Genomic DNA, 487,587 nt, shown 5'->3' on the forward strand with positions numbered 1-487,587 from the left:
AGCCAGAACGTTCCAATCAGGGTTCAGTAGTGCTGGGGTAGCAGGCTTCTTTTTATGGACTTCATTTCAAAGGTAGTAAAACTGTGTATTAATGAATTAAGTATTACTTTGGCTTTTACCATTCAAAAATATATCATTCAAGTCTTAAAATTATGAGTCATCTCCATGTTAGGTTTCATCAAATGTCTTTTCAGTATCTGTTAACACCATCATTTTATAATACATCTCATAGTATATTAGTAGACTTCCTAATATTTAATCTTCCTTGCATCCTCAGGTAAAATCACCTTGATCAAGGTAGGGGTTATTTTATTGTAGTGTCATATTTGATTTGCTGATATTTCTGCCAGGACTGGATACATAATTTACAGGGCCCAGTGTAAAGAGCAAATGTAGGGTCCCTTGTTGAAAAATTATTAAGAATTTCAAGCTTGTGACAGAGAGCATTAAACGAAGCATGGGGCTCTTCCGAGCACAAGGCCCTGTGTTGTACATAGGTCACGAGTCCATGAAGCTGGCCCTGATTTTTGCTTTTATATTTACACATGAAGTTGAAATTGGTCCATAGCTTTGTTTTTTCAGTCAAGTTTTGACATCAGGTTTGTATTAATTTCAGAAAACCAGTATGGTAGCTTACCATATTTTGTGTTCTCTGATAGAGTTTACATAGCATAGGGATTAACTGTTCCTTGAAAATGTGAAGGGGACACCTAGACATGGTCATTTGGCCAGGGGGCATTCTTGAGGAGTTATTTCGAAATATTAAAAAACATTTCACCATGAATATATATATATATATATTTTTTTTTTTTTTTTTTTTTTTTTTCAGTACGCGGGCCTCTCACTGTTGCGGCCTCTCCTGTTGTGGAGCACAGGCTCCGGACGCGCAGGCTCAGCGGTCATGGCTCACAGGTCCAGCCACTCCGCGGCATGTGGGATCTTCCCGGACCGGGGCACGAACCCGTGTCCCCTGCATCGGCAGGTGGACTCTCAACCACTGCGCCACCAGGGAAGCCCTCACCATGAATATTATTCCCCACAGGATTCCTAATTTTCTAAAGCCAATTTTAATCATTTGCTTATTCCAGAAAATTGATTAACTTAATCTGGAAGTCTGTAATTTTTGGAGTAAATTTCAGTGTAAGATTTCATAATAATTTTTGTAATTTCCTTACCTTTGTTACATGTCATTTCACATAACTGATTATATTTGTCTGTCTCTCTTTTTGTGATTAGATATACCAGCGATTTCTCTGTGTTATAGTGATTATCACCCCCCCACCCAAAGACCCAGTTTGAGGAGGATTTATTAATTACCTCCTCTTAGGATGGGAGACTTTTCTGCTTATTTGTTTTCTTTGCTGCACTGATTTCTGCTTTTATCTCTATTGTTTCCATCTCTCTGTTCTACTGAGGGTTGTTTATTTTCTGCTAACTTCTCATGTTCTTGATTAATCTTCATTTATATATATATATATATGAAAGCACTTAAGATTATAAACTTGTTTCTACTTCCATGTTGGGCCACACTCCATATTCTTTGAAATTCATTGTTTTCATTTTATTTTATTTTTTTCCCACAAGAAACTGTAATTGCAAATGTAACCTCTTTGATTCAAGTTAGTTAAGCAGTCCCTCTCTCTCTTTTTAAAAAATTTCCATGGGGATAAATTTCATTTGTTTGTTTAAACTTTGTTATCAACTTCTCGTTTTGCTGTTTGTTTTAGATTGCTGTATGCACAATTTCTGCTGTTTAGGTTTTGTGTCTCCTTTTATAAATGTCCCAGGTTGCCTGATAAGTAGGTATATTCCCTGGAAGGCACAGCATCTAAATTCTACTTGTTAATCCAATCTTATTAATTATAATTCTCATTTCTATGTCCCTTGTTTTTAACTACTTGGTTTGTTGGAGGTTAAAAGATGTATGTCAAAATCTACAACAATGATTTTTCCTTCTAGTCTCTTATTTCCATAGTCCTTTCAGTGCTTCGTATCTACTGAAGCTGTATTATTCTGAAGGTGAAGTTTCATGGGTGTTACATATTTACTCTGAATGGTTTCTTTTGTTGCCTTCAATGTTCCCTTTGAAAGTGGCTTCCTCTGAGGTGCGCATCCCCTGTTCTCTGTGGAACACTCCTCACTGCTTATGATCCATTCACTGGTTCCTGGTTTCCTTCTTCCATGTCCATCGCCCCCTTTGTTCCTCACAGGTCCTGAGATCTGGGTCTGCCCGGCAGTTTGCCACTTCCTCCCGGTGCCCACCACAGTCTCTGGCACATGCAAAACACTTGATAAACAGGTGGTCAAGGAATGGAAAACACGTGACCCTCTTTGACATATTAAACGGTTTTTTTAACCTTGATTTTTATTTTATCTGAAAATAATCTGATTACTCCTGCTCTTCTTTCCTCTCTCTCCTTGGTTCCTGGTGACAGCGTGGGCTCGTCTGGCCGCCCCTTGAGGCCGTGTCCTGCAGGAGAAGCCTGCTTTCCGGTCCCTCTTCCTCCTCCTGGCCTGTGTGCTCCATCGCTGCCTCGCAGGGCCCGGAGGGCAGAGGGCATAGCATAGCTCGGCTTGGGATCGGTGACCAGGTCATAAACCTGGCCTGACCAGTGGAGAGACCTTGAGGACATGGTTTAACTCTTCAGGACCTCAGGTTGCTCATCTGCTGTGGGGATAAGTAAGATGAAGTCGTAGGGCACTGACCCCACACGATGTTGTCCCTCTGCTCGCCACCTTCCAGTCCCAACCTTCAGGGGAAAACAACAATCAAAACGTCACCTGCCAGAAGGTTGCTGCTAACTGACCTGTGGGTGGGCTGATGTTTTAGAACTGTTGACTGTTAGATGTGCCAAGTGCTGTCACCGGACCTGGGGAAGAGGGACATTAATGCTGTCCTAGCACCAGGGAGCAACCCTATTAATAATGGAGCATCTGCTCTCCACATGAGAGCGGAGTGATCTGCGATGGTTATCCGCATTTTATCGTTGGGAATGGGGTTAAGAGTTTCGTCCTGTGTCACACAGCGAGCGGTAGGGAGCTGGGGTTATTAATATCTTCAGTTAATTCAGGGCCGTATATTGGAGAAGCTCAGAGTCCTCTGGTCTCGCCTAAGAGTTCGTACTTGCATCTGCAGCATCCCCAAAGGTGAAGGGACCTTCGGTCATGTCTGCCACTCACACTTCTTGGGAAGATGATGGTCAGGCCTTTTGATCCCCCTTCTAAGGGTGAAGAGACCCAGGCAGGGTCCTTGACCTCTCTAGGATCTCAGAGGAGGGAGACAGTGTCAGAACTGACATGCAGAGACTTGGGGTCTCAATTCCGGGGGCCCCTCCCCAGGCTCCCCTAGAGTAAGGAGTGTTCTAACACCCACCCTCTCCGGGCCTGACCACCCCTGTCCCGTTATCCCAACCTCAGGCCCCTGGACCTGAGCCCCATGCTGCAGCCCTCTGAACGGTGGACTCCTGCCCTGATACCAGGGAAGTTAGGCCCCTCCTGTTTCTTCAAGTTCTGCCTCGCTGGCCAAGGTCAGGTTATGACTCCTGACTGAGGAGGGCCCCCTTCAAGGCCTGGTGGACTCCGGACCATCAGTGAGGTGGCGGAGTTCCTGGACCTTAAGTGGTGGCTGAATTCAACGTCCCCTTGCTCCAGTCACTCTGCACTGTACTCTCCCCTCCTTGGCTGCTTCCCTCGCCAAGGCCCGGGAAGTGTCCACCCTACTCAAAGGCCAAGGGCCTTATCAACAAGAAGCCGCTGTGTGTTTTCTACTTCCAGCTGTTTATTCATCTTCCCGTGCCTCTCAGCCTTCTAAGCCACGGCCTTGAGCTCCGGAACCTGACAGACAAATGCCCGACCAGAGCCCTGGGGCGCACAGCTTGCTCTCAGCTCGGAGCAGCTGGGCCCAGCCTGGCCCGACGCAGAGGGCCACGGAGACCCAAACTTGGCTTGTGAGGCCTCCTGGCTGAGCAGCCCCAACAAATGTTGGATCTCAATTCCTCTAAAGTAAGAGGAATCCTTTCTCGCTTCCCTGGGGTGCCCTGAAAATGAATTATTTACTATTTGTAAAGCACTTTGTAGGGTTCAGTATCATTACACAGGGACCACAGGGCTCAAAAGCAACCCTGGATGCCTGACAGGGTGGTTGTTACTATTAAGCATTTATATAGCACTTTACATTGGCCGAGTGCTTCCCAATCATTTATTAGTTAATTCTCTCAGCACTCCAGAGCTGTCAGTGGACTCCGGTTGCCATGTTCTGCCACCTGGAGGTGAGGTTGCTGAGGTCAGGAGAGGTTGGCCACCTTGTCCACGGTTACCCAGCGCGGGTGGCTTGAGTCACTGCCTTTGATCCTCGGGCTACCTGCAGGTTTCATTCTTACAACTTTTTCAACCCACCCCAATCCTCCAGTGAGGCATCTTGCAAGGAATGGCTGTAGTTTATGACTTCGGTGGCACTCTGGGGAATGCTCTCAGATTTACAACCTACTGTATCGTGAAGGAGTGACCACTGGCTTTAGAGTCAAAATCTGGTGGTACAGTTTATAAGAAGTGCAACCCTGAACACATTTCTTAACGCTCCTGAAACTCGGGGGCCTTGATTCTCACGTAAGAATAGAAAAACCAAGGAGGCTGTTCTGAGGATCAGAAGTATTAAATAGAGAGAACACGGCATAAGACAAAGGCTTAATACTCGTTAGCTCTAAGCCTCTAATTACTGTCATGGCACAGCCTTCAGCTTCAAAGATGACACAGGCAAGCCTTTGGGAAATGTTATAAAGGAAAGCTTTGGATCCAAGAAACCCACTGGGACTCTATCAAATTCTTGCCTTTAGCTTGGGAACCTAAGAGGAGAAAGGTAAGAAAAAGGGGGAAAACTGTAGCTACTACTCTTTCCATTATTCATTAATAAATCATGCTAGTTAGAAGCCACACTGCTCTTCAATACGTCTTTTTTTAATTAACTAACAAGTATTTACTAAGCACCTACTCTAAGCCAGGCACAGTTTTAAGAGTGAAGCATTTGGTGGTGAACAAGGGAGACAAAGAATGAAGGAACACTGATCAGGGAGTGAGTAGGGGATCATGTAGGAGAGGGAGGGGATGGTATGTGCAAATGTCCTGGGGAAGGGAAGACTTCAGAATGCCCAAGTAACAGAGAGAAGAGCACTATGGCTGGGTAAGGGAGGGAATGTGAGATGAGCTGAGTGAAGATAGCAGAAGCAGCTCCCGTGGAGCCCCGAACCCCAGGGTGAGGGGTGGGATTTTATTCCCCATGCAGCACCTCCGAGAGGCTCCAAGCAAGAGGGTGATGCGATCCTTCAGGTTGCTGTGTACATCATCACATTGTCAGCAGACAGGAATCTGAGCACCCATCTCTGTCAGATTGTTAATCTCTCAGCTCCAGGAATTCCAAAGTGTGTTTTCCTAGTGACAGAGACTGAATGTTTGTGTACCTCCCAAATTCATACATTGAAACCTCATCCCCATTGTGATGGAATTTGAATGTGGGGCCTTTGGGAGTTGATTAGGTCATGAGGGTGAAGCCCTCATGAATGGTATTAGTGTCCTTATAAAAGAGACCCCAGGGGGCTTCCCTGGTGGCGCAGTGGTTGAGGGTCCGCCTGCCGATGCAGGGGACGCGGGTTCGTGCCTCGGTCCGGGAAGATCCCACATGCCGCGGAGCGGCTGGGCCCGTGAGCCATGGCCACTGAGCCTGCGCATCCGGAGCCTGTGCTCCGCCACGGGAGAGGCCACAACAGTGAGAGGCCCGCGTACCGCAAAAAAGGAAAAAAAAAAAGAGACCCCAGGGAACACCCTCGCCCCTTCTGCGACGTGTGGACCCAGTGAGAACACAACTGTGAACCAGGAAGCAGGCCTTCATGAGACATTAAATCTGTGGATGCCTTGATCTTGGACTTCCCAGCCTTCAGAACTGTGAGAAATACATGTTTGTTGTTTATAAACCACACAGTCTGAATGGACTGAGCCACTTAGAGCATGTCTGAAACACAGCCCGGTGAGGGAAGCCCAACAAAAATCATCACTTCAGGGATGGCCTTTGCAAAGCCTCACATGCGTGATCGCCTGTGAATTCTCATAAAAATCCGACAGGCTCGCGGAGATGAAGTAAGCCACATGGCTCCACGGTTCCCAAGCGCTGGTGCCAGGGCTGACTGAGATGCTACTCCCCACTGTGCTCGGCATCCTTTCCTGCCTCCCTTTGTGAGATTTGTCCACAGACTGGCTGTGGAGGGCTAGTCCGTCGTCTCTTCCTGGTGGTCTGGGGAAAACTGCTACCCACCAAAGTACTCCCTCATCTCACAGTTCAGACAGATGCCTGTGGGTCCCAAATCCCCTTCCTGGGGCGCTGGCATAGTCTCTGCTTGTCATGTAGGGCAATCTGTGTGGGAATCATGGAGCTTTCTAAGAAGGGTGTCCTGGCCAGCGAGAAGCTTGCAGTCTGTTGGAGAAACAAGACCTCAGTGCCTTAGAAATTGTATTTATGGAGTTGTAAAGTGCTGTGGCTGGAAAGAACCTGAACATCTGGTTGCTCAAGATAAAGTCTGTAATTACCAGGTCATACTTAATTAATTACTGAGGACGTCATCCTGACAATGCGTGGCTAGGAATCTGTGTTCAGCCTAATGGTGAGTTTCCTTGAAACCTTGGTAGTAGGGGAACCCATAGTTGAGAAGCTTTTCAGAAAAATAGGGCTGAGGGCTGAGGAATGAGGTCATAAATGAACCCAAGAAGCACTATACATCTATATATTTTTTAACCTTCAGTACAATAAAACAAAGGCAGCATAGTAAATAAAGGCAAAAGCATTGGCCTCTTACACATCATATGTTTGTAATAGCGGGAAGTTTATAATTAATTTCCATGTACCATTCCTTCCTCCCTAGAATCTTTAGATATCTCTTCCTCACAATTTCAGCAAGATGCTTATAAATTCACTTGGCGTGCATTCAGAGAACGTGTTTAAAGGGGATAATATTTTTGAAGTATTTTCATATCCAGTAACTCTTCATGCCCTGGGCTCCCCACCTGTGTTGGACAGAGTTCTTACCAGGAGAAAACAATATCTGTACTAGTTAGTTTAATCAGAAAGGGGATTTAAAAATCATATTTGTTTGCTTACAGGATCTCCCGGGAAACCAGGGAATGATCTTGGCTACCACTCAGCCAGGAAAATTGCCCAAGCACACACAGGACTGTTCAAATAAAATACCACGGACCCTGCCGCCCCCCGCCACCCCCTGCTTGACACCTGTGACACCAGGCTCTCAAAATCTCATTTCAGCTGCTGAGAAGTCATTTGCTTCTGCAATCAGACTTCTGGAAGATTCCATGTCCTGCTGTGTGGCCAGAGTCACTGTTGCTCACTTCATTTTCCAAGTCGGTGTGTCAGCTTGGCGGATGCTAGGTGGTACGTGGAGCTCTCTCAGGAAATGCAGTGTCTAGCCCCCAGTCTCTACATGTCTAGTGAGAAGGGAGTTAGCTTTCGGGGGGCCAGCTTACAGGATCGGCCAACCCCCCCCCATGGTAGCAATAGTTTTCAGTGCTTCAGGCAGAAGGCAGATATTAGCTAGAACACCATGTCATTACTCAGCTCTGACTTTTCAAATTAAATGTGTTTTTGAGTCTCTAACAGGACAGTGGTCTTAAAAGCCAGGATTTGTAGGGAGAGAAAGCTTCTTATAAATTCTTGAAGCTCCCATGAATATGTTCGGGGCCAACATGAACATCAATGCTACAATAACACATGGGGTAGAGAAACTCAGGGTATAATACAATCATAGACCCTGATACACAGGAAAAGGAAGCAAAAAGCTCACCCCTTCCACTCTGGTGGGCTGTAGAAGGAGAAGAGAGGAAGATCAGGACAAATTGGTCAAACGCAGAATCTTCATCTTGCCCACCTTGTTGATACAACTTGGTGGGGTTAGGGGTGCTAGAAACATTGCTATACTCCTCAAATATCAAAAATTTCTAGCTCACTTCCTGCGTGTTATCCTGGGAGACTATGGGCCTTGGGAGAAGACAGGTGACAATTCATCACCATAACTGACCTGCGGTGGAAACAATCAGAGGGCGGGTGCCTGGGCAGGGGCCCAAGCTCTTCCGTCTGGTGGCTCCGTTGCCCCCTTAGCTTTCAGTTCTCTGCTACATCCTCTCTATATGACCAGCCAAAACAAGCAAGTAAAAAGAGGAAGGGAAGTCCATGGAGGATGGCACAGGAGACTACAGGGATTTGGCCAGCAAGCAGTGTGTACCACATCCACCCACATCTTTGATCAGAACTCAATCACATGACTCCCCTAATTGTAGGGGAGGCTGGACAATGCAGTTTGGCTGTGTACCTAGAAGGAAAAGGAACGCATAACAGGATTTCTGTCCCATACCAGGAACATTGTGTGCTTGGTGAGAGGACACAGTGGCAGCACAGGCTGGAGGAGTTCTAAGAGATGTCACAGGCAGGCACTCCATGGCCAAGTGGAAATGATGGAATCCAGAGCTCAGCCCTGGGTGCCACAGCATGCCTTGGGGTCAAGTGCAGTGAAAGGCTGTCTGATGGACAGCAGCCCCAGGTGGAAGCCTGACCAGCCAGGTTGCGGCAGAGGGGGTTGAGGACTCAGCCTGCATCTGAGGGCCCCTCTCTCCTGCTGCCATGAGGCCGTGTGCGCCCACCACATGCCCAGGTTCCATCTTGGTGTGAGGGAATGGTCTGATGTCTTTCACCCCTCCTCTCCCGCCCTCTTTTGGTTCTACTTCTTTTAGGACTCGGGCGAGGAGAGCTGCTTAGGAAAAATGGTAGAGCCTTTCTATGTAAGTGACAGGCAGTGTGCCCTCTGTTGGGCATTGCTCTTCTTCTCTGGTTAGTGCTGAATCACCGTTGATGTGATTGGTGTGATAGATGTCCACACCCTGGCATGTGTGCGTGCTTTTGGGGGCCTCTCTGCAGGGCCTTTCCTGAGACGGGAAACCCGGCTCTGGCACAACCTCCTTCACTCCTCTCCTCCTTCAGCTCCCACAGCTATGCTTTCCTCCACTGCCCCCAATGGTCTCTGGCTGCTGGCATCCCACCTTGTGGGGGCCAGGCTCATGGGTGGGGTATCAGCAAGACAGCTCAAGCTGAGCCAGCTTTGGGGGCATTGCTTGACCACAGAATATACTCATATGTTTTTGATACTCAGATGACAGGAGTGTGGGCTGTTTGGCTGTCACACTCTTCCTTCCTTTCTGTTTTCTCTGGCTCAGGGAGGTGTAAGGGAGGTGAACAAGCCTAAGGAGATGTACAACCAAGGGATTAGAGGCCAATTTCCTCTTTTGTTGGCACCTAAATCCCTAGAGGAGCCCCTCACCCACTTGGTTTAGGGGACAGGGGAGGGAAACTCCCCCCAGGATGGGGGAGGGGGAGATTCCTCCAGAGACCAGTGGTACATGTCTCCCTCCTCCCTAGTCCTGTTCTTGGGCTTATATAGACTTTACACACACACACACATGCACACACACACACACACACACACACATTTATTTATTTATTATAAGAGATTGGCTTATATGATTATAGAGGCTGGCAAGTCCAAAACCTACAGGAATGGGCTGACAGGCTAGAGACCCAGGAAAGAGTTGATACTGCAGTTCAAGTCTGAAGGTCATCTGCTTCAGAATTCCTCTTGCTCAGGGAACATCAGTCTTTTGTTCTATTCAGGTCTATTTGTTCTATGAGGCCCACCCACTTTATGGAGGGCAATCTGCCTTATTCAAAGTTCACTGATTTAAATGTAAATCTCCTCCAAAACCACCTCACAGAAACATCCAGAATAATGTTTAACCAAATATCTGGGCACTGTGGCCCAGCCATATCGACACATAAAATTAACCATCACAGTTGGGGTAACTGGGTGGGTTTTCTCCATTTAATTACCTCTGAAGAAGCTGTCTGTTCCCAATTGCTAGCCACTCTTTTGAAAGTCCTTGGTGACTTTTCAGAATGTGGGACCCTTAACACCCCTCATCCCCAGCTTTTGCCCACAGTTACAAATTTGGGGGCAACAAAACAAGTTAAAGTGAAAATGAAACTAACACCCTTCCTATATGATTGACATATTCCCTCTTTCTCTGTCTCTCGCCTCCTGATAACATCTATATCTCTGTCTGTCTATATCTACTTTTTGTTTAACAGCTTTATTAAATATAATTCACCCACTTAAAGTGTATATTCACAGTTCTGTGCAACCATCACCACAGTCAATTTCAGAACACTTTCGTTATCTCAAAAAGAAACCCACACTCTGTCACTCTCCTATCCCTCATCTCCATTATCTACTCTAAGCAAACACTAATCTACTTTATATCTTGAGAGATTTCCCTATTCTGGACTTTCACATAAATGGTGTTTTGTGACTGGCTTCCTTCAGTTAGCATGATGTTTTCAAGGTTCATCCATGTTGTACCGTATGTCAATATTTCATTCAGTTTTATGGCTGAATAATATTCTATTGTATGAATATACCATTTTTTATTCATTCGTTTGTCAGCTGGTGGACACTTAAGTTGTTTCCATTTTTTGGGTGTCATGAATACTGCTACTATGAACATTTGTATGCAAATTTTTGTGTGGACATACGTTTTCTTTCTCTCGGATAAATACCTAGGAGTGGAATTGCTGTGTCCTATGGTAACTCTGTATTTAATCATCTGAGGAACTGCCTGTCTGTTTCTGAAGTGGCTGCATCATTTCACATTCCCCCCAGCAGTGTATGAGGATTCAATTTTCTCTACATCCTTGACAATGATTGTTGTTGTCTGACTTTTTGTTTCTAGCCATCCTAATGGGTATGAAGTGGTATCTCACTGTGGTTTTGATTTCCATGATGACTAATGATTATATTTTCATGTTTATTACTGATAAAATCTGGGTTGGGGTATTTGACCGCAGCCAAATTCTACTCAGCTCTGGTAGAAAAGTCAAGTGTACAGGTAGTGCCTGAGGTTGAAAGTCAGGTTCAAGTGTCAGAGACAACTTTTCCCTTCATTGTCTTTCCCATAGCCATAATTCGTCTAGAACCTTGACTGACCTGGCTAGGTGGAGCTGGAATCCCCCAAATTTGCAGTGGGCCAGCCAACCAGCTCTCTCCTCTAGTTCACTCTTTCACCTGCTTTAGGCTTTTTCTTCTCCTGCACCCCAGCCTGGCCTCTCTAGACCTGCTTCGATGCCTCAGGATGGCCAGAGGCCACTGGCTGATGTCAGAATGGTTGAGAAGAGTTCAGTGATCTTATTCCACTGTGTTAGGCTATGAAGGTCATTCCAGCAAGGTCTGAGTGTGCCTGTAAACAGATTATATGTGATAATGTATGTTGCAGCAAATCTAAGGGTTCTTTTCTCATATACACCCCCTTACTGCCTTCTAAGAAACATGAGTGTGCTAACTGGAAGTTTTTTGTTTGCTGAGTGCAAAGTTATCATGCTCTATGTAATGGCTTCCATAGGCTTGAATACAGTATTGATTTGGGCGTGTAAGTTTAAAGGCAGAAACCAGAAAATTGTAAATTGCCCTCCTTAATAAGAAAAGAGTGGCAAATTTAGTGGTCTCGGGAAAAATCTAGGACTGAGAGGGAGTAATAGAGGGGATTTAGAGCAGAGTTTGCCACACTTTTTCTTAAAGGCCAGATAGTAACTATTTCAGACTTTGTGGTCCATTCAGTTTGTCCTGGCTACTCAACTCTGTAGCTGTAGCGCAACAGCAAGTCTTAGATGAAACCTAAGTGCGTGGGCTGTTCCACTAAAGCAGGTGGCTGTAGTTTGGTAACCCCTGGGAAGGTTGAGGGATAGGATGAGAGAGAGAGAGAGAGAGAGAGAGAGAGAGGGAAACTGAGACTTCGTGACTAGCAGCTGAAATGTGACACTTGGGAAACAAGACATAATCAACAGAAAATTTCCAGCTGTGGCTCCACTCACCCCACCTTTGGTACGGACAGATTCTTTATGATAAATGCAAGAAAGTGCTGAGTATTGCCTCATGGCTGGTGAGGGGTGAACACAGCTGTATCTGGGGCAGCCAACATAAGGGTCACTAGCAGAAAGTGGTGCCCAGCCCAGCTCTTGGTGCCCGGGAAACTCTTAGTATAATGTTCAGATGACTCTGACCAGAACCAACACTGTGATCCAAATGGCAGAAGTCTGACCCTGTCTCTGGAAGACCCTGTTGTTGGGGAGAAGTTGTTTGATTTACAATCCCCCTCATCTGCCTGTTGCCAAACCCCACCAGGGACACCCTTTCAGATGAAAACTCTGCTTTCCCCATCAGCACTAACTCTGTCACACTTTAGTACACGATTGCTTAGTAAGTATTGGAGAGATGAGAAATGGGGAAGAAGAGGCAAGACCGAGGCAGATGGCCTCTGGAGTGGGAGACCTTGGTGCCCGGGGAGGGAGGGCCACCCAATGAATGGCAGTGTGGCCTAACCACACCTCACCTTGTTGATGAACATGGATTGCTTATTGGGACAATGTGGGTGTCAGACCCTGGCACACTTTTCTATCATAGTTTCAGGTTAATTTATTGAGAAATCTGTTCTTGGAGAAATAGATCTACATTTTTTTCCCCTGTGGAAATAGAAGTTATGTCACCTTTTTTCTATGGATTACCTTTATTTGGCTGCCATAATGTCCTACTTCTCTAGTCATGAGACTGTTGAGTTGGTTGTTAAGAAAACAGTACAAAGACCACATCAGTCTTTTTTTTGCTGTACACGGGCCTCTCACTGTGTGGCCTCTTCCATTGCGGAGCACAGGCTCTGGACACGCAGGCTCAGCGGCCACGGGCCCAGCCGCTCCGCGGCATGTGGGCTCTTCCCGGACCAGGGCACGAACCCGTGTCCCCTGCATCGGCAGGCGGACTCTCAACCACTGCACCACCAGGGAAACCCTCACATCAGCCATTTTTAAAGCTAGTTATTTTGGTCGTGAAGACATAGCCAGGATCTTTGGTCTATTTTGTAGTCTTTGGCAAATTATCTCGAGGCAATCTTTTCATAATATTTTATGTTTTAGATAAATATAAATATTTTGTTTTCTAAACAACTGATTGCATCACCAGGACATGGAGTTCTTCTTAGAATGTGAGAGGTAGCAGGTGTACTGGTTGTCTGGTTACTAAGACATTGCTACAGATTCTCCTTCATTTAAAGTGAGCTTTCCAGGAAAAACATTTGAGGCAAACATGATATGAAGGGTAATATCTTTATTACTCAAAGAGCTCATGCAAATTCTGAAGAACATTAAGATCCCAACAGAGGCATGGAGACAGAACAACTCACAAAAGAGAAATCAGAAAGATGCAATTAACACAACCCCAGCACCAGCTAAAAAATTAATGCTAACTCCCTACGGTTAGTCTCATATGGTGTAAACTGGTACTCCTTTTTGGAAAGCAATCTGCCAAAATGTTTCAAGATTCATAAACATGATCATGTCTATGATCTAGAAATCTCACTTCTGGAAATCTTTCCTAAGGAAAGATCCCAGATAAGAAAAAACACTATGTATTTGAGTGCACTGTATAAGCAAACTACAAGTTCAACATTACTGAAATGATTTAGTATATTATCTGACTGATGAACGAATATGAAAGCCATCCAAGAGTCAATTATGAAGACTTTGATAACGTGAAAAGTAAAATGGGCAGAATTTAAACGGTATGTACCACAAAATACATGCATCACTCCAAAGACTAGAGAGAATATACAAAAATAGTATTCCTTTCCAGTCTTTGGAATGATGTGGAATTAAGAGTAACTTTTTTTAAAAAGAGCTTTTCATTATAAAAAATTTCAAACATACACGGAGGGAACGAAGGTAAAAAAACTCTCATAAACCCATCACCTAGGATTCACAATTAGTACCCTTTTGCAATATTTCCTTCATATAAATTTAAAAATCTCTAATAGATAATAATTTTTAAAAAATGCATAACCCACATGTCATCATCACAACCAGAGAAGTAAATAATTTCTTTCATTGTGTGTGTCTTTTAAAAATATTGGACATAAATTTAGACTTAAAGAAAAGTTGGAAGAATAGTAGAAAGAATTTCTGCATACTCTTATTCTAGAATCTCCAAATGTTAATGATATATCTCAGTTGCTCTATTCATCTTCCCCTCCCCATAATCACACACACATTATTATTTTTTTAAACCATTTGTCTTAGTCTGTTCCAGCTGCTGTACCTAAAATACCATACCGAGTGGCTTAAATAACAATTATTTATCATAGCTCTGGATGCTACGAAGTCCAAGAACAAGGCCCTGGCAAATTCAATGTCTGGCAAGAGCCCACTTCCCAGTTCATAGAATGACATGTTCTTGCTGTGCCCTCACATGTGGAAGGGGCAAGGGAGCTCCCTGGAGTGTCTTTTATAAGAAAACTAATCTCATTCATGAGGGCTTCACTCTCATGACATAATCACACCCAAAGGCCTCACTTCTAAATACCATCACATTGGGAATGAGGTTTTAACATATGAATTTTGGGGGCACAAACGTTCACTCCATAGCACCAGGTGAGAATAAGTTGCAGACATGATGCCCTTTTATCCCTAAATACCATAGACTGTACTTCCTAAAAACAAAGACAAGTTCATGCATAACTGGAATCCAATGATTACAACCAGGAAATAAACATACAGTTGTGGGCATGTGACCTTTGCAATGATTGTCATGTGATAACTTTTCTAATTTCAAAATTTCTTCTACATCTGTTAGTTGGCTTTCTGTTGTAAGGAAGAGCTTTTCCTTCCTGTTGATTGATTGTTTGATTGACAACAGCATGAACTCATAGATTCTTAATTTATTCGAAAAGTTATTTTCCATTATTTATTTTGATGTTCTAATTGTCCCAGATTTGGCCACTGAGAGCCCTTCATGCTGAATCCTGTGTCCTTTTGACATGTCTCCATAATATTTTGAGCCTTTCTAACTTTCCAGCACAATAAGATATTCCAGTTTCATCTTGTACTTTCTGTACTCCAGCCCTGGGATCAGGCATTTTACCAAGGAGAGCCAGCTTCTTTTATTAGAGATGGTATTTAGAAACCAAGAGCTGAGAGCAGGGTGAGCTCAGTTTTTTGAGTGTATCATTGCTTCTTGGCTCTCCAGTACACCATGCTAAGAAATATATGTATGTACAGACACCCACATCCACAATATACCCCTCTGCCCCACGCATATCTATATATCTTCCTAGCTGTTGTACACACACATACACACACACACACAAAGTATACATAAAATTTTCATAAATTTACACTGAAGCCTCTAATTCCAATCCAACAACACAGATCTTACTTATCCTTTTCACTTCCCATATTTGTAACTTTGTATTTAATAATAGATTTAGCTCTCATTATCCACAATATATTTGTTTATTTATCCAACCAAGTAACTTGAAGTTTGAACATTTTCTGTCCTCTAATTATGTGGAGAGTATGAGTTTTGTATAGTTTTATCCTTCCTTCCTCCCTCCCTCCCTTCCTTCCTCCCTCCCTCCCTTCCTTCCTCCCGGAGGTTATGTGGGAAGATTTGGGTTTAGTCATTACCATCATCTTGGTTACCAAGATGTATGATGAATTTAACATTATCTAATATCCTGTCTGTGTCCAATTCTTCCTGATTTTCTATAAAGTTTCTTTTTACAGTTAGTTTGTTCCAATCAGGATCCCAACAAACTTCACACCTTTCATTTGGTGATAAGTCTCTTAAAGCTATTTAATAGCTATAATAGCACCTTTTTCATGTCATTTATTTATGGAAGAACTGATCATCGATCCTGTGGCTCTCTCACACTTTGGGTTTGGCTGATTTTCTCCTAAAAGTGTCATTGATTGAGCCAGATTTCCTTTAACCAGCAATCAGACCCAGTTACTTGCTCATGTTCAGGTTCAGTTTTGGTTCGTTTTGAAAGTAAACCTTACTAGATGGTGTTGTGTTCTTCCTGTTGCATCATATCATAAGGAGCATGGTGTCTGGTGAAACCACTCTGAGCGATTATTGATCAGTGTCCACTGACAGTTAATGTCAGTTGCTGTTATTGTGAAGTCCTTGTCTACATTTCACCTAATGGACCTTCAGCCATTGATGAATATTGTCTAGATTCATTGTCTTGAGATAGCAAAACTGTGATTTTCAAATTCCCTGGGAATAGCCTTTTATCTGCTCCCACATTTTATGTAATGTTATAATATACTTGTAATTAAAAATATAAATACATAAGAATGAAAGTTTATGTCAGTATCAGTAGTAAGCTGAGGCCAAAAGGCATTATCCACACGAAAGATTTGCAGCCTAGTTTCCCAGATAGCCTCGTTACCATGCCTCTTGAGAGCGCACTGAAGTTTCCAAAGGCTGAGGGGTTTATTTTGAGAATATGTGTGCCCAGTTAAATCCCTTCATAGAAAAAGAATTAAAATATACACACTCTATCACTCAACAATTCTACGTTGGTATTAGCCCCAGTGAAATATCTTTCTCAGGGTAGTGGCTTTTATAACCTTAAGACAGAAGTGATTTGGTGTGCCAGTTGAAAGGTAGAAACCAGGAAAGATGTACCAGGAATTTCATTATAGCAATATTTGCAATAATAACAAAGTGTAACAACCTAAATGTGAATGGAGGAAGGAATAAATTAAAGGTAACCCATGCAAACATAAGAATAAAGTACAGCAGGCAAAACTATCTGAATCAATAGGGATAAATCTCAAAAACTCAATGTCGAGTGAAAAAAACCAAGGTACGGAAAAATCCATTTTTTGTCAGTTATGAAAATAGAAACACACCAAGTGATATTATTTATTTTTTTATGGATAGATATGTATCTATGTATATAAGACTATAAAACATGGGTTGAAGGCGATGTGAAACTCATAATAGAGGCAGCCACTGGGTTGAGGGGAGGGTAGAGGACCTTAAATTTAGCTGACATGTTCTAACACTGGTTAAAAAAAAGAATATAATACTTGTGTGATTTTTTATAAAGAGCATATAAGCACAGAAAAAGATGAAGAGGAAATATACCAAAATAACACAATGTTTAATTGTCTGAGATATGAGTCATTGGTTTTTATGTATTTTTCTGTATTTTTTTAATTTCCAAAAATTATAAAAGAAGGGCAGAACCTTGCTCAGCAGCAGCAATAACTCGTCCAAAAAGACACGCGCGGCAGATCCCTGGAAGGACAACTCTCGCTGCGGCGTGATGGCTCTGTCTGGACTGGCAGGTCTCAGTGGGGTGGGTACCAGTCCAGGAAGGTGGTGTCTCCCAGGGATCTGATAGGACCTTGCAAGGCCATCTGGAAGCCATGTCTCCTGATACAAACCTGTCTTCCTTTTCCCAGTGGCAAAACCCTGGGTCCTCTGGCTTCTTTCTTCTCCCTCCCTCCCCACTGGCAGACAGTCCCCAGGTGCTGAAGTCCCACTTTCCTCACCGTTGCCCCCCACGCCCCTACCACTGTTTCTCTCTCTCTGCAGTCCCTGTTATGTAAGATTCCAGACTGGCCTTCTTAAACCCCGCGGCACATCTGTCTCTCCCAGGCGTAAAGATTCTCGGCAGCCCCTTATTGAGGGTGGGACAAAATCTAAATAGCTTAGCCCAACATTTGTGGCCCTCTCTTCAATCTGAGTCTGGCTTTCATGCCTTTGCTCCCTCTGCATCCTTCTCCTTCCCTTCCTCTACCCCCTCCTTGACTCCATTCTGTGAACAAGAGCCTCTCACTAGAACTCCAAGAAGAGTTCAACACTCCAACAAGAACCACTAGAGTTTTAGCTCCACTAGAACTCCAACAAGAACCTCTCAAATAGTCCACACAGTGTTTCTCAAACCTATGACATACCTTCCCGTCGCTGGCCTGGAATGTCTTCCCCTCCTGCCTGTCTCTCATAGGCTCCTCTGTGAGCCTCCCCTGCTCTCAGTAATCCGTCTCCCCTCTTAGTTCCCTCATCATGTATTATCCACGGCCCACACATTTCTTCCATACCTATTATAAAATAATAATAAAGTAATAGCTATTGCTTATTGAGTACCTCCACGTCAGGTGCAGACAGAGTTATTAACCAGAGCCATTAGTTTGGTGGAGGGCCAGGGTGCTGAGAGTCCAGGAAACGGTTGGCAGCGTCCCAGCCATCAGGCCGTGGCTGAAGATGGGCTTTCTCAGTCTAGAGAATTCCTTGGGCACAAGAGAGTCAAACACAAGAGGGCCTACTTGAGGTCATTTGGGGAGCTGAGATGGTCAATATAGGAAGGGGTCATTTTCCGATGTCTAGAAGGGGTCAGGTTTGGGATATGCCCAGAGGCTGTCATAACTACTCCCCTTGAGGACCACTTCCATGCTGACCCACAGAGGGTCTAGGACCCCAGCCACAGGGAGAAGGGAGCAGATGCCAGCAACACCCCAGCTCTCTTCCCTTGGCTCCACTCCCTTGCCTGCAGGGCAGACTCTAAAAGACAAAGAGCCCTGGAGCACGGCTGCCTCACTGTGGCCCCTCCTGCCCCAGCTCAGGGTCTGCCTATCCCTGCAGTTTCCTGTTCTGCAGGCACACTGCTCCTTAGCCTTTTGTTCCAAGCTAGGACGGTGAGTTCCCCAGCTGTCCAGGCTCCGAGATTCTCTTCCTACAGCCTGCAGCCCATGTTCTGCCTCCAGCCTCTAGTCATCTCTAGTCCTTTTCTCAAAATGGTCACTGTGTTTCTTGTCTCAGGGCCCCAGATTCTCAGCAGCTTGAAGGGACAGGGTAGAGGCACGGGCCCTGGGCTGGAGACCTGAACAAGCTCTCATTTAGGGCTTTGCCTATGTGTCCAGGTGGCCTATATGTCCCTCAAGACAGGCCCTGAGTCCTCATCCCCAAACATCCTCAGAGAACAAAGGAACAGCCTAATTCCCCGATAGAGCCAGAGGAAGTTTTCCCTGCATAAGACAAGGGCCAAAACCAGAGACGTTCAAGGAGGCTGTAGGGGCATGTCTTGGAGGCAGAGGACGCCTAAAGTTCAGGCTCCTGGCCTCAGTGTGGATGTGGCCCCTTTCAAATGCCCAGCCTCCTGCCAGCTGCCGGTGACATCTGCCACTTCCCAGGAAGCTTTGGGAGAGGCAGTGCATTTGTGGGAGCGCACGGAATGCCATCAGCTTCCGGAATGGGTAACGTGGATTTGCACATGACCGTTTTATTTCTACTCCACGTTTCTGGAGAAAGCCTAAGCCTAATGGCTTCGAGCGCTCCTCTCTGCTCGTGAAATTTAAAAGGGGGAACAAGAGAGCACATAATTATAATCCCACAGCAGGGCAATTGGCTTGCCTCTGACTATTAGGTCCCATTAAAGATGTAATATCTGTGGTGTCTCAGGAGAAATTCCTACTTATTTATGCTTAGTATTAGGGCAAATATTAGTTAGCATCAAAACAGGATGCAGTTAAGTCTAATCTGATGTCACCAGCAGAGCTTGCCTTATAAACAAAAGAAGCGGCAGTTACTTTCAAGCTGAACTAATAATTTTTTCAAGTGATTCCATCTGGTGTTCATCAGAAATGTTCACCGAAGGAAGGTGTGTTCCAGGCAAATGTGCAGGGTGTGCTTTTTAATCTCACTTTATTTAAATGTACAAATGAAGGCGGCAGGGCTGGCTTCTCTCTCCTTCTCCCCAGGTTTTCCTTTGGGACTGTAATTAGGAAATATGACCCAGTATAGGAAATGAGCATTGCTGCTTTTATGGGGATTTTAAACCAAGTGACTCTGCTCCTGTAACTGAAGGAGCTGCTCCCCCGGAAGCCCAGTAGGCTGCTCCAGGCTACCTGTACTTCAGGCCTTTTGGAAGATTGTGCCTTAGCCTCCTGCAAAGGCCTTTTGTGAGAGAAAGGAGGGAAGGTCTGGGAGAGAGCCTGGGGGCGGGACCCTGGGTGAGGAGCGGGTCCAGCGCTCAGCTTGGCTGCACATGACCAGACTGGCTCTCCAGGTGGCATTTTGGGGGCAAATCCCCTCCCTTCGCTTCTGCAGTGTGGTCTTCCTGACATCCAATGACTGCACTCTCTACTTTATTTCAGTCTTTAGCACCTGGACCTTCAGCATATTCTCCTGAAGCAGAGGGTTCTTAGCCCAGAACTTCCTCAGGTTGCTAATGCTGCCCCCACCCAGGACTCTCTGTGCCTTTTTGAATGTGCCCCTGTAGTCTGAGCACACAGCCCCCAGAGAGACGGGCCTGTGGGGCTCCCAGAGGACTGCACCCAGGCCCCAGGTGGTCGATGGGACCATCCAACCCTCTGTCCTTCTGGGAGGGGCAGCTGCTCTGACTGTGATCCCACTCATGGGCATTTTCTCTGTAGTGCAGAGATGGCCCCAGCCCCTACACTGGCAGGCACTTGGGGACCATGCACAGAGCCATGCATCTAAGTCTATGTGAGCTGAGCACCCATCTCCCATGGGACCCTGGTTCCCAGCACCGGCCAGGGGTGGCCCAGGCCATGAGAAAGTCTACAGGACTTCAGATTCACTTCCCCTCCCGGGCCCCATCCTCTCTCCACGTACCTCTGTCCCAGTACGCAAACACTGGGCGCTCTCCATGGATCAGGCCTGGTGAGGCCCAGTGGCAGATTCAGAGAAGAATGAAGCCCAGATTCTGCCTACACAGAACCTGCACTTCTAGTTGAGACAGATGGTAACAGATAATTAACCTAAAACTACCAGGCTGAGATGAGTGCCGTGTGGTAGGTAGAAGGTGGGGTAGGGAGGCATCATATCCATTTGGGAAGATGAGGAAAACCTTCAGGAAGGAGGCCGCATTTGAGACCTTAAAGGCCGGATACAATCCCCTACGAGGAGCTGGCTTCCAGGGATGATATTCCAAGTAGAGGGAGCTGCTGGAGGAAAGGCATGGAGCTGGGAAGTGAGGGGACTGGGACAATGCCAGGCTGGTGGCTAAATTAGTTACATTTCTTTTATTCAAGCAACAGAGACCCAGTCCGGTTGTGGAGGTTAGTGACACAAATTAGCATACCAGCTATCGTGGGCAAAGGGTTGGGGTAGAGTAACATAGGTGTCAGGGTGGGACGGAGGTCTGGGCCAGAGGTCAGACCCTCCGGGGCACTGCTGGGAGTGCCTCTGACCTGTCAGGGGACCAGTCGTGAGCACATTAGCGTGTCAAGTCCCTCCCCTGCCAAACCCACCAATGGTTCCTCACTGTGCCCAGGAAAAGTCCAAGTGCCTCTGCTTAGCATGCCGTGAAAGTCCCTGAGCTGCCCTTCTTCCCTTCCACTTGCTATTACCCTTTAGAAATTATTTCATCTGACTCTAGCAGACGCTTCTCGGGGGTTGAGGTAGACAGGCCGACCAAGCTCCCTACAACTGCCCCCCCCTCCAGGAGAACAGAGCTGATACCCCAGGGCAACCCTGCCTCCGAGGTCCGTGGGTAGGAACCTGACTGAATGTGCCCAGTCACACCTGTTCTAGGAACTCAGAGAAGGGCAGACGCTGGCGCTGGTCCCACCGCAGGGCTGGGCAGGGAGGGCAAGGTCTGGCTGAGGTCACAGATGCTGTTACTGTACAGTTTCCGGCTTCCTGCTTCTTGGTTGTTCACATCTTTCTCAGATTCCCTGAGACATGTGTGCAGATATAGATATAGATTACTTGAAAATAAGTATTTAAATGCTAATCAGTTCACCCTAAATGCTCTGCAACGTATCTTCTAAGAAGGAGCCTAGGACAGTCTGGGGGAGTAGAGAAGCCTGGGGCTGGTGTACAGGCCTGAGCCATGGCTGGCCTGAGCCATGGCTGCCCTGGGCCAGTGGCTGAGCCCCTGCTTACTTGCCTGGGAAGTGGGCTCCCTACATCTCCCCTGACCCACAGAGTGCCACGGGACTCCACTGTTAATCTCACTCATCCACAGGAGCTGGCCACACCAGAGCCACTGGCTGCCAGGTCAAAGCCCCACCAACTTTCTTCTGCAGCCCAGAGGTGGGAGGCAGAATGTCACCAAGACGGCAAGGCCTAGAACTAACAGAGAAAGGGGGAAGCCTTGTCAGGTTAACAATATGTGCAGAAAAAAACCTGGTAAGGAGTTCTATATATGGCACAAATGTTTGGAAACATTTTGCATGCCACGCCAGGTTGGTAGAAATAGAATGTAATGAAAGAGCAGAAATCAATGGATCTTCACCAGCACATCACAGTCAGCAGGAAGAATGTGTCTTGGTCAGCAAGACAGCAGGAGATGCAGGGCTGATAAAGAGGAAGGGACTCTACAGAGCGGATGCTCTCCCAACCTCCAGAGGGAGGCCCTGGCTGCGCCTGGCCACCGCGCGTTTGTCAGTCGGCAGTGTGAGCGCACGCTGCCTGCACTGCATGGAGGGAGCAGTGGGCGGAGCTGGCAGCGCTCCTTTCCTGTGGCTGCTCTGAGCTGTCTGCCATGCCGGCGACAAGGGCAGCCTGCTGCCTCGACTGCTTCTCTCTGACCCTCACAGCGCAGAGCCTTTCCCCAGAAAGAGAGCAGGATACAGAAGAAGGCCCCCAAGGTCAGGTCACATCACTCTCTTTACCCTTTGCCTTAAAACATTTGAGGGTCCCACCATCCACCTGACAACTATTTTAAGAGCCATGGGGTGTTATCAGAGAGCAACAGTAACATAGCCGGCTGCCTGGAATTTTTCCCTGGCGTCTATCTGGGAGCCGACCTAGGAAGCATTCCAACGGGCTGCCTCCCTGGGAGAAGGTCCTACCCCACAGGCAACAGCTTTAGGTCTGCTGGCAAAGCTCTTTGACTAGAAGAATGGAAGCATTACATTTTCAAAGTAATATTTCAGTGGTCACTTAATCTTATGACTGGAAGGGCCTCCTTTTAGAAATCACCTAATCATAAAGGGGCTCGGCAAGGGACATCGACCTGCTTGCAGCGACGCAGCAGGCAGTGGGGACTGGGATTCGCATCTGCGGCTGCTGTGCCGTGGAGGCGGGCATAAGTGAAAAGAGATGGCCGGGTGCCTCAGGGGAGGGCTGAGGACCGATGACCTTACGCTTCACCCCAGACTGCAGGATGCTGCTGAAGATTCTAGAAGCTAACGCTATGGGATAGGAAATCTTGACTCACTGAGCTTCTGGTTGCGGCCTCCTCACTCTGATGGGGATGGGTGAGTATATGGGAGCTGCAGCTCATCTGAACTGAACCCCTAGGCTGGCTGAACCCCTCTCCCATAATATTGGCCAGAGACGGTCTCATGCACCAGTCCCTCTGCCCACCTGACACCACCCTTTCTTACTCCCAGGCAGCAAATCTTGTTGCTTTTCAGGTTTCAGAGCTGTGTGTGAGTATGGGGGCAGGATAATGGCATGACTCTTAGTGTGGGTTATAGCATCACATAGACCTGGGTTCAGATCCGGGCTCCACTGTGTAGCTCTGTTTGACTTAGACAACAACCAGAAGCCCTAACCGTTGGTACCCCTGTGTGGAAATGGTGATCGTTATAGTACATTCCACACAGGGCTGTCATGGGAACTAAATAGGGTGATGAATGTGCAGTCCGGGGCATAGTGCCTGCTGCACAGTATGGAGCCCAGTGACTGCGGCAGTTTCCACCACTGGCTTCAGACCCTCGCAGTCTTGTGGAGAAGGGCAGAGAGGCTTTAGGAGTCCAGAGGACCCGAGGTTGTGTCCCAGCTCTTCCAACATGTTAGCCATGTCCTTGGGCAAGTCACTTGCCCTCCCAGCCTCAACTTGCCAACGCGTACTGGCGTTCAATAGTTGCACAACAGATACCTTCCCTGCTACTTAGGAGATTCTGCTACTTAGGAGAAAATTTGAGGGTCAGCGTGAATATAGTTTAAAACACCTCTTTTATCTTTGATTTTGTGACACTTGATGCCAACGTTAGTATCCGGTAAGGTTCGGCTGACTGAAATCGACATGATAAACTGACAGCATTTGCCCCGTGTATTTGAAGATACTCATTCAGGCTCATCCATGAAGTTTTCTGAATTCAGATTCATTAGGATATGTTCAGTGTATTTATTTGTTTGTTTGCTTATTTTTGGTTCCTGAGACATGCAATAAAGTAGGAGTTTAAGTACCATAAAGAAGACTTGGCATCAGGTTGTGGTAATCTTTTTGCACCATATACGTGTCAAACTACCATGTTGTACACCTTAAACTTACACAATGTTATATGTCAAGTATATACCAGATAAAGCTGGAAAAATCAAGTATGAATTTTATACTAAGAGTAGATACTGTTAAAGTGTTTTCCGTGGGAAGTAACGTGGGCCATTTAATGTTTTTGGTGTGTTTTTATGTCACTGTGGTTGCTGGGTGGGGAAGAGATGGAGCTGGGAGGCCAGTTGAGAGTATTGAAATAGTCCCAGCAACAGGCGGTGGTGACTTGGACCAGGCTGGTCACAGCGGAGGAGAGCAGTGACGGCTGCGGGATTTGTTGTGACGCTTGGACATGGTATGTCAAGGAGCAGGAATCAATATGTGTACCTCCCATGTTAAGCGATGGAGAAACTGAGTGGGTGAGCGAGACCAAGAGACAGTCTGTAGGGAAGGGCGAGCCAGGAGGTCTCTGTTTCCATCCTGGTGAATTTCAGATGCCAGGTGGAAATGCAAATGGAGAGGCCAGGAAGGCAGTTGGATAGGGGGAGTCTGCAGGTTGGGAGGGAGATTTGGTTGGAGAGTAAACATGAGAAACATTAGCATTAGGAGGAGAGTGTAGATGAGGCCCAGAGAAGAAAGACAAGAAAGGTCTTAAGGGGTTAACGTCCATAGAGTTGGTATGACTAAAGGAGCAGTCAATGAGCCAGAGAAGGAGAGCTACCTGGGAGAGCAGGAAAGCAAGGAGAGTGTGGGCACAGGAGCCAAAAAAGGCACTGTGCCGAGAAAGAGGAGTGGCCCACTGTGCTGTTGAGAGGTCAGTAAGAGGAGGGGACAGACGTCATCTTGGTATTCAACTCTGGGTGGATCTCTGGTAACCTTGACAAGTGCCAGTTCCAGTAAAACAATGAGGACGGATGCTTTGGAGTGAGTTGAAGAGTCCAGAGCAGGTGAGAAGAGTAGAGAGCTAATGTCGATGGCCTTATGAGTGTATGCTGGGAACGCTCCACCCTTTGCATCCTCCTGAGAAAGTTTGGGATCAGAGAGTAGAGAGGATTTACACTGTACTTGCAATCTCCCAGGAGTGAGCTAGTGAAATCGCTGTCCTGGGGCAACAGAGGAAAAGCGTGGGTATGGCATATCCAATATAAGAGGGCCAGGGATAGTTCCCTTTTCCCCAGTATGTTCTCTGGCTTCCCAAGGCTCAGTATAGTGTCTCAGTTTTTTCCTGATGGGACATGGGAGTTAAGCAGAGACATAGCCAGCCTGTGGTGGGTCTATACAGAATTTAATCGCTGAGATGGGGGAATGCACATAGAATAATACAGCTGAGAAAATCCCCTCTGGGATACTGGCTGGAGATAGGGCTATGTGTCAGCAGTCTGACAGCTCGAGGGAGCTGCATGGGCATTGAGTCAGTGCCCGGAGACCAGGCAAGCCATCACCGAGAGAGCATTATACACTGGTTATGCTGTGGGCCAAGTGGGATGAGTCCTGTTGAAAGCAAGAGGCTGACTCAGACCTAGTAGAAATTCACACCAAGAAGAGGTCACCTTCATCCCTTTTCCTCCTTTGCCTGGTAAACCCCAAAGTTCAGCATCGACCCCTGAAGCAATGAGAAATCACGAAAGAGGGAGAAATCCTGAAAAAGGAAAAATCCCTATATGGCTGAATTTTAACCCTTAAGTGACGAGAAATTACATGTATTTTGAGTTTAAAGGAAAACAGATAAATTGTCTGTAAAAGACAGAATAGGCGTAGGGAGCCAAACATTAAATTGAGTTGTAGAAAGCAACTCATTTTTGCACATTTGTGCTGGGTATCTTTCTTTTGCCTCCATCCCCCAGATACACAGCCCATAATTCTCCACCCACTCTCTGTCCAGGAAGGCTGATCTGTAGGGACCACATCAATGGTTTTCAATTGTGCTTGGCCACTGAGGAATGCTGGAAGGAGATCAGAGAGGTCAGAGGGAAGAGGGTGAGATCAGAGTGTTTATTACCCCAGATCCCTCCTTGCAGCTACCCTGGCCTTTGTTTCTTGATGAAGGTCACAGCTCCTCTGTCAAGGTGACCCTCTCTTAAGGTGACCCTCTCCACATGACTCTCTCCTTCTGAAGTCTATGGTGGTAACAGCCTGGAAATACTGGATGCCATATTCTCTATTAGCCAGTTGGGTCATACTTTTTATCTGCTGTTCAATATTCTTTTTCTGTTTATTTTGAGTTTTATTATCTGTTCGTTTTGTCAGTTGCTGAGGGAAATGTCTTAAAATCTCCCACTATGATTGTGGATTTGCCTATTTCCATTTTAGTTCTATAGATTCTTCTTGTATATATATTTTGAGGCTATGCTGTTAGATGTAAAATTTTAGGATTATTATATCTTCCTGGTGAAGCTTTTTTATTATGAAGTGTTCTTCTTTATTTCCAATAACACTTCTTGCCTCAAAAACTGGTATTAATATAGCTACCTCAGCTATCTTTTGGTTAGTGTTTGCATGACATATTATTTTCCATCCTTTTAACTATATCATATAAAGTGTATATTTTGTAGGCAGTGTAGTCTTTTTCTCCAGTCTGTGGTCTATGTCTTTTAATTGAAATACTTCTTCCATTTACACTTAATGCATTTACTGATACATTTAGGTTTATAACTACCTTTTCTACTCTCTTCTATTGGTCCTGCCTGGTCCATGTTCCTTTTCCTCTCCTTTCTTGCCTTCTTTTGGATTAAGAATTTTTTCATTATTCTATTCTTTCCCCTATATTAGAAAGTTTCTTACATGCTAGTTTACTAATTTTGATGGTTACCCTAGAGATTGCAACATGCATCACTGACTTACTAATGTCTAATATAGATTCATACCTTTACCATTTCCCATACAATATAAGAATGTTATTCTTTAATTCCATGTACCCTTCCTACCTTATGTGCTTTGTTGTCATGCATTTCAATTCTGTACCTTACTTAAATCCCACAAGACACTGTTATTATTGCTTTACACAGTCAAGAGTCATTTATATTTACTCATATATGTTCTCTTTCTGTTGCTTTTCATTTTTTTTTCCTCTTGCATCTCTCTGCTTCTATTTAGAATCATTTCCTCTGAAAATAGGAAACCTTTCAGTATTTCATTTAGTGGCCAGTCTGCTGGTGGTATATTCTCTGTTTTTGTTTGCTTGAAAATATCTTTATTTTGCTTTTATTTTTGAAGGATATTTTTGCTGGCTATAGAATTCTAGGTCCACAGTTGATTTCAGAACTCTGAAGACAGAATTCCATTATCCTTTGGTTCCCATCATTCCTATTGAGAAATCAGTGTTTGGTCTTACTGTTGTACCCCTGAAGGTAATGTGTCTTTCTTCTCCCACTTGTTCTTTAAATATTTTCTATTTGTTTTTGATTTACTGTTTACTTTGATATGTGTAAGTGTGGGTTTCTTGGTATTTATCCCACTTGAATTAACCCCCCTTTTGTATCCATCCTTATTGTTCTACTCTAAGTTTAGAAAATTGAGTCAGAGCAAGGATGAAGGATGGTTGATGGTAACCTACATCTCTGGATCTTTTGGATCAGTATTAACCAGCCCCTCACTGGCAGCACCACACTCTTCTCCGTGCCCCCTGATGAACTTCAATCTCACCTAACTCCACTATCTTCTCTCTTATTCTAGGGGTATTTTTAGGCAAAAATGTAAGCAATTTATCAGATCAGGAATAGTTTGAGCTGAGAAATATTCTTCCAGGTCATCACCATGCTCAGGTTGGTATGATACATCAGAGACCTCCAGCCATTTATTGATACCCCTTTTTAGAGATAGTCTAGACTAGCGGTAAAGATCCACCTTCTAGATCAGATCTGCTGGGTTAACATCCCAGTTCTGCCACTCCTTCCCCCACCGTGTGACCTTAGGAAGGTAACCTCTCTATCCCTCAGTATCTAATGTGTGAAACAGAGAGCAATAATAGTGTCAGCTCAGAGTGGCACTACATCATGTTTCTTTTCCCCTTGAAGAAACAAGGTAGTTAATACCAAAAAAGTCATTAGGACAGTGTCTAGAATAAAACTTTACATAGTTGTTACTTATTGTGTTTATTATGTGCAAGAGCTCATCCCTGCCTTCAAGGTACACTGTTTTGGGGGCTGGTGACCACGTATAATGACAGACAGTGCCACAACACAGGGAACCTGAATGACAAGTGTTCAAGGTGAAGCATCCCTAGACTCACTGTAACCTGAGTCCAGCAGAGTGGTCTGTCCTGCCAGCATATGTGTGCAGTATGTGTGGAAAGCCAGGCCACTAAGCCAGCTTGTCAGGCATGTTGGTGACACACTTCCAAGGAAGGAGAATTCTGTTTTGTCCAAACGAGATCACGGGACCAGAGGTGTGAGCTGCTCACTGTCTCTGTCCTAATAGAGTCTCAATAGCCATTTGGCTTCATTTCTCCATTTACCAGACACTACAACTCTCATTTTCCCTTCCAGCAATTAATAGAGGAGACATCTAGAGCTATTTTATGAACATGAGGAGCCACTCAAAGTGGCCAAATTGTTAGCAGCTGTGCTTGGAAATACGACATAGACATAAGGCTTCATTCCAGGGCAGTACATCACGTGTGTGTGTATGTTTTTTCCCCCTTGAAGAAGCTAATCAGTTATACCGAAAAAATCATTAGAACAGTGTCTGGAATAAAGCCCTCTATAGTTGTTACATATTGTATTTATCATGCGCAAGAGTTTGTCGCTGCCTTCAGGGTCACTGGGGCCGGTGAACACACAGGAAACAGACGCTATCCTCAGGTTAACCCTTTCGCTGACTTTATCAGCAATGCTTTTCCTTTGGCCCATCAGGTATTGCGAAAGGCACAGCTTTTGGAGACAGACATGCCCAGGTTTGGATTCTGGTTCCCCCCTGTGTTAACCTCGAAAAATGCCCCAGCTCTCTCCACCCCACCTGTGATATCTTCAATTTGTGCTTCCCAGCCCTATTGGAATGACTTCAGCTGGGCTGTGTGGGGGGAAAGGAGCTCATTGCCCCTCAAGCTCTGGGCAGGATGGCTCATCCCCCAATCCCACCTACCAAGAAAGCCTTGCACGATTCCGGATTCCACCTTTCCATGGCCTTGCATCTTCTTGACCACTTTGCCTGGAGACCTTGACATCCTTGGGATGGGAGTCTTTCCAAGCCTAACACTGATTCAGGGGTGAGACTCATCCCTGAACTGAGCTCCAGAGAATCCACTCACACACACTGTTGAGACAGATCGGGGGAGACTCACATAGAACACCACTGTTCGCAAACATCTGAAATCACTTATTGATTCTTCTTTTTTGAGAAGTTCCCTCCAGATGCCTTCCACTCAACCCATCTGTTGGCCTGTCCCTCAAGGGCCTCCACTGGCTTCTCATTCTTCCTTCGCTGCTGCACCTCCCTCCTCCCGTCTGCACCAGATAACACAGGAACACCAAATCCTCTCCCCAGAGTCACGTCTAAGTCACTCCAGTGCTCAGCAAGCAAAACGGCTTTTATTAAACAGCATTCACCTTTGCGAGAATATAAATTGCAAAGTTCTTCATTCCGGTTTTTTTTGTTTTTCTTTTTGAGATGCTTTTGTTTGTGTTTTTCCCCAAGCAGAACCTGAGACAAATCCTTGGGTGCAAAGAACCCATTTGGGAGGTGAAGCCAGGGAGCAGGAAGGAGGGAGTAAGGAGGGTCAGACTGGGAAAAGCTCATAAAATGTGTATAGCAAGGAGATTTCTATAGACAACAGAGGCTGAACTCTGCAGGAATCTCTGAGAAGCCTACCCCAGCCAGAATTGTCTGTTTAAAACTGAAGAGGCTGGAGCACGCGAGCTCCCGTCCCCCATTATTTGAGTTGCCCAGGAAGCAGTAACTCCCCCGTATTTCCAGAATGCCTGTGAGCTGAGTAGGATGCCATGTCTTCAAAGAAAACTCAGAAGCAGAGGCAAAGAGAACCAAGGCTCAGGCTGGAGTTGGGACGCGTGCTTGGAACTGTCCACCCGCTGTGGCTGAAAGTGGAGGTGGCCAAGTCGACGTGGAGCGGACACTGCCTCCTATTGGAGCACGTGGAGGTGCCTAGCACAGTGCTGGTCCTCAGCAAGAGCTCAGCAGCACTTTCCCCCCTCTCCCTCCCATCCTCTGACCCTTCCTACTGTTGACTCGCCATGAGATGTAGACCATGCCTGGACTCCAGCCGGGTCTGTCTGTAATCCTGGGATTCCACCTCCCTTCCTGGCTGGGTGCCTGAATATACAGAACACGGTAGAGTGCCTGCGTGTGTGCCGTGGCCCTGGGTGTGCCCTGGGCTGACACCAGCAGTAAAGTTGGATGAGGTGGAGGCGGCCTTCAGATGTCGGGAGGGAGGAGAGGAAGGGCCAGTGAGGGACCGTGCTCCTGTGCAGCCTGGGGGTGGCTGGTAGCCATGGAGAGCCAGCTGCAAGCCTCTTGTGCTGCTGTGACATCAGGACTCCCAGGGCGGGAGGCGAGGTGAGCGAGAATGTGGAGTAGTTGGGCCTCAAGGTGTCTTTGTCACCAGCGTTGGCTGTCTCTGTCTGGAGACAAGGCCGTTGGTGGCAAGGCTGAGCCAGCCCCGGCAGGGTGTCCGTGAACCCCTTGTTTCTGGCCATTGAGGGGTGTAGGTGGAGGGCAGATGAGGGCCAGGCCAGGGAGCTTCCCAGCTCGGGAAAGCAGGAGCACAACCCAGGCACAGATGGATGTGGGGTCAGAAGGAGCAAGGAGGACAGAAGGACAGATGTGTTCTCCTTCTGAGGCAGCCGGGAAGTCGGTGAGGACTGAGGTCAGGTGGAATCAGCGTGAGGCGTTCCTTCTGTGCCAAACGCCACACTGAATCAGTGAGGGAGCATCAGTATGGGCAGGTGTGCTCCTCATGGCCTCAGTGCTTCAGCTCTCTCAGTGCCAGGCAGGTCTTACTGTGATCATCTTCCTGATCTGACAGATGAAGAAACTGTGGTCCAGGGAGGTCATGTGACTTGCTTAGGTGACACTAAGCATAATTGGGGACGTGGACACTGGGACCCAGGCAGCCTGGGTCCAGGGTGGGTTCCTAACCACGCATGACCCTCCCTCCCTTCTTAGTCTGGTACTGCTGTATGACGACCCTGTGGGACAACTATGGCTCATCCTGCTTCCCTGTGAGCCCTGCTCCTAGATACAGCCGGTAAGGTGCAGAGCCAGGACTCAAAGCCAGCGCTTACTTCTCCAAAGCTCAGAATCTCTGTTTAGGCCTCAAGAATGCCTGGACCCCCAGGGTCTCAGCTCCAGATGCTTAGGACATGGCTCAGTTTTCTTTTTTTTTCAGAGAGCTCTTTCTCCAGCCCAACACTGTTCACGTCTTCCTGCCTGTCTGTTTTTGATCTTGGGCTCTGCATGCTCTCCTAGTATCCCCCCAAATCCCAACTTTAATTAGAGCGCACGATCGACTCACAATCTTGTTCCTTGCATTGGCTCCCCTGGCACTGCCTGCACTTGTCTCTCGGCTCTTCCCAGAGAGCATGATCTGGGGAGTTGAGGGATGGCTTAGAGCTCAGGTAATCAGCGGGATGGACCCCCAAGGAGAGCAGGAGATAATGCTTCCCCCAGAACCACAAAATCTGCACTAGAAGATGATGTTTGACACTGGAGAAAGCTCTTCCCAACTGCTCCGAAGCAGGCAAATCCCAGAACGGGATGTGATGAGAACACTAAATTCCAGTGGAAATGACAGAAGGATGCAGATAAACGGTAGATAATTGTCCCAGTCGAGACCTAAGGCAGAAGTTTGACACAGATGGTGCCTCGGTGACTTGCATAAAATAAAATGGAATGAAATCTTGAAAGCAAGGAAAAAATACATAAAGCTTAGCTCAGTTCCATCACTTAAAGTTGCTGTACATTTTCAGAAAGGTTGGATTTAGGGTCTTGTGAGCAGAAGTCACCAGGGGGTTGAACACAGGAGATGGTTTTCCCGTGAAAATCTCACCAGAAAATCTCCTGGAAAAGACTCAGCACAAAGCCCACTTGCCAGTCCGGCCGTGGTTGGCAGGCATTTGGTGGTGACTCAGATGGTTTGGGCTGAGGGCTCTTTTAGAAGTGAGACCACTGCTGGGGCATCAATAAAAGTTTGGAAAACACAGAAAAGTTGAATGGAGGAGACATTGATTTTCCCACAGGCTAATAGCCCAAACACAGCTATTTTTGTCATTTTGGTGTTTCATTACCATTTTTTTCCCCATGCATTTTTGTGATCATGCTGTGTAAACAGATCTTGTATGTTGTTTTCTCCTCAAATGGGCTTCTCCATGTTATCCGTTTGTAAAAATTATCGTTATTAGTTGCACTATATTGCATCAAGTGTGTGCATCCTGATTTGGTGTGTTCCTCTTTGAACGTTTAGGTTATTTCTAATTTTTCATTGTTATAGGTATATTTGTGCATTGGGTTATTTTCCATCTTTGAGGTTATTTTCTTGGAAAAGATCCCCAGTAGTACAATTCACAGGTCGAAGAGCACCAGCCATTTTGAAAACTTTTGTTAAAAATTACCAACCGACCTTCTCAAGGAGGTCCTCGTTTAGTTACATCCCTGGGCAAACAGGAAGCCACTGTCAGGTCCCACCTTATGGCAGAGGCATTGGCTTCTCTTTGCTATTTTCTGATCCTATTCACTCATTCAACATTTATTGAACTCCTGCTGTATAACAGGAATTGCTGTGTGTGTAGTGGAAACAAAAATGAATCTGACACATCTGTGTTGCTCAGAGAACTCACAGTGTAGAAGAGAAGGCAGACAGTGGGCCAATATGAATGGGGGGCGGTGGCAGTGCAGCCAGGTGCCATGTTTCCTGTGTCTGCCACAGCCCAGCGTCCAGCACAGAGCTGGGCAGCCCTTATTGAGATATTTGCAGCTCTGCTCCCACCAGGCTCAGGGAGCTCTTCCCAGGCTCTTCCTTTCCCCAGATTCTCTCTCCTCCCACCTCCTTCCCAATGCATCTTGGACACTTGTATTGAACTCTCAGATCTCCTGAGTCCATAATGTGTTTTCAGCTTTCTACCCAAACCATCCTACCTTCTTCAGAATGACCAGGTAGTCAGATTGTCTAATTCATTTTATCTCCTGGGGCTTCTGAATTTTTCCTCTGCAGCCCAGGGACGTTTTCATGGGCTCCCAGAGCCTCTGGGCTGTCTTCTCTATACATCTTAGTCTGTCCTGAGTTTCTCAGTCCCCAGCCTGGGATACAGAGAGGATATTTGGGTAGAGGCAGCAGCAGCGTGGCAGAGATATATGGAAACCCCTTAGAGCATTTCCACAAACACCATGCTTCCTGGATGGCCTCTGGGAAAAGACATGGGCAATGGTCTTTCAGAGAATTAAACAAATCAGGGTATTTGGGGGAAAAGAAGATTGTTTCCTTGCAGCTTCGTTAGGTGCAAGCTGTTGGCCTGGAGTTTTAATGCTCTTTTCAATTTTTCTGTGTCATAACCTGTTTTGAGGTAAGAACTGTTCATTTAATTTGATTCCTTTTTTTTTTCTTTCTTTTTTTTTTTTTTTTTTTTGCCAGCTCTTGCACAGAGGCAAAGTTGATAAGAAGGAAGTAGTTTCTCCCCAGTCCCGGAGGACTGTAACAGCAACACTTTAGCTTGCCTCTAATTATAGCCACCATGACAGTTCATATGCTGTAGCAATAAAAATAACCATAAACCTTACATAATCATTAAAGTTAAGCAAACAGCCCCTCACTGCATCATAATGTACAGGTAGTTGCTAATAATCCAGGAACAGCATTGGGGCATTCAAGGAACATCTTTCCTATCTCCACAGTTTCTTAAACAACTTTAGAGATATATTTTTATTAAGTATATGCAAAGCAGATGATCTTAAACCTCAAGAAGAGTGTGCATAATAATCGTGTACCTTTCTAATGCTCTCCAAAGACCTATTCAGAGTCCATTTTGAAAGACAATAATATATCAAGAAGTTCTGCAAACTTCCTCCTAATGAAGACATGCCAATTTGAGACCAAGAATGTGGCCTCAAAGGACAAAATAACCACCGCTCCCAGTCTCTTGGTGTTTTGATACTTTATTTCAGAGTGATTCAAAATCTAATTAAATTTCTAAACTCTAATGAAATTACAAGAAAAATCATTTAGGATTATATTATGTACAATTACTCATTACTGAAAATTACAGTTACTCTCTTTCACCAGGATGGAGTCTCCTGGGAAAACCCTTGTTATTTATCCACCATATAAATCTGACACTTCTCCCACTATTTACAGGTTGGAGGTAAAGCTGAATTAATTAAATGTATATATCCTGAGCTGAAACAGATAGGTGGGGAGGGGGTCAAGAAGAAGAAGATATGGGCTGAGATTTCCTTACATAAGAAAGGCTGGGATTGAGTGAGTAATGACTGACACTAGATTCTGTCTAAAAGGGAGGATGCTCAGAGTCTGGGATCTCTTGGGAGCAGAAGCATTGTAAAGATTTAGATGATGAGCTTAGGTTGTGGGATGTTCATTCAAGTTATGTTTGGCTTTGAGAATATTAGCTTATTTTTTGTAGGTAAGTGAAGACCTTGCTACTAGAAGTTTGCTTAGGGATGGTGGCTTGAATTTCCATCTTAAAAGGGCTCAATAATGTTATCCATCCATGCTAATATCACTAACCAGAAGCTTTTGAGTCTTTAGCAGCCTGTTAGCAATTTCATGAAATTCATCTGCTCAAAGTCTTTAATTTCTGTGAATTGAGAGTTTTGAAGTTACCTCCATAGACACAAGTATTGTCTTGTATTGCAATGAGTTGGGCTATGGGGGACTTGGATTTCCAGGAATATAGACTAAATAATTTGGCTCTTTCCTCTTACTAAGAATGACTGGAAAAGCTAGACAAAATATATTTTAAAACATCTGTTTACAATTGTCAGAGAGTTAACAGGCAATGAAGAAATATGAGAATAAAATCTGGGAGAATAAACTCCAAATGAGCCTGAAACTTGAAAATTTTTTCTCCCAGAGGCATCTTTCAATCCTAGAAGAGGTAGCTGAGAGGCTAAGAATTGAAGAGAGCTGTCAATAGCTTTGAGGGGATAGAACTCAGAATCTGCTAAGGAAGAGGAATGCTGGAAAGCCTCCCAGCTTGGGGTCAGGATGCTAAAGGGCTAATCCTTGGGAGAAATGGTGAACTAGAAATAAACTGGCCCTCAGAAGACGTGAAGTACAGCTTTTATTTATTTTAGTCTCTGGCATTGTATTTAGTGCTGCAGTTTTTGCCAGTGAAACCTAGGAGACTGTCAAAAGCAATATAAATCTATTTGGAGGAATATAACATCATCCTAGGCTTAAAATTATTTTATTTCTCTAGTTTTTCATATACAATATCAGGGATTTGATAATAAAACCAGGCATATGAAAAGATAATAAAACATACTGGAAAGAAAAAAAAGAAAAACAATAGACAATAGAAACAGACACATAGTTGATCCAGGAAATGGAAGTATCAGAAAATACACTTTGAAAGAACTATACTTACCCTTTTCAAAGAAATAAAAGATGAGACTGTGAATTTGGCAGAGATTTGGAAAGAATAAAAAAGTATCAAATGAATATTCTGGAACTGAAAGTTACAATAACCAAAATCAACTCAGTAGATGGTTAAACATCAGATTACATGCAGCTGAAGAGAGAATTAGTGAACTGGAAGATGGTTTAGAATAAAATACCTATACTGACACATGGGAAGGCAAAAATATAAAAATGCAGAAGATATTATAACAGACATAGGGAATACAGTGAGAAAGTCTAAAGTATGTGTAATTAGAGTACCAGAGGAGAGGATAGAGAGAATAAAACCAAAACAATATTTGAAGAGATAATGGCTGAGGATTTTCTAAAACTAATAAAACACATCAAGCCATATATTTAAGAAGTCCTAAAAACTCTAAATAGAATAAATCAAAAGAAAACCACACTTAGACACATCAGAGTAAAACTAACAGAAATGAAAGATAAAGGAAAATCTTATTAGCAGCAAGAAAAAGAAGAAAAATTATCTTTGAAAGAACAACAATAAGGTAGATTGCCAGAGGGACTTCCCTGGTGGCACAGTGGTTAAGAATCCGCCTGCCAATGCAGGGGACACAGATTCGAGCCCTGGTCCGGAAAGATCCCACATGCCACAGTGCAACTAAGCCCGTGTGCTACAAGTACTGAGCCTGCACTCTAGAGCCCACGAGCCACAACTACTGAGCCCATGTGCCACAACTACTGAAGCTCGTGCACCTAGAGCCCATGCTCTGCAACAAGAGAAGGCACGGCAATGAGAAGCCCGCACACAGTAACAAAGAGTAGCTCCCGCTCGCCGCAATAGAGAAAGCCCGCGTGCAACAACAAAGACCCAATGCACCCAAAAATAAATAAACAAATAAATATATATATGAAAAACGATAGACTGCCAGAGATGGATTTCTGTGTCACCAATGAAGCTTAAACTTCAGGGTCCCTCAATTACATGGTGTCCTTCTGAGGCATCTGTTTACATGGCCATAGTTTTTTTAAATATATAAAACATGCCATTAAGATATTTTAACTTTAATTGATTAAGACTACTCTTTTTCACTCTGATTTCCTTCTATACACTAGCCACCATGATGGATGTGTTACAATATTTTCAGGATTTGGGGGGACCAGGCCAAAAGGAAGTTGATTTAGGGATTCATCTAGTTTGGTTTAGTAGAATATAATTATGTGGTTCTTGGTTACTTTCACATATATTGGTATGGTATAGAAACAGTTTTCAGTAATACTCTTCTTTTGCCTAGCATGATGACTTACCATGACAAAGGTATAGGGTTAAGTGTTACACCTTAGTATGAGCATCCTTGTGGTGACAGCACTAGAAGTATGTGTGTAGTGGAGAAAAACAAGCAAGTAAGCAAACAAAGAAAAGATTGGAAATATACAGAAGCTAATCTATAGAAAATTCTTCCAAATTCTATAGTTTGCATATGAAATAAACTTGATATGGGTTTTCCCAATTTCGACAATAATCACTAACCTTTTTTACTGCATTACCAAAAGAGTGATGCTAAAGAAATTTTTATAATCAATCAGTAAGAAAAAATAAATTTCAAACATGCTAGAGGAGCCTTTCCCTATTTTCTTAAAAAAATTGTCAAATGAAGTGACATCAAAGAATATATAGAAGAAAAATGGAGGAGAAAAGTATTATAGTTTTGTCAGGCAGTTAATTTTTTTTTTTTTTTTTTGTGGTACGCGGGCCTCTCACTGTTGTGGCCTCTTCCATTGCAGAGCACAGGCTCTGGATGCGCAGGCCCAGCGGCCATGGCTCACGGGCCCAGCCGCTCTGCGGCACGTGGGATCTTCCCGGACCGGGGTACGAACCCGCGTCCCCTGCATCGGCAGGCGGACTCTCAACCACTGCGCCACCAGGGAAACCCAGGCAGTTAATTATTAAAAAATATTTTGTTTTTCTAGATTTTTGATGTTTATAGTATATTTAGCTTTTTATAAACTTATAATTTTCTGTGATTTCTTCTCTCATACTAAATAAATAAATAAATATTCACTACTGAACCTAATTTTGTATTTATAGTTTTGTATTCTCTTTTTTTAAATAAGTGCTCCTGAATTTTATAAGCTTCAGACTACCTAAAACCTGGATCTTCTGCTATTGATAGCTGACTTGTAAACAAAAATAATAAACGTCAATGAAATATTTTTAAGTGGTACAAAAAATTATTACTTACCTTAAACTCCAGAAATATCCACAAAAAAAATCCTATATAAATGAATGTGAATATGACATTCTTCTATTTATAGCTTTTTAGTTGCATTTGACTTGTTAATACTTTATGTAGAATCCAGCTGTGACATCTGTCACCCTATTGATCACCAGGGTTGATTTGGCTGATCAGGCTGGCTAGGTGGGTGTCCGCTTCCTCCCTCACCACTCAATGCGTGTCCCTCCCAAAGCTATGCACTTGGACGAAGAGAATGACCTACCCTGTTAGAGGAGGACCATTCTTCGGCCAAGTGTATACCATTAGCTGCGCTTCCCTGCTAGAACCTCCAAACAAGCTCTCAAGGTCTACTGTAGGAGAACATAGGGTAGTCAAGCTTCCAAGACTCCAGATACATCCAAATGAGGCGTTGCATGTGGCAGTCTGCCTTACTTAAAAAAACTACTTTATGTAGAAATTTTACATCTATATTCATATGTGAATATCTGTTTTTATACTGTCCTTATCTGGTTTTAGTATCATTAATATGAACTTTTATTAAAATGAGCAGGACAGATTTTACTCAATTTTTTCTGTGAAAGTTTCTATAAGAATTATTTGCTCCTGTAGAATTTGGGAGAACTCACTTATAAGCTCATGTAAACATGGGCTTTTTAAAGGAAGAATGTCTTTGATTGCCTTTTCATTTATTTGGATGGTATTGGTATCTTTGTCTACTTTTTTCTTTTTCTTTTTTTTTGACATCTTTATTGGAGTATAATTGCTTTACAATGGTCTGTTAGTTTCTGCTTTATAACAAAGTGAATCAGTTATACATATACATATGTTCCCATATCTCTTCCCTCTTGCGTCTCCCTACCTCCCACCCTCCCTATCCCACCCCTCTAGGTGGTCACAAAGCACCGAGCTGATCTCCCTGTGCTATGTGGCTGCTTCCCACTAGCTATCTATTTTACGTTTGGTAGTGTATATATGTCCATGCCACTCTCTCACTTTGTCACAGCTTACCCTTCCCCATCCCTGTATCCTCAAGTCCATCTCTAGTAGGTCTGTGTCTTTATTCCCATCTTACCCCTAGGTTCTTCATGACCTTTTTTTTTTTTTTCTTAGATTCCATATATATGTGTGAGCATATGGTATTTGTTTTTCTCTCTCTGACTTACTTCACTCTGTATGACAGAATCTAAGTCCATCCACCTCACTACAAATAACTCAATTTCATTTCCTTTTATGGCTGCCACTATGGAGAACAGTATGGAGGTTCCTTAAAAAACTAAAAGTAGAATTACCATACGACCCAGCAATCCCACTATGGGCATATACCCTGAGAAAACCATAATTCAAAAAGAGTCATGTACCAAAATGTTCATTGCAGCTCTTTTTACAATAGTCAGGACATGGAAGCAACCTAAGTGTCCACCAACAGATGAATAGATAAAGAAGATGTGGCACATATACACAATGGAATATTACTCTACTTTTTTCTTGTGCTAATTTTGGCATTTTATATTTTTGCCAATTTTTGTCTATTTTTTGAGGTTTTTAATTTGCTCATGTAGATCTTTATAAAAATTTTTAAAACTCTCAATTATGTCATAGTATATTATTTTTTTAATGTTATCTCTCTTTTCCCCTCTGAACAGTCTTGCTAGAGGTCTACTGTATTAGTATTTGTAAAGAATCAGTGTTTTGTTACTCATTTGTATTGTGTGGGTTTTTTTCCTCCCGTTTTACCTTAGTAATAAATCCCTCAATTTTATGCAGGGCACATAGATGAAAAACTTTATTTCCCAGCCTCTCTGCAGTTAAGTCTGGTCAAATGATTAATTTCTTGCCAATGAGATGTAAGAGGAAATGTGCTACAAAATTTGTATTCTTTCTTTATTGAGTATAAATGTATTACTATGAGCTTATTTATATGTTATTCAAACAGTTTACTTCTTGCTTACTTTTGTCTACTTGAAATCTCAGTTTCTAAAATAGATGTATGACATTCTTCAACTATAATTGTTTATTTCTCCCTGTAATTCTTTCAGTTGTTTATTTATTTTGAGATTATATTTTTGGTGCCTACCTATGTGTGATTATTATCCTTCCTTCTTTCCTCTCTCTCTCTCTTTCTCTCTTTCTCCTTCCTTCTTTCCTCCCTCCCTCCCTTTCTTTCTTTCCCTTCCTTTCTTCCTTCCTTTTTCTACCAGTATGTATATCTATCTTTCTCCTCGTGTTAATTTGCACCTTAAATTCTGTTTTATTCAATATTAAAATCGCTACCCTGTTTTTTGTCTTTGCTCTATTTTTTGTTTCTTATTTTCAACTTTTATGAATTTATTTCTAAAGTATGTATTTGTTCAACAACATATGGACAATGTATGGCAGAATTTTGAAAATTTTCAATATTAGTTATTATCTTATATTAGTTATCCCTATTACATATTTAAATTTTTATTGAAGTTCAATATGCATACAGAAAATGTATATAAAATTTAGAGCTAAACGGATTTTTAAAAAGCATGGCTCATCCCCAACACTGTTTCTCCTTCTAAAAATCTTTGCCTTTTTCCCCGTGTCAAGTCTTGCTGTTTAGTAAGAAGTATCCTGGCAGGAATATTACCCGTGTAGTTAGATCTTTGGGTTTGTGTAGGAAAGGAGATATTCCATTTATATGATGACATTGTTAACACAAAGAAAATTGGTGTTTACACTAAGCTCCTGTGATTCCAGGGCAGGATGTTAGCTGCAAATTGAGAATTTGTAGATAACTTGCAACTTACTTCCTAGGCAGAGAAGCCAAGAAAGATTTTAATTCCTCCTGAGAAAATAAGGTGGAATGTGAGACTCCAAATGTTTGTTAGTGTTCTCTAAGCTTCTTGCATCACCTAAGATGCCCAGATAGCAGACAATCCTTTACTCAAGATTGTTTGCAGTTTTGCTGGTCTTCAAATTTGATAAATGCCAACTTCTGCAACCTTCTAAGATATACGAGCTGAGAATGAAGTTCTTTTTAATAGTGAGGGAAATACTGCATACACCATAGTTTCCTAATTCTCACACAGCATGCAGATGGCCAAGTATGGATGGAATTGGATGCCCAGCCTGAGAAAGATGCTCTGTCCCATACCTCCCTTTGAACTGGGCTCTTAGCAAGCCAGAGCTAGGTTTCTTTGGCCAGGAGCCCCTGAGCCAAGGGGGCTTTGTGTTGTTGAACATGGCGTCCATGGCTTCTCCAAAGTCTCACCAGTGGCTGCCCAGCTCCTTGGCTTCCCTAGGGCATTGGAAAAAATTTGAGAGTGAACGTTGCTTTTCGGTTTTGGTGGTTTCATTATTTCAAGATTGATTACTTTAATAATGAATTTTGCATTAGTACCTTCAAGGTACTTTATCCTTTTTATCATGACCTGGCTATATTTGAGAAAATTTAGAGTCACAGTATTATTCTTGGGTCATCAACAGAACTGCCTACAGCCATATGTATGTTAAGGCATAAATATAATTTTTATAATCAGGAAATAGTATTGAAACAACACCACATATATATTTATTTATGGTAAGATTTATGGATCACATTTATATATAAGATTCCCTGTGGCTCATCCCCAAATGCATACTTTACTCTACCTTATTACTTCTGCTTACCACAGTCCAAGGTTGCACCATTCTTTAATTGAAGAAGATTTTGGACCAGAAGGCTATACCACTGACCATGTTTGCCTACAACCTTTACCTTTTTTCTTTTCCTGGAAACAGGTATCTCCACCAATTTCCTTGTTGAAACTCAAGTGAGATGATGAAAGTAAAGGCATACATTTACTGGTATACACCCTCCTGTCTGCTTACTATTTCATTAAAGACATGGGCCAACTTAGGTTGGTTTCTGTCTTTTGCTTGTCATTCTGATTTTTAATTTTCAGTAATTGTGTGGTGAGCATCCTTATATACACATCCTTGTACCTTTGTTCAATTATTTTCTTAAACTATGTTTCTTAAAGTGGGATTAATGGGTCAAAGCTTGAACTTTTAAAGCTGTGAATACTTAGGACTAGAATGGTTGTAAGAATTTAAATTTCTATCAACACAACCATGTTAGTATTCACATTTATTTTAATTACATTTTAATTATGTAGCCTTTAAAAAATATCAAATTCTCCTTAACACATGTGGATTACGAATAAGGAGACTATATAATTATGATCCAGATCTTTTGGCCTCTGTCAAACTTTTGGGAGTGAAAGGGATGCTATTATAATTACACAAAGATAATGGAAATAAACCAGGACTTACCTTGGAAAAACTCAGACTATGATCTTCCTACAAATACCCATGTGCCCAACCGAAATTAAAGTGCTAGAACATTACCACTACTGCCTACTTGTGAATTCCTTCCCTTACGCCTCCCTCCTAAATTTCGTGTTTATCATTCTAATGATTTTTAAAAATATTATTCAGTGAAAAATATATACGTCTTTTCTAGAATTTTTATTGTTTAGTTTTGCTTGTTTCTGTGCTTCATGAAAATAACATCATTCTGCTTGTCATCTTTTGCAGTTTGACTTTTCAACACATTATATTTCTGAGGTTTATCCAAGTTGTCTCTGTTGCTATAGTCCATTCATTAATAGTTATATAATATTCCATTGTAAAATTCATCATGAATTATTTATCCATTTTTCTGTTGATGGATTTTGTGGTTCTTTCAAGATCTTTTTTGCTACAACAAATCAGGCTCTATGAATATTTTTTCCTGTGTCTCTCTACCGGTGTAAGAGTATCTCTGGTTATATCTCGAGGAGTAGAATTGTTGGATCACATGATAAACAAATCTTCAACTTTACCGGAGAACAAAAAATTGTTTTCAAAGATGTTATACCATATTTTTTCACAGTCTTAAATTAACTTTAGCATTACCCAAGATTTCCTCCCCTCATCTTCTTTTTTTTTTTTTTTTGCGGTACGTGGGCCTCTCACTGTTGTGGCCTCTCCAGTTGTGGAGCACAGGCTCTGGACGTGCAGGCTCAGTGGCCATGGCTCACGGGCCCAGCCGCTCTGCAGCATGTGGGATCTTCCCAGACCGGGGCACGAACCCATGTCCCCTGCATCAGCAGGCGGACTCTCAACCACTGCGCCACCAGGGAAGCCCCATCTTGGCTCTTATCATGCCCTTACTCTTGCATGTAGAGTAATTGCACGTATTCCTTGAAAGCATCATAAGCCCACTTCCTGAGATCTGATTCTGGGTATGGTGCTGCTCCCAGCACCTCTATGTAGACCTCATTCATTTCTCACAAGCAGCCCACAAGGTAGATGTTCTTTTTTTTTTCTTTTTTTTTTTTTTGCAGCACGCGGCCCTCTCACCGTCGCTGCCTCTCCCGTCGCGGAGCACAGGCTCCGGACGCGCAGGCTCAGCGGCCATGGCTCACGGGCCCAGCCGCTCCGCGGCATGTGGGATCCTCCCGGACCGGGGCACGAACCCGTGTCCCCTGCATCGGCAGGCGGACTCTCAACCACTGTGCCACCAGGGAAGCCCATGTTCTTATTACCATAATCATCATTATGCCCATTTCATAGATGAGGAAACTGAGGCACATATCAATAAAGTTGCTTACCAGAGGTCATGGAGCAGGTAAGCGAGAATGGTGGGATTCAAATGGAAGCATTTTGATGCCCAAAGCCTATATTTTTAGCCTGTCAGTCAAGACGAGGAAGTGGTATCGTCATGCAAAAACTAACATGACTTTTCAAACTGTTCTTTCAATTTTTTTATTTCAAAATAATATCAAACCTAAGAAAAGTTGCAAGAATAAGAATAGTGCAAAGAATGTATGATTTGCTGATTTCTTAAACAAATTACCTCATTTGCTTTATCATATATTTTCTCTTTCACTCTCTCTCTCTGAAGATAGGGAGAACATATGATAAAGCAAATGTGGTTATGTCCATTTTGTATTTATAACCTCTATCTATCTATATGTAAATATAGCTATGGTTTTATAAAACAAATGAGGATACCTATTATATATAATAGATATGATATATATGTATATATACATATATACAGAGAGAGAAAGAGAGAGAGAGAGAGAGAGTTTTTTTCCAGATCCATTTGAGATTAAATTATGCACATCATTTTTTTTTAAACCCTAAATACATTAATGTGTATTTTTTAAAGACTGGAGATAATCTCTCACATAACCACAGTCCCAGTACAGTTATCAACTTCAGGATATTTAACATTGACAAATACTTTCACATAATCTATCATAGTGCAATATTTACAGGGGACCCAGCGACATCCTTTGCAGCTTTCACTGCGTCTCAGCCAATGAGCCAGTGGGGAGGATCAGATGTTAGCCATGTCTCTTTAACTTTCTTTGATCTGGAACATTTATACAACTTTTTTTTTTTTTGGTACGTGGGCCTCTCACTGTTGTGGCCTCTCCCGTTGCGGAGCACAGGCTCTGGACGCACAGGCTCAGCGGCCATGGCTCACGGGCCCAGCCGCTCCACGGCATGTGGGATCTTCCCGGACCGGGGCACGAACCCGCGTCCCCTGCATCGTCAGGCGGACTCTCAACCACTGCACCACCAGTGAAGCCCATGGAACATCTCTACAACTTTTTTTCATTGTTTATGACACTGATGTTTGAGAAACTTCCATCCCCTTTTTTTCATGGAACATTCCTCATTTTGGGGTTTACCTGATATCCTCGTGATCGGATTCCAGGGCTCCCTTCCCCACCCGAAAACTCCGTTAACTGATCTTGTGTCCTCAGGGTTTCACATTGGGAGGCATAGGACAGCTTCCTGAGAAATGCTGATGTACTTCTGACATAATGATGAAAGACTTAAAACTAGGTTTTGGATTATAGTTGTCACAATTCTAAATAAATTATTTGCCACTTAACTACTAACCAATCAATATTTAAAATTTTTGTTAAAATATTGCTCTAAGAAGAGCCATTGAAAATATCTGGTGAAATTTCTAGGCATTTTATTAGAGGTTTGCACCTTCCTTTTTAAAAACCTGCCATATAAAATATTCCTATAGACTGTAATTCCCACCAAAAAGTCAGCCATCTGTCTTTTTAATTCCGTTGGAAAGCACCACTGAAATCTATGTATTATTATAATCATGATAATAAAAAAACATAATATCACTTTAATTTTGTTAAAGTGCCTCAAACATTCTTCACTGAAGGAGCCAGAGTTATTGAAGAGAGCAGAGGCTTCCCCCCGCCCCCTTAATTTGTAACGAAAAGATGGCAGAGGCCGGGGTAAAGAGAATTAAATTTGTTTTTATATTACAAGTCAAAGTCATCACTTTATTCCTTGGCTCTTACTTCCTGAGATCTTTGTAAAAATCTTTCCTGACAGCTTTTCCCCTGTTCCAGCTTCCTGCCAAGACAATGGTTCAGAATTGTGTGGTGTGTGGATTCCAGTGAGAAAGAATTCCTGCTGTATTACTTCTCTTTGTGTAACAAATTGCAACAAATATAACAAAAGAAACATGCCCTAGGGTCTTTCTCAGAAAGTCAGCAGAGGGTGAAGGAAGGGGCTAGGCCCCGGAAAGGCAAGGAGAAATTTCCTGATAGAGTAAGAATTCTCTTCATGACTTTTACCCATTTTCTAATTCAATTGCTTTGTTTTTTTCTTTTATTACTACAGAATCTTAAGAGTTCTTAATATATTTTGGACTTGAGTTCTTTGTCAAATATGTGATCTGCAAGTAGTTTCCCTCAGCCTCTAGCTTGTCTCTTCATTCTTGTCACAGGGTCTTTCACAGAACAAAGTATTTAATGTTAATTCAGTCTAATTTACTGAGTTGTTTTTCTTTTATGGATCATACTTTTGATAACGTGTCTGAGTTTTCACCAAGCCCTAAGTCTCTAAGATTTTAGCCTACATTTTCTTCTAAAAGTTATATAGCTTTATATTTTGCATTTAAATCTATGATCCATTTTGAATTCATTTGTGAATTTAAGTCAAGGTAATTTTTTTCTTCTTTTTTCTTTCTTTTCCTCCCTTCCCTCCTCCCTCCCTCCCTCCCTTCCTTCCTTCCTCCCTCCCTCCCTCCCTCCCTTCCTTCCTCCCTTCCTCCCTCCCTCCCTTCTTTCCTTCCTTCCTTCCTTCCTTCCTTTCTTCCTTCCTTCCTTCCTTCTTCCCTGCCTCCCTCCCTCTTTTTCTCTTTCTCTCTTTGTTGCTTTCATTCTCCTATGGATATCCAATTACTCCAGCACCATTGGTTGATACAAAGATTCTCCCTCTATTGAACTGACTTTGCTCACTCATCAAAGACCTGTTGGTCGTACTTGTGTGAACAATTTCTGGGTAATCTTTTCTTCTCCATTGATGTATGTGTCTGTCCCTTTGCCAATACCACACAGTATTGATTTCTGTAGGTATATAGGTTCCACAATGGTAGAGTGATCCTTCCTACTTTATTCTTCCTTTAAAAAAAAAAAAATTTAGCAAGTCTAGTTCCTTTACCTTTCCATGTAAATTTTAGAACAATCTTACCTATATCAACCAAAAATCTTGCTGACATTTTGATAGGAATTACATTAAATCTATAGATCAGTTTGAGGGTATTTGATCTGTTATTATGTTGAGTTTTCCATGAAGTCAGTGTGTATTTCTGTTTATTAGATGCTTTTTAATTTCTCAGCGTTGTGGAGTTTTTAATATATGAGACCTGTATATGTATTATTAGACTTGCACCTAAGTATTTTTTGAGTGATTATAAATTGTATTGTATTTAAATTTTTCTATGTGTAATTGTTAGTATATAGAAGTATAATTGATTTGTGTATGTTAATCTTTTATCTTGCTCCTTTTATCCTGAACTCACTTATTAGTTCTAGGATTTAATTTTTAGATTTTCCTACATAGACCATATATCATCTGCAGGGACAGTTTTATTTCTTCCTTCCTGAAAAGTATGCCTTTTATTTCCTTTTCTTGCTTTATTAGATTGGCAGGAACTTCCAGTACTATGTTAAACAGGCATATTCTCTGTCTTAGTGGGAAAATATCTCATTTTTTACCATTAAGTATAATGTTAGCTGTAGGGGTTTTTTGTAGATATTCTTTATGAAGTTGAAATTTCTCTCTGAGAGTTTTTGTCATGAATGTGTGTAGAATTTTGTCAAATGCTTTTCTTGCATCACTTGATATGGTCAGCTGATTTTTCTTCATTGGCTTGTTAATATGTTGGATTACATTGATGGACTTTTGAATATTAAACCAGGCTTGCATCCCTAAATGAACTCCATTTGGTCATGGTGTATAATTCTTCTTTTATCTTGCTGAATTCTACTTGATAATATTCTGAATCTATATTCATGAGGGATACTGGTCTATAGTTTTCTTTTTCACATTAATTTTGTCTGGTTTTAATGTCGCAGTAATGCTGGCTTCAAAAAATTCATTAGGAAGTGTTTCCTATTTTCTGGATGGAATTGTGTAGAATTGGTGTGAATATTTTCTTTAAACATTTGCTAGAATTCTCCCATGAAAACTGGACTTGCAGATTTTGGGGGGGGGGAATTTGTAGATTATGAATTTAATTTCCTTAATAGTTATAGGGCTATTCAAAGTATCTTATTTCATATTCGGTGAGTTGTGATATTTGTACTTTTTGAGGAATTGGTCCATTTTATCTAAGTCATCAGGATTTTATGTGTAGAATTTTTCATGGTATTCTCTTATTAACCTTCTGAGGTCTGCAGGATCTGTATGTTACCCTGTTTCATTTCTGCTATTGGTAATTGATGTATTTTCTCTTTTTTTCCTTTGTCAGTCTTGCTAGAGGTTTGTCAACTTGATTGATCTTTTCAAAGAACCAGAATTTTGTTTCACTGATTTTCTCTATTATTTTTGTTTCAATCTCATTGATTTCTGCTCCTATCTTTATTATTTACTTCCTTCTGCTTGCTCTAGCTTTATTTTGGTTCTCTTCTTCTGGTTTCTTCAAGTGGGATATTAAATTATTGACTTAAGACTTCTTCCCTGTTCTAATGTAAGCATTTTAATGCTATAAATTGCCTTTCATTGCTTTACCTGTGTCCTTCAAATTTTGACAGGCATGTTTTCATTTTCATTTCGTTAATAAAACTTTTATCTCCCTTGGAACTTCCTTTTGGACCCATGAGTTATTTAGAAGTATTGTTAGTTTCCAAGTGTTTGGAAACTTTCCTGTTATCTTTCTATTATTGATTTTTAGTTGAGTCCACTGTGATCAGAGAACACACTCTGTATGATTTAAATTCTTCTAAATTTGTTGAGGTTTGACCCAGACCATAGTCCATCTTGGTACATTGTATATGAGTGCTTGAGAAAATGCATATTCTGCTGGTGTTGAGTCCTGTTCTTTATAGTATGATTGAATTTTTAAATATTATTACTGATTTTCTGTATAGTTGTTCTATCAATTGTTGAGAGAGGGTTGTTGAAGCCTTCAACTATAATTGTGTGTGTCTATTTTTCCTTTCAGTTTTATCTTTTTTAAAAAATTATTATTTTGCAGCTGTTGTTTGACGTATAGGCATTTAGAATTACTGTGTCTATTTGGTAGATTGACTTTTTATCATTATATAATGTAATATCTCTGGCCCTGATAATTTTCTTTGCTCTGAAATTTATCTGATATTAAAGTAACCTCTTCTTCCTTCTTTTTATTAATGTTTGCATGGCATTTCTTTTTCTATCCTTTACTTTCAACCTACCTATATAATATTTGGAGTAAGTGTCTTGTAGACAGCATATAGCTCAGTCATTTTTAAAACTGACTTTGAAAATCTGTTTTTTAATTGGCAAATTTAGGCAATTTACACTTAACGTTGTTATTGATATCTTAGAGCTTTCAGTCTGACATTTCATATTTTTATTTCTGATCGTTCTCTGTTTTTCATTTCTCTTTTTCCTACCTTCCAGTGTGTTACTGGAACTTTTTTTAGAATTCCATTTTGATTTGTCTGTAGTGTTTCTGAGTATATTGCTTTTCATAGCATTTTGAGTGGTTGCTCTAGGTATTACATTATAAACATAATGTATCACAATTTACTGGTGTTAACATTTAACAGTTCACATGAAATGTAGAAATTGTGCCTCTGTGTCCCTTTACTCTCTTAAATATTTCTTCTACATATATGGAGAACTGTATCAGGCATGTTATAGTTTTTTAGCTTTAGCTGTTAAACAGTTTAGAAATCCTAGAGGAGAATGAAAATCTGTTTTATTGACACATATTTTAATGAGTTGTGACAGACACCAATAACTCAGCCACACCTGACCTCAGGCCACATGCTGCTTCCAGGGGGAACCCCAAGGCCCTCAGCCAGTTTGCCTTCCTCTCTCTACCTTTCAGGATCTTCTTATGTGAGTTTTTAATATAATATCTAGTGTGTTTTGCTATACTTAGTGAGCAATAGAGAAAAGTAAGCCTATCCCATCTTTCCAGAATGGAAGTCTGAAATGAGTTTTTAAGAACCTGGGGGAATGGGTGACTTGGAGGAATGCTTTTTGGAGAGGGGCTCTGGGCTACCTAACATCTCTCAGACATACATCCCTGATCCTAGAGACTCCTGAAGGGGAGAAATGCCCTGTGAGGTGAAGGGAGGAGGTGCGACCTCAGCAGAGTGTCTGTCCGTGGGGAAATTCCCCTGGTCCTTGCACACTGGGTGGGAGCTACAGCCAAGCAGCTCAGAACCGGAGATGACCTGGCTGACACACTAATCAGCAGACTTCTTCTTTTATTTTTTAACATCTTTATTGGAGTATAATTGCTTTACAATGGTGTACTAGTTTCTGCTGTACAACAAAGTGAATCAGCTATATGTATACATATATCCCCATATCCCCTCCCTCTTGCATCTCCCTCCCACCCTCCCTATCCCACCCCTCTATGTGGTCACAAAGCACAGAGGTGATCTCCCTGTGCTAAGCAGCTGCTTCCCACTAGCTTTTTATTTTACATTTGGTAACAGGTATATGTCAGTGACACTCTCTCACTTCGTCCCAGCTTACCTGTCCCCCTCCCCATGTCCTCAAGTCCATTCTCTCCGTCTGCGTCTTTATTCCTGTCCTGCCCCTAGATCCATCAGAACCATTTTTATTTTTAGATTCCATATATATGTATTAGCATATTGTATTTGTTTTTCTCTTTCTGACTTACTTCACTCTGTATGACAGACTCTAGGTCCATCCACCTCACTACAAATAACTCAATTTCGTTTCTTTTTATGGCTGAGTAATATTCCATTGTATATATGTGCCACATCTTCTTTATCCATTCATCTGTCGATGGACACTTAGGTTGCTTCCATGTCTTGGCTATTGTAAATAGTGCTGCAGTGAACATTGTGGTGCATGTCTCTTTTTGAATTATGGTTTTCTCAGGGTATATGCCCAGTAGTGGTATTGCTGGGTCACTCACTCCTAAATTAAACCCCTCGTGCTTCCTCTTTAAAGTCACATAAACATCTCTGTCACACCCAGATCCTCATTTATCCACCAGAATTGCTTGAACTGCTCCTTTTATTAAATTTGATTCCATTAAATAACCGGTTAATGGTTCTCAGTAAGATGAACTGGGCTCACGCTCTCCCTCTTGTCTGAATGAAACAGATGAGCAGCTGGGGAATTTCTGCCTGGAACCTGGCTGCACCCACCCCAGAGGCCTGTGCAAACCCTTGGGCCACATCATCAAAGAGTTGATGTCCAGGGATCGAGGTGAAGGACTGGAGCTGGGCCCATGGGCTATACCACATGGACATCAGGGCTTTCTCTTATGTTAAGGAAACAGTGTTTTTCACCAGACTCTGCTGGGACACAAAATAAGTGAGTCAGGCCCCAACCTGAAGGCGTTGACAGTCTATGGAGAGGACAGTTGTAATGTGGTGGGTTAAGTGCTGAGATGAAGGAACATGGAGGGAAGAGAGGAGGAGCCCTTGATCCAAACTAGGGTATCCAGGAGGGCTTCCTGGAAGAGGAGTTTTGCTGAGAGCAAATTGCTTATGCCGCTGCCTGGCTGATATCCTTCAGCAGCTTCCCACTGCTGCAAGGCCAGACAGGTGTTTATGTTGCCAAAGGGCATCCCTAGCCCTGTCATGTGGCCCATCCCAGGGCTCCTGCTCCCCAACCCCACGAATATCCATCAACTTCCTGTCCAGTCTCCAGGCCTCCTCAGGTATTGTCTCTGTTGTGTGGGGTGTGTGCCCGCCCTACCCCAGGACCCCAGAGATGCTCTCTCCCAGTTCTAACAGCATTCCTGTTTCCATGTGTGTCTGTCTGGGTCTCATTCCATCCTGCACTGTCACCTCGGTCAGGGCAGGGATCCAGTCTTACAGGCCACCGCTCAGCTCAGGCCCAGTAACTGCACTTGTTTGAGTTGATTAGTGCATGAAGTAGAGGCTCAGATTCCAGGAGCCAGTCTGCAGGAACTGTGAGCAGGGAAGGGTCTGGCTGGCCCAGGAGGGCTGCGGGGAGGGCAGCGCGGGCTGGAGAGGAGTGTGAGGTGAGGCCAGGAGGTGAGCGGAGGAGGGCTGGGTGAGCCTCAGGAGGAAGCTGCTCTTACCCTGAGGGCGCTTTAAGCAGCCCTGGAGGGAGAGTCCCCTGGCCGGTGTAGCAGGCAGGCTGGCGGTAGGGAGACTTCCTAGGAGAGAGAAGACAGGCTGGATGTGTCTAGGGCCTCACCAGCAGGGTCCATGCTGGCTTCTGAGGCCGCATTACAGACTCACGCCAGCTTCCCCACTGGAAGCAGCGTGTCGCCTGAGGTTGGGGAGTGGCCAAGGTGCCATGTCTGTCACAGCTTGTGCCACAGAAGACAGTGTTGGACGGGCAGGCCTGCAACTGTGAGACAACAGCCTGGGACAGCTAAGCTAACCCAGGGAAAGCTCTGCAGAAGCTCAGAGAGGGTCCATGAGTCAACCTTGCGGTATGAAGAACAGAGCCCTTTCCTACAGAGCTGTAGATGAGCCCTCGTCACTGAGCCACAAGACACGTTGTTAAGAAGCTTTAGTCAACCTGGAGCCACTGTGACCCTATGTGCTGGCCTGAGACTCTACTGAGGAGCCTGGCCAGCCCAGGTTCAAACCCCAGAACACTCCTATTCAGGTGTGTGACCCAACAGGACACGGCACCTGCTGAGGCTTCCCTGTGAAAGGAGAACTGTGGTCCCCAAGAGAGGCCCCTGCCCCTACCTGGCTTTAGAGGGCCCCCATATCACACACACATATCCAAATGCGAGAATTTTTTTTTTTAGTCTTGTCAGAAAGTCTTTGAAAGTTCTGGAACTGGGTCAGCACACGGATATGAGGGAGAGGGACTCGTATGTGTGCTGGGCAGCTGAGAGTGAGGGGACAGGGACCACAGCTTGGCGGGGGGCTGGAAACTAGAGAGCAAGCCAGGGGCTGCTTTTAGTTCAATGACCAAGGGCATTCCTACACAGACCCAGCTCCCAGATAGCTGCACTTCCTCCGTCCACTTGGTGCTCTAGTTTGGGAAGATGTCTTAACACTGCCCAGGAGTTCAGTGGGGAAAGCAAAGCGTTGGTTAGTGGGAGGCCCCTTGGGGTGTCAGACTGAGCCAGGCTCCATCCCAAATCCTGGAGGGTCTGGTCTTTCCAGGAAGCCCAGGCCAAGCCCGACTTCTGCCTGCTCTGTTCAGAAGACCTTGACAGCTCTTGGGGCCATAGGCAGGGCTGAGTTTCCCTCTCCAGGAGGTGACCCCTGGGGAGTAGACTGCAGGGCCTGCCAGGAGGTGGCAGGGGGAAGTGTGTTGGGCCCTGTGTGTAGCTTGATCTCTAACCTTTAAATATTTAGACTTGTGGCATGCCCTGGGTTCTGCAAATGTTGGAAGTGGCCTTTAAAAAGATAATTATGGTGGAGATGCCCAACACAGACCTTGGCACACAGCAGGGCCCGATGATGGCAGCAGATGGCTCGGTGTTGCCAAGCTCCCCCAGCTCTCATTGGCTGGGTGTGGCTTTCCTCTGCAGCATCATGGCCCCTTCCCCGAGGGTCAGCCCACCTGTCATCCCACAGCCCCACCCCCTGGACACACACCACCTCCGCCAAGTCCCAGAGGACTCCTGAGCGAAGCTTCCCAGAGGCTGAAGAGCACAGTACGAATATGCATGAATAATAATAACCCACCACTTAGCGGTTATGAAACGCTTTCCTCTTCCACGATGCTTTACCATCATTAATTAGTTATTCTGCACTGTTTCCAGCCTCCCCTGCTCTCTCTGCAAAGGTGGGCCCTGAGACGCGCTCCTGAAGACAGGCCTTCTCGGGTCCGAAGCGCCTATGTTGACTGGGTGGGCTGGCCCCTAGATGAAATACCACAGCCTTCTAGAGGCAAGAGCAGAGAGCTGGGACCATCTCCTCTCTGACCTGAGCGCCCCCCCAGGGCAGCCTCCTGGTATGCTCTGCCCCTGACTGTCCCTGGTCCCCTGGAAAGCTGAAGATCCCGTGTCAACCGGTGGCTGAGTGCTCGTGGAAGACGGTTCCTGCCCTCACTTCAGTCTGTGCTCCCCACAATCTGTGAGGGGATCCTCGCAGCCACGCTCCGTGTGTGGCCGGGCAGGCTTCCCACGGGCACCCTCGTTGCTGAGAGGCCAGCGAGCTGGGAGCCATGAGGGGTTCCAAGTATCGTTCCTTCCCACCCACCATGGGGGCAGAGGTAAGTTTCATGCCCTCCCCAGGGCCATTCAAAGATGGAGCAAACCCCTCCACTGGTGAGTGTAGAGTTGGCTGGGTGTTCCAGCTGTGGGACCTCTGACCCCAGCCTCCCTGGACATCACCGCCCACCCCACCAGGGCAGCCCCAAGCACCTCTGACTCCCTCGAGGTTTCAGCAGCTCGCCTGCCAGGTGTGATAGCGTTTACATGTCACCCCTCCTGGCCAGCATGGACCTGGGGCTCCATAGGGCTCCTGAGTGCTCCCTTTGGGAGCACTCCCTAGGCCTAGAGCACCCTTGGTTCTACCTTGGGCCGGAGCTGGCTCCCTGCCTCCAGCCCCTCCATTAGCCTGGAAGGGTATTGCTCAGTTTGGCTTCTGTAGCTGAGTGTTTTAATCCCAGTGTGTGAATCTTTAAGAATTAATTAGCAAAGATTGTTCAGGAAAAACAAAGTGGGCATAAGTTTTGATACCGTCTGGTCACCCACCATTATTGTTTTCCTCTTAATTATGAGGTTATTTCTAGAAGCCGGAGTCATTTTCCCTTGTATTTTGTTGCCTTGAGTGGGCTCCTCCATCTTTCCGGTGGCCCTCTGTGGCCTCCTGCTTCCAGCTCCTGCCCAGGGCGGCCGTGTCCTGGCTGCCTGTCCCGTCCCCCTCCTCTGGAAAGCCTGGAGAGCCGCAGTTTACCTGTGCCCCCTCGCTGCTCTGACCCACTGAACCAGCTTCTTTATTCCCAAGCCCCTGCACCCCCTTGGGCCTCCTGGCCTTCGCTGACACCTCTTTCTCTGCTGGGGCACCTTCCCTACCTGCCTCCATTCCCCTCTCCCCCACCATCTTCACTAGCTCCTACTTGTCCTTTTGTTTTTAACTTAAATAGTGCTCACTCCAGGGGACCTTCTTGACGCCCCCAGGCTGGGTTAGGTGCCCCTTTGTTCCCCCTGGACGCTAACAGCTGTGTGCTTCCGTGTGTTAGCAGGGACCCCCTGCCCAGAATTCCTGACCCACTGCCCATCTTCCAGGAGCCAGGGCCCACTGCAGGCCAGGGCCTGGGCCGTCCTGAGCTAGGGTTGGGAGCGGGTGCGCTGGCTGGGGCTCGGTGTGCTCGCTTGCCTGGATGGGGAGCCATGGAAACCGAGGCGCTATTCCCAAGCTCCCAGGCCCATCGTGGAGCCGTCTTTGCTTTGTTCTCCTGGATCTTCTGATTTCCTTCTGCTTTCCATCTCTCAGACCCGTGCGGCTCTGCAGGTTTGGGTTCTGCCCCAAGTCTAGGTGCTTTCACAGGAAGAGAGGAGCGCCGACAGCTGTGGGAGGGGAGTGGCAACGTCCTGTTGACCTGAAGCTTGGCCGTTGCAGCTTCTTTACTGAGACCGGAAGAGGGTATTGAGGAAACGCAATTTCAAGGTGGTTTCGAGGCTTGTGAGCAGGGAGCCTGATGTTCCTGCAAGTCACAGCCATGTCAGAGGAAGGCTCTAGACCCCAGCGCAAGCCCAGCAGCTGCGGGGAGCAGGGCTGCTGCATAACCCAGGCCAACTCAGAGTCTGGCATCCTGCTCAGGATAGGACTGGGGCCTCCATTCTGTACCTGGGCCTAATTTCCAGCACAAACAGCCCCAGGGTGGGGCAAAAGGGCCAGGTCCACCGACCTTGTTTTCCTGAGAAGCAGACCCATCGTGAGCTCTGAAGAGGGAAGGGGTGGCCAGCACCCACAGCCCCCAAACTAGCCCAATTAGAGAAGCGTGCCCTGGGTTCCACTGGGAACCCAAGATCAGCTTCCATTGCGAGGAGGCTTCGGGACAAACAGGCAAAAGAAAGAGCTGTCTGGGTGAGTCCCTTCTATGTGTCAGGGGCTGAAGTCTCCATTTTCAGGTGAGAAGAGTGAGGCCCAGGCTCAGACCACGGTGTGGAGCATAACTGGGCCAGCCCCTTTCGCTCTTCACTTCTAATCCCCTTTCTAATCCTCCCTCCCAGCGGGATCTGGCTGTGTGGTACTTGGACCCGGGGCCTCAGGTGCATCCACACTGATGGCAGCCACATGCCCCATCTGTGTTGCACACGTGTTCCACGAGTGTCCCTGGTCTCAGAGTCTTAGGAGCAATGCTGTCACTAGATTTGTGTCTCTGTGGCTGAACTTTACTTCCTCCTGAGCCCTGTTATCACCACAAAATTGATTTTATCACTGCAACCCACTTCTGGTTTAACAGTAATTTGGGGGTAACTTTCCCATCAGTTCAAGATTCTCCCCTTTTACCTTCTGCTTGCATCTCCCAGGAGGAGAAACTAAGTTCCAAGGAGTCTCACATGTCATCCTGGTCCTGGGGAGAAACGGCTCGCTTGGGCTATCTGAAGTGTGTCCTTCGTGCCACAGAACACCCTTCGGGGCAAGGGCAAGGGTGTGACAAGATTGCAGGGGGATCCTGAGCTGACAGAGAGGAGGGGACCTCCAGAGGAAGTGGCTTTGTGCTATGTCTTGGAGGATAAGAGCTTTCCATAGGGACAAAAAAGGTATTGCATCAAAACGCAGCATGTGCAAAGGCCCGGGGCGCACAGGCTTGCTTAACTTGCAGATCCCAGTTGGGTTTATTTGAGGCTGTGCTGTGAGCTCCTCGTTCACAGCCAGCACCCTCTGCTCTGTGAAGGACCTGCTACCTAAGTCTTTAGGACGCTTCTGATTGCAGGTGATATTTACGTAGCTCAGATAAGACTATAAGATAGAGAAGGTGTTTCCTTATTGAGGGGGCTGAGAATTCAAGAAGAGGTGCTTCAGGCACAGCTGGATCCAGGGGCTCAAAAGCCATCTTGAACGTGGTCTCAGCCTGACCCTTTTCTGTGGAGGCTTCAGTCTCAGCAGGTTCCCTCCACCCCATGGGCCTCCCTCCACCCCTCAGTTACCAATTCCAGAAGGCACTCCTCTTTCTTAATATTTTCCCCGAAGTCCCAGAGTTGAGTCTCACTGGACTGAGTTGGATCACCCCTTGACCAGTCCCTGCTGACAGGAAGAAGTGATACCTGATTCATCAGGGATGGTTCACAGGTCCGTCCTGGAACTGGCCTTGAGGGAATCACAAGGAAGTGGTTCCCCACAGGAAAGCCAAGGTGCTGCCTGCGGCCGGGGGGCCAGGAAAGGTGGGCAGGCAAGTGTGGCAAGGCCAGCCCACACACCCCCGTTCAGACTTTCCTGGAGGCTGAGGTCTGCAGGAAGATGCCGGACATCACCCACGACACTCTGATCCTTTCTTCAGTGTAAATCTTGTCTCCCCGTCACTCTGCAAAAGCTCCTTCATGGGGGACCGGGGTCTCGGGTTGCTCTTGGATCCCCCTGGTCACCAGGGCCACGTGGAGCACAGTGGCAGGTACGTCATTCCTATGTGTGGATTCTGTTAGGGGAGGACGGATGTCTTTTCTAGACATCTGAAACCCCTTCCTCGAGTTGAGGACATTGGAATTTATACGATCTAAACTTAGGAGCCATTCTGCAATATTTAAGTTTCAAGATGAAAATGGCCAGGCATCAATGGACAAACACTTAGGGCAGCCTCTCCCTATTTTTAGGTCGGATACTTATAGAACGACATCTGCGTGCATGCACGCCCACTGCCCCACAACTGGAAACACACAGCCTGATTCTGCCCAAATAAGGGTGTCGAAGAGGGCCAGCTCCCATGGAGGGTGGACCCAACAGGTGTGGACAGCACGGGAGGTCTGAATGGCAGGGATGGGCTCTCAGCGGGTCAGATTCCAACTGAGATTGGGCAGGCCACCCTGCGCCTTCCGCTCGCTCTCTGGAGCAGCCCTGCTGCTGTCTGCCTCTGAAGGCTGCCCCCCCAGTACTCGGGGGGAGGGGGACGGAGGGAGCCTCCAGGCCTCAGGACTGTTCAGCTTGCAGGAGATTCCTTCCTGTTGTGAAACCACTTGCAGAGAGCAGGCTGTGCTCTGCAGGACTGAGGTGGGAGGGGCTGTAGAGAGGGGCGTGGGACACTGGCTGTTTTGCAGGGAGGGGTGGAGTGTCAGGTCTCTGTCAGCAGCATGTCCAAACGGGGCCTGAGATGGAAGGTCGACTCTAGACTCAGAGCCGGAATAGTGGCCTTGTGCCTCTTAGCAAAAGGCACCATCCTCTGGTCAGGGGTAGCCTCAGGTGTGTGGTTTGGTGAGAGCTCCTGGGCCCGATGTGGCACACATGGGGACAATGTGGGTAGAGGCCCTGGAACCTCAGCAGGCCCATCTAGAGGCAATCCCCCTGCTCTCTGCTCTAGGTAGCAGCAAAGGCCATGCCCTAAGACCGTGGCTTCTGCCCTCTGCCCCTGGTTCAGTGTGGACGGTCCTAGCCAGGAGTGCCGGTGGTCAAGCCAGATTTGGGCAGCACTGTGCCTACCACAGCCCTGTGAATCTACCAGTCAGAGGGTCCCTGCCTGCCCCCCAGGACACCAGCCTTGGTACTGCCAGCCCCTGCTCAGCCCCCTTGGACTGTCCCCTGAGTTTGAGAGACTGTCTTCTGGATGCTAAGCTCCCAAATCATGTTTGCACGAGAGAACCCAGAGAATTTCAGCAAAGAAAGTGCGGCGTGGCTTCCTCATGGGTCTCTCACAGACCTGCACGCAGGAGCAGTCAGGAGGCTTCTGGCTGTGCTTGCAGACCAGCCCTGCTAGGGCCATCCATCCTCCAGCTACTTCGCGGCGCCAGGGGAAATCAGCGCTGGGGACTCGTAGGGGTCTACAGCCCAGGAGGGACTCCCCCGGCTGATGACCCTGGCAGGAGGCAGGGGTGTGGGCAGCTGGGCACAAGTGTGCTTCTGACAGATCCTCATCCAGGGGCTCTGAGAGCACAGGGCGGAGCTCGGGAGGAGGGCGGCATGGAGGATTTCCCTCCCCGAGGAGGGGAAAGGCTGCCGCCGAGTGGCTGGCTGGCTGGCTAGCAGGAATTACGGGGATGGGATGTGGCTGGTGGAGTGCACAGCGTGGCCCACTGCAGCTGTCAGGGCAGCAGCCCCATGGAGGGCACTCACTCAGTCTCTGACCTTGGACCTGAGGCCCGGGAGCCTGTTTGGGGCCAGGGACTAGGGGCAGCCTCCCACCTTGGGGCGGACCCAGGATGGAGTGTGGAGGGAGGTGTCTAAGGGCCCTGACCCTGTTGGGAGTGAGAGTGGGTGCTGAGCTGAGCCTCGGATCCCTGCCAGGGAGGGGCAGAAAGAGCAGGGCGTTCAGGATGATGCATTCGGTCGGTAAGGTTGATGAAAGATGCTGAGCAGCTTGGTGAGGACTGGGGCCTGGCGCTGTCGCTGAGGCCAGGCCACGCTTCTCTGGACGCCAGTTGTTCTGTCTCCCCTTTCCTTCTCAGCCCGCCTGTCAGTGGTCTGGGCTTCTCCGGCAGAGCCTATGTGTGTGTCCCACTGTGTGTGTCCCCATGTCTCCTTGTATCTCTCTGGCTCTCTGACTCTTTCCACCTAGCTTTTTCTGATCTGTGTCCTTTCTTCTTTCTCTGTTCAAGTTTCATCTTGAGCTCATACAAAGTTTTTATGTTGCATAATGGTCAGAGCGATGGTCACCAGGGGAAGACCCCCAAGGGAGGACCCAGGAGACATGTCTGTGTGTGAGGGGGGCAGGGGAGAGGCTGTCCCTTAGTGGGCCTGGCCTCACGCACTTGCGCCTGCCCTGCCCCGTCCCCTGTCTTCTGCCCAGTAAACGCAGTGCAGAGCAGACTGGTGTCAGAAAGGCCCCAGCGTGAGCACACAGCGCACACAGCTCTGTGTTTCTGGCATCAGGCCGGAAGTCGGCTCCATGTGATGGCTTTAGCAGCCCAGCCCTACCATGTGTGAAACACAGGGCTTTGTCCCATCCCTGGAAAGGTTTACATCCTGACTGGAGCGGCAGGATTAAGGTGAAGAATTAATGTAAAGAGACAATGAAGCTCAATGGGGGCTTCAAAGAACTGAGAAAACCAGGGTCATATTGTGTTGTGAGGTGTGGGTGAGTGGATGGGCCCCACGTGGGCCCTTCAATGACAGAAGTCACCAGATTTCCAAGAAGACTTGTGATTAGAGCAAGGCTGTGTATTTTTGCTTCAGAATCCTCCAGCTTTTTCACCACCAAGTGAGGCCACCAGAAAAACCCTAAACTCCATGACGATGGTCCCTTCCCCACCAATGCACTCAGAGTGAAGATGTCCTCCGTGGAGTGTCAATAACCCAGCGTCAATCACCCAGTGTCAATCACCCAGCTGATTCTGGGTGCAGGGCGGAGGGGCAGGAGGAGGTACCCCGAAAGGCCCGGGCAGGTGGGGTGTCCTGGTAGGGTTTCCTGCCGGTCGTCATGGAACTGGGGCAGTGCTCACCCCCAAGCCTGCCTGAGTGGCTAACACAGCTTCATCCCGGGGGTGTGGTGCTGCAGGAGAGCCTGTCCTCGAAGGGGACGTGAGTCGTCAGGGTCACCTCCATCCACTCTCGGTGGCTGTGGCCACGAGCCCGGGACAGCAGGATCTGCCTGGCTTCCGTGGCCTGGCCGGTGTCTCTCTCCACACGCATGGTCCCCGCCTCTCTCCACCTCAGGGCTCCGCTCACCAGGCACAGTGCCGCTTGCATGTCACCTCCTCTGGGAAGACTGTCGGCTCCCAAACTGGCCCGCCCCAGTCACCTGGCATTCAGGTGAGCTCTCGTCTTCCGCTGCTGACCACAGGCTCCTCAAGGTGGTGTCAGGGACTCATTCATTTGCCTTCAGCGCTCAGCAGAGCAGGCAATCAGCACACACTCCACAAGTGAACTGATGAAAGAATAAGTGAGGAAGGCTACAGGAGGCCAGAGAAATGAGCCATCAGCCACTCGGGAATGATTTCCACAGCTGAAGGGACCATGGATGGAGTTCCAGGAAGAGGAGATGGTGTGTGGGTGGAGGTTGAGGGAAGGGATGTGCTCCCAGGAGAGTGGAAAAACAGACCGGCCTCAGTGAGTTGGACTGTGGAACGTTAAGGACCAAGTGAATGACTTTGAACTTCATCCTGATGTAAAGGGAGCTGTGGAAGACCTTTGCCGTGTGGTGACTGATTGAAGCTCCTTGTTCAATTCCTCCCTGCCCTTCAGATATCAAATACGCCACCACTGGGATTGCTGTGGGCTTCGCCACATCGGCCAGCTTCCTGGCCCTGAAGATCTGCATGATCAGGAAGCACTTGTTTGATAATGATTCCTCCGAACAGAGAAGCACTAACGTGGGCTTCAATGGTAAGGAAATGATGCTCAGCCCCGTCTCTGCCTTTGCCTGAGACAAGACATGACCTGGCCAGTCACCTGGCGTGAGCCTCTGAGGGCAACATTGGCTGGAGAGAGAATAAAAGACATGGGTTGGAAAGAAATGCAGCGACCTCTCTGTGTCTCTGTCTCTGTCTGTCTCTCTCTGCTTCTCTCTCTCTCTCTGTACTTTTCCATTTAGTCATTCTTGAGATTCCTAAGAATCAGCTTTCCTGCAGTAAAGGTGGGAAAGGGAGCTGAGTTGGCTTCAGACAGTAATTTCTATTCTCTTACTCACATAGTGTGATCAGATGAGATCGATCCCGGGAGGTGATGAGGCTGCTGCTGGCATGGGTGGGTGGTGGGAAGTGTGGCTGGCCCTGCCTACCTGGGCCAAGTTGCACTTTTTTCATAAATTGGGCAAGTCCTACACTGAGAAGCGCTGAGCGTATCATCATGATCCAAACAGAGCTGGGCTTACGTGAACCCAGCGTGGCTCTCCACATGCCGTGGCAGCCATGGAGAGGTGCATCCCATGCAGATGTTTTGACAGCAAAATGTAACATTGATTCGCACCCCTTTTCTCTCAAGGTGGGACCTTCAAAATCCATTCCCTGTATAAGACTGCTTAATGGGATGGTGATGCAGTTTTTCAGATGATGAGGAGGAAGGACCCTCACCATGTATCTGGAAAATATGATTATTACCTGTGAAGATGTGCAGAGGGGGGCAGAGGGAGGAGGAGACAGCATTCAGGAGATTCCAGCGTGTCCAACTGCACAAGCAACTTCGTTGGTCATAGAACTTTACTTGCCGTTGATTTTGTATCACTAGGAATATGAAGGGAGAGAAAAGGCTCTTCATCACACAGCAGGAGATGTTCTAGATCTCCTAAGGGCAAGAGAGCCCAGGATCTGCAAGGAGGGGAGAGGAGAGAAGCCACTGGCGGGGGTGGGTGGGCGGTGTCTCTGGGGAAGCCTCAGTTTCACCCGTGTGCTGAGCTAGAGGGCTCAGTGAGGGACCAGATGGAGAAGCTGCGACCGTGCCAAAGGGGAGGGGGCAGAGCACTCAGCCCAAGACCACCTCCCCTCCAGTGACCCCAACCCAGGGAGCCTCTCAGCAGTGCCCAAGTCAGGTGGCTCCGACCCCTCCTGCTGGCCTGGCACCGAGTGAGCCGCATCACCATCGCAGGGCCCCCTTCCTAATGCCCTGCTTTCTCTGTTTAGACAGCATCGAGCTAAAGAAGAGAACTCCAAGGTAAGGTCGCTGCCAACTTGTGACTGGTATTTTCCCTCCTGTTTTATCCATCCTGCTCCATCGCCTGACATCTTAGCTCCTTTCTCCAGTTTGAAACTCTTCCTAGGGATCTAAGATGCACCACACAGCCCCCTCTTCTCGATCTCCCCTCCTTTGGGCAGTGGGCAGGTGTCATCTGAGTGGGGAGCCCACAGGGTATGGTAGCCAAAGGGAGCCTGGGCTCCCTTCTCCACACTGTGGGTTAGATTTTGCCCTACCTCTTGCTCAGAGTCATCCCAGTGCATCTCAGGATCATGTCCCGAGCTCCTGCCATGTCCCAGTTGGGAAACCACATGTATTCTGCCCCCAGCTACCTGGCTTCCCTGCTACCACCCAGCCACACTACTCTTCTGCATAGAGCCTATGTGCTCCAAGGACAATCCTACCTCAGGACCTTTGCACTTGCTCTTTTGTATCATATGGAGTGCTCTGCACCCAGAGAGCTGCAAGCTACTGCAAAGGCCTCTGGAGCAAGGATCTGAGTGATACCAATGAGGCAGCCAGCCCCGGAGGCTGAGTGAAGGTGCAGGTAAATCCAGAACAGCCAGCGTTTGTCGGGGTGGGGAGGTCCTAGCTGGGGGATGCCCTCTGGGAAGTAGGTGGTAGAGCAGGTGTGGGCAGTGGGCTGGGGGGTGTGTCTTGGTGACTACCTTTTTTGAACATGGTAAGTCTGAGGCTTCTGGAGACTTCCAAGTAGAGGAGATGTTCGTGAGTGTCTGGCATTCAGGACAGATGTCTGGGCTGAGACAGGGTGGTGGGCTTTTAGAGGGATGCAAAGCATGATCTCCTCCTCCAGTGCTTCCCTGGGACCTGGGGCTTGGTAAGTACAAAGTAGCATCTCTTGAAGAAATGGGTGGATCTGTGGATGGAGAAGAGATGGATGTGTGGTATGCGGCCGTCAGGGGGATGCCCTGGGGATGAGCTGGAAATGGATTTTTTCAAGACCTTCACTTTCTGAAGGATCTGCCCTCCTTCAGACTTTCCAGTTCCTGGCACTGATTTCTGAGCATGAGGCCCTAAAGCATGTTTCATCAACTCTATCTCCAAGCATTTCCTTTCTCTGTTTCTGACGCTCATTGTTTCTCTGTCTCTTTCTGTCCCGTCTCCAGTCTTCCACCTCTACTGTCTGTTTGGCCACCCCACAGGGGCCTGGACTGGGGGAGACAGGTGTGATTAGGGTGACCATGTATCTTATCATCAAATCAGGACTTTTTGAGAGTGGAGAAGAGACATTACTGTACTAATAATAGTGTCAGGATGATAGGCGTAAACCCACGCTGTCCTAGGAAAATCAGCAAGTGGTTGTCCTAGGTTTGGGAGGCCTGGGAGGCATGGTCTCCAGGTCCTGGGGTGGCCACACAGCTGTCCTCTCAGTGGCAGTGTTACCTCCTCTTGCACCCGGGGTTCTCACAGAGGGGTTAGGTACTCAGCTCCGGGGGATTTTGGAAATGTTGGTGGAATTGGGGGCTTTTGGGGCTGGGGTAACCACGGATGCCATGTGTCCCATCTCATACGCACACGTTCACACACACACCCAGACTCACACTGGCTAAGTTGTCCCATTTCTCTTTCCAGAAGAAACACGCTGAGCGGCTCCCAACTGTCACCAAATCCATGACCCACTCATGTAGGAAAGTAGAATTCCAAGTCAGCCAATGCCCCTCCCTTGCCCCGCCCTAAGGGCCCTTCTCCCTGGGCAGCTTTACCTTCTTCCAGCCCCTGGGGGATTGGTGTCACGACGGGTTCCCCTGAGGGTGCAGCTGCCGCCGCTCGCCAGGAGGGCATCCTCGTCCCAGCTCACCCAGGGCAGCACTCTGACTGCTCTCCCACTATAGAATCAGGGCAGACCGGCCTTTACCAGGGGTTCTAACAGGGCTTTTGGCAGCCTGGGTCAGGGGAGGCAATAGACTAAGTCTGCAAGGATGAGGAGGATTAGCTCTTGATGGCAGGGGTGAAGGGACCTGGGAATGCATAGATGAGCCCCAGGCTCAGAACCTGCATCACCTTTGGGGGCCTTCGGGGTCTCTGGAGTGGGGAATGTAGGATAGGGGTCAGTTTGGGATGGATGTGGGCAGAGACTCTGCCCACAGCATGGTCTCAGGGGCCCTCTGCTGGGTGACTGAGGCACCCTGGCGTGCGGCTGCGGGCTGCTGTGGCCAGCTCTGGTCCTGTGTCAGAACAACCGAGTGGACAGGCAGAGATTCTAGCAGAGTGATCTCACCACCCACGGTGAGCGATGCTGTCTCGACCCTCCAAACCGCCCACACGCATCAGAGGACACTTTGGGTTAAGGCATCGTGCTTTGGAAGCTCCAGTGCCCCTGGAAGTTTCCAGAACTGTTGCAAACCCTGATTCAGGAACATCTTAGTCATGGAATTCACAAAATTGAAAGATTTCACAATGCCTAATGCTTAATCCTGGTCCATGTGTACATGCATATGTGCGTGCTGGTGGGGGGAGGGGAGGCGATTATGTGATGACTCAAAATGAAGGCCTGACACGCACATGTGTGTGTGTGAAGATTCTGCTGTGAACAATACAAAGCAAACCAATTCAAAAGCATTGTTGAATGAACAGTCACTGTGCTTTTACGTTCCTACATATGATCGTGTTAGAGAGCAGCTCCGCTCTGTATGTTTGGATGTTCTTAGTTATTTTGATACATTGGAGCTGTAGGAGGAGATTTCCATAATCCAGGCGAGGTGGCTGCCGTAGTCATTCAACAGTAAGCACTGCGAGAGTGAAGTACAGGAAAGGGAATGTGAAGGGTGCAGGGGGAAGGCAGGGTGAGGAGGAAGGGAAGGAACGGATGAAGGATGGGGAGAGGCGGGTGGCTGGGAGTTAATGGCTGGACGGGAGTCCCACCCCCATCTATTCCCCCACCGTGTGCAGCGGACTGTTCTCAGCATGTATCACATCAGAGCTTCTCTGCACAGAAGGGAGCACAATTCAAGTTTCCAAAACTGACACTAGATGGAGTCAGGCTGAGTCGGGAAGAAGTTAGACCCGAAAGAAAAAGCAAAGGACAAGCAAGCCATTCTCCCGTAGCAGAACTTTGCCCGTGCTTTCCGTCATCTAGGAATAATTCAGTGAACATGCTGTCCTTCTGTTTTGCATGTTAAACCTCGACTTCTCTGAAAGGTGAGTTTTAAGAGTGATGGATCGCTCTTACTGAAAGGAGGAAAGGCACTCCCTCTCTTGTCCTGTGCTGGCTGGTGGCTCTCCTGCACGCCCCCCACAGGACGGGAGGGGGATTGCTAGCCATGGGCCAGAAGTCCTGTTGCCAGGATGGCTGTGAGACCAGGAATCAGCATCTCTTTGGGACAGCTAATATGGGGGTATTTTGGCAAGATTTTAAATGAAGCTGCGGGCTGTTTGCCTGATTAGATCTGAGAAAACTGGGTTTTAACAGCAAGATAAATTTTATCTTATTTGATTTGATTTTCCAAGACCTTCTCTTTGACAGAGGCCAATCAACTGTGAGCCAGCTCAGTCCATTTGAAGACAAAAAAATTCCAAAACTTTTCTTTGTGTCATCAAGCTATCAGTTTGGCAGAAGCGTCTGCTTTTCAACGCAGCTGTGGGGTCTCAGAGTGGACAAGCCTGAGTGTGCAGGGCAGCCTTCAGGAAGGGGAACAGGATCCTAGGCTGTTGGCTGAAGGAGCCCTGCCCCCAGGAAAGGAGGCTCCTCCTCCAGGTTTATCTGAATGGTTGGTTCACAACTCACTTCCCCTAGTCCTGCTTTCCTGCACCTCATCACCACCCATGTGCTCTCACAGTCCTTCTTTTGAAAAATCTTCAAAGCCACAGAAGAGTTGAAAGAACAGTGCAATAAAAACATCTCACCTTTCACCTAGATCCATAAATTAACATTTTGCCCTACTTGCTTTATCTCTGTGTACATAACTTTTTTCTGATTCATTTAAAAACTAATATAAATATCATGATATTTCACCCTTAAATACACCACGTATCTCCCACATAATCACAGTACAACAACATGAACGGTAAGAAATGAATGGAAATGGGTGGTAATTTGATAGCATCATCTATTACACAGCCTGTATTCAAACGTTTCCCAAGTATCTCTTATATTTCTTGTTTTCCAAGCCAGGAGCCACTGTGTTGGATTTTGTCCCTTTTCAGTCTCTCTCTCGATGTTGCCTTCTCTCTGCGTGGCACTGTCAGTTTTGAAGTACGTAAGCCATTCGTCTTTCATGATGTCCCATTTTCTGGATTTATCTGACTGTTTCCTCTTGAGCAGATGCAAATTGAGAATTTTGTCAGGATTGCCTCAGAGGTAACGTTGCGTATGTATCTTTCAGTGCAGTGCACCAGGAGGCACATGACCCCAGTCTCTCTCAAGGTTGATGTTGCTGCTTTTGATCACTTGGTTAAGGAAGCAACAGCTAGATCTCTGCACTGTAGAGAGAAAACCCTGCCTTTGTAATTAGTAAATAATAGAAGGGGTGGGACTTTGAGATGGTGGGAACACCCTGACCCCAATAATTCTTCACCCAGTGATTTTTCTTTTCTTTTTTTTTTTTTTTTTGCGGTACGCGGGCCTCTCACTGTTGTGGCCTCTCCCGTTGCGGAGCACAGGCTCCGGACGCGCAGGCTCAGCGGCCATGGCTCATGGGCCCAGCCGCTCCGCGGCATGTGGAATCTTCCCGGACTGGGGCACGAACCCGTGTCATTTGCATCGGCAGGCGGGTTCTCAACCACTGCGCCACCAGGGAAGCCCCACCCAATGATTTTATATTTGTTCATAATCCATGTTTGAATCAGTTATTGCATTGGGGGTTACAAAGTACTGAGTTTCTAGTTCCAGAATTCCTCCTACATTTAATAGCTGCATTCTTCTAGAAAAAGACTGTCTTCTTCCCCTTTTCTCTTTCTTTTTCTTGTTGAACATTATTCCTATGGACTTCAATGCACTATAATTCATCACCATTATGAATCTTTTTCATGTTCAAATTGTCACAAGTTATCAGTACAAGTCACTTCTTGGTGGGTTTAAACAGGACCCCAGTAGTCATTGAGCATTTCCTAGACTTCTGACACAACACAGTGTCCCAGGCTCACCTTGTACTGTTCCTGCTCAGACCTGGAATCACCCATTTTCCCTCGACCCATGTTTTTCTCCTTCTCCTCCTCCTCCTTTTTCTTTTTGATGTGAAATAGTTTTTAGAAACCAAGATCTGGGCACAATGTGTGCTCATGGCTATTGAAGCATCATTGCTTGTAGGCCCTCTCAATGGACAGTCAGCAAATGTATATTTAAATCAAAAACTCAATACCATAAGGTTCTTCTTGAGATTTCCTCATTCCATATTTCTACTTTATCTCCTCTAAAGTGAAAATCCTGTTCCCCAACCATATAAATATTTTTACCCATTTGCTCTACCCTATAATGCACACAAAATATGTACTTCCAGAATTACAACACTGTACAACTACAAATTCGCTTAAAAATTTCTTTGCAGGGGCTTGCCTGATGGCACAGTGGTTAAGAATCCGCCTGCCAATGCAGGGGACACGGGTTCGAGCCCTGGTCCGGGAAGATCCCACATGCCGTGGAGCAACTAAGCCCATGCGCCACAACTACTGAGCCTGCGCTCTAGAGCTCGAGAGCCACAACTGCTGAGCCCATGTGCCACAACTACTGAAGCCCGCATGCCTAGAGCCCATGCTCCACAACTAGAGAAGCCACTGCAATGAGAAGCCCAAGCACCTCAACAAAGAGTAGTCCCCTGCTTGCTGCAACTAGAGAAACCCTGCGTGCAGCAATGAAGACCCAACGCAGCCAAAAATAAATAAACAAATAAATTTATTAAAAAAAGAAAGAAATATGCAGGAAGGGCAAATTTCTAGATACAGAAAGGTAAGTGGTTTCCTGGGGCTATATGTAAGAAGTGGATTGAAAGCGAATGGACATGAGGGAATTTTTTGAGGTAACAGAAGTGTTCTAAAACAGGATTATGGGGATGGTTGTACAACTCTATAAATTGCAGAAAATCACTGAATTATAAATTTACAATGGATTAATTTATGGAATGTAAATTATGCCCCAATAAAGCTTTGAAAAACAAAAACAAAAGAAAGAATCTGCCTGCCAATGCAGGGGACACGGGTTTGATCCCTGGTCCAGGAAGATCCCACATGCCGTGGAGCAACAAAGCCCATGCACCACAACTACTAAGCCTGCACTCTAGAGCCCATGAGCCACAACTACTGAAGCCCGTGTGCCTAGAGCCCGTGCTCTGCAACAAGAGCAGCCACGAGCAGTAAGAAGCCCGTGCACCGCAAAGAAGTGTAGCCCCCTCTCACCACAACTAGAGAAAGCCCACGCACAGCAACCAAGACCCAATGCAGCCCAAAATAAATAAATAAAATAAATAAGTTTTTTTTAAAAATCAAAAAAAAATTTCTTTGCAGTTCTTTATTCTTAGAATTTAGTCCTCCATGTGTACAGAGTATTGTGTTCAAAAAGAATTAACTATTTTCTCAATGTGGTTTTGCTATCAATTTGATATAGTGTTAGAGGCATTTGTTTCAGTGTATATGCTGGTTTTAGTGTCCTATCTTAATCCTTTTAGTTTAATTTTATTTTTTGAGTATGTGAAACATGCATATGGTTCAAAACTAAAAGCATGTAAACAGGTAAATTCAGAGACGTCTTGCTCTCATCCTGTCCACTCCACCCTGCTCGCACCCACTGCTTTGAGGTAATTAATCTCAATAATTCCCATTTTATTCTTCCTGTGTTCCTTTTACAAAAATATATTTAATTAAAATTTTTTTACATATATACAATGTTTATAAAATTAGATAAATGTTCATACATGTAATATATGTATGTATATATATATAAATATATATTATTCTGGTTCTTATATGGATTTATTTTTATTTGGATCTCTGATTCATTTGGTATGGTATGTGGTATGAGATATAGTTCCAATTTTATCTTTTTCCCCAATAAAAAGCCAGTTATTTCAATATCATTTTTCAAAACCACCCTATTTTCCCCAGTGTTTTACTTGCCACCTTTATAATGTTCTAAGTTTCCACATATGTTTGGATACTTCTAGACTTCATGGTATTCTCCAATGGTGTTTGTGGTTATTCATGTGTTATTACCACACTCTTTCTTTTGGTGGCTTCATGTATGCTCTATTACTTGGCGGGGCTGGTTCCCGCACACCCTGCTATTCTGTTTTAGCTATTCCTGTGCATTTGTTTTTCCATATAAACTTTACAGTCAACTTCAGAATCTAGCTACAGAAACAAACATCTTGGTATTTTTATTGGAGTTGCATTATGTTCACATATTAAATTGAAGACAATTGACTTCTTTATGATATTATCCTTCACTGACAAGAAATATAATTTTTACAAGTCTGTTTTTTTGCTTGTCTCAGGAGAGTTTTCAGAGTTTACTCTTATGGATTTTTCACATTTCTTGTTAAGTTTACTTCTAAATATTTTATGTTTTTGTTGCTTTTGTAAATGGAATTTCCCATTATGTCTCCTACTTGTTCATTGATTGCTTATGGATTTTTTTTTTTTTGGTGTGTTAACATGATAGCAGCTATCTTATTGAATGCTTTTATTGTTTTGTTCATTTTCTTCTTGATCTCCTTGAGTTTTCATCATATTATGTCATCTGCCAAATTGTAGATCTTCTCTCCCAATTCTTAAGCCTCTAATTGTTTTCTCTTCTCTGATTGCATTGGCTAAAACCACCAATGTTAAATAATAGTGGAAACAGTGAGTATACTTGTCTTGTGCCTGATCTTGGTGGAAAATCCTCTGGTGGTTTTCATTAAGTAAAATGTTAGCTTTAGGGCAAAAGTACGCATGTTTTATCATGTTACGGGAACACCCATCAATTCCGATTTTACTGAGTTTTTCAGAAATGTGTGTGGGATTTGGTCAAAAGGCTTTTCAGCATTAGCAGGCATTAACTTATCCTCAGCATTTATACCCTGGGATAGTCCTAGGCAAACCAGGACATATAGGCACCTTGTTACTAGTTTAGCTTTTTCCTTTCGTCCTTTTCGGTCTGCACGATTTTTGGAGGATGTGGTGGAAGATTTGTGTTTAGGCCGCCACTATGATCTTAGAGTCTCTAATAAAAGTCTCTTTCTCTTCCTCTTGATGCCCAGTCCATGTCTGCAGCCTGATTCACTTACTAGTCCAGCCAGCAGATGCTATCCCAGCCTCTGCCCAGCTTATCTTTTCCTGCAGGTTATGTCTGGATCTCTAGGGGCTGGTGGCACACCTGTTTGTAGAGGAATCCCTTTCCTGTCAGAGAACAGTTCCTCAATGTGGTAACTCACGGTTGCCACTTCCCCAGCTCAGGGACATTGAGGGTAGGAGGAGACTGCTGTCCTGGTCTGCCCGTCTTCTCTGGGCATCGGTATCTCAAGTGCAAATGATGAGTAGGTCCAGCCACTTTTGATCCTCTCCTTAGTGACACCTGAAAGGGTCCTTTCAGCTCAGGAATTTTTTAAGATAATAGGAGGGATAAACTTTCTGTTAAGCCCCTGGACCTCTAGACCAGCCAAGTCAAACTCTTTGCTCCTCTGGACCAGCCATCCTTTAAAGGAGAAGCACAACAACCTGACAGCATTTGAGGCTTTCTCTTGGAATCTCTTCTTCCTCTTCTCTCTCTCACTATCCTTGCTTGTTTCCAACTTGCTTGTCTTCCATGTAGGCTCTGATGCCATCAAGCTTTGTAACCCTGACCTCGACCTGTGTCCTTGGTCTTCCACACATGGGGTAGTTAGGTATATGCTGTTTTTTTTACGGATGTGGACTTGGCTTGCCCCATTGAGGCTTCATTCTGCCCTGTCTTTCTGCTATTTCTGCCCCTTCTCTCATGGGCAGATGCTAGACTCAAGATATTAGGACTGAATATGCACAGTGGAATGGAATAAACAAGTATACAATGTAAGCATAAGTATGTCATGCTGTTATAACTATGGGTAATGTTTATGTGAAACTACAATGAAGTTTTGGTGGGAATTTGGCCTCAACGTGGAAGTGTGCGTGAGACCCTTAACCAAGAGTGGCTACAGCAGGGTCTCTGCCGTACTTTCAGCCCAAGCTCTACCATATCGGGGTCTGGTTCAGTGACCACCTTTTCTTCCATGTTCCTAGCTTTTAATATATATCTTTACTGCCATTCCCTCACGCCAAAGCTGATACACTAAGTGTGGAGAAGTCTCACCCTCTGTAACAGTGTATAGTTCAGACTCGAAGGTATCAGTTTCTAGTTACATCCCCATCGGCCTGTCTGCCTTGCAGCACCTGTTCAGGTCATTGCAAACTCTTCGAATACAGAAAGTGACACTTTCCCCTCTATATGCTTATTAACCTTGGGGAATGACTTCTTCCCTTTTTGTCACCAAAGTGGATGAGGTTTTGTGGCCTTGGTTTGGCAGGCAGAAAACAACCTCTAGGTTGAGCTCTATCTGAAAAACTCTCCCCTTTATCTAGAGCCACTGGTCTTCAGGTCCCTTTCTATGTCACACAAGGAAATGCCCCACCTTGCTAAGATTTGCTGACGAACTCTTCATACCTGTTGAATTGTGTGGGGTGCATTAGCATATGCCATGATTAGTTACAGCATAGTCACTCTTGTCAGTAAATCTTCCAGATGGTTCTTTTTCTTTCCAGAAATGCACAAGTGATTGAGCTCTGAGAAAGCAGCCTCTTCAGGAGGGGTTTGGCACTCTGGACAGCTGCCCAAGCTTGCAGTCTTGTAGATAGCTTAAGTTTCAGCAAACAAAGCTGGTGATGGACCTTCACACGGAACTCAAAATCCAGGGCAAATAATAGAACTTAGAGAGTCTAAAGTGCCTCTGTCCTGAAGGAAAATATTACTTCTCTTCTGCAAGAAGCTGACTGCGTAGAGGGAAGTAAGAGCCCTCTTTCCAGTGTGAGAAAGTTTGGAAGCCAATAAATGCTCACTGGCTATCCTGGTTCCCCAGTTGGAGCTGGTCATGCTTCAGGATGGCATTGTGTCCATGTCAATGGATCTTACTGGCAGCAAATGGCTCATGGAATGAGACCCAGACTCAAGACACAGCCTCTCCAGCACCACCATCTTACCAAGAGGTGAGCAGCATTTTCTAGAACAGTAGGCCTCACCTCAGCTGCCAAAAGAAAACCCTTGTCAACATTCAGGGGCCCTGAAACATGGAAACTATGGGGCAGTCCCCATTCCTATAAATGAAAGACAGACCTTCCAAAGGATGAAATGGCAGGCTGGGCTGGAGTGGGAGAAAGGGGTCTGATGGCTGTGGAATGGGCCTGCAGCTCTGTAGCTCTTCAAATGGTGGAGCCAACAAAGGATTAAATGAGAGAGCATCTGCCGTGCCTTGTAGAGAGCTATACAAATGCAAGCAATTATTGTTATGCTTATATAATTATGTTGTGGTGACTGTGACAATGTCCATACTTTATCATGGAGGACACAGCTGGCAGAGGCTTAGGAAACCCACGTCTTTGATTATTGCCGTAAACGTAAGCCTCCGTGGCACAGGCCCCATTCACATTTCTCTCCCCTGTAATGTTAATCCTTTATTTCCAGGCTGCATTAAGGAATACTCTTTGCCTTTTCATTCAGCAGAAATCTCGGTGGCTCTATGGACTGGTTCACTCCTTAGATAAGGTTACCCTCCTTGTGTGTGATGAAAGATGAGCTATATTTCAAAACAAAGTGCTGTGTTGTAATAATTTGCCTGGATTCCCAGGGCATCTTTTATCTGACTTGATAACAATGTAGCTCATTAGCAGACTTGGTTAACTGATAACCTAAAGCGGTAATGCGATACTCATAAGCAATTTTCTGTGTGTAAGATAGAATAAACCATCTTGTAAGGTATCTGTTAATTGATTTGCTTCTTTTAGCAGCATTTTAATTAAGACAGCTGGTTGTGAACTGAAGGTGAATGCATCTTGATTCTCAGTAATCGTTTTAATTTCTGTAAACTCAATAGAATGTGGGATCCTCTCCACCATCCCACTTCATGACATATTTTCCCAGCACCACTCCCGGGCTCTGGTTTTGTTTGCGCCCTACACAAGGTCTCCCGTGTGAAGAACACAGAGAAGTATGCTGAAGACCAGTGCTTTCTCCTTGGCTTATAAAGGCAGACATGCCCTGGGAGCAGCTCCTGGGGATAAAGGTGCCAATGGGCAGGAGCCCTTGGACATGTTTTTGAAGCAACCGCAAGAAGTGATTGTGTCTGTAGGTGCGATGTCTTGAGCAAGGGCCGTTCCTCCTGCCCCATCCTGTGGTTTGGGAGGATGCTAGCAGAAGCCTTCCCAGCCCAGGGGCCCCCAGAACACATGCAGATCCCAGACAGCCCATCTCAGCGGGCAGAACATCCTGCCCAAAGGGGAAGGGACAGATGGTACTCAAATACCAGGAGGAAGAGTTAGCCCTACACAGGGGGAGTGAGCTGCAGATGGCAGCAGCCAGCCAGGATCTAAAGGCATGGCTGTGGTTTGCTGCCTCCAGGGCTCAGTACCTGGAGGAGAAGGTAAGATGGGATTGGGTTATCTGGCAAGATCAACAAATTAGACATATGTATCAATCTCTATGTCGTTAAGTTAAAAATATATTTGACACGTAATCTATAAATCAACACATAAAAATTAAATAAATATGTGTATATACTCTTCTACTTGTGTTAAAAGTATACATACTGTGGAATTCTAATATATTCCATCATAGACTATATGGGGGTTTGAATAAGTAGGTGGATAACAGCGCTTTTTATCTTCCAGGTTTGGAAATAGCTGAGAGGCAGACAAACAACTTAGGCAGATGGAGATGAAAGTATCAGTTATTCTGATTTTTGAATGAGTCATGACATGTCAATATCACTCTGCAGGCCCTAGAGTCCAGATTGGTCCTTGCCCCAGTCCAAGCAAGAGGTGAGCATGGCTGGGGTTGGAGTGCCAGCAGCAAAGATGCAGAGGATGGATGGGTTTGTGAGGGGGTTTAGAGGTGGAGATGCCAGGGCTTGCTGACATAGATTCGGGGGTGAGGGAAAGAGTGACTCAGCCTCAGTGCTAGGTTTTGGTACCATTTATGAGGATGTGGAAGACCCGGGGAGTGCTAGCCTTGGGAAGGGTCTGCAGCTGGTCTCAGGTCTCTTGAATCAGCTCTTAGGGAGCCAAAGGATGAGCTGCACTTGGAGAGAGAGCGAACCCCACGTTCCTACAGGAGTTCAAGCTTGTGAACTGGGGTTAAAAACACACATGTCGGAGATTGTTCTAGAATGTGCTCTGAGATCCATGAAAAAAGCAGGGGAGAATCGGCCTGGAGGAGCCATAAGGCTCTTTTACGGTGAGATGGAGTGTGCAGAGGGGTTGCTTAGACAGAGGGAAGCTGAGCTGAGCTGAAGATGCAGGCAGAGCGGGTGGTGCCTGTGACATGAAGCCTAGAAGGGCCAGGGCCAGGCTGCGCTCGGGGCTCCTCCCACTGACTGATTCTTTCTCTTCCGAGTCATTTGTCATAATCCCAGACTTGTCAGATAAATTAAGCATCCTTCAAAGAATATGATTTTTCACGTGGACATTATCATTGGATGACAAAGAAGTCTCCCAGGCTGTGTATGCAGACTGCGGCGAAGTCATTCAGGCCTGGACGTGAGGAGTTTATGAGTCAGGGAGGAGGGCAGAGCATTCTGGAACCTGGTGTGCCAATACCCAGGAGTAGAAAAGACCACGGCAAAGCTAAGAAAGGGCAAGACAATCACCGTGCCCAGGCTTAGGCTGCGTGGGAGGCGGGTCAGGAAGTCTCTGATACACAGTGTCCTGCCATTCGGTTGTCTGGATTTGTGAAGTCTGTTTTCTCTTTTATGAAAGTAGTTGCAGAAAGACGGGAAGTGAATAGGTGAACTAGAAGTTCAGAGTCATGAAGGAAAGATCCAGAAGTCCTACTCATTTACGAGGTGTTCTGGAATGGAAGAGCAAACAGAACAAAAACAGGGACATATCAAAAGAGAGAGAAGAAAACTGACCAAAGTTGCAGAAAGATACTAGAACACAGCTTAAAAGGAAGAATGCAGCGAGACAAATGCAAACCCCACTATATACAGCAAAATCAAAGTAAAATTTGAGAGTACCAAGAACAAAGAAAAGCAAATGACCTATAAAAAAATGGGACTTTGACCAAAATTAGACTTCTCATTGGCAGAACTGAATGAAAGAAGATAAAGAAGCAATATTTTCAAAATTCTCAGGGGATATGATTATGCACCATAGTATTCTCTTCCCAAACAAACTATCATTCAAGTGAAAGGAAAAAAAACCTCAAAAACTCAGAAAATTTACTACCCCAAAATTCTTTCTGAAAAAAATGACTGGAAGATGAACTTCAGCAAAATGAAAAATGAATTTAAGAGGAATGTGTGAGATAAAAGAAGTAGCAGTGAGTAAAGAAACCGGTAAAATTGATATTTAAATTTAAATAAGTAGGGATTATTTTAAAAATTACTATACATTGCCATTCCTGTACATTGAAATCCCACATGATCTCAATATGGGAGGTTGTATGGGAGACAGATATGAAAGCATTATATTGTTCAGGGACATAATATATCAATAGAATATTGATTAATTCTCAGCAATGATAGAAAAATATAGTACTGAATTTGTGTAACGTAAATTCAGGAAGACCTCCTAGAATAAAAAAAATGGTGGGGGGCTTCCCTGGTGGTGCAGTTGTTGAGAGTCCGCCTGCCGATGCAGGGGACACAGGTTCGTGCCCCGGTCCGGGAAGATCCCACATGCCGCGGAGCAGCTAGGCCCGTGAGCCATGGCTGCTGGGCCTGCGCGTCCAGAGCCTGTGCTCCGCAACGGGAGAGGCCACAACAGTGAGAGGTCCGCGTACCGCAAAAAAAGAAAAAAAGGTGGGATGGAAAACGTCAAAGCAATTACAAGCATTTAGGGGAAAAGAAAAAGGAGAAAGAGAGGAAGAATTTGGAGGAGGAGGAGGAGGAGGGGAAGAGGAAGAATGAAAATTCTTGTGTATACTCTTTTGGCACAGACATGAGAATTTCTCTAGGGCAGATACAATTTTTATTCCTAAAAATGTAGCGTACGTGTGGCATGGCCAGTGTGAGATGATCTGAGCGGCAGTACTGTGTATAATGGTATCATCCCTTAGTATTTTGGGGAGCCTGGTCTCCAAGGCTGCTGGACCCAGATATCGCAATGGAAGCACATCCCTCTCTGACCTCTTTGCCCTCGTTTGCACCTCAGACTTGGCTCCAATGCCAGACTGCCCCGGGAGAGAGTAAGAGAAATAAATGCTGTTTCTGCCAGCCTGAGAGGGTGGCCTCCAGTGGTCTTGGCCAAGAGAGTCCTCGGGTAGGGGAGCAGACAGAATGAACTGTGAAACCACTTTGGCAGCAAGGGCAGCAACATGGTAAAAATAAGAGTAGGGGACAGGACAGCCCAGTGCCTGGTGAGGCTGGTGAGGCAGAGGGTGGGGATGCTGTGAGGACAGCTGCGGGTATGGGCTGAGTTAGGCTGAGGGCGACCTGTGGGTGTCAGGAGAGGTAGAATAAGCAGGAGGAGGGGCAGGGCTACACTGATGTCTCTTCTCCGGTTTGGGAGGAGTAGCTAGCGTAGAGATGAGGGCTGTTATTTCCATCAGTTGGATGGACTCATATGGAACAGGCCTTCAGTACAGGAATCTCTGAAGTGATGGAAGGCACAGAACCCAGACCTTCTCACCTTGTCGTGGTGGCCGTGCGTTTATTAATGGTTCATCCCTAAAAGAACCATCAGTGTTGTAGAGGACCATGTGGAGGGTCTCGTGCACCTGAATTGCGGGTGCCTCCCCTGGTCCCCAAGAAATTCCAGGCAGAGGGGTGGACTCCACTTCCCCAGAGAGGGAGGTGGGCAGATGAGGAGAATGGTGGGAAGGGAGTTTGCCCTCAAAGAAAGAGAGTTTTTCCAAGCAAATGAAAGCTTTTCAGAGGAAATAATATCTAAAGAAGCTTTATCAGAAGTTGAGCCATGTAAAACCCTTGATGTACGGATAAAGAAAAATGAGTGCCAGCCAAGATGGGCATGACTTGGCCTCAAGCAGGCTAAAATCATCTCCTTTCATCAACTTCTTAAATGAGAATGGCAATGACTCACCCAGATGAGGAAAGAGGGGTGAGCAGGGGGACGAGGGACGGGCACACGCCCAGGGTGGTGACAGGAGCTGACTGACACCTGAGCCCTGCAGCTGGGGGCGGTCATGCTCTTAGACATCACCTGGTCCTGAGGGAGCCCCTCCACCTCCTCCCCCATTCTGAGTGGGGATCCTATATCTGAGCTCTGAAAGCAATGAGTGGGAGGAACAAAAGGTCAGATTTAGGCCAAGGACAAGAGGAAACTTAAGTGTAGTGTAACTTCTTAGCTTCAGCTATTGTTCAGGAAATCAGCTAGGCATTTTGTCTCTCCAAGGGAAACATCTCTTCAAATTAATGATAATTTACAACATGTCTTAGCATTTGCCTGGCACAATTGAAAATAAACATTGTAAAGCTGCCTTAGCCTTTGCAAGATGGAAATGATGCCAAGGCTGAGGGTCACACTAGCTCTTTAAGGGGCTCAGTTGCTCAGGACTGGTGGATGGCAGGTGGGTGGAGGAACTGTGGGCAGGGGCAGGTGTCCAGAGCGGGTGGGAAGGGAGATGGGGAAGGCACTGGCAGGACTCTGGTGGTCGCCAATGACAACCCGGCTTTCTGTGATAGGGCAAGCCTGTGCTGTGCCGACGTGCACAGGTCCTAGTTTGGACACCTGGTTCACAGCTCAGCAGCTACTTGACCTTGGGCAAGTTAGGCAAATTGGCAGGAGTGGAAGGGCCTGGGGGTTCTCCGGGACCATCATAAGGATTAAGAGACATGATGAAATGCCTTGCTCTGTGCCGGGCACATGGTTGGTGGTAGATAGATGCTGATTCTTTTCTGTTTATGAACTTGGGGATGAGAAGACACAATCTGGGTGATCTTTCCTCCCATCCAAGTGACTGGAACAGCTAATTCAGGTCTCAAAATGCCTGAAGCCCAGTCATACGCAATTTCCCCTCTCTCGCCCCCTCAGGCGATGCGTGGCTAGAGAGGCTGCCCGGCCCTGCCCCCAGGCCCGACCCCGCCCCGCCAGCCCCCAGCCCGCCTACAGCTGCCCTCTTCCCTGAAGTCGGGGCCTGCTTGCCCAGCTGGCTTTGATCAGTCTCTCGCTGAGCCACTTTTCTGTTTTCGTTCGTCCTTGTTTATGTTTCCTTGCAAACAAATGTCATGTCTTTCCCACGGGCTTCTCTGTAGCCAGTTTATTTTATCCTTGTGTAGATAGGGCCAGGTTTCGGCCCTTTGCCCCAGCCGCATTTCCTGCGCCCAGTGAGCCAAACGCTGCTGCCTTCTGACACCTGTCCCGAGGTCCTGGAGTGAGAGACGTGCCCACGGGACCTGGTATGGAGCATCCTGGGGATGGATGGGCAGGAAGTGTGGGGTTTTGCAAGATCTTACTTGTGAGCATATGTGTGTGTATATATACATATATATATTATATATCTATATAAATATTTTTTAATTTAGTATTTTTAAAAAAATCATTAATATTTAAATAAAACTAGAAGTAATTTATTGCTTATTTTCTTACATGTTTATTGTACAAAAATTAGAAAATAAGGGTAAGCAAAAGGATGGGAGAACCCCTTTCCAAAGATAAATGTTGCTCACTTTTTGGTATGTATCATTCCAGACTTTACATATGCGAGCGTGCATATATATACATATACTAGGTTTCCATAACTGGGATCGTATGGTACATTGGACCCTTGAACAACACGGGTTTGCATTATGCAAGTCCACTTATACGTGGATTTTTTCCAATAGTAAGTACTGCAGTAGGTTGAATCCGTGGATGAGGAACCTCCGATATGGAGGGCTGACCTATTTTTAACTTGTGGAGCATGGGTGCCCCCAACCCCCCCCCCCGCCCCGATGGTTCAAGGGTCAATTGTATATGGTTGTACTTCCTATATTGGGAACATATTTTCCTGAGCTCTTCATGAACTGCATTGCATCGCTTTTTTGGTTGTCCCATATTTTATTCTCAAACTCTAGCAGGCATCTGAATCAATCACACAGAGGGCTTATTTGAACCCAGATGGCTGGAGGCACTGGGGTGGAACCCAAGAATCTGCATTTCCAACAAATTTCCAGGTGAGGCTGATGTAACCCAATCCATTGAACCTCCTTGCTTGAGACACTGGTTGCTTCTGAGTTTGTGCGTATAAATAACACCGTATTGAAAATAGGCCAGAGAAATCTTGGCATATTGTTAACTTCCTCAAAGATAAAGTTCTAGAAGCGAGATTGCTGAGACTGAGGGTATCACAGTTTTAAAGTTGTTGCTATGTATTGGCAGAACATTAGTTTCAATTAATATTTCTAACCAGTATACCAGTTCTGGACCTTGTGTTTATTTAATTCTTTTTTTAAAGCTAAAATGTGTCCATCTGATCTAGCTAATCTAGCTAAGGAAGCTGAATTCCCCTCCCACAGGCTGTATGACCCCAGGAAACTGCACCCACTGCTCCACGGCTGTTTCTTCATGTTGATAGGGAAAGGATACTCCTTTGCCCACATGTCTAGGTTGCTGTGAGAATCATAAAATGATAGTGGGACTAAGTGCTTTTCCTACACTGTGACCCACATGCAGGTGGGAGGGTCTGAGCACTTCCCTGAAGGATTAAGAAACAGCCTCTATTGTGGAAACTCCCAGAAAGTTAGAATTACTGGGGGAAATTTGCCTAAAGGGCTTGTTTTCCCAGCCAGAACTGTGGGCTCCACTAACTGAATGTAGGAGCCTCCAGTGGTGCAACGGTAAATGTTTAACAACCTGCTCCCTCCCTGGGGTGGTGGTGGGGTCCGGGGTGGGGGTAGGGGTGGTAGGAAAGGCCTTGACTGTAGCCTTTGCCAATTACCATGGTGTAAATCCACCCTCCAAGCCCTCTTACAAGCTGCCAGTGTGTCATGAAATGTAGTAAAATAGTTAGGAATTGATGAGTTCTGAATATTTATTACTTTTGTGTATAATATAATCTATTTAATTGGAAGTTTATAAAATTTTAATTGCGATAATGGCTATGTTTCACAATTGGCTTGCAAAAATTTTTGAAAGATTTATTAATTGGCTTTCCTTAGCCAGTCCTAGGTGGCCCCAGCACACCACTGGATGCCCCTCTTGGCTGGGAACTCATTAAAAATGCAAGTCACTTTTCCATCTTTCTGGAGGAATAATGCCTGGTTATGCTGACTTCAGTTTTTACATTTGGCTGTGGGCAACAAACTGGCAATCTGAATTATTGTTCCAAAGGTTTGGCATTTATATATTAAAATAGTCCAACATTAAGCTGTGCAAGGACTGAGGTCTGGGGTCCTGCTAAGACGTTTGGCTCTCGTGCAGGGCTGCCAAGCTCCTCCTGCATACGTCTGGTACAGAGAGAAACCCAGTAATGTGGGAGAAGCAGGCTTTGTTTCCAGAACCTCATCACTGATGTCTTGAGAGATTCGTTTTCAGTTGCTGCCACTCTTGCCTTTTAATTATCTTTGTTTGGGTTTATTGTGATCAATTTAATTTGTTGTGCGTTGGGTGGTGGATCCTACAGTGTGACTGCTTCTCACATTACTAGTGTTCGTGGCCCGTCATTTTCCAAAAAGCCGACTTGAATTTATGTATACATTGTGGTCCAAATACGAGCTAGTCATACTTCTTTCACAAAGGCAGGTAAATAATATGAAACATTATTTTGGGGTCTCTACAATGCTATTTCACTGTCATGCACCACTGCCTGTGAATTTGTGCTATGTCAATAGTCTATTATGTGTTGTAGCTAACAAAGTAATAATATATTTGCTGGGTTATCTTCAAGTTTTAGAGAATCATTTAAAACTATAACTCAGGGCTTCTCTGGTGGCGCAGTGGTTGAGAGTCCGCCTGCCGATGCAGGGGACACGGGTTCGTGCCCCGGTCCGGGAAGATCCCACATGCCGTGGAGCGGCTGGGCCCGTGAGCCATGGCCGCTGAGCCTGCGCATCCGGAGCCTGTGCTCCTCAACGGGAGAGGCCACAGCAGTGAGAGGCCCGCATACCACAAAAAAAACACACACAAAAAAAACAAAAAAAAACTATAACTCAAAATTTAAATAATATGCAGATCCTTTTAGTCTTCTCTTGCAAACAATAAAAAATTCATGTATGCTCCCCTCCGATCTTTATGATATTTGTTGAATTTCTGACAGCCAGAGTGGACTTGGGATGGCATCTGAGGAAAGCTGTCTGTCCCCTTGTGAAGTGAATCAGCGCTGACCTCCTTCTCACCAACACTGGCGGGGCTTCTCTTTCCTCCCCAGGATTGGTGCTCATAGCGCCAAGGATGCTGGCTGGTTCAGGTGACAGGTAGGAAGCGCACTGATCTCGCTGCTTTCTGCCCATTCCCTGTGCACTTGTGGGCGTGCTAGAGCCCAGTCCTGCCTCCTTGACCCTGAGATCCTCCACTTCACCCACCTGGACATGCTGATCACATGAAGCAGCCTGTCTACCGCAGCAAAGCCAAATGGGGTTTAACCTGGGAAGGCAAGGTTGGTTCAACATTTGAAAAATCAAGCAGTGTAATGCATCACATAAATAGAATGAAGGGACATAATCATGTCAATTGATGCAGAAAAAGCAATCCACAAAAATCAACATCCTTTCATGATAAAAGCACTCAGTAAACTAGGATTAGAAGGGAACTTCCACAACATGAAGAAGGCCCTATACAAAAGCCAGCGATGTTCTCAACGGTAAAAGGCTGAACGCTTTCCCTGAAGATAAGGAATAAGACAAGGATGCCAGCTTTCAATTCAACAGAATACTCAAGTTCTTGCCAGAGCAATTAGGCAAGGAAAAGCAATAAAATGTGTCCAAATTGAAAAAGAAGAAGTAAAACTAGCTCTATTTGCAGATGACATGATCTTACGTATCAAAAACCCTAAAGAATCCACACCCCCCCGAAAAAAAACCTGTTTGAATTAATACGCAAATTCAACAAAATTGAATTTTAAAAAGTCATATTTCTGTACAACAGTAATGAACAATCTGAAAAAGACATTAAGAAAACAGATCCATTTACACAGCATCCAAAAGAATAAAATACTTAGGAATCAATTTTAATCAAGGAAGGCAGGGTTTGTACGCTGAAAACACACAGACACAAACCCCACTGTGGAGGGGGAGCTGGAACCAGTCTCACCGCACTGCGGGGGTCAGCCAGCAGCAACGGGTGTGGCTCAGTGGGCTGCCTCATGTGCCGGCCCCTAAGTCTTGGCCTTGGGTTCCCTTCTTGGGAACTTTCCTGTGGTAATTTCACGCAGCCTGATCCAGCCTTCCCAGAAATCCCCCACCTTACCGCCACTGCATTCCTGGAAGAAGGCATGGGATCAGCTGCAAGGCTTTGGGTGGTAGGTTGGGGAGAGACAGTGGCTGGTTTCCCCTGGGACACCTCTACCATCTAATAAGCAACTGCATCATCTTACAAAAGAGCCACTTTCTCTGAAGGACTGGGATAGGAAAAGCCAGTCTTAAGACAAGAGTCTGCAATAGCCATTCTGATTATGTGGATAAAAATAAATCATCCTAGTTCTGCTCTGGTGATCCGTGAGCTGCTTTTCAGCAGACGTGCAAATACCTTGGATGTTGGCTGAAGGCTGCATGGGGGTAAGCCCAGCACGTTTAGAAACTGTGCTAACTCACTGTTGGTCTTTAGGGTCCTGGGATCTCCCCTTCCATGTGGGAGCCATGCTTCCAGAAGGTTCACTCAGTACGAGGTAGCAGCTGATGTCCTCAGAGCTGGGTCCAGGGTGACCTATGGCCAGCACATTTTGGACATAGAGAGAAGGAAGTCTCAGCCCTTTCCCCAGAGCTCTCCACGTGGCTCTCTAAGAACATTCAAGGGGGAGAGACCAGCAGCTGCGATCGTAGAGCTCCTGGGTCACATGCATGGCCTTCAGCTGGGATGTCCTTCCTCCCAGCTGAGGTCACCTTTCCAAGGAAACACAAGTTGGGAAAAGACACTTCTGAATCCAAAAATCTCGTTGACCCTTTGCAGTTCCATGGAGCCAGAGCTGGGGTGGAGGGGCTCTGGGCCAGGTTGGGGCTCTGGGGCCTGGAGCACAGCCAAGGACATGCCTCAGGGCCCTGCACAGGTGTCCCTCACCCTGCTCCCTGATGACAGAGAAGTCCTAGGCTGTTTGTGTGGGCGTCCTGAGGTTAAGGTCAAAACCCTGAGACAGTTCCAAACAACCCACAGAGAAGCAGCAGCCTGTTATTAAGTCTGAAGGAAAACAAAAGCAAAACTCCCTTCCCTGTTTGCTTGGGGAGACTGAGGGAGAACTCTTCGTATTATATTTCTCTGTGGCTGGGTTTTCCCTTATGCGGTCCACTGACTCACTTCTTTTTAAATAGTGACAAGAAGCAACAGAAAATGAACTCGAAAGATGATACTTCCCTACTCTGATCCTCAACTTATCTTCTGGCACTTTCTCTGCAGAGTTAGCACAGGCTGAGGCCGTCAATAATTCCTGGGAATAGGCTTTCACTGGGATGGACTCCCAGGCTGGAGGTCGCCCTATACCTGGCCCGCAGCATCTAAGGCAACTCACCACTTCCCCACCTCCCTCAGTGTTAAGTCTGATAATAGGAGTTTTTCGAGAGCGGCAGCGACAAGGTGGCTGATGTCCCCTCAGGGGGCCCTATTTTCTAGTGTGAAGAGAGGAGTGTTGCCCACTTTAAACACTTTACACAGTGGCTCAGCCACAGAAATGCTGCGACCGGTGCACCACCCCAGGTAACATCAGGCTCCTTGGCCAAGTGGACAGGCTATTTCTGGAGGCGCATCGGCTCTGGGATGAATGATCTGATTCTCCCTGTAGCCTGGATTGTGGCACAAGCCCGTCTCTGGAGTTAGAAGTGAAGGGAAGCAAGAGGTGGCATCTCTGCTTCCTGCTGGGGCTGTGGCTGGTTCATTTCCTGTTAACTTCTTCTCAGCTAAGAAAAAAATAAGTGGGGGGGGGGGGTGCTGAGAAGAGGAGGTTTTGGAAGAAAAGTGGAGACTGGAAAATCCTCCAGGCCTTCTCGATGAGGTTTAAGACTCACATGTGATGTGTGAGATGAGTTGGCCAGGAGTCAGAGCTCCGAGAAAGTGCTGCGTTGGTCCTTTTGGGGTTTTGCACACCAACCCTGCCGGCTTCAGCAGTGGAGCATGAAGTTCTTGGCGAGGCTGGAGACCCAGCTGGAAAACTGAGGGGGCTGGGACGTAGGGGGCTGGGTGGGTCTGGGCCATAACACCCCCACCCCTGCTCTTCCCCAGGGAGGGCAGAAACCCTGTATGGGCGGCCTTGGCTAAACATCTGCTTGGAGCAGGAAGCAGGGCTGGGACAGAGGACCTTCTTGTGGCTGGAAGCAGCCCAGAGCCCACATGAAAGTGAAGGACAGTGGCACACTTCGGTGGGGCTTTGCTCTAAGCCGCCCCTGCGCAGCAGCCAGAGGGGGACAGCATCGGACAGTCTGACAAAGCAGCCCTGCCTCTGGGATGAGGGGTCAGCACCCCACCCTCCTATCTCCTGCCTGTACTTCATCTAACCCCTTGGCGTCTCTACCTCCCTCTGAATATGTGGTTAATTGTGTCTCCCTGGTGGGATTGTTGAGAGGGTTAGAAGGAACATATGCACATTCTGGGGCAAAAAGGAACTGACCCAAGTAACTTTGGAAAATGGTGTTTTCAACTAGAAACTATAAGGCTAAAGGCAAAAGGAACTGTGTGTAAACACTGTACTCTAGTTGGTAAAGTAGTTTCCCAAGGGCTAACAACTTTGAAGCTGTTATACCTGCATACTGGGGTTGAACAAGTGGGTAAACGGACAGTGGGTGGTGGGAGCCTTCCTCCCAGGTAGTGCTGGGGGCCAGCGCTCAGCTGGGCCAGGATGGTGCACTGCAGTCCAGACGCTGGTCGGTGAGCTGTCTCACTAGAACACACTTAAACATTGCATTGAAAATCAAAGTCTGCTGAATTACTATGACTGAGTAACAGATTGCCCCCAAATTAGTGTGTGAATCTATGCTCACAGTTTCTGAGAGTCAGGAATTCAGGCAGGAGATGGCTGAATTCAGAGGTGGTGGCTTACCTCTGCCCTGAGATGCCTGGGGCCCCAGCTGGAAGATTCAAAGGCTGGAAGTTGGAATCATCTGAAGGCTGGTTCATTCACATGTCTGATGGCTGGCTAGGACCTTTGCCGGAACTGTTGGCTGGAACACCTCTATGTGGCCTGGGCTTCCTTACAATGTGGTGGCTGAGTCCAAAGGAGAGTGGAGAGAGAGAGAGAGACAGACAGAGAAGGAACCCAGAGGGAGTCATATTGTCTTTTATGACCTAGCATTGAAAGTCTCCAAGCCTCACTCCTCTACATTCTGTTGGGGGAGGTAGTTAAAAAGTCCATTCTGGTTCAGGAAGAGGGACCCTGTCTCTCGATGGAGGACTGTCAACTTCACACTGTAAGAAGAGCACCTGGGATGGGAGCACTGGTGTGGTCATTTTTGGAAAATACCTACCATCTCCCATAGCCCCTCCTAATTTTTTTACCTTTCCCTGAGGTCACCACTGTTCCCAGTGAGGTGTGATTATCTCCTCTGTGCCTTTGCATTCATAGACAGTATAGACTTGGTTTAGGGCTTTTGGGGGAGGGGATACATATTTAGTTTTTATATAAGTGGAATTCTCTTACATCTTGTTTTTTTCACTTAACATGGATTTACTTATTAGTACATGTAGATCTCTTTATTGCAGTATAGTCTTCCACAGTTTGGTTATGCTGTAATTTATTTAACTACTTCTTTATTTGGATGGCTCTTTGAAAAGTTTCCTTTTATTTTCTAGTATGGATAATACTGTAATAAATATTTCTCGATGTGCTATTTCACCCACATACACAAAATGTGAACGTTTCCCAGGAAGGAGGTGTTAAGTAAATTGCTGAGTTGAAAGAGCCCACTTTTTTTAAAAAAAAATATTTATTTATTATCATTTTTATTGGGCTGAATTGGGTCTTCATTGCTGCGCCGCAGGCTTTCTCTAGTTGCAGAAAGCAGGGGCTACTGTTCGTTGGTGCACGGGCTACTGTTCGTTGGTGCACGGGCTTCTCATTGCATTGGCTTCTCTTGTTGCGGAGCACAGGCTCTAGGCACACAGGCTCAGTAGTTGTGGCTCACGGGCTCTAGAGTGCACGCTCAGTAGTAGTGGGGCATGAGCTTAGTTGCTCCGCGGCATGTGGCATCTTCCCAGACCAGGGCTCGAACCCGTGTCGCTTGCACTGGCAGGTGGATTCTTAACCACTACGCCACCAGGGATGCCCTAAAAGAGCCCACTTTGAATTGTGGTGGGTGCTACCAAATTTCCTTTGAGAGAGGCAAGTCATGCACTTACCAGTACAGTGTAAATGTGTTCATTTCCTTTTGTTCTCACCAGCACTTAGCAACTGTCAATCTTTTAAATTCTTGCTTGCCTTGTGGGTGAAAACAATGTACTATATAGCATGTGTTTTTAATTTGTAGTTTCCTTCCTAGAGTTAGGCTGAACATCTTCTCATATGCTTATCAGCCATCTGCCCTTGTTCTCCTGGGAATTGCCTGTTCATTTCCTTTACTGAACTGTTCATTTCAGTTTTACTGAAAAGCAGAGAAATGCAAATGTAAACAGTGAGGTTTTTTTTAGCAATGAAATTAAAAAACATTGACATGTATACACTGATGTGTATAAAATTGATGACTAATAAGAACCTGCTGTATAAAAAAATAAATAAAATACAAAAATTAAAAAAATAATAAAAAAGGTGACAGAGATTCTCAGTGCTTGTGATTGATACATTTAAGTTTAGAAAAGCCACCCTATAATTACAAATGTTAACTTATATTTTTTTTCTAAACATTTTAAATTAAAAAACAACCCCAGAGCCATAAAAAATAGCCTTAGTTGTCTTATATGAGGTGACACCAAAGTTGATTTTTTTTTAAATGAATAAAAGTTTTCAGCATCATTTTTTTTCTCCCAGACTTTTGTTATTTACTTTATCTCTTAAAAATTCAAATACGTCATGTGATCTTTTTCTGGACTATCTTTGTCTTCCATTGATCTATTTAATTTTTGTGCTGGTACCCCTTGTGTAAAGGCAAGTCTCTTAATTTATTAGGCAAGAAAGAATACATTTGCAGTGTTTCCTCTTCCTGCCAGGGAACATTGTCTCTTTGTAGGTACAAGTGTGACTTTCCATTGCTCAGTAAAGCTCTGTGGTATTTTGCTTTACATAGTGGCTTCTAGTTCTGGAGAGGAGTATATTCCTAGATGCTGGCTGTGCCGGTGGTGTTGGTGTTGCTTTCAGGATAGTGGGATTGTTTTCAATCTGTCACCTTTTGAGCTGTTGAGAATTTGAGATCCAGAGAAATCGAGTTGGTGAGACTGAGCAGAGGTTGGGGGGATATGGGGAGAAGTATTTTGGAGGAAGTGTCTTCACATCCTAAGACATCCTGGAGCAGAGAGAGATGGCAAGCTGGAATATGTGCCAGAGTGATGTGTGTGGAGTGAGGTTTGTGCAGGTGGAGAAGCAGGAGGGGACTCCGAGTTGTGGGGTGAGAACCAGCCTGCCTTGGGGCTACAGGGATCTGAGGGGTAGAAAGAAGGCAGCTCCCCTAGGCAGGCAGGCCCCTGTCAGCTCATCCAAATACTGTCCAACGTGTTCATCATTTATTTATTTATTAATCTGACAATTATCTCTAGAATGCTTGTTAATGTGTCAGTGTATTCCAGATGCTAGGGATAGAGAGGAGGAAATGAATGACGTCTCTCTCCTGGAGCTGACATTTAGGAAGAAGTAGATGAATGCAGGGAAGTTGTTACGTATATACATGCATATGTTATAGAGTCTGAGGGTGATGGATGCTAGGTGGCTCTGATAGGTGCTGTTTCAGCAGGGATTGCAGTGACAGAGTGAGCCATGCGGGCCCTAGGGGAGGGCACTCCTGGCAGAAGGTAGGGCAAATGCAAAGCCCAGAGGCAGGAGCATCCCTGGTATGTTTGAGTCCCTGGAGCTGAGCGAGGGTGAGCACAGAGAGGGGAGACTTGAGGAGGTGCCTGGGGACGCAGACCACGGAGCTCCAAGAGCCCTAATGAGGCAGCAGTGGCGACTCTGGAGTGGTGGGGGGGAGGCAAGATTTCAGGTCACGTGCTGCTGCCACAGTTCAAGGTAGGCCCACTTTGATGTTGGGTGATGATAGTACGTGTGTGAGCATGTATGTGGTTAAGTGAGTATGGTCTGAATTTGTATGTGTGTGTATGTTTCTGCATGTTTAAATGTGTGTTTATGTATGTTTGAGTGTATGTGTGCCTGAGTGATTATGTGTGTGTCGGTATGAGTATACATGTGTTCACATGTGTGTAAGTGTCTATGTGTGTGTGTTTAGGTGTTTGTGTCTATTTGTGTGTACATGTGTTTATATGTGTGTGTGTCTGTGCTTTATGTTTGAGTCCCTGACAATACACAAAGCAGGAAAGGTCCCGACAGGGAATGAGATCCTGGTGGGGAGCCTCTCTTGGCATCCTGGCTGGGTCTCTGTCCTTGCCATGGGTCACAGAACAGACCAGTGTCACTGATGAGGTCACAGAATAAAGCCAGGATCCTAGTGACCACGGACGCCTAGAGGCCACTCGGCCTGGGGCCAGCGGAGGGCTTCAGCACTGCCCGAGCCAACTCTCACCCAACAGCTGGAGCTCTGAGTCCCTGGGCACTGGTGTCATCATGAAGCGTCACTTCACGGACCATAGGGGAGAACAGTCACCAACGGACGGGACCGTCCTCAGCCTGGCCAGCCCAGGGTCCATGGAGGAGAGCGTGGAAGTGCACTGGTCACGTAGCTCGAAAGAAGGGGTGTGGCTGATGTGTCCCTGAGAGGGTGGTCCTGGAGGGGATGGGGAGGGGAGGGCACCAGATTGTCACCAAAGTGCTTTGTTGACCATAAAAATGGACGTGGGTCTGACTGAGGCCGCTGTTGTGAGCACATGAGGTGATTTCAGAAGGTATGAAGATGAAATCCTAAAATGTTAGTCATATATTTTAATGTGCTTTGAAAAAAACAGAATTGACATGTCAGTTCTGTGATTTCAGCAGTGATGTAAAAAATTCCTTTATAATAAATAGATTAAAGTTAATCTAGAACATCAATTTGAAATGACCATGGGCAGCACCTAAGGGTCACACCGGCTCTTGGGGCTGAGTGAGCGGCACCAGCTCTGGCTCCATCAATCATTTCAATGCTCTGTGCCTCAGTTTCTTACTTTGTCAAAAATCATAACAATGGAATTTCTTAGTTTTTTTTTTTTAAATATTAAATGAGTTAAAATGTGGCAAGCACTTAGCACTTATATGGTGGTGAGATCCAATGGATGTTCAAGAAAAGGGTGAGATGCCCCTGGGGGAAGACGAGACATGTTACAAATGCCAAGGGGAAGGTTGGGCTGAGTGGCCTGGCCAAAGCACTTCCCGTCTGGTTTCCTAAACTGGCTTTACTGAGCTGTGATTTAAATACACAAACCTCACCGATTTTGTGTACAGTTTGAAGAATTCTGACATGTACACATTTGTTTAACCACCACAAAGATCATGATGCAGAATACTTTCATCACCCTCTAAAACTTCTTAGTGACCCTTTGCAGTCAGTTGCCCTGCTGCCCTTAGCTTCCGGTAACCCCTGTTCTGTTCTCTCTCCCTGTAGTTTTGCCTTTTCTAGAATGTCATCTAAATGGAATCAAATACTCTATGACCTTTTTACCCTGAGTTCTTTCATTTAGCAGAATGCATTAGAGACTCATCCATGTTTTGCATGTAACAGTAGTTTATTCCTTCTTATCAACAAAGAGGATTGCCCTGTGTGGGTAGGTGTCCCACAGTCTGTATTCAGCAGTTGATGGCCTTTTCGGGTTTAGTCAAGTGCTTGGATATTACATTCATACATTATTTGATCCCCGTCATCACATCCATAACTTTAAGATATATCTGTTTATACATTTGATCTTTATCCTCGCCCCAAGAGAAAGGCATTTCATCCCCACTTTATGGGGAAACAGGCACAGGGAGCAGAAAGTACCTGCCCAGGGGCCCCTGGAGCCTGCATCCTTTCAGAGACCTGAGGTGGGTTGTGGCACGGATCCCTCAGCACCGATGAAAATGTCCTTCCGCCTCCCAGGGACCTCTAAGAGAGAGGAGCCGTCTCCGCGGCCCGGCCTGGCCGTTTCCCACGAGGAGGACATCTACTTCTCGGGCAAGGGTCGGGGCACGCTGGGCTGGAGCAGCTCGCCATCGTCCCGGCCCTCCTCCGAGTATCAGTACTACTCCCAGTACCAGTCTTGCTCTTACAGCACGTGTGGTGGCGAGGACACTGCCCGGCAAAGCATGTGCGCCTTCTACACCCATGTGTAGACCGTGCAGAGTGTGGCCGTGGCCTGGGAGACCGACTGTGGCTTTGAGCCGGTCAGTCGGCAGCCCCGCATCCACGAAGCAGAGTTCATCAAGAGGCAGAGGCGGAAAGGCTCCTCCTTTGAGATGGCTTCCAACACCGACCTGCTCTGGGAACTGGAAGATGGCAAGAACACCACCTGCCCAGAGCCGGACGACACGGAGCTGCTGGTGCCCCTGGAGTGCTGCCTACAGGATCTGTGGGCCACCCCGGACTGGCTGGTCACCACCAACCACGGGCTGCGGTGTGTGGCCTGCTGCCGGGTCTTCCCCACGCTGGAGGTGCTGCTGGAGCACGCCCAGTATGGCATCCAAGAGGGCTTCAGCTGCCAGATCTTTTACGAGGAGTTGCTGGAGAGAAGGTGGGCCCGGGGCCAAGTGCAGGAGCAAGTGCCAGAGGGGGAGGGACAGAGCACTTCGGACAGGAGTGAAAGTTCAAGACCCCACGTCAAGCTGCTTCCGTCACAGTCACGGTCAGAGAAGCAATGAGCTGGAGGTGATGTGCCCCGCCCTGCGCTCACCTCCGGCACCACAGCTGCTCCTTTCCCGGCCATCAGGACCACAGCCACGGGTGCAAGGAGAGAGGATGAGGGCCGGGGAAGGAAGCGTGCCGAGATGGGAGGGCCGTGAGAAGGGACAGGGAACGCACCCTCCAAAGGGCACAGCGTTTCAGCTAAAGTCCATTTCAAAACCCGAATCAAGTGTTTCTGACGGTGGGTGCAAGACCTGAAGCCCGCAAGCGTGTGGCCAAGGCAATTCTTATTTTTTCTGGTGGGTCTAGCGGGCGTGACTCATAGGAGAGCCAACTGCAAATGAAGCATCAGCCCTATTTTTTTCATTGTTAGGAACTCATCATAGGCCCTAGTTCTATGTCTTATTTTAATGGGATTAAACTTGAATAACTCAAAGTTTAAGGCAATGACTAACTGAGTGAATCACGTTATTGGACCCACCGGAAATTGCCATTTCTGAAGGTTACACACTGGCACGGACATCCCGAGACAGCAGGTTCCCAGGGGTAGAGATGGGGGCTGGGTAAGTCCTGCTGATGCATGAGTTCAGATATGTCAACTCTGTTTTAAAATGTTGCTACAGAATTTTTCTTTGCCCTTACAGGGGGCTGCGTTCATTCAAGAAAATACATGGATGGCCCACTGTGTGTTAGGCATACTGATGAGACATGTACCCCAATCGTGCAGTGAGAGGCAGGTAGGACAGACAATTGCAAGCCAAGGGGATGAATCACCTAAAGGAGGCTTGGGGAGCCCAGCGGAGGGCCCCCAAACTCATGCTGATTGTTGAGGAAGGAGAACGTTCCAAAGAGGTAGGTGTTCACAAAGGCTGGGAGGACAGGTAGAATTAGTGAGAACCAGGAGTTTTCTTCAGAGTCATTAAAACTAAGAAAGATTGTTTCTAGGAGCGGGTGAGCCATGTTAAAAGTGAAAGTGAGTGGGAGTGAGCTGAGGGTAAAATGTTTGCTTTCATTTGGCACATGGAGGTTGCTGATGGCTGTGATGAGAGCAGTGCCAGGGACTGAGGGTGGCAGAGGCCAGGCGGGCATGGGGCAGTAGTGGGCACACAAAGAACCACTGGACACAAACATTAGACAGCTCTGCTGGCAAGCTTGTCTGAAAAGGAAAGCAATGATGGCTTAGCTGGACAAGGGGAGACTACACAAAGGCAAAGGTGGGGAGAGAGCACGTTTATTTGTAGTGAGAACGATCCGAAAGAGAGAGGCAGGCGGAGAATGCAAGAAAAATGGGGAAAGAAGAGCCAACTAAGAGGAGGCTGGATCCTGACCAGATACGGAGAAACCAGCCCCTGACGAGAGAAACTTCATGTTCTCTGTCGTAGGTAGGTGGGAAGTTAGGTCAAGTAGGGTTTGGGAGCCAAGAGGATGGAACTTGAATTTTTTTCCCCTGAAAACTGCAAGGAGCTCCTGAGGAATTTTCAGCAAATCAGGTTGGCTTTTGTGAAAGATCTCTGTGGTGAGCAGGGTCAAGAATGGATGAGAGAGCATCACTGGTGCCAAGGAGCGCAGTTGAAGAGCTGTAGGCAGGGTGAGTTCAAAGAGATTTAGGAGATGCGAATCACAGGTTTGGGCTAGTGTTTGATGAGAGTGGTAAGAGGAAGTTGTCTACAACAACTTCCAAGTGTTTTGTTTTTTGTTTTTTTTTTTTTTACCTGAGTGGTTGGTGAATGTGGGTTCCATTTTGGAGCACCAAAGGACAAGATTTGCTGGGATGCCTATGAGCCCACTTTTAAATAAGCTCAGTTCATGATAGAAGCCTTTGGAAGGGAGCTAGTTAGAAGGATCTGGGGCTTTGAAGAGTGTTAAACGGGATAGAGATAGATTTGTGGTCATTTGTGTATGTGTGGTTACCATGGCCCTTTCCGTGGCCTTGTGTTAGATGCATTCTCTGTACCAGTCCCAGTGCAGCAGAAGCTATGGGATCATTTTGGAATGGATGTCAACCGCGGGGATGATATTGCAGCACCATTTTCAAGATGCAGCAGAGTCACAGACTTTCTCAATTCACTGTGAATAGGGCTGGAGGACCTTCAGGAAGAAAAGAAAGGATAGGACAATGGTCCAAACTTTGTCAAGCTCTTCTGAGAAGAGCTGTGTGGTGTTGGAGGGAGCTCAGTAGGCAGGTAGAATCCAAGCACTATCTAAGGGGAGAGGAGGCAGCTGAACCAGAAATAGTGAGCACTGGTGAGGAGGAGAACATTTCTATTTAGAAATCAGTTGCAGAGCGAACAAAATGAGGCATGGCATCTAAGCTCTGGAATTTCAGCCTTTAAAAGACAAGTGTATTTATGTGTTAAACATGGATATTCTAAGGACCAAGCATTGTTCTAAACACTTCATGAATAATAAGTCATGTAATGCTCTCCACAAACCAATGAGGTGGGTCCTAGGATTAGTCCTGTTTTATAGGTGGGTAAGCTAAGACCTTGTCAAGGTCATAGAGCTGGTGTACAGCAGAATCAGTCTTCACACCCAGGCAGCCTGGTTCCAGAGCCTACACTCTAACCATCACACGAAGAAGCAAAATTTTAACATAAGGACAGATGCGAGATATTCAGAATAGCAAACATGTCAACTCCACAGGTTGTATTTTCTTTAGATTAAGCAGTAGCAGCTGCAGACAGGGGGAAAGATGATGGGCATTAAGGACAAATGAAAGATGACAAGAACATTGGGGAAACAAATTTTTAATGTAGAGGATAACTTCAGCTGACATGGATGGAGGAAGGAGGGGATAAAATTGTTCTTCAGATAGTGACTTATTTTTAAAACATATCTCAAACTCAGCTGAGGTAAGTATTCATTCATGGTTTAAACTCATCACTTTGTAGAGACCTGGGACCTCCACCAAATAAGACAAGGATCAGGGTGAGTAAGGGGAACCTTTCCAAAGGATCAAGGGACCTCAAACATTTTAGATCTTGAACCACTTTACACCCTTTATTTTCCCAAACTACAGAAAGAGATGGAACTTATTTTATGAAATTTACAGAAATGTGACAACAAAGCCTGACAAAGATGGCACTAAAAGAGTAAACAATATATTGATCTCACTTATAAACACAAAACGATATCTAATCAAATTTATAGAGTGTGAAAATAACAATTCACCATGATTTGAGTTTGGGCATCTCATGACTGTAAAGACAGAAATTGTTAAATCTAACAATACTTCATATTGAAAGAAGGATCTTATAATAGTCTTAGTAGATATTAAAAAGAAAAATATTCAAAAATAACCCCATACATTTATGGTCAATTGTTTTTCACCTATGGTGCCCAGATAATTCAACAGGGGAAAGAATAATCTTTTCAGCAAATGGGCTGGGACAACTGGATATCTGTATGCAAAACAGTGAAGCTGGCTTTCTACCTCATACCACATATACAAATTAAAATAAAAAAGATCTAAATGTAAGAGTTAAAACTATAAAACTCTTAGAGGAAAACAGAGGTGTAAATCTTCATGACCTTGGATTAGGCAATGATTTCTCTTAGATATGACACCGAAAGCACAAGCAAACAAAAATTATATAAATTGGGCTCCGTCAAAATGAAAAACTTTTGTGTTCAGAGGATACTATTAAGAAAGTGGAAAACAATCCACAAAATGGGAGAAATAGTTGCACATCGCATATCTGATAAAAGTCTGGTATCCAAAATATGTAAAGAACTCTTACAACTCAACAATAAAAAACAAGTATCCCAATTTAAAAATGGGTTAAAGATTTGAAAAATATTTCTTCAAAGGAGATATACAAATGACTAATAAGCATATGAAAATATACTCAACATCATTTGTCTTTAGGGAAATGCAAATCAAAACTACATGAGAAACCCACCAGGATGGCTATAATAAAAAAGGACATAATAAGAAGAGTTGGTGAGGATGTGGAGAAATTGGAACCCTCATACAATGCTGGTAGGAATGTAAAATGGTGTAGCCGCTTTAGAAGACATTCTGGCAGTTCCGTAAAAAGTCAAAAATAGAGTTACTATACAGCTCAGCAATTCTGATAATTGAAAACAAATGTCCACACAAAAACCTGTACATGAATATTCATAGCAACATTATTTCTAATACAAAAACGTGAAAGCAACCGACATGTCCATCAAGTGATGAATGGATAAACAAAATTATTCAGCCATAAAAAGAATTCAGTACTGATCTATGCTATAACGTGAATGAACCTTGAAAATATTATTCTAAGTGAAAGAAGCCAGACACAAAAGGCTACAAAAATGCATTATTCTATTTATATGAAATTTCCAAACAGGCAAATTTATAGAGACAGAAAGCAGATTGATGGTTGCCTGGGATTCAGGGAAAGGAGAGGAACGAGAAGTGACTGCTAATGGATATGGGGTTTCTTCTTGAGGTGATGAAAGCATTCTGAAATTAGATAGCAGTGATGATTACACACTTTGTGAATAGACTCTAAACCACTGAATCGCATGCTTTAAAGAGCTGAATTGTATGGTATGCAAATTATATCACAATTAAAAATGTAGTAAATACAACAATAATTCCTATATTATTTTTAGAACTAAGGATAGAAATTTTCTTCAGATGAGATAAAGTATTTATCTTAAACCAAGTAGCAAAAAATCTACAAGTGTTCCCACTGAAATCAGGTAAAACATGGCATCTATTACAATTTTTTATTTAACATCATTCCGGAGGTTACAACCAATTCAATAAAACATGAAACAGCAATGTTATATATAATGGACAGAAAATTCTGTTCGTTTTTTTAGAAAAAGACAATATACTTACCTTGGAAACTCAAATGAATTTCCAAAAAAAAGAGGTAATCGAAGGATTGAGACAAAATATGTATCGAAAGATTTCCTATGTACTAAATGTGACTGATTAGGAAATAACATGGAAAATATTCCATTCACTAAATACACAGATATTCTTGGAAATATTGCAAGTGCAATGAAACATCAAAGTGATTATCTCCAGTTGATAATTGTTGATAAATTTTGGTTTTCCTGTAACATGCAGTATTCTTTGTTTTCCATTTGAGGAAGCATGGCTTTTATAATAAAAAGGCAATAAAACATTTAATCAAACATTACCTGAGGTTAGAAGTGACATGTCCACATTTGTGTCCACATTTGTGGTCTATTGACCACATTCTGAGAAGCCCAGCTCTTGACATCTTAATCCTTGGCTCTTCTGAATCAAATTAGCTTTGATTTTAAGAGGACTTTATAATGAATGAGGACTCAGCCAACTCAAGAGAGTTAAATTACAAAGCTCTTTTTGTGGTGTGTCCTCATTTCTTATAAAGGTTGAAAGCTGTGAATGAGAGGGAGATCTCATGAGAAAACTGTGGTGGGAGCTCAACAGCAAGAAAGGGTAAAAGATAGTGAAACTGGGAAGAAAACAAGATCATGAAAACGGGACTTTGCAGGGAGACAGAAGGGGAAAGAGAGAAAGGGCAGATGTTAAGGAGGATACTTCGACGGGGAATGTGACGTCACAAAGGTGGTCCAGGTATGAGGCTTGGGTGGGGGAAGATGAGGGTCCATCAAAGATGTCAGAGTCCTGACTGACCTTTCCATGGGAGTCTCTGAGGTGCTCAGCTATGGATGCTGTCATGGGCTGAATTGTGTCCCCCTCCCCCAAATTTAAAGGTTGAAGTCCTAACCCCTAGTACCTCAGAATGTGACCTTATTTGGAGATAAGGTCTTTAAAGAAGTAAGTAAAGTAAAACAAAGTCATTATTAGGCTGGGCTCTAGTCCAATATGACTGATGTCTTTATAAGAAGAGGAGATTAGGACACAGACACACACAGAAGAAAGACCACAAAATGAAGACACAGGGAGAAGACAGCCATCTGCAAACCAAGGAGTGAGGCCTCCCAAGACACTAACCCTGCAGACGTCTTGATCTTGAACTTGTCCTCCAGAGCTGGGAGATAATACATGTCTGTGGCTTAAGCCCCCCTGTCTGCAGTGTCTTGTTATGGCAGCCCTAACAAATGAATACAGATGCTGAGGTGGCAGCCAGGAAGGCTTGAGGAGTCCCTGTTTCTGGTGGGGAGGCTTCCGGGTCTCAGGCCCTCAGGAGGGCAAGCACACAGTGAGTGCTTAATCAGTATTTTGTCGATTTATATGCCCAGAATGGCATGACTGAATTTGGGACCCAGAGGCTGACTTTTGGCAAATACGGAGTGGGATTACTGGCCCTGAGCACTCAGAGTGCTTTGGGCTCCCATCAGAGGGGATCTGGTGTGTGTGTGTGTGCGTGGTGGCATGTAGGTTGGTTAAGAGAATACAGTATGTTCCCTTCCATTCTCTTCTAAGTCTCTACTGCTTCCCCTGTCAGTGAGACTGACGGGAAGCCCCCACCTAGAAATGAGCTGGGCCAGGGATGATAAGGACCAAGATGTGCTGAGCTGTAGGCAGGACGGAACAAGAGTTCACAAAAACAGTTCACGAAAATGCCATGTCTCGAGCTCAAAGCACGGCGCCAGGAGCCAGACCCTGTGTGTACACGTAAGCACGTGTGTGTGCATTTGTGTGTGAGTATGTGGTATGTGCTGCTGTGCACTGGGCCGTGCTGTGCCTGGCTGGGGTGCAGCACAAGGACCTGCAGAGAAGGTCCATGAATGATGCTCTAACCCCTGAGGGCTTTTTTTTTTTTTAACATCTTTATTGGGGTATAATTGCTTTACAATGGTGTGTTAGTTTCTGCTTATAACAAAGTGAATCAGTTATACATATAAGTATGTTCCCATATCTCTTCCCTCTTGCGTCTCCCTCCCTCCCACCCTCCCTATCCCACCCGCTCTGCTGCCGGACTTCCTGCAGCCCCTCCCAGGGCACACCCAGGAACTGCAGTGTGAGGTACCATCAATCTTAGGAGAAGAGAGTGAGAATTCCCTACAGCAGTATTTTGCAAACTTGAATACTATCCTTTGAAAGGCCAAGAACAGGCTCGGGTTGACTTAGTTATTGCTGCTTACACAATGACTTAAACAACACAAATATTCAAGTTTATAAGTTCCTTGATAACCATAAAAATAAAAACACATTTACACATTAAATACAAACACAATTACAACAGCAATAAAACTCAAACCAACAACATTAATTTTATGTCACTGCTGAGCTTGGTGTTTGCAAAAACAAGTTGCTTCCTAAATGAATATGAGACTGAATACAAGGTAGATTCTTCTGGGGCTGATGGGTTCTCACTGCAGCATGCTAAGATGACACAATCTCCCAGTGTGGACAGTATGTAAAGCTATACCATCGGAGATCATCCCATTGCCAATGCAGGAAAGACACAGAGATGATTGATGGCCAGTGTCTTGTATTAGGTATCAGAGAGTCCAGCAGGGACATTTACGATGCTGTGTGTAGAGATTTGTATAGGAAACCGTGGGGGCTCTGAAGAGGGGACCTAACTCAGCCTTTGGGGGCTTGGAAGGCTTCCTGGAAGAGGTGATACCGCTTCAAGCAGAGTCTTGAAAGGATAGAAACCCAGCACCCCCCTGAAGGGGCAACTAGCCCAAACATCCCAAACTGAGCTAGGACTGGGGCTCTGCATTTCTAGAATAAAGGCTATCACTATAAAGAAGGAAAAGAGGGTTTCTTTTGCCCTCTAGAGAGCTCATCCCTTTGTCCCCATGATCTTCTCTTCAGGCAATTAACAGTTGAGCAATTTCATCATCAGAGAGCCATTCATTGACTTAAGACTTGTCCTCGTCTATTTTAATTACAATATCCTTGGAAAGCGCGCACACTAAGACAATATCAGCCTTTTACGTGAATTATTTCACCAGTTAGCTAGAGGTTCAGAGAAAGTCCCTGAGGGAATGGGAATGGAGTTAGGGCAGGGCTGTGGCAGAGAAGTGGGACCAGATCTTGGAGCTCACCTGCGGAGGGGTGGGTGCCAGGAAGAGGGAAATGTACCCTGAAGATGTCTTGTATCTCTCATCCGTCCGTGTGTGGAGTGGGGTGCATGTGACTGTGTCCTCAGGGGAGTAAAAGGGTAGGTAGGGTGGGATGTCTTCTCACTCACCTCTGAAGGAGGTTACTCTAGATGCTGCGCAAAGCACTAGCTTCTTGCATCTTGTCCTCATCCAGACAGGAAGGCTGGGAGGTACAACCTGGCCGGCCCGAGATAGAGGCTGGCTGAGCTATCAGCCAGGCTTCCCTTTTGACCAGCCCTGGCTCGATTTGGGCCAGTGTTTTGGAGGAGCCTGAGCAGTCCTGACTCTGATTTTACTGGACTCAGCACTCCTCTGCAGAGGCAGAGAGGAAAGCCAGGCTGGCCGTGAGAGACTGGGCTGAAAGATGCCTAGTCCAAGAACAGCATGGTGACCTGGAGCTGCTGGAAGACAATCAACAGCCAGTTTTTCTTGGACATGACTCTGAATCTTGTGCACCCTCTTCTCACAAAGCCCCAGAAGCCCTCGGTTGCCCCGGTGACTGCGTCAGTGACTTCCCATCGCTCTCTCTGTTTCTAAAGTGCGCGTGATGATTGGCATTTTGCGTGGACTGTTATTTCCCAGGCAGGACTGCCCAGGGCAATGTAGGGCATTCATGTCATGGCCCCTGCCTCTGAATGACAGTAGTTCATCCACCCCTCAAATCATTGTGACAATCAAAAATGTCCCACACATTTCCAAAGACCCCCTAGGGGGTCCAAGCTGCCTACTGAAGGTTGTCTCTCCAAGGACAGCCTCTGCCAACCTCTAGCACTGACCTTTCCTTGTTTGATTAACCCAAAGTAATAAGTACCCACAGGGCACAGGGGATGGAGCAGGGAGATCAGGATGGGCTCACCCATGTGGGGATGATGGGGTGCTGAGGGGGTGGGTGCTGGCATGAGAGCTGCTCCCAGCTCCAGATCTCTGTGGCCCAATAAAGGCTGCTAGTTAGGAACATCTGAAATGCACGAGAGGAGAGAAGTATCTTCTCCCAGACTCCCAGGCTATGTTTTTCAATCCCAGGCTAGGGTGAGTGAATGAAGAATTTTCTTGGTTCTCTTGTTGCCTTTGTTTGGGGATAGGCTGTCCCTCTCCGTGATAGCTGACGTTGGTGGCTGAGTCTCTATTCTCCTGGCTCTGTATCCCCATCTCGATTTGTCAGCCGCCTTCCTCAGCTCCCTCTTTGGCTGCCTCCTTCTTTCCTCCTCCTCCCTTCTTCCCTGCTGTTATGGGCTGAATTGAATCTCCCCCAGAATTCACATGCTGAAGTCCTAAACCCTAGCACCTCAGACAGTGACTGTACTCGGAGATAGGGACTTTAAGGAGGTAATTAAATGAAAATGAGGTCAGTAGGGTGGGCCCTAATCCGATATGACTGGTGTCCTCATAAGAGAAGATTAGGACACAGACACACAAAAAAGAAAGACCAGGTGAAGGCACAGGGAGAAGATGGCCATCCACAAGCCAAGGAGAGAAGCCTCAGAGGAAAACAAACCTGCTGACACCTTGATCTCAGCCTTCTAGCCTCCAGAACGGTGAGTACAATACATTTCTGTGGTTTAAGCCCCCCCAGTTTGTGGCACTTTGTTACGGTAGCCCAAGAAACAGCTTCCTTTCTTTCTCCTTCGCCCCTGAGATATATATTGATGGCCCACCATGCACTGGGCACTGTGCAGGAATGGGTTTTCTAGGACTCAGTACTCAGCCCTTCTCTTGTCTCAGATCCTGGACAATGACACTTGTTTTCAAGGTATCTCACATTGGCTTGAGTCAATTGTCTTTCCTTTTTCTCTACCCTCACTGGGAGTTATAGACTCTGAAATTCAACATTTCTCTTGGATTATTGTCAATAGCATTGGAGATATTAGACTCAACGTAGCCCCTGCCTCCAAACCTAGTGGTGCCTCCTCTGTGATGCCTGGGGGACCCTTGCAACATCTCTCCTCCTTCACTGATGGCAACCACCATCATTGGGATGAAGTACAAACTCCTGGATCTGCCATTTGCGGGGCCGCTAGGGCTTTGTTCCTGCCTGTCTCTCCATCCACATCTCACTCCCCAGACTCAACTGGTCTTTTAGGCCCCCAGAAGCCACCTTCAGGACTTGAAAGTCCTGCGTCCTTTAGCCTCTGTGCTTTGGCACATGTTCCCTTGCCTGGAACAGTCCATCACCCGCTGCTGGCGGGACTCTCCCAGCATCCTTTAATTTTCAGTTCAAGGGCTGCTTTCATGGTAGATGTTGCCAGCAGGACTATAGGAAGAGGAAACAGGCATGGGCTCTGTTGTGATCAGTGATATAGATGACCTGCCCAGTTCCCAATCCCACCCTCTTTCCAGTCCCTTCCATCTGGAGACTTCTAGAATCTGCGGGCCGTTTCCTTCTGCATCCAGCCTGCAGAGCCTGACAACCAACCTGACGATCACTGCTAAGCTCATGGAATGACCCAAACTTATATACTATAGCTTTGGAGAAGCTATTTCTATCTAGATGTACTGCCAGCCTCATGGCTTCATATTTCCTTACCTTTAGGGAAAAACCAGTGCACTCCACACCCCTTCCCTAGTTGTGCATGGGAAAGATGCTGCAGGTTTCATGAAAGTTCCGCCATTGCTGGCTGATGGCTGCTGCTTCTGATTGGATGGATGCGTCCTCTGTAACCATGATCTCTTCTTTCCTATCCTCCCTCCATCAGTCACAGCTGAAACCCTTTCTGTCCGGAGTGTACTCTTTGTTCATTCCCTATTGGTGATAATTCAAGCATGCAACTAAGTGCTTTTGGCTCCAGAATGCCTGCGAGCATTAAGGAGGAGGAGACCTTAAAAATTACTTGTATAAATCCAGACTGAAAAAGCAACAGAGAAACCCACCGAACACCTTAGAAGGAGGTGTTTACTTTTCTTTTGTGCTTTTAGTTTAGGAATATACTTGCTATACACAAAATCAAGCTGATTAAAAAACTGTGCCCTCTTCTTTCATCTCAGACCAGGTTTTAGTAAACAACTGAATAATGGAAGAGGAAAAGGAGACCTCCACTCCCCAGCCTGCCATGTGATCGCAGAACACATTTATTTTGAGGGAATTTGGATTTCTAAGATTCTTTCAGTGGTGACCGATAGAATCAGGATTAGTTGAGTAGGGCCTCCGCATAGCTTAGTGTCCACCAGGACCTGGATCAACTTCAAAACAGTCTGGATGCTCGTCTAGAAACTCCAGACAGGGGGGATTTTTAGAAGAGATAACTTAAAAAAATAATTGGATTGTATTATTCTTCTAATTTAGAACATAGACCTGATGGAGCCAGGGGTTGGACAAATAAGTTGGTGGAGGATTTTCAAATTGTCCTAAGGTTGTAAGCGAGTGAGCAGGCAGCAGCGTGAAGGTCAGTATCTGGAAGGTCTTTGCTATTGTAGTCCAGAACAACCGAAATACTGCATCTCATCTGGGTCACTGGCGGTGTCCGCCCTGGAGACTGGATGTGGTTCCCGGGTCATGCAGCAAAGGTCTTATCAAGATGGTCTGGTAGATTATTTGGGAAGCTGAAAAGTACTGAGAGAGCACACAGCTGAAAAGAGAACAACGTTACGTATCGCAGAACTGCAAGAAAAGCACTTTCCAGCCCCTAAATCTCCAGCACAGCATCAATTCTGGCAAAGAGAAACCGAGGCAAAGGGTGGGCATTTAAGACTAATGCTGAGTGCAATATCTGCTCAGTTCTGTGAGGAGAGAACGCTATTCAGAAATGATACAATGGGGGACTTCCCTGGTTGTCCAGTGGTTAAGACTTCACCTTCCAATGCAAGGGGTATGGGTTCAATCCCAGGTTGGGGAGCTAAGATCCCACAGGCGCCTCATGCGGCCAAAAAGACAAAACATAAAACAGAAGCAATATTGTAACAAATTCAATAAAGACTAAAAAAAGGGTCCTACCCCCCCAAAAAAAAAAACCTTAAAAAAAAAGTGATACAATGACCAAAGCAAAAATTGGCTCCTTTAAATGTGACTGACCTGTGTAAAGGGCCCTTTCTACTGTCCACCAATGGGGAGTAAATAGCAAGCACAAAGGTTGAGGTGGGAGGCCATGGAGGACACCAAACAGTCCTGCTGCTTCCTTAGCGCCCTACCCACGTGCAGTCATGCTGACATGCCATTTTACATGTGGACAATGAGGTTCAGAGAGGTTGTATTGCCCAAGGACCCACAAGTGGCACCCAGGGTGGGATGTTTGTTGACTTTCAGAACCAGCGCTCCTCCTCTGGCATCCTCTCTCCTGTCTCACCAAGCGCTGTCTTCCATAGTCAGAATCCAAGTTCCCCGTCCAGATACTCTGTGGCCCAAGAGCCCTGGACAGGTCTCCAGTCCTCTTTGAGCCTGAGCTTACTAACCCATAAATTGGAGCCTGGGACCTCACAGGGATGGGGTGTGAGGCTTAGTTGCTCACACATGCAAAGTGGTTTCCAAGCTCTGGTCTGGAAGTCTCCCAGAAATCCAGAAATGTGTGCATTCCTGGGCTGTAGGACCCAGTTCGACATCCGTTCTTGCCCTCACTTCTTGTCCTTGGCATCAGACCCAGCAGCCTTGCAGCCAGTTCCCCGTTGGCTCCCCAGTTCCATCACCCACCTGGTGGTGAGAGGTGGGGCTGCTCCCTCCAGTCAGACTGTCTGGACAGTCAGCCCAGTCCCTGTAGGGCCCTGCTCCTTGTGAGGGTCTCCAGCTAGAAGAGCCCTAGGGAGCCCCTGGCCCCCTGGGAGTTCCTGGCATTTGGAGAGATCACAAGGGCTGTACACCCACTGGCCTGGGCTGCAGGGTGGACGTCTCCTCTGGGACGTGCCCTGGGGCTGAGCACCAGTGGGCAGCACCACCTCTGTCTCCACGCCTTCCCCATCCCCATTCACTGCTTTTAGAGAGAAGGAGAGGGTGCCATGTTCTCTTCCTCTTCCAGGGACCCCAGTCCCAATTAGGCCCCACCTTTTCTGGAACCCCACAAAGCCCTCCCCTGACAGACACGCACAAAACATACCTAATATACACTTTCTTTGCTGTAGAGATGCTGGATTAGCACATCAGTCAGGCTCAAACTTAGAAGCATGGTGAAAAGACCATTGGCTCAGAGTAATCTGTGCTGAATGGCCTTGTCATCACATCCTGGCAAGGATCAGCCCTTTCATCTCTCTGCCTCTGCTTCCTTATCTGTAATAATAAGAGTAAAGATAGGTGACATTCACAGGCCAGGGGCCAGGTGCAGTGCCGTAACTGGAAATGTCTTACTTGATCTTCAACATCCAATGAGGGACATGCCAATTTTCCCATTGTACAGGTGGAGGAAACTGAGGCACATGGAGATTGAAAAGCTGTCCCAGGGTCTCACAGTGTCGGGATTTAGTGACATGGTGCAAAGTATCTAGCCCAGGTCTGTGGCTGAGGGCACCCTAAGCAGCCATTACTGTTTATAGTGTCCACACACTCTGAACTTATCTGTGTGGACCTTCTCAATTTTCCAAGCGTCTCCGTCCCTGATACCCTCCCACCCGCATCCAAATTCAGCTGCTCCTTGGCTCCCAAAGGTCTCTGTGGAGCGACTGCAGGAGGTTCCCTGGGCAGCAGATTAGCCTTAGGTCAGGGAAGCCCCCGAATTTGGGAGTCGCCCCCCACCCTCTTCCCAACCTCCAAGACACCCTCCCCTTAGCAATAACTGGCCTGTAATGCAAAGTGACCTCCAATGTCATTGCATCTAGTATGTCCTGTGTCTGAGCCATCGCCTCTCAGAACCTCAGTTTTCACATCTGTGAAATGGGGGTGGTGAAATGAGCCGCCCACAGATCACAGAGAGGATCGCTGGCGGCGGCCCGCGCCTCCGCCGCTCGGGGCGCCCAGAAGCTTTGGCCCGGCGGGGGCAGGCGGCCCGAGGGGCGGGGGAGGGGGCGGGGGCCGGGGCCGAGCCGGGGGCGGGCGCGGGGCGGGCTGCGCGGCGGTGGGGTCGGTGTGGGGGGGGGGCGGGTGGGGGTTGGTTGTGGTGGCGGGCGGGCGGCGGCGCTGCTCCCGCGTCACAGCGCCGGGTGCGGCGGGGAGATGCGGCTCCTGGCGCTGGCGGCGGCCGTGCTGCTGGCGCGGGCTCCGGCCCCGGGTAAGCGCGTTGGGACCGGGCGCCTCGGGGACCCCTCGGGTGGGGCGAGGGCGGCCGGCGCCGGGGAGCCCGGGGCTCGGGGCTTGGGCCTGGCCGGGAGGCCCTGCCGCCTCTGGGCTGTCCCCTCCCGGTCCCCGTCGGCGTCCGTGGGCCCGGGTCTGGTTGGCCAGGCGGTGGAGCACAGCGGCGCCTCCCAAGGGTCGGGGATGCTGCGCCCCTTCCTCGCTCCCCGCCCGGCCGGGACCCCAGCGCTCCGCGGAGACCCTCCGCAGCCCGGTTCCCTTCCAGGGGCCAGGCCTCCAAGTGGAAGATGCGAGCAGAACCGTGCGAGCCCTAGTTTTGGTTTGTTTTCTGTTTTCTTCCCAACAGGCAGCACCGACAGCTGTTGGCAGGTTAGTGTGGGCAGAAACTTCCCTTTAACTCTCTTCGGAGAGTTCCTCGGAGGACCCGGTCCGAAGGGGCCGGATCTGCGCCGCTAGCGGTTGGGGTCTGAGGACTTGTTCGCGGGCGTTTCATAATGACCAGGCCTGGGGAGATAGGGGATCCGCGGCTGCCTGGAGCCGCGGGCCCTTTACCCTTTTCCAAACCACCGTGCTTTAGGGCAGCCCCCACCCGCATTGCTAGCTTTCATTTGGGGTTTCTGCTCCCACTTCTAATTTGCCGAAGAATTTTCTCTCCTTATTTCTCAAGGCTGAAAGGGCTGTGCTGGCTAGAATAATAGTAATAATAAATATATCGATGGCACTCACATTTTCTGGGTGTCCATTGGGAGCTACAGTTATCTCATATAATCATGACAGTGCCCAAAAGTAATAATGACGAGAGTAAATCTATATATCCAAGTGCTTTGCAAACATTAACTCAGTTAAGCTTGCCTCTGAGGGAGGTGCTATTATTATTACCCCCATTTTATAGATAAGGAAACTGAGGCCAGGTCTATGCGTTGACTTGCTTGACAAGGCTTATACGTGGTAGAACTGGGATTTTAACGCAGGAGGCCTGGCTAGGCTGTGTTGCTGGTGTTTTGTAAGTAAGGGGGCTGATGCGTAGAGTTAAGTAATTTTCCAAGGGTGGCCCAGCTACCAAATGGTGGAGCTGGCATTTGAGCCAGCATAGACCAGAGTTTTAGGGGGGAGGAACTTGGATCACAGTGGGAAGAAATTTACCCATTGTCCCCTGGCTACCAGTGCAGTGGAGTTTCCAGTGAACTTGAAATCGGCCCTGTGGAAAACGTTCCTTTCACAGTTGTCACTGTCTTGGCTGACAGTTACTGGAGGTTTGACTGAGATGGTTGGGCTAGGGCAGCTCTAGTGGCCAGCAGCCAGTGAGATACAGGGGACACAGGGATCTTTGTCGCCTGTGCTCCATGACCACCTTCTTAATTGCAGGTGCTGTCAGAGAGGGTGTCCCCAGAGAGGGGCTTTTTGGGGGTCAAAGACATTCTCATGTTTCCAGGAGACCTCAGGAGCCTAGAGAGCTGGAATTAGAGAACCGTTAGAGTCCACCCTGGCTGTGCCTAAGGCTGTGTAATGATGACAGCCCTTGCTAGTGCAGCACTCATGTGTGCCCGTCTCCTTTCTAAATTTTTCACCCACAATCCCTCATCATATTCCCCCTCAAGAGAGAGCCTGGCAGAACCACTTTATACCTAAGTCTGGACTCTTACCTGGTACACTTTTCTGCCTCTCCATTGTGGGGAGAAGCGGGACTTTAGGGGTTACCTAGTCCCACCTATCATTTTACAGAAAAGCAAAGTGAGGGGCAAATATTTACTAAAAGCCGTGCTGTGGTCCAGATTGGTGAGTGAGTGTTGTCTCTGATGCCAGATGGCCTAGGTGCTAATTCCAGCTCTGCCATGTTCTGTGTGAGCCTGAGTAAGTGGCTTAGCCTCTCTGGGCCTCAGCCCTCTTGTCTGTAAAAATGGGGATAAACATACTATGAGGATAAATTGAGAAAATACATCTACAGTAGAACAGTACTTGGCCTAGAGGTCACACCCAGCAAATGTTAGCGTTCATCTTTGGTCAAGGCCATGTGTTTGTCCTGGTTGAGAGCTATTTTAAGGTGACCGCCTTAATATGAACACATTACCTACTCTATAGACTGAGTCTCTGCTTGGTGCTCGGTAAATACCGGCTTCTAATGCCATGGGTTTTTAAGTAATACAATTGTATTTCTTTCAGAGATTTATTTGTCATGAATTCAGACTGTCCTTTTAATAAGAATGAGATTTGCACTGCCAGCTGGAACACACAATTTGCATTCAGGGAGCCAGGAGCTCCTGGCTCCCTGAAAGGATGGGGGGCAGTCTGTTCAGGACAGAGAAGAAGTGTGGAGCACGGAGCCACTAGCACATCTCTAGCCAGGTCGGAACAGAGGGGCCCCAGCCTTGCTACCTCTGTGTCCCAGGTGAGGCAGGTGCCTTGTTTTTGTTAGAAGTTCTATACTCCCCTGCACCTGTAAGTTGCTATTTCTCACTTCATGATGAGTGTGAGAGGAAGAGAGAGAGGGACGGAGGGAGAGGGGGAGGTTGAGTACTGCATGAGTTGGTTGTGTACTGTTGGGCCACACTGATGTCCTTTTAGGCTGTTTTGTGAGCTTCAGTCCTTTTCACAGCATTATCCAAATGGGATCAAGAGGATTAGACCCCATAAATTTTATCCACAGGAACTTAATGGTCACTTACAGGCAGAACCAGCTACATAATTTGTGGGATTCAGTGCAAAATGGAGATGCGGGGCCCCTCATTTAAAAATTCTTAAGCTTTTAAGACAGCAACAGCAGAGATTAAATCAAGTGGGGGCCCTCCAAGCATAGGCCCGTGTGTGACTGCAGATCATACCCACAAGAAGCCTATCCTGCTTACAGGTCACTGTGCGTGTCACTTTCTGTTATCCCCACCTGTTGCGCCCTCAGGGAGTGTAAATTTTATCGATATTTTCAAGGTGCTTTCTTGTTGGAGCCTTATACCCACCACGCAAGGCATCATCTTCCTATTTTTGAGATGAGGAAACTGAGGCTCTGAGGGCCTCACTCCTAATAGAACCAGGGTTCCAGCCCGGCTTTGCTGGATTCCAACCCCTGGCTGTCTGCCTATAGCCCCGCTACACCACTGGGAAGGCTCTGGGCCTGGAGCATCCTCGCGCCCAGCCCACGGTGGGGCGGGCACACCCACCTACCAAGTCATGGAGCACGTGCTTGTTGAAGGAATATGGTTCTCTGCAGCAGGAATCCCAACCCTCTGTTTTGGGTCAGTCTCTTTCCTGCCCATGTTGTTATATTCCTCCTTTAAGAACTGGTCTTGGGGGCCCTGACTGAGGTGCAACGGCCCCTCCTGAGGTCAGTCTGCAAACACAGGTGGCTGCCTGGGCGATGGTGTGGTGCACTTCACTGGAGGACACTGCACCATGTTCCTCCTGCCTCAGGGCCTTTGCACAGGTAGAATCGTCTTCTAGGAAGATCATTCTTCACTGCTGCCCTGAATTTATGTCATGAATTCTACCTCAGCCTTCAGCTCAGGGTCACCTCTCCAGGGTCTCTTTCCTCCCTGACACGCAGAGATCAGAATCTCACCCTGATTTTTTTTTTTTAATAAATTTATTTATTTATTTTTTGCTTCTTTGGGTCTTTGTTGCTGCACACTGGCTTTCTCTAGTTGCGGCCAGCAGGGGCTACTCTTCGTTGTGGTGTGCGGGCTTCTCATTGCGGTGGCTTCGCTTGTTGCAGAGCGTGGGCTCTAGGCACGTGGGCTTCAGTAGTTGTGGCACGCGGGCTCTAGAGCACAGGCTCAGTAGTTGTGGCACACAGGCTTAGTTGCTCCGCGGCATGTGGGATCTTCCCCGACCAGGGCTCTAACCCGTGTTCCCTGCATTGACAGGCGGATTCTTAACCACTGCGCCACCAGGGAAGTCTCTCACCCTGATTTTCATAAGCCCCACACCTTTTCTCTGTAGCATGTGTTGCTGTTTGTAGTCACATTCTCCTGTGTCTTTTTCCTGATGACCAGTGCCTAGCCCACTGGACTCTCAGCTCTGCGAGGTTAGGGATGTGTCTTCTTCTCCCAGTGTCTGGCACATGGCAGTTCTCAGCAACTATTTGTTGAGTGATTAAGTGAACAAAGCATAAGCTGGGGTGTAAGCTGGAGGAAGCGGAGCACTGAATGTGGAGGTGGCCAGGGGATGGGGGCAGGGGATCTACCTCCCACCTCCTTTCCCTGCAATGCAGGGTCAGAAAGCAAGAAATTAAATTCTCCAGCCTAGAATGACTTCGATGCTTCTCCCTCCTTGGCCGGGAGAGAGGAGACTCTGCCCTGCCCCTGGCTGCTCCCTTACCTTACCTGGTGTCAGAGGATCTAGTGACACCCCACCTCCCCTGTCTTGTAGTTTGCTTGCCTTGCCCCTCTGCCCTGCAAGGTGTGGAGACCCAGAAGGGAAAGGCCTGAACCCCCATCCCCGGCCCCGGCCCCACACTCTAGTCAGCCTGCCTCCACTGCCTGCCTCTTGGCCCCTCTGCAGCGTGATGACTGCCATGGGGCAGAAGCTGTGTGATGCTCTCTCCCAGTATTTAAACATCCAGCTCAGCTAACATTGGCCAAGCACTGGGTCCTCTATCTGCCTTTTCTCCCCTCCCTCAAGCAATGCCACTGCTCACAGCTGCGTGCCTGAGAGCTGAGTTGTGTTCCCTGGGCTTAAGGTAGTCATTTCCAGTGTCAAGGGGAGGGCATTAGCTGGGGCACCAGCTTTCTGAGAAAGGTCGTTGCAGGCACAGGGATCCACACAACCTGAGAGCCTGTGTCTTCTAGCAAAGCTTAATGTGGCCAAGGAGGCTGTGAGCATCATCGTTTCAGTCCCACCCCCATACGCTCTCATTGAAAGTGGGTGTAAATATTCGGGCTGGTGGTAGGACTAGGCCTGAAATGAACCTTCCTGAGAGCAAGGCTGCTATCACAAAGTGCCACAGACAGGGGGCTTCAACAACAGAATTTTGTTTCTCACAGTTCTGGAGGCCAGAAGTCTTGAGGTCAACGTGTCTGCAGGGTTGGTGTCTTCTGAGGTCTCTTTACTTGGCCTATAGATGGCTGTCTTCTCCCTATGTCTTCACATGGTCTTTCCTCTGTCTGTGTCTGCGTCCTAATCTCCCCTCATTATAAGGACACCAGGCATGTTGGATTGGGGTACATCCTATGGGCCTCATTTTAACTTAGTCATCTCTCTAAAGGCTTTCTCTCCAATACAGCCGCATTCAGAGGTCCTGGGGATTCGGGCTTCAGTATAGGAATTTGCAGGGGACGCCCTTCAGCCCGTAACAAGGGTCTTGCACTTCAGTGGGAGAAATGTGCCTGGGCCATTTGTAAGAGAGTATGGGGCTAACTGAAGGCAGAGAGGCACACCAGTAAAGAAATAACGAGGGTTCCTCTGGGGAAGATAGTTCAGTCCGTCCCCTTTCCTGGGAGCTGCTGACTCGGCCTGAGCTGCAGAAGAGGAAGAGTTACTAGTTCGCCTGTAGGATGGAATCTGGCCTCTCATGGGGACTGGAGCACTTGGCACGTTCTCCTGGTTTCAGTCACTATAAATAATCCCTCCTTCATGCAGCATTGATAGGAGGAGACTAGGGTGTGGGGTCCTGGCTGTGCTCTCATCCCATCCATATTGTTTCAATTTCCTGCCTTCTCCTTGTCTCCAGTGGGGAGCCCTCGGGGGCGGGCAGAGCGGGACTTCAGTTCTGGAAGCCAGCTGCTCCATCTCTGCTGCTCTCGACCTGCTGAACCCCCGGGCAGCTAGCGGAGTGGGGTCAGCCTGGTGTTTCCGGCTGTGTGGCCACTCACCAGGGGACTCGTGCTGTGGGACCCGTGTGAACTTCAGCCTGGATCCTGGCATTCGGGGAAAATGCTTTTGGACTAATTTAACATGGTGTGTGGGCAGGGTGGGGGCCGGGTGGGGGAGGTGCGGGGAGACGGTAAGGGCAGTTGCTCCTGTTTTTGTCCTGCGTGAGTGACTTGTGTGGACAGTGAGATTGTTACTTGGAAGCGTGTGCCTTCTTTGGTTACCTGTTGATCTGCATTCCCCGAGTATCTCCCTGGGCGGCTTTGTCCTTTGTCACTGTAGACCTAGAAGACCTTGTTCTTGTCCACAAAGAGCTGAGTCCAGCCAAGCATCAATCTTTTTCTTCTGAATTCACTTCCATCATTTTTTTTTTTTATGGTGACAAAAGACTATCACAGTGCAGTGAGTTGAATGATGACCCCCAAAGATGTCTGCGTCCTCGTCCCTGGAACAACGAATGTCACCTTATATGGCAAAAGGTGCTTCATGGGTGTGATTAAGTTAAGGATCTTGGAGTATCCTGGAGTGTCCTGGTGGCCTGGCTTTGAAGAGATGAGAAAGAAAATGAAATGAAATTGACCCTCAGTTCATATCTCTCAAGGTGTTTAGTTTATTAAATCAATAGTGGAAACCGTACGTAAGGATGAGCTTATTGCCTGGGTTTTTACAATGAAGGATGCTTTGTAGGTCACACTCCCCGCCAGTAACCCCCACCCCAACACACACAGGGCCTCACCTTGTTGACTCACAGCCTCTTCGCAGTAGAAGGTCCAAACCTTTGCTCTCTTTTTCATCCTTCCTCCTTGCTTACCTGCAGCACTGACCAGAGTTCCAAGCTTTGGGTGACTCTGCCATCAGGGCCCAAGTCCCTTCATGTGACCAGAAGGCGGTGTTTGGGGGTCATTTGTAATTTGGGATGACCTTGGGGGCACCTGCTCGAGCACTGGAGTGGGCAGGGAATGGTGCTTCCTGGAGTCGTGTGCTGGGCAGCGCAGGGGTGACGATGTGGGACCTGGTGAGAGGACAGCCCAGCTTGGACAGAAGGAAGCTCTGGACCTCCTGTCCCTTTCTGGGCTCTGCCTGCCAGGCGGAGGTTCCCCCGACCGTGAGCTCCGGGGCTGCACCGCCGCACTGCACAATCCTTGCAGACGCCATGCAGCGCGTCTCCTGGGAGGAGGCCTCTGTGAGGGCGGCTAGGCTGGATGGTCTTGGGTGGCCAGGGAGTGGCACTCTCAAAAGTCAGCTTGGGGCAGAATGGCGGCTAGGAGGGGCAGCCCTAACTAAGAAGCCAAAGGACAGGAAGTAGCAGCCTGGGCCTGGAATCCTGGAGCATCTTTTGGGTTGCTGGGAGAGTCTGGCACCTGCTCCTGGGCTCATTCATTCTCCCTGCTCCTGGGCTCATTCATTCTTTATTCTTGCACTTCAACTCCTTGACCGTGGATCCTGGTCCTAAGAGACTCGGAGCAAGAAACTGAGACACCCCTGTCATTCCAGCTCCCTGGTACAGGTTTAACACCCGCCTGACCGGTACTGATAATCTGCCTTGGTTACAGTTGAAATACCTGAGACAGGGAAAGGGGCTACAGCATTTTCCACTCAGGGAGGTGATGAAACTGATGGAAGCAGGCCTTGGGAGGCAGGTGGGGAGGGGGGATTGGATGTGAGCTGGAAATTTTTAAGAGCTTCCCCAAATCCAAATCTTTATATGATGTCTCCTGAATTTTAAATGTCAGCAGGTAATTAAAATAAAAAGAAATACATCTGGGCCAGGTGGTCCATGGCATCCCGCTTGGCTGGGATCATCTCATAGATGAGGACATGGGTGCCCGCAGAGGCACACTCCACACCCCAAGGACGGCTTTTTCGAGAAGGCGGAGAGAGCATAGAGGGGATGGGGATGGCCCACCTCTCTGGCCATGCAGACCAACCTGGCTCCTGGAGAGAAGACGCCATGTGTGTTCACCTGGGGAAAGGCGGTGGCCTTCCTCATTTTCTTCTTTCCTTTTTTCTCTACAGAGGTCTGTGGGGCCCTCAATGTCACCGTGTCCCCGGGGCCCGTGGTTGACTACCTGGAGGGGGAAAATGCTACTCTTCTCTGCCACGTCTCCCAGAAGAGGCGGAAGGACAGCTTGCTGGCCGTGCGCTGGTTCTTCGCACGCCCGGACTCCCAGGAGGCCCTGATGGTTAAGATGACCAAGCTCCGGGTGGTGCAGTACTATGGGAATTTCAGCCGCAGCGCCTACCGTCAGAGGCTGCGCCTCCTTGAGGAGCGGCGCGGGGTGCTCTACACCCTCTCCGTCTTGACCCTCCGGCCAGCTGATCAAGGGCATTACGTCTGCAAAGTCCAGGAAATCAGCAAGCACAGGAATAAGTGGACAGCTTGGTCCAACGGTTCCTCGGCGACAGAAATGAGAGGTAAGGGTGCATCCACTCTCTGGGGAGAGTGGGAGGGTGACAGGTCAGTGGGCCTCCCTCCAGCTGGCCAGGCAGTGGCCTCCAGGACGGCTCTGCTGAGCTAGAACACATCTTTTTGGCCTCTAAGGGCCAAGCCATATGAGGCGGGCCATGGGAATGAGGATAGATCTTTACATGGGTGCTGTGGCTGACTTGTATTATAGGCGTGGAAGGCTGAACAGAAAGGGGCAAGTGTCTGGCCCCATGCCACCCAACCCACCCCTGGCCAAAACCTGTTTTGCAGCTGAAAGATTGGTCTGGCTGTGTTCTTTGTCTCCAGCTCAGGTCTGCACAGCCTTGATCTCTTTCCCTGGCAGGGTGCCAGGCATCTATGGGAGGAGGCCCGCATTGGGAGGTTCTGATGCCTAATGTGAGTTGCCAGGCTTCAGAGCAGGGCAGCCTCAGTGGCTCTGACCCGTCGCCCAGAGGAACTGATCCAAGCCTCCGGCAACAGCTCACTGAGAAATTCATCCAGAAGTGGGCAAGGGACCAGAGGTGGCCCTCCCTTCCTGGAGACAGAGAGGAGGCGTGGGCCGCGTTCCGGAACATCTTAGCTACCCAGTGCCATATTTGAGGGCTATCATTTTTTGCCACTGATGTTCTATTCAAGAAGACACCTCTCACAATTTTAATAAGACCGGCTACTGTGTACTAAAATTACATCTCTGAGTGCTTGGAACCTGAATTTGGTCTGGTAGAAGATCAAGAGAATCACAGAGTAAAGCTGACGATCCCAAGTGTGAAAAAGAATCTACTTTTGTTGTATACGTGTCACATGATATTAAAGGCATCAGTGATGTTGTTGAAGGGATCAAACGCAGTTGTGAATAGGCATTTTTAATATCCTATATGTTAAAGTAAATCATTTACATGGATAGTCCAACTTCATTCGTCTTTGGAGTTTGCTTATTTTAATGTTCTTAAGCACGGAATGATATATCATCTGAAATGTTGTGCACTTTTTCTCCTTAAGCAAATTAATTCAAGAAAACAAATGACTATTAATATAAATATGTATTTTGGCACAGAAAATAGAAGAGTACATCAGATGACCACAGGTTAAGGAGGGAATCCACTCTGGATACCACTTGGCTCTGAAACATAAGGTCTTATATCTGCCCTTTTAATTTTTATGTCTGGGTGTATCCCGGAGCCGTGTAGTACATCTCTCGGCAGTGACGACCGCTCTGCCAGTTAGAATAGATAAAAGGATTTCCTACATTCAAGTGAGTGCCGTCATCCAGTCCATTATTTCATGTGCGTCTACTTTCAGTGAAGGAAGCTGGGTTCCTTCTAGAACATTTATTTGGGTACGTGCTGCAAAAACCTGAGGTGGTTCTTAAGACTTCAGTGGAGCTAATCTCTTTTCCCCACTTCTCGGTACTTTGATTTGCTCTTATGAGTGGAAGAGGAAGGGGTGGAGTTACAAGGCGTGTCCAGGGAATTGTGTGTAAACTGCAGCCTGTCACATCCCTGCTGGTCCCCGACATGCTGGCTCCTGACGAAGTCCAGCTCGTTAGCCACGTGCTTGCAGAGTGCTTTACCAGCGTCATGCAAAATGAGAAACTGGAACAGAAATTTAAGAACAGACCAAATAACAATTTGCCCCCATAATTGCAGTGTTACTTGCTTTATTTTACTCTGTGTGTTTTTGAGTTTCCCCCAAATCAGAGTAAGTCCTTGAGCATGTGTGTGTGTGGTGAAAAAAAAAAAAAAGTAGCAATTATTGGGGAAAAAAACTATGTTAATAAATAAATTTGTCATGACTTTTTTCCTGAAGACAGGAAAGTATGGGGCTAAAAAAATATTGGCTATATTAATTTGGGACAAAGCATAAGTTGCCATTTTATGTTTTAACTGTGCAAATTATTAAAATATGATGGAGAATTGGGGATTTTGAAGAATGGGGAAGTAGTAAATTGGGGTTTGTCTGGAAACCGCATATGTATGAGATCGTGGGTGGGGAGAGCTCCTGACTTCAGTGTTGTTGGTACCAAACGATATGATGAATAATGAAGAATGAAAATGTGTGATCCTCTGGGTGACAGTGGAGTCACACTTGGCTTATTTTAGAGAACCTGTCATACCATGTGAACTTAGTGTCATTTTTATCACACAGAGCTGGAAGGAAAGGCAAGGAATGTTACACAGTTTCTTCAGTTGCTTATGCCATGTGACCATTTCACTGAGCCAGAAGCCCTGCCTGCAGAGAACGTGGATCCAAAAGCCCTAAGTGACACATGGTGTTGGAACCCTCTGGAGCGGTTTCCAGGAGGGTTGATGTTAGGTTTGATTTCATTTAATTGTTTTATCAATGACATTGAAAAGCGGGCACACATCACCTTAATGAACTTTACAGAAAGTACAAAATTGGGACGTTCTTAACATCAGCAAGGAGTAAAACATAATGAAAAGGGAATCCAGGGAGGTAAGAAATACGAGCAGGAAATACCAGAATGAGATTCAGTTTGGAAAATGGCAGAGTGATACATTTGGGGAAAACGAATCACAGGCAGTGTTGGAGAGTCAACGGGAGGCTCTCTGTGAAGGGACTTTGGTGATGTCAGTGGTGAATTAGATGCGCATCTGCAGGGTGATATGGCAGCAGGAACAGCCTGTGTTATTTCCATCTGCATACAGTAAGTTGGCCTGGTGTCCCTGAGAATGAAGTTGGTTGTGTCATGTGTACTGTGCTGGGGAGACACTAATGTGGACTACACCGTCCGTTTGGGGAACCTCACTTGCAGAAAGAGAGGTTCAATCTAGAGCAGAGTAGCAAACATGATGAGGAAATGAGTGGCAGCCTTCAGAGAGACGATCAGTTCAGCTGGGGGAGCCTTGCTGGGCTCAGCGAACACATCACATTGGAAAATAATATGGACTACAGTGCTCTGCAGTGCTCGGTGGATTCATTCATCTCTCACTCAGTGGGCATTTATTTTATGGTGCATCTGCTCTGCTGGACACTTGGGGACACAGGGGCGGATCTGTTTAGAGGGTGACAGATACAGAAACAGATGCGATGTCATGGAGTCAGGGGCAGTGGTAAAGGTGTGCATGGAGCACTGCGCACACGCACAGGAAGGCCCCTAAGGATGAGGCAGGGGGCAGTGCTTGAGCGGACACTGGCTGTTTACGTGGGGCAGGGAGCCAGAGGGGACGGTAAAACAGCGGATGGAGGGCCCTACAGCCGTGGGTCAGGACTGCTGGAGCCTGAACTGGAAGGTCGGGCTGGCAGTGGGTAACGAGGGGAGGCAGGCAGGGCTGATAGTGGAGGGGCCTGTACTGAATATTAAGGAATTTACACTTGATTTTGTAGGCCAGTATTCTCAACCTTGCCTAATGGTAAGAATCTCCAGGGCCATTGTTAACATGCAGATTTCCAAGCATCTGCCCTGGAGATTCTAGTCTATTAGGTCTGGGTTGGAATTTTAATATTTAACATCCAGTCTAGTTGATTTATCATCAGGCATTTTGGGGAATCTCTGCTTTAGTCTTTGGAAACCCTGAGAAGCGTTTAAAGTCTTGATGGACCCCTCTGTTGGCTGCTTGGGACATGGATTTGGGGGAATCAGACTACAGGGTGAAGAGGCAGAGTCTTTTGTATTTTCCCAGGCTTGAAATGTTGCAAAGTTTGGCAGTAGGAATGGAGAGACATTGGAGGTCAAATAAGAAGTTTTGAATAACTGGGTGCAAGTAAGGGAGAAAGCTTTGGGATGATAGCCAGGAGTCTCACTCACTGTGTGCAGGATGGTGCCCACGGCTGACAAAGGGAACATAAGAGATGAAGCTGGCCACAGGGGAATTGAGAGTGAGGTTGGCTGGAGGCCATCCTGCACTGATGTCCAGTAAGCACACAGAAATGTAGAGCTGAAGCGCCCATCTGATCTGGGCAGTGACAACTGATTCTGAGTCAGGCAGGTGAAACCATGGGGGTGGGTAAGATCCCCAAGGGGATCCCCAAGGGGCAGGGGCCAAGGGTGAAGCCCTGGGAAACACCAGTATTCGGGGCAGCAGACTTGGTGTTTGGAACGGGCTCCTCTGGGCCAGCCCCCTGGTGGTCTGGAAAAGGCAAGGTGTTTTCAGTAGGAGAGCAGCACTGCAGAGCGAAGATGTAGCAGCTTCTTCCCAGGAGTGCAAAAAGTCAATCTTTGGGAAATCTAGAGGTGCACAGTGTTCCAGGCAGGAATGAGGTGCATTGACCTTGGCAGCCTGGCAGCCTGGTGAGCCCCGTGTCCTCCTTTCTGGTGACAACCATCTCTAGGTAACAGCTTCTGGCTCATTTATCATGAGCAGGTGAGATGCAGGGTTGGGTCTCGCTGTAGGTGAGAGAGGAGGAAGTGAACTGCATGGGCCTGCCCTGCCCAAACCCAAGACTTTGGGGAGGTCAGGTCCTGAGTGCCCTGTCCCTAACGCTGAGCAGGCTGAGCAAGGCTGGAGTTGGTGGAACAGGGAAGTCAGGATGGAAATAAAGGGCACGAGCAGGGGTTCGGGGTAATTTCCAACAGGGAGACGAAGCTGCTCAGCGGGGTCTCTCTCGAAGGGGTGCCTTATTTATGCTTGGGCTGTTCAAGGTTTTCTGAGCTGGAGGCTTCATAGATAGACTAGTGCAGAGTTTTCCAAATGTTCTTGGTTCCTTTAGGCCAAAAGAAATAACTAACAGCTTTGCTTTTTAAGTAGTTGGGTCCAACAACATAAAAAAGGATTTCTGTCCTAACACGTCCTGAGAGCATAACACGTCCCTAGACGTGAAGACAAGCTGTTCTCTTTGGGGTAAATTCCAGTATCACTTTCGAATCGAGTTGAAGCTTGCTATTTTAGGGGGCCAGCATCTCTCCTATAGGTGCAAAAGCACTTTCATTATTTCAGAAGCAGTCCGATAGCTACTTGTGGTCAATTTTTTGGCAAATTGTGATACTTTCTGAAGTTCGCTTTACTCTGTCTCTGTAGACACAGAGGTAGTGTCTGACCCTGCGTTTGTTCTCTGCACTCAGCGCTGACTGGTACTTGCTATGCCTCAGGCGTGCAGTTTAAATTAAGCCCGCCGTCTTCCCTGAGCTGGTACGGGCAGGTCTTGTTGCCTCTCCGCACGCCCTTCACCCTGTCTGCCCCACGCCCCCGTGTCCAGGCACTTGCCCGTTGTGTTTTGTGCCCGCTTTCTTTAGTAATCCCTTGACCTCCCTTTGCTGTCTCTGCTCCCCAAGCTTTGGGGGTCTCCCTACCTTTGTGCCTTCTCTATCCTGCTTGATGTCCCTGTGACCCCCCATACCTGTCCTCCTCAGGCACTGATGTGGCCTGGTCCCTCCCAGGACACGCAGACCCTGGAGAGTTCTAAGCGCAAGGACGGCCCTGGCGTGGGTGTGGGAATGGGAGGTTGGACCAGTTCCTAAGCCTGGATTTTCTTCAGGAGGATTTCCGGGATGAAGCCTGAGAGTCCCTGGGGCTCCCGGTCAAGGGCAGGCTGCGGCACGGTCCTGGGTGCCACATGTCCCTAACAGTTGCTGAGCTCTGACATGGCCAGTTTGGTGCTTTGCTTGAGGGTACCACATGCGCCCTTGGCACCAGGGAGTGTGAGCCCCCCGGGGTTCTCAAGAGTGACATTGTCATTCATTTTAAGCTTCTTGTCTTAGGGGTACAACCGCTTGGATTCCCCATTCCCCAGGCCTCGTACAAAATTATCCTCAATGGCTTTTCAGCACAGTTCTGCCACCCACTGACTCAGAAGCAGTCTGATGTTCTGAGCAGAATCGAATCTCCATCTTTTCAGGTGGAGATGTTTTCATCAACGGTGAAAATGCTAATAAGAGAAGCAATTTGCAAGGGCTGTCTGCTGCAATTTAAACAGTATTTCAGTCTAACCCCAAACAACATATTTTAACAAGCCAAATTGTTCTTTGACTTCAGATTATGTAAGTGAGCTTTAAATGTTAGGAGTGGACAAAGCAAATAGAAACCTCTGTTTACCCTAAAAAGTATTTGGGGGCAAAGATGAAATTATAATATAATTTCTTATCTATTTAACCCCAAATATTAGAAGGAATTTAATAATTGGATCTGAAAGTACCACCACAGGGAACCGATATTTCAAGTTTCAGTGGCAGAAATTAAAGAATTCCTTTTTCTCCAGAAACGTGGAACAGATGATTAGGAATGAGATTAATGAAACATTTAGTGCTGCTGCTTAATTAAGCAAGCTCACATCATGATGTTTAAAGTGTCAACAGGTCCTATACTCAAAAGGAACAAATTGACAACTGGAGCGTAATTTAAACACCACTTCAAACACTTCTTCATTGTATCTACGCTCCTTGCGACTGCCATGTTCTTGGAAGAGTTTAAGAGATTGGAATTTAAGCTCAACACCATGTATGAAGCCCCGGTTTATGAGCCTGTGGTCCCTGTGCTTTGCCCAAAGAGAGTTATGCGTGGGGAGGTTTGATCCCCTCCCTCTGGGGTCCCCAGCCTCACAATCTGGAGGAGGAGACATATGTCAATATGGGTATAGGTTTGGTAGACATTATCGACAAAGCTAATAGAAAGAGAGTATGAAACGGCCATACAAGAGGGTGAAGCGGGTACGGGGGAGTCAGCGGAAGACAAGGTTACATTCTTTGGGGAATAGGAGAAGGCCACCTGGAGGATGTGGCATTCCGCTGGGACCACAGGGTGAGGAGGGATGTGACGACTATGGGCCGTGCCATGTCAGGAGATGAAACAGCTGGAGCAAAGGTATGGATGAAGGAGAAGAGGGATTTGCAAATAACTTAGCGGAGTTGGATGCATGTTTGTGCTTGGTAAGGGCTAAGGTGGGCAGTGATAAGAGGAAAGCTTGGCGTGGTGGCCCTGCCCGGGGATCTGGACTCCAGGGACCCTGCCAGATTCTTCTTAAATGCACCCACATGCCTGACACAGTGCATGGTACACAGAAGGGCTCCATCACGAAATTTTTAGATGAAGGACAGATGAGTGATCCAAACTCTTTGGTATAATGCCATTTTAATTAATGGCAACAAGGAGTGGAAGGTGGTAGCAAGAGAGTAATATATAGATCTACCCTGGGGTTGTGTCTGGAGAGGGCCTGTTACCAAGCCCTAAGGTTTAGTATTTCCTAACCGCTATGTGGGGACATACACATGGCCTTTGTATTCTGCAGCTGATTCCGTCTCAGAATGTGAAGTTCTTATCTAACTGCCTTGTCACAATGGGAAGTCTGTTTAACATGGTTTTTCGTTTGCTTTTTTGCTTTGTTTTCTAGAATTTGTCTTAGAGTGAATGCAAAGGAAAGAGTGGCTTAAAATAGACAAAGCTGGAGCTTTTCCGTTTCTCATCAGCTGCTCCATCAGTGCAAGTCACTCAGAGGTCCTAGTCACATATATGGCTTTGTCCAGGCCCCAAGAGAGACTGCCTTTGGCCTGAGTCTTGGAAGGGCAAGGGGAAAAGGAAGCAATAGGCAAACTTCTGAAAGCAGAAACAGAGAAGTTCTGTGTCTCTCTGGGCTGTAGTTGCCTTTCTTGAGAACACTGACCCAGTTATAAATAGTGGGGACACAGCTACATTTAGGTTTTTCCTTGGGAAACCATCTGATGATTGAATAAGAAGGGCCAGCGAACTGACTATATTAATTTTTGAATTTGGAGCAAAAGTGTTGACTCCTTTTTATTTTATTTAAGGGTCTCTTCTTGTGCATATTTCATATCCCCAGCCTCTTCTGGTCCTTGGAGATTTTCCTTTCCCATTGATGTGTGCAGAATGCTGCCTGAGGAAACTGAGGTAGGGTGTGTCCGCTTTCCAGCTTTCTACACCCCCTGGGTGCACATTAGCAAGGTCTACATGCAAGGTCCAGGGCCTTAAACTTCTGTCCCTCTCCTTTCAACTCAAAAGAGCTTAATCATCTTATGCTTAAGGTTTCTGGGCTTCCGGCTTCCATTCTGTTAGAAACTAAGAACTCAGAGGCCGTAAAGTAAATCACGACAGACCCAAAGCATGCAGCTCCAAAGTTAGAGCGCTGCAGAGAAGTCGGCCCTGAAGGCCTGGTGAGCTAGTGTGTTCCCCCTGCTTCTGAGACAGGTCTTCCATGGGAAGGCAGGTGCTGGGTAGGCCAGGGTCCCCTGCCCTGGGCTTTCTTCCCAGCCTTCCACAATATAAGTTTGTCCCAGCACCAAGCTTTCTTTGGGAGACCTCGATCCACCAATACAGCATCGTATTCATTCCATTCATTTGTGCGCTCAACGTAACTAGGACCTGTCATGGGCCAAGAAGGATTCTGGGAAGTGGAAACAGATGCAATTCCAGCCCGCGTGGAACTTCCCTTCTGCTGGGGGAGGCGGACAATGAACCGGAGAAATGAGTAAAGCATAGTGATGCGTTCTAAGGCAATGTGTTCAGCAGGGACAGAGGGTGTGGAATATTAGAGAATCATTGGAGGAAGGTCTCTCTGACTCAGATTCTCTGTAGTTTCCAAGTTTGAGTCGGCCACTTGGGGAGACGCATCAGCCCTTATAGACAGTCTGCTTTTTTGAAAACAACTTTCTTGAAAGCTGTGTTCTTCACCTCGTATTCCTCTGCTCTGAGACATGTTATTAAGGGGCCCCTTGGGAGTCCTTTGTAAACAACACTTATGTGATAGGCTTATTCCTTAGGTTTTGCTGTTACTCTCCTTTTCCCTGGATTAAATTGAAGAGCATTGGTTGAGTTCTGAGTGCTGGACCCCAACCTAGACTGGATGGGAGATTGAGGCCCAGGATCTGGCCCCTCAAGACCTGAATCCCCTCTCCCATGTCTCTTGGGACTTGGTGCCCACTGCTGTCTGTAGTAGGGGTATGTGAGCCAGGGCTTCTCCACATGGGGTCCTGGGACCTCAAGCCTCAGAATTTCCATGACTGTGTGCTCCCTAATCATGCAGGTTCTCAGGCCCTCCCCAAATTCCTTGAACCAGAAGCTCAGGGGTCATGCCTGGGAATCCCCATTTTAACAAGAGGCCTAAGTAATTCTCCCCCACAGTAAAGTTTTAGAAATCTTGGTCTTCAGGTGCTCGGTGAAGGCAACACCCTCTACCATCAGGAGTTATACAATCTGGAGAATGCCTCAGCCTAGCCTGACCGGTAGTAGAAATAGGAAGGTGAAGGTGTGTCTCTCAAACTCAGGGCCAGTCTTTCCCGCATCCGTGCCGCTGCCCCCTACGGCTTCCTCACTCCTCTGTCTGTTCCAGGGCCCTCCCTGCACTCCTCTCCGTCAACCTCTGCCTTCCGGAAGGTGCTCTGTGTCAGAAAGGTGCACCCTACTTTGGGTGTAACCCATGGTTGCAATGTAAGCCCCTTTAATTATAGGATTCTTTGTTAAAGGAACTGGAGGCATAGGTGAGCAGGCAGGAAAGAATACTGGGAGAAGGGGAGCCTTCCCAGGGCCTCTAAAAATCACGAGCCATCTGTTCACTGGATGACGGGGGTCAGCCCTTCAGCGCAGGCTCAGGTAAATGCTCTGTATCATCAGTGAACAGGAGACCAGGAAGGAAACAGGAGGTCCCTCAGCCGGAGGGCATTGTCATAGGGTCTTTGGCGTGAATTCAGGGGACATGGTCTGCCACAGCCTGTGAAACATGCCCTCCCCGGGGGAGTCAGTGGGACGGTCTGTCCAAGTCAGAAATCAAGGGTCTCAGTTTTCACACCTCTCTGAGTGATGGTTTCCCCTCAGGTCCCAGCAAAGGGGACTTGACTAAGATTCTTTCTTTCCAACCTGCTTCCTCCAGACATGAGGCTGATAGGATCTTTTTGTCTCGGTGCCTCTGGGCTGTGTTCTTCCAGACCGTTTGATCCTGCAGCACTTTCAACCGGTTCTTCCCAGAGGCCCGAGACGTGGTGGCTCTCACACCCCACCCCTTCTTAGATTTCATCGGATTCTGCTCTCTTGGGGAGGGACCCAGGACGGCCTGCTGCTCAGTTATCCGGGCCACCACCTCACAAGAAGGTCAGCCAGACTCTGCATGCTGGGCGCCGGGGTCCCCAGGAAATTACAAAGCAGTCAGTAGGTCAGTTGATGACTTAGCTTTTGAGCGCCCTTTACTCTCCTTTTCTACTGTGGCCCAGACCGATCGATGAATGTGCACGGGAGTCAGAAGTCAAAATGCCCACTTTCTGGTAAAGCTGTATTGAGAAGAGTGGTTTGGTGCTGAGGCCAAGCTGGGCTTCCTTCTGCTTCTCTGATCAGTTGCACTACCCTCCTCCCAGGCCCCACACCCTGTGGGGGGAGGTGGTCCCAGTACCGCCCTCCCTCACGGGACCTCTGGATGCAGGAAGGATGGAAGAGGCAAGGCTCCCCGGGAGGCAGGGCTGGCATCACTCCCCGCAGCTGGAGTAATGGACCTTCCCCAGGGGGTGCCCACTGCCCAGCCCCACATTAGCTCCTGGCTGAGAGGCTGGGCTCAGAGCATGCGGCGAGACAGAGTCCACCTTGAGCGGGGCATTGGCCATGGTCTGTGGACGCAGACGTGCGGCTTGACAATGTATCGCATTCATTTTGAGACAGCACGGGATTAGCAGCTGAAACAAGAGAGCTACGTGGAACCTCGGGAAAATTTCAAAAGCTCTGGCAGAGTTCATGTAAAACTTTTTCTTGTAGGAACAGATAAGATTATGGCTGGTGTTGCTGATCATCGTATGCCAAACAGAGTTGCTGCACTTTCCCATAAAACAGCTGCACAGGAGAGAAATGAGGAACCTCCGTGAATTCCTTGCTTAGAGCCCCCTTAGCTTTGAATCCCAGCTTGTTGGCTCTTTCAACACCCATCTCCATAACTCCACTGGGGAGACCTTGTTACCTTCTATCCCACATAAGGCAAAGGGAATTGTAATTGGACTAAATCAAGGGCCCACAGCTTCTGAAATGAAAAAATGTAAGATGAATCAAAAGTGGTCCAAAGGCAGTGGCCTTTGCCTTTGCTGGAAGGGTAGCAGCCCGACTGAGTTGCAGACGTTTAGCCACAAGGTCAGGGAACTCTTTCTTATGGACCATTTGGACAACTGGAGATTCACATTCTCAGGCAAAGGACTGATAGCAGAGGACCATGCTAGGATTTAGGTGTGGGAATTAGAGCAGTGAATAAAATAGACCAAATCCCTGTCTTATGGAGCTAAGGTCCTTGTGGATAAAAATGGCTCACTAGGTCTCAGGCACTGTTCTGAGTATTTCACATATATTAACTCATCTGGTTCTCACACTCACCCTGAGCTTATTATCATCTCTGCATAACAAATGAGGAAACTCAGGCAGTGGGAAGTTAAGTGACTTGCCCAAGGTTACATAACCAGCAAACGGCAACTCAACCCGGTGTACATCAGTGCATCTCACACTTTAAAGTGCATATAATTCATCCAGGGAACCTGGGTTTAAAAGCACATTCTGATCCAGTAGATCTGGGTTGGGTCCCCTACAGTCCTGCACTTCTGACAAGCTTCCAGGTGACACTGATGCTGCTGGCCCGTGGACCACACTTGGAGTAGTAAGGCTCTCGACCATGCTGGGCATCCCTGATCTCCTGAAAACTACGGTCCTCAGAGGTCCACTTCTTTCTCATTTCGCTATTGTCTTCATTAGGACTCTGCGGTTATCGCAGCCTAGGCTTAATTGGTTGAAGATGAAAACCCATTCAAGCTAATTCAGAAGAGAGGTGGGGTTGGTTGAAGGATATGGAGCTCATGCAATGCAAGGTCAGCAAATAACATGTCAGCCCTCTTGGTACCCAGAGTACCATCAAGGTCAAATCCTCCCACCTCCATATTCCTCCTGCAGGTTCTGCCCTCAGCTCCGTTTGCTTTCCTGTTTTCCAAACACGGCTGCCCACCCCAGAGTCCACAGGCTTTTTCAACCCCAGGGCCTACAACCACCATATGTACTCTGTTTCTTAGTTTAAATTCTTGATGGGGGAATCTGCTCAGTTGCTCTGGCAGTGAGCAGATTACAGGAGCTGTGGGTGGGGTAAATTAAGCAGGAAAGGTGATGGATGAATTGTCTGACATGTCTAATATCACACGCAAGACCAAATGTCCACTAAGAGTTCATTCCTGGATGTCCAGATTTCTTCCTTTGAGGGGCCGTCAGGAAGAAATAGATCATTCATTTATTTACTGGGCACCTACCAGCTGCCAGGCAGTGTGTCCCAAGATGGTGATACTGAGGTAGAAGACCAGCTTCTGGTTTTGAGGAATTTAGGTTCTACTGGGAGAGGGGTTCTTTCCCACAGAACAGAGCCCTCCTTCTGAGAACAATTAGAAATGCTGAAAAAAAAATCTGTATTTCAGCTTTCCTAATTATATATTTATATTTCATAAGTATATTTGTATTACATAATTACACAATTGTCTGTGTGCATATGTATTTCAGCTATCTTAATTGTTCTCTGAAGGACTATATAGATAGAGTGCAGAGAAGAGCAGTGAATGAGACCAATTGTCAGAGTCGCTTAACTCTTTAAGAAATTCAGCTGTTTTTTCGCAGTGCTTGTTGAGAAAAGTAATGCAGAAAGTGACAATCAGGTTGTTTAGGAGGCAAGCAGAGCCTCTGATAGAGCAGAGTTCTATCAGTGAGATGAAAATTGGAAGCGCTATGATAAATACTTGAGGTTTTCTACTGGGGATCCCTGAAGTAAGGGCAAACCAGAGAGAAACCATATCCTATAAAAACTGAAACCCAGCTTCTAAACAGTTCATATCCTCATTGGGTTAGGCGATCATCCCCCTACTCTAATTTCCTACGAGGAAAATAAAATTTTATCTCGAATCTACATGATTTTCCACATATGACGTCTGGCATTCAATTAAAAAATTATCAGGCACATCAAAGGACAAGATCAAAATCAAAAATGGGTAATAAAAATAAGCCTATGGGCAATGCAGATGTGAAAGATATCAGTCATGTACATTAAATTAATGTGATAAATATGGTTGAAAAATTAGATAACATGCTGGATAAATTCATCAGAGAGCTAGGATATATAAAAAGAATTAAGTGGATGATCTATAACTGAAAAAAATCCATAAATGAAATCTTAAATTTCAGAGATGGCTTTAACAGCAGGTTAGACACAGGTGAAGAGAAGATTAGTGATCTGTGTGGTAGATCAATGGAAATACCCAGTGCAAGGCCTGGAGAAAAATAAAGATGGAAAATTCAGAATTGGAATCCATGACAATAATAATATAAAAGTTTGTGGGAGGGGCAGTAAATAAAGTTCCAGACCATCTTTGCCATATTCCTTACCTCTCATATTGATTCAATTTTTATTCTAGCCACCTTTGTCTTGTTATTTGGGTCTTAGAGATTCTCTTCTCTGGAGCTCTTCAGTGTGGTAGCCACTGACCAAATGTAGCTATTTAAATTTAAATTAATTAAAATGAAATACAGTTACAAATTCAGTTTCTTAGTCCCATGTGAATAAGCCACGTTTCACATGCTCAATAAAAACATGTGGCCAGTGGCAGCTGTATGTGCCTTGCAGACACAGAACATTTCCATCATCTCAGAAAGTTCTATTGGGCAATACTCTCATTCCCTGACATTTTACATTTTTCTGTCAGGTTAATTTTTTTGATTTTTGCCTATGATTATGTTAGCCCTGTATGTGGAACCTTCCCATGTTTCCAGACTCTTTAGTATGATGTTCAAGGTTTGACATAGTGTAACTCAATTCTGTTTCCCTGACAATTGAAAGCAGACACAGTGAATTCAGTGCTCAATCACTGACTGAAAGCAGACAAAATAATCTCAAAATCAGATGCTTGCAGCTCTGTGACTGTCTTACATGGAGAATGTGCTCAGAGCACTGACCCTGAGTCATCAGATGACCTCAGGCTTCTCTATCTAGGGATACCCAGGCAAGTACACTACATTTTGGAAAGATGTCCACTAAAATGGTAAAATAAATAATGTTTTGGTTCTTGGAATTCCCACTGGGGAACTCTTTATTTTGCAAATATATGGGGTGAGTGATGCTTCTGCTGGACTGAGTACCAGCAACTTAATTCCCCTCTCTGGTCTCTTACTTGTTATATGTAAGTCATTGCACCTTCCCCTGGCTTGTGGGTTGTGACAATTAAATGTGGTTTTTGCAAATATGAAAATTACTTTATAAATGTAAGTGTCATATATACCATATGATATTATTTTGGACTGAGGTGGGCTAGGTCCATGAGCTCCTCCACTTCATGCTATGCCATTTCTTTTTTGTCTTACAGTGATTTCCCTGAAAGCGTCTGAAGATTCATCGTTTGAGAAAAAGAAAGAGACCTGGGCATTTTTTGAAGGTAATTGCTTATTTCTTTATTATAAGATGCAGCCTCACTTTTAGATAATAGGAAAGGAATAGACTTCTTAGTTTTCCCCTAATATCAAATGGTTTTCTTGCCCTAAACTTACTCAGGAGTAGGTTGGAAATTCCTGGTGGTATCAGCCCACAGATTTTGAAAAAGCAGACATGAAAGCTCCAGTCTGCATACTTTGGGGTTGTTTGTTTTGTGCCAGAATTTCTGCTCCGAGGTGATATGAGGGAGGGATCTTCAAGTAATATAAAAATGCAAATTACATCTACTGTGACTAATTTTATCTCAGGTTTCTTAAGGAGTTTGGGATTCTGGAAACATCTGTAAATCTTAAGCAATTGATTTTCAACCCATGTTAGCATCACTGGGGAGCTTTAAAAATGCTAATGCCTGCACCACATCTCTAGAGATTCTGATTAAGTTGTAACTTGTTAAAAGCTCTTCATGGGTTGCCAGCATGCAGCCATGACCTTAGGGAGGTGTTTTCCAATACTGGTTCCGGACCACCAGCATCAGCATCACATCAGCATTAGCACCACTTGGAAGGCTGTTACAAATGCACTGTGTTGAGTGCTACCCTTACTTATGGAATCAGAATCTCAGGGGGTGGTACTCAGCAATCTGGGTTTTAACAAGACCTACGAGTGATTCTTAAGTACACTCAGACTGGCGCCTTAGAGCAGTGATTCTCAACAGGAGGTGAGTTTATCCCTCTAGAGAACATTTGCCAATGACTGGATACATTTTTGGTTGCCACGACTAGCATTTTGGTGCTACTGGCATCTATTGGGTAGAGGCCAAGGAAGCTGCTACACATCCTCCAATGCACCAACAAAGAATTATCTGGCCCCAAAAGTCAAGAGTGTCGAGGCTGAGAAAGTATATGGCCTTAGTGTATGGAAAACTCACAGAAATTGTTATTGTAAAGTGGTTGAGGATTATGACCATAAGCAATGAAAGAATGTATTTTGTGAGTTCTCAGGGAGAACCTTTGATCAGTAAAAAAACCCAAAACACAACAGATTAATGTTAAGATGTGATCAAGAAACTGTGAAGGATTACATCTTGTGAAGGCATTGCATTTTTTGATGATGTATGGACCTAGCCAAAAGGATCTAAGGAGACGTGTGCCTTGGGCCTTCACCATCACCTTTTGTTAATTCAACAGGTGTAGGAACTTGCCCTTGGGGGCGAGCACTTGGATTCAAACCTATGTCTTCCAGTAGCTAGTTAAAAGCAGTGGATTGAGGAACTTTCTGTCTTAGAAAAATGTAACCATAATTATGAACATGGTTTGCAAACCATAAGGTGTCGCTCAGGTAGGCCATTAGGATTGTTTCGTTTTGAAGTCATAAATATTGCATTTCTCGGGTTGCACTTTAACAGTGATTCTTTGTATTCCCTGCCTTTTCTTCTGCACATTTTGTAGATTGCTTTTTCTTTACTTGATGGCCTCCAAGTAAAATAATCCCCAATTCCCTCCCTTAGTCTCTCATTCAGTGAATGCCTTTGTTAACAAAGAGATGTGTGACTTTCCTTCTCATAAAGTGAAGCAGTGGAAAAAGCAATTGATGTATCCATATTTCTGAGGCTGTCCTATGACCCAGGCACTGGGAAGAGGTGGGAGTCTGGAGATGTCCTGGGGGCTCCCTAAGGTAGGCCACTGGCAGATGTGACAGCAGGAGCCCTGTTTATCATCAGATGCATAAGGGTATCATGTGGGGGTTGTTAGTAACCCAGACTCTGGGCTGCCCCCCCACCCTGCCCCACCCCCTACCATGAATCTGATTATTATATTTAGGAAGAGATAAAAGAATTTGCACTTCATCAGGGCTTGAGGTGTTTCTGGTGCAAGTGGTCCAAGAACTGTTTGAAAATGCTATGGTACAAAACCCAAGACTTTATATATTTGGCAGGATTGTAGCATTTAAAAGTCCACACATGCCTTGTGGCACAATCAGCATCTCTAAAACACTTTGTATAATTAATGATATTTTTAAATTCTTGTGTAGCTACAGAATATCAGGGTTATTCTCGATCTAACTCTGCAAAAAATCTGTAGGCCAACATGCACTGTCTTCTCAACGCAGAGAATTGGGTCCCTTTAGGAAGGCTGAATTGGAATTCTCACTGTGTATCCTGCCTCAGAGCAGCTGTGTCCAAAGTGCTCTTTCCCTGTGATTTCAGCAGCAGCAGCGGCAGCAGCATCTATGGGTTTTGCTTTTTTAACCCAGCCACAGCGTTGGCGAGGTCAGGGGTACAGTTGAAATTCCCCAGCGCCTGATCCCAGGCCTTTGCCCTTTTGTTCCTGGATGGGAGAGCTGCGGCAGGGCTTGAGGACGGATATCCATCCTCCTGGGGCTTAGCTCGGCCTGGCCGTTTGCCTGCAGCACACAAAAAAAAGCATTGTCAGTTCTCTTGGTGAGACGCTGGAGTGAGTTAAAATCCTTCCAGGCTCTTGCTCAGGTATTTCTCCCCGAGCAAGATGTTATCACCGGCTGGATAAAAAAATTAGTAGAAGTACGAGGTTTTCTCAACATAACTGTGATCTAGGTATTTGTCGTTGCCCTGGCAATGTAGAGGATGGACATTGACCTTCTGGATTTAGTGGTCTGGGGGGAGTTGGGTTCCTTCCCTGTGCTGAGGAATGCTGGGGTCACTGGGTTTCAAAGCAGCTCTGAATACTCCAGCCGGCCTCAGCGTTGCCGGGCAGGAGGTATGCAGAGCGGGGACCGCTCTGCCTGGTGTGGCCTGGCTTTCTGGGAGGGTGGGAGCTGGCATGCAGATGTTGTGCACCTTGTCTTGGCCTCCCTGCCACGTGCACATCGCTCCAGCCTGCCGGCCCAACCATCTGCTTCAGGGAGGCCCCGGGCGGGGGGGCAGCAGGGAGATAACTTTCTGCATGGCGGCTTGCAGTTGAGTCCAACGAAGCAATGTCTTTGGAAGTCCAATGGCAGAAGACGAAACTGCAAGTGAATTTGGAGAATATAACAAGATTTTTAGAATTATTTTGAGTGTTCAGTGTTCTGTGGTATTTTAAAAGCTAAACCCAGATTTGGTTAAGTGCAGATGTTTTGTTCAATTTGAACCTGAAGGTTTGGATTCAGCCTCCAGACAAGCATTGTTTGGATGGGTCTGAGTTTGAAAACCTCTGGCCCACATTTATAATTAGAGAGGTGTTTACATGAAAGGTAAAGGAAAAGACGGAAGATAGGGCAACGTTGGGCCAGTATTCCAGCCTGAGAACGATGTCTGGAGCTGCCCTGTGGCTGCCTGTGTCCCCGGGGCAGAGCTTGGCTCTAGCCTGCTGGCAAAATGTATCCCTGGAGTGTTGGGAGTTTGTGACCCCGGCTCAAATGACTCAGGGTTTAACCTTTGTTTTCAGAGAAAGGGGAGGTGGTTTTAGCATTCTGAGTAGATACAGCAGGGAGATTGCCTTTGTGCAGCAAAGGAATGATTGGAACAGAGGAAAAAGTCAGCACCTTGGGGTAGTGGCTGCTGCCCAATCCAGGGAAACTCAGGTGTTCTTCTTGAGTTTTTCCTCCTCCTACAAGGTGACACTTTTTACTGTTCTTGTGGCTTCAAGAATACAATAGAGCAGGCATGATCCATCCTAGGCCTGTGGGGACCCACGTGCGGGCGGCTGGTGCCTGCTGGCCGGTGTCCACAGACTGGAGGGCCTGTGTGCTTGGCAGCGTAGCTGAACCTTCCAGACAGGCCAGATGTTTTATGACTGCAGCTGCGGCTCCCCGTGGCGAGCCCCCTCTGTGCGCGTTGAGGAGGCTGTGATCTGAAACCATCGTGTGGGCCTCCTGGTGCCCCTCGCCTCCTGCCTGAGAGTGGGCCACAGATGTCTGCAGCATGCTTCTGGGGACACTCGTGGGAGAGTCTCGCTGCGACCTTGTTCCCACTTTGGTTCCTGCAACCAAAGAAAGAGTTCTGATGAAGAGGGGAGCTTGTGGGTTAGGTCGCTTCGCTCCAGCAGTGCAGAAACTTTAGGAAGATAGTTCTTCTCTCCATCCCAAGACTGAAGCCAAATCGCTGTTGCCTTTTGGTCCCGGGGCCCGAATCTCTGGAACCCTTTTGAGGCAGATGCTGCGCCCACCAGCCCCCGTTCTGTCTGCCTGGCACTGTGACCACATTGTTTCCCAGCCGCTGGTGCCAGAAATGGCTCTGCAGTCCTGTTCCCAGAATAGTTTGCTCAACAGTGTGTAAATCCAGGACTAGCCTTATGTTCTCCGTGTTCTGTCCTGTCCTGTATCCTGTCCTGAGTCCCAGTCTGTGACCTCTGCTCTGTCCCTTGGAATTTCATGTTGTTTAAATGGAGGCCCAAGCCTGTCTCCTAACTGACCACTTGCAGAGTTCTCTACTGTATTAAGTTTCAAGACCCACACATCCGAGACACAGGCATCTATTTAGAAAGGCAGTTTTGATCTCAGTTACAGGGGAGAGTTTTCTCTATTTCTGTGTAGTCTCCTCATACCCCATGGAGCTCCTCGACCCCTGTAACCTGGCTTTGTCCCTCCCATCACACTGAAAGGGCTTTCCTCCAGGACTTTTCCAGTAGCTTCCTAGTGGGAAATCCCAGTGGGGGTTTTCTAGTAGCACGTGATGCTGTTAGAGAATCTTTCTTACAGCATTCTACTCTCTTGGCTTCTAGAACTCTCACTGGGTCCTCCTCGGCTCCTGTGACTGGCTCCTGGCTCCTGCTCTCTTTGTAGGACACTCTTTCTCGTTCCCACCCACCTGCCGTGTTCCCTAAATATTAGTGCGAGTGCTCCCTTCACCTGCAACCTTGTCCTATTGTGTTTTCTACTTAGTTTAACTAGCTTAAGTGAATATGCTGGCTGAACCTGAGACCAAGGGAGGCACTCCAGGGGCAGGGACATCCCCGGGCCTCCCAGGGGAACCCAAGATGTCTGATTCCATCCCATTCCCCCTCCTTCCCTCTCCTTGACCATATAGCCTTACCTGCTTCTCCAGGCTCGCCGCGGAAGCCAGCCACCCCAGTAGGCTTACTGCTTGCTTTTTCAGCTTAAGCACTTAATCAGCTGCTTCTCTAGGTCCCGAGTGCATTCTTGCTGACTCAGTAATTCCACTTCTAGGAACTTTAATCTTGAGAACACAGTGTGAGAGACTCATTAAGGTTTAAGGTTGTGAATACTTATCACAGAATCATTTATTATAGGGACGTTCGGAACACTTTGAGTAGCCAGTGATAAGATATTAAGTCTCTCATGATGATGTATTAATACCACAAACTTTTATCATAGTTTTCAAAATTAAAATCACTTTTTGCAGAGAGCATAATGAGAAAATGAAATTTAAATAAAAAGAAAGATATAAAACAGTAGGCTCTTAATTTAAAAATTATATGTATACATCATAAAGTACAGCAGTAGTTAACTCAAAGTGATGGATGGCTGATGACTTTTTTTCTCTCTCTATCTTTATTCTCTCTCTGTATTTTTGCACTGTCTGTGTTATTTTAACTACAACTCACCACAGAGGTCCAGTCCTCTGGGAAGCCCCTCCCAACCGCCCCAACCGGGATGGGTCCCTCTTCTGCGTGTTTCTGGTTCTGGACACGTATTTCTATGGTTCAGGTACCATGCAGCCCTCTGATTTCTTGACGAGAAGACCTTTGGATGTTCATCATTATATTTCTTGTACCTAAGAGCAGGCTGAATATGTCTGTTGGCTAAAGAAATTTGTCAGCAGAGAAACATTTTTGCTAAGTTCAAACATTTTCTAAGTTCAAATATCTGCAGGCTTTTGCTTCATAGAAGATTAAAATAATGATTCTAGCTTCCCTTTTGCTTTCTGAGCAGTTTGGGCATCGTATCAATCAGATCGGTGACAAAGTTGATCCCTGGAGTTTAAGAAATGGATGTATATTGTTATGGTCTGAATGTTCGTGTCCCCTAAAATTCATATGTTGAAATCCTAACCCCTAATGTGATGGTATCAGGAGGTAGGGCCTTTGGGAGGTGATTAGGTAATGAGCGTGGAGCCCTCATGAATGGGATTAGTGTCCTTATAAGAAGGGATCCTTGAGAGCTTGCTTGCTTGCTCTCTGTTCTCCTCCACGTGAGGATACCAAGAGAAGACGTCTCCAAACCAGGAATAGAGTCCTTACCAGACACTGCACCTGCCAGTGCCTTGATCTTGGACTTCCTAGTCTCTAGAACTGTGAGATATAAATGTTTGTCGTCTAAAGTCACCCAGTCTATGGTATTTTGTTATAGCAGCCTAAACTAAGATACACATGAACGTGATTGAATCATTGGAACGTAAAACAAACTTATTTTGAGATAATTGTAGATTAACATATATTTCTAATAAGTAATGCAGAGAGATTCCTTGTACCAGTTGGTACCCTTTTATCCAATTTCTCCCAATGGTGTCATCTTACAAAACTGTAGTATAACATTGCAACCAGGATATTGACATTGATATAGCCGAGATACAGAACATTCCCATCACTGCAAGGGTCCCTGATAGCAAGACTCATTTTTCTCCCATCTGTTCCCTCCTTAACCCCTGGCAACCACTAATCTGTTCTCCATTTCTATCATTTTGTCGTTCCAAAAACGTTGTATAAATAAAATCATACAGTATGTAATTTGGGGGGATTTTTTTTCCCACTCAATATAATGCTTTGTGCAATAGTTCATTCCCTTCTATTGCTGAGAAGTGTTTCATGGTGTGGATGGACCACAGTTTGCTTACCCATTCACACGCTGAAGGACATCTGGGCTGTTTCCAGTTTTTGGTTATTATGAATAAAATTGCTACAAACATACACGTACAGGTTTTCGTGTGAACTTAAGTTTTCATTTCTCTGGACAAATGCCCCAGAGAGCAGTTGGTGGGTTGCATGATAGTCGTAGGTGTATCTTTTAAGAAGCGGCCAACCTGTTTTTCTAGAGCGGCCGCACCGTCTTACATTCTCACCAGCAATGTCTCACCTGTATCTTTGTCAGCATTTGGTATTGTCCTAGTTTTTATTTTGGCTGTTCTGACAGATATTATCCCAATATGTGGGATATCTCATTCTTCATATGGGTATTTACAGAGCAAAGTTTTAAATTTTGAGGAAATCTGATTTTTCTAATTTATCAAGTTTTCCTTATCTGGATGGTGCTTTTGGTGTCAAGGCTAAAAATTCTCTGCTTAGTCCTAGATCTCAAAGATTTTTCTTCTATGTTTTTTCCAGAAGTTTTCTTGTGTCTCTTTTACATTTAGGCTTGTTGTTCATTTTGAGTTGAGTGTTGATAACGTGTGAAGTTTTTTTATTTGGAGCGTCTCCCGTGGTGTGGCCTGTCCCGGCAATCACCTGCGTGTCCCTGCCTTCCAGACCTCTACGTGTACGCTGTGCTCGTGTGCTGTGTGGGGATTCTCAGCGTTCTGCTCTTCACTCTGACCATCATCTGGCAGTCTGTGTTTAGCAAGAGGAAATCCAGAGGTAAGAGAACAGATAAGAGTCATGTCTGGAGTGGGAGCACAACCAAACCACAGACAGGCGGAAGATGTTGGGCAAAGTATCACTTTCGTTGAAAGATGCACCCTGAGTCGGGGATTATTGACCTGTGACTGGTAAGCAGTGTGAGTGAGGAGATTTGTCTACCTTAGACTCTGCTAAAATCAACTGTGGCCACTGTTGACATCATTTCAGTACCCCCTTTGCTCAAATCCCTTCCTTCGGTGGTTTCTGAGGGCCCTTACCTCTCTCTTCCTCCCAGAAGAGGCTGTGGAGTCAGATGACCCTGGGTTTGATTCTGGCTCTGCCGCTCAAGACTGAGTTTTTGACACGTTCCTTAACCACTCTGAACTTTGGTTTCCTCATTTATTAAATGACATGGGATGGACACCACCTTCCTTAGATTGAATGTTGTTGTGTGTTCGTAATTTAATTGCAGTACCTGACACTGCGCCTGGCAGGCAGATGGGACTGGAAAGGCACCCCTTCCCTTCTCTTCCTGTCCAGTCTGAGTGTTCCCTTCCTTCCGTCTCCTTTCTTGTTGGTGTCCCTGTCCCCTGGGTTCTGTCCTTAGCCCCTTCTTGCTTTACTCTTTCTTCCTTAGTGATTACAGTTCTCATGACTCTGACTCTTATCTCCCTGTGAATGCTGCCTGCTTTCTCTCTCTAGTTCCCGCCTCTCACCAAACCTCCAGGTCGCGTTTCCACCAGCTTCTGTCTCCTCTGAAATACCCTCCCTGTGCACCCCGACTTCAGAATTTCTGAAACGGATGGGGACCCTGCAGCTCCCAGAGATGATCTGGGTAAGAGCTGGGCTCTGGAATTAGAATAACTCTGGTTCAAATGGCGACTCTTCACCTACCAGCTGATGACTTACCTGCCGTGCCTCACCTTCTCCCTCTAAATAATGGGGAAAATACCAGTATACCAGTCTCACAGGATTGTTGTGAGGATTAAGTTGAAAAAAAAAAAAAACCCACAAATAAAACCTTTTACCCATTCCAGCTCCTTGTAAGTGTCCTGCATTTATGATGACTATGGTTATAGTTATATATAATAATTATTACTATTAGCCCAAGGTCATAAAGCTGGGAAGTATTACATTTGGTGGTCATGGCTTAGGGGGACAATTAAACAGAGAAACTGAGCAGAGTTGCCAGAGGGGACTCTCCCCAGAGGTGCAGTCAGGGCTAAAGGAATCTGGGAGGGAGGGAGAGAAAGGCATTCAGGGACCAGCACCTGGGGGAGCTTAGGGGACAAGGGGAGAAGAGGTTTCTGGAACTTTTGAGAGCTGCAGCTGTGGGAGAATTGTCACCAATAAGAGCCTTAGAAGAGGGACTCAGGCAATGCCAAACCAGGCCGCAGCAGGGAGGGAGCCAGGAGCCTACCTTCCTCAGCCCCTCCCTGCCCCCTGCCCTCAGGTGTCCCACGGCTGCTTTCCTTTGGTCCTGCCACCCAGACTGGAAGCCAGAGGACGTGCACAGAGGTCAGCCTCCAGGGCCCGAGCAGGGTGGAGAGAAGGGATGGGGAGCTGGACGGGTGCGCAGAGCCATGCAGCACTGGAGGCAGAGCCAGAGCTCTAGCCAGGTCCTTCTTCCACAGCCCGTGCCCTGCGCACCGTGCTCTGTGCGTCTGTGCTGCACTCTGAGAGCCTCCCTCCACGCCTGCGCATACGTCACCCACGGTGCCCGAGCTTTTCCAAAGACTTGATGGCTTTGATGAGCTCGTGGCACATGTTGCACACGTGCAAATGTATTTGCCTCCCTCCAGGAGGATGGTGTGTAAGACAGGGACCATGCATCTGACCCATTCTCCTTGGAATTCGGCTCGTGACAGCTGCTCAACAAATGGTGGGCAAATGGCTTTGTTTCCCAGCTGCTTTGTTCCCAGCTGTTGGAGTTTTCATGCCACATTGGCAGTCTCCAAGCCTGTTTTGCTCAAAAGGCACCTCTGCCTGGGCTCAGGGGCATGATAGAGAAATCTGCCTGGAGTGCAGGCCCTCTTAGGCCGTGGGGAGGAGCAGGAAAACAAAGTAACGTAGGCAGTTCAGGAGAAGTCCTTCTCCTCCAAAGCCAACGAGGCAGACTGGGACATAAGCTCCAGGCTTCCCACAGAGCCACTGAGAACCCAGATCTTAGCTGCCCTCGTGCCCCCGGGAGTGGGCTCCAGATGGCCTCGTGTGTGCCTGTGCACAGCGTCTGAAGCCCTATGAGCTGTCAAGAGCTTTGCCTGAGCACCTGCTGTGGGCCAGACCCCTTGCTGGCCCCTCCACGTTCTCATGAGTCCTCACCGCCGGCCCGAGTGACAGCCCATACTGCTCCCATTTGACAGAGGACGCAGCTGGGGAGCTTGATCAAGTCCTGAAACAAGGGAGTGGCAGAGCCCAAGCCCAGCCCGATCCTCAGCCTCCGTGTTTCTGTTGAAGAAAACCTCAGCCATCTGGGGGCTGACGTTGCCGAGGAATTTTCCTTCAGCCTTCAATGCGGTTGTTGCCTAGGTCCTCCCCAGACAGCAGTTCACGGCTCCCGCAGCTCCTCGGGGGCTTGGCGTCCGTCTGGTACAACCGCTGCCCGCAGGCTGGCATCCTGTATCCCTGGCAGGACTGTGCATGTTAGGCCTGGCGTTAGCCCTCACCTGGACCTGAGAGGCTTAGAACAGCACTGCCCAAACCTTCAGGAACAGACTGCTCACCTGAGAACCTGCTCCAATGCAGATTCTGATTCAGAGCGTAAGGGCAGGCCTGACAGTCTGCATTTCTAATGAGAAGTGCAGGCAGTGCCACCCTGATGATGGGAGGCCTCACTCTGAGTAGCAAGGCCTTAGAACCAGTTCTTTTTCACTCTAGCCTACTCAGCGCTTCTCTTTACAATGAATACTTTGAAATGATCCCATTACTATCTTGAAATGAAACTCATAGATAAGCTGTGCTCCCTGGATGCACAAAAATCAATCAGGCCCAGACCCCCTTGTTATATAGACATTTTCTGGGTTTCCTGTGCAAGTGTGTGTTTGTTGGTCCTTCTGCATCCTCCTGCCTGCGTGGGAGCCACAGAGCACGCAGGTTTGCAGGCTCCTCACACACACGTGGGAAGCAGAGGACAGCCTGGCACCCGCTCTCCCGCCTGCTCGGCAAGATCTGTCTGAAAGGAGGATGTCAGAGCAGCTGTCTGCTCCTGCTGTGATCTCCCGCTGGGCCCCTGAGATACACACACCCCATCCTGGAAGCCAGGGGACCTGAGGGCCAGTCCCCTTCTCTCTCACCTTCCTGCTGCCCTGCCCTCACCCTGTCCTCCTAGGGCGCTCATTGTTCATAGAGCTGGAGTTAATTGCACCACGTGTGACTTACTTTCTACTTTCCTCTGAGCTGTGGGTCTCCATCCCTAATCTTTGTGAGTGCCGGGGTGCCCGGAGCTTCATCCCAGGGCCTCTGCAGCTCTGAGTCACCCTGGAATGCACCAATCCTGGTGGCGTTACTCTAGTGGATTTTCAAGCACACTGGTTTCAAAGGCCTTTGCTTCTTCCGGAATGAGTCCATACCTGCTGCTTTGGTGTGGCCCCAACAATCCCTCAGCCTTCCATGTTTGAGCTTTTAAAAGGACGGCTTTGAAGGCACACGCAGCCAGAGGGAGAGGGGTCTAGCCCCTTTGTCTCGGCTCTCACGTTTGTCATGACTGCGTTTAGCTTGCACTCGATGTGCTAAAACCCTGGCTCCAAAGCCAGGCTCCCCACGGCTTGCTAGGCACCTACATCTGCCTGCCACACACTGGCTCTCTACTTGCTTACCCGTGGTGATGGGATCGAAGGGCCTGTGATCTTTTCTCCCAGAAGTACAAGAAAGAGAGAGCTGGGGCGCTGCCTCCCACTCACAGCCCCGCTTAGTGGAGGGAGGAGACTGCCAGTTACAGAATGGGGTGGCTGTGGACAAGGTGTCCCTGGGATCTTGGGGAGGATGAAGGGCTCACCAGCCTGGCATCAGAGACGCTTGGACACTGGGACACCCCAGCATTAGCTCTCCCCTCCAACACTTCTGAGACACAGGCTTGGTCATCAGAGCGTGTGGGAAGGCTCGGTGAGCTCTCCTGGGCCCACTGCCCCATCAGAAGGGAGCCCGTCTCCCCGAGTGGGTTCTCGGAAGCCTCCCCAGTAGCTTCGTGAATAGAGCGCTGGACCTAGGGCCTGGATTCAAGCTCCTTTACTTGTAAAGCAGGTCTTCTCAGGCCCCAAATAAATGTCCTGAGCCCCAGGTGTCCTCACTGTGAAATGGGGATAAAAGTTACTCTGCCAGTCCTGGGCCTGGGCAGCTCCAGGGGCCACCTTCTTCTGTGTGTGCTCCACCTCTCCGGGTGGCATCCCTCCATTGTAGTCATGGTGACGGTGGCTCAGCCCTCCCGACGACTAGGGCAGATACAACCCCCCTGTGCACTGTCCCGAGTAGAAATGCAAGGTGGGCTGTGCATGTAGTTGGACAATGTTTTTTTTAGTAGTCACATTTAAAAAGTAAAAAGATAGCAGGTGACATTAATTTTAACCCATTTTATTAAACCCAATATATCTGAAATACCATTTCAACAAGCATCATCATAAAGATTCTGAAAGAGATATTTTACATTCCTTTTTTCATATGAAGGCTGAAATCTAGCAGGTCTTCTCAGGCCCCAAATACACATCCTGAGCCCCTAAGATTTCACAGTTCCAGCACATCGTATTCTGGACCAGTTACATTTCCCGTACTTGATAGCCACCCTAGCTCACGACTACCATACAGGACAGCATGACTCTAGATAGAGAACTTTATGCACTGGTGGTTTCACTGAACGGCTGTGGCCCTAAAATGCTCTTTGTACCAAGACAACAGGAGGTAGAAAACTTGGTTCTCCCCCTCCGCTTTCCACCTGGTGACTGAGGGAGACGGCTTTACCTGTCCTTGTAACTGTGCCGGCCTGGAAACGTGGTCAAGGCAGGGCTGCTTCCTGGAGGGGCTGGCCCTTGAGCTTGGCGTGGCGGGAGCACCCTGCTGCGCAGAGGAAACGGCTGGGGTAGGAAGAGGGCATCCCAGTCCTGACCCTCCAGAGAGACGCAGATGGTGCTTTTCCAGGCTGCAGGGCGCCTGCCTGTGCTGGGGCGGGAGGATGCTGGGAGAGCACCGTGCAAATGCACCGGGCCCTGTGCAGGGGATGCCACTGTGCTCACTGTGCGTGCAGAATGCTCTGTGAATGGAGCAGGAGTATCCACAGGACCTATCTCAGAGTCTCTGCAAGGCCTGGGGTTCTGAAGAAGGTGCAGGCAAGTTGGGGGGCAATGAGGGGGAAGGTCAGCCGTACCTCAGAGGCCCTAACACTGCTACAGAGCGTGATAGGATGGGGGGCATGGCTGCCTCCACCCCCGATTAACCATAGTGGGGTAGGTAGTGGTGACAGGGACAGTCCCAGGTGGCATTGATGGCCTCCGGCCTGGACATGTCATCTGGGACGTTTGGCCATGCGGTGGCCTCTGGGTGCAGCGTGGCCCTAGGCTACAAGGCAGAGGAATGGTGGCTCAGGACCTCGTGCTCACAAATGTCTTCCTATCGGAAGAGGTGAGAAAAACAGCCCTTTCTTTTAGAGTCCTCAAAGTCCTGAAGGTCACAAGTCATCACTTAAAAAACACCGTGTCCCGCGTTTTCATTTCTCTGCAGGTTGGTTGCCTTGCGTGGAGCCGGGAGCCTTTGGGTCAAGTGCCCTGGGTGCCAGGCTGTGGCCTGTGGTGGAGACTGGCTCCAGAATTACCCTTCAATGCTTTTCTTCTCTTCCTGGTCTCACTTCCCCACTCTCCAGTGGGTTTCTTAGGATCGCCTCCCACATAGACTCTGTACTTGAATCCCTGTCTTACAGGCTCTGCTTCTGGGAACCCCTAGCTAAGACAGGTGACACAGTTATGTAATCAGCAGTGATTATGCTATGCATATTTAAGGGAGATTCCAGGCAAGGTCTATTTCTCAGATGCCCATAATTCTTCCCCTTGGTGCCCAGGATCACTTTTGGCCCCTGGGCTGTCCCTCTTCATTAAAAGGACATCAGCCCTGCATTCACTGGGCTGAGACCTCATAAGCTTCAGTTGGCAAGTGCTGGCTAAGGTGCACGGCCTGTGCCTGGCACCGACTCTCCTCGCCAGGCTCCTGGCCCTTCTGAGTTAGTCCCCCGCCCCCATGGCCAATTACTAAGGAGCCCCCCAGCTGCTCTCCTGCTCCCTGGCTTCCTGATCTGCAGGCTACCTGCCTTACTGCCCCTGGACCGGACTTTCCCAAACAGGTCAGAGCATGGGGTTCTCTAGGGCCCAGTCCCGGCTCTGCCCTGCTCCAGCCCTGGGATAGGAGACCAGCTGTTTATCCTGGACACTACTTTTTTCATCTGTAGGAGCCCTAATACCAGCCGCCCAGTTCCTCTGAGAATGGTGTGGAGTAGTTACAAGAGGGCTCTGGAGTCAGGCTGCCCAGTTTTGTCCCTTCACAGGTGTGTTAGTTTGCTCGGGCTGCCATAGCAAAGCTTATAGGTGGCCATTGTCTCCCTGTGTCTTCACATGGTTTTCCCTCTGTGCATGTCTGTATCCCTAATCTCTTCTTATAAGGACACCAGCCCACCCTAATGACCTCATTTTAACTTACTCACTCCTTTAAAGGCCCTATCTCCAAATGCAGTCATATTTTGAGGTATTGGCCTTTAGGGCTTCAACATATAAATTTGGGAGGGGATACAGCTCAGCCCATAATATTAGCTGTGTGACCTTGGGCAAGGCCGTTAACCTCTCTGTGCCTCAGTGTCCTCCACTGTAAAATAGGTATGATGACAAAGTTATTGTGAAGATTGAATTAGAGTACAAAGTTGTGGTCTTCAAACATTTTTGTTTGCATAGCCCCTAAAATCATTTAAAAAGTTTTGCATCATTGAATGTTTTTTATTTTTGACATCTAAACTTTTTCATCATAAATATAAATTGTTGTAAAGGATGTAATTTCCAAGGCAAATATTGACATCTTAAAAAGAAATGGTTGGGGCTTCCCTGGTGGCACAGTGGTTGAGAGTCCGCCTGCCAATGCAGGGGACACAGGTTCGTGCCCCGGTCCGGGAGGATCCCACATGCCACAGAGCGGCTGGGCCCGTGAGCGGTGGCTGCTGAGCCTGCACGTCCAGAGCCTGTACTCCACAACGGGAGAGGCCACGACAGTGAGAGGCCTGTGTACCGCAAAAAAAAAAAAAAAATGGTTAAATCTTTCCTTTAAATCTAAGTATCATGAATTTAACTACATCTGTTGATTTAAAAAGACTCCAAAACAAACGTTAGCCATTAGAAATTTTATATTGTCCCTTCTTCTCTTCGAATTTTTATCTTCAATCCACTTCCCCCACAAAATTTTATCCTATTTTCTTACATTTTTGTTTTGAAAGTTCTTTGTTGATCACTGATTATATTTCTCTGTAAAATAGTATGTGTATAAAAATTTAAATTAAGATTTAAAAAATTTCCTTATTCCACAAGTCTTTAGGTGCTAAATTTTTTTCCTGGATTGAGTTATCAGTAAATACTGCACAATTAGTAAAGATTTAGAAATGAATATAAAATTAATCAAAACCACATAAATACAAGTTTAGATAAATAATCATAAGAAGTAAAATTTTAATGGAAATGTATATTTATTGAAATGGATTTTTATTGTTACTTCCTATATTCTTGTATGAATTTGTAATAGAATTCAGCATCACTTCTATTCCTATATTTTTAAGAGATGTTAGCTCTGAAATACCTCGTTCAATATAAAAAGAGGCAGGAATGGATGAAGTTTCCTTATACCACTCAGTACTTTAAATTGCTTCTGAGTTTTATGTCAAAAGTCACAATGATCTATCATCGAAAATGATTTTAATACTCTACCAGCTGAGGACTGGATTCGGTCATATTTCAATCCTTGTTGAAAGCAAAATATTGGAACGCTTTCCTCTAGTGAAAAGTTTATTTGCCCAGTCATTGCTTTTTCAACACTGACACCAATATTTTAAATCATTTATTGATTCATTGGGGCCATTGATATGCCCACTGGCTTTTACCCCTAGGACAGGTCTCTGTAGTACAAGTCAGGGTGGGTAAGAGGTATGCCTTGATTTTATGAAGTAGAAAGGGTGATGTAACAGGGAGGGAGGGAAAGGAATACAGCCAGACCTCAGGCAAGTTCCAGGGGAATGAATTCTAAGTAAAGAATACCATGGAAGGTGAGGATCCAGAAACAGATGTCCTTAAAACTATTCTTCCTAAGGGTGCCCAGGGGTACGCAAACCCCAGACTAAAGACCACTGATCTATATAATAAGCTTAGAATAGTGCCAGGAACATATGAAGTGTTCAGGAAGTATGAACTATGGTTTTATTATTATTGCATCTATAAATGATCCAGCATATAGTAGGTATTAAGTAAATGGAATGCAGAAAGAGTTCAGATACTATTAGGGGGTTGGACAAGATAAACCAAAAAAACCCCTCTAACGCTGATTCTGTCTTTCTGGTTTGGAGCCTGCATTGGTCACTTGCATCACAGATCACTTCAAGTGTAGGAGCTTGAAACAACAACTGTTTTATTTGCTCACAATTCTGCAGGTCAGCAAGTTGACCTGGGCTCAGCTGAGCGGTTCTTCTGGCCTCAGCTGGATCACTCATGCAGCTGCAGCCTGCTAGTGGGTCAGCTGGGGCCTGGCTCCTTCGGCGCCTCAGCTGGGATGACTTGTGTCTGTTTCATGTGGTCTCATCTTCCAGTAGGCTAGCCAGGCTTCTTCATGTGATAGCAGAAGAGTTCCCTGCAATGAGAGAGAGAGAGAGCGAGCGAGAGAGAGAGAGAGAGAGAGCTCACAAACCTCAGAGCACAGGGCCTTTTATGGTTCTGCTTGTGACTCATTGGCTAATATTTCACTGGCCAAAGCACATCATGTGGCCAAGCTCAGAGTCCGTGTGGGAGGGAGTTACACAAGGATGTGGATAGATGTATTAATGTGTGATTCATTGAGGCCATTGATGTAACGCTCTACTACACAACTCCAGGGCCCTGTGGCTGTTTCAGCTTTACTTCTATTTGAGGTGAACTCAACGATGAGCTTAGAGTGGACACTTTTTAGGATAACTGCCTAGGTATTCTTATTTTTCCTCTGTAGCTAGAACACGGTTTTTCTGAAGGAGACCTACTATGGAGGATGTCATTGCAAAAAAAAAAAAAAAAAAAAAAGGCTGTTTGTTTCCCAGGACCTCCTCTTAGTCCTGGAAGAGCTTTGATCAGAGAATTAAAACCCATTTTATAGACAGGAGCGCCTAAGTGGAGAAAAGTTGCCCCCAGGAAGCCTTTCTCATGGCTAAGGCAGAGCTCAGAAGTTGGGTGACTCTATAACTCTAGGTTAGAACCCAATTCAACCTGGCTTGGCAAAAAAAATGAATCTGGGGGGTTATGTAACCAGGAAGCCTGAGGTGTATGGCTTCATGCCTGGCTTGATCCAGGTATGGAACAATATCAAGTCACTGTGGTGTCCTTGCCATGACTCTGCCGTGCTCATCCAAAGAGAAGTATAATAGCCCTGAGAGGTGGTTGTGCCAACGTTTGGGCAGTACCTGGCCACCTACATTTCCTAGGAATTCCTGGAGAATATATATCTAAAGTAGCATTTATTTACCATCTTCTATTTCGTTTTCCTTTCACAGTGAGACACTATTTGGTGAAATGCCCTCAGAACAGGTAGGAATATTTTCTTCTTGTTTTCAAGTAAAACTCTTTGCTATTTTACTTTCTTTTGATATTACCAAGAAATGGTTAAATTCATATCTTTACCTTAACGTCTGCATATTAGTTCAAAAATTGGCCTAAAATGTGTGTTCTGCATGCACTTGCATGTTTCCAGATTTCATGTTCTGACTGTCACCCTGAGAGGGGCCAGCAAACATGTGGCTCAGGCTGGCCCAACATACATGCTGGAGGAGGCTTGACACCTGCTCTTGAATGACTGTTCCCCTGTTTAGGAAGGAGCTGGCAGGTGGACTGAACCACTTTGATGCCTTTTGACCACAAACACTCCTGATCCCCTTCCACGAACGCCTGCTTGTCCTATGTCCTACTCTACAGAATGCGTCCATTAGTGATACATGTGCTAAGATGCTAGCCTTTTAGCTGATGGGACACACCTCACAGGTAACAATAGTTATGGAGTTATGGTAGATATTGCAAACTCATAGTATTTAAAAATTTGAGACTTCTGGTCCAGACAGGATGGATTAGATCAATTTCTCTCTGCTCTTCCCTGCTAATAAGCACAACTATCAATTCTGGAAATAATACAAGAGACAGACAAAGGAGGACTCTGAAAGGTAGTAAGAAGAAAATGATGAAAGACAAAGGCAAAGAGAAATATGTTAAAAGCAACCAGAGAGAAACAATGCATTACCTACAGGGAAACACAAATTACCTACAGGGAAACACACATTTGAATGACAGTGCATGTTTCATCTGAATCCGTGGAGGGCACAAAGAAGCAGCCCATTTTTCAAATACTGCAAGAAAAGAAATGTCACCCACAAATTCTATGTTCAGCAAAACTATCCTTTAGGAATGAAGGGGATATAAAGGCATTCTCAGATGAACGGAAACGAAAAGAATTTCTAATTTCACTATCAGGCCTACTTTAAAAGAATGGCTAAAAGAAATTCGTGAAATAAAAGGAAATATCTTGTTGCATTAGGAAAGAAGAAGGAAGAATTGAAAGAGCAGAAATATGGGTGCATAAGTAGACTATTCTTTTCTTCATGAGTTTAAAAAGTAATATTTGATGATTGAAACAAAAAATTATAAAACCATCTGATACTCAAGAAGAGCATTATGATATGTAAAAATGAGGAGGGTAAGTGACCTAAATAGAAATGAGATTTCCACACTTTACTTCAAGTGATAGAACATTTTTACCAGTGGGCTGTGGTGTCACATGTGTGTATTGCAATGCCTAAAGCAATTATTAAAGGATTATGAAAAGTACATTGAAAACCAGTATAGAATAATAAAGATAGAATCCTAAAATATGTACAAGTAACATAAAGAAACAGAGGGATGAGAACCGCAGAAAACAGACAGAAAGCAAATAATAAAATGGCAGACTTAATTGCTGACATACTATTTATCTTAAATGTAAGTGGTTTAAATACATCAGATGACAGAAGCTGACAGAGTGGATTAAAAAAAAAAATGACCTAAATATATGCTCTTTACAAGGAACTCATTTCAAACACAGTGACATAGGAAGATTGAAATAGAAGGATGGAAAAAGATATACCGTGCAAACATTACCAAAAAATTCAAGAGTGGGCATACTAATACATGATAAAATAGACTTCAGAGCAAAGAAACTTACTAGAGATAAAGAGGGACATTAAATAATGATAAAAGGGTCAATCCACCAGGAAGACAAAGATCCTAAATGTGTACATATCAAATAGCAGAACCACAAAATGCCTAAAGCAAAAACTGAAAGAGCTGAAAGAAGAAATAGATAAGTCCACAATGATAATTGGCAACTTCAACATCCCCTCTCAGCAGCAGATAGACCAACTAGCTAGAGAATTAGCAAGGATTTTGAAGACCTAAACAACACAGTCACCCAAGAGGACCAAATTGATATGTATCAAACACGCCAACCACCAACAGCAGAACACATGTTTTTCCATCCCCCATGCAACATTCACCATAAGATATGGCTTGTCTTAGACCAAATCCTGGGTTATAAAACAAATCCCAACAAATTTAAAATAATTAAAATCATATAAAATGTGTTCTCTGACTGCAGTGGAATTAAACCATAAAGCAGAAATAAAACAACAGCAAGAAAATCTCTAACCATGTGGAAATTAAACAACACACTTAAAAAAAAATCCATGGGTCAAAGAGGAAGTCTAGAAGGAAATAAAAAATACATAGGATTGACCAAAAATGAGAATAGACGTAACAGAATATGTGGTATGCAGCTAAAGCTGTGCTAACAGTGAAATTTATAGTATTAAACGCTTATATTAGAAGAGATGAAAGCCCTCCAATCAACATTCTGAGGTCTCACCTCAGGAAATTAGGAAAAGAGCAAAATAAACCTGAAGCAAACAGAAGGAAGGAGATAATAAAGATCAAAGCAGGAACTGATGAAATTGAAAACAGCAATGTGATAGAGAAAATCAATGAAACAAAAAGCTGTTTCTTAGGAAACCTTCGGGGAAAAAATGGGTAACGTGTACATAAGATCTCTCTGCTTTATTTCTTGTGACTGTATGTGAATGTCCAATTACCTCTGTTAAAGTTTCAGTTAACAATTGTATTTGACATCTCTGGGGGGTCCTGTTTACAGTCCCAACAGTCCCTATACTGGCCTGCTTTGTGTTCCTGCTATTGAGTTTGGGATCCTCAGAAATCCTGTTACTCATATCAAAATGCAAAGTTATTTTATTGAGAGCTTACCGTCTACCAGGTACTGTTCTAGGAGCTTGGGAAGCAGCAGTGAAGTAAAGAGACAGAAATCCCTGCCTTCGTGAGTGCAAATGTATGTGTATACGTCCCCAGGAGAGATGTCTGAGTATGGTTGAGTGAGGGGATTAGCAAATCCTCTCCCCGAAAAAGCAACTATAAATCTTAACAAAATTGACAAAAGTAACCATTTTAGAACTTTGGCAAGACCAGAGGTATATATTAACCTGAGAGGCTTTTCTACTTGAAAAACTGCTGAACTGCTGAGAGGAGCAGTGGTACTCTGTGGAGTTTTGGCCTTGGGCAGCTCTGATATTCTCCCCTCCCAGCTTGGCTGGTGAGGAGATTTTTTTATGGCAGGAAATGCTGGGAGGACCATCAGCCTCTCTATTGTGGTAGAAGGGGGCTCACTTGACTTGGAGCAGTGTGCAAAGCCCACGTTCAGCAGTGTTGGCAGTGGAAGTGGCAGTCTTAGCGGTATTGAGCAGGGAGGCCCAGTGGTTCTGCTAGCCTGAGGTTTGGGTCACAGTTGGGTCAAGCATATCTCTGGCTGAGACAACATGCATGTGCAGAGGAGAGTGGAGGGCATCCAAAGGATAGAAAAAGATACACCATGAGAGTAGGAACAATAAGAGAGGCGGTAGCTAAGTTAATAAGACATACTTTAAGACAAGAAATATTACTAGAGACAAAGAAGTTTTATAATTATAAAAGATCAACATATGAGGATAATTTAACACATTGTATTGGACCAAACAGCAGAGCCTCAACATACATGAAGCAAAAACAGAAAATTAAAAGATGAAAATTTTCAATTATTCTAGAGTAATAGCTGGAAATTTCAATGCTGCACTCTCAATAATTGATAGAATACTGAGAGAGAAAATCAACCAGGACACAGAAGATGAAGCAGTTTTACCTGACAAATAAGAATGCTTTACCCAGTGACTGCATAATGTATTCTTTTCAAGTTTATTTGGCACATTCTCCAGGATAGGCCACATGCTAGGCCATAAAACAAATCTTTATAAAATTAGTATTTTATTTATGTAAGAAATCATATGAAGTCTGTTCTCTGACCACAACAGAATTAAATAGAAATTAGTGACAGAAAGAAATTGGGAAATTCCTAAATGTTTTGAATTTCAAACAACATACTTTTAAATAATATGGGGGTCAAAGAAGAAATCAAAAGAAAAATTAGAAAATATTTTGAATTAAATAAACATGAAAACACAGCATATCAAAACTTATAGGATGCAGCAAAAGCAGTGCTTAGAGAAAAATTTATGGCCTTTAAATGCCTATATCAGACAAGAAGAAGGGTCTAAAATCAATAGAAGCTTTCACCATAAGAAACTAGAAAAAGAAGGGTAAGTGAAATCCAAAGTAAGCAGAAGAAAGGTTATAATAGAGATTAGAACAGAAATCAATGGCATGGAAAACACACACACACACACACACACACACACACACACACAAAGAAGTATCAATGAAACCAAAAGTTTGTTCTTTGAAAAGATCAATGGACTTGCCAAACCTTAAGTTAGACTGTCCGTGAAAATAAAAAAGAGAGAGAGAAAATAACCAATTACCAAAATTAGGAAAGGAAAAAGGAATCACTACAAACCCTACAAAAATTAAAAAGTTATAATCCTGATAATTCAGGTTTATTCTAACAAATTAGACAACATAAATGAAATGGGAAAATTCCTAGAAAAATACAAATTTCCAAAACTGATTGAAAAAGAAAGCTATAGTCTGAATAAACCTATAATAAGTCCAGAAGTTAAATTGTTAGCTAAAAAGTTTCCAGCCACGAAAAGCCTAGGCCCACCTTGCTTTACTGGTGAAGCATACCAAGTATTAAAGGAAAATAAGAATACCAACCCCTCACAAAGTCTTTCCAAAAAGTTGAGAAAGCGTAGTCTTTCCAACAAATGATGCTAGGACAAAATATATAAAGAACACTTACAACTCAATAATAACATGATAAATAACACAATTAAAAGTGGATAAAGAAGACATACAGATGGCCAACAGGCATATGAAAATATGCTCAGCATCATTAATCATCAGAGAAATGCAAATTAATCCACAATGAGATATCATCTCATACCTGTCAGAATGGCTAGAATCAAAAATAACAAAAATAACAAATGTTGGCAAGGATGTAGAGAGAAGGGAACCCTCATACACTGTTGGTGGGGGGGGTAAGTCGGTATAGCTACTGTGGAAAACAGTGTGGAGGTTTCTCAAAAAACTAAAATAGAACTACCTCATGACCCAGCAATTCCACTCCTGGGTATATATTCGAAAAAAACAAAAACACTAATTTGAAAAGATACATGGCACCCCTATGTTCATAACAGCACTATTTATGATTGCCAAGATATGGAAGCAACCTAAGTGTCCATCAACAGATGAGTGGATAAAGAAGATGTGGTATAGATATACAATGGAATACTACTCAGCCATAAAAAAGAATGAAATTTTGCCATTTGCAGCAACATGGATGGACTTGGAGGGTATTATGCTAAGTGAAACAAGCCAGACAGAGAAAGACAAATACTGTGTGATATCACTTATACGTGGAATCTAAAAAACCAGTAAATATAATAAAAAAAGAACAGACTCACAGATATAGAGAACAAACTGGTAGTTACCAGTGGGGAGAGGGAAGAGGATTAAGAGGTACAAATTCCTATGTATAAAATAAATAAGGTACAAGGATATATGGTGCAACACAGGGAATATAGCCAGTATTTTATAATAACTATAAATGGAGTATAACCTTAAAAAATTGTGAATCACCATGTTGTACACCTGAAACTTACATAATATTGTACAGCAGCTATACCTCAATTTAAAAAAATGGCCAAAAAAGACTTGAATAGATATTTCCCTAAAGAAGATACATAAATGGCTCGCAAGTTCATGAAAATATGTTCAATATGATTAGTCATTAGAGAAGTGTGAATAAAACCAAAACGTGGTGCCACTGAACACCCACTACAATGGCTATCGTAGAAAGATAGACAATGTCAAGTGTTGGCCATGTTGTGGTGAAACTGGAACCCTGTACATTGCTGGTGGGAATGTAAAATGGTGTAGCCATTTTGGAGAAACAGTTTGGTGATTTCGTAAAACATTAAACATAGACTTAACCATATGACCCAGCAGTTTCACTGGTAGGAATCTACCCAGGAGAATGAAAACATATGTCCACACAAATACATGCATGCAGCTTTTCATAGCTGCTTTATTCATAATCACCAGAAGCTGGAAACAATCTAAATACATCCATCAACTGGTGAGTGGATAAACAAAATTTAGTAGTTCATTCACTGGAATACGATTTGATAATAAAAAGTAAGAAACTGCTGATCTATGCTACCACAGCGGTGAACCTCAAAAACGTTGTACTAAGTCAACTAAGCCAGATGCAAAAAATTACATATTGTGTGATTCCACTTATTTGAAATGTCCTGAAAAGGGAAATTTATAGAGTCAGAAAGTAGATTAGTAGTTGCTTAGGGCTGAATAGGGATTAACTATAAATAACTATTTATTTATAGTTTTGGGGGTGATAGGGATGTTCTAAAGCTGTATTGTGGTGATGGTTGCACAACTTTATAAATCTACTAAAATTATTGAATTGTACACTTACGATCAGTGAATTTTATGGGGAGTAAATTATGCTTCAGTAAAGCAATTTGTTTCTTTTTTAAAGCATATGCCCCGAAAAGGCTCCAAGGGCCGGCATTTCAGGCGTGGGGGAAGGTTATGGCTCAGGTGATCAGAGGCTGTGGAGGGACCAGCCTGCCAGTGTTTCTCAGGATCTGCATGCTGTGGTCTAGCATCTGGCCTTACATTCTTAGCAAGCGGTGCGGGAGTTTGGGCTCCACTTCCTTCCATTCCCTGGCCTTCCCCTTCAGTTGCACCTATTCAGAGCTGGTGCTGAGGCTGGAAGTACAGCGAAGATGTCACCCCAGCCTGGTGGGCATTACAGTTTGGTCTCCCCAGCACTGCGATGCCTGCCAGAGATCAGAGATGACCACAGAGTCCCGCTTAAATGCTGCCCCCTCTACCCACTGGTGCTGTCAGTGAAACTGGTTGGGCGCCTGAGTTGAGCGCTCCCTGTTGGCGTGTCTCCTGTTGGGCCAGCCCACAGATCTGCCTCTGGAAAAGCCTGCCTCTTCTAGTCCACTGCACCCCAGGACCCTGCAGGGGCCAGGTCTGCCCCCATGAACCTGGTAGCGGGTGCCCTTCTGCCTTGCATTCATCTTTCTATTAGAACCTCATGCTGATTTGACCTAGTGCAGCCCATTCCCTGCCACGGGGCCTCACTTGTGAACTGGTCAATCCTTGCCATTTTAACTGGCCTTGACCTGAATTGTTCTCTGTCTCTGCAGCCCAGGCATTTTTTTGTTTGTTCCGTCCCTGTTGTGCCAGAGGGCTCCCAGATCCTGGCTCCTTCATCTGTGCTATGACCGTGGGCAGCCGGGCCCTGAAGTCTCAAGCTGTGATCGGGACAAATGTCCTTCTCTGTCCTCTGACCACTTCCTCCTAAGGGAGAACGGGCAGAGAGCACAGGACCAGGACAAGATGCCAGGAACAGAAACCCTCAGGCAGGGGAGGGACCCTCAGGAAGAGGCCACATGCTGGCGCTGAGGCTGTGGTCACTGAGACAGGGACCTTGCCAAGTGACTGGGGCAGAACCCGGGGACTCTAGGGACTTCCATGACTTATTGAGAGAAGCTCAAACCGAAGGAAAACAAGTCTCATCTCGAATGTGTGTCATCCTTGAAGTCGGAAGTAGCCGTTTCCTGGGAGGGGCGGCCTTGACCTTTGGGGCTGGGGACAGTTCCTTTCTGATGGCAGAGTGCTGTCTCCCGGAGCAGAGACCCAGGCCTTAGTGAGCGTCTCAGAATTCTGCAAGATTTTAAGCGTGCCCTTCCTGGGGAAAGCAGCCCTGAGAGCAGCTCAACTGGTATGTATGAAACTGTACCCCAGAGTCCCGGAAAACCAGATTTTAGTTGAAATGCCACCAATTTCATAGAGTTATAATGTGTTTTCATACCATGATACCTCCTCAGTGCATCAGGTGCCTTTCTTCAAGTACAAGAAAATTGTCAAGAGGGTGGACGGGGGCACCTAAAAGGCGATTCGCAGCCAGTACGTTTCCTGACCTTTTGCTTGACCTCTTCTTATGGGTTTGAGATACTAAATTTTTGCAAATGGGAGCAATTAAAATGGACATTGTGTCACCTGTGCTGATGCAGTTACAGCTGAAGTTGTGTAAGCTTCATGTTTTCTGGCGCACACACTTTCTCAAGGATAAAGAGTCAGGGCCATAGACTATTTACATGTTGGATAAATTACAGACACAGTTTTACTGTACTTTATGAGCTTAGTTTAAAGCATTTTTCATTCTTTTCTGAACGATCAGAGATTTTTAAACGTACTCCCACAGTCGAAGTATGGGATTTAATAAGTGATTTGTTCAGGATTTAGAGTGAAGGCAGAGATGTGATTTCAAAGAGAATATGAAGATATATGCTCAAAACTAAGATATGTAACTACTTGCTTCATTTGTATAATATTGAATAGTAGCAGTGTTATAAAACATTTATTCCTTCTGTGAAAGGCAATCTGCTGTGATGGTTAAAGATTCTGTGGCCAGGCTGCCTCAGTTCACATCTGGGCTCTGCCACTGATTGCTGTGTGCCTTTAGCTAATTTTTCAACCTCTCTGATAAAATGAGGGCAATAATTGCCCTAGCATATAGTGTGTTGGGAGGATTTCATGAGTTAGTCTGTATGAAGTGCTTCCAACAGGTAAATGGTGAGCTCTATGCAAATGGTTCTGTTATTATTCAGTCAGTACTTACGATTGATTCTTCTGTAAGCTTGTAAGGCCCATAGACAAGGATGAAATAACACACAGCCCATGCCCTGAGGTCTGCCTCTAGTGGGAGACCCAGAGAAACGAGACCGTGGCAGCACCCGTGGGATGCCCACGGAGCTGTCACGGACACCCAGAGGAGGTGCTCCTAACCCTGTCCCAGGGGTCTGTGGGTGGTAGGGAAGGCTTCCTGAGGGTGAAATCTGGGCCAAGTCTTGAAGGGTGAGTTAGAACATTACAGGAGAAGAGGGTTGGGGGAGGGCAGCACACAGAACTGGGGAGAGAAAGGCACAGCGGATGAAGGGATTTAGTCCATGGAGGTGAGGAACCCTGCAGATTCAGGGCAGAGCAGCAGGGAGGTGAGGCTGGAGTTGGTGGCAGGGCCAGATGCCAGGGGATGGCAGTCATCATAGTAATAACAATAACGGAGCCACACTGTTATTAAATGCCATGCCCTGGCACAGTGCTAAGCATGGGACACACACCATCTTCTTCCCGCATCACAACAACCCCATGAGTGGGTGCTGTGATTATCTCCATGCTATAGATGAGAAACCAATACAAAAAGTGTCGATGTTGGTGAGGTCTCCTGGCCAGTGAGAGGAAGAACAGCGAGGGCTGCCAGCCCAGGCCACCTGGCTCCAGGGCTCACACATTAGCATAGGTGTGCTGGGAAGCTTGGATCTGACTGTGAGAGCTTTGGTGTTGGCATTCACACAGATGAACAAGAAGTAGATGCTACAGAAATGTTAAGGCAGTGGAAGGAGAAGCGGGAAGGGTTTGGCTATCAATGCTGGGGGTGGCTGCAGCTTCCCTGCATCCCTTGACTTTGAAAAGTGCATTCCTCTGGTCATAGGCATGGATTTGTGGGTGTCTGAGCCTCTGTCTGCATTCAGCTGAGCAAGCAAGGGGGCGAGGGCAGGGATAGCAGACTTGGGCGTGTGTCTCCTGACCTTCCTCCTGCATCCCTGACATCACTGCTGTGCAGTCTTCTCGCCCCACCCCAGGGCTCAGGCTCAGCTCCCTCCTTCCAGAGCCCTAGGCAGAGGCAGGCATGAGGAGGACAGGCCTGTGTGATGGGACCCGGTTGTTATTCCTGGAATAACGTGACAAACATCTACTTGGTTTTAGTGTCAGTTTGAGCTGTGCCACTCAGCAGCTTGTGCCAGTCACTCAGCTTCTCTGGGAATATTTCACCCTCCACAAAATGGGCACAAACCTGCCTCTGTCCCTGTGGCTCAGGGTCGTTGTGAGGATTCAGTGAGATAATACCGGCTGCGGACTAATTCCTCATGGTTACTCAGGGAGCGCCCGTGTACCTCTGCAGCTGAACACTTTATGGGATTTACTTCTGATCCTCATAAAAACCCTGCAAGGTACAAATTACTCTCCCCAGATTAAGAACATGAATAAAACTGCCAACTCTTAGATGAAGAGCTAGCCCTCTCTACTATTTACGGACCTTTTGATTCCAGGTAACAGAAAAGCCAGCTCAGATGGTCTTACCCAGGAAGGAACTTGGCTGGCTCACCTGACCGGAGATGCTGCAGTGGGTGGGCTTTGCTCCGGGGGGCGCAGGGTCCTTAGGGCAGTGGCTTCTGCTCCCAGCCCTTCTCTGGGCAGTGCTGCCTCCAGGCTTTGATGTGTCCTCAGGCCAGGCCAGCTCCCCTTGGGAAGGGAACGGTGGCAGCACGGCTTTCACCCCTGGCCTCATGAAGGAGTCATCTTGCTTCCTAATGAACAAACACAACTGAACTCACTGTTATGGGACCAACCTGAACCAAGCAGTAAGGCCAGAGGATAAAACTGTGCCGAGCAGGGGGTGGGGGTGGGGGTCAGTGCCACCCAAACATGTGCCTTCAGCCCTAGGGGGCAGGGAGTGGATGCTGAGCAGGTAATCCCAGGGACCTCTCCTTGCTTTTATTCTTATGACCTAAGACCAACACTACATAGAACCGCTAAATTTTGGGTGGCCCAAAAGGTTCGTTCGGTTTTTTCCGTAAGATGGCTCTAGTAGCACTTAGTTGTCTTTAACTTCATTTGAAACAATTTTGTTAGATCGTATGTGACAGCTGTCATATCAGCATGCATTTAAAAAAAGATATCAAAATTGGTGGATTTTTGTGTAGCCTTTTTAATATTGAAGTTGGAAGCAAAAAAGCAACATTTTTGGCATATTACACTTTATTATTTCAAGAAAGGTAAGAACGCAACCGAAATGCACAAAAAGATTTGTGCAGTGTATGGAGAAGGTGCTGTGACTGATCGAACATGTCAAAAGTGGTTTGTGAAGTTTCGTGCTGGAGATTTCTCACTGGACGATGCTCCACGGTCAGGTAGACCAGCTGACGTTGATAGCGATCAAATCAAAACAATAATTAAGAACAATCAACATTATACCACGTGGGAGACAGCCGACGTACTCAACATATCCAAATCAAGGGTTGAAAATCATTTACACCAGCTGGGTTATGTGAATCGCTTTGATGTTTGGGTTCCACGTAAGTTAAGGGAAAAAAACCTTCCTGATCATATTTCCACATTCGATTCTCCACTGAAACATCATGAAAACGTTCTGTTTTTAAAACAAATTGTAACAGACAATGAAAAGTGGATGCTGTACAACAAGGTGGAACCGATGAGATCATGGGGCAAGTGAAATGAACTACCGCCAACCACACCAAAGGCTGGTCTTCATCCAAAGAAGGTGATGTTGTGCATATGGTGGAATTGGAAGGGAGTCCTCTATTATGAGCTCCTTCCAGAAAACCAAACGATTATTTCCAACAAGTACTGTTCCCAATTAGACCAACTGAAAGCGGCACTCGACGAAAAGCAACCAGAATTAGTCAACAGAAAACGCATAATCTTCCATCAGGATAATGCAAGACCGCATGTTTCTTTGGTGACCAGGCAAAAACTGTTCCAGCCTGGCTGGGAAGTTCTGATTCATCTGCTGTATTCACCAGACATTGCACCTTCCGATTTCCATTTACTTTACAAAATTATCTTAATGGAAAAAATTTCAATTCCCTGGAAGACTGTAAAAGGCACCTGGGACAGTTTTTTGCTCAGAAGATAAAAAGTTTTGAGAAAACCATAATTCAAAAAGAGACATGTACCACAATGTTCATTGCAGCACTATTTACACTAGCCAGGACATGGAAGCAACCTAAGTGTCCATCTACAGATGAATGGATAAAGAAGATGTGGCACAATGGAATATTACAATGGAATATTACTCAGCCGTAAAAAGAAATGAAATTGAGTTATTTGTAGTGAGGTGGATGGACCTAGAGTCTGTCATGCAGAGTGAAGTAAGTCAGAAAGAGAAAAACAAATACCATATGCTAACACACATATATATATATGGAATCTAAAAAAAAAAAAGTTCTGATGAACCTAGGGGCAGAACAGGAATAAAGATGCAGATGTAGAGAATGGACTTGAGGACCCGGGGAGGGGGAAGGGTAAGCTGGGACAAAGTGAGAGAGTGGCATGGACATACATACACTACCAAATGTAAAATAGCTAGTGGGAAGCAGCCGCATAGCACAGGGAGATCAGCTCGGTGCTTTGTGACCACCTAGAGGGGTGGGATAGGGAGGGTGGGAGGGACGCACAAGAGGGAGGGGATATGGGGATATATGTATACGTACAGCTGATTCACTCTGTTATACAGCAGAAATTAACACAACACTGTAAAGCAATTATACTCCAATAAGGATGTTAAGAAAAAAAAAGTTTTGGGAAGATGGAATTATGAATTTGCCTGAAAAATGGCAGAAGGTAGTGGAACAAAAGGGTGAATACGTTTTTCACTAAAGTTCTTGGTGAAAATGAAAAATGTGTCTTTTATTTTTACTTACAAAACTGAAGGCACTTTTTGGCCCACCCAATATTAAGGAAGCACCTCCTGACCTTACCAGTTAGTGTTCAGAGATTTCAAACTTACAGACTAAACCACCTCCAAGCCTTTGTGCAGACTCTGTGAAACTGGCAGGGACCAGGAAGGACGAGCTCTCACGGTGAGGCCCGGCAGAACCTCTGAGGTGATGTAAACCGTTTATGATGAAAGGCCATGGGGAGGCTGTGGACAGGGAGTGCCTTGGCAACTGCCTCACGAAGGAGCAGCTTTTATCCTGGTGCTCTTCACAAAATGCCATACATAGGATGAAAGCAGCAGAAAGTAATGCATCAGGTCCCCCGGGGCCTGCAGGTCCTTTCTCGGTGCGCCCGCTCTGGCACAGGTTTCTGAGAACCCTGGCGTGTCCGTCCAGTCCCCATTCAAGAACTCGGACAGCAGATTCCATAATAATGATGATCATAATGCTGGTAAGATAGTCATAGGTGACACAACGTACCAGATGCAGTTCTACGTGCTTGACACGTGTTACTCATTTATGAGAAAGAGTCATCTCAAGGGAGGCACCATTCGTCTGCCTCGAAAGTGAAGTTCTGTAACTTGTTCGCAGCTCCTTGGCACGTGCTGTTGATTGACCTCGTGTGGCAAGGAAAGCCCGTGGAGCACTTTCAAAAGCCTAGAGCGAGATGTCAGGAAATTCGCCCTATTTGCACTAGTCCTTGGCCTTTATCAATGGCAGCTACCTTGGGCGGGGGACCTGTCATTGTAAACGACAGTGAGATGCTAACATAGTTGTTGAGACCTGCGTTCCTCCTGCAAGATTCCACACTTGACATTGCAAGGTACAAGGTTATAGGGTGATGAGTGTGTTGCGGGCAGTCTTGGAAACGCAGCCTGGAGCTGCTCGGAGAGGAACTGAGGAAGCCCTCTGGGGGTCCTGGTGAGTTCTCACGGTCTGAACTGAGGTGTGCAGGCTGGAGGAAAGGAAGCACATGGACACTTCGGAAGGTAAAATGAATCAACGGAAACACTGACTTTCAAAGCTGGTGTGGGAGCGGGAAGGGTTCAGGGAGGGCAGGCCCAGAAGGATGCTGGCAGGGCCAGATTGGCACATCTTCCTCGGTCCTGCTCGTGGAGGGCTTTCTGGGTCGGGATATTTTGCCCGACAGACCACACTTGGCATCCCAGCCATCCCAGTTCAGGCCACACTGAATCCCTCTGCAGTATGTGACGGACAGCTTTCTGCCAGGATGAGGATCCTCTGCTCATTCAGCCGGAAACGGGGTTGAACAGACCCCAAGGGGGCATAGTTCATATGTGGAGGCACAAAGCTTGTCCTGGATCCAGGGAAACACCAGGCACCTGGGGGATGAAGGCTGGGTGTCTGAATGCTCCTCGGTGGGAACAGTTAACTGCTCCTCTGGTGTGTCCCAGTGAGGCAGCTATTTGATGGAGGGGTGGCACTCCTTATGCACAGGCGCTGTGTGGTTCGGTATGAGGGCACGTTGAGCTCACATTCACTTATGAAAGCAAGGTGTGCCTGGGTGTTTGGTTCTTCATTTTAAAAATGTTCCTTGGTGGGGTCCTCTCAGTTTATACTATTGTGTTTTTTTTTCTGCTCCCAGACACACTTCGTTGTAGAGGCACAGAATTTCCACATGGCTGGCCTGGCCACACCCACCTCCCTTTGGGCCGCTGTTACTGTTTATTTCAGACAATCCCAGGGACAGGCATGTGCTCCCCTCCTTCTCTGCCCAATCTTGGGCCAGGATGGCCCTTGGTCTTGGGCACCAGTCACTGCTCCTGCCTCCAGGACCCTAGCATTCAGAATGGCCCCTCTTCCTCCCACCAGGGCAGGGCTTCGAGCAGCTGTAACAGTCCTGGATCTAGTATAGACTGAAAGTGCAGTGGAATGCTGATGTCGCCTTCCGGTACCTTTTTGGGGAGCTGGCTTAAGCCTAGAGCAACCATTGTAGATCTGGCTTGATTGGCCTTCTTCCTTCCCTAGTTCTCTTGTTCTCTGTTGTCTGGGCTGGGCTCAGAGTCCTAGCTTCAGGGCCAAGGAGGCAGGTCCACCCGGATCAGATCCCAGATCTCCTGCCTGGACCTCTCTGAGGCTTAATTTTCCCATCTGGGCGGGTCAGAGATTATGGATATCAGGCACTTTTCACAGTGCTTTGCATAGGGTAGACAGACATAGCTCTTATTAACTTTAGCTTCTGCAAAATACGATTGCTCACAATTTGTTCAGTGCCTGGTAAAATCCAGGTTGCCTGCTTTACCTAGTGTCCTGGAGTGGCCACCCATTGCTCAGGGGTTCAGCCTTTCTCTACGCCCTGCTTGCCTGCTCTGTCCTGCTTGGCACTTGTACAGCACTGCTACGTCTGTGGCTCTAGGAGGGTGCACTGTGCTCCCTCGGCAGAAAGATTTTCTGATCAAGGTTTAAGTTGAAGTTTGTGCTTCCCCTCAGGGCCAAGACTTGGCATCATGAGATACCCAAGTAGCAAAATTGTTTTCCCTGGGTAACACCATGACATGCCCCTACCCCCCTACTGCATCTACACGCTGGAGATTAGGGTCCATGCTGTTTAGCCGTTTCATGCCCCATCTAATTGAGGCTGAGCTTTCTTATCTGACCCTAACTATGACCCACTGAGATAGATATCAAGGGTACATCTTCCCATTTTACAGGTTGGGGGATGCGGCCCAGGGAAGTGAGTGACTTGTCCTGTATCACCTCTCTAGTCAGAGTGGAACCAGATTTAGTGCAGGCTTTCTGCCCCTGTCCAGTGCCCGTTTGCTAGATCCAGCCACTACGTGCCACAGAGCAGAGGTGCCCAGTCTTTGTGGGACAGAGACTCCTGTGAGAGGCGGCCAGGCCGGAACTTTGTACATGTCACAACAAGGGTCCCACATGTGCGCCTCCTGCCCCACCCTTGTTGGAGCCAGAAAAACAGCCCTGTTCCCCACAAATAGCACTTCTTTCCGATCACACAGCTCTCTAATTTAGCTGGAGTTTCCGGCCTATTTTCTATCTTCCTTGGTTTGACTGGCTCCAGCAATGCCCACTCCCTTGTGTCAGACACAAAATACAGTCCTGTTGCAACCCAAGATGTAGAATAACTTTTCTCGTAAGTGAATCATAAGACGGACTTTGTCAAGAATTCCTACCAGCCCTGCTGGCTCAACGCGAGACGTAAGATTCTGGGAATCACTGTCTGTCGTATGTCATTGTGGTGACTCATTGTATCTGAGTGCTCATGATTGAGGTATGAAGTAGAACTAAATTTAGTTTAGTGCAGTTTTACTGTTTTCAAGGAGAATGGTGATGACAAAGCAGACCTTTTTTCAGCTTACTGAAAGCCCTGGGCATAATGGCCTACGTTTATGATGTCTCAAAATTTTCATTTTATATTAAAGAGCTAAAGAATTAAAGCCAAGAAAAGAGAAGAGGAAGGGGAAATATTATTTGATTTTGCGGGATGTGAGGTGCAACTGGGGAAGATAATCCCAACTCAGAGGCAATAGAAAAAAAAGAAACTATCAAACGATTTTAGCAAAAACAAATGACCATGCATTTAACAAAAAGCCAAAATTCAGAAGTAGGGAAATGTTTGCAATAAGCCTGTCAGGTGGATGTCAAAGATGCAAACAAATCTATAAGAATGACTCACAATCCTACTAAATAATAGCAGAAGGTGTCCATACATCATTCATAAATAAGGAAACAGACAAACACGGGAAATGTTCCTCCCAGCAAGCAAAGAAATGCAAGTAAAAGGACATATCACATTTTTCTTCATTAAGTGAGAAATTTTTTAAACTGATAAATCTGTTGTTAAAAAGGATGAAAAGATAAATGCCCTCATCCATTGACCAAGAGGCTATAAAGTAGTACTGACTTGTCGGAAATCATTTTGACAGTGGGTATTTTTTTTTTTTTTTGACAGTGGGTATTGAATAACCTTTAAAATGATCCTCCTCTGTGAACTAGTATTTCCAGGTCTAAGAATCCAAAAACAAAAGTCTAAGAATGGAAAACCATTATGCACAAATATATTTATAGCAATGTTATTTGTATATCAAACTGGGAACCAAATTAGATGTTTAGATGTCAGGGGAAGGCTAAGTAAACTATGGGCATGTCTTCTCACTGGAATAGTGGGAGGATGTGACAATATGGAAAGTGTAGATTAAGTAAAAAGAAGGATGCAAAATTGTAATACAATATTATTATTTATTTTTTTTTGCGATACACGGGCCTCTCACTGTTGTGGCCTCTCCCGTTGTGGAGCACAGGCTCCGGACGCGCAGGCTCAGCGGCCATGGCTCACGGGCCCAGCCGCTCCACGGCATGTGGGATCTTCCCGGACCGGGGCACGAACCCGTGTCCCCTGCATCGGCAGGCGGACTCTTAACCACTGCGCCACCAGGGAAGCCCCAATATTATTTTAAAAAAGACAATGTATAAGAACCAAGGAAGAGTTGAAACTTATGTACCCAAAAAGCCTGCACATGGATGTTGACAGCAGCTTTAGTCATCATCTCCAAAACTTGGGAGCAAAAAAGATGTCCTTCAGTAGATGAATGAATAAGTAAACCCTGGTACATCCAGACAATGGAATATTATTCAACATTAAAAAGAAATGAGCTATCAAGCTATGAAAAGACATGGAGAAAACTTCAATGCATATTTCTAAGTTAATGAAGCCAATCTGAAAAGGCTCCATACTGTGTGATTCAAACTATATGTGACATTCTGGAAAAGGCAAAGCTGTGGAGACAGTTAATAGATCAGTGGTTGTCAGGGGTGGGGGAGGGAGGGATGAACAGGAAGAGCACAGAGGAATTTTAGGGCATGGAAGCTATTCTGTATGATACTACAGTAATGGCTACATTATAAATTTGTCCAAACCCATAAAATGTACACCACCAAGAGTGAACCCTAATGTAAACTGTGGACTTTGGATGATGATGTGTGTCAAGGTAGTTTCATCAATTAAAACAAATGTACCACTCTGGTGGGGATGTTCCTAATGGGGGTGGTCAGGGATCTATGGAAAATCTCTGTATCTTTTGCTCAATTTTGTTGTGAACATAGAACTGCTCTAAAAAATAAAGTCTTTTTAAAAAAATAAAACAAGGAAGAGGAAAAAGGCTGGAAATATTTATGAAGATCATGTTTTGGTTATGATAGACTTATTTTCTTTCGTCTCTATGCTTGTAATTACCATTTTAAAACATGGACGTGCATTAATTTATAATGGAAAGAAAAAATAAACATTTCAAGAGTTTAAAAAGCTAGGAAATGAAGCTGTATGTGTGGTTGTGTACTTAAACAGTTCTGAGGGTTTCTGATCCCTTGTTTTCTCTTTGTGGCCAGAGTTTTGTAAACACACATCCCTTTTGGCTATTTGTAAATTTACACAGTTGACCCTGTACTCTAAAGCCATGGCCAGTTAGAATTTCTGTTCCCAATAAAAATAAGCTATCTTTGGGGGACTCTCAGTGTGAACTGTATTCTTGGAAATTTCCCCACAACGTGACTCAGTCTTTGTTTATTTTTAAAACTCCAGGACTATATTAGAATAGTCTGTTTTCTTTTATTAAATATATGTAAATATTTATTAGTGTTTAATTTACTGCTTTTCAAAGATTATACAATCACATGTTTTAATAATTAAAATTTAAAGTTAAATAATTAATTTAAAAATATATGTAATAATAATTCATATTATTATATAATAATATATTATATTATATAATTATTAATTATATTATTATTATATTATGTAATATGTAATAATAATAGTAAATAATTCTCCTTGTCCAATCTTCCTTCTGTTTATTTCCTCAGCACCCCCGTTTTAAGGAACCACTATTTTTAAATTCTTGTGAATATTTCCAAAGTTTCTCTATTTGTGTACATAAATACTAATATATATTATTTTTCTGTATTTTTATACAAAAGAAATGACACATTTTACACATTGTCCAACACCTAGCTTTTTCACTTAACAATGTGTCTTTTCTTATCCCTGTATAAATAGCTTCCTCATCCCTCATTACAGTTACAAAGGACCCCGTGTGTGGATTTGTGGATTCACCATAATTTCCTTAACCAGTCCCCCGCTGATGGACAGTTGGGTTGTTTCTAATCTATTGCTATTACCAACAGGACTATAATGACTTATATGTACATTTCATACCCATGCAAGGATATCTACAGAATAAATTCCCAGAAATGAAATTGCCGGGTCACAGAGTATAAGCCTCTGTGATTCTGATAGCGCCTGTGATCCTGATTGCCGAATTACTCTCCATCAGGAAGGGTTTACACTTGTACCAGCAATACTTCTGAGTGCCTGATTCCTCACACCCTTGCCAAAAGAGTGCTTTGCCTTAAGTTTGTTGCCATTCTGATATGTGCAGAAAGAAAGTGCAGTACATTTTAATTTGGCTTTCTCTTTCTTGAGGAAGTTTTAGCATGTTTTCCTAGGTACGAGCCTTTCCTCTTGTGTGAAAACTGTTTACCACCTTCATTCATTTTGACTATTAGGTCATATCTTATGGATTTCTAGAAATCCTTTGTATTAGGGAGATCAAGGGAGTTACCAAGCCTATCTTGGTAACTGTACCTACCTGACTGGAATATGTGCCTGAGGACGAGAGATTCTAAAAGAGGCTGCCCTCTGGGTTGCTGGAGCCATAGGGTGCATTTGAAATAAGACGATGGCCATTCAAGGAAGTGCTTGGACTCCACCCCACAGGTAGCAAGGAGAACAGGTTTCACATCAGGCCAGTCTGGGTTTGCAGCTTTCGTGTTGTCTGCTTACAAACAGTGTCACTTAGAGCAAGTCACTCAGCATCTTTGAATCTTGGTTTTGTTACCTGTAATGTAAGGCTTACCTATTACTTTGGGTTGTAACGGTAACACATAGAATCTGATACTACAGTGATTACACAGGTAACCCCCCAGATAATTGAAAACACTCACAACACTCCTGAGGTCTAACTCAGTCTTTACCTTAAAGGTGAAGGTACATACAGCAGGAGGAGAAAGTGTGAACAATCATGGGGCGCCCTAGGGACTCCCAGCTGCAACTCGCCAGGGTCCCTTCTCACTTGCACAGGTGCTGCTCTGTCTCTGGATTGTGAGCCACAAAGATGTGTGTAAGGAACGTTGGTTTTAGGGGAGCTCAAGGAGAAGTTTTTAGTGATATCTTAATATCCTACTGGTGATGTAACCAAGCCAGACTGTGTAAACCCATTAACCAGGTGTAAACAGTCTATACAGACAATCTATACATCCCAAAACAATGTAGGCAAGCCGGCCCTGGGTCTTTCCAGAGATTTTAGAACTTTACACAGCATGTTACAAATCCCTAACTAGCTCAACTCATCGTCCTTAGCCAAGGGTCAGTACCAGACGTCCAGACATCCTGGAGATAGGCACAGAGTGATCCCAGTCCGGCTCTAAGAGTGCCCTGCCTTACACACGGGTACATGGGGTACCCGGAGACTATTGCTTCCTTTTCCTTTCCCCGGAACAAGCCAGCCTTTGCCTTCACCAGGACCTTTTTCTTCTCCAGCTCAGGGGAGACTGTCACCAGCGTGACCAGCTTGGTCCCACTGCAGCCCAAGAAGGGCAAGAGGCGGAAGGAAAAAGCTGACGTTCCTCCCGCAGTCCCTGCCAAAGGTAGGAAGCCAGCCAGCAGTCATCCATGTGGAGAGCACCTGGGGTCTGATGTGAGATCAGAACAGGAGGGTAGGCAGGTGGAGGATGTGACATCGCTGATTATATGGTCTGGAGAACCCCACCTAGATTCTGGTCATAACTGAGCCCCGTCCCTGAGGTGGGCTGGGGGCATTGCCATTGGACGCGCATGGCTTTAGCGGGGGTCAACCTCTACAGGCTATTCCACAGTGTATTTCCCTTTGAAGTACTAACATTCTCTGCACATAGCAGGGTGGGCCAAGGGGGTATCAGCATCCTCTCGGTTCATTCAAGGGAAAGAAGGCTCTATGATTTTCCTAAAGATAAAAACCAGGTGTGTAATTTATTATGGATTTGTTCTGGGGATTAAAATGAGGGTTATTACTCGATTCCAGTTACGACTTAGAGCAACATAAATGAGGAAGATGGACATTTCCTGAGGTGAGAAGTAAAACTGTTTATAAATCGTTCCTAAAATAACTGGCCAATTTAGGAGAAGGTCCTACATCAAAGGATTTGATATACAGTTAGGAATACAAGGGTTGCCCAGGTGAATAAGAACAAGACAGGATCCATTTTATCCCTCAACTGGGGCTTCCCAGGATGGCCCCTTGGCACCCTTTGCGCCCTGTGGTGGAAGGCAGTGGTGCTGAGACTGTACGTATACTGGGTGGACAGAAGGGGCTGGGAGGCGTGAGCGTCCTGCGAGGCGTGACACTTGTGGGTCTGGGGAGGGAAGGGAGCTGTCCCTGCTCTGTGCCAGGCATTGTACTGCTGTATCACCTCATTCAGTCAGCATAGATGGTGCCCTACTTTACGGAAGAAGAAAATGAGACTCAGAGAGCCACGTGGTTGAGCCTGGCTTTGAGTTCAAGTCCCAATTCATCTAAATACTAGGTAGTTACATGATGTTAGAATAAGAGCCTCGGTTTCCTTCTCTGTTAGATGGGGACAATAAGACCCTCCCTGCTGACCTCCCAGGGCAGCTGTGAGGGTCAAAGGTCACCGCTGTCAGCGTTAGCATGCAACTAGGAGGAAGCCCCAGGGAAGGTCCCAGCCTCAGCCTTTACCAAGTGCACCGGGTTCTCACCTGCACATCTGACCTCTTTGTAGCTGGCGGTGTTTTATGCTGTGGTTTTGTTGACCTTGTTGAGAGGAGAGGATGACGTATCCAAAGGTTAGGAGAGGATCACCCTCCCCCGAGGGGCACCAGTCCAGCTGTTACCTGGATCAGAAACTAGAGTTCCTCCACGAGGACAGGAAGTGGCCCTATGTCCGAGGCTCTCTGTCCGTGGTGCTCGTGATATGTGGGTTTTAAGAGTCCTGGGAGGAATTGCAGCCTAAACCTTTGATGTGCTTCCACAGCTCCCATCGCTGCCCCGTTCCATAAACCGAAGCTGCTGAAGCCACAAAGGAAAGTTGCCCTGGTGAGTAACCACAGTCTCTGTGTTGTCCCCTCAAGCCCTAAACACAACGCTGGTCCAAGGAGTACCTTTATTGACTGAAAACATGCTCCACGTTCTTGGGGCTTTGTTCCCAAGCAAAGGCGTTCTCTCTTCTTGGGCCAGCTTTTGAGTCAGCTTTTCTCCATAGCTAGTTCCCACAGAGTGGATTTTTAAAAATCCAAATGGAATTACTTTTCATTATCAATGCTCCTTTTTTGAAAAGAAGGGAAAAAATCGCACTCAGAAAGGTATAAAATAGAAAGTGGACCAGCTTGTATAAACTTGTCTTGATAACCACTCTGAAGAGACTGCTGAAGAACTTTCCAGAAAACATGTTATACTTTTAATTTTGAAACAACTTCAGTTTTACGGAAGAGTGAGAAAGATGGTACAGAGAGTTCCCGTCTACCCTTCGCCCAGCTTCTCCTAAGGTTAACTTCTCACATAGCCATGGTGTATTTGTCAAAACTAAGAAGTTACCATCAGCACATTACCATTAACTGCACTCGAGACTTGGATCAGATTTCAGCAGTTTTTCCACGAATGTTCTTTTTCTGGTGCAGGATCCCATCCAGGCCGTCACATCGCATTTCGTGGTCTTGTCTCCTTAGTCTCCTCCAATCAGGGCCAGCGCCTCCGTCTGTCTGCTTCTACAGCCTTAACACTTTTAAAGAGTAGTAGCTGCATTTTTTACAATGTCTCTTGATTTGGGTTTCTCTGAGGTTTTCTGATGATTAGAAATGAGGTTGTGGATTTGAGGGAAGAACAACACAGAGGAGCTATGCCTTTCTCATAGTGTCCCATGGAGCGGATGTGCTATGATGTTGACCGTGACCACTTGGTGAAGGTGGGTCTACCAGGTTCCTTCAGTATAAAGTCACTATTTTTCCCTTTCCATACTTTATTTGTTAGAAGCCAGTCATTAAGTCCAGGTCACACTCAAGGGGAGGAGAGTGAAGCTGCATCTCCTGAATTCAGGGAGGGGTCTCAGAGACTTTGTGGACACATATGAAGACCAGCACAGCAATTAATAGGTATTTTAGGGGAGATACATCAAGCCTGTGCAAATAGCCTTTTTTCCTTGAACTTTCGTCTACTCATTTTAGCGTTCATCCAAGGATTTTGCTTGCAGCACTTATTACTATGGTGAACCGATGGTGATTTTCTGTTTTCCTCAATCCATCTCCATTTACTACTTGAAATTCTTCTGTAAGGAAGAGCTGGATCCCTTTCCTCATTGACTTATTCACTAATTTCTTTATATCAGTATGGATGCACGAAGATTTCATTTCTTTTAAGTTTGTAATCGTATTGTTATTTACTTTGTTGCCAGTTTTGTTCAGCAGCTGTGTATTTGTGTGTGAAAGAGAGAAAGAGAGAAAGGGAGAGAGAGGCAGAGAAACTGACAAACCAATTCTAAAATGTGTATGTAAGATAATAAGATTATCTTGGCCTTGCAGAGGGCCAAGATAATCTTGAAGGAAAAGAACAAAGTGAAGAATTTATATACCAATTCACAAGATTTATATTAAAGCCATAGTAATTAAGCTGTATAGTAAGTAATGGTATTAGCACAAGAATAGACAAATAAACCAAAGGAACATAATAAAGAGCCCCAAACATACCTACATATGTATTGTCACTTGATTTTATGACAAACGTGACATTGCAGTGCAGTGAAGAAAGGGTTATATTTTTAGTATACAGTGATGGGTCTGTAGGATCTCCACATGAAAAACAATGATCCATAAACTGGACTTCACACCACACACACACAGATTAATTAGAGAAGGTCCGTACACTTAAGTAAAGGTAAAAATAAAACTTCCTAAAATTAGCTTATCTACATAAGGTCAGGGCAAGCAAAGATTTTTAAACAAGACGTGTAATGTATGAGCCATAAAGGAAAAGATTGAAAACCTCGGATTACATTAAAATTTAGAAGGTCTATTCTGATGAAAGATATCTGTACAAGATTGAAAAGGGAAGCCACCTATGGGGAGAGTGTACCTGCCGCGTGTATATTTGGTGAAGGATTCTTACCTAGCATTTGTGAACACCTACAAATCAATAAAAAAGAAAAAGGCAACACTACAAAAAAATAGGCAGAAGTCTTAAACATGTGCTTCACCAGAGAAGACATACAGATAGCCAGTCAGCACATGAAAAGTATTTAATCTCATTGGTGTCATGGAATGGAGGTTAGAAGCAGAAAACCAGTTCACATCTACCAGGATGGCTACAGTGAAATACTTACATGGTTTCCTTTTTTTTTTTTTTTGCCTGTTTTTCTCTGATCCATTTGGAATTTAGGAATGGATCCAATTTTATCTGTCATTCTTTTTTGTCAGATTCTTTTTTATTTAACTTTATGTTTCATATTTCCATAATCACTACTTGCCAGTTTCATTATACGTCATCACTACATTCCAAACAATTATTTAAACTTTTATTCGTTCTGTTATTACTTTTTCTTGAATCCAGTGTCTTCCCCCCTAAATATATTTGCCTTTACATTTGAGTAGTTTGTCTGTGAATGGAATTCTAGTTTCCTAAACATCTTCCGCTCTGTTCTGGGAAACATGCTAAGCACTTTGTGTGCATTTCTGTTTACTTCCCACATTGCTCAGCAGAAATGCCATGCTCATTACGGTGGCCTCTAATGCCTTATATCATGCAAGCCACATGTAATTTAAATTTTCCGGTAACCACATTAAAGACGTAAAAACAAACAGGTGAAACCAATTTTCATAGTATGGCTTATTTAACCCAATATATCAAAATATTATCATTTAAACATATAACCAATATAAAAGTTATTAATGAAATATTTTAATGCTTATTGTTCTGCTAAGCCTTCAAAATCCAGTGTGTATGTTACGCTTCCTGCACATCTCATTTCAGAACCACAGTTCAAGAGCTTAATAGTCACATTTGGCTATTGGTTACCATATTGGACAGCGCAGCCCTATAATGATCTAGCCCCCATGACCTCTTTGACATCATTTTTACCACTGTCCCCCTTTCTCATTCCCCTCCCATCATTCTGTCTTCCTTGCTAGTCCTTAACCATACCAAGCATGTTCTGGTAGGGCTTTTGTTGTCTTATATGCCTGGACCGTCCTCCCCAGGCTATGTCTGTGGCTTATTACTCACCCCCTAGGGTCTCTATTCAAATATCAGCTCAGTGGAGAAGATTTCCTGAAACTCTATATAAAACACCACCCACCCTCTGAAGGAACTCCCCATGAGAGGTACCCTGACGTACATGTATCTATGACCTGCCTTTCTCTTCTCAGAATGCAAGGTCCATGAAGGCAGGGAGGTTGTCTGCTCTGGTCACTGCTGTGTTCTCCACACCAGAGCAGTGTCCAACAGGATGGGGATGTGTGATTTTGCACCCCAGCTTTGTGGAGTAGGTTCTGTCATTGTGCTTTTGTAGATGGGCACAGTGAGACTCGGAGTCAGTAAGGTGACAGATGGACGACTAACCCAAGGTCATGCAGCTTGTGGGCTGCAGTCAGGACTTGAACCTTTGTCCTTCTGAAGCCAGAGTGTAAGGTTTTAACCAGCTTAATTGAAGCCTTGTCTCAGAGTGGAACCTGGATCTCTGTGCATGATTCTGACATCCTCTCATGGCTCAGCCTTGCCCCTGACCTTCCTAGTCTGTGCCCAGGTTTCTGCTGTTCTCCTAGACAGGATGGTTCCTCTGTTTTCCAAAGAAAGCCTCCTTTTGCCTGCAATGAGTTGTGGATCCTGAAGGGCTTTTCATACAGTGTGATTCCATCTGGTTCATATCATCAGAAATTCCTTATCAGTTCTGCTCTGTTGACTACACTGTCTTGTCCTCAAATGTAGCAGTGGAATTTTTGCTGATTTTAATAGATTTCTGGTCATTCAATAGACTTTGGGAAACTCAACTGAACACAAAGGCTAAAACTATCAACTTTCCTTGGAACATCCTTCATCCCATCCGTTGAGGTCAGTTTCCCCAGATAGTCTGAGTTCACTCTCTCCCGGCTGTCCATATCACTGCACATCTGCGTGTGTATGTGTGTATCTTTTCCAGATCTTTTATTCTTAATCCTGATATTCATCAACAACCTCAAGAATGATTATACTTTGTAAATTTCCCCCATCTTACGTTCTAAGTTGCTCAGGGCCTGTTGTTTCTAATCCAATCTTTTACCCCTGGTAACAACAGAAACCGCTCTTTATTGACATTCCATTGATATATCCCAGGGATATATAAGAAAAAGCACTTTTTGCATGTCATCATATTCGCATTTTGCGTGTCATGGACCACGGTGGACATATTTTGCATGTCATCTCACAATAAGCCCCCCGACTCCCAGATTTGCCTGTGAGGACACACAAACACTCTGTTTCAGAAAAGTAAGTTCCAACAACCCACAGGGGGTAGTGTTTCATCTCCCATGAAGACAGTGCTGCTGACCCAGTAGATGGGGCAGTGTCAGCAGCCTTGAATGGACAACTTTTTTGAGTCCACAGCTATAAAAGCAGTTTGCCTTAAGCAATTTGGGGCCACTTATAAACAAAGTAGATTCAACAGCATTTTCAAAAATAACTGGTCTTAACTGCAGGTTTTTACGGTTGAGTTTTTGTCTGTTTGTTTGAGCTGGTATGCCCCTCTGGATGGAGAGTCAACATAGGAAATTCTTAATTTTCACAGAAAGTAAGTCGGGGCACTTATCTGCACTTCAAAATGGATTCTTTGTTTTGTGGAAATATCACCCATGACAGTTCTTAAATACCAATTGTCCTTTGATCTTTTAAGATACGAAAAAGCTTGAAATTTTTATACCAAATTTTCCAGAAACGAGTCCATTTGGAGACCAGTTTGCACCTATAACAATACACAGTGAAGTAAAGAGCTGACTTTGAGTGGACCTCTGTCTGACCAGCAGTTTAGAGTCAAAAATACCAGGCCTAGCGTCTGCAGTTTTCGGTTAATATTAAGATTTATTTTCCCAGGAGGCCAGCATTGACCTTGGTCTCAATTTGGTCAATATTTCTCTCTCACATCAATAAGTCTTGATGGCAGCTGAAACTAAAGTCAATAGCTACTTGTCGACTCACACAGGCCTTAGTGGGTAATTTAGAAAATAATTTGGCAACATCTTTTCTTTGGGGTCTGGTACCAGTTTAGGTGTTTAATTCTGTAATTGTTGCATTTTGCCACAAAATCCATAAAAGCATCCTTCCTGGAGTGGTCACAGGCCACAGAGCCCTTCAGTCACCCAGCCGCTCTTTCCAGAGTGATACTGACACACGCTCACCCCAAGGAAACAACCTGCCTGCCACCTCCGCTGACTCATTGGCAAAAAGCGAGAACCCTCATTTGCTGAGCACCTACTGTGTGCCAACCCCTGTGCTAGGTGCTTTGTAGGCTCCATCTCTCTCATCTCAACCGCACATGCCAACTCCCAGCAGACCCTCAGACTCCAGGTGAAAATGACAAGCCAATGAATAATACTGCTGTGAATATGGATGTACAAATATCTCTTTGAGTCCCTGCATTCAGATATTTTGGATATGTACCTAGAAGTGGAATCCCTGGATCACCTGGTAGTTCTCTGTTTAATTTTTTGAGGAACTGCTATACTCTTTTCCATAGTGGCTGCATGATTTTACATTCCCACCAACAGTGCACAAGGGTTCTGTTTCTCTATATCCTTACCGACACTTGTTATTTTCTGTTTTGTTTTTTAATATAGTAGCCCAGCCTAATGGGTGTGAGATGGTATCTCATTGTGGTTTTGATTTGCATTTCCATAATGATTAGTGATGTTGAGCATCTTTTCATGTGCCTGTTGGCCATTTGTATATCTTCTTTGGAGAAATGTCTATTCAAGTCTTTCCCCCATTTTAAAATCAGATTGCTCGTTTTTTGTTGTTGTGTTTATAGAAGTTCTGTATATATTCTGGATATTAACCCCTTTTGGATATACAATTTGCAAGTATTTTCATCCATTCTGTAGGTTGCCTTTGCACTTTGTTGCTATGTCCTTTGATGCCCAGAAGTTTTAAATTTTGATTAGCATTAATTTTAAAGTCATCGACAACCTGCCCATCACTCTGTCCCCAGTGGGTGACCTGGGATCTGCAGACTATGTGTGGAATGAATGAACAATTGAGGGCAGAGATCTGAGATAGGAGCTCTAAGTCCTCACTGCTCAACGTGAGGTCCACGGACCAGCAGCCTGGGCATTGCCTGGGAGCTTGTTGGAAGCATGGAAGCTCAGGCCCCACCCTAGACTTACTGAATTAGAATCTGCAATTCAGTAAGGTTCCAGATAAATCTGGTGAACATTAAAGTTTAAGAAGTGCAGCTCTAAGTAACTTAAAAAACAGTAGCCAGCTCTGGTTAGGTCATGGCTGGCGGGACAGAGTCATCCCCGGCCACCTCTGGAGACAGTTGTATTTACATTTTAGTGAGACAGTTCAGCCCACTTAGGAGAATGGTGGGTTTTCTTATTTATCCACAAAGAGAGAATCAAACATGAGAATCTGCTTCTAAAGGGTATTGTGACTCCCTTTCATTCCTGTAAACCTTTCCTGGATAGCTCATCCCCGTCTCAGCTGTGTGTAGCTGTCCTATGATCTCCTAGGACCCCTCACAGTCACAGAGAATTCTGACACGTAGGGAATGTGTGACCAAGACCTTCTTGTCTGGAATTCCCTTGAGTTTAAAGTCTGCAGTAAACCTGCCTCCTCTCATGGAATCTGAAAGATCAGAGCACTTAAAACAGAGGGATGAGGTTCATTCCATCATAGTTGAAGGGAACCTGTCTTAGGAGTGGGCCTTGCACCCAGTGGTCAGCCCAGGACTGAGATGCCAGCCCTACTGAGTGTTTGCCTGGTGTCAGGAAAGCAGCCCCCTCTTCCAGTTCAGTTTTCACTATCGACAGTGTACTTGCAAGTCCAAAAAGAGTTTTTCTCTGATCAGTAGCAGAAAAGGGCTTTGAGGCACATTAGACACCAGTGATAGAATTCTGAGAGGATTTTAATAATAACCCAAATCCCAGCAAAATTATTTCCAGAGGACACGCATTTCAGGTTTCTTGAAGGATGTTTATAATAAGCTGAAGAATTTCTCTTGTTGTCGTTAAGTGTGCTAGCACTGGTTTCAGTTAAATTTTGCATGAAAAGAATATATTAACCTGCATAAAATATGTCCATAATCTCGATTTAAAATTAAAAAGAAGGAAAAACCCACAAGCACATGAACAATATATCTCCCCAAGTAAAAGCCTTGGGAAGAAAACAAAAACTTTGCTTGTACCACGCTAGTACCATTTTTACAGAGATAAAAATTCTATGCCCCCCTCGGTACACATGCACATCCCATTATTGTCACGGGGAGTTATGTATGTCAACTGGAGGGAAGAATAGATGCCTGGGCTTCGGAAGGGATGAGAGTCGGGAAAACAGAAGTCATTTCGTTTCATGGGCTTCCTTCAGTCGGGGGAGGGCAGGTGGCTGGGCCTTTCGTAAGTGGGATGTGATCACCAAGGAGGCGAGATCAGGCCTCCCCAAAGTGGCAGTGGGAACATCTCATATTAGAGACTCAGCCCTGATGCAGGGCCGTCACTTCCCCGCAGGCCACGAGGTCCGTGCCGAGGCCCCTCTGTGCTTCACGCTCTCTGAAAACAGCTACAGGGCTGGAAGCTTCTCAGCTTCACCACAGGCCAGTGGAGGTTGGTTGAGGCTCTGATGCTGTTAACAAAGGGCCAGGTGAAGCCGTTACTTTCAGGAGTCTTTTAAGACTGGTAGCACCTTAAGCACTCCTTGGGAACCCCCTTTTGGGAGATGACAGGACTCCTCTAGAAGTGGTGCAGAGGGAGTCTGCCTTGCCCTGTTCTAGAAGGGTAGTGTGGCTTTGTGCTTTCAGGAGGGAGGTGATTTCGGAGTTGACCACCTTGGAGCTGTGTTCCTCCAACTTGCTGCGTCACAGATTCCTTTGGATCATGTTGCAGTCTCCCACTCAGTGTGGACAGGCGGTGTACGAGGCGCTATGGGGACAGGAGCCTTGGAGCCCCCTGACAAAGGTGAACAGGCAGCAGAGGGGTGAGCTGGGCCCGAGGATGGTCCAGGCTGGAGGCAGGCCCGGAAGCCCAGCGGGTCCAGTCCCCTGAGTGACCCTGGCTGGTTGCACAGGCCCACCCTGCTCCCGGGGGTCCTGGGCCCACTCTGGGGCAGGGCCATCTCTGTGTGTCTGCAGGGAATGTCCCTTCAGAGCGGTAGCTTGTTTTGCATCTCGGCTCAGCTGATTTGCTGCCTTTATTGGGCACTTCATTGCTGGGATCATTGCACTGCTGGGAAATTTTTTTTTTTAAACTTTTTCACTCTATTTTATTTTTGTAATCTGCTGGAACAATATCATTTGTGCTCACATTTGATTTTTTTTTTTTTTAAAGCCTATTTCATTTAAAACTTCATTTTTTTTTTTTTTTTTTGCGGTACGCGGTCCTCTCACTGCTGTGGCCTCTCCCGCTGCGGAGCACAGGCTCTGGACGCGCAGGCTCAGCGGCCATGGCTCACAGGCCCAGCCGCTCCGCGGCACGTGGGATCTTCCCGGACCGGGGCACGAACCCGTGTCCCCTGCATCGGCAGGCGGACTCTCAACCACTGCGCCACCAGGGAAGCCCCAGAGTTGTTTTTAAAAGACTTTTTCAGTCTCAAATAGAGAATACTAGAAATGAAGCGCCATTTTGGAAAAAAAGAAAAGGAAGAAAAACATCATCAACCTATCGGTAACATCACGGTGGGCATCCAGAATATCAGGAAGAAAATTTCTGTGTGAAACTCTGAGTTCATGACAAACTAATGGTACATTTAGGGGATTTTGTTTCCCTAGCCAGATTCAATTCTCATTTATTATTATAAGTTCCTAAAGCTGAATTTATAAATTCCAACAAGTACATGTGATGCAATAAGACACAGTCTTGTGAATTAAGATTACAGTGTGCATAGAAAGATGATGAATACGAACTATGAATTCAATCATATGTGCCCATTGCCCATATTACATATGAATCCAACAAATAAGCTAGCATACCTCCTACTATTTTGTATTTGCTCCTAATGCTTGCCTGTACATTGTGTCTAGAACATAATGCTGGTGGTGATGATGGTGATTGTGATGGCGATGATGATGGTGGTGGTGATGATGGTGATGACGGTGATGATGGTGATGATGAAGGTGATGATGGTGATGATGAAGGTGATGATGGCGATGATGGTGATGATGGTGATGATGAAGGTGATGATGGTGATGGTACCCACACTTCCCTTTGACGGCACTTGCCCATGCAGGCACTATCCCAGTGTTTACCAACATGGACATTGGGATGACTCTGACCTATGCATTGTAATGTGTCCATCTCATAGATGAGGCAGGGGAGGCATAGGGAAGTAGGACCAGCACAAACTCTCCTCCCACAAAGTCACCACTCCCATGGACCTGGCAGAGCTGGATCTGACCAGGTACTTGGCCCCCAGTCCCTCTTCTTCTTCACTGGACTCTGGGGTCTGCTGCCTCTCATCAAAAGCACTCAGTAAAGTCCTAGGCCACTGGGTCGAGGGTGTTTTCTGTCCTGACTTTACTGGATGGGTTTTCATGATGAAAGCTGTAATGGTAATTCTGCGTGGGGTGCAAGAGGCTGGCAATTCAGGATCTCTATTTGTTAAAACAGAAAGTAAAATTCTTCCTTGGGCCTCCTAATAGGTGGCTTCTGTTAGGAGATTGGCTTATATTCCTCTAAGTATTTTTCTATGTACATGTAAACTTAAATCCATATATATGTGTATATTCCCAAAGCGTATATACAGTTGACCCACAGTCATTGTAGGTCCTGTCCACGGATTATGACAAATCCATTTCTGTGTGTTCCCTAAAAACAATCCTAAACAAAATATTCACACGTTGAATTGTCTTCTCATTAACAATATATCAGGCTCATATTTCCGTATCAGTACATATAGATCTACCCCATTCTTCTCATGACTGCAAAGTGTTATGGCATCATTGTTTCTTTAATCAGTCCCAACTCTAATTTCTAACTCTTTGGATCAGTGCTCTAGTGAATATCCTTTCAAATACAAATTTGCTTAATGGTGTTTCTATAGGAGAGATTTTTAGAAATGGGATTACGATGGGAAAGTATATCTGCATTTTCAATTTTGATAGATTCTGCCCAATTACCTTCCAAAAGTGTTTTCTTATTTTATTCTCCCACCAACAAAGGATGAGAGTGAACATTTCCTCATACCCTCCCCAGTGTAGAATATCTTTCTATCTATCTATCTATCTATCATCTATCTATCTATCTATCATCTATCTTTAAAACCATAAAGTTGAAAGCCATATGCAAATTTTATGATTCCAAGTAGTAGAACCCAGGCATCCTACTTCTCAGTAGACTGTCCTCATGGAAACCCTAGATAGGCTGAAAGAGAAATGAGTCCCATGGTTCTGCCCATGATTTCTCAGAGCATCCCCTCCCTACATTCCTGGGACCAAGGATATCCACAGAACAGTTTTTAATGAGTGTCAGACTGGTTTTCTTTCATTTTGTCTTATTCATTCATTCACTCATTCATTTAAAAATGAGCATTTAGTAACTCCTGTGTGCCAGGTAGCACCTGGGTCAGGTATCTTCCTAGGAGCTAAGTTATAAACAATGGCGTGCCCCAGCGCACTCCTGTCCACTAGAGAAAACAGATCTCTTCGGCATCTTGAAATCAGCCATTGCGGGAGGATTTACACATGTAAATCAGCAAATGCTACAAAAGAGAGTTTTCTTCTTGGAGGACCAGTTGCTCGGCAATTTCCCTGCACACCACTGGGTGCAGCAATGGATAAGTTTGACAAAGTCACCACTCCCATGGACCTGAGTGGTGTGGTTATAGGCCAGCTCTTGCGCTGGCTCTGTCGCTTGCTAGCTGTTGAGCCCAAGCCTCCCATTTCTTTGCCTTGGTTTCTGAGGTCCATGGCATCCAGCAGCATCTGGTACATGATGTTTTCCAAATGACCTCTGAATATCTTCAGTTCTCTGTCTCTAAATATTTCAAAGGGAAATTGTTAAAGCAACACTTGTTCGTTTCTATGATAAAAGTTATAGTCATAGTTGAGCCCTTGTGTAGCATTTACTGTTGAGCTAGCAGGCAGTTTTCTAAGTACATTACATATATTAATGCATTTAATCCTCAAAATAACCCCATGGGATCGGTACTATTATTAATCCCACTTTATGAATCCCGTGCCTCTGATGAGGAAACAGAGGCACAGAGTGGTTAAGTAACTTACCTAAGGTCACACAGCCGGTAAATAGCAGTCTTTCAGTCTCCGAGAGTCCATGCTCTTAAGTACCCCTAGACAGACACTTGCCCAATCCGATGAATCTAGAAAAGTGTTAAAGATTGCAGTTGATTAGAAGATCAAGAGTGTTCAAGATTGAAGACTCTCAGAGTGGACTCCTATGTAGTAGGTAACCAAACACTTTCTTTTTCAAAGCATAAGCATTCTCTTGAATAATACTGCCAGGAAAAGTAATTTTGGAAGGCAGCTGGGAAAACATACATCTATGGTCCACGGGGAAGAGAAAATACGTGACTGTATTAGATCATGGAGCTCTCACTGTGCCACTGTGGAAAGTTTCATGTATCAGGACCCTCCCCAGGAGCGTTATCTATAATCACATTTTAGCTTCCAAAACACATGTTGGTGAAATCTAGAGATATCCATCTGTCTGATGACTCGTAATGCCTCAGGCCTTTCAGTGCAAAGCTTCAGCACTTTCTAAAGCTGGTCACTTCTGTCGGTCCTCAGAGCAATTAGCCAGGGGCATGTGACTTTCCGTCATGTCAGATTCATTCTGGTAATGCACTTTGCTAAACAGCCTTTGAATTCTCCAGATTCAGGAGCATGATGTGAATTTGCTCAGCTCATGATTTCCGAATGACTTCATCCAACCCAAGGTGCCAACACGCCTGGATAAGACTTTAAAATCTTCATCTCCATCCAAGGCTTCTCTGCTGAGTTACAGAGCCTTTCTAAGCCTTCCAGAGTCCTAGAGAACACTGGGTTATTGGCCATTAGTCACCGAGTAACCATGTGGAAGGGAAGCTGGGTGTGAGGTAGGCAGATATAATTGCAAGGCTTATAGATGGCTGAAACAACAAAGGAAGTGGGCCTCAGAGAGTGCCTCTATCTCCGTGCACAGAAACGAAGGGTCCTGGTCTCTGGGTCCTGGCTCAGATTGTCAAGGTGCATCTAAGTCAGCAGTCACAGCTGCCTGGTGGCTGTGAGAATGCAGCTGGATTCCAGCTCCCAGCTCTGAGGGAGAGGTCCCATTGGACCACTGACCTCAGCCCCAAGGAGACAGTGAGAGCAGACCTGGCATGTGGCTCCAGCGGGTACCTCGGAAAATTCCCCTGGATTTTCCAGTCCTACCCCATTGACACTTGGCTTCACATTTCTGCCTGTTCAATGGGCACCTCTAATCAAGAGTCTGTTGCCACCTCACACGCAGTCTGGCCAAAGCAGAACCTGCACCCTTGTCACTTCCATCCCATGCTGGTAAGAGGCACACTTGCTCCGTCCTTGGAGGTTAAGAGTCCTTTGTGGGTGAGACTGTGGAGTGAGACAAGTGATCACCTGAAGGGACTCCCTCCTCCTTCATCATCCTCTCGTCAGTGTCAGCACCACGTGTCTGCTCTTGGAGCCGCACCCTCAAGTACTCTGTCCCTCCACACCAAGCCAGGCCTCTGTGAGCACGGGGCAGCTCTCTTTGCCCCACTTCCCCTTTAGCTGGAGCTCACCTGCCCACTGAGCAGTGCAGACCCGTTCTGAAAACACACTCTCCTGAGATATGTGCCAGTGAAGCTTCCCCCTTGTCTTTGGAAGGTTACTCTTTTCCCCCTTGGGATTTCAAGGTCTGCTGTCTGCCTGGTTGGCTCACCTGGGTACCAGGCATCCACACCAGAGCCTTAGTCACTGCGGCTGGCCCTGTACTTGTAAGTGTGGGGCACTGCCCATGAGCAGAGGGTGGATTCTGGGCAGACCTGCCTGGCTCTGAGTCCAGACCCCATCCAGCAATGGCTGCAGGACTGTGAGTGATGTATCTGCCTTTTAAAGCCTGTTTGCCCCTCTGTAAAGTGGGCATCGCCGTTGGCTCCACCTCGCATACCTCAGGGCTGGTATGTGAGGATTGACTGAGTTGGTGAAGATTAGTTGACATTTCCTGAGTTCTGTCTCGGAAGGACCACTTCTCAACCCCCATCCTCTGTCGCCTCCCAAAGTCGCTTCTGGATTGTGTCCTTCATACCACAGTTTAACATCTCTGTCTTGGAAAGGTGTCTCGTTGGTTCAGTTTGATTCTTTATTTTAATTTAATGTGCATACTAGGGAACTCTACTTTTTCTTTCTATAATATGTTTAAATATAAATAAACATATAAACATAAACAGTCAGCAGACCTTTGGAACTCAAAATTAAGTCAGGTTCATTTCCAAGGCATGTTGATTCTTACAGGACATATAAGGACCACAACAGTTTTCTTTCCTGAGTTGGGACCTACAGGTATCCATTGAGGGCCCTCCATCAGATAGAGCTTCACTGAATGCACAGCATTCCTCACCCCAGTGGCCATAGTTGCATGTGTATGGATATTGGGAGGTGAGAGTTTGTTTTAGCAGGTACTCCTCTGTTGAATAAAAAATGAGCACTTATCTCAAAGGGGGAAGAGGAAGTCTGCCCTTGATAATATGGATAATATGTAATTCTCTCTTGGGTAAATAGATTCCTGATCGTGCAACTCAGTAGAACTGCAATCACATTTTTAAACTCTAAGGTGACGTTAGCATAAACATCCCATGTCCTAGTTATTGATCTGTTGCTGCGGTAATGGTATTACCCAATTGAACTTCTGACATTGGAGAACTTGCAGTGGCTGCAATTGCATTTTTCTTTTATTCCTGCAATTTAATTCAACTCGCACGTCCAACTGTGATCTCTGTGAAAAAGTGTTGTTTTGCAGGAGTCTGCATAGAATGTTAAATCTCTCTCTGTCCTAGTAGGAAAGTTCATTCTTGGCTTGAATCCCAGAAACACACCTACAAAATGAAACACTCAAGAAACTTCCAGTTAGGAGCTCGAAGTGAGGTGTGTTCCCAAGAGTTACACAACTTCTGCCTTTTGGGGGTCGACTTTTCTGGTGCTAGTTTTATCCAGTAAATCCTTCCCCATAGATATATGTCCCATAATCATCACCCTAAAACTGGGGGTAAGTGGGGCTTAAATGAGAAGTGGGAGGTCCAGCCTGGAGGCCGTCGTCTGCTGTAGCAGCGTCTCCTCACTGGCAGAACAGAAGGATAGGGAATGGGAGACATGGTGTTTCAGACTTTGAAACTTGCATACTCACTTTGTTACGCCTGGTGTCCAGAAGATTCCATCACTGCGTCAGAAAACTGGTCTGTGTGATAATCCTTTCCCAATTCTTCTGAGGGGATGTCGTGCTGTGTGGGCATTTAATCTGGCTCAGTGGCCATCAGTGAGAACTTGAGTGCAAGTCTAGAATTGGTGAGTCCCTCGGGGACAGTGAAATAGTAATTACTGGATCACTAGCACCTACTCGAAGGGCTAACGTAAAAAACACGGGCAACACCACGTGCCGTCCTGTATGCAGAGCAATTAAAACTCAGATATCGCTGGAGGGAGGGAAGAACGGTGTAGACGCTTCGGACAGGTAGTATGACAGTTTCTTTTGAAGTTCAACGTGCTTTTCATGCAACCCAGCAACCCCCTTCCTGGGTGTTTACCCTGGAGTAATGACACATGACACACAAGCCTGCCAAGAATATTTATAGCAACTCGATTCATAACCACCAAAAACTTAAAACGACCCAAATGTTCTTCAGCAGGTGAACGTATAAGCAAAGCGTGGCATGTGACACACCATGGAATACTCCCTACAATCGAAAGGAGCAAACTGTTGATACACGCAGCCACTTGGATGAAATGTGAGGGAATTATGCTGAGAGAAAAAAGCTCATCCCACAAGGTTACACACTGTATGATGCCTTTCATAGGACATTCTCTAAGAGAGAAAACCATAGTGACAGAACACAGCTCAGGTTGCCCCCCATGGTCAGGTTGGAGGGAGGACATGACCTCAGAGGAAAGCGTGAGGGCATGTGATGGGACTGTCCTGTGTCCTGGGCCCAGAAACCTGTACTTGTGTTCAGATGCATACAACGATCCCCCTGAAAAGTCACTTTTACTGCATGTCTTTTAAGAAAATTAAATTAAAAAGTGAAATAAAAATCTCCTTGGTGTCCCTGGAAGGCATAGTGAGAGGTGTGAGTAGATCTGTAATCCTAGGGCTGGGGGTGCACGGTGCGTGCGTGAACCTGTGGGCTGGGGGGTTATGGGGTGTTGCCTGTGTTGGAGAACATAGCTCAGGAGCATGCTTAGAAAGGTTTAAATATTTATTTATGTAAATAAATAAATAAGAATTTATTATAAAATCTCTTCATTCTTTGGCCAGTGAGCAGTTTGATGATTACTATTATTAGAGAGAGAGAGAGAGAGAGGGAGCATGTGTCATGGTGGATCCCAGTGCAATCTCAGAAGACCTCACAAGGTTGGGCAGGGGTGTGGAGGAAGATGTGGCCAAAGATAGTGTCCGGGAGGCCTCACCGAGGGCTTGGTTGGGTTTGGAAGAAGGAGGGGTCCACCTTGTGTATGAGGGGAGAGGGAATGCCATGCCGAGGGATCCAGCATAAATTGAAACCTGAGCTCCCCTCGCCTGCTTGGGACGTTACAGGAGGGGAACCTGGGAGGAAGATTGAAAGCAAGTCACGTGGGATAGTTTGCATCTAGAGCATAAGCCTTGGCACTCTTAGCAGTGGCAGGATGTCCAAAGTACATCAGTGCCTTCCCTTGGGGGCTTGCAACCTACAACACGGATTGCTAAAGAACTTCTTTGATATTCCAAACAACACACCAGAAAGATCCGAGAGGAAGGTACTGTGAAAGAATAAATCTAGCCCTGCTTCTGGCTCGTGTTGACACCCATATCCTGAGCCCCACCCAATCCTACACCCACAGTGGGCTGGGTCCTCTTTCTCCGTACCAGAGGCAGCAGACTCCAGGCTGCCATGATTGCTGAGAGCTACCGGAGATCACAGGTCACTGCCCCACACCATCCGGCCACTTCCACTTAGCCCTGGGAGTAGGAATTTCCAAAATCGTGGTTTATTTTATGTATTTCATTTTATTTTGAAACATTGTCATTTATTTGTCTTTTGCAACAAGATATCTGGGCATAGGCTGGGGCCACTGCTAGTGCATATGGCACTTTTAGGTAGATTATAGAAGAGTGCCCCTTCTGAATAGACATTGCAGAACGGCTCCCCAGCACTGTTGGAACAGCCCTGCACCCTCTTGGGAAAGCTGAGCATGGAGTGGATTTCAACCCTCAGTTACCTAAACCTCGGGGCCTTGGTTTCCTGAGACCTGGTTTCCATTCTTTTTGCCACAAGTCTCAAAATTAATTCCATTTATGTTTCACTGGGAAGAGACAAGACACCTTGCCCAAGAAGGTCTGAGCGCACAGATGTATTATCACTTCCCTGGATCAAGGAGCCCTTTTCTGTGGGATTTCAATCTGTCTTCTACTCAACACTTGCTAAACCTTGTCCAAGTCTTTTCCTGAGGTTTGCTTCTCCTTATATCAGCTGCATGAGAAATGGCAGCAAAAGCAGTGGCTTCAGGGAGAGCTGGGGAGGGGCACGTGGGTGCATGGGGATTCGGGCAAAAGCAACCTGATTCGATAAAGCTGACTGTTCCACACTCAGAGCTCTGTTTGCTCAGTTGTAACGATGAGGATAAGCGTGGGCTCTGTCTGTGCCCTGGATTCAGTTCAGAGGGCAAGACTGTCTTGCAGCCCATTATTCACATGGAGGCAGCCGTGCCTGTGCCTCGGTTGCTGCCTGCAGTAGCCTCCTTCTCATGGCTGGAGCCAAGCGCCCTTCTTAGCAGGATATAAATGCCAGCATCCCCATCCCATGTTTCCTAAAAGCGAATAGGTATATGGCCCAGCAATGCAGCTAGGTCTGTTGCAGCCCAGGGTCCAGCTACGCTGTGGGGGGCGGGGCTGCGGGGGTGGGAGGGGTGTGTGTGTGTGTCTTGGGGGGTGGGAGTTGTGCCATATGAGAGAGTCCTAGAGCCTCTTTATTCCAATGTTGCTCCTCACCGAATAGGGGGAGAGGACGGCTCTCCTCCCATGTTGACATAAAATGCAGTGACTTATTATATGCACACACCCCAGTCCTCTCCCACTAAGGCAGCCCATTCCCTCTTCCCTTCTCTTCTGTCCCCATCCTGACTAATCTATCGGTCTGCTCAGCTGTCAGACAAAGTACCATAGATTGGGTGGCTTAAACAAATATTCCTCACAGTTCTGGAGGCTGGAAGTCTGAGATCAAGTTGTCTGCAGGGCTAGTTTCTTCTGAGGCCTCTTGCCTTGGCTGGTAAATGGCCATCTTCTCCCTGTATCTTTACATGGTCTTCTCTCTGTATGTATATGAGTCCTAATGTCCTCTTCTTATAAGGACACAAGTCATCTCGGATTACGGCCTGCTCTAATGACCTCATTTTACCTGAATTACCTCTTTAAAAACCCTGATTCCAGATATAGTCACATTCTGGGCTATTGCAGGTAAGGGCTTCAACATATGAATTTTGCAGGGACACAATTCAGCCCGTAACAACTAATTTCCTAGAATCTCTTCCTTATGTGTCAGAAGATATCCAGGACTACTTAGTTCACATAGTTGTTGGTAACTCGTGAAGATCTCAGAAGGTACACAAATGGATATTTGAGCTGACACTCTAGAGAAAAATGATGACACCAGAACATTTATTCATTCAGCAGGCACGCGTTTAGCGTCTTCTATGGGGTAGGCCCAGTGGTGCCAGAACATTCCATACATCATCTCATTTAAATCTTCATTTACATCGGCAGGGTAGGTCCTTGAGTGCCAGTGATGGAACTGGCCCAAGGTCCCACAGCTGGCATTTGACCCAATTCCTCCTGCACCCACGCTCTGCAGGCAGCCACCGGGTGACGGCCTCTCTCCTCATCTCCTTGCCGTGAACACTTTCACTGAACCGGGAGCATTTCCTTTTATTCTCACCTTCCTTGGGTGCAGTGACACGTGTCTACATCCGAACCTCCACCCCCCCCCCCTTGCTCATAGAATCCCATTCCAGACTAGGGAGTGGATTCTTCATGACTAGGAGGAAATGTATGAAAAGTGAGATTAAAGGCACATAAAACAAAGGGGTTTAGAACCTACGAGACTCCAAGCAGTTGACACAAATACCAGGCCTCTGTTGGAGGAATAGAAGGAGAAATGGACCAGGAGTCTCTTCAGGCTGGGTGAAAGGGAAAAGAAAGTAAAACCAAACAGTCCTGGGAAAGAGGAAATGGCACTATTGCTTCTCACATGTTTAGAAAGTTCTGGAGCCTCTTCTAAAGGACCCTACCAGAACTTCCAGCTGTTGGTCCCCAGCCCCCTCCTGTTTCCGGGAACACAGCAACAGCAGACCTAAGTGTAAAGCTCACGTCTGAGGCCTGGAAGCCGTACCTTCCACAGTTTCCTTTGTGTTTTCCAATGCAATCGAGAGCTGCTGCAGGCGTGTTTGTGAACAGCCAGTTCAAGGGTATTAAACTTGGTCTTCTTGAGTGCTGATGCCGCACGTACTTCCTGCACCACCAGGAACAGGACGGGGGCTTGAAGAGAGGGTCATTTGAGGGCCAGAAGCTGTCAGGGAACTAACAGAAGTATGTCTTGATTCACCTTCGGAGACCCATTCACTGTACTCCAGTTCTTGAATTGCCATACGCATTAGGAGTGATTCCTTATCTTAAATCCAAACAGGTTTGTGTTGGCAAGATGGTGGACATCACCTGACATATAGGTGGGGCCCTGCAGCAGGTCCCTCACCCTGCCTCTGCCTCATTGCAATTGCCCACTTTAACCTTTACATTCTGCTCCTGGCTCCCAGTTTTACTACCAGTTCTACAGTCTTACCTGGTCTCACTGATAACGCCATTCATTTTCTCTAAGCTACTTCTTAATGCACCTAAACCTTCCACTAAAGCGTCAGTGCAAAAAAAGGTAGCTGGGTGAAAACTGGTGAGGAGTCTACATTTTGCCCATTTCAGTGGCTGTTAGGAATTTATTTCTAGTTAAACAAGCTGGGAAATGTAATTAAGAACATGGTTGATGGGGATAGCCAAGGATGCATGCCAGAAAAACAATACGTTCTTTAAAGGTGCCAAGGGCTAATATTATGCATCTCCTGTTGGAAACTGTATACACTTCACAATTCAGAGCCTCCTGTGTGCTGCCTCATATCTTCAATCAAATTATTATATTCCAGAAATATGCATAAGGGAAATGATTCTACACATTCTATGGTGGGTTGTTGCTTGTAGCAGTAATTGAAGTACCTTTCCACTTATGAAAGTACTAATTTTATTTGTTTTTATTGCTTTTCTAGATGCAATTATTTATTTAGTGTGCTTTGGCTTTATTAAATTATGTTTACTATAGGAACATCATAAAAATGTATGAAAACAACACATCAGCCAAACCAGCCTGGTGACCTGTATTGAGAAAGCTAGTGTTATTTTTCATATCCAAACGTAATGGAATAACTTAAGAATAAACAGATAATCTACGCTAGAAAACAATGCAATTTCAAAGTAATGTAATAAAACACCTGGACAATATGATTTCATAAATCTTGGTCCTAAAATTTACATGAGTTGGCTTTTGTGTGCTTATTTGAGGACACATGGCATTTCTAAATGGAATCGTTATAATGTGAAATGTAATTAAACCGAAAGGCAAGATGTAAATGGTATTTTTGTTGGCTGGTAAGATATGGATGACTAAGAAACAACGTAAAGATTTTTGGTATCAAAAGACAAGCAGGAGGCTCTGATCCCTATAATTGTCCTTAACGTTGAAATTTAAAAAGGGCCAGACAATTTTGAAGGTCGCTCGGCGGTCGCCCCTGACCAGTCAGTACTGGCCGTAAGGAGTTCTTTACATTCTCTCTTTGTCTCTTGCTCCCTGTCCTCTAGTGTGATGCTTTATCTCGAAAGAAAAGAGGCTTTTTGCTTTTGGCATACTTTTTAAGAAACTTAATCGAATATGTACGATTTATTTGTCCTGAATTCTGGTGAGTTAACCAAGGTATAGCCCCCAAATAAAAAATAAAACAATGACAACACAGCCAAAGCAGCCAAAAAACAAAAGCAGGGCCGCTTAAATGAAAGTGATGTGTCTTTTACGACTATAAATTAGTGACCAGCTTTTATTTTTCTAATTGTGAATTAAAATTAATTAATGTGCTGTTTAAATAATGTACCATCTAGAAAATTTGAAAGGTACCAACATATGTCTACAATAAAGGTTGAGTCTCTCTCCAGCCACCCCATTTACTTCCCCAGAGGGAACCTTGGAGACCAGGTTCTTGACTTCCAGGCGAGTTCCAAGGGTTTTCTGAGTATATAACATATATACATGTATATATACTCCCATACACTACACAAATGATAGGAAAACATACAGTATACATATACAGCTCCACCATTCTTTTTAAAGACTGTACCGGATACTCCATTATGAATGCATCAGGCTCCTGTTGATGTCCACTGAAGTGTTTGCAGTTTTTTGCTTGTACCAATAAACACTTCCACCAACAATATACAAGAGGACCTGTTTCTTTCTGTTTCTTTTGGAAAACTTTTAGTTTGTTTGTCAACTTGAAAGACAAAAACTGACGTCTAAGTGATTTTAAATCTCTCTTGTGTGATTTTGAGAGAGGTTGAATCACACTTAATACGTGTAAGAGCCTTTGTGTCTCTCCTCCTGTGCACTCTCTGGTCCTGTCTCTTGTTCTTTGCTTAATTTTCTAATGGACTGTTGGCCATTATCTTTGTTACATTGTAAGGCCCTTTCATATGAGTTGCAAATATTTTGCTCATGTTTTCAATTGTCCTTTGACTTTATTTAGAGAATATTCTGCAATATACAGCATGAAAATTTACGTATCTTTTTTTTGTTCCTCCTGGATTTTGTGTTAGACTTTGAAACACCTTCCATATGCTGAGATTATTTTTTTGAAAATTTCCCCACACATTCTTTAACACTTTTATGAGTTCAGTTTCCATATTAAAATTTTAATTCATCTGGAATTTATCTAATGTAAAGAATGACATAAAGGATATGATTTTTTCAAATGGCTACCCGAGTATCCCAACACCGTTTATTGAAAAATAATATTTGGGTTAATTTCTGAATGTTTTCATCAGTCCCACTGAGGTCTATTCATTTGTTGATACCACAGTGTTTTAATTATAGCAGCTTTATTTTTAATATGACTGAAGTTGGATCACCAATTATTCTTTATTTTAATAATGTTTCTTAATCATGGTAAGAAAAAAAATCTATGACTACATTATCAAGAATTTTTTTTTTTTTTTTTTTGCGGTACGTGTGCCTCTCACTGTTGTGGTCTCTCTCGTTGCGGAGCACAGGCTCCGGACGTGCAGGCTCAGCGGCCATGGCTCACGGGCCCAGCTGCTCTGCGGCACGTGGGATCTTCCCGGACCGGGGCACGAACCCGTGTCCCCTGCATCGGCAGGCAGACTCTCAACCACTGCGCCACCAGGGAAGCCCATCAAGAATTATTTTTAACAAAAATTTAAAAATTTTTATTAAATGCCTTTCCAGCATCTATAGAGATAACCATATGGTTTTTCTCTCTGTTACTACTGTGAATTATATTAATAGATTTTTCTAATATTGAACCATCTTTGCATTCCTGGAAAAAAAGTCAACTTGAACATGATTATCTATCTTTAGTGTGCCTTTTCACAGTCTCTGAGTAAATCTGATTTATGCTAATTTATACTAATACATGAAATTGTTCTAAAATATGTGAAGTTTTTCCTTTTCTGTAATGCTCTGGATCAGTTTAATTATATTGGAATTGTCTGTTCCTTAAGGGAATCTCTCTTAGAAATTCTCTTATCAAACTGCCTGTGCCTGGTGCTTTTGACAATATTTTCTTCCCTGCCTCCTGACCTTCCTTCCTCTGTTCCTTTCTTTTCATTCTTTTTTTTTTTTTTTTTTTTTTTTTGCTGTACGCGGGCCTCTCACTGTTGTGGCTTCTCCCGTTGCGGAGCACAGGCTCCGGACACGCAGGCTCAGCAGCCATGGCTCACAGGTGCAGCCTCTCCATGGCATGTGGGATCTTCCCAGACCGGGGCACGAACCCGTGTCCCCTGCATCGGCAGGTAGACTCTCAACCACTGCGCCACCAGGGAAGCCCATCATTCTTTATTTTTGATGGTAGTTAGTACATTGACATTTTCTGGAGCTAATGTTCATAATTTATATTTTTCTGGACTAGTACTCATTTTATCCTGTATTTCAAGGTTTTTGCAATACATTGAACAAAGTTGAAGTTTTAAAACTTCTTTCATTTTATTATACCTCCTTTCTCATTTCCTATTTGATTCATTTTTGCTTTTTCCCTTTTTATCTTGATTAATTTTTTTGTTTGTTTCATTGGTGTTTTTCAAGCACAAGCTTTTGGATATTTTTGTTTATTCTACTGTTTTCTATTTTCTGACTTATACAGTCTAGTGTTTATTTTTTTCATTCTTCCTTCTGCTTTTCTTTAATTTGTTCTTTTTTTTTTCCTAACTTCAGTTGGATGCTTGATCCATTTAATTCATGTTGTTTAATATAGATATTTAAGGATATGATTTTTCTCTGAGTACTACATTCTTTAGGTTCTGGCATGTAATATCTTCATCATTATTTTCAAGATATGCTGAAATTTCAGTTTTATACAGGTTAAGTCACTTAAAACTTCTAGATGGTAGCATTCTAGTTTTGTTGTCAATTTTTGGGACTTTTTGTTTCTGTCTCTACCTCTAGTTTATCCTTTTGATGAGAGACTGTAGTTACATTATTTTTACTTTTCAGAATTAAAGTTTACTTTGTGGCCTCATGTTTAATCAATTTTTTTTAGTATTCTGTGACAACTTAAAAATAAATCATAGTGTTTTTTGCAAGACATAGTGTTCTGTATAAGATAACAAGATCTATCTTATGTTATTTAGGTTTTACATTTCCTTTTAAATTTTTTGTCCATTTGTTTCCCTTTGAATCCCCAAAGTGCTATGAAAATGCATGCCTGATGAATGTATGTGTGATGTTGAACTCCCGGCAGTCAGCTCAAATTGTGTTGTGTTTTGTCTTATAGCCAAAGATTGCCGAAGAGAACTTGACCTATGCTGAGCTGGAGCTGATCAAGCCCCACCAGGCTGCCAAAGGCATTCCCACCAGCACCGTCTATGCCCAGATCCTCTTTGAGGAGAACAAACTGTAACTGTGCATCGTATTTAATATCCGCCACCCCAGTTATTTATGAAACCTTGGATACAAAGTCCTTATTTTTGTATTTTCACTTGTGCCTTCTGCATGGTGGGAGCCCCATTCCAACGGCATCCCAGGTGCCTTCGGAGAGGTACAAGGCTCCTCTCTGCAAAAGAGCAGGGGCTGCAGCCCTTGGACAAATCTCCCAGAACAAGATTTTCTGGGTCTGAGTCCTGAGCGGTGAGGGCTCTTGATTCTGAGACCATCCAAGGAGATTTTCTGCTGAGCCAAACCCCTTCATGTTTCTTCTTGTTTCTCTGGGTTTTATAATTTTTAATCTGAATTTTAATCTTCTACCCTTCCTGTATCTGTGATATCAAGCTCATAGTATATAGCTAGAGGAAATGCCATTATAGGCCCAAGTGTGAGATGGTAGATATGTACTAATTGGTTTTCAAAGGATCAGATAACATTGCCAGGGCACCCAGAGCGGTGCAAAGTGCTTATTGCAAGCGGTCACTCAAGATAGAATCTCTTGTTTTAAATAGATGCACTGACTCTGGTGATTCAAGGGCAGAGAGACAGACTGTGAGGCAGTCTGACATCTAAGCTGACAGTGAACTATCTGGATACCCCAGTGCCCGTTTCTCTACCCACTATCACCCACGGCCACTGGACAAGTAGAACATCTTTCATTCTGAAGGGCTTCCACCCCTTTGGCAGGGGGGCTTATCCTGGTATAGAGACTTATATTCTCCAAGAAGTTCTCACTCACCCTTTTCCAAAGGAGCCGGGGGTTTGCCATCGATTGACAGATGGAAGAAGGGGACCTCTTGGAAGTGTGCCGAGGTTACCAACTCTAATTGAATGTCCACTCATGTGAGAGCATAGTCTTTTGCCTGGTTCCCCAATGGTAGGAGAGTAGGAAGTATAAGCAGGGCTGGAAAATTGTGTCCTGAACACGCTTCTGTTATAAAGTGCCTTGCCCGACTCAGCTTTGCATGTGAATTCTAATTAGCTTGGCTGGGAGGCAGTGATGCATACGGCAGATAGATCCATGGGAAGTGGCTCTGTGGGCCTATATGACATCCAGGATCTCACTGAAGGCGGATCCGTTCCGGTACAGAGTCATCCTATCAGCTGTGTTGTTAAGGACACACTTCTTGATGTGTGAGTGTGGTCTGGGTGGATTTTTAGTGCACACTACAGAAGTTGTTTGGCTTTGTAATGGACCGTGTATATATGGTAAATTATATATTTTAAACACAACCTTGAGTGTGAGTTGTGCCCCTCTGTACAGCCATGTGAACTTGGTTGAGTTTCTCATCCCCTAATTGTCTCAGACTCTATGTTTATACAAAGGTGAGTTAACCTCTCATAGAATTCTTGTAATGGGATAATGACTATTGGAAGATTCTGGACACTATAAATAGCTATACAAGTACACTATGTTAACATACATGCTAAAACCAGTCCATATTTTCAAAATGAAAATGTCTTTACTATTTAAGGCTCTCATTGCAATAACTTTAAAAAGTAAATATTTGTCTGTAAACTTAGCTCTACAGTAACTTTCCCAAAGACCCATGATAGTTTACTGGAAAGGGACCAATCGAGAGCAGGTAATGATTTTCCAGAAGCAAAAATAACCTGACTTTACAAAGAGGAAGTCATTCTCTCTAGCCTGTACCTGCGTCTCATTCCCTCATTCCCTCCCTCTCTGCCTTCTAAGGTAGTGAATAAACTGCGCAGTTTTTGAGGAGGAACTTCCCAGAGCATCTCTTTAGGACAGGAGGATATAAGGTTAGTATACCATTCATATCATAATTATCCTAGGCATCCTATCATATTTTTATCATGGCAGTCTTCCGGCAGAACATGGTTATATGGTGTTTTGGGGAAGGAGGATGATTCCCTGATTTGCACAAGGACCTATTTGGACTGGTGGGGCCCTGGGAGTGCCGGGTGGGAGTGGAGAGTTGGGGTGTGTGAAGAGGCGATGGTGGGGAGAGGGCCATGGAGTAGGAGATCTCCAGGCCTCTGCAGAACTGAACTTCGATCACCCTCAAACCCACCCCCTTAAATTCAGTGGGAGCTCCGTGCCATCACATATGGAAGTGAATGCATTCCACCAAGAAGAGCACAAGCTTTGAAGAGCTGGTAACTGTAGGTTAAGTCCAACAAGTCATTGCTATTCAGTGATTCAATTCAGACTGTCCTAAACTCTGGTCGTAGCTGCATAAATCCACACTGAGGTGCGTGAGTGGGGGACCTGCTGACATAGGGTATAAAAGGAGGTGGCAAGACCATCACTGTCTACTGAAAATGCTTCCCAAGGGAATCATGGAAGCTCTTGACAACATCTAAGCAGAGCTTGTCCCACTATTATCTTTAGAAGCAAACTGTCCAAGCCCTGCTCAGAACTGGGAGCAATGGATGACTTGCACCTGCCGCTTCTTCGGGATGATAAACCTTGATATTATTGTCGTAATAAACTTAAAAATGGGTCTACTTATTTGTTTTCTATCAAATACACCACTAAGTCTGTATTGACATTTCTAAAGATAAGTAAAGGAATACACATCATTCAAATAGAAATTAGGAAGAGTTCTTCAATTTGTTTTGCTATAAAGCATCTGAGGGAACAACTGTAGACAAGCTGTTTTCAACATGGAAAATGGCCTGTGCATCTAAGTAAAGTTAGAACAAAGAACTCATTGCGCAGAATGGAATGCAGTGGTACCTCCAGGCAGAGTGCACCTACTCTCAGATTTGGTGGTGGATTTCGGCCTAGGCTGTGCATGGCAGAATCTTCACAGGAGGAAAGGAGAGGGAAAGGGGTATTCCCCGAAGGCAACCGTCTTGCCAAGTCAAAGCCCCAGGCCCTGAACTAAAGCAGCTGTGGTAGGAGGACAGGGCTGGGATTTCTTTAAGGTCACCTCTTCATTAATTCATCATGTCTCTGTTAGCTCACAGGGCATAGAAGAAAAAGCCAAGCCTAACCCTCCCCCTCACATTTGTTGGTGTGAAAATGACATGGGGCACTTCCTATTTTTTAGCGCATAGTCATCATCCCACACGTTGATGTGCCCAAGACTCACTTGGGATAAGAACGCTAAACCAGTTGATGCTTTTAGGGACTACTCGTGGCCTTGTTCATCACTCAGCCCCTGATACGCATGACTACAACCTAGGCTGGGCCAAGAATGGGACTCATGCCCCAGGCCACAAAAAAATGGGCCAAAGCGTGCATGAGGCCTGATCTAGGCTGATCAGAATTCTCAGGAAAAAGAAAGCATCTTTCCCTTGGGCAGCTAAGGTGGGATGCCGCCTATCAGAACCACCTACAGCGACGTCTCCTGCCAAGAGGAGAAGGCTTGGCGAATGAAGCAGATGCTGAGAAAGCAGCAGGGAGGACAGGGTCCTGGGAGCACGGAATCCCAGCTCCCAGTCCCTAAGGTCCCCCAGACTCTTCTTTTTCCTTTAGATCTTCTTTCGATTCAATAAACCACCCACTTCTCCTACTATCTAAATCCTGGTTTTGCTCAAGCTAGTCAGATTGCAGTGGAGAGAATGCTGACTAATACAGTATGCATCAAAGCTGTTTCCCAGCCCAGGAAGCAAAGAATTTTACCACCCAAGGAGCCCACTTCCATCACATCCAGCAGCTGAACTGGCAGCCACGAGCTCCTGCTGCCCTCTGTTTCTCACTCAGTGGGGCCCTCACAGGGCTCCGAAGATGCCCTTCTCCATGGAGAGGGACCATCAGGGTTCAGGCCTGATTCTCTCCTAAGAGAGGGACTCTCAGTTTTGGAGTAGGGACCCTGGCAGTACTGAGCCATGCTGGTGGCAACAGGGGAAGGGCACAGGGTAGAGACCTGACAGGGCGAGCCCTGTCATGTGGACCTTGGAGGGAGCCTTTTTGTGTTGGCTGGCCCTGAAGTTTAGGCTGGCTTCCACATAGAGCGTCCTGTCTTTCCAGTATCCCTGGGCAGGAGGGAGCCTGTTATAAGATGAGGCAGCCACTTGCTGGGAATGTTGACCTTCCCCCCAACCCAGCATAATATGCCCCACCCCCACCCCATACACCAGATAGAAGCTGTTCGCTGGGTTGGAAAACAAAGAAGGACTTCATGTTTTGGAGGAAGGATCTGCCTTCAGCCTGGACCTGCTGAATTTGGGCTCTGGGAAGTGTCCAGATGGATAGGATAGGATAGACTAGTTCTCCCTAAGCTTTAACGTGTGCGTGAATCACCTGGGTCTCTGTTGAACTGTGGCTCGCGGTTCAGGAAGTCTGGGTGGGCCCTGGGAGTCTGTGTTTCTAACCAGCTCCCAGGGGATGCCCATGCTTCTGGTCCCCAGAGCACACTTGGAGTAGCAAGGATGTAAACTGTTGGGAAATGCGGATCTGGACCCCAGGGGGGATGGGGGTGTCCTCAGAATATAGGTCACAGCTGAAGCCCTGGCAGTGAGCAAACTCCTCCAGAGAGAGGCAGTTCAGCCAGGAGGGAAGGTACCAGGCCTGAGCGGTGGGTACTCCCCCGCCCGCAAGTCTGGTCTGGAGAGCAGGCGAGGAGCCTGACGGGGACCAGAGCAGAGCAAGCTCAGAGGAGTCGGAGATGGTCGGAGAAAGCTGTGTCTGGGAGTTTCTGAAAGGAGGTGGGGCTCAGCAGTGTGAACTCTGCAGCGGTCAAGTAGAATAGAGGTTAAACCGCTGCTCATTCTGAATTAATTGTTCATTTCACATTTTAAAAAAGATTTGTTTTGCTGGGGCAAACAGTTCCCCGAGTGCACAAGCCTAACAGACTTTGGTGCTGAGCACGTCTGCCCTGCTCAGGGGATTTTTTCCAAAGCAGTCGGTGTCTTTCCACAGGGTGGAAGACTTGGAGAAGACTTAATTAACGCGTAGGGCGGGGTGGGAGGCTTGCCACGGAGGGCTTCTGCTTCTGTTGTCATTGATAAAAGACGACCTGGAGCCTGCTTTCTAATAAACACAGCTCACCCAACTTCACGCCGATTGAGTGTCCGGTTGTTAAATGTTAATGTACTGCACCCTATAGTTTTAAATTGAATTAGAGATGTTTACAGCTTTGGTTAAATGCACCTTGTTCTTCCACATTAAACTCTATTACAAGTGTCCTCCATCAGCAAACAGGACTCATTAGGAGCTGGTCTGTGTGCGGGCCGTGGCTGCTGCCGAAAGAGCTAGCGTTCTATTTCCCTTTAGTACACGTTTCTAGCTGGTGAGGCATCGGGTGTGATTGCTTCCTATAGTATGATTAGAACCTCAGGTTCCTGGGTGTACGGGTGGATCTTAGGGAATCCACAAACACCCAGGGATTTTTTTTTTTTTTTTTTTTTTTTTGCGGTACGCGGGCCTCTCACTGTTGTGGCCTCTCCCGTTGTGGAGCACAGGCTCCGGACGTGCAGGCTCAGCGGCCATGGCTTACACCCAGCCACTCCGCGGCGTGTGGGATCTTCCCGGGCCGGGGCACAAACCTGTGTCCCCTGCATCGGCAGGCGGACTCTCAACCACTGCGCCACCAGGGAAGCCCCACACCCAGGGATTTTTATGCAGAAGTTTGCACTGCGTATCTGAGAGTCTGACGCTCTCTTCAGTTTTCTAAAGGGGTCCACGAGCCACTAAAGATGGGCCTTCTAGAGACTCTCTGCCACGGTCCTAACTGCCAGGTCCCCCAGAGCATCATGATGAAGCTGGTCCCTTTGCAGCTGGGGAAACGAAGGAGACAGAAAAGGACCTGCTAGTTGGTGGCAGAGCCAGTGACTTCCGGCTCAGGGACATCCATGAAGCCCACCCATAAGCCCCACGCCCACCGTCAAGCTCTGTCTCCAGGAAGCCTACCTGTTTCCACCCTGGCCTGCTGCAGGGTTGGTGTTTGGCCTAGCTAAGGATCAGGGCTGCCCAGCCTCCCCTTTCAGGATCCCCCCCGTCCCTATCCTTCCTCAGCCCCCGTGTGCATCCCCAGTTCTCAGGGAACCGCAGTTGGGGGCCCCATGACTGCACCTGGCCCAGCCTGTGGCCAACTTGGAGTCGTTTAAAATGTCTTGCTCCGCTCCCCTCCTCGTCCTCCCACGTCTTCTGGATTCCGTTTCCTGGCTTTTCAGGGGTCTCCTTCACTAGGTATCCCCGCTCTTGTTTTGTACCTTCAGCTGCTCCCTCAGTCTCCAGAGTGACAGGCATTTCTCAGGCTGAGTGGCCCACCTCCCACGCGGTCTCCTCCGCTCTTTCCCTCCATAACCCAGAGTCTACGCTCCCTCTGCCCCTCTCGCCTCTCAGCCTCCACTGGCTGCCTTCATCCCCATCCCTGAACACAGCTCTGCCCCGGGCCTTCGGGGATCGTGGCTGAGCACGGGCTCTACTGTGGAGCATGTGTTCTAGCATTTGACACAGGCGTCCTTTCCCTGACTTACCCAGTTGCGCCCCTAGGCCACCCCGTAATCACCTCTCCTCCACTCAGCCCTTCAGGGATGGCTTTCTCTAAGGTGCCGTCCCCTCTCTCTCTTTGCATGCACACCTGTGTCTCTGACCACTCTTTAGCTGCAGCCTGAGGACCCCGCATCCACGGCTCCAACTGGACCCCTCTCCCGAGCTCCATGTCTACCCACCAGCCGTCCCCCCAAGGCATCCTTCTCACTTCTCAGAAGCCAATGTCCCATCCTGACCACCATCATGAACATCCCACCCCGTCATGCCCTCCCTCACAACCAGCACTTGAGATCACCTTGTTTTATCATGAGGAACTGAGGCCATTCTGAAGTGAGCAAAAGCTACAATAAAAGGGATCATTTGGGATGCCCAAGGGATGGCAGAGAGAACAAAAAGATACTCTGCAGGGAGTTCTCCACCTTCAAGTCCCTAATTGAGGAATTCTTCTCCACTCTCATCCCCGAGGAAGGGGGCTTGGTGGCCTGGTTACTTTTGTCTCGGATTTGTTCTCTTGATTTTGACAGATCGAGAATTTATGCAAACAACTGTCCACATGGTTTATGGCTATGTGAATACAGAGACCTTTGCTGATTTACAAACTCTTCTGTTTATGGCCAGCTTGACTGTTGACGGCATATGACTGTCAAGAAGGGATGTTGTGAGGGATTCATTCCGGGTTAGGGACTTCCTGAGTTAACAGACGCGGCTGTGGTGGTGACAGTTTCCTTGCCCCTTCCGTGGCCGCCCCCAGGCTTCTTCTCCCACCTCCGTCTCTCTTGAGGCCAGCCCTGGACTACTAGTAGTAGTAGCCGGGCTACTCGGGGTGGACAGTGCCACCTGGTGGCCATCGCTGAGAACTTGAGGACCTTCGGCCTCCATCTCTCCTTCTTCACAGGGACCTCCCCTCCCCTCTCCGTCTCTGTCAGCTTCTCTGCCTCTCCTCTACATGCCCACACAGGCCCTTCCCCATCCAACCTTGGCCCAAATCTCTCTCTATCTCTTCTTATCATCATCTCCCTCTTTTCGTCTCTCCCTGCCCCTTCATTCCATTTACAGGTAAAGTCATCCTTTGCGTCCTGTACCACGAGCAGACTATGAACCCAGCAGATACATCCAAGCCATCTCTCTGACTTGGGCGCCAGAGTCAGGATCAGAGTCTCCAGATGAGTTCCGTGTCTGGTGTTCTTTCTCTTCCCACGCAGTTTTTTTTCTTTTGCTGGAATCCTGGCTTTTCTCACTCAGTAGCGTGAGTATAGGATTTAGAGGCAGATCTGGTCCAAATCCCGGGCCTGCCTTTTAATTGCTGTGTGTCTTTGAGAAGCCATCTGAGCCCTCCGACCTGCAGTGTCTTCATGTGAAAAAGAGCCAGGGCCAACAGGATTTAAAGAGCTATCTTCCCGTGTGGCATAAGTTCTCTGGGAGAGAGGGCAGGGACGGGCTCACAGTCACCTCGGATGACAGCAGGGGAGGGCTAGGCATGTGGAGGGTACAGAGAGGCGGCTGCCCCCCAGCGAGAGCCACCCCGCAGGCGGAGGACTGAGAGTGTTCGTGCTCATGCTGAGCTGGGAGGGTCTAGCCCCCCCGGCTGGCTCTCCCATCAGCTTGTTCTCAGCTTAGCTGGGGATAACAACATCTGCTAGTATTTATATGACCCGTGTGAACGCCAGGCCTCGTGCAGAGAGAGCTCTCCAGAGTCTCCCTGAGCCCTGAGATCGGTCTCTGGCTGCCGGTTGTACTTCCTCAGACTGCTGTGCCTTGGTGAGCAGAGCAATGAAATAATGCCACTAAGGGCAGGCCCCTGTGCGCCTTGTCACCACACTGTCCCTGCAGCCTGTCACAGGGCCTGGTACCCACCTGCTTCTCAGTACTTAGAAAGGGTATCAACAGCCAAGGACTGGGGAGGCTCTTTGAAAACTAAAAAACAACCCATGTGGAACGGATTTTTTTTCCTATAAATTTTGTTCCTCCCTAAAGGCATCCAGATGCCGTGCCTCCGACCACACCATCCAGAGCTTCCACAGCTCAGCAGAAAGGCACTGCTATATTTATCCTGTTGGCAGCCCCCTCCGCTAATTTCCGTCAAAGAACAGCATGAAATAACACACTTGTCTGGGGGGGTGGGTGACAAGGCCACAGTGGCTGCCAGCACCCTCTGGCTGTGGTCCGGCCCAGCAGGGGGAGGGAGGACGCTTGACGGGAATCCTGGGGTGTCTACCACCTCGGGGACCTGCAGAGGTGCCTCTTCTGTGGGACCACAAGGAGCTGGTGTATTTTCCCAGAGAAGCGCTGGACCAGGATGGGCCAGGAGGCAGTCTCAGGACCCTCCAGCAGCCTCTGAAACTACCGCCATCAGAAGACCACAGCAGAGGTCTTGGGCCTGGGGGAAAAGTCCTCGACTTCCTAGGAAGATACCTGGCCTCCGTATGAGACAGTTTCAGGCTAATGCATAGAGGCTTCAGCAATATTTTATTTTCCCAGATGAAATCCCAGCTCTGGAGCAAGGTTGTGAGAGTAGCTTATGTTTGTTAAGTTGCTTACATTTTTACAAAGGGTGTTCCTGGTGTATTGTGTTTCTCCCCCAAATTCAACACATATTTTTTTTTAGAACCCTCTCTGAGGAAAGCCCAGGGGTTGGTCTAATTTCCAGCCACTCTAGCTCTTCCCTGCTATTTAGCAGAAGAAGGGCTATCTCCTGCTGCTTCCCTGTACCCCCTGCCCACTCGTCCTTCTCCTGTTCCTTGCCCTGTTAAGTTGCCTCTCATACCCCAGTGACGCCACGTCACCACCTGCCCTGCCGCTTGCAACGTCCAGCCCGGCTGAGTTTTCCTCTGAGGAATTCAGTGGGACTCCGCAGCTCATAAAAATCTTGCAACAGAGGAAAACAGAACTTCTAATGAACCCAAGTAAGGCAAACGTAAAATGGGTTACAGTCATCCCCCCTCTTATCCGCAGTTTTACTTTCTGCAGTTTCAGTTACCCGTGGTCAACCAGCGGTCCTGAAATACCGAATGGAAAATTCCAGAGATAAACAATTCATAAGTTTGAAATTGCAGGCTGTTCTGAGTAGTGTGATAAAATATCACACTGTCCTGCTCTGTCCCACCCAGGATGTGAATCATCCTTTTGTCCAGAGTATCCTGCCTGTAAGTCACTTAGTAGCCGTCTCGGTGATCAGATCAACTGTTGCAATGTCAGTATCGCCGTGCTTGTGTTCAAGTAACCCTTATTGTACTTAATAATGGCCTCAAAGTGCAAGAGTAGTGATGCTGGCGATTTGGAGAGTCCAGGATATTGCGACTGGCTTACTTCACTCATCATCATGTCCTCAAGGTTCATCCCTATCATGGCATATGTCAGAATTTCCTTCCTTTTTAAGGCTGAATAATAGTCCGTAGTATGTACAGATCAGTTGTTTATCCATTCGTCCATCGATGGACATTTGGGTTATCTCCACCTTTGGGCTACTGTGAATGATGCTGCTACGAATTTGAGTGTACAAGTATCTGTTTGAGACCATGCTTTCAAAGGATGCGTTTTTTTAAGAGGCTGATCGCCACTGCTCAGGACAGGGCTTCACACAGACGGAGTGCCCTGTAAGTGCTGACTTATTGCCGTTTATCCATTCCCTAGAGCAGTGAGTCCCCTGCTATTGAGACGAAGATGCCTTTGGAAGTCAAGGATCTCTTTGAGAGACATTTAGAAATTGTGATATGTTCAATCAACGATCACCAAGGATATAATTGAGTACTAACTTAGACATCTAATTTGTAGTTAAGAACGTTCTGTTTATTTACCTTAACAGTTGGGGGAGGGGGGGGAAGTGTCTTGAGTGAGAATTGGAGAAAAGCTCCCATCTTCGTTTTTTATGGTGGAACCTTCTAACAGTCATGTTTGTTGAGCATAGTTTGATGTCTGTACCTAATTTGGATCCTCTCAGGAACACCATGTGACTGATGAGGACGGACAGACTCAGGGGCCTGGTGAAGGTCTCAGGCCTGTGGCATGCTCCCCATAGGCCAGCACCCTCATTCAGCAGAGTTTCCATCCCGGGAACTGTTGGTCTGAATCCATCCATGTAACTAGTTCAGCTGGGGCCACTCTTATTTCTGTTCTTTGAGAGGAACCTTAAAGGCACGCGGTCCAACAGGCTGGGGGAGGGGCAGGACATGACAGAAGGAGGGTCAGGACACGTCTGAGCCGTGGGGGGCTGGAGTGTAGAAGGGTTAGGCACTGGGTGACTTTTTTTTTTTTTATTTTCTGGCCGCACCGCACAGCATGCAGAGCTTCCCCGACCGGGGATCAAACCTGTGTCCCCTGCAGTGGAAGCGTGGAGTCCTAACCACTGGACCACCAGGGAAGTCCAACATTCTTAAAATTCTTGAGACTTGAAGCATTTTCCAGCCACTTTCTTGCTGTTTCGTTTCTTAACCTCTCCAAGTCTCAGTTTTCTCATCTGTGAAATGGAGATTGTTCGTCCTGAGATGGTTACGAGGCTTAAAGAAGCCAGGACAGGAAAGGGCTAGCAGCCTCCCAGAGCATGCTAAGTGCTCAGTGAATGGGGGACAGTGCTAGCCTCCTGCCCGGCCCACCATTCTGTCCCTTCCCTTCAGATGGCCTCGAGTCTTCGCCTGCAATGTTCTGACACTAAGGGCGTCCTTGAGGCCCTTTTGTGAGGATGAGACAAAATTGCACAGAAAGCGTCCATGCAGAGACCAGTACACAGTAGGTGCTGAGTCGACGGTGACGGCGCTCCCTGGGCCGGCGGTGATTCTGGGTGACGGAGGCTTTCCTCTGCTTTCCTCGTGCTCCATGTGTCTTAACAGCTACCTTGGGCCTCTGGCGGGGGCTGCGGATGGGAGTCCCCCAGCGGCCTCTGCTCAAGCGATACTAATTGTGCCAGGGAGAACGGCTCACTAGAGTGGAAAATAGTCCTCATATATCTAGCTGCAGACGATAATGACCTTTTAAATAACAGAAGCAATTTTATTTCAATACCTCAATTACTCTGAACTCTCAAATGTCAAAGTGCTCAGCACTTTCAAAATAGCTTAATATAGACATTTATAGCACTTAGACATAGCTAGTTTCTTATCTAACCTAATTATGTGTTGTACAGGAAATGGCCAAGCTCACCATCTCTGTGATTTTTCACAGCGATCCCCGTGCAGGGGATCTGGCAGCTGGAATCTCTCCCCGGCCGAGGATGCGTGTTCTGGAGCAGACAGGACTGGTCCCTGCCGGGGGCCAGGCCTCAGCCACGTGCGGGGAGGAGGCTTGACGTGGGCCTCCCAGTTGGTTAATGGGCACAGCCCTGTGCCTAGACTCCAAGGCACAGTTGCCAGGAATGTGAGATGCCGGGGCCACTGAGAGCGGGGGGCGGGCACTCTGCCTCGTAGGTCAAAGGCAGGAGGTACCTTCCCAGGATGTGGGTGGTGTGAGGCCAGCATCACCTGGCCACACCTGGCCAGACTGGTACCTTCTGTGGCCATTTTTTTAGAGGCTTCCCTCCACTCTCCAGAGCAGAGGCAGCCTGAAAGCCCCTGGCCCCAGGGTGACAGGCTCCTATGACCGTCCCTTCATCTCCACTCTGACCCTGTCCCTGACACTCTCCATCACTGTGCCCCAAATCACAGTCACCTCCCTGCTGTTTCTCAGAGCAGCACGCTGCTTCTTCAGGGATGCGCCTGTGCTCATCCGTGTGCTGGAATAACCTCCCCCCACCGTCTCCCACCGACACCCAGTGCTCACTCCCCTGCTGCTGCAGCTCTCAGGTGTCATCTTATTGGGGAGGCTGTCTTGGTCACCCTGGTTCGTATTTCTCTTCCCATGCTCCCTGGCCCCTTCCTCACTCGGTGGTCGCTGTTTTTTTTTTTTTTTTCTCCTTAGAGAGGTACCTTATTTAACTGGTATTTTTCTTACATGACTAGTGTTTGTGCATGGCTCCAACTGAAGGCACCTACAGACTCTACCTGGTCCCCCAAACCAACAGTTTGTAACCTTGCTATGGTCTCAAAACTTCAGAGGTCACCAGTATAGAGACTGGGAGTCTGGGTGCCCTCTTCCCTAGGCTGCTGGGGGTATCACTATTGGCTGCCCTGAGGACTAAAGGGGCCAGATGCACAGCTGGCCAATCCCCCGGTCATTGCAGACTCCTGAAGAACCAAGGCCCCTCACACGGGTGAGGGCGATGCTCACGCTTGTACCCTGGGACCCCAAGATCCCCAGGCTTCTTCAGCCTGTTGTTCAAGAGGAGTGGGAATGCCCCACTTTCATGGGCTGTGCTCCCCATTGCACAGTGGCAGGTCATCCACATGGGACCCCTCAGTTATTTTAAGAAGTTGCCCGGGGAGCGTCTCGTGCCCTCAAGGTCTGATCCCCATGGACTCCGCCGCTGCAGCTTCTCTGTGAGGGTCGCTTCCAGCCCCATGAGGCCCCCACCACTGGCCCTGCTGCTTGCACCCCATACTTGTGCCTCTCAGCCTCGCTGAGCACCAGTGACACTGGGGGCAGGGACCACTTCCAAGTCGTTGCGCAGGGGTGTTTCTCTAATGATGCACTCCTGGCAAATGGCGGTAAAGGGTCTTGCTCAAGGGCTGTGTCTGTATTAACCAGTTTAGGGGCAGAGATCTCAGCCAGGGCAATACAGTATTCCCTGAGTTTTCAGAGATTTGGAGGAAGGAGACAATTGGGAGAATCCTTCTACTTCCTAAGAAACTATGAAGGTGCTGTAGGCAGCAGCCCGCAAGAGGGCAATGGAAGACACACACACACACACACACACACACACACACACACACACACACACACACACACACACACACACACACACACACACACACACACACACACACACACACACACACACACACACACACACACACACACACACACACACACACACACACACACACACACACACACACACACACACACACCCCGTCCAGTCGGGGCATGTGATGTGTACCCAAGAACTTACTGAAGCAAAACTGATTTTGGTTTGAGAGATTTGCTGAACAAATTTCATCAGGATTTTCATATGAAGAGTCTTTTCCTGCCCAAATGTGCCCTCCTTGGCTGCATGTTAACGTGCTCAAATCCAATCTCCAGGTCCTCTGTAGGTCCCAGGACCGGGTTCTCATGACTTGGCTTCTGGCTGCTGGCTGGGCTTGGGGGAGGCAGTTCCTGTCACAAGTGGCTTCCAGAGCCCTGGGCTGCTGTCCTTGGAGGCCAGGGCACAAAAGAATGAGAGCAGAGGGCCAGCATGGGGCAGGAGGCTCTATCCCCCAGAAGGGAGGGCCAGAGGGACCCAGAGGCCCTGGAAACTTGGTTGGTGGCACGAAGAACGAGCCGCACGTGAGCCCTCCACCTGCTTCCACTGTTGAATTTCAGTCTGCTCAGGAGAAGGGATTCACCCATCACACACCGAGTACCAGCAGGTTGTGTTGGGCCCTTGGGCAGGGCACCATCCTTCCCGGCCTCTAAGGGGTCCAGGGAGCAGGGTGACCAGACTTAACAAATACAAATACAAGACTCCCAGTTACATGTGAACTTCCAATAAACAACGAATACTTTTTTCTTGCAAGTATGTCCAGGTGAGCCCAGGCCTGTCGAGGTGGTGAGGTGGGCACGTCCTAAGCCTTCCCAGGGGCCACAGTAGGTAGAACCATGTCCTTGAGGGTGGACTCGGGTGCACATCCTGATCTGGTGCTTTCACAGCCCCACTGGGAAGCCCTGCTTTCCCCTCTGCAATTAGAGGGATGTCGGTTGCACGGGGTCCTCTTCCCTGCCTCTCAGAGGATGTGGAGTGTTGCCATGATGAACGGCTCGGAGAGCAGCTTTTATTGGGGACGGTGACAGAGTTGAGACTTTCCCAGGGCGGGAGCAGTGGCTACAGCATTGCTTGTGGAGGTGGGCTGGGGGCTGGTCTCACAGTTATTAAGAAGTTGTCACGGGAGTTATTAGGAAGTTGTCACAGTTATTAAGAAGTTATTAAGAAGGCTCAGCTGGGTGAGAGCTGGGCACGGCTGCTGTCTCAGGCTGAGCTGCTGAATGTGAGTAGAATACGGGAGTCCCTGACCCCAGAGGCCACTCCCAAGCCACCTGTTCTTGGTGGGTGGGTAGCAGAGGGCAGACACCTCCATCCTCAGCCTGTCCTGTCTCTGTCTACTCTAGAATGTCTCCTCCAAGTGGGGACTCTGCAGCCCACATCAGCGTCACCCAAGCGATTATTTTTTTAACACGAAGACTGTGGCTTCTGCTCTAACTGAGCCCCAGAGCCTGAGAGTCGGACTTGCCTCCCAGGATGTTCCCGAAGAAATGCCATTCCTGTGTGAGCACTTGGCTTCAGCCTGATAAACCTCTGGGAGTGAGAGCAAACGTGCTTCCTGTCATGTTTTCTCTGTCCTCTGCCCAGCCTGGGCAGGGGACTCCCCGGGGAAGGGCAGAATGGCCCTCTGTCCCCAGGGCCCTGGCACAAGGCCTGGCTCAGTAAGAAAAGATACTGGTAAGTGAATGAACAAGTGATGTGTTGAAAGATTACATCATGTCGGGGACTGGTGGCCTGTCGTTTGCTTCATCCCTCCATCAAATAAACAGGTAGGATTTCAATCTCACGACAAGCCATTGTGTAGACACTGGAATCTGATTTTCCAGATACAGAAACTGAGGCTGAAGTTGGCAGGAAGTGGGGACACTGGGAACGGGGCTCAGGCTGCCTGGCGCCCGGGCGCAGCTCTCATCTGTGACCTTCACTGTGCGTGCCCGTCCTCAGATTCTGGTCTCCAGATACGGAGCGGTCGCTGCACAGCTTGGCACAGCTCCTGCTCTGGGGGCCCCTTGTCCCTGCTGGATTTGGGGTGCTGGCAGGCCTGCATCTGCGTGGCCCTCGCACTTCAGCCCAGTTGGCCGGTGTGCCTGGCCTCTGCCCTGCCTGCCCCTCTGTTGGGGGCGCTGGTGCCCAGCCCGCTCTCCCTCCGCACTCTTCGGGCCTCTGTCCTGGAACTTCCCTCCATCACTGACAACCGTCAGGGACCCCAGGCTGGCTGACTTCTGGAATACTGAGGCCAGCAGGAGTCTCCTATCACCCAGGTTGCCGAGGACCTTCGCACCCCGGACTCCCGCTGTGCCTGGGGCTTCTCTCCCTGCCCCCCATCCCAGGCCCACTCTGTTTGTTACCCCAGCAGACTCTGCTTCTGACCCCGCTGGAGCCCACGGGGCGCCAGGTCTGCAGCGAGGGTCAGGGTGTCCCTGCTCCCCTCTGGATCTGCACGCCCAGCTTCCGTCCTCTAGGTAACAGGGAGCTGGTCTCGGTGGAACATAGGCTCTCAGTTCAGTGCCACTAGGAAGGAGCTGCCACCAGGTAGTCCCCCGAACCTTCCCTGACACAGCGCCCTGACGGTGACCCTGCCTCCCCGGCTCCTTCTCTGCCGCCTCCTCGGGGTTCGTTCTGCCTGCAGCCTCTCCTGCTCCCATGGACGCTCCGCGGCTGCCAGCTCTGTGGAGGGCATCGACCTTTTCACCCCAGGATGCTGGCATCCTCCCCAGCCACATCCCGGATCCTCGCTCCCTGTTGCTTCACCCCGCCCGTGAAGGGGCCACTGCCTGGACCTGCCGTCACTCAGAGCTGTTTTTCTCACTCCCAGAACCGCCAACTCTGAAACGCCCGCCACCACGGCTCAGTCACTCATTTACACATGCGCGGACGGAAGCAGCGCTTGCGGAGCGCTCCCGTGAGCTGGGCACTGGGATGCAGCTCTCTGGGTCGGGGTGGGGGTGGGGGGGTCCGTCTCTGCCTCCTCACTCCCGCTCGCCCTACCCCAGCCCCTGCCTGCAGCCTCACAGCCCCGGAGCAGCGGCCGCCCCTCCCTCCAGCCTCCACCTTGCCTTCTATCTTCACCTGCTCGTTCTTTCTGCCACCAGCCCGACGCACCCTGTCCCTTCGCCCACGCTGTCCCCTGTCCCTATAAAACGCTGCTCTCCACCTCCACAAGGCCAAGACCCACCTGCCCTTCCAAGTCTTGCTCCAGGGCCACTTCCTCCAGCCAGTGTCTTGGGCTGAACTGCGTCTTCCCCCAAATTCAAGTCCTCATCCCCAGGCCCTCAGAATTAGCCATATGTGGAGATAACATCTTTAAAGTGGTAATCAAGGTAAAATGAGGCCATATAGATAAGCCGGAATTCAATATGACTTATGTTCTTTGAAGAAGAGGAAATTTGGACATAAACAGGTACAAAGGGAAAACCACGTGAAGACACAGGGAGAAGGCAACCATCTGTGAGCCAAGGAGGGAGGACTCAGAATAAACCAACTCTGCAGACACGTTCCTCTCAGACTTCTGGCCTCGGAACTGTGAGAAAACTTCTGTTGTGTAAACTGCCCCTCCCACCCCCACCCCCACCCCCACCAACCCAACCCCCCCCCCCCCCCCGGCCTGTGGTACTTTGTTACAGCCGCCCTAGCTAATGACTACAGCCAGAATGACGTTCCCTAGGGCACGTGAGGTCTCCCTTCCACTTCAGGTCACATTTGTTTGCACAAACATCTTAGCTCCAAGACCCCAGCAAGATCTCCATCCCCCACCCCCATCTTTCCTGTGATTGGGGAACCAAAAGGCGGTGCTCAGGAAATGTTGAACGAATGAGCCCAAGAGAGCCTTTGGGCCAGCAGGCCTTTCAGCTCTGGGCGAACGCCGTGAGCTGCGTCCTGAAACATGACAGCAGGTTCCTGATATTTATGACCCGGCTTGTTGGCCTTCCCGGGGAGGGCCGCACTCTGCTCTTCAATTTATGGTCCTCTGCTGCAGCCCCAGACTGACTAGGGGATTGCAAATGGGCTGTCTGCTAACAGCACATGCAGACAATGCAGGAGGTGACATGATCCTTGGCTCCAGGGTCAGACACCTGCCCTTCTCACCCAGGGAGGAGTGCTCAGGACTTGAGACAAGTCTCCTCCTCCTCCTTTCCCTTTGCAAAGACCTCAAAGTTGACAGATAGATTACTATCTCCTAACTATCTCTCACTCACTCACGATTTTTGACATAGTTCATACCACCTCTACTTTTTTTTTTTTTTTAAGAAGATGTTGGGGGTAGGAGTTTATTAATTTTTATTTTATTTTTGCTGTGTTGGGTCTTCGTTTCTGTGCCAGGGCTTTCTCTAGTTGTGGTGAGCGGGGGCCACTCTTCATTGCGGTGCGTGGGCCTCTCACTATCGCGGCCTCTCTTGTTGCAGAGCACAGGCTCCAGACGCGCAGGCTTAGTAGTTGTGGCTCATGGGCCCAGTTGCTCCGCGGCATGTGGGATCCTCCCAGACCAGGGCTCAAACCCGTGTCCCCTGCACCAGCAGGCAGATTCTCAACCACTGCGCCACCATGGAAGCCCCCGCCTCTACTTTCTTAATATGTATCTTTACATTGACTCACTACCCCCCTGGAGACCAGAGGACCTGGGCCACAAGACACTGAGTCCATTTATTTGCCATCCCCAGGCCTGAGCTAAATTGGGATGGGCCACCCAACAGGGCCTCTGCAGGGCTTGGAGAAATATGGGAAAGATTGATATCCTCTAGAAGGAAAGTCTCAGGAAAGGAGTTAAAGCTAAGGAGTGTTGCCACCCCCAATCTCTGTACGCCCACCTTAGCTGGATTTCATTGAAGAGGCAGGTGAATTTCCTTTCAAGGCTTCCAGAAGGCTGGGGGTGAGGAGAAGACGTGAGAATGAGGGTGATGCCTTCAGTATCCAATGCCTGCACCTTAAGGTACTGGAATTCCTCAGAGGGGCTAATACCCACTGCCATGTACTTTCAGATGGAGAACCAAAGTCACATGGCAGTCCAGATTCTCGCGAGATGAGCTGCAACTCAAAACCAGCACGTGGACTGGGGCCCTTGACCTTGTACGGACAGGTCCCTGGAAAAACCTGCCAAGACCGAGCCCAGCTGGGACCCACCACCTGCTTGTGGGGTGCAGAGTGGGAGCAGGCACCCCAGGCAGGGTGTGTCCTCCCAGCTGACTGGCCTATGCCTGCGGTGGGCAGCCATTGCGTCCGTGGCCTGAGCCCAGCCACGGCTGCTGGGCCTCGAGTGTGGGCCCCTGCTCCCGACGCTAAGGTCCCCCCACACAGCAAGCAAGACCACGGGAGGAGCCAGATTCCACCGGGGGAGCTGGAGGGGCGGAGAGGCACTCTGAAAGGGGGCTGTGCGTCCCTGAGGCCTTTCTAAGTGTGGGGCTACAAATACCTCAGTGGGAAAGGGTGGAAATTTTAAACTCAAGAGCCCTCTTGTGTTTGGAAAATAGTTGTTTTAGTAAAATAACAACAATACAGTCTTTCCCATTAGTTTCCAGTAAGCGGCCCAGTGTTTTTCCAGTGCAGCAAGCCCTATGAAAAGTGAGTCACGTGTGATTTCGTGCGCCGGTTAGCACCCTCGCGCCACGCTTTGCAGTGCTCTGCTCACGGGCCCCGATGGGTGCGTGTATCTGTTTTGTAGAAGTGCATCCCTGTGCAATCCAAGGCCAAAGTTCAGGGTGTGTAGCTCTAGCGGCCAGGGGCCACATCCTTGGGGACCTTTCGGAAGGGAGGCTGGGGGTTTCCTTGGCGCCCCTGGCACTGAGTCTGCGCCTTCTGCTTGGTGTTGCTGCCCCTCAGGGCACACGGCTGCCGTGCCAGCGCCTCCACCAGCTCTCGCCTCCTAACCCTCTGTGGACCAGCAGAATATTCTCCCCCTCTCATCGCCGACCAGGAGTTTGGTCTGGTTTCTTGGGAAGAGAAAGAACAGACAAGCACGTTAGAGCAAGCCTGTGCAGCCTGCGCGCACGGTGTTACAACGTGGGGCTTCAGTCCAGGACCCCAGGAGCCTGTACCTGGCCTCCACCCGAAGCGGGGGGAGCTGACCCACCGGAGAGTCTTTTGAACCGGGGACAACTTTGAACTAGGAGGCTTGTGGCTCACAAAGCACTGAGGGGACGCTCCCAGAGAGCAGGGCTCCAGGGAGGAGGGCGAGGCCCTGAACTTTTCCCTCGAGCTGATACGCAGTCAGGCTGGTGGGTAGAAGGAAGGACAAGTTCTCCAGCAAAGAATTAGGGCTCAGGGCCTTCTGTCCCTACCCACAGACTCCAGCCTGAGCCACCCCGCCTCAGCCCGGCATTCCCACCACCACGGACCCCAAATGGCCCCCTCCAGGGCAGGGAGGGAAGGACAGTGGCTCCTGAAGGTCTGGCCCCCCGAGACTACACTCCTAGTGAGTAGAATTGGCTAACGACAGTAAGCACCGCCACCGGGTAATTGTGAAAAATAAAACAATGTAGCCAAACGTCAAACGTCGTATCTGACACTTGTCTATTCCACATTGGCTTAGAGCCCTTGAAAGGCAATTTCTGTAACGTAGGATAATCATTATACCAAATGTTAACCATTGGCAGTGGACCTGAGGAAAAAAGTCCCTCTTTAGGATAAAATCACAAAACAATATACTTTTACCTCCTGATTTCTTTATGAATTCATAGATATTCAAGAGAGTGAGAGAGAGGAAGAGCAAGAATGTGTGTGTCAAAAACCATTTCCTAGGGCCCTACGCGGCCGCCTCGCCTGTATGCTGTATATGCTGGGCCCCTCTGGGTCCCTGGGTCCCCGTAGCGAGGCCACCTCCCAGGGCCAGGGAGGCCTGAGCAGAACAGCCAGGGCTTTCCTAGGGGTGGCACAGCGCCCTCTGCTGGAGGCCTGGAGCAGCCAGCCCGTCGTTACCTGGACACAGCCAGAGCTGTCACCGCAGAGCTGGCCTTGCTGGGCTTCCCTGTCAAGGCAACGCTGACATCCAGCTCTCTGCAGAGGGCAAGATTCTTCTCCCACCTGTGACCTGTGAGGAGTGTGCGAGGGGAGTTAGAAAACCCAAGCGTTTTCACACACGTGCATGTGTACGTCTACACGCAGGGCCACAAACACATACACATATATTTATATTTGTGGTCAGCAACTTGTTAAATTGAGGGGGAAAATATATTTAATCTTGGTCTGTGCTGTTGCAAAAAGGGCCGTCCCAATTTAATTTGCAGGCTGTGATAGTTACATGTGCTGACGTGCTGCGGTATCCATTGTGTACCAAATTGGATTTGTGTATTATTGCTTTCTAAATTGCATGCCTAGTTCAGCAAAATTGTTCATCAGTGTTTACTGGCTTTATGCTTAATAAGATGCCCCACAATACCTTGCTGCCAGGAATGTAATGCAGCCCATAATTGCTTAGTAAAAATAAATTACATAAAGTCAGCATTATCAACTTATCTAAATCCTCTCACGCCACAACCAATAATTAAATGCAGAGAACGTTTTTTCAAAAAATATAACTCAATGATTGTTACTTCAGTCATTTTAATGACTGTATTTGGGGACAGACAGTAATTGCTTCTTGGAGGGTGAGGTGGAGAGACGTCAGCTGGGTCTGTCTCTGCAAAGTCACTTGGTCGGAGTCAGGGCAGGAGTGGTGCAGCTGCCCCAGCTGCCCCAGCTGTCCCAGGGTGGCAGGCAGCTCTGTGCATTTTGTGTTTGTGCAAAAATCCAAAAACCAAGCTTTTCCCAAGCATTTTTTTATGTACCAGATTGAGCCCAAATCTATGGAGCGATTCCCAAAATAAATTGGACTCAACTGGGTTGGTCCTTGCTGCAAATGACAAATAAATGAATTCCAGGCAGAAATCAGATTACATCTGCACACAAATGCAGTAACCTTAATATCCTCAATACCCTCAAAGAACTCCTTTCTTGCCCCTTAAGGTATTTGAGGAATGCAGTAATAGACACACCAAGAGACGTGCAAACATCTGTGTGTCAGGCCCAGTACTGGTCCCCTTCCAACAAAACAGTTATAAGCAATATTATGAGAACAACAAGCCCTCCGGTGGCTGAGGCCTGTATATCTGCACATGGATTTGCTAACTCTAAGCGGTGGCCCAGCCTGAGTTTTATGAGTATGTCTGTGCCCTTGTGTCATTTCATCCAAATCCTCCCTTGAACTGTAACTGCAACCCTGGCAGTTAATTCTACTTGACAGCTGTGACCTCAGGCAGGTCAGGACAAACAGCATGGGAAGGATGTGGGCCTGGGGCTCCTGCCCACCTGACACCATCTTGTAAGTCCCCTAATATCATCAGCTGGTGTGTTAGGGGAGAAGTCTCTTAGTAGTCCAAGAAAATGATAATGATGAACTACATTCTGTTGAGTAGATCTTGGACTACGTCTATTATCTTTCTGTCATCTGCTTCCTACGAGTTAGGATGTACAGGAAGTACCTCTACTGATGAAACTGAGGGCCTAAGAGGTTGCTGGAGACGCAGCTGGGTCTAGAGCCTTGTTTCCTGATTTTCATCTTCTCATTTCACGAGACCCCATTCCCAATGAGCACAGCCTTGTCCATCCTGAGTAGAAACCTGTGAATCCATTGGCACTTCCAGAACCAACGGAATGGCTCTGAGGTGCCCTTTGTCTGTCTGTCCCACCATCCATCCACCCACCCACGCAACCAGCATTCCTGCTCAGACATCCACTTATCAACCAGGGGCTGAGCTAATACCTTTAGCTTATGGGAGCTTGGAAGCTTCAGAAGTGGGTAGCTGAGCCCAAGACTGAAGTGGTGTGCTCTCAAGCAGGTGTGCCACAGAATCTCTTCATGAACAGGCAGAGGATAAGAACCTCGTACTTGCTGAGTGGGTGGAGGCAGGGGAGAGAGTTTGGTCCCTGTTCTCCAAAGAAGTGCCGTGAGTTCCCTAGAGTGCGCAATCCTCACGCGTCTCTTTTTACACTAAGATGGGCTGATTCCTTGTGGTCCCAAAGGACCCTAGAGGTCTTAGGACCAGTGAACTGAATCCACAGTGGTTGTAGATTCTTGTAGGGTCACCACTCTGGTTGGCCCAGGTTGTGGACAAGGGCTTCCAGATGGTGTTATCTTGAGGAAAGGGATTCCCATGTAGATCTCAGGACCTAGTAGGGGCTGAGCAAATGCCCCTCCTATGTGAATAAAGAATCCATGAATCAGTGACTAAATGAATCAAGGACGTGCGGAGCACATTTCAGAAATGAACTAACTAAAAATAGCTACTCCCTTTAGAAGGCAACCCTCCACAACCTGGAAAATTCTCTCTAGTGGATGTGGGTCCTGAAATGTAGAGCAAACCAGAAGGACTCATGATGACAGGAGAGTTCTCACATCATGGTAACGTGCTTTCTTGAATCGTGGGCACGAAGAAGGATGTCTCAGTTCTGGGCCAGAACCTTTGGCGAAGACAGAACTGAGAAAGCTTGGCTGCACTGGAGGAGGTGATGGCGGGGCCCCAGGGAGGTGAGAAGAGGAGGTGACGGCCTTGGTGGTGAGGTTTGTGCCTGCGCTCATCCTGGAGGGAACGGGCTGGTGCCGGTGGCTGAGCTCGTTCTGGCAGTGGGCGTGTCTACTCTGGCGGCAGAAATGAGAACGATAGTAGTAATGCGCTTCTGGGTCACTTTGGGCAAGTTGCTGGACTGCTCCTTGCCTCAGTTTCCTTATTTCTCACACAGGTGTCATCGTAGTATCTTCCTCGTGGGGTTGCCGTGAGAAATAAGAGAATGCACGGGAAGCATGCACAGTGGACACTGCTCACGGTCACCTCTCTCCCTCACAGCTCTGCGATGGTGGCCATGGTGGTGCTGGTGCCAGAGGCCATGATGGCAGAAGGGAGAACGGATTTTCTTGTTTCAGGCCCAGCTGCCACAACCAAAGAGGGCTCTGCTGCAGGACGGTGGTTCTCTTACTTCGGCGACACCACCACTCACCTGGGGACTTGTTAGACATGGGAACTCTGACCACCTCCAACCTTTTCCCTGAGGTTGGGTTGAGAACAGGTCCCGGATCTCAATGTTCCATGAGCCTCCTGGGCGATGCTGACGCAGATGATCCTCAGACCCACTTTGAGGAACTTGCCATGGAGAGTAGCGGGGCTGAGTCAGGATCAGCAGGGCAGACGGGGGCCTATGGAACCACTTCCTCTCCCCGGGACACAGCAAAGCCGTCCCTGCTCCTGTCTGCAGCCTGGCAGTCCAGGCCAACAGCCAGCTGGATCCAAGTCCTGGGCTGGGGAGTTTGGCATTTAAGAGTCACCCAGGAAGACGGAGAGCATCAAACCAAGCCCTGCTGGGTGTGTCCCCCTCCTGGGGCTCCGGAACCCCACAACCACCGTCACCAGTGTTCACACGCCCGAGAAGCATCCCAGAGCTCGCTGACCCCTGCAGCATGAGTCTGGTGCTCAGGGAGGCTTTGAAACATCGCTTCACACTCCACCAGCAGCTCTCGGGAAACGTGCTCCTCACCTGCAAGCTTGGCAACATCCCAAGAGACTCAATGGCTTCCCTGGGCTCTGCAGGCCTGGATGGAGCTGCAGCCCTCGGGCCAAGGAGAGGAGAGGGGAGGGAGGGCTGAGCAAGCCAAGGGCGCCCCACAGGCATCACTAGCACAGCAGTTACCTCTGGGGCTTGGAGGTGCAGCCCAGGGCCCCTCTGGCGCTGCCTGCTCAGGAACAGACATCTTCAGCTCCTCGGTCTTCCAGATCTGTCCAGAACAGAGAACATGCCATGGGCTGGGGCAGTGAACCTGTCTGCAGGCTCGGGGCCCATCCACTCCTCCACACCTGGGGGACCCTGAGGGAAGCGGGGCATGGCCCCCTCTCACTTTTGATGTTGCCATATTCTCGGGAGAAAAGCCTGCTTAGGCTTCAGCTTCCCTGTGCGGAGGTTTGGCCGAGCACAGCTGTAGCCTGGGCGAGTTCCCTCCCCACTTCTGGGTCATGGGGCATCTCCCCGACCCCTTACCTACAGGGACGAGACTCAGCAGCCAGCTTACTATCATCTTACTCAGCTAGTGCCGTCCTGTCTGCCTGCCACCATCCCTGGAAGCCTCCCTCACCACTCAGCAGCAGGGCCTCCCGTCCTCTGTGTCTGGTCCTTGGTCCCAGGCCTGAAGTGGGCGCCCTCAGGCTGAGCAGAGACGGAACCCCACTTGCTGAGCCTGGACTTTCTGTCCCCACAGGACAACGAGCAGCCTCCACTTACATGCTGCTGTGAGCGCCGTGCCGGGTCTAGCCCAGTGCCAAGCTGTCCCGGGAGTCACTGCGCTGCGTGGACGAGGGCTGAGCCCCTGGAAGACTCACGCTCCTGCGCTGGGGGCCCCACGAAGGAAAGGCAGCTGCTGCCCAGCCGCCCAGGCTCCTCTCACGGACCCACAGTGCCGACCACGACCCACCCAGCCTGGACTTCCATTGCCTCCTCATGTTCTGGCCAACCCAGGACACCCTGCTCTCTGCAGCGACCCTGGCCCTCCCAGCCGACGGATGGGGCCCTGTTAGGAGATTTCTCGGGGGGTTCCCCGCAGTCAACTCTCCTGTGCACGCACGCTGGTGCGCCGGCCTGCATGGCCTTCTCCATATGCCCCGACCTCTCCTCATCCTCAGGGCTCCGCTGAAATGCCACCACTCTCTGCTGGAAATAAATCCATGCTCCCCTTGGACCCCCACCACGCTACTCATTCTGCTTCCTGACGCATCACCTCCACGATTATTCTGAGACTTTGGGCGTGGAGGCTCCGGGAGGACAGGGCTGCGTTTTAGCCGTCCTGGCACACAGTGAGAATTCAAAGGGCATTTTCTTGAATACCTAGTGGCATTCAATTGACATTTCGTCTCACAAACTGTGGATTTCAAGTGCCAGTTTCTTGAGTAGGGCTCTTAATTATTCCTTATCTTATTCATTCCTTCCTCCTCCCTGTCAGTCTCGGAAAAATTACTGTATTTTGTTCTCCGTGCTACACCTCCCACCTCAGTGTTTCTCCTTCGTTGTCTTCTTGGTTTCTTGATGATCTCTCTGTCCATGGCCCTCCTCAGAGGATCCATGGCACTCTTTGATTATCCCAGTCATAGCATGAACCACATTCATGTATTTTCTGTTTGTCTTCCCTTCTAGAATGTGAGCATCTTGAGGACAAGGGCCTGTTTATTATTAATCTCTGTGTCCCCTACGGCTTGTAGGAACTTGGTACAGAGCCAGAGTTCAATGAATGTTAGGTGGATAGATGGATGGATAGTTGCAGGGACATGTGAGTGGGTAGATGGGTAGGTGGAAGGATGGATGGAAGAATGAAAGGATGGATGAATGAATGGAATAGTGAATGGATGGATGAGTAGGTAGAGAGATAAATAGTTGGATGGGTGGATGGATTAGTGGATGGATGGATGGATGAAAGGATGGCCCAAATGTCTCTTTTCAGTACTGGCCTATGTTCTTATGCATTTGACCATTCAGCTTTTATACCTTGTGACAGTAAGTATGTATTTCATTGTATGAGTATATGTATGTATAAAATTTTATATAATTTTATCTATTATATAATTTTATGTATTTACTTTTTGCCTGGAAAGAGCCTTGCCTTTGCCCTCACTTGCTGTGTGGGGACGTGGTCTGGGATGGTCTTAAATGCAGCCTGCAGATTTGACCCTTAGAGGAAGTGGGTAGAATGGAGATGAACACATTTCTTGTACCATGCCCTCATCCTGCCCAAGACACACCTACCCGGACCACGCCATCCTGACTCCCTGTGATGATGGCATGGCTCGTGTCCCATGCTGGCCCCTCCATCACGCAGCAGCAGGTTATGACTCCTCCTGGGCCCCAGGCCGTGGTAATGCTGGCCAAGGGTTGTCCGTTGACACTCCACAGCGACAAGTGGGCTCCCGCACAGGAGACGATGGTGCCCTGCAGCAGTGAGAGCGGGCTTCACTTCAGGCAGGAGTCGCTGCCTCCCCACCTGCCCAGCCACTCGGTTTGTACACATAAGCACCCTCAACCTGTCATCTTCTGAGGACTAACCAGGTACTCCCAGACCTCCTAAGACACCCACTTCTTCCCAGCAGACTCATAGGTCTGCTGTGTTTTCACACAAGTGTACATTTCTGGTTCTCTTCATACTGCAGTCAAGTGTTTGGATACTGCTTTCCCCAGCTCAGACCGGCTGGCTCACCCTTTGGGCTCCTCCCACAGCCCTCTCCCTGGCAGCGTACTGACTGGCATAGAAGACCCAGCCTGGACACCAACCCTGGCCTGGACACAGGGTCCACACCTGGCTGGCCAGCCCTGTCCCCATGAAGCAGCTTTGGATGACACCTGGTGGAGGGCAGGGTACAGAGGTTTGAATGACTGCATGTGGCTCATAAAATGGGGCAAATTTACCCCCACCCGCCCCAGGGGGAATTTCTGAAGAGAAATCTGCCCATTGCATCTTCTGAAATGTTTATGTCCAGAGTGTTTTCTTCTCAAGTCCTTGTCTATTTTGTGCCCAACAGAGTAGTGGTCACTGTCACCAAGGACCCACCAAGGACCCCAAGAGCCATCTGGGGCCATGCCTTTGAACCCTGCCCTGACCACAGCAGGGATGTAGGGAGCTCCACGCCCCTCTGCAGCCCTCTGGGCTGGGCTCCATCACGTCCTTTCCTGAATCGTTTGGTGGAGTCTGCCTGAGGCCGGGGACCATGTCTGATACACCTCTGCCAAGCACCCAGCGCGGGGCCCAGCAGGCACTCGGTGAACTCAACCAGCTCCAGGACAAGCTGAGTTAAACAAGTTGTGGTCCTGATATCAGTCTTCTCTGAGGTCTGGGGACATAATTCCTTATGAATTTATTTTCTCCCAGATCAGGGCTTGGTGGTTTCCCCAGTATATGCACCCGTTCATCCGTTCACCCACCATCCATCCATCCATCCATCATCCATCCACCGTCATCCATGTGCCCATCTAACATTCATCCTGGATACAAGCCTATCTGGATCACCACTTTCAGCCAAATTAGCACCAGGAGGCTCCTTCAACATCTCTTCCTCCTCCTGTGGTACCCCTGCTCAGTCTGTCCAGGCTCCAGGCCCCTAGGTTTTTCTATTAGCAGATGCAGAGTCTCTGGATCCTCAGAAAACCCTATACCCTATGATGGGGATTCCAGTGTAGAAGAAGCTCCACACTGAGATAGATATATATATGTCACTGATATATGTATACACTGATATATGTATATCACTGATATATGTATACACTGATATATGTATATATCACTGATATATGTATACACTGATATATGTATATATCACTGATGTATGTATACACTGATATATATCACTGATATATGTATACACTGATATATATCACTGATATATGTATACACTGATATATATCACTGATATATGTATACACTGATATATATCACTGATGTATGTATACACTGATATATATCACTGATATATGTATACACTGATATATATCACTGATATATGTATACACTGATATATGTATATATCACTGATATATGTATACACTGATATATATCACTGATATATGTATACACTGATATATGTATATATCACTGATATATGTATACACTGATATATATCACTGATATATGTATACACTGATATATATCACTGATGTATGTATACACTGATATATATCACTGATATATGTATACACTGATATATGTATACACTGATATATATCACTGATATATGTATACACTGATATATGTATATATCACTGATATATGTATACACTGATATATATCACTGATCTATGTATACACTGATATATGTATATATCACTGATACATGTATACACTGATATATATCACTGATATATGTATACACTGATATATATATATATATATATGTGTATATATATGTATTAGTCTATCTCACACATACACACACACACACACACACACACACACACGTTCCTGACAGGCTTATCTTTGGTAGCCAGCATGGAGGGACAAGCAGAGGCACTTCCTGCCTTGGAGACCAGAGGCACCTGCTGAGTCAACACAGATTTGCAGTCAGCTAGCTGAATTAGTCAGGCAACCCAGAAGATCTCTCACCAAAGCCAACTTCCTGCTCCAACTCCCTGACGCCTGTGTTAGAACAGACACCTCCCACTACCCCAGCCACTGAAGGAAAAAAAATAAAGAAGCAAAAAAATAAAATCAAGACCCAAATTGAGACTCGTTGATGGCTCTACTCTGCCTGTGTAGAGAATGTTCCACACATCTGGGGTCTCTCAATACTCTGGGGTGGTCTTTGCCCCTAGGTTTCCTCTCGGGGCACTGGCCACCACGCCAGCGTGCAGAATCATGGACATGTTGAGGACACAGACATTTGAGAAAGAGGGGCCTCACCGACACATCGCTGATGGCAACGGCAGATATGCTCTCCCTGTGGGTGGGCAGGCAGGCTACACGGCTGAGGTGGTCCAGGTCCCACAGGATACATGAGCAGTCTTGGGAGCCACTCACCAGGAGGCTGAAGGTTACCGATGCTGCCAGGCATGTGACAGCCTGTGTGTGTCCATACAAGGCCTAGCGACAGGGGACGGAACCACACGTTATGCGAGGGACCCTTAACCCAGCTACTTGGGGAGATGTTCCACTCTCCCTTTTACTGTTGGGCCCCAGATGAGGAAACAGAGACTCAGAGTGACTCAGTGATTCCAAAGTCTGTGGGGTGTGTGTGTGTGTGTGTGTGTGTGTGTGTGTGTGTGTGTGTTCATGGGTCAATGGCTGGCTTCTCAGTACCATCACTTTCCAGGGTTGACACTCAGCTGGGGAGAGTCAGCAGTGCTTTCATCATAACCCAGACAGAGACACCAGCAGCATCCTCATGCTCTGTGCTCTCCTACACTACCTTGCATCCAGAAGCAACACACACCGCTATTAATATGCAAAGGGCACTGACTTGTAATGTGTGGGGTCCCAGCCAGCAGCACAAGCATCATCTGGGAACTTGTCAGAAATGTGAATTCTTGGTCCCACCCAGATCTACTGAATCAGAAACTCTGGGAGTGGGGCCCTGAAACCTGGGTTTTCACAAGCTGTCCAGGGATTTTTCAGGCATGCTCAAGTTTGAGCATCACACTAAGGGAACCTCAGAAACACACATGCCCCTGGAAACTAAACTGGGAAGAAGGCAGGGAGGTCAGGTCATAGTTTAAAAGGTGTTGACTTTTCAAGTCCAAAGGATCCGGGTTCATATCCAGTCTCGCTTCCTAGCAGCCGGTGACTCAGGGGCTCAGTCTTGGCCCTCAGGCTGGCCTGTGCAGGGTCTGGCTTGGCTTATGGATGGTTACGTGTCCAGACCCGGCCAGAGGTCTTGCTCCCTGGGCACACGTCCCTGAGGCACTGGGGAGGCCTGCCAGGCACACTGGTACCCCCAGGCCCACTGCTGCTGGCAGCGGCACAGTTTCCATCACAGCTGTCCCAGAGGCTGCCAGCTAAGCCTGGTCTGAGAGCTGTCGTGCACACACGTGCCTGCAGTCCTCTGGAATCAGCCTGAGAAGCGCGGAGGTGGTGTTCTAAAACGTGACTACCCTGCCTCACCTAGTGGTGAATCTCCACCCCCAGGACTGTCCACCACTCACTCATTTGGGTCAATGAGGCTGAGCGTCATTTTTCAAAGCTGTCACTTTGCCTGGTCATAGCAATTAAAAGTTCTGCCACAGATTCTCATTTGTGCTCCATGGGTCCTAACACGGCATCAACCAGATGGCGCTGGCAAGGTTCTGGATGTGACCCATGGAAGAAGGCTGGGTTCATACTAGGGAAGTGGAAACTGTCTAAATGAATAGAGGAAAGCAGAGGGTTTGACAGGAGCTTCCTGGTGGTCCTCCCAGAACGAACTATGTCTGATGGCTGAGTTCTGACCGCAGGGGATAGGACCACTCCAGAGAGTGCACGCCAGGGGACCCAGGTGCATGTGCTGCGGATTCAGAGACAGAGGCTGTGAGCCCAGAGCCTGTGTGAGCTGTCCGTTACTGGAGCCGGGGCTGCCGGCTTTCTGCAGGGGAGGCGCTGGAGTGAGGGACCACTGCACGCACAGGCACCGTCCACCTACGTAAGGCTGTTGCCTCCCACCAGCCAGGAAACTAGAGCACCTGGAGGCAGCCAGCACCACTCCCCATCTGGAAAGGCCTGGGGAAAAATGATGGAGGACAGCAATTTTAAATGTCCTCCATTGTCTCTTCTGTTTTCTCAGAATAATACCTTTCTCCATGGCCAATTAAAATAACTCCACTATATCACCTTATACCTAACTCAAGTAGCAAAAAATAAATAAAATAAAGTAAAATAAAACCCTCTGAAAATAATTCCCCACGCTGGGTATGTTGTGGTGAGGCGGGTATTCCTAATTAATTGTGGTGGCACTGCAAAGCTACGGAACCATTATAGAAAGCGTTATGTCACCGCGCTGAATTCCACTTCTTGAAATCTACTATAAGGAAACCATTAATCAGAAGCAAACAGCAATCTATATGTTTTCTGAAGCACTATTTAAAACAGTTAAAATTGGAAGCTATGTAACTGTCTGGTTTTAGAAGAAATGGTTTATTAAACTGTGGTGCCTTGACATAAAACAACTGAAATATAATTTTATGGAGATGGAATAATATGGAACAATTGAAATGTAAATTACAGAGACTGTAGAAAAGAGGAAACAATTTGATACACTGGGTGAAAATAGAATCAACATATCTACACAGTGATCAGAATGGTATAAATATGTATATCTGGGGGTGGCAGTATGCAACAATGAGAACTTTTATACGGATTATAGAAAACTGTTTAACTTTGAAATTTGTCTTCAATGTTGTAATATTTTTAGAAATGAAACACTTAAACTGTTAATGAAGCTATTTAATGATGACTTCTCTGCCTACAAGTCTACAAGTCAGGGACAGACCTCCCTCTCTGAGCAGCTTCCCATCTGGGGGATCCCCAAGGCCAGGTCAGCCTCTGTAGGTAAATGATAAAGTGTTTTATTTTGCTTAGGAAACAAGAGCTTGTGGGATACCCTTTTTCTCTTGATTTATAACTAGGAGAGGATGATAAATTACGTTTTATGCTGTCAGTACCGGGGTTTTTACGCTGCATCTTCGCCACTAAACAGGACCTTGGAGCGGCGATGGGGGGTGGGTCACTTCCCCGGCTCCCCAAGGTGGCTTTGGGGTTGGGCTGGATCTCCTGCTGTCCCCGGAGTGATGCCTGGGGGAGGGGGATGCTCCACACCCATAATGGTAGTGCACAGTCTCTTCACATAGGTCAGGAAGGTGAAGATGTGAAAAGACAGGGGGCTCCAAGGCTGGCTTGGGAGGACTTCCCGTGAGAGTCTGGGTGAAGGCAGCCTGCACTTGACCTACATAGCTGCCTCTCAGCAGATGCCACCGCCTCCGCAGGATTAACCAGCTCCCTCAGCTCTGACACATTCATTCCTTCACCTCACGTTTACTGAGTGCCTGTCGCTGTGCACCACGCGAGTGCTGGGGGTGGTGCCGGGGGACGAGGGCAGGCTCTGGGGAGATTTGAGTGACTAGAAAAGCATCCAGAGAAACCCAGAATCAGTTCCAGTGAAACATGTTGAGTTTAGGAAATCTGGTCAGTGGTGAGCCTTGTATGGTTAACGTTTTTTTGTTACTTTGGGGCTATACGGTTCACTAAAACACAGATGTAAACGTGAATTGCATTTTGGAGGTGGAAATGTCCCCTAGCGATATTCTCCAGCAAGTTCAATCATACACAGGGGAAAGCACTAGACTTAGAGTTAGACAAACCTAGATTAAAAGGCAACCCTGACCTTTCTGAGCCTCAGTTTCCTTATCTAAAAGTGGGACTAACAATACCTGCTTTCCAAGATTATGGTTAATGTGCAGAGTTAAGCAAGCAGCCGGTTCCACTCTCCGTTTATTATTCCGAGCAGCCGTGGTTTGCGAGGTAAGACCAGACGAGTTGTCTGCCTCCAGGTCTCTTCCCTCTGCTTCCGCCACAACCACCCCTGTTCTGAGATAGTCTTTCATTTTCTGGCTCTATGATCTTGCACATGTCACTTAACTTCCTTGCACGTGGTTTTTCACCAGTGAAGTGGGGATGATAATGATTCCTATATTATCCCACAGGCTATGGGGACACAGGGTTGTTGAGGAGGTAAAATGAGGCCATTCACATAAAGGTGCCCGTGACAAATGTTCAAACATGACCCTTAGTGCAAAAAAAAAAAAAACAACCCCAGTTTCACTGGCCCTCACGTGTAAGCAGCCTCTCTCACCGAGGTGTGGGTCTCCATGGAGGCGCTGGCCCTGTGAGCTTGTTAAATCCATCCAAGGGCATGAAACCGTGCCCCTGAGTGACACAGAGCCATGTGCTGCCCTCAGTGTCTCCTGTGCTCTCTGCTCCCAAGGGAGACAGGGCTCTCAGTGCTCGGGAGCTGGAGCACGCTAGGGCACCGTACCTGCCTGAGGCACCCTACCTGCCCAAGGTACTACACCTGCCCTGAGCCACCACACCTGCCCAAGGCGCCCCACCTGCAGAGGCACTGTACCTGCTTGAGGTGCAGGCCTGTGGTGCGACCTTTGGCCATGCTGAGTTCCCACACACACACCACGGCGCTGGTCCCAGAGGTGACGATGGTCGTGGGGGATGGGCACACGGCACACAGACAGCGGCCCCAGGCGGCCAAGTTCTCGAACGTCATCAGGATCTGCGGGAGATTAGACGAGTGGGATGAGCACTGGTGCCAGAGCCGGCACAGGGCAGGGAGCTGGGACAGGGTGACGGAGGGGTGCAGGCAGGGCTGGATGGTGCCGCTAGCCTGCCTGCCTGCGTGCTGTGGGAGCCGAGGGACGTGACAAGCCCTGGTGACGAACTCCAGGCCGTCCAGGTCTGTCCCCAAAGAGCTCACACCACACAAGGAGCAGGTGGGGAGAGACAAGGGAGCAGGAGGCTATGGGGACACAGCAAAAACGCCCCGTGGGCCTGGGAAAGTCAGAGTCAGCTTTCAGGAAGGGGTGACATCTTGGACCAGTTTCACAGGCTGCCTCGTGAAGGAGGTGGGGGAAGGCTAGGGAGGGGCGAGGAAGCTTGGTGGGTAGGGAATTCATGCCACGTGATAGGGTGGGAGAGGAGCGAGGGTAGCAAAGGAGGCCAGAGGTAGCCAGGGCCACATCAAGAAGGTAGACATAAGTGGATGGCCTAAAGCAGGGGTAGAGGACGAGCAACTGGGTGGCTCGCTTCTGGCGGCAGCCGAATACTCAGCATGTCCCTTCTGAGTTTAAGCTGTGACCCGGGCTGGAGGAGCCCCCAGGACTTTCTGCCCACACTGGGTGACAGTCGCAGGCTGGGGGCACAGCCACGTGGAGGAAGGGGTGTGGGTGACCATGGCTGCTTGGGGCTCGCCTGTCTCCTTACCACCTATGCCCCAACCGGAAGGAGGCTGCGGCCCTGGGGCTGCCCTGCGCCCCGGCACCACTCACCTTGTCAGAGCCGTAGCTGCCCAGGCAGCAGCTGAAGTCGTCAAAGCCCCAGCTGAAGGTCCTGCTCCAGTGAGGAGGCAGCAGCATCTTGTTCGTCTCCACGGCCAGGATGGTCTTCTCCGTAGGAACAATGTGGCCGATGGCTCCTTTGGGGGATTCCGAGCCTAGAGAGAAAAGGTACATATCTGCCCCCCAGTCAGTACGGCGGAGCCGACTTGTCAAAGGGCAACACCCGCTTTAGCTGGGCCCAGAGAGGAGCCATGCGCAGCCAACCCCGACTTGGCAAAGTGCCTGCCCAGGCGCGAGCCGCTCCTCATCAAGGTACCTCCCTCCTGGGCCTCCCTCCGGGGCCACGTTACACGCTGGCCCCGGGTCCCTCCCCAGACTTAGCACATACAAGATGCATGTGGCCATGCAGGTCTTGAGTGTCTCTTTCTGACTGATGCCAAGGGAGGAGGAGCCCAGGCTTCTGGGGAAGACAGCACACAGCCAGAGGAGCCTGGGGGCTCTGCCCTTCCTGCCCCTTCCACGCACCAACTCTAGCAGGTCTGGAGGTGGAGGTCCAGTCATGCAATCGGTTAGTGCGCAGTATTTGTATGGAGATGCCAAGGACACTGTTCTTGGATTTCAAAAGAAAAACCCCCCCAAAACCTGACCTTATACTCCTTGGGACCAGAAAATTATTCCAGGTGGTGAGACATCCCCAAAGCAGTGCACGCCCCAGGGTGGCACAGACATCAGACTTCACACACACTCAGCTCCTCTAGGAAGCAGGGCTGGGGCTCATAGCCGGGCCATCTGCCCCAGGGCACATGCTCCTGGCCAGTGGCTGCCGGTCCACCTGGAGGCTCAGGAGCAACAGTGAGTGCGGGTGCCGAGAGTGGGGGCTGGAACCCTCCCTTGGGAAACCTGGGACCTCCCACTTGGCTCTGGAGGTGAGGAGTGGTGTGTGTGTGTGCGCGCACGTGTGTGTGTGTTGTGTTTGCATGTGTGTGTTCATATATGTGTCTTACGTGAAAGAGAGGGGGTGCATGTCTCAGAGAGACAGACAGACAGACAGACTGGTGAGTCTTCAGAAGTCAGGGTGTAACAGAGGCGGTCCCAGACACTTCCAGAGCAGAGGTCTCCCCAGATTCCCATTACGCCTGGAGACACAGCCATGCAGAATCAGCCCCCAAGCCCCTGCCTGGGCCTGTGCCTCTGAACCTCCAGAGGAACACCGGTCACTGAGGGGACAGCTGTGGGACAGGGCACCAAACGAAGCAGGGCCAGGTATTCACCTTTGACTGTGACCTGGGAGGGTCTCAGCGACGGCAGGCTGTAGAGAAAGGGCTGTGGGTGACCGGGCACGCTCACAGGTGTGGAGGCGTCCTTTCCAGGGGAAGCCTTCCCTGCAGTGGTCCTGGCCGGGTGGGGTTTAGTAAAGAGCTGCAGAGGCAAGGAGACAGACACGCACCGCACGGGTCATTAGGACAGATGGACAGAAGGGGAGTCGTCCTCGGGCAAGTCGCAGCTGCTCCTCTGCCCTGGGAGCTGCCTGGGCTGAGGTGAGCTGAAACAGAACCATCTGGTTCGACCTTCGGATGTTGCCGGTGAGAGGCCTGGGGCTCTACTTTCTCAAGGTCAGGGCGCAGGGCTGGCAGAGAGCCCTCCTGGTTGCCAAATCTGTCTTCTTCTCCAAGCTGGAGCCCCTGATCCCCGGGAGAGCTGCCTCTCACGTCATAGGGTCAGAATGATCCCCTTTCCTCCGTAGATCACGTCTGTCTTCATTTGCTTGAGCTTTTTCTCATATTTTCCCCTTTTCCTTACACACTCTCTGCAGGCCCACCCATCTGGGCATCAACACAGAATCCTTTAATAGCATCCTCTCAACTATTCCAAAGAGCACAGGCAAACCCCATTAGCAGCCTTTCTTATTTTCATTTTTCTTAGATCTCTGCTGTCAAATTGTCCCTAATGCCAAACTCGACAAAGCATGAAGTGCTGCTGGGCCAGAGAGTGCAGCTGAGGCCAGCTCCAGCTCTCCAGCCTCTCCTCCCAGACTGGGCTTGTGCCGGGCTGCTTTCTCCAGCCATCCAGCACATTCCTCTGCTCCCAGATGGAAACATCCATGGGGCGCCATGATATGGGGGGAGCTGGCCTCGGCTGGGTGCACAGGCAGAGGTGGGGCTCAGCAGGCAGCCCGGGGGTCTCGGAGCAGCCTTGGTTCAGTTGTAACCCTCGATCAGATGCTAGACTGTCTATGGGTGATCAATACAAACAGAAATCAGAACGATGATTTTTAAATGAGCATTAAAGAATGTTCTCCTTTCACAGCAGAATCACGAAAGCACCACAGGCTGGGTCCCTGTAATAGTTTTTGCAGGCACAGCCCCTTGATAGAACAGTGCGTGGTCCTGAAGCATTTTAATCTCGTCTTCAGGCTGGGACCACTTGCGGAATTCTAATTCTAATTCTGATGATTTTTTAGAAATATTTTTGACAAGCTCATATAATATCTCATTAAGCAAAACCAGCATTTAAATTGTGTGATTTCCATGACCCCACTGATGCGAAAATATTTTTGCTTGTGGACTGCTACTTTGAATTACTTGTTTTATCTGTATTATAATATTTTTAAAATTAAAAAAATGAAACCATTTGGCTACCCAACCTTCATTCCTGCAATTCTCTCCTTTCTACAAAGCCTTCCTTGGCCAAACCCGCATTTGGATGTGCGGTCTGTTCTCCAAGTCACCCTCAGGCCCTTCCACGTTTCCCTTACCTAGGAGCTGAGCAAACCTGGGCATGTCACAGTAAGGCCAGACAGAAGAGATGTTATTAGATGAGCCCGTCCAAGCCTCATGGTTCCATGTGGGGAAAGCTGATGCCCAGGATGGTTCTGGAGTTGACTGGGTCTACGCACTCATTTCCTAGTGTGGTTCCTGACTGCCCAGGCTGGGACCCCACAGTCCGTGGGGCTGTGCTTCTGAACCCAGATGGCTGTGCTCAGGGATAAAACATCACTACACCAAATGGGAGTTTGAAGTTGAAGAGGGCTGAGATCAGTTAAATAAGCATCAGGATGTCATTGTAAAGGCACAGCCTCACATCACTACGGGACCATCCTGATGCGGATGGAGGTGATGGAGCCAAAGGCCCATGTAAGGCCCCTACCATTTCACCAGGGGCCCTGGGGCAGAATTTGGATGCTCTCACAATGGGGCCAATATGGCATAGGCTTTGGAGCCAGACAGATGGGGTGAGATCTCGCCACTGTCACCTGCTAATGGTACAACTGTAGGCAAGTTATTTATTTAGCCTCTCTGAGCCTCAGTTTCCTGATCTGTACAATCCCCATACCCAGAGCTTATGAGAGGATTCAGTGAGGTATCACAAGAATAACTAATATTTGTTGAAGGCTTATCGTGTTTCAGGCACTTTCAAGCACTTGGTATCTTAACTCGTTGGATCTTCACAACAACCCTACAGGGTAGATACACATATAAAGAATTATATCTTGTGTGTTTATCATAGAGTCTATCACATGGTCACAGATGGATGTTGCCTTCATCATTATCATTAACGATATCATCACCTCCATCGACATCAGATGGTAATGGAGGGTTGAGCCGTGACATCAAAGGCGCAGGGAGATGACTGAGGACCATTTTGCCTCTCCAGTCCTTGCTTACTCCTCACTCTCCCTCCCATCCAAGCTCATCCTGCACACACTCCTTTAAGAAAGCAAGACGAAGGCCACGGCACGCTGTACCTGTCTGGGCACTTGTCCAAAGTTGCTGACGAACCCCAGGATGGTGCTTCTGATCAGGGGGTCACTGACGCTGCTGAGGTCCATTTTGTCGCCGTAGAAGTAGGGGTGGAAGATATTAACAGCCTCCACTGCGGCTGACCCTTGCTGCTTGTACCCAAAGATGAGGTCTATCCAGTGGTGCAGGTTGGCACTGACAAAGTCACTTTCCAAAGCCTGGAACCAAAACCCAAAGAGCATGAAAAACACAGGTGTCTCATGGACTCATGGGCCCTCTGCCCAGATCAGGACGGGTCATGTGGTTCAGGACGCCAGATCAGCACAGGAAAGATGAGGGATGCCTCCCTGGGTTGGATGAGCACTAAGCAGCAGACATGCAGTCCATCTGAGGACCACCTGATTCCTGCCTCCAGCTAGTGTGGCACAACAGGTCTGACTAGCCTGTCCAGTCCATAAAATAACCTTGAGCAAGAAGAAATGTGGGGGCTTCCCTGGTGGTGCAGTGGTTGAGAGTCCGCCTGCCGATGCAGGGGACACGGGTTCGTGCCCCGGTCCGGGAGGATCCCACATGCCGCGGAGCGGCTGGGCCCGTGAGCCATGGCCGCTGAGCCTGCGCGTCCGGAGCCTGTGCTCCACAACGGGAGAGGCCACGACAGTGAGAGGCCCGCGTACCGCAAAAAAAAAGAAGGAATGTGGGCCTGTGTTTTGATGTCCCAGTTCACCTGAGAGATGGCACATGTTTCTGCTGAGTAGAGCCCAGCTCCAAAGCTTGGTCCCCAGAACCCAAAGATGTGCATTTGGAATTGTCTGGGCTCCCCTTATCGATCCTTTGGGAGGACATGCACACTTACACTTGGGCTTGGGAAAATCAGGTCACCTGGGCCAGGTTAATTTTCTGAGGCACATGGCCAAAGTGGTTTTGAGAAGGCCACACATGGGTAACGCCGCAGGAGGTGAGATGACTGCCGTTACCGAATTCCCAGAGGCAAGGATAAACCAGGGAAGAACTTTCTCCTCGCCAAGGGAGAAGGACAGAGGAAAAGACACAGCTTTGTTGTTACTAGTCAGGCCTGCTGCCAATAAAATTTGCCCTAAATGTACAGTTTAATGTGTCCTAAAAAATGCATGTTAGTCATGTAACCAACACCATAATCAAGATATAGAATATTTACGTCAACTCAAAAAGTTCTCTTCTGCTCCTTTTTGCTCATCTCCTACCCAGACTAACCCCTGACCTGCTTTCTGCTTCCACAGTTTACCTTTTCAAACAAGTCACAAAAATAGAATCCCACAGTATATGGAGCTTTGGGTTGGGGCTACTTTTGCTCAGGACAATGCTTTCGAGATTCATCCTGTTGGTTCATGTACCCGTAATCTGTTCCTTTTTGTTGCTAAGTAATATTCCATTGTATGGATGTATCACCTGTTTAGCCATTTACCAGTGATAGACATTTGGGTTGTCTTTTCTTTTTGACTAGTATAAATAAAACTGATGAATATTTATGTACACATCTTTCTGTGGACAAGTTTCCGTTTCTCTTGGGTAAACACCTACGAGTGGAATTGCTGGGCAATACGGCAAAAGCATCTTCAACTTCATAAGAAATGACCAAGCTCTTTTCCAAAGTGGCTACACCGTTTTTTCCCCACCAGCTATGCATGATGAATTCTGCTTGCTCCACATTCTTGCGTAACTCTTGGTTTTAGCAGTACTTTAAATTTTAGCCATTCTTGTGCATGTGTAGTAGCACCTCGTGGTTTTAGTGTATGTTTCCCTGATGACTAATGATGTTGACGTTGAACAGGCTGTCATGTGTTTATGCTAACGCAGGTATTTGATCCAGGATACGTGACCCCAAATGGCCTCTGGCCTCTACCCACATCAGCCTTTCTGCATTATAAGTCAAGGCCTCCCCAGTCCTGGCAAATCTTTTGGCCAGTGGGAGCCCCTTGGAGCCTCCAGCCCCCTGACCTATACTGGGCAACATGGCCCAGGGCTTGGCCCTGTGCGTAGAGTTGGCTAAGGGCACTGACTTGCCCTCCATCCAACAAGAATCTGAATTTGCTTCCCCCATGAGTCCCACAACAATTGGCACAAGGGCAAAGCCTAATGGAGCTCTTAAAAGAGCCCAGAACCCAAGCCTTCTCCTGCCAATCCGGGGCACGGGACCCAGCTGCTTCTCTGGGCCCTCCAGATATAAGAGCCTCAGAAGTGCTTATCACAGCCATCCACTCGGGCAGAAAGTCTCCATGAACACTGAGGGCACCCTGAGGTCCTCATTCAGGATACCAGGGACTCTGCCATGACCCCACTCAACTCACTTGTCTATGCAGGCTGATGAATTTCCGTGGGTCCCCATCAGCCCAGGGAGGGAGTTGCACGTCCCCCAGTGCTGTGCCGTCCTGCATGCAGCCTGAATGGGGCGAGAAAGAGCAAGGCTTTGGATAAATGGGAGCCCAAACTGGGCTAGGAACCAAGGAGTGTAAATACTGAGCTGTCTAGTACTACGATTCTTGCATAGACCACACTGCTTCCTGCCTCCTCTGTGGGGAGTGACCCCACCCTTTCTGCCTGGAATATTCCTACTGGGGTTCTAAGCCTTCCACCCCTTCAGGCTTCCATAAGACCCTACTTGCTTCCAGGTAGTGCCCGCGCATAAAATGATTATTGTGTCATCATCGTCTGTGCGTCTTCCTCCCCTCTGCTCTAGGCCTTTTCATCCAGGTGCTTTTTATACGGTGCTAAATAAGGAGGTAATAGCAGTAACAATGAAAGCTATCGTATTTTGAGCACCTACCGCTATGCTAGGGCACTATGCTAGGTGCTTGGCACGCATTGTCTTATTGACTCTTCATTCAACTCTATAATTTATGCATTTTCTCTCCACTTTAAAGTTAAGATAGGAGGTTTTCGGAGGGACCTTCCCCAGACACCAAGAAGAGGAGCCTGGCTTCAAGCCCGAGTCTCTCTCCTCCCCATTAGCCACACAACCTTGAGCAAGTTGCTTAACCTCCTGGGGAGTCACTTTCCTACCCATTACCTCCCAGGCTGGTACAAGGATTAGAAGAGAAAATACACATAACATGCTTAGAATAGTTCCACGCATATGATGGTTGCTCAGTAAACACAAGCTATAGCCTTGCTGAAACCCTCCAGAGCCCTCATGGTGCAACTGGGGTGAAAACGTCCTCTCTCTCTGGCCTGCAGGACTGGCCTGGCCTGGCCCTTCTCATCATTCAGTCTCAGCTCACCTGTCACCTCCTCAGGCAGCTCCTTCCTGGGTACCACAGTAACACAGGGTCTCTAAGTCACCTCAAACCATTTTCCTACCTTCTTTCCTTATAGGACTTCTCAGCATTGAAGAGTATTTAGCTTATTTCTTTGTCTATGCTTTCTATCTCCTACCCCTGTCCCCACAAAGAATATAAACACCTTCAGGGCAATCCGCCCCAGGACACCCACTAAATCCTCAGTGTCTAAAACGTGCCTGAATGCAGTATGTGCTTAATAGCCACTTGGTTTCCTGACTTCCCTGAGGACACATGGTCCCTGTTGTGCAGGTCATTTCTGCTGCTGAGCACCTCCCTTTCGGCAGAGAGCCAGCCTCCACCTCCAAGGAGGGCTGGTGCCTCCCACCAGCGGCCCCCTCACCTCAGGTTGGCTGGGACCCCTCCTCTCAGCTTCCACCGTCCCTGATTTACTCCTTTCATGGATCTCATCACATCTTGTGGGAACTACCCTTTACATTTGTCAGGTTCTCATCCCTGATGCACGTGAAGCATCTGAGAATCTGAACACTGCCGAGGCCACCCAGTTCCACGGGCTCAGACTCGACAGGCCTGGGCCTGGGCATGTTCTGAATGCTCCACTGGTATTCAGTCTGCAGACCACTGCACAAGAGGTGGGTGCTCGAGTCAAGGGCTGGGTCTCCTCCCTTGTGCTCCCCTGGGCCCGCACCTGGTCTGGCTCAAGGTGCAGGCCCACATGTGCTGTTTGGAGGAAGAAGGAGGGCCCTGAGGAAGGGGAGCTCTGGGGCACCAGGTGTCTGCTGGCACTGGTTCACAAGTGCCCTCCTCAGGGTGGGTGAGTCCATCCCGCACCTCTGGGTGGGGAGGGCCACACCCTGCTGGGGGTTCTGACCACACACCCCCTCCACAAGCCACCCTGATGTTTACAATGGAGGCTCCCAAGGTACATGTAGTCACCAGGGGACCTGCCCACTGGGGCTTCCTGAAATTTTTGTCCCTCCTCTAAAGCAACAGGTAAAAAAGCATGGCTTATCCTGGAGTGGGGCCTGGAGGGCAGGAAAGAGAAGGAACCACCAAGGGTGCCCATACCACTGCCCATGGACACCCTAGCAGTCTGTGCTGGGAGGTGCAGGATCTCTGGGTCCTGTTCACAGGGCCCAGGCTAACCCATTTGTGGGACTTTGTGGAGGAAAATGGGGCAGAGAGGGGCTGGGGCTCGCCTGAGGTACACAGCAGGGAAGGGCCAGGCGTGACTATCAGCAAGGGCTCCTGCCCCCTGCTCGCTGCCTCACTGCAGACTGAGGCCTGGGGACTCTCGGCAGGAGGTCGTGGGTAGGACCATGGCTTGGTGGTCCTGCAGCCCTGGGGCTGTGTCCTTCCTCAGCTCCCACCTCCTTGTGAGGTGCCGCCACCCAGTGGAGGCCTCACGGCAATCTGCCCACCATATCGGTCTGGCGAGGGCCTGTGTGTTTAGCTGCTCGGCAAAGACACTGATCTCATGACCCACGAGCTGCCCGGCCCCTGCAGCCTCTCCCCGGCTCTACTCACCAAACTCCACGGCGTTGCAGTTGGTCAGAAACTCGGGCAGGTAGAAGAACTCCGGGGTCAGCTCCCTGACGTCACTCATGTTCTCTCTGGAGGCTGACTCCCATGCTTTCTTCATGCTGTGGAACATTCTATCCGCCACATCAAAGCTTCCACCCTAAGCAGAAAAGGGGCGACACGATCAGCCGCATGTGGTGAGAACTCGGGGTGCACAGGCGTCACTAGGGTGGGCCCCCTTCGTCCACTCTGTCCCCGAGGCACGGGTTTCGCCGTTAGAACCTTTCGATCACCCCCACACACACGTGCGTGAGTCAGTCCATGCATGCGTGTGATGGTTTCTTCAGGCATCTATTCCCTCAACCACTCTCTGGAACCCTACAACAGGAGCTTCCATGGAGGGTGCGTGATCCACTGTGATAAAGGGAGCAATGTCTTCCCAGCTTGAAAACTGGAGTTCAGATCAGAGACAGGAAACCACAGTCATGCATCTGATCATCTCCCATATTTGCCGAGGGTCAGCTCTGAATCAGGCATAAAGACAGGATACAAAGGACCAGCTACAGGACGAGGAGTCGGTCAGGCATCCTGCGTGTGAGCCTAGTGACAGAGAAAACGTCAATGTTCTGAGCAGAGGGAAAGACCTTGCGAGGAAAGCAGGTCAGGCCAGGGCCCTGGTGGCACGGAACATAGCAGCCTTGACAAGCGAGAACAGGTCTGAGGATGGAGAACTGCAGGCATATGGTGCTGCCTGCAGCTCCCAGCAAGGCCAGCCTTGTTTCCAAGGCCCATTTCCACAGGTGGCTCGATGCAGTCCCGAGCTTGGCAACGGGGATTGGACCAATTTAGACTTAAGGCAAATTCTTTCTTTGGATTCTCTGCTCCTCTCATCTGAATTGTCAAATCTCTTCAGTTGACGCTACCCTTATTCATCAGGTGATCTTGAGGGTTGGGAGGAGGCAGAGAGGTGCCCGTTGGAGAACTGAAGACGCTATAGGCAGAGGAACTTCAGAAAAGAGTTTCTGAAACTGGGATATGGGTCTGTCTGCTTAGGTTTAGGGACGCCCAAGGGACACCTCTTCCCTGGAATTCAACAGTTCACTTGTCCCCATAGAAACCGGGCCTTTTTTGTAGAGCCAGAACTTGCCTTCTTTCTGCCACCCTCTGCAGAATGCACATGTGGCCCCAAGAACAAAGGCGGAGAACCCAGAATGCCAGCACCCTCCTCTGCCCCACCAGCTCCCTTCAATCTTCACGGGCCCGAGATTTCCCATCGGCAGCAGCGGACGAAGGGTAAAGAATACGCGAGCACTTCACACACGCAGAGATACTCTCTCTTTGTCCTCACAGAAGGTGCATCAGGAAGGAATTGGTATTTCCATTTTGCAGGCCAGAAAACTGAGGCTTCTCAAAGTTTATTAATTTTTCCAAAAGAAATGGATGGAAGAGCTGGGGTCAAAACCCATGGATGCAACTCCAAAGGGCATGCTTTGCCCTCATGCCGGTTACCGGGGGGAATCCCGGACCTGGGGCATATGATCTATTATGTGTGGCCAAGGGGACTCAGCTCTTTCTGAGAAGGAAGAACCTGCCACACACCTGAGGGAGGCCACACCAGGGCATCCTGGCAGGCTGGTCAATTTTCTGGGTCAGATGTGAGGATCCAGTGAAACCCATGAGTCATTCTCTGCACAGGGTCAGGGACACCAAGAACCCCAGTAACCCCTGGGTTTGCAACCAAACACAGTTCTTGCTCAGCTTAAAGATGTGGCTTTTCTCCAAGATGGCTTTGCTCTTGGTTAAAACTAGGGGATGACGCCCACCATCAGATTCAAATTGAAAGGGAAACAAAATGAGGGGGAGTGATTCTAAATAAATCTGCCCCTAACGAGTCGCTCATTGAAATGTCTTAGGAGCTTCTCATATTTAATCTGCAGCCGACGCCTTAACGTCTGCGGGAGATTGATGCCTTCTCGTCGTCCTGCTTTCCCTTTGCAGCTTTTATGAGTGCTGATGGTAATCTCCTGAGAAACAATATGATTTGGTAATAAAAAGATTACCTGTATTAAATAAAAATAATATATACATAGGAAATATTGTTAGTGCTACAAATCTGGTTAAAGATATTACCACAAAGAAAAATGTTATTTTTTTCACAGCTGTCTAATACATTTTAGCAAAAGTAATATCTTTAAAACTTAAGCCTGTATTATTTATAAAGGAAGCAATAACTGATTTTCCTATTTCCTATATTAATAAATGTATTTGCATACATTTGTTTCAAAATTAATGGGTTTGCTCACTTCTGCAATACAAAAGAAATGCCAAATTCCCTGGAAGGAAAAGTGGAGCTGCTTTGTAACTCGTAATTGTAAGTCTGTGGGCTGACGCAAACTCTGGTGGCTCCCAGCGAGAAATCCCACCAGGACCTGATTCTCAGGAAAGGAAGGAAGGAGGAAAAGAAGAGATGATAGAAGAAAGAAAGGGAGAGAAGGAGTGAGGCAGAGAAGCACAATCAGGGTTTGCAGAGTTATCTCCATAAGGAAAGTCTGAAACAAAATAAAGCAACAACAAAACTAGGTCTAGAGGTTGGATGGAAACGAAGTGACCAGAGAGAATTACTGGGCCAAGATCTGCTCCTAAATCGATTCCGCCGATACTCGTGAATATCAAGAATAATGAATCCTACACGTATCCAAACAGACCGAAAAAAGTAATAGCAAGGCCACTATTATCAACAAAGGAGCTACCTCTTACTGGCAGAAGACTTTTCCCAGGTGACATTAAAGCCAAAAGACAAGGCGGCTAAGTCTGGAGGTTTCTGAAGCAAAAGGTAACAGTCTTCAGATTTTAGGCACAGCTGACATCACTCGTATGTAAAGACACCAGAAAGATATTCTGAATATTGAAGGGCTCATAAATAATACAATCCTAGATATCTTTCCTCAAAATCCTTTAAGAGGTGCTCAATTTTACTAAGAGGTGAATCAAAATTAAAAGCAAAATAATGAGGGAAGAAGTGGCCAACAAGGACTGTTGCTGAAGATTGACAGGAGTTAAAATCAGAGTAAAGTTCATGGATTAGGGTGCATTGATTAAAACTGGTAACACCTTGACAGGAGTTTCTATATCTAAGGTGTTATTCCTTTTGCACAAGGACACAGAGTCTATGTGCACCTGTGTCCCTGGACAGGCATTTCGGTGGTAACACTCTTAAACCCCTCTCCAACAGGGGAGGGAAACTACGTTGAAAAAAAATTCAGTTCTTGACCCACACCCACGGGAAGTCCAGTAACTGCATGTGCTCCAGGACACTTAACACAGATGTTTTGATAACATGTGCTGGAAAGTCTATTCCTCCTTCAGTGGGACTGACCCAAATCAACACACCACCACACCTAAATAACGCGACTGGTTTTATGAGCAGCCTGATGACCCCTTCTCATATCCTTTCCAGTAATTTAAAAGTATCCCACGTAAATAATTCACTTACAGGACCCTGTCAGTACATCAGTTGACCTAAGCGGCTGTCGCTTGTCCATCAAAGAGGCAGCGTGCAGGGCGAGCAGAGAGCATCGTAGCTTTAAAACCAAGAGGACTTGGGAGGGCATTTCAGCGCCACTTGCAGCGTGGACTCCGGGAAGTCTCTTAGTCCCTTTAATGTCCCATGCCCTCCTCTGCAAACTTTGGATGACTGCTGTGGGTGTGAACAATGTAATGTGTGTGAGTGTGCGCGCATGTGAGAGAGTGTGGGTGAGCGTGCGTGTGTGTGATGTCTCAGCTGGAGCCAGGCACACGGGAAGAGGTACTGAATGAGCCCAGCTGCTGCCTCCCTCCCCCTCGCAGACCAGGACCTCGGGAGCGACCCTAGGCTTGGGCCCTGATCTCAGCGTGCATGGGGAAGGTAACTATGGGCTCAAAAGAAGAAAAAGAAGGATGTGGAAGTTATTAGAAGTAGAAGGGAGGTACGAGGGGAAGTGAGGAGGGGCAGGGTCCTGGGATGGGGCAGGAGGGAAGTAGCGTGTGGGTGGTCAGGGCAGTTTTTTTTTTTTAACATCTTTATTGGAGTATAATTGCTTTACAATGGTGTGTTAGTTTCTGCTTTATAACAAAGTGAATCAGTTATACATATACATATGTTCCCATATCCCCTCTCTCTTGCGTCTCCCTCCCTCCCACCCTCCCTATCCCACCCCTCTAGGTGGTCACAAAGCACCGAGCTGATCTCCCTGTGCTCTGCGGCTGCTTCCCACTGCTTCCCACTTTTACGTTTGGTAGTGTATATATGTCCATGCCACTCTCTCACTTTTTCCCAGCTTACCCTTCCCCCTCCCCATATCCTCAACTCCATGCTCTAGTAGGTCTGTGTCTTTATTCCCATCTTACCCCTAGGTTCTTCAGGGCAGTTCTGAGGCAACACCACCACCAAGGAAGTAAAGGGGCCAGTGCGGGCTTCCTCGGGCTTGGGCGTCCCCCTCAGCGAGCTGCCGGTCCGACGTGGATTTGGGAAGCTGATGCACCAGTTCAGCTGCCTTGTCTGTCTTGCTCTCTCTCCACTGAGGGCGGGCTGACCCCAAGCAGCCGTTAGCTTTCCTTCCTGTAGGATGTGGCCTTTTGAAGAAGGCACTGCCTATGCTGAAGGGAGGAGTGTGCACACCTACGGAGCGCACGGCAACAGCAAATAGTTCTCATGCTGGAGCTCAGCGCCAAGTCTCACTTAGCCCTCATCACCCACTGAGTCAGGGGTCAAAGGAGGAGGAACGGAGGCTCGGGTACTCAACACCACCAGTGAGAAAGTTCTAGCGCCAGGACTTTGTGCCCCGTCTGCCAACTCTGTCATGTGCCTTTTCGAACACTCCCCCCCTTGAGTCAGTGTAATAACAGTTACACCTTTATTATGGACACAACTCCACGCGGGGCTGGAACCCACGGAGCCCCTAAGTGGATGGCCTGTGGTGGGCCAAGTGCTGCCCACGGCCCTTGCTTCTCTCTGCAGTTGGCATATATGTCTTACACAAAACCAGCTGTCTCACCTCAGGTGGCGCAGAAAACCCTTCCCCACTGCTGGTAACAGCTGACTTCACACGGGCTGTGACTTAACACAGCACTTGATTTCAGTTTCTTATTCAAAACAGCAGCAGCGGAACTGTGCCCTCGCTGGGGCGCTGGCTGCCTTGCTCTGCCCCGCCTAGGCTGGGTCCCAGCTCAGGCCTGAGAGCAACTGGTGCTCTTGCCAGGGTGGAAACAGGGGCCTGGGCTGTGGCCCCAGCCTGGTTTGGCCTGCGGTTGCTCAACTGACTGAAGGCTCACAGACACTGGCTCCCAGTAGGCGAGATTCCTGAGAATCACAGCATCCTGGGAGGCAAGCCCCCAGCTCGGCAGACAGTGGTCTCACACCCCAAGGGATGGGGATAACAGAGCACATAACCGACCCGTGCCCGGGTCACACTGCCGGCATGTCCACCTGCTCAGGTCACACTGTCTGTATACCACACTTTCTGGACTGTAAGAGGCTATCATTGTAATAACAGATTTGAGGCAGAAAAACAAACACAGCAACAGTAGAGGTAGACATCAATTCTAAGACCAGCCTTATTAGATTTAAACGTGAAGAGAATAAAGGAAACCTTATACCTAGGAATTAGAATATGTCACACTGCAATTCTTAGGCTGTCCACGCCCCTCTGCACCGTGCCCTGTGGACAGGCCACGGCCCAAAGAAGGCTGTACCCGCGTTCAGACCACACGGGGTGAACTCACAGGCACCATCTCTCCACACCAAGGCCATCCCAGCCGAGCCGTGGAGTGAGCATGTCACTCTGCATTAGTCACGTAATAGCCAAGAGGCAGAGTTTGTTTACCACAGAACAGAAGAGCACGCACTTCCTTATGCTGACTCTTATAGGTACACCAGCTCTGCAAATACTGGACATTCGCACGTCCCTGCTCTCAGATAAGTGAGAAAGGCCTCGCTGCCTGGCTTCTGCACCTCTCCACCTTTCCTATTCTTCTCCACTCCGTGATCCAGGCTGGGGTTGGGGGCTGGAAGTCTTGGGCTGCTGAGAATGTAGTGAGGCTCCTTTCCTTGTCACCACACAGGGTGTGAAGCAAAGGTCTCTTGAGAAGAAATGAGTCTGCCTCCGAGGAGGCAGAGTGGGATGGAGGGAAAAGCCTGACTCCAGGAAGATGCCAGAATGTTCCTAAGGAGGTCTGCACAGGCCCCAGGACTCCCAAAGGGGAGGCAAGCACATTCCTCCCAGATGTAACTGTTGTACACATTCCCCCCTGAGACTAAAATTCATCTTTTATGCTAAGGGAAAAGCGGAAGACGGCTGGTTCTTCTGCTCGTCCCAAAGGCTTGGACCAGTTGTGACCCACTAGAAGAGGCAGCTAAGAGTAGGAAGGCAGAACCAATTCAGAAGCACCGTGGAGATTTCAACTCGGACGAGCCAGCATGCCACTGATAGATTTGAACCCAGAAAAACCAGGAGTCGCATCAGACTTCAGCAAGGGAGTCAAAAGAACCCAAGCTAATATGACTGCATTTGTGACACACAAAAGAAGCTAAAAGTGCCTTTGACCATCTCACGCTGGTTTAAACTACCTCAAACCAGTTTGGGCTGGTCACCAGTGGACCAACCTGGCTAAGAAAAGCTCCGACCCGTTGTGACTAGCTTCAAAGTGGCCTTAACCCGACAGGTTTGCAGCACACCTGTCTCATCCGGCTCATGCCATTTGGAATGCTCTGAGGCGGTCCAGACTGTCTTGAATTACTTTAAACCAAAGAGGAGCAGCTTGCACCAGTCCAAGCCTGCTCAGAAGAGATCTGGCTGATGGCGGGAGGATGGAGGGAAGAACAATGACTGATCACCTTCGCAGCATCAGCCCTGAGCTAGGGGCTTTACCCACATTTCCTCCTTTAATTTCAACGGCCCGGTGAGATGTGTGTAATTAACCCTCATTTCCAGAGTACAGTAACGTGCAGAACATTTTGTGTCTATTAAGTGGTAGAGCTGGGATGGAAATCTCACAGTTTGCGGTTTCTATTTCAGTCTGCCTCCTCGTTCGTAACAGAGAGGACCCTTAGTAACAGGTAGGGATGGGGCTATAATTCGTGAGACTGAAGGGGCAAGGGAAGACTTTTCAAGCGCCCAGAACTCCCTGGATGGGAAGCCGTCACGGGAGGCGTCACCATCATGGTCAGCGGGATTGTCACTCCTTGTGGACTGATGCGGAACAGCTGGACGGGATTCCTGGCATGGGGCACAGCTCAGGGGCCGTTTGTTCTCCAAACCAAACTCGCTTAAAATGCTTGTTGCCTGAGAAAGGCTCCGGGGAAGCACACTTGTTATTTTTGAGTGAATTTCCAGGGACAGGGGTTATAGAATGTCTAGATGATCCATGCCTTCAAGGAGAGAGAGGACTGCGCCAAGAATCAGAAAACGGGAGGGATTTTGCTCCTAACTGGAGACAGCACCTTGACCCTGCCTACCCGTTCCTGCCCAGGGCTCAGGAGATGGCTTCAGTGCTGACCCAGAATGGCCTTTGGTGTTGGGGTCAAGGTCATCTGAGTGACCATAAGGAGCGACCTTGCTGGTGAAGTCAGACCAAAACACACAATTCCTGGGACACTCACGTTCTTCCTTTGGTGACGCTTGGCTGTCAGGGTGAGTCCCTGCAAGTTGAGCAGCCTGTTAGCCCACTGTGGTCATGCCTTCCTCTCCGCAGGAACCTTGCAAGGCCTCAATCAAGACAGGCCCTAACCTTGGGCCCCGTGCTGTGCTCGCTTTGGAGTTGGCTGAGCCAGCTGTCTGCAGCTGGGCTACCCAACGGCTCTCCCTAGTCAGAACCTGTGCCCCTGAATAACCCTGAAGCAAGATTACAGTGATACAGTCAGGGGAGAAGAGAGAAAACAACTTATCAGCCTCCCAGGAGGGACTCTGTCCCAGCAACCCCATGTGCCTTGGACACCGCCATCCACTGAGGGTCAGACTCGCCTACTTTCACCTTGTATTGGGCTGCCAGACGAAACACAGGATGCCCAGGTAAATCTGAATTTCAGAGAAACAACAAATAACTTTTTAGTATAAATCACTGTTTATCTGAAATTCAGATTTACCTGGGCCTGTATTTTTCTTTGTGGAATCTGGCTACCCTAAGCTGGCATGATGGTCAGTTAGTTCATGGGGAGGCAAATTGGTGAGTTTCTTTCTCTAGTGTAGCTGTTCACTTCAGTATTAAAATATTTTGTTTGTACTTTTAAGCCTTCAGGCTTGTACTTAGCATAGCTTTATGCATGCTGATGTCACAAGTGATATTCTTTTCATTCTTCCTTCATGTTTATTTTTCTAGGCTTTGACCACCTACCTTCAAGGAAGTCATCAAGCTTCCTGTTTTTCCTTTTCCACTAAAACCTATTTATGTTAAGTATTTTTTTCCTCATATCTCATTCCTTAGTTTTTAGAGCCTTTTTGCAAGACTGCTGGGCAGACATGCAGGTATATCTGTGAAGAGCAGCTTGCCTCAGCTGGATGGCCCGGAATCCTGGAGCCACAGGGTCAAGTGGGAATCGCTGGCTCAAGACTGGATTTCTAGCCGGGGGCGGGGGCCCTGCCTCGTCCAAGCCTAGCTCTTAATCTTTGGGAGATAGCTTTGTGTGCGTGCGTGCGTGTGTGTGTGTGTGTGTGTGTGTGTGTGTGTGTGTGTGTGTAGGGGAGCAGGGAAGCTCACCTGCAGAGAGCAGAAGGCCTGGGTGAAGGGAGGCATCCGGACCAGGTAGGAGGCAACAATGATGGCCGAGGAGTAGTGAGTGCAGTAGTGGCACTGGACAGTCATGTCTCCTGCAATGAAAAGGACATGCCTGGGGTGGCGTCCCCACCCGTGGGGCAGGCAGGAGACACGCAGGCTATCTCGAGAACAGCCAACATGAGCCCTGCTTAAGAGAGCTCCCGCAGGCACTGGAGCCTAAGTGTTCTGCCCACAAAACTCAGTATAATTTGGCCAACAGCCAAATTTTCACCAGGGGTGAAAAGCACATTCAAGACCCTCAGTTGCACTGGCCAGGCCCCCAGGGGTCTGCCCTCAGGAAGGTGGCAGAGCCAGGCCATGAGGAGGCTGTGCTGAGGACCCACGGAGAGGCAGAGCTCTGCTCTTCTGACTCAGGGCACCTAGAGAGCCCTCAGGTGCCCACAGTCCCCTCAGCAGCACTCTCTCCTGGCCTCTTTTAGAATAAAAGTCCCCGTGTGAGGAAGGGGGGCTTGTTAATGCAGGGACACCCGCGGATGAGTGAGAACTCAGGTATCCTCATTCTCAGAGGGGCCTGGATGGCAGAGGCATAAACGTCCCCGTTTTGCTCCATCCAGGGTATGACGGAGCTGGCATGCTGAGGCAGAGACAGTGCCCTGGCCGGGCCATTCCAGCAGAGAATAATCGCCTTGCTGCTGTTCGTGGACCTCGTGCGTGCTGTGTGTCTCCCGTCACACCCTCCCTGAGTCCACACAGCCACCCTACGAGTCAGAGCTATTCATTATCCCCGTTTCACCAGTGAAGAAGCCAGAGCGAGTCAGAGACTCGCCTCCATCGCCAGCGAGTGGCAGAGCTGGCTGGCGGCATGGGCTCCTCCACACGTCGGCTCTGCCACCTTGCCGCAGTGCCGCACCCGGCCCTCAGCCCTCCCGGTGCTGTGCGAGTTCTCTAAATCAGAGGTGTTTGGGAGGTTGCTGGATGTACTTGTGCAAGGGCCCAAAGTCAACGTGTGACTCCAATGCACACCCAGGTTAGTATGGGAGAGAATGGTACCAAAGTGGGCTCTGCCTGGGACACAGCTGGGGAGAGCGGATGCTCCTCTGGCCTGCCTCTCTGGGAAGGATCCAGCAGTGCCTGGTGGAGCCAGAGGAACAGCACCTGGGGGCAGGTGGGGGGGACTGAGATGGGTCATATAGGTTGAACTTTAGCCTCAGGAGGAGATAAGCAGGGCAAGGAGGGCCTGCCCACCCCTCCCATCTCCTCCCATCTCCCCCAACAAGTCTGAGTGCCAGCCCTGCACACAGTGGGGACCCTGGGCAGAGGCCAGGGGCCTCCAGGGTGGTGTGGGATGCAGAGGAGCTCCTCGGCCTGCTGAGAACCTGCTCACCAAAGGCAGGGCCTCGGGGCCGAGTGAGGCTTCCGAAATGTGCCGCCTTTGGTTCTTGAGGTAAGCTTACATGGTTCGTGGCTGGATGTTCCTTATTGTAGTAGTGCTATGTTTATTTCAAAGTGTTTGAGAAAACCAATACAGCGGACATCAAATATATGATAGAAAATTTTCTCTTTAAAATACATCCATTGAAGTTTAAGAAGGGAATAGACCTAAAGAAAAACAGTAAGGCACTAAGAGGACAGCTGGCATGTGAAGGTGGCAAAAAACTGTAAAGGGGATGTGCAGATGAACAGCACTTGGGAGCTGGGTTCTAGAGCCAGACGAATGCAGGATCTGCCATTTGGAGGCTATCACCTTGAGTGAGCTGCTTAAACTGAGTTCCAATTTCCTTCTCTTTAAAAAGGACCATTGTGTGTATGAACGCAGGCTGGCCTGCACCTAGCATACAGAAGTGCTGAACGGATGTCACTTCCTTGCCTTTGCCTGCCTCTGGGAATGGAGGTGTTAGCTCTTAGCACCATAGTCCTCAGTCCTGATTTCATGTTGGAATCACTCAGGCTGCACCCCACCGTGACTTATTCAAATCAGAATTTCTAGAGGTGAGGCCTAGACATCAGTATTTTTAACAAGCTCCCCAGGTAATTCTCACATGCAGCCAGGGTGCAGACCACTGAATTCGAGGGCTCTCTATCCAAATGTAATTGTCTGTAGGCTAGATGACACCCAAATCGTTATAAACTCTCACTGCAAGGCATTCAGATGAAGAGCATTGCAGAAAAAAATCAAGCTGGGATCTACCCACCTTCAGTCTTCTCAACTTCTTTAAACCTCTGGATGAATTTCAGCTTCCTTTCCTTGGTCTGAGCCCCCATGGGCTTCGAAAGATCCCGAAAAGTCTTGGGATTCATCAAGTTCAATGTCTAGAAGGCAGATGTGCAACTGGAGTTAACTCCCCTGGACCCTCTTGTGCCCCAGCGAGACTGCCGGAGCCACGCTCTTTAGTTTTATGGTTCTCTTTATTGGTTCATTGCCGTTTGGTCTGACCCCCTCCTCTGGTGATTAGCAGGCCTGGTAGGGTTTTATGGCCCCACAACCAGTGATCCACAAAGACTTAATAAGGGAGAGATAGAAAATGAGAGGAGGGGAAGATTGAGTTCACACTGAACTGTTCCAAGTTGACCCAAATCAGAACATAGCCACCAGTTACCCAGGAGACTTTCAAAAGAATTCCTGTTGTCAATGGACACTTGGCTCCTGCCCTGACAGAGCAGTTTGCTTCCATAGTTCAGGGTTCTTGCTTAGAATCACACTGATTTTCTAGGAATTTAGAAGTCATCCGTTTGCGGAGGAAATGAGAGCAAGGGCCTCGTGTTTCTGAAGGTGCACTCCCTTCCGGGTGATGAAAGCAGTAATGGCGACCCTTCCCCTACCCTTGGAATACACAACGGTGGAACCCTGAAGAGTTTTCAGGGCTGGGTGTCCTTGGGGTTTGCATGTCCTTTATAGAAGGAGGTGTTTCATTACACCCCTCCTCCTTTCCCCTAGCAGTGAATCACCACAGTGCTCCTGGGGAGGCAGGGTCTGCCACCATCCCTCACCTGTCACAGCCAGGTGCGGGTGGCAGTGAAGCAGGCGCTCCCGAGACCCCCGTGAGTCATGGCGCTGTGGAGACCCCACACAGCTACAGCTGACTTTGCCAGGGCAGAATGGGGCTTCATAGTTGCCAGATCTCTGGATTCGCCAAAAGATATTGGAAAACCAGCTTTTTAGGAGAAATCTCCCAAATTTTGAACACTGTTAAGTAATCAAAATTTTAATACAGGGTATGGGTTAAATAAAAGGGGCTGGCGACCCCCCACTTAGCAACATGTGAGTTGAAGCTGGGATTGGCAAGTTTCGGTTTTGAAATACCTGGGCCTCAGACGATCACTAGTGCAATAAGCAGCAACGTGTGGCTGGTGAGAAAAGGTTTGCTGTGTTAAGTCTCTTACGTGTGGATGGGAGCTCACAAAAAACTGAAGTCCCTTTTCCAAATTCTGGGGCTCAGCCATCTAAACAGCTCGAGGCAGGACTGGCTAGGCTGATCTGCACCAGGACCCAGACACCTTCTGCCCTGTACATACACAGCCCAACACGCCTCCTGATGTCCAGATCCTAGGTGGTCAGGACACTGCTCCACAGCCTGCTCGTCCCCCACTGACGTCACCTCGGTCCAGCTGTGTCAGCTTTCCCGCTCCTCCCTCCCCTGCCTGCTGAGGTCCTGGGACAGAGGTCAGAACAGCAGATGATCTGGTGTTGCCACTGACCTCCCTTATGGCTACATGTCCCGGTCTAGATGTGGGGTGATGTCCACATACCATCATCTCAGTTACTGAAGTCAGGTTACGGGGGAGGAGTTTGTTCTTGCTGGGTCTGTGTATCTGTCTCTCTCTTGCTCTCTCCTCTTCTCTCTCACCCTCCCTCCCTCTCTCTCTCTCTCTTGCTCTCTCCTCTTCTCTCTCACACCCTCCCTCCCTCTCTCTCTCTCTTGCTCTCTCCTCTTCTCTCTCACCCTCCCTCCCTCTCTCTCTTGCTCTCTCCTCTTCTCTCTCACCCTCCCTCCCTCCCTCTCTCTCTTGCTCTCTCCTCTTCTCTCTCACCCTCCCTCCCTCTCTCTCTCTCTTGCTCTCTCCTCTTCTCTCTCACCCTCCCTCCCTCTCTCTCTCTCACCCTCCCTCCCTCTCTCTCTCTCTTGCTCTCTCCTCTTCTCTCTCACCCTCCCTCCCTCCCTCTCTCTCTTGCTCCCTCCTCTTCTCTCTCACCCTCCCTCCCTCTCTCTCTCTCACCCTCCCTCCCTCTCTCTCTTGCTCTCTCTTCTCTCTCACCCTCCCTCCCTCTCTCTCTCTCACCCTCCCTCCCTCCCTCTCTCTTGCTCTCTCCTCTTCTCTCTCACCCTCCCTCTCTCTCTCTCTTGCTCTCTCCTCTTCTCTCTCACCCTCCCTCCCTCCCTCTCTCTCTTGCTCTCTCCTCTTCTCTCTCACCCTCCCTCCCTCTCTCTCTCTCTTGCTCTCTCCTCTTCTCTCTCACCCTCCCTCCCTCTCTCTCTTGCTCTCTCCTCTTCTCTCTCACCCTCCCTCCCTCCCTCTCTCTCTCTCGCTCTACATGTTGGTTCTAGGAACACATTTCATGGCCCTCTTCACTTGATGGACCAGTGTTGGTCCATGGCAGTATCTCAGCAGATGAGTATCTCTTGCCTTCATGGTAGCGAGTGAGCCAGGAAGTCCTTGGGGGCGTATGTTAACTACTGTCCTAGTCATGTGGGTCATCCCCCAAGTGGGGCTGGGACAGGGAACCAGGCAGCCAGACTCCAGAGGCCTCTTCCCAGGTGAGGGGCTGAGACCAGAGCAGCCCTCAGACCCAAGTGGACTGAACAGTGTCTCAGAGGCTCCGCGTGACCTCGGGTGCTCTGGTCGTCAGGGTCAGAAAGCCACAGGACACTGCAGAGCACCCACGTGAACACGTACCTGCGAGGTATAGTCAGCCAGGACCCAGGGAAACACTGGATACTGCATGTAGTCGTTGTAGGTCCTCCCGGCCAGGGTGTTGAGGTGCATGAGATATTCGAAATTGCTCATGTCCCTTTTCTGCAGAAGAGTCAAAGGGGATAAACCCAACACAGTTGGCCTCCTCCTGAGGCCCACGCGGGTCTAACTCCCAGGCTTGCCCAGGAAACCTCATCGTGTAGGTGGGAGCAGGCAGCGTGCACCTGCGCCATTCCCCGTGCACCTTGTGCTTGGACCTGGCCCAACTTGGGGAGGCCACGCTAATTCCAATATGAGCTGAAGCAAATTTAGTCAGGAAGCAAAGTCAGCCAGGAAAAAAAAAAAAATACAACTCAGCAGTCCAAGCCAAGGCTAAAGCATTCTTCTGTGTCACTGTTGGGTGATACTCAAAAGCGGATTAAAATAATAGCACAAATGCTGGGTAAACTTACTGCTGACCTCTTTATGATTGAAAACATAAGCTGGGGGGAATTTGCAGTCACCGGGAAAGAGGCCCTCACCAGCAGGCTGAATGGTCTGTCTTCCTCTGGGACTTCAGGAACTCTCTTTCCCCTGACTGTGCATGTTTGGAAAACACTCACTCTAAGGGCCCTCTGCTTAAAGGTGTCACAGGTGGAGACAGGGACTGCATTTTGGAAAAATTCATCAAGGCCAACTGGTGAACGAGCAGCCAGTGCAGCCATTGTCTCTGATGGGACCTGCATGCTGCAGTCTCCCCTTTCCTTGGCCTGATCCTTGGGAAAGGATTTCGGACCTGAGTGACCAAGAGCTCCTTTCCTGTTGCTATGTGATCTGTAAGGCTAGCTCTCTTGGGGTCCTTTCCTTCCACTGAGAACCCAAGGCTGAATGTCAGCTCATCCAGTCTGGGAGCCACGTGTGACTTCCCAGGACAAGAAGTGAACGCTGTGCCTTCCTGAGTTGTGTGTTCATTTATACACATACACCTTCACTGATGGAGCATGTGTGTGTGTGTGTGTGTGTGTGTGTGTGTGTGTGTATACAGGGTTTGTGTACACATACACACACACTCTCTCTCTCTCTCTCTCACTCCCCAGCTCTGACTCAAGAATCGCCTTTAATCAGTGAGATCTTTTCAGGGAAATATTTGGGACATTTTAACAAATTAAAAAAACAAGATCCTGGGACCGCCCTGGCGGTCCAGTGGTTAAGACTCCACCTTCCAATGCTGGGGGTGCTGGTTTGATTCCTGGTCAGGGAACTAAGATCCCACACGCCGCGTGGTGTGGCCGAGAAAAATAAAGAATAAAATAAAGAGCAATAAAATGAAAACAAAACAAAAACAAGATCCCTCCTGATCCATCCACATGCTTTCTCTCTTCATCCTGGGGGCCTGAGCTATTTGCTGATTTGCATTCCCAGAGGGTTTCCTCGGACCCAGAGTCCTCTGAGGGGTCACTTACCTGCCATTTCTGCAGCACGGTCCTGTCGGAGCCGGGGTATCTCCTGTGGGACAGAAAATGATGGGGGTGACCAAATATCTCAAGGCATGAATGAGGGAAGAGGTGGAACTTTCTGGGGCATCGTAGCGCCAGGGCACCCAGGAGAATCACAGACTTCCCAGGGCAGCAAGATTATTTCCCAAGCTCTCCCTGCCCCCTCGCTGCCCTACTGAAGGCTGGGCTCTTGCCATCCCTGTTGCTCTTATGCAATGGCAGAATGCGCTGCTGCCTGAGGCGTGGCCCCGAGGAGCCCCAGGGCCGTGCAGAAGCAGGCTCGGGGGCCTCACACTCCACACTGGGCTTTCACAGCCGCATCTTGGTCTTCTTTGCCCATGTGCACAACATGCATGTGAATACATGTCGCATGTGAATATATGTGTGTGGTTAAGAAAGGCAAACAATATGGAAGGTCATGAAATATAAAAATAATAGTCTACAAACCACTGCTCCCACTCAGGAAGTATCCACAGTTAATCTCCAGGAGAGTTTTAGCCATATACCAGTCTATATGCGCAAGTAGTTTTTAAACAAATGTTTTTGGCATGTGGGATCATCTTATCTGCGCGAGTCTCCTCCCGGCTTCCTTGGCCTGACGGCACGGTGGAGGCGGCCCACATTGCCCTGTGGCCACAACAGCAGGACACCCTCGTACAGATGGATGGGAACTCGTGGCAGCCTCCCCCGTGCTGGGCTTTGTCCTCACAAATGATGTTTCTGTGATCATCTTCGGACATAAATCTCTGTGACTTATGAGACTTACATCTCATGACGATTTCATGCCTTGAATCTCTGCGAGTGTAACCATGAGACGCGTCTCAGGCAATGGTACTGCTAGGTTAAACGCTATGAGAATTTTCAAGTGTGCTACATATTGTCAAATTGTCCTCTTAAGAGGCTGTACCGATTTCTGTTTCCACAAATACAATTAAGAAACACAATTCAAACCAAAGAAACACCATTTTTGACCCATGTGGTAGGGGAGAATGTAAAAGTGTAACAGGATGCAGTGCTGGGGAGGGCGTGGGAAGGAACCTTCTCCATGTGAAATGCCCCTTCCGCTCAGCAGGAATTTGTAGGGCCCAGTTCCTCGGCCTCTGAGGTCACTTGGTTCCTTTTCTAGCTGTGTTTTCTTGCCCCCTCTGTCTCCCTGAGACTCCCCTTCTACTCCCCAAACCAGGTTCTTGTTCAGGCTGTTCCACTGAACCAAACCAAGTCCTGCGTCTCTCCAGCCATGCCCTCTGCCTCAGTGCTGCTCAGGAACCCACAGACCCCGCCCCCACATGCATCCCACGGGGACGTTCCACCCACGGGGACGGCACCAGGGTGCTTCAGGCATTCGTGTGGACAAGGCCTGGCTCCCCGAGAGCCCCAGCAGGGGCAGCGACTCTTCATCTTCCCGTCACAGCAGTGCTGTCACATCATCTGTTCTGGGCTCCCCACCCTTCCTCATTCAATACTTTCCTTGGCAGACTTCCCATAAACAGAAAGCAACTCCCTGGCTGGGATTCACCTCTTCCCCCCAGTAGAGAAATCATCCTTTTGGGCCATTTTATTCAGGCAGACAGTAACAACAGCAAACAGGCAAAAACATGGTCCCATTTACTGCATTAGCTTGCAAAGGCTCAGGTGAAGATCTGGCTTTCCCGCCCTGACTGTGAGCCCGCCACCACCCCAGTTCCAGAAGGCAGACTGCTTTGAACGTTGTGAATGAGGACGGAGCCCAGGCTGGAGACAGCCAAGTGGACCACCTCGGAAAAGAACGTGTTCTGAGCCCTTCTGAGGATGTGGGGCTGAGCTACAAGGATGTGGAGCTGGTATGGCAAAGCTGCGAATCTTGCTACTTTATTTTAGAAATCTGACAGTGGAAGGGGAATAGGGGAGCAAACTGTGCCCGTTAAGATCCAGGAAACGAGACAGCCTGTTTTTCTTTTTCATAAAGAGTTCTAGAATTTTATCTGTGGTCTTTTGTGACATCGCCATCCGGCGGAATGGTGTGCGGAAGATAAAGGCAATTTACCATCCCACTGCTCATTTCATCAGCCATGAGCTCCAAGGAAGATCTATCATTTCATTACCATCAGAAAAAAAACGCCATTACCAGCATCTAGACACCTCACCAAAGGTGAGTTCTCTTTGAAAAAAATTTTTTAAAAAATTCATGTTCATCTGAAGGCAATTACAGAACTCTTGGAATGGTTTATGTGAATTTTGTAAATATCTAGTGATTAAAGTATTTCTTTAAGAGTTGATACACTGCACTATTCCATTATTACAGTGTAAATTTTATATTAAACAAGGTGCCAGAGATGGCTCTTGGCTTTCTAAAGCCCTTCCAAGGTCCAAGGGAGGCAGCATGGGAAAGACCACTGGTTTGGAGTCACCAGAACCTGGGTTCAAATCCTGCCCCCACCACCTGACTGCTCTGAACTACTGTTACCTCATCCTTCAAACATGGCTGACCCAGGAGTGCTGGGGAGCAAGTGTAACCATGGGTCTGGAACAGGCTAGCACAGGTGTGGACACAGGGCTCCCTCAATGGGCATAGTTCTAGTTGATGTTGATGCTATCCGAGAGCAGGGCCGATTTTCTTTTTACTCTGGGAGGAAGAAGAGTGTGGTGTAAAAGTGAAGACTTGCTTCTGGTCAAGACCTGCTTTGTTCTGCCAGTACCACTCCGTAAGATCTTAGAATAACTGTGCCAGCTGTGAATCAGATCTCCTGCTCTGTCAGCTCAGGGTTTGCCATGGAGTCTATGAGGCAAGAGTCCAGGCCCTTGGGCAACCAGGGATGGTGTGGAGAAGAATGGATGAGTTCAAAGTCACTGAGGACTAGGTAGGTCACTCTGTCTAACCTGAAGGTGGCCTAGCACGGTGGGCCCACAGAGGACATCTTACCAACCTCACTCCCATCCCAAGACAGGTATCTAAACTGCTCTGGATGACTTCCAAAGGTGGGGCACTATCTTCAAGCTGAACTTTGTGTGTGGTCAACCGCTAGGCTGGGTCCAAATTCTTCCCTATTTTCAGAGGTGATTTTTATCTGCGCTGCTTCACTTTAAATCACATCTGTGTCCTTGAACTCCTAGAAGTGGTCTGAAGCGTGAGTGCTGCCGTCACGTGGCCTTGGGGCATTTCCTACTCCTCCTTCAGTGCCCATGGCTTGCCTCAGCGTCTTGCCTTTGACTCTGCCCCTTTGGTCCAGCTCCACCTGACTGATACCTCCACTCTACCCTGAGCCTGTCTCCCAGAGTGAGCCAGGGCACAGCCCAGGAACTCACATCTTCCCTAGGGAGTCTGGCAGAGAAGCCTACCAGGGGCCTTCAGAGGGTGGGCTAGTCCAGGCCCAAAGGGTCTCTGCCAAGGAACTCATCTCAGCCCAGGAAGGGGTGGGAGATCTGCCCATCCTCCTCCTCCTCACCTCTGGGACTAGCGGGCTATGGCTAGTCCTTAGGCACTAAGAGAGTAACCTCGCATACATCCAGGGAGGTCCCACAGGGAAACTGGGCCTCCTGAACTGAAGTGGACATGTTTAAAAAGCCTGATGCCTCTCTAAATTCTCCTGTGTCTTTTCTACTTGCAAAACAGTTATGAGGCCATGGTGAAATGGGTTAGTGAGTAACCCATGGGTGTCAAGAAAACACAGACCACAAGGAGAAGAAAATTCACTCATCCTGGCAAACTAGAAACGTGTCTACTAACGGTCTGTGCTGTGCCTCAAGACAGGGCAAGTCCTGGCCAGCATCTTGCCCTGCCTCTTGCCTGGGTGCGCTCTGGAGGAGCATGCTGGGGAAGCAGTCTGTGGGGTGGGCAGAGTTTTCCACGAGGAGCCAAGAGGCTGGTAATAGAAACACACTCCCGCTCCTTTTTCCCTCCTCAGAAGCAAATCTGAGTTTAGCCTAGTTTTCAGACCTAGACTGTAGGTCAACAGAAATCCATTAATAGACAGGCGTTCTTGCAGTTCAGAGATGTCCTCCTGAATTAATAGGATATTGACCTTCTATAATATTTCTATTATAACTTCCTGTCTTTATTTCTTTAACATGTAGAAATTTTGCATACAAACAATAATAATAATTGTCTAATGCACTGGAAACTGCAAAGACTTTTTGTCAATTGTCTAATTTTCACAACGACTCAATGAGATAGCCATGATCTCCATCTTCAGATGTGGAAATGGAGGTGGGGTAAGAGATGGACTGCAGACTAGGGAAGCTCATGAGGGTTTGCTGAAGCCTGGTGCAGGCACCCATGAAAGCCCAGCACACCGGGCTGTGCAGAGCGCTTGCTGGACCACTCCTTGACCCCAGGCCCTGACTCTGAAGACAAGCGCACACAAGCAAATTAATAAAACGACAACAAAAATCTTTGTTCTGGCTGGATTAGAGGTCAGTTACCTGACAAATTGGTAACTTGTGTATATTTGGAGTTAGAAATGAACATGGGCAAAATTATCAAATGATTATTGCACAACCATGCCATAAACCTGATGCTGTCAATGCATGAAAAGTCTGGAAGTTTATATAACATAAAGTTACCTCTAGATGCTGAAACTGAGCGGCTTTAATTTTCATAAGGTTTTACATATCTGTATTTTAAAATGTATTTATCTAAACAAGTGGGACCTAATCAAACTTACAAGCTTTTGCACAGCAAAGGAAACCATGAACAAAACGAAAAGACAACCTACGGAATGGGAGAAAGTATTTGCAAATGATACAATCAAGGGCTTAATTTCCAAAATAGACAAGCACCTCATACAACTCAACAACAGAAAAACAAACAACCCAATGGAAAAATGGGCAGAAGACCTAAATAGACATTTCTCCAAAAAAGAAATACAGATGGCCAATAGGCACATGAAGAGATGCTCAACATTGCTAATTATTAGAGAAATACAAATCAAAACTACAGTGAGGACCCACCTCACACCAGTCAGAATGGCCATCATTAAAAAGTCTACAAATAACAAATGCTAGAGAGGGTGTGGAGAAAAGGGAATCCTCTTACACTGTTGATGGGAATGTAAATTGGTCCAGCCACTACGGAAAATAGTATGGAGGTTCCTCAAAAAACTAAAAACAGAGTTGCCATATGATCCAGCAATCCCACTCCTGGGCATGTACCCAGACAAAATCATAATTCGAAAAGATACATGTGCCCCTATGCTCACAGCAGCACTATTCACAATAGCCAAGACAGGGAAACTAAATGTCTACTGACAGATGAATGGATAAAGAAGATGTAGTATATACATACAATGGAATATTTCTCAGCCATCAAAAAGGATGAAATAATGCCATTTGCAGCAACATGGATGGACCTACAGATTATCATACTAAGCAAAGTTAGTCAGAAAGAGAAAGACAAATACCATATGATATCACTTATATGGGGAATCTAAAATGTGATCCAAATCAACATATCTACAAAACAGAAACAGACTCACAGATATAGTGAGCAGAGTTGTGGCTGCCAAGGTGGAGGGGGGTAGGGAAGGGAAGGACTGGGAGTCTGGAGTTAGCAGAGGCAAACTATTATATATAGGACGGATAAACAACAGAGTCATACTGTATAGCACAGGAAACTATATTCAATAGTCTGTGACAAACCATAATGGAAAAAAATATGAAAAAGAATATATATGTATAACTGAATCACTTTGCTGTACAGAAGAAATTAACTCAACATTGTAAATCAACTATACTTCAATAAAATTTTTAAAACTTAAAAAAAATTTTTAAAAGTATTTTCCTTGTGTATTTTCTCCCTTAAAGTACTGATTTTAGTTTTGCTTATTTGTGTTTTATGACTTTCAGATTACTTATTTTCTAATTTAAATTACGTGCTTTTTGAATATTCTAATTAGAAATGCACTAAGTTGTAGGAGTTCAGGTAACTTTTAATTTTCTAGTTATCTCCATTTGCTCATTATGTTAAATCCATTTAATGTCTAAATTAAATGATCTATTTTCTTTCATTTTGGATTAAATAGGATGGTGGTGGTGTTCATGTATTTAAAAAATTTTATAGTTAATTATATTTCTGATTTAATGATTTATTATATTTTTTAATTTAAACTTTTTCATTTTGCTTTTTTGTACTTGCCAAAATTTTCATTGCTTGGGTTAAGTTTGCATTTCAAATTATTTATTTGCTAATTATTTATTTTTAAAATTCAACCTGGGTAATACAATTTAGAGTGTTTTTATATTTTTGTTTCTATATATGTATTTTCTAATTGTTCTACAATGTTATTTTATTATTTGCAAAATAATTTTAACATTTATCCTTTTTGCCAAATTTCTCAATTTCTGGGAATTTAATTTAAAGGAAAAGAAACTGAACAAAAAGACTATAAATGCCCAGATATCTTCCTTGCAGCCTTATTCATGATAGTGCCAAACTGGAAAGAACAGGAAAAGCAAAGTCCACCAGATTCAGTATTGCACATTCATTCAAAATGTCGAGTTTAGAAACTACATACTAGCAGAGTGGCATAATATTAATTAAGAAAAAATCATTATTGCATGTCTGATTTTATGAGCATTATAGTCACTCTGATCTAATCATGGGAAAAGGGCGCAAAGAAAACTGCAAGAAATAATTAAATTCAAATAAATAGATAAAAGACAGCCCTCTCAAAAACCAAAGAGCAGAAAGAAATACTGGGGCAAATTACAAGGAAGTCGAATGATATTTCATGGGACTCAATGCTATAGAAGTAAGACACTTGTCCCTTCAAAGAGGCAAACATGGCTCTTTCCCCTCTGTTCGCAACGTCTGCTTCTGGAGGTCGCCATGGAAAGCAGCCGTCCTGGTATTGTAATCCCCAGGGCACTGCTTGGGGAAGCCAGGAAGAAGCCCACTGCAAGCCCCAGGGGCCCCAGACCCTGTCCTGCAGACCCTTTTGGCACTGTGTTCTCTCACCTTGCAGGCTGGCGTCAAGATTATGCTAATTAACACCAGGTCGCAGGTCTCTTGTTGCCTGGTGACAAAGTTTCACAGTTGAGGAGGAAGAACCGGCAGAACAGGGTAAGTTTTCCTCTGGTTGCATTTATTTTACTTTAACTTTGCCGAACTACAACCTCTTCAAACTCTTTTTCTCTCAGCTTTCTGAGTAAGCAACTTTGGAAATGGCTGTTCTCCTGGTGTGCTTTATTTACAAACCCCAGACACCAGCTAATTCATTATGTAGGAGAGGAGGAAGCTGGCCCCGAGCCCCAGGCAGGAAGGGCAGCTAGCTGGGGACCCAGCTGGGCGTTCTCCGGCGCCTGGGCCATGGACAAGTTTGGGAGGTTAGTGCGGGAATCTGTAGGGCTTTGGGGTCATGCATTATGATCTTTCCAAAGTCTCAGTCTCTTTGAACGTTGTTTCCTGCTCCACAAGCAGGTGGAGACTAGTGTTTGAACTGCTTCCTCACCCACCCAGTTATCCCTTTAAGGAAGCTGCAGTGCTCGTTCAGCTAGGAGGCTGCAGCCTGTGGAGGCAACCTCAGCAGACCTCACCTGATTTCTGCTGACTGTGCTGGGGTTTGGAGCACAGTCTGTCTTTTGAGAAGTCTGGAGGCAAACCATTTCTACGAGTGATCCTGAACACTGCAGCCCACGAACAAATGGTTGAGTCCTAGGCTGGGCTGGGCCTCATAAGGAGGAATTCTTCATGGAACACACTAGAATCACGCCTCACGCCTCTATTTCCACAACAGGCAAAGGTAGGTGCCCCTACTTTGAGTCTTCGTGACTTTGGACAAGCTACTTGGCCTCTCTGAGCCTCAGGCACCGTATCTGTCCAGTGGAGATGAAAAACAATAAATAGATCAGGCAGGTGGAAGAATTATTTACAGTGTCTTTAAAATGCCTGGCCCAGAGCAGGTGGTCAGTATAATCCATACCCGCAGTCTGAAGGCAGGAATCTAATCTGAATGTGTTAAATTGATTTGCAAACGGTCTGGCACACAGTAGGTTCTCAATACATTTACAAACCGTATGGCTGTTATGTGAACCAGGTGCTGATGACCAGCTCTCCTGTGAAGAAATGGGGAGTCAGAAAGGTCAGGAAACGTGTGCTAAGTCACACAACTAGGGAGGGACACAGCTCTGACTGGTCTTCAAGGTGGGGTGACTCTGGGCTTGAGCCTCAGCCTGGAGGGGGAAGGGAGGAGCTGAGGCTGCCCCTGTCCAGTCTTCAGTGTGCCTGGGCCCTACTGTTGTCTAGAGACGGACCTTTAAGGCCTGGTGCTTGGCGGTGCCAGCTTCCTCTTGGGGCTCCAAGGGTCTCCTACTGTTGCCCACTGCTCTTTGCTTGGCAATGCTGATAAAAGGGGAGGACTTCATGCTCTTTCCCTCTACCCATCATCTGGGTGGGTCTTCATCAAAGCTAGGTGATATTTCCTGGTCCCTGGTACTCTTAGAACATGAGGCGTGCAGCTGAACCACGCCCCTCCAAGTGGGCATGATGGGCTGCACCAACCATCACCAGCTTTCAGCTCATGGCCAGTTGGATTCATTGCCAATTTTCAATTTTTGAGCTCTCTACCTGTCTCACATAATAGAACTCATCTCAACCCCCAGAGCCGGGTGAGAAAACACACGCGTGCCTTCTTTTCAGTGACGGATGAGCCTTAAGGATGGGGCTTGACCTGGGCTGCTATGAACGTTTCCACAGGATCTAGCTCAGTGTAGGGTAGTGTCTGGAAAACACGATGAGTCAGGAGCTTCCTTGTCGGCCCATAGAGCCAAAGTTTGACGTTGTCAAATCAAATTTTCATGGATATGCCAAATGGCAATGAAGCCCACAGACAAGGGCTGGCTCTGCTTGACTAGCGCGTGACTTTGGCAAGGGATGTGCTCTGGGGCTCGGCGCGTTACCTGTTAAGTGGGCTGGATGAATTAAATGAGATAATGCACGCAACGTATCGTACCTTCCATAAAGTCCTCTGTCTTCATCTTCGACCCTCTCCTTGCTGACCCTGCTCCAGCCACCCCCGCATCTCCTTTTTCTCCCCACTGTTAGGACTTTGCACTTGGTATGCCCCTTTCTGGGGGTGTTCTTCCCCAAATCCTCCCACATGGCCTCTTAGTGTTCAAGTCTCAGCACAAACGTCACCTGGGAGAGGACTTCCCCATCTATCTCAGTCTAAATTAGTCCCCCCCCGCCCGCCCCCATCAACATTCTCTCCTGACCCTGGGTGTTCCCTTTCACATCATCAGGTTTTATTTTTTGCAGAGCATTTAAACCACCTGACATAATCTTGGCTCTTTTTGTTTGTTTTGTTTTTCTTGCTTGATTTGCTTCTCCTAAAATAGGAGTTTCACGAGAAACATGTCTGTCGTGCTCACTGCGTATCTTCTCATCTGACCTGACCTGTAGAATGACTCGAGTACAAACTGTTGAACAAATGAATGAATGAATGAATGAATGAGCAAGTGAGTTGCCTGGGCTCTAGCAAGCTCTAGAGGTTAAAAGTGGACAAAGGTATTATCATATCTACAAGTTGCTGTTACATTTCTTTTCTTTTGTTATTATCACTATTATTACTAATAATTTGTGTTTAAAAGGCTGCAAAGACCTTTGTGCTTGGGAATCAGCAAAGATTGTTCCACAAATCCTACATCTGGGATTAATGATCAGTGGGGAGTGTCTTGGGGCTACTAATTTGAGGGAGGCAATCAATATGGTGCTGTTTGGTGACTCTATCAGCATTATTTACCATCATAAAGGTGCCAGGAACCAGATTACCATTCACTGAGTACCCAGTGCACACTAGTCACTTAACATACACTCATCACTTCATCTACTCTTCACAACAACTTGCAATTTTCTAACCCATTTTGCAGATCAGTAAACTGAGCTCATGATTAAAACCAGGTTGGCAGTGAAGGTGGGGATGGAGCCCAGTTCTATTGGCCTCAAAGCCTCCACATTCCCTGCTGTCCAAGTGCCTGTCTTCTATTGAGTTACTTTACACATAACAGGAAGGGAACAGACAGAATGGCTAATACATGGGTAATATCCCTATTTGTAAAATGCTGAAGAGCTTCCCTGTCCTAAACAAAGTGTGGGCCGCTATGCTGCCTTTGTTCACATCATTCCTAGCAAGTTGTATCTATTTGTCCAAAGTCGCCCGAAAAGGGTTCTCTCTTCTTAATGATAGTCCTGAATGTTTTAGTAATAACTTCAAATAAGCCTGATAAAGACTCAAGGAGAAAAGGGAAACGTGAATTCAGAAAATATTTCTACAGAAAAAGGATCAGAAGTCACAGCATTTTTGAAAGACAGGTGCCTTACATACAAAGAGCCCCAAACCATCCTTTTGCACCCTTTTTCTTTAACCTAAAGTATCCCTTTAAAAATGAGACCATGGTCCTTCCAATGCCCTTCACCTCTGGATGGGGGGAAGTTTAGCTGAGGTTTAAATAAACACACACACACATTGCACCATACTGCTGTCACCCATATGTAAAAGGCTATGTGGTTTTTATATCACAGTCATCTGTGCTTGACCGAGAGGTTTCGGTGCAGTGGTGGGCTTGCTGGTTCTGAGAGAACATCTCTAGAGGGAAACAAGAGTGGCTGCGTACCACGCCCCCCTCCCCTGACTCTCTAGCATGGCCAAGCTTGTCGGAGACTCAGGAGAGCATGGGGCTGTCCCGGGGCTGGGTTTCCTCCTGGCTCAGGTAGAAATTAGAGAGGAGAGGGCACGGCCCTGTCTGTGGTCACTCTGGGGGAAGTGTAGGGACTGGCCTTCTCTCCTTGGTTTGACACGCCCTGGAGATTTTTCTCACAACAGCTGAAGTATCATTTGAAAAATACGCCAGATCATGTCTGCCCTGGGTTTTGTTTTTTTAAAATCATGTCTTTGGCCTCCCTTCCTTCCTCTCTCCCTCCCTCCTTCCTTCTCCCACCCTCATGCTGTCCCTCCCCATCCCTCTGTCACAGAGCCTTTCCATCTGGAGCATCCTCTATCTGAAACCCCCTCCCTGCCTCCCTGCATCCTCACTTCCTTCCATCTCTGCTCAGATGTCTTCTGTTCAAAGATGCCCTTCCTGGTCACCTCTTCAAAAGACCACACCTCCCAACACCTCTCTCTTATTTCTTTTGCCCCTGCTCTTTCTGTTCTTGGCGCTCTTCGCCACCTGGTGTTGTTTGTCTGCTTTGGTTCATCTCCCTTTTAGGATGTGAGCAGAGCCTTCATTTAGTTTGCTGCATAAATCAGCGCCTCGTTGATAGTAGTTATCCAATGTGAACTACTGATGAAGAAAGGAATTCCAAAGAGCCAGGGAAGGTTTGGCTGTTCCCTTACAGTTGATCCTCAGGGCTCCCCTTCAAGGTATCTCACAACTTCACAGGTAGGCGGGTTTACAGCAAAGCTTTCCTCGGAGCTAGGGACTGTTGTACGGCAAATGGAAGTACCGCACCACGGGGCTGGCCAGTGCACACAGCTGGGTACACCTGGGTCTGTGCCATGTCCACCCCTCAGCAAGTTCTCACTGGGGCCAGATGGGGTCATGGTGCAGAAAGAATGCACATATCACTGGGCACTTGAGAAATGCCCCCCACTCTGCGATCCTGGGTGCGTGGGTGGCTCTGTGCCTCAAAGGAGCTATATCTCTTTGTCCTCCCAATAAAGTAATTTGAGGTCTGCACCTGGGAGGTGGGAATGCCCCAGCAAGTAAGTACGCTGGGCTGTGGCGTCTGAATCAGGGTTTTACCCAGTTGGAATCCTGGAGCGCTGGCTCCACTGTCATCAGTTGTGCTGTCCTGTCCAGCTGTGACTCCTCCCTGCACTCCATCCCCTACCGTCACAGCAAAGTCCTCCGAGGCCCTCACTCACCCACACGCCACCCTTCAGAAGCAGCCACTTTTGTTATCCCATTTACGGAAGTCGGGGCTGAAGCTCAGTGAGGCTCCACAGACTGTTCAGGGTCACCTGACAGTAAATGGGGAGCTGGGTGGCGACCCACGTGGGTCTAAAGCCCCTGCGCTTTTCGCCCTGCCAAGCCACTTCTCTGAGCCCAGCTTCCTTATCTGCAATGGAAGCCACGGCTGTGAGGAGAGAATGCAATCGGGTCCGTCTGGCAATAGCAGTGCTTAAACCACGGTGATTGAAATTGAATTAATGCTCACCTCTCGGGATTTAAAGGTGCCAGCACTGACTTTGGTGCTTTGTTTTCCGGGTGTCAAGGTTGCTTTGTGTGCTTTGAATGTGTTGGTTGATGAACAAGGCATTTCTAGTCTGTTAAACTAATAACCTTAACATTTTATTTTAATTGTAAGGCACCTATTCCCTTTTGTTCCTTTAACAAATCCAATTAAAACAGAGTACATTCAGAATTACAAAATAGATGCTATTAAACCAATAAGAAATCATCATCTTTTGTTATTGGGCCATGTGACCCCCTGGGAACTTTTGCTCCAAATAAAAGTTGAATTCTTATTACCGGCCAGGGGGAAGAGGGCAGTCTGACAGATGATGGCTTCCCAGGCAGCACATGTGCAGACCCACACTGGTGCTGAGGTTGCAGAAGTACACAACATTAGGGGTAGAGGAAGGTACACATGCATAATATAAGACCCTTAGCACTGCGTGGATCAAATTAACCAGATAATTGCCAAATGAAGTGAACCTAATAATTTCCACACAGACACTCTGTGTGCTGTAGCTCTGATGTCACGGAAAGAACATCCCACCCAGAAGCCCTGGAGTAAGGCGAGCGGTGTGAGCTTGGATAAACCACTTTACACCCACCCCACCCCCAGGTCCTTATCTTTGGGTGGGAGAAATATTCCTACCTCAGAGGAGAGCTGTGAGGACTGAATGAAATGGTGAACTGGAGGGCGCCTGCTGTGTGAAGGAAGCATGAAGGGCCTCTAAGGGCTGGCGGAGAGAATGTGTGTGCTGGGGGCTGTAGGGGGTGGAGCGCATCGTAGGACCCACACTCGGAGAAGGCCTGCTGTTTGGGAACCGCGGAAGTGCATCTTACAAGTGTTAGGTGTCCAAGTGAGCCCACGCTGTGAAAATCACACTTCTGGTGGCTGCACACAGCCTCTCAGGGCCCTGCACAGCCGGCAGCCCTCCCCCCGCCTCCCCACACCGGCCCAGGGCAGCAGAGGGCCGGCTTCTCTGGTGGGCACGTGGGAATGCTGTGGGCCAGGGCTCTGGGGCCATGCTGGGCGAAAACTTGCATCTTTACAGGAAGCTCACACCACGGGGGCTCGTGGGGACTGGCGGGGCCGAGGAACAACAGATTCCTGTCTCTATCACCGCCCACCTGGGGCACAGGCCCACTAACTGAACTGGCTGGTGGCATTACATGTACCCTTTAAACTGTTCCTCTCTCTCTACCTCCTTCTCTCCTTGTCAATCTCCACGCTCTTACACTTACATGACTCCACTAGTAGAATATGTTTAAAATCCGTATTATTCAGCTATATTCAGATATATACACACATATATATCTATGAAAACAAGCACCCCACACATTGGTCCCTGGACAGTGGGATAACAGGCAACAAGCCTAAAGAAAAGGCAACAGAAGGAAAAGAGAGGCGGGATAGCGTAGTGGGATGATCACAAACTTCGGTATTACACACCTAGGCTTGTAGGTGTGTAATAGCTAGGTAGCCTAGGTTTGCCTGAGCTGTGTTGTCTTGTGAACTTGGGGAAGGCACTTGACTTCTCTGAGCCCCAATTCTCCTATATTAAAAATAGGACTGACACTTTGCATAATTACTATGGAGATTAGAGATACAGAAATGGTCCAGCAGCACGCCTGCAATACTTTGGTACATATCACCTGAACGAAGAGTAGTAAGTGGCTCTTGACATTGTGAAGCATTTCCAAAATTGATGTCGGAAAACCCCCATAACTGTGGGGTCCGTGTAAGACTCTACCCCCACTGTCCACATCTCTCTCCTGCTGTCATTCTCTCCATCATCTCTGCCAGTGGTGGAGATATTGCTGTGAGCTGCACAGAAATCTTTCTGCCTCTAGTCTGTCCCCTTCCTAGCAATCTGTCCTTCTGCTCACAGGAAAGCAGGGCTCGATATAATGTAGCTGGGGGCAGAGGTGGAAAAAATAAAACCACTTAATGGTTATACCTCAGTGAGTCTATACTCCAAAAAGCAGACAAAATTGTAAAGCAAGTAGTAGAGCACACAGTTCCTGGCCCAGAGTGGGTGCCGGACAGACAGTAATTCTTTCCTCCAGTGCAGACGATGCCTGAGTTGAACATTCGTGCCTGTTTTAGAGGTCTGGCAGAGGTTCTAGACACACCCACTCAACAGAGAGCCCTGCAGTGACCACTCACGTCTCCACCTGCCACAGGGCTTTTCACATGAACGAACAGCTCATTCTGGGAAGGGGTGGAGGGCACAGGGAGTGACCTGAAGGCTCATGGGAAGTCACAGCAGAGGCGAGGCTCTCCCCTTACATATCTAGTGAATGGGTCTTATGAGAGTTGGGAGAAAGAATAATGACGTTTGAATGAGTGACTTCACTGAGGGAAGCTTGCATTACTTCCCCTTAAGAGATATCCCACAAGCAAAAGACATTTCTCATCCACATGGCAGAAAGCTTGTTATGAAGTTAGTCCCAAATATTGACGGTGACTTTGGGGGTTTCAGTTGTACAATATGTCTATCCTGGTCTCAATGCATCGGTGAAAAGGGTGAAGTAATTATTGTGACATTGTGTTAGCAAGATGTTTAAAGATATCAGATATATATAAACAAGGTCAGTCTTAAAAATATACATGAGGGCTTCCCTAGTGGCACAGTGGTTGAGAGTCCACCTGCTGATGCAGGGGACACGGGTTCGTGCCCCAGTCCGGGAAGATCCCACATGCTGCAGAGCAGCTGGGCCCGTGAGCCATGGCCGCTTAGCCTGCGCGTCCGGAGCCTGTGCTCCGCAATGGGAGAGGCCACAACAGTGAGAGGCCTGCGTACCACACACACACACAAAATATATATATATATATATATATATATATATATATATATATATATGTGTGTGTGTGTATATATATACATATATATATATATACACACACACATGAGTGTGAAGCATCAGATAAACTCTAGTATCATAGAGAAGATAATGATCTTACAGCTGAAAATGCTTGCAAATATTCTGATGGCATTAAAATATAAGTTGCCATTACATTTTTAATTTAGATATCCATGGGGTGTCCCACCATGCTGTTTGATTCACAATGACTAGATAGAAAAATTAATTAGAAATTAAAGTCAAACCAACTGGTCCAGTTTTCCTAAAGTATAAAAACCAATTGTACAAGACAAAAAGTACATTTAGAAACTTCTCATATTTGGGTTTCCAAGCTGTTCATGTGAAATGCAATCTATTATTTGACTACCCATCTATCTGTCTGTTCGTCCACCTCTCTGTTCATTTATCTACCTATCCATCTATCTGATTATCTATTGACATTTCTTTCTCTCTATAGTTGCCAGCTTCCCTGGTGTGGACTGATCCCATGCTGATATTTGAGGACACTATGAATTGATAATAACAGTTCATCTAATCAGATTTAGCTGTATTGAAAGATCATCAGTTTCACACTTCTTTTGCCAATACTTACTCTCCTACCCAGTGGGCAGACCTGGGCAGGATGCTGACCACTCAGAGTTGTATAAGAAAAGGGGTGTCCCTGGGCTTTGGGGGCTCCCGGCACTGGTCTGCTTCTAGTGGTTCTCACAGCTTAGAGGGGTCAGAATGGACCCTGAGCAACACACCCTGCCCTCCACAACCAAAAGCAAGGGTCCCAGCCAGGTAAAGCGGCCCTGAGGAGAAGCATGAAGAGGGTGGGGGCTGTCTGGGGGCCCAGATGCACTGAGGGCCTGGGGCTGTCTGGGGGCCCGGATGCACTGAGGAGGAGGTGAGCTGCTTATCCCGGCCAGCCCCTACTTTGCCTGCAGGTGATGAATGAATGAGCAGGCTCTGAGCCAAAGGACCTGGTGGGGAGAAGCTCCTTAATGGAGAAGTCCCTGTGGACAGCCCCATGCTGCTTCCTCCCCATCAGTCATCAGAGAAGGGAGGGCTTCTTACCATGGGAGGGCTGTGGGGGACCAGGTACAGCTGGGTTCACCTAGCTGGATCTCCAGTCTACTGGAAGCATCCTTCCCATCTAGGCCCTTCTGCCCATACTTGATGTGTTTGTCCTCCCTCAGCTGAACTTTATCTTAAATACAAGAAATACAAAAGACAGCCTAGGCTTTTTGGGACTCGGAATTTGGTGGCCAGAATCAGTAACAACCCAGATTTTAGCTCTTTGAGCTTAGAGACTGGCCCCACTTACTGTTCACCTGTATAAATAACACATAGGCTTGGTACCTAGTAGGCTCTCGATATACTTACTGAATTGAGTGTACAAATGAATGAATGAATGCAGGAATAAGCACACGGAGTTGGCTTAAATTAGTCCCAAAGAACTAACAAGGATCATGGACAAAGGAAACTTTACTACTTTTTCAGATCCATGGGATAGAGTTGTCAAATAAAATACAGAACTATGCAATGTTTGGGATATACGTATACTCAAAACTATCCACTGTTTATCTGAAGCTCAAATTTAACTGGGCATCTTGCAATTTTATTGGCTAAGTCTGGCAACCTTACCATGAGAAATCATTGATAAACATGATCAGAACTCAGGCTCCCCTGATCTCAGTCCATATTTTTTGTAATTAAGATTCTAACTCAAGTGCAGTAGGACAGTTTTTCTGATATGTCACCTTGTGTATAGCTGTTCCCCGCAGTGTGCATGTGTAGACACGCATACATACCCAGCAGCGCCCACATGATACACGTGTGGATGCCCTTCACAGGGCAAAACAAGCCTGAGTGGGGGCATGAAAAAGTCACAGACTTCCAAGCCAGGCTGAGAACAACAGAACTAGACTATGGAGTCTCAAATATTTTTAAGTTTTTTAAAAAATTTAAATTTACCTACAGCAAAGTTGCTTCTTTTGTATACAGTTCTCTGAGCTCTAACATGTACAGCTTCACGTAACCACCACCACAGTCAAGGTACAGGCAGTTCCAACACCCCAGAAAACTCACTTGTGCTGCTCTGTTGTTGTCAAACCTTCCCCATCCCTATTCCCTGGCAACCACTGATCTAGTTTCTGTACCTATGGTTGTGACTTTTCCAGAATGTTGTATAAACGGAATCATTCATGATGCAGACTTTTAAGACTGTCTTCTTTTACTCAGCAAGATGCTTCCGAGAGTCATCCAAGCTGTTGCATGTATCAATAGATTTGTTCTCTTTATGTTTAATAGTATCCATTGTAAGGATAAGCCACAATTTCTTATCCATCCACTGAGAGACCTTCAGGTTTTTTATTTCTGTTTTTGGCAATTATGAAGAGAGCAGCTATAAACACAAGTTTTTGTGTGAACATGAGGTTTTAGTTTTTTGGAGGGTAAATACCTAGTTGGGGGTATGCTGGGTCATATGATAAGTATACAGTTAATTTTATCAGAAATTGCCAAACTTTTTCACAGCGATTGTACCATTTTGAACCCCCGGTAACAATATATGAGCATTCTAGTTGCTCCACACCCTTGCCAAATCTTTGTATTATTGGTTTTTATGTTTTGTTTTGTTTTGTTTTAGGCATTTTAGTAACTGTGCAGTGGTACCTGTGATTTCCATTTGCATTTCCCTAGTGACTAATGATAACTGAGCAATGCTTTGTGGTTTTGTGGGCTTACTGGCCACTCATATAACTTCTATGGTGATATGTCTCATTAAATCCCTTGGGCATTTTTTTTTTTATTGTATTGTCTTCTTTCTTACTGTTGACCTTGAGTTCTTTATAGATTCTGAATACTAGTCCTTTGTTGGATATGAATTTTTGTTTGTTTTACAGAGCAAAAATTTCAAATTTTGTTGAAGTTCAATTTGCCAATATTTTCTCTTACGGGTTGTACTTTTGCCAAATTCAAGGTCATGAAAACCTTCTCCTTCGTTTTCTTTTAAAAGTTTTATGGTTTTACATTTTACATACCTATGATCCATTTTGAGTTAGAGTTAATTTCATTAGTTCGAGATTCAATTTTTTTGCATATTGGATAATCAATTGTTTCAACACAATTTGTTGAAAAGTCTGTTGTTTCTCCATTGAATTTCTCTTGAACTTTTGTCAAAAAACAATTGACCATTTTGAACATATTTATATGGATCTAGTTCTGGACTCTGTTTTCTATTCCACTGATCAATATACTATCCCTTCATCAATACCACATTTTGTAATTACATGGGAAGTTTCAAAATCAGGAAGCATGAATCCTCCAGCTTTGTTTCTTTTTCAAAATTGTTCTGAATTTCTAGCTCCTTTTCCTTTCAATATAAATTTTAGAATCTGTTGATTCATACATACAAATAATCCTGCTGGAATCTTTATTGGAATCACATTGATCTTTAGACCAATTTGGGATGAGTTTACACCTTAACTACATTAAGTTTTTCAGCTCATGAATGGTATGTTTCTCCATTTGTTTAGATCTTCTTTGCTTTGTTTCATCAGTGTTTTGCAATCTTCACCACAGAAATCCTGCACTTTTTTTTTTTTACTTACGTGAAATATACAAGTATTTTATTCTTTGGAGCATTATTATTTTTCAAATTTCAGTTTCCAATAGCTCATTGCTAGTATACAGAAATTCAGTGGAGTTTTTTTTGTGTAAACGTGTATCCTACAACCTTGCTAAACTCACTAGTTAGTTCCAAGAATGTCTTTTAAACTCTGTAGGATTCTCTACCTGGACAAGCAGCTCATCTGTGAGAAGGACAGTTTTATTCCATTCTTTCCTATCTCTATGCCTTTTATTTATTTATTTATTTGCATTATTACACTGGCTAGAATTTCCAATATAGTGTTAATAGGAATAGTGAGAGTTTACCTTCTTGCCTTGTTCTCAAACTTAGTGGAGAAAGCATTCAGTCTGTCACCGATTATATTAACTATAGGGTTTTTCTTTTTTTGTGCGGGTCCTCTATCAGGTTAAGGAAGATAAACTGGATTACTTGTTTGCTGAGAGTTTTTGTCATGAATAAATGTTAAGTTTTGTTACGTTTTTTCAGCACAGGTATGATCATGTATGTTTTTCTTTTTAGTCTGTTAACATGCTATATTACATTGCTTTCTGAATATTGAACCAACCTTGCATTTCGACTTGGATGTCATGTATCACTCTTTTTAAATATTGGTGGATTCAATTTGCTTTTTCTTTTCTTTTTTTTTTTTTTTTGCGGTACGCGGGCCTGTCACGGTTGTGGCCTCTCCCGTTGCAGAGCACAGGCTCCGGACGCGCAGGCTCAGCGGCCATGGCTCACAGGCCCAGCCGCTCTGCAGCATGTGGGATCTTCCCGGACCGGGGCACGAACCCGTGTCCCCCGCATCAGCAGGCGGACTCTCAACCACTGTGACACCAGGGAAGCCCAATTTGCTAATATTTTGTTGAGAATTTTTATGTTCATGTTCATGAGGGATATTGGTCTGTCGTTTTCTTTCTTTGTATTGTCTCTGTGTGATTTTAGTATCAGGGTAATGCCGGCCTCAGAAAGCAAGTTAGGAATTGCTCCCTCTTCTATTTCTGAAAAAGTTGGTGTAAAATTGGTGTTGTTATCTTTAAATGTTTGGTGGAATTTGCCAATAAAACCATCTGAGCCTGGAGGGTTTTTTTGGAAGCTTTTCAACTGTGAATTCAGTCTCTTTAATAACTATAGGTCTTTAAGGGTTGTCTATTTCTTCATGGGTGAGATTTTATAGTTTACAGTCGATTTCATCTAAATTTTTTTCTAAAGTTGTTTGTACTATTCCTTTAGTATCCTTTTAATGTCTATGGGTTTTTAGTCCTATCCTCTCTTTAATTATTGATATTCATAATTTGTGTCTCCTCTCTCTCTTTTTTTTTAAATCGTACACATAACAGCACTATTTTAAAAAATTAATTAATTAACTTATTTTTGGCTGCGTTGGGTCTTTGTTGCTGCGCGTGGGCTTTCTCTAGTTTCGGCGAGCAGGGGCTACTCTTCGTTGCGGTGCATGGGCTTCTCATTGCGATGGCTTTTCTTGTTGCAGAGCACGGGCTCTAGGTGCATGGGCTTCAGAAGGTGTGGCATGTGGGCTCAGTAGTTGTGGCTCATGGGCTCTAGAGCGCAGGCTCAGTATTTGTGGCACACAGGCTTAGTTGCTCCGTAGCGTGTGGGATCTTCCCGGACCAGGGCTCAAACCCGTGTACCCTGCATTGGCAAGTGGATTCTTAACCACTGCGCTACCAGGGAAATCCCTCTTCTTTTTATTATTTCATTGTCAGTCTTGCTAGATATTTATCAATTTTATTAAACCTTTCAGTGAACAAGCTTTTAATTTCACTGATCTTCTCTATTGTCTTTATCCTTTTAATTTTATTGATTTCTGCTCATCTTTACTATTTCCTTTTTGCGCATCCTTTAGGTTTATTTTACTCTTCTTTACTACTTTATTTAATGTAAAAGTCTGTTATTGATTTGAGACCTTTCTTATTTTTTTAAATATTCCTAGTATGAATGTTTAACGCTATAAATTTTCCTCTAATCACTGCTTTAGTTGCATACCATAAGTTTTAATATGTTCTATTTTTATATTCAGTTCAAAATATTTTCTAATTTCCCTTGAGATTTCTTTGACTCATGGAGTATTTATGAATATGCTGTTTAACTGTTAACTATTTGGAGATTTTCTAGTTATTCTGATATTGACTTCTAACTTAATTCCATTATTTTTAGAGAACATTCTTTATATGATTTCAATTCATTTATATTTGTTAAGATTTGTTTCATGACCACGAATGTAGTCCATATTTGTGAATGTTCCATGTGCACTTGAAAAGAATGTGTATTCTGTTGCTGGGTAGAGTGTTTTATAAATGTTGATTAGATCCCACTGGCTGGTGGTAATGTCCAGTTCTTTATCAATGGTTCTCATCTGGCAATTTTGCCCCTCAGTGGACAGTTGGCAATGTTTAGAAACATTACTGGTTGTTCAACTAGTGGAGAGCTACTGGCATTTAGTGGGTAAAATATTTTTACTTTCCGCTGCTAAACATCCTGCAATGCACAGGACAGGCCTTTCCCCCATCACCACCCCATCCCTGCCAACAGCAAAGAATTATCTAGCCCAAAATGTCAACAGAGCCAAGGTTGAGAAACCCCATTCCTTGCTGATTTTCTCTCTAGTCCTATTGATTACTGAGAGAGAAGTATTGATAGCTCCAACTCTAATTGTATATTTGCCCATTTTTTCTTTCAATGTTATCATTTTTTGCTTCATCTATATTAAAGCTCTCTTGTTAAGTACACCTTTTTCCATTCTTTTAGTTTAACTTACTTTTGTTTATTTAAAGTGTTTTTCTTATAGATGGCATATAATTGGCTCTTTTTCTTTTATAATCCATTCTGAAAACTATCCATTCCGATTGCTCTGGAGACTAAAATATACATACTTATCTTTCTACAGCCTACTTAGAATTAACATTTTACCACTTCCAAAGCAATGTAAAAATCTTACCTACCTTACAGGTGTCATTAACTTCCCCCATTATGTTGTAGTTGTCATGTGTATTCCATCTACATACATTGACAGTTATAATTTTTGCTTTCAACCATCATTCGTATTTTAAAGATCATAAGAGGAGAAAAACAGCCTATTATATCTACCACATATTTACATTTCCATTGCTCTTTCCTTATTCTCAAGGTCCAAGCTTCCCTCTAGTATTGTTTCCCTTTCATCTAAAGACTTCTTTCATCATTTCTTTGATAGCAGCTCAACTAGTGGCAAATCTTTTTATTTTTCATTTATCTAAGAATGTCTATTTTGCCTTCATTCATAAAGGATGTTTTTCTTTACTGTCTGGCAGACAGTTCTTTTTTTTCAGCATTATTTTAAAAATATTTTTCCAGTACCTCTGGCCTTCACAGTTTCTAGTGAGAAACCTGTAATAATTTGTATGCTGTTCCCCTGTAGGCAACGTGTTGTCTTTTTCTTTAATTTTTGCTTTAATTATGAGCAGTTTGATAACGTCTGAACGTGGATTTCTTTGAGTTTATTTATCCTGTTTGCAGTTCACTGAGCTTCTTGAATCTGTAGTTTTTATGTCTCTCACCAACTTTTGGAAGTTTTTACCCATTTTTCCTTCAAATATTTTTCTGCACCACAAGCCTTTATCCTCTTCTTCTTCTTCTAGGAGGTATCTTTATATCTATATTGATATATACACGTATATTTTGAGCAGGTAGTCACAGGCTACAAGTTCTGGCAAACCTTCTGTAGATTCTGTAGACTACGTTTATAATGTCCATTCAGTTTGCAAAGAATTTACAGTACTATTCGACTCAGCCCTTCGTGTTGCTATCCAGGCGCCAGTCTGAAACCTGCACAGTGCTCAATTCACAAAGCCTTTGGGTTCAGGGTTTGGGAGTAGGTACTCAAGACCCTGTTCAGGGTTTGGTCTATTCGTGGGCAGCTCAGGGTGTATCCTGGAGTTCATATACAACTTTATTAAACTCTCTCCTCTTTGCAATCTCCCCAACACTTTGTGGTTCCCAGGAGTTGCCCTCCCCTCCTTGGTCTTCTGGCTAGAAATCCAGGGAACTTGTTTTGTAAACCTGTTGTGTACTTCCTGTCACGGTTTCTCTCTCCAGGGCCAAGGAGCAGTGGGACAGAGAGAAAAAAGCAAACTTCCAAACACCTGGGACAACAGTTTGGTCAAAGACAATGGTTCTCCCCGTTTAGAGTTTTAAGTGCCTGCATGCCTGACTCGAGTGATACAGGATTGCCTGGGGCTGAGGCAGAAGAGAATGGAAAAGATGAATAGAAAGAAACGGGATCTCCCTCACCCTGACCCTAAAAGGCCCCATCTCCCTGTCCTTGGCCAATGAGGGAGGTTTTTGTTGGAAATCTGTCATCACTGGTGCAAAGTTGGTCTTACTTTGAGTTACTTCTCCAATCTGCCTTATACCACTTATCTTCAGAGTCCTTGGGCCTTTTGCTGCATTCAGTGGGTGAGATGGGCAGAGCTCACTTACTCCATCTTAACTGTGACTGGAACCCCAGCTTTCATTTTTAAACTGCTTTGCCCCATCTGGTTCCACACAGCTGTGTAATACAGATATTTCAATACTGGTGAACACAGTACTGTCTTTGGTAACCAGCCGATCATGGCTGAATGTGGTCGGTTCACTGTTTCTAAAGAATAGGTTCAGCTTACAAGGCCCGCTCCAAAGAACATCAATGCGGCTGAGAGCTGAGAATACTCTCATTGGGCTGTTGTGGAGGGCTCCATCCATCTCAGGAGGTTCTGATCCAGTAGGACTTGCATAGGGTGGAATCCTCAAACCTTCAGCCAGGAGTGGCAAGAGCAGGATTTATAATAAGCACGTGGGAGGCATTTCTACCTACTTGCCTTTGGCACTGAGGATTACTGTACAAGGAAAACATGTGATACTAGGCTCACACAGCCTGATTGCTGGTGCTCCATGTGTTACACAAACATGGTTCCTGATAAAGGGCCTGGATGATGAAGTAGAGAAAGCGCAGAGCACCTCTCCCACCCATCCCTACTGGAGATGGAGGAAGCAGTGCGAGCATTTATCTCCTGACAGCATGCTTCTGTCCAGAGTGGGAGCTTGGTCCAAAATAGCATCTCAGCGAGCAAGAGACACCAAGCTGTAGAAAAGAAAAGAGCCTCTAGAACAGGCAGGCCGTTGCGTCCTCCTCTTGACTGTAGACCTTCCTCCTCCTGAGCCTCGGTCTTCTTCTCTTTATAGTGGGGATAAGCCTGTGGATCTTGCTGGATTGTTGAACATTAAAATCAGTATGTGCCAGGTTCCTGATAGTAATGCTTAATAGTTAACATGATCAAGCTTTTACTGTGTGCCAGATGCTGCTGTAAGCGCTTTATAGTTTAGATAATTTACACTCCCTTAGAGTCCTAAATGGGAGCTGTTTTCACAAATAAGGAAATCGAGGCACTGAAAATTTAAGCACATCATTTATGGTAGAACTGGACTTCTAAGCAAGCACTGTGAGGCCAGAAATTACCCGTCACTCTGTACGTTCTACTTCTCCGATGGCAGAAATCTGTTATCACACCTATCGGTGCAGAGGTGTCTACAGTTGGATCTCAGTGTGAAGAGTGTGAGGGGAGGAAGACAAGGTGGGTAGGAGGTGGGAGAAGGCAGCATTCTCTTCAATTCTGCCAGGCTCCACCCTGGCCCCTCTTCCGTGCTCATGGGCATGGTGTAGGCACATTTTCCTACCTGGGGGCTAAGCAAAGACTTCTCTGTGCTGCATTTATTTGCACTGCAGTTATAGTAGCCAAGGCCTGACTAGTTCCTCTGGGTCCAGAAGGTGAGGAGGGATGTAATACACAAGTCATTCTTAACTCCCACCTTTACTCCCTTATATCCAGGCTATGTTCCTTCTGAGAACTCAGCAGTCCCACCCCAGGAACTTGTGGGATAACTCTAAGAAAAGACTAGATTTAAGTGAGGGTCTGGGAAATGGCAGATATCCAAGATATTATCTCCCGACCCTCCCCACACACACCCAGGAGGGGGAATATGTGAAAGCCCAAGACAATGGAGAGATTCCCAAGTCGGGGAATGGCACAGCCAGAGGGGTGTTGAGCATCCTTCAGGCCAACCCTGAACCTCCCATTTCACATCTGGGAGCACTGAGGTCTGAAGAGGGCATTCAACTGCTGAAGATCTTCGGCTAGGCTATTTCTGCTGATGACCTAATTCCTCTCCACTCCCCTCTTTCTCTCCTTTCAAACCATTAGAAAGTGAAGCATTATGATGTGGGGGGAGTCCAGTACCCTTATGTCATCTCCTAACTGGATATCTTTTCTCTTCTTACCAGAGTCTATCTTCTAGCAGTTTCATGTGACTTTTTTCTCTAACTGATCACCAGTCAATCAGAACAACATACTTCAAACATACCTCCTTACTAAAAGAACATGGCCAAGGGTGGGAAACGCCCCAAGGGTAAAAAGATCACCCTCAGCGTGGCCAAGAATTGTATCAAGATCACATTTGATGGGAAGAAACGCCTTGACTTGAGCAAGATGGGAATTACCACCTTTCCCAAGTGTATTCTGAGACTCAGTGATGTAGATGAGCTCAACCTTAGCCGGAATATGATCAGGAAGATTCCAGACTCAATCTCCAAGTTCCAGAACCTGCGGTGGCTGGACTTGCATAGCAACTACATCGACAAGCTCCCTAAGTCCATCGGCCAGATGACCTCTCTGATCTACCTCAATGTCAGCAACAACAGGCTGACCACCGATGGGCTGCCTGTGGAGCTCAATCAGCTCAAGAATATCCGCTCTGTGAATTTCGGTCTGAACCACCTGGACCGCGTGCCCACCACGCTAGGCGCTCTGAAGGAGCTCCAGGAGGTGGGGCTCCATGACAACCTGCTGAGCACCATCCCCAACAGCATCTCCAAGCTCCCCAAGCTGAAAAAGCTCAACACAAAGCGAAACCCCTTTCCCAAAGCAGAGGAGTCAGATACGTTCGTAGATTCCATCAAGAGGCCGGACAACCTACATCTGGTGGAGGAGAAGGATCTATGTGGGCCTTGCCTGAGAAAATGCCAACAGGCCCAGGACAAGCTGAACAAAATCAAAAGCATGGCCACGGTGGAACCGAGAAGGGCCATCTTTTCCAGTTTGGTCTCACCCAACTCCACGGCCAAGGAATCCCAGGAAGAGTGGAGGTGACCTGGGACCCTGATCCTAAGGCAGGAAGGGAAAAGGGAGGGAGGCGAGATGACAATGGGCTACATCCTCACAAAACTGAGGGATTCTTCCGTTACTGCGATTAGCTCCTCCAGCCAAGCCCATAAAATCCCTTTCCCTACCTCCTTGGCTTGTGATTTTGTTGACCGAAGGGCTTTTAGTTCTTTGCCATGCCGTACACTTCTGTCTTCTCTGCGTGCACACACCCGCACATACAAGCACAATGAGTCAGGAAAGGGATATCTGTCTCACTTCTGCCCCAGAACTCTCCTGCCTACAGCCCGTGGCCTGGGCAGCTGACACCGCCAGCACACTCTTAGTCTCATTATCACACATTTCTGGACCAACTACCAGCTCCCCAGTGTGGAGCCTGTTCTATTGGAATGTTTTGGGCCAGGCTTCAAAAGTCAGGCATCTCTAAGCATGGGCTGGTAGGTGGCAGATGGACATATAGTCTTGGCAAGGGGACAAAACTGGACCACAGAGATGGGCAGATATTATCATTAAGTATTGGCATTAACATCTTGGGCTCTAAGCAGTCCTATCCCTTTCTCTTTTCTGCACTTGCATAGTTTGCTCTAGGAGCTTTCTAGACTAAACCTGCAAGCCCTTGACTGGCTGTGAATGAATGAGGTTCACTCCCATCTTATTATGTCCAATGCTTTTCCAGACCTTTGTGGAATAAGGAAAGAATGGGTGCAGATAGGGGTTGGTGTAGTCAATAGATAAACACCTTACTAGGCACTGTGCTAGGTGCAGGGACTGTGTCCAATGGGGGAAAGCTTGTCTTGCCCTTTGCAACCTGTAGGGAAGACAAGTTGAAAGAAGACTTTGTTCTTTATAATGCCATTGTTTGAGGAAGTTAGGAGATCAGAGCCTAGTGGTGTGCAGGGCCAGCCTGGCATAGAGAAAAAGCCAAAGGCTCTGCAGTTGGACAGATCTGAGCCCAGAGCAGCTCTGCTTCTTACTTGCCATCTCCCTGGACATTTTACTTAGCTTTGGTCCTTTCATCTGTAAAGTGGGAGTAATACCAGCCCAACTCCAAGCGTTGTCATGCGTCTCAAGCAGATAGCTCACAGAGTGAGTACTCAGTAGAAGTCAGTTCTCTCTAAGAACTAGAGCTCGGTGCATCTTAAAGCTGAAATACTACTTTGAACAGTGTCTTCAGTCACTCTAGAACTCACAATAGCTGAGAACCTTCCCTGTACCACTCACTCACACCTTTATACTGCCTAAAAGAAAGGGATCAAGGAAGATAACCTTAGGAAAGTTTTTCATTGTTGTTGTTGTTTGTTTGTTTGTTTTAAATCAAAGCTTTCCTGTGTTGGTGGCAAGTTTTGTAAGTGGTCAGTGGAAAAGCCCTGAGAGATAAATATACATTAGTTCAGCATGACTAACGTATTTCTTTTTCATGTTATAAACCACAGCAGACAGCATACTTCATTTCTTCACTCCTCACTGCTTATTTTCCTTTGAAATGCTTAGCTGTGACAACTCTATCATATTTCTAAAATCTCTGAAGATATAGATTCAAAATTCCCTTTCCAGTTTTTCTCTTTCTTAAATGTTTTCTATTATAAAAGTAACAATACCACAGCATAGTTTTAAATATAGCAGCTTAAAGTATCCACAATTCTACAGTGTAAGCCAGCTGTAATACTGACGGATTTCCTTACCAGTTATTTTTCTGTGTATATTTTATACATAGTTAAAATAATAGCATTCACATCATTTTTATCCTGCTTTGAAACCCACTGTGGTTACATGGTCTTAATAACCGTAATTTAAAACATCTGTACGATAGTCAAACATGGCTATACATAACTATAACAAATTGTTGGACATTTAAGTTGTTTCCTCTTTTTCACTAATAGAAATCATTTTGTGATGAGGCCTGTATGATTAAGATTTTTTTAATGTTGTATTAAAGGGTGTGGTTTTTAAATAATTTTTGATACATGTTAGTAAGTAGCTTATAAAAAGTTTACACCCATTTATATATCTACCAGTAATATATTAGGGAACTCATTTCACTGCACCCTTGTAAGCACTGAATGTCATTCTTTATATTTTTCCCTTCATTTAATGTCCTCAATGATTTCTTAGAAGCCCTTCTACAGATGAGAGGAGGACACATGTCTGTGAAGTGCATGATGAGATGTCATGCCTTAGGCCCGGGAGACCCCACTAGACTGTTGGGCCTTGAACATGTCCCTAAGTAGCCATCCTGCTATTTTATATACTTCATCTCTGACCCAAGAAGCACAGAATCCAGGCAGGGGCATTTGAGCCAAACAGAAAGTGATGGCTAGTTATCTAGATACTGAGCATTTCTATTCCTCCCGCTTGAGACACTTTTTCTTCAGAATTAATGAGTTAAGGAAAAAGATCTCCCTGTGCCCCTACAAAGTGTCTTGGTCTGGACCCCAGGTTTGCCCCTCTACCCCCTCTCCTGACCATTGCAGCAACTTCCTCCACTGTGCTTGGTTTCCAAAATCTCTCTCCAGCCCCTCTCCTGGATTTACCTCCAACTGAGTGGCTGGAATGCAAGATGACATTTTTTGCCATCCTTGATCTCTAGGTGCTTTATGCTGCTTTCATTCTTATAGCCGTGTCTTAGGAAGGGGTTTTAAGTGCATTGAACTGCACCAGGATTGAGGAATAAACAAGCAGGGGGCTTTGACTTGCCCCAGGATACATTCACCTTAGACCCCTGGTTCATCAGAAAATCCGGGCAGTAAGATGAATTGAAGATGGGAGATAGAACTCAGTTAGGAAACATCTTCTATATTTTATTTCTTTTTCTGTCAAGGAAGGGTTTAATGTTAATGTTCCCTCATGCCCTAAAATACTGCAGTCATCTTTACTTTCTGGAGAGTATATTAGGCCCCAAAATACTTGACAGGAAAGTCACAGGGTTTTCTCTTTATTCAAATAGAACAAAACCCCTATTCACACGTTATAACCCAGTCACCACCCTCTCTGAAAGCCAGGCATGACCTAGGTGACCCCCGTGCAACCTCTGCTCTTGCTGTGTTTTGCCTCCATGACCTGGAGTAATTGCCTTGGCCTCTTCATCCCTAGGATACGCTCAACATCTCCCTAGGGTAGCTTATGACAAAAACTTGAAGGCTAATCAGCTCTGAAGAAGAAAAGCCCTCAGTTAGGAGAAGAGAGTGGCAAGGGAAACGTTCTGGAAGCCAGGCTCTCCAGTGCCGGCCAAACCACTGACTAGCTTCTTAAATTCATTTTGCCTCTCTTGCTTTAGACTATCTGTGTGTGAAAATGACTTTGGGAAATATTTTGTGTGTGTTTTTTAAATTTATATAGAGGAAATGTTTAAGAAAATGATAGACATAAATTATAGATGGTTAAAAATTGAAAAGAAGACTTTAAGATTTAAAAGACTTATGGTCTCTACACTTCACTTGAACTGGTGAAATCCCAACACCAGTTGCCTCTTATAAGTTATGTATGTAAAATGCAATACCTCAAGCAACTAAAATCTATACAAAGAATTTATACCAAAAAACCCCAAAATACTATAGACAATCAAAGTAGAATTTTACCAAATCTTTCAGTAACGCAAAGGTAGGCAGGAAAAAGAGACAGAAATGAACAACAGAGGAAAAAACAGGAAATGAGAAATGAAATGGCAGACTTATGTCCTAACATCTTGATAATTACATTAAATGTGGATTGTCTTCTTTACTTGTAATAGACCCAAACTAGAAACAAGCAAATTTCCCTCAAGAGGCAAATGGTTAAACCAATTCTGATATATCCATATCATGGAATACTATTCAGCAATAAAAAGGAGCATATGATATACACAACAACTTGGATGGATCTCAAGGGCATTATTCTGAGTAAAAAAAGGCCTATCTCCAAAGGTCACAGACTCTACAATTCCATTTATAGAAAATTCTCTAAACGATGAAATGGTAGAGATGTAAAACAGATCGGTGGTTGCCATGGGTTAAGGATGATGAGCTGTGTTAGAGGGTGGGCATAACCAGGAAGTGGTAGCATAAGAGATTATCTTTGTTGTGATAAAAGTAATTGCATATGTTGATAGTGGTGGTGGTTTCAAGAATCTACACATATGATAAAAAGGACAAAGAACTATGCATACATATCATACCAATGTCAATTTCCTGGTTTTGAAACTGTACTATAGTTACATAAGATGTAACCATTGGTGGAATTTAAGTGAAGGCTGCATGGGGCCTCTCTATATTATTTTTGCAATTTCCTGTGCATCTATAGTTATTTTAAAATTAAAAAAAAATCTTACAGACTATATGCAGTAATAAACAGATCTTTCTGTATCTGCCAAGTCCTAATTTATGAGTAACTATGGCAAGCTTAAAGTTCCTCAATCATTCTGAAGAGTTAAGGCACTTCAGGAGAAAGAGCACCTTAACTTCAGATCACTGGCCTAACTTAAAATTATCCATGTTGATCTTACCCTTGAAGATTCCTGAGAAAGATGTTAAAATAATAAAAAGACAATGCATGGCTTCTCAACCCATGTCCCAGGTTTTCTGGTGGTGGCTGGGTACAAGTAGAAAGTGGGGTGGGGGGACTGTGAGCCAGCAAGTTGCTCCTTTCACAGTTCTGGACTTTAACGCACCTGCCCACTGCCCTATGGAAGCACCTTGAATGGGTGGACAAAGGCGCCAGGCTTGGTGCAGAGATCAGGGCTTAAGTTAGGCTTCTGCCTAGAAACAGGTCTGAGGTCACGGCTAAGGATAGAGCTAAGAGGAGACATGAACAAGTAAGACAAGGAACAACACGAATGGGGGCCAAAACAAGGTCTGAGCAGGACCCAGGCAGAGCTCACCGCAGGTCACTGGGCTCCACTACCCATTGCCTGTTGAGCCAACCATGTGAGAAGCTCCACAATGCCAGGGCATTGGTTATCCCACCAGGGTGTTTAGTTCACCTCTGGTTCCAGTGATTCTGCTCTAATCCGAGGATCTGAGCTGTATAGCCCCTACAATTGCCCTCCCACGGTGTGCTTTACCAAGAAGCCCAAGGAGCATGCTCCCCCATTCAGTGATGGGCCTGAAAGTTCTCTTTATCAAAGTAACCATGCACATTACAGACTCTCAGCCTCCCAACTGGTCATCAGTGATGATCTCTGGAAGAGTAGGGACTGAAAAGGCAGAAGTGGGGAGGTAGAGTCCTTGAAATTTAGCCTCCAGGCTGCTAGCAGTGGTGCCCTGATTATCGTGGAAGAATCATCTTCTTATGGGAATTTACAGCTTCTTATGGTTGTTTTTCTAAGTTCTTCGTTTTTCATTATTTTCAAAGATAGTCTGTAAAGGAAACTCATTCTTTAAAGGAAAGCTATAAAGGACAGTACATACTCAACTGCAGAACTTCGTGCCAAAAAATGAATTTCATCCTAACCATTACATTTAAGTTAGCTACACAACTGAGAGAACATTTCAGAAATTACAGACGTGCAGATACAGTAAGGCCCCAAGTATAAGCACTGCCTCACAACCAACAGCTTCTTCCAGCCCAGGGACACTTGTCTTGACGGCACAGCAAGTGAGTATTTCAGAACTTGTCAGGGACCATGGCTGTGGAAGGATGCCTTTAGCCCATTCAAAGGTGTGTACTGTGTGCAACAGAGATTTGAGAGAGGAAAGGCCAGATAGGCAACCAGGCCTTGTATTGCCCTGAGTTTTCTAAACTCTGGGCTCAAGAGGAACTGAGATCACTGGGAAGCAATGGAACTGAGCCAGATCATGCTAGCGCCCCAAAGAAATGTCTGTACAGAAATAAGCCCAAATATTAGGGCTCTATTTTTTCAGAGGATCAATATAGAAAATTATATGCTATAGTGTTCTTTTTCTTTTTTTATAGAAAGGGAATTACCTTCTTTGTTACCCACTATCCTATTTACTCAGTGCCAAGAGAAAGTATGTTCCAGAACAAAAAAGTCCCCCAATCTGTTTCTTGTGATCTGTCACTGGAAAATGATGTAACCTAGCACAGTTGTGTGGTTTTTCTTAGTTTCAGGACAATTACAGTGACTAGATCATTCCAGGTACCTGATATCACATCTATGTTTTTGTCCTTTAAAGGAGTTTGGGAGGAATTTTTAAAGGATCATTATACGCTGTATTTAGTTTTGAAACTGTTTCCAGCCCTTTGTGGAAGGGTACAGATAACTTTAAGTATAAAGATGTGTGTTTCTTCACATATTCATTTTCAACTAGCTTCCCTTTCCCTGTAACTTCAGCTCTTCTCACGTCTCTGCAGAGCCTACCTACGTCTAACGTCATGGAGTTTTCTGGCCATCAGACACGTATCCAGGGGCATCTAGCTGGCTTTACATTAGAAGCCCCTATATGCTTGCAGAGCCTTGCACCTCACAGATGTCCGATTATGCCACCATGCTGGCTTCAGAATGGTCTAGTCTTGTACCATAGGGAGATGGAGGAGGATTATGGAACCCAGGCTGACCTCAGCTTTGCAAGTATTTTCTACTTGGGATTCAGGCCCATAGAACATCCTTGGAATTCAGTTATGGAGGCAGCCATTGTCACCGAAATTCTAGGCAAAACTCTGGTATCCAAAAGCTCTGGTTTCCTGTACATGGGAGATGGCCTCTAGAGGGGCCAGATCAGTCGTGAAGAGCTGGGGGTTGAAGATATGAAAACCTGTAGCACAGGCCAAGCATCTTGGGCCAGGTGAAAACCTGCAGGATGGATCACGCACTCCTTCAGAGAAGAGCAGCTCATGTTTGCTAGAGTGTGCAAAGTGCAGGCAGGCATTTTGAAAGACTCGGTGTATGAATTGGGCTTTGTCCTTGGTAATCCAAACAAAAAATGGCCAAGTTCATTCCAGGCATGGGGCAATGGCCAGCCAAGCCTTTCTAAGACTGGGAGCCACTACTGCCTTCCCCTCTGAAACTCACGTAGGCACATTGTGGCTGGTAGGAGAAGGGCTGGGAGAAACTCAAAGAGCTGAGAACACAAACGCCTGCATTTAATCAACTGCTCCATAAACATGCCCAAAATACACAGCAGTTGATTCTAAAACTAAGCAAAGGAATTACATTTATTGAACACCTACTATGAGCCCAAATCAGGTTGATCCCAAAGTCCATGGCTGACCGCAGCAGCACAGCCTCACCACACGCCCTGGCTGCTTGGGTGGTCTCAGAGCCTAGAACCAGCTCTTCGGCTTCCTCATTCTGTCAAAGCTTCTCTCCCATGAGCTTACATATGTATTTCTCTGGAGCACCTCTCCCTTGACTTTCGAAACATATATCCAATGACCTACATGACATCTCCACCTGGATATCTGAGAGGCATCTCAAAATTAACACGTCCAAAATCGAGCCCCTGATATCCACTGCACCACCGAAGTAGTTCCTCACGTGGTCTTCCCCATTTCATCTTCCAGTTGCTCAGCCCAGATGCTTGGTCTTATCCTTCAGTCCTTTCTCTCACACACACATTCCCTACCCACACTTGATTTGTCAACAAATCCCACCAGATGTACCTTCAATCATGTACAAATATGTCCACAATCTGAGCACTTCACACCATCTTTACTGCCACCACCACCCCCAGTCCAAGCCAGCATCATCTCTCACCTGCATTACTGCAAAAACCTCCTAACCAGTATCCTAGCTTCTGCCTTTGACCTACTATGTTCTATTCTCAACACAGAAGCCAGAGTAAGTCTTTTAAAATATAAGTTAGGTCACAAGATCCCTCCAGTGTTTCCCATTTATTCAGAGTAAAAGGCGACCCCATCAGCATGAGCCCCCAAGGCTTACATGAACCCTGCTCCCTCTCTCATCTCTGCTCCCACTGACTCACTGCACCCAACCACTACGGCCCCAGCCAAGCCCACCACACTTCCCCTCGGGGCCCTTGCTCTCCTCTTTCCTTGGCCTGAAATGTTCTTTCTTCAGTTATCTGAATAACTTGTTTCCCCACTTTGTTCAAGTCTTAATTCAAATATTAACTTTCTGGGTGAGGTCCTCCCCTACCAGCCTAAGATTTCAAACCCTACCTCGACGGACTTTGGTTGTTATCATTATCTAATATGCTTTATATTTCATTCATTTTGCTTTCTGTCTTTCTCACAAGAATGTAAACTCAATAAATGGGGAGATTTTCAGTATTTTGCTTGCTTCTGTGAAGCAGCGAACACTACACATAACAAGCTATGGGTAAATCCTTTTAAATAAACTGATGACACCCATTCCATAGTCATTATAAATATTTTGAACATATCTCCTCCCTGCCCTAGCCCCACATACTCCTGGAGAAAAATAGCAACCACTGTCCTCTTCCTATTCCCCTTCCTAACTGAAATACAAGCACCTACCAATCCGGAACTGGCCTTCCAGAGAACTGGGTACTTGTAAGGCGTGGGGGGGGGGGGGCGGCACTTAGGAAGGGGCCATAAGCAACTTGTTTCCTGGGAAAGATGCTCCATGTCACAGACTCATAAGTTAGCATATGCTTTGCACATCACTGTACATTTATTTATTTAGCTTCTGAGTTTTCAGAGCCTCGAATAGCAAGGACAGACCTGGGACTGTGCACACCTCAACCTGAGGGCCTGACACCAAGGCTGGGCCTGGGCTGCCCCCTCTATGGGCAACCTGCCCCCCACCCACCACAGGCAGAGGTGGTTTCCTGCCATTTTGGTCTGAACAAGCCTCAGAGCACTTGGGACTTCAAGTCTGTTGTAGAGGTTTAATTGGCAGAAGGAACTAGGGGAGTAGGATGAGAGTTGTACGAGGATGGGAGAGAGAAAAATTAAGCAGAAGGCAGACTGACACGCTCTTTGCATGCCTTCTTAGTAGCAGGGTCAGGCCAATGAAGAAAGTCAAAGCAAGGCCAACACCTTGCCCAGAGAGCATGGCTGGCCTCCTCCCTGCACATTACCTTAGGTTGAGGGGGTCCTCCGTGAAGCCTTTTCCTTTCAAGCCAGGTTGGAAAGAGCAGAAGCTAGACAAAGAGGGAAAGGATTATTCTATCAGCAGAGTCAAGACTCTTCCACCACCATGGGAACATTTTCAGAGGCAGGCTAGAGGTTGGGTTTATTCTTGCCCTTCCAGTGGGCCCCATTTGCCCCTAGATCAGGGTGTACCTCTGAGGCATCCCATCAGCACCCTCTGCCATTATATGCTCTAGCCTTAATAATAGCAATGATAGCAATAAAACAATAGTTACAATAAAAATTACATGTTTTAGAGACCTCCTCTGGGCCAGCACTGGCATTTCCATTGCTGATTTTAGCAGCCACTGTAGTACTCTAGGGACAAGTCCCATCTTACTTTCATGCTCTTTGAACAAGGGTGGGGTGTGGTTGGCACTGTTCATTGTCTGAGTTATGGATGTATAAGACTTCTAGCTCGACTGTGAAAAAAACGTCGTTTAATGCACAGAAATCACAAGGGAACATGAACCTGAGGTTCAGCATTGCATGTCTACTTCTTCGGTTTGGTCTAAAACAGAACCTGAAGACATTTTAGGAAGCGATATAACAGCAGTCCTTCGCAGAACCTCAAACGGAGAATCACAGTCAATGGAGACGCACCCAGAGCTGGCTCAGACAGCCTCTCTGCGAGAGTTGTTTTTCTCCACTCTGGCCCTGCCCTTGGGACCCAGCAGCTGGTCCTGGTGCCAGTGACTGGCCAGGGCCGACAGGAAGGTAAGGCTAGAACCTCTGAGCACAAAATGGCCTGGGACATGAAGGCCAGGGATGTCAAACCTCACCTCAGAACTTTCAACCCTAAGTGGAGCTAAATGTGACCACTTCTCTATTAATCCAGCTTCTGTGTGGTCTGTTTATGGCTAGGAGCCTGCCTTTCCTTTGGCCTCTTCTAGATTCTCTGCAAATCTACATATCTCTAACTTTAATAATATAAATTTAAAATTTAAACTCTAGCTTAAACTCCTTAGATTGATTAATCTCTTTGGATAAAGAGAAGTTAAACTAAAACAGCATGCTTCTCTCTTTAAGAAAAAAGATGTTCCGTGCAGAAGTGGGAAATCAGTTGGTAGGAATACTTTCCAATAAAATATGAAGTCAGAACGAATAAAACTGGCAACTGGGATCTAAAAGGAAGATTAAGCCAAAATAATTGCTTGGAAAATTTAAAATAAAGCCGGAAAATTCTGGAAGGCCCATTAAATATGTCGTGTCTGCAGATTTTTTTCTCCCTTCAGTTATTACTGTCTCAGACTACTTCAGTTCATGAAACAGAGCCAGTTTCCCAGGATTTAGGGAAGGAGCTTTTATAGTTTTCTCTATACTTTTTTCCATCACTCAGCAGTTCTGTGGGTAAGTTCTTTCTCGTGTCTAACCTAAATCCTGCCCACTGTGGGTTGGGAACAATTCTCCTGAGAACAGAGCTGTTCCTCTCCTATTGGGTCATGATTAGTCTCCTTAGCAGAGGATTTTCAAACCCTTACCTTTTGAAGACCTTACTCCGATCACTGTTGTGGAAGACAAGAAACTTGGAATATCCGTTTCGGAAAAAGATCTCCAGGGCAATGTCCTGTAAAGAGAACCCCTTTTACTGCTCTGCAGTTTCCTGGAATGGAGAACCACCCCCCCACCCCCTCACCAGGGCAACAGAGCCATGGCTGTGGGTCATTTGGGACTCTGTGTCAGGTGTGAAAGGATTTCAATCTAAAATGGAACCAAAAGATATGAAAGGGCGAACCTCAGGCATGCGCCCTCAGATAAACGAAACTTAAGAACTGAGAGACTGATTTCCCACAAATGCCTGATTTACAGAAGATCGAGACCTACCTCGTGAGCAATGAACATCCACCAAGAACCCCTCCCATCCTCAAGCCAGTGAACTTACAGCTTGGACTCTGGCTGGATGCCCCCACTTGTGCTCCTTGCCCATAGATACAGCTGACGCTCAACGGATTAGCCTGTAGCTCCAGACAGCCTGCGTTTCATGAATGGCTATTCCTCTGCTATTCCTGAATTAACTCAATTTCTGCTAATTCAAGCTTACCTCAGTTTACCTCTTTATCTAGGTTGACACAGGCCTTGCAACCTCCTGCAGGGGATATGAAGACCTTGGTGACAGTGACAAATCGGGTCTCCACAGAATGAGTAGGAGGGCAGAACTAAGGGCTCCTTTGGCTGAAGCAGGAAACAAGAGCCCCACTCCCAGGGCAAGCGAGGAGGGGACAAAGAGAGGAAAGTGCCCAGTAACACCTCTAGACACTTTTACTTCCCGGTCAAGGGTTTCATTTCCTGAACCAAAGGGTCATCTTACCAGAAACACTAGGGGAGTGGATGCCAGTCCCAGTCTGGGCAGCATCTTACACCAACCCACAGACTTGAAGGCACAGGGTGCTTTGCCAAACCACTTTGCTGAGCCATTTTGACGTGGCCACACTGACATAACAATGTTGTTTCAAGGGTATTTTGTTAATGCCTAAATGAACTCTACCTGCTTTCCTTTCTTTTTTCTTTCCTCCTCCCTCCCCTTCCTATCTATAAATAACAGACTTGGAATAGTGATAGAGTGAGTCCACATATAGGATCAGATGGGGTCAGCCAAAGAATACCCAGCATTTGAGGGAGGGCCTGGGAGAGGTGAGGCCTGGCCATGGAAGGAGAGACGGGGAGGGAGAGGGTCAGACTCAAAGATGGGGTCCTGCATCCAACAGCAGTCAGGTCCTGCTCCTGCCTGGCTGGAAGTGAGTTCTCAAAGTCCAGTTCATTAGATTCCTGAGCAGAGGGAAAGTCTCTGTAATGATAATGAAACACCCCTCTCCTCTGTGGGTATACATAAGAGCCACAGATTTGTCTTCTACAAACAGAAATATAAACACTGTGCAAAGAGATGATGAAAGCAGAATTTATGAAGGCTACAGCTTGTCCCAGCAACCTTAAGTGCCCAGGCTCTGACTTTCCTCTGGGAGAATCTAGGGCTGGACAAATGGTGGCCTTGCTCATGAAGCTCTCCCAGCCCCACTTGGCCATCACACATGCTCTCCCACTTCTGGTTTCCACCACGGTCAGGCTAACCAACCATCTGGAAACAATCCCCTTTTACTGGGGAGAAAGACACTCACTTACTGATATCTATTTGCTACTATATATAACCTGTAAGTACACATACAATTATTTTTTTAAAAAGTGGCTTTTTGAGTACTTGCTATGTGCCTAAAATGTGCTAAGTGCTGCTATATATGTAATGGTGGAAAAGACAAGACATGGTCACCTGTTCACTGGAGGGAAATGGAAGCCCAGAGAGGTGCCCGACTGTGCCAAAGCTGCAGGGCTGTGCTCAGGACTGGGCCCATGCTGGCTGTGGTCAGAATCATCAGGGCAGGGCCTCCTCCACCCGCCCCTTTCTAGTTCACTCTCCTTTCAGAGAAGGGCACTAAGGGCAGGCAAAATGAGAACCAGATCTTTGTGGGCAAAAGCAGCGGAGAGGGAGGGAGAGGGAGAGAGCTGGGTCAGATGTCAGCAGCTTGCTGGACCCTTGTCTGCAGGGCAGCTGATCCTCCCTAGAATGAGCCCCCCCCCCCACCCCGGCGGCAAAGGCTCCCTGGAGCTTTAGTTTCAGATAATAATAATGAGGCCTCCAGCAGGAGGATCAAGGGACAAAGAAATTTACAAATGAAAGGCACACTTACTCTGTTCCCGAGGGCCTAGCACTGTCCCTGTTGGCCTTTTCAGAACAGAGACCCTGCAGCAAGGGTGAGCCAGGAGGGATCTGGGCTCCTCCCCACCCCCAAGGGTGGTCCCTCATCTCTTCCTCCGCCAGCTGCCTGGGAGGCCCCTGGGCACGGATGCAGCTTTGCTATTGCTGAGGTCGGGCTGGTGAAGGCAAGATGTGTTTGAGGCCAGTGGGAGCCCCAGAGTTCTTCCTCCTTTTGCCACTGAGGTGGTGCTCCTAAACCACGTGATGTTTCTCCAAGGTGGGGTATGAGAAGCATGTGGTTGTGACTAGCTGACAGCAGAGCTCTGCCTCTGGAAGGAATCAGCTCTGTTTAGTGCCGGATGAGCCCTTGAATGCACTGGACAAGGCTCTGGGATCCTGGTTGGAGGGGACAGTCAGGAGATCTCTAAAACACCTGGCCCAGGAAATGACCGGGAGCTTGAAGGTAGGTGAAGCTGTGAGGAGGGCAGGGGGTAGGGGCTGTGGCCTGAGGAGGTGTCCACGTGCTCAGAACAGAGGGCAGACTGGCACTCCACTCTCAGTCACTGGCTCTGCCACGAGGCAATGGAGCTGCCCTGTCCTGTATTCCCGAATCTCCAAGGCAGCTCTGGGGCATGTCAAGGGGAAAATAAAGCAAAGAGGCTGGATCCTAAATGACACGGTAAGAGAGAGAAGGACCCAGTGGCCAAATGGCAGGGACTGTGGAGAGAGTGAAGCAGAAGGCAGAACTCCATCCCAGCCAGGGGACCAGCCCAACACAGGCCACAGGGAGCCACAGGTGTCTCAAAGGGCCCTGGGCTGTGCACAGGTGAAGGGGGTCAGGGAGGTGTGTCCCTCACATTCAGATGGAGCCTCAGTGGCACCTGGGCCACCTGTGCCCGGAAGAGATGGTCCTCTCTCTGGCCCCCTCCCGGACACACCTGCAGGAGGAAGCGCGCCTGCCGGAGCTCCCTGAGGTCACCGTAGCTGTGGCGCTGGCACGAGTAATGGTCGGAGGACCTGTCTTTGCTGCACATGTTGAAGATGAATGGATCGCTAATGCTGAAAAGGAAGCAAGACACGCAGTGAGAGGGTGTCTGGTAGGCTTGTTCCCCTGCAGGCACCGTGCGTGGCCCACCTGAGTTTCTGGGACACACTGGAGGATGTGTCAGCCCCCACTGACCTGATAAACCCTGTCTGAGCGCCTGTCTGTGTCAGCCGTGCCCTGAGGAGGAAGGTGGATCACTGCCCTCACCAGGGGAGGGACAGCAAGACAAAGGGCCCACCTCCAGGACGGATAATGACACAGGGTGTAAGTGTGAGAAGACTCTCTGAGTACAGGGGTCAGAAATGGGCTGGGGGTTTATGGGGGAAGAATGAAAGAGATGTGTAGTTAGGTCTGGAGAAATTTCAAGCTCCTGGAACACGAGGCAGAAAGACAAGCCCTGTCCAGCATGGTGTCACGCAACGCGGAGCCCTGGGAGGAACAGCCGTGTCAGCCGGGCTAGCACCTAGTGTAAAATGGGACAAAGGGGCAGAAAACTCTGAGTCTTCAAAGAGGCAGGTGGCAGGGCTGACAGCACTGATGGGCTGGAAGACGATGACCCCAGCGTTAGCAGTGGACCCCAGAGCACCGTGCCTGGACCAGGGACTAGCGCCATTGTAGAGAGCAGAGGATGGGCCGGCCAGGCCGGATGCTGGATGCCCGCTCCTGGAGGTCAGAATGATTCCCCTTGGGAAGAAAGGGAGAAGGGGGGAAGGAGGAGTCATGAATTTGACTAAGTATTTATCCCAGAAAGAACAATTTTTTCACTGGAAGTAACTGAAATACCTTCAGATAACCAACCAGATGAAGCTTTCCACCACCAATACAAATGGGGACTTGAGAGAGAAATCTGATTTCAGTAGGGACGGCTCCATTTCTGCTCATCTGAGCTACACAGCAATTCTGCATTGCGCACATTACCACAAAGCGCTGATAAAACACCCTTTTAGCACTGGAGAAAGGAAGGGCCTTCCAAGCACCTCGGCCCTCCGTGAGACTGTGTGCCACCGCACGGCCGAGGAGCCCCGCACCAGCACTAGGTGGCGGGAATGTTTTACCTCCTCCCACCCCAGCTCCAGGGGCGGCCCTCACCGCCCAGCCTCCAGGGCAGGCCACGCTTCCAGGGGAGATGGAGAGAGATCAGGCCATCACACAGGCCCGCAGGACTTCTCTGGGCTGCGGTCAGAGCTGGTCCAGCATCTGCAGTGCTAAGAGTTCAGACTTGCACACTCTGCAGAATGGTTACTGCCAGGTAGAGGGGAAGGCTACCTGCGTGGGACACAGCCTGAGCCGGCTTTTCAGCACCCACATGGCCAGACCGCACCCTTGCGGACTCCTGCCCCTGCTCAGAACCACGCTCTCAGGGGCCCTGTTCTGGACACACTGCTGTAGGACTGTTGAAACACAAATGTGGCTGGATGGTTCTGGATGCTTCTGCTTGGATGTTTTCATTCAAATCTACTGCTGGCTGAGGCCCTCTGTCCATTATTAATGCTTCCCTCTGGGGCTAAGCTGAGCTTCCCCTAAACTTCCCTGACTCCCAGAGAGGTCGTGGAGGTGATTCTGGTTCCTACCCCTGACTTAGGCCAAACAGCATTCCAGGTAAAGGCACTTGTGACAGTGACAATGATGTGATCTGTGGCCTGTGGTCCTGTGGCCCCGTTCTTGTGGGAGCACAGCAAACATTCTCTGTACCTTAGCTGCACCTTTGGTTGGTTTCTCTCCGCAGCTGACTATGAGTGAGTTCATGGGGGCACAGACCTGTGCCCATGGTTCTCATCCTCCACATCTTTCCTGGAGCTCTGGGCATGTTTGCTGAGTGGACTGACCACCGTCATGCTCTACAGCCTGCTCAATACTTCCCTGTCCTTGATTAATTTGATCCACGTGATGAAACCTTACTGAGCATGTGTTATTAGGATTCCCATATCAGAAATGAGGAAACTACATTCCAAAGAGAAGAGGTGACTTTTCCAAGGTCACAAGGAACTGGATTCAGACCAGGTCCTCTGAATCTAAAACCCAAGCTCATGTAGCCGCACCTTTTCTCCCCTGAGGCAGACAGGCTGGCTGGCAATTACAGAGCTTCCCCCACCAGCTCCCTCCTTCCAGTTTACTCTGTGCAGACTGATTCTCAACCTAGGATCTGAAACACTGGTGACATGAGGAAGAATGCTCTGGAGGATGCTTTTAGGAAGGAGCTGTTAGGAGGAAAGATGGTCATTCTTCTCCCGCTTGTTGGGACTGAATAATCCATAACACAGGAGTGCTTAGACAGACTCAGTTTCTCAGGAAGACTAAATTGTGAATGACATTATTGAGTTCCATCGTGCAAAGCATTAGTCACACAGCTAGGACTGCGTCTCTTTGCCAACACTACGTTCTACATGTGCATTAAATCAGAGTTCAGGGCCCCAAGGTCAATGAGTAGAAAGGAGTCGCTGATCCATGTTCTTCTTTAGATGGAGCTGTGGCCACAGTTCAAAGGATGCTGTTCACAGCTCTTGCATGACACCTATAATGATATATGCAAACTGCCCAGGGTGGTCATAGTAAAACTTCTAATATTCTTAACTAGGGAAATCACAGTAAACTAAATGATAAGCAAGATATGGATTGACTGGGTCTTTGGTAATAGAAGTGGCTTTCAAACTAAAACATACTTTGATTTGCCCCACATTTGTATGTATCCAATTGTCAGGAATTTATACCTGGAATTTATACCCAAATAACTTGCTAGATCCCAAACGCTTTACCAGACTCAGCCCACATCTGACTGATCTATGTATCTGTGGAGTCTACCACCGTGCTGGTACAAGACAGACTTTCAATAAGTATTTGTTGAATTAAACAGAGAGATGATGCCTTAAAACTGCTGACTGATGTGAAGGAGATATCTGACTAAAAGCACCCCGTCACAAGGAGCCAACTGGATGGTCTGGATTCCCAAACGCTATGCACTGTGAGCTCGGCTGCTACTGTTGTGGGTTGAATCGTGTCCCCTAAAAGATATAGGTTGAAGTTCCTAATCCCCAGTACCTCAGAATTTAACTTTATTTAGAAATAGGTAAATAACAGAGGTAATAAAGGGAGGTCATTGAGATAGGCCCTAATCCAGTATGACTAGTCTCCTCATATAAAGGGGAAACTTGGACACAGAGACAGACACACACGGGGAGAAGATGGCCATGTGACCGAGTGATGTATATACAAGCTATGGACCACCAAGGATTGCCAGGAAACACTAGCAGCTAGAAGAGGCGAGGAAGGATCCTCCCCTAAAGCTGTAGAGGGAGCATGACCCTGCCGACACTTTTAGCCTCCAGGACTGTGAGACGATAAATTATTTTTTTTTTTAAAGCCACCCGGTTTTTGATACTTTGTTACAGGAGCCCTAGACAGCTATTGGGTTGGCCAAAAAGTTCGTTCGGGCTTTCCACAGGATGTTATAGAAAAACTCTAACGAACTTTTTGGCCAACCCAGTTAGTACAGTCACCCAATTCTGCCAAGAAGAGATCCCACTGAAAGCAAAATATAACCTTCTGGAAAGGGTCTTACTTTCTAAGGAAAGTCCCAAAGTACACAAGCCAGTCCCTGCTGGAGGACTGGCAGTGCCCTTGAGTTTTGTCTGGGATATTTTCATGGCACGCTGGGGAGTCTCCTTCAAGGTCTAACGCTCAACTGTACTCAAACTGATGGCAGTCTTCTAGAGAAACGTTTCGGAGGTGACTTAGCTTTATGTTTAACTGGCTTATTCACGTATCTTCCTTAGTCTCCATGGTCAAAATAAGACTTAATCCCCATTGATCTGACATGATCTAATGGCCCATCTCTGAGAACCACAACTCCACGAGTGCCAGCATTTTCTTAGGGCAGTAGACAGGGAATCAGAGAGAAAGCACTGTCTGGTTAACAAACACTTCTCTGAGGTACGGTGACTAAAATTACCTATGGCAATTCCCAAACGATATTCCAAGGTGGTAATTTATTCTCCCTACTCTCCTATTTGCATTCTAGAAAAGTACACTTCCAGACTTGAGTACGTCCAACCTGACAACTGGGCTTCTGTCGAAAGTGCAGATATAGTCAATTTGATCATGATTACATACACCTCATAAACACAATTTACCTAATCAATAAGGTCTTATCTAACACCAACTCAATTTAAACCAGAGGTGGAGAGTGAAGCAATGGTTTATGCAAGTCATTTCATGGGCACGCCATGCATATACGTAGAGGAGAAAGCTTTCATCAGCTCTCAGAAAGGCGAGTCAGCAGACCCATTGTCCGTATTGATCAGTATCAATAAAACATGAGCAATAAGATGGGATGAGTGTGCCAAGTATTAATTATGCTCCTGCCTTGGAAAAGAACAGAAGACTCACTGCAATTGGTGAACGTTTGGTATGAATAAAAGATGGAAATTAGCAGAGAGAAAAAGGCCAAGCATTTTAAAACAAACCTAAATCAAAGGAGGGTGGGCTGACATCTATCCTTCCGTACTCCTTAAACTCTTGCTTCCTGACATAGGCTGGAAATGATATGACACCTGGGAGTTAAAATTCTTAGTTATTGGCAGGTAAGGCTCTGGTTCCTCTGTCAATAGTCTTAAAGAGTGGTTCTCAAAGTGTAGTCCCAGACCAGTAGCATCAACATTAGCTGAGAACTTGTTAAAAATCTTCAGCCCTAACTCAGACCTACCACATTAGAAACTGGGCTGATGAGGGGTCCCAGAAGTCTGTTTTAACAAGCCTTCCAGGTGATTCGATGTAGTTTAGTTTGAGAGCCACTGGGCTAAGAGGTCATTTTGTCATTACTTGAGCCTTAGCTAACCAGAAAAGAAATCTACACCTAAATTTCTCCAAAAGTGATGAAAACATACAACTTGAGAACTGAACCTTTAGCAAAAGTGCAAACACAATCAATTTGGTTTTGAATGGCAGTACTTTATAAACACTAGAGAATTAATCAATAAGAACCGAATGAACCCAAGTAGACCAACTGCATTGGATCCTAAAGAAGAACCTCGGAATTTCCTGCCAAAGACCTCTGGTATTAGTTGGTGTAAAAATGACTCTTCAGATTTCTACCCAAGTCTCACCCATCCTTCAAGACCCAGATCTTAGCCTACTTCCTCAAGTACCTGTCCCTCACCACACAAGCCCCATGCCATCTCTCCAAGCATGAACCCCGAAGAGTCCTCAAATAACATGTATTTTGTCCCTTGATGACAGTGTGTTCCAAACTCTTTCCAAAAGAACCTGTTTATGCTGCTGATTGCGCTCATGTGCCTTGCGGGCATGAAGGGACAGGGCCTGATGTCTTGCATAAGGATGAACAATCAAAGAAGTTGTTGAATGACTAAGCTGATGGGACTGGATTCTATTACCCAAACAACCGAAGGACCTATGCCCTTTGTCCTGTGGTGCATTCCATAGCAGGAAAGCCCCAGGAGCTGCTGCATTGTTAACCGCTCCAGATTTTAGCTTTGGGGAACCACAATCATGATGCCTATGCCTTAAGGTTCCTGTTTTATCTCGTGGCTCAGTTTCAGGCCCAAACCTGAGCCCATAGAAAGAACAAGGTGGGAGGCATAGGCATGGGGGTGGCTGAGAAGGCAGCTTGGGGCTCAGGGCAGAATCTGCTGGGAGGGGAGGGACACTCACTTGGATAAGCAGTGGCGGGTGCAGTAGACATCACCCACGGGAGAGAGTGTGAAGTTCTCGCAGATGTAGAAGTGCTGCTGGCCAAAGAGCAGGAGCCCTTCGCAGACCAGGTGACCCTGCACGATGACCAGGGAGTACTTCTGTGTCACCTGCAGGGAGAGAGTGCCAGAGTCAGGCCACGTGCAAAGGAAGCATGCCCATCTCCTTTTGGAGGGCAGGAGGGCAGTGGCCGGTCGCCCACCAGGCCCTTGGAGGTGAGAGTAGCACCCTGTAAATGACAGAGCCGCTGCCCCAGAGCTGCACTGCTCTTCACAGTCTAAGTTTCATTTCTACACCCAACACCCTGTTTCATTAATTCATCTACCCAAGGCCACCCCACCCCCACCGAGGCATGTGGATGAGTGTTTATTGCTGTGTTGAGCACGTTGGCCTTTTTTTCCTCTCACTTTAAGCTCCTCTACAACTGTGCAAAACATTCCTCCGTAAACTAAGAGGAAAGTTTTCAAGGTCCAAGGCATCCCTCAGTTACAAAGGCGAAGGAGCTTGTCCAGAGGCCAGCTGGAAACTGGCTGAGCCAGGACTGGAACCGGGTCTGCCTAGAACCACAAGGCAAGACTGGTACTACTGTCTACAAGGCCAAGGCTGGTCCAAGGTGTGTGCAGAGGTGGCACGAGCTCCGCCCAGGTCTCATCTTTCAGGCTCAAGCACGTTCTCTCAGCAGCTGAAGATGTTGGCAGCTTTCCAGAATCCCTCAGCTAAAGAGAGTACCTGGCCAAAGGTCATGTCCTCATCCCAGTGGCCGTCCGTACCCAACAACTGGTCAGAGAAGGAAGGGCCAGACCTTTTGCCTCCACTCAGGTCAACTCTGAGCTCCCGTGGGATCAGCCGAGGCCTTGCTGAGTCCGCACTTCTCGCTGGGCCCAGTCCAATGACCCGCGCTCCCAATGAACTTCCTGCACGCACATCTCTGGCTCAGCGTGGGCTTTCTGCGGAGCCTGACCTGAGAGGGTGTCTTATGACCCAGAGTCCCGCATGAAGTAAGGACTAGGTGGGTCCTTACATGGAAAAAATCTCCAAAGGAACGAGTGAGAGAATACATGAATTTTTAGATGTCGGGAGCCCAAATGGACCAGAGTAAGACCAAGACCAACATTTTCTCAGGGTAATTCTGTGCTAATTCCAGTTATCCAAAAGAGGACCTGACTTTTTTTTTTTACTACCTACTTTTTTTTTTTATAACCATTGTAAACATTTTACACATATTAACCAGTATAATCCTTACAGTTGGGCAAAGGTAGTTTTACTACTCTAATTTAGAGATGGAAAAAAAGGGGTCCCAGAGATAAGAATCTCATCAAAGATGGGTAAGTGGCAGAGCCTGGGACTGAAGTTAAGCTCTGTGCTCACCTTTGGGAGCAATGATAGGACTGCAGTGGTGAAGCCTGGAAAGCAGCCCTGGATACCAGTTCTCACACCGCTGCATCAAACAGGATTAGTCAGTCAGGAACAAACAAGATAAACAAGAACCCTACAACCGTGGGACTTAAAATCCAGTGGGGGAAGACACATCAACTAATAAACTATCACAGACTGTGATATGTGTTGAGAGAAAAAAAAAACAGGTTGATGATAATAAGGCAGAGAGAAACTTGGAGGGGACACTATTTTAGACAGACCCTGAGACTTGAAGGATGGAAATGGGCAGTCATGCAGAAGCTGGGAGAAGAAATTTCAGGGAACGGGAACATCCAGCTCAGAGCCTAGAGGCAGGAAGGGCAGGTTTGGGGAGCAGAAGAGAGGTCAGCGTGGCTGCTGAAGCTGCAAAGTAGGTGTGCTCAGATCCTGGGGGCCTTAGATGTCTTCATTTTCCTGTGAAGCCTCCCGCGTACATGCAAAAATAAAATCTGTACACATTTCTCCTGTCAATCTGTCTTCTGTCCACTGAATTCTCAGGCCTAGCTGGAGACTCTAAGAGGGTAGAGGGAAAGTTTTGCTTCTCCTGCGGTATGTTATACTGAAGAGATTCGGTGAATACACAGCATGTTTTGTACATATTCTCTTTTTTTACACAAACCGCATATTCGTATAGTTACTGGTCTGTATCTAGTTTTCTCCCTGAATAGGCCATCTAGCAGACCCTTCCAAATCACTTCTTATAGAGTTGTCTCACTTTTATTAAACAGTGCAGACCATTCCCTTGCATGGATGTACCACAACTTATTAGACCGACCCCCTATTGACTCAGGTTGTTTTCAAATGTTTTGACATCACAAGTGATGCTACAGTGACCAGCCTTATACACATGTCACTTGGGACACATGAGTAAATCTTTAGGTTGAATTCCTAGAAGCAGAACTGCAGGTCAAGGATGTGGACATTTTAAATTGTGATCTAGTGCCAGCCTGCCCTCCTGCAAGGTGACGCTAACTTACACTCCCAGCAGCACTGCTGCAGGGTGTTTATGTCCCCTATGCCGAGCCATTGAAACGTTTTTCTTATGCCTTTGTACGGAGGGTGCTTCATCCTCACATTCACATGCTCACAGGCGGGGCCCAAGCGCAGTCCAGGCCTATGTACCTCCCAAACCTCTCCCCTCCCCATGATGCCGCCCCCTCACCCAAACTCTGTGCCAAGAGCAGGGGCTGCAGCATGTTTCCATGATCTCCTGATGTTTTCCCTTGGGGAGAAATAAGTAACAACCAGAATAAACGAAACCACAAGAAAAACGTCTGGTGAGAGTTGGGTTTATAGCTTAAAAATGGACTCTGCTAGGAAAGAGTGGCATTCTAAAAACTGGAAAATGAATCCAAGTGAACTATTCCCTGCTCTTCCATTTAAATTAGTCCTGAGAGGGTTCCACCCCCAAGTTTAATCATGATTAAGAATTCCCTCCTGCCATGATTCTACCACTTTAAAAAGACTGGAACTTCAGCTTGATAAGTAGAATTTTTTAGGATCAGCTAGATGATATATTATCGTTCCTGATGGGTGAATAACCAAGTACATGGCCACACCTGGTTCTGCGTATGATAAGGAACAGGTTGTCTGGAAATCCAAAACTGCCAGAGCTCAAGTTAGAGGGACAACAATTGGCTGGGACATTCTATGGAAGCCCACGCCAGCACATCTCCTAGAGGCAGCCCTCAGTGTGCAAAAGGGGAGGCCAACTGGAGGCTCCCTGAAGATTTTTTCCAGCATTACTAGTCTGCAGTTGAGTACAATGCTCTAATTTTATAGGTAGAAGAAGTGAGATTCAGAGCTCATGTGAAGTACCCAGTAAGAGCGCTAACGTGTACATTCTCTTATACTTGTGCGAAAAATCTACTGCAAAGAAAGCTTCAACCGTGCTCACATGTGTCACGCTTCCCTTTCCACACGTCTGCTCGCCTAGACCTTGTTATCAATACATTCTGTTACAGTGTGTATGGAATAAGTATTCTCTTATCTCAAAAAACAGTACAGATTGCTGAGAAAAAGTTAAGTATCAAAAAGGAGAGAGACTATTTCAATTCCATTTGTGCTGGCTACCTATGAATTCGGGCATCTACTTTTTCTCTATTGATCACTTCTAGATGGAGCATTCAGTCACGCTAGTAAGCAAAGAAATGTATATTAAAACAATAAGGAGATATTATTTTTATATGTCAGTTTGGCAGATCTGAGAAGTAATATAACACTTGGATCTCCTGACAGCAGCTCGTATTTTCAGGTGGAGACAAGGAGCAGGGATGCCCCCTGCCTGCCTGCACGTGCCACTTGCACAGCAAGCCTGCCAACAGGCAAGCCTCCACCCTTTCTCTGCTGGCTCAGGGGAGACCAAACGGAAAAGGATTGAAACTGCACCAGTATAATGTGAAAAGGATCACAAGTCCTGAACTGTTCAAAGCGCAGTGTGTAGCGTTAGCTGCATTTAGAATCTGCACTCAGTGACTGAAGTTGACGCATGTTTCTAGCCAGGGCAGCTCCATATATCGTAAAACCCAGACTTGTGGATCTCAGCATTTATTTGAAAAGTTAGTATGTATGAGAATCACCCAGGCAGCTTGTTAAAGTTCATCTTCCCAGGTTACATTCCCAGTTGTTCTGATTCAGCAAGTGCTGAATGGGCCCTGGAATTTGCATTTTAATAGGCAGCCCAGATGATTCTGACGCAGACAATCTGAAAACCATACTTAGAAACCAATCCGTGGACACCAGCGAGGCTATGAAAGTAGAGGTCCCATCACATGCAGGCACATTGCTACAACTCATCCATTTGCTCATGCTTTCATTTAATAGATACATATTGAATGTTTGGCCTGTGCCTCCACACAAACATAAAGGGAGGGAAAACACATCTTGTGGTGCGCATGGTCTAACAGGAAAGAGAGAAGAATACCAACTGTCCTGGTACAGCATGGGGTTGGGGGGAGATACAAGCATTCTCAGGGCACAGAGGAGAGTGCCTGGCCCAGACAGCATCCGGGGAGGGGGGGGGGCAGGTGACATCAGAGAAGTGGGTCCCAAGGACGTGACCCCAAGGCTGAGGTTGGGTGTTGAGATGATGAAAACAGAGGAGAAGCTTGGCAAGGTACAAAGTCTTGAGCCAGTTGGACATGTTTAGAGATTATAAGTCGTTCTGTATAATTAGAGTAAAAAGGCAGGTGTGTGTGTGTGCACACACTCGCCCACTCATGTAAGGGTAAGGGAAGCAAGTCCAGGGAAGCACAGGGCCAGCTCAGAGTGGCCCTGTGCACAAAGTATGCCAAAGAGAGTCTCAGAAGGTGTTCAGTAGGGATGACATGTGCAGCTCTGCATTCTAGAAAGTTACTCGTGGCCACTGACCCAGGGGGGAGGTTACTACGTGCAGAGGTTAACACAGTTCTTTGCCTTCTACAAATGACGTCAGCTCAAAATACCTAGGAAGGGCCTGATGCCGCTCCCTGCTGTTCAGAGCAAAATGATCTCCCTGTAAGCTGGTTTCATTTCTAACAAGGTCAAACTAATATTTTACATTGAGTTTGTATGAAAAAAAAATAAATGTTTAGTTTTTCATGTAATTAAAAAGAACAGCAACAGTAAAAACAACTTCCATGTGAGTTCCAACTCTGGACTGGGTCTGGAAGCACATTTTTTTAAGTGGAGACTCACTTCACTTCTGTGAGCAGCTCTGTGGAGGGAGAACAAGGGACCGTCCCCAACCACTCAGTGGCTGACACAAGCCCACAGTTAACATACATTAAATAAACCACTCCTCATGTCAAATGGAGCTGTTTGCCGAGAAATGTGTTCATGGTTCTGGGAATCATTAATCAATGACGCAAAAGTGGCACAGAATAATTACCATCCCAGGTATCGCTAGAGGCGATCAGAGCTCCAATGTTCTCGCAAAGAAATGAGTTAAGCTGCTGCCATTCCGAGCTCCAGGTCTGCCTGCTTCCCCCAGAGGCCTCTGTGGGGACAAGCCATCCAGAAGTCTGGAAGGAGATGTGCCCCGGAGTCTCCTGGGCTGCATCGGCAAAGACCATGAAAGCAAGCGCTTCTGAGACGGCAGGGGAGGAGGAGCCAGGGCTCGCCACGGGCTGCCTGCCCACTTTACGTGATGGCCACTTGAAGGCAGGTGCTCCGGGCGTTCTGAGCCTGGGCGCACACCCACCACGTACACCCTGCTGTGGGTGTGCTTTCACTTAGAAAAAGCACAAGACCCAAAAGGTCTTATGGAGACTTCTTAATTAGGGGAATTCTCAGCTTACAACAATACTTGCCTCAAAATGTTTCAACACAAGCAGAAAATATTAGTCTGGGGAAATGCAGAAAATAACCACCTACTCGCGCGCGCGCGCACACACACACACACACACACACACACACACACACCTGCCACGGTCAAACCCTCTATATGTTTGCTTAAACACGTTCATGGTTCTAGGGTCAGTGCAACAATCCTCCCTTCCTCGACTTCCAGTTCCTGTCCTTGACAGTAAGTAGAATGACCAAGGATTAAGGAGCTGGGGCTAAGTCACGTGCAGGCAGGCAGGCTGGCACGTGCGTGTCACGCTACGTCCTGGCGGAGACACCGTGCATGGTGAAGAACCTGGAGGCCTGCCTGCCTGAGGCGGCATTAACCGGAACATTCGCAGAGGAAGCAGAGGGGTCCTGGAGCGAACATGTCCAAGGCCAACACAGGAAGGTTGCTGAAGAATAGGGTGGTGGAGAGTTTATGTAACTTGCCCAACATAGTAGGCTAGGAGCTAGGAAAAAGAGAGAAAACCCCATGAACTTGGAGTAAGACAGAGCTGAGATGAAATACGAGCAATTCCAGTTAGCAGCCTCTCTAGGCTCTGGTTTTGCCATCTTTAAGATGAAAATGATAAAGCCTCCTTCACAGGGCCCATGGTGAGACTCGATGAGATGTAGGAAAAGCACCCAAAGCAAGTGCTCCAGACCTCCAGCTATTGACACTTCTGCCAATAATAGTGATAAATAAAGAGCAGAACGAGGCTCTCCGTCCAGTCTGAGCACTTGCCCTGTGCCAAGCGGCCCTCCTGGGCATGAACTGTTGGCATCTTCTTTCTTGGTGGTGGTGGATTTGCAAGGCAGCCAGGCCTGCTCCGCCATGCCTTACCTGCTCCCAGAGGGGCTCCCCCAATGAACGAGGTAGGCCCAGGGCATGCCACCCCTCAGGCCAGTTCCCGAGGTTCTCGAGAGCAGACCCATGTCACTGTGGTGGGCAGGCTGCCCACGCCTGGAGCCCCTACACTGCCACAAGGCACACCAGAGTGGGGGGCTCCCCATGGACGGTCCGTTGATACAGCTGTGTTCTCCAGTTCAGCAGATCTTTCCAGAGCACAGATACTACGAGTCAGGGAAGGGAGAGACAAGAATAAATTCCAGCCTGTCCCTGCCTTTAAAGGCATCACAGGAGGACTCAAGAATAATTACAGAGCCGTGTGACAAGGAAGATGCTGGCAGCAGAGTGAGCAGAGTGCTGTGGGCGGCCCGTCGCTATGAGTGCTCTGGGGACGGACACATCAGCACAGGCTCACCCAGGAGGGGGCCTCTGGTTGCAGGGGAGTGGTGAGTGGGTGGGCATGAGGCTGCAATGATCTGGCTAGTAGAGGTGTGGGCAGTGGAGGGGGCCAGGTCACAGGGCCCGCTCCACAATGAGCTCTGCAGCCCAGACCCGACTCAGCCCACTCTTCCAGCCCGTGGACGTCCCTGAGTTCCCAGGCCTGCTTCCCTATGCTCCTCTCTGCCTCAGGCTTTAAATTCAGGGGACTCACCACACATCAATCAAGGCCCCAAACCCAGCAACTTCCCTCTTTCCCACAAAATGCTGTATTTTGTAGTGGACATAGAACCCTAGATGGGCCCCATCCCAGCTGGTCAGGTTTCTCGTGGGCTCTACTCTGACCCTCTGTCACATCCTCCACCATCTCAGCAGGAAACAGACCCACTCAGACCTGGATTCTCTCATTTTGTCCAAGCTCAACACTTGCCCAACCTCCACAGTTCCTGGCTTCACAGGCTCCCAGGTGCATTGTGGAAGCCCTGGAAGCCTGCTGGGGCTGGGTTTAAACAGGAGTGTTTCCTCATTTGCACTGACAGGCCCTTTCCCACTTCCTCAGGGCCATGGCTTAGGTACCAGGGTTCATACCCCACTCCTCCCTCCTTCTTGGAAAGAACAAATGCTAAGGTACCATTAAAAGAACCACAATCACAGTGATAATAGCAGATACAAGCCACCGAGAGCTCCTCTGCGCCGATTTGGGGCAAAGACACGCAGTGTAGGTGGTGGAGGTGGGATTGGGACCAGGCTAGAGCCTCTGTCCACCTAGCCTCCTGGGAGCCTGTCCCCATGTGACCCTGGCCAGTCTCCTAGACCTGCTTCTTCAGGGAGCAGGTGTGTCTGGTTCCAGTGACCTTGTAGGAACTCAGGCTGAATTGGAAAAGAATCTCTCCCACAGTTTACCGTGAAGTCAGAGGCAACAAGCACAACCCAACGAAATGGATCAAAACAACTCATGCAAAGAACCAATGTCTTGATAATGTCAAGAATCGCCTTGCTTTGCCCTGCTCAGTCCCTTTGTGCCCCACCCCCCAACCTCATGTGGCCCCTCCCGGCAGGTAAGGGGACACCAAGCACTAAGACCTGCCTCAGACCCTGCTGCGTTTCACGTGCTCCTGTCTGCACAGCCTGGAGTCCCTGCCACCACAGTGAGCCACCTGTGGCATTCTGACAGCTTCCTGCTGTGTGACATGGAGATCCAGAAGGACTGAAGTTTAAGTACAAGGCAGGGGAAAACGAGAGAACAGCCGCTCTCTGCTCCTGACCTGCCTCTCAGAGGCTGGGAAAGTCAGTCACCTGTGGGCTTCAGGCTCTGGCTTCCCCAGCAAGACCCCGGAGTGAAGTGTTGCTGGGTGGGACAGTTAGCAAAAGTAAGACTCTCAGAGACCAGGACAAGTACCAAAGGCAAGAACCTGCTGCACAGGCCATGCTGGGACTAGCTCTGGCTGTGACGGTAAACTCCAGACCTCGCCCTCAGCCCAGCCCAGGGAGGACTGGAGCCACCTGGCTGGTCTTGGCAAAAGCACAAGGGAGTCAGGCCATCTGCAGAAGCCCTTCTTGGAAGGCGGGGCATGGATTAGGTGACATGTGGACCCTCAGTGATACCAGATGTGGCAGGCAGTATTTGGGGACAAAGATGTCCCCCAAGAGCCTCATCCCTGGTTATCCCATCATATACTAACCTAGGTGCTGCCTGAAGGGCTTGAAATTATTTTTCATTCCAGATGAAATTAAGGTTGCAAATCAGTGGACCTTAAAATAGGGAGATTATCCTGGATTATTTGGTGGGTCCAATTCCCATGAGACCTTAGCAGCAGAAGAAGGCACTAGAAGAACTGGTGGGAGAGATTCAATGGAAGAGGGAGGCAGAGGGGAGATGAGGGGGAGGGACGATGAGGCAGAAGCAGCTCAGAGAGCTCTGTAGTGTGAGGAGGCTGCTGCAGCTGGCCTTGAAGATGCAGGAAGAGAGCCACAGGCAAGGGATGTGGGTGGCCTCTAGAAGCAGAGAACGACCCCTGGCTGACAGCCAGCCAAGACCCGGGAACTCAGTCCTACGGAAGCACGGAGGTGAATTCTGCCAACACCTGAACGAGCTTGGAAATGGCTGCATCCCCAGAGCCTCCAGAAAGAGATGCAGCCCTGCCAACACCTCGGCTTCAGCCCTGTGAGACCCTAAGCAGAGGACCAGCTGAGCCATGTTGCGCTCAGACTTTTGAGATAATAAATGCGTGCTGCTTTAAGTCACCAAGGTTTTGGTAATTTGTTACGGCAGCGATATAAAATTAATACACCAAATAAAACCAAAGCATTGCCATTGCTCTCTTCTTATCAAAATGACGAAAAGAGCCAATATGGAGACAATACCTAACCCGGTATTTCTTTACCCTATCAGGAAAGTAGGAAGGGATGGCTGGGGTTTGGTTTTAATCTGTTTAATATGCATCCATCATATCAGGATTTCTCACCTTGACACTATAGGCGTTTGCGACTGAACAATTATTTTCTGCTCTTCTGAGCATTGTAGGATGTGAAGTAGCATCCCTGGCCTCTGCCCACTAGATGCCAGTAGCAACCCCTCCCCACCAAGTCATGACAACTAAAAATGTCTCCAGACATTGGCAAATGTCCCCAGGGGTGGGGCAGGGTAAAGCTGCCCCCTGCTGAGAATCACTGCTTTACATTATCCTTTAAGGGCAAAGAAACGTTTTAAGAGTAAGAAAGCATTGATCTCTTAGCTGTTTTCAATTGACTAGGCATTTACTAAATATCCATTTACCTATATGAACATATATGATATGTTCAAACTGTTATCAGCTGTTAGTACTCAGCAGCTGGGTACTGTGGCTATGTATACACACATATATAAATATATGTTACATATGTTATGTTTTATATCCATTTTTTAAACTTTCACACATTAGACTACACTACTTCCATAATCAAAATAAAATGAACATGAATATAATAAATCTTCATTCATCGGTGTTTACTGAAAGGCCTCTCCAGGCATGCCCGAGGTTAGGCGCCTGGGGGTCCCTCCATGAAGGAGCATCAGTAGAGTGAGAGAGGCAGAAGGTGAAGTGGTGAAGGTTAGCCTGAATGTCAGGAGCAAGGGCAGGTGGAGATGCAGTGGGCAGTAGAGACAGGTATGAGGGAGAGACCAGCTCTCCAGGTTTCAGATTGGGGACCAGTCGTGATGGGCTTTGGAGAATCAGCTGCTAGGAGTCTAGCGTGCAGAGCACCACAGACAGACAAACCAGCATGAGCAAAGGCATGGTGGTGAGGTGTGAAGGCATGGTGGTGAGGTGTGATGGGGACTTGCAAATGTACTCTCTGGCTGAAAGCTGTGGGTTCAGCATGTACAAAGACCTTGTTGTTCCAGGATTGTTTTTTTTTTTTTGCGGTACACGGGCCTCTCACTGATGTGGCCTCTCCCGTTGAGGAGCACGGGCTCCGGATGTGCAGGCTCAGCGGCCATAGCTCACGGGCCCAGCCGCTCCACGGCATGTGGGATCTTCCCAGAACGGGGCACGAACCCATGTCCCCTGCATCGGCAGTCGGACCCTCAACCACTGCGCCACCAGGGAAGCCCCCAGGATTGTTTTGATTAACTGCTACCCAAATCTGAAAGCAGCTAAACACTCGGCAGAAGTTCTGCAGTCATCCATTTGGCCAACGCACTTCAAAGTCAGCCCTTTTACCCAACCCCTGGAAGGAGTAAATCCCAGTTTGACACCCTCCAGGAGTCTCTGCAAGGAATCTGCCCCTGGAAAGACATGCTTCGGTTTCTGCACGTTGCTCACACCCATCACAAGCTCTCTGAGCTTGTCACTTGCTCCTGGATACCCAGGCTGCTTACTCAGTGGCCCGTAGTTCAGCTCCACTCTCCTCCACCCTGCAGCCAGACTAGCCCTCAGCTCTCATGCATTCATCTCTGGGTAGCCCCTGCATGTCTTGCCAGCCCCGCCCTGCCTGCTCCTCTGTTTTGCTGGGGCATCTTCTTCACTTACATCCCATACAGAAGAGTTGATGGAAGAGACAGATGGAAGTCTACCCAGCCCTTAAACCACTCCACCTTTGGAAAGGGAAGAGAATTAGTCTTTAATGAGCCACCTCATGTGTGCTGGGTGCTATGCTAGTCACTTTGCTTCCATTATCCCATTTAAGCCTTATGAGAATTTTGTGAAATGGTTGCCATGCACTCCATATTAAAGATGAGAATAACTAACTGAGGCTCACGAAGGTTAGGTAGCAGGCCATTTAATATGTGGCCAAGTTGGGGTTTTTAGCTCAGGTCCGTTTTACTTTAAGACACGTGCTTCATTTTCCATACTTTCTTAGACTTGTGTAAGAGGGCCCTTCCCTGTTCCTGTACTTCAGGGGGACCCCCTGACCCTCTTCCAGTCATACCCAGGGGACATGCATGCACACCAAGAGCCTGGGCTCCCACAGTCCAGCTCCAGGCATCCGCAGCAATGGATTTCCCTGCTAACTGGTCCAGCCTGCCTCCTGGCTGTGCCTACTGTCTCTCCAGGTCCACCCTTCTGAGGGCTGAAGGTGCCTCAAGTGTGCTTCCTCTAGGCCTGAGTGGTGGCCAAGGGGAGCTGGTTTCAAGGCGAGGAGTGTGGGGACAGCTGGGACATATGGGTCAGGTGTCCAAACACATCCACCAGGGCCCCTCACTCAGGCACGGGATGGATCCCTCAAGTGGTCAGGCTGTGAGCGGGGGGCCAAGGTGCTGAACTACAAGGAGGTCAGGAATTCTAAATTTGAAACTGGCCCCCCAGGTTATTATAAAGGTCAATATAGGGCATTAGAACATATTTCACTTAACAGTTTATTAGCTTGATTTATATTTTCTAAACATTTTGATGCAAGATGTGTGGGCATTTGCACCCTTGCTCTGGGCCCACAAATTTAGGAGCGTGCCACCGCTTTTGCTCATTGATTTTTTTATGGTGAATGGAGATATCACCTCCCATGTGAGTACAGAAAGCTTAGTTCTCTCATGTCTGATAATCTTTAAAGAGTGATCATGATGGGCTGTGTTACCTTTTCATGATCAAGAAGCTCTTGTAAAATGACTTGTCTCTCCCGACACAGTTCCAAGAAATCTTCAGAGTGCAGGCTTTCGTGTAAGGCGGGGAAGAAGGTCAGCTGGGTGCAGTCTACTGCCTCATCTCTCTCGCTCTCAGCTTCCTGTGGTGTCACTCCATCTGCAGCAGCAAAAAGGGACGTATGGTTTGTGCAGGAGCCACCTGGAGTCACGAGGGACAGTGCACAGCCTGGGCCCGAGTCCCTGGGAGGAACTGCAAGGTTTCAGGGCAGTCGTGAATGACGTGGATCCCAGCGTACCCCTCACTGTTTCTGAAAGTGGACACACCCCTCTGACCCTATCATGTGGTGAACACACCTGCAGGTTGATTCACTCAGGAAGATGTACCCGGGCCTGGCTGCTCTGCAGCTCTCCAGTGACCACGGGGGGATGTTTCAACACCTTCATTAATCAGTAAAGCAATTTCCTAGAGGGTCCCAGAGGGTCCCACAAGATTTGCTTTTTCTGAACTTCACTTTTTGTTTTCTTTTTTTTTTTGGCCACACCAGGTGGCATGCCAGGATCTTAGTTCCCTGAGCAGGGATCAAACCCACGCCCCCTGCAGTGGAAGTGCAGAGTCTTAACCTCTGGACCGCCAGGGAGGTCCCCTGTTCACTCTTTCAAGAGTGGGGTTTTTTTCCCTAATTATGGAAATACTATCTTCTTAATGTAAAAAACTTGGAAAACCCATGAAATTGTGAGAAATTAAAAATGAGAAATAAAACAAGTATCACCTGTGCGCCCAGAGAGAGTGCTAATACCAACAGCTCCTGTTTAGTGAGCACCTTCTCTGTGCTGGATATTTTAATGACATTTTTCATCCAGTCCTACCTAGATTGTAGAGTCCATTCCATTCTCACTTTGCCAATGAAGAAATTGACAAAGGCTAATTATTTTGCTCAAGGTCATACGGCTACTAAGAACTAGAGGCCGAATCTGAACCAAGTCCCTCTGAGTCCAGAGGCTGATCTTTTCATCTCTAGTCTGTCTGTCCTCCCTGGCCACAATGTGGTTTAATTCTGACATCTTTTTTGTACATACATGTATATGTACACACATAACGTAATTTCTGACATGGTAAGAATTATACTGAATTTATAGTTTTTCTTTTCTAACTTTTTGGCTCAAGATTACACCATGAGCACTTTCCCATTCCATTAAAAGTTCTTAGAAAGCAACTTAAGTGGCTGTAATAATCTACTGTGTGACTCTTCCATAATCACCCACCTCACCTCCTATTTTTTAGAGATACAACTAGTTTCTGTTTCTACACTACCAAAATCCACTGTGCTGCAATCATCTGTGTGTCCATCTAGACTTATTTCCAAAGGATGCACTCCTGTGCATGTGCCTTTGGGTGCCAGCTAAGTACATACCTGTGTGGATTTCTAGAGTTTTCTCCTCCACCCTGTCCTGGGTGTCCACCTGCATGGAGCAGCACATGGCTGCAAGGTCAGGGTGCTACTGGACATCTTCTTTGTGGCAAGATGCTCATCTCTTTGACCTCCTCCCCACCTGGGAACCTCACACTTGGATGAATGTAAGTGCCTGCTGCTCACAGCAACATCCATCAGAGGCTTTTCCTCAGGCAGAGAAAACACTGTGTAGATACAGGCACCCAGGAAGGCATGGTGAAGGATCACAGCCCTTTCTTCTTTGACTGAGCTCCCTACTGGGAGTTGGGGGTCCATGCTGGAAACATGGAGGAGGCCTGGGATCATAGGTGACCAGAGGCCCTGCATATAGGGGCCGAGGGGACTTAGCAGCCCATGGCCCTAGGCCACATAAAATCAAACACCTGCTTTCTACCACTGTACCCTCTGCAGCCACCCATTTTGAGAGGGAGAGCAGGCAGATTCTCCTTCTGATCTTAGGGTTATGGGGCTTGGGATGGAAAGAAGAGAAGCCAAAATATGAGTGTTACACTGTCATCCCAAGTCCCAAGTGGGACTCCCCAAATCAACCTGGGATCAAGATCCTCACTTCTGGGCTTTGTTACTGCAGACTGACAAGACAGCAAGCTCCACGCAAAACCCGGTGCTAAGGCACTAAATGAGACAAGTCTGATCAGCTCTAGGAAGGTGTCACTTGGTTAAGGGTATGATATAAGTTGCAGCCTAGGATACAGTGAAACTCACAGACAGAGAGTGTCTGAAACAAAAGGCAGAGTCTTTGGTAGAAACACAAAATCTGAAATATAGTGTATGTGTCTGTGTGTGTGTTTGGTATGTATTTGATGCGTTCGGGCCAAACTGACCTCTGAAAATAAACTAGATTTTTAGCCTATCAACTCAACCAAATTCCTCCATGAGTATTACACAAAGGGTAAGCATAAACATCAACAATGATTCAAAGTGCTTTTTTAAATTGGAGAAATAACAATGACCATTATATCTGTCATCTTCACAATCAGAGAATTCAGTGTTAAGCATTAAATATCTATCCCATCCAATTTTGCTCTAAAATATTTTCCTATTTTCCTCCTAGGTGTTTTGGGTCACATACTGAACATGTATTAGTATTTGGGGGGGCACTTTTAAGGTTTCCCTCATATAGCAAATTGACAGGATAGTTTCCCTGAAAAAAATTCTTACTGTTGCAACCTAAATGCAAACTCCTTCCCCCAGTGGAGCGTTCACGTCCGGAATGGGTCCCTCTTCATTCTGGAGAGCAGAGTGATGAAAGGCCTTGCACTCCCTACTCTAGACTTGCAGCATTTTCTTCCCACAATATATTAACTTCATATCTTTAAGGAGATGTTAAATAAAACCAAGAATTGCTTTAAGTTAAATAAAAATACAGATAAATTGAATACCTTGGTTTTCAGCATTTAACTGAGAAATATCACCAGTTCTGTCCTGACTTTCCTGAAATAAAACCAGAGAAAAGAGAAATTAAATCCTGGATACCTATGGGCCCCACCCCCCTTTCCACAGGTTCACAAACACATACACACACATGCATATGGCTCCTTCAAATCACTCAAGACTCAAAGGCAAGGGAAGCAAAATGCCAAATCCGAAAGGACCACAATAAAATGCAAGTGTTAATGTTCCTGAGTCAAAGGGGAAAAAACCCACAATCTTCCATTAAGTAGGATTTACAGTAATTACCAAAGATTATGTCAAATGGGAGTAGAGAGTATCCTGGCTGTCTGTGGTATGGGCCACCCTGGAGAGGGGACCAGGGACAGGGGTGGGGCTGGACAGCCCAAGAGACCAGAGACTAGGTTCCACAGCCAGCCTTCGGCCTTGACATCAGCACCACGGGCAGGCTTATTTTTCCTGCCTCCATTTCCTAAGAAATGTATTGAGGGAAAAATACTATATATCACCAGATGTTTACAGACAACACACTCAAAACTAAAACGTCTACTGAATAAATGAAATATAATTTTTTCATTAGGTTTTATAAAGGATTTAATGTGGGTAAAAGATTCTGAGGTTACAGACTAGAGAAGAAGCCCAACGTTGTAACTCAGGATGAACGCAGAAGGAAATGTCTTGCGTTCCAGGGTGTGGAAAGGCTGCTTTTCAGAATATCTTAAAGCAGAATTGTTCAATGAGGACATGAAATGCTATTAACAGATTCTTCTGTATCCACTACCAAGCCAAGGATGGTTCTTCATCATTTAAAAGGCAAAAATGTGAGTTTGACAGAGAGTCCAAGCTTCCTTACAGCAAACGCCTGGGGACTGTCCAGATTCCGTTGCCTGGGAATCCAACGCAGCTTCAGTGTCATTTGGACGAAGCGCGTCACTGGCTCAAGCTTGCAGAAATAGCTGAGTTCAAGATATTTCCATTGTAAGACCTGAGTCGGGATTTGCTTGCACAGTAACGCCCATAGAAGGGCTGGCCATGACTGCTCTATGACACATAACTTGTACAAGAGACAGTGCCCACCACGTGGCTCTTTACAAATGCTGGCATCCGGACCATTCTAACGGACTTTTATGGATGTCAGCGTGGTACTGGGTCAGTGGTGTATACGTGAACCACTCACTCACTTATCTTTTTCATTCATTCAGGCTGTAGTTAGAGCATCCCTTCTATGCACCTGGGGAGTTAGTGATTCTTTCCTTCTGTTAAACAGCACCAAGAATGCATTACAGCACTCCTACAGTGAACCGCACGCATTACCTCGCCTACCTGTCCATGCCAAAGCACTCCCGATGGAAACAACATCAGATGGAAACGCTAAGGAGACACCTCTCTATACATTGCCTGTCTGGAAGCATCCTGTCCTGTTGCATCTAATTCTTACCTTGAGCCTTTCTCGACTCAGGGCCTCCAGCGGAGACAAGCGTCTGATACGTTTCCTCATGCGAGCTGGTCCTTCTCTCCAGTCCAGTTCCCACCGGGAGCTGGGTGTGGCTTCTGCCATCTGACGCCACAAGCCCAGCTCCCCGAAAAGCTGCTCCTGGATCCTGGCCCAGTCGTTGGCTGCCTTGATTTTGCCACATCTCCGCCTCTGGGAAGCAGAAGTACAGCGTCACCTCTGGACACATCTCCTCACCAGCCTGGCCCCAAACCTCCTGGGGTGAACAGACCAAGCCCCCCATAATTGCCTGAGGAAAATCACCCCTATAGGCAGCTCCAAGCACCTTCAGGGTGTACTCTCTGGAGCTAGGACCAGGCCAGGAGAAGAAATCAGTTTTTCAGCTTTGAGACCATTTAATTCAACTTCGAGGAGAAAAAAACCCTCTGCCCTTTGGCCCACAGAGCCCCGTGACTGCTGGGCGCTGTGCAGAAAGTAACAGGTCCCAAAGGTCCCCATGCTATTCATCAGAGGATTGGACAGCTATTTGGTAGAATGGACACAGAACCTCACCACAGCCCCTACGCTTCAAAATGATGCTGAAAGCCCTCCTTCCAGTGTCTGGGCTGGAAGTGTGGTGAGAATGTTCAAAGAAGCTAAAACCTTCGATGTTAATGAAAATTATCCTTCCTAATATCTATGGAATCCTCATAGTTTGCATACACAGCACTTGACTGTTATACCTTCTGCTAGAGTATAACTCAAACCTTTTACAAAATACATCGACACCCCTAAATTGCTTTTGTATGCCACACTGAAGTTTCCTACATCATCTATCAAGGAAACATTTCAATTCAGTTTGGACAGCAGAATCAACTTTGTCTGCAGGGTGAACTTTTCCAACTATTCAAATATTTGATGGTATGTGCCCTACATTTTAATTTTTCAGAAAACCGAAAGGTGAAAGTGCTAAGGACAAGAAGCACAGACCTCACAAAAGTAACATAAAGAGAAAAGAAACTCATTGTCATGTACCAGGCTGAGCCTCTCACCTGCTCTATCTCATTTCCTCTACACAATGACACCATAAGTGAGTCTTGGAACTTGTTAAGTACTTTCTATTATCCTCATGAAGGAACCAAGTCTAGGAGAGGAGAAGTGACTTTACCCCAAGGACCAACAGGTGACCAAGCTAAGACTGAAACCCAGCCTGTCTAATTCCAGAGCCTTCACTTCAGCCTGTGTGCTTGATTCCTTTCCTAGGGCCCTGGTATCATTTCATTAAGTCGTGATTTCTGCCAGTATTACTTCAAAGACTGGCAGACTTAGATCCATTTTGAATGGGAAGATCGTTCTCAGAACTTGAAAATTCTCACAAAAACATGACAGATGGTATAGTTCTAAGTACTTGGTCTTTGGCGTCAGATGAACCTGGGCTGTCACAATGTTTCTGCTTTTCACTAGCAGTTTAATCTGAAGGAGACTTAACATCCTCATCAGTCAAATTCAGTTAGTAATATTACCACAATAATAAAACCATGGGTTTATGTAAGGATCAAATGAGACAATATTTTCCAGAGTTTAATACGGTGCCTTACCCAACTTAAGCAGTTAGTATTATTATTGTGAATAAAGCAAATTCTATTTCAAAACAAGATAATTTTGTTTCGCCACAGTTCTTAAATTCACATCCTAAATAGTTATAGCATTTTACAAGTACTCCAATTGTTTAATAAAAAACTCCAGAAAAATAATGACTATCCAAAGCCTTTTACAGGGATTTGGTTATATGAAATGAACACGTGTTTGGGGAAAATATTTCAGCTCCTGGGAGATTGTTGCTGCATTTGTAGTTCCATATTCAGCTTCACAGAGGATGAACAATCCCAAGCTACTGGGTTGTTCATCCGGGGTTTCAAATTAGTCTTTTAAGAGCATCCCTTCCACCCTAAGACTCCACCTATGTAACCTGGAGGTTCACAGCTGCCTGAGTCTTCATCACAGGGCAAACATGTTGTCTGCATATCTGCAGCTAGACAGATGTGTGTCAGGGATAAGATCCCTCATTCATCCTTCAGAGATGAATGACTGTTTAGTCCATGATGGAAGGCTGTATGTGGTCCCAAGACAAAGGACATGAGATGAGTAAATAAGCAGAAGTCCTGAGCTCCTGCACCCGCAAGGTGTTCTGTAACGCCCATGCTTCTGCACAAGGTAAGGTCCCCATTCAGTTCAAACCTCGAGTGGGCCAAATGCCACACCAGACACAGGGGCAGGGATGCTGGTGTATTAGAGGCAGCTATGATTCTCGGCTGAATAGAAGCTCTTGGGTAGCATCACTGAGACTTTCCTCTTGGCAACCAGACCATTCCTACTTTCAGTTCCCAGTGCTGGGGTGCAGCTGACCCCAGCCCTGGCTTCAGTGGGTGATGAATGGTTGTGGGATGGGCTAGTGAGCATCATTCTCTGGGATTGGAACTGGTTGTCTCTAGAGCCATACAGAGCAGACTGCAGAGAGGTGGATGTGTCCACGTTCAGGGCTGCTCACCTTGCGCTGGCCAACCTTATGTGCATCAGGAAAAGGCACCTGATGTATCTGCATTGAGGCATACACAGCCTACAGGCAGGCCTCTCAGCAATGAGACAGTCCCTTTGTGCAAGTTACATAATTTCCCACCCTTTATATGAGCCCTGCCTGGTTCCAGGATGTACAGACTGGGGAGCAGAGCATGAGTTCATGCCAGCCTCAAATGCTCTCTCCTCCATGTGCCTTGTTGCCTAAAACATATTAGTAATCTCATACACTTGTGTGTTTAATGTTTGTGTGAACATGTGTTTGTGTGTGTGTACGAAAAAGAGAGAAAGAAAAGAGAGAGAGGGAGAGAGGAGGCAGATTCCTTGAAGCAGGGTTTGAATACCTGGATCCAGCTCTTCTTGAACTGTGATGTTCTCCTGGATTTTTCAAAATATTTCATGTGTTGCCTAAGCCGGTTTGAGTTGAGTTTCTGATACTTATATCTGAAAGAGCTGTTACCAAAATGTAATGGATATATAGAGACTGAGCAAGAAATGGAAACAGTCTGTTGGCCCCCAGAGAGCCCAAAAGAGAGGGGACAGAGCAATGCCCCTCACACACTAAAAGAAAGGCCATTTCTGGGGTGGAAGGCATCTTGCATAGAACTTTAAACGGTAAAAACTTTAATTTTAAAAAATATATAGACAAAATGAGGCATGTCTGTAAGGTATGCTGAGGACTCAGTATAAGAACAGGTGGCCTGGGTATATCACAGAGCAGCGCCAGAGCAGCCGGACCACAGAGAAGAGAACAAATGTAACTGGAAATGGCAAAGGGGCATCTGGGCAGGGCCAGAGCAGAGGCACCTGTTTTCGTCGGCACTTCTGGAGTGATGGGAAATTGGGGAGATTAAATATCAGAATTGCACGATTTGCTGGTGATGGGATGATGAGGTATACTGGATGCTTGGGTTAGCTTCCAGGGCACTGGGTGACGCTATCTTGTCATGCTGTGAGCACCTGCATCGCCAGTGACCTCTCAGGTTAAGTAAAATGCCCAGTTGGAAAAGTCTCACGCAACCTGTTACTGAGAGCCGTGTGGGCGGGGGCCCTTGAACCTCATTATCTCCACCCTCTTGGAAGGACCTCACGGAGTGTAATTAGGAGAAGCTGTCCTTGAAGAACATGGCATATTTCACAAGGCTGTTTTCTTTCCAGAACTTGGACTTGACTTCTCTGGAAGTGGAGTGCGGCCTTCGTCGGGAAAGTCTACTACACCCCTTAAAAGAAAGCGGGGTGAACACTCCAGACCCCATTATCTCCGGCAGACGGTGATAACACCTGCATTCTTTTAAACATCGAAACGATCTGTCTTAAATATTTAAACACTTGGAAAGTATCCTCACGGATTAGCCTCAAAACGCTGATTTTCTCAAAAATACTTCAATCAACAGTAAAACTCTGTCCCACTTTCTCAAGTACCCTCTGAGCCCCAGTCAGGCCCGCTGCTGAAAATAAGCCAGACTGATGTTCCAGGAGGCTGGACCCTTGCCTCATGGGCTCAGAGCCTCTGCCGAGGTTCTTCTGTCCTTCCCCATTAACCTTCAGTTTTTCAAATTTCAGCAGAAATCCACCAGTTACCACAGAGCACATCTCTCCTAGCCATGACCAAATCTTCCAGGCTTTTCCAACCATAAGAAGAGAAATGGTCAAACTCTTGACTAGATGCTGATTTGAAAGCTTAGATAAACAACACCCTCTGTCTTGAAATGGAACAAGCGTGATGGGGATATCCCTAAATAAAGGATGCAATCCTAAATGATTCATCTTACTTTTCCCCCAATGGCAGCTGAATTTATTAGCCATATTGCTAGTCCTGAACGAAGTTGGTGAATTCAAGTAGTAAGGCACTCACGTGCGAGGTCCTGTCCAAGGGGCGCAGATAACACGCAAATATAAGCCAGCAGGACACCTATCCCCAAACCGCCTCTCCCCCCCGGCATGTCTGATAAACTGCCCACCTCCTTATGTAGCACAGCCTGGGAGGCTGTGTTGCTAGTCTGTATGTTTCTGGGGTGCACGCTGTGCATCTCACACATCCCTATTCGTGGGGGCATGTTGTGGGCTCCCAAACAAGCACATATGGAGATAACTGGATCAGGGTACTTGGCTTAAGTTGATCAGAGCCTATTTTGTTTCCCTTGAACTTGGGGACTACTGTTTCACCATTCCTTCACCCCTCGCCTTACCCCAGGCACACCCAATGGTTCCTTATACCCCACGGCTCCTCTCTTTGTAGTACAACATCCTAGTATTGGCCTTATCACCCTGCTTTAATTTCTTTACTCTTGGTCCCTCTACTGAGTGTTAAGAACCTTCCACCAGAGGAGTATCATTATCATCTCTGCCTTTCCTACACCTAGCAAGGCTTTGGCACAGAGAAGTTGTAAAGTAAAAATACAATTTGTGAAGTTTTAATTCTATTGTTGCGTTCTATTACTCGCAATCATTTTAGAAAATTTTTGTTAACATCAATAATACCACCTAAAAATGAACTTCTTAGCCATTCATTAACCATATATGGGACATCTATTCCCTGCCAGCCACTGTCTAGGTGTTCCATACTCACTCTTTAATCTTTACAGGTAGGCAGTATTATCCTGTCTTAAAGATGGGGACCCTGAGGCTCAGACTAGGCTCAGTCCTAGGAAGGGGCAGACCTGAGATTCAAATAGAGATGTCCCTGGCATGACAGCCAGTGCTCTTTACCTAGACTGTACAGAAATCACTCCTAGAGAGAGGTTTTCAACATCTAAACCTACCCTCATCAGTGGCAACCCACTGTCCTTAGGAGAACAAGCCAAACCCCTAAGGTGGCAGCAAGCCCCTCTGCTTGCTCTGGCCCTGCCTCATCTTCATTCACCCCTGTCCCCTCCCAGCTCAGATCATCCCCGTCACTTCCTCTTCTTCCAGTTAACTGATGACATCCAGTGCTTTCCCGACTCAGGAGCTTCACACATTCCCTCCCCTTAGTCAAAACCACTTCCTTAAAATACTTTAGCCCATATTCCTCCTTCTTCAGATTTCAACTTAGAGATCAATTCCTTGGAGAGGGCCTCTGATCTGCCCAAATTAAAGTCTTCCCCTTGCCATAATGTCCCATTATACTTGTACTTTCCCTGTCTATTGCTCTTTCCAAGTTACAATGATCTATTTATCTGTGCACTTATTTAATGTATGTCTCTCCTTCAGAGTAAGCTACCCGAGAGTGAGGCCCACGTCTGCTGTGTTTACAATCATGCCCCTAGCTCCTAGCACAGGATCTGAGGCACCCAATGGATGCTGAGTAGACAAGTGGATGGAAACACTGCCTATCTCCTCAGCTGCTGACAGTGTGGGTCCAAATCCCATGGCACAGGTCATGAAGGTAGGACTGACTCACTGATGACCAATTATTGGCTTAGCCAATTTAGAATTTAAACCAAATGCTCTTATGATTCTTTATTTCAGGTTCAAGGTAGGTTCTGGTCTACTGTGCAGAGAAGGGAATTGCCTTGTTTCTTACCTGTACATGATCTTTGTATAGAGATGCATATAGTTCCTGTCCTTTTCGTCTGTAGTTCTCGATACATGACACGAAGTCCTGGAGAAGAGACAAAACAAGTCACAACTAATAACAGCTGTGATCTGAGGTAAGAACTTCTCTACTCTGACCGGTTGTCGGGGGAAGTAAGAGTTACAGGATTTGTTGGTCAAATCAATCACAACCTCATGAATACATGTACCACCTATGCTGTTACATTCACATACACACTCACATACATGCTTAGGGGTTACTTCCACTTCCAGCTACGACGAACTAGCTTGTAGCAGATAAATCTTCCTCCCAAGAAAAACTAGAAAAGCTAGAATATAATAGATAAATTAAAATGGAATTCTAAAAAATGTTCAAGTAACTCACATTTATGGAATAGTGCACCCAACAATAGTAAAATACACATTTTTCAAGCCCCCACAAAATATATACCGAGACAAACTACATGTTGGATCATAAAATAAATCTCAACAAATTTTTAAAAAATTAAAACCTGTAAAATATGTTCTCTGACCATAAAAGAATCAAACTGAAATCAATAACAGGAAATCTCCAAACACTTGGGAACTAAACAATATACTTCTAAATAATCCATGGATCAAAAAGTAAGTCTCAAGGGAAATTTTTAAAAATACATAGTACAGTATGTATCAAAATTTGTCACATAGCTAAAACAATACTGAGAGAGAAATATATGTCACCGAATGCATGCATTAGAAAAGAGTTAAATTTTAGAAAATCTGAACAGACCAATAACAAATAGGGAAATTAAATTAGTGATCAAATACTTCTCAAAAAAGAAAAGCCCAGGACCGGATGGCTTCACAGGAGAATTCTATCAAATATTCAAAGAAGAATTAATACCAAACCTTCTTAAATTTCCAAAAAATAGAAGAAGAGGGAATACTTCCCAACTCATCATATGAGGCCAGCATCACTCTAATACCAAAGTCAGGCAAAGACACCACAATAAAAGAAAATTTAAGAGCAATATCCCTGATGAACACAGATGCAAAAATCCTCCATAAAATACTGGCAAACAGAATTCAACAGCACATTACAAGAATCATATACCGTGATCAAGTAGGATTTATCCCTGGGATGCAAGGATAGTTCAATGTATGCAAATCAATCAAGGTGATACATCACATTAACAGAACAAAAGAAAAAAAATCATCACAAAGTTCATTATATATATGTTTTATGTATGTATAAAATTCAGCCTTTAAAAAGAAGGAAATTGTGCTGTTTGCAACAACATAGATGAACCTGAAGGACACTATGCTAAGTGAAATAAGCCAGAACATTGCATCTCACTTATATATGGACTCTAAAATAGTCAAATTCATAGAAGTAGAGAGTAGAATGGTGGTTTCCAGGAGCTGGGGAGAGGCAGAAATGGGGATATGTTGATTACAGGATACAGAGCTTCAGTCATGCAAAACAGTGAGTTCTGAAAACCTCATGTACAGCATTGTGACTCTAGTTAACAATATTGTACTACATATTCGAAATTTGTTAAGAAGTTAGAACTTAAGTGGTCTCATCAGAAAATAAAAGGTAACTATGTGAATTACCTTGATTGTGGTGATTATTTCACAATGTATATGTACATCAAAACATCAAGTTGTACATCTTAAATATATACAATTTTACCCTAATACAGATGAAAAGATTTTAAATTAAAATATTTTTAAATGATGTAATTTTAAAATGTTTTGTATCATAGAGCCTATCTGAAAAAAAAAAAAAAGAGTACAATTTCTAAGTCAATCTAAGATCCCACTAAAGGAACTAGAATAAAAGAGAAAAATAACCCAAAGCAAGCAGAAGGAAGGAAATAATAAAGGTAAGAGCAGAAATCAATGCAATTAAAAACAGAAAAACATGGAGAAAATCATTGAAACAAAACTGGTTCTTTGAAAAGATCGATAAAACTTACAAACCTGTAGAAATACTGACAAAGATAAAAAGAAGACACATATTGCCAATATAAAGAATGAAAGAGAGGCTATTCCTACAGACCCTGCAGACATCAAAAAGATAGCAAGGGAATATTACAAATAACTACATACACATAAATGTGACAACTCAGATTAAATGGACAAATCCTTTGCAAAAACATAAATTACTGTATGTCAACCAATATAAAATATATCATTGGAACAGACTATAACAGTTAAGGAAATTGAATTCATAATTTAAATACTCCCCCCAAATAAATTTCCAGGTCCATATGATTTTGCTTGAGGATTTTACAAAATATTTAAGCAAGAATTAATGTAAATTTTACAAAATATCTTCCAGAAAATAGAAAAAATTGGTACACTTCCCAATTTGTTTTATGAAGCTAGCAATACGCTTATACTTTTACACCACAACCAGACAAACAGAGTACAGGAAAATAAACCTATCTTTCATGAATAGAGATGCAAAAATTCTTTTTTTTTCTTTTTTTTTTTTAACATCTTTATTGGAGTATAATTGCTTTACACTGTTGTGTTAGTTTCTGCTGTATAACAAAGTGAATCAGCTATACATATACACATATCCCGATATCCCCTCCCTCTTGCGTCTCCCTCCCACCCTCACTATCCCACCCCTCTAGGTGGTCACAAAGCACCGAGTTGATCTCCCTATGCTATGCGGCTGCTTCCCACTAGCTATCTATTTTACATTTGGTAGTGTATATATGTCCATGCCACTCTCTCACTTCATCCCAGCTTACCCTTCTCTCTCCCCGTGTCCTCAAGTCCATTCTCTACGTCTGCGTCTTTACTCCTGTGTTGCCCCTAGGTTCTTCAGAATGAGTATGTGTTTTGCTTTTTTTTTTTTAAGATTCTATAAATATGTATTAGCATACGGTATTTGTTTTTCTCTTTCTGACTTACTTCACTCTGTATGACACTCTCTAGGTCCATCCACCTCACTACAAATAACTCAATTTCATTTTTTTATGGCTGAGTAATATTCCATTGTATATATGTGCCACATCTTCTTTATCCATTCATCTGTCAATGGACACTTAGGTTGCTTCCATGTCCTGGCTGTTGTAATAGAGATACAAAAATTCTTAACAAAATATTAGCAAATAGAACCTAGCAATGCATAAAAAGAATGACATACAATGACCAAGTGGGTTTATTCCAGGAACACAAAGCTTGTAAATACCCAAAAAGCAATCGAGATAATCTACCATGTTAGTAGGTTAAAGAAGAAAATGACATGATTGTATCAATTGATGCAGAATAGCATCTGACAAAATTCCACACTCATTCATAATAAAACTCTCAGAAAACCAGGAATAGAGGGGAACTACCTTAACATAATAAAGATCATCTACAAAACCCCACAGCTAACATTATATTTAATGTGAAACAATAAATGCTTTCTCTCTAAGACTGTAAACAAAGCAAAGATGTCTGCTTTTACCGCTCTCATTCAACAAATCGCTGAAGTTCTTAGATTTTACACCAAAAGCATAAAAGAAAACAAATGAATTGGATCTCATCAGCATTAAAAACTTTTGTTCCACAAAAACCCACATAAAAATGATGTAATAGGGCTTCCCTGGTGGCGCAGTGGTTGGGAGTCCGCCTGCCGATGCAGGGGACGTGGGTTCGTGCCCCGGTCCGGGAGGATCCCACATGCTGTGGAGCGGCTGGGCCCGTGAGCCATGGCCGCTGAGCCTGTGCGTCCAGAGCCTGCGCTCCGCAACGGGAGAGGCCACAACAGTGAGAGGCCCGCATACCGCAAAAAAAAAAAAAATTTAAAAATGATGTAATAAGAAGCTACAATCTAGGAGAAAGTATTTGCAAGTCACATCAATCAAAGGACTAGTATGAAGAACTCTTAAAACTCAAGAGCAAAAAAAAAAAATCCCATTAGAATATGCACAAAAGACATGAATAGACATAAAGAGGACATGCAGATCACATGAAGCACATGAGCACGATGTTCTACACCATTAACCATTAATAAAATGAAAATAGAAACCACAATGAGAAATCACTACACACCTATCTGAATGGGTAAAATTAAGAGGTGACAACACCAAATGCTGGTGATGATACAGAGCAACTTGACCACTTACACATTGCTGGTGGAATGTATGGTACAGCGACTCCAGAAAACAGGTCAGTAGATTTTTTTTTATATCTAGGCAACTACCATAGTATCCAGCAGTTGCAACCTCTGGGATTTATCACAGTGAAATGAAAACTTATACTCACACAACCACCTGCATGTGAATGTTTATAGAAGCTTTATTCATAATAGACAAGAACAACCCAGATGACCTTCAATAGGTGAATGATTAAAGAAACTATGAAACATCCATACCATGGAGTACCGCTCAGCAATAAAAAAGAATGAACTGGGCTTCCCTGGTGGTGCAGAGGTTGGGAGTCTGCCTGCTGATGCAGGGGACGTGGGTTCGTGCCCCGGTCCGGGAAGACCCCACGTGCCGCAGAGCGGCTGGGCCCGTGAGCCTGTGCGTCTGGAGCCTGTGCTCCGCAACGGGAGAGGCCACAGTGGTGAGAGGCCCGCGTACTGCACAAAAAAAAAAAAGAATGAACTGTTGATACATGCAACAACCTGGATGAATCTGAACAGAATTATGCTGAGTAAGAAAAGACAATCCCAAAAGGGCAATATGAGAACTTCTTGTAGTGATGGAAATGTTCCTTGTTGTGATACTGTATTACAGTTTTGCAGGATGATACCATTGTGGGAAACTGGATAAAGGGTACATGGGATCTCTCTGTATTATTTCTTGCCATTGCATGTGAATCTACAATTTCCAAAATAATCATTATATGTAGTCCTCACCACTAGGAACTCATAGGAGAAAAAAAATCTTCACTTAAGAATGTCAATGATGGGGCTCCCCTGGTGGTGCAGTGGTTGAGAATCCACCTGCCAATGCAAGGAACATGGGTTCGATCCCTGGTCTGGGAAGCTCCCACATGCCGTGGAGCAAGTAAGCCCATGTGCCACAACTGGTGAGCCTGTGCTCTAGAGCCCGCGAGTAACAGCTACTGAACCCGCGTGCTGCAACTACTGAAGCCTGTGCACCTACAGCCCGGGCTCCACAACAGGAGAGGCCACTGCAATGAGAAGCCCGTACACCACAATGAAGAGTAGCCCCTGTGGTCACTGCAACTAGAGAGAGTACGCGTGCAGCAATGAAGATGCAACGCAGCCAAAAATAAATAAATAAAATAAATTTATTTTAAAAATAAATAAAATGGAAAAGTAAAAGGGTCCTGCTACATAGAAGTAAAACTTTGAAAAAAAAAAAGAATGTCATTGATGAAACAGTACAAATGATTAATTTTATGAAATCTCAATCTTTGAATACAGTCGTTTTTAATAGTCTGTGTGATAAATGGGAAATCTGCGTAAAGCACTTCTGAGCACCAAAAACCATGACGGTCATTTCAAGGAAAAGCACTCATGTAATTGTTAGAGTTGTGAGCTGAACTAGTTGCTTTTGATCACTTTAATTTGAAAGAATGACTGACAGACAAAACTAGTTATGAAGACTTGGATATGTGGCAGATCTTTTCTTGAAAATGAACAAAGTGAACCTGTCATATCAAATAAAACCACTAACAGTATTTTCTGCCTATGATGAAATTTGGGCTTTCAAATTTCGAATATCAGAATGTTGAAAAGCTTGTACCTGCCTCTGTGAGCCTGACAGTTTCTCAGTAGATAAATATTTTTCTGATAAAATTGGTGGTACATGAATATGATTTTTCCATATTGCATAATGAAACATGTCAACATTTGGGAGATCTCGTAACTCAGGGAACCAATATTCTCATTGTATGTTACTTTCATGCTCCAATGCATGTTACAAATCATGTATGGGTTACAATATCCATTCAAAGTACAAGATAATCAATACATTTTACTGTAACAGAGTACAAAAATTTCACTGATAAAAGTTTCAAGTAACCTTTCAGAAACTATTACTTGTTGAATTTTGGTGTAGTATCAAAGAAGAATATCTATAATTTTCTGAAAATTCTATTAAAATACTCCTTTCTTTTCTAACTACATATCTGTGAAAGACCAGATTTTCTTCATGTATTTCAACCAAAAAATAAATTTAAAAGTATTACAACTGATTGAATAAAGAAGCAGATATGAGAATCCAGCTGTCTTCTAAGCCAGATAGATATTAAAGAATTTGCAAAATATAAAACCGTACTACTCTTTTCAAAATTTTTTGTTTTGAAAAATCTATTTATTAAAAATGCTATTTATGGTTATATATAATGGATTTATTACTGCTATCTTAAAATGAATTAATAAAGGCCTTATTTTTAAAATTCTGTTTTAATTTCTAACATGATAAATATCAATAGATACAATCGATATAAACAACAGCTCTTTGAAGTCTCAATAATTTTTAAGAGGGTAAACAGGTCTTGAGACCAAAAAGTCTGAGAACTCTATGAAAATGTTGGTCAACTGCTATGAAAGTGAATGAACTCCTACTTCATGAAAAGACATGGATAAATTTCACACAGTTTGGAATGAAATAAGCCAGAAAGAAGAGCATATGATATGTTATTTCACACACATAAAAGTAAAAAGTGGAAAACTGATGTATGATATTAGCTGCCAGGAAACTGGCTACTTTGGGGGTGCTAGAGACTAGAATCGGGCATGGAGTGGGGGGTGCTTCTGGGGAGCCGTGAATGTTGTATTTTTTAATCTGGGTAGTGGTCACATGTTCACGCCATTAAAATTCTTAAATTTGTATATTTATGACTGGAACACTTTTATTCTATGTGTGCTAATACTTCAATAAAATAAAAGAGTATTTACCAGCAAAGACTCAAAACTATGGAAACAATATAATTTTTAAAACCCCAGTTACTGTTTTGGAGTAGTGGGAATAGGGTGATTTCTTTCTTTCTTCTTCTTTTTTTTGTTTACAAAATTTCCTTAATATTGCTGTTACACGTTTATACAAGTAACATTCATTATGAGCAGTGCAAGTGACATAAAATGCTGACAAATTTGACTAATTTTACATCTAATTTTACATCTAAGGCCAAAGCCCAGTCTTTTTTCTGATATGATGCTTTGGAGATGTGCGGCAGGAGAAAAGAACTCGTGAGGGAACCTGGACACAAAGCAGCCCCTGTCAAACAACGAATGTGCTATCTCACTGAAGAACAGGCCTGGTGTGGATCATCCCAGGGGGTTAAAGTGGGGGAGTTTCAGGCAGGGACACTCCGGCAAGATATATGAAAAGATATTCAAACTTTCATGCTGTTCTGAGCGCTGCTAAATCAGAGTGTTTCACGTAGAATCAAAGTCCAGACAGCTTGGTTCCTGGCCCTTACCAGCCACATTCCATGGGCAAATAACTTAATATTTCCAATTTGATTTATCATCTATAAAATGAAGGTAACAGTACCTCCTCGGTCTAGTCCAAAGAGATATTATAGAGATAAGATGAGACAGTAAAATGAAACTTCATAAAAGGGTCACCCAGAGACTATCTGGGTGTAAGTCATGGGTAAGATCAGTTGAAAAATTTGACCTAGATGGTCTCTTCTGAATTAACAGTTATAGAAAATGCTATATGATTTCAGTTATATATCATATTTACTCTTCAAATAAATACCCTAACGACAATAGCTGCAGCCCAGTGTTGTTTACACCCTTGCTCAGATATTCCATGTCTACCCTCAAATTTTCTCTCTGTTGTTAAGTTCAACCAATAGCCATTGTCCACCTACCATTTTCCAGGCCCTGCAGTACAAAGACGAGCCCCATATCTGCTTTTGTGGAGTGCAGTGGAAGAGCATATAATTATGTGTCGACATGGCCAATGTTGAGACAGAGCTATGTTTGGGACATGGTGACACAGGTCACAGTCAGCACAAAGAAGAGGACACCATGGTGTTCAGTGAAGGCTCCCTGGTTGAGATGCTGCTTTAGCTGAATCTCAAATGAGAGGTTTTAAATAGAAGCCTGATGTGGTCCCATTAGCATTTTTGCTAACTTGCTCTGGTAGCAATTTGAAGGATGGATTTAATGAAGACAAGACTAAAAGTAGGGAGTTCCCTTAGGACACTATCATGACAGCGCAAGTGAGGGCTCACAGGGTGGAATGGGTGAAGTAGAGGAGTCAAATTCAAGAACAACATGGAAAATAAAATTGGGATAAACTGGTGACTGTATGAGAGGGTAAGAATTACTCTAAAACTTCTAGTTTGCCTAATGGAACAAATTAAATTAGATAAACTAAGAAAAATTAATAGATATCACAAGAACAAGAGAAAGAGCAAGTTTAAGCGATATGAGGACATGTTGAATTTGAAGCATCAGTGGTACAGCTGGACATCCCTAGAAGAAAGCTCAAGTGAGAGTTCCAAGTTCTATATAGATCTGTGAGCCACCAGCAATCAAATGATAAATAAACAGTGAGAGATGATAAGATGTCTCATGGAGAATACGTGCAGAGAGGAGCCTGATGAGCCAAGGTCGGAAACCGGAGAACACTAGCAAAGTTTAGGATAGGAGAAGAAAGGTTAGAAAAGTTTAAGGAAAATCAGAAAGAGAATGTCATGGAGACCCAGAGCTGTTTAACCACAGTGGTTGCATCAGAGAAGTCCTGTACGATGAAGCTTGAAAATGTCTTGGATTTGTCTACAGAAATTGGTCTTTGGTAATTTCTACAAGTTATTTCAGAGGAATGATTAGACAGCAGCGAGTCAACCAGAAATTTGGAGATAAGGAAATGGAGACGATGAATACTGCCAACTCATTCAAGAAACCTGAATCTGAAGAAGAGAAAAAAAGAGGTGGGAGTAGGGCCATGCAATATAAGAGGAAGGATACAACCCAAGTGTATTGCTAGGCTGTGGGGAGCTTGGCAGCAGATGGGAGAAGGTTGAAAAGCAAAGGGAAGAGGAAGGTGGCACAGGTTCCACGGGATGAGAGAAGAGAGGATGGAATCAGCAGCCCATGGAGAGGCTGACCTGAGCCATGAGGAAGGGCTCATGCTTGGAAGCTGGATGGAAGGACCTGAGGATGGGTGCAGATGTGGATGAGTGTGTGAGCAGAACACTACTGAGTGAGGTGCTTCACACTTGATGGCTTCCAGTTCCAGGGTAGAGTAAAGGGGAAGATGGCTCTGCTTCCCCTGAGCGCTGAGCAGGGGTGAAGGCTTGGAATAGTGGATTAGGAGGATGGGAGAGGGACCTGACCAGGGACCTAACCTGATGAGTTATATAAAAGTGCTGATAGCCCAAATATTTGTTATCCCTTAGTCCGTTCTCTCAACATTACATCCAGTTAACTAATTTGCACATAGCACTTTACAGCTGACAAAGGAGTTTCCATATGCATTATCACATTTAATATTTAGCCACCTGACAAACCTGTATTATTATCATCCTCATTTTACGGAAGAGGAAGCTGAGGACAAGTGAGATGAGTGACTCCAACAATACGGGAGTTGGCAGTGCTGGAAGATGACTTCTTGGATTCTGCCATCACGTGAGTGTCTCCCACGTGGTTTCCACCCTGTGTGTTGCCACAGTGCTAAGCAAACATTACTTTGCAATTGCTTTTGAGACCTTTCATGCCCTGAAAAGTTGTCACACTCTGGATGTGGAGACAGGAGGAGGGCGGTTCAAGGGCAGAGGCCCATCTGCCTGGGCAGCAGTGAATATGGCACATCGATGGGAGACAAATTCAGAGCAAAGCTCTGCATTGCTTATTGGAGCAAAATAGCCTTTGCTTAGCAACTGCCTGTGTGTTAAAGAGTTTGAGAACCTCTAAAGTAGGACCAAGGGCCTCAGAAGGCCGTTTGGAGATTTGAGAGGGAAAGCAGATCTGGTTTAAAGAGCCTCTGCCTTGCTGTCCCAGTGCCTCCTTAGGGAAGGGTTTGGCTACAGAACACAGATCAGATCTTGGAATGGGGAACAAGGCACAGCCTACCTGGAGGGTCACCTTTAAGTGAGCTGACCTCAGCTTGATGGTGCCCAGCTTTGCCAGGGGCACCCCTGGGGCCGGCCAGCTGCTGGTGACCCTCCCGCCCAAGCTCTCCCACAGGAAGCGCCTGCTGTCACTGATGACAGTCATTACATTGTTGGTTTAAAGCATCGTTAGTCCTGTAATTACAGCTGTATGGCCTAGCCAGAAAGGAGAAAGACCCATATCTAAACACAGCCTCTCAGATCCTGCTTGGAAACTTAGTACCAACGTTACAGTTGTAGGTCCTGGACTCTCCAGCCAAGCACGGCATGTGTCGGGTCTGGAACTAAACTCAGTAGTAAGAAATGCCACTGTATCTACCATGTGCTGACACATGCATGGCATTTTAATCTTTCTTCTCACAATTTTCACTGCTAGTCACTTACACTAAGGAAATCATAAGATATATGCACGAATATTCACTGGACAGTATTTTCCACCATCTTATTTATAGCAGCATAAAATGAAACAATGTAAATATCAACACGTGGAGGGATGGTTCATCCTTACTGTAGAGCATTATGCAGTCACCACAAGTTATGCTCACAAAGGGCCACCACTAGCCCATACAGCACCTTTGTGTCCCCTTTGGGCAGATGCCATCCTGGACCTGCTTGGATAACTTGAATAGTGGGACAAAGGCTGGATTTCGGCTTCTTTTTGCCATGCTGGCCAGATGCCCTCGTGCGTAACCTGCACAACTGTTCACGGCAGTCCTGGTGTCAAAGAAGTTTTGATGATATGGAACCAGGTTTTTGATGTACTGAGATTTTTTTTAAAGGAGGTTAGAAAAAAATATGCTAACAATAACAACAATTAAATGTGTATCGATTTTGCATGGAAAAGAAAAACTGAAAAAAAATATAGGGCTTTGGTCGTTAGTGCTGTTTGCCAAATATTTCCAGTTCTCTCCTCCTGTAGCTACATGGCATGATTCACCCTTCCTGCCACCTTTGAGCCATAGGTGAGGCCAGGGAGAGGTGCGCCGAAACTTTAAGGGCTCATGCTCTGTTTGCTAAGCTCTTTTTTAATTGCCATGGCAGTGCTCAAAGTTCTAGACAACGGCAACTCCATGAGCTGGTATCACTGGGCGAGGTTAAGGCACAGAAGACTCCCAACCAACTCACAATGCATGTGTAGCACAGGTGAGAAAGAAACCTTTGCTATTTTAGGGCAATTCGTTTTGGGGGTGTTTGTTACTGTAACATAACTTTTCCTGAATAATACACACACCAAAAATGTCAGGAAGGGTTATAGTGAAACTGCATTAAAATACATAAAATTCATTTGGATTCGTATTTGTGATCTGTGAGAAAAGATCAACAGAGCTAAGTGAAAGCAAGTGTGAGATCAATGAAATATTATGAGCAAAAAGCTCAAACGATTTGAGCAACAAGATAAATAACAGGCTTAATGGATTATAGCCCAAATTATAAAATAAATACACTGCTCACCTCTCCTCCACCAGTGCAGGCTGAGAGGATGAGGGATCGGATTAACAGTGTCGTGTAGTTGGCTGGCAGTGAGCAACCAAGGAAACCATGTCTGTGTGAGCCCTTTGTCATGATCATGTAACTGGTAATTATCAAGAATTCTCTTTCCCAGCACGCCTCCTCAGGGCCCCAGGGCAGAGTGCAAAGCCTGCAGAGGCAGTGCTCCACATTACAGCGGCTGGGTTCCCCGCCTGAAGCCCCCCTAGAATAAGCTCCTCAAGGACAACGTCCATCCCTGTTCCCAAGTGTCTGGCAAATGGAGACAACAATAGACGAAAGTTTGAGAGACTGAAATGAAGCTCATAGATTTTGGCACTCCTCTGAGCTAAATTCTCTGCAGCTGGTCACTTCCTGCCCAGAGTAAAACACTGGTGATGGTCAGATATAGGGCCAGGTGATAAGATTTCTGGGTCTGCAAAGAACAAAGGTCAGGAGCTGGGCAGTTCTGGCCTTCACTTCCACTGCCATGTTTAAACCCGTCTGAAATTCAATGTTTTCCTGGTTGTGAAACATTCAATAAACAGATCACATATGCAATTTTTCTATTATGCCTTCTCTACATAAGGTTGATATATCTGCCTTCAAATATAAGTTCTTACTGGAGACCTCGCTTTAGTTAAAGGGTAGAAGCAGTTAATGAGAAAACAATGAAATGCTTTCCCTGTTTGTTGGTAAATCTTGTATAATACCTACACGTGCACCCGTAAAAGGCTAGCAGTTCCTTATGAAGGTAAACAGGAACTAAGGGACAGAACGGCCTGGGTCTGCATCAAGCCACAGTCAAGGTGTCTTTGGAAGATATCTATTTGGACGACTCAGGCCAGGAAATGCTCTTTTCTCCAAGTGCCCAGATAATTGCACTTTTCTCTACGGTGGAGACATAGCCCCTGGATTCTTAATAAATGTCAAGCAATACCAGAGTAATAATCATATTTCCAGCAATAATGACAAACAACTGGTGCTTGGAGTGGGTGAAGAGGGACCAGATCACCACAGCGCAATTCATCTCTTGTTAAATTCACTCACATATTAATTTCTAAGATGAACAGTGGTTTCTAATTTGTCTTTTTTGAACTGTGCTGTTTTTATTAAATTCAATTGTCATGAGACTGACTACTTTTAAAAAAAGACACTCCCGTGTAGCAAAGGACAAAAGCTTTGGAACTGCAGGTACCAGGCCTCCTCAAAGAAGCCAGCTTCCCTCCTCTTTTTCTCCTTCTTGGGCATCAGAGCCTCTGTGAGACTCAGACAGATGGGAAGCATCACCACACTGACCTTTCCTGAACTCAGCCACGTCTCCTCAAGTTTCCGTTATCATCTTCCTTAGAGGTGAGGCTCATGGAGACACAGACCTCCTTGGGCAGGAGCAGAAGGTTAGGAATTACCTACGAGAAGGGGTCTGGATGAGAGATGAATGTGAGGCTCTACCTTGGAGGACTGCAACGCATGGAAACATTTTCCCCTGAACACATTTTGAGACTTGAGGTTGCTGTTACTGACTGACTCGTGTTCCCCTCAAATTCACATGTTGAAGCCCCAGCTCCTAGTACCTCAGAGTATGACTGTATTTTAGAGATAGGGCCTTTAAAAAGGTAATTAAACAAGGCTGTTAGAGTGTGCACTAGTTGAATCTAGTCAGTGTTCTCCTGGGAAGAGGAAAAGATCCTAGGGATGCTCTCGTGGAGAAGACGGCCATTTACAAGCCACAGAGAAACCAGTCCTGCAGAAACCTTGATCTCAGATTTCCAGCCTCCAGAACTGTGAGAAAATAAATATCTGTTGGTGAAGCCCCTAGCCTGTGGTATTTTGCTAAGGCAACGCTGGTAAACTAATTCAGCCTCCTTGACTCCAAATGATGTCTAGCACTAAGAAAGCCTGGACACTGAAACTGGCATTTCAAGTAGAGATAACAAATGGGGGCTGGAGCTTATGGGGAGGGTTCCTTCCTTAGGCTGTAAGGAGAGAGACGAGGCCACTTTGGCCAGGAGCAGCATGTCGCTGTCCACAACTAGAGCAGAACCCTTGGCTTGAGCTCTCAAGACGTCACTGGGTGCTATCTGGGTCCACACTGGGATTTTCCGGAGGGCAACCGTGACCACATCCCTGTGCTCCGGGATGCTGCACACACCTGCTCACCTCGGCTCCCTTGGGAGTCACACTGGGACTTGTCAGTAGGTGCCCACTGTTGGGCTGAATGTGACTCACAGGTAACATAATCAACACCAGCCCTTCCCTCTCCCTTAGGCTTGTCCCGCATAGATATGGCCACTGTGAATTAAAAATAGTTAACTGTAGCCACAGGCGCCATGGCCAGGCAGGAAAGGGCTTTCAGAAGGGACAGTGTTTTTAAAGTACAGGAGAAGCAGTTGGTCTGATGGGAGGGGGAGGCTCTTCCAAGCAGATGGGACCACATTTGCCCAAGGGTAGAGATGGGAGAAGACAGGGTACATTACGATAAAATATGGAAGCGGGCCCATTTGGAGCAAACACTGTGCAAGATTGTCACAGGAGAGAAACTTAGAAAAACAGTGAGAGTCAGGCTCCCTGCACTGTGGTCGTGGGTCTGAGTCCTCTTCTGGACAGTGCAGGAACAAATAATGGTTTTTAATCAGGGACATGACATGATCAGATCTGATCTTTAAAAACTCACAATGGGGGTGGCTTGAAGGGGTGATGAGGCAGAGTAAGCTGCTGGGAGGGACCATCTGCTTTGTTCTCCCTATGTCCCTGCTCTCAAGCGCTCCTACTCCCTGGCAGAAGCATAATTGATGGGTGAGGAATAAATATATGAACTATCTTACCTACCACTCCACAATGGCAGCCAGAAAGCTCACGCGTGGTATAGATGTTTGACTGTAAGTCCTTATGGACTGCATATTTATGATCTTAATTCCCCAGGAATTGACTTTCTTCTTTTAATTTTATTTTTCTTGATCTCATTTCTTTATTTTATTGCATGCATCTCATCTGGATATCATAAATCCTCTTGGGATTGAGTCAGACTATAAATAAATACATGGGATTAACATAAACTGGATATAATACTCCAGTAATACCAAGGCAGCAGCTGACCCACAAGGCTGTCCCTTTATACCTGGAGGGGCCCCCCCCTCACCACCAATCTTCCTTCACATCCTTCCTGCTCCTTCTCCTCCTCCTCCTCCTCCTCCTCCAAGTCTCAGCTCAAGCTCAGCTTGTTAACATTTTAATTATTCCACCTACCTAGAAGGTGGGGGTCGCAGGTCAGGGACTTGTGCCTTTTTCTGTCAGTATCCCCTGGCCTTAAGCCAAGGGCCTGGGATATGGTAGGAAGTCAATGCGCGTGCACGGAATGTCCAGAGCAGAACTGGGTGTTCAGTAGATGAGAGGGGGGTGGGGGTCGAGATACGTATGCAGATGGAGTCACAGACATAGATGTATTTTCTGATGCCCTAGGCAGTGGTCCCCAACCTTTTTGGCACCAGGGACCGGTTTTGTGGAAGACAGTTTTTCCACGGACCAGGGGTGGTGGGGGATGGTTCAGGCCGTAATGCGAACGATGGGGAGCTGCCCACCACTCACCTCCTGCCGTGCAGCCCGCAGGCCTGGGGGTTGGGGACCCCTGCCCTAGAGAACTGGAATGGCTCTTGACAACTGGCCCCTGCTGCTCTCCTCCTGGACCACTCCATGTTTGATCTCTGTGCTCCAATTATAAGGATATCCCTCTGTTCTCAAATATACGAACTCCCTACCACCGTTGATCCCTGGCCCTAGCTGAGTCCTTTTCCGGAGTTTTCATTCCCCAGGTGCCCAATGGCTACTCTTCCCTCTCAGCTTTATTACCACTTCCAACCTATGGCAATCACAAGTCAGTCTCCAGCATATCATCTATTGCCTTCAGATTACGTCACAGTAGCTAATATTTTCTCATCTATTCCCTTTTGCTTACAGTCTATTTCCCTAAACTGAGAGCAGATGCCTCATCTGTCCCCCAACCCATACAGCAGATCCCAGACATAGAAGTCCATGAGTCAGGAACTATTTACAAGAAACTGAGTTATTTGTAGTGAGGTGGATGGACCTAGAGACTTTCATACAGAGTGAAGTAAGTCAGAAAGAGAAAAACAAATACCATATGCTAACACATATATATGGAATCAAAAAAAAAAATGGTCAGCAGAACCTAGGGGCAAGACGGGAATAAAGATGCAGACCTACTGGAGAATGGACTTGAGGATACGGAGAGGGGGAAGGGTAAGCTGGGACCAAGTGAGAGAGTGGCATGGACATATACACACTACCAAACGTAAAACAGATAGCTAGTGGGAAGCAGCTGCATAGCACAGGGAGTTCAGCTTGGTGCTTTATGACCACCTAGAGGGGTAGGATAGGGAGTGTGGGAGGGAGGGAGATGCAAGAGGGAAGAGATATGGGGACATATGTATATGTATAACTGATTCACTTTGTTATAAAGCAGAAACTAACACACCATTGTAAAGCAATTAAACTCCAATAAAGATGTTTAAAAAAAAAAAAAAGAATTGATCGGACACTCAAGGCTCAGCTACTCCTTCTATCACTCCTAATTGTACTAGTAGATACACTAGCACCCAAGGACCCATGAGCGGCCTCCCAGGCCCCCAGGCCTGGACTGCCACACTCTCTTTGGCTGTCTTCACTCCTTCCTCCAGGTTCAGGCCCTCCTCCCTTCTGTGCCAGGCCTAGAGCCAAGTTTGCACCAACCCCCATTGACAACAGTGGAGAGAAGAAAATTTCAGAACTTCCTGTTCTGAGACTTTGAAAGCCTTTTTTTTTTGTTTTTGTTTTTGTTTTTTTTGCTGTACGCGGGCCTCTCACTGTTGTGGCCTCTCCCGTTGCGGAGCACAGGCTCCGGACGCGCAGGCTCAGCGGCCATGGCTCACGGGCCCAGCCGCTCCGCGGCATGTGGGATCTTCCCGGACTGGGGCATGAACCCGTGTCCCCTGCATCGGCAGGCGGACTCTCAACCACTGCGCCACCAGGGAAGCCCTGAAAGACTTTTTTAATTAACCAAAATGGTTTCTCATAATAGATGGGTCCCAGGACGAGAACACGACTGTAACTTACACTGCAGGCGCCTCACGGCCGATCTGGGAGTGAGGACCTAGTGGTTGTGAATGGCAGCAGTGCCTTGGGAGGGCCCCAGACTGATTCTCCACTCCAGGACCATGTGCCGTTTTATCATTTATATAGTTTGGGACATTTCTGTCTTGTGAACTCTAAAAAGCGTTTTTGCATCGATGGATACGTTTAAGTTTTAAATATTCAAATTTAGAGAAATAAACAATCAAAAAATGTGTTTTCCCTAGCCGTAAGTCACAATTTTTAAAAACTGAAAGCCTTTCCTGGAAAGATGATACCGTACCCAACCACGACATTAGTTTTTGGAATGCGGGTATACCTCACATTAGGAAATCTAATCTATAAAAACCTGAACCTCAAAATAGATACCTGGATATAATAGGCTTTCAAAGTAAAGGACTGTATTCAGTTTTCAAAAGGATTCAACCCAGGATTTCTTTAAGTTGCCAAGTTCCTAAATTAATTTCAAATTGGTTTTAATTTACAAAATATTGACCTATATACTTTTTTTTTTTTTCAGAAACCCAGCTACTGTAATTCTTCTTAGATACAATATAATCTAGCCAGGGAGATAAATAACCAGACTACAAGGATTCTTTAAATATAAGGTCATGTGCTACTCGTCTCTATATTCTTAGGACTGCTATATCTTCAATGAATTCATATGTTGTTGAATTGCACATGATGAAGTATTTATGTACCTCAAAACACTGTGGGTTGAGCTGAAGACTTGGACCTGGAGTTACTTTGAAATATTCCTCAGTGACAGCCATCATATATGGTATATAAACACAGCCTGATTTTGTAATAAAATAAAATACTATAGAAGAGAAAGGAAAGAAAATCAGTAAATAACTAGCAGAAGGAGGTGAAAAGATCTAGTTTAACTTTTCTAACCTTTTCAGACTGGATGTTTCTGTCTTTGGAGAAGAAACTGAACATTCAGCCCTAACAACTTTTCAAAAGATGATTTAGATTCAATGTGCCTTTCAATGGGCAGTAGTCGTGACCTTATGTTGAGAATATTCCACTGACTTGTGGAACTTCCACAACCCCAGTGCCTGCTCTCCTGGAGAGGTTTCAAGCTATCATCTTGCTTCCAAAAACAAAACAACTTTAACCCTACTTCTTGTGAGGCTGAATGGCCAAAAGTGCACTCAGAGAGGTGGCTTTGGGCTGCTCCAAGGTGGCCGAGCGGCACCTGTGCTTTTGTGGAGCACTGTGATGGAGCCATCCCTTAGTGTCAGTTACGGCGACCAGCAGGAGGCAGGGCCATGAGCCAGCCATGGGATGAACTGAGTTACTGTCAGTATTAAACATGCGTTTATTGTGTAGACTTTGCATCCTTAATAAGTCATGATAGTGTAGACCACGTTAGTTTTTAAGAGTAAACAGTTGACATATATAAAATGGAATATTACTTAGCCATAAAAAAGAATGAAGTAATGCCATCTGCAGCAACATATAGAGATTGTCATACTGAGTGAAGGAAGTCAGACAGAGAAAGACAAATATCATATGATATCGCTTATATGTGGAATCTAAAAAAAATGGTACAAATGAACCTATTTACAAAACAGAAATAGAGTCACAGATGTAGAAAACAAACTTATAGTTACCAAGGGAGAAAGGGGGGGAGGGATAAACTGTGAGATTGGGATTGACATATACACACTACTATACATAAAATAAATAATCAACAGGACCTACTGTAGAGAACCGGGAACTCTACTCAATACTCTACAATGATCTATATGAGAACAGAATCTAAAAAGAGTGGATATATGTATATGTATAACTGAATCACTCTGCTGTACACCTGAAACTAACACAACATTGTAAATCAACTATACTCCAATAGAAACTTTTTTAAAAAAGAGTGAACAGTTGAGACGAAAATTCTGGTAGAGAAATTCTATGTGCTACTTGAGGTAGGTGCTTGCTGCACATTACGAGAGGGTCGCTGTTATGCAATTTTAGCAGAAGGATCCCCTGGTCAGGTCAGGGTCTCTGCTAGCCTAGCCACGTCCTTTGCATGAACTGGAAAAAGGAGTCCCCTCTGGACAGATGGTGCCCTTCTCCCAGATCAATGCAGACCACACCAGAGCTCACAGCTTGCCAGCAGAGCTTGGACAAAAGTCAGGGTCCACCTTAAACTGCGCTTCTCTATGCAGAGCCCTGGTCCCGTGCAGGTGAGTTTTTCGGAGTGGTGCCACTGCTCACCACAGTCCAGCTGGCCTCAATCCACCACCAGTCGTTGTGCAATGATGTCTGCCCCCACCCACCCCAGGACACAAGCCTCTCCTCTGCTTGGACTACAGGGATGTCTGCACCCACAGTGATGAGTAGCTAGTGGTTCTGCAGACTCTACTCATGCCCAAGCCCTGACATTGATCCTCTCAAGAGGACAAGAGACAGTCTCTCTTAGGCCACTGTATCTCTCTGCATTTATCTGAAATCTTGTCCCCACATAACTTAGGTGCCTGGATCCGGCACCAGCTAAATCCATCCCTGAAAAATATCATCCAAGAAGTGACTGAAGAGGTTCAATATCACGAGCAGAACTTTTTCCTCCTCACTGAACAGCTGACATCAGCTAGATGCTCAAATGGCCCAGCGTCTTCAAGGGAGAAGATGGCAGAGGTGGCATCACAAGCATTGAGACCCTGCAGTGAACTGTAAGCTTTAGTAAAGGATGGGCATTCCAGGGTTCCATTAGGATTGTTTGAAGAAGGAAAGCTTTGGGGCTTTGGGCATGGTGGCTTCTGTCTTGGGAGCCTCTTTTCCAGAAAATGTCTAGAGACTGTGATGTTTCAGGAAGGGTTCTAACCCGATGAAGTTACCGTATCTAGAACTACAACACGCCCATTCCAGTTACAATCATTCATCAGAAACCAGGGGGCTGCCCTAAGACAGCAGAAACATGTGAATTTGCAACCAAGGACGGCTGGACCACAAGTCTGATCTGGGCAGCTTCCATCTTTCCTGTGTGTGTAGGGACACCTGCTCTGAGCGAGTCACTGATGATACTCCCTGGGCCTAACCTGATGGAAAGAATACACTGAAAGGTTTGACCTCAAATGCCTTTAAAGGGCAAGCTCAGCTAGAGAATTTAAGTTACAGAGTTTTCAGAAAAAAAAATTGGTTGTGATATTGTTAAACACAAAGGACACAAACACACATGCTAAATAAAATGATCAAATAAGCACAAAGCACAATGGCAAATGTATCAACTGAAAGCTCTGTCATACGGCACCATAACCTCGCAATGATTCAAACACTGAACAACAAGTGACAACTTTAATATATACCATTAATAGCAAAATGTCTGCTTTACTGAAGAAAAAAAAAAAAACTATCTTGCTCTAAGCAGTTCTGAAATGAATATTTGATTCAAAACTTCCCCTGTGCATATAATCGCATGCTAATTTACATTTTAATTACTTCCTAAGAAATCAAAAGCATTTGTTGACAGTAGAACATAATGTCAGCTTCACAGTGCGCTGTTGGTGGATGCTTAATGAACTTAATTAGACAATTAGTGATGTTAATTATCCTTCTATTATGAAGATAAAGCTGTCTCACTAATGATGCACTTGGTAAAGAAACATCATTAAAGGTATCAGTGTTTGCTTTGTTCATTTACTTCTATTTTTCAAACTCCTGTAACAAGGACTTGTGATAGCCTAGTAACGTTTAAGACTCTTAAAATGGAAAAAGAAAAGCCACTGTTTCCATCAGCCCGATACTGTCCTTCCCCCTCATTCTGGATACTAATATTGTGTTGGTGACGGGGTTGCTGTTTCAAATCCCCTGCTGTAGGGACCTCCAGTCCATAGTCAGTTGTGGTATGGAGTTTCTGGTTCAAACCATGTCCTTCCTTTGGGCTCTAATATAAATTGTTTTAAGAATGGGATGTGTGGGTGTGTGTGTAAAGAAGAGAGATAATGAGAGGGAGTGTCCTGGTTGAGTGCCCAGAGCACTGGAAGAAAACCTAAGGGGCTCCATTCTGCATATGGTGTTGGAACACAGCTGCCTGCATGACCAAGGGCTATGACACATAATATACAGACTTTACTTTCAGCTGAAGTGAAGAAGGAAACTTCAGAGGTTTAAGAAATAAGATACTGGACTTCACCGTTTTTCTCTTTCTTGCATTCGAATACTACCACAACCAGAGCGTAATGGAAGTCCCTTCTGGAAGTAATCCTAGTCCAGACACACCATGAAGAGCTCTAAGGCCAGGCTGGGGAGAGTGGCATTATTTTTAGGGTCAGTAATCTCGGGGAAAGCATGAAGAGAAAGTGTCATTGGCAGCCTCGCCCACCACAATTAAGAAAACCAAGATTCCATTTAGTAGAAGATCTCAGTAACAATGCTCACGTCAGTAGTGGGATTTATACGTTACAAAGTCTTTTTTGAAAATTATACTCTCATTCGTTTCTGAATGGTTTTATTCCTCTAACAGAGAGTCCCATTTAATTACTGGCTCACAAGATGTTTACCCGCACAGAGCACTACTGGGTTTTCCAACAACTCAGCATTGCGATTTCTCATAAAGTCCGTGTTTGCAGGTTTTCTGAATCACTCCTCTCTTCTCCACGGTTTCCAATGGTTTGTCCCTCCAGCCCCACTCCTCCCTTGATTTGCTGACACAAGCTGTCTTTCTGCCCTCCTGCCCTACAGTGAGGACGTATTATCAAGACCTCACCAATCTCTGGGTCCTCTCACCTCTTCAATTTTAGAAGTTCTCGTGCATTTTCATTTTCCCCTGGCTACCTGCTTCCAAACATCTCTCTTAAAGGCACATTCATCTCCTGGGAAAGTCTTTTTTTTTCCTTGCCCAACATCATGTTGAATTTACAACAAGTTTAAGTAAAAATAGTCCCCGTGATGACCTTCTAAATTTCAGATTTTTAAAATTTCCTACACTTTCTTAAAGATTTTTGATTATAACTCTTTCACAGTAGAACATCTCTGGGAATTCTAACTTCCGTTTTCACAGTTGCTTTTTGACTTCCTTGGCTGGTCCCCTCAACTCCAGCACTTACTTCCCCTTCATTTCAAAACCCATTCTTTTCTATTTTCAAAAAACTCTTCTTAGCCCTGGGGTGCTCCTGACTCATGAGCCTTTTGCCCAGGTGAGTGAAATCTGAGGCTTCCACCTCAAGGGCTGTTCACCCCTGGACACAGAGGTGCCAAAACACTACACTGGAAAGCATTGTGTCCCATCAGACCTCAACCTCCTTCCTGAAACAGGGGAGTGGGATTCTCGGGGACTCACTGCACCTTCAGCCTCAGCAAGACCGAACTCTCTCGGCAGCAGGAGACCGATGCAAACACGCCGCAAAGCAAGACCAAGAGCAGCGTGATCACTCCCACAGTGACTGCTCAAGCCTTCCAATGCTGCATGCTTGCTTCCCCTGCAATTTCTATTTGGGTTCCATGACTTCTTTAAAGAGAAAATAAGTATACAGGAACATTTACACATGAAATGATATGATGTCTGGGATGCTGCTTCATAATTATTCTGTGCAGAGGGAGAAAGCGGGTAGGGATAGAGAAGAGACAAGATTGGCCAAGAACTGAAATTTGTGGAAGTGATGGATAGATACATGGGGATTCATTTTTTATTTTCCCTACTTCTATATCTGTTTGAAAATTTCCACAATGATTTTTCAAAGGGATAATGGGTGAAGTTCTCAGAGTAGATGGTCCAAAATGTCCTTTTCCTCGCCAGGGACCTGAGCCAAGGCTGCTTTTAGTATAGCCGTCACCCCATGGCTGGTCTCAGCCAGCATCTCATCCTCCACCGGGGGCAGTGCTGCTCCGTGGCTGCGGGTGAGTGATAGTGGGCCTGGGCACTGCTGGTTTTGCAGGAGGCTCTTGTGCGTCTGGGTGGGTGGAGGCCTCGCCCACAGGGCAGCCCTTAGAGGACCTCATGGGGCCTTGGAGGAAATGTTTAGTGCTTTCGTATTCTTGCCAGGGCAGACATAAAATTCTTGCAGAAACCTGTCTTTGGTATTTTAGCAACTGCAGTGTGCGACCCTCTGGCTTTGGGTGCCTTCTCATCCCCTTCTGTTAATTCTCACCTGGCCCTGGCTTCCCTACGTGGGCCATGTCAACATTCTAATATATGGCTTTGAAGACAGCAACTGGAAGCCTGCTCAGTTATCTCCAAAGGCCATGGAAACGTGGCAGACACAGAACCCGGCCCTGCTCCACCGGCTCTTGCGCCTCTCTAAACCCGCTAAGTTTGCTCAGGTGAGGCACACATGGCCCCTGCATGAACAGCTGTCCACACAGAAGGAAGGTGGGGTGAAACCTAGCTCATACTTTGCAGAACAAGACCTGGGTCAGGTGGCTGTGTGCCCCCCGCCCCAGAGGGGGTCCCACCTCCTTACAGGGTAGAGGTGGCCCTGTACTCTCAGCATCCACCCTCTGGTCCCCATTCTCTGCAGAGCCCCACAGAACCATCTGAATCACACACCTCCCACACCTCCTAAACCTGGGCACACTCTCTTCTCGTGGCCTGATTTAAGAGCCCCGGAGCTAGGGCCTCTGTCTTTGGTGGCCCTCTTTTTTTTTTGTTCACACCAGCCTTGATTAAACAATTTCTCTTGTGTATTCTTTGGTTTCCACTGCTCCAACCACTGCCTTGCCTCCATTATCTCCCACCTGAATGATGCTACAGCCCCCAGCTTGTCCACTCCCCCAAGAGTCCTAAACTCCAATCTAACCTGTACAAACAGAAATGTGCCATTCCCCTGCTTAACCCCCAACCTATGGGCCCCAGTGCCGTCCTCACCTGCCTCCATGCCCATCCTGCCACCTGCAGCCGCTTTGCCCATCCCCCTGCCCACAGGTCTCACAACCCCTTCCCACCGGACCTCTAGCTCCTGTGTCCCATGTGCCCATTTTCTGTTTGCTGCTGTTTAAAAAAAAACAGAGGATGACACACTTTATGTTCTGGAATAATTTTGGATCCACAGAAAAATAATAAAGATAGTACACAGAACTCCTGATCCTGTCAGCCCTCACCTGGTTCCCCATAACGTTAACATCACACGTTGCCAAGGTGTGTCTGCTAAAACTAGGAAACAAACACTGGTTGCTGATGTTTTTTCAACTTGTTTTTAAACAGAAAGTTTGAAGCTGAGCAGAAGAGCAAAGCCGCTGCTACTGCTGTGAAGAGGGACGGCTGGCAAGAGTGTGTGCCCTGGATCCCTCCAAGCTGAAGGGGGCATGATGAAGTGGCTTCCTGGACACCCTGAGTTGTCCTCTGGTAACCTCAAGGGAGCCCAAGGTCCCAACCTCCGTCCCACAGGCTGACAGCCACAGCCTTTACCCTGGTAGAGACGATGACTTCACGCTTTGATGCCAGAAGGGACTGTGATGGGAGTCAGGGGGAGAAAAGGAAGAAATAACATCTATATATCAGCCTTGCCTCAAAGTTCAGCTCACCTGCCAAGAAGGAAACATTTTCTACTGAAAATGAAGATAGGTAAAAGGCACGAGGAATCGTACATCGTGTGTCTCACTCCAGGGAACAATTTATCAGTGCTACAGAGCTGTCAGCCACTGACATGATAAGGAATAACACCAAATGAATAATGTTTCCTCTAAAACCAACTCCTTTAATTACAAGCCCCTTCTTTCCAGAAGAGAGACAGAAGATGCAGAAACACCAATTTCATGCACTTGTGCCTGAATAATGCCTCCATGCTGCTTTTTCCAGATGGCGACCTTCTCACTGGAGGGACTAATGATGTGGGCATATTTAGGGAAAAACCAATAACAGAGTCTTTAACCTTCAACAACAAAAAGCGTGTTATACAAAATGTTCCTTGGGATACATTAGAAAATATCAATTACATTGCTCACCGAGGTGTAATCAGCTGTAATAATCAAAATTAATTTTTAAAAATAATTAAACAGACCCCAGGGCAAACAGTTGATGCTCTTATCCTATGACATCACAGTGTACATATGTACCTGAGAAGTTGTGCCTTCTGTGAGCAACAAAGGCATCTCGCGGGGATGAGTGATGGATGCGGGCTCTGAAGGCTAGTGAGTTTCATCCCACAGAAAGCGGGGGAGGGGGCTCCGTGCAGCTCCCTACACATTCTTTAAGAACCTCCTATGTACCAGGCACTGTGCCCAGCCCAGACTGAGTTACTGGTAGGAGATGCTGCTCAGCAAAGACGCAGATAATTTTTTTTTAATTAAAGCATAGTCCACTTTGTTTCAAAAATAATTTGTCTTTTAAAATTCCACAAGACAGTATAAGCTGTAGAAAAGATACATAAACCAGGCTGGAGGTAAAATGGGGCTCAATGAGGAAGGAAGAGGCCAGGGAGAGATGTGTGTGGGTGTGTACACGTGTTTTGCAGAAATTTATCCCACTGGGCATGTGCAGTTACACCACTTGGGCCACGCTTATCTCTCTGGCTTCCAAGTGCCCAAATGAAAGAGGAAAACATAATGGTGTCAGAAGTTCTGCTGTTTGAGTCGCTGTGGAAAAGCACAGTCCTTCCTGGTGTTAACAGCTGAGGGAGACATCCCCCAAGGCTGTCCTCTCCCCGCTGCAGTCCAACCACACTGGCCTTTGCTGCCCTATAACCCCCAGCGCACTCCTGACTCTGTGCCTTTGCCCGGTGGTCCTCCCTGCCTGATCACTTTTTCCTGGAGAGTCACGAGGCTCCTGTCCTTCCTTCTCTGCTTTCACACCTCCCTGCCAGAGAGGGCTTCTGCCACCTCCATCTAAGTGGCCCAGAACCTCTCTCATCACCCTCTCCCACTTATCCTGCTCCACTTTTCCTTACTGCAATTAGCACCTCAACATTTACAAATGTATTTATCTTTTTATTGTCTATCTTCACCTCCTAGAATGCAGTCTCCATGAAAGCAGAAAATATGTCAGTTTTTCCCTCTTCTGTAACCTCAGTACTCACAGCAGGGTACAGAATAAGCACTTTAAAATTTGTTGAATGAATGAATAAATGGGTGGATGGATGAGACCTCAACTGATGTAGAAGACAACATCTTCAGCAGCTCGCCTTCACCAAAGACAGACAACTTCAAGTATTCCTTCTTCCAGATCTCTCAACATGAGCCAAGGGCAAACTGTTATAAGCCATTTGTAAACCTACATGGCCCCAAACATTGCTGTTTACTCAAGCTTCTTTCAGATGGGCTGTTTCTCAACAAATCTCCCCAGGACTCGGAGGCACTGAACTGTGCCAGTGACAGTGACCTGGCAGGGGGTGGGGGGTGCCACTGGCAAGACACAGCATCAACAGCCACAGGGGTTCCCATAAAATGCATGGCCATGCCCAGCGTCTCAGCTGTCCCTTCCACAGCTGCCCAGCCAGACTGACCTGACCTCCTGGGGACAATGCTAACCTGGTCAAGGAGTAGATGCTCCAGGGAAGAGGCGCTGGACCCCTCCTGCCACAAATGGCGTTGGTCAGGAGCAAGTGCTTGGGCACAAGTGGGGATGCTCCTGCTTCCAGTGCTGGGTGCAACTGTACCAAGTGTGAGATGGTCTTGTCTTGCCCTTGGCAGAGAGAGCTATATTGGAATTTTGTAAAGCACTTGCACTTTCCAAGTGCTTCCACATAGTCTAGCGTAAACAGAGTACATTCCCAGCTGTAAACTCAGGAACTGAGGCTTCCAGAGGCTTTGGAGTTGCCTAAGGGTGTGCTCAGAAGTGCAGAGACTATGAATGAAGACCCTGTCTCCACTCTGCCACTTCCTGGCTTCAAAGACCTTGACTTTTTCTTTCAGATTCTATTTCACATCTATAAAATGGGACTAATAATAGCTGTGTGATGTCGCTGGCCCGAGATCTCAGTTATTCACTCAGTCAGCCAGTAACTCTGTGGACAAATTCAATGAGTAGTGTCTTCCCCAAGCCGGTGCACTGAAGACACAGCCTGCTCTCAGCTCTGAACACCAGGGGGCCGGCCAGCCTAGTCAGTTTCATTTCCTGTCTTTCATTCTATCTTCAGGTTCTTTCTCCATTTGTCCTAAAGCCTGTTGCTCCTGAACCCTGGAAAGAAGAAAGCTCCCTTCTCCTGGCAGTCTGGGCACGTACAGGCAGCCCTTCACTCCTCTCTTCTCCCAGTATCCTCCCTTCTCCCCATCAGACACTGACCACAGTGGACAACAGACCTATGGTGACAGCAGGGCCCAGATTCTGAGCACATGGGATTTGGAGTTAACCTCAATCTCCGAAGTTACATGGGCAGAGTTCGAATTGTGTAATGTGTCTGTCAACCAGCTACCCCGCTCCCTGGGGAATCCCTTCCCACAGTTTCCCACAGTTATTTGTCCCATTGTGCAAGTCAGGAAATAAAGACTCAGGGGTGTTAAGTGAATCACAAACCAAGGTCTCTTGGGCCTAAGGCCATGCCTAATGAATGACCACCTTCTGCCTCTGAAGGTAAGTCGGTGACCCTATCATTAGGATATATGCAAGACTGTATTTTCCAAGGAGAGCCTCAGCAATATTTCCAGTACTATGGGCTCTTGAAGAACCTTGTCACTTCCCTACCAGGACGCAGCGTCTACTGCCCTCCCCCTGAACCTGGGCAGAACTCTGTGCCTTTCTAGACCAGAAAGGACTGCAGCGGAGGTGATGCTGCATGGTTTCCAAAGCTGGGTCATGCAAGGCAATGTGGCCTCCACCTCTCTCTCCTTCTCTCTCTCTCTCTCTCCATTTTTCTCTCTCTCCTTCTCCCTCCCTATGGAAATTTATCCCTTAAAACCCAGCCACCAGGTTGTAAGGAAGCTCAAGACACATGGAAAAGCCACGTGTAGATGTTCCCGCCAACATCCCCAGCTAAGGTCTCAGACTAGAGCCAGCAGCAACCCCCAGGCGTGTGAGTAAATGAGCTTTCCAATGATCCCAGCCGAGGCCCCACACATCAGGGAACAGAGACACCCCGACCCCTGCTGTGCTCCAGATTCCTCACCACGGCATCCACAATCACGAAAACATCATTGTCAGTGTCACTGACTTTTAGGATGGTTTGATATGCAGCTTTAGAGACATGGACTAGAAAACCCTAACAGCTCAACCCCACATGGCCAAGAGGATCCACCACCACGTCTCCCAACAACGGCACCAACACTTCTGTCCCCCTTTGTTGTGCCCACACACCCAGCTCCTGCTGAGCTGTGGGTTACGGCTGAGTACACCTGACTCAGAAAGAGAATGGGAACAAGGGTTGGTTTGGGTTTTAATGACAAAAGGAACAGCTGCTCTTGGCACTCAGGTGGAGCCTATATTCGCTTCTGGTTAAAGCTAACCTAAGACCTGACTCCCACAGATGTAGCCTCAACTGGGAAGCCACATGCATTACCCCTAAATGCTCAGAAGAACATGGAGTTAGATCACATCCAGTGACAACAGAGAGAGAGGACATGATACATGGGGGTTTGAAGCGAATGCCTGATGTTCTCTAAGGAAAAGGGGTCTGGGCTCACCTCTGCTTTGCACTCAGGGTTCTTGGTCTGCCGCCCGGGCATCAGCCTCATGGCTGAGGACAAGCTTCCACTCCACGAAGGGACTTTGCTGTGGTGTCCGACACTTGAGCGACTGGCCAGTGACTTCTTTTCAGATGCTGGCGACAGAGAGGCAAAGACCGTCAGAGGTGAAGTTAAGAAGGAAACAAACACACACTATTTCTACAGCTGGCTTGGCTTTCAAAGGGCAAGCCGGGGGCCACAAGCCCAGTGTGTCTGCCTCCAGTAAGGAAAACAGCCCAGGCTACAGGTTTGAATTACTGTGAACTTCGTGATGCTGAAAGACTTAAAACAATATATGAGCCGTAACTTGAGAGTGATGACCTCTTTAAAAAGAAACTTAACCATTATTCCTACAGCTGCATTGGCTAACAGAGTAAAAATGCTGAGTCACTGGTAGAATGCAAGGGAGGTTAACATCTTTGGGATGAAGAGTTTTACTTGGAACATGAAGAACCTGAGGCTCCAGGTCACTGCATGACTTGGCGCAAGGTTTCAAACCTGGCAGGTGAATATCAGGGCAGGACCTAGCACCCTGAGTTCCAGAGCCCAGGCCAGAGCTCTGACATGGTGGCCCTTCCCTCTGAGAGATGACTAGCATCTGCTGCTTGGTTGGCACCTCTGGCCTTCCTTTCACCAAGATGCAAAGCAGCGTTCATTCTTTGTGAGCAAAGATTCATGAGGCTTCAGCGATATAAATCCCACCCACCAGAGGGATGAGACAGAAGGTCTGGTGTAAAAGGCTTTGGGCCCTGAGTGAAACCCTGGGGGAGCCTGGTTCTATGAGACTCAGAAGTTCCACTCCCTGAAGCCAAGTGGACAGAGACCTAGGTAATGCTGCCAGGCCTTGAGCATCGTCTCTTCCCAGAGTGGGGTGACCTCCTCAATCTTCACTTCACTCTCTCCAGGTTTCACAGAAAGATCAATCTTGAAGTTATCCTCCAGCTCCTGCCGTCTCTGTGCCACGAGCTGCTGCCAGAGAGCCTGCACAGTCTTTTGGATGTTGTGCTGGACTAATGGAGAGAGTACATCACACAATCAGGACAGCCTCAGTGCTTCTCCCAGAGACAGCCAGGAGATGGCATATCATGGTTGTTTTTATGTGCATCATTCTTGAACATCACCCCAGCTTTGCAAGCTCCAGCCAGACAGCAGTCAGTATGTAGAGATGCAGGACTGATAACGATGCTACCAACATCCTTGTGAGCTGGCCTCTCCCCGACCTCTACCACCAAATCCTGCCTGCTTCACATGTACAGAGCTGGGAAACATGATTGATGGGCTCAGTGAGCCTCTTTCTCCCACCCCAACTCTGTTAGATACCAAACAGAGAGATACGTTGTGCAAGCTCTAGGTAACAAAACAGTTCTCCCCAAAACAGCTCCTTCCAACCTTGACTTTTATGTTGGCCCCTCAGGGGAACAGACACTGAACCCAAGACTGTGCCCAGGGGCCCAGGAACCAAGCCAGTCCTCTCTCCTGGCACTGAATCATGCTTCCAACTACCTACCCACCTCAATGCCCTGGATTGGCAGAGACAGACGAATTTACCAAGCCAGTTCTACCTGCTATACCCCATAAACATAATCCCCTGAATTGTGCCTAACTTCCCTCTGATCTTGGGTCACTGGGTCTGCCCTTTGGTACCAGCCTCTACAGTTTGTTTTTCTCACTCTAGGGGGATGGACATTGCTCAGTCCACTCTACTAGTTAAATCCCCAAACGCAAATGTTCACGTTGTAATTAACACTGCAAGACAGTAAACTCTAAACACACAAGATTTTTGAGCACTGGCTTTGGGCACCTATCTGACCAGAAAATAAGGATCCTTGTGCCTACCACCTGGCATCACAAGATATCACAAGATTAAGTGGCACAGTTGGCAAACTAAAGTGGTGGAAGAAGGTCTGCTGAGGCTTCCTGCATCAAGAGGGAGAAATCTCTCAGACACATGGATCTGGTCGCCTTTTCTTTTTTTCCACAAACCGCCATCCTTTTAACTTGCTTTGACATTATCGAATCCAAGAATAAACTCCATTAAGCCAGAAATCTCATAAAGTAACGAGCTTCTTTACGCCATTCCCATTTTCTAGAGAAGAAAGCTGAGACACAGATAGGTAATGGCTTGAACTGAGTGATATGGCCACCAGTTTCCACATCTAGCGGTCCAAAGGAAAAGTCAAGAGACCAGCTGAGAAGTGAAATCAACGTATAGTGAGGTTCTCTGGTATTTTAGTACACAAGGTCTTAGCCTCACCAAGTCTCACAGAGCACCCTCCTCATCTATCCATCCGTCCATCCATACACCCATCCATTCTATTTCTTGTATACAAAGATCATTCCAATTTTATTCTCTATCAGGTTACCTTGCTGTATTACTACATTGTTCTAGGATTTCCTAGGACGTCTTCTGTCTTTTAAGAATCTTAGTAATATTTGCTTCCTTATCTTAGGAAGAAAAAAACTGAAGAATGCAACCCTAGCAGTTACCGCTATCTTCTACTCCCCCCAAAATAAACGACAAATAAAATGTACCATTGCTCAAGCTTGGGAAGTCTTCTCTTTTTTCTCTCACTTCTTCATTTGGAGAAAGAAAGACTTGATGATAAGGAGTCATTCTATGCTTGGGTTCCAATCCAAATCCTTCTGGGTAACTAGTAGACAAGAGATTGTTCACTATGAACTCCAGTTTCTTTGGGATCATTCCATTGTTCTTTATTACAAATAATAATCTTGCAAACTCAGCACACATCAATATAAAAAAAACTTGTCTAATCAAGTTAAAGCAAACACCTATGACAACTTCCATGACAGGATTATACAAAAGCATTCTAGAAAAAAAGAAAAATACCTTCTCTTTGTCCCTGTCTTATTAAATCCAATCTATGCTCCCAAACAGACCTCCTCAACCTGTCCTGGTTTATACATCATGAGAACTGGTCATTTCTTTTTGCATTAAACTCTGCCTTTGCTTGGCGCTAACCTCATCCCTCATGGAATGGGGCCGGGGCCAGCTTCATGGGCCTGTGACCTGTGCAGCTGTGTATGGTCCGAACTCAGAAGGGTCCCACGTTTGGGCTCTGCTGTCACCATCTTGAAATTCTTAGTAATTTTTGAATAAGAGCCCCGCATTTATACTCTGCTGGAACCCTGCACATCATACAGCTGGTCTGAAGTGGGCGAAGTGGTTTACATATTAAGTTCCCCATGGACCATGTGCTCCAGAACTCCTGGCCGTGTTCATGTCCAAGTACCCTCTTCTCTGGGCCCCTCACCCAACCAAGCAGAACAGACACTCAGTACAAGTTTGTGGATTGAACCAAAAATGACAAACAAGGAAATGAAAAAATAACCAGCATATAAGGATGTCCATTCTTGAAATTTCTAGAATAAAGTCCCTTTGGACTTTGGAGGCCGCTTTGCTATCCAGAGGGATTTGAGGAGGGCAGAACTTCAAGCACACAAGTCAGCTGGCATTCTGCTCCTCTTACCCATGCCTCCAGTACGGATAGGGCCTAATTCTTGAGATACAGAAAAGACAGAAGCACTTCCCCAATTTAATCCATACACTGAAAATGGATTATTTTATTTCAAACAAATAAAAAGGCAAATACCTCCTCTGGGCTAGGAGTGTTTTCCAGTGCTTCCCAAAGTGTTTTTAGACAAGTCAACTCATGGTTTGTAACATTCAACAGTCAACGCGACAGGATTTGGGTTTTTTTTTTTTCAAATAATCAAATTTGTACTGGGATAAACACAACTGAGAAAAGGACAAGAGTAAAGTGTAATATCTCACAGTCCTCTCTTCCTCAACATGGTTCTATTAATAAGAGATAATATTCTTAGGCAGTATAATGCCAAGGCACACATGAGGTATGATATATACCTACTACCACACAGAGGGAGAGAGAAAGTACACATACACAGAAAAATCTAAGTTCAAACTTTGAACTTCAGGAAAGGGATTTAAATAGCTTAATTTAGTAATTTAACGTATTTGTGCTAGTATTTCTTATACAAGGATGCTTATGGATGTCATTTTATATCACAAATTGTGTATGTCTGTGTATGTGTGGTTTTTTGGTTTTTTTTTTTTTCCTGCAAGCAAAATTATTCCTGGCTTGCATGATTTAATTTATTATATATTTTCTCATTCTAAGATTTCATTTATCAAAAGTGAGTATTTCTGAAACCTGGCTGCATCATGAAATCAATGTATGTATTTAATGTTGGAGTTTTCTGCCTGCCCCTCCCCACCCAAATTAAATGAATGAAGTATCTTACAGCCTGAGAATTATGGAAATATGGTAAATTATTATCTCATGATGCTCCTAGCTGCTCAGTCACATGGACAGGTTTGAGGACTACTTACCGTATTATCAAATATTGCACATAATTTGGACAACCAGATAAACAAAAGGATTGTATCATCTATAACTGATCGACTTCAATCAAGTGTCCTCTAAAGCTTTCTTTCCTGCATTGACCACTGGCAAGCAAGGAGACAAGTGGGCAGCTCTAACCTTCTTGCGTTGAGCAGCAGAAGACAATGCATGAGACACATGAGGAAGCTGGCGTTAGAATTATAGGTGGCAAAGATAATGTCCCAGTGTTCCTGAAGAAATCCCAGGATGTTGAGAAGGCTGAGGCATTCGGAGAGGGACTGCTGGGGCTTGGAGAGGCAATAAAGAATGACTTTATTTAAACTGCTGTATAGAGCACCGATGACAGCGTCTCTCTGAGAAGAGGCGTTCTCGATGACCTGTGTCATAAAATAAACACACACAGACACATACTTGTGAACACTTTGAAATTTAGATACCAACCCAGTTAACTGTGAAAATGATACAATCCCAGATTCTTTTCTGCATTTCTTTTTTTTTTTTTTGGTGGTACGCGGGCCTCTCACTATTGCGGCCTCTCCAATTGCGGAGCACAGGCTCTGGACGCGCAGGCTCAGCAGCCATGGCTCACAAGCCCAGCCGCTCCGCAGCATGTGGGATCTTCCCAGACCAGGGCACGAACCCATATCCCCTGCATCGGCAAGCAGACTCAACCACTGCGCCACCAGGGAAGCCCCTTTTCTGCATTTCTAAAATCAAAAAGGACTACCTTCCTCAACCTTGGAGCTTCTATTTAAGTGGATGATCAATAAAGGGAATTCAAACGTTTAAATTTACCAAAAATTGGTGTTAAAAAATTAATCGTTTACCACAGTCATATTATGTAAAGTAGACATGGGACCACAGATTTCTGAAATACTGACATTGACATTCAGTATATAAGAACATGCTATTAATAGGGTCTAGTTTTAAAAAATGTTATTAATACTAGTTATCAGGTATAGATTGTTACAATATTCCAGTTATCATGCTAAGCATTTTTGCATTTGTGTGCGTATGTTTACATATATTGCCTCATTTAAACATCATAACAACATCGTGAAGTAGACACTAAGATTATCCCACCTTAGGGATAAGAAGGCTGAGAGTCTGAGAGGTAGGAGAGGTAGGTGGTCAACAAGAGTCAAACCCACACCAGACACTTGAGCCATGCTCTTAACCACTATATCTTCTAAAGGAGATGTGCATCAAATGGATTTTAGTTCATGAGAGATTTAGAGGGGGAAGGAAGGCAGAAGGTCCTGATTTGTGGCCTTAACACTGAAGCCATCCATCTGTTTGGCTTCATTGAAAAGAATCCATAGAACAAAAATTATGTGCAGAATGTTTCAGTCTATTAGAAAGTTCATTTGTTACTTATAGATTGCTCTCTTCAAATCTCATAGGTAATGCAAGTGTTTATACTAATTAAGTTTTATTTAAATCTGCTGGAATTTAGGGCTCATGTTTTTATCATCATCCTCTCCTACTCTACAGATGGGTCACATCTTTCAAACTGAGGTTAAGAGGTGTGTGAGTCACAGGCAGTGAGCAGGAGAGAAGAATGGTGGATGTGGGCAGTGAGAGTTCTTGAGCCTGGCACCCTGCTGAAGACACATCAGCCCCAGGAGGCACCAGCTCTTTGATATTAGCTCTGAGTATTTGCTTAGACCATTGGGGAGCTGCTATAGATTGAATGTTAGTGTCATCACCCCAAAATTCATATGTTGAAACCCTAGCCCCCCAGTGTGATATATTTGGAGATGGGGTCTCTTGGAGGTAATTAGCTCATGGGGATGGAGCCCTCATGGTGGGATTAGTGCCCTTATAGGAAGAGATAAGTGAGAGCTTGCTACCTCACTCTCTCCATCATGTTTAGGGTACAATGAAAAGATGACCCTCTCTAAAACCAGAAAGAGAGCCTCACTGGACAACAGATCTGCTGGCACCTTGATCTTGGACTTCCTAGCCTCTAGAACCCCGAGAAGTAAATGTTTGCTGCTAAGTCACCCAGTCTATGGTACTCTGTAATAGCAGCCCAAACTCGCTAAGACAGGAGCTCAGTGGCTACTCTCATTTTCAACATGACCTCCCAACAATCTGATTTTACTCCCCTCAGAGCTGACAAGGGATATTTCTCCCTTCTAGGAGTTATTCTTTTTTTTTTTTTTTTGCGATACACGGGCCTCTCACTGTTGTGGCCTCTCCCGTTGCGGAGCACAGGCTCTGGACGTGCAGGCCTAGCAGCCATGGTTCACGGGCCCAGCCCGCGGCATGTGGGATCTTCCTGGACCGGGGCACGAACCTGTGTCCCCTGCATCGGCAGGCGGACTCTCAACCACTGCACCACCAGGAAAGCCCTAGGAGTTATTCTTGAAGAAACCTCTGAATACATTCTTTTCAGGGTGCCTAGAACTGTGCATCAGCCAGACTGACTATCACTCTAGGAACTGTGCCAAGGCCCAGTCCTGGGGTCTGCAGGGGACTCCACAGACAGAAGGGTGCTGGGGGCACTGATGTCATTGTCTCTACGAGGCATGAAGAGCAAGGAGAGGGGCTCTCCTGGATTCTGCCACAGAGAATGCACCGAGAGCTGCAGTCAGGAGCTGCTGGAGACAGATTTCCGCTTGGTAAGAGAAAGTGCTTCCCAACAATCACAGGTGTCCTGGTGACTGGAACCCCCTTGTACCATAGAGAGCTCCTCACACAAGGATGGTTCAAGGAAACAGTGAATGGCCACTTGTCAGGAAAGGTTTCCAGAATGAAATGAGAAGGACCAAAAAAAGGGTTCAACTCTAGAATTTTGAGATTGTTTGAGTCTTTGCGTATGCGTGTGTACACATATACAATGAAGAATGTGTACACACGTGCACACATATACTTACATCTAGGTGTATCTACAGGCATGCACTGGCATGCATAGGTATGTATGTAGATGGAGAAAGAGAGAGAGAGAGAGGGAAAGCACATGCAAGAAAAACAGGACCAGGTAAAAATAGACTCTTTCTTCAAATTCAGGAAGGCCCAAATATGACAAATGGAGGTGGATTTTATAGAAGAAAATGAAATAGAACTTTTGGAGATAAAGACCTTTTTCACCCTTTGTTGATGAGGAATAACAATAATTAAGATTAAACCAACATTCACAGTAAAAACCCAAAGCGGGGTGTGCAGAGTTTAGGAGGCGCCTGTGCAGGAGGCTGCGGCCCCTAATCACCGAGATGGGTCTCAGGTGGCCCAAGGTGAGAACACTGCAGGGCGCTCAACATCTACTAGGTATTAACCTGGGCGGTAACGGTCCTCCTCCTTCCTCCCACCCATCTCAGATTCTATTTCCAGGAAGGACAGCAGGTCAATATGAACCAAGTGGACAGCAGCCAGCAGTGTCACACAGATACCTGGTGGGTCGGCAGAAGCCTTACCACCACGGCCAGCCTGAGGTTCTTACCAGCATTATGTGCTCCGTGATGAAGAGAAGGATGTGCCTGGGGTCTGCTGAGAACATTCCACTGTACAGCTTCTCCACCAGCTTCTGGATGAAGTGGGAGATGCTGGCAAGTGAAGGAGCAGCAGCAGCTTCTGCATTTGGCTGAGGCTCTCTACTGCCTGCGGGTTGGGGGAGGGTCACAGACCAAGGCTGAGAAATCATCAGTCTAAACTTCCTTCTCTCCACAGCAATCTCCAAGCCCCTCTTGGTAACCAACCACGTCTTACTCACCTCTGTACAGCCCACTGTAACCCTGTGTGTACTCTGTTGCTCCCAAAATGGGGTCTTATATACAACAGGTGCCCAATGAACACACATTTATTCAAAGTAAATCAATCCTGCACCATCAGTGATATAAACCAAATGGGGAGAAGGCAAGTACAGAGCAGCATTTCTTCCAGTGGCCATTTGGAAGAAGAGTGGGTGAGAATTTAAGGCATACGGTAATGGGAAGGCTGTCATGGTGACCCAAGGCCCTGCTGTTATTTGGGCAGAGGATGAAGCTGTAAGGTCAGGTCATCTACCTGTGCTCACCAACACAGCAGGCATTGTGCTCAGACATGGATGCGACGATCTCAGTTAATCTTTAAAGCAACCCTCTAAGTTAGCCACGATTATCCTCCTCACTCACAGGGTCAGGCACCTGCCCGGAGTAATACCACCGTCCAGTGACAGAGCCATGCTCAGAAATGGGCTACCAAGCTCACGCTTTTCATCACTCCACTACCCTACCACACTTCAGATACCCCAGAAAACCAAAAGCCAGGGCTTCTGCACTGTGGGGCAAGAGGAGTCCAGAAGACGAGCTGTATCACTAAGGATTCCATGACTCAAGAACCACAGAAAGAACTTTTGTTTAATCTTGTCGGGAAGGTACAGCTGCCTCGGAACCAAATGTTCTGAATGAAGTTTCAGTTTGAACTTCTTAGGGGCAATGGCAGCGTCTTCACCCGGGTTCATTCATTTAAGAAACATTTGCTGTGCCCAGGCATAGGTGAGCAGAAGAATGTTAAATTCATGTTGACATCTTGACTCCCCTCATAGGAAGAAAATTCTACTGAAGCTAGAGGTGAATTGATTTTGGCTCAGAGAACAGGACTTTCCATCTCTGACTGACCCAACAATGGCAGGGGTGACGTGGAAAGTAGTAAGTATGCCATCCCTGGGGTCTCCGAGCAAGGTCACTGAGCTCTTGTTGTGAACAACAAGAACAGGTGGAGGGCATCTTCCTGTGGTTCCTAAAGCGCCCTACAGTCCTGCAGCCTAGACTTCCTCTAGAGTCCTGGGGTCGGTGGCTGGCAGGATTGTGGCTGTCCTGCTCAGCTGTCAGCAGCTTTATGTCATGAACAGGAGGAGCAAGTCATCCACCCCCACTCACCTCTAAGCATTGGTGCCTGACCTCCACTCATCATGTGAAATATTTCCATGGTGGAAAGCAAGACCTCAGATTGAAAGTCTCGCTTCTGTTGGCCGGTGGCATTGTCTGGAGAAGCCTGGAAGTAAACCCTGGATTAAGACAGCAGCCACATGGCCACGATGTTCACTCAGTGCCCACCAGGTCCCTCTGCCTGGCCCATATGCTAATACTGCCAGTGCTGGGAGTTTGGGCTGCCAACAGCTCACAACTGCCCCTTCTCTGGGGCACTGTCCTCTGCTGACCAAACTGCCTCAACCGGGAAACAATGCCTACTTCCTAGGGCAAGGAGGCAAGGGGTGGGGGGTCCACAGCCAATGACCACCTGTCAGGTGCCTTAAGGCGGGGCCAACTCTGGGATGCAGACAGCACACTACTGCTCTGATCCAGGCTACTTCTGAGACCACTTCCTGGCTAGGTTCTCCCCTGTTCTCCTCTGCATCCCTTCTCTGCTTTCCTGAGAGCACCGCCCCCCCAAAAAGTACTTCCACAAAATCCCTGTCTCAGGCTCTGCTTCTAGAAACCTGGCTAAGACCTGCCCTCATTCATCTATTGACTTGCTGCTTGGTGAGCTCCCTGCTCTGCCGGGGCCTGTGGTTTCCGGAGGATGTCCTCCCACCAATCACTGCAGTGCCAGGAGAGGTTCCTGACCACCAGCCAACTGGCATGGACAGGCCTGGATGAGCTCTCTCAAGAGATCAGCCCTCAGGTCTCCCTGGGCACACCCTGCCCTCATGGTGCCCATGTCCTCCCGGTGCCCATGCCCTCCCACAGCACGGAGCCCAATGACACCCACCTCCAGGAGCACCTCCAGCGGCAGCCACTGCTTGGGGTTGGGAGCCCCAAGCAAGAGCTCCCTCAAGAGTAGCTGCATGAATTCCCTCAGCTGCTTCCGGGTGGGATGTGACTCCGCAGGAGCCTGCAGCCCCTCCTCAGTGCTGGTGCCTTCAGGCTCGGCCTCAGGACTGCTGGTGTCCTGGGTAGCCTCTGTCACGGCCCCCTCAAAGACAAGAGAACCCCAGCATGAGCGGCCTACCCTGCCTCAAGGCACCCTCACATCCACCTCTGAGGTGTGCACGGGGGGATTCTCATCAAACCCATCAACATGTAAGGAAATTGAGGCCCCGAGGAGGTAGGCAGCTCGCCCAGAGTCCCAGGGCTCAAAGGTGGCCTGCTGTGGCCTCCGAACTCCAGATGGGTGGGAGTGGTGGACAGAAGCTGGGCACAGAGCAAGAGAGACCTGCAGTGCCTGGCGAGGAAGCCCAGGATGTATCCCGTGCAAGGCACTTCCCTCCTCAGTGCCACAGCGCCCCATCGGTCAAATAGTAATGCTGGAAAGGAACACACAAAGATGTGTGAGGGTGCAGTGAGAAACAGTGCATGTAGCGATGCCTGGCCCTGTACGGTCAAGATAGCTGGTTCCCACCTTCCTGTGGGGCCCTCACCTTTACTGCCTGTCAGGCTCTGCTGATGTTGACAGATAGGACCCTCAGGTGGAAAGAGAAGTAGGACTTCAGCCAGTCCTGGCGTCCAAGTCCCTGAAGTGCCTTGGCCTTCACTTTCTCAGTTTTACATTTATAAAAATATTGGGAGATAAATGAGATGGGGGTCATTAGCCCAGATACATCCTGGAAGACATGGAGATGCTGGGAGGCCAAATGACACACCCAAGGACATGCGGCCAGGGATGCCTGACTCCTGGCCCATGAACTTTTCATGCAAGTTTATCTGTTGGTTTCTCCCTTGGCTCATTCATAAAATTAACGCAGCAATTCTTAATTAAGCCATAAAATGAACTTAACAGCACCTGGGGAGGTGATGACTGCATTAATTAGCGCCACGCGGCCTTGACTGGAAAGATGCCATATAAAATCATAGCAAATCAAAACCCTTCTGGCCACCAGCGTTCTGCATGCAGAAAGTCTGTCATGTGTTCTGTGCAACAAAGGCCTTTTGGAGCCGACTTGGAGCTGAAACAAGGCAAGGAGCTATGGGGATAAGAGCTCTGGAACTGGGGCCTGTCTCATCCACAGTAGGCTGGGAGGTGACTTTGGGCCAGGCCCTCCCTCAGGCAGGAACTATTGAGCGTGGGGAGGCAGAGCCCTGGGTCAGAGTGTGCTTTGTGGCTGCTGGTGGGCAGCCGGCTGGAACCCTGACTTAGCAGATGGCGAGCCTGGCCTGTGGGCGAGGGGCTGAGGTGGGGATCTGGGCTGGGAAGTTCAGGCCGTTGACTCCAGGGCCCAGCCCACTCCAGGTGGGGGGAGTGGTGAGAGGCCGTCTGTAGGGCTGCCTGCCTGGCTTCTGGGCGGGGGTCCCATTCCCCACCCCCTTCAGCGCTGCTCACAGTGCCTTCCTTTGCTCCTTATTGCATCTTTTTTGACTTACTTTTCTAGTATGTTGCTTTAGTTGATATTAACCCATCAAACTATTTTATCTTTTTGCAAATCTTCTACTCTTTACATTTTGTCTTTTTATTAAAACTAAATACTCAAATTCTATTAGGTCATTTAATGTTATTTTAAACTGACTGATGGAAAGGACATGGGCTTTGGGGTGAGAGACTGAGGTGTAAATCTTGGTTCTGTCACTTATTAATCACATAAGCTGTGTCATGTTTCATCTCCTCAACCCTTTTGTGAGATGGGTCTCATCGTCCCACTAAACCGGGAAGAACCCAGTCTGTGCCGCTTCACCTCCCTGAATCTCCCCTCCCCCTTTAACACCTCCTGCGTCGGGGCATGTTAGGGGATGTGAAGCCCCAGGCTCAGGACTGTTGTAGGTGCTCAGGAGATGGAGGCTGGCACCATGAATACACTTCTAGAGAAGAACAGCTAGAAGAGCAGTTTCATTCACTTGGTCATTCAGCAAATAATTACAGAGCAAATATTACCTGACCTCGCTGTGCTTCGCATGGCTTCCAGACCCTCTACTTACCAACATGCCTAGCGTGTTCCTTTGGCTACAGTTACTGATTTGTAGACAGGCGTCGCTAATTCACTCTCCCTGGCTGGGTCTCACCTCCTATTCAGATTCCTGCTCTTCCTCCTCCTGCACCTGCCTTCACGCCTGTCCTCGCCCGCTCCTCTCGGATGCTCTTAGCCCACTGAGTCCCCTGATCGGCTGGGACTGGCTCTTGCTCTCAAGCTCACTCACATCTCTTCCTGTAGCGCCCTCTCTACCCCCGCACCCACACTTTGTCCTCAAGACCCAGTTGGTCCCCCTGCGCTTCCAGCTGGGCCTTGGCAAACCCTCTGATTGAAAGATGCCGTGGCCTGCAAACAGAACAAGTGTGCTGCAAAGAAGATGGGACACTGTGACGGTTCCACCCCTCCCCTGGCTGGGGCACCGGCCGCAGGTTTCCTGGGGTGGAATCTGCTGTTTCATATGATCATCAATGTGTGGGTATTCCATATAAAATTGGACTTGACCTACCATCAAATTTCTCATTACTGAGATTCCTGAAGAATCAAAAACTTATTGACTCTCAGAGCCAAAAATGACCTGAAGCATCATCTCATAAAGAGAAGGAAAATTACCCGAGTTGTTTACTCAAGGTTTCAGCAAAGTTGCCTTAAATGTATTTTAATTTGGGGAGGGGTGGGGAGGAATTCTGTCCTTTGCCCTTGAAGGGTGATGACACTCGCCCCTGCTCTCACCGGGGTAGGGCGGAGGCATGTCCTACCTGATGGGTTCCCAGGGGGAAGGTGACTGCAGCCAAGGTCTGGAGGAACTCTGGGGCCCGCCAGGCCGGATCCTGGGGGTAGGTGCTGTGCACGAGGCCAAGGAACTGCAGCACGCTGGCTGGGAATGTCTGTTCCCAGGCGCTGTCTCCAGAACCTGTCGAGGGCTGATCAGGGACACACTTCATGAGAGGCGGTGCATGGGAGCATGACTTGGGGCTGCACAGGAACCAGAAGATTTGAAATCTAGGGAGATGACCTCCTTTCTGAGACTCTCAACAAGACACCTTACTGCAAGACACCTAAAACTGTGGATTAGAACAGGACACTGGTCATCAATTGAGGAAGGGTTTAATATGCGCAGGCTTGCTCTAAGGGCTTCACACAAATTCCTCTTCTCGCCTCACAGCAACCCTCTGAGGCACGTTTTATATTTACCCCTATTTTACAGATGGGAAGACAAAGACACAGAGAGGTTAAGCAGTATGTTAACGTTCAACCAGCAGATAAGGGGCGGAGCCAGGAGTTGAACCCAGGCAACCTGGTTATAACGTCTGACTGCCTTCCCCATACTGCCTCTATGAGGTGTGACATGGCCTCTGTGCTCAAGGAACTTGCCAATTAGGGTTGACGCCAGCCTTCCCCAGCTCAGTGCTAATGCTCCCAGTTACAGAGCCTGGACAAACCCTGTCCAAGGCTGCAGGGCTTGAGGAGCCCCTTCCCCACCAGCCAGGGCTCTGGAATAGATCATGTTGCACTGAAGTGATACCCAGTACCCTGAGGGGACCCAGGCATCCGTTTGCCTCAAACCATAACCTGGTCTTGGCCACACGGCTGAGCCTCCATCGTGGCTGCACACCGGCGCCCTGCTGGAGCCCAGCTCCCTTAACCAGCTGTGGCCAGTCACTCTTTCTGGACACTAACTCTAGCCTCTGTGTATCCAGCTGCTGCCTGAGGTCCTTCTCTGTCCTGGATGGACAGCCTGGAACTTGAAAATTGAGCAACCTTAATATCAGGGTCAGTCCCTACGTAGCCACGCCAACAACTAGACTGAATGACCCTCAGCCTCTACTCCTGTGGACGTTACAGGTGGACGTCGGGTCTTCCTCTTGCCAGTTCCTCATCCCCAGCCCCTCCCACCGCGGCTTCCCCATTTCCCAACCAGCCTGCCTCAAGTCCTGGCCCTGTGTGCATGAGTTCGCATGTCCTGTTTACCAAATAGGTACCAAATGTCTGGAACCAAGCCTCATTCTAGAAAACTCAAACCTAATTGAAGAAAGAAAGGCAATACGTATGGGACAACTAGAGAGAGGTGTAAAATCTCATCTGCGAGATCCTGTGAGGGTTTGGTATGAGCTGAGCAGGCAGGCAGAGGAAACCTCCTCTGAAGTCACCTGCACCTGGCTTCTCCACCAGGTTCATACAGCACGATGTTAGATTTAGAGGGAGGACCAGAGTCAGAGTTCAGAGAGCTTCTTCTGGAGCTAGTAGGCCTGGTTTGAATGCTGCCTCTGCTGCTTACTAACAGTGTGGTTTTGCACCACTTTCTTAATCCCCCTACACCTCCAGTCCCAACTCTGCAAAACAAGGATCATAATATGACCTGTTTCATACGACTGTCATGAGCATTAAGTGAGACATTTTAGTGCTTCAGGCCTATTTTCATGGTGATTAGCACAGGGTAAATACAGAGGAAGCTGGGAGATGAGGTCAGATATAGAGGACTTGGACTTTTGGAAGAATTTGGATTTGATATACTAAGAAACAGACATCCCCTGAAGGTCCTTAGGCAAGGTAGTGCCCTGGAATGAAATGCTAATGCTGGACACACGTGGCCTCCACTGTGCCCTCGCTCTGTGACCCTGGCCTGAGTGAGTTAACCTCCACAGCTTCAATGTCTACATTTGCACAAGGGAGAGAATGCTGTCTGCTCCCAAGGATAGGTGCACATAGCAGAATCGCTAACATCTACGAGACGACAATGTTAAAAATTGACAAGGACCAGGAGCAACTAGAACCTTCCCAGAATAAGAGCTGGTGAGTGTAAACTGGCACTTCACTTTGGAGAACTATTTGGTAAAATATCTACTGAAACAAATCATGTGTAAAGATTATAACCCACAACTTCACCCTGCGTATGTATGTATGTCCACCAGAAGATAGGTACGTAGCAGCTTTATTCATAATATTTCCAAACGGAAACAACCCAGAATGAATATATAAATAGTGATCCATGATCACAATAAAATACTACTGAACAATAAAAAAGAATGAACCAAGATGGTGGGGGAGTAAGACATGGAGATCACCTTCCTCGCCACAAATACATCAAAAATACATGTATATGTGGAACAACTCCTACAAAACACCTACTGAATGCTGGCAGAAGACCTCAGACTTCCCAAAAGGCAAGAAACTCCCCACGTACCTGGGTAGGACAAAAGATAAAAGAAAAAACAGAGGCAAAAGAACAGGCGCAGGAGGGGACCTGCACCTCTGGGAGGGAGCTGTGAAGGAGGAAAAGCTTCCACACACTAGGAAGCCCCTTTACTGGTGGAAACGGGGAGTGGGCGGAGGGGAAGCTTCGGAGTCACAGAGAGCGCAGCAACAGGGGTGCAGAGGGCAAAGCAGAGACATTCCCGCATGGAGGATTGGTGCTGACCAGCACTCGCCAGCCTGAGAGGCTTGTGTGCTCACCCGCTGGGGTGGGTGGGAGCTGGGAGCTGAGGCTTCGGCTTCAGAGGTCAGATCCCAGGGAGAGGACTGGGGTTGGCTGTGTGAACACAGCCTGAAGGGGGCTAGTGTGCCACAGCTAGCCGGGAGGGAGTCTGGGATAAAGTCTGGAACTGCCTAAGAATCCAGAGACCATTGTTTCGGGGCGCGCGAGGAGAGGGGATTCAGAGCTCCACCTAAACGAGCTCTAGAGACAGGAGCAAGTCGTGGCTAACAGCGCGGACCCCAGAGAAGGGCATGAGACGCTAAGGCTGCTGCTGCCGCTACCAAGAAGCCTGTGTGTGAGCACAGGTCACGCTCCACACCTCTCCTCCCGGAAGCCTGTGCAGCCCGCCACTGCCAGGGTCCTGTGATCCAGGGACAACTTCCCTGGGAGAACACACACCGCACCTCGGGCTGTTGCAATGTCACTCTGGCCTGTGCCACCGCAGGCTCACCCTGCATTCCGTACCCCTCCCTCCCCCCAGCCTGAGTGAGCCAGAGCCCCCTAATCAGCTGCTCCTTTAACCCCCTCCTGTCTGGGCAAAGAACAGACGCCCTCAGGCGACCTACACGCAGAGGCAGGGCCAAATCCAAAGCTGAACCCCAGGAGCTGTGCGAGCAAAGAAGAGAAAGGGGAATCTCTCCCAGCAGCCTCAGGAGCAGCAGATTAAATCTCCACAATCAACTTGATGTGCCCTGCAGCTGTGGAATGCCTGAATAGACAACCAATCACCCCCAAATGAGGAGGTGGACTTTGGGAGCAACTGTAGACTTGGGGTTTGCTGTATGTGACAGACTAGTTACTGATTTTTATGTTTATCTTAGTATAGTTTTTATTGCTTGTTATCCTTGGTGGATTTCTTTATTGGTTTGGTTGCTGTGCTTTTTTTAAATTACTTTTTAATTTTTTTATTTTAATAATAATTTTTTATTTTAATAATTTTATTTTATTTATTTTTCTTTCTTTTTTTTTCTCCTTTCTCTTCTGAGCCATGTGGCTGACAGGGTCTTGGTGCTCCAGCCAGGTGTCAGGCCTGAGCCTCTGAGGTGGGAGAGCCAAGTTCAGGACACAGGACCACAGGAGACCTCCCAGCCCCACGTAATATCAATCAGCGAGCGTTCTCCCAGAGATCTCCGTCTCGATGCTAAGACCCAGCTGCACTCAACATCCAGCAAGCTCCAGTGCTGGACACCCCATGCCAAACAACTAGCAAGACAGGAACACAACCCCACCCATTAGCAGAAACCCTGCCTAAAATCATAAGTTCATAGACACCCCAAAACACACCACTGGACACGGTCCTGCCCACCAGAAAGACAAGATCCAGCCTCATCCACCAGAACACAGGCACCAGTCCCCGCCCCCAGGAAGCCTACACAGCCCAATGAACCAACATAACCCACTGGGGGCAAACACCAAAAACAATGGGAACTACAAACCTGCAGCCTGTGAAAAGGAGACCCCAAACACAGTAAGTTAAGCAAAATGAGAAGACAGAGAAATATGCGGCAGATGAAGGAGCAAGATAAAAACCCACCAAACTAATGAAGAGGAAATAGGCAGTCTACCTGAAAAAGAATTCAGAGTAATGACAGTAAAGATGATCCAAAATCTTGGAAACAGAAAGGAGAAAATACAAGAAACGTTTAACAAGGACCTACAAGAACTAAAGAGCAAACAATGATGAACAACACAATAAATAAAATTTAAAATTCTCTAGAAGGAATCAGTAGCAGAATAACTGAGGCAGAAGAACGGATAAGTGACCTGGAGGATAAAATAGTGGAAATAACTACCACAGAGCAGAATAAAGAAAAAAGAGTGAAAAGAATTGAGGATAGTCTCAGAGACCTCTGGGACATTAAATGCACCAACATTCGAATTATAGAGGTCCCAGAAGAAGAAGAGAAAAAGAAAGGGACTGAGAAAATATTTGAAGAGATTATAGTTGAAAACTTCCCTAATATGGGAAAGGAAATAGTCAATCAAGTCCAGGAAGCACAGAAAGTCCCATACAGGATAAGTCCAAGTAGAAACACACCAAGACACATACTAATCTATCAAAAATTAAATACAAAGGAAAAAATATTAAAAGCAGCAAGGGAAAAGCCAAAAATAACATACAAGGGAATCTCCATAAGATTAACAGCTGATCTTTCAGCAGAAACTCTGCAAGCCAGAACGGAGTGGCAGGACATATTTAAAGTAATGAAAGGGAAAAACCTGCAACCAAGATTACTCTACCCAGCAAGGATCTCATTCAGATTCAATGGAGAAATTAAAAACTTTACAGACAAGAAAAAGCTAAGAGAATTCAGCACCACCAAACCAGATTTACAACAAATGCTAAAGGAACTTCTCTAGGAAGGAAAAACAAGTGAAGGAAAAGACCTACAACAACAAACCCAAAACAATTAAGAAAATGGTAATAGGAACATACATATCGATAACTACCTTAAATGTAAATGGATTAAATGCTCCAACCAAGAGACACAGACTAGCTGAATGGATACAAAAACAAGACCCATATATATGCTATCTGCAAGAGATCCACTTCAGACCTAGGGACACACACAGACTGAAAGTGAGGGGATGGAAAAAGATATTCCATGAAAATGGAAATCAAAAGAAAGCTGGAGTAGCAATTCTCCTATCAGACAAAATAGACTTTACAATAAAGACTATTACAAGAGACAAAGAAGGACACTACATAATGATCAAGGGATCAATCCAAGAAGAAGATATAACAATTGCAAATATTTATGCACCCAACATAGGAGCACCTCAATACATAAGGCAAAGGCTAACAGCCATAAAAGGGGAAATCGACAGTAACACAATCATAGTAGCGGACTTTAACACCCCACTTTCACCAAAGGACAAATCATCCAAAATGAAAATAATAAGGAAACACAAGCTTTAAATATGCATTAAACAAGATGGACTTAATTGATATTTATAGGACATTCCATCCAAAAACAACAGAATACACTTTCTTCTCAAGTGCTCATGCAGCATTCTCCAGGATAGATCATATCTTTGGTCACAAATCAAGCCTTGGCAAATTTAAGAAAACTGAAATTGTATCAAGTATCTTTTCTGACCACAACGCTATGAGACTAGATATCAATTACAGAAACAAAGCTGTAAAAAATACAAACACATGGAGGCTAAACAATACACTACTAAATAACTGAGAGATCACTGAAGAAATCAAAGAGGAAATCAAAAAATACCTAAAGACAAATGACAACAAAAACACAACGATCCAAAACCTATGGGATGCAGCAAAAGCAGTTCTAAGAAGGAAGTTTATAGCAATACAAGCCTACCACAAGAAACAATAAAAATCTCAGCTAAATTACGTAAACTTACACCTAAACCAATTAGAGAAAGAAGAAAAAAAAACCCAAAGTGAGCAGAAGGAAAGAAATCATAAAAATCACATCAGAAATAAATGAAGGACACAACAGCAAAGATCAATAAAACTAAAAGTTGGTTCTTCTCTCTCAAGATAAAAAAATTGATAAACCATTAGCCAGACTCATCAAAAAAAAAAAGGGAAAAGACTCAAATCAACAGAATTAGAAATGAAAAAGGAGAAGTAACAACTGACACTGCAGAAATACAAAAGATCATGAGAGGTTACTACAAGCAACTCCATGCCAATAAAATGGACAACCTGGAAGAAATGGACAAATTCTTAGAAAAGCACAACCTTCCGAGACTGAACCAAGGAGAAAGAAATTATAAACAGACCAATCCTAAGCACTGAAATTGAAACTGTGATTAAAAATCTTCCAACAAACAAAAGCCCAGGACCAGATGGCTTCACGGGTGAATTTTATCAAACATTTAGAGAAGAGCTAACACCTATCCTTCTCAAACTCTTCCAAAATATAGCAGAGGGAAGAACACTTCCCAAACTCATTCTACGAGGCCACCATCACCTTGATACCAAAACCAGATAAAGATGTCACAAAAAAAAGAAAACTACAGGCCAATATCACTGATGAACATAGACGCAAAAATCCACAACAAAACACTAGCAAACAGAATTCAACAGCACATGAAAAGGATCATACACCATGATCAAGTGGGGTTTATCCCAGGAACGCAAGGATTCTTCAATATGCACAAATCAATCAATGTGATACACCAGATTAACAAACTGAAGGATTAAAACCATATGACCAGGCTTCCCTGGTGGCACAGTGGTTGAGAGTCCACCTGCCGACGCAGGGGACATGGGTTTGTGCCCTGGTCCAGGGAAGATTCCACATGCCGCGGAGCAGCTAGGCCCATGAGCCATGGCCGTTGAGTCTGCACATCCAGAGCCTGAGCTCCGCAATGGGAGAGGCCACAACAGTGAGAGGCCCGCGTACCACAAGAAAAAAAAAAACCCATATGATCATCTCAATAGATGCAGAAAAAGCTTTCGACAAAATTCAACACCCATTTATGATAAAAACCCTGCAGAAAGTAGGCATAGAGGGAACTTACCTCAACATAATAAAGGCCATATATGACAAACCCACAGACAACATTGTTCTCAATGGTGAAAAACTGAAACCATTTTCACTAAGATCAGGAACAAGACAAGGTTGCCCACTCTCACCACTATTATTCAACATAGTTTTGGAAGTTTTAGCCACAGCAATCAGAGAAGAAAAAGAAACAAAAGGAATCCAAAACAGCAAAGAAGAAGTAAAACTGTCACTGTTTGCAGATGACATGATACTATACATAGAGAATCCTAAAGATGATACCAGAAAACTACTAGAGCTAATCAATGAATTTGGTAAAGTAGCAGGATACAAAATTAATGCACAGAAATCTCTTGCATTCCTATACACTAATGCTGAAAAATCTGAAAGAGAAATTAAGGAAACACTCCCATTTCCCAACAAAAAGAATAAAATAGCTAAGAATAAACCTACCTAAGGAGACAAAAGACCTGTATGCAGAAAACTATAAGAAACTGATGAAAGAAATTAAAGATGATACAAACAGATGGAGAGATATACCAAGTTCTTGGATTGGAAGAAACAACATTGTGAAAATGACTATACTACCCAAAGCAATCTACAGATTCAATGCAATCCCTATCAAACTACCAATGGCATTTTTCACAGAACTAGAATAAAAATTTCACAGTTTGTATGGAAACAAAAAAGACCCCAAATAGCCAAAGCAATCTTGAGAAAGAAAAACGGAGCTGGAGGAATCAGGCGCTCTGACTTCAGACCATACCACAAAGCCACAGTAATCAAGGCAGTATGGTAGTGGCACAAAAACAGAAATATAGACCAATGGAACAGGATAGAAAGCCCAGAGATAAACCCATGAACATATGGTCACCTTATCTTTGAAAAAGGAGGCAAGAATATACAATGGAGAAAAGACAGCCTCTTCAATAAGTGGTGCTGGGAAAACTTGACAGTTATATGTAAAAGAATGAAAATAGAACACTCCCTAACACCATACACAAAAATCAATTCAAAATGGATTAAAGACCTAAATGTAAGGCCAGACACTATAAAACCCTTAGAGGAAACATAGGCAGAACACTCCATGACATAAATCACAGCAAGATCCTTTTTGACTCACCTCCTAGAGAAATGGAAATAAAAACGAAAATAAAACAAATGGGACCTACCGAAACTTAAAAGCTTGTGCACAGCAAAGGAAACCATAAAGAAGATGAAAAGACAACCCTCAGAATGGGAGAAAGTATTTGCAAATGAAGAAACTGACAAAGGATTCATCTCCAAAATATACAAGCAGCTCATGCAGCTCAATATCAAAAAAACAGAGAACCCAATCCAAAAATGGGCAGAAGACCTGAATAGACATTTTCCAACAAAGATATACAGATTGCCAAAAAGCACACAAAAGGATGCTCAACATCACTAATCATTAGAGAAATGCAAATTAAAACTACAATGAGGTATCATCTCACACCGGTCAGAATGTCCATCATCAAAAAATCTACAAACAGTCAATGCTGGAGAGGGTGTGGAGAAAAGGGAACCTTCTTGCACTGCTGGTGGGAATGTAAATTGATACAGCCACTATGGAGAACAGTATGGAGGTTCCTTAAAAACAAAAAATAGAACTACCATACGACCCAGAAATCCCACTACTGGGCATACACCCTGAGTAAACCATCATTCAAAAAGAGTCATGTAGCACAACGTTCATTGCAGCACTATTTACAATAGCCAGGACATGGAAGCAACCTAAGTGTCCATCGACAGATGAATGGATAAAGAAGAGGCACATACATACAATGGAATATTACTCAGCCATAAAAAGAAATGAAATTGAGTTATTTGTAGTGAGGTGGATGGACATAGAGTCTGTCATACAGAGTGAACTACGTCAGAAAGAGAAAAACAAATACAATATGCTAACACATATATATGGAATCTAAAAAAAAAGGTTCTGAAGAACCTAGGGGCAGGACAGAAATAAAGACCCAAGTGTAGAGAATGGACTTGAGGACACGGGGAAGGGGAAGGGGAAGCTGGGACAATGTGAGAGAGTGGCATTGACATATATACACTACCAAATGTAAAATAGATAGCTAGTGGGAAGCAGCCACATAGCACAGGGAGATCAGCTCTGTGCTTTGTGACCACCTAGAGGGGTGGGATAGGGAGGGTGGGAGGGAGACGCAAGAGGGAGGGGATATCGGGATATGTGTATACATATAGATGATTCACTTTGTTATACAGCAGAAATTATCACAACATTGTAAAGCAATTATACTCCAAGAGATGTTTTTTTAAAAAAAAAAAGAATGAACTACCAGCATACATAATGATGAGTGAAAGAAGCCAGAAGCAAAAGAGTACATACTATAGGATTCCATTGATATTAAGTTCAAGAACAGGCAAACAAATCTATGGTTACACTGTGCAAGGGAATAATAGCAAACGAAGTAAAGTTCCAAGCAAAATAAAATAAACTGTTTGAGAAAGATATGTTAGCATTATTCACTACAATTATATTTCTGACCTTTTTCTCTTATCCTTCCAGTTTTGCCTTTTAGATTTTGATGCTTGTCTACCATATTTGGCAAATGATTCTTTCAAGGCAGATATCTTCACTGAACCAAAATAATCTTCCAGTGACTTTGCTTTTGTTATATGTTTGTTACATTTCAGAAGACTGGGTCTTGTTTTTTGACCCAGTTTAAGGGTCACGTCTGTTATATGACAGTTAACCATTTTATGTTTGCTATTATAAAGTAAATGTTTGGCCTTATTTTCTTACTTCCCTCAGCATACTATGTATTTTCTTTACTTTAAATGCTTTCATGTTATTCCCTTGGTTTGCTCTTTCTAAATAACATTGATTTAAAAAGGTAAAAACTCTCTACGGTGCAAACAGAAAATATGCATTTTTTTCAGGCATCCCCACATCAGTTGCACATTAGGTCTACAAGGGAGCCATGAATAAGTTTCCCAAAGATGGAAAATGTGAAGATCACATGTCCTGACTAGGACAAAACTAAACTGGAAATGAATAACAACAATAAAAGAAAACAAAAAATTCAACTACATGGCACTGAAAAAGATGAATCAAAAAGGTCTTTAAATCTGCAATCACAGAAACTCTAGAAAACAACAAAAAATTAAGACGTCAAATATCAAAATTTTAGAACTAGCCAGAAAAAAATGAGGGGAATGATAAATATATCCAAAGTTGGTTCTTTACAAATCCACAAGTCCTCAGCTCCTTAAGTAATGGGTGAAGTGAAGAGAGAGCATGGACTTACATATTAAGAAGAAGAGGGAAGTAATCACACAGAAAATTAAATGAATTAAAGGAGACCATTCGTGAAAACTGAATAAATGGGAAGATTTTTAAAACTACCAATTACCTAAACTAGGTGAAGGAGACATTTAAAAGCCTAAGCAAGGCAATAATGGGAAAAATTCAGGCCCAAGAAGTTTCATAGGAACAATTTAAATAATATGAGTCATGGATTTAACATCACCTTGAATAAAAAGAAAGGAGAGAAGTCTTTTTTTAGTAAAGCTAGCATAATGCTGATATCAAAACCTGACAACATATAACATAAAGAAAACCACAACATAATATCACTTATAAATATGAATGCAGAATCATACATTAAATATTTACAAGCAGAATAAGGAAGTATGCTAAATGAATAAGAACAGAGTGACAAAGTGAGATCTTTGCAAGAATGCAAGGAAATCTATTGATATAATTCATCAGAGGTAAATGTTTAAAAGAAAAACCCATCTGATCATCTAATTATATGCTAAAAGAGTATTTAATAAAAATTAAGTACATTCCTGTTTTTAAAAAGAGCAAAAAGTTTGACCTATACTTTCCAAGCATTATCAACATACACACAGAAAAGTTGGCAAAAGGTGAAACATGCAATTCACAGTAAAATAAATAGATATGGTTAATAAGCATATGAAAATGCTATCAATTTCAGTGATAATAAACGCAAAAGAACTCAACTATGAAATCTTCATCAGTTTGGCCATGTCATTCAAGGTGGGCCATGTCATTCAGGGTGGGCCTTGAAGGCCTGAATCAAAGGCTCTCCATGTCATGTCTGTAGCAGGTGGGCATCTGTCTTCTCTAAGACAGGTCTCTCTACCTCATGGGTCCCTCACTCGAGAGGCCCACCTGTCCCGGTACAGGTGACCTCCTTGAGGGCAGAGACCCCTTTTCCCCCTCCACAGGGTCCCTGAAGCTCCCGATTTAAAGCAGTTGCTCAGAAATGTTCCCTTTGACTGGAGTCGTTAAATCTCCCAGTGAAGAAAGTCAAATGTTCAAACAAATGGAAAACAGGTGTCTTCTGGCAAGAGCCCATAAACTCCACTGGGGACAATTAGGTTGGGCTTCCCATTGAGCACCTAAGTTATCACCTTGCCTCTTCTATCGAGATTTCTGAATAATACCTGCAAATTATCAGCACTACTGGGAAGCTGCTGGGAAAAATCAAGGTTGACTTTTCTGAGCTTGTCTTCCCTTCAGAGCCCCCTCTCGGCATGTGGGGAATGGGTCTCACCTGGCTCATGGTGGCTTTCAGCATCTCCAGGAGCAGCAGGGCACCTTCAGTGCACAGCCCAGCCCGGAGGACTTCTTCCCTGTGGTGTTTATGCAAGAGCCACTGAAGCATGGCATCCAGGCTGTCCTGAAAGAGGAGGCAAGGGATGTAAAGAGACCTGTGGCTACGCAGCAAGGGGACCGGCTTTCCAGCCAGCACACGGCATTTCCCAGGGGCCCCAGTAACAGCCCAGGTGGCTGGCCCATTCAGGGAGCTTCAGCTCACTAACGGGGTATAAGGGAAATAAATGCACACCTCCAAGATGGAGCTGAAGACCCACCAGCAACTTGTATCGAAATTTAGTTATTTTGGTCTGACATCACAAATACTCAATCTCCCAATCAATTTTAATGAATTTTTATAAATGAGATTATAGAAAACGTGACAAATTCAAAGGCTTTAGGGCAACTGCAGAGTGCAACAGAGAGAACACGGGGTTGACAAGCACGATGATCTGGCTTTGCCTCTTTAAAAACTGGGCTTACACAAGCTATTCAGCCTCTTGGCAGTTCAGTTTCCTTCTCTGTGTAATGAAAATTACATTATCTGCCCCATGGGATTGCTATAAATATCAAGGAAAATAAAATATGTAAAACATCTATCACGGGTCCTGACATTCAGCAAATGTTTGTTTCCTGCAATACAGTCTTGGAAAAATAAAAATATAGGGTTTTGATTAACTTAGCACAGCATATTAAGAACTTTATTTTGAAGTGTGATCTCTAATACTAGTAGCATATACCAAGATTGAGATAGGTCAAATATAAGGGTGTACGAGAGGTGAATTTTTCAGCCCTCTGTTTGCAAAGAGGTGCCCCTCCACCCATGTCAATTCAGTGCAGTTTAACTCAACTCTATCAAGAGCAAAGACCAATTTCTGAGTCTGTCTGTCAGGTGCCCAGGAAGGTGAGTAAGAGGCGGGGTGTATTTTTGAGGTGCTCAGTATCTAAGGAGAGAAGCAGATGTAAATGTGCTGGTGCCATATGAGGCAAGGGCGAATGCATGATGAGGCCCAAAGAGGAATGGTTCCTGTTGTCTAGGGAGTCTAAGCAGGAGGTGGCATCTGAGCTGAGAATTGAGGGAAGACACCTTTCCAGGCAGGTGATGGCGGGAGAAAGGGCTCATTAAAGGCCCAGGGCAGGCAAGGACAAAGCAGCTGGTCTTACTGGGGAGGTGACTCAGGAGGATCACAGCACAAAGGGCCATCGAGAAAGGAAGCTGGGCTGGGCAGACAAGTGAGACGTCCGATCAGGAAGGGTCTTGATGCTGGCTGGGGGACTCTGAACGTGATCCCACAGGAACAGGAGCCAGTGAAGCCTTGGATTTGGTTCAGGTCGGTGAGTTAGTGAACGAGAGGCTGGTGAGAGGGTATATACAGTGGGTGTAGACTCCTCTTTGGAGAAAATTGGCCAAGGAAAAATAGGAGAGTGATAAACAGGACAGGAGCTGGTCAAGAGTGTGAGTCAAGGGGGCAGCTTCTGGTTTTAGGTGGGACATAATTTATCATACTTATGGTCTATGAGGCAAGAGTCAGTAGAAAGAGATGCCGAAAATACAGAAGAAGGGATAATAAGGGGTGAGGTCACTCGGGAAAGGAGTGGAAGGAATCCAGACCAGCCCTGAATAGCTGCTCTTCCAGCAACAGTGGAGAGAAGGTGATCAAGAGGGTCATGGAATATACAAGTGGTGGAGGGTGGGGTCCTGAGGCAGTGCCCCCTTCATGGGGGCCTCGACTCCTACCATGACATAAGTCATCTGAGCAAAGGGCGTCTGCGGGCCAGAAGGCTCGGGCATGTAAGGGTCACGCTAGAGCGCAGGGGAATAGCAGGGGCATTACTAAGGTAAAGGGACATGTTTCTTTGGAGGACATAAACTGAGGTTCTATGTCTGTTATGGGAGCAATTCACCTCCCCATGTTGCCCCCGCCATCGTGTGATTTCTCTAGCTGTGCCCAGAAGGAGAAAGACTTCAAAGAGGAACTGATAAAAACAGAGACCTGCTGGGAGGGACATGAGAGGCAGAGGCTGAAGAAGTGAAGGGTATTTGAAAAGGTAGCCAGGGGTGGGGACTGCTAGGGAAGGAAGTGGGTCAGGACGAAAGCTGGAAAACATGGAGGAAGTGGGGGGAGTCTTAGGGACCTGCCTTGGTCATACAGAATCAGAAAGCCAAGTGTGTCACTCCATCCCAGGAACCCCAAGAACCTACTTTGGGCCCGTCCATCAGCTCTGTAAGTGGTGTTTGTAGGAAGAAGGTGGACACGATGAGGTAGACTTCCGGAATATGAACATGGTGGGCCAGAAAGTCACTCAAGACTTGGAACCCAGGAAGCAGGCAGGGGCTCTGGTCAGGCGTGGGAGGGTGGCTCTTCAGGTTATCTATTATCAGGGAGAGGGGCACAAAATCCAATTGAGAAAAATTGCTGTTGCTTCTGGTCAAGGTGGGCGCAGAAAGGAATCCCCTACCACCCACCCATCCCACAGAGATGCCAGATGGAAATATATGTCATACATACTGGAGCACAAGAAAGTGCTCAACAAGAATTTTTCCTATTCCTGACATGCTCATTCATTCGTTCAAAATCAGATGCTTATTTGGTGCCTACCACCTTAGAGGCAACAAGACCTCTTTGTATTACGCAATAAGAACGTAGTGTTTTGACAAAATATACAGAACCCCAGGTCTTTACCAACTACTTACAATGTGGTGGGAGGGACAGACTTTACAGAATTAAATACCTAGGTAAATATGTATAAACGATGATAAGCACTATAAAAAAAAAAGAGAGAGAGAGTATAACAGAGGTGCCCTAATCCATACGGGACTCTCCTAGAGGAACATTTGAATCAAGAGCTGAAGGATGAATCCCCATCAAACAGGAGAGCCATGCTGGTACTGAGGGTGGGGGAAGCATCCCAGGAAGAGGGAAAGAGCTAAGGAGGCTTTGAGGAACGGGAAGAAACCCCCAGCATCTGAAGAGCAGTGAGGCCATGGTGGGATCCTAAAAAGGAACTCAGAGGGGGCTGGGGCTGATGGGAGGGAAGGGGTCAGGGTCAAGGTGATCCTACAGCACGGAGCTGTGAAAGCCCCAAGCAAGTCCTGGCAGGTCCTCACTCACAGACCACAGGAGGCACCCTGCCTCCTGGAGATGACCACACACTCACCCATCATGATGTCCACGCCCTCGGAGCTGCGTTCCACCCAGGACCCCGCAGACAGGCCATCTTTAAATCGCCCACGGAGGGAGGGGTTTGACAAAAAGTGCAGCAGCAGCTTCAGTCCCAGCACCACTGTGCTGGGGTGCACATGGCCCTGCACGAACAGCAGGAACCAATCGGGCCCCAGGTTCAGAAACATCTCTTCCTTTGTCCTGCGGGGGGAAGGGGGTCAATAAATGCTAAAATTACCTCTCAGCCCATAAGCAAAGGACATGTCCAGAAAATTCAAGTAACGTTCAGCTTCACTAGTCACGTAGAAAAGGCGAGTTAAGTTTCATATCTGGATATCACTTAGCAAAGTACATGCTACACTTTAAAAGATCGGTAAAATAAAATGCTGGCAAGGTTGCTGTGAAACAGATGAATTTGCCTATTAATGGCTGAAGTGTAAGTTGGCCAAAGCTTTTGAAAGCAGTTGGAAACTATGTACCAATAGCTGTAAAAATATGCAGGCCCTTTGATAGCCCTACTCACTAATATTCCTGCCTACACAGTGCCTGAATGGCCACCCATCTAATTACATCAATGCAGTCACATAAAACACATAATGGTTACTGAACTCCCTTTTTAAACACACTGTTCAAAACTAATCTAAATGGAATAGCCCAATATTTATGCACCTTTATTGGCTCAGACAAAAAAATACATGTTTAACTGTCACTTTCAAAAATGAATTTTAAAACGATGAGTCTAGAGAATACAGACTTGCTAGAGGGAAAGGGAGGGCAGGGAGATGGGAAGCCCATCCTCAGGGGCAATGGTTCAGCAAAGGCCTCAGCCCCGTGCGAGCCAGGGAGGGATCCATCCTGGCTGGGCAGAGTTCTCAGCACGTGCTGCCAGATGAGGCATGGTGAGGGCGTGGCCACTAGGACTAGGAGTCAAGAGACCATCTTCTCTTCTAGTCATGTCTCCGTTTGCTACTTGGATGGCTTTGGCAGAGCTCTTGATGAGCTCTGGTCATCTTCCTTCATGATGATGATGAGGAGGAGGAGGATGCTGGTGGTAGTGATGATGATGGTAATGAGAATGGTGGTGGTGATGGTGATGGTGGTTAGCTGATGGAGTATTTATAGTATCCCAGGCACCATGTTCAGAGCTATCCACATATTCATTTCCATCTATGGCAGCTACTATCTTAATCCTCATAAAGATGAGTAGAAGAGAGGCATAGAGGGCAGGCTTAGGTAACCTCCCCGAGGTGCCTGGGGGACAGAGCTGGGATTTGAACCCAGGAGGTCTAGCTGTCAGAGCCCAGGTGCTTAAGCACTACACTACATTCCTTTTCAAAAAAGTGAAAAGGCATCTTGCAGTTCTACCATGCTTTGATTTTAGACACGTAAAGACTTTTTAAGCACTATCTGAAAGGCCGTTTTACTGAGGGGTAACTCCCCACCCTGATTCTTCCCTGCCCCAAACACACATACACACTAAAATGTCAACTCAGTGAGAGTAGTAAGGATCCAGACTTTCCTTCTCAGCACTGCGTTTTCAGAGGGAGGAATGGCGTCTGGCACACAGGAGGTACTCAACAAATAGTTCTTGAATTAATGACTCCAGAGTTCAGATAAAGCAGGCAGTCGGAGAGAGTTAATGGAATTTTATGATTACACTTTGTTTCTGAAAGTTAACTGAAGGCAGATACTTCTTTTTCCAACTTGGAAAAATAACTAAATGACAGTAAATAGCAGAAGAATTTGGCAAACCTTCTCCTTGATAGATGTTATTTAGGCTAACCATTTCTCCATTCTATTGTCTGCCAAGTATAGGACATCAAAATCGGTAATTATCACAACTGCCAAAACAATAACAATGACACTATAGCAATGGTGACAAAAAGCGTTTATTGTAATTACACCAAATCTGTTTTGAGTTACTCATGCCCATTTAACATTTGCATCAGAATATCTTAGGGCAAGGTCTGCATTATTGGGTGGAGAAAATATAATTTTCTTTCTGACTAGTGCAGAAAACCAACTCAGAGATGCTAAACGTTTCATTAAGAAAAGGTTTTAATACGCACTCTGTATGAAGCAGCCTCATGCCAAATCACCCTTTCTGGAGCTACTTACTCAGAGGACAGATGAAGTCGGGAAGAAGATATTACACTGAGCAGCATCTCCAGCAACTGGTTTCTGAGCCAGATTGTCTTTCCAGATGTTTGACTTCCAGCTACAAAAAAGAAAATTCAGATTTGAGAAAAAACAGATGTAAAGAGACAGAATATTTGCTGCAGTAAGCAATCGTATTCACCAAATGCTTAGTTCTCCCAGGAGTTGAGACATGGATGGGACTTGAAATTTTGGCTTTCAGTTCTAGATTTCCATGCAATGCTTAAAAAGAATTTCAGGAAATGTTCCTAAAGTTCCCTTTAACTAGAGATGTTTTTGATGCTCCCCAATCACCACCCCTCACCAAAAAAAAAAAAATCCTAAAAATGATAAGGTCAAATTCTCCTTCCAGTAGAGGAATTTTTTAAATTATCATAGGCTGCAACACTTCCTGAGCACCTACTACATGCTGGGCATTATGCAAGGCACTGGGGGCAAAGAAGTGAAGATTGTGATCCTTGATCTGAGTTCCTGCTCTCAATCTGTTTCTAGGCTAGACCTTTGGCATGTCTATGTTGCACTAAAATTAGAGCTTGAATTGTAGCAAGAGGTATATGGTTCCAACGGAAGAAGAAACTTTACTTCTGAAGTGTTGTTATAACCCTGAAGGCCATGTAAATATTGTCTTAATAGAAGATGTTTAGTGAGATAAAAGTTTTAGCATGGAGTCCCTATGAGAGGAAGGGTTGACGAAACAGTACACTGTTGTCTCATTATCCATTCATTTTACCCCTTGGTTAGCCAGCTATTTTACCACCAATTTGGGGCACACCCACCATGCTGTAGAAATAGAACTGATGAGGCAGCTTGGAGAACCGGAGTCAGAGTCCCCTCTATTTGGATTCTGGCCCCATCTCTCATTAAGGTCCTAATCTCTCTGAGCCTCCGTTTTCTCATCTGTAAAATGGGAATAATAATTCCTACTTTTCAGGCTTGATCTAAGGATAAGAGATAATTTATCTGGATTGAGTAACACTATCTAAGAGAATCTTTTGCGGTAAAAGTGTTCTCTATCTGTCCTGTCCAATGCAGTAACCACTGGCCTCACGTGGTTATCAAGCACTTGGGACAAGGCTAGTGTGACTGATGAACTGAATTTTTAATTGCATTTCATTTCGATTAATTAGAATTTAAATTTAAATGGCCATGTGCAGCTAGAGGCTCCCATCTTGGACACAGCAGATCCAGAGGGCCCAGGGCAAAGCAGTCAGTAGTTGTCCCCCTCACATTTGCCCTAACAGAGGGAATTTGGAACACGATGTAGCTGTGGTTCTGAGTCTGGTTAGGGAGAGAGAGACTCAAAGAAACAAATCACAGACCTTTGCACGAGATTAAACACAAGGGCTGTAGAAGCAAAGAAGAGATGACTTCACCTGGCTTGTGGGACTGGGAACGGCTGGTCTAGCAGGGTGAGATGGGGTGGGGGCGGGGCAAGGGAGGCATTCCTGCAGAGCGAACAACACCTGCAGAGCATGGATGGACGGGCGGACCGTCACACATTAGGACGTGTACGTGCTTCAGAGTGTTGAAGCTGGGGCGCATCAGGGGAGCAAGGCAAGGGCTGGGGCATGAAGGCTCCCACCTGATGGTCTACAGGGAACTGAGCATTATCCTGGAGGCCTTGGAAGCCATTCCAGGTTGTGAAGGAAGCACATACAATTTGCGTTTATTCGGGACCATAATCATAGAGCTGTGACCTCATAAGCCACCGCGTGGGAACAACAGCTCGGCTGTGGGTGCCTTCCCCCTCCTCCCCCTCAGCCTTGCATGCACAATGGCCCCACTGCATGTTCCTCTCAGGGCCGTCATGGGGGTTGTCTTGCTGCCTTCAGGCTGGCGTCTGGGAAAGGTCTTCTCACCAGGCACGGAGGGGTCCGGGGCTCCATCCACGCAGATCTGCCTCTCGTTCACCGATGAAGGCTTGAGGGTGTACACAACAAACAGCCCGATTCTTAAGACAGAAAGAGAAGGACACGCTCAAATGTGGGCTCAGCCCGTCTCCTAAACACACCTGAAGGTTTTCTACAGTGATCCACCTAAATGCGGCTTCAAGGGAGGGTTTGAGGGGAATCGTGTTATTCTGTGATCAATGGGATATTTCCAAAGACTTCTCAGATCTGTCAGGATTCATCAGAGCAGCTAGCTCTGGCTCTGCCAGCTCAACAGAACGAACAGTGATGAGGACAGAAAAGGTGAAATGTCCTGCCAGAGGGCACTATCCTTTGGGAAGTCTGCAAAAGGCAGGCATGTTGGGCTGTTGGTCGGTGAGGATGCCTGTGCTCACGGAATTTCTGGAGTTCTTGGCACACGAGGTGTGTCAGAGCACCAGGGAGCAGTGAACACACAGCCCCGCTGGGGAGTCTAGCAGACCCACCCCTTTTTTCAGCTCTCCGCCCTGAACAGAGAAACTCCTAGGAGGTTCCAAGGAAAGAGAACCTGCTGCCGCATTGAAGGGGCAGTGCTGCTGGGCTGAGCATGGTCGGGGAGAGCTGGCGCCTACGTTCCCTCAGTAAACAGCCCCGAGGCTCTGCCCTTCCCCCTGGGGACCTGGCGCAGTACCTGTGCAAGTCCTGGAGGCTGAAGTGGCCCCTCAGCTGACAGCCCAGGATGGCAATGATGGTGGGTATCTTGGAGGGGGCGAGGCCTGGCTCGTTGAAGAGGAAGATGAGCTTGGGAATAAGCCGCGCCTGGTGAGCGACTTCAGCATTCCGGGGTCCTTCCCTGGCGAGCCCAGGAGAGAGGCAGTAAAAGCTTTTACTGGAATGAACCAAATTTGCTATGTTTCTGCTAAAAGGTTCCACAGGCTGGGCTTGCTCCGTGGCCCTCTGACTCCGATGCGCTCCTGGCAACTCGTCAAAATGCTGTCAGACACCCATCGAATACGTGTCTGCCCAGTGCCAGAGTCGCTCGGAGATGAGCCTCCCGGTGCCCTTCCACCCCTCCACCCCCTCACGCCCCCACCCCTGAAAACTGCCTTCAAAGACAACCCCAGCTATTGACTTTTAAATTCCAAGCCTCAGGGAAAACTAATGCTGGTCTCAGAAAACTCAGAACAAAGAGAGCAGACTGGAGTGTGACCACGGAGCACTTCCCAATAGCCGGAGCGCGGGCCTCCGCGAGCCCATCTGGGTGTGCGTCTTCCTGCCCACCCCAAACCACAAAGTGGATGAACACGCCGCTGAGAGTCCAAGGGGGAGAGAGACAGAATTCAAGCCTCTGCACTCCCTCCTTAGGATAATCGCGAATACAATTTCCAGTAAATTCTACTCCCCCAAAGAAAACAGCTTCCAGGGTGAGTGTCCGTCTCTTAGAAAACAACAGGTACAGAAAGAAAGTGGAAAGTGAGAAAGAAAATAAAGGTGGAGGAGAATGAGTCTGGGTGGATTGCTCCTTCTTGAACTGTCTTTTCAGCACTACTGTGTTGAATTCTGCCGAGTGCCACATCTCTGATACACAAAAGAGGCAGAACCAGCCCAGTCCTGCGTGTGACTTGCTCTCATGGGCTCGATGGGAAGATGTGCATTCATCACCTATGAGACCCCACTGTCCTTTGTGCTCTTTCGAATCACAGCACTGAGTAGCCTGCTCTTCTGTATTCCTCCACCACAGGGCTATGTCTTGTGCTTCTCTGAACTTCTAGCACTGAGAACTGGTACGGAATGGAGTGGGTTTATAATAGATAGGCCATCATGAACGGCTGCATGAAAAGATGGCGGCAAATACATTCAAAACACCGAGGTCCTAATGCTCTCCAGAAGAGGTGACACGTGAGGAGGCAGGTGGGGGTGTGTGTGAACAGCTTTATTTGTGAGGAAGGAGGTGGATTGATAGGCTGGCACCCCTGCCTCCCTTCCCCCAAATTCTCATCCCTGGTTTTCCTTGGGAATTACCTCTTCCTAACTCCCCTCCACCCGCTCCAGAGGGGAAGTCATGCTGCCTGGCCACGTGACCCAAGATGGCCCCGTGAGACTCCATCCTATTGCTAGGACTATCGAGTGAAAAAGAAGCCCTGTCTGCCGACTGTGCTGGACAGAGGACATGCTGTGAGGATGCCCAGCCAGAATGAAGTTAGCACAGAAGAAAGCACAGATGAGACCAGGGACAGATCTCAGATAAAGTAATATGAGCATCACCCAGACAATATGTGAAGCTCTGCCTCGGTCAACTGTATGAGCCAATAAATTTCCCCTTTCTCCACCTTCCTTTTTTCCCTCCCTTTCTTCCTTAAGTTGGTTTGAGTTGTATTTCTGCCACTTGCAATCAAAAGAGCCCTGACTAATTCAAAAAGTGACACTCAGTGTGATGGTATCTGGAGGTGGGGCTTTTGAGAGATGCTTAGGTTATGAGAGTGGAGCCCTCATGAATGGGACTAGCACCCTTATAAAAGAGACCCCAGAGAGTTCCCTCACCCCTTCTGCCATGTGAGGTTGTAGTGAGAAGACAGCCAACTATGAACCAGGAAGTAGGTCCCCACCAGACACTGAATCTGCCAGAGCCTTGGCCTTAGACTTCCAGCCTTCAGAACTGTGAGAAATCAATTTCTGTGATTTGTAAGCCACCCAGTCTACGGTATTCTCATTATAGCAGCTGTGCAGACTAAGACAGACATGCTACCACCCGGGGGCCCAGTGCTCTGGGAGGGAGAAGGCCGTGGTTGCTGAACCACCGGCTGTCCTATCCTCTCAGTCCCTGTTCTTGGCATGAAGCCTTTGACTGTACCCCCAGGCTGCCAAAGCCCAGCTTACCTTGGTGATTGAAGGATTTCCACAAGATGGGAAAAGAGGGAGAGCTCCAAGTTGTCCGCAGCATTCATCCAGAGCTAGAAGACAGAACAAACACACTGAAACCAAGGTGTGTGGAGAGACGGGTTTCCAGGCAGCGTGAGCAGGTACGGTGCTGGGCGTGGTCTCCTCTGACTTGGAATCACTAACACAGCTTCCCAGCTCTGGAATCAGACTAGCTCTCCTGACAGCTAGAAAGTAGAGGGCACCTCCCCCAGGGGCAAGTGCAAACACCAATTCCTATCGTCCCTATCTCTGCTGCTCTCTGGAGCTTCACTGTGGGTCTAGATGCTAACCAAGGACACCTGCACTAACCATCTCCTACGTGTGTCCCACCCTGGGCCCTGCAACCTGCTGTGTCCACACACCAAAAACATCTCATTTTCATTGGATCCTACAAGGCAAATACCAGTGCTCCCAATTCAGAGATGTGAAAAGACAGGCTGAGACAGACCACTGAGTGACAGGTACCTCACCACCCGCAAGTGATAGGACTGGAATTAGAAGCTGAGTCCCACCTCTCAGGTTTTATGCTGTAGCAACTTGTGCATGCAGTTTCTTCAGTTCCCCTATCTACAGAACCTGCAGCACAGCCCATGTTCCCATCTCCTGTAAACAGAACTGTAAGTGACATGCAAGTGTGAAATGCACTGAGATTCTGAGAGTGAACTTTATCACTCAGGTTGCTTTCTTCATTGTAAACAAAATGCAGCTGCTCCCCATCCTTCTGGGGCAGAGGTGATGGTGTGCCTTCATGCCTCATTTCTACTTCCTTTTAGAGAGCTCTACTATTTCTCACCTAAATGCTGACATTTCCTAAGGCCCAGAATCTATAAGGTTCAGATGTAGGATTATAAGAGTGCACTCATACAGCAGCAAAAAGAGCTCACACTTACAAGTGATACCATTTGCCTGCGGCAAGAAGCATCATACAAAGTCCTAAAACGATATCATTATCTGCGTTTAGTAGGTAAGAACAGTGAGGCTCAGAGAGACTGAGCAACTTGTCTGGCGCCCCACGGTTTTTAATTGGCAGAGACTGACTTCAAAGCCTGGGCAGTCTGACCATGAAGCCCAGTCTCTTGCCTCCTCTCTGTGTTCCCCTACAGGCATCTCCTGCAGGCAGTGACCCAGAGGGTCAATAATCAACCTCACTTGAACCAAGCCGGTGGCCATGGCTCCATCCTTTTCCTTACTGGGGAAAACAGAAGAGTCTCAGTGGACATAAGTTTATCAGGAAGGCAGAGACTGTCCCTCCCCAATCCCCAGAGCCCAGCATCACACATGCCATGTAGTGGGAACTTAATAAGGATCCACGACATTTTTTAAAAGAGTGAATGCAAAGTAAACCAAAGTCAGCTAAGTGGGTTACTCTCACGCCAGAAACAGGCTGACAGATTTCCAGCTCCCGTAAGCACGGTCCCTGCCGAGCACACACAGAGGTGGGGCAGCTGCATCTAAGAGAGCTGCTGTGGATCCATGTGGCTCCCAGGGAGGCAGGGGCAGCCAGACATGGCATCCCAACATACTCGAGAGGGTGCCAAGAGCTTTGCATGCTTGGAATTCATTCATTCATTCACGAAGGCGATCATGAGCAAATGATACAGCAGGCTCTGTGTCGGGAGCTGGAAGAGCTGAGAAAGTAAGACAGGAACCCTGTGGTACCCCTTACCCTTCCCATGAAACAATACCCCTCCCCCTGTTCCCTTTTCCAGAGCTTTAGAACAGTAAGACGTTGCCACAGCACATTTGAGGCTGCCTAGCTGTTTTAGAAATTATTTTATCTAATACCAACTGTCTGAATTTTGGGAAACACGCATAACCGAATCCTGCGGTTGCCATCCTGTGTCACACAACCCCTGCACGAGGGACTGCAGTGAGATGTCTGGCTTAAATTTGTTCGAATATCAAATTCTGTTCTCTCCCCACCCCTGGGACCACCTCACTCTCAGAAAGAGGTGGCCTCTTCTGAGACCACAAGCCTAAGACACGCATGACTTCGACTTCCTGTCCCTTCCAGCTTCTCAACTTCCTGCCCCTCCCTGCTGCACACCCAGCATCAAGGATCACGCACCTTCTCCCGTAACCCACTCTCCGGTCTCCAAACCCTCCCTTTCCTTGAAGGACTTGTCCTGTCAGTTTGATTCTCACACTGGTATTTTAACCATCCCCTTTTCACTGCTCAAGTCTCCTACCTAAGTTCTGAAACGCTCCTCCATCTATTTTCTTCTCTCTCTTTTTCTTCTTCAAAAGCCCACTGACTGTCTCCTTCCCGCCTCCTCCCCGCTCTTCACCTCATGTCTGACCCCACCATTTACTCTTCACTGGGCCCGTCAGTGACCTCCAAACACAACCCACACAGCCCTGCCCTTACTTCACCTGATGTAGGCAGACACTGGGGAAACTCTTCTTCTTTTTGAAACTCTCTCCTCCCGATCTTTTAAAATTTTTATTTCATTTCATTTTGTTTTAGTGTGGTTTTTTTAGCATCTTTTTGCTTGTTTTTATTGGTTGCCTATTTTCTTAACCGCAGTGAAAAAGCACTGGCTCAGCTGAGGGGTAAGTTTATTCAGGGAGGAACAGGCAGTGGGAGCCTGGTGGGCTCCTGCATGGGTCATTCCTGGGCTGGGCTGATGGCAACGATGTGGAGCCAAGCTGCCCGAGCACGGCCGCAGCATTTCGGAAGGGGCAGCAGTGCTGCCAAGGCATGCTGTCTTGTTTGCCAGGGTGGTAAAGCCATTTGTGCATATCTGCTTCCCCGTTGTGCACAGGAAGCCCATATCGCAGGCCTTGCTGGATTCCCCCACAAGCCTTGCATCTATCTGCAGATCCAGGTCTGGGTGTTCATCCTGGCCTGGTCCAATTAGATAGTATTTCATTTAGGTTTTTTGTAGCTTTTATTTATGAGTAAGATTGACCTGTACTTTTTCATTTCCCATACTATCCTTTTTTGGTTCTGGTATCAAGATTAGCTCATGAAAGAAGCTGGGAGAAATAATACCTACACTATGATCATGACTATGATTTTTAAAAAATACATATATTATGCATAAAAAGTACAAAAAAAGGGATGCATTCAAAGTTAACAACAGTCGTCTGGGTCTCAGAGTTTTTCTTCCATTTTTCTGTAGTTTAAAATATTCTATAACAAGCACATATTATTTTTTAATTAAAATAAACAGTTTTTAAAATACTTCCATGGACTGCAGTGTGTACCGGCTAAAGTGTGCGCCCTGCAGCTTACCATCCCCCGCTGTCTTCTCTCCCTCCCCCTCCAGCCTCACCTCTACCTGCAACAACATCCCCACAGGTGCCCCAAGCCCCCTGCTCTCAAATCCCCACGGTTGCTCTCACCCCCACACGTGAGCAAATAGCATCCACTCCACCTGAAATACTCCCCCATTGAACACATTCTGTCAAACTCAGCCCCAGAGCCCGGATCTGCTGAGCTGACTGTCCTCTCCTTCCACTCCCCAGATGCCCTGTGCCTCCCTCACCGGCACCCAGCACACTGTAGCACCACCTCTGTGGTGTCCTGGGCCCCATCGTTGCGTGCAGGGCCTCATCATGGTTATCACCATGTCTCCAGAACACACCAGCGCCCGACCCCAGTGGGCACTCAGTAAACAATGCTTCGGGAATGGATCTCTCCACCCAAAGGTCTGTGCAGGACTCCTCACTCAGCCTCAGGTGTGCCCTCAGCATCTCTCACTCATCCCTTTAAAGGAACATTTATAACCAGCAAGGCACCATCCAACGGAACTGGTATGTTTTAAAATCCTTCTTATATATGGAAGCTTACACTTTTAAAATCCTTTTCCAGATACTATCTGATTTGGCTCCCACTCCAGCCTGTGAGGGAGAGGAGATGGTCTCCCTTTCACACATGAGAAGACTGAAACTCAGAGAAGTCAAGAGACGTGCCCGAGGCCACACAGCCCATTGGTGGTAGGAGTTAATTATTACACAAGGCCTCTGAGATCCAAAGCCTTGTCAGTTTTCTCTCTCACTACCATCTTGACCATCAAGGAAGCTGACCTGCTGGGTTTAGAGAAAGCTCCAGGCTTTCTGTACCATCACACACCTGTTCCTTTAGGGCTAGTGACCAGTCTCTCCAGTTTACCTCGAAATTGCAGAGGATGTGCTGGAAGACACCAATGTTGGTGATAGCAGAGGACCCAAAGCCCAGTTCTGCGGTGCCGGCAACAGACAGGATCAGCTGAAAAATGCGATGGTTTAGGAAAGAGGTCTTTTTCCTCAGGAGAAACGCCATTATCTGCAAAGGTTAAAACACAAAGCAGTTTACTCATGAATGCATCGTCACCACTCTTTCTCCCTCACCCACTTGTTCCTACCAGCACCTTTGGTCAGCCCAGGCTGAAAGCGCTCCGCTCTCTGGTGCTACCTCTTCCATTCCCTTGTTATCAGAAGGAAAACATATACCAACTTCTGTAGCTGCTTCCCCACCAGTGTCTGCTTTTCTGTACTTGAGGCTTCACCTCTCACTGTGGGCCCCTGGCTCCTTCCTGAATCTTACACATTTCCAGACTGCCACCTTCTCCTGGTTTCTTTCTACATTTCTGAGTATTCTTCTCATTTTCCTTTACTGAATCCTACATTCATACCCATCCTACAGATGTTGCTATATCACTAGGAAGCCATCACCGGCCCACGAACCCAATTACATCAGCTTCACTTCAGGCTGCTGCCAACAGACGTGCCATTCTGCTGTGCCAGGCCCTGGGAAACTGGCAACACGCAAGCATCCATACCGAGTTGGAGGCACTGGGATCCCAGTGGCCCACACTCATCTCAGAGACTAATGAGATGGACCTCACCTAGCCTCATGTCTCTGTTGACCTCAGCCACACAAAAGTCAGGCTGACCCGCCATCCACTTGCATCTGGGTTCTCATCAACTTCATCTGGATTCTCAGCTCAGCTCATCCACAGCTCAATTCCCTACGCCTGTATCTGACACAGTCCACCCTTCTCCCTGTCCTCTCAGACACGCTCTTCCAGTGTGTCATTAGGAAGTCTCACTTGTTGTTATGAACTGAATATCTGTTCCTCCCCAAATTCACGTTGAAACCCTATTCCCCAATATGATGCTATTTGGAGACAGGTCTTTTGGGATATAATTAGCATTAGAAGAGGTCATGAGGGTGGAGCCCTCACAGATGGGATTAGTGCCCTTATAAGAGCACAAGGGAGCTTTCTTCCTCTCTCTACTCTGCCATGTGAGGATACAATGAGAAGTTGGCCATCTGCAATCCGGAAGGGAGTCCTCACTCAACTTGACCATGCTGGCACCCTGATCTTGGACTTCCCAGTCTCCAGAACTGTGAGATAATTAATTTCTGTTGTTTATAAGCCACCCAGTCTATAGTATTCTGTCATAGCAGCCCAAACTGACTGAGACAATTGTAATCAGAAAATAATATCTTTTCAGACTGTTCCAGTCACTTCCTCAGCATATCCCCACTCCCCAACCAGGACATAATTAGGATGGCTGAAAGCTGCTTGAGAAAAGTCACTCAGGCTGACTGGTTTCACTTTACATTAATAGTGTCAAATGTCAAATTAGTACTCAATTTGGCCTGGCAGTCCAACTCTTTTTTTAGTAAGCTGGCTTTCCTCATCCTAAAGATGGTGATCTCATCTCTTCTCCTCTCTCCTTCAGCCTCCCTCCCCTCCACCACCTGACTCAGTACACAGCTGAGAATTTAGAACCCATCAGACGTGAACACTCTCATGTCCCCACCATCAGATCCACAAATGCCTGCACTGCATTCCTTCCTGTCACAAGCAGGGTTTCTCTTCACCTGGCCTCTGGGACCCACCCCTCGCCTGCTCCTTGGGATAGCTCTTCTCTCCTAGCTTCATCCATCCTTCTCTCTTCTGTCACTTTCTTCCTGACAAATATGCCCTAGTAGTTCTCCTTTTAAAGACAACCTTCTCTTGAATCCTAATCCCTCTGGTTTGGGCCCCATTTCTCTACTCTTCTTTGTAGGTGAACTTCTTGAAAGCACTATCGGACTTCTCTGGCGGTGCAGTGGTTAAGAATCTGCCTACCAATGCAGGGGACACGGGTTCGAGCTCTAGTCTGGGAAGATCCCACAGGCTGTGGAGCAACTAAGCCTGCAAGCCACAACTGCTGAAGCCTGAACACCCTAGAGCCCGAGCGCCACAACTACTGAGCCCTCGTGGCGTGCTGCAACTACTGAAGCTCGCGTGCCTAGAGCTCGTGCTCCGCAACAAGAGAAGCCACCACAATGAGAAGCCCTCACACTGCTACAAAGAGTAGCCCCCGCCCGCCACAACTAGAGAAAGCCCGTTGCACAGCAACGAGGACCCAACACAGCCAAAGATTTTAAAAAATTTAAAAAATAGAAAGCACTATCAACACACTCAGGCTCCACATCCTCACTTCACATTCTCTTCTCAACCCCCTTCTGCTGGTTGCTGCCTCTTCCTGCCCACCTGCCTTAGAAAGGTCACTAGTGATTCCCAGGTGCCAAGTCCAACAGGGACTTCTCTGTCCTTAGTTTGCTGCATTATTTATCAGCATCTAGCATTGTTTGACTATGCCCACCTTCTCAAAACACTTTATTTTTCAAATTCTTTGACAAAGCATTTCTTTGTTTTCTCTTCCTTCTTCCCTCTCAACCTCCCTTGTTGGGTTTTCATCATATTTCCAAGCTCTACCTGGTTAGTTCCTCACTGCTTCCTCCTTTGTCCTCTTCTCTCCTTTCACTACTCCTTTTCTTTGGCTATTTCATCAATTTCCTTAGATTAAATACCATCATGATGCTACTGATGACTCTCACATCTATACCTCCCACCAAGCACGCCCTTCTGAACTCCAGAGCTGGGTATCCCACCTGATATTTTACCTTTGATGTCTCACAGTCACCTCACACTTAGCATGTCCCAAATGTCTTATTCCTTCCTGTCGGCAGCACTCTGGGTGCACAGCACTGGCTGTTTTCATATGCTACGTGCCAAGACTGCTCACAAAGACTCCAAGTCTCCCCAGATCCGGGATGCAGTCTCACATCATGTTGGATTCTATCCAGTCTCCGATCTTGACCCTTCAAACCATCTTCCACACAGATGTCAAATGTCATTCTAAAGCATCATTCATTCCACTTCCCTGTTCTAAGCCTATGAATGGTTACTCATCACCTCTGAGATAAGATCCATGCTCCTTGGAGTGGCAGGGCTCTGACCCTTCCCTCCATCTCCATCTAGGCTGTGCACCTGCCTGCAATTGTACTTTCCTCCCAGCCATGTCGAGGAACCCATCTTGGATCCCTTAAGTGTTCATAATGTTAATCTAGAACACCATCCTCCATCTTTACCATGTTATGAAAATCCATCTTATAAAACTTGGCTGGATGTCACCTAGTCTGACAAGAGGATGATAAATAAGTTTGATAGAAATAACAGATAGGAAGGGTTATGCTCTCCAATCAGCAAACCAACAGATAAATACAGAGTAAACGTCTAAAAAATGATTAAATCCACTCCTGAGCCAGCCAGTTAATTGAAGACCCTTGTTTTCATTCACTGATTCATTCCAAAAATCATTACTGAACACTTACTGTCTACCATGTGCTCTTAGGATGCAACAATGAACAAGCAAACCCAGTCCTGTCCTCATGGGGCTTGTGTCTAGGGGCAAAACAGACCACAAACATGGCAACAAGTACATATACAACATGCCAAACAGGCATGCACATTAGGAAGAAACAAAGCAAGAAAATGTGTCTAGAAAGAGATGAGGGTTCTGTTTTATAAAGAGTAGTCAGGGAAGGCAGAAAATAGTAATAATAATCTTGTTTCTTTACTCAAACCTGCCATTTCCCACCTCTCTACCACTATCTCTTTCCCTAAATACATAAATTTTTGAAATATTTCTATTGTAAGCCATAAGAGTTTTAAAATTTTTTCTTCTGCCTTCACATTAAAAAGTACAACGAATCTCTGAATCTGATGGGTTCTTTACTCAAACTATTTGGGAGTCCTTGTCTCGTGATAATATTTTTCTCTCTACCTCATTAGACAATGTTGTAGGCTGACTGTATCGCCTCAAAATTTATATATTGAAACCTAATTGCCCGTATGATGGTATTAGGAGGCAGGGCCTTTGGGAGATGATTAGGTCATAAGGATGGAGCTCTCGTGAGTGGGATTAGTATCCTTATAAAATAGACCCCTGAGAGCTCCTTCATCTTTTCTGCCATGTGAGGACACAGCAGAAAGATGGTTGTCTATGAAACAGGAAGTAGGTCCTCACCAGACACCGAATCTGCCAGCACCGTGGTCTTGGATTTCTCACTCTATAGCACTCTGAGAAATAAATTTCTGTGGCTGTTAAGCCACCCCATCTATGGTATCTTTTATAGCAGCCTAAACAGACTGAGTCAGACAGAAATTTCCACGGAGGGAGGGACTAAACCCATTTATTCATCTGTATCCCTAGACTGACACTGCCTGGCTCTTAGGAGGTGCTCAGTCAATATGTGTTGAGTAAACAGATTCCCTTCAAGGGCCACTTTTTGCCTCTACCATCTCTTTCTGAAAAGCTCAGCCAGTCCAGTCCTCTAAACCTTCTCCGATCCCCTTTCTTTTTAAAGAAGCTCTTTGTGACTCCTCTACCAAGTGTGACGCGGCCACCTCGGCAGCCCTGGAGCACATTAACGCTCCCAAGGCACTGCATTCATGCGACAAGCGCTCACTGAGAACTCACGACGTGCCGGGCCCTGCAGTGGGCAGCGAGGAGACAACGGCGAACACAACAGGGCCCAGCTCTTAGGAGCTCCAGGGTTCTGGGAAGATGGAGGGTAACCACTGGGTCACGGAGACTGTGGTAGCTCTGGAAGAGAATCTCGGACACTTGTTGCATTTGATTTGTACTGAAATTATTCTGGTATTCGTCTTATTTTATCCTTCTAGGTCTACCCACGAGAGCAGGAACTGCTTTGGGCCTTTTTAGAAATGCTCACAGTAATTATTAAAATCCCTAGCCAGAGCAGATATCCATGTGCTGAACTGGGACAAATCCCACTACTACTGCCTTTAACAATATAATCAGAGAAAACTGTTATATACCAGGAGCCTCAATACTTGCATTTTGATATAAATCTGGCCACACACATTCATTTATTCCCCAGATATTTACTGAGTCTTTCTGGTCTCAGTAATACACTGGCAAAGAACAAGAAAAGCCCAGTGCTTTAGACCATTACAGTCTGATGGAGATGAGCAGAGTGATTATCACAGCACTGCACGAGAGCAGTTAGACCTGGGCATACACACAGTGCCACAGAGGCTGGGAGACGACCACACGGGCAGTGCAGGGGTCAAGGGAGATGTACCCCTTGCCACTGGAGCTCCACCTGGGAAAACAAGAGGAATGTGCCTGGGAAAAATGATCAACAAACCATGGGCACAGGAACACAGGGTCACACTATGTGTTTAGTGATCCATGACCACACGGGATTTGAGGACACAGGAGTGTAGGGTATGAAACGCTGGCCGGGTGGGAGGTGGGGCTGGAAGGCCAGGTTGGTAGCCAGTTAGAAAGGCCTTTAGGAGTTGGGATATTGTATCAACGACCGGACGTGTCTGAAGGGTTTGCACGAGGCAGAGGTGTCATCAGGTCTATAATGTAGAACTGTGACTGGCATCAGTGGACCTTGAGGGAGAGGCAGGAGGAAGGGGCTGCTGTCTGGCTGTGGCACAGCAGTCCAGGTGAGAGGGGGTGTGCCTGACGTGACACCATACAGCTTTCTTCTCAGACCCTGACTCGGGGGCCGAAGAGACAGGGAGGCCCTCCCCCTGCCCCCACTGTGCCCAGGAGGAAACTGCAGTCTCTGTGCCCCAGTGACCTTGTCTAGGCCTTGACCCTATTCCTGCCCTGCATGAGTCCTTTCTTGGCTGCTTCCCAGCCAGGCAGGGCATTCCTGAAGGACAGTGTCTACAACTCATCTGACATTATGAACAGTAAATAGCAATAACAATCACAGTGCACACACACGGCAGTTACTCTGAGCAGGCACATGTCTAAGCACTCAGCATATATTAACTCAGTTATCACAATCCTACAAAATAGGTGTTGCTATTATTCCCATTTTACACAGAGGAGAACTGAAGCACAGAGAGATTAAGAACTAAAGATGGCCAACATTTCTAGGGCACTTACTCTGGGCCAGACATAATTCTAAGCCCTTCACTTGTATTAAATCATCTAGTCCTCATGATACAGGAGATATGATAGATACAGGAGATATGACAGATCATATCGTGCAGGTAGAGAAACCAAGACAGAGAGGGTTAATAACTCAGGACTCAGGCAAGGTTAAGTAGTAAGTTAGGCAGAGGCTCAATTCAAACGCAGCATTCTAGTTCTATGGTCTAGGCTCTTAGCCATCATGCTAGATGCGAAGTGGGGGGATCACAAATGATTCCTGAATTCATCAGTGAAAGGTGCCGGCAGCTGCAGACAGATGAGCATCCCCATCCTGATCAGAGTCCCTCTCTGGCTGGCTGTCACCTGGCACTCTGCTCTGGTGACACTGTTCTTAGGACCCAGGGACCTTCAGTTTCCCTTCTCCAAAAGTCATGCTAGTGGGAATGTCCACTTGGGCCAGCAAGCCTCCTCCCTGTTCCTCGGGGATGCCAGCTCCCTGAAGGGGGGGCACTGCAGGCTCAGATGTGAGGGTGGGATTACCTGGTACCCACAGATGAGCTGCATCAGGCGATCACACATGACATTGCTGGTCAGGACCGAGTGCAGGACTTTCACGGCCGCGTACAAGGTGTGGTCATCCGTTGCTAAGGAAATGAGGCCCAGGAGGATGGCAGGGCCACCGATGAAGTCCAGGCTACTGGCAGCAGGGCTGGAGTGGAACACCCTTACCCCTGTGTGGGACAAAGGGCATTCCTGAGTATACGACAGCTTCACTGCAGTGGAAGTTCCCGCGGCACCATGCAAGAGCTGTCAGGAGCACCATCCACTCAGGGCAGGGGCCTGTGCACAGGACAGGCTGGGAGGAAAAGGAGGGGCTTTGAAACTTTTAGGTCAATGAGAAATCCTGTGCTGAGTCCTTTCTGGGTCACAGAAGGCTGAAACAGCCCAAGGGATTTCAGACCTCCAGCCTCCGTCTCAGTCCAGAGTGCCGGATGAGCCAGCTGCCCTCTGAGCCTCAGTTTGCTGGCTGCTCTGACAACTTCTGGTTCTTGTCTGCCCTCTAGATCTGCAACGTTGGACCCCTGCATCAGTTCATGGCTTTGCTCCTGCCTGATTGCAAGGCAACCAACAGTCGCTGGCTGTTGTTTTCACCCAAACAACCACAAGCATTGCCTCTGCTCAGAGGCCCCACTGTACTCACTCCATTGTGCACAGACGCCAGCCCCGTTAGTAGCGAGTTCACGACCCGTTGTCAGCTGCAGCAAAGTGAACTGACCTCTGCAGGGAGGCTAACTCTCTGGTGAGATTAACTCCCAACTCTCGCCCTCACTGTTCCAGCTCCTCAGCCCTCTCAGTCCTGCCTGCCGCTCCAGAATTCCAGGCTGCACAAGCGATGACGGCCACAACCCTTCTTCCCAAATAGCAGTAAAAGTTCATACCTAATTGGCCTATGGCCACGGCTCCAATGGTTCGAAGAGAGCCCGAGAGGTGACTAGCACAATTTCTTAGCAAGAACACAGGCGTGGCATTGTTGCGGGATGAAATGTTCATCTAGAGAAATTGGTAACAATTAATCCAAGAAACCTTCCTGGGAAGGAGGAGGTCTTGTTCATGAGCTCCTGGAGGGCAGGCACCCACAGGCCTGGCACTCCGTAAGTGTAAGTCAGTGAATGAATAATAACTGAACCGACGTCAGAGGGACTGAAGCCAAAATTCAGGTTCCCCTGTCCTGCCTCCCAGGCTCTGGCTTAATCATAAGGGAGCAACTTCGGTTATACAACTGCGCCACCAGTGTCCCGCATGCTCACTAGTGTAAACAAATGCTCACAGTGAGGAGCTGATGAGAGCAGGAAGGACCTGAGGACACTGGAGGTGGAACGGTGCTGTGAAGGCCAGAGCTGCCTCCTTCCCGATCTAGGGTCATCCGGCTCTGCAAGCCCTGGCATCCCCAGTCTCAGAAGGCCAGGAAGACAGGGACCCTGGTCTCCTCCAGCAGAAGGTTCTGTGCTGGTAAGGCACAGCTGTGGTGCTCAACAGGACTTAACCCCTGATCCTGCCGTCTCAGTAAAGGGAAGGGGCCTTCTGTCTGTGAGGGTGGAGAGAACGTAAACAAATCAGCCCGAATTCATCAGCAGTAAGCAATAGAGCTCTTTATGCAGGAATTAGGAAACAGGAAGTCTAATGGCATCTTCATCTATAAGCATGTCTGCTTGCTGTTTTGCAAGTTTGTTGTTTGCATAAACACAGTGATTCAAAGAATATTCTGCAATGTTGGGGGGTTAGTAGCACCCAGAAAAGGGAAGCTCAGTAGTGTTCCCAGTGTTACAGAGGCTTTATAAATATTCCATTTGTTCTTGCTCTACCAAGGAAAACGAAGAACACCTACTTTCTTCTCAGAAATAAGAGGTTTAGTCTTGTGGGATGCGAATGCGCGGGCGTCATGAAATATTTTAACAAATGAAGTGGGAAGCACGCCTGTGTGTAACTGTCTACACACGCACAAATGTGAATTAGTATTCACTTAATCACTGAAAACTGAAGGAAGCCATGAGATCGTGATTCCAAAACGGAGCAGCAGGTGAAGTTAGAGGGCATACCTCTTTGGCAATCAGGCGGCTGTCCACCTCATTGTATGCGTTTCTGATGTCTGCAACGCTGGTGATGGAGGAGCTGGCTATATGAAGGCCAAAGGAAACCCTTTCCTCTGCAACCAGGGGCATCACTTCCGTACAAGGGGCCTCTCCTAAAATAACACATCTTCAGTTATTTCTATTCTCACTTTACTGAGTAGGAAATTAAGCCTCAGAAGAGTAAGTATCTACTGCTACATGGCGAAGTCATCACTGAGGAATGTTTGTAGTTGCTATATGTTGTTACATTGTATGTTATATATTACATGTTTTACCCCTACCTGTGATTTCTGACACATAGAAAACTGTAGAGAAATCTCACAATATTAACCCTACTATAAAAATAGAGGCATTCCAAGTATGAAATTACTAAAGCTTGAGACACCTATCGAGAATGTAACCTCGCTCCCAAAATGCTGGGCCGAAAGCCCTAAGGGTTTCAATGAGCTGCATGTACATGGTAAACACATCCTTTGGCATGAGTGCCCAGGTCGCTGAGTCAAGGAGAGCCACATGTGGCACTTGAGAAGCATGGTGTGAACAGAGAGTTGATGAAACTTCGGCTCTGGACCTGACCTCCTCACATTGTTCTGGCCAGTGCCCTTTGCCAGAGGAAATGAAGATCAAAGAAGACATGGAGCCTGGAGACAGAAACACTCCAGGGCACTCAATCGCCCTTCACCAGGCACGAAGTCTTCCATACATAGATTCATTTATCATTCTTCCCAGATGGGAGCTGACCCCGTTGACTTGACAGAGCACAGAGAGCTATGCTCCCTGCTTGAACAGCCAACAATCAATAATGAAAATGTGGGTGTTTTGTCTGCCTGTTTAATAATTGAAGACAACAGTATACTTTAGTTAAAAAGCTTCTTCATTAAAAGGAATGTAACTGATTTATCTCACTCGCTTCCCCCTTTGTTTGCTGATGGTATTACCCACCCACTTTCCTCCATCATGTGTGTTGGAACTGAAATCTAAAGGAGATTGTCATTTCCTTTTCTGACATTTTCTATTGGATTGTAAATATGTAATGATCCAATTACAGAGGTTTTCCCTAATGACTGGCCTGTGCTGAGTTTATTCTTTATAAATAAGCTATAAATAACTGAATGGCCATTTAAAAAATAGTATCGGCAAGATCATTATAAATCAAAACATCCCATACCTTGGGCATGCACAGCTTGGAAGTTACCACAGTATCTTGGGCCAAGTTTGTTAATAACTTCCAGAGTTTCCATTGAGATGGCTTCTTCGAAGAGGTACGCAGGGCCCAGACGCCATATTAATAATGACTTTTGTTTCCAAACTTGAGGGGTAGCAATATATCCATAAACATCCACAAATGAAGATGGATCCATTGAAAGGAATGGTCCTGGTAAGGCCTGAATGTACAACATCTGTTAACATAAAAAGGTTGGGGGGGGGGTGATGTAGATGGGAGGTGTTTAACCTCAGAATTAATCAAACAAACACATAAAATATAAAATGATGTACCTTCTTCTTCTCTCAAAGTGAAAACTTGTTTTATCTAAAAACATTACAAAGATAACTCTCAAAGCTGAGAAACAGTGCACAAAACAGTTTATAAAATGCTGGTGGGAGTAAAAAACTGACACTGTGCCTTTGGAAACAAATTTGATAAGAACTATAAAGTGCCACTAAAAGGTTCATCTTTTTCTTCCCAGTCATTTCACAAAGAACTTAAATGTCCAATATTGGTACCTTAGTTAAGTTTTACGTACTAGAAATAATTACAGGCTGGAAAGGAAGAAATAAAACTGTCTCTATTTGCAGATGGTATGTCCATGTAGAAAATTCCAAAGAATCTACCAAAAAAAAAGATACTTCCTAGAACTAACACCTGAGGTCAGCAAGGTCACAGGATACATGATCAACACACACAGATCGACTGCATTCTATACACTAACAAAGAACATGCAGAAACTGTAACTGCTCACAAGAAGATTAAATACTTTTTTGCTCTGCAAAATCCCATATGAAAGAGGATGAAAAGCAAGCTATAGATTAGGAGAAATTATTTACAAATTACGTATCTAACAAAGGACGGGTATCTAACATATTTAGATAAACTCTTAAAATTCAACAGTAAAAAACCAACAATCCAATTAGAAAATGAGTGAAACACGTGCATAAGACATCACTAAAGAGGATATACAAGTTGCAAATAAGCGCATGAGAGGATGTTCAATCTCATTAGCCATTAAGGAAATGCAAACTAAAAACAAGAGATATCATCACTACACACCTATCAGAATGGCTAATTAAAAAAGAGTGACATCACCAGATGCAGAGAAACGGGACGACTCATCCATTGCTGGTGGGGATGGAAAATGGCACAGTCACTATGGAAAAATATTCTGGCAGCTTCTTATAAAACTAAACATGCACTTACCATAGGACCCAGCAATTAGACTCTTAGGTATTTAACCCAGAGGAATGAAGACTTAAGCTCACACAAAAACCTGTACGTAAATGTACATAGCAGCTTTATTTGTAACATCCCAAAACTGGGAACACATCCAACGTCCTTCAATGGGTGAATGGTTACGTATCCATATCTGAGTGTATGGAATACTATTCAGCAATAAAAAAGGGATGAACTACTGACACATACAACAACTAAGATAAATTTCCAGAGAATTACGCTGAATACAAATCTAATCCTAAATATCACATACTGTATGATTCCATAGATATAACCACATCTTTTAAATGACAACATTTTAGCTCACTGGTTGCCAAGTTTAGGGACAGGGATTGGGAGGGGTGTGGGTGGGTGGTGGTGGTAGTTATAAAAATACAACAAAAGAGACCCTTGTGGTGATGGAAATGTTCTGTATCTTGGTGGGAGCAGTGGATGCAAGAACATACAAATGTGATAAAATTGTATGGAACTAAATACACACACACGAGTACAAGTAAAACTGGGGAAATCTGAATGAATTAGCAGATTGTATCAATGTCAATATCTTGGCTGTGATATTCTATAGTTTTGCAAGATATTACCATTGGAGTAAACTGGATGAAAGGTACACAAGATTTCTTTCTTTCTTTCTTTCTTTTTTTTTTTTTTGCGGTACGTGGGCCTCTCACTGTTGTGGCCTCTCCCGTTGCGGAGCACAGGCTCCGCGGCCATGGCTCACGGGCCTAGCTGCTCCGCGGCATGTGGGATCTTCCCGGACTGGGGCACAAACCCGTGTCCCCTGCATCGGCAGGCGGACTCTCAACCACTGTGCCACCAGTGGTACTTGGTCAATCTCTTTCTTACCACTAAATGTTAGCCTACAATTTTCTCAAAAATTTTCTCAAAAATTTCGATAAAAGAAATAGTTAACAGATTATCAGAAATTCAAAAATAATAGTTTCATAGCCCATGCAGATAAAACATTTTAAAATGATAGTGTTAACTAAGTAGTATATAAAATGTTTTATACAATAAAGTCACAACTATTTTATTAAAGGAATAAAAACTGAAAGAAACTAAAAATGATGGTAAGGTAGAAGGAATGTAGGTAATCTTTCTTCTTTATTTTTCAGTTATTTCAAAATGTGTTTATATTATTTTTATAACGACTACAAAATTATACATGACTATGTATATAAATACATATTTTTTAAATAAGAGGTTATATAATTTCAGAAATATTCTTTTTATCCCTACCAATTAAATAAGACTTTCAAATAAAAACAAACCAAGTTTTTCCAAGCTGTCAAGCCTACCTAGAGTGAGGTCTACTGTGCTCTCTCTCCCCTTTCCCGTCCTTGTAGGCAGAGACTTTTTCTCCCACCTGACAAAGGTGCCCCACCCCCCAATCCACCTGTCCCCTTCTTCTCAGATTCCTACCGTGTATACTCCCTGCACTATTCAGATTGATTTATAGGCATAAGATGTCTCCGATTGCTCCCAAATCATTTTGCTCAATTCAAGCTGTTAACACACTCCCCACCTTTCACAGCTGAACTTGACTTCCCTTGGAAATAAAAGCAAAGGCTCTAACATTTGAGAACAGCTCTTTCACTAGGTTATCCCCAACCAAAGCCCATTTTGTTCTTGCCCAACTGTCACCTGCGTCTAAACACAGACCTTTATGTTTATCCCGATTAAATTTCACTTGCTGATTCTGACCGGACTTGTCGAAATCATCTTGGAAAGTCAACTCTGTCAGACTTGGCCCTTGGCCATTCTCCATGGCCTATTTTGGCATATTCCCATAGCATCATACCACTTCCAACCTCCCTGCTGACTGAATCTGGTTTAGCTGGTCCCACGGGGTTGGATGTTCATCCATGTACCAATTCACTAAACAATACCATCAGCCGGTCCACGTTACTCCTTGCGGCTATAAATTCAGTGCAATTCATCAAGTGTTTATTGCATGCTTTCTGTATGCCAGTCCTGTGCTAGGTGCAAGCGAGTTCCAAATAGCAATAGGACAAGCCTCTTAGCCTCAAGGTACATGATCTAGTTCACAGAACACAACCTATTCTATGAAACAAGAGAGAATGCCAACATATTCTGTGAAAGAGGACCAAAACTAGTCCACTCTGTAATTATGCCTAAACAGATGAAAAACAAAGACACTGGGAAACCACAAATGTGACCACACTTTCCATCCTGGCTAACGTTGAGTGACCACTGCTCCTTCTCCACTGACAGCTCAAGCCCTGCCCCATTCCTCCTACCTCCTGAAAAAAAGTTCTGAACATACACAGACACCAAATTGCCTTTCTGACAGCATCCAAGTCAGAACAGACTGACCTCCACTTCTTCGAACCCTCCCAAAAACTCACCTAAAATGAGCCCAAATCCTATTAGCTCCTCCTAAGTCCTTATTACCCAATGGGGTAAGGAGTCTCTTGCTACAGCAAGCTTAATAAATGTAACTCTTGTTTTGTACTATATGCATGCTCCTGGAGGTATCTGGCTGGTAGGCATGGGCAATTCCTAACACCTAGTAGGCGTCCAATAAATATTTAATGAGGGAAGGAAGGGAGGGAGGGAAGGAATTGTTAATGATTTAAGAAAAAAGTTAACTTTATGTTTTGAAGGACCTTTGTCATGCTCCTGGTGAATCTTTCTGGTTACCACTGCTTTTTTTGATAAGACATTTACCAGAAGATAGCATCAATTTCATCTTCAGGTTCCACAGAATTTAGGTTGTTCTAACCTAATGATTCTCAACCTGGGCAATTTTGCCCTCCCCCACCAAGACATTTGGAAATATCTAGAGACATTTTTGGTGGTCACAGCTGGGCAGAAGGAGATGCTATAGCAGCTTTGGTGGGGCACAGATGCTGCTAAGTGTTCTAATATACACAGAATAGGACCCCACAGCAAAGAATGATCGGGCCCCAAATGTCAAACTATTGAAATGGGAAACCCTATTAACCTCAAGTTCTCCATTCTGGCTTAATATTGGAATCACTTGGGAAACTCTGACAACATCACCAAATTACCCCACTCACAGACATTCTGCTGTATTTAATCTGGGGTATAGCCTATGCAAGAGAACTTTTAAAAGACTTCCCAAAAGATTCAAGAACGTAGCCTAGGTTGAGATGCTGCCTCTGGAACCTGGGTGAAAATCTGGCTGCACCTGCCCTCTGTGGTCTTCTGGGTCCTTCTGTCTCTGGCTTCTTTGGGGACCTCTGACAGTGGTCGCTGGAGCACGCCTGCCAGTCTTCATCTCCCAGCTTCCTCTCCCTTATGCCCTAGGACCTCAGGTGTCTCTAAATGACAGTGAGGAGACGCTTCCTCCAGCTGTGTGTTCACATTCTATTACCTTCTCTAAGCAGGGGACCGTCCTTTCCTCATCATTCCTGCTCTAAATCTGGCAAGACATGTTGGTGTCTTTGCAAGTCCTTGTGTCTTGCTGCTAAGTGTAGCATGCAGACTGGCTGCATTAGATTCACCAAAGAGCGTCTTAGAAAGGTAGAACCTTGGGTCCTGCTCAGACTCCCCTGGGGAATTCAGACCTTAAGATGTGAGAAGCCTTGTTCTGTTCATTCTGGAGATTTCTATGCTCTTGTGATTATTCCTATAACCGTAACTGTCATGACTATTCTCATTTCCATGTTTTAGTTTCTGCCCTGGTTGTGTGACCATCATCTAAAGATGTTCTTTTTATGCCTGAGCTCAGCCAGGTGTTCTGGACAGCAAGGGGGTTTCATTAGATACCAACGCTGCTGCCAAAAGAAAGCAAAGAACTGAGGCCACTCTAGGGTGGTGTGGCAGGGGGGCATGGCCATGGGGCAAGTACAACTGAGGAAAAGCACCTTACCTTGGCTGAGCCGACGACCTGCCCATCCAGATAGGTGGAAACAGTACAATTCCTTTTCATCTCCTTGGTGACAACCACAGCCAGGTGGTGCCACTGAGCACAGGCCAGCATCTGGCCACACCTGACCCGAAGCTGGCGTCCCGCAGAAGGCTCAGGGTCACCCTCAGGTTCCATGACATCTGGAAGAGAACACAAACACCAGACCACGCCTGCAGTGTCAGAGAGCAGCAACCCAGCAGAAGCGGGCCTTGTGCCCATGGAGCCAATGCCGAGTCCCCCCGCCACAGAATATTGACAACAGCAGCTGTCATTGCTGGAGCTCGTGCTCTGTGCCAGGCACTGAGGTAGGTACTATCGTGATTTCCATGTTACCATCCTGAGGCACAAAGAGGTTAGGTAACTTGCCTAAGGTTGCAGAGCCAGAGTTCAAGCCCAGGAGTCAGGCTGCAGGGTCTACCCCTCACTAGACTGCTGCCTCCACAGTGATGCACATAGGGTGGCAAATACCTGCGAGGGAAGGAGCCTAGGCAGCTGTGCTGTGTGTAAAGGATGCCAGGCCAAACCCTGGGCCTTCCAGTGTCAATGTCTCACTATGAAACGGGGCACACAAGGACAGGCGTAGCCATAATACCCTGGCCTTGGCCATCTCAGGCCAGTTCAGGCCATCGCTGGCAGGTGAGCTTGGAGAGCCGAGCTGAGCTCTCTGAGGCAGAGCCAGGACCAGCCACCTGTACAACTGAGGGAGGGCCGGTCCCCCTGGCTCTTGGGCCAAGAGCTGCTGACTCAGCCCCACTTCTCCCAAGGGTGGGTGAAACCTTACCCAGGGGCTGAAGCTCTTTCTCTTCTGTAGACACAACCAAGGAGAGGTCTTCCGGGCAGAGGCTGACGGAGAAGCAGACGAAGGGCTGCTCAGTCCTGGCCAGGTGGCGTACCACGGTCAGGAAGCGCAGCGGGTGGCCCTCCGTGACTGAGCTGTGCCTGCTGATCAGGAACCAGCAGGAAAAGGTCAGGCCCCCTGGTGGAGGGAAGGACCTGGCAGCGCCTGGGGTCAGAACACAAGCACGCCCTTAGGCTTTGTCCTGCTGCGGAAGCCTGTCTAGACTCACTGTGGCTCTGACTTAGCTCAGGGGTGGCCCTACTGTGTGCTAGCACTGTGCCCCACCCGACTCACACCTATTTTACAACGACCCCACGCAGGAGGATGCTCTTGTCTCCTTATTCATACGTGCAGCAGTAAGTCATATTCCCTCCAGGACTTGAACCTAGATCCTCGAAGCCTCTCTCCAATGCTGGCCCACCTATTATTCCATTCTGCCTTGCCAAGGGGGCGGAGACGTGACACACCCCTGAGATCCGTCATCATGGGGCCCACAGGTCAGCTGGTCTAAAGCCAGGCCATGTGCTACGTGGGGCAGAGGACCCCGGCCTAGCTTGGCTAAGCCTTGCCTGGGGAATATTCCACTCTAGGGAAACCCATGCCCTCCCACCTTGTAACAGGGTTGGTGGAACAGGCAGGGCCCACTGCCCTCACCGAATGGGCAGAATCAGGCTTGGAACCCTGCGCCGATGGGCCATAAATGTAATAGCTCCTGAGCACCTACCCTCCCATAGAAACCCAGACCCTGGCTCTCCTAACAAGGGGTGCCTGGTTTTCAGCTGAGTGCAGCACTGTACAAAGCACGCCAAGGCCCAGTCGATCCCCACGTGAGCCAAAGACTGGATGGCCATCAACAAAGAACTCATATTCTTCTCTAGAGAGAGCCGTAAGGTGGGGTGAGGTGTCCATTTCAGCCTCTGTCAATCACTGACAAAATGCATCAAAGTCAGGCTCAGCCACCAACTCACCCACCGAGCCCATCAGTGCTAACAGAGCCCCCGCTCTGTGCAGAGCCATGGGCTGGGCCCTTGGGATGCACAGTGAACAGGACACCCCTGCCCCAAGGCAGGCATGACCAACGGGACAAGCGGGACCAAGAGGAAGACTCACGCCTTCTGGAAATGCCAAGTGGAAATCTGAAATCAAGGCTCCCCAAGGACTTCCTCCCAGGTCAGGGAGGGGACCCCAGCAAGCTAAACCCCCAGGGAAGCACCTACCTGTCCCAATCCCTCCAGAGACCGAGTATTCAGTGCTGGTTCCCATCACCGTAGACAGGGTTGGAATAAACAAACAGCTGGAACAGGAAAGTGTCTCAGATCATTGAACCGCAAGCCAACCTCTGGCGTGAGGTTTCCCCCTCTGTCCTTCTGCAGGGGCCTCACTCCCTCCTAGACCATGAGGCCCCGAGGACAGAAAGCAGCTGATGCTGGCGCCATGACCCTAAGAAAGGAATCTGCTCTGGAGGCTAGAGGGGAGGGCAGTCCACACTGCACGTGAATGCAGACACACCAGGGGAATGAGAGGGTCCTGGCCCAAGACAGCTGGGGACACTGCCTCTAAGAAGCCACTGAGAAGACAGGGTGTCCATGACCCAGACATTTTCCACAGCTGAGTGTGAGAGACGATGGGAGCTACACTTTTGTAATCAATATTATAATTCACCCAAGGCACTGGGAAATTAATAGTGTATTTCAAGTATATGAAAGCCTGTCATACCCATAACCTTCCACAGACATGTCAAATTCCACGAAGGATGGAGCCAGGGCTGCCCTCTGAGGCTGCAGGTTGCGTGGGGAGGTCATGGAGATGAGGCTCAGTGCTGTCTGAAGGGCGGTGGTTGAGCCCTGGGATGGCCCTGAGGGCCTGCGGGCCTGTGTGACTGCGGAGCGAGGGCTGGTGTCCAGGGGATCCTCAGCAGGTACTGGTGTCACTGCCTGGGACCCTAGGGCAGCAGGCAGGAGAAGAGCTGTGTCTTTGCTCAAACCATTCCTGCCCCTCTTCTGACAACAGCCCCCACATTTCTGCCACAGCCCCGAAGGAGGGCTCTGCAGAGTACCATGCCGTTCCTAACCCTGAGGGTGTCCTCCTGGGCCCTCCACTGGCCCTCCCACCTGGGCTCTCTGCTGACTTTGATAACACGGAACTATTGTGACAACCTGCTCCTCCTAGAAACTTCTTCTCACTTTAATTCTGTCGTGGCCCCCACCCCTTTCCAATACAGGTTTTCTGTTGCTGTCACTGGCTTGCCCCATTGGCCGTCGCTCACCGAGGCTTTGTCTTGGTTCTCTGGCCTCCACACTCTCTTTCACAACAGGTTGTCTCCTCGAAAGCTCTGTCTCCCACCTCTGGCTGCCGGCTCAAGCCTGACTCTCCATCCTTGCTTTTCAATTGGGCCTCCTTGCCTCAATGTCCTATGCAATCTTATATTCAGCATGTCCATGTCCTTCTTTTCTCCAAGCTGGTTCCCTGGACCAGCATCTTTCCAGGTACCAGGCCAATCCTTTGTTCTCCTGACCTCCTAACTGCCCCCTGAGCTGTGAGCTGTGCAGAAAGCTGACACTGTTCCTCTGCCCAGGGGCAGCGCTGGGTACTCTTGCACGCGCTGTGACATGAAGGTTTCCGTGCTCCAGGCCCAAAGGGGTCAAGTACACACTCATCATCACCATCTTGTATGGGGGTAGGGGTCTCCCTCCTTCCATATTTGGTCTTTATCTGGGGACCACTGATCTGATCCTTCTGCTTTTTCCTCATTTGCTCCATTGAGCAGCAGGCAAAATCATTTTTAAATCTGTCTGCTTCCCATATGTTGTAAAGGATCCCTTACAAGAAATGCATATTCTCTTTTAAATCCCATTATCCTGCCCCTGCTCCTTCCTCTGTCCTCACCTGGGCATCCACAGTCCCCTCCATGTACGTGAGATGAACGGAGGATTTTCGCTGCAGCCGATGGAGGTGGAGCAATTCCAAAGCCTAGAAACTGTCTGAATATCATAACAAACAAGAGAACCAAATGAAGACATTTTGCAGGCAGAAATTTTCTCCAGCTTCATCTGAGCACTGTCCTAGGTCCCAGAGCTCGCTGGCTCCCCCTCCAGGCCTTCCTCTCTCTGCCTGGAAACCCTTTTCTCAGGCCATACAGAAACAGGGCATCCCTGACCCGGCACTCAGACCAGAGAGCTGGTGAATTTAAGTGCTTTTGACTTAACCAGTGAGGACCTTAAGAGGAAAAGGGTTTTGTTGGAAAATAACTTTGTCATACTTTGTTTTTAAGTTTCTAATGGAATTGACTAATCAGCTGAACTAAGCACGGTGGCCTTGTCTGACAGCCCCACAGCTAGAGGTGGAAAGAGGCTGGCCTGGCCCCTGGGTCCCATGCCTGCTGGCTGGAGGGGTTGCCTTTCGTCCCTCTGCACTTGGTCCTGTGTGTCAGCAGGGGTCCAGCTGGCCTGTGGCCCTGGGTACCACCCTCCCTACACCTACATTGTCTAGGGCAGGGTGGCCTGGCCACAAGTACTTAAGAGACCCCTGACCTCCCTCCTAGAGCCTTTCTTTCCTCTGCTTTTCTGTCTTCTGTGTCTGCTCCTCCTAGTGCATCTTCTCTCCCTGCTGTGGCTCTCCAGGAGACATGTGGCTTCATGGAGGGGCTGCAGTGCAAAGGCCCCACAGGACACAGTGGTGCTGCCTCTGTCCCCGTCCTTGTAGGGAGCCCAGTCGTGGCCCGTCACACCAGCTAACCTCCCTGTGGTCTAGCCTCGTGGCAGTCAGGCCCCTACAGCCTCCACCCCTCTCAGCAGGGTATCTTCACCTGGTCTGGTGAACTGCACAGGCCACAGGCCTCAGCCACTGCCACTCCCTTGAAGTCCCCCTCTTTATACCCAATCTCCTGACTTTGGTCCTCCCAGCTCCTCAGAGCTCCCACTCTGAACTGAGCATCCCATCCAGCACTGTCCTGTATTGTCTGCAGGACCCTTTGCTTATGATCCCTCTCCCCGAGAACATCAGCTCCATGGGAGGGGCTACGTCCGCTCTGCGGGCCTCACACTGTTGCAGACCCAAGGCTCCTCCCTGGACTTGCAGTGTCCATTGCTGGGGAGGGGGAGGGGGCACTCTTACTGCCCACTGTGCACTCGCATGGCCGCCAGGGGCTTGGCAGCATTTAACGTGCAGCACGCGGTACCTTAACACGTCTGGTTCAATGGCTTGGGAAGCAAGCTTTTCAAAAATCCTGATGAGCCCCGAGTGCAAGGGGCTGCTGCTGGTGGTCAGCGCCTGGTGGCAGTAGGTCATAAGGGTCCTGAGCATGCCCGCCTCACACATGACCTGACGGTTCTTCTCCGACTTCACCAGGGACTGGATGTGACTGGCCACGGAGCACTGGATCTCCTCGGAAAGCTAAGAGTAACCAAAGCAAGCAGTGAGCCCTGGAGGTCGGCATGTTTCGTGGGCCACTTTGGTAAGCTCCCCACTAGGCCTTGAGTTGGTGGTGGGGCGAGGAGACTAGCCCTCACAGCCTGTTCTTACTGCACCCCGTCTGTCCTGGGCCTCTCAGATGTGGCCTCCTCACAGGAGCTGCCAAACAGGTAGACAGCTTCAAACAGACTGCAAACTGGCAAGCGAGAGGCTGCATCAGCCTGAGACGTGTGGTGCTTGACCCGCACCATGTTTAAACCGTTTCTGAATTGCTAACATTTTTAAAAGCCTGGAGATTCCACGTAGAAGTCCAGACTTGTGGCCTCTCTCAAAAGGTGGAAAGATCTGGTCATGCTGCTTTGCCATCCTGTGTCTGTCAAGAAGCAGTGGGAGCTGGGCAGCGGCTATGCCCTCTAGCGGGTCCCACAACTCACCCCCTACCCACTGGCATCGCTCACTCAACAGTTCTGTGTTTGAGTTTGCGCCCCCAGTCTAGAAGGTGGAGTCCTCCTGGGAGTGCCAGCCTGCAGCAGGTGCCCCACCCAGCTGCAGCCCGCCCCACCTTCACGTGCCAAACCACACCAGCTCATACAAGCCCCTGAAGTCACGGCTCCAGCGGGGAAGCCTTCCCTGCACCCCTCATCCTTTGTCCATCTCTCTGTGCACCTTCAGACACACAGACAGCTGGCCTCTTATCTTCCTCCTACTAGATTTCAACTCACTTCACTATCTTTATGTCCTTGAGGCCCATAGGATAAAGTGCATAGAATCAGCTCAGTCAGTATTGAGCCAAATACAATACATTGTTTTCACAATCTTCCTTTCTTCATAAAAGGGTAAACCCCTGGAATTCCCAGCCTCCACGGATATATAAATTGGGGGGTGGAATTTTCTTCATAAAAACTCTTAAGACTGCCCACATTTTCTTTTACTTTGTATAAGACTCTCTGAAATGACCAGGATACCAGTTAGATCTTAATGGAGTTTTCCTGCAGTGGAGGCTATGTGGGCTCCCCCCAGACGTTCTTCTCCAGGTTAGTGTACCCATCACAGCTGCCCCTCCTGTGGAGGTCAAGCTCCCCTAAGTTGTAGCTGCCCTGCTATGTAACCCCCATATATATGTTCATGCATGCACACGTGTGTACATGTACACATACATGCACGTACACACATACATAAAAGTGTGCACACATGAATACAAACACATATACATCGCCCCCAGACTACAGCCAATGAAGCCATGCCCTTCAGCCTCTGTGGTGCAGTTCATGCTGAGAGCCCCACCCTGTAGGCTCAGGCTGAAGCTAGACTTCAGCTGATAGCATGTCCTCACTCAGCTCCTTCCCCTGCACCACTCTGCTTCCCTCACCTCCCTTCTTCTGAGTCCCTCCCTCCACAAATCCCATGCACCTGCAGCCCTGTCTCGGGCTCCACTTTGGGGAACCCAAGCGGAGACCCTAGCCTGCTTTTCATATTGCACACATTTGCCCTAGTCTCTGGTTTCAAGAAAAGGGATCTATGGTGATGTAGATTATGTCTAGCTTAGTCTACCAACGTAAAGCCAGGAGTCACCATAAAGGCACTTACTCTGCGACTCTGGACCCAACACTCAGAATCACCTCGCTCTACCATCACCTACCTCCCTGTGCATGTAGTTATTCGAGGCCACCCTGCCCAGAGATGGTCAAGAGTATGTCTGTATCACTAAGGGATAGAAATTTGTAAGATGGTGTTCTTCTTCAGGCTGTGAACACAGTTTTGTAGCACATGTTTCAAGGACTACAATGTGTGGTGAAACATATTTACAGTGTTTGTCATCAGTTTCTAGATTTTTTTAAAAAGGAAGGGGTGGGACTTCCCTGGTGGTGCAGTGGTTAAGAATCCGCCTGCCAATGCAGGGTACACAGGTTCGATCCCTGGTGTGGGAAGATCCCACATGCCGCAGAGCAATGAAGCCCGTGTGCCACAACTGCTGAGCCTGCGCTCTAGAGCCCATGAGCCACAACCACAACTCCTGAAGCCCGCATGCCTAGAGCCTGTGCTCTGCAACAAGAGAAGCCACGGCAATGAGAAGCCCGTGCACAGCAATGAAGAGTAGCCCCCGCTCGACACAACTAGAGAAAGACTGCATGGAGCAACAAAGACCCAACGCAGCCAAAAATAAATAAATAATTTTTTTAAAAAAAAGGAAGGGGTCACACAGCTCACCCTCCCATCCTCCCACGCCTTCCAAAAGCATGACGCCTATAGCTCCTGCCTCAAACTGATGGCATTCAGTGAAATTCCCATCATTACAATATCTTCGGTAATATTTATGACTTAAAATTTTAGACTATTCAATTTTAGTTTAAAATATAAACTACATTAGAATGGTTTCAGGGGGGCTGCTCCCAGGTAGGATTTTGTCACTCTGTCAACATCACTGATGTCAGGGAGAGATCTCATCACTCAAAGAACATGGTCCCTGCAATGGACTGTTTGTGTTCCCCCCCACCAAATTCATACATTGAAACCTAACTCCCAGTGTGGTGGTATCTGGAGGTGGGGCCTTTGAGAGATGCTTAGGTCTTGAGGGCAGAGTCATCATGAATGGGATTAGTGGCCTTAGGAAAGAGACCCCAGACAGTTCCCTCCTCCCCTGCACCACGTGAGGACACAGCGAGAAGAGTGCCATGAGTGTGGAAGTGGGTCCTCACCAAACACCGAATCTGCCAGCGCCATGATCTTGGACTTGCCAGCCTCCAGAACTGTGAGAAATACATTTCTGTTATTTGTAAGCCACCTGGTCTACGGTATTTTGTTATAGTGGCCCGAATGGATGAAGACAATCCCCTTCCCTGTCACTGTGGTATCTGCACAGCCAGCCTGAGATGCTAGAGGGACATGTATAACCCAACAGGGACCAGAAACAGAAGAAAGAAATGTCAGATCTAATTTGCACTAAACAGTTCCATGTCTTTTACTTTAAGACGCTCTTCCATGTAGAAACCTCCCCAACCTCCTGACTCCCTTCCCCAAATCTTTCTTCCAATGCTCTAAGTGTCCCTTCCTACATCCAAGGAGCCCGCACCTCTGCCTTCCTTCTTCACTCTTCTCAAAACAGAAAAGCTGCTTCTACCCTCTTGCCCAGAACTCTCCCTCTCCCAGAACTTGGAATATTTGGTAACTGCAGTCTTTTAATTTGGGGTGAAAGTTGAGGAGACAGTCTGCAAGTAATAAGATGCAAAAATAACAACACAGTGTATTATTAATAAGAATTAAAAAGAAATGTCTACAACCTCCAAGTTTTATTACCAGCACTTCACTTATTGCTTTGGGGACTTTTGGTTTTCCTTTCTGTTGTTGTTTCTGCTTTTTTTTTTTCCTCACCAGAGCAGGAATACTTAAAATCTAAATATGCAAAAAAGAAAGAAAAAAAGAAAAAATTTTCAAAAGGGAGAAACAGAAATGCTGATCTTATCTAATGATGCCACAAGTTTACTCCAAAATTGCTCAATACCCCATAATGGAGGAGGGAAAATTGATCGTCCTCATTATCGCTGCAGCTCTGTCAATACCAATATTGCCTTGTTTTGAATAAAATGTGCTGTTTTTTTCAATGTTGGTTCCAGTAAAATGGGGTTTTAGTGAAAATATGAGCAGTAGCAGGAAACCAGTCTGGTTTCTCCCCCTACAAATGGATTGATTTTCCTAACGCACATTACTTCCAATGCAGGAAGGGGATAGTGGTTCAATTAGGACTCAGTGGTAAGCGCTCAGGGTCATCAGCAGGCTGGACCCACAAGGCAAATTATCACAGAGAGATGTGCGGGGCCGCCTGTAGGAGTTTTCTGCCTTCTCCACTTAGCAGCTGAGTCTTCAAGTCTGTCCTTGTCCAGCTGTGGATGTTTAATCTTCTTTATCTCTCTCCCACCCCCCACCTTCTCTCCTGGTCCAGGTTAATATGGTGGTCCCAGAGCCCAGTGAGGGCTGGGTCCTGGTGGGGTGGGTCCCTCCAAGGAGGCGTGGGCTATGAGTACATCAGTCCAGAGTGTGTCTTCTAGACATTAATCATGTAGTCCGAACTAAAAACCATCAGATGACCAGCATCTGCTTCCCCCAGACACTTAGAAAGAACTAGGGACTGTCACTGAGCTACTCAAATTTGGACTAGTCACTTATTCCAATTTGGTTGAAATGTTCTTTATTTGATGATTTTGGAAGACAGATGATACATTTTAAGTGACCTCTGCTCTTCTGGGATGTCACAGGTAAATATGTGTTTTATTTGTAAAGATGTGTTTTATCTGACAAGGTAAAGATGTGTTTTATTTGACAAGTCGTTGTGGTTTTTATCTTTGCTTACTTAGAATTAGCTCTTTCTTTATATGGGCATAAACTTTCCATTGTGCACAGCCCCCACCAGCCTAATACACTCGTTTGCAGTGCCCACATGGCCTTATAGGCATGGGAGTCTGTGATCTTGGTTTAGGTGTAAGAGGGTCCAAATCCCATTGAATCAGTAGAATCCACGTCTAAAGGCATGGCTTCCTGGATGTACTTGTATAGATTTGCAATGAAGACCAAGATGCATGCGGGTGCCTGCTTTAAATCTTCTGCTTCTTTTACAATTTACAAATTACATACATATTTTGGCCAATACTTCCTGGTTACAGAAGCCTAGGATCTTATATTAATAAAATATTTGTCTCTTTCCAGCTTTACTTCCCAACCTCCCCTTTGGTCCACCGTGTACTCTACCCCAGTAACATCCTCACCCTTTGCTGAATACGCCATAACCTTTTTGACTGATGCTCAAAGTTGAGAATGTCCTTTCTAATCCCATCCCTTTGCTGAGGTCCTACTTATTAAAGAGACAATTCACACGTTCTCTCATCTAAGAAAACTTTTCTGATCTTCCTAACTAGCACTGTGTCCACACCTGAATCATTATGAACACCACACTATGACAAGCTATCTATCTATTTACCAAGAAGTGTGAACTGCTGCCAGAGACAATGGCTCCTCATCCCTGTTTCCCCAGCACATATCCCTGTGCCTCCAACACAACAGCTGCCCAGTAAGTGCAAGCACAAGGGCACAAGGTGTTCTAGGAAATAGCAGGTGCACTGGACCAGAGAAGGTGGTCAGAAAAGGTGATGTGCCAACTGAGTGTTGAAGAATAGTGAAAACAGTGCCACGTCAGCAGGGGAAATGATCTTTCCTGAGCCTGTGGTCGGCCCTGAGATGGAGCATGAGGACATCACTAGGGAAATCAGCTTGTAAACACCCATCCAGGAGGATGCCTGCACAGCCTGGAACCTGAAACATCTGCGAAGAGTTTCCATCACCTTGGACACACACCCCCTCACTCCACGACAGCTAGGTCAGGTGAGCAGTGGGCTCCGTGAGACCCGACATCAGCTTCCAGCCAGAACCCTTCCCCGCTGTGGCTTGGGCATCCTCGGTTAGCTCAGAGAAGGAGGGATTAACTTACCCTGAGTATCTCTATTGCTTTGGCCAAAGAAAATTGCTGACACAACTCTTTTAAGATATACTTTTTAAACAGATGTGTTGTTCTTGCTGTTGTTAGCAGATCTCCACACACGACTGTCTGGAGAAGATTCCTCAAACAAGACTAGAGAGTCCACAGTCTCTTGTAGAGATAAGAGATCCATTTCCAAGCATTCTGTGACTCCAGCCCCGGTGTGTTGCTTCTGAGCTTCCAAATAGACATTTACCCTTCCTTCATCTTCTGGGCACAGGGCACACAAATATCTACCCAGAAGTAGGTACTCATGTTGATTTGACACTAATGGGAAACTTGGGCTAGTTACTTTCCCTGGGCCTCAGTTTCCTTAGCTTTAAAATGAGAATAATGAAAATACCTACCTCACTGGTATGTTTTTGAAACAGCATTTGTGAAAGTGCTTTTCCTTAAAGGATGCAAGTGTTTTCAGAATATTAATCCCTTTTAGTTGCAGTCTTCTTCTCTTATCTTGTATCAGTAAGGTTCCTGATTAATTCTCATTTGTATTTATCAATTAATTTATCAATTGTACAATGCCAGCTGGAAATGTACCTAAAATGTATTACCTTCCATTTTGTATTTCTAAAATTTTATATACTGTGACTCGGAGTCCTAGGAACATCGAGTACCAAAGCCAGAAGAGAAAGGTAGGGGGTACGAGAGCACATACTGCATGCCAGGTAGCCCCAAGGACACTCGAGCTATACTTCCCACTACTCTTCTCAATGGGAAAATATTATTATAAGAATACTGAGACTGAAGAGGTTACATCAATTTCCTAAGGTGACATAGCCAGTGAGTGGTAGAACTGGCACCCCAACCCAGGTCTTACTTCAAAGCCCATGTTTTTAAGACTGAGTCATGCACTCATTATAAGGAAGGGAACTCAGTATCTCACAAGGGGCATAAACTGATGGCCTACAGAAGTGTTTTATTTGGTGGGGGTAGTTTGGCTTTGCTTTTGTCTTGTTTCCCCCTAGCTAGAGTGTGAGTACCTCTAGGCAGGGCAAGTACACTTCCCTACGACCACAGGTCTCACCATTCCTTACTGTTTACACCTACACATTTACTTTACGACTCTGGCCCCAGGACACTGTGTCTGCAACCCCTGTGATCTAGGCCAAATGTGAGTAGCTGAAATTGAGGTGCAGGGAAAGGAAGTGGCCCATGTTAAGTCATAGAAATAACGATGGTACAGGACTGGAGCAAAGGTCGCCAGATAATTGGACCAGAGCTCACCCTATCAACTTTAACTTCCACTCCATCATTCTATGTCCACTGTAGCTTCCTTTTGATGCTCTTCATCTCCATGCAAGATTATGTCCATTTGTTCTATTTAAGAGGCTACCCTAAGAAGTCACTTAGATTTTGACCAGGATCTGAGACTTTTCCACCCAGGGACAATAGAAATATTTGGGGAAGAATGGGGTCAGAATGAAAGAGCAGAAGAAACATAGAAATTCAACATATTTGAAATCTCTAATGTGTTGTAATTTAATAAAGCAAGACTCCTACTTTGCCAATTTCCTTGTTGAAGGAAATGGCTCTTTTCAAATAGCTTGCCCTTACACAATGCTATCCAGGGCTATTAATGCTGTCGATACTTGAGCTATTTGAAACCCACATGATTAGTTCTTTGTGTTTGAAATACAGGCTAATTCCAGAAAATGGCACCCTTTCCAAATTGAGGTGCAAATCAGTTGACAGATGCAGCCCAAGCCTGATCTTCTTTCTGTCCCATCATACTGTGTGGGAGGCTCCCATTGCAGCAGAATCTGGAACACACCCAACAGTGAGGGGAGGTGCACACTGACTATAGACAACAGTCTCTCTAATGCCCAGGTCTGATCATGTCCTTGCTTTCCAACTGCCTCCCACCCACGGCTACCACCTCCCTACAGGGAAGGCAACTTGGTGCAGTGGCAGGAGGTCCTGGAGCCTCCCATCAGGCACATCCACCACCTAGCTATGATGTTAACTCTGTCACTTAAGTGCTACAAGTTTCAGGTCCTCATCTGTGAAGTGGGAATACTGATGTCTACCTTGCAGGGTCATTATGAAGATCAAATGATAAAATGCTTGTAAAGTTTCGGCAACTAATAGCAGTAGCTACACCAGTCAGCAAGTGTTTCCCATGGTGCCTTGTATGTTCTGCTTGCCATGTTAAGTGCTCCTGCATTGCTTCAGCTGCTCCTCACAATAATGCCATGAGGAAGATGATATTATTCTCCCCATACTACAGCAAAGAAAATTAAGGGTCGTGGAGGTTAGATAATTTCCCATGGTTCTGTGGCTGTTAAGTGGCAGAGAGATTTGACCAAAATCTGTCATCTTCAGAGCCTCATATACTGGGTGCTCATTAACCACAGCAGTGATGATGATGCTAACGACAAAGGATGGTAATCCAATAAAATCCAACTGCCTGTGGATGGTACTCAAGGCCCCTCATGATTTGGCTTCAACCTACTTCTCCTGCCCCATTTACTGCCTTTCTACCCGCATGGTCTATCCTCGCCCAACTGAACTATTTGAAGTCCCCGCATGGGCATCTCCACGTGTACCTCTCTCTGTTGTCTTGTCCCACCCTCCTCTACCTGATCTGGCATAGACAGGTCTCTTCTTTAAAGTCTGGCTCCAGTGTCCCCATCTCTGTGTGGCTTTCTCTCCCCTCTGCCCCGAGGCCCTGTGGGCAAACCTTTGTTACAGTTAGAATATCTAACTATCTTCTCCACTCGTCTGAGTACCCACCCTCAAACTCAGGCTGTGTGTTACTGTGACATTGGTCTCTGAATCCCCAGTGGCACCTAGTAGGTGCTGCATAATTATTAATAAAAGTAAATACATCACATTGGTGGCCCCGACACAGGCCGAGTTCCACCTCTGTGAAACTGGATCTGACTTCCCACCCTCTGAGTTCCCACTGTCATGCACAGAGCAAATAACCCTCTGCTAAGACATGAACGGAAGTGCAGTGGTGCTGGGACAAGAGAGCTCTCCACTACTGGTCAGAGTTCTAGCCCAGAGCCACGTCCCTACAGCAAGCCCCTCATGGCTGCTGAGCATGCCAGAAAGAAAGAGAAAAGGCCTTTCTTCTCAGTTACTTCTTCCAGCGGCCAACTCAGCTCCAACAGAACTGAGCTGGACTCCACTTTTGCCTTGTGCTTAGTACAGCAACATTCACAATATAATTCCTAGAGTCCAATGTTAACACTGGCGATGATACAAGAGGAAAAAAAACTCAGCTGGATTATTTGTTTCCAAGAGCAGCTCGCACTGCTAGCATTTTGCAGAGGGAAAAACCCCCTCTTGGTCATGAACAGAACAAATTTAATGTGGCCACAATTAGAAATAAACCAGACAACCCATGTAAGTAGTTAAGTTGTTGCTTCTAAAATGATATCTGTACCTTGGAAAGCTATCAATTTCTCATCCATAAGGCAGGAAGAGCATCTGAGGGATGTAAGGTGGGTAAGAGTATAGGGATGCTGGGAATCACCAGGCCCACCTAAAGGGAGATGAGTGGGAACTCACAGTCCATCTTTTTTTTTTTTTTTTCTTTTGCGGTACACGGGCCTCTCACTGCTGTGGCCTCTCCCATTGCGGAACACAGGCTCCGGACGCACAGGCTCAGCGGCCATGTGGGATCTTCCCGGACTGGGGCACAAACCCGTGTCCCCTGCATCGCCAGGCGGACTCTCAACCACTGCGCCACCAGGGAAGCCCCTCCATCTTTTTAGGAATACTGCCATCTACTGAAACTTCCAGCTGCTTTCTCTGCCCCAAAACCTGCAGTCCTTCTGTCAGTTTCATTTCAGCATTTTCTTGTGTGTGTCTCATTTCTCATTTGATCTACTATTCTGTTTGTTGTTATGAGGTTTCCCACCGCCCCCACCTCTTTCAGAAGTTAATTACTGTAATTACCCAACTTTTAATAGCTGCTGATCTGGCATCTGCAGAAAATTTCTGAGAACATGTACCACTGCATTTCATTTGCATATTTGAGAGAGAGTGTGTGAGAGTCAGACTTTTCCTAAATTACTTATTGTGACCTGAATAGAGAAAAAGTATCCTACCAAGTGGAAGCCTCATCTGCATACTTAATTTGTCCAATTACCATCACAGGAGGAGGGAAAGTTCCTCCCCACACACTGATGTGACAACTCATGGTGTTTATCTGAAACTGGGGCTCCTCCACAGAGTCTTCATGCACTAGGAAGCGGAAGGACAGGCCACTGTCTGCTCTGCATCACTTCGTCAGTCATCCTCACGGTGGAGTTTTGCACAACGTGTTTATCAGCAACCGTCTGACTGCTAAGACCACCCAAACCACTGGCTTGGCTGTTCTCATTGCAAGTGCATTGCAGGGTATGAAATACAGCTAAGGAAGCCCAGATGCATGACCCTGCATTCTGCAAGAGCTGCAGAGATGAGAGATCTACTCATCAAACACATCTTGACCTTGAGCCTAGAAGTGAGTTTTAGATCTCCCCTCAACACCTCCATGATTTTAGGAAGTTACACAACTCTCTTGAGCTTCAAGCACCTGCAAAATGGGGGAGATTCTCATTTTAATGAGCTGTTATGAACACTGATTAATGTTCCTGGAATAGAAGTAACACTCAATGTGTATTAGTTTCCAGTATGCTCCAGGCAGAACCTGTCGTGAATACTAAGGTAGAGAAAGTAAGGTCCCAGGCTTTAGATAACCAAATGACTCAAAGACATTTGATTTAGGGGTCAAATAATTTTATCCATCAGTTAGATGCCTAAGGCAAGTGTGGTGGCTGGTCTTTAGAGATGGCCCCCAACAATTCCCCCTCTCCTGTACACGCAAGCCACCCCTCACGTCAGTAAAGGAGACATAGGTCCCTTCTTGCTGAGTCTAAGCTGAACCTGTGACTCACTTTGCCCAACAGAATGCCATGGAAGTAATGCTGGCTTGTTCCAGGCAAAAGCCTCCAGAAGGCTCGGCATCTTCTGTTTTTGTGCTTTTGGGAACCCTGAGCTGCTATGTGGCCTGCTAGAGAATCCAGGTGGAGGTGTACAGGTAGAAGCCAGATGGTGAGGGCTACATGGAGGAGAAGCCAGGCCCTACCAAGGCCCCAGACATCTGACCCAGCTGGGCCAGCCTAGGAGCCTCTCACCATTTGAGCTAGCTTGTGAAGTGCCAGCTCTGTGAGTGGAGAACCCATCTGGGTGCCCAGCTGATACCATGTGGAGCAGACAGAAGCTGTCCCTGCGGTGCTGTCTAAACTCCTGACCCACAGAGCCACGAGGAAGAACGAGACCATTATTGCTAACTTGGCAGCCCTCTGTAATACAGCGATAGATAACTAAAGGAGCAATCAAACCCATTCTAGCCCAGGTTACTGCTGTCCCATAAACGTTGAAAGATATAAAGTGCATATTCCATTTCACTATTAGATGCATCCCTACTCATTGGTTTGATAATCACTTTATCGTCACTTTCCAGCAGAGGATCAGGAACCAGATAAAGGATTCCAGTTACAAAGAGACATGTAGACATGGAATTGAGTTAGTCCTTTTTTAACTCCTGTACCTAGTTTGCAGGATTTCCTAAGTAAAACAGTCCCTTCCCTACACATCAAGGCTTTTCCTCCTCCACTCCACTTCTCACCAATTTCGGAGGATTTGCAATATTTTTACTAAGCCATTGTCATTTTCAATGATTAATAACACCCCTATAGTTGACCCTTGAACAACACAGGTTTAAAATGCACAGGTCCACTTATGCATGGATTTTTTAAAATAAATATAAGACCTGTATTTTCATTTTACAGATCTTTACCTGAGTGTAGGGAGAAGTTTATGTTCAATTAGAGATCACAATGTGTGGAATCAAAACTAGCATCTGAGTCCTGATTCTACCCAAACTTTTCCACCTTCCTGTCCTTGGGTGAGTCATTTAGCAACTCCTTTGTTTTTGAGGCAGAGATAGTAGTACACTGTGTGAGCGTCAGCACCCTTAACCCCCATGTTGTTCAAGGGTCAACTGTAGTCACCATTTCTTCTTAAAACATATCACCTCCTTTTTAACTCCAGGACAAAACAAAGCTGGACCCGCACCCCCGTGAGCCCCCATTCTCCTATAGACGCCACTGCTGTGCAGGGGAAAGACCATAAGAACTGCCACCAGGTAGGACCACATTTAATACCAGGTCCACCAACTCAGAATCCTTAAAAGGCATGTACATTGTCTAAGACTCGGTTTCCCCACTGGTTAAAATGGAAACAATGATACTCCCCACCAAACATCTATGAGGGTAGATAATCAGTGAAAGGGTGTGGCACCGTGCCTGGTACATGGCAGCTGCTCGGTTCAAGTAATTTCCTTTCGTCTGCTACTAATTCAAGAGCGTATTTTCCAGGGCTTCCTCAACTTTGAGTTTCTTTCTCAGAACCTCTAGAGAACATATTCTCTAAATTGAGAGCACTTCCTGAGAATCTGCCTCGTTCTGTTGCTTTCACCGGTACAAGCGCACGTCGCTGCAGTAGGGCCGTCCGTGCTGCCAGGACAGGAGCTAAGAGCCACCTTGACTCCCCCCTTCCCGCTTCCTGCACCCCGTTCATCCCAGGGCCTTGATTCTATCTCCCAATAGGTCTCCTGACTCCTTGCTCTACACACTCTCCCACAGACGCCACCATAATCAAGCTACCACCATGTGCTACCAGACTGTGGACATGGCTTCCTAACTGCTGTCCCCATTCTCTTCCACACAGCCCCATTCCCAGGCCACCCTCCATGCAACAAGAGAGATTTTTAATACAAAAACCTGATCGTGTCCCCCTCCATTCACTTGAGAGAGACTTCGTGTTGCCCTTGGGATAAAACCCCACAGCTTGTCAGGGCGGCAGCCTTCCTCCGCCTGCCCCATCGGGCACACTTCCAGCTCTCCCGCTTTGCTCCCACCCCAGACACCTGCAGCAGGCTCCTTCCCACCTGCTTAATTGCTACTCATCTTTCAGGGCTCTGCTTAAATGTCACCATCAAAGAGATGGCTTCCCTGACATCCACACCTTCATCTAAATTAGATTTAATTAGGTCTTCCCCCTCCACTTCCATTCCCATTATTCTCTGTCAGCACCCATTTTTTTCCCTTAATATCAAATGTGACAATTTGTAATTGCAGATTCATTTGTGAGCTTATTTACTTAGTCTGTCTGCCCCACCACCACCTCCCGGTCCCCATCACAGATGTGGGCTCCTTGGACAGTGCTCAGTTCTCATCCTGTTAACCCTGCATGTCCTATGTAGAGCGCCGAGCCAGGGTCACAGCCAATATCCAAGCAATGGATAAATTAATGGGGAGCAGAAGACTTCTGGTCCCACCAATGCCCAGTGCTATATGTAGCACTTATATGGGACTTGCCTCATGAAGGTAAATCATTTCATTCAGTTTTTGTTTGGCTGTTGTTTTTAGAAGGTCACATCACCAACAGGAACAATCTGTTTTGAGTGGCCATGGAAGGGTGGGCGGAACTCAATCAAGGGCCTCAGACCCACTGATACTCCCCTGCAGGAGGCACTTCACGAAGGAGGCTCTGTTCATACAGGGGACTGGACGCAAAGGCAAAAGGGAAAGGGAGTCTCTGGCCAGAGAAGCTTAAGTGATCAGTCATGAAAAAGACAAACTCATGTGTTCACAGCAAGTACCTGAGGGTGATCTTCATGGTACAACTGAGGCAGCAGCCTCACCATGACGCACAGGATCCCCGGGTGCATGATCACAGCATCACCTTCATCCGTCCTGCAGAGAGAGGGAAGCGGGACATCAGACGTAAGCCTTCTCTTCTGCTTTCCACAGAACTTTCTGGATCTTTCTAACACAGGCCACGATACATAACCACAGCCTACCACTTAATTATATGACCTTGAACTGATTAATCTGAGCCTAACTTCCCCCAACTGCACAATGGAGCTAACAATGCCACACTTTCCGCGTAGAGTCACAGAACAATGCCGCTGTGCACTAAGGCACAGTGTCCGGCACGGAGCAGATGCTTCACGGAAGGTAGTTCCCTGGGCCGCTACCCTCTCTCCAGATATGTGGGAGGTGGAGAAGCTCTCATTTTATATCAAACAAACACACAAAGGACCGTGTCTGGATCCCTTCAAGATGGTATAAGCACACTCTACTCTGTCCTACCCACTGAATTAAACTGAAACCCCAGATAGAACGCATGAGCAGCTCTCTGAGGACTCTGAAAAGTAAACGGTAGCACAGCAGGAAACCAAACCCAAAGCACCATGCAACTGGTAACGTGTTTCCTGGGGCTTCCCCCTCCAGTATCTCCCGGAATGGGCTTACAAGGAGTAAGAACCGTGCACCACGTGTGGACAGAACAGACACAGCCTCCAAGAGGAGGCTCTATTTCTAGTCTAAGGAGTGGGAAAAGAGGCTCCAACAGGTCCCAGAGCATGGAGGAAAATCCCTGGAATTTTCTTTGTTGCGTTTCTCCATTCTTTCTCACTTCAGCCTCCAAGAAACCGCACAGCAGCAGCAGTGACTAGGCAGGCATCGGAAATTCTCGGGGAGGGGAACCCTTCTCTCTGACCAGAGGAACTCTGGTCCCAAGAGTCAGGCAAAATCCCCAATGTTTTTGTCTCTCTTTTTCGTCTCCCTGCTTGGCCCCAGAGACATATGCAATTGTGGGAAGTGCATGGCAGAGCAGAGAAACTAAAGCTCCAGCTTTCTAGACAGAGGAGAAGGAAGGGACCCCAGAGAGCCAGAAAGTGTCGGGAAGATGATGAAGAGGAGGAGACTTAAGAGTGAAACCACTAAGTTGTGTATCAACCTCTGAGCTCAATTCTGAGCTGCACATGTGTGGATCTGACCCTAAACCACATTCCAAAGGCTTTGAGAACTGCTCAGGAAGAGGTTTGAAAAAGTTTTAAAAATTGAAAAACCACCCGCTAAGCTAGCAAAGACAGAAAAAAACACAAATTATCAACATCAGAAATGAAAGAGAGAATACCACTACACATCCCACAGAAAGGATAAGAAAATACTACAAATAACTCTGTGCACACAAATCTGACAACCTAGATAAAATGGACCAGTTCCCTCAAAGCCACAAACTACCAAAAGTAAGCAAGAAGAAATAAATAAGCAGGACAGTTTATAGCTATCACAAAGACTGAATATGTAGTTTAAAACCTTTCCACAAAGAAAACTCCAGCCCCAGACGTTTCCACTGGTGAATTCTACCATACATTTAAAAGATAAATAACACCAATTCTATACAACTTCTTTCAAAATATACAAGAGAACACTACCCAATGCATTTTATGAGACCAGAATTACTCTGATATCAAAAGCAGACAAAGCCAGTATAAGAAAAGAAAACTACCTGCCAACATCTCTTAGAAAAATAGGTGCAAAAATCCTCAATAAACTACTAGAAATCAAATATAACTATATATAAAATAAATAAGGCACTATGGCCAATTTGTCTTATCCCACAAATGCAAGGCTGGTTCACTATTCAAATATCAGCCAATGCAGGGACTTCCCTGGTGGCACAGTGGTTAAAAATCTGCCTGCCAATGCAGGGGACTCAGGTTCGAGCCCTGGTCTGGGAAGATCCCACATGCTGTGGAGCAACTAAGCCCGTGTGCCACAGCTACTGAGCCTGCGCTCTAGAGCCTGTGAGCCAAAACTACTGAGGCCCACATACCTAGAGCCTGTGCTCCACAACAAAGAGAAGCCACCACAATGAGAAGCCCGTGCACCGCAATGAAGAGTAGCCCCTCCTTACCACAACTAGAGAAAGCCTGCACACAGCAACGAAGACCCAATGCAGCCAAAAATAAATAAATAATAAAATTAAGGACTAGAAAATTGGTTCAAGATGGCAGAGTAGAAGGACATGTGCTCACTCCCTCTTGTGAGAGCAAAGGAATCAGAACTAACTGTTGAACAGTCATGGACAGGAAGACACTGAAACGCACCAAAAATGATACCCCACATCCAGAGTCAAAGAGGAAGCTGCAGTGAGATGGCAGGAGGGGCGCAATCACAATACAATCAAATCCCATTAACTGCTGGGTGGCTGACTCACAAACTGGAGAACAGTTATAACACAGAAGTCCACCCACTGGAGTGAAGGTTCTGAGCTCCACGTCAGGCTTCCCAACCTGGGGGTCTGGCAACAGGAGGAGGAATTCCCAGAGAATCAGACTTTGAAGGCTAGCAGGATTTGATTGCAGGACTTCAACAGGACTGGGGAAAACAGAGACTGACTCTTGGGGGGCACACACAAAGTAGTGTGTGCATCAGGACCTAGGGGGAAGGAGCAGTGACCCCACTGGAGACTGAACCAGACCTACCAGCTAGTGTTGGAAGGTCTCCTGCAGAGGCGGGAGGTGGCTGTGGCTCACTGCGGGGACAAGGACACTGGCAGCAGAAGCTCTGGGAACTACTCCATGAGCCCTCCCAGAGTCTGCCATTAGCCCCACCAAAGAGCCTGTAGCCTCCAGTGCTGGGTCGCCTCAGGCCAAACAACCAACAGGGAGGGAACTCAGCCCCACCCATCATCAAACAAGCAGATTAAACTTTTACTGAGCTCTGCCCACCAGAGCAACACCCAGCTCTACCCACCACCAGTCCCTCTCATCAGGAAGCTTGCACAAGCCTCGTAGATAGCCTCATCCACCAGAGGGCAGAGAGCAGAAGCAAGAAAAATTACAATCCTGCAGCCTGTGGAAGGAAAACCACAGTCACAGAAAGACAGACAAAATGAAAAGGCAGAGGACTATATACAAGATGATGGAACACGATAAAACGTCAGAGAAACAACTAAATGAAGTGGAGATAGGCAACCTTCCAGCAAAAGAATTCAGAATAATGATAGTGAAGATGATCCAGGACCTCAGAAACAGAATGGAGGCATAGATCGAGAAGATGCAAGAAATGTTTAACAGAGACCTAGAAGAATTAAAGGAAAAACACCTAGAAGAATTAAAGAACAAACAAACAGAGATGAAGAATACAATAACTGAAATGAAAAATACACTAGAAGGAATCAATAGCAGAAAAACTGAGACAGAAGAACGCATAAGTGACCTGGAAGACAGAATAGTGGAATTCACTGCCACAGATCAGAGTAAAGAAAAAAAAGTGAAAAGAAATCAGTCTAAGAGACCTCTGGGACAACATTAAACACAACAACATTTGCATTATAGGGGTCCCAGGAGGAGAAGAGAGAGAAAAAGGACCCGGGGAAATTTTTGAATAGTCGAAAACTTCCCTAACGTAGGAAAGGAAATAGCCACCCAAGTCCAGGAATCACAGAGAATCCCAGGCAGGATAAACCCAAGGAGAAACACCCCAAGAAACATAGTAATCAAATTGACAAATATTAAACAGAAAGAAAATTATTAAAAGCAACAAGGGAAAAAAGACAAATAACATACAAGGGAACTCCCATAAGGTTAACAGCTGATTTCTCAGCAGAAACTCTACAAGCCAGAAGGGAGTGGCATGATATATTTAAAGTGATGAAAGGGAAGAACCTACAACCAAGATTACTCTACCTGGCAAGGACCTCTTTCAGATTCAATGGAGAAATCAAAAACATTACAGAAAAGCAAAAGCTAAGAGAATTCAGAACTACCAAACCAGCTCTACAACAAATGCTAAAGGAATTTCTCTAAGTGGGAAGTACAAGAGAAGAAAAGGACCTACAAAAACAAACCCATAACAATTAAGAAAATGGTAACAGGAACATACATATTGATAATTACCTTAAATGTGAATGGGTTAAATGCTCCAACCAAAAGACACAGGCTCGCTGAATGGATACAAAAACAAGACCCATATATATATATATATGTTGTTTAGAAGAGACCCACTTCAGACCTAGGGACACATACACACTGAAAGTGAGGGGACGGAAAAAGATATTCCATGAAAATGGAAATCAAAAGAAAGCTGGAGTAGAAATACTCATATCAGATAAAATAGGCTTTAAAATAAAGAATGTTACAAGAGTCAAGGAAGGACACTACATAATGATCAAGGGATCAATCCAAGAAGAAGACATAACACTTATATATGCACCTAACACAGGAGCACCTCAATACATAAGGCAAATGCTAACAGCTGTAAAAGAGGAAATGGACAGTAACACAATAAGAGCGGGGGACTTTAACACTTCACTTACACCAATGGACAGATCATCCAGACTGAAAATTAATAAGGAAACACAAACTTTAAATGACACAACAGACCAGATAGATTTAATTGATATGTATAGGACACTCCATCCAAAAACAGCAGATTACACTTTCTTCTCAAGTGCACATGGAACATTCTCCAGGACAGATCACATCTTGGGTCACAAATCAAGCCTTGGTAAATTTAAGAAAACTGAAATCATATCAAGCTTCTTTTCTGACCACAGCGCTATGAGATTAGAAATAAATTACAGGGAAAAAAATGTAAAAACCACAAACACATGGAGGCTAAACAATACATTACTAAATAACCAAGAGATCACTGAAGAAATCAAAAATACCTAGAGACAAATGACAATGAAAACACAACGATCCAAAACCTATGGGATGCATTAAAAGCAGTTCTAAGAGAGAAGTTTATAGCAATACAATCCTATCTCAAGAAACAAGAAAAATCTCAAATAAACAATCTAACCTTACACCTAAAGGAAACAGAGAAAGAAGAAGAAACAAAACCCAAAGTTAGTAGAAGGAAAGAAAGCATAAAGGTCAGAGCAGAAATAAATGAAATAGAAACAAAGAAAACAATAGCAAAGATTAATAAAACTAAAAGCTGGTTCTTTGAGAAGATAAACAAAATTGATAAACCTTTAGCCAGACTCATCAAGAAAAAGAGGGAGAGGACTCCAATCAATAAAATTAGATATGAAAAAGGAAAAGTTACAACAGACACCACAGAAATATAAAGCATCATAAGATACTACTACAAGCAACTCTATGCCAATAAAACAGACAACCTGGAATAAATGGACAAATTCTTAGAAAGATATAAACTTCCAAGACTGAACCAGGAAGAAATAGGAAATATGAACAGATCAATTACAAGTAATGAAATTGAAACTGTGATTAAAAATCTCTCAACAAACGAAAGTCCAGCACCAGGTGGCTTCAGGTGAATTCTATCAAACATTTAGAGAAGAGCTAACACCCAACCTTCTCAAACTCTTCCAAAAAATTGCAGAGGAAGGAACACTCCCAAACTCATTCTATGAGGCCACCATCACACTGATACCAAAACCAGACAAAGATACTACAAAAAAAGAAAATTACAGACCAGTATCACTGATGAATATAGTCGCAAAAACCCTCAACAAAACACTAGCAAACAGAATCCAATAGCACATTAAAAGGATCATACACCATGATCAAGTGGGATTTATCCCAGGGATGCAAGAATTTTCAATATATGCAAATCAATCAATGTGATACACCATATTAACAAACTGAAGAATAAAAACCATATGATCATCTGAATAGATGCATAAAAAGCTTTTGACAAAATTCAACACCCATTTATGATAAAAAAAACTCTCCAGAAAGTGGGCATAGAGGGAAACTACCTCAACTAATATAGGCCATACATGACAAACACACAGCAAACATCATTCTCAATGGTGAAAAACTGAAAGCATTTCCTCTAAGATCAGGAACAAGACAAGGATGTCCACTCTCACCACTATTATTCAACATAGTTCTGGAAGTCCTAGCCATGGCAGTCAGAGAAGAAAAAGAAATAAAAGGAATCCAAACTGGAAAAGAAGAAGTAAAACTGTCACTGTTTGCAGATGACGTGATACTATACATACAGAATCCTAAAGATGCCACCAGAAAACTATTAGAACTAATCAATGAATTTGGTAAAGCTGCAGGATACAAAATTAATGCACAGAAATCTCTTGCATTCCTATATATTACCAATGAAAGATCAGAAAGAGAAATTAAGGAAACAATCCCATTCACCATTGCAACAAAAAGAATAAAATACCTAGGAATAAAGCTACCTAAGGAAATAAAAGACCTGTACTCAGAAAACTGTAAGACACTGATGAAAGAAATCAAAGATGACACAAATAGGTGGAGCAATATACCATGTTCTTGGATTAGAAGAATCAATATTGTCAAAATGACTATACTACCCAAAACAATCTACAGATTCAATGCAATCCCTATCAAATTACCGATGGCATTTTTTACAGAGCTAGAACAAAAAAATCTTAAAATTTGTATGGAGACAAAAAAGACCCTGAATAGCCAAAGCAATCTTGAGGGAAAAAACTGGAGCTGGAGGAATCAGACTCCCTGACTTCAGACTATACTACAAAGCTACAGTAATCAAGACAATATGGTACTGGCAGAAAAACAGAAATACAGATCAATGGAACAGGATAGAAAGCCCAGAGATAAACTCACGCACCTATGGTCAACTAATCTATGACAAAGGAGGCAAGGATATACAATGGAGAAAAGACAGTCTCTTCAATAAGTGGTGCTGGGAAAACTGAAAGGCTACATGTAAAAGAAGGAAATTAGAACACTCCCTAACACCATACACAAAAATAAACTCAAAATGGATTAAAGACCTAAATGTAAGGCCAGACACTCTAAAACTCTTAGAGGAAAACATAGGCAGAACACTCTATGACATAAATCACAGCAAGATCCTTTTTGACCCACCTCCTAGAGAAATGGAAATAAAAACAAAAATAAAACAAATGGGACCTAATGAAACTTAAAAGCTTTTGCACAGCAAAGGAAACCACAAACCAGATGAAAAGACAACCCTCAGAATGGGAGAAAATATTTGCAAACGAAGCAACTGACAAAGGACTAATCTCCAAAATATACAAGCAGCTCATGCAGCTCAATATCAAAAAAGCAAACAACCCAATCAAAAAATGGTCAGAAGGCCTAAATAGACATTTCTCCAAAGAAGATATACAGATTGCCGACAAACACCTGAAAGGACGCTCAACATCACTAATCATGAGAGAAATGCAAATCAAAACTGCAATGAGGTATCACCTCATACCAGTCAAAGTGGCCATCATCAAAAAATCTACAAACAACAAATGCTGGAGAGGGTGTGGAGAAAAAGGAACCCTTTTGCACTGCTGGTGGGAATGTAAATTGATACAGCCACTATAGAGAACAGTATGGAGGTTCCTTAAAAAACTAAAAATAGAATTACCATATGACCCAGCAATCCCACTAATGGGCACATACCCAGAGAAGACCATAATTCAAAAAGACACATGCGCCCCAACGTTCACTGCAGCACTATTTACAATAGCCAGGTCATGGAAGTAACCTAAATGCCCATCGACAGATGAATGGATGAAGAAGATATAGTACATATATACAATGGAATATTCTCAGCCATAAAAAGGAACGAAATTGGGTCATTTGTAAAGACGTGGATGGACCTAGAGACTGTCATACAGAGTGAAGTAAGTCAGAAGAGAAAAACAAATATCGTATATTAACGCATAATGTGGAATCTAGAAAAATGGTACAGATGAACTGGTCTGCAAGGCAGAAATAGAGACACAGATGTAGAGAACAAACTTATGGACACCAAGGAGGGAAAGCAGCGGGGGTGGTGGTGGTGGTGGGATGAATTGAGACATTGGGATTGACATATATACACTAATATGTATAAAATAGATAACTAATAAGAACCCCTTGTTTAAAAATAAAATAAAATTCAAAAAAAACGAAGAAAAAGATATTTCAGATATCGAAAACACAATTTAAAAAATTAAGGGCTAAAAAAACAAAACAAAAATCAGCCAATGTAACCCATCATATTATTAAACTAGAAAAAGAAGGAATAAAACATGATCATATGCAGATAAAGCATTTTGGGTTTTTTTGTTTTTATTTTTTTGCGGTACGCGGGCCTGTCACTGTTGTGGCCTCTCCCGCTGCGGAGCACAGGCTCCGGACGCGCAGGCTCAGCAGCCATGGCTCACGGGCCCAGCCGCTCCGCGGCATGTGGGATCCTCCCAGACCGGGGCACGAACCCGCGTTCCCCGCATCGGCAGGAGGACTCTCAACCACTGAGCCACCAGGGAAGCCCCAGATAAAGCATTTTAAAAATTCCACATCTGTTCATGATAAAAAACTCTCAGTAAAAGAGACACAGAAGTAATCATCCATAACCTGATAATGGACATCTCCCAAAAAAAACCCCACAGCTAATATAATATTTGATGGCAAAAGAGTGAAGAGTTTTTCTTCAAGATTAAGAACAAGGCGAGGATGTCCCCTCTCACCACTCCTATTCAACATCACACTGGAACAACAGACTGGAAAGGAATGTATAAAACTGTCACTATTCACAGACAACATGACTGTCTACATAGAAATCCCAAGCAATCTATTAAAAAAAAGAAAACCTCCTAGAACCAATACGTGAATTAGCATGATCTCTGGATACACAGTTACATATAGAAATTAATCATATTCCTATACACTAGAAGTAAACAACTGGGAAACGAAACATTTAAAACACCTTTTAAAATAGTGCTCCAGAATAAACACATAAGGATAAATCTAATAAAAAATGTGCTGGCTCTGTATGTTGAATACTATAGACCTTGATTTTTTTAAAAAAAATCATACATCTACTGAATATACAAATGGAAAAACATTCTGTGTTTATGGACTGCAAGACTCAATAAAGTTAAGGTTTCAATTCTCCCCAAATTCATCTATAGATACAATGCAATTCCAATAAAAATCCCAGCAGGATTTTTTGTAAATATAGGCAAACTTATCATTAAATTTCAATCTGTGAACAACACTTTAAAAGTAAAAAGACAAACCACAGACTGGGAGAAAATATTTGCATCTGTACAATGGAATACTACTCAGCAATAATAATGTATGAACTACTGATACAACAAATTGGATGGATTTCAAAGGCCTTATGCTGAGTTGAAAAAGCTAGCCTCAAAAGACTAAACATTTGTACTTGCATTTATATGTTATTCTGACAAAGACAAAACTATAGGAATCGAGCAGTGGTTGCCTGGGTTTAGGAACTGAGAAAGGGTTTCATTATGAAGGGACAACATTCAGGAACTATTTGAGGGGGGTGTTTGTCCTGTATCCTGATTGTGGTGATGGTCACATGACTCTGCACATGAATTAAAACCCAAAGAACTCTACACCAAGAAAGAGACTTTTACTGTATGTTAATTGGACAAATAATAATAAGAAAGAAAGAAAAAGTCACGAGGCTAATCCCAAATCACAAACGCTTGATTTTCAAACATCCTGCCTCTAGCACTGAATTTCCCACCCACAGTGAGACTGTTCTTGGCACCACCAGCCCTGAAGAATGGCTAAGGTGCCAGGAGTGCTTCTAACATTTGGTGTTAATTTATCCAATTCAACTGAACAAATATTTATTGACCTAAGTATTTTCCTGGCATTTTGGATACATCTATAAACTAAACAAAGTAAAAGCCATACCTGATATGTGAGAAGAAGGGTAGAGACAGTAAAGGTAAACATAATAAATAGGTAAATTATAAATAATAAAAATTATTGTTGTTATATAATTTATACTATACTATATATAGTATTGTATGATATATATCATATGTTATTATAACATAGTATATTAATGTAATAGAATAATGAATATGCAAATTATATATTATGAAGAAAGGTGATAAATATTACTGCCAAAAAAAATTAAAGCGGAGAAAAAATCAAGAGCGCTAGGGTGTAAGAAGGAAACAATTTACAATTTTAATTTGGGGGGCAGGGTTGGTTTGTTTGAAAAGGTAACATTTGGGTGGACCTGAAAAAAGGGATGCAGATATCCAGGGGAAAAGCATTTTAAGCAAAGGGAATAGCCAGTGCAAAAGCCCCCAGAGTAGGAGTATGTCTGGCATGTTCAGGGAACAGCAAGGAAGCCTGTATTATTACTGATACTAAAGCCACACAAAGAAAAGAAGAGACTAATATCCCTCATCGGTATATATGCAAAAATCCTCAACAAAAAACTAGCAAATCAAATCCAACAGCATATTTAAAGGATTATATACCATGATTAAGATCCCAGGAATGCAAGAGTGGTTCAACATAAAAAAAAAACAATCCATGCAATACACTACATTAATAAACAAAGGGAAAAAAAAACAAACAATCACCTCAACTGATATAGAAAAAAACATTTGACAATATTCAGTACCCTTCCATGATTAAAAAAAATGCTTGAGGGACTTCCCTGGTGGCTCAGTGGTTAAGAATCTGCCTGCCAATACAGGGAACATGGGTTCGAGCCCTGGTCTGGGAAGATCCCACATGCTGAGGAACAACTAAGCCCGTGCGCCACTACTACTTGAGCCTGCGCTCTAGAGCCTGCAAGCCACAACTACTGGGCCTGTGAGCCACAAGTACTGAAGCCTGCGCACCTAGAGCCCATCCTCTGCAACATGAGAAGCCACCGCAATGAGAAGCCCGCGCACCTTAGTGAAGAGTAGCCCCTGCTCGCCGCAACTAGAGAAAGCCCGCGTGCAGCAATGAAGAGCCAACACAGCCAAAAATAAATACATTAATTAATTAATTTAAAAAAATGCTTAACCCACTGCCCTCTCCACCTTCTCCAGACCCACACAGTGGACTGGCTGGCCTAGAAGGATGACATCCTTCCCGGGTAGCAGGATCTGGTAAATACCAGAGAAGGTCTGCATGATTAATCACAACCACAGCTGCCATTTATTGAGCTCCACTGTAGAGAGAGTGTGTGTGCGCATGTGTGCGTGTGTGTATGCTGTGTGCGTGGGGTGTGTGTGTCACACGTGCTGTGAAGGAGGTGGTGTGTGTGTTATGGTTCACAGAGATTAAATTAAATATTCTGTATCTTGGGAATCTCATTATATATTCTGGGATTTATATAATATATATCTTCTATTTTGTGAAAAATGTTACTTAATCGTAGTTACATAGATTACCTAATGCTTGTGAAAGCAAAGCACAGCATCTGGCACACAAGTGCTCAGTAAACGGCAGCTGTGACCATTATCTAACTAACACCATTATCATCTCCAGTCCTCACCTCACAACATCCCTCAATGTGGATACTCTTATTATCCCCGCATTTGAATTGGGAAATCAAAACTCAGTAAGATAAAGTAAAAGGCACAAGGAACACTAAGGTGTAGAGCACACAGGCCTGAGCCTAAGGCCCACAGCCTCTGTCTTCCTTCTGGAGACCACAGCCCACTGTGTATGGACAGGTCTAAGCCAAGTTGCTTGCCCAAGGGGATGCCAAGTGTCAGTGGTGGGCATGGATGAGCACCCTGTCCACCATGCCCAGCCCACTGCCTTGTCCTTTACCCCACAGACTCTCTCAGGAGAGGCTGGGGTTTCACTTCCCCTTTTCTAACCATTAGGGAATGTCAAGGGTGATGTATTTCTTTTAAAGACCAAAAAATTGCTCTATTTATGAAATCTGATTCTTGTACATTTAAAAATTCCTCATTGTGAAACCAGGAAGACATTTGACACAGGAGTTATCTGTAAAGAATCAGGCCTGATGCCATCTACAAGTTAGAGCCCAAACCTTAAACTTCAGTCTATTGTGGCAGAACAAGCAAGTCATCACTATTACTGTGGAAGCATCCAGAAAAAAGCAGGACAAATACACACACACACACACACACACACACACACACACACTCAGAAGCACACACAGAGGCTTTGGAGGTAGACCTGAGTTCAAAGTCTTGCTCCATCACTTACTAGGTGTTAACTTTCAACCATGTTTCTTATCCTTTCTCCATTTCTTTATTGGTAAAATGCTAAAATTTGAGAGGGAATTAAATGAAAATAAGTCATTGGTGCTCAGTCCCCAGAGACATTCAACCAATGACTATTGCTTTTCATCACCTAATACCACTTACTAAATGTTTTTGATGCTGACAAATACTTCCCTGCCCTCTAAAAGCTGGTAGGATAAGTAGAACAAGGTTCAGCACTGAGATCCTCAGTTAAGCTGCATGCTGTCCAGATGGCCAAGACAAAGGCCTCCTCAGAGAACCCTCTGCCCCTGGAATAGAGAGGTCAGGGGACCTCAGAAAGAGAATTCTCCCAAGACAAAGCAAGAAGAGAAGGGCCTGGGATCTGACCAAGGCCTAGCTACAAAGGGCAGCTGCAGCCTCACTGAGGCATTGCTGTGTCTGCAGAAAGGCAGGATGGCCAGAATAAGGATGGGCTGCATGGAGTCTGGGAAAAGGAAAATCTCGGAGCAAGACTCACAATTAAAAATCATCAACCACACAAAGAAACAAGGAAACTTCAGTTTAAAATACACATTAAAAAAAATAGCTCTTTACTGTTTACAGGAAAAATACCTAAAGCATGAGGACACAGAAAGCTTAAAGGATAAAAAATAATTCAGGCACATACTAACCAAAAGAACACTGGTGGAGCCTTATTATTATTAGATAAAGTTGTTATGTTCTAATGGAGATTAAGAAGGTCATCATATAATGATAAAAACTTTGATACCTCTAGATGATGGAAAAAATATAAATGTGTGTGATTCTAATAGCCTCAGATATACGTAAGGCAAAAGTTAACAGATATTGGGACTTCCCTGGTGCTGCAGTGGTTAAGAATCCACCTGCTAATGCAGGAGGCATGGATTCAATCCCTGCTCCGGGAAGATCCCACATGCTGCGGAGCAACTAAGCCCATGCGCCCCAACTACTGAGCCTGTGCTCTAGAGCCTGCAAGCCACAACTTATGAGCCCATGCGCCACAACTACTGAAGTCTGCACGCCTAGAGCCCGTGCTCCACAATAAGAGAAGCCACCGCAATGAGAAGCCCGCGCGATGCAACGAAGAGTAGCCCCTGCTCTCCGCAACTAGAGAAAGCCAAGGCACAGCAATGAAGACCCAACGCAGCCAAAAATAAATAAATAAATAAATTTATTTTAAAAAAATTAACAGATATTGACAAAGCTACCATTATAATGAAATATATTTAACACATCTTAGTAGCTGATATGCAAACAATCTTAAAATTTGAACAACTGACAAATTTCATCTAGAGGACATAAATAGAGCATTGAACCTAACAATTGGAAAATGTGCATTATTTTCAAGCACCCAGGAATATTTATGAAAATTTACCACACTGGGGACACAAAGTCAAGCTCAACTAATTTCAAAGGATTAGCATCATACAGTCCACTTTGTTTCAAGATGACAAAGTTAGAAGTCAATAACAAAAAGATGATCAAAAATACTCTAACTTTGGAAATTTATAATTCAAATAAGATTCAAGAGTAAACCTGTAAGTCATAAGGGAAATTAGAAAATATTTAGCAGTAAATTATATTGAAAATTTGATATAATAAAACTTGTGTGATGGAACTAAAGTAATAGTTACAAGGAAATTTATATTTAAAAAGAGGACTTAAAATTGGTCTCATAACAATTAAATTAAGAAAAAGAATACTAGAATAAACCCAAAGAAAGTGGAAGGAAATAATAAGAACAAAAAAAGAAACAGAAAATCGATGTATGAGACAGGAAAAGCTGAATGCTGGTTCACAGACACATTAATAAATTAACCTCTGCTAAGAACGCTGGGGTGCTGCAGGCAAAAGAGAAAGAATACACAAATGATAGTGTTAGGAATAAAAAGTTAAAAGGATATTGTGAATGGCCTTATGCCAATAAATTAAAACAGGTGAAATGAGAACAATAAACTTGAAAAATAACTTACTATGAATCATACAAGAATAAATTGAAATTTATTCTCACAAAAATATATCTTTGCAGAGGTGACATCAACACCATTATGGTGTGAAAAGCTCCCTTTGTCTCTCCCCTTCAGCCTACAACTAGTGAAACATTCCTAACTCCAGAAAGCTTCCTCTGCCCAACACAGCAGGATGCTGGAGAGATCCATACATCAGTACATCTGAAGGTGGGTGAATTGGGACACACAGAGGAGGCAGAACCAGGGACTAGCAGAGGCAGTGCTGGGATCCTGGCCCCTGGACACAGCTGCTGAGTCTGCAGCCCCAGCGAACCTGGTAGCAGCAACAGAGGTGGCACATGAGACCTAGGCCTCCCAGCCACAATGGCACCCATAGCCACAGGGAGCCGGACAGCAGCGGTGGCAGGACCTATGACCCTGGTCCCTCCAGCCAAAGCAGCACCCGCAACTCCAGCCTCCCCCACTCCTACCAATGACAGCAGCACCCACCAACCCAACAACCCTGAAGGCGGCAAAGGTGGCCATGACTCTGGCTTCTCCCCTTCCCCACTGTGGCAGCAGTGTCCGTGACCCAGGTGTCCCCAGACATGGTAGAGGTGCCTGCCATCCCACTGTCCCAGGCGGAAATACCAGTGACAGTAGCAACACTGGCAGCAGCAAGGCACAAGCAGTGGCAATGAGGACACCAGAGAAACCTCTGGCAGAGGTGCTGAAGGGTGGAAAATGCTGGTTCTCAAATATAGCCGGAGGCCACTCAAGAGAAACAAAAACTTGGGCTATAGCACCACCTACTGAAAAACAAAAAGAAAGGCCTTTAATTAAGAACTCGAACTGTTAGAATCAAAGTAAAAAAAACTTTATCTAAATAAGAAAGAAGTTTGCTCCTTCAAATGCACCAGCAGAGGAACAACTCATCAAGGACCATGAAAACACAGTATCACAAAAAGAAAATAACAATTCTGTAAAACTTCAAGTCACAGAAGATTGTGATCTAACTGACAGAGAATTCAAAATAGCTGTCATGAAGAAATTCAATTAGCTACAAGAAAACTCAGAAAAGCAGTTCAATGAGCTAAAGAGTAAAATTAATAAACAGAGGAATACTTTACCAAAGAGACTGAAACTCCAAAAAAGAACTAATTGGAAATTCTGGAGCTGGAGAACTCAATAAATGAGATAAAGAATGGATTAGAAAGCACTGGAAATAGAGCAGACCATATGGAAGAGAGAATGAGTGAGCTTGAAGTTAGAAATCTAGAAATGATTCAGGTAGAAGAAGAGAGAGAAATAAGATTTTTTAATAAAGAAACTACAAGAACTATCAAACTTGATTAGAAAAGGCAACATAAGGATAACGGGTATCCCAGAAGAAGAGAGCTTATTTAAAGAAACAACAGTTGAGAACTTTCCAAACCTGGGAAGAAACTGGATATACAAGTCCACAAAACTAACAGAACACCCAATTATCTCAATACAAAAAGATCTTCTCCAAGACACATTATATTAAAACTGTCAAAAGTCAATGATAAACAATTTTAAAGACAATCAGAAAAAAAAAAAAGACAGTAACCTACAAGTTACCCCATTAGGCTATCAGCAGATTCCTCAGCAAAAACTCTATAGACCAGGAGAGAGTGGAATGACATACTCAAAATATTGCAAGATAAAAACTGTCAACCAAGAACACTCTACCCAGCAAAGTTATCCTTCAGATATGAAGAAGAAATAAAGTCTTTCCCAGACAAACAAAAGCTGAGGGAGTTCATCACTACTAGACCTGCCTTATAAGAAATGTTGAAAGGAGCTCTTCTACCTGAAACAAAACATCAAAAGTACAAAAAACTTTGAGTAGGTAATAAACAGACAGAATCAGAAAATTGTAACTCTTCACCAGAGTTAGTTGTTAAACAATTATAGCATAAAGGTTAAAGGGGGGAAAAAGCTTTAAAAGCAACTATAGCTACTTCAATTTGGTAATAAACTCACAACATAGAAAGGGATAATTTGTGGCAACAAACATAAAAGGGGAAGAAGACAAGGACAAAATCTGTATAGGCAAATGAAGATGAGACACTTTCAGCAGAAAAAGAACTACGTAATCTCTGAGACAGTTTATACAAACCTCATGGTAACCACAAAACTAAAATCTAGAGCAGAGAAATGAAACATAAAAAAGAGGAAACTTAGAAAAGTATCATCTAAAACCACCAAATTAAAATGACAGAAAATCAAGGAAAAAGAAACAATGAAAATACAGAGCAACCAGAAAACAAAAGATTAAATGGCAGTACTGAGTCTTCACATATCAATAATCACCCTAAATGTAAATGGACTGAATTCACCAATCAAAAGACAGAGAGTGGCTGAACAGATTAAAAAACAAGACCCAACTATATGCTGTCTCCAGGAGACTCATCTCAGCTCTAAAGACAAATATAGGCTTGAAGTAAAGATATGGAAAATGATACTCTAAGCAAATGGCAGCCAAAACAAAAAAACAAAGAACAGGTGCAGCCATACTCAGATCAGACAAAATAGACTTCAAGTCAAAAAAGGTAACAAGAGACAAAGATGGACATTATACAAAGGGGATGATCCACCAAGCAGACAGAACAACTATTAATGTATTTGCACCTGATGTAGGAACACCAAAATATATAAAGCAATTGTAACAAACCTAAAGGGAGAAATTGACAGCAACACAGTAATAGTAGGGGACTTTAATACCCCACTTACATCAATAGATAGATTACTCAGACAGAAACTCAACAAGGAAACACGGGCCTTAAGTGAAACATTAGAGCAGATGGACTTAAATGAATATAGAACATTCCATCCAAAATCAGCAGAATATACATTCTTTTCAGGTGCACGTGGAAATTCTCAAGGATAGACCATATGTTGGGACACAGATCTCAATAAATTTAAGAAGAATGAAATCATATCAAGCATCTTTTCCAATCACACCTGTATGAAACTAGAAATCGACTACAAGAAGAAAGCTGGAAAAACCACAAATTTGCGGTGTCAAAATCTGTGTGATGCAGTAAAAGCAGTTCTAAGAGGGAAGTTTATAGCAACACAGTCCTACCTCAAGAAATAAGAAAAATCTCAAAAAAAAAATCTAAACTTACACCTAAATGAACTAGAAAAAGAAAAACAAACAGCCCAAAGTCAGTAGAAGGAAGGAAATAATAACAACCATAATGGAAATAAATGAAATAGAGACTAAAAAGACAATAGTCTGAAACTAAGACATGGTTCTTAGAAAAGATAAACAAAATTGACAAACTTTTAGCTAGACTCACCAAGATAAAGAGAGAGAAGGTTCAAATAAATAAAATCAGAAACAAAAAAGAAGTTACAACAGATATCACAGAAATACAAAGGATTTTAAGAGAGTACTCTGAACTGCTATACACCAACAAATTGGACAACCTACAAGAAATGGATAAAATCTTAGAATCACACAACTTTCCAAGACTGATTCATGAAGAAACAGAAAATCTGAATAAACTGATCACTAGTAAGGAGATTGAAACAGTAATAAAAAAATATCACAAAAAACAGAAGTCCAGGACCAGACAAATTCAGTGGTGAATTCTACCATTCAAAGAAGAATCTCAAACTCTTCCAAAAAACTGAAGACAAGGGAATGCTTCCTAACACAGTTTATGAGGCCAGCACTACCCTGATACCAAAACCAGACAAGGACAACACAAAAAAAGAAAATTATAGGCCAATGTCTCTGATGAACATAGATGCAAAAATTCTCAACAAAATATTAGCAAACCAAATACAACAATACATTAAAAGGATCATACACCATGATCAAGTGGGATTTATTCTAAGGATGCAAGGGTGAGTCAACATTCGCAAATCAATCAATATGATACATCACATAAACAAAAAAAGGATACAAATCACATGAGCATCTCAATAGAGGCAGAAAAAGCATTTGACAAGATTCAACATCCATTTATGATAAAACTCTGAATAAAATGAATAATGGCCATAAATGACATATATGTCAAACCCAGCCAACATCATACTGAACAGTGAGAAACAAAGCTTTTTCTCTTAGATTAGGAACAAGAAAAGGATGCCACTCTCACCACTCTTACTTAACATAGTAGTGGAAGAATTAACATTGTTAAAATGTCCATAATTACCTAAAGCAATCTACAGATTCAATGCAATCCCTATCAAAATCCCAACATTTTTCACAGAAATAGAATTTAAAAGTCCTAAAATTTGTATGGAACCACAGAAGGCCTTGAATAGCCAAAGCAATTCTGAGAAAAAAGAACAAAGCTGGAGGTGTCACACTCCCTAATTTCAAATTATACTACAAAGCTACAGTAATCAAAACATATATAAAGAAGTCAAACAGGGACTTCCCTGTGGCACAGTGGTTAAGAATCCACCTGCCAATGAAGGGGACACAAGTTTGATCCCTGGTCTGGGAAGATCCCACATGCCACGGAGCAACTAAGGCCATGTGCCACAACTACTGAAGCCCGCGCGCCCAGAGCCCGTGCTCCGCAACAAGAGAAGCCACCACAATGAGAAGCCCACACACCGCAACGAGTAGCCCCCACTCGCCGCAACTAGAGAAAGCCTGCGTGCAGCAACAAAGACCCAACGCAGCCAAAAATAAATTAATTAATTAAAAAAAAAAAAAACTCACACAACTCAACAACAACAAAAATTTTCTAAATGGACAGAGATCTAAGTAGAGATTCCAGAAATGACATACAGATGGCCAACAGGCACATGAAAAGATGTTCAACATTACTAATTATTAGGGAAATGTAAAGCAAAACCACAATAAGATATCACCTCATGCCTGTTAGAATAACTATTATAAAAAAGACAGGCAACAACAAGTACTGGTGAGGGTGCAGAGAAAAGGAACCCTCATACACTGTTGGTGGGAATGTAAATAAACAGTATGGAGATTCCTCAAAAATTAATAATAGAACTACCATATGATCCAACTATTCCGCTTCTGGGTATTTATCCAAAGGTTATGAAAACACTAATTCAAAAAGATATATGCACCCCTATGTTCATTGCAACATTATTTACAATAGCCAAGATATGGAAACAATCTAAGTGCACATTAACAGATGAATGGATAAGATGTCACACACACACACACACACACACACACACACACACACAGTGGAATACTACTCATCCATAAAAAAATATGAAATCTTGACATTTGCAAAAATATGAATGGACCTTGAGGGTATTATGCTAAGTGAAATAAGTCAGATGGAGAAAGATAAATACAGTATGATTTCACTCATATATGCAATATAAAAAATACAAAATAAATGAACAAACAGAACAAAACAAAAGTAAACACATAGATAACAGAGAATGAACGGATTAGTGGTTACCAGAGGGGAAGGAGGGATGGGGGAGGGCAAAATGGGTAAGGAGAATCAACTGTATAGTAATGAATTGGAAACAAGATTTTTGGTGGTGAGAACACTATGGTATACACAGAAGTCGAGTTATAATGTTGTACACATGAAACTTATATAGTTATAAACCAATGTTACATCAATTTAAAAAATGTGCAAAGGCTCTAACAGACATTTGTCCAAAGAAGATACACAAATAACCAACAGGCACATGAAAAGCTTCTCAATATCATTAGCCTTCAAGGAAATGCAAATCAAAACCACAATAAGATACCACATCACCCCCACTAGGAGGGCTATAATCAAAAAGATAATAACAAGTGTTGGCAAGAAGGTATTCAAACTGAAACCCTCACCCACTGCTAGTGAGAATGTAAAATGGTGCAGTCACTTTGCATAATGATTTGGTAATTCCTCAAAATGTTAAATGTAGAATTACCATATGATTTAGCAGTTCCACTCCTACGTATCTAGCTAAGAAATATGTAAACATGTATCTACACAAAAACTTGTACATGAATGTTCATAGCAGCACTATTCATAATAACCCCAAAGTGAAAACAATCCAAATGTCCATCAGCTGATAAACGTATAAGTAAACTGTGGTATACACACTGGAAAATTGTCAATAAAAAGAATGAAGTATTGATACATGCTACAACATGGATGAACCTTGAAAACATTATGCTAAAGAATCCAGAAACAAAAAAAATCACATACTGTATGATTCTATTTATATGATATATCCAGAATAGGCAAGTTCCTAAATACAGAAAGTAAATTAGTGGTTGCCTGGGACTGGAGGTAGGGGCAGGGGAAATGGAAAATAATGGCTAATGGGTATGGAGTTTCTTTTGGTGTGATAAAAATGTTCTAATCAATTGTGGTAATGATTGTATATTTCTTTGAATATACAAAACAAATTATTGTACATTTTAAATGGGTGAATTTTATGGTGTATGAATTATGTACAAGTAAAGCTGTTTTTTTTGTTTTTTTTTTTAAAAAGCTGTTTTTTAAAAAGGTAAAAAAACAAAAAAAAAAGAATAAATCTTCTCTCAAGAAAACGTCAGGCTCCTGAGATTACACTGGCAAATTCTATCACATAGCTAAGGAACAGAAATAGTAGGACTTCCCTGATGGCACAGTGATTAAGAATCCACCTGCCAATGCAGGGGACACAGGTTCGAGCCTGGTCCGGGAAGATCCCGCATGCCTCAGAGCAACTAAGCCCATGTGCCGCAACTACTGAGCCCGCAAGCCACAACTACTGAAGCTCGCATGCCTAGAGCCCGTGCTCCGCAATAAGAGAAGCCACTGCAATGAGAAGCCTGTGCACCACAATGAAGAGTAGCCCCACTCGCCACAACCAGAGAAAGCAACGAAGACCCAATGCAGCTAATTAATTAATTAATTTTTAAAAGAAAGGAATAGAAATAGTAATCTTTCCATAAACTCTTCCAGAGAATAGAAGAGGGAACACTGCCCAATTTATGAGGGTAACACAAATTTCATAGTAAAAATAGTCAAGAAAGGAGTGTGAAAGGCTGAACTTTCTCAAGAACAAAAATTCTTTTCAAAAATTAGCAAATCAAATCTAGCAATAATTATATCATGAGCAAATTGTGAAGGAATGCAAGGTGAGAAAACTAATCGATTTACCAGATTAACCAATGTAACAGGAACAATCATATGATTATTATGGTAGCTGGAGAATTGACATCCATCCCCCTCACCACCAACCCCCGACATGTCTGGCCAAAGGGGGCTCTCTTTGGAGAAACACGTGCAATGTCTTTCAGAAGACTGTCTTGTGGTGTTAAAGGCAAGATGACCTGGAGAGGTGGCAGGCAGGATAGTTTACTGAAATATTTGTGTTTTGTCATTGCTGCTTCAGAGGAATGAAAAAAAGACACCAACTATTTTGTTGCCTTGTTCTTTTGTTTTTCCCCTCTCGCTCCAAGGTGGTGGGGGGTTCTTTGTGCTCCCCTGCTTTAGTGGAATTCTGTGTTACAGGGATGAAAGCAAAAGGTTATCAAAGTATGAGGTCCTTGAGGAGATGAGCCTGCAGAAGTAAGAGAAATTGTCCTTGTTAGGGGAAATGGAAGCAGCAAGAAGAACAGGAAGAGTCCCATGATTGGGAAGGATGCTGTTGTTTGTGTCTTACAAGTCAAGGACCACACCCACACCCTGGCAGTGCCCTGGCAGGTGTGTGGGGGGGGGGGGAGATAAGACCTAGGAAGCAAAGGCTGCCGGGCATACCAGGGAGGCTGGGCCCAGGCATCAAAGCTCCCAGGAGCAGCAAAGATGCCAAAGAAGAAAGTGAGCCTATGGGCAGCAGAGCTCTGCCCTCAGTTTCCAAGATCGGGTAAACTTCCCTGGTTCTCCTGCGACCCGACAGCATCCCCCAGCCCTGTATTGAGTTGGATTGGTTTTCTGCCAGCTCTCAGGGTGGGGGTGGGTGAACGGGGAGAGGGGCTTGAAAACAAAGTTAACTTGATTTAAAGAAAAGACAGTCCTGCTTTCACCAGCAAAGCCCTCTGGGGTCCCTAGGAAAAACAAAATGGAATCTAGGTGATAAAATAAGGTCTCACCTCCTCTCCTGTGCTTAGTCTAGTTTCACTTGCTCATAGGGTACTGCACACAGAGGCCCGCACCACGCACCTCAGACCGGAGTTCCTAGTGCGAAACGGCTGCACGGGACCCTGCAGCCCGTGGAGCGTGCGCAGAAGCGCTGCATACGATACTCAATTCAAGATGGCGGCGGTGAGCTGTGTGCAGAGACGCTGCACCCGGCACTGCGATCTCCGCCCCCCGCCCCCCCACTCTAGATCCCTAAACGGCAGCCCCACCCCTGGCCTGTCAGGAGAGCAAGTGAGTTGGCACCTCTCCATTCTCTGATAAAAGAAGAAAGCTTTCCTTTGCTTCTGAATCCAACTCCGTCTCGTTCTATTCGCTGGAACAACGCCGGGCGGGGACACCTACTCTGAAGAATAAGTAACAACGTGACGGTTCCTCACAGCCAGTTTGTACTACGCGTGCGCGGGGTGCTTACGTAGGACTCGGGAGACAGAGATACACTGATTACAGATTAGGGAAGCAGGCAGCAAAGCTCTACCTGTCCTCCAGGTCTGGCCACTGCTTGAAGTTTCCCTGGGGGTCACTGCCGGCTTCTCCCTTCTGAGCGTCCACAACCGCCTCCTGCCTCGCCCTCGGTGAGTCCTTCAGGTCCTTGCACAGGTGGAGGGTGCCTCGGGCCATGCTGTCCAGGAAGCTGAGGATCTGGAGGCAGCTCTGTATCTTGGGTGGGAGTGGGCTGGCAGAGGAAAAAGCCGCACTCATCAAATCGGCAAATGGCCTGGCCTTTGTGTCCTCCCAGGAGTGCGGAGGAGCGCCCTCTTCCTGCAGGGCCCCGAAACAGCCCAGCAAGCAGAGGTCCTCTGCCAGCTTCTCAAACAGCCCGGTCCTCCTAAAGAAGTCACCGTTGACGGGGTCCAGGTACAGTGCTGCAGACACAGCACAGAGGGTGTGCAGGACCAGGTCCAGGGTCTGGCTGGGGGACACTGCCCCCCAGGTCTGCAGTGGGGGCTCCCGGAGAGACCCCTCCAGGTCAGAGAGCAGGGACAGCAGCCCATTGAACCCACTGGAGACTCTGAAAGCAGCACGGCCTTTGGGGGTCTCCAGGATCCGGAGCAGAGACTGAAACCAATGAGATACAAGTGAGTGAGATGGAGGAGGCAGATCTTTAACGCTGAGCTCCCACCCATCCCTGCCAAAGCGTTCCGGGTGCTCTTCTGCGCTCCACTCCGTAGGAACAGCGAGCTACCGATGCGCGACTCTGAAACACTGGGAGGTCAGTACCATTCCTCTTACTTTTAGTTTTGGGTTGTGCCTCAGTGTCTTCATTCAGATGGCTGCTCTTAAAGGCTATGCTGCTTTATAGGGTTGACTTACAGTCCTGTATCTTGACTTAAATGCATCTCCCTCCACAAAGCTTTCCCTGACCCTTAGCTTGTTCTCATCCCAGGCTGAGCGCTCACACCTCTAAATCCCCAATCAAAACTCTCACCACACTGTATTGAAGCTACTTGAAAATTGTCTCAGCCTTCGCCTGCATTGAAGCCCCATGAAATCAGGCTTGCTCACTGCTGTGGAACATAGCACCTACGTAATAAATATTTGCTAAACTTATGGAATGAACCATTTCCTGTATTGCAAAAGGAGACTCAGTGAAATCTATATAAAGCAACTTATTACTATTTACCTCCCTCTCTGTGCAAGCACAGATACTTCTAATAAATGAAAGATAGTCAAACAAATCTACTTAAAACCTGGTGTGAAAATATGAGGAAATTAAGGTGGAGAAGAGAAATCCTAATGGAAAGAAACATATAGATATAGCATATAATATAGACCGTGTGTGGAGTTTAGGCTATTTCAACACACATATGCAATCTACCTTCTACAGATTGCTGAGATTTCTACTGGACAGCCAAACTTTTAATTCCTTCTAAAATCAAATATTTACTAAGCACTTCCAATATACTATTCATTGAGCCCTGTGCACGATATACACTAGGTATTCAATAAATGTTTCGGAAGGAAAGAAGGACTACATTTAAGAAGTTCTCCTTCTGTGCTAAAGTTTCACACCTAAAAGTGAAGAATGCATGGATGATCTTAGGTAAATATCAAAAGCCTCTAACTTTTGGTATTTAGTTATTTACTATTCATGAAAATTGCATGGGACTGCATCGAAGACCCAGGCTTCTTAGGCATGTTTCCCAGAGAATGGCCAGTCCCTGTAGTTTTGCTCTGGAGGAAGATTTGAATTGTTTTGTCCTTTCAAGTGTTTAGTGTTCAGTGACACAAGAAAGAGGATTGTCCGGGCAGGCACAACTTAAAGTCAATTTCAGGATGCTTGAAACAAGTTTCAAAGAGAAAAAATAAAAAGAAATTCCCAATTTGAGAGAGAGGGGATGATGCTGTGTCTTAAATGCATGGTTTAGGGTGACAGTCTATAGCATAATGCATGAAAGTCCATTGACAAAGAGAAAACTGGTGGGTCAGAAAAAAGGAGGGAAGGGATTCGATTTTTAAATTCTCATATAGAGAAAGTCAAATAGAAATTCAGTAAAGTTACAGGTAGCTATGAAATATGAAGTCATGCACTTTGCAGGGCAAAGGTGATTTTCTAGCTCTATCTCTAAAATGCTGGTAACCCTAACCTAACACTAGAGTTTTATCTGAAACAATATAATGTGTACCCCTAACACCCAAATTCTGTTATCTAATATTATATTCTGCTACACGAAGCCTGAGCTGCTTGGCAGGCAGTCAACCCAAGCTTGGGGTAAGAAAGCACAAAATGAGGCAGGACTAAGTAAATGCATACAGGCAAGGACTCTTTCAAAGATGGAGAGAAATGACGACCAAGGCGCTGCTTAACATGCTCCCACGGCCCCATCCATGACATTTCAAGAAATTAAAAACAAAGATTGTAGAAACTAGGAGAATCTGTAAAAGGCCAAAGGCCACGATTATGTTCAAAATGGACAAATTATCATATAGAGTGATGTAGAAAGATTCATCCCTACCAGTGTGGGTCAGTTGATCTTTTCCCAGTTATAGGAGAAAACAATGCATGACTTATGGTGGTTAGATCAAAGACTACTCACCACAGCTCAGGGAGTGACTGTGGTGAAATTGAATTGTCATTTTGTTCTTTAAAAGAAACAGCATCAGGGCCGTGCACTAACCGGGGATCAAATGAGAGTGGTGGGATAGACTTCAGGGAAATGGGCTTTCCAGACTGCCTGAAAGCTAGAAGCAAAAGTGAAACATTAAGGACCAGGCAGTGACAACTGCTTTCTCCTCCTGGGTGAGGATATGACCCAACTACTTCTGAATTTGGCTCAAAACCCAGGAAAGTTTGATATTTGTAGACAGGTCCTTAAAGAGAAGATTGTATATAGACTGTTAGAGCAGATTCTTCAGAATAGTGACATTTGGTGAATGTAAAACCTTATGGTTTAGCAACACAGAGCTTTCTAGACCAGGCACGGCCTTTCTCTTTATAGACCGCATCACCACAGCTGCCTTCCTCAAACCCCACCCCCAACCCCAGGACACTGGGGCCAGTCCTCTGTGCCTGCCTTGTGTGAGCAACTCACTCCGCACAGAATATTGTTTCTTTGGTCAAGTTGGAAATGAACTCTAACCTTGAAGTGCGTGTGGTGGTGGTAGTTTCTTCCTGCCAACTGATAACCCACACAAAAGGCTGAGCATTAACGTGTGGTACAGCGTGCATTGCATTGTGTGTCTCGACCTGTCTCAATGTGACTCGTGCCGTGGAAAATAAATACATCACCGAGACATCAGGAAGTCTTAAGCTGTGAAACTGTAAACTGTCTAGATGTATGTGAGTGTTTTCGGTGGCTCCTAAAACTACGATGAGGTTGTTCAAGGCAAATGGAATGAATGGAGCTCTTCTGTTTATCACATGACGTGTGACAAAACAAACACCCAAAAGAGAGAGTAATTAAAAAATAAAACTAATCAGATTAGAGCAATTGTCTAAGTGCTGGATGACCACTAAAACCCCCCTCTTTCCTTAAGAAACCATCTTCCAGTTGTCCAAGTTGACACCAGACGTTGCTCAGAAGGTCTCCATCATTCAAGGAATGTTGAGAGCAGATATTTTAAAAAGAAAGCAAACCAGTAATAGTGTCTGTGTCTCTCAGAGGGTCTATCCTCTGTAATTCCTAGACGGTTCCTTTCTCCTCTGGTTGGGAGGGGTGGAGAAAAAAGCAATGGCGGACCTTAATTGTTGCTTTGTTTGATTTATTAAATTCAAAGTCATTATCTAAAATGGGGGTAATCTCATTAGAACTTAGACTGCTCTATTATTTCTTGGGATGGGGTTAATTTCGTATTTGCAGAGTCATAAAGTAAAGAGCGCCAAATCCAATTACAAAGGCTTAATTTCATAGCAACTAAAGAGAAACATTTCTACCATAAAGGAAAATAAATACTGCACTACTTCGGGAAACGATTTGTCAGGAACTGGGGACCTGGGAGGAGGGTCTCCATTACTGTCATTCAACTTTGCATGATAATGCATCACCTAGGCTTGAGAGTCTACGGAAGGGAGTAAATTTAATCAGCTGAAGTCAAAGTAATCAGGCTAGGGTTGACACATTTCAAGAAAGGTCAGCGTTAAGCACATTTTCTCCTCCTTAACTCAGTTACCATGTCATCCTCTCTGAGTTAGTATTCCTCAAGCTTGAATCTATAAAATGGATGTCTGCTGCAAAGCGCTAACTACGTTAGGACTAACAGGATTTATTTCACATTCTATTATTTGTTATTCCTCATAATTTTCCACGTGTCATGCTGGAGGACCGGTGAGGTAACGCGATTAAGCTCAGAGTTGAACAGCTAAATGTATATTAGCAAATCAATCTGAATTTGTGCATAACCCAATCACAGTCCCACTGGCCATGGAGAGGAAATTCATTTGCTTACATTATTCTTTAACTCGGTTATCATTTGCCAGAATTAGGTGGTGAAGTCACATGTGCCTCTGTATTGGTATGGAAGCACCACTGGATTTTGGGAGCAACTGCCTTAAGTCACATGTTTCTGGAGGAATTTTCTCCTCCAGAGCAGCTGGCTGATTCTCAGGGAAGGGAAATGAGGGTGGCACCATGATGTGAATACGCTTCAGAGATGACAAACCTTTATTGGGTGGTGAGGCAGGGAGTCCTGCCTTTGAAGTCCCCTCCCTCTACCACTTTCACCTCATCCTACATCTGACCCACTTTGCAGGCACAGTGCTTTGGGCAGAGTCCACTGTCAACTGCCAAACAAGGAAATCTAGCCAGAAAGAACTAATTTTACATCTTTGTTTCCCGAGGGGTTCCCAAAGTGATGCAGAACAAGGGCAGATCCCACATCAGATTCCAGCAAACGTTGGCTAATTGCTCACACGACTCAGTGGTGGGCAAGGCTGGAACAGGCTCTGGGGCCCAATCCTTCCCCGCCACCCACGGGAGCTACAACGTGTTATCACCCTAGTCCTGGAAGAACAATGGCGGCTCTGGGCACCCTCCCAACTGCCCAGCAGTGACTTGGTACCCAGGGAGAAGACAGCCCATTGAGTGCGGGGTATGGCTCTGTTAAATAAGCTTACACAGTGTTCATCCCTGATGTGCTCTGTTGATAGTGTGATTCTGAAATGATATTGAATCTGTAAAACACCATAATGGCTTTACATTGCTAATTCTAGAAATTCAATCCTATTACCCAAGGGCTGTCACTCCAATAAGGTGCTTCTGGGCTATAGAGTAAGCAAGATGAACTTTCCAGGAGCAAAGCAGAGAGCTTTTCTATAATGGACACAAAAACACTTGTGCTCTCCAAAACTTTTCTCTCCATGAATCTGTTTGACTTTCAATATGAAAATGTCAGAAATAGATAGGGCTTCCAATTATTCACCCAATAGAAAACCAAAGTCCTAACTGCCTTGCTCTCTGCCTTCCCTGTTCCTTATTAGAATAAGGCTCATGTGAATTAAGCTGAACACAGACATATGAGAAAAAATGCAACAAACAGCAAAATGAAGAGGAAAAATCACCAGATTTTAAATCACTAGTCTTAGATCCAAACTCAACTTCACCATTCAGTATTAGAATCTCTCGGGGCCTATCTCTGCCCAATATTAAGATAGGACCACATGAAGCTAAGGTGCCCTCCAGCTGCAAACTGTCATTAATTCTTGATATCTCTCTCCCTTACTCTCCCGTTTACATGCTCCCCTCAATCCTGTTACTTCACATAATCATGGGACTCCAGTGTCTTTCAACAGACCTTTAACTTTCCTTTTTTGTTTCATCACTTTCACTGATTCTTTGACCCTGTGATTAAATTGCTGTTTTGGTTCTTGTCATCTGCGAAATACATGATAACTATGGTCATAATGCCACTTCTGGATGGGATTCTCGTGACACATTGGCCATGCTGAACTCCACAGGATTAGGTCATGAGAAGACATGAATACAGTTGCATCAGTGCCTGACATTGGCTCTGCTGAGAAATAAAGTAGGTAAAATAAACTGAATGCCATTCTCTAACTGGTGAAATGGTTTTGTACAGAGATAGTCATAGCTAAATAAGGTTGAGGGTTTAATTTTGGAAGTCAGAGCAACTTCGTATTGTATAAAATTCACCAGTGATCCGGAGTGGCATGATAATGCAACATGAGTGTGTATTGCATAGGGGGTTCTTCTGCACATAGACATGACAGGTCCCCAAGTCAGTTCCTTGGGAGATATTTGCATTTACAACTGCTCTTCTCTTAAACAGCATAAACAAAAGAAAGGGGATTTTTTTTTTCTTTTAAGGCATAAGCCCGCAAAGACAAAAGAAATGGAAAAGCAGGAACAGCAACAAAATTGTGAGAGCTGTAAGGCTGATGATGTTTATTATCATCTTTAACTGTTTTAAGATAACTTGATGATTATTAACAATATTACAAAAACAAAAATATATGCTTCTCTTTGTTGTCCAAAGGTGACAGCCTAGTTTTACTTCTCCCTTTGTAACCACTGTTTCTGTGCCTTTGACTGCGTTTTGCTTCCTCTTCCCAGTTGAGGTGTTCCCTCCTCTGTGAGCCTTCCTCAAACATGTAAGGCAGCATTGGTCTCTCCTACTTCTCTGTTCCCATGGCAGCCTGCCTTCAACCTCTGGGGCATTACCATGCTGCATCACCATGACTGCTTGCTTAATACTAGCCCTAGTCTACGAGCTACCAGTTGGCAAGGGCTGAATCTCATACAACAGTGTGTCCCAAGCACTCTGCATCAGACCTGGTAACTGGTAGATGCTCACTAAATGCTGGGCAAGTAAACAAGGCTGCTGCTTGGCCACCACCAATTTGGGCTCCACTTCCATAGTTTACAGTGTGGCTGGGAAGTAGCTGCCCAACCAGGGACTACATTTCCTGGCATGTCTTGCATCCAGATGAGTCCTGCCCAGAGAAACTTGGACAGAAGTTAACGTGCACCAGTTTTAGGCCTGAAAAAGAACGTGTGCCATTTTCTCTGCTCTCCCTTCCTTTGTCTGATGGCTGGATTAGATGCCCAGGTGACTGCTGTCCCTGAATGACACTCCTCCCAATCACTGATTGGACGGTACGTAAGAAAGAAACCTCTAATGTGCCAGGCTGTTGAGGATGGGGGATTTATTTGTCACAGCAGCCAGTAGCACTCTACCTGTATGATACAGTGACCAACTAAATGAATGAATGCGTGGGCAAATGCCGGTCACCTGCTGCATGTCCATGGGAAACCCATCACAAAGGAGGACTTGACATCACCTTCAGGAGATCCAGTTTCAGCTGCAGTTCCCCTTGAGTGGACGAGCACAAAGCGCCCACAATGATGCTCATGTACTCCTCAGCGTTGATGACTGAGAGCTGCTCCAAGATGCTGAGCGAGGCTCCCCGGTAGCACTCATCGTCCAGGAAGATCTTGATGAAGGGCACCATGCCGTGGTCTTTCAGGACAACTGGGGACCAGACAGAGAGTACGGGGCTAGAGCGACGGGGGCCTTGGTACCTTAGCTTCAATTACAAGGAAAGCTTTTCCTCACAATTTCCAAGTTTGTTTGACTACACGTGTATGTGTGTTTTCCACGCATTAGAAATTTTTTTTCAAAATCCATACCTACTGTTAAAATAAGAAGAGGAAGAGAGAAACTATGGAGCTGAGAATTAAAAAGAAAAACCGCTTTCTTCTCCAGTGAGAATTCTGTTTTTGAAAAAAAGTTTCCCCCTTTTCTGTTTTTAGAGACGTAAGTAATACAAACTGTAATTGGATATACCTCTGGTATTTATTTCCACGTAATCCCCTAATCCAGGGCCAATGGCAATTCTCTCTTGTCTCTGCCCAAATTCTTATTGAAAGCAAACCAGAATTTAAGAGTATGTTTAACTCATAGGTAGTTTCTTGTGGCAAGGTGGGCGGCAGGCAGGATTTAAGAAATTTGGCTAATGGTGTGTTTTTGTTTAAAAGTAATCCTAAGAATTTCTTCCCCAGGATTGATCTTTGAAGTAATCACATGTAGAATAAGAACTAGGAAGTAACTGGATCGTTCAAATGGTATGACATGGATTTGAGCTGGTCAACTCCATAAGGCAGGATTTCCCCAATTATGGGCCAGGTACCCCTTACATGGAAATCACCTTGGAAGCCTGTTTACAAGTAGATTACTAGGCTCTACCTTGACCTGATAATTAGATCTCTGGGAGGGAGCTTAGGAATATGCACCTCCCTATTAACCAGAACCTCCAGGGAATCTCTTATAGTCTAACATTAGAGACGCTCTACCATAGTGAAATAATCATTCACATTCGGTATAGCTGACCTGTGAGGGCCTCAGATAAAGATGCTCCAAATCACCAAACCCACCGATGTCACTTTGCTGATGCATCTGCTTCATAGTATAATATACATGCATTTATATTTTAGGCACGTATTTTTTAAGCATGAGAGCCACACGATCTTAGGAAGCTAAACTTTTTTTGAATGGATGAAGATACTAAATCCATCATGGGCTGAAAGCACATCAAATTATGTCTCTTAAAAATGATGAGCTTTCGGGCTTCCCTGGTGGCGCAGTGGTTGAGAGTCCGCCTGCCGATGCAGGAGACACGGGTTCGTGCCCCCGTCCGGGAAGATCCCACATGTCGCGGAGCGGCTGGGCCCGTGAGCCATGGCCGCTGAGCCTGCGCGTCCGGAGCCTGTGCTCCGCAACGGGAGAGGCTGCAACAGTGAGAGGCCCGCACACCGAAAAAAAAAAAAATGATGAGTTTTCTTTGCCTGTATTTTACAATTTGAATATTTTTTAAAAAGTATCTATAGTCAGTGCAGCAGTATATTAAAAGATTTTACTTGAGAGAGATGGGGTTTCTGTGGTCTCATAAATTTAAGATAACTCTTTGATTCCCAGCCTTATTTAGCAACCTAAACAGTAAAAAGTGTCAACTGATGTGTCTACCAATCTACTGTTGATCCCTGAACATCAACCAGTGAATGGACATGAGCCACAGCGATAGTGTTGGTTATTCCTTGGATATAGCCTTTGAACAATGACATAAATCACCAGGAAATAGTTAATGTTTTCCCAACCAGTGACGAGGTGAATTTGATACCACCCTTACCTGCATTCCGAACTGATCCTTTCAGAAGCGTGACCACAGTTCTCAGCATCACACAAGTCAGTTCTCTTTCTGTATCCTGAACTCCAGGATTGGACTCTTTGTTTCCTGCCATATTTAAGAAGCAATGAAGAAACATTTTTAAGTACATGTGCTATGGCCCCAAATCTCCAATTCCGTTAGTTTCCTATCCTCTTAAAAAAGATGAGTATCATGCTTCCCTTATAAAGGAGGGTGCATCCCAATTTGTAAGATGTGACCCTACAACCCTACATCAGAGGTTCTCCAACTTGAGTGCATCAAAATCCCCTGGAAGACTTGTTGTAAAATCCAGGGTATGTACATGGGGCATGGTTAGGCAGGGAAATCCCAGGCCCGCGCTCCTGAGGCAGGGTGAGGGAGTGCTGCCAAGGAGCCACGGGTGTACAGCCCAGCAGGGCATGCAAAAGTGTGGCCAAGGTTTAGAGGGGCAAGCTGGCCAGCAAGGCCCTGGTGACTGACCTCTGCTCCAGGTGGGAGGCCATTGGGTCTCACAGCACCATGTGAGCAAGGTGGCCGTATCCCAGCTGACCCTGGACGTGTCCCACACACCCTTCCATCCTGGACTTTCAAGCCTCTCTGAGCCTCCTTTCCCCTTTGCATTGCTGAGGACCTGTCCTTGTGCTGTTTCCCTACCTACACACTCAGACAATATCTACTGCAGGAGGTATCTGAAAACTAAGAACTCATCAGGCCTGAGTTAGTCCCATGAGTCGGCTTCTAGTTACACCCATCCCTCCCACCTCTTCATGGGGAAGATCAGGCAAGTTATAGAAAATAGGGAGGCTGCCTGTGCTGTGAAGCCATGTAGCCCAGGGGTACCCTCTCTGACTCTCAGGGCACCAGGTGACATGGGCACACTCACTTTCTCTGTTATGTTAATGGGTGGTGGGGCTGGTACACAGACCAGGCCCAGCTAACACTGGCCCCCACCCATTCCCCACTTCCCCTCCTAAAGCTCCTGGAAGGCACCTGACTTCCTCAGGATCTTAGCCTGCTTCCGTAGCTGGGCTAGCAGCAGGCCCAGGAGCCCCGAGTCCCGGAAGATGTCAGTGAAGAGCGGGTCCCCGCCGGCGATCCTGAGGACAGTTTTCAAGGCCACGAGGGTGACAAGCGGCTCTGGGCTCTCCTGGATCAGGTGCTGCACCTTCCGCAGGATCTCATGGGGCACGTAATGCAGCTCAAACACCAGGACCTCCAGCAGCTGGAAGAAGTGCATCTGCACCAGGGTCGGCTTCAGGGGCACAATCTCCACGAACTGCGAGATGGGCTGCAGGGTCCACTCCAGCAGGAAGAAGTTGCGGGCGTTCCAGGCCCACATGGTCCTGATGGATGACAGGACTTTGGTGCAGAGGACAGGGTCACTGGCTTTGTGGAAAACATTCTGCAGGACTTGGAAGGCCTGAAGATTCTTCACGGTCACCCCTGAAGATGCAAAAAAGAAATAATCCTGCAAATCATTTCACCTGCCTATGCCTAGAAATACATGCTTGCATTATCACGAGGAAATACCATTTAAAGTTTCTATTTTCTAGCTCCTGTGGGTAAATGTCTATCAGAAGTCCAGAAAAGCCATATGCCCAGAATGTGAATAAGGCTGGAGTTGCATTGTCCAAGACATGCTGGATAATTAAGCATTTGAAATGTGGCCACTGTGAACTGAGGCGTGCCCTGAGTGTAAAAATACTCATCAGATTTTCAAGACGGAGCACTAAGAAAAGAAGGCAAAAAAAAGTCATTAACAATTATTTGTACGATCACATTTTTTGATGGTAATATTTTGGATATATTGGGTTAAATAAAATATATTATTAAAAATAATTTAACCTGTTTCTTCTTAATTTTTAAAATTTTGCTGCTAGAACATTTAAAATTACGTAATGTGGCTCGCATTATATTTCCATCAGGCAGCACAGGACTGGAGGATTGGTTTCAATTAATTAAAATCAAATGATGTTAAAGATTACTAAGCAAAGTCAGTTTCATTTCTAGGCAAGCTGTTAAATAAAGACACCTTCCAAACCCACTCCCTCCTTTCTCTCCAGCTAGAAGGTTAAGTCTCATTCTCCCTTACCCAGGAGATACTTCCTCAGAGAACTCCCTGCCTCCAGCCCTCTGTGCTTCAGACACTCGAGATGTTTCTGAAACTCCTCTCTAATCCAGCCACTCCCCTGTGCGTCTGCTGGAGTCACATCCAGTGGCTTTTCCTAACCTGGTCTCACAGCTTTGCAGCCTCCACCTCTGGTCTGCGCAGGTCTCTCTGCCCATCTCCCCAGACTCACCCAGATGTTTCTGGTCACCATTTCTCTCCCCAGGCTGTACCTTCTGTCTTTATATTTCTTCCCCCTCTTTTCTACCTGGATGACCCATCCTTTGCCTTGAAACTTGTCTTGAATGGGACCCTCTGTGCAGGGTTTCCTGACTGACCCAGGCAGAGCTAATTCTCTGCACTGGTGTCACCACTGTGCCTGTTTATCAGCCAGTTACTGAGTAGATTATGGCTCAAGGTTTGTGTGATGGTCTCTATAGAGAAGTTTTAAGGAGCAGACACCTGGCCTCTTCACGGTGGTACCCAGCATGGGGTGGAGTGGCTGCTGGACAGAAATTATCAGTACATGTTGATCGAGTTCGTCAATCAATCAGTCAGTATCTTGTAGAGCTAAGGAGGCACTGACTCTGAGCCTGGATGGCTGTTTCAGGGCCATCAGTCCCTGTTAGATAAGCAGATGTTACCAAGTAAGTCACACCTGTGATGGAGATCACAGGCTCCCTCCATTATCTGAGAGAGTCTTTGCCTTTTTAAAGCAAACATTTCGTCTCAGTCCCACCCAGGTCGTCTGGAAAAATCTATAAAGGAGAGATTTTAAATGTCCCCAAAGGCATGACAGAATCAGCCCCTACTATATCACTGACAGGTGCCACATGTTTGTTTCTGCACAGCGAATCAGGGAATGACCTGCATTGCCTTGTCAGGGCACAGTGCCAAGTGCTGTCAGGCACCCAGAGACACCCAATGACCCACCAGAAGCCTCGTGATGGAACTTGAAGCCTTCCAGCTGCGGGTAAGTGATGCTGTCGAACACCTTCAGCTCTGACCTCCCACAGGTTGTCAGCCACACCACCAGCCCAAGGAGCTCCTCTAGGTGGGGGTCCACTTCACTCTGGGTCAGCCCGTCATACCTGTGGGGACAGACGAGGCCAGCTCCCTGGACGTCTTGGACGGAGCAGCCAGGTTTGCTCATGGTGCTCCTTGCAGGGATACAGAGGCAATGGAAATCGCAGTGCTGGGCAAGACCCAAAAGGTCTCCACCAGTTCAGCACCAAAAGACGCAGGGAGGGATGAAAGTCACTCTGTCTGCAAGCCTCAGCCCTTGATCTGAGGACGTGCAATTAGAATAAAGAGAAAGCTGTGAAGAGCCACAGCATCTGCTCACCGGAAGGCTGCTTTCCGTGGCCAGGCCCCCCAGAAGTCACGAGCTTAGGGCACCAGCAGGGCAGAAGCACCCCCAAAATGAGAGATTTGATATTTCAGAATGGCAACAATACAGACATCATGGGACATAATTGGACTGTATTAGATTTCCTCATGCTTATTTCAAGAGTGGGTATTGTTTTTGTTTCTAATCCTCCCAGGGACTCTGGAAGGCAGGGTAGAGCTATCCCACCCAAGGGGCAAATTTGCTGGGTACGGATCCATCAGCTTCTACCAGTCATTGGTAGAGGGCTGGTCCTGGAGTTGTTGATCTATGGGCACTTCCAACCCCAAAGCATATAGGCAGAGCTGGTCACAGCCATCCCAGAAAGCCCTCCAACACAGGATGTGGATTCTGACAGGTGGCTGTTAGGCCAGCAGGCATGCAGGCGGTACATGCCACCAAATGGACTTGGTAAAACTATTCTTGTGATCACCCATTGGTTTCCTAAAGAAGTAGCTCCAAACCCGGCTGCACGTTGATTTACTTTTGCAATAAAAGTCGCTCTGGCCATGCTCTCTGGAGATTTGCATTTCAGAAGACATCCTGAGAAGCCCCAATATCTGTCTTTCTCCAAAGCACTGCAAATGATTGTGAGGACCTTGGCTTCCACCGTTTCTTCCCCACCAAGCACAGCCACTTACCGAAGTAACACTTTGAGTAGCAGAGGGTAGCCCTCCCCATTCTCAAACTCCAGGAACAGAGCAGAGGAGACAGGGTAGGAGTCCTTCACAAAGCCCAAGACGAGGCTCAGTGCCTCGCTCACCTCGGGAGCAGGGAGAGTGTCTGCAAGCCTGGAGAGGTTCTGGAGGGAGATCTTGATGCAATCCATGGCTGCAGGAAGGAAACACACCCCTGCTAATTCAAAGGCAATAGCTTTTCTTCAGTGGTCATTCCCTCCCCACCTGCCTTTACACTGTATATCAAGATGTGAATGAGAATTCATTCAAAACACTTTTCTGCTGGCTCTTGGATCAAGAAGAAGCCTCCTCCATGAGAAGTGTCATCCTGAGAGCCACACTCAAGGGCCCAGACGGAGAGCAGGTGAAACAGGAAGTGGAAGGGAGCCTCTAAGCCCTCTGCTCTTCATTCCCAGCACACAGGACAGTCCAGGCCCATGAATAACAAGATGCAAGACACCAGACCTGAGTGTCACAGAAGACCTTAAGGAAGCAATGCTGAGCAGAAATGAGCTTGATGAAAAGTGTAGGGAAGGATATATGAACACGTGGGAAGATGAAGGGCAAAAAGATGGTGTGTATCAGCTACTAAAGAATCCAGGGGGTTGGAGCCGGGAGGTGTGGTCCACAAGGGAGGGCAAGGAAGACAGACCCCACTGGTATGTGGCCTGCTGTGGAACACACTGGTTACCCCAGAGCTGTGAGAAGCCAGGGCAAGAATGGAGTCAGCGGAGAGATGTCACTGGGTTTGCATTTGGGTGGATCACTGTTTTTAGGGCTCTTTCATTGGGGGAAGCCTCTTCTGAGTGCCCAGAAAGTCACACCAGTGGATCAGGAAAAGTGTCTACCAGAATTTGAGATAAGGCATTCTCAGTCCCTCACCTGCGAGGCCAAGGACAAGTTCCAAACTCTGCATGCCAGACAGGGCAGCACTGAGAGTTGTGGACACCAGGCTAGTCCTTACTTCCTGACCTTCTCCTCAGCCTATACGCCCATGGAAACTACTCATTCCCCTATGGCACAGTGCTTTTGTGGCCAGCTCCTCACTGCGGTGGCATTTTTCTTTTCCAACTGAGAATAATGACCGCAGCGAGAGACCCCCGCCACCAAGGCAGGCAGCCTTTTCTCAGGGGTCTCTGACTCTAGTCTGTGAGGGCTGCCTGGGATGTTGAGCACCTCAGGCCCAGCTCAGCCCTGCACCATTACCACTGGGCCCTGGCTTCACTGGGAAATTTCAATCTTGAAACTGGGGATGAAGTTTCGTCCCAGGGCTCAATTACAGTAAGAGGGTGGGCTTGTACTTTCCCAGCTCTCACCAGCTGACACCGGCTATTATAGGAGGCCCCAGAAAGAAGACAGGTCACAGGGCAAGTGTCTGTGGACAAGCAGGTCTAAGCACTTCAAATATGCCAACTCATCGAAGTGCCACAACAATCCATTGAGATCAACGGGATTATTATCTCCATTTTACAGATGAAAAAACGGAAGCACCCAAGCAGTTAAGTGCCCAAGGTCACTCAGCTAGGAGGACAGAGCTGGAGCCCGCACCCCAGGCCATCTGGTTCCAGAACTAAGTCCTTAACCCTTACACATGCTGCCCAGAGCAGAACCTAAGGCACTGGAATCAGGCATCTCCAGGGTTAATATTTGATTCTCTTCTTCACTAGCTGGGGAGCCTTGGCAAATTCTTCTATCACTCAATCTGTTTCCTCTGCTGGAAAATGGCATTAATTATCAATATGTATCTCAAAGAAGCAAATGAGGTAACATACAAATGAGCCCAGCACAGTGCCTGTTCAACAGCATGTATGTAGTAAATGAGTTCCCCTTTCCCTCTCTCCTCCAGTAGAGCATCAAAATGAACAATAAAGACACTTTCATGAATGGACGCAAGCAATGTAGGGTCACCTACTAGGCATAGTTGGGCATCGGTGAAAATCCTGTTTGTTCATCACTATTTTGGTCCCTGGAATCTATACTGATGCTGCAAGGGCATCCCAAGGTCTTATTCTAGAAAGTGTGCCCACAGCCCAGCCCTGGTCTCCCAGGGTCATACCCTGCAGGTATTGGATGATGCTAAGGTTTTGGGCCTTGGAGATTGCCCTCAGCACACAGAAGGTGGGCTCCTTCCAAAAGGAGCAGCTGTGCTCCCGAAGACACGTCGTGGCAATCACAAGAGACTGGAGCTCGTTTCCAGAGAGAAGTCCCTCCAGACCCTGAGCCTCACCGCAAATGTTGAGCAACATCTGGAAAAAAAAAAGCCAAAGAGACTCTGGTTAGGAAGCCTCCTTCCTGTGATGAATTTGTTCCCTAATTTTCCATGTCTCAGCGGGAAGGATGGGGTCATATGTGGTCACCCTCTGCCCCAAACCAGGGAGATTCAATGCCATTTCCTCAGAAGGGCCTCCATTTATACTCTTGTCCTCATTTCCCAGCACATCTCTCACTTTTCCATCAGAGCACTTAAAAAATTGGACGCTGATCATTTATTCGCGCGACTGATCTCCCCGTTTAACTTCTCTGTCTCTCTGTCATCTCTGTGAGAGACTGTGGGTCCAGCATAGTGACGAGCCCAAGAGGAGTTCTCTATATTTTGTGGAATGAAATAAGGAAACCCTGAGGAACTCTGATGTGGTATCACTGTGGCTCACATTCTGTCCATACATGGAGAGGACCAGGAAGACAGGGCTGTACTAATTCCCTGCAGAGCACATAGAAGCCACACAGTAAAGACTTAAGTACCCAGTACTGTGTCCTGGTCACCACTTAAAATATGATTTATGTGTGGGCAAAGGACACCTAAATTTCTAACAGATGCAGCTTATGGACAACCCACCATAAGTGGAACCTGCCAGAACTTATGAGATACCCTCTGGTAAAGATGATTCTGGCCTGAGAATTGGTCTAAAATGGATGGGGATGTGGACGTGCATGTTCAGTGGACAGCTGCATCGGCAATCCCCAAATGGTCCGAAGTACCTGCTCTGTGCGAGACCCTGGCCAAGGCACAAAGATGAGTAAGATACACAGTCCCCCCACCAGAGAGGCAGGAGGAGTTTTCTGGAGAATGCAGCATCCCAAAAGCTGAGAAAGCAGAACTTGTCAGTAAGGGGGCAGGGGAGAGAGGTGAGAAGTTATGTTAAAAGTCGCTGCTGGTCAGAGAGGATAGGAAAGATGGGTAATGACATGAGGACATAGCATGTGATGCCTGAGATGGCCTCTGAGAGGAGAGACGGAGGTGACCGCACAGAGTGGTTAAATGCCTTTCTGTGAGCAGACTCAGGAGCCAGGTTCCCAGGGTTCCAATCCCAGCCCCGACCCACCCCCTCTGTGACCCTGGACTCATGTTTACTCACCGTGCCTTAGATCACAAAACCACACACATCCTGTGGTGGAAGAGAGGGCTCGGGGAGGTGACAGATGTGAGGTTATGGCATAAGGGTGGGTACATAGCAAGTACTTAGAAAATGTTGGCTACAGTTCTGCAAGGGGGCTTAGCATGTTTGTTCTCAGAGGTGCAGGGGCCAGAGACAGGAGGTTCCAGATGTCCGGGAGGGTCGGCGGGACCTTAGAACACAGACTGGAGGACAAGGAGCTGGTGTGGCCGAGTGGGGGAGGAGGAGCACACCGTCCTGGGAGAGAACAAGGGCAATACAAGGATACAGCGAGATGGAGAGAAACTCCATCTTCCGAATGCGTGGGGTTCCCCAGCATTTGCAGAGCCTGGGGGAAAGGGGTGATCTGGACCCTCCAGGAGAATAGAGGAGCTTCAGAACTAGGGGGAGAGAGATGAAAGGAGGTTGGAGAAGCAGAGCTCGGTCTCGGCCCAGAGGAGTCCAGCCCTCCTCCCACTCACCTGCACAAACATCCTCTGAACTTGAACATCACTCTCAAAAAGCTCTTTCTTTCCCAGAGGAAAGACAAAGAAGAGGTAAAGGCACTGGAGGAGCAGGGCTGGGAGCCCCGATTCGGCAACTCTGCCCAGCGTCTCCTGCAAGCGAAGAGCAGACGTGACCCAGGGCCGCAGAGCCAGGCAGAGCACGGCTCCAGACCCAGACCAGAGAGGTCAGCCAGTGAAGCTGTTTTAGCCACGAACGTGGGTAAGTCACTTCCTCTCTCTGGGCGACGCATTCTCAGTTAAGAATGGAGGCAATCATAGGGCCCACTGGGATGGCTGTGAAGATTAAGTTGCTATAAAGTGTGTATTATGTGCTCGATAAACATTATATCTTTTACACAGTAGACAGATGATAGGAAGGAAGGAAAGGAGGGAGGGCAGGAGGGTGGAACTGGTGCAGGGCAGAAATCCAGGGCTTTCCTGGCAATCATACCTCTGATTTTGGTAGGTTTCCTCCTGATGAGGGAACTGGAAACTCAGTAGGGAAGAGGTGGTTGAGAACAAGTACACGCAACTGAATTAAGGACGTGCTCAGGGCCCTGTCCATCCCTTCGTCCAGATCTAAGACCTCATCATGACCAAAACAGCCCTATAGGTGAGGACCCATAATCCAGAGAGCCACACCACAGCTAAACAGCCCCAGGGCTGCCAGACAGAGAGGAGACAGGGAGCTGGCAGAGAGGGGCCAGCCTGAGTGTGAAGCTTCCCAGGGCCTCTCTTCACGGGCTGTGCCTGCAGCTGCACCAGGATCACTGTGGCTGTGGCCTCTACATGCGTGTGTGCACACACACGTGACCGTGAGACAGCGCATGTGCGGTTATTAAAAATTACATTGTCCATGCACTTTCCCACCTGACTGACTAATCTCACAGACATGGTGGGTAAATTAGAAAAGAGAAAAGAAGAATGTACAGCCTGGACCAGCAGCAGGAGTGTAATGCAGGCCACTAGTCCCTAAAAGCTTCCACTGCAGGTAGTGTCTGCCCCCATATTGGACATGTGGCCCTGCATGACTGCACTCAGGGTGGCTCTCCCTGTCCTCCAAACTGCACTGCCTCCCCAGAAAGCCAACTGCTTACTCTCTCACTGCTTTGGGGGCAGACTCCTCGCAGCAGAAAACAAGGCTTTACGTTACTTTTTACTCTTCAGACTGAAAACAGTCCTTCTCCAGGGGCTGAAAAGCCCCTACCCTGTGCTCCAGGCCACTGTCCCTGATGGTGGTCCAGGCAGTTTACATGGAAGAAAAGTCAGATGGTCCTCCCACCAGTGAACAACTGTTCGCTGTGCTCCTCTCTCACCTCCTGGCACTGTCTCCAAATGCCTGTCTGATGCCTCTGTTCACCATTAGACAGAGGGCAGCCACCACCCCAGCCTGGTTCCCTGCTGTTCCTAGTCTGGGCACCAGGAGGCTCACAGTGGGCAGCCTCGCAGATGGAGGAGCCTCTGGGCCTGCCCTGCACGGGGCCTCGGCCACTGCTGCTGATGGCCACAGCTCCCAGGGACTGCTTCTGCCTGAGAGGACACCAGTCATTGGCCAATCACTCAAGGTCCCTGCTTCATGGTGGGAGGCCGTGACTGCAGCCAGGATGGGGCCTGGGTGGGAAGGGAAGGAGGAGCGGTCGCTTTCGTCTCTGGGGAGACACGGGGCAGGTGCCTACAGGCCTTGCTCCTTTAGTCTGAATTTAGCCGGAGGTAGTAAAGAGCAGTGGCTCAGAGCACAGAGTCAGACAGACTACAGCTGCATATCACGGGCGAACCTGATTTCTTGTCACCAGTGCAGCATTACTGTAATCTGCCTCATAGGGTTTGGGGAGGATTAATTAGTACAATGCATGGGATGCGCCCAGCCTCACCCTGACACACAGGAAATACAGTCCATACACAACAGTCATTTTTGATCCTCACACTGACCCTAGCATGGAGGCATTCTTATCCCCAATTTTAGAATTAACAACACAACAGAGATGCAAAGAGGTCAAGTTATTTGCTCAAGGTTACACACAGCTTGTCAACTGAAAAGGCAGGATGTGAATATGAATTTCAGACTCTGAAGCCCACGTTCTATATCCGAGGGGAAGTAGGGAAGGAAAAATGATAAATCAGTTTCATGAAAATAAAGACACCCTTGAGACATGCCACTGCCCTGAGCTGGGACGTCCCTCTGTACACAGGTGAGAAGTACCCAGGCTGGGCCACTGGGGCCTGGAACTTACCGAATCTGTCCCCGTGAGCACGTACACTGACTTCAGGAGCAGGTGGCCATCCTGCTCTGCATCCGCATCTCCCTTCCACCACAGCAACTGCCCAGCTGCCACCCGTGCTTGCTCTGGAAGAGTGTGGGGGAGGGGAGAAAGGGTCACCAGCAGGGCAGTGTGGTGGCCTGGTCACCCAGCTTCTCTCCACGTGGGCCCCTCTCTCCATGAGATGTGCCTTAGCGTCTCTAGGGAACTTCTGCCTCTTGCCCTCCCAACAATGACACCTGCATCTGTAGCAAACATTTCACTCTCTGCCACATGAATCTCCTTGGAGGATAGCCTTTATCATACCACCCTCCCTGTTCAATAACCATCAATGGCTCCCTATTGCTAAATAATAATAACAAGCTCCTCGGCAATTGGACTTGCCACAATCCAGTGTCTTTTCCCCACTTCCTGTATCACACAGCCCCTTTTGTCACAGGGATTCCTGTAATCTACACCATGCTCAAGCCACTCCTTCCCCCTGGAATTCCCTCCTGCCCTCAGTCTCATAGCCCAGCCTCTGGGGTCCAGCTCCCTGAGTGGAGGGATGCAAGTCAGGAGACCTGCAGCAGGAAACATGCTTGCCTTTGGTTTCTGTGTGTCTGTGTGTGTATGTATGTGTGTGTGTTTGTGTCCCTCCCAGGAGCAGCAGAGTTTCCCAAGTCCCTCTTCTCTTCCCTCTTTTAGCCTTTTCCTTTGTTCTCCAGGGTATTCAGTGGCAGAACCTGGCCTTCCGTGTGCTTTCGAAGTCACTACTCTAACTCCTCTAGAAAGCAGAGAGGGGCTTAGCCGGAGGCCTGGGAGGGGTCTACAGAGCTGTTTTGCTTACTGTGAAGTTCTCCAGGACCTCTCTTCTCTCACCTGCAGGCTTTCCCACCAGTGCCTTCTGTATTTCTTGGGCAAGTTGGTTGGAAACATCTTCAGCCAGCCTTTGGAGACTGGGAAAGCAGATGATCCCCACGGAGTGTTCCCAGGCCTGAAGTGCAACATGCAGGATTCGCTCAGAGATGTCAAAGCTACAAAGCAAGGCATCAGAATCACCTCCTTCCCTCCCTGCCAGCCCAAACCAATGGCTCAACTCGCTTGAGCCAGGTGCATCCAAAGGCCACTGAATCACCTACCCTCCAGCTTCCACTGTCTCCCTACACTAGTGCCTATGAATTCTTCAACTTCCTGCTGAGCTCCAAACACCTCCAACTGGCCCCTGGACGTCTCCCCTGAACTCGTGCTCCTGAAACATCAAACACACATAACTGAATCCACTGCCTTCCCCCCAGACCTGCTGCATCCTGCCTCAGTGAATGTCCCTACCAGGCACCCACCTGCCCTAGTGGGAAATTCCAGGAGTGATTTTCTACATCCCGCGTCCCTCCCCTTCCTCACCATCAATTGCTGTGTCTCACTGATTCTCCTCTTACACACTTGTCAAACCTCATGCAGATATCTTAGTTTTAGTCATGCAAGTATTTCCTTCAGATAAATTCTAAAAAGGATTAATTTAATCCTACAATTAATTTAATTGTAGGATTAAAAATGTGGGATTTTCAATTAAAAGAGTGGGTTTTTTTTCTCTTTTTAGTGATTTGGTACCTATTACTAACTACTAACTCACTCTCCAGAAACAATTTACCAGATTAGCCTCCAAGGGCTCCATGGAAAAGGGCTGATTTCTCTCCACCCATGCCAACGTCAAGCACTATGGTCTATGGTGCTTTTTCATCTTAAATGAGAAAACTTGTAGAAGAAAAAATATCTCATTTCAATTGCAATATTTGGATAACTAGAGTGGATGAATGCTTTTCATGCCTCTTGAATTGTCCATTTTTACTCTTGGCCTATTATCCTATTGGAGTTTTCACTATTTTCTTATTTATTTCAAAAATCTCTTTATATATAAAAATCGTTAACCATTGGTCTATAATACTATCTCGATTTTTTCGAATTTGTCATTTCATCTTTAAATTTGGTATTGTTTGGTTTTGCTGTACAGAAATCTGAAATTCCTATGAAAAGAAATTTCTCAGTCCATTCCTTTGCTTTCTGGATTTAGTTACAAGCTTAGGAAATCCTTTCCGAGTCCAAGTTGTTGTCATTTTTTTAAATCTCCTATTTCTTTTTAATTTCCTTAAAATCCTTTCTTATCTGTCCCTTTAATCTCTATCCCATCTGCTCATCATTTTCCTCAGACTTTTTCCCCTTATTGTTTAGGATACTGTTTAATAGAAGTCTTTTACAGTTCTGCTTGGGATGCCAGACTCTTTTCAAAATTTCCTCCCAGTTTCCGTAGTAATCCTATCCCGAGATCTGCTTTTCATGCAAAGCCTTTCCCCTTTGTTCTCCCTTCTTGTCACAGGCTGAGTACAGAGTGGAGCGACTGTCCTCGGCCCCAGACTTGAGTTCCTGGCAATTCCTGATCCCAGGTTCCCACCAGGAAGGTAAGCTGCTGTGCCAATTAGTGGCCTCTATGAAATGTAATTTTGCTGGACTCCTGACTCCTGCTCCCACTCACCAGCCGTATTAAATTATGTTCCTGCCCAGAGGCCTGACCAAGTTTTTTTAAGCTGAGATCCTCCTTTAGAAGGGGTGAGAAACACATAAAATTTCCAAAGAGAAATCATTTTCAATATGTTTCCTTGCAATAGATACTACCTACATTTGTTTAAAAGTAAAAACCTTTAAAACTCTTCTCTATATGAAAAGACACCATATACAAAATGAGGAGGCAAACCACAGATTGGGAGAAAATATCTGCAATGCATATAACTGACAAAGGACTGGTATTTAGACTCCTATAAATTAATAAGAAAAAATCTGATTTTTAAAAAATGGGCAAATGAAACAAGTAACTTATTGAAAGATAAATGGCAAATTACTAATAATCAGGAAAATGCAAACTATAACTGCAAGGAGATATTTTATAATTTTCTGGTTAGCAAAATGAAAAATGACAGTATCAAATGTGGGTGAAGGTGAGGAACCATGAAACCCCCATACTCTATGATGGAGTGTCACTTAGAAGAACCTCTTTGAAGAAGCATTTAACGTAATCCAATAAAGTTAAAGGGGCACACATCCAAAAACCCACCAAGTCCAATCTTTGGTTTAGTCCCTAGAGAAATGCACACATGCACAAGGTGACGTTAACAAGAAATATTCGTGTAGCGTTATTTTTGATTGGGAAAAACAATGTTCATCAATAGGATAATGAATGAATAATTTGTGACATATCTATATAAGGATATCATATAGAACTGAAAAAGAAAAATAGAGCTGTATCAATATGGATAAATCCCCAAAATAGAATGTTGTGGAAAAAGCAAATTGTAACAGCATATTACAGTATGAGTCTACAAAAACCTGTGAGACTATACATAAATGACACAATAATATTACTTACGGTTATAAAAATACACCCATATTACTGTATAATTTACATATAGTCTCACAGGTATTTTAGAATGATACTGTAATATACTTCTGTAACTTGCTGTCTCTATATATCATTTCCCACAGGGCATGATAATTCAGCAGGTTGGGAGTTACCATTGGAGGAGGGTAGAAGGGGAATGAGTTCTAGAATTCATGCACAGGTGGCTTTAGTTTATCTGAAATGCTTCATTTCTTTTATATGGGTGGTGAGTACTTGGGTATTTTGATTTGAACAAAACTTTGTATCTGAAACACTTAAAAATTTTCTGCCCTATAAACGAACATAGTCGCACCTTTCCTTTGTAAATAAAAAAGCAGTACGTCAGAACTTTGCTAGAACTACAAAAATACTAGGTGAATGTTAAACACTATTATACATAGGAGACCTTCACCAAATATTTGATAAGCAAACACATGATTATGAGACCCACAGTGTGCAGAACGATGGCCGAATGTGTTGCGGAGCGCTGGTTTTGTGCCAAATGCTGGGCCAAGCACTGACATGCATTGTTTCCACTAATCTGCATAGGGATTGGGATTATTATTATTCCCACTTTACAGAAACAGAGGCTGAGCCATAGGGTAATCCTAGAGAACAAGTTAAACAGCAGAGTAAAGAGCTGAGTTATCTCACACATACACAAGTAGCATGTGCATGTCTAAGAAATGTATGGCTACCACCTGGAAACCAGCTCTCACCTGGAAAGGTTAATCTCTGGAGAGATAAAGTCAGTCCTTCTGGCTGGGAATTTCAGTGGTAACATTATTTCCCTCCCCAGGACTGATATCATATCTGCTATGATATCTTCCTAACAAATTCCTGTGCCTCCTCCCTGCAGTGACAAACCCCTCAAAGACCAATTTGCAGGGAGTTGACTCAGAGGCATGGAGATCATCTTTGAGCAGTGGGACTCCAGTAGGCATTCTGCAATAAAGCAAATCGGGCCACTGTGAGTTGAACAGTAATTGTACGCTCAGCCAGATTCTCCCAAGGCTCACACTCCTTCCTGGGACCAAGATGGCTACTTCTGGAGGCCCCATTAACTCTTTCAGGCCACTGGGGTGCTGTTTGATGCACAGAGGCAATCATTTACTGAATGGTACCGTGGAGACCCCAAAGAGTTACGGCAGCTTTTGAAAGGAACTAATTTTTTTCCCAAACTGGGATTTTCACGCTGGGAGAATATTGTTCAATATTTTTAAAAACTTTTATTTACTTATATTCTCTAAACTGCACCATCATGCCTCGTGGCTGTCCCCTCACATGGAAGAAAGAGAAAGAAAATGATGCTCTGGTCTCCAGAGCATAAGGAAGACAGAAGCTCTAGAGGAGATGGGACAAAACCCCAGCTTTGAATGACAGAGAATCTGGTTAGTTTTCAAGTGTGACTGCAGTATTACTATTTCTTCATTGCCTCAGAGTTTGGTGGTTTGACCTTTAAGTGAACTCAAAACATTTCAGAGACTTTACATGAGTTTCCCCTGATAATGTGACACAATTGATTCTCTCCTTTGTAAACAGAAGAAAAAAAAAACTGATGCATCAAAACTTTACTAACATAACACAAATATTGTTCCCCTGAGGAGGGAATAAACCATACTGCAGGCCCCACTCTGAAGTAGGTTAGAGTCAGGGATGGACAAGAAGGGGTATTTACCCTCACCATCCCCTCTGGATACCACACTTGGAAATAACTGTTGGTCATCCCTATTATTATATTTAATGTTACTTCTCTCTCTTCCATAGTCAGTTGGGTCCATGCTGGGTTTGTATGAGAATAATTGACCACACCCAATGGTATAAACGCTGTACCACTGACCAGGCAGTTAGCCTAAGAGTAGCTGTACACACACACACACAAATACACTCATCTCCAAGTACAACTGATTTAGTGTTAATTCCAATCCCTCCACACTAGGAAATAAATGGATTCCTGTCCATGTTACCTACTGTTCTGATTATCTATTGCTGTATAACAAACTGGACCCAAATTGAGTGGCTTAAAATAACAGCAATCATTTATTTTTCTCACGGATCTGCAATTTGGGCAGGGCTCAGCAGGAGCAGCTTTTCTCTGCTTCAGCTGGGGCAGCAGACAAGGGCTAAGAGATCCATTTGCAGCATGGCACACTCACATGGCTGGCCAGTTGTGCTGACTTTCAGCAGCAAGTGCAGCTGCACGGTCAGTGGGTTTGGTTTCTCTCCACATAGGCTTTTACTCGGGGCTGCTTGGGCTTCCTCACAACATGGAAGCAGGGTTCGAAGCATGAGTATTTCAAGTGACAGAGAGAGGCTACAAGTCTCTTGAGGCCTGAGCCCAGAAATGTCATTTTTGCCCTATTCCATTAGTCAAGCCATCACAAACCCATCCAGACTCAAGGGGAGGGGACATAGATGTCACCTCTTGAAGGGAGCAGTGTGAACCCATCCGCAGTATCTCTAACCTACCACATCCACAGAGTCCCTTTTTTTCCCATGTAGCCCCACCCCCCAGGTGGTCTGTCCCATACAGTGAGGAATTTTACACTAATTTCTAAGGATTCCCTGTCTCGCTGCCTGCTTTCTCTCAAAGTACATATTCTAAGAACAATCTTCAACAGCTACATCTGTAGCTCTAGTTTTCTCCATCTATTATTACCCAATATCTCTATGCAACGAGAGGACCCAAGTGGTCCCCTTTCCCCCAAAGCAAACTCAACTGAAGGCCAACAGGACCTACCCATGCTTGCTAGCAGAATGCCTTCTTCTCTTGGTGTAAGATCTTATGACAGGGAAGGGTGCTAGAAAGACCAAAGCCCAAGACTCTTGGCAGAGAAAGAGTAGCAGTCAATTGAATCCTTCCTGCAAGCACTGCTCTGCACTCTGGTTACTTCAGAGTGGTTACTCTGAAGTCATTGGCTTTGTGCTGCTTCCTGTGTGATGCAATAAAACCTCCTCCTTGTCTGCAACATCCTGGAGTCAGCTAAACAAACAGCACATGTGCAGGGGGTGGCATCCTTTTTGTATGAAAGGGGGCATAGGTACGAGCCAGGCAAAGCCATCGCACAGTGAGTCATGAGATAGGGAAAGAAACCAGATGTGCTCCGTTCTGTGAACCTCAGCACTGCCCGAGGGAACGCAATGGTTAACAACACGAGCCCAGGTGGACTGCCCAGGTTAAGTTCTGCTCCCCACTAACAGCTGGCTGACCTTGGCCAAGTTATGCAACATCTCTAAACCTCCCTTTCTTCATTTATAAAGCTGGGATAAAAATAGCACCTACTTCACAGGGTTATTATAAGGGCTTGTAAGCATGGAACAAAATGCCTGGCTTAGTTAGTTAGAGCTTGGTGAATATTACTACCTATCATCAGTGAAAGTAACCACTTGCCCTGGCTTTGACCTAGGAAAGGGAGTGATGGAGCTTGGTAGAGGAGGAGAGCCTGCAGATCCCAGTGAGAACTTCATTTCTGACTCATCCCCTCAGGGCAGCTCCCTGCTGGGATTCCAGTGCCCTGAGACTTCTTATCACCAAGACAGTCACCAAAATGTTGAGTGGGTTTACTCCTTAACAACTGCAGTGTTTCTTCAACTTGGGAGGCAGTGGGGCTAGAATTTACTATAGAACCAACCAAGCCCCTCTTTGTATTTGCCTCATAGTAGATGCAGATTTATGTATAAACAATGACAGGATAAGGGAGAAGTTCATCCCCTGCTGTGTGTTTGGAGGAATCTGACATTAATCGACCACATGCCATGGGAGACGGCATGACTTTTTTTAAAGTCCTGATATTTCTAAGGGGTTCTCTGCAGACAACCTTGAAGAGTTCTGTTTTATGGGTATAAAATTCAGAACAGAGTGGTTACAAGCTTGACTTCTAACACAGGGACTTGTATTCCAATGGCTGTCCTCAGTCTTCATCTACAGCTCAGATTTTATCTGCACTACAACCCCCCAAAACCTCCCACCTTCCCCATGTTCCTTTCTGCTACCAGCTCTTAATTAAGAAGCCTGAGGGCTGTGGTTCTGGCAGGGTTTATTAGTCAGAACTTAATAAGAACAACAGGTTTGTAAACATATAGGACTTAATAAAAGATATAGATTTTAAGAAAATGATAAAAAGCCTGTAATAATCTGCCTCTACAGGGTTCATCAGAGGTGGGCTCCAGGGATCCAAAACAGAGCAGATTTTGTCAGCAGTTTGGGGAATCGTGGTGACAGGATCTCAAACTGCACATGTGCAGTCAGTTTCCAGGAGGTTGGTGGAAAGGTGATGGGGATCATGTCTGTTTTCCATGTGCTGTGGACTTTACAATCCTCATCTGATCTCACCCTCACAGTCTCCCAGCAAATTGGTATTGATTCCACTTTACAGATGAGGAAACTGAGGCTCAGTAACATTTAGTAGCTTGCTCAAGGATGCACAGCTAATAAGCAATGGAGCTGGGACTGGAGCCCTACTGTTTGACTCTAAAGCCCACGTATTCAGCAATAGGGCTGTTGTTCCTCCTTTTACCAGGAAAGGGTTTGGGAAACATGGACCAATACTAAGGTTCAGTTATAATAGGAACAGCTTGCTATCCATGAGGTCAATGCCTACAGGGTCAGATAACATAAATGAGTGATATGGGTTGGGTGAAAGATATTAGGGAGTGGGGAACTAGGGTAAACTGAGAGACCAAGACCATCTTCTGTTTAAAAGAGGTGCCCCTAACCATCTCCATCCAATTATCGGTATTACAGCTACAAATATTTTCAAGAGAAATCTGAAGTCTAAGTCTCACCTGAAAAGTTTCCACTTTGAAAAAATGGCACTAATTCATTTTTAACCCCTACAAGCCAAACAGAACACATTCTGGGTGCTAGTCAGTTATCCTCTGCTCTGGACAGATGCAGGTAAAACCTCTATCTGTCGTCCTTACTTTCATAGCACCAGGCCCTAGAACAGAGTATAGGAGCTCAATAAATATTTGTACAACAAATGAATGAATTCTCAAATCAACAATCTGGAGAGAGGCAAGGAAATATCAAGCCCTGGCTTTCAGATGCAGAGTCCTTTCATCAGAGCTAGGGCTGCCCAGAGGGGTGGAAAAGATACAGTGCAGTGGCTGGACCCCATATGCCTTCCCAGTGATTTGGGGGGGAGGGGGCAATGCTCACATTTTTCCTTTTATAAGGCAGATTTGATCTGAGAACTGGGTGAGACAAAGCTACCTCCCAGAAGCTGGGGTCATTAGAGCAGGGATGGCTGGGAAGGAGAAACCTGGCCCTCTCTCCTTATCTAGTTCCTCTTTTCCAGTATGTTCCCCATGCCCCAGTTATCCAATCTGTGAAATGGGTTGGATGGAGTATCCGAATCTGAAACATGGAGAAAAACAATGAATTCACGGACAATAAGTTACTTGGCAATTTTTTACAGAAAGGCATGCTTAAGTATTCCATGCATCCTATAAATATGATCCCAAGAAAATTCTGAGTCATCTTTGGAAATCCTTAAGTATTCCTGGTTAATAAGTGAGATGAAACATATTAACAAAGGGGTTTCCCAATAAAAACCTGCAAAGCTTCCATCTGTTCTAGTTTACTTTCCAATGTGAAAAGTATCTCATATTCTCTGCACTTTGAATGTAGGTACATGGTTTTTGTACTAATAACCCAAAATCAATAGTCAAGCAAAAGCTAAGTCTTCATAAAAAGACGCATTTCCAGCTCTACAATTAGACTTCAATGTTTTCAGCTATAAGGCAGACCTCACTGGCAGGAGCTTTATTCCAAGACAATAAAGGAAATCCCTTGTACCCAAACTGTCACCAGCTGCCACTAGTCAGAGTGCCAGCCCAGTGGACAGGCTGGACTTCTCTTGTGTGTCTGCAACCAGGGGAGGGAGCCCTGCTTTGCTGCTCCCATGGATTACACCTCAGTTTGCATCATTGGCACAATTTATGTTCCGGTTCTCCCAGGCCCTGGTGTTGGCATTACTGGTGTTTGAGGTTACCAGCCACCCTGCCACTCACATGTCAGGACACAGATGCCCTTCTAGCTCCCGAAGGTACAGGTTTCTCCTCTGGCTCCCAAGCTGGGATTGAAAATATCATTGTTAAACAATATCATTTTTTTAAACTAAAGAGACAATGGTACTCAAGAGCCAACTGTCCATCCTTTCCAAGCCCATCCTCACCCTGGAGATGAGTCTTGCTTGCTATCTTTATTAAATAGCACAACACTCTCCTCTAAGCAACCAGTCAGAGACCACTTGTGATGATATTAAAACTACTGACTCCAGCTTCCAATCATCCCGGAAGTGTCCCCAGAGCGCTGTATCATCTTTTTACAGTTTCAAAAATGAGAACACCAACCTTTAGGAATAGTGGGAGAAGATTCAACAGGCTCTTCTGATGTTCAGCTGGGCTCCTGGGAGCCAACTGCTGGTATTCCAGAAACTTCCTTTCTAGCATCTCCCAGAGGGCTGTGGGGCCAGGGGTCTGCCCTCCTGGTGGGAAATCAGGCTGAGCAGCATCAGGCTGGCCTTTATTTTCAGAACCTGGATCCTCAGCTCTGTCTTCAGCCTCTGAGACCTCTTTTGCCTCCATGCCTCAGCAAAGCAGATCTGAATTCAGAGCAAAAAAGAAAAATGAACAGTCCTGTCACAACACTTTCTGATGAAACTGATTGTGGGACAAGGTACCATCCTCATTCAGTCCAGTTCCTGTTGCAGATGGTTCCTCTAAGAATCTGAAACTGACTAAAATAAGGAACACTTCTGAAAAAAGAGACTCCAATTTAGATGTGACTCATATTGACAATCTAACGTTTGCCAGGCACCGTCCTGGGCTCTCTACACAGACTCTCTCACGAAAGAGATGGGTTTTCCTATTTTTTCTATGTAAGTAAGGAAACTGACTGAACCAAAGGGCACCAGGGTAGTGAGACATGCAGTTGAAATGCAAGGCTTTAACACCAAAGCCTGTGTTTTGATTACCTGACACTGCTCCTCTTTAAAAAGGCTGAGTAAATAGAATAGACGTGTAAATGTCCCACCAATATTTGTAGAGGCATGTAATTCTGTATCTTCTATTTTAACTTCCTTCTACCACATGAGATGAAAAGGATGTAAGTTCATTCTCAGCAACATTTGCTTCACACTCAATATTTTTAGAGGAATTTGTCCTCAAAATGACTCTTTAAACCCCCAAGTTAACTTAAAAGGACTTCTCCGTTAGTGCACACAAAAGTAATGTGTACGAGCCGGGGACCCAGGGTCAGCAGGCGTGACGATCGGGACATACACCATGAAACTAGCCAAAGCCTGATTTACCAGATAGGTAACCTTGAGAAGGTACCTTTATTTGTGTCCTTGACTTTTCAATTGTCATACTCTGTAGCCACGTCAGGACTGACTCACAGAACAGCAAAGGTTTGCCTGTTGTTTTTTTGTCAGGAGTGCAAGAAACTCCCAGCAGGGACCAGAGTGTCCAGGTTCCCTGAAAGAAGCCTTCCCAGGCCACGATGTCACCACATAGGAGTCCATCCCGGCATCCTGCCAGCAACCGACAGCCACCAGTCAAGGGACAGCAAACAGACAGATGGACACGGAGGTGGGTCTCCCGGTGTTTTGCTCTGGGCTAAGCAGCTGCGGAGGTGTGTCATGCTTTAGTTTTAGCCCAAACACACACCCCTTGCAGGCTAGAATGGGAGTTAACTAAGGGTCACGTGGCCAGATGAGTCCTCCCTCTTTGGAACATTCTCACCCTTTAGGTACAGAACTCCATGAGTCCCTGGCTCTTCTTCTATCACACATGCCTATTGCTCTCAGACTTCATTTGCAGAAGACACTTTCTCATACAAAAGCCATGTATGTTCAGCATTGAAAATTGGGAAGAAAAAAAAATATCAGGAAGAATATCAAGGCCTATATCCAGAAAAATGACTGTTGATATTCAGGCTTTTATCTACGAATAGACTGTTTAATAATATTGTTGAAGCAAACTTTTTATCTGTACTTTTGATTTTTTTGGTTGGTTGTCTGGGACTTGGTGTGGGTTTATTTGTTTCCGTTTTGAGGTTGACCCTCAGGGACAGGTGGCGGGGTGCCTCACATCTCTCAGTCTCAGCGTGGTCTCTTTCCTGACCAGGACCAGGTTCTTCTCTGGCACTGATGGTTTATTCATTCTTCCCTTGGCTTTTCATCCCCCAGTCCCATCCTCCCCACCCCACCCAGCCCACCTGCTTGATAGCACGAGTCGTTATAAAACATGGCACAAGAACATGATTTCTGGATGCATCATTTTAAGTTCCCCGAACGACCTTCTGCATCTTTTCTCAGCTTACTGTCTCACTCAACATTATGACCTCAGACCCAAGCACGTGGCTCTGTATTTGTCAACCTCATTTCTTCTAACCGCTGCTCCGTGTTACACAGTGGGCATCACGTGCCTATTTGATTTGTTTGCTCCGCAGTAGGTGTTTAGATTGCCTGAGACTTCTCAGACTGCCCTCTATCCTGTCCTGGACATTCCCACGAGACTCCCCTCATGGGGCTGCATGTGACTGGCTCTGGGTATAAACACCAGAGTGGGAGTGCTGAATCAAGGGTGTATGTCTCTCAGTTCAACCAAGTACCATCAACTCAGATGCCTCCAGAAAGCTGGCACCAGGCCACTCTCCCCCCACAGGCTCCTCTACCATCTTCTCTGTACCCCGGCTTAACATCACACTGCTTTCTAATGTTTGCTGATCTGATTGAAGTAAAGTGCTCCCACATTTTTTTTTTTTTTGGCTGCATTAGGTCTTCATTGCTGTGTGCAGGCTTTCTCTAGTTGCAGTGAGCAGGGGCTACTCTTCATTGTGGTGCATGGGCTTCTCATTGCAGTGGATTCTCTTGTTGCAGAGCGCGGGCTGTAGGCACGCGGGCTTCAGTAGTTGTGGCACATGAGCTCAGTAGTTGTGGCTCGCGGGCTCTAGAGTGCAGGCTCAGTAGTTGTGGCGCACGAGCTTAGTTGCTCCACGGCATGTGGGATCTTCCTGGACCAGGGCTCAAACCCGTGTCCCCTGCATTGGCAGGAGGATTCTTAACCACTGCACCACCAGGGAAGTCCTGATCCCTCATTTTAATTTGCTTCTCTCTCACTTACTAATGAGTCTGAGCATCTCTTTATATGATTCATAGCCTTTCGGATTTCCTCTTCTGAAAAGTGATTACTCATAACCTTTGCTTATGTGTCCTTGCCTATCTTTTTCCTGTTGCTTTGAGAGAGTATATTTTAGAAACTGATCCCTTGTTGCCTTTAAAAATCGCTAATATCTTCTCTCAATCCATTTTTTTCCTCATAAATTAGTTCATAACTTTTTTTATGTCACAGAAAAGTATTGTGGATATTTCCCATGTTGTTAAAGATCCTCTACATCTTCATTTTTAATGGTGTGTGGTGGCTGCAGAACCATGCTGATCCTTTATTTAACTAATCCCCTACATTTAGGCATTTAAGTCATTTCCAATGCTTCACTACTATAAACAACACTGTGATGACAGGCCTCGTGTCTAAGCCTTTCCATATATTCATGATTAAATACCAGATTGCAGTACATTCCTAAAAGGAAATAGCTTGGTCTAAAGAGAGGTAAAAATGTTAGGCTCTGGACACGCATTTCCAAACAGCTTCTCCCGAAACACCTCATCAATGTACAGTCTTCTTATCAAGCAAGTACCAGAGTCCACACTTCCTTAGTTACCATTTTTTAATTCTTGCTGATTTAATGGGTAAAAAGCAATGGCATCTAACAGGCACATGAGAAGATGCTCACCATCGCTAATCATCATGGAAATGCAAATCAAATCCACAAATGAGGTATCACCTCACACCTGTCAGAATGGCTGTCATCAAAAAGAAGCCAATAACAAATGTTGGCCTGGATGTGGAGAAAAGTGAACCCTCGTAGACTCTTGGCGGGAATGTAAATTTGTGCAGCCACTGTGGAAAACAGTATGGCGGTTTCTCAAAAAACTAAAAATAGAACTGGCTTATGACCCAGCAATTCCACTCCTGGGTATATATCCAAAAAAAAAAAACACCCACTAATTCAAAAAGATACATGCACCCCAATGTTCATAGCAGCATCATTTACAGTTGCCAAGATATGGAAGCAACCTAAGTGTCCATCAACAGATGAATGGATAAAGAAGATATATATATACACAATGGAATACTACTCAGCCATAAATAAAGAATGAAAATTTGGCATTTGTAGCAACATGGATGGACTTGGAGGGAATTGTGCTAAGTGAAGAAAGTCAGACAGAAAAAGACAAATCCTGTATGATATCACTTATATGTAGAATCTAAAAAATAAAACAAATTAGTGAATGTAACAAAAAAGAAGCAGACTCACAGATACAGAGAACAAACTAGTGGTTACCAGTGGGGACAGGAAAGAGGGAAGGGCAATACAGGGGTAGGGGAGTAAGAGGTACAAACTATTAGGTATAAAATAAGCTACAAGGATATATTGTACAACACGGGAAAAATAGCCAATATTTTGTAAGAACTATAAATGGAGTATGACCTTTAAAAATTGTGAATCACTCTATTGTACACCTGTAACTTACATAATTTTTAAAAATTTTTAATTAGAAAAAAAAACAATGGCATCTTTGTTGTATCTCACTACGTATTTTGTTGGATGCGTTTCTGTCTGTCTGCTGCTCAGTGTCCTTCCAGACTCCCCACAACAGTTTTCTGGTTTCAGATAGATGCCGCATGTTCTTATTTCAAAAGTTTACTGTAGAAGATCTCAGCTATTCCCCGGCATTAATTACCCCCAAGAGCCACATATCCACTAAATGTTAGCTCTGTGCAAGAAGACCACTGCACCTTTATCAGGGGTTGGCACAGAGTAGATGCTCAATAAACTGTTACCATATACCTGAATAAATGAATGAATGAACCTATATGCTGATGGCACCCAAATCTCTCGCTATATATAGCCCAGACTCCTCTTCTCAATAAGTTTTTTTCTACTTGGATTCTCCCCAGACTCTGTAAGTCATTATATCTCAGTCAGACCAACATTCCCATCATCAGCAGAGCCAGCCCAAGTCCAGCACGGACATCCCAACACACGGGATGGTGGCTGGAGCCAAGCTAAGCTTGTTTCTATCACATAAAAGTCATTTTGGGGCTATACCAGCAGGTGCTACTAACCGATTCTTTCAATAAAATGAATCAGAGGGCCTGCTAACACACCACGTTTCTAGGAGAAGCAGGTGAGAAGACAAAGTGAGTGTTGGGTCACAAGACGTGAAAATGTGTTCCTAGGGAACACAGCTGGACATTCGGGGAAATATCAGAGCCCCTCAGATCTCCTCTGAAGTTAAGAAGCCATGTTTACTGAAGTGAGACGCTTGAATCATGTTCCCTTGAAAAGACGGATTTTTGAAAAACAAGAATTTCTAACAAAATGGGATCTGTGCATCCCGTGGAGAAGTTGTATGTCTCAGATGTCAAGCTGTGGCCGTCCCCTCTCCTGTCCTGTAGGCCTGCTTCAGTTTTGTTTGTAAAAGGAAGGACATGGGGAGTAGCCTCTCAGGGCTGCATAAAGAATGGCAAGAAGAAACCATTCTAATTCACTCGTTACCAAAAGTGTCTGCTTACCTCTGTAAACAGGTGCAGGCACCAGCACAGACTCTGGAGCCAGGCTGTTCCAGTTTGAATCCAACGGGCTTAGACCAAGTGACAAAACGTGTCCCAGCCTCAGCATCCTCTTTTGTGAAATGGGCTAATAATGGGACCCCTCAGGGAATAAAGTCAGTGCTCTGGGACGGCATTTATTGGAGCCTCCTTTGTACGGGCACTTACCTGCATCCCTTCACTTAATCTTCCTTCCATCCAACAATGTCAAATCTATCAGCCTTTGTCTGCAGATGGTACTAAGGCTCGGAGCAGAGAAGTGACCTGCGCAGGGTACCATTGTGAGTCAGTAGCCAAAGTAGAGTCTACCCTGGGTCTGTAGACAGCACTGCACACCGGAGGCTGGACTCAAAAAAGGCCTTGCTTGGTGCCCAGGGAAGAAGGAGGGGCTTAGCCAGGTACCACACTAAAAGTGTTTTGGATAAGTAGAAGTTTGGGGGGGGGTGAAGGGAAAGATGGCCTTGGCAGGATGAGAGGTCTGGAGGCTGCTAGGGGTCCCAGGGGTCTCCAGGGAAAGACAAGGCCCTGCTCTGTGCCTGCAAGCTGTTTCCCAGTTTGGGTCAGGCTCAGGGCATGTGGCACGTAGCCCAGTTTAGTCATGGCTCCTCCGCATGCCCAACCAGGCCGACTAGAGACCCTGCCTTTCTGCAGCCTGGACACAGCAGCGATAGACTGGCAGCTGTGCAGGTACCTGCCTACTCACTCAGCCCCCAGGCGGAGGGGAGCTACAGGCCAAAATGGGAGTCACAGGACTGGAGTCCAGTCCCAGCTTGGCTGCTGTACTGCCTTAACCAAGTTACTTCCCCTCTCTGAGTCTAAGTTTCTTCTCATTGAAATGGCCCTGGTGATCTCAGTTCCACCCTCTGAGCTTTACACACTGACCACAGAAGAGATGCAGGCCAGTGAGTCAGTGCAGAATGGCTGGAGAGGTGCCTGAGTGGACTGAGAGCCTGTGGGTTGTGTGTGGTGAGGGGTGCGGACCAGGTGCTCCCCTGTCTGTGCACTGTGCGCTGGGTGCCAGGTGACAAGTCTGCAGGGACCTGAGAAGAGGGATTCCCTATGACCTCTGGGACACTGGGGCTGGAAGTGGCCATACGGGCCCCCCGGGGTTGGGGATCACTGCCCATCCTCTCCCCCAACCCACCTATCCTGCACAGATCCATAGCGTCGTCCAAACTCTGCTTTGTAATATCTCAGAAGCAGAACATCCAGGCCATCCCGCTCACAGCTGCTGCCCTGGAGGGCGACATCTGGAGCCTGAAGAATCAGCTGCGTTACTGATGTTCGGGCGCTAAACCCACATTTGATTGACCGTCTCATCCCTGACTTCCTGTGGGGCGATCTGCCAATGGGTAAAAGTCTCAGGATATGAGATGTGATTTAGCAGCCCTTGGGGCTAAGATGCAAGGACGCTATTCTGGAGGAAACGGAGCAAGAAGTTGTGTGGAGCCACCCTCCAACGGGGCAGGTCAGAGGAAACCCGGGACTCAGTGCATTCTGTGGGGAAGCTCAGACCTAGTGACAAAGAGTTGCTATGATAAAATTCAAGATTGAAGTGCCCCCCTTTTCTTGTCTGCGTATATGACCGTCACCCTTTCTGGATTGTACACGCCCAGCGCAGAGGCATACCTATTTGCCATCTGTATCACAGGCATGGTCCCCCAGGCCCAGGAGCTGGAGGAGCCTCTAAACCAGATGATACGGAACAGAAGAGCAACTTCCCATGTATGGCTGTAAATGACCTGTTTTCCTTTCCATTCAAAAGTCAGTTCCTCGCTGTATGTCAGCAGATCCAATGCTCTTCTCCTGTGTCAGTTCTCTCAGAAAAAAAATAACAAACCGATCTTCTTCCAAAAACATTGTGCAAGGTGGGGCTCGGCCTTGCTTCCTTCTTCCCCACCGTTACACACTAACAAGAGAGCTTACAAGTTAAAAGTTTAAAAAAAGCAAGTGAAAAGGGGGAGGGGTGGGCGGAAGTTGCAATGATGTGGATGCTCTGTTCACTCCACAGCCTACTGTAGTTAATCAGAAGCACGGAGGGGACAAGAACGTTAGCAGTAGAGAAATGTAGATTAAAGCCACACTGAGATACCAGGACACACCTATCAGAGTGTCTTTTAAAAACAAACAAAATCCGTAAGTGCTAACAAGGATGCGTAGCAACCACACTGTCACTCTTGCTGCTGTGAATGCAAGCGGTACGGCCGCTTGGGAGGACAGTTTGGCAACTTCTGAGGAAGTGAAACGTATACCCAACCATTACCTTCCTGGGTATTTACCCTAGAGAAGTAAAAACTTAATGTTCATATAAAAACCTATACATGAATGTTTATAGTAGATCTATTCACAGCTGCCCAAACCTGGAAACAACCCAAATATTTGTCAAGGCGTGAATGAAACAACAAACAGGTATCTCCATCCACTGGGACGCTCCTCTGCAGTAAAAAGGAACACACTACTGACCCACGGCAGCCTGGATGGGTCTCGAAGCCCTTATGCCGAGTGACAGGAGCCAGTCTCAAAAGGCTACGTACCGCCTTACCCCATTTACATGACATTCTGGAAAAGGCAAAGTTATAGGGACAGAAAATAGGTTGGTGGTTGCCAGGGATTTCAGGTAGGAGGGTGGCTCCAAAGGGCAAAGGGGTGGTAGAAATGTTCTATATCTTGACCGTGGTGGTGGTCACACAACTGTGTACGTGTGTCCGAAGGGCACACTAAGAAGGGTAAAATATTCTGTCTGTAAATCACATGTCAATCAACCTGACATAAAAAACATACTGAGGTGGAAAGAGCACCAGTAGAGAAGCTAGAGGCTAAGGGTTTAGTCCCTTCACCTGTTTCTATCCAGCACAAAAGGGTTACACCCACGTGTTTAATTGTATAATAACTCCACTTGCTGAAAGCTTACTTTACTATGGCTCTGCATCCTGATCTCTGTATCATCTCACCTTATCTTCACACAACACCCCGTGAGGGCGCAAACAAACAGGGGCAGTATTTTACAGGTGCTGAAAGCTAGGCTCAGAGAGGGTCAGTCACTTCCGCACATGGCCACGATGCACGTTGTGTGTCTGACTGCAAAGCCAACGTGCTCCTCCTTAAGCTCACCCCCTCCTTCCTCGGAAGGTCACTGGTTGGGGCCAGGATCAAATCTCCTATGAACAGAAGCCACACTCAGATAGGGGCTCACTTGGAGGCCCTCCCAGGCCTCAGTCTCCATGTTGGTCAAGGGTGGAGGCTGCACCCCAAGTTCCCATCCACTTTTCCATCCAATTAAAAATACTATACGGTTGACCCTTGAATAACGTGGGGAAAATCCCCGTGTAACTTATATTCGGCCCTCCACATCCATGGTTCAGCATCGTGGATCCAACTAACCATAGATGGTGTAGTATTTACACTGAAAAAATCCACATATGAGTGGACCCACACAGTTCAAACCCATGTTTTTCAAGCATCGACTGTATTTATTAAATGATCATTGGGTCAAATTGGCTGAAATAATAGACAAGATGCTCAATTATAAAAAGTAAAAGGCTACCCCTCACGAAAGAGTCCAAAATGCTTGTCTACCCACGAGCATGATTAGTTACAAGAGCAAAAAGGTGGAAACGACCCTTGCTGTCTGTGGAGGGGCAAGAGGAGAAACAGCAGAGCCTGTGTCAGGACCGCAGGAGGAGCTCTCTGCAGCCTGGGCGTGCCCACTGGGTCTGCATCTAGCTCCTGAACAGCCGAGGCACAGGAGAGACCTCTGCCCCGCTTCTGAGCTTAGCAGCATGGCAATGTTGGAAAAAGCCCGGCAGAGCCCTCCACCAGCCAGCCTTTCCCACGTACTTCGAATTCCACCCTCATTGCTTGAGTGGCTCCGTGCAACAGGCACACGTTAGCCTGCACCTTCTTAGGAGCACATGGCACAGGAGTAGCCGTACTTGGGGTTGTGGATAAAAGATGCACCCTCCTATCTGTCTCTGCATCTGAGAACACATTGAAGAAAAAGTGGGCGTGAAACTGTGGACGATGGGTCCCGAGACAAAGAAGTCGTCAGTAACATGCCGGTGTGAAGCGTCCCCCTGCCTCCCCTGCTCCTTCTACTGGGGCTGCTGCTCAGAGGGGGTTTCACTAACATCCCAACCTGATCTGCACAAACCAGACTAAAGAGCTAGATGAGGACCCTGAACAGCACCCGGCTCAGTGAGAGCAGACAGACTCTCCAGACAGGGGAGGGCTGAGTGCAGGCGTGATGAGAAGTCACACTATAGCCGAGTCACATAGGCCGACACAGCTAGACGTGGGGCTCTAGATAATGGCGAGATCTTGAAAGTCTGGAAAAGGAGAACAATGTGATAAGCACAGATCTAGAAAGGTTATTCCTGGCTGGCATAAGCCAGGCGTAGAACAGGGAAAGACAAGCCGGGGGCCTGACGCACTCCCCACACGTAGGTGACGAGCACTGCAGTTAGAAGGATCACCTTGGAAACAAGGAGGCCAAGGGACCTCTGAGATAATCCAAAGAGATGAAGAATCCACTTGAGTTTAGAAATAGAGCCATCCTCACCAGCCCTGGCTGCACACCTTGGTCCCCAGAGATTACCACTTAATTGGTCTGGGTGGGCCCCAAGCAGGCGTGTTTTCTGCAAGGCCCCAGGTGATGCCTGTGTGTCCCCAGGAGAGGTGGGGGCCTGGGAAGATGTTGGAAGTCCCCGGAAGGGTGCCTTGCTAAAGAATCCCAGAGTGTGCGACGCCTAGAGAACTGAGAGGTGGGTGACTCATCCAGCGTCACGGTCCTGGTTAGGGAGAGAGTGAGGGACTAACTTTAGGTCTCTCCTGCTTCCCAGGAAACCCTGTGGTCTGAAGGCCAGACAGCAGGCCCTGGGTTAACTGTGAGCTGGGCAGGTCCCAAGAGTGCCAAGCTCACCAGCAGGCCAGCTCAGCGCATCTGGAAATGGGCCCTATGAGTCTAGGATGTGTGGCAGCCTCTGGCCTTGATAGTAAGATAACACCACAACCCTGAGCCTAGACTACTTGGCTAGACCTGTCTCAACCCCTCCCCACCCAGGGCAGGCTGACCCAGAGCAGCATCAGACAGATCTGTTTCAAATCCGAGCTCTCTTTCTAACCTGCAGTCTTATTGACTTAGGCTCTCAGAGCCTCAGTGTCTGCAGCTGTAAAATGGGAACAAAATCTTCCTCGCAAGGTTGTGGGAAGAATTAAGCATGTGAATATATGTGAGGCCACGTCCAGGGCCGCACAGTGGCACCTTCAGCCATCGTACGTGCCCCCCCCCACCCCATTGTGCATTTGCTGCCTCGACGCTCTTGAAATCTACCTGCACTTCCTGAGGGAATGTCAGCCTGCAAGGCCCTCTGTGGATGTGTTCCGGAGTCCTTGGCTTCTCTTCTGCATCACGTCCCTGCTGGCCTGTCCACTGAGTCTGTCCAATCTCGGGTTTTTTCACAAGGAGCTGGTTTGAAAGGACAATAGCACACTGAGTGGACCAAATTGAGGCCTTAAGAGGTGTGGGCCCAGGAGTGCATGGAGACAGGACTGGAAGTGAGGATTTGGTCATCTCAAATATAAAGAGTAGAAACCAGGAGCAGGAATGCTGTCCCCAGGAGCGAGGCTCCAGGGCAAAAACAAGAGCCTGTGCAGCGGGACGCCGCAGGAGGGGCAGGTGGGAAAATAGAAGCTCTGCAGACAGTGGCTGGGAGGGTGGAGGGGTGAGCAGAGCCAGAGGTGCCCTGAGAGCCTTGACACCCAGCTCTAGGGCAAGGACCAGCGATCACCTTGGTGCAGCCCCAAGCCCCTCCAGTTAGCAAGTGACACCACCTCTTACATCAGCCGAGGGCTCAGAGTGCCCGCAGGCAGAGAACAGCAGATGCCGGGGCCCTACATCCTGCCTCAAATGACCCAAGAGGAAAAGGAGGCAGCTCAGGTTGTTTCCAGAAGTTCAGGAATTCCCCTGAAGACTAAGATGGGGACTTGACTGGCGGGAACCAGGCAGGTGGGGCAACACCTCCCACGGCCCTCCTCACTTCCTTTTTCTGATTTCAGTCCGTGCACTCCTGGCTGGCACACACCTCTGTGGTTTTTGCAACAGCAACAAAATATAGGAACTCATGGTGTCCTGGGGAAGGGACCCAGTTTTATATCTCGGTATGTGTACCGACTTCCACATTGCCAAAAATGGCCAGGGAGCAGTTCCCCTGGCCAGACCCTCAAAGCTTAGCTGCAACTGAGCTACCACTGTCACAAAAGACATGGGCTGGTGACAGCACAGGTAACATGCAGCCCAGCTCCCATAATCAGGAGCTCCCAGCGAGGGAGTTAATCCGTGGCTTGGCCTCCACTGGAACGTAAAGAAATGATTCCTAAGTAAGAATGGCCATCATGGAATGAGCATCACTAACAGGCCATCGGTGTTCTCTAATCTTAGAAAACTTGTAACGTAGGTATTATTATGCCCATTATACAGACGGGGAAAGCAAGACTCAGAGAAATTGAGATTCAGAGAAAATAGGTAACTTATCTGAAATCAAACTGCTGATGTGTCAGAATCAAGGTCAGATGCAGACTTTTCTGACTCCAAAGCCCCCCACCCCCTTTTACCACTGCAGGCTGGCTTGACACAGTGGTCAACAGTGGTAAAAACAGACCTCAGGGGCACCTCAGGTACTAGCTGGAAACTCTTACTGCCAGCAGCTCTACAGGGGTTCCCTGGCTGGCCTTGCAGAGTTGTTGCTGACCCCTGGCTGTGAGATGTTTAGCACAAGGCCTGCCATGGCCCCCTCACATTGCAGGCAAGCAGGCCCAGAGCAGGACCCTGTGGTTTCGCCATCCCCCCAGGAAAGAGCTGCTCTCTGGGAGCCATGGGGTCCAGCGTTCATTAGCCCCGGCACAAGGTGGGCAGTAGCTGGCCAGTCACTCCTGGGCTGACACCAGCAGCACACCCAGCGTTAATCACTCACCCTCCAGGCTAGCCACCAGAGCTGCGGCTTTACTCAGCTTTCTCTGTGTTGTGGCCATTTGATTATTAAACATGTAAGGAGCAGAATTGCCCCTGATCCACACCCTGGACTTGAGGAAACAGACACAGTGGGGTAGGTGCTGGGCATGGAGGTGCCTGGCTGTGGGGCACAGAGAAGGCTCATGGCCCAGCCCAGAAAGGGGAGTGGTGGTCTGGAAGGGCTTCTCAGAAAAGACTGCACCCAGGATGGGCACTGGGAGATGAGGAGGAGGTGTCCCCAAAGCGAAGCAGACGAACAGTCCAGGTAGCACGTGTGTTCAGAGACAAAGGTGGGATTCAAGGCTGGAGCACAGGGAGCAGGGATGGGGTGAGGATGTGTGTTGGGAAAGGACCATGAATGCCAGTAATGGACATGGCCCTCATCCCGTGCAGTATCCTGGGAGTCCCTGTGGGGCTCTCAGCAGGGAGTGTCACAGATGGCGTACAGAGACCCTCTGGTAGGTGCTGAGCCTGCCCAGAGGGCCAGCCCTGCCCTCAGGCACTCACAGCCTGCAGGGGACAGGAGGCAGGAAAAAGGATGCTGTAATACAATGCCTGAAATACAACCTTTGGAGCAGGAATCCAGCACTAAGGGGAAGGAGCAGAGGGAAGAGGGAGGAAGGAGCTGGTAATTGCGGATGAGGTGGGGTGGGGTGAGGGTGGGAGATAGTAAGAGAGGGTTCACAGAAGCAGGGACTTTGGAGAGGGAGCCTGAGGGGAGGTGAAGAAAGATTGTGGATGGGCTAGAGAGAATTGCTCCAGGGGGGAGGGCATGCAAAGACACAGAGAGGTGAGGCTGAACCGCAGATGGTTTTGTGCCACTGTGAGGGATGCGGGGTGGAAGTAGGGTGGAGAGTGTGGGCAGAGGCTATGTCTCTGTATGAAGGTCTCCAGATGCTGAGACTCTCCCACCCTATTCCTCACCCTCCAAATACCTGGGAGGAGTGAAATCTCTGGGGGCTCACTGGAGGTTTCAACATCATTAACTCCCGATATGCTCTGACCACTCTATAACACAATTTCTTCATGTGTGAGTATCTTTTTTCATCTTTGACTGTATAACTCTTTATATTTTGTGTATATCTTTTAAAAATCTGATATTGGAGTGCTGCTTGGTAATTTTCTTATTATTGAAAATACAAAAATCAACAAGTGTTTCCTGCCCTTTTTTTTTTTGCATACTACTTTTCCATCCAAGTATATTTTACTTGTAATTGATGTACAAAGTTTTAATGCATTAATCATCCATCATCATACCATAAATGCATTCTATGTTGCTCTTTTCCTTAAATTATCAGATTTAATGACCAAGAAGCATCCTCTTGGTCGAATCCCCGTAACTGACTCTCTTACTCCCTATTAATGGGATGCTCTGGGCATCTCCACTGCTGTTATGGGCAATGCTGGGAGAAAGGATCCCCATGCAATCTTTTTGTTTGCTGTGAATTATCTATGAAGATGAATTCTCAAAAAAAGGATTAACCATTGGCCAAAAGGGAAGAGCAGTTTTCACACTCCTGCCAAATGTTGACTACATCTCTCCAGAAGTGTTCCATCAGCTTTTCAGTGGTAGTGTTCCTAATGCAAAGCATGCAGACTTATCAGGTGGAACCAGGCTCGAATCCCAGACAAAGCACTTACTGTCGGAGGGCAAAGGACCTTACCTCTCTGAGCCTCCATTTTCTCATCTGTAAAGTGAGAGTGATGAAACTGATCTCACTGTGGGGATCAAATGAGATTGCAAATACCAGTGCCCTATCTAGTGTACAGCTTGTTGTAAGCACTATATCCATTCTTCTTATCCTCCATCCTTTCTTTCTTCTTGGAATTATGTAGGACAAGTGACTTTTCACTTCTCTAACTTCCCATCCTTCTTGAACCATGTTCCTCACAAAAGCCTTAGCCATGGAACAAGAAGCATCATTTCTCTGAAGGGTGCTTCCCAGCAGAAATATAAAACTAGCCACAAATTCAAGCCACGTGTGTAATTTTAAATTTGGGGGCAGCCACATTTAGAAAGTAAGAATAAATAGGTTAAATTAGGTAAATCTATCTGTTTAAATATATTTAAAAATATATTTTATTTAAGCCAATATATCAAAATATTATTTTAATATGTAATCAATATTTTCAAGTATTAATGAGATAAGATAGTTTATATTTCTTTTGTTGTTTGTTTGTAATATCTTTGAAATCCGAGGTGCATTTTACAACTTACAGCACATCTCAGTTCAGACTGGCCACTTTTCAGGGATGGCTATAAGCTATTGTATTGGATAACGCAGATCTGGACTTTGAGACTTAAGTGTTTAACAGGTGTGCAGAGGGCTTAGAAATGTTGCCTGGAGACATCATTTCCCATGCAAAATGCAGGTGCATTTTGATGGTTTGAAGCCCTTGGAGGGAGACAACCAAAGCAAGGCCCTAGTTATAAATAAAATTGGTGTGAACTCTACAGTGTGGTTCAAGGACCTCTGAGGAGCTCATCTTCCTGCTTCCCCTTCTGCACAAAATATCTCCACTCCTGAAACCAGGTCCCAGTAAAATCGAGTTCCTCTGCTGAATTTTAACCCCTCTATCCAAAACTTCATTCGAAAGAGAATAAGAAAGATCTTGTCCAGCACCTGTTCCCCTCAGGATTGAAGAGTAACAAATGAAAGGGGAAATTGAAACTGAGCGCGACCCTATGGGGCCCTCCCGGGTGAAAAAGACCCTCCACGCCCCCCATTTCTTACTTATAGGGGGAAAAAAAAGCTTTAGTCTGTGTTCCAAAGAGCAGACTCAAGCAGTTAATGATTAGGACAGGAGAGTCACAGGACTCCTAGTTCCTCCTGAAGGGAAATAGATAACATCTGATGCTTATCTTTGAGTTGTTCTGTAGAAACTAAGACCCCCACCCAGGTAGAGGATGGTGACTACACGCTGAGCACAAGCACGTAGACCCCAGACTGGTTGGAACCAGAAGGTTGATGATTGAGATTCCCAAAACATCACCGTTACCGTACCACCAACTGATCAGAAGAAGGTCCATGAACTGATCACATATGCTACGACCCTATCCCTTTTGCCTTTAAAAACCTTGTGCCCCAGCCAGTAGCAAGATAGATTTGAGATGAGCTTAGGCCTCCTATCTTCTGAGTCGGCGCCTCCTCGATTGATAAACCTTTCTCTGCGCCAAACTCCGGTGTTTCAGTTTGTTTTGTGTAACAACACCCCCTCCCCCAAGGGGCCACGCCGCCTTGCTTTTCTACCATGAAGGCCACCTGGGGGGGGGGGCGGGGCGTGCCAAGAATTCATTCCTCCGCTTGATGTCTAATAGGCATCTCCACCTTTACATATGTCCACATCGATATTCTGGAATAATCACCACCTTGCAAATAAGTTCCTTCCACCCTTGACCCAGCTGAGTAAATGACAGTTCCAGTCTCTGTGTTGCTCTGGAATCATCTTAAATTTCTCTCTCCCACACCCAACGCTTGCAACACTGTCAAATCCCTCTCAGAAATATCTAGGATCTCACCACTCTGACCACCTCTCATTATTTCTGTTACTATCAATTTGGGGCCAGCCACCATCACCTCCAGCCTGGATTATTACAACAGCCTCTTAACTGCTAGTCTTTCTTCTCCCTTTGATACCCATAGAAAGTGATTTTTCTTTAAAATGGGAGCATATGGCAGCAAGAGTCAAAAAAACATATTTTTAAAAACAGTGGCAATGATATAAAAATAAACCGTTTAAGAATAAATCTAGGCAAAGTGTACACTAATTTTATAAAGAAAATTATAAAATTTTATTTAGATATTTTAATGAAGACCTAAATAAATAAGGAAACAAACAATGTTCGTGAATTGGCAGAGTCATGTTCCTAAAGATATCCCTTCTCTTCAAATCATATTTCTAATAAAATCTGAACATACCTGTTTTGTTGAACCTGATAAGCTGATTCTAAAATCTATATTAAGTAAGAAGGAACCAAGGATGTCAAGCCAGAATGAAAGAAGAAGAAAAAAATGAGGAGACTCTTTCCAGATACCAAAATTTATTATAAGCCTCTAGTTAATAATATTATTTAGTGTTGGCAAAGGGAGAAACACATTGACAGAAGAGAGCCAAGGAACAGACCCACTAAACAGATTTACAACAGAGTTGTAGATTAGTGGCTAAAGAATGGCCTTTTTGATTTGTGGAGCTAAGACTCTTGGTTATCCATATGGAAAGAACAAAATAAAATAAAACATGACCTGCTACCTCACACCATATAGGAAAATCATTACTAAGTAGGATTAAAGACTAAATATGAAGGGCAAAATTATTTTTTAAAATTTAATAATGTAAGAGAATAATTTTATGACTTTATAGTGGAGGAGAATCTCTTAGACAATACACAAGTGTATATCATAAGAGAACATATGGGTAAATTAAGCTTGTTTGAAACTGAGAAATTCAATCATTAATAGAAATCACAAATAACATAAGGAGACAAGGCACAAATAAGAGAAAAGTATTTATAACATACATAAAAAACAAAGAATTAACATCTGAATATGTACCGAATTACAGAAAACCAATAGGATAAAAGACAGATGCCCCATAGAGAAAAAGATTTGAAGAGGAAAAAGAATTTAGAGTGACCGATAAGCATATAAACAGATGCCCAACCTTAGTAATTCAAAAACTACAAATTCAAAACATAGATGGCTTTTCATTTGCACTGAGTTGGTATAAAACTCTAACAAGATCAAATGTTGGTGAAGAGGTAGAGCAAGGGAAACTTTTACATATTGCTGATGAGTGGGTAACGTGGTACGATTGGCTTGGAAAAAGTTTTGATATCATCCAATAAGCCTGAAGATTTATATACCCTACTACCTACCAATTCTACTTCTAGGATATATACACCCTAGGGAATTCTTGCACACACGCCCCAGGATATATGTGCAAGGAGAGCTCCACTAGCACTTACAAGTGCTAACAGCACCTAGCAGCTCATAATAGGAAAACGAAACAAAACAAAACCTAGAAATATCCCAAGTGCCCACTGGCAGTATATTGGGAGAGAATACTGAGGTATATTCATGGATAACAGAATACTATCCAGCAATAAACGTGAATGAATTAGAGACACATGCAACAATATGAAGGAATATCAGAAACAATTTTGAGGCCATTGAGCAAGTCTTAAAAGAATATTTAATTGCTATTTACAAAGGTCAAAACCATGCAAAACCAAATAACATATTTAGCAATTTAAATATACAAGGTTGAACTATAAGGAAAGGCAAAAGAACAGTAAACCCAAAATTCATATCAACAGCTCTGAAGAGACAGAGAAGGATGAGCACACAGATGACTTCAAAGATGCTGACGATCTTTAAAACAACACTGAGGTGACAGCACACAGGGCTTATGCAATTTTTATTCCTTATACCCTATACGTTTTTTCTAAATTTTCTTCTCTATCTACTCAATATTTCAAAACTTCCCAAGTCTGGGGGACTACAGCCCAGGTCCTCACACTGGACAGGAAGGCCCTCCCTGACCTGACTCAACCCCAGCCCTCTCTGGCCAGGTCACCTGGCACACTCCTCAGCCTTCTCTGCCACCCTGGTCTCCACCAGGCCTCCTCCTCTGCACCTTGACCCTCTCAGTTCCCCCTGCCAAGAAAGCTTCTCAGAAACGCACATGGCTCAGGCCCTCCCTTCCTTCAGGCCTCCACTCAGAAGACATGTGCTCTCCCGGGCTTCCTGACCCCTACTCCTTACCCTCTGCTCTCCAGCCCACTGGAGCCTGTGGCACTGGGCGCCACCCTCCCCTGACCACTGACCCGGCTGTCTTTAGCAGTGCCTGGCAGGAAGTGGCTCTTAATAAATGTTTGTTGAACAATTAAATGGATGACTATGCAGAAAATCATATTAAAATTGAAACTTTCCATGGAAAAGGTAACACACGAACTCCTTAGTTACCAGATTAGCTCCTCATGCTTCAGAGAGGTTGGGACGAAGGATTGGTTCTGTGTTCCATAAGGTGCAATATTAGGCAGGGAGAAAAGAGCTAATTCTTGAAACCAGTGGGCCTGCTAATTCAAAAATATTGATGTTGCTAAGGTTTGATGTAGTAATTCGGACGAGGAAAGGATGGCCCCAAGGGGTACCTACTTACCAGATGCCCAGCAGTGACCACAGGGCCAGGAAGGAGCCAGATCTCTTGGTGACCAGTCTGAAGTGCTCCCTTCTGTTTGGGACCCTTCAGAGGCCCACGTGGGGGGTGGGCAGGGGAGTCTCACGGCCAGCCCCTCTCTCCACCCCTGGACAGTTGGCAGACACGGGCCCGTGTCCAGCCTCTCCTAGGTGTGGCAGGTCACCTTCCTTAACAGAACCATGAGAAAGGGCTTGACCTGAAGTAGGAGGATGAGGAACAGTGCCAGAGCCTGGCCTGGCTCAGCAAAGCCCAACAGTGACAAACACCCCGACACTGAGACACCCCAAGAGTGGGATACCCCAGCAGACCCAGACATCGGAGTGGCCCTGAGCACATGTGCCACCTGCCCTGCACATACTTCCTGCTCCTCAGCTTACCTCCTCTCCCACACGCACAAACCCAGATCAGGCACTGGTGGTCACATGTGCTCCCATGCTCAGCTTTCCAGGAGGCGGCCAATCAGCCTGCCCTGGAAGACAGGACCCCCATGCCCACCTCTGGGCTGACCTAGCATGGCCAAGAGCAAGGTGACCTACCTGGAGTATGTCCGTCAGGGCCTAGAGACGTCAGATGGCATGGGCGCCCCCATAACCAGCCACAGACCCTCAGGCTTAGGGGAAGACGATCGAGCCCAGAATCTTCAGTCTTTAACGATGTTTCACTATGAATCACTTGAGCTGGGTTTCTGCTCATTTCCTGGAGAAAGCAGAAGTGGAGAGTCGACAGATGCCTGATTCTGCCCACTTCCCAGCCATCAGCAGAGCTGCCTGAGTTCTGGTGGGTGACCCGGGCCCTGTAGAAAAGCCGCTTAGGGCAGTATGGTCAAGCAGTGCTGGGTGGGGCTAAGGGCAAAGAGGGAAAACTAGTAAGAGTGGACGCAGAGTTCACTCAGCCCTGGACTATCTGGCTGGACTTTCCTCCTTCCCTTGGCTTCACCTCTCCTCTCTGAGCCTCTGGTAAAGCACAGGGAACTATACTCGATACTTTGTGATAAGCTATAAGGGAAAAGAATCTGAAAAAGAAGATATATGTCTCTATATATGTGTATACATATATGTGTATATATATAAATGAATTGCTGTGCTG

At 46.2% G+C, this 487,587-nt stretch overlaps 5 protein-coding genes across 6 annotated transcripts; 4 read left to right on the forward strand and 1 right to left on the reverse strand.

The window, feature by feature from the left end:
* Positions 1 to 53,565: 53,565 nt before the first annotated feature.
* TMEM273 (transmembrane protein 273) lies at positions 53,566 to 71,512 on the forward strand. The gene is made up of 6 exons (XM_030847672.1): positions 53,566 to 53,577; positions 60,114 to 60,183; positions 60,642 to 60,782; positions 62,015 to 62,045; positions 65,326 to 65,378; positions 71,400 to 71,512. The coding sequence occupies exons 1-6, from the start codon at positions 53,566 to 53,568 to the stop codon at positions 71,510 to 71,512; spliced, it is 420 nt and encodes a 139-aa protein (XP_030703532.1).
* Positions 71,513 to 88,943: 17,431 nt separating this feature from the next.
* FAM170B (family with sequence similarity 170 member B) lies at positions 88,944 to 91,197 on the forward strand. Its single transcript, XM_030847640.2, is given in 2 exon segments — positions 88,944 to 89,107; positions 90,440 to 91,197. Coding segments are annotated over 2 exon segments (870 nt in total). The 5' UTR covers positions 88,944 to 88,995.
* A 14,015-nt stretch (positions 91,198 to 105,212) lies between these two features.
* On the forward strand, positions 105,213 to 191,579 carry VSTM4 (V-set and transmembrane domain containing 4). Its single transcript, XM_030847642.2, has 8 exons — positions 105,213 to 105,315; positions 113,154 to 113,552; positions 127,817 to 127,885; positions 135,261 to 135,368; positions 145,090 to 145,123; positions 165,245 to 165,351; positions 166,735 to 166,796; positions 190,198 to 191,579. The coding sequence occupies exons 1-8, from the start codon at positions 105,261 to 105,263 to the stop codon at positions 190,321 to 190,323; spliced, it is 960 nt and encodes a 319-aa protein (XP_030703502.1). The 5' UTR covers positions 105,213 to 105,260; the 3' UTR covers positions 190,324 to 191,579.
* A 17,474-nt stretch (positions 191,580 to 209,053) lies between these two features.
* WDFY4 (WDFY family member 4) lies at positions 209,054 to 487,145 on the reverse strand. Of its 2 annotated transcripts, XM_060286432.1 has the most exons (62): positions 487,038 to 487,145; positions 467,967 to 468,217; positions 459,062 to 459,176; positions 458,174 to 458,286; positions 455,919 to 456,053; positions 454,119 to 454,308; positions 452,027 to 452,216; positions 450,932 to 451,089; positions 448,882 to 449,334; positions 447,874 to 447,978; positions 446,029 to 446,219; positions 438,769 to 439,349; positions 416,100 to 416,193; positions 402,683 to 402,897; positions 401,392 to 401,486; positions 400,222 to 400,447; positions 399,723 to 399,799; positions 398,449 to 398,670; positions 397,629 to 397,807; positions 392,492 to 392,723; positions 391,291 to 391,436; positions 390,133 to 390,244; positions 389,234 to 389,424; positions 382,620 to 382,772; positions 378,461 to 378,534; positions 376,275 to 376,436; positions 375,575 to 375,666; positions 373,677 to 373,776; positions 371,554 to 371,759; positions 370,598 to 370,767; positions 368,354 to 368,479; positions 356,579 to 356,743; positions 353,693 to 353,896; positions 352,861 to 352,975; positions 351,444 to 351,601; positions 348,137 to 348,375; positions 346,149 to 346,267; positions 344,441 to 344,626; positions 343,575 to 343,711; positions 315,448 to 315,525; positions 309,375 to 309,581; positions 307,927 to 307,978; positions 305,069 to 305,232; positions 292,969 to 293,117; positions 287,198 to 287,318; positions 284,053 to 284,138; positions 282,520 to 282,582; positions 247,736 to 247,778; positions 246,276 to 246,395; positions 243,575 to 243,692; positions 241,365 to 241,474; positions 232,641 to 232,794; positions 230,166 to 230,257; positions 227,847 to 228,059; positions 225,373 to 225,520; positions 224,093 to 224,256; positions 223,162 to 223,320; positions 218,973 to 219,152; positions 216,332 to 216,514; positions 214,235 to 214,319; positions 210,494 to 210,605; positions 209,054 to 209,508 (listed from the first exon to the last, which is right to left on the reverse strand). In XM_060286432.1, the coding sequence occupies exons 2-62, from the start codon at positions 468,198 to 468,200 to the stop codon at positions 209,442 to 209,444; spliced, it is 9,528 nt and encodes a 3,175-aa protein (XP_060142415.1). In that variant the 5' UTR covers positions 468,201 to 468,217; positions 487,038 to 487,145; the 3' UTR covers positions 209,054 to 209,441. The 2 variants fall into 2 exon arrangements, with proteins under 2 accessions (XP_060142415.1, XP_069900006.1); XM_070043905.1 differs by lacking the exon at positions 487,038 to 487,145 and having other exon boundaries at positions 224,093 to 224,277; positions 467,967 to 468,246.
* Positions 272,804 to 273,571, forward strand: LRRC18 (leucine rich repeat containing 18). Its single transcript, XM_030847635.2, has one exon. The coding sequence runs from the start codon at positions 272,804 to 272,806 to the stop codon at positions 273,569 to 273,571; it is 768 nt and encodes a 255-aa protein (XP_030703495.1).
* Positions 487,146 to 487,587: the final 442 nt, after the last annotated feature.

Source organism: Globicephala melas, chromosome 16 (assembly GCF_963455315.2).
Source record: "Globicephala melas chromosome 16, mGloMel1.2, whole genome shotgun sequence".
Taxonomy (NCBI): Eukaryota; Metazoa; Chordata; class Mammalia; order Artiodactyla; family Delphinidae; genus Globicephala; species Globicephala melas.

Bases quoted from the DNA above. Each gene is read 5' to 3' on its own strand.
- TMEM273 (XM_030847672.1), top strand. The intron at 60,184-60,641 runs GCCCGCCCCAGT...CCTGCCCTTCAG, and splicing joins GACTGTCGGCTCCCAAACTG to ATATCAAATACGCCACCACT. The intron at 62,046-65,325 runs GTAAGGTCGCTG...CGCCCCCCACAG, and splicing joins CTAAAGAAGAGAACTCCAAG to GACGGGAGGGGGATTGCTAG.
- WDFY4 (XM_070043905.1), bottom strand. From the start codon at position 468,200: ATGGAGGCAAAAGAGGTCTCAGAGGCTGAAGACAGAGCTGAGGATCCA. The intron at 416,194-438,768 runs GTAGAGCTTTGC...CTCTCTCTGCAG, and splicing joins TGGCCAGACCTGGAGGACAG to GACGGATGAAGGTGATGCTG. The intron at 401,487-402,682 runs GTACCGCGTGCT...TATGATATTCAG, and splicing joins ATTGAACCAGACGTGTTAAG to ACAGTTTCTAGGCTTTGGAA.
- LRRC18 (XM_030847635.2), top strand. From the start codon at position 272,804: ATGGCCAAGGGTGGGAAACGCCCCAAGGGTAAAAAGATCACCCTCAGC.
- VSTM4 (XM_030847642.2), top strand. From the start codon at position 105,261: ATGCGGCTCCTGGCGCTGGCGGCGGCCGTGCTGCTGGCGCGGGCTCCG. The intron at 145,124-165,244 runs GTAGGAATATTT...TTTCTTCTCCAG, and splicing joins GTGAAATGCCCTCAGAACAG to CTCAGGGGAGACTGTCACCA. The intron at 166,797-190,197 runs GTGAGTAACCAC...TTTGTCTTATAG, and splicing joins CACAAAGGAAAGTTGCCCTG to CCAAAGATTGCCGAAGAGAA.